General features: G+C 47.7%; 4 protein-coding genes and 2 long non-coding RNA genes across 14 annotated transcripts; 3 read left to right on the top strand and 3 right to left on the bottom strand.

Annotated features, from left to right (window-relative positions):
- Positions 1–22,452: 22,452 nt before the first annotated feature.
- PGRMC1 (progesterone receptor membrane component 1) lies at positions 22,453–36,655 on the top strand. Its single transcript, XM_075941127.2, has 3 exons — positions 22,453–22,821; positions 25,443–25,598; positions 34,850–36,655. The coding sequence occupies exons 1-3, from the start codon at positions 22,524–22,526 to the stop codon at positions 34,960–34,962; spliced, it is 567 nt and encodes a 188-aa protein (XP_075797242.1). The 5' UTR covers positions 22,453–22,523; the 3' UTR covers positions 34,963–36,655.
- Positions 36,656–56,842: 20,187 nt separating this feature from the next.
- Positions 56,843–104,263, bottom strand: PHF6 (PHD finger protein 6). 2 transcript variants are annotated; one of them, XM_006135305.5, is made up of 11 exons: positions 104,031–104,263; positions 95,287–95,469; positions 94,964–95,065; positions 89,834–89,967; positions 89,521–89,564; positions 69,622–69,788; positions 69,322–69,465; positions 65,982–66,086; positions 64,453–64,586; positions 61,585–61,714; positions 56,843–61,292 (listed from the first exon to the last, which is right to left on the bottom strand). In XM_006135305.5, exons 2-10 carry the CDS (start codon positions 95,422–95,424, stop codon positions 61,585–61,587), a joined length of 1,098 nt encoding a protein of 365 aa, XP_006135367.1. In that variant the 5' UTR covers positions 95,425–95,469; positions 104,031–104,263; the 3' UTR covers positions 56,843–61,292. The 2 variants fall into 2 exon arrangements, with proteins under 2 accessions (XP_006135367.1, XP_006135368.1); XM_006135306.5 differs by having other exon boundaries at positions 69,622–69,785; positions 104,031–104,262.
- Positions 104,264–117,412: 13,149 nt separating this feature from the next.
- Positions 117,413–129,226, bottom strand: CCDC160 (coiled-coil domain containing 160). 7 transcript variants are annotated; one of them, XM_075941129.2, is made up of 5 exons: positions 129,087–129,226; positions 128,452–128,609; positions 127,234–127,273; positions 126,159–126,199; positions 117,413–123,704 (listed from the first exon to the last, which is right to left on the bottom strand). In XM_075941129.2, exons 2-5 carry the CDS (start codon positions 128,473–128,475, stop codon positions 122,715–122,717), a joined length of 1,095 nt encoding a protein of 364 aa, XP_075797244.1. In that variant the 5' UTR covers positions 128,476–128,609; positions 129,087–129,226; the 3' UTR covers positions 117,413–122,714. The 7 variants fall into 7 exon arrangements, with proteins under 7 accessions (XP_075797244.1, XP_075797248.1, XP_075797249.1 ...); XM_075941133.2 differs by lacking the exon at positions 126,159–126,199 and having other exon boundaries at positions 117,413–123,769; XM_075941134.2 differs by lacking the exon at positions 126,159–126,199.
- A 31,328-nt stretch (positions 129,227–160,554) lies between these two features.
- LOC142831263 (uncharacterized) lies at positions 160,555–164,690 on the top strand. Its single transcript, XR_012906962.2, has 2 exons — positions 160,555–160,705; positions 163,459–164,690. It is a non-coding gene; the product is annotated as an uncharacterized LOC142831263 (long non-coding RNA).
- A 69,497-nt stretch (positions 164,691–234,187) lies between these two features.
- On the top strand, positions 234,188–544,136 carry GPC3 (glypican 3). 2 transcript variants are annotated; one of them, XM_075941137.2, is made up of 8 exons: positions 234,201–234,413; positions 256,760–256,921; positions 381,888–382,582; positions 436,066–436,199; positions 445,689–445,814; positions 457,287–457,407; positions 489,499–489,655; positions 543,793–544,136. In XM_075941137.2, the coding sequence occupies exons 1-8, from the start codon at positions 234,266–234,268 to the stop codon at positions 543,960–543,962; spliced, it is 1,713 nt and encodes a 570-aa protein (XP_075797252.2). In that variant the 5' UTR covers positions 234,201–234,265; the 3' UTR covers positions 543,963–544,136. The 2 variants fall into 2 exon arrangements, with proteins under 2 accessions (XP_075797253.2, XP_075797252.2); XM_075941138.2 differs by lacking the exon at positions 489,499–489,655 and having other exon boundaries at positions 234,188–234,413.
- Positions 483,303–485,203, bottom strand: LOC142831307 (uncharacterized). The gene is made up of 2 exons (XR_016350587.1): positions 484,674–485,203; positions 483,303–483,559 (listed from the first exon to the last, which is right to left on the bottom strand). It is a non-coding gene; the product is annotated as an uncharacterized LOC142831307 (long non-coding RNA).
- Positions 544,137–568,531: the final 24,395 nt, after the last annotated feature.

Genomic DNA, 568,531 nt, shown 5'->3' with positions numbered 1-568,531 from the left:
TATTTTAAAACATAACCAAAAAGAAAAAAAACCCACAGGAAACTAAACTAAAAAAAATCTTGTCGGTCAAGCAAAACAGTTTCAAGATATTTGGGTTCGCTGTGTTTGGGATAGAAACTTTTTTTTTCATTTCAGGGAGAAATAAAAAATTGATTTCTGGTATGCCTAAAGCTAATTTTTCCCCTAATTTTTTTTTTTTTTTGGCTGCTATATTGAAAAATATTTTTTTCACTCAGCTCTAGTCCTGAGTCATGAAGGCAAAATTCCCACTGACTTCATGATTAAATGCTAAACTATATGTTACTGCTCAACCACTACCTGATGCTGTGCATAATTTACCCTATATGAGACTAATCAGCCATACCTGGGCGATGCATTAAAGGATCTTAGCGTGAGTATCTTGCGCATCTCTCATAGATGGAAGCTCTATGGTGAATCTGCATGGGATACAGAGCCAGACCTGCAACATACTGTGTGCAAGTACATGACTGATGTCACTGGGAAAAGTAGCAGACCTTGTGTGATTTGCTTAAGGTCACACAGCAAATCAGCAGCAGGGCTGGGAAAAGATGCCAGATTGCTTGACTCCTAGCCCCACTGTGTAACACTGGACAAAGCTCTCGATTTCCACAGTACGGGCATCTAGCTCTCTCCGGAAGCTGAAAATCTTTTAGAAGCAACCCAGCTATTCAACAGAGCACAGACTGGTACAATAAAAGACAGCAGAGTGAGCCAACAGGATTAGCCCCTTCACCGCTAGCAAGTGTCATTTAAATTAATGGAAAAGCAGGTGTAGTAGCAGAATGGATTTTATGGACTTCCTTTCTCGCCAACCAATGCTACGTCAACTTTTCCAACAAACACAGGCAATAATAAGTCAACCCACTCCTCCGTTTAGGAGTAAATATTAATTACATTGAAATGAGATACATATTGCAGCACAAAGAAATAATTAATAGAGCCCGGTATGTAAATCTGGTCGTTACAGAAGATGGCTTTGAGAGTGCGGTGCTGGTTGTGTAACTCAATCTACTATATATTTGAGTTTTTCGGTGTGTCTGTTCAAGAACTCCTCCCAACCACGACAAGTCTCAGAGGGGGGGGCCGTGTTAGTCTGTCTGAAAAAACAACAAGGAGTCCTGTGGCACCTTACGGTACGTCTACACTGCAACACTATTTCGAAATAACTAGCACTATTCCAAAATAACTTAGTCCGCGTCTACACAGCAGGCAGTTATTTCAAAATAGTGTCAAAATACTGTCAAGTTGGAGGACTTCTTATTCCAACTCCTATAACTCTCACTGTACGAGGAATAAGGGAAGTCAGAGGAAGAGTGCTCTATTTCAAAATAAGAGCTGTGTAGAGGCTCCCTATTTCTAAATAAGCTATGCAATTGACGTAGCTCAGTTTGTGTAGCTTATTTTGAGTTAAGCCCTGAAGTGTAGATTCATCCTTAGAGATGAATAGATTTAGTAGAGCATAAGCTTTTATGGATAAAACCCACTTCATAAAAGTATAACTTCCACTCCAAATCATCTGATGAAGTGTGTTTTATCCATGAAAGCTTTTGCCCTAATTAAACTCTTAGACCAAGTCTACACTAAAAGGAAGATCACCACTGCCACAATTGACCTTCTGGAGTTTGATTTAGTGAGACTTAACTAGACTCGCTAAATCAAACTCAGAGGGTATCCCCACCGGCATCCAGTACTCCTGCTTTTCCGAGGAGTAAGGGAAGCTGATGGGAGTATTTGTTCCCATCGACCTCCCACTGTAGGGACGCCGCCAAGCTCACCTTAAGATAAGATGACTCCAGCTACAAATTCTATGTAGCTGGAGTTGTATACCTTAAGCCAAGCTGCCGGGTCTATTGTATACCTGGTCTTAGTGTCTAAGGTGCCACAGGCCTCCTTGTTGGTGATCCTAACTCTTCTCAGGTTAGGAGGAACAAGTTCGATCTACAGCTTCCTCTTATCATAACTTAACAACATAAACGAGCCTCTGATTTGGTAGCTTAACTGCACATCCAGTAATTTGATCTGTGCCATCAAATGCCAGCAATGCCCCACTGCTATATATATATATATATTGGACAAACTGGACAGTCCCTACGGGAAAGACTCAATGGACACAAATCAGATATCTGTAAAGGGAACATACAGAAACCTGTTGGGGAACACTTTAATCTACCTGGTCACACTTTAAAAGATCTCCAAGTGGCTGCATTCTACAAGCCAAATACACAGAGAAGGGGTTGGAATTACAATTCATCCACACATTTAATTCTCACACCTATGGCCTCAATTGAGATAATGGACGGCTGGGACATTATCAACTAAACAAACAATGAAGGTGCCAACAGCTCTTTGTCTGTGTAGATTCTTGTGTTAGTATCCTTCCTATCTAATTGCTACCCTATGATCCTTATCTGCTTCTTTTAACTATCTAATTTTTAGGTGCTTGTAGATTACCAGTTTTGCCTGTTTGGTTTTCCCTTTGATATTTACATACCCTCTGCTCCTTGTTTCCGGCTCCCTTTCATTTTTTCCCTTCCTCCCTCTTCCTTCTCCCCTATTTATTTTGGGTCTGGACATCCTAAACTCAAAACTCCAGTCATCTGAAGAAGTGGGCTGTGCCCAGGAAAGCTCATAGTACCATTTGAATGTTTTGTTAGTCTATAAAGTGCTACTAGACTATTGGTTATTTTTTTAAGTTTATCCTGTACAGACTAACTCGGCTACCCCCTGACACTTCTGAACATGCAAGGCACCAAATATCATGACACCCGTGATAAAATTGTAGGCATTGGCAAGACTGAAATGGTTCCTGTTATTGGAGTTTATTGCAGCTATGTGAGGAGGTATTTTTCTGTTGTAACCTGTAGCACTCATTCTGTTGCATATAAAAGTTATCAATACAAGAACTGGCTGGCAACAAACCTCCCCTGATCATGACAAACCTATGGGTATGTCTAGATTTAAATAATCCCTGCTTCATTAAAATAAAAATGGCTGCCACGCTGTGCCGACAATCAGCTGATCCGGCACAGTGCGGGAGTCTAGACGCAGATTGGTCGACAGGGAAGCCTTTGTCGACTGCTCCCTTATGCCTCGTGAAACGAGGTTTACAGGAGCGGTCGACAAAGGCTTCCCTTGTCGACCAATCTGCGTCTAGACTCCCGTGCTGTGCCGGATCAGCTGATTGTCAGCACAGCGCGGCAGCCATTATTATTTTAATGAAGCGGGGATTATTTCAATCCCTACTTCATTGACTACGTCGGGTAAACTAGTTTACATGGCTCTGTCGACAGAGCCATGTCGTCTAGACATACCCTATCTGTCTCTATGTTAAAACTGCATATAGATTAATCTTAAATAATAGAGACAGTAACTTGTGGAAAAACTGCTTTCCAATTAAAACAGACAAGTAACAAACCCCCTATGCAAACTGTTCTTATTCCTGGTAAAGTCACTGATCAGTTTCAAATGAGGTCCATGCGTATGTCACTGGCATTGCTTTGGAAAGTTATTTCAGATGTAATAAGCATGTACACACATGCTAGAATGGAACATTGGGGACCCAATGCACACAATAGACGAACAGGGTGTATAATGTGGACTGCTGTGTGTCCCTATGTTTGGTTTGTCATTACACAGCTTGATGTTCACATTATATAACTAAAGATTCTGAACCCAACCACATGGCAAATGCAGACTGTAGTATAAAGACAAAGATTAATGAAAGTCCTCACAAAGGCATTCTAGAAGGCTCCCTGGCCCACTGCTCATTTTATTAAGTTTCATTTTAAACCCATTTTAAAACAATTCAGCAATAGGGATGAGATATCCTGACTGGAAGGCTTAGAGGAATTACAGCAAACATTAGGCAGTATTGATTAAGGATACAAGAATGTTTATTTGTTAGCACCAAACATATTAGACTTTCTCCCTTAGAAACCATCCAGAGTAATTCATATAATGAGAAATAGACAAATATTGCTGAGTGCATCTTCAATTTCTCCACTGTTCAGAATTAAGTAACATTCTAACTCTTTCCCCAACAGTAATTCATGATCTTGACATTTTCATTTGTCAGCAACACCTAGTTGTGAAACATTCCAGACTTTTCTTGTATCAATCAACAAGAGCTCTGAATATAGGATAACTCTTCATTTCTTTTCTCCCCATACCCCACTCCCATTTTTGGTAAATAAACAGGCTAAACTGCCTTTCTGTAGCTATATTTTGTTGATGAGGATAAACCTACTCATAAATTAAGCCAAATTTGGAGAACAAACATTAATTTTAATGCCGAAGTCTGGTAATATTTGCTCTAGCACTGGTAAATCTTCTGAAGTCCTGAGGCTTACACTAAGACAGCTAAATTAATTTATCATGACTACTGGATCCCAGAGAGGCTGGGAAGAGTGGATATTGATTCCACAATATGTGGAAATGACCGAAAAGACTGTGTTACAGATCCCAAATAACAAGAACTGTTTGCATAATCAAATCTGCATTGGGCATCTAGGAATCTTAGCTATTTGGCTTTAAGAAAGTTTCTCTGAGCATTACAAAGAAAATTCAAGCAAACAACAGGGGAGGGGGGAAGAGAGATGAATCATTTTCAACTGGTATAGTGATAAACATATGAAGATAATTAGTTTCTGCTCATAGAGCATATAATTACAGTTTAGTTACATAATGAAAATCAGTCTGAAATCTGTACTTCACTGTTAATATGTCTGTATTGTGTTTATATTTATGTTACGCATATACTAGATTTTCCCAGCATTGCTCAGCTCCTTAATTAATGTTTGTTTTTCTTCATTTAAGTCATTGCTCTGGGGTGGGGCCGGGGATGAGGGGTTCTGTACACAGGCTGCCCTGGGGAGAGAGGACAAACTTAGCCCCCTCTCACCGCAGCAGCTTGAGGCCAGGTGAGAAGCGCCTCTCCATGGCTGCTGCAGCTCCAGCGGGCACTGCCAGGGGAGGGGTGCATGTCCCCCAACTGGGGCAGGCCCAGGTTTCTCTGTTCCCCGCCTCCCGGGCCAGAGTGAGGAATGCAGAAAATTATGCACTTTCCCCTCGCTCCCCGACGAAGGGGGAAAGCCAGCAACGTTCCCATATGAATTGGAGGGGGGGGGGGAGAGAGAAGATTCAGTCACCACCCACCCACCCTTCATCAAGGACATCGGGGGCATGGGAAGCTCAGGACTGGGGCATTCCCAGATGAGGAAGCCCCCCCCAGTCAGCCCCTTTAACCTGCCTGGTGATTCTGTCTCTTTTCGGTATGGTTTTATGAGAAGCAGTCCCCTTCTGTACACAACCCATTATGATAAGGGGAAGCTGCCTACCCAATTTGGTGATCCTACCTCCTACCATTTAGGAGGAGTTCTTGAACAACCAGACAGATGGACAGATAGACAGACAAACTCAAATATATAGTAGATAACGGCCAAGCTAATGAAGTAAATAAAAACTGAGGGCATGCAGAACTTCACAGATTTGGGCTCTTTTCACTGACGGGCTAAAAGAGTTAAGGGCTGAAATCCTACACGAGGATTTCACTTCATACCCAGTCTGTGAGAATGTGGTCTTTTTGATCCAGTATCTAAGGGCACAATCCTGCAAAACGCGGAGGACTCTGGCCAGATGCTGCACAGCACCGATGACGTCCCTCACTCTAGGCATTACAAGCAATTTCACTGAAATCAATGGAACGCCTGACGGCCTCGCCACCTTTCAGGATCCAGCCCAAAGTCAAGTATTTGCTTCAACAATAGCCCCAGTGGGGTGCATGGCAGAGTGTTATGTAAATCAATACATCAATAAAATAAAACAGCATCTTACTAATGGCTACACCCACTCATAGAAAGTGGTTTCAGTCACGTGTGATCGTGCCCAAATCCGATGTTACGTTGTGTGCATTTCCTTGCAATGTACAGTCATATTTCCTATAGCACGCTTCACTCGGACGCATACAAAATTATTATTACATGCTTTTCGGGGGGGGAGGGGCCGACTGTGTCACAGAGAGTGGAAATCATGAGTAACTGAAGCTGCCCATGCAAGTATCAGAAAAGCAATTTTAATGGCATTACTTAAAAGCCCTCCTTGATACCCCCCCCCCTCCACCACACACACACACACACTTCCCCTGCTAGAAGAATCTGCTGCTTCTAAGCCATGCAAATGATAGAAGCTTCAGATGCCAACGCCTTAGCAGGCAAATATCACGATCAAAAAGAAAGACTCAAAAGCCACGGCAGGGAACTGCAGAGCTGCCCAAGGGCAGCAGTTCATGTTAATGAGCTTCCTCCCTCCCACACGCCAAAGCTTCAAAACTAATAAGGCCCTAGTTCTGCAATAAGCTAATCCAGAGCTCCCTTAATGTCACTCCATGTGGCTATAGAGTTCACCCATGCCTAACATTAAGACACATCAGAGCGACTGGTAGGGCTGCTGGACTCCTTCAAGTGCCATATTTAAGGAAAGTCAGCACGTCTGCACAGGATCACATAGAGGGAATGACGGTGGGGTGGGGGAGGACCATACTGAATGGAGAAGACCTGTGCGCACTTTGCTGCCCAGGTACATACACATGGTGCACATTTCAGGCATGCACCTCAGAATCCTCTCTCTAATTCTTCCTCACACCGGCATTCCCAAATGAAATCGATACAGCTATTTACGGGATTAAGGACTAACTCACAGGATGGCGAGTTAGCAAAGAGCGAGCTCTTAAACTGCGGGGGAGGAGTCATATCAGAAAAGTGACACTTCCACGAATCCCACAGTAGATGCGGTTCCACAGCAGGTGTGATGACAGACCACGTGTTCAGCATACAGGCTGATACAATTCTTCTTAATGCCTGCATAGCAAACTCGTCCTAAGATCTGGAAGTCAAGTTTGGGTCCTTCAGTGTACTACGGCACAGTATTAAAGATTACACAACTGGGATTTAATGGACAATATTATTGACGATACACAATGTTGCTGCCCGTTCCCAAATAAGCAGATAGGCCCTGCTGGGCTAATGTAAGTTAAATGTTGGTTTAGGGCCAAAAGTACAAAATGCAGACTCAAAGACATATGAAACAATATTCTAGGAAAGATGAGGCCAGTTTCACCTCAGGAATTGACACGATTGACAGGGAAATGTTAACAAGTACTGTACATGAGCAATGAATGGACCAGACAGAGCGCATCACAACATGTACCGTGATAATCTGCTTGACAAAATGTCATTTATTTTTAATTGTTTTACTTCATAGCACTTAATTTATACCACACGCAGAACGCTGATGTTTAACGGAGCAACATCTTAGCCAAACAGGCTTCTTAGAAGCCTCAGTACTGTGATCTACCGTTAAATCTTTGCTGAAAAGTGGGTACAGCCCATCAGTTTCCTTATGTGACATGTAAGGTTGGCATCGGTGAACCCGTTTTAGTGTTCATAGGGCTAGAAGAGACCTCAGGAGGCCATCGAGTCCAACCTCTTGCCCAAAGCAGGACCAACCCCAACTCAATCATCCCAAATAAACTATAAAAACAACAAATAGTCCTGTAGCACTTTAAAGACTAGCAAAGCATGTAGATGGGATCATGAGCTTTCTTGGGCACAGCCCTCTTCTGTGGATGTCTAGAACTAAAATAAATGGGGAGGGGGGAATGAAAGGGGGAGGAAACAATTAGAGGCAGTAGGTATAAAAATATCAAGGGGAAAGCTGAGCTGGAATGTAACAGGAAAAACAAACAGTCTATAAGTACCTAAAGACTGAATAGTCAAAAAAGGCAGATAAGAACCATTAGTGGGCGATTAGAGAGGAAGAGTACTAACAGCAGATCCTATACAGACAAAGAGCTATTGGCACTTCCATTGTTTGGTAGTTTGATAATGTCCCAGCCATCTGGTGTCTTTATTTTATCCATTAGCATGAGTATCAAACTTGTGAACGAATTGTAGTTCCAGTCCTTCCCTGTGTATTTGGCTTATGGAATTAGTCTGTAACAAAACAGCCACTTGAAGATCTGTTAATGAATGCCCAGGCAGACTCAAGTGTTTCCCAACAGATTTTGTATGTTCCCTTTACGGATATTTGATTTGTGTCCATTAATTCTTTCCCATAGGGACTGTCCACTTTGTCCAATATATACAGGCAGTCCCCGGGTTACATGGATCCGACTTACATCGGATCCCTACTTACAAACGGGGTGAGGCAACCCCGCACGAGCTACTTCCCCCCAGTAGACCAGGGAGACGCGGAGCGGCTTGAGGGCGGGGGGCTGGACTCGATGACCTCTTGAGGTCCCTTTCAGTCCTATTATTCTATGATTTTCTCAGCAGACACCTCAGCTTGAGAATAAAGGACTGAGGGAAGTGAGGTGTGGGAGAATAAAACTGAGCTCTGGACAAATGTTTGGCTAGAGTTTCCCCTACAATATGTACCAGTTCCGACTTACATACAAATTCAACTTAGGAACAAACCTACAGTCCCTATCTTGTACGTAACCCGGGGACTGCCTGTATTGCAGTGGGGCATTGCTGGCATTTGATGGCACAGATTACATTCCTGGATGTGCAGTTAAATGAATGAACCCGATTTGGTGGCTTATGTGGTTGGCTCCAGTAATGAATTCTCTTGTATAGATATGTGGGCAGAGTTGGCATTGGGGCTGATTGCAGGGCTGGGTTCCTGGATGTTTATGATGTAGCTGTGTAGCATGGTTACCGGAGAGAATTCATTTCGTGTTTTGTTAGTCTTTAAAGTGCTACCAGACTATTTGTTGTTTTTGTAAGTGTATCCTGTACACACTCACTTGGCTATCCCCTGAAGCATCTGATGAAGTGGGTTTTGCTCATGATACGCTGTATTTTTTTTTAGTCCCTAAGACCACTCATTGTTTTTCAAGTTATAGACTGACGCAGCTGCCCCTGAGACTTTTTGACATAGGTGAGTAATTCCAATTCAGCTTTCCTATGTCAAATTAAGCACAGGCATAAGCATGTTCATTAATAGCAGCTAGATAGGCATACTAAGCTTTGCACAGAACACCTTAGGGGCTGAAAATGTAAATGAGGAGTTTATATGTCTGCGGATTATTAGTTTTTCCAGTGTGGGGAATCCATTCTGGTTCCAATATTATATAGTCTGACACACCCGCACATGCACCTCCCTATCCATCCACCGCTGAAAATCTAAGCTCTAGATCTTGTCTGCACAGAGCACAGTGTGTGATTGGGAAACTAAAAGAGCTAAGCAGAAACATGGAGGGCGGGAGGGGGAGAATAAGTATTTCGCTCTACTGAAATGCTTTGGAGCGGGAGGGATAGAAGGGGAAGTGATGACTTTTCGGATAGAATAAGAGGAACTTTTGTCTCCATTGTTCTCTGCGCCTTTGGTTTGAATCGTTAGGTCTGCTGTTCTCGGGGGGGGGGGGGGGGGGGCATCTTGTGACTGATGTTTTCAGGGTTTTCAGATGCGTTTGGCTCCTACACAGCGTATCCCGCAAGGGGGGGATGGACACACAGCCTGGGGAATCAGAGGGCCGCGGGGAGGGGGAGTCCGGAGCCCTGCGGGGTCAGGGGCGGCCAGCTTTAATCTCTCCGCCTCTCTAGCCCTGAAAATAGCCACGCGGCGCCGGGGGAGCTCCCGGGCAGGGAATGACCCAGCCGGCCGCTGCCTAAAGTCCGGCAGCAAAGATTCAACGCCAAAGACATCGGGGGGGGGGGGGGGGAAGGAACCAGCGCCCCAGCTGGCACCGTGACGCTCCCGGGCTCGCCCCAGCGCCTGCCCCCTCCCCACCAGCGGGGGGCCCCACTGCCCCCCAAAACCCACTGCCCCCCCAAAACCCACTGCCCCCCAAAACCCACTGCCCGCTCAGGCTCGGAGCCTGCCAGCCAGCAGCCCCTACTCACCGGCGGGGGGGCCACGCGTCTCCTGCGCTTCCCCTCTGCCCGGCTCCGTGCGCTCCTCGCCGCCCACTGGGCGGGGCAGCGTCTGGAGAGCGGGCGGATACCGGCCGGCGCCCCGCACCGGCCGCTGTGAGAGCCGGGCGCTTCCCGCAGGTGGCTCCCAGCTGCGGGGGGAGGCTGCTTCTGCGAGGCCCGATTGCGTCGGCCCCTGCGCGCTGCTCCAGCCCGGCCCCTGGGCGGGAATTCATCATTCTCCCCATTTCACACCCCGGCACCAACGAGGCACAGAGAGGCGAGGGGCTGTCGCGGAGCCTGGAGGGGCTGAAATCCGCGAGTCCTGCTCCCCAGGACGCTGCTTTGACCACTAGACCCGCACTCCCCTGCAAAATTGCCAACCAGGTGAGAAAAACAAGCTGGAATCCCCCCCCATGTACCTCTGAGGCCTGGATTCTATGGGGTGGTTTGTTTTCAGTGGGGCTTGCAGCCAGGGGTGTGTTGATTAGTATTAGCAAATGAAAAGGGGGAAAATCTTCAGAGGTGGTGGGGAAAGACATAAGAAAGCCGGACTGGGTCAGCCCAAAGGTTTGTCTAGCCTGCTCTCTTGGCTCCAACAGTGGCCAATACCTGGTGCCCTAGAGGGAGTGAACAGAACAGGGAATTGTCACCCATTCCCACCCTCTGACAGGCTAGGGTCACCATTCCTGCCCATCCTGGCTAATAGCCATTGCTGGACCTAACCTCCATGAATCTATCTAGCTCTTTAAAGTCCTCTGGCTTCATAACATCCTCTGGCGAGGAGTTCCACAGGTTGACTGTGCGCTGAGTGATGAAAAACTTCCTTTTGTTTGCTTAAACCTCCTGCCTATTCATTTCATTTGGGCTGCGTCTGGACTGGCATGATTTTCTGGAAATGCTTTTAACGGAAAAGTTTTCCATTAAAAGCATTTTCGGAACAGAGCGTCTAGATTGGCACGGACACTTTTCCGCAAAAGCACTTTTTGCGGAAAAGTGTCCATGCCAATCTAGACGCGCTTTTCCGCAAAAAAGCCCCGATCGCCATTTTCACGATCGGGGCTTTTTTGCGGAAAACAAATCTGAGCTGTCTACACTGGCCCTTTTGCACAAAAGGACTTTTGCCTGAACAGGAGCAGAATAGTATTTCCGCAAGAAGCACTGATTTCTTACAGTAGGAAGTCAGAGCTTTTGCGGAAATTCAAGCAGCCAGTGTAGACAGCTGGCAAGTTTTTCCGGAAAAGCGGCTGATTTTCCGGAAAAACTGGCCAGTCTAGACACAGCCTAGGTGACCCCTAGTTCTTATATTGTGAGAACAAGTAAATAACTTTTCCTTATTCACTTTTTCTACACCAGTCATGATTTTATAGACCTCTGTCCTATCCCCCCGCTGCTGCTTAGGCTTCTCTTTTCTAAACTGAAAAGTCCAAGACTTTTTAATCTCTCTTTATATGGGACCCGCTCCAAACCCCTAATCATTTTTGTTGCCCTTTTCTGAATCTTTTCCAATGCCAATGTATCTTTTTTTAGATGAGGCAACCACACCTGTATGCAGTACAGACAGTCCCCGGGTTACGTACAAGATAGGGACTGCAGGTTTGTTCTTAAGGAGAATCTGTATGTAAGTCGGAACTGGCGTCCAGATTCAGCCGCTGCTGAAACTGACCGCCAGTTCTGACTTACATACAGAATCAACTTAAGAACCCCAAGCGTCCCCAAGTCAGCTGCTGCTGAAACTGATCAGCAGCTGATTCCAGGAAGCCCGGGGCAGAGCAGGCTTCCTGTAGTCAGCGCTGGTCAGTTTCAGCAGCGGCTAAATCAGGACGCCTGGGGCAGAGCAGCTGGGGTGCTGCTGGGTTGGTCCAGTAGCGCCGCTCCTCGGTGCTACTGGACCAACCCAGCAGCACCCCAGCTGCTCTGCCCCAGGCGTCCTGATTCAGCCGCTGCTGAAACTGACCAGCAGCGGCTGAATCAGGACAAGAGCAGCTGGGGTGCTGCTGGGTTGGACCAGTAGCGCCCAGAGCTGCGCTGCGGGACCAACCGGCAGCACCCCAGCTGCTCTGCCACAGGCGTCCGGAGAAAAGCCTAGTCTGTTGGGGGGGGGCATACTAGCTGCGCCCCCACCCCCACCACAGCAGACCAGGAAGACACGGGCGGCGGACTGAGACGCACCGCGGTCCCGCCGCCTGGGTCCTCCGCGGCTTTGCTCCCCGTCTCCCTGGTCTGCTGGAGACCAGCAGACCAGGGAGACGGGGAGCAAAGCCTCTGAGGACGCCGGCAGCGGGACAGCCGCGGGGCGTCTGGGCTGTCCCGCTGCCGGCTTCCCCCGCGGCTTTGCTAAGCCTCGGGGAAGCTGGCAGCGGAGCAGCCCAGGCACGCCTGGGGTGCCCCGCTGCCCGAGCCCCCCCCCCCCCCCCCCGGCTTTGCAAAGCCTCGGGGAAGCCGGCAGCGGAGCAGTCCAGGCGGCCTGGGCTGCCTCGCTGCCCGAGCCCCCCCGCAGCTTTGCAAAGCCGGGGGGAAGCCGGCGGCGGGGCAGCCCATGTGCGCCTGGACTGCTCCGCCGCCGGCTTCCCCACGGCTTTGCAAAGCCGCACGGGGGGTGGGGGGCTCGGGCAGCGGGGCTGCCCCGCTGCCCGAGCCCCTCCGCAGCTTGGCTCTGCGTCTTCCTGGTCTGCAGACCAGGGAGACGCAGAGCAAAGCCCCAGAGTACACGGGCAGCAGGACCGTGAGGTCCCGCAGTCCGTGTACTCTGGGGCAGCCCCGTTCGTAACTGCGTATCCGACGTAAGTCGGATCCGCGTAAGTCGGGGACTGCCTGTATTCAAGATGTGGGTGTACCATGGTTTTATATAGAGGCAATAAGATATTCTCTGTCTTATTCTCTCTCCCTTTTTAAATGATTCCTAACATTCTATTTGCTTTTTTGACTGCTGCAGCACATTGAGTGGATGTTTTCAGAGAACTATTGACAATGACTCCAAGATCTCTCTCTTGAGTAGTTATAGCTAAATTAGTCCCTGTCAGATTGTATGTATAGTTAGGATTATTTTTTCCAATGTGCATTACTTTACGTTTATAAACATTAAATTTCATTTGCCATTTTGTTGCCCAATCATTTAGTTTGGTGAGATATTTTTGAAGCTCTTCACAGTCTGCTTTGGTCTTAACTATTTTGAGCAGTTTAGTATCATCTGCAAATTCTCACTTCACTGTTTACCCCTGCAAATAGGTTGAATAGGATTGGTGCCAGTACAGACCTTGGGAGACACCACTTCTTACTTCTCTCCATTCTGAAAACTTACGATTTATTCCTACCCTTTGTTTCCTTTCTATTAACAAGTTATCGGTCCATGAGAAAACCTTCCCTCTTATCCCATGACAACTTATTTTACTCAAGAGCCTTTGGTGAGGAAACAAGTCAAAGGCTTTCTGGAAATCTAAGTACACTATAGCCACTGGATCCCCCTAGTCTGCATGTTTGTTGACCCCGCCCCCTCCCCCCCCCGCAAATAACTCTATTAGATTAGTAAGGCATGATTTCCCTTTACAGAAACCATGCTGACTTTTCCCCAACAAATTGTATTTATCTATGTGTCTGAAAATTCTATTTGTTACCTAAGTTTCAACTAATTTGCCCGATATTGACATTAGACTTACCGGTCTGTAATTACCAGGATCACCTCTAGAGCCTTTTTTAAATATTGGTGTCACATAAGCTATCTTCCGATCATTAGGTACAGAAGCTGATTTAAAGGATAGGTTACAGACCACGGTGAATAGTTCTGCAATTTCAAATTTGAGTACTTTCAGAACTCTTGGGTGAATGCCATCTGATCCCGGTAACTTGTTACTGAGAAGTTTATCGATTTGTTTCAAAATCTCCTCTAATGACACCTCAATCCGAGACAGTTCCTCAGATTTGTCACCTAAAAAGAATGGCTCAAGTATGGGAATCTCCCTAACATCCTCAGCCGTGAAGACTGAAGCAAAGAATTCATTTAGTTTCTTTGCAATGACGTTATTATCTTTGAGTGTTCCTTTAGCATCTCGATCATCCAGGGGCCCTACTGGTTGTTTAGCAGGCCTCCTGCTTCTGATGTATTTAAAAACATTTTGCTAGCTGTTCTTCAGACTCCTTTTTGGCTTTCCTTATTATATTTTTACACTTAATTTGACAGAGTTTATGCTCCTTCCTATTTTCATCACTCGGATTTAACTTCCACTTTTTAAACAATGCCTTTTTATCTCCCATCGCTTCTTTTACTTAGTTATGTTACAGAAAACAATCCAATTCCAGGCACATCCCATTTTCCTGGCACAACCAAACTCTGGCCTTGCTTTAAGTTAGGGTAAGATGTAGCTGCATACCAAATTTGGTGGTGCTAGCTCTTACTGTTTAGGAGGAGTTCTTAACCAAATGGACTCTCACACAGACACAAACCTCTGAAATATGTATATAGACTTCTGGAGTTTCCCATGCAAGCTACCAGAAATGCAGGATGATGACCTTAAGGATCTGAAAGAATTTCTCAGTGAGACTGTTACATATTTAAAGCAGCTGGAAATAAATAGGAATGGGAAAGTAACTGATTCTTCTCTTGATGTGCATTGAAAATTAGCTCCCAGACCACTACTTAGCAGTTTAACCTTGCCTCAAAACCAAACATGAGCTAACTGTCTTAAAATGATGGCTAAAACCTGAAAGCTGAAGGAACCACTTGTGGAATGAGACAACAATTTGGCTTGCACTTAGGAATGTGTCAAATGAAAACTGGTTTAATTTTGTTGAACTAGACATGAGATGATTTAGGAGACTCGAGTGGAAGATATGCCTTCCACATGTCTCTTTCGGCTTTTGATTTCCGACTATGACTGTGTCTGCCACTTTCTTCTTCTCCTATCTTTCAACGTAGCAGTCATTCTGTCTTCTCCATGGTGATCTTTGGGCCTGTGTACAACTGTACACGCCCACCCACACACAAAGCTACCACAGCTTAATTAGAAATGATTTTAAACTGAGCTGGTTTAAACCAATGCAAAAGACACACTTGCTTTGGTTAAGTGTAGCTTATTTTGATTGATCTGAAATAGATTAGGAACAGGTGTAAGCTAAACACAGTCACTCTTATTTGAAACAGGAGTCTCTACACAGCCTGTTATATCAGTTCAACTAAACTGTTGTAAGTGTGTATAGAGCAGTGTTTCTCAAAAGCTGCTAACTTTCAGCTGCTAACTGGCCGCTCCCGTTTGTTTACGTACTGGCTCCCATTCGCTGCAATTTGCCATTTGCAGATAAGGGGAACCACAGGAAACGGCGTGGACCACGGTAGCTGCTGCTTCTCCTGGCTCCTCTTAGCTGGTGGCTAGTCCGCAGGCTCCGCCCCTTCCACTCAGGCCCTGCCCCTTTCGGGGGGTGGAGCCTGCTAGTGACTACCTACCAACATTTATTAAGTGGCCCTTCTGTGAAAATTATTGTCCACCCCTGCCTTGCATTATGATGCAGAGTCTGCAGGGCCAAAATTCTGTGAAGGGCACCAAGTCACAATGCCATGCGCTGTATTTTGGCCCTGTCCGTCCCCTCATTGGGCCAGACCTGAGCACTGCTGTGACTCCTGTACACCAAGCTGCAATGCCGCTTATTCAATTTTGGTCCTGAGTGGGCTCCCCGCGGCGTTTCAAAGCGGCAGCACAGCATGGAGCCCGGGGTCAGCTGGGGACGGCGTGATTCCCCCACTGGCCTCATGCTCTGCACAGCGCTTTCGCCTTTGAAGTCTAGCAACAATCCTAGGGCTGTTGCTAGACTTCAAAGACGGAGGCCACCTTATCGACTAATCGAATGGTCGATGCAAATTGCATCGACTATTCGATTAGCCAGTTAATCTAACTTTAACATCCCAGGCACCATACTAAGTTATACTGAGAGTAGTTCAGCTGTGCATACCTTGTGAAAAATTTTAGGGGTACCCTTGTTCTTTCCTACCGAGTATAAAGAAAATCAAACATTCCTTTCCCTCCTAACTTTTAACTAGATGCCACAATGATCAGCATAAGGTAAAGCAAATACATGGTCAATAATGAGAGTTGGCATTTGGCAGGTGTGGTAAGATTTGATGCATATAGCTGCCTGATCACGTAACTCAAACACAGTTCCTCTGTAGAGTATATCACCAACTTCTACACTTCAGCTTCATTTTGCACTTCCTTGCACCTTGTATGATGCTACTCGGCTGTGCCAGGAGAATATGGTGTTACCATTCTGATTTGATAGCATTCCACTCCCTTAGCACAGGTATCAAAATATACCACGGAGGGGATAGGAGATGGAAATTCAAGCCCTCTAGTGCCATGGTCACCAACCAGTAGATCGCGATCTACTGGTAGATCTCGGAGGCTCTAAGAGTAGCTCTTGAGCCCGCTTTGAACTGCGCACCTGCGCGCAGTACATTTACATTAGATTTCCTCATTTGAGGAGCAGCTACTCACCGAGCAACAGCACAGGTGAGTAGCTGTGGGGAATGGTGGGAATTTTTTTTTAAAGTAGCAGTATAAGGATTGGGGTAGCAAGTGATGGGGAGGAGGAGAAGAGAGAGGGCGGGGCTTCAAGGAAGGGGCGGGGCAGTAGATCTTGGCTTGGTCTGTCATTTAAAAAGTGATCTTGGGTGTAAAAAGGTTGGAGACCACTGCTCTAGTGTGTACTTCTCTCCTTCCCTTCATTCTCTGGTGACACAGGCAGTTTGTGTGTACACTCCACTGCTTCCTCCTTAAGATCACTGTCATAAGTAGAAATAGATGAAATATTGCAGAAGGAAAGAGCACATGACTTAAGGAATCAGAGCAGGTAATACCAGAAGCGTTTCTGTGTTAGCCTCACTGGGCCTCATCTTGAAGTCCTTACTTAGGCTGTGTCCAGACTCAGGGTTTTTTTTGGGAAAAGTAGCCTTTTTCCGAAAAAACTTCACCTGCGTCTAGACTGCAACCGCGTTCTTTCGAAATTAAATCGAAAGAACGCGGCTTTTCTTTCGATGGCGGTAAACCTCATTTCACGAGGAAGAACGCCTTATTTCGAAAGTGCTTCTTTCGAAAGAAGGCGTTCTTGAATGTAAATAGGGCTTCTTCGAAAGAGAGCATCCAGACTCACTGGGTGCTTTCTTTCGAAAAAGCGGCTTGCTCTTTCGAAAGTTCCGCGTGCAGTCTAGACGCGCTCTTTCGAAAGAGGCTCTTTCGAAAGTATCTTTCGAAAGAGCCTCTTTCGAAAGAGGCTTGCAGTCTAGACATAGCCTTACAGTCCAACTCCTACAGAAGTTAAAACTGAATAAGGAATTCAAAGATTGGACCCTCCGGTTATGAGCTGATGTTGCTGAAGATCTTGTAAAATGCACTCTCAGAACTATCACTCAGAGGCGCTGGCACTATTTTTAGGGGAGGGGTGCTGAGTTGCACCCCCCCACACACACACCTGTTTGCACCCCTCACCGCTTCAGGCTGGAGTCACACCTAGGGTTGCCACCTCACCTGGCCTGCATCCCCTTTGCTACAAATAGTGTCTGCTCCGGGAGAATTGGCAATCTAGCCATGGCTAGAGGCGGCTAAGGAGCCCCAGGAACGGGACCCCGAATGACAGCAGAGCAGGGGCGGCCCTAGACTAGCTGCCAGCAACTGGCACCCTAGGCGAGCCATGCAATTGGCACCCCCCCCCAAACCCCTCAACGATATTGCGCCACCATTTGGCGCCCCATTTAACTTGGCGCCCTAGACGACCGCCAAGTTCGCCTATATGGACCGGCCGCCCCTGTAGCAGAGCCTGCAGCATCAGTGGCCTACATCCTGGGGATGGCAGGCTGCGGAGCACATGGGGATGGTGGACCCTCAGATGGTGCTGAAGCCAGTGAAACCCTGGAGGCCGGAACCCGGGGCTGATGGATTGGCAGCAGGGCCTGCGTCTGGGCACAGGGAAGCTGGGTAGAAAAAGTCTGGGTACTGCAGCACCCCTACTTCCCGTGCCTGTGCTATCAGGTGTGCATCGTTCCTTCATATAACAAAAGGGTGAACACACGGGACCAACACCACATTAAAGCAGGCATGCAGGTGTCTTTGGGCTCTTTCGTAAATACTAAACAGATCGTTCCTTTTCCAAAAAGCACATGCTTGCGTTTAAACCAGCGGAAAGGAACTGATTAAATGCTAGGAAATCTTTAGAAAGAATGTCTGAGTCTTACCAGTAGACTAGCTCAGGAGCACATGATGGGTTGTAATAAAACAATCCATGCTCCAGTTATGGATATTCTATATGTTAGGTCACAGTTCAGTGTCCGGGGTGCGATACATTTGGGCTCTGTCTAGACTGGCCTGTTTTTCCGGAAAAACTTGCCAGGTGTCTACACTGGTTGCTTGAATTTCCGCAAAAGCACTGACTTCCTACTGTAAGAAATCAGTGCTTCTTGCAGAAATACTATGCTGCTCCCGTTCAGGCAAAAGTCCCTTTTGTGCAAAGCTTTTGCGCAAAAGGGCCAGTGTAGACAGCTCAAGATTTGTTTTCCGCAAAAAAGCCCCGATCACGAAAATGGCAATCGGGGCTTTTTTGCGGAAAAGCGCATCTAGATTGGCACGGACGCTTTTCTGAAAAAAGTGCTTTTGCTGAAAAGCGTCTGTGCCAATCTAGACGCTCTGTTCCGAAAATGCTTTTAACGGAAAACTTTTCCGTTAAAAGCATTTCCGGAAAATCATGCCAATCTAGCCTAGCTGTTGTGCCTTTCCACTTCACCAGATCAATGTGAGACAAATGAGCAGATATTTTGTTAGGCAATGACAGCATACCAGCTGCTCAATCATATTACTGTGCTCTCTGATGAAACTCTCATTGTGAGCATCTATGAAATCTAATTGATTCATTATGGTTAAAGACCAAAGTGATGTTCTTGAAATACAGCATAAGCTAGGCAGCAACTATTAGTGTGTTCACAACACCATCTAGTGTTAATTTGTGGCACTGTCGCTAGAAAATGCCTTTAGGGCAGGCCCAGTCTTGGCCCTCACCTGCTTCTCTTTTCCCATCTAACAAAATGAATTTGACTGTAAAGTGATTCCTTTCTAAGGGATGATACGATGTGAATAGTATTGCAGTGGGGCAGTTACAACATGTCATCTTAAAAGTATACAGGGGATGTTAAAAGGCAGTTAATTAAGTAATTGTGGAACCACTGAGATTTTCATTGGTTACACTCAGCAGCCTCTGTAGTAAAGCACCAGCCTCTGACTACTGATTTGGCTTTGGTTTTTTTTACAGAGCAACAGAAGACTAACGCACTAGTAACTACAAGTTCCTGGAGACCCCTATGCTGTAAGTGTATGGCAAAGTCCAACTTGTTTGGAACTACTCTCAGATATGAAAGTGAAAGCTCCTTTGATTGGAGAAGGTTTAATGAATTTGAGAGAGACCTCTTTTTTTAATTAGGATGCTAAAATATGGGAGAGACGTTTTGAATGTGTTGAGTGAATTGTCCTTTGCAAGGGGCAGAAATATTGAGGGAGGGACAGGGAAAAGAGGGGGGTGGATTAAATAAATTAGCAATTAAAGATTGGTTAATCTTTAAACAAAATTGTAAACCTTGATTCCGCAAACACGTTATGTGTGCGCTTGACTACTGAGGAGCCCAATGACAATCTTAAGTCTGGCATTCCCTGATTGCTTGGTTTGTCACATTCATATATTGTTTTTGTGTGTAATGATTGTGTTGATTGCAGCCGAACTGGAGCCCCAGGCATGGCCCTGTACCCTGATGTGATCGGTACTGTACCAACACCAGAGAAAAGGACAGTCCCCATCCCCAAAAAACTTTACAAAGTCCAGAACAAGATGAGAGCAAACAGGTGATTTATTACAAGGGGGAGGAGTGACCAGATAGCAAGTGTGGAAGAATCAGGGTGGGGAATAGGTGCCTATTGGAGTGTTGTGAGCAAGATCGGGGAAGTCGTTCTTCCGCTCTACTCTGCACTGGTTAGGCCTCAGTGGGAGTCTTGTGTCCAGTTCTGGGCACCGCAGTTCAAGAAAGATGTGGAGAAATTGGAGAAGGTCCAGGGAAGACCAAAAGATGATTAAAGTTCTAGAAAACCTGACTTAGGAGGGAAGACTGAAAGAGTCGGGCTTGTTTAGTTTAGAAAAGAGAAGACTGAGAGGGGACATGATAGTGCAATGTTTCCCAATTGTATTTCGCTTTGGAACCCTTTTAAACTTGAAAGAATTTTGTGGAACCCCTAATAACAGTAGTCTAATATATGGAGCTGAAAAAGTAGACCACAAATCAGTAAGGATAATAATAAACAAATGCTAAATAAGGTCATGAGATCAACATTTAGTTTAACTGCACATATTTAAAAACAAAACTCACATAATATCATTTTAAAAATCATATAATGTTATTGTAATGGAATTTTTTTGTGGAACCCCGGGGATCGCGGAACACCATTTGGGAAACACTGTCATAGCGGTTTTCAAGTATCTAAAAGGGTGTTACAAGGAGGAGGGAGAAAAACTTTTCTCCTTGGCAATGGGTTTAAATTGCAACATGGGAGGTTGAGGTTGGACAGCAGGAAAAGCTTTCCGACTATCAGGCTGGTTAAACACTGGAATAAGTTGGCCTAGGGAGGTTGTGGACTCTCCATCACTGGAGATATTGAAGAGCAGGCTGGATAGACATCTATCAGGGATGATCTAGATCAGTGATTCTCAACCTTTTCTTATAAAGTACCCCTTTTAAAAAATATATATATAAGTACCTCCAGTACCTGCAGTTTTCAGACATACCATTTTTTTTTCTACGGTTGCAACACATTTGTTTAAACAACTTCATGGTACCTGGGTGGGCGATGAAATCTTTGGGTGTAAAAAGTACAAAAATAATAAAGTGCCATAAAACTTAAAACATTCAGTTTTCTCAAAATTTCAGTTGTGTTGACGTACCTCCTAAACTTCTTTCCGGTACCCCTAAGGGTACTGCTGAAACTAAATACAGGACTATGTAGCACTTTAAAGACTAACAAGATGGTTTATTAGGTGATGAGCTTTCATGGGCCAGACCCACTTCTTCAGATCAAATAGTGGAAGAAAATTGGCACGACCATAAATACCAAAGGGATACAATCAAAAAAAGTGAACACTTATCAAATAGACAAATCAGATTTTAGAACAGAGCGGGAGTGGGGGGGGAGGTTAGTGTCTATGAGATAATGATATTAGAGGTGATAATTGGGGAAGCTATCTTTGTAATGGGTGAGATAATTAGCATCTTTGTTAAGGCCCATTCGTAAAGTTTCAAATTTAAGTTCATTCATTTTATGTCTATTTTATATATGTCCAGTTTATATATAAATATATATATAAATGTCTATTTTATATGTAGTCGACTATATGTTGATATCCCTAGTTTAAAGTATCTACCCAACCCAGGTGTTACCCATAAAAGCTCATCATACTCTATGTATTTTTGTTTCTCGAAGGTGCCACAGGACTATTCGTCGTTGTTAAACTTACGGACTAACACAGCGACCCCGCTGAGCCACCAGAAGAGGAATACTTGTCGTGTCCTTTTCACACAGTTGTATTTGTTCTGGATCTCTTCACTCCCACGCCACCTTTCTTTTTAGCGCAAGGCTTCATTTCTACCGACCACCACGAGGAGGGGGTGTCTGGGAGGTCACTCATCAATTGACAGCACAACGTCAGGCAACTGAAGTATTAAATATTCCCATATTCAAACTGGAAAGCTGAGACGCAGAGCAAAGCTCGTCCAAGGACCTGTGTCCGTGACGCAGCGGAAGACAGAACGCGGGGGTTCGCTATTTCCCCTCCTGTGCTTAGACTAAGCCTCCCGGTCTCAAAAACATTTTAATTACGAAAGGCCCCGTACAGAGGCCAAACACAGTAATAAACGTGGTCGTGTTATGCAGAACGAGGCCTCCCTTTTTGTTTGTATCCCTTGGGTACAGATGGTCGTGCCAATTTTCTTCCACAATTGGATCGTAAGAAGTGGGTCTGGCCCACGAAAGCTCATCACCCAGTACAAAAAACAGGACCATGTAGCACGTTAAAGACTAACAAGATGGTAGTTGGGATTGGTCCTGCCTAGAGCAGGGGGCTGGACTTGATGACCTGCTGAGGTCTCTTCCAGCTCTATGGTTCTATGTTTATAGACCCTGGTGTTAGTCTTTCGAGTGCTGCATCGTCCTGCCTTTTTCCCCAGCAAAACCAGACTAACAGGGCTGCATGGCTGTTCCTAAGGGTACTGGTACCAGTGGTTGAGAAACAGGGATGTGGGTGAGGCTTGGGCCTGCCCCGAGGGCACGGGGATGGCCTCTTGGGGTCCCTTGCCGGATGCAAGAGGCAGCCCCGACGCTGAGGATTGTGCCTCCCAGCGCAGGAGTTCGGGTCCCCCCGCAGCAGCGCGGGGAAGGACGGGAGAGCCCCGCGGGTGTCCCGGGGAAGAGGCGCCCGTAGGGGACGCTGCGCGGCGCTGCAGCCCGGCCCCCGAGCGCCAGCCGGGTCCCTCCCCTCGGCGGCTGGGCGGCTCCTCCGTCGGGCGCAGAGGCAACCGAGCCCATGGCGGAGGAGGAGGCGAGCCCGGAGCGCGGCGGGCTGCTGCTGGAGATCCTGGGCTCGCCGCTCAACCTGAGCCTGCTGGGCCTCTGCCTCTTCCTGCTCTACCAGATCCTGCGGGGCGAGCGGGACCCGGGCCCGGCCCGCGACTCCGAGCCGCCGCCGCCGCCCAAGCTCCGGCGCCGCGACTTCACCCTGGCGCAGCTGCGGCCCTACGACGGGCAGCGGGAGCCGCGCATCCTCATGGCCATCAACGGCAAAGTGTTCGACGTGAGCCGCGCCCGCAAGTTCTACGGGCCCGGTGCGTGCGGGGTGCAGTGGAGATGGGGGGTTGTGGGGAGGGGGTGCAGTGCGGGGAGGGGGTGTGGGGAGGGGGTGCTGGGGAGGGTGGGGAGAGAGGTGCAGGAAGGACGGGGGGAGGTGGTGCTGGGGGGGGTGGGGGAGGGGGTGCAATGGGGACTGGGGTGGGAGGTGGTGCTGGGGTGTGGTGTGGGGAGAGGGGTGCAGTAGGGACAGGGGGTGGGGGGGAAGTGGTGCTGGGGGGGCATGGGGAGGGGGGCAGTGGGGATTGGGGGGAGGTGGTGCTGGGGTGTAGTGTGGGGAGAGAGGTCCAGGGAGGACGGGGGGGGGGGGTGGTGCTGGGGTGTGGTGTGGGGAGGGGGGTGCAGTGGGGACTGGGGGGAGGTGGTGCTGGGGTATATTGTGGGGAGAGGGGTGCAGAGGAGATGGGGGGAGGTGGTGCTAGGGTGTGGGGAGAGGGGTGCAGTGGGAGATGGGGGAAGTGGTGCTGGGGTGTGGTGTGAGGAGAGGGGTGCAGTGGGGACTGGGGGGAGGTGGTGCTGGGGGGGAGGGAGGAGGGGATGCAGTGGGGACTGGGGGGGGGGAGGTGGTGCTGGGGGCGTATGGGGAGGGGGTGCAGTGGGGACTGGGGGGGTGTTGCTGGGGTATAGTGTGGGGAGAGGGGTGCAGTGGAGATGGGGGAGGTGGTGCTGGGGTGGGTGTGGGGAGGGGGAGGTGCAGTGGGGACGGGGGGGGGGGGAGAAAGGTGCATTGAGGGTGAGCTGGGGGAGCAGTAAAGACCAGGGGAGTTGGTGGGGTGTGGTGTGGGGGGGAGGATTAGGGGAGGTTCTGAGGTGCAGTGGTGGAGATATGGAGAATCAGTGGAGGTTCGGGGAGGCTCTGGGGAGCATTGTGAGGAAAGGGGGTGCAGTGGGGATGAGAGGGAGGTGCTGGGATGTAGTGTGGGGGAAGGGCGCATTGAGGACGTGCTGGGATACAGTAGGGACCGGGGGAGTTTTTGGAGTCTATTGTGAGGTTAGAGGAGTAAGGGGAGGTTCTGGGATGCAGCAGAGGAGACGTGGAGGATCCGTGGGGGTGAGGGGAAGCTGAGAGGCTGTGTGGGGGAAAGGCCTTGGATCTAGTTACGGCCTTGGGTTGTGTTCCCATTCCCTAGCAGAGACAGTGTGTTCCCATTTCCCTAGCAGAGCTCCCCAACCCCTCCTGCCTCCAGCTGCTACTTGTTTGTTGTTTCCTTGTGTAACCGGCCAATCCTGTTTGTGGAGAGGATTATACTGGGGGCACTGTATGGGGGGGGGACCATCTGTGCTCTGCAGTTCAGTAGCCCGATCTGGCCCAGGCTCTCTCCTAAGGCCTGACTGCAGAGTGGCAATGATTTGGCTTGTGTTCAGTCTCTACGGGTGTAATTAGGTTGGTTTCACAATTCTCAGTACCTCCTTCCAGAGCGCAGGCAATACCTAGATAACAAAGCAGAGTGACACAAGGGCCAAAATAAAAGACAGAAGCGGGGGAGGGTACCCCATCCCAGGGCTATGCAATAAATCCTGTCTGTCTACTATCTGTTTCATATGTGTGTGTGGTGCAAGGAACACAATTTCAGCGTGGGGTTTGAAGTTCTAGAACAGGCAGATGACAGACATGACTGATTTGGATGTGCGGTTCTCTCTCTGCTTAGAGCTTTAAAAAAAAACCAAACCTACTCATGAGTTCCAGCTCTGCACATGAAAGGCTGTGAACCAGGTCTAATTTATGAATGTCGTCATGAAATTGGGTCTCTCTAAAAAGGAAAGTGATTCCGTTTGTTGAAACACGTTCTTCCAGTGCGGGCTGGTGTGTTGTCTCTAGAGTAACCAGACTTTGGTGTCTTCGGAGGCCTTAAATGTGTCATTGGAACACATTGCTATCCCGATATTCTGTTACTTCTGTACAGATAAAATATTCTGCTTACTATTGCAAAGGAGTTAATGATTGATTAAGTTTACCAAATGTCCCTCTAGATAAGATACCTCTGACCCACTGTGAATTGCACACATTGGTCCCTTCTCCATGAAATGTGCCTTAAGGGCATTTGGTGTTCATTTATTCTTCACTAGCCACGTGTGTCCAGCCCGATCAGTATGGTTTGGAGTGGTGTCCGCTCAAGAGCCTTCTCCATATGTCAAGCCAGCTAATCCGCCTTTCAGATCCTTCTTCTTTCATGGGTCAGCTCAAGGCTGGAAGGATTTGTGAAAAAGCCTAGTGTCTCCTCAGACTTCTGAACCATTCCTTCCTCTTCCCACAGAACTGACTCCTGTTTGCTGTCTTCACAGGTGCCCCCATATGTCTCAGGAAAGCCATTTGCTTCTTGTGCATAACTCCCTTTCACAATGCCCTTTGCTCACCAGCACACTCAGTATCTTTAGTGATTCTGTTTCTTTTTTTGGTTTGTGTACGTACTAGAAAATACCGGCCTCAATATTACAAAAAAGGACACATTTTACAATATAAATCTTAGTATTTCATGAATTTTGAGGATTTCTCCGTAAGGTTCAAGAGTGGGGATCTGCAAGTCAATTGCTTCTTGGTATGTTGATCTCAAAGAAACAGTAACTTCATTATTATCCTAACATCTTTTTTATTTTAAAGAGGGCCCGTATGGAATTTTTGCTGGAAGGGATGCATCCAGAGGTCTTGCCACGTTCTGTCTGGATAAGGAAGCTTTGAAGGATGAATATGATGACCTGTCTGACCTCAATGCTACGCAGCAAGAGACCCTGAGAGACTGGGAATCGCAGTTCACTTGTAAGCAATTTAAAATCCACTAGCAGTACAGTAGCTAACTTCTGTGTATAATGCTGGAAGACTTTCAATAGATAGAGCGGCAAGCCTTGTGTGGATACAAAATTGGTATCCATATCTGCACCTGCAAAAATGATACACAGAGATCTGCATCCATGGATATCTGCGGATTTGCAGGGCTCTATCAATAGGGACACATCAATTTAAACATCAAATGTCTAAGACAAGGTGGATGAGGTTAATTTCATTTATTCACCAACTTCTGATGGGAAAAGAGAGACACTTACAAAGCTTTCTGTGGTTGGACCTGAAGGAAGAGTTCTGTGTAAGTCCGAAAGCTTGACTCTCACCAACAGAAGTTGATCCAATAGAAGAGATTACCTCATCGATCTTGCCTCTCTAGTATCCCAGAATCAACTCTGCAAACAAGCTTGTCTCTAAAAAATTGTATCTTTTATTGTTGTAACACTTAAGTTTACTAAAATTGAGAGATTAGAGAAAAAATGTAAGTTTCACCTGTTTGGGTGGTATCTTTTTGTTTGGCTATGTTTTTTTTATAGAGCAACAGAAGTCTAAACCATTCTTTCAAATAGTAAAATTTGACTGTAAAACTACAAAAAAATAGCAGGAGATGAAACTGCTCTTAACTTTTTAATTAACTTGATTGCATGTGGAGAGTTTTCCTGTAAAGCAGCTAAGTTTAGTTACTGCCATACAGTGCCATTCGTATTTTTTACATTCTGTATGATTAAGGGAGCTTAATTCGGGAAAACTGGATGTTTTCCACTTGGTATTACTTGTGTTGTCCTATTGTTTGAGCATCTACAAAACAAGCTTTGGAGAAGTAACATTCTCAGAAGCCTCTAAGTGACTTTCAGAAGCCTGCATTACATTTTCAAAAATCACTTGAGTGCTTTTGAATACTGAGTGAAATTAATACATTCTGTATGTGCCAGAGTAGTGATAGAAATGTAGCCGTGTTAGTCTGGTGTAGCTAAAACAAAATACAGGTGCTACATAGCCCTGTATTTTGTATGTGTCAGATTAATTGTGCAGCATTCAGGAATGGCAGCCCCAGAATTCGAAAAGATGGGCTGCCTTATGCTTGCATGTAGTGACTTTGCCAACAAAATAAGCTGAAAGCAGTTATCCCTTTTCTTGTCTACCCTGGCTTGGATATAAATATACAATGATCTAGAAAATCTGGGCAATGAAGTCATTGTTCTTTCTCAGGGGTGGGCAATAATTTTGGATGGGGGGCCACTCCAAGAATTTAGTAAGTGGTCAAGGGCTATACTCTTCCATGCTATTAATGGAGGAGGTGTGGGGTCTGGAATGGAAATCGGGTGTAGAAAGGAGCTTGGGGTATGGGATTGGGGTGCAGAAGAGGGTGTGGGATCTGGGAGGAAGTTTGGAGGAAGGAAGAGGTTGTGATCTGGTGCAGGGTCTGGAAGGGGGTATGGGTGCAGGAGAGGATTCTGACCTGGAAGAGGGGTGTAGGAAAAGGAGGTGCAGGGTCTGGGAAGGGGCCTGGGTGCAAGAGAAGAGGTGCACAGAGTTTCGGGGGAGGGAGAGGCTGGGGTGCCAGAGACAGGCCCTGGCCAGGAGGCATTTGCGTGGGCAGCTCCTGGCCAGCAGCCCAGCAAGTTACTTAGCCAAGGTCTCTGCCTTCCATGCCACCGCATATGCTGCAGGGCCACGGGTGCTGCTCTGAACTGAATGCTGCGAGCCTGGGGGCTTACTTCACATGCTGCCTGTCCTACAAACAGGCAGCTCCTATTGGTTGGAAACTGGCCAATGGGAGCTGCAAGATTTTCCTGGGCGTGGGGACAGTGTAAGAACCCTGTCCCTTTCCCCCCTCCCTGGGCTTGCAGCGCTAATTTCAGAGTATCACATGTGGCACTGCAGCCGGTGCTTCTGGGAGCTGCACAGCGGGTAGGGAAGGCAGGACGCCTGACTGAGGTTCCCACAGGCTGGATCTGGTGGTTTGGTGGGCTGGACTTTTGCCCAGTTCTGCTCTTTCTCCGATTCGTTTTGCAGCTCTCGGTGTTAAAGGCTCCCGGTGTAAATATGGCAACTATAGCTGCTCTGTGGCCCAGATATTTATGACTCTTTTTAAAATTGATACTTTGTTGTTTAGATTAGGGATGTTAAATTTCGATTAACTAATTGAATAGGCGATGGAATTTCCATCGACTATTCGATTAGTCGATAAGGATGAGCACATGCATTGCAAAGTTGGAACGCCTGGAGCGCTTCCTCTTTGAAATGTACAAGAGCCCTAGCAGGGACTCTTGTACATTTCAAAGTTGGAAGGCAGCTGCTGTGCCCCGCTCCCTCCCATGGAGCTGGAGTAGAGAGGAACAGGCTGTTAAACCAGCCCCCTCCAGCACCCCTTCCTCTCCCCCTGCTCTGCTGCGTCTTTGTGATAAAGGCAGCAAGGGGGGAGCCACTAGTTGACTAGTGTGTCAATTATCGGATACGTTTTTGCTTATCGGATAACCGATTAATCGTTTACATCCCTAGTTTGGAAACTGTTCTACTACCTTATACTCAGGAGTTTGATTTATTGTATGATGATCCTCTACATCAGGCGAAGGGAATCTTTTTTTTTTTTTTCTGTCAGGGGCCTTTGACCCACAGAAAAATCAATTGGGAGGCCCCACACGTGAAAAAAAGACCTCACTCAACTCCCCCCTTAGCACAGGGCCCAGGGCTGCAACCCCTTTCTTAATCCAGCCCTGCCAGTCGTGGGGACGAGCTTGGGGCTCTAGCATTCACACGCAGGGGTGCTGAGGCTCGGGGCTTCCAGCCTGTGCCACAGACTTGCCGTAGTCTGGATCAAATTAAGCCAGGGACTAGGTTACCCTCTCCCCTAGTCTACAGTAATACCTGCCTGATGAAGTGTATTAACTACACACAACATGTCGTGGAATTCTGCGTATGCTTGGCTAGGTAGGACCATGACAGTTTACTAGAAGTGTGGCTGCATGATGGCCAGCGTTAAAACAAGATCCGACTGAATTTTAAAGTGTAGAACTAGAACTGATTCAGCATTCCCGCCATTCCCCTGGTGTAACATATTTGCAAATACATGAGGCACAGAACACTTGATATTGTGTGACTGTAGGTATCTTAAGACTCACGTGGGACTGGTCCATCCTTTCCCAGCTGACCTGGCTTCCGACATCCTCACTGCTAGAATGGTCTTTGCACCAGAAAATGATACAAATTCCATTAGGGAGTCAGTTTGGGGTCAGACAGAGACGAAGCATTTTCACTGTGATCAAACTGTTGAAATCAGTAACTTGCATATGTTCCTGTGGGGTGTGTCCTGTTTCTGTCAGGAGCTTTCTAAAGCGTCCTTATGAAAATAATCTATTCCGTGTGCTTCAGTACAAGGTCCGGTGTGCTTTAGAAGCAGCCTTGTGGGCTACAAACTCTGTGTGGCACGACAGGAGGGTCATGAAGTCCTTTTAAAAGGGACAGTTGAAAAGGAAATAATCCTTTCTTAGGGGAAGAACCTTTTGTTGGAAAAATGCAGAAGCAGATTTAGACAAGGATCTCTTTCCATGCTATCATTTCCTCCAGTCCTAAAATAGTGATTTGTGGGCAGTTACAAAAATGTAACTTTTGTGCAGTGGGAATGAAAAGGGTCCCGCATGACGAGCCAGGCTTTCCCCAGATAATGCTGTTGGGGTTTTTGCTTCTCATTTGCTATGTTGGAAAACCTCCTAAGATGGAGGCAGCTGCTAGTTTGACTCTCATCCTGTCTTGAACAAAGCTGCTGATCACGCCACATTAGGAGGTGGTTTTATAAGTGTGTCCGAGACCCCAGAATTACACAGCGAGATGTGTAACCAAAACCCAGCATTTAAATCAGACTTTCCAGGAGTGAAGGGCTCCTACTTTGCAGTTAATCGAGTTCCCAAATGTCTAGCAAATTATGCAAATATTTACCTTTAATTTCATAGTTTAAACTATAATATAGCGTGTTTTAAACCTGACTTGCTAAAAGGCTTTGCAGAAGATGGTCTGCAGGGCTGTGCGTCACCACGTTCTTCCTTATGCACGTCTATCATCTTAAAATGCTTCCCAAGGAAATAGCTAATGGGAATAAGGCTTGTCTGGGCACACAGTGGGAGAATTCATATGGTGCTGTGTCCAAGGCATGAGGGAACAATATTTTCCTGTAACGCAGAGCCTATGACCAGCCTGAATCTCTGAAAATATACATACTTGCTTGTAACCTAAGAACACTTCCGGGGTACCAGCTTCCAGAACTTCAGAGCTGGCACAAGCCCATGTAATGTCAGGGGAGAGGAGAGGTGTTGTGTTTCTCCACTCACTCCATTCACTTCGTTGTGATAGTTTGAACATGAGCTCTTGAAGACTGGTCTGCATACAAGTTTAGGTCCAATTTAGCTGCGTTAGGTCTGCTATACAAACAATACGTCTACACCACCAAGTCCTTTCCGGCTTCAAGAGCAGGTAAATTCTATTTCTATACTTTTCCTTGATGAGAGGAATAACACTACATTCAGCCTTGCATAGTCGACTTTGGGGTTGTGCAGACACAGTGCTGTGAAAATCAATGTTCTTAGACCCCAGAGGGTCCCACAGTGCCCCAATGTGACCACTCTGGCCAGCACGTTCAACTCTGCTGCTCTGCCGGCTACGCAAGAGAAGCCCTGGGAAAATTTGAATTTAGTTTTTTGTTTGGCCAGCATCACAAGCACAGCAGCACACCTGACCTGGAATGCCCAGCATCGCAACGCACAGTCAACCTGTGGAACTCCTTGCCGGAGGATGTTGCGAAGGCCAGGACTTCAGAAAAGAATTCGATAAATTCATGGAGGATAGCTCCATCCACAGCTATTAACCAGCATTTAGCCCATCTGCACGGGGCCAAGTATCGGAAAAACCTCCCACAAAAAGAATCGGAAAAGGATATGCAAATGAGAGCGCAATTTGCATATCTTCTTCCAGTGGGGGAAAAAATGGCAGTGTAGCTGTAGCCTCAGTCATATGTTTTCGAAGCAGAAGCAAACGAGCAAAACCCCATCCTGTTGCTTACCATGCCTGCTGCCAAAAGAGCCCAGCAGGGCTTATCTTGTACCTCTCTAGTAAGCACTTAAAAACGTAACTTTAGCCTCATACAGAACACATGGTTTACGTCCACAGAGCTTCGTGAGTCGCTTCTGCGTTCTCCAGGGTATCTTCTCTAAAATCTGCCCTCTAGTTTGTTCCTCAACGCAGCTGCAGCCATTCCCCCCCCCCTCCCCCTCCCCCTCGGTCCTCCAGCAGGTGAGCTATAATAGATCAGAAGGTGGAAAAGTCCTCGGGTGACATGTTTAATGAGCAAATGCAATGCACCCAAACTGAGTGTCTGGAGGAGAACGACTTAGCAGATGGAAATGGAGCAGGGGGAGAGTGTGCAGGGAATATGGATGCAAGACTCGAGATCTTGAGGGTCGTAGGGGAGCAGACGGAGCTGTAGAGGTGCAGGGAAAGCATCTGGAGCACAGAGTCCCCCACCTGCCCTCCTCGCCAAGTGCCATAGCCGCCTCCTCTCCCAGGAGTCCTTGAACGGGAGAGGGAGTCCAGGGCAGCCTTGCACTCCACTCCCAAGGATGTCTCTTGGAACAGAAGGTTATCTTTCCCACAGCTGTGATTGCTACACAGCGGGATTGTGATATCCTCCCCAGCTCACGCCCTGGCCTCCTGTCTGTCTCTGTTCCCTGTTTCCCCTAATGTCAATGTGGGGGAAGGGTGTACAGGCCAGTAGGCGTGATGTAAGGCGGCAGCTCATTAAGGACAACATATGCGGCTGGTCACTCATGAAACTGACTTTCAAAGCCTTTCTTATTTTCAGTGCCCCTCGATGGGCTCTGCTTAGTGCCCTGGCGTCTGGCTGCTCCTAACTAGCAGCTGGGTGATCCGCCGCAACTCCCCACCCTGCAAGAAATTTCTCCCCCCCCCATTACTTTCGCAGATTTTATAGAGCACACAGCCACGACAATGGGAATGTTGCTTTCGCTGAGGTCTACCATAGTCAGTAAACTGCAAAAGCACCACCATTTGGTACTTGCTCAGCCTGTAGCTGACTTGATCCTTGCTACTGTCCAGGCTGCTTGTGTGCGGCTTCGTGAGCCGCAGGCACAAGGGTCAGGCGGGGCCTCCACGAATAGTTATTAGCTTTTCAGTGTCTCCACTGGTTACTTTCTGAGCTGGGGGGAAAGTTCCATCTTGCAGCTTTCTGAAGAGGCCAGAGTCCCTAAAGATGTGTGCATCATGCACCTTGCCCAACCATCCCGTGCTGATGTTGGTGACGCAGCCCTTGTGATACACCAGAGCCTGCAACACCGTTGAGAAGCACCCCTGGCCGTTAGCGTGCTGGTCTGGTGCCAAGAAAGGGATGTGCATTCCTCTATCGCCCCACCATGGTCGGGGAACCCCATTGGGGCAAAGCCATCCAGTACGTCCTGCACGTTTCCCAGTCACTGCCTTTCCTAGCAGAAGGGTATTGATTGCCCTGGTGTGACGGCGCGTCGGGTTTTTCCCGTCTCTTGCACCCCCGTAATGACACGAACAGACTCCCCCAGCCAGTAGAACAGAGGGAGTTTATTGCTTCTCCAGGATACAGCACAGCACAGCACAGATGTAATCTGGTTCCAGGGCAGGCCTAGGATGCCTTAGCCCCCCTTGAGATGGGGGCGATGGGGCCTCTAAATTCCAGCCTCTTTCTCTAGGCTGTCTCCTCCATGCTCCCAGACAGAGACTAACTCAGTTCCAGCCCTGCCCCCCAGCCAGGGGCAGCATTTCACCTTCCTTTGTTTCTCTCCCTGGGGGGTAGCTGGTCAGACAGGTTGAGAGACCCCTTTTGCATAACGACTCATCCCCTGCCCGGCTGGGCCGTGCTGCAGCCAGCAGCCAGTGGAGGTCACTCCCAACCCACTGCCCAGCATAGCAACCAGCAAGGTACCCCCCACTACGTCACTCCTGGCTCCTTGGCTCACAGCAGCTCCCACTGGAGAGTGACCCTGCTCTGAATTGATTCCCAGCTAACTGGTAGCAGGCGGGCATTGCAAGGTCCCCTCGGAGCTGCGTGGCAGCACAGCCCCACAGCTCCGTAATGAGCCCCGCCTAGGCGCTCAGGGCTGCCGTGCATGGAGCTGCCTGGCTGGAGGGGAAGGCACATCTCCCTCCGTTGCAATAGCAGCTCTTTGCTGAGGACAGAGCAGCAAGCCTTTTCCAGCCCCTAGGGACACGGCCCCTCCCTACTGTCTGAGAGAGACTCTCTGCTGTCCCTGAGAGAGAAAGCCCCCCCCCTCCCAGCCAGGCAGCTCCGTGCCTGGCAGCCCATTAAGCAGCTGCCGGGCCATGCAGCTTAAAGAGAACCTTAGCTATTGCCACTTGCATCTCAGTTGTCGGAGCGGGTCTCCCTCTGGCATCGCTTTCCCCCACCCTGCAGTGCAACAGTTCGCAAAGTTGCAATGCAAGTGGCCTTATGCCCCATGAAAGTTTTGCAGCCGTTGGTTGTCGTCCCGTAATTGCATCGCCCTGCCGTCCTAGCCGTCTGTGCTTGTCTGCCGGGACCAGAATTGGTGTTTCACTGTGTCAGCAGGACCGACTGCTGCCAGCCTATGCCAATTGCTCTGCCCCATAGTTTCATGCCTGCCTGTGTTCTTGGCCTCCTCACGTTTTTCCTCACTCTGCCGTAGGGATGTTAAATGTCGGTTAATTGAATAGTCGATTAACCTCGTGGATTCTTATCTCGCGGAGTCGACTATTCGATAGTTCCCGGGGGTGGGGCTGGTAGCTCGTGCGTTCCAGCCCCACTCCCAGGGAGGCCCTGGCCACCCCACACTTCTGTGTCTCTATCAGAGGCAGCAGCGTGGGGTGCCAGGCGGGAGTCCGTCTGGAAGTGGGAGGGGTCTGAGCTCCCCGACCTGGCGTGAACCGGAACTGAGCCGGGCTGCCTGCCCGCCTGGCTCCTAATACACTTTAAATGCAGAGCCGCAGCGGGGGTAGGTCCCAGACCCAGTGCAAGCCGGGACTGAGCGGGGCAGGGGGGGAACGCGTGTAGTCTGTAGCATTAACCTATACGCTTTTGCTTATCGGTTAATCAGGGGTACTATTGCATCCTTACTTTGGCAGCACCTGGTTAGACTTTGGGACAAGCCACAGCATAATACACAATGTGTTTGCAATGCTTGTCACAGCAGCTTGAATCCGAGCAGGGTCCATGCTTGCCCTGCTATGGCATCCGCATGGATAACCAGGGGAAGAAAAGAGTGTGGAAAACAATTGTTTGGCATTGCTTTCGAGTGGGGGGAGGGGCGGGAGGGAGGCCATACGTGCATTATAGGATGCTGATGATGTGTATCTGGAACCACGGACTGCAATGTTTTGTCCCATCAGGCACTGGGAGCCAGAATGCAAAGGGGCAGCCGGAATTGTGGGATAACTACCCACAGTGCATCTCGGTCAGAGTCAAAGCTAGCCACGCTTCCTCTATGCGTCATGTGCCCAGTGAGGGAGGACATGCACCTTCAGCTTTGTCAATTTGGATGCTGAAAAATGGACCTTAACTTCGACCTAATCTTGTAATAGCGGCGAGGAGCCCTGTGGCGAGGAGCCCTGTGGCACCTTATAGACTAACTGAAGTGCAGGAGCAGAAGCTTTCGTGGGCAAAGACCCACTTCGTCAGATGCATGTTTAGATAGTTTGGCAAGGTTGCTTTTGTCAGTGTGCTCATGCATCTGACGAAGTGGGTCTTTGCCCACGAAAGCTTATGCTCCTACACTTCAGTTAGTCTATAAGGTGCCACAGGACTTCTCGCCGCTTTTGCAGATTCAGACTAACACGGCGACCCCTCTGATACTAATCTTGTAATGTAGACTAAGGGTGTGAGAGTGTAACCGTTTACACCGTTAACCAGTGAGTCTGTGCTTCTTGTTTAACATGCATGGTTTCATACACACACCCCATAGCAGAGGCAGCTGCATGGGGGGGAGAGAGAGGGGTAGGGTGGCAAGTGCGTACCAGCTCTTGAAGAGCTGTATCATAGGCGGGGATGGGGGAGGAGCAGGCAGGAGCCAATACCTGTACATTAATTCACTCCTGATTTTGGTAACAGGAGAAATTGTATTGCTTGTGTTTATTTTCCCCATTTCTCACATAAATATCACCTGTTGCATGAGGCAAAAGAATGATCCGTATTCTATGGGTTTTTTTTTCTCATTTTACAGTTAAATATCACCACGTTGGCAAACTGCTGAAGGAAGGAGAGGAACCCACTGTATACTCAGATGAAGAAGAAGAAGAAGAAAAAGAGGATGCTAAAGATAAAAAGAGAGACTAGCAAATGTGCAGTGGGGAACAATAATTTTGTATCGTAAGGGGCCATTTGTAACATTCCAGTGCTGTTTTACAAGTTGCAGCTTCAACAATAGTTAGAAATGGTACAGACTTACTGTGAACTGGATTGTTTTTAAACCCGTTTTTATTCTAAATTTACTGGTAACAGAAATAAGATTCAATTTCTCCCATAAAAACTGCATGACCTGAACATTCTGCAAGGCAAAAAGCACCATGACAGTGCAAACATGAACTGCAACTTTGAACTAAGAAGGTTTTTTTTTTTCTTCCATCACAGTGTAGCTTGAAATCCAAAAAAGTTTTCATTTAATGGACAAGGACCAAATCCTGCAAACACTTAAGCATAAGAAGAACTTTAACATGGGATAGTTATCCTACACTGAACGCATTAGAAATCCTTGCAGGATCTGGGTCTTAGATTGGAATTTCTCAGAGGCAGGGACCATATCCATAAAGCATCAAGCATATCTATGGTGCTATATAAATCAGTTAATAGCACATAAAATTGCCGTTTTAAAAAGATTTACCACAAGCTTTAGGTGAATATCTGAATGATTGCTTTTTTAAAGCTTTTTTTGTTCAGAGAAGCTATATAATTTTTAGGTACTCATGTCATTATTGCAGGGCTAATTCCTAGCTTGGGTAGATGTATGTGTGCTAGCATGCTAAAAATATCAGTATGATCACTTTGGCTCAGGCTACCCATCTGACTACAACCCTATACGAGATCCTAAGTGTGTATTTGTGCAGCTAGCCTCAGTTGTCTTGGCAGCCATGTTATTTTAGCACGCTAGCCTGATCAAAGCTACGATGTGTTTGTCTGTTTGGCAGAGAATTACACTACCCAGTGGCTGCAAAGACATACCCTGTGTGTATTCACAGCCACATAACTGAATTAATGATTTTTTTTATTGTTTACCTGTAAAGCATATCTGAAATGTTACAAAAGTTGTGTTGATGTGGGCATGACTTGGCTATGACTGCTTACCGTTTGTTTTTCCTCTTAGCAAAACTGTATTATAAGGATTTATCACACAATTTTAATCCAGATGAAATTAAACAGGAGAAAGGATTGCTATTGATTCGTAGACCTAGTCTTAACTAGTCACATATACTCTTCTTGGTACAGTTTTATTGGCAAACCTCCTAGTGTAAACACAACTTATACCAGCAAAGAAGTGCAATAGCTGGCATGGTTCATACCAGTTCCTTGAACAAAATAGGTTTTATAGCAGCACAAGTCCTTACTGCAGGTGCAAATCTACACTAGTGCTTTGGCAGGTATAGAAATGTCACTTGAAAAAAACATGGCATCCCTGGCATTAGTATACCAGCAAATTTCTTGGGGAGAGCTGGCCCTAGAATTATTTTTCGTGTGTTGCTTTGTCTCATAACTCACATCTAGGCTTTTTTTTTTTTTTTAAATTAAGCAGGTTCTTACTAAGGCTACGTCTAGACTGCAGAGTTAAATCGGAAAAAAATACACAATTTGTGGCACACAAATTGTGTATCTTTTTCCGATTTACTTGCAAAAGAGGCTTTTCTGAAATTTGGCGCATCTACATGGTGCCAAATTTTGGAATAAAGGGCTCTTTCGACACATCCCTTATACCGTGTAGAACAAGGTTTATAGGGATGGTGAAAGAGCACATCTGCTTTTTTGCAATTTTTTTTTTTAGAAAAGCAATGCAGTCTAGACATAGCGGCTGCGTCTACACTGGCCCCTTTTCCAAAAGGGGCATGCTAATTTTCAACTTCGTAATAGGGAAATCCGCGGGGAATTTAAATATCCCCCGCGGGATTTAAATAAAGATGTCCGCCGCTTTTTTCCGGCTTGTAGAAAAGCCGGAAAAGAGCATCTAGACTGGCCCGAACCTCCGGAATAAAGCCCTATTCCGGAGGATCTCTTATTCCTACTTTGAAGTATTCTTTGAAGTAGGAATAAGAGATCCTCCGAAATAGGGCTTTATTCTGGAGGATCGGGCCAGTCTAGACGCTCTTTTCCGGCTTTTCTACAAGCCGGAAAAAAGCGGCGGACATCTTTATTTAAATCCCGCGGGGGATATTTAAATCCCCCGCGGATTTCCCTATTACGAAGTTGAAAATTAGCATGCCCCTTTCGGAAAAGGGGCCAGTGTAGACGCAGCCAGCCTGTGTAACCAAGTCCCATACCGAAAGGGGGAATAAGAGAATGTCTTTGCCTAGTGAGGCAGGTTACCATGCTGCGCGGACACTGAAGAAATATTTCAGAGTGTAAGTAAAAATGTATAGGAGTACTGGTCCCTCATGGAACGCATTCCTTGTTGAAACATTTTTGCTTGAATGTTGTGCATGCTCTATAGTTTTCCATTGTTCCCTCTGTCACCTCCTTCTGTTGGATTCAGTTAAGCAAGTCTGTGCAGGTCTCTTGATTTTTAGCTTGTTTCCTTTCTTAGTCAAACAGACCCTGAGTTAATTGGCCTTTAGGACACATGTCAGGTTATCTATTCACTAAGGCTCTGCCCAAGAGAGACACATTCCTCCCCCACCTCAGGGGGGGGTCTTTTTTTTAGCTGACTTTTGTAACTCTGTGTGTGTGTTTAAAGCAAGTCATGTTTTAACTCTTCATTAGTACCATAGCAGAGAGAGTGGGAAAGTGGGTTGTATACCTACCCCAATAAACTTTTAAGATAACACTGCAAATCTACAATAGACACCTTCCTTGCACTGAAAAATGAATAGTGGTCTAGTGGCTTAAAGCACAGGCCTAGAGTCAGACTTGCTCTCTGTAGACTTAGCCAAGTCACTTTAACACCATATGCATCCGTTTCTCTATTGGTAAACTGAGGATACATACTTCACAAGGGATTAAGCCTTGGTTGATTCACGTAAAGTGTTTAGAGATCCTCCAGTGGAAAGTGCAATAGAAAGGTAAAGTATTTTGTAGCTTCCTAGTATCTTGAGCTGCTACTGTGTACTTTTGAACGAAAACAGTCGTTGTGGGAGCATCTTTCAGAATCTTTCTTGTGGATGATCCTTTTTGCTAGAACAGCCCATTATAAACTTTGGTATTGGAGCAGACCGGGCGTAGCTGTTTATATCAAATGAAAAGGGAAACCGTTCCTAAAACAGGCAAAATTGTTCTTAAATAGAAAGTGATCCATGAGTCACTGCAGCTTTTGTAAACACAAACTGAGGCAATGTGTAAAAGTACCTGATATTGACTGGTCTCAGTCCATACATTAAGCACCATATTTTGACATTTATCTTTGTAACACTAGGCCTTAAAACAAAGAGTGTAGTTGTTTGCACAGGTGGCTTGCTAACATATCATTGTATGGACCACCTAGGTGGGGCTAGGCTAATGTAAAACTACTATGAGCTTTGTGTTGTTTTTAAAATCATTTATATTAATTGCAGACTACTTATAATGGTTTTACCTCAAATCAGAAAAGTGCTTTTACTTGTTACGAGCAGACAATAAAATTCTTACATAGTGTTGGTATTTCATTGTTTTCTCTAGAGGAACCAAAGGCAACTTGCTAGTCAGATGTTCATAGATATTGTTTCCAGTTTGTGATGTGAACAAAGACAATGCTTAATGTCTAATCTACTCTGTATTAAACCTTAGCCAGTCTGATCGGAGTAGTAACTGAACACTTGATTGATGAATGTGCAGTGGATAAGATTATAGTCCAGCATTGCTATCAAATTTCCTTTGCTGTTGCAAATGTTTGACACACAGACTCAAGTAAGCACTAACTGTGTAGCACGAAAAATAGAAGTTAAGTTGGAAAACCTTCAGATGATCTTAATGAGATCAATAGTCGGTGCTTCTAAGTGATCTAAAGCTGCTTCCTATGCCACTGCTAAGATATTAATAAAGCGAGAGCACACCTACACTGCAATGTGAATCAACCGAGAGTAGTAATAAATGTGATGGCTGATGTCCACACCACCCTACTGCTGTTGGTGGTACATGTGCTTTTAATGGGTAACTGGTTACCTGATAAGCATTACCTTTACTGGGTGATGCTTACTGGGCAAGGGGTGAACTGGTGGCCGAGCAGGCGGGAGGCACGCCAGCCCGGCAATTTGCCAGTTGAACGGAATGTAAAGACCAGTTAACTTTTTAATCGTGATTTTGCATCCCTACTGCTCCCTAGGAACACTTTCACTGACTGAAGAGGGCCAGCACTCTCTACTCCATGCAGATCCCTGCCAGGGCTTCTCACCTGCAGGGGGGGGAGATCAACACCTGGAGCCTAGCTGGCTGCCATGCTCCTGAGTCAAAAGCCTGAGGGAGAGGTAGGCTCCCTACTAGGAGTGAGGAGCTGGGATCCAAAGGGAAGTGGGGCACCCCATGAGGCTCCTAGAGGGCAGCCTGGCTTGCAGGGGAGACCTGGCAGCAGACTAGCTGGGACCCCAGCTTTCTTGGCAATTTGACAGCTCCTCTTATGGAAGTGGAGGTATGTCGGGATTAGTGGAGGCACTTGGATTAGCAGAAGCAAGGCTGTAGTGTATATATCAGGCCTGGGCAAAATACAGCCCACCGGATCCAGCCTACAGACACTGCAGGGAACCCGCCCCACCCACACACCAAAAAAGTGGTGGCCAGGCCCCGTTTCTCTTTCAAAACTCTGAGGGTATGTCTACACTTGCACCCTCTTTCGAGAGAGGGATGCAAATGAAGACATTCAAAATTGCAAATGAAGCCGGGATTTAAATATCCCACGCTTCATTTGCATAGTCACATTATGGCGCTATTTCGAAATAACAGATGCTGTTAAGACGTGGTTATTTTGAGAGAAAACCCTTCTCTCGGAATAACCCTTATTCCTCATGCAATGAGGTTTACCAGTTATTTCGAGAGAAGGGTTTTCTCCCAAAATAACCACGTCTTAACAGCATCTGTTATTTCAAAGTAGCGCTATTTCGAAATAGCGCCATAATGCAATTATGCAAATGAAGCATGGGATAGTTAAATCCCGGCTTCATTTGCAATTTCGAACGTCTTCATCTGCATCCCTCTCTCGAAAGAGGGTGCAAGTGTAGCCATACCCTGAGCCTGGAGAGAAGGGGGAAGGCTTCAGAAACTGGCCAATAGGAGCAGCCTATTTGAATAATAGGCACCAGACAAAGCACCAGGCCCCCCACTCCTAATTATTCACACGTGCTCATGGCCCTGCAGCCTGTCTGAGAAACTGCTGGGCTGGTGATTGGGAGTTACCCAGGTAAGTCTCCTGGCTAGAGCCTCCCAGTGCTGATCGTGGCACCGTCTCCCAGGCTGCTTCCTCTTCTTCTGCCCCTCCGGCGCGGCCGTGCAGAGGCAGGGCCTCTACAGGGACCTGCGGCACAGCTGAGCGCTGGGGCGGGGCGGTTCTGGAGCCTGGTGCAGGGCGGTCCTGGGAATTGCGGGAAGGCAGGATGGGTGGTACCTGGCACTGAGGAGGAGTGAGGGGACCCAATCACGGCTCTGGGCACACCAGAAGCCTGGGGTGACGGTGGGTTGTTGCATGGTATTTTTTGGGAGACCATCTGGCAACCCTATTTCCCAACAGATGTCAGGGGGATTAAAGTCCCCCACGAGAACCAGGGCCTGCGATCTGGAAGCTTCGCTCAGTTGTCCGAAGAAAACCTCATCTACCTCATCCACCTGATTCGGTGGCCTGTAGCAGACACCAACCACAACATCACTGCTGTTGTTTGCTCCTTTAAACTTAACCCATAGACTCTCAACAGGGTTTTCTCCTTCTTTATACTGGAGTTCAGAGCAATCGTAGTGCTCTCTTACGTATAGTGCAACTCCTCCTCCTTTTCTCCCCTGCCTGTTCTTCCTGAACAGTCTATACCAGTGGTCCCCAACGTGGTGCCGGCGGGCGCCATGACGCCCGCCGGGCCATTTCTGTGCGCCTGCCGAGTGATCAGGGCTGGCCCCACCCCCAGGCACATGGTACAAGGGCTGTGTCGGCCTCGGGCATGCAGCTTATGAGCGGTGCCGGCCCCGAGTGCATGGTGTATGGGCGGCACCAGCCTGGGCACCCGGCACAGGAGCAGCGCCAGCCCCGGGTGTGCGGCACATGGGTGGTGCCAGCACCGGGCGCACGGCATATGGGTGGCTCCGCCCCAAGCACGTGCATGGCCCCACCCCTGGGCGCATGTGTGGCCCCGCCTTCGGGTGCCCAGCGTGTGAGCGGCCCCGCCCCCGGGCGCCCTGCAGCCCCAAAAGGTTGGGGACCACTGGTCTACACCCTTCCATGCCAGCGTTCCAGTCATGCGAGTCATCCCACCAAGTCTCTGTGATCCCAATTAAATCATATTTCTTGGACTGGGCCAGGGCCTCCAGTTCTTCCTGTTTGTTGCCCAGGCTTCTCGCATTAGTGTACAAACACCTCAGATAACCAGTTGATTGCCCTATCTTCTCCATTCGAAACAAGGGTCCTCCTTTCTTGCTCCTTCCTCTCTGCATTTCTTCCCGGTATCTGACTTTCCCACTCCCCTCAGGGTTTTGGTCACTGTCCCCCGATGAACCTAGTTTAAAGCACTCCTCACTAGGTTTGCAAGCCTGCCCGCAAAGATGCTCCTTCCTCTCTTCGTTAGGTGGATCCCATCTCTTCCTAACAATCCTTGTGCCCAGAACAGAGTCCCATGGTCGAAGAAACCTAAGCCCTCTCTACGACACCACCTGCGCAACCACGCATTTACGTCTTCAATTCGACGATCCCTGCCCGGTCCTTTCCCTTCAACAGGGAGGATGGACGAGAATACCACTTGCGCTCCGAATTCTTGGATCCTTCTTCCCAGTGCTACATAATCCGCAGTAACCCGCTCAAGGTCATTCTTGGCCGTATCATTAGTTCCCACGTGGAGAAGCAGGAAGGGGTAGTGATCTGAAGGTTTGATCAGCTTGGTAAGCCTCTCAGTGACAAATACAATACACCGGCCTCCACCCAAAGTGAGTTTTGAAATGTTTAAAATTTGTCTGACAGCCTCTAATGCTCATTGGGGACGTCACAGAAATGAGAGAAGTGGCCAGATTTTATATGGAACTCTGAGTCAATAGCCATAATTATAACTAAGTCACCAAAAATCATAATATTGCACACAGTATACATGTACACCCACCAAAGCGCATCTTCCCACAGTGGGGTGGGCGGGGGAGAGAAAGCTGTTAACAAGCCTCTTCACAGCTGTGCCAACATCTCAGGCTGATTCACCTGTCAAGATGAGTTTCAACTTGTACTCTGTGTGGTATTATGAAGTTTAGGCGAAAGTGGCAAGACTGAGGTTTGCAGCATGCGCACCGGGCCTATTATTTCCTTGATTTGAATTTAAACCCCTGTTAGAGTTCAAATGCAAAACCCATTATTTTGGCTTTAATACATTGCACCTCCAAAATTCACTCCCCATCTTTGGTCCTTTATTTCTTGGAGGAAAGAACCTTTGGGTTCAATCAATGGCTGCATAAAGAAGCTTTTGAGTAATATATATCTGAAGACGTGGATTGTGCCATGAAAGCTCATGATACCATCTACATTTTTTGTTAGTCTCTAAGGTACCACAGGACTATTCATTGTTTTTTACCTTTATGTGTAAATTTTATAGAAAAGCATTCTACATATGGCACATGGGAATTGAGGACACAATTCCAGCACACTACAACAGAATTGTAAAACATGAATGGTGATGTACCTAAGGGCAAGGTTTATGACTAATGTACTGTCTGTGAAAAGTGGTTTGTCCTAGCAAATCTGAGTTACTCTTTACACAAGTCATGTAACACCGGTGCTTTGGTTGTCATGAGTATAAAATAGAGGTGGTATTTACCCTCGCTATGCAAAGTGCTTTGAGGAACTAAGCAATATTGAGTTAATGCAAAATGAATGCAATTCAACAAGAAGAAAGACTTGGAAGAGGTCTAGCAGTGCACAGTGTTGTGGTAGGAGAAAAGTACCGCTTCTAGTAAAGCCAATGCCTGTTGAAAGAAATGAAGGTATGTTCTAAACATTTGGCAGGGGAGGGCAAGAAAAGTTGACTTATAAATGGCTTATGTTTTCTCTTACTAAACACATGGCATGGGGAAATGGATAAACAATATCTGCATTTGCTATGCCTTAATCCCCTTTTCCAACTATCACCAGCTACTGTGTCTGAGCACGATGCTCTGTTAATATATCCCCTATTAACAGAGTATCGTGGGTAGAAAAGCAGTTGTTGAGGCTTTACAATAATCACCCTCATTTGAACTGTTAGGGAATGAGCACAGAATTAATGTGGGCATGTATGGTATACTTTAGAGCAGTAGAATTCTGAAAAAAGAAAAACCAACCTAATCTCATCTTGGTTCACCACCAGCTGCTTGGTAAAGTTCATAAACTTACAAAGGCTTTGAATCTACACCTTAATTATCTGCAACTAGGCATTACTTTACTTTCTTGATTATCTAAAAGTATGTTTTGGTAATGCATGCCCACAACAAAAATTATGTAAGCAGTCACCCAAGACTGAAGAGGGGATGAAAGGCTAGGTGTTTGTATGCATTGTTTGGATTTTTTAAAAAATCCAATACAATAAAAGGGGATTTACATCTCAAGTCTTGTATCTACTAGACCTTCCAGTACTGTGTGTGTATGAATTCAGTTTGTAATCTGTTTCCTTTCAGCATTTTTTTTGGCCCAAAGGTAGGCAGGGTTTGATATCAGTTTGTTTGCTAAATCAACATGAAGTGTCTGAGTGTGAATGCCAGGCTTATGTTTGTCAAATGGTATTCAGTCATGTGGAAAAGACCTGAATTATTTCTTCCCTCTTTTCTATTGCCCAAGCCAACCCTGACTGTGGTGGTTTAATCATTGCAGCAACAGCTGATAAAGAAATCTTGCCAGTCATTCTTACAATTCAAATTGGGCAAGTATGTAATGGGCTTGGTTCATTGCCACTTAAAGGACTGATCATCTTGTAGGCTGGAGTCTATCTTAGTTATAGATATGTAAATGAGTCGATTATGAATTTGTAGGTTCATTCATTTAGTGCTCCATGGTGTTTTATAATGGTTAGAATAATGGATTGTGTGCAAACAAAATGGAGTCTTTGACCATGTGACCTTAGGCTCTGTGAGAACAGGGAGGGGCTCCTCTTCAGGGAGTGGACGAAAGAACCGGAACAGGCTGGATTTTCCCGCTCTTTTTACCTGAAGGTTCCATTTACCTCAGGCCCTGTTGCTGCCAGAGGGTCACGTGATAGAAAGGCCCCTCAGGGGTTTCCCGCCTCTGAGGCTATATAAGTCCTGGTATTCCACACACAGATTGCAGTCCACCCCAGAGACAGTCTGCGCGGGTCATCGTAGCACTTACCTGAGACACCAATGGACCGATCCTGCAGCAGCCTAACAGGGAGAAGAGGACACCCATTCATCCTATGGCCGTCCTCTGCTTGGTTCCAGGTCCACCATCAAGGCACTTCCCAGTGTTCCTCCCTCGGGCTCCCAGCCTGCCCGAAAGTAGAAGGTCCTGGGCACCGCACCTCTAGCGTAGCCACTGACTGTCTTGGAAGAGGAAGGGCATTGTAAAACAGGGCATCTCTGACCATTTGTTCCCTTCGTATGTGGAGTCCAGCTGGGATATAAGTGCCTGGGCTTTGTCCAGCTCTTGTACTGTTCACTTCCATGATGTATGTGGAGTTATTAGTTTGCATCGGGTTTCCCCCCAGTCCCTAATCCGCTTCACTTCCATTTTCACCCTCACGCTGAGTCTGTTTTCCTTTCTTTTGGGTTGAGGGAGGGGAAGGTTTGGAGTCAGTTCACAGGTCACAGACCCCGAGGGAGGAGCCGAATCTGCATCTTTCTGGCTAGGGCACGTACCAGCAGCAGCGTCTGTCTGGATTATTTGTTACCTTAGCCCTAGGGCAAGGTAACACATTTGTAAGATTATTTGTTACCTTAGCCAACCGTTTTGGCGACCACAGCAGGACCTCTCCAGAACTGGTCCTACAGTCCCCAAGTGAGTCCCTAGGTTAGTGGTCACCAACCAGTCGATCGGGATCTACTGGTCGATCTCAGAGCCTCTGACAGGTGATCCTGACTGGTTTGGCCAAGAGACTATCAAGTGCCAGCACTTCAGCTTCGCCTCCTCCCACTGCTACATGTTTGCTTTGCTTTGGAGCTGTTCCCCAAGGAGCCTCCTGCTTGCTGGGCAGGGCAGGGGAGAGAGAGGAGAGTCCTGATGTCAAGGTGCCTCCTTCTCCCACCCTGTACCCTATCTCCACAGAGCAGAGATGGGGCACAACAGGACTAGGTATGGAGCAAGTTTGTTGGTTGCTTTTGGGAGTGATGCAGGGCCAAAGCAGGGGTGAGCCTGCCTTAACCCCACTGCACCACCCAGGAGCCACCTGAGGTAAGCAGTGCTCAGCTGGAGTCCACATCCTGAACCCCTACCCAAGTCATGAACCGCCTGCTATACCCCAAGCCCCTGCCCTAGCTCTGAGCCCCCAGGCATCCAAACATCCTCCCAGAGCCTGCACCTAGAAACCTCTCCTGCATCCCAACAGCCCGTCCCAAGCTCAGCTCAGAGCCCCTCACACTCTAAATCCCTTAGCCTAAGACCAGAACTTCACCCTCACCCTGGTGAAAGTGAGTGAGGATGGGGGAGGGAGGGAGGATGGAGTGAGCAGAGGCGGGGCCAGGAGCACAAAGGAGGCGGGGCAAGGATGTTTGGCTTTGAGGTAGATCTCGGCTTGCGCATAAATTCAAAAAGTGATCTCGTGCTGAAAGGGGTTGGAGACCCCTGCCCTAGGCTTGTTCTTGTGTTCAGTTTTGTGGAAGTGACGGGTGAGGGCCCACGAGCCTGAGGGAGGGATTGGAACAAATGTTGTGGGTCCGCAGGCGTGTTAAAAATCCTGGAGACGGAGAACCGAGGGACGCCTCGGCCCGGAAATGGGTGTCAATAGCTGGGTCTTCCCCCAGCCGCTCCTGTCAGCACTGTTCTCAAGGCAGGCAGGGCGGGGTGGCCGGACTGAGCTCAACAGATGCTGCCGTTAAGGCGGAATAGCAGGGAGTGAGCTCTCCTGATGGATTGTAGTGAAAAGAGCTATTCCAGTGCTGGGATTGTTCCCTGCCAGGCAGTCCCAACAAGACACAACACCCACTCAGTGAGCCGCTCTCAGCGAAGAACATGGACCAGGTGGTCACCTCACCGGATGGGAGAGGCAGGCAAATAAAATTTCTGTGAACGTGAGTCTAGAGTTATTTCGGAAGGGCTGGAACTTGTGGAAAATGGGAACCCTGGCAGGAAGGGAAGCTCTTGAAGAGGTTCGCAAAAGTATGGACGCGATCTAACACCTGTAAGCCGGTTCCCAAAAAGGCGGAAAGGACAGCGCCTTCCTGTACAGTCTGGCCATTGTCAGCCGGAAATTGCACCATCAGGTCTCCCTGTTATAGGAGCAGGCCAACTGGGTTACAATGTCCAAAACTGAGAAGGGAAAAATCATCGATCAAGAAGCAGCTGACCTAAGGGCAGAAAGAGAACTAAAGCAGGCCTGTACACAAGGGGTGTGTGAAGGGCGTGGACCCCCTCCCAGGTCTCCCCTGGTCCCACAAGTCAGCCCCTCCCCTATGCTGGTGTAGTGACAGAAGCAACTGCATGTCAGAATTTGCCATAGGGTGTATTGAGCATGCACACTGGAACGGAGCATGCTCAGGAAGAGCTGCTATTGTTGCTGCACTCACATGGATTCAATTCAGATGTTGCTTCTGACTCTTTACAAGCATTAAAAAGAGGTTCAGGGGCAAATTGCAGTGGAGGAAGAAATTAACTGGCCTGGGGGGAGGGGAGACTAGTAAGTTTAGGGTGAGGCAGAAGAGGGCCTGGAAGGGAAAAATGAAGAGGCGGGGATAGGAGCTGGGGTTTGGCTGGGGGGGGAGCATGCTGTCAGCCCCTCGGCAGGGGTTTTGCCTCATCCATGGAGGGGGAAGAGGGTAACAGTTACCCAAAGGAGTGAGCCACCTGCTGAGTGTACAAAATGCAGGGATGAGATGGGGGCAGAGAAGGGTTTTTATTTCCCCTCTCAGGGCGAAACATAGGAGCACCAGCACACAGGGCAGCTGTGCCTAATGCCGGGGCTTTCACCGGTAGCCCAGCAGCACCTCTCTGCACTGATACTGCGCAGGGGACTGAATGCTGTAACCATCCCACATGCAGCGTGTGGGGGAGTGTGTAATGCATTTGGAGGCCTTAGAAAGCTCTTACTGTATATGCCAACGTGAAGGCTCATGACAGTTCACAAATGTGTCTTCTCAGTTGCGGCAATTCCCTGAATTGCAATCCCGGCCTCGTCACCCATTTTAGGGATAGTTTTGCTCCTTTAGAAATGTTATTTCTATTTCTCTTAGGACTCTGAACACTTCATCATTTTTCTCTATTGTCGTTATGCCCTGTATCACGTCGTCATTTATCTGCACTAGCGTTACCCATCCTGTTGTGAGGGTAGACGTCCACGGGGCCTCCTCTCTACCGGCTGGCCCTGGGGCTGGGGAGGCTTGGGGCCGCCTCCCTCCTCGCTGCTCCCAGGGGTGGGGAGGCTCAGGTTGTGAGGCCTCTTCCTCCCTGCTGTTGCTGAAGGTGGGAGTTAGAACTCTGGCACCCAAAAAGCAGGGACACGCTGTCTGATGGCAAATCCCTAATGTGGCTGCTAATGAACCCTTACCTACACCCTGCTAAGTAATTCAGGCCCATACGCAGGGTGTGGGTGTGTGCAAAGGGTTTCATAGTTCCTCAAATAAGTGTGAGGCTGTGGCTGATTCCACCGGGCTGGGAAAGGTTGCGGTAGCATGTTACCCCAGCCTTCCTCCCCCGTGCTCAGGCCACCCAGGGGTGAGGCCAGGCGTGAGGCTGGGCCATTAACTCCTTTATATTTAAAATAATTGCAGTGTACATTTAGAAAAAAGCACACACACACCCCCAGAAATTCCTGCATATGGGCCTGTAAAGTGATCTCATTAACGCTACATGGGTCATAACTGGATGTCCAGTTAAAAGAGCTCACTCAGTGAGTGGCAATAGCTGAACAGGCGGCGGAGACGAAAACCATGGCGGTTAAACAGTCTCACGCCTCTGTAAGGCAATTGCTTAAAGAGACCGGCACTGTAACAGCAGACCCGGCTGGCCATAGAGATTGTCAGCTGCAGATTGTTAGGCTGCAAGAACAACTGTAGTTGCTGTGAGGCACGAAGGGGGTATTAGGAAGCTACTCACTGTCCGCTTTTAAGGAAAGTGATGAGGAGGAATCCTCTCAGCTCGGGAACAAAATATGGGCTCCAATGTGTGCAGGGAAAAGTTGCAGGAAAAGGAGACTACCCCTCAGCATTTAGCAACAGAGGGTCTGTCACCAGCTCCTGTGGTTACCACAATAACCACATATGGCCGAAATCAACAACCACTCTCCATAAAAAACAGGACTATGCAGCACTTTAAAGACTGACAAGATGGTTTATTAGGTGATGAGCTTTCGTGGGCCAGACCCACTTCCTCAGATCAATTTGTGGAAGAAAATTGGCACGACCATATATACCAAAGTGATACAATCAAAAAAAGTGAACACTTATCAAATTGACGAATCAGATTTAAGAACAGAGGAGGGGTGAGGGGGGAAGGTTAGTGTCTATGAGGTAATGACATTAGGGGTGATAAGCTATCTTTGTAATGGGTAAGATAATTAGCATCTTTGTTAAGACCCATACGTAAAGTGTCAAAATTAAGCATGAATGACAGTTCTGAGGCTTCTCTTTGAAGTCTGGCATTAAAATCTCTGAAGCAATATGCATGTTTTCAGGTCTGGTTAAAATGGCAAACAACAGTTTCTCTCTGTGAAAAAGCCTGATGTCTGTTTTATGTGCATTGATTCTTTGGCTAAATGTCCGAGACGTTTGTCCAATGTACATAGCAGACGGACACTTTTGGCACATGATGGCATAAATTATATTTCTGGATGAACAGAAATATGTGTTCTTGATCTTGTAACTGGCATGGTTAGGTCCAATAATGGTGTCAGCAGAGTAAATATGTGGACAAAGCTAGCACTGGGGTTTGTTGCAAGGGAAAGTTCCAGGATTGGTATTAGTGTGGTATGTCCTGTGGTTGTTGGTAAGAATCATCCTGAGGTTAGGTGGTTGTCTATAGGAGACTATGGGTCTGTCTTCCAGATCCTCTCGGAGGGTAGTATCCTGTTCCAGTATAGGCTGTAGTTTATTGATAATGTGTTGGACAGGTTTAAGTTGGGGGTTGTAGGTGATGACAAGTGGTGTTCTATTGTTGGTTTTCTTGGGTCTGTCTTGAAGTGGATGGTTTCTAGGTATTCGTCTGGCTCTTTCAATTTGTTTTTTTATTTCTCCGGGTGGGTAGTTGAGGTTTATAAATGCTCGGTAGAGATCCTGACGTTTCTGGTCTCTGTCAGTGGGATTAGAGCAGATGCGGTTGTATCGAAGGGCTTAGCTATAGACGATGGATCGTATGGTGTGTCCTGGATGGGAGCTGGAGGCATGTAGGTAACTGTAGAAGTCAAACCCTGGTGCCAGCTTTGTCCACATATTCACTCTGCTGACACCATTATTGGACCTAACCATGCCAGTTACAAGATCAAGAACACATATTCCTGTGCCGTGCCTCAGGGGGCCGTCGGGAGGAGCGGGCCAGGCTTAGGGCCATGGAGGGAAAGTGGCAGGTGTGTGCGCGGGGTGGTGGGTGGAGTGCTGTTTCGCAGGGTCCTTTTCTTCCCCAGAGTCTCTCCTCATCCAACACAGCAGCAGCTTACATGAGTCTGGCTAGTTCAGTCAGTACTGCATCAGACTTTTACTCTGAAGGTCCAGGGTTCAAATCCCTGGTCAGACCAGATGAGCCTTATGTCATTCTGTCTGTTGTCACTTCCTGCTTTCCTCATGTTACTTTTTCTCTTCAGGACCTGGCCTTCAATGCCAAGGGCCATTTCCTGCCTGCTACTCCTCAGGCTACTTCCTGACATGCCCGCTGGCCTCTCGCTCTGCAGGCGCAAAGGCTGCTAGGTCCGGCTGAGCTGTTGAGCCCGTGCCAGCCGGGTTGGGTACCGCACAGGGTCGCCCTGGGTAATGCTGTGCATTTGGATGCTCTGCCTTTGGGCCTCTCCTCATTTAGCAGCCGTCGGGCGGAAGTTCATACCTATTCAAACACATCTTTCCACGTGTCACCGCTCTACACAAGACAGGCAGGGGAAGCGCCTCTGCTTAGGGAAGCAAGAGAGCAACGATAGTTGGGTTTGGACTTGGTAAATCTCAGCAAACTGCCGCTGGTCGCAGGAGGGCTGTCTGACTCACACAGGCGTGGCACAGCCAGGCTCCCCTACCTCCAGCCCGCTGTCCTGCGCTTGTAAACGGGGGAGAACGTTCGGTGAAACGGCAGCCAAATGGCTGCGCTGCGCACAGCACTGCCTGTGAGCGGGCCAGGATCCCTGACAGGTTGGCCAGCTAAGGCAAAGCTTGTTGGGAACTGGGGCTGCCTGTCTAAAAGCGGAGCGGTGCTTCTGAGAGCGCGTAACAGGCTGGTATCGGAGCGATGCTGAGAGCTCAGTTGAAGCCCATGATTCAACGGACCCAGTCAGCTCCGCTGGGGGGGACAGTGGTTGGTGGGAGAGTGTGGCCTAATGGTTAAGGGCTTGGTGAAAGGCAGGGTGGTGGTGTAATGGCTAAGGCCTCAGCCTTGAAAGCCTGGGCCTGTGGGCTCAAGTGTCCTCCCCCGCTGGCGAACACGACAAGGATGGCGTTAAGGTTAGGTAGGCCAGCTTGGCACATGCTTTGCCAAAGCATCACCTTTTGCTCACGCTGAGGTTCTGAAAGGAACATCTCAGTGGACAAATCTAGTTCTGTCCCTCCTGTGCAGAAAAGCAGAGGCGGCCCCGGATGCCAGCCGTGTGGGACCCAGCTATTAAGGCCGACTGCAGGGCCAGGTAGCAGCAAAGGACACAGTGAAAATGCCCGTCAGCAGACTCCTTTCAAACAAAGGGATCCCACTGACCTGCACTGCCAAAGGTGGGAAGAGGCAAATGAAGGCCCGCCAATGCCATGCTCTAAGGGGAGCGCTGGCTGTTTTTACGATAAAGGTGAAAAAGAAGCACCAAAGCCCAAGGAACTCTCAGGAAGAAGCTGGCAGATTTCTTTCCTTTCCCCGGGCCCCAGAGAACGAAGGTTGTTTTCCACGTCACCCTTTCCCATACGGAGAATTCCTTCCCATTGCTCTGAATTTCTTTTAATCACAAACTAGTTCAGCCTCTGGGGTCTAAACAGGCTTCAGCTTTGCGGAGGAAGGGCCATTTCGTTCCCCGATCTGCAAGTTCGTTGTCGAAGTGTCAGTAAAAGTTTGGCAGGAGGGCGATACGCGAGCCCCTGGGGCCAAGCTGCCAGAGCAGGTAGACCGCAGCAGACGTGACACAGGTCAGCAAGCACACCGGCCTTGGGTCCACCAGTTTGACATCACAAAGGAGCTGCAGAAGTGTCTTTCCCCATTTACAACATGCTCTCCGTCTGCCCCCAACATGCCTACCACATCCCAGCCTGCTCCGTCCCCCAGAGTGCTTTCACCCTCCCTCCCACGAAGACTCCTGACCCCCAGCCGGCCTCTGCATTCAGCAGGGCCACCAGCCATCGCAGGCTTTAGGTAAATAATTAAATGTGATTTTTTTTAATCCATAATCTGTTATGAGATTGGATTTTGGAAATGCAGAACCAGCACTACAGTTTAACTCATTGGGACTGGAAAAAAGTGAGGGATTGATTGAGAACTGTGGAAAGGTTACACGTCTTTATAAATATTGAAACAGAATATCATCCATCCATCGAGATCTTTAATTGCATTCCATTCATTGGTAGAACAGATCAAAATTCATGTCAGTGCAGGGACAATGATTTTCAAATTTTTATCAACAAATTGCCAAAATAATCCTTCCCTCCCAAGCCATACAGCAGAAGATGTAGTGTATCCGCAGCATGATTGCTATATGTCTGTTCATGAAAAAGAGGATAGCTACATGGTTTGGGCCATAACTGTTGTTGAATAACCAATCTAGCCAAACACACTGGAGTTGGACCCAAGTTTCTGTAAAGTTAATCTCTGCAATGTCCAATCACTATTTGTGTGACTCTGGCCAGGCAGACGTGAGTATCTGTAACATTGCCTAACGCAGCAGAATCAAGTGGGCCTTGCAGCTGATTAATACCAAGGTCAAGTCAGGATTGGCTCTTTGCCAGAGTAGCAGCAGCTGCTCTGGCAATCTTGCCTAGTGCTTTGACTGTGCTGCCGAGTGGGTGTTAATGCAACATGTTTCCTACTGTCCTGGAATCCACCTGGCTACAACTACACTGTAGAGTGGGTGGCCTTTGCAGAGTGATCATTAAACCACAAAAGGACTTCAGGTGCCAGTTTTTGTTTAGTCAACTGATGTTTTCATTAATAGCTGATGTGTTACTTGTAAAACAAAACCACTGATTGCATGTCAAAATTTCTGGGATTTGTTCTGCGGAATTTCTCCTCAATGAACAAAAGAATTAGCCTTCATTCACTTTTCTGGTTGAAGAATTCCTTTGTTTTTCTTCCCAAACAGCAAATTTCCAGATCCCACTCATTCCTGGTGCTGCTGGCACACAGACTTACAGAAGCAGAGAGACATGCTCAAGTTAGAGGGAGTTTGTTAGCTCACACCACCGCATGGGGGAGGGAGGGATATTTATTGCACGTGGTTTATTATGCTAGAAAGTGGAGATAATTGGTGTGTATATCTGCTCTGCAAGGGCCCCAAGCTCTGATTGAATTCCCTAGTCATCCCTGATGGAAGAGGGTATTAAAGGTGGCTTGTGTAGAGACAGAAGCATGTGTTACATTTTGAAGCCTGTCCAAGGAGCACAACAATTCCAGCAGCTCAAAGATTGAAGTCTGAGCAGTTTATTGGCTGGAAAGGAAATTATCTGTTTGCTTAACAATAGTTATTTTTAGGTTGGTATTTTCCAGCAGGAATCCAGCATTTGGCAGGTCTGTTTAATGACTCAGGCTATGTCTGCACTTGCACACTTTACAACAGCATGGCACTCTCCTGGCAACAAAATAAAAGCACCTCTCCCCAGGACAAAAGTTTTAACAATGAAAGTGTCAGTCAACTATTGGGGCCTTTTCCGCATTGTCTGGCTTGCTGTATATTAGAAGACAGGCCAGTAACTTTTATAATGTGAAGGGGTCTGAGTTTTCAGAATGGTATTTGCTGAAAGGCTGTGCTGAACCCTTGCTGACAATCGCTGGAGATGCAAGTATTCAGCAGAGAGAACGTCATGTAGCATATTGAATCCTGACAAATACAACTGAAGAGTAAGGCCAAGACTGAGCATCTTACCTACCCAACTCATCTCACTTGACATTCTAGTTTCCCCCTCCACAAACGGCCCATGCTCTGGGGCTGGTCATTTTTGACTAATAGAGATCCACTCCTGTAGGCAAAGCAGCTGAGTTAAGCGCAGCAGTGCAGTGCGAGAAACATAACCTACTATAATGGCATCACGCTCACAGCTGCAGCGCCTCCTGCTGGATGTCTGGGGAATTAGTTCATTCTAACATTGGAGCATCTTCCTGTGGCAGTCTCTCACCCATAACCTGCCTCTTCTGCCTACATTGTGCTAGGACCTGTGTCCCTCCCAGACTACGGTGCCCCTCCCTCTGGGGGCCTCCCTACTTCTGCAACCTGGCGCATAGGGCTGCAGTGGCACTGATTTGGTTCGGATGCTCCCAGCATGGCAAGACAGGAGCCACCACGGTGGCGTGGGCTTGCCCGCCCATCCCCATTACACCAGGCTAGGATGCAGGCTGCAGTACCAGGGTGGGACATGTTGCTGCAGGTCAGAGTTCCCTTTGCAGGGTGGAAAGGCAGGAAAAAACACTGACCTTTGATTTTTAGGTCCTCCCTCCCCCAAGTCTGGGCCCCATGGGTATTAGTCCAGCCCTGGTCATTCTCAGGATTGGTTTTTAAACTGTGTTTGGATGTGACAGCAATACTCAAGGGAAAGTAGTATGAGCTTCCATAACACAAAATCAATAGTATGTTGCAGAGTTACAGGCTTACAAGCAGTAAACATTTCCATCTACACAGACATGCACACATTCCATACGTACAGTAGGGATGAAAAGGTAGGTTACAAAAAAGGCAAAATGCAGTTGGCGAGTCACCTTTGTAAAGAGTACAGGAACTGCTCTTTCATGCTCAGCTGACGTCACAAGGCCTCTCAGGATGCATCTTCATTGCAGCTGCATGGTGCTATTCCCAGCATGAGTAGACAGACAGCTAGGGAACTAGAAATAGGGAGGAGGTAGCAGGAGGGGCAGTGGCTCAAGCTCGCTACCCAAGCTGGAACCCAAGGGATTGGGGGGCTTGACTTCAGTGGCTCATCTCAGCCACCATCCATGTGACAATGTCCATATTGAGCTAGCACAAGTCTGTCCACTTGCCTCAGGGCTCATACTCCCAGCGGCAGCATAGACATCTTCAGAGCCCACAGGTGGCTGCAAGGGATTCTGCAGGCCAAGAGCATCCAAACTGGAGTGCATTGGGCACATACAAAATACCCATCAGTGAATATACAGAAGCAAGCACTTGAACAAGTTCGGTTTGCAACGTATTCATCTTCGCAAGCCTGAATGGTAATTAAAGAAACGACCAAATTTAAACAACGGATCAATAGTTGTGGGCTAACCCTGAAATCTACAGGCATATTTCAAATTGGATTTAAGTCAACAGTTGTCCTGGGAAGGACTTCATGATTAAGCCTCTTTCTCCCTCTCCCCATCCCCCATTTGTACGTTTAAAAATTGTCAAAACAGGTAACATTTATTTTCAGTGAAAACTTAAGAGTCATTGCATAATACCAATCACCTGAATACTGTATGCAGTTTGCCTGGAATAGAGCCTACCACTTAGAAGACACTGAACACTCCTGCTATCCCATTTTCAAGCAGATATACAACTAAACAAATCCTGGCACGTTGAAAATGAAAATAAGAAACCTCTGACTACTGCTGCTGCATCTTGCATTTCATCCTACAGCTGAAATGTTCATTTCGTCTTGCATGTGGCTAGCTATTAATTTCCTCAGTGTCATTTAATTACAAACAGTCCCCTAAGTACCTCATTATGAAATAATATATTACTAACAAGATCCATTGCAGCTCTGCATGAAAGTGACATATAGAAGTATGCAGTTTCAATACTGGTTGAACCTCTCCAATCTAGCAGCATCCATGGTCCAGCATGATGTTAGTTAGCTGGATGTCCACTTGTCATGGGCGTGGCCAAGTTTCCATGGTCCCGTAAAGTTTGTTTACAGCCACCAGTCCTGGCTCTCAAAGTTCTGTGCTGTTATTTAGCTCTAATTTACCATAAATGTAATCTAAAAGCCCAGCAAGCAGTGGATCTGTTGGTCATGATGCTAGACAATACTGACTTCCCATGGTTTGGCAAATTCTCTGGTTTGGCACCCATCAGGTCTTGAGTGTGCCAGACAAGAGAGGTTCAACCTGTATTATGCTTTCATAAAAAGAACAGCTACACAAATATGTAATTCATAACTCATTTATTGAATATACATATGCAAGGATACCAATAAAAGAAACTAATACTGCAAACTACAACTTGTGAAATAAAGCCAATATAACAGGAACAAAATATACATAACATAGCAGATAGGAATGTTTATTCTCTTTATATATGATGTAAATGTATGCTAAAACGGTCTTGAGTGCTTTTCAATAAGCTACAGTCCTCCAGAATCCTTTCAGGGTTGAGATGTCTCTGCTGACTAATGAGTGTGCATACATATGCATATATAAAACTGCTTCAGTAAGAATATCTAGATCAAGAGCTGTGCTCTGTTAACCTCCATCATTATTACGATGGAATCTGTTTATAGTGAAATGGAAGGACCAGAGTTACTGTCACTCCTCTAACAAAATGCAGGACAATGTAGCACTTTAAAGACTAACAAGATGGTTTATTAGATGATGAGCTTTCGTGGGCCAGACCCACTTCCTCAGATCAAATAGTGGAAGAAAATAGTCACAACCATATATACCAAAGGATACAATTAAAAAAAATGAACACATATGAAAAGGACAAATCACATTTCAGAACAGGAGGGGGATGCAGGGGGGGGGGAGGAAGGAAGGTAAGTGTCTGTGAATTAAGACACTTACCTTCCTTCCTTTCCCCCTCCCCTGCATCCCCCTCTTGTTCTGAAATGTGATTTGTCCTTTTCATATGTGTTCATTTTTTTTAATTGTATCCTTTGGTATATATGGTTGTGACTATTTTCTTCCACTATTTGATCTGAGGAAGTGGGTCTGGCCCACGAAAGCTCATCATCTAATAAACCATCTTGGTAGTCTTTAAAGTGCTACATTGTCCTGCATTTTGCTTCAGCTACCCCAGACTAACACGGCTACATTTCTATCACTCCTCTAACAGTTATGTTTTGCTGTGCTTATAATGAAGTTTAATTCCACTAGAATATTGGTTCAACTTTACTAATCTTCTTGGAGCATAGCAATTATCACATCAGAGATAAACGTAAAAAACAGCCAATAGTCTAGTAGCACCTTAAAGACTAACAAAACATGTAGATGATATCATGAGCTTTTGTGGGCACAACTCACTTCTTCAGATGACAGGATCGTCAGCTGTCATCTGAAGAAGTGGGTTGTGCCCATGAAAGCTCATACCACCAGCTATATGTTTTGTTAGTTTTTAAAGTGCTACTAGACTATTGGTTATTTTTTAAGTTTTTCCTGTTACAGACTAACGCGGCTACCCCTCTGAAGCTTTTGCACATTAGAGATGTATGACATTGCGGGGGGAGGGTGGGGATTATCACCTCTTCTGCTCTGGTTTGGTATAAGTTACCGCTCCCTATATGGAACAACAGTAAGGAGCACTTCCTGGTAATGGTCTTACTACAGCTACTGTCCACTAGAACAGTGGTTCTCAATCAAGAGTACATGTATTCCTGGGGGTATGTTGAGGTCTTCCAGAATACATCAACTCATCTAGATATTTGCTTAGTTTTACAGCAGGCTACATAAAAGCACTAGCAAAGTTACAAACTAGAAGTTCACACAGACAATACCTTATTTATACTCTCTCTCTCTATATATATATATATATTATACACACACACACACGTACGTACACACTGAAATGTAAGCACAGTATTTATATGCCATTCAATTATATGGTAAAATGAGAAAGCAGCAATTTTTCAGTACCAGTGTACTCACACGCTTATGTATTTATGTCCAATTTTGTAAGCAAGTAGTTTTTAAGTGAGGTGAAACTTGGGGTATGCCAAATAAATCAGACTCCTGAAATGGGTACTCAGGTCTGGAAACGTTGAGAACCACTGTACTAGAAGTTGACTGTAGGACCAAATTCAGCAAAGCTGGCAAAGGAGGTGTAACTAAACCTCCCTAAACCAGCAAAGTCCTTATATACAAGAAAGTCATTCTGTTGAGTGTGAGGGTATGTCTAGAGACTGCCTTGCTCTTTTGGGATACCAGAAGTATCCTGAAATAGCAATGCCATGTCTTTAAAAGCACCTATTTCCCGAAATAGTGGGTGCACTATTCCAGCATCCCTATTTGTCAGAATAGTACCTTAATTTGAAATTTGGTGCTGACTAGCCAAATTTCAAAACAAACTCTTTGGATTTAGACTCGGAATAAGCTGTGCAATTTGCATAGCACACATTGCATAGCTTATTCCGACAGAAGGGTGCTCTCTAGATGTGCCCTGAGTGGTGTAATTACTGCTGCCCTCAATGGGTGTTGGCAGGAGGAACTCTAGTTACAGGTTCTCTGTTGGCAAACATCTGGGCAAGTGACTTAACTGCATTCCCATGTCTCCTTTCCAGCCAATGCCACCCACATTGGTGCTAGGCAGGCCCTTTATAGCTTCTCTCACACCGCAATTTGTGGCCACTTTGTGCCACCACAGCCTTGTGCTCTGGTGGAGGTCATCACCGCCTCATCAGAACTGTAAAAACTGGAGTGTCAGGGAATTTTTCTAATAGCATTCTAGAACCCTATCTCCCCCAGCTGCAAGTACCCTACAATGGCTCAGGGAAAGACAGGTACTGCCAGCGCCCCTGGGAAAAGAGCAGTGGAAAGGATCTTTTTAAGGGCAAACCCTTTGCTAATATATAGGAATGGTGTCCCTAGCCTCTTATTGCCAGAAGCTGGAACTGGGTGACAGGGGATAGATCACTCAATGATTCCCTGTTCTATTTGTTTCCCCTCAAGCACCTGGCATTGGCCACTGTCAGAAGACTGGATACTGGACTAGATGGACCTTTGGTCAGATCTGGTTTGCTTGTTTTTATGTTCTTATAATGAAACTACTATATATAATTTTGTGGAAAAATCTTCCATTATAGGTGAGCTTCATGAGTCTCCGGAGAATAGATAGACACACTGTTTTGGAAGTAAGAACTGCCACAAAGGAACAAAATTCAGTGAAATTGATTTCATAAGACACGTTTTCTTAAATTCAAGATTGTTCTCTGATCATGAGATGAAAGCAAAAGGTGCCTGCTTAAAAAAAATGCCAGGAACAAATAAACCTTATTAATTTAACTAGATAATTTAAACAAATCTATTTTACGTATAAAGCATGTTCATTATTCCTAGCTTCTGGGAAGACAGTAAATGCACAGAATAGTCCTCAATATATGCTTGCAAAGATTACATTGCTTTACAAAAAAAGACAAACTGTCCAAATTTTCAAGCTAAAATGCACATAAAAAGACAGTAATGGCAGTATTTTGTCTTTAAAAAAATGATGTAAATATGTTGTATACCTATCATACATGTTCATGCTTATTAAAACTACAGTTAAGGACATAGGAAATATACAGTAAATACACTGCTGAGGTACATTTCTTCTCAATATTAACACCATGACAGAATTACTCCCCAGCAAGTGATGCTACTTGGGAACATATAAATATATTTTTTACATTGTAAGGCACTTTTACCCAGCATACATGACAGGATGAAGTAAACTGTAACATGAATTTGAAGCTTAGAACAAAAAAATTGCCGGTATAGACTTAGTTTCCATGAGTTGTGTATTAATGATGGTTTAGTCAGCCCATCTCAACACAGTGAGATCATATGTAGCCAGCCACTGGCTGTGAGTAGCAGAAGCACAGAAGTGTTATTATGGTTGCTACTGGCATGCAGAGGGATAAATTATTTCACCCATCAATTATTAGACTGAATATTAAATCCAGCCATTGACACAATGTGAATTAGAACTTAGTTAAAAAAACCCAGTGATTATATTGGCAAATCTGCTCCATTGTACCCTTCATCCTTCCTTAGCCAAAACACAATAGTTGCAAACAATGAAAGTGCCTTTATTCCGTGGAAGGGCCATGTTTGAGGAACCACAACCTAGGACTAATCTAAGCAGTATGACAGACATTTTGCATTCTGAAACTGTTCTGCGTAGTTGAAAAATGTTCATATTCTAGAAAAGAGCAAACACCTTGGTAAACAATCTCAATCAATCTGTCTTTGCAATTCAAGTCATGCCTTTAATTTTGAGAGTTACAAATACAAAATAAGAACGATCAATGGCATGTTTAGAGCAGTAACTGAATATTTTCTGTACACAGTAATATTTCTACTAAAACTGCATTCTTCCCCAAAACGCATTTAATTCTAACATGGCAAAATGTTAGAAATTTAATATGCAACAGTTGAGTCCCTTGAGACATTAAGGAAACATATGAAAAGACAATGACATGTTAAATCTTTTAAAAATACATGTAAAAATGCTACAGAAATTTATGTTACAAATGAACTGCTTCTTAATATCAACTGCAGAGGAACCTTCACTGTTTTTAGTCAAATTGTCAGGAGCTTCTTGCTTGATGCTTTACTTCAAATCTAGACAGTTTAATGGGCTTTCAGAAAGATTCAGAATCTTTATGATCAATGAGATACCACTGAAGCATTAGACAGACAGACTTATTAAGTTTTTGGTTTTATTTTAAATGAATCTGCTAATGCGCTTCAATAGCACTAGCAGAAGCAGCTATTTATTAGCAATTAGATATGCCAGAGCTGTATGAAAAAATAAGGGAATTGAGCTGTTAGATTTGGTATGATCTAAACCTGATTATTCTCTAACAGAACACTGACTTCTAGATTTATGAAATGCCATGGCATGATTATTTATTTGTCAAGAAAAATTAATCAAATGTTAAAACATTAAGAATGGTAAGTAATTCTTCTTATATAGTGGTCACAAGATAAAAAATAAATACTGATCTACAAAAAAAGAGACTGATAACTCCTCCTTCTCCTCACAGGATGTGGACTTATATGCATATTTTGAACAAAACATGAAGTGCTCCACATAACACAGAGCACTTGAGGTATGGATATCAAATAAGGTGGGTAAATTCCATAGTAATTTGAAGCAGTAACTCTGAAATCTAAAGGGGCTGGGTTGCAGCTTCCAAAAGTTAGTTTGAGTCACATTTAGTGAGAGGTTCTTGGTACAATAGGGATATAGAGGCAGTGGACTTTTGGGGAAAGAACTGCAGCCCTTTGGCATGAGTACTGAAGCTTGCAGCTTGTAACCAACAGCTGCTCGAGTCAATCTCCAGCGAGGAATGCTGGGCAGTAGGAACAATCACAACAGGAACAAACTGAAAGGTTCAAGCATGCTTCTGCGTGCACTGAGTTCTTTTTTTTTTTTAACTGTGTGCTTTGCAAGCAAAAACAGAAAGCAATTTCCCCCCACGTTTATCCTCTATATTTTGTATATAAAGAAAATCTGAAATTCGTGAGTTACCAGCTTGTTGCCACCATGGAGTCATCCATGTTTTGAATTAATCTTACTAAGACTTTCCCTTGGTGCATGAATCCACTAAACAACTTACACATTCCAAACTTAGATTTTTATTCAGTCCAGAAATATAAAGCTTACTTCATTTTAATGTCTGCCTTATCTTTTGACATTGTACATATTACATCATTTATATAGTGTTTCAATTTTTTTCCAGACGCTGCAGACTACAAACTACATAATATTGACATGTAAAACTCTGCCACTTATTGAAGGCTCACACACATGAACGTTTCAGGCAGTTCAATGAAATTTCTAACAGAATCGGGCTGTAAAAAGTTACTAACCCTTTCCTGATCTTAGAAAACAATTAAAAAGAATTAGTAGTTATGGATGTCTTATTCATTCCCAGTTCTCTAACTTTGTCCCTTGAACCTGTTTAAAAAATGATGAAAACAGTAAATTAAAAATCATATAAAGAGAATAGCATCTAACATAGTTGACATTACAGCTACATTTATCAACAAATGTGAGGTCTCCCTTCTAATACTGTTACAAAACCATCTGAAGTTAAAATAAAGTTCCCTATTCTTCTGCAGTACACGAATAAAAATCACTTATCTGCATATACTAGATTTAAACATTTCACTGCAATTAACTACATCAAATATTTGCTGTGTTTCTGTCTTAGTCTCAGTAACAGAGCTGCCAGGAGAAACTTCCATACCTAGTTTCCATTGAGTTGCTGCTGAGGAATGCTACTATGGTCAGAGACTGATTTCCCACGGCTTTTGCTTTCTCTTTCTTCATCCTCTTCATCCCTTTCATCATTTCCACTATGGTTTTTACAATAGAGTCTAAGACAATAAAAGCAACAATGGAGCATTTAACAGGAAATAAAGCCAACACAAATATATATTTTAAAACATTCTGGGCTTTCTCCATGAGTGAAGAGGCTCATTTTAAAATCTTGTTGAATTAACGTACAAAACACCAGTCAAGATATCTGACATTATAAATACAGATTAGATAGCCTGAACAAATCACAGGCTAGAGCAAGGGTGGGAAATAATATTTGAAGGGGGCCACTTCACAAATTTTAGAAGCAGTTGTGGGCCATCCTGGAAGGGGTGGGGCCTCACGCAAGCCCTTTAAATAGACGCAGTTAAAAGGGCTCCTGTGTCTCCAGCCCCCAGGCAATGCACTAGGAGGCGGGGCCAGAAACTGCCATGTGGGCTGGATCCAACACGCTAAGAGGGTTTTGCCCACCCCTGGGCTAAAGCCAAGGGGTCCTGAAACAGGGGCAAATCCAAAAACAAAAGAAAAAAAAGGGAACAATTCCCAACTGACAAAAGATACAAAGGAGGGGTTGAAACAAAGGCAGAAGCTCAAAACCAGGCAGCAGTACACATGCCTGTAACAGGCCCTGCCTCATGTCTCAGAAAGCAACCAAGGAGGAACACCAGGAAACCTCCTGAGAGAGTTCCACCACCAAGAACCTTAATCTGAGATAGCTGTATTGACCTATGTCAAACAACTGTAAGAGCTGAGCAGAGACAAAGATTTATGTTATGATAGGCTCAATATTAATATGTTAGCCTTAACGGATCCTAATTACTATTTTTCCTAAACGTAACCACTACCTGTTACACTAGAAGCTTTGTTCCAGGATTTTCATTACTTTCAACTGTTTCCTTTTTTCCTGTGAAAATGGATTGAAATCTACCAAGTGTTAAGTATTGGATAACTAAAAAAACACTTTAAAATAAAAAATCAGTTTGATTATCTAAAATGCAGTATGAGCTGTCTACATGTTTAATGACTGCATATGTAAAGACCTACTTTCTCTCAGCTCTACCATAAAAGAATGAACATGGTTAGTCGTACTAGTGAGTTCTAGGAAGTTTTGTGATAGATTTTCTGTGTAAAATCTACATGCAAAATGGATCAAAAATTCTGTTCTCATGGACATTTACATAACAAAAACAAACACTCAGAGAATAGGCACTCAAAAAATGTAGTTGTGTGTGTCAATCTCTAATTACTTTCATTTTTTCATGGCTTGTAAGCTATCAATCTGAAATCAATAAATAAGTTGAAATAAGAAGAGGAAAGCCAGGCTCCAGCAGTCTTTATAGACGAGCACAGGCAGAATAATTTTAAAACAGATCAATTCTAGTTAGCAATCCTGTTTCTTGGGATCACACTGCTCACAAAATGCCTCCTTGTGGCCAAAATGAGATGGAGCTCATCAATATCAATTGCAATAGGTTCCTGGCAGCAACAGGGAAAGGAGGTTGGAACAGTAAAGGAACAGGAAAAAAGAGGCATCAGTTATCCCTAAGAGAGTAGAACATAGCAGGAGTTTACCTGTGACATCAGCAATTTGAGTCACAGATTTCACTAATCAGGGGGAAAAAAACCTGCTTTTTTTAAAAAAAATATTTCATGCATTTTAAGTGGGTATATGGAGGTTCTGAATTAAGTTAGGATCACAAAATATTTTGCAAATGTTTGAAAGTTATTTTGAAAATAATCATGAGTTATTTTCATTCACACAATATATTTCATGTTTTATAATGAACTTAAAAGAAATGCTTCAATTTTTGCATATGTATTTATCCTTATCTGAGCTGGCAGAATGAGCTTAAGTAGCTTTCAGGTTAAATGGAAAAAATATATAGTCAGTACTAGGGATGTGAATGTGTACCATGTACATGGTTAACTGATGAGTCCCTCATGGTCACACGCAGCCCCCTCCCTCATGTTGCAGCCTCTGTATCAGAGGTAGCAGCGAGGTGGGGCAGGCAGGAGTCAGTAAGTGCAGTGCCCTCTCCTGCTGTCTCTCTCAGAAGCGGGAGGTGAGAGGGGAGGCAGCAGCCAGTGCTCATGTGGAGCCAGCTTAAAAGTCAGCTCCCCGCAAGTTTCAGCTCCCACCTCTCCTCCAATCCTGCATATGTAAACTTGTAACTGCTGAAAATTTCAGCAATCACACATTTACAAAAATAAATGCAGTTTAACATCCCAGGTCAGTACAAGATGTCTGGTGTCAATGATCAACAATGCCATAAGAAGCTATAGTATCAACTAGAGGTCTGGCTATATTGATCCGTTGGTTGTTAAAGGCTAAGAACATTCTGACTGCAATATACTGAGCTCCATCAGAAAGGAAGACTCTCAGAGCAGTCAAATAGCAAGCCCTTTGTCCAATCAAGGATGGCTGCTGACAGGAACACCTATCCAGTTCTCTTAATTTGCCACTGTGTAGGACAAGATTACTTTACAAAAAGTTCTAAACTTTCTCTACACTTGTAATAGAACTTGACAATTTGTTGTCCTATGACACTCAATTTGAACAAGATGTTTCAAGAAAACAAAACTGACTTTACACAAGATTTTACCTAACTAGCTTTTGAACTGCAATAGTCATCTTATCTGAACTTCCAAAGTTTATAGTAGTGTTTTGCCTACTGTCTGCAATGCAGCTGAGTGCCTTATCAGAATGTTTTATCTGAAAAAAAAAAGGCAACTCAAAGTTATTACAGAGGAGATGAGAAAAAACTGTCATTACAGACTTAACTGCTAGGGCTCTTACTTGTAAATTCCTCGTGACATATTCTCAATGTATTTAGCTTTATCTTGTACTCCACAGTGGTAATGGTAAGTTTTGATACAGGCTTTAATTTCACATCCAATAGTAGCTCCAGGCTGACTGCAAAGAGTGCATTTCTGTTGAGGGAAAAGAAAACATTACTCTTAAATTGTGCTGTTAATTCATTTTATCTCTTATCACTTACCTCTCTCTGACTGATGTCCCTAAATTTTAGCCATAAACACAAAGTAATTTTTCTTGTAGCACAAACCTTATCTTTATATACATGAATAACAGAGCACTGTTTTATCCTGACTGCTGCAAAAATAAGTAACTGCAAGATTTGCACACATTGCTGCAGTTCTAAGCTCCACTTTGCTGCTGTTATTGAAGTTAAAGCTAGCTTTTCCAAGTACCAAAACTCACTGAACATGAACTGTGTTTTTGGTAATGATATAGTAAAGTATTAAGTTGTTCAGATGGTAATGGAGTTCAATATGTTTAATAATTTTTATATTAATGAAACAGATTGCACCATATTTTACTTATAAAACATACCTCAGTGCCTGTTGCATATTCTGGGACCCTTCTATGATCTAATTTTCACACTAAAATGTCATAATATACTGATCAGACCACTTCAAACAAACACATGCACCAACAGACATAAGATTATGACAAAACACCTCCCAAGCAGGTGGCATCATCATGAAAAGCCCCTCCAAACTTCAGCCTAGTTCTGCCCAAAGGCATGGGAGAAAAGATGGACCTTCCAGATGCCCAAGTGACTAGCAAATCTGGCGCTGAACAGACCAAGGGGGTGTGAATTTGAATCCAACAGTCAGGCTCCTCTTCTAGTTAAAGACTTTACTAAGGCAACATATTTGGGGTCTTTGAGACCCCAAGGCAAATATTTAAAAAGATGCAATTCACCAGAGTTAAGCTTGGGATTCATCTTCCTTCAACTGGCAATAGAGATTTGGTGTCTTTTTCAAATGTGTTATGAATGAATTAACCATCATTTAAAAAAAACAAAAAAAAACCAAATTTGAAATAAGTCTGTAATTACAAGAACTCACTCCCATAACCTACTTATCAATGTCATGCCATACAGATTCTAAAGAATGGGGAAAAAAACTGAGTTCCTTCCTTGCTATTAGGGTCCCCAAAGGGTCAACCTACTGAATTGATAAAGTATGCTGTAGTTCAGTGTTTCTTAAACTGGGCTCTGCGAGACATCTCCAGGGGCTCCACAAGGTTGACAAACTGGAAACATCGATAGGTACAACACATACAGTCAGTGGACCACTGGGGCTCTACATAAATTTTTACGCATATAAAGGGCTCTGGAGCCCAAAAAGTTTGAGAAGTGCTGCTATAGTTAAAAAGCCCTCAGTAATTGTGAGACACTTTGACAATATATTTATATTGTTTTCTTTAAATCTTTTTTTTTATTCGCATAAGGAAGAGAGAAAATTGTACATCTACTCAGCAGAATTCCTGAAGCTCTCCTTACAAAACCAGACACATACCATTCTTTTCCCTCTCTTGATCTCCTGAAGTACAGTTTTAATATCAAAATCACCAAACTCTGCCCTGGATGTTGTTGTTAGCTGGACAGTGCCAGAAGAGAACAGCTGTAAAGCAAAGCAATTAACAACAATTTTAGGAAATAAATATGTGGTGATAAGAAAATTAAAGAGCAGGAGCAACAAAAGGGGAGGTACGCTACTCAATTATCTGCTGGTAAGCAGTGCTTTGCCAATGAACTAGAAAAAAATTGTGCATCAGCAATTTGGATATTCCTTCCAATGCCCACCTGACTGCTTTAATGATATGTTATTACATTTCAGAGACTTTTTTGAATGACAAAGCAGTAGTTAAGGAATAGTTATGATGCAGAATATACAAAGCAACGAGTACTGCAGTCAATTAAGATGCTGAAGACAAGCCCTGGTTCTGTTAAGCATATTTCATCCCCCCTTCATTGCCCCACCTAAATAATTCAGCTTACTCACATTACCAATATTGGTGTCCCTGTAATGCCTGAAATGGTGACAATGGGACATTTCCAAGGAGTAGCAACCAAGTATGTTTCCATTACCTGCAACTATTATTGGCTGAATGCATTTTGTTTTATAATTAGACCTACAGCACTCACGAGACTCGAGTATAGGCAGTAAAAGTTTTTGGAAGATTTCAGCTAATTGGGATAGTCAAATAGTGGTAGGGAAAGTGTCACACAAAAGTCCAGGTCATCTTTCAGATGGGGCAATTCTGTTTTGCTTATCTGCTACCTCAACTGGATGTGTGCCTCCTTCCGTAGGGTAGGAAAGATTGTCTTTTTGTACCCATGGTATAGCGGGCTCAGGATTGTGCAAGACCAGCCCCTTCAACCAAGGGAGAGGAACCACAAAACCCTGGCCACAATTGAATTTGGAAGGATGACAAATGCAAAAACAGGAGTGAGGAGTAAAGGTTCATAATGAGTTTTGGATGGGCACACTGATCAGACAACTCTGCAATGCTCCTGCTCTTCAAAGTCCAAGGAATCAGTTGATGGCACCCCGAGGAACTCAAATTTTAAGGTTGTAAGGGGTCATCATGATCAAACAGAACCTCATCCACCCACTCTTGTAACAGACTCCTAACTTGTGTCTGAGTCGCTGAAACCCTCAAATCATGGTTTAAAACAGAGGTGGGCAATCATCTTTGACGGGGGGCCACTCCAAAATTTTGGAAAGTGGTTGAGGGCTGCACTTTCCCATGATATTAATGGAGAAGGTACAGGATCTGGGATGGAAGTTGGCTGCAGAAGGGAGCTTGAGATAAGGGATTGGGGGTGCAGGAGGGAGCTTGGGGTCTGGGAGGGAGTTTGGGTAAAGGAAGCAGTTGTGATCTAAGGCAGGGGACTGAGGTGCAAGGGTTTGGTTGGTAACCTACGGGAGGAGATTGGGGTGCAGGAGTTTGGGTTGTGACCTAGGGTAGGAGGGGATTGTGATCTGGGGCAGATCCACAAATTACAGCAGCTGCCATCACTTGGTGTCAGTATGGGGGTGGATCAGCTGGGTGGTGTCTAGCCAACTCAGGTGGTGGGTGTATCACAGGCTTCTGGGGATAGTGGGTTTGCAGGGCAGGAACTTGCTGACAAGCTCTAGAGGGCCAAGAGTGAAGGGTGTAAAACACCCTCCTGGAAGATCTGCTCAAGCAAAGTAGAGTAGCTGAAGGGGGAGAAGCATGCCCAGGCTGCCCTCACCTCCTTGAGCACAGGACAAGGGATGCATAAGGTGGGCAAACTCACATGCTGGCTAAGCACCACAACCTAGACCCACTTTCTCAGATTCTAGTGACAGCAGCCAGGACCTCTGGTGCTTCAAGGAGGATTCGAACACCTATACATGAAGATTTGGGTTGTATACCAGGAGTTCATAAGCCAGGAAGTATTTCCCCATAATAGCTGCTACAGACCTGATAACTGATCTACCTTCTAGGTCCTGGTAAAGGGCGGCATCTCAGAGAGGTCTTGGAGACCTCTTGGGAGTAAAGGTGGTTTAAGGCAGCAGAATGGGTGCAGCTGAATTAAATTCTGTTCTTACTTCTGCCATAAACTATGTTACATTGGGCAAGTCACTTCATCTCTATTTGCCTCAGTTCTCCATCTGTGAAATTGGGGATAAAATTTAGAGATAAGAGGCTCAAATTCTATGGCTAGTGATGGAGGTTACAGAACTGCCCAAACAAAGGGTAGTCAATAAGCAGACTTGAGGCCAAATCTGGGGCACCAGGTGCTTTTAAACTGACCACAAAATATATTTATTTATTTATTATTGTTATTGGGTCATGAAAAATGTTTTTTCTGGAATCTGGACCTTGACAAAAAACAACTGCCAATCTCTTATGCCAAACTGTCTTTAATAATATACAGTAATATTAGACAACAGCTGTCTTCACCCCAAAGATGGATATATATTAATTCCTTTATGAGATGTTTTGTGATCCTTTTACATGAAATGTCCCTTTATTATGGAGGTACCAGTTTGGGCTCCACACTTAAATTTGTGTTGCACTTAAAGACAAACATCTACTCTCTCATATATTGTAAGCTCTATTATTGTTAGGCTATTGCTATATTTTCAGTTTAATCTGCTTCTCAGCATTGCAGCTCTTCTTCTCTGAACTCATGCATACAACAGAACAAAGAACACTCAACAGCAACAAAGGTGTGGCTCTCTGCATAATGAGACTAGCTATATGAGCAAATTATATCAGCAGTCTAACAGCTGCACTGGCTACCTACTCATTGCCAGGTGCAACTCAAGATGCAGACTTTTGTACAGCCCACCTGGATCAAGGGCCTAGCCACATGAAAAGCTGTTGTCTTTGTTCATGGTCTTCTGGAATCACTGTGATCAGCTGATGAACATGAGCTATTAGTTCCACAGATGTGACCACTAAGCAGCAGAGTTTCAAGTAGGGGAAGCTGACTCTAGCAGTCACTTTTTTTTTTTTGAGGGTGTGAGGACAGAGGACATTAGTGGTATTTTATTTGAGGTGTAATTAGTTAGTCAATACTGTTTAATGTTATTGGAGTTACATTTTTGTTTTTTAAACATTGTACATGTACCTAGGTACAGTAGAGCATTTTTAATAAGCTGAAGAGCCCACCTGATCTAATGCCTCCATTTCTAAACATAGTCAACTTTCATCAACATTGCCTCTGGTGAAAATATAGGAACTCCTCAGCTCACAACACTTTACTGATCAGAGAGATTACTGGAAGTACAGGCTGTATTAATACATAACTACATGTTAGGGTACTATAGTAATAATATATACAGAAGGGCAATTCAGATAATTAAAACCCACACTTACCATGCACTTATAATGTGCTGCTGCCTTTTTGGCATTAAATATATGAAGCTTTCCTCGAGCTTCATTTTCTTCTTCACCTGCATGACAGAATCCACATTTAGGTTTTGTATCACTGGGACTGCTTCTGTGGGGAGACCTGTCTCTCTGAAAGAAAAACATTTTACTACAATATACTGCTGGGTTCCAAGTAAGATCATAATTTAACAAGTCTCTGGCCACCAACTGGAGACTCAGATACCAGTTTTAATCAAAATCTTTTAATTAAACTTTCTTCTAAGCATATTTATATTTACTGCTTACATAGGAACTGCTTTCTATTTCATCTGTGCCATGTGAGGATGTAGATCTAGTATCTTCTGACTGCCCTTTGAGATTTGTTTTTCTTGGCTTTCCCTTACGACCCCTCTTTTTTCCTTTGGGAGGTGAAGGCTCCAATTCATGTTCATTGACGCCTTCTTCTAAATCTGCTTAGAAATTAGAAAACAACATCAAGTAAACCTCAAAAACGAAACAAAAATTTGTAAGAAAAAGTGATAAATGGCTTACTTTTTTTCCTAGCCCATGTTTATAAAAAAATATGTTTTCAATTCATTACAATTTTGCCTTTAGCTATCTAATACATATCTGAAAACTACTGTCTAAAATGTTTTAAAATGATTTATAAAATATTCAATACACTTAACATCCATTCAATTTCAGGGCTAAAACCTGACTTTACACATCCCACTGAAGGTAATGAAAGTGAAGTACGTATGTGAAAGCAAAAATTGACCATGTCCATTGGTAACCTAATTTTTTCTATGTAACCTTCTGCCCTCTTTCAAACAGTTGAACTTTTATTTTGAACCCCCAAGTGTTCTTTGCCAGAATGAAATTTGATTTTTTTTTAAAGGGATGCAAACACCAATGTAAGTTACATTTTATCTTAAGCCATTCACCAAGAAATGCCTCTCTCCTGGCTTTAATACTTGAAACGTTCTCAGCTTGTTTAAAAGGAAATTTCACTTATTTTGGTCATTCCAGTGAAATGAACATTGAGAACTGTAAAAATCATTCAATTCTATTAATAAATTATAAAACAAATCCAAACATAACATTTTGGTTACAACATACTTTTAACCCTACTGCTAGTGGCAGCAACCAGATAGCCAGGAGTGCAATCTCATCCCGAGACTAAAAATATTACAGCCCAATGACTTAAATGGTTTCTGATCTTTTGCTGAAATTTCACACACTATTTAAGATTCTAAACAGACACTTTATATTTATTATATATAAACACAAATATGTTAAAGCTGGTTAATATTGTTGGATTTTCATTGTCTTTAGATTTTTTTTTATCCTCTTCTTTTGACATATGGGTTCTATCTGTTCTCAGCAGCTTAATCTTATAACTGCTTTACCAGAAGAACTCACAAGTAAAGGTTCCAATAAAATGCTAAACTTTTAGAAATCATATCTTATAAGCCTGGTTTCATCAAAGGAGCCTAAAGGAGATAATCACCCAACTTCCTTAGGCTCCTTGCAAATCACCAGCCTAAATGTTTAATTACTTCAGCCAGCTGTAGTCAAACATTTGAATATTCCTTTGATTATTCAAAATGTGCAGTTAACACAGACTTAGGGCAAGCCTTTCAAACTTGTTTACTTTGTTGCCCAACTGACTTATCCAGTTCTTGTGCTAAGTTGCTGAGAACTTTCCCGCCAGACTTTTATAAGTTCAGTGTTTTTATAAAAAGACCAAAATGCAAATTCCACAGCTAGATTTTTCTGTAGAACCATGCGTTGTACACATTGCTAGACAAGCTACTCTTCACAATCTAAAATATAAAGATGGAGATGAACCCTCACGTGGAATGGTTCAAAAGTCAGAAGGTCTGATCTCTCACTTTTTACAATAGTGATAAATGTACTGTTTCTTTTTAATTAGGCATTACTAGGGCACCTATCACCAGGGTAGCCTGGCCTCAATATCTTAGCAAGATATTCCAATTTCAAAACTAAACACTTTACCACAAATAAGATGATTTAACTTTACTCTTCTGGTTTTTTCCAGTCCTAGTATGGCATAACCTAACTGCATTGTATTTTATCCTGATAGTTAACCTATTTTACTTAACTACGGCTTACAAAAATTGATTCCTAACCCTTGGGTATATCACATACCACCATAATCTAGCCTAGACAACAAAGCCATTGGCCCAAAACTTAACACAGAAATCATTTCTATCGTATCCTTTCTACTGTAGCTGCTGCCAGTTTCCAAAAGAACTAGAAACACTTGCACTTCTCTTAATTCAGGAGAAAGAGTAATCCACAGGCTTCCACCACAAGTTATGCTAAAATATAATGCTTAAAAAGCATTTTCTATTATATATTCTGAAAGAGGCCAGCATTTGACAAGCTATGTAACTCACAAGTTTCTGTAAATCAAATTTGATTAGATTTGCCAGGTGTATCAACAATACACATTTTTTTCAAGCCTCTACATAAACCTAATGCATCAACCTAGCTCAACATTACCTACTTTTTAGCAGGCAATACCTTTTATTGAAAAACTCTGCTGGTGAAAGCTATTAAGCTGTCAAAAGCTTGTCTTTCACCAACAGAAACTGGTTCAGTAAAAGATATTAGCTCACCCATACCTTGTGTGCTTCCTATTCTAGGACCAACATAGCTACAATACTATGAACTACTCTTTAGCAAGTATATATGCCACATTCCATACTTCAACATACAAGATGGCAAAAGAGCAGTACATTTTCTTTTAACAATTTCATTACATTTCAGAGCCACAAAAGATGACTTCTTAGCCTAATTTATTTTGCATTTCAGGTTAACTGTTAAATGCCCACAATCAAAATGGTTATGTAGTGGTGAAAATCAAAGGAAAAAACATGCTCCAGACAGAGTGTGACAACTGAGACCTGTACTTTTGAGAAGCTCTTCTGAAAAGCAGAAGCCTATTTTATCTCGATGCACCTCACATGCATGTAATTCTGGATCCTCTGCTAAAATACTGAAGTCTTTCAAATCCTAACCTTAAACCTTTCATTTATAGTAACCATAGATGCTTCCTGTAACAGGTAAAAAAAACATGCAGATTGTGAATTGGTGTCCCTTTAATATCATCAGTATTTGAAAAGTCCAAACTGATCCTTCCTATGTGCATTTGTCTAGACTGAATTTTAGCCATCATCATGCTGTCCATTTGCCCACTTTAAAATTTCACCAGAATTCATCAATATTTCCAGTCTTGACTACCCTCTATAATTTCTTATGAGCCATAATTTTTCCACTTTTTAGTCCAACTTCTGTCTTTGATAATTAACATAAACACTTGCCCTGAATCTTAGGACACTGTGCTGCTCATTATTTTATTGACAGTGCTGAAAATAGACTGTCAATAATAAGAAGAAAATGAACATACAAGATGAAAGCCAGCTTTTTTATAAATAACTGTCACAGGCTCCTGACAGAATCCTTTCTGAAATACTTACTTCGTACTTTATTTACTCTATTGTAATGTTATTTTAATACTAAAGATTTAAACAGTAAATAGACCATATGTTGACAAAATTAATTGTGTTATTAATAAACCATAAGAATCCTCGGCTTTCCTCAAACAGCCCTTTCTGCCCCCAAACCATTCTCGCTAATAAAGTTCAGAATTCACAGAAGTCCACACATTGTATTTCCCTTTCCTGAAGGTGGATCTAAGTAAATAAAAACATCCAAAACAGATTTAATCCCCAATCCTACAGGAAGCGTGAACCTAGGGACCGATTTCAAAGGGACTTGACACAGACTCAGGGATCTGTGGTAGCCCATCAATTTGCAGGACTGAAATTACAGTTTCTCTCTTATTAACAGCACTGTGAACTAGTTTAACAGTACAGAAAATAAAACCCTGCAACCAGGTTTAACACAACAGCGCCTTGGATAGTCTTTACTATTTAATCGACAATTTGGTTTGTGCCCTATCCCTCCCCTCAAGCCCACTGCCAAGCTTACCCTGTTTCCCTGGCATCTGATGGTTGGGTGTTTCCAACTTCTCATGTCAGCTTGAACTAAGGGAAACACAAAAAGTTGTTCAACACCTCCCTGACCATATTAAGTGTTATCATGGGCCCCACCCATATTGTGCAGTCCCCTAAGGTTCTCTAGATGTTCTTCACTTGCCCCCCTCCCTGTCCCATTAGCCTTTCATAGCAAATTCTCCGGTTTTAAAAGCTGCCCTCAAAAATACCTAGAATGCTGTATCTCAGGGGGTCTTAAACGCCTGGTTCACCGTGTGCTCTCAGAATAACATATTCCAGAGAAGACATTTTGATTTTCAGAAGCACATAAAGATGATTTAGTCAAGAACATATTATCTTCAGAGCAGCCATGACAAAATCCAGGCGTGTGAGAGTGCGCCCCACATTTGTAGCTTAGAATTCTAGCAGTATAAAAAGTTGAACAGTTGACTCCAAGAGTTGTCAACCTAGATGTCCAACTCTTAAAGGGGTTTAGGTAGTGTCCCTTTTGTTATAGGCAGAAGGAAGGGGACCCTGAAACATCTGCCTGTTGTAATGTGGAGTCATGCTACTGAAGAGGTTAAGATCCACTAGTTTATTCTTTATTGTGTCGTATTATGTTGGGGATTTCTTTTCCCTTCTTTAAAACCTAATCTTAATGCAAATAACTGTATTAAAGTACTTTTAAGATTGTGACACAAACCAATAAAAAGGAGGACATACTAAGTGGTGGCTAATGCTGCTGTATCTAACTACTAGCAGGGTCTCTGCACTGCAATACCTGGCACAGAAAAGCAAGTTACATAGGAGGAAAAGAAGTACAAGATGAGAAAAAGAGTACGAAGCAAAACTGATTGGAAGAGATTTTACCAAGAGGTATTGTAGATACATGGTCTACGTTTATATATTTTGGAGATTGCAAGAGTGTGCTTATTTTATGAAATCTACACAAAAAACACATACATTTTGGTTTTAAATTGTTAAAGCACTTTATAAGTAAAGAAGGATTTCTAGAAATCAGAGTAAGTCAGCATTAACTTTTATAAAATAAAAGGGGTTTAAAAGAAGAAAGCACAAATAAAGTAGAAACTAAAAGATGGCTACAGATAATAAAAACTATTTAAAATATCAGAGGACTTAAATAAATTAACCACAATATAGAAATGTAATTATTTTTACTAGAAAAGAAATGGCAGAAAAACTAAACAGTTTCTCTGCATCTGTACTTGATAATGAGAATCCAACCAACTAGTGAGGATAAATTAGGAAAGACTGACATAAAACTAGTGGAAAATAAGTATTACCGGGTCACAGTAATAAATAAGTAATGTGAAGTTATAGATGAAAATATTCAACTTTTTTTTCCCCAAGAAATCTTTTTGATAACGGAGAAAGACCAGATGAGAGGAAACTGATAGTATGACTCTTACGCATACAGAGATTTTCAGGGGAAAAGGCTTAAAAATCCACATCTGTAAATCCAATTACTATTTTATATGTGCAAATATACTAGATTCCTCATTAAAACCAGTAACATCATGGACTTCAACCAAAAGAATGTATAGTCTGAACAGTATTTATATTAGGAAGAGTTTCAGATTATTTCTACATATAACTTAAGAATGCTTTTGCACAGTGTGACACTGCTGACCATGAGCTACTGCTATCTCACCTGAGAGGTGTCAGGAGTCTAGGGTAATGCGTTCAAATGATTTGAGTCCTTCTTGGCACAATATACCCCAGGGCGGCCCGAGGCGGGCTGCCAGCAGCTGGCGCCCCAGGTGGAATGCGCGATCAGTGCCCCCGCCTCCACAGCCCTCAATGGCGTGACATCATCATTGGGCACCCTATTTAACACGGTGCCTTAGGCGACGCCAAGTCGGCCTATACGCATGAGCCGCCCCGAATATAACCAACATATAATGATGCCTTCTGCACCTTCACCTCCACCACTAGCTATTCCTATCCTTCACATACAGCCCCACACCTCTACCAACAAGATGGCCCAGTGTGGGCGAGATCAGCTCATGTATGAAGACTACCTAGCTGAAACTGAATTTGAGCAAAACAGATGTGATGCTGGAGGGAAGATGAAAGTATTTTAAGGCTCAGAGGGGTAGCCATATTAGTCACATTGACTTAAGAGCATGTAGAAATTTGGGAATATAGAGGAATAGTCTACAAAAGATACAAAACAAGGTGGCTCTGGTTAATTGGGCCTAATCTGTCTTCTTAGAAAGATTAAGCAATGACCCTGCAGTAGGAATGGAAAGACAAGAGAACTAGACTTTGTGAGTTAGGGTGCCCTGGTGATTTTTACATGTGACTTGAGAAGCGTGTGCATAATAGACAACTATACAGGGTGAAAGGTATAGTATGTGCCTGTTAAAGAAAATGAATCTGTGTCAAGAAATACTTCAGACTAAAAATACAAATCTCTCAGATAAATCAGAACATTGTCTAAATTTGATGCCAATATATCTTTGATGTTTTGCCTGCCAGCATCTCATTTATGCAGAACTTGGAATAAAATAATTGCTTTGGCACAGAATATACTATTTCTGAATGGGTTTTCTAGAAAAAAGTTGGACTTGCTGAACTCTCTGAATTACATGAGATCAAAACTTCCTCTCTGATCTGAAGAAATAAAAAGCACAATGACTCAGGGAATCTTGAGATTTCCATTTGCTGAAAGACCATTCCCTTTTAATTCCCTGACAGCACTGGGTGCAGCTACTGTGGTAACTAAGGCACTTCGTTTTCTGACCCACACAGCTTCCAGGCATTTGTTTCAACAATGTGTATAGTCATTTGGCTTCTTATTATTTTCCATTTTATTACTGCCAGAGATAAGTGGAATGATATGGAGAATTACTGTGTTCCTTTCTTGAACTATTCCTGGTCAATAAAATAAGTACAGTTTGAAAGGGATAAGACATCATTGGGAAATTGAAGAATACCAGAGTTTAGTTTTGGACATGAATTAGTCCCAATAAACATACAGGCAGTCCCCGGGTTACGTACAAGATAGGGACTGTAGGTTTGTTCTTAAGTTGAATTTGTATGTAAGTCGTAACTGGCGTCCAGATTCAGCCGCTGTTGAAACTGACCAGCGGCTGACTACAGGAAGCCCGAGGCAGAGCTGCTCTGCCCCGGGCTTCCTGGAATCAGCCGCTGATCAGTTTCAACAGCGGCTGAATCTGGACGCCTGGGACAGAACAGCTGGGGAGCTGCCGGGTGGGTTCCCACAGCGCCGCACCACGGCGCTGTGGGACCAACCCGGCAGCACCCCAGCTGCTCTACCCCAGGTGTTCCCAAGTCAGCCACTGCTGAAACTGACCAGTGGCTGATTCCAGGAAGCCCAGGGCGGAGCAAAGCTGCGGAGGACGCGGGCGGTGGGACCGCGGCGTGTCTGGGCGGTCCTGCTGCCCGTGTCCTCCCCGGCGAGAAAAGCCCTGTTCGTATGTAGGGATCCGACATAAGTCGGATCCACATAACTCGGGGACTGCCTGTATATGTTTAAAATCTTATCTCATTAACTTATCAAAGGTAAGGGCCAGATTTTCAGAAGAGCTCAAGCATGCAGCAGTTATTTTTCTAATTGGGATGTTGAGCACTTTTAAAAATCTGATCCATACTCTGGAATGAAGAGATACATTTACCATCTTCATAGTAATACTAGCAATCAAGGTTATTATTCACAAGAAATTCCTCTGAGAAAGCTGTCATCTAGAGTCAGAAAGAAGAGCAAAATTACTGAAAGTTCTTTTCTTATTCTGGAGGATATTCACAACCAGGTACTTTAGTACTGATATTCAGTAAACCTTACTTTAGGAATGTGCCTGGAAAAGAACTCAAGCATTCAGATTAGTCCAAGCTTTATGAAAGACCAGGTACTTCTCTGCAATGAAGAGGAGGAAGTATGTGGGCTGACTGCATAAATTAGAATACCAAAGCATACACAAAGTGAATTCCTACACCAATGCCCTAAAAGCATTAACTGGCTCTAGCAGTAGGCTGTCAAGGAGTCCACCCCAATGGCAAAAAATCCAACAAGGGACAAACTGCAGGAAAATGAGATTGTTTATCCAATGTGACAAAATGGGGATTGTATTCAGTGTGTTCGCTTGTTATGTTGCATGTTAATTTATACTATCCTGCACTGTTCTGTAGTAACACTGTGTGTGCGCCTCAGTTTTCCTGGACACTGTATCGGTGCCTGGATGGGGATGGGAATTCTGGGTGTGACTCTCACTGAGGGGAGGCTGCCCTAGGCTGCCCCAGCCCAGCACATACACAATGGCCAAGTCTCTCTTGTAACTAGAGCCTAAGCAAGGGTGGGAGGGTAAAACCTTTTGTCTGGGAACCTGGACAAAGGAAAAGGAGGGGTTGGCTGCAGCACTGGGACCAGTTGCTGGGTGTCTGAGTTAGTCACCCCTGGCTTACGATACAGGGAGGGGGCCCAGGGCCTGAGCCCCCCACTCTCCGAGATGGCCGGTACTAACTGCTTCTGGTTCCTGTGCTAACAAGTCTATTCTACACTGTATCCCTGTGAACTAATAAACTTTCTAAAACTTAAAAAACAACAATGGTCCTGTAGCACCTTAGAGACTAACAAAAATATATAAATAGTATCATGAGCTTCTGTGGGCACAACCCACTTCTTCAGATGACAAATAAGTGGCTATCGTACATTTCAAAGGGAGAGAGGTGCAAGACCAAGGACACATTTGCTTCACCTGACCCTCTACCCCACACAGAGATGGTGCAGGGGGGAACTGGCTTTTAAGCTGCTCTCCCCTTTGCTCCCTCCCTCTGACAGAAGCAGCAAGGGGGAGGGGAGTGAAGCAACTAGTCGAGTAGTCACTTAAGCTTATGCTTATCGGATAGTCAACTAGTTGACTAGTCACTTACATCCGTAACCTGGAGATCTCAAATGTAAAGTAATTTAAAAAATATTTTTCAACCATACCACAGAAACAACCAAAATCATTGATAAAAATGGCAAGTAAAGAAGGAAAATAAGCATAACTGAACTTCAGCCCCAAACTTCTGAAACATAAATACAATTGTCCAAAACTGATGAAATGCTATGAAAACATTTACCACCGAACAAAAAATAATAGCAACTCATACATGATGTTGGGTGCTGAAAACAATCAAAGAGCCTATTCTGTGTCTTGAGTAAAATGCTTAATTTAGGATTGGATTTATTTTATTTTCTAGATAAAACATTTCTAAATAGTGAGAAATGAGAACAAGAATTTAGAGGACAGTATGCTTCAAATAGCTGCTTTTCTGAACAGCTGCCTCCAAACTACTTTAACTGACATGCTATTCTAGTTAATAAGAATACAACATATAAGATTCTAGGTTGGTCTCTATGGCTATGCAATGACAATCAGTTAACCTTTGAGTTGTGTAGAAGCACACATCCGTATGGTGTCATTTGAATTTTATTGTGATTACTTCAACATCTGAGTTAAGAGAAGAAAAATAACTCTGACATCATGTGAATGCTGGACCATAAAGAAATATTAATGGAGAACAACAATCTGCAAGATTAGAGAATGACTAAGCATAGCTTCTTGTGCTACCAAACAAAATTATTATAAATGAACTGAAGACAATACTCCTGGGGGAATTCTGTGCCACTGTGCACATGAAGAATTTTTGTCTCCACCAGATTTCCTGGTTTCCCTGCAGAAAAATAACTTTTTGACAGGGAAGCCACAAGAGCAGTTATGTGACCCTTCCCATTAATGTGTTTCAGTTGCCTAGTGCAGCCAGCAAAGTAGTAAATGACTATAGCAAGACTAGGAACATAAGAACGGCCATACTAGGTCAAAACAAAGGTCCATCTAGCCCATGCCAATGCCAAATGCCCCAAAGGGAGTGAACAGAACAGGTAATCAGCACGTGATCCCTCTCCTGTCATCCATTTCCAGACAAACAGAAGTTAGGGACACCATTCCTACCTATCCTGGCTAGTAGCCATTGATTGACCTAACCTCCATTCATTTATCGAGTTCTTTTTTGAACCCTGTTAAAGTCCTGGTCTTAACATCCCCTGGCAAAGAGTTCCATGGGTTGACTGTGCACTGCATGAAGAAAAACTTCCTTTTGTTTGTTTTAAACCTGCTACCTATTAATTTCATTTGGTGATCCCTAGTTCTTATATTGTGGGAATAAGTAAATAACTTTTCTTTATTCACTTTCTGCATACCTGTCATGATTTTATAGTCTTCTATCATATTCCCCTTAGTGTCCTCTTTTCTAAGATAAAAAGTCCCAGTCTTTTTAATCTCTCTTCACAGTGGACCCGTTCCAAAACCCTAATCATTTTTGTTACCCTTTTATGAATCTTTTCCAATGCCAATACATCTTTTTTGAGATGAGGCGATCATATCTGTATGCAGTATTCACAATGTGGGTGTATCACGTTTTTATATAGCGGCAATAAGATATTCTCTGTCAAGTTGCCATATCCCCTACTCATAACTCCAATCATCTGAAGTGGACTGTGCTCAAGAAAGCTCATGATACCGTCTACATGTTTTGTTAATCTATAAAGTGCTACCAGACTATTTGTTGTTTTTTTAAATAATTCTTGACATTCCTTTTGCTTTTTTGACTGCCGCCGCACATCTGAGCGAATGTTTTCAGAGAACTATCCACAATGTCTCCAAGGTCTTTTGAGTAGTTGCAGCTAAATTAATCCCCATCACATTGTATGTATAGTTGGGATTATTTTTTTCACTCCTACAACTGTGCATTACTTTACATATATCAATATTAAATTTCATTTGCTATTTTGTTGCCCAATAGCTTAGTTTGGTGCGGTCTTTTTGAAACTCTTCACAGTCTGCTTTGGTCTTAACTATCTTGAGCAGTTTGGTATCATCTGCAAATTTTGCCACCTGACTGTTTACCCCTTTCTCCAGATCATGTATAAGTTAGTTGAATAGTATTAATCCCAGTACAGATCCTCGGGGAACACCTCTTGTTACCTCTCTCCATTCTGAAAACTTACCATTTATTTCTACCTTTGTTTCCTGTCTTTTAACCAGTTATCAGTCTGTGAAAGAACCTTCCCTCTTATGCCATGACAACTTGCTTTACTTAAGAGCCTTTGGTGAGGGACCTAGTCAAAGGCTTTCTGGAAATCTAAGTATACAATATCCATTGGATCCCCCTTGTTCACGTTTGTTGACTCCCCCCCCCCCCCAAGAAACTCCAATAGATTAGTAAGGCATGATTTCCCTTTACAGAAATCACGTTGACTTTCCCCCAACAAATTATGTTAATCTATGAGTCTGACAATTTTATTCTTTATAGGAAAGACCTTGCTGGGGGCCCCTACCCTATACCAGGCTCTGCTGTTACTCTCAGCTGGACTGGAGAGGGCAAGACATCCCCTTTATCTGGCATCTGGGGCCAGTTTAAATCCACCCCCAGATTTCTCTCTCAGCTGCAGGAAACGCTGCACACTCCCTCTCACTTCCTGCCCCCATCAGTAGTCAACTACATGGAGAGGGATCCCTCTACCGGGTACTGATCCTCCATCCAACCAACCCTTTTGCATTCAGACTCGCTCATAATTCAAATCCTCCTGCTGAGCCTCAATCTTCGCCACCCCTGCCCTGATGAACCCTACTCCCCCTACACCTGGACCACCCTGATGAGCCCTCCATACCCAGAGCTCCACCCCACAGAGCCCAACCAGCTGAACCTGGATTCTTCCCCTCTGAGCCTCCCTCTCCCAAGCATCTGGCCCCTCTATTGAGTCCCCCAGATATCCCTGCTGAGCTCTAGCTTACCCCACACCCAGCTCCTCCCACACTGAGCTCTAACCACCTTCACCTGGAATGCACCACAGTGTAGGGATGTTAAATTGAGATTAATTAGCTAATCCAGCAGTGGATGGAATTTCCACTGACTTCTGATTAGTCACTACTCCCACTGCAGCTCTGAAGTTTAAATGTATTAGGAGCCAGGAACAGAGCTGCAGCAGTTTCTGAGCCAGCACAAGCCAGGACTGCTTACTCCTGCCTACACCAGCCCTAGAAGCTAACCCCGCTGTGGCTCTGCATTTTAAATGTAGTAAGAGCCCGCCAGGCTTTTAAAATGCAAAGCCACAGCGGGGTTAGCTTCCGGAGGTGGCACAAGCCTGGAATGAACAGTCACGGCTTGTGCTGACTCTGGGACCACTGAAGCTCTGCCTCATGCCCACCCCCGCACCGCTTAGGTTTATCGGGTACTCGACTACTCCCTTATATCCCTACTACAGAGTCCCATTACCTTTGCACCCAGGATTTCCAACAAACCCCTGTGCCTCCCGATCCCCCACTGAGCTGCCCACACTCAGACTGCGCCATACCAAACTTTCTCAACCCACACTTAGATCCCCCCACACTAACTCCCTTTACACTTGGATCCTGCCTGGCAGGACTTGCCTGCTCACACCTGGCATGGACAGACGCCTGTAGACAAGTGCCAGGAGTATGGGAAATAAGCAAGAAGAACATGAAGTGCTAACAAACACACACAATTACGACAGTTGGTATCGGAGACTTGGTGGGATAAGACACATGACTGGAATACTAGTATAGAAGGGTACAACTCGTTCAGGAAGGATAGGCAGGGAAAAAAGGGAGGAGGTGTTGCCTTATAATATATACACTTGGACTGAAGTGGAGATGGACATAGGAGACAGACTTGTTGAAAGTCTCTGGGTTAGGTTAAATGGGGTTAAAAACCCCAAAGGTGATGTCATGCTAGGATTTACTACTGATTACCTACTCAGGCAGAAGAGGCTGAGGTGGCTTTTTTTAAACAACTAACAAAATCATCCAAAGCACCAGATTTGGTGGTGATGGGGGACTTCAACTATCCAGATACATGTTGGGAAACTAACACAGTAGGGCACAGATTATCCAATAAGTTCTTGGACTGCACTGGAGACGTTATTTCAGAACATTAAGAAAGTTACTGGGGGGAAGCGGTTCTAGAACCGATTTTAACAAATAGGGAGGAACTGGTTGAAAATTTGAAAGTGGAAGGCAGGCTGGGTGAAAGTGATCATTAAATCACAGAGTTCATGATTCTAAGGGTGACAAGAAAGGTTTCTACAGGCATGTTATCAGTAAGAGGGTGATCATCCCTTTCTGGATGAGGGAGGTAACCTAGTGAAAAATGATGTGGGAAAAGCTGAAGTACTCAATGCTTTTTCTACCTCTGTCTTCACAGACACAGTGAGCTCCCAGACTATTGCAATAAGCAACGCAGTATGGGAAGGAGATTGGCAGCCCTCAGCAGAGAAAGAACAGATTAAGAACTATTTAGAAAAGTTAGACATACAAAAATCCATGGGTCCGGATTTAATGCATCCGAGGGTACTGTCTAGATTGTCAGGCTCAACAGGCAGTGATCAACGGCTCGATGTCAGGTTGGCGGTCAGTTTCAAGCAGAGCGCCCCAAGGATCGGTTCTAGGGCCGATTTTGTTCAACATCTTTATTAATGACCTGGATGAAGGGATGGATTGCACCCTCGGCAAGTTTGCAGATGACACTAAGCTAGGGGGAGAGGTAGGGATAGGGTAGTGATAGGGTCCAGAGTGACTGTTGATCAATACCTGTTGGGCCCAACATTCTAGCCAGCTTTCTATCCACTTTACAGACCATTTATCCAATCTATATATTTCCTTAACTTGCTCACATAGATTCGAAGACTGGGCCAAAAGAAATCTGATGAGGTTCAACAAGGACAAGTGCAGAGTGCTGCACTTGGGACAGAAGACTCCCAAGCACTGTTACAGGCCGGGGACTGACTGTCTAGGTAGCAGTTCATCAGAAAAGGACCTGGGGATTGCAGTGGATAAGAAGCTGGATATAAGTCAACAGTACACCCTTGTAGCCAAGAAGGCTAATGCATATTAGGGTGCATTAGAAGGAGTAGTGCCAGAAGATCTAGAGAAGTGATTATTCCCCTTTATTCTGCGCTGGTGAGGTCACATCTGGAGTACTGCATCCAGTTCTGGGCCCTCCACTACAGAAAGGATGTGGACGCATTAGAGAGGGTCTAGCGGAGGGCAACCAAAATGATTAGGGGGCTGAAGCATATGACCTAGGAGGAGAGGCTGAGGGATTTGGGTTTGTTTAGTCTGCAGAAGAGAAGAGTGAGGGGGAATTTGATAGCAACCTCCTGAAGGGAGGTTCCAAAGAGGATGGAGAGAGGCTGTTCTCAGTAGTGATGGATGACAGAACAAGGAACAATGGTCTCAAGTTACAGTGAGGGAGGTCTAGGTTGAATATTAGGAAAAACTATTTCGCCAGAAGGGTGGCGAAGCACTGGAATGGGTTACCTAGGGAGGAGGTGCAATCTCCATCCCTAGAGGTTTTTAAGCCTTAGCTGGGATGATTTAGTTGGGATTGTTCCAGCTTTGGGCAGGGGGCTGGACTCAATGACCGCCCGAGCTCTCTTTCAGCCCTATGCCTCTATGATTCTAAGGAAGGGGACGGCAACCTTTACAAACCAAAGAACCAAAGTACAGTAAAACTCCAATAGTCCGGCATCCAATAGTCCGGCACTCCTGATAGTCCGGCATCAAAATGGCAAGAGCCTAGTGAGTGAGCTTCGGCAAAAAATGAGTCACAAGGTAACAGCAGCAGCAGCAGCTGAACTGAGCAAAAAGGGTAAAAAAGGCTTAAAAAAACTAAAACATTACAGTATACTGTATACAGTATGTACAATAAAAAGGGCTAGGAACACTTTATATACAGTATATAATATATATATATATACTGTATATATACTGTGTATATATATATATATATATATATATAAAAAAAACACCAGTTTATAGTACCTCCTGATAGTCCGGCATATCTGATAATCCGGCACCACCTAGGTCCCATAGGTTCCGGATTATCGGAAGTCTACTGTACATCAAAATCCAGAACAAGTGGTCAACAAAGAGCCATATAAGAATGCCCATTTGCATGACTGAAAATATACAACTGAATATTATTGATAATTGACATGACAATTAACAACAGCATAAATGAAACTGTGTACTCACAGATTTTATTTAATGGGACTTCTGCTGTTGCATCTTTTCACACATTTCTTTGAAGTTTACATCATAACTGGTCAAATTTAGGTTCATGTATGCACTGAAGCAACATGATAATTTATGTGTTTTCAAAATCTGTAATTAATTTGCATTTTAATTTTAAAAGTTGCATGCATTTGGGAATGACAAGAGAGCCATATTTGGTTCCATAATGAGCTATATTTGGCTTGAGAGCCATGGGTGGCAGATCCCTGTTCTAAGAAATGAAAGAAGGGAGAACATCAAAATAGAGACAATGGATTTCAGGAAGGCAGATTTTAGTGAACTCAGAGAGCTGGTAGGTAAGGTCTCATGGGAAGCAAGACTAAAAGGAAAAACAACTGAAAAGAGTTGGCAGGTTTTCAAAGGGACATTATTAAGGGCCCAGAAGCAAACTATACCGCTGCTTAGGAAAGACACAAAGTATAGTAAGAGACCTAGGCTTAACTTGGATATTTTACATGATTTAAAAATCAAAATGGAGTGTTATAAAAAGTGGAAACTAGGTCAAATTACTAAGGATGAATATAAGCACACAAGTATAAACACCACAAGTATGCAGGGGAAATATTAGAAAGGTGAAGGCACAAAACGAGCTCAATCTAGCTAGACATATAAAGGGTACCAAGACGACAGTCTAAAAATGTATTAGAAGCAAGAGGAAGACCAAGAACAGGGTAGGCCCTTTGCTCAGTGAAGAGGAAGAAACAATAACAGGAAACTTGGAAATGGCAGAGATGCGCAATGACTTCTTTGTTTCGTTTTTTGTCAAGAAGGCTGATGGTGACAGGATGCCTAACATCATTGTGAATGCTAGTGGAAATGGGGTAGATTTAGGTCTAGAAAACATGACCTATGAGAGAAGACTGAAAGTATCGGACTTGTTTAGAAAAGAGAAGACTGAGAGGGGACATGACAGCAGTTTTCAAGTGCCTAAAAGGGTGTTACAAGGAGGAGAGAGAAAAATTGTTCTCCTTGGCCTCCGATGATAGGACAAGAAGCAATGTGCTTAAACTGCAAGAAGGGAGGTTTAGGTTGGACATTAGGAAAAACTTCCTAAGTGTCAGGGTGATTGAACACTGGAATAAATTGCCTAGGGAGGTTGTGGCATCTCTATCACTGGATATATTTAAGAGCAGGTTGGACAGACATCTATCAGAGATGATCTAGACCGTGGTTGGTCCTGCTGTGAAGGAAGGGGACTGAACTTGATCTCTCGAGGTCCCTAGTTCTATGATCCTACGATTCGATGTTTCTGGAGCAGGGCTGGTTCTTGTGCTGTGTCCAGCAGAAAAGGTGGGAAGAGAGTAATGGCAGAATGATCTAACACCTCTGTGTAGCCAGTGGCTCCAATGCCATGCTGTAGTCTCTGTTTTTGACAAAATTTGCTGAATATTAAAATACAGGTTCAACCTCCCATATCTAGGATTCTTTGGGCTGGCAGCATCCCAGTCCAGAAAGACCACAGATACTGTGGACCAGGGAGTCCCAGAAGCAAGGAGCACAAGCCAGTCATGAGTCCATTAGTGCTGGGAAAACCCAGCTGGGCCAGAAGCTGGTCCGACAGTGGGTGTGGAGTCCCACCCTGGAGATCCCCGGTAGTGACAGGGGGGAATCCCTGGCCCCAGCCAGGAACCCCCAGTGGCAGCGAGGCTGGCAGCGGTGGTAGAGGGCAATCCCAGGCCACGAAATCTGGCGGCAGCTAGGCTGGCAATGGCAGAGAGGAATCCCCGGCTCTGGACCCCCAGCAGCACTGGAGCTGGCAGTGGCCGCAGAGTCCCAGTCCAGGGAGGCCGACCCCGGTAGCCCTGGCATGGGACTGGCAGCATGGCGGGGAGTCCAAGCTCCAGAGACCCCCCACAGCCCAGAGAGAAGCCTTGACTTCCCTTGAGAGGGTGCTGGACCAGGGAGGTCCAAGTTTTGTGTGCAGAAATTTTAATTTTTTGGCACAGAATTTTTAGTGTTTTGGTGCAGAATGCTCCAAATGGCTACATTTCAAAGGGAGAGAGAGGCACAGCAGTCGGACCTGTGTGAGCGGGGAATGCTTCAGTCTCTGCTTGCGCTGTTTCCCCACTGCCCCTCTACTTCCCCACCCCCTATGTAGAGATGGTGCTTGCTACATTTCAAAGGGAAAGGTAGAACCTGAAGCGTGCGGGGACTGCATGAGTCCTTGCTTGCTATGTGTTCCCCACACTGTCTATCCCTTTGAAATAAATAAGAGTCCCCGCAGGACTCTTGCTACATTTCAAAGGGAGAGGGGGAATCCCAGGCAAGTGGGCAGCTCTCACTACATTTCAAAGGCAGAGGCACAGCAGGGATAGTGTGCGCCCCACCCCTACCCTTGTCGACTAATCGATGGAAATTTAGGAAGCACTGCTTACAGAATTTAAGTTCCAATGATTCTTGACTATCTAAACCTGACATGGCCTAAATGACAAACTATTATTCTATTTAAAATACTCTACTCCAACAGTTACAACAAAAGAGCTAATATTAAAATAACTGTACTACTGCTTTAGATTAGGAGACACACCCAGAAGTGCTGCATATTGATCAAACCCCCACTCCCAAAACCCCAGCCACCAAGGGGCAGGGTTCATACCCTTCCTTTGCATCTAACTTTCATTCCCAGTGCCTCATGTACAAGTCGTGATGCACATGACTACAACATTAATTGTTCTGGTATGCAAACAACCTCAAGTGGAATCTCTGGAAATGAAATAATAAATGACAAAAAAAAACTATTACAATAGCATCTGGTCATTCAGTCCAATTCATTGACTCGTCTCTACTTGTAGTTTCTAGTGTGCCAAGCCCTAGCATCCCCCTACACATTCAACTCCCTCCTTGACACACTTTTTCCATGCTGACCACACAAAAAATGAGTCAACAAAATATGTAAAAAACACTGTTCTGGGCTTCTCATTGTGCCATGTCTTTCAGTGGCAAACTCCAGATGTGCTCATTCCAGTCATGAATACACTGTCAGCACGTAAACAGAGGAGATCCTTTAAATCCCTTCCCAGACCACGGATATCTCACTCCTTTAAAGACAACAATTATCTCTCAAGATATAAGTATCTAGCAGCATAATTAAATGTTGCTGTTATAAATGACTTGAGGTGTTTCCTTGCCACAGATTACATGTGCTTGCTCTGTTATATTTGTACAATGCCTACGATAACTGACCCCTGGTCTGCAGGTACTACACAATGCAAATTATAAATAACAAAGTGTTGTTTAGTCAGTATAGTATACTCAGTCCCCAGAAGCCTGAGAACAAAGTGACAAATCTGATTTCAAACTTTGGTCCCTGGCTAGAAAGAGCATATGCACTATGGCAACGTATTATTGTTGCAAATCCTCAATTTCAATTCAATGGAGTGAAAAAAGAAAATCTAAACAAGATAAATAGGGTTTTTTTGTCTCCAACAACTCAGATAGACTTAACTCTATTTTAAAACCAAAGCTGTTAGAGGACACTGGTTTTGTGTTTCAAAAAAAACAGCTCTTGCTCTTCTGCAGTAATTTTTTCCATATCCATTCCAATGCAAATATCCATATTCAAATACAAATCTTATTGCAGTAAACAGTGACGTGTTAGAATAGGTAGAAATATCTCTTGCAGACTCTCAAATACTATCATAGACCTTGGTCCTGCACGGAGCCCCACAAAAAGAGCAGAGGTCCACCCCCATGGAACTCCTTTGGGATTAAGACCACAATGACGTTTTTTAATATACGGCAATAGTTATAAGTCAATGTACACGAAACTATGTATAGTGTGTCTGTCTAAAATAAAGATTCACGTGACAGACTAATCTACTCCTTCACTTCACTCCAAAAATTTTCATCTTGCCATACTGACTATAAAAACTCCAAACAGAAATTAAGACACCAAACTACACTAAAGTAACTAAGTCTAGTCTATTTTAAATAAATTAACTATTAAAATAAATTCGATGTTGTTTCTCCAATCTCCTTGTTAGTTACGTAAGTCATAGGGCAGTGCATATTTTATGCAGTGAGCACTATGATATTTAGGGTATAACTGGAAAACAAAAATCCACTTTTAGCCTGAAGTTTCTGATTTACATGTGCAAAGAGATCTGGGGAGATTAAATTGAATCTCTAATAATAATATAATATAATATAATTTAATTTAAATGGCACAATATTCATATGCTATATAAAAAGCATTTGACAGAATCAAATTACAATAACTTATAAGAGACTCAAAAATATCACTAAGATACCGAAATGCATTTCTTCACTGTTTCAATTTGAGGTTATATTTCCCTTTAGAATGATGCAAGGTAAATGGATTTCTACTTACCCAAATTCAAATACAATAGAAAAAAGGCAAAAACTACCACCACACAATTGTATAACTGGTTTTGAATGTCAAAAGACCATACAACATATTAAAGCTATTTTTAATATATTGCCCAACTGTATTACCCATTCCAACAGTCTCCCCTCAGTTATGAGATGGTTGCATGAGTGTCTAACAGCCAAAGGAAGCATTTCAAAGGGTAATACAATCATAACCCCTTATGCATAATGTCAAATCTCTATTCTCATTTATGACAATATTATCTGAAGTATTACAAAAAGACAACCTAAAGCTTAACCTTGTAACAGATTAAAAAATACTGTAGTTTTGTAGGATTTTGTTAAACATCTTAAGTTACAGCCATTGTTTGACAAAATTAACATTTAAAATCTAGAAAACCTAACATACAAATCAGATTCTTTCTAAAAGGGACCCTCTCTCCCCAAGAGAGAACACATTACCTTTGCAAAACCTTTGTTATAACAGAACATCAGAACTCCAGAGCATTCTGGAAATTAGGTTTTTTTTAACCTGATTCTACCTTTTAGCATCTAACATCATATTCAAATTCTCTTATATATATTTGGCTTCTAGATTAATTCTTCCAGAAACAAATCTAATTTCAGTCTAATTTGCCCAAAACATCTGTACTTTCCACAAAATTTCAAATGTAATCAAAGTACTGTATCTGTCTAAAACAGGAGGGGAGGATTACATTGAAAAAATTTACCTTCAGAGTTACGTGTAGTTTTCTTGTGTTTTCGGCATAAAATCCTATAAACAAAGTAGTTGAAAACTGTCAGATACATAATGATTCAGAGCTTATTTATTTTAATTTAAATAGCAGTACATTTCACCCAATTTATAAGACTTCTTAAAATTCCAATTTGCAGTTAATGTGCACTGTCTAGCACACTATTATAATAAAACCCATATTCACCTTTATCACTTTTCTGTAATACCCGAAATGTTTGTATTTAAATGATGGTTTTACAAAGAGAGTGAAACAAATACAAACAAAAACATGACATATAAATAGTTACATGTAAATGCCTTGTGAGGGTTTCTCTCTTATCTGAGCTTTATCATGCAATGCACAGTAGTAGTGATATGTCTTGTGACACGTTTTCACATCACAACCAATGGTTGCTCCTGGACAATGGCATAAAGAACACATCTATAAAAGAAAGAAAGAGACAAAAACAGAATTCATGCTAGCATTAGTTTAATACTTTTGGCTTGGGAAATAACTGGAACTAACAGGCATAAAATAACTCTCCTCTCACCGAACAGATGGTGCTACTGAGAGTAATGTATTTAGTCATACTGTCTTTATCTGCATTTTTCCCCCCTTAAGTGTCATTTTTTATTAATTTTAAAAGGCAAGAGAGATACGTCACAACTACTCAATTATAAAATCTAACACTCTGATAATAATTCATGAACTTTATTAATACAGTGGAAACAAATTTAATAACTTTAGCCAAGTAAGAAGGGTCATACTACAACAAACGTAATTTTCTCTTAGATTTTATGCTTCCAAGAGTGGGTTATACCAAACACTGATCAACTGTGGATTATACCATGAAAGGAGGCGAGAAAAGGTACTTTCTTGCTGACCTCAGCTGGCAAATCAGTTTATTCCCTGAAGCAAGGACTGAATGCTTGAAATTTTACCTTGGTTAACTGCAGCTGCCTTCTTTTTCCCCTACAACAGTCTAATCCTCTTTCAAATAATTTGCCTCAGTCATAGTACATGACATGATGGTACAAAAAAGAAATGTCTTGTTTGTATTAATACCCCCCACCCTTTGTTTTTATGCAGTAGATAAGGCTACACAGAGAGCTATTGCTTTACTCTTCCTTTTCCAAGGATAGATACTTTCCATACTAGACTTTGTAATGTTTGATCATTTCTCTTATGCTTGTAAACATTTTCATGGCCATTCATGTTTGAGATTATACGTTTTTCCCTTTAATTTCACACATGAAATCAATGTATACAATTCCATTAATATTCATAATTTTTATAGTCTCTTAACACTGCTCAAACACCGGGTTTGTGATTCTGAGAAATGCTGACTGAGTTATATGTTTATATCTATTATTTTTCCTGCAAGCCTGTGTAACTAATTCAAAACCAATCAGCATATATGAGTGATTAAAATTGTTCCTTACAATACACATTATTTTGCATAAGTCAATGGAAAGTGAAATTATCCATCTAGCAGGGTGCCACTGCATGGCTTCTTCTACAGTTTTTCTAATTCTTCTTAGTCTTAACTAATCTAAATAAACATGCCACCAGCAACCTCTGTAACTCTCTATTTTAGGGATGTGAAAGATTAACTGGTAACCTCTGGGTCTAGAGTACTTCCCTGTTTGCCAAGGGCAGGGGGCTGCTCCAGCCCTGGAGGGGGTCCGCTGCAGACAGGGGCTGCTCCCATGCAGACTCCAAAGCAGTCCCAGGTGCCTTGCAGGGAGGGGCTGCTCTGGCATCTGGAGCAGTCTCTGTCCACAGGGAGCCTGGGCGCCCCACAGGCAGAACAGCCTCTGTCCTGCTGCTCTGGTGAGGACTGGGAGCCAGGAACCGATGGGGCTGGGAGCCAGCAGCCAGCTCCAACACAGGGATGGGAATAGGAGCCCCACAGGTTAGGGGCTGCTCCAGTCTGTTTGGAGCAGCCCCAACCCAGATTCTGTTTAATCAGTTAAATGTTACGTTGCCCTAACCTTTAACTGGTTAACTGATTAGCCAGGATTTTACATCCTTCAACTATATATTAACAAAGATAACTGAAATACACAAAATAAGATGAATCCTGGATCATTCCGTTATTTACCTCCCTACAAACTGAGAAACTGTTCCATCGCCCTTAAATCAGTTTTCAAATCCATGGTAGGTGTTTACTCAACCTTTTGTATTTCAAGTTTCCTAATAAATTTATTCACAAGAAAATACTTAAGTTTATTTTGAAAACAAATACATTTTATCAGCTCCCTTTTATCCACTACTTTAACTCTTTCACATATTTTAACAGGTTTGAAAGGCATAATTTGCTTTTAAATAAGATGTGAAATCTCTCTGGTGACGTGACAGACCGGAAGAACTTTTCTATTGACTTATTTACCTAATATTTCCTTTTGAAATTAATCTCTAAATTTGTTGGAATGATTCCTATTATCTGATTGGTTTGCAACAACAGGTTTAATTCTCTAGATATACGAGGCACATGAAAAATTCTAAGAACAACAACAAAAAATCCACCACATTTTAAGGCTAACAGAAGAAATAATTACCTCAGATTAGCATGCTTACTGGGAATGAACAACAAGCTGATATTACTGGTCTCTCATTATGAATCAACTCTCAACTATCACCAGAAATATTCTGCATTTCTCTCATTTTTAAAATATACACAAGTAGCTTTAAGTGCTCAGTACCCATTTGCTTACTAGCAACATCTACTAAAAGAGGACAACTATTTAAACTGACTGCCAACAGACAGAATTTAGTAAAAACTATCACAATATGACTATTAGATTTGGATCACCACATTTAGTGCTTTACTACTACTTCTATAACAGACCAGTCAAGAATAGAAAACAATCACTAAGTGCAGAATGTTTAGAGAGTGCACATTTAAGCTGATGGACAAAACCACTTAGCTTCTTCATAAATAACTTGGACATATTTCAAGTGCCTGGTTTCTCTAGATGGCATGCTTTAAGAATCTGTCCTCTTCTAGCATGTTACTGACAGAACAAAAAAAATTCTATAGTGTCATGAATGCCAAATATACATATCTCCTAAAACGATTTTAAAAGATTTTGTTATCAAAAAGTTTCTTGTTGGCCCATATATCCAAATGCTAACATGTTCTTTATAAAAATCAAATCTCCAATTACACCTGTAGTCTCCAGCTGCTATAGCTCAATGAACAATGTTGTTCAGACCAAATAAAACTCCACTGTGAAAATGACTGAGCAAAATACTGTACTGTTTAGTGATGAGATTGTAAGTATAATAAGGTATATCATCATGTAACTTCAGCCTCCATATAAGGCAACTCTGGTAGAACCTCTGAAACACCCCTCCCCCCATATCCCTCAAAACTGAAAGTGTCTAAGCACTGTTTTAGTTATACTGTATCACTTGTTAAAAATATTTACAAAACCACTCATCTCCCAGATATGAAAATCATACCACAATCTAGCTCTTCTATCAAACTGGAATCAGCCTTAAAAATTGAGTAATGCCTTGCAAACAAACAGCAGTTCATATCACATAGTTTCATGGCCATTTGGTGAGGCTACGATTAAAATGGTTTTCATCATGTGCATCCCATGAAAAATCTGCATCCTAAGGCCCTATTAAATCATTAAAAAACGGATACAATAAATACTGTGGTGGTAAAGGCTAGTTTTTGGCAGGGAAACCAAATGTTGGTAAAGGAGCAGTGTTACACTTGCATAGTTCCCTGGAATGTGCTGTCATTGTGAAATCTTCCAGAAAATATTAAATAGAAAGTACTGGATTAGAAAAAGTAAATTTAAGAAGTGCTGGTTTCTCTTTGTATGTAACCCATTAAAAAGAACAAGAAGCTTATTTTGTTAATGAGTTTTTAAACTTGACTGGAGAAATTGTGCCTCATATTCACTATCACCATCTCTGTTTGCTGATAACACGACAATAGCAATGAAAATACAGGTAGTTCCCGACTTACGTCGGATCCGCACTTACAAACGGGGCTCTCTTGCCCCGGAGCTCGCAGGCAGCAGTCCGCCACCTCGACCTCCGGGGCGAGAAAAGCTGCTCCCAGTGCCCCTGGTCTGCTGGGGACCGTCTCCAGCAGACCAGGGGCACCGGGAGGAAAGCCGCAGCAGAGCAAAGGCCTCAGAAGCGCGAGAACCTGCTGCGGGCTGCGGCTTTGCTCCCGGTGTCCCTGGTCTGCTGGAGACCATCTCCAGCAGACCAAGGGCACTGGGAGCAAAGCCGCAGCGGTGGCGGGGTCCCGTGCCGCTAAGGCTTTGCCAGAGCAAAGCCTCAGAGGCGCGGCACCCCGCTGCCGCTGCGGCTTTGCTCCCCGTGTCCGTGGTCTGCTGGGGGGAGGGCGCGCAGCTAGTGTGCCCCCCCCCAGCAGACCAGGCTTTTGTTGTGGACCCTGGGGCAGAGCAGCTGGGGCGCTGCCGGTTGGTCCCGCAGCGCCGCTCCTTGGCGCTACTGGACCAACCCGGCAGCACCCCAGCTGCTCTGCCCCAGGCGTCCTGATTCAGCCGCTGCTGGTCAGTTTCAGCAGCGGCTGAATCAGGATGCCTGGGGCAGAGCAGATGGGGTGCTGCTGGGTTGGTCCAGTAGCGCCAAGGAGCGGCGCTACTGGAGCAACCCAGCAGCACCCCAGCTGCTCTGCCCCAGGCGTCCCCAAGTCAGCCGCTGCTGAAACTGACCAGCGCTGACTACAGGAAGCCCCAGGCAGAGTTGCTCTGCCCCAGGCTTCCTGGAATCAGCCGGTGATCAGTTTCAGCAGCAGATGACTTGGGGACACTTGGTGTTCTTAAGTTGAATCTTTATGTAAGTCAGAACTGGCGGTCAGTTTCAGCAGTGGCTGAATCTGGATGCCAGTTCCGACTTACATACCGATTCAACTTAAGAACAAACCTACAGTCCCTATCTTGTACGTAACCCGGGGACTGCCTGTAGTAAAATTGGCATTTCATTTTGAGAAATTCCAAAAATAATCCACAATCTCCAAAATAACCTCTTTATATATTTGAATTAGACTATAAAATCAAAACCATACTGATTGCATTAAGAAGTTTCTCATCATTAATCATCTGACATTTAGAATTCTGTCCTGTTCCTATTGAAATCAACTGCGAAATTCCTATTGACTTTCATAAGGGATCACACCTGTTAGTGGCTATCCCTCTAGCTACCACCCCACCCCTTCTCTAAGATTTACCTTCTTTTAAAAAAAAAATTGTAACCAGTTTTATCTCCTTCCATTGATTAATTATCCATTACACAAGTTCACAGGGCAAAGAGAAAACAAACAAACAAAAAAAACCTTTGATACAATAGATGACTTTAGTGGTATATTGAATTATTTCATTACTTTGTAGAAGTTAAGACAATGCTACTTTTCCATTTTCAAGAGGCAGAATTACATACTTACCAGTTTAGTGCCTCTTTTTATTTCTTTTTGAACATCTTCAATAGAAAATCCACCAAGACTCTCATTATCAGTGTGTGAAGATACCAAAGCAGATGAAAACAGCTGTAAGTTATGTAAAAAATAAAACTTAAATGTTAAGGGTTTCCAGTAATATGAAATAATTATACTTGTGAAAAGGAGCAAATTCAAAATAAAAAGAAACAGTAATTTTAGTAACTTATATACTACTGTCACAAGTTGGCAGAAATTAGTCAGAATTTTGTTTCTCTATATAACGTATTTAACAGGTCAATATATTGAATTCCTTTTTCTCTGTTACTTACCATACATTTGTGATGTGCTGCCACCTTCTGGTTTTCAGACATTAACAACTGTCCACATTCATTATCTTTATTAGATCTACAAAAACCACACTTCCGTTGTCTTGAAGACCCTTTTTTCTGTCCAACTGAGCTTGTCATGATTTTTAAAATGGCTTTCGAATGAGACTTCAATCCTCACAAATACTACAGAGAATAAAAATGTTCAATAGTTAATTTCAACTTAAATCAATTTAAATTATATTTACTAAAACTCAGAAGGGTAGCTGTGTTAGTCTGTATCTGTAAAAACAACAAGCATTCCTGTGGCACCTTAAAGACTAACACATTTATTAGGTCATGAGCTTTTGTAAGTAACACTCAACTCATCTGACGAAGTGGGTTTAACCCATGAAAGCTCATGGCCTAATAAATGTGTTAGTCTCTAAGGAGCCACAGGAATGCTTGTTGTTTCTATATTAAGTAAGGTTACTTTCTGTTTCTCTTCAAATAGCAGAATTATCACTATGTCTCAGAGTGAAATATAATTTTTTATACACACAGCTATAGTAGGATATGAGTAAACATTTATATCGCAAAAGCTGTATTTCCCAAAATATTTATAAAAGATGTGGCAACAAGCCATATAATTGTCCCCAAAGTCGAAGACATTAGAAAATGTATACAAATTTAAAAGCTTAGAGGTGAGGAAAGGGAGAATGAAAAAATACCAGGTGCAACAGCAATCATTGGGGCTCTTAGGGAAATTCTGATGCAATACTGTGTCTCATTCCATTTTTTTCTTTTTATTTATTCCAGAAGCACACTGCATAGGGAGAGCTTTACCTCCACATACAATAAAAACCATTCTACTGAACTCCTTAAGAAGTAGCAATAAAACACTGGGCTACAATCCATAAAAGCTAACAAGTACTGGATTTAAATACTCATTTCTAAAGCTGAAGATGGTAACAGCCTTTATGAGATGAGAAGATAAAAAGTTACCATTTTAAGTATTACATAGATACATTGTGGCTAGTTAAAGTCAAGGAAGTTTTAGAGGTGAATATTTGTTTATGATGCCATAAAAACGCTTTAAGACTCATAGTTGTATTTCACAACCTTAATTGAATTCTTAATATGTGCACGACAACAGCTGTTCTTATCCTACAAAAAATAATTTAAAATTCAACTCCACATAAATTATATACTGTTTGGCTACGTCTACACTGGCAGCTTCTTGCGCAAGAACTCTTTTGTGGAAGAGTTCTTGTGCAAAAAAACGTCCACAAGAGCGCGTCTACACTGCCATGTGCTTTTGCGCAAGAGCATCCATGGCAGTGTGGACGCTCCCTTCCGCCAGAAAACTATGCTGGCCATTTTAACCATAGAGGCTTCTTGCGCAAGAAATTCATGTTGCCTATCAACTCTGCCCTCTTTTGGAAGAGCTCTTGCACAAGAGGGCTTATTCCTCGTGGGGAGAGGATTAACTATTCCGGAAGAAGCCTTGTTTTCTGATGCTATATTGTAAATTTACTTGCGCGAGAATGCGCGTGCAATGTAGACAGCCGGCAGGTTTTTGCACAAGAACAGCTGTTCTTGCGCAAAAAGCCTGCAGTGTAGACGTAGCTCCAATAATTTACAAGCAACATAATTAAAAATACAAAACTAAGGCCCAAATTCAGCAATGAGATTTACACAGGTAGATCCCGTCCAACAAGGCTTCTTTAGTAATCTGCTTATGTGGATCTAACGGAAAATTTGGGCCCTAAAAGAGCACGTATTCAAGGATACAAACTTTTTGGACCTATTTTAAAGTTGAGGTTAATGTCCATTCATCTTTACCACTTTACCATCTTTATCTTTAAAAGAAAAATAAACATAAAAACGGCCATACTGGGTCAGACCAAAGTTCCAACTAGCCCAGCATCCTGTCCTCTGAAAGTGGCCAATGCCCCAGAGGGAAATAACAGAACAGGGAATCATCACGTGATCCCTCTCTTGTCATTCCATTTCTAGCCTATGACAAAGAGAGGCTGGGGACGCCATTTCTACCCATCCTGGCTAATAGCCATTGATGGACCTAACCTCCATCAATTTATCTAGTTCTTTTTTGAACCCTGTTGAAGTCCTGGTTTTCACAACATCCTCCGGCAAGAAGTTCCACAAGCTGACTATGCGCTGAGTGAAGAAAACTTCTTTGTTTGTTTTAAACCTACTACCTATTAATTTCATGAGGTGACCCCTAGTTCTTATATTATCAGAATAAATAACTTTTCCTTCTTCATTTTTTCTACACCAGTCATGATTTTATAAACCTCTATCATAACCCCCTTAGTGTCCTCTTTTCTAAGATGATTTTATAGACCGCTATCATAACCCCTTAGTGTCCTCTTTTCTAAGATGAAAAGTCCCAGTCTTTTTAATCTCTCTTCATAGGAAACCCGTTCTAAACCCCTAATCATTTTTGTTACCCTTTTATGAACCTTTTCCAATGCCAATACATTTTTTGTGAGATGAGGTGACCACAGCTGTACGAAGCTGTATTCAAGATATGGGCATGCTACAGATTTATACAGAAGCAATAAGATACTTTGTCTTATTTTCTATCCCATTTTTAATGATTCCTAACATTGTTTGCTTTTTTGACTGTCGCTGCACAGAGAGCAGAAGTTTTCAGAGAACGATACACAATGACTCCAAGATCTCTCTCCCTCGACTAGTTGTAGCCAAATTAGTCCCCACCATATTGTATGTATAGTTGGGACTGGTTTTTTTCTAATATGCATTACTTTACATTTATCAACATTAAATTTCATTTGCCATTTTGTTGCCCAATCACTTAGTTTGGGGAGATCTTTTTGAAGATCTTCACAGTCTGCGTTGCTCAGAATTATCCTGAGCAGTTTAGTATCATCTGCAAATTTGCCACTTCACTGTTTACACCTTTCCCCAGATTCAAGTAAGTTGAATAGGACTGGTCCCAGGACAGACCCTTGGGGGACACCACTTGTTACCTCTCTCCATTCTGAAAACTTGCCACTTATTGCTACCCTTTGTTTCCTGTCTTTTTACCAGTTATCAATCCATGAGAGGCCCTTCCCTCTTATCCCATGACAACTTACTTCAGAGCATTTGGTGACGGACCTTGTCAAAGGCTTTCCGGAAATCTAAGTACATTATGTCCACTGGATCTCCTTTGTCCACATGTTTAACACCCTCAAAGAACTCACACATCTCAAAGAACAGACGTTACTGCACAAGATGAGTAACTCTCTCTTCTTTACAATAGTTTCAACTAATTTGCTCGGTACTGACATTAAACTTGTTCATCTGTAATTGCCAGGATCACCTCTAGAGCCCCTTTTAAATATTGGCATCACATTAGCTATCTTGCAGTCATCAGGTACAGAAGCTGATTTAAAGGATAGGTTACAAACCACAGTGAATAGTTCTGCAATTTCACATTTGAGCTCTTTCAGAACTCTTGGTGAATGCCATCTTGTCCCAGTGACTTGTTACTGTTAAGTTTATCAATTTGTTCCAAAACCTCCTCTAATGACACCTCAATCAGGGACAATTCCTCAGATTTGTCACCTAAAAAGAATAGCTCAGATTTGGGAATCTCCCTAACATCCTCAACCATGAAGACCAAAGCACAGAATTCATTTAGTTTCTCTGAAATGACATTATCATCTTTGAGTGCTACTTTAGCATCTCAATCATGCAAGGACCCCACAGGCTGTTTAGCAGGCTTCCCACTTCTGATGTACTTAAATATTTTGCTATCAATTTTTGAGATTTGGCTAGCTGTTCTTCATACTCCTTTTTGGCTTTTCTTATTATATTTTTACACTTACTTTGACAGAGTTTATGCTCTTTTCTATTTTCCTCACTAGGATTTGACTTTCACTTTTTAAAAGATGTCTTTATCACTCGCTTCTTTTACTTGGTTGTTAAGCCATGGTAGCATTTTTTTTGGTTCTCGTACTGTGTATTTTAATTCGGGGTATACATTTAAGTTGGGCCTCAGTTATGGTGTCTTTGAAAAGTTTCCATGCACCTTGCATGTATTTTACTTTTGTCACTGTGCCTTTTAATTTCTGTTTAAGTAACCTAGAATGAGCTGATTTACAAACAAATAAGTGCCAATGTGAATAAATTAGTTATACCCTTTTGCAGTTGCAGAGAGCTCTTAAATGTTAAATACAAAAAGAATTTACTGTAATTTTCTAAAATTCTACCAAAATAAGGTAAGTCTGCACTCCACTTATTAAACTGGCTTGTGAAGGAAGGAAAGACTTTCACGATGTTCTTTAATTCTTTAAAAATCTAAATGAGATTTTGAAAGCAGGAACAGGGACTTCGGAAGAATAGTAGGAAACTATATTAAACAAGAATTTTTGTTCTTGGGTCACATTCAAAAGCTTTAAATAAATGATGCCATAATGGGTTGGAGATAATGCAACAAAATGTAAATGCAAGAATAACCAGTTTTGATATAATTAATATTATAGCAAATGTGTATACACACACATACATGAGGGTAAGTGCATTCACTTTTGGTTAGCTTTAATCTGGCTTTTTATTTTACACTGCATTTAATTTTTTATTACTTTATCTTCTTATTCATTAAATTCATGTAGCAGCAGCAATGACAGTCCTCATAAAAGTAACTGAAGAAATTTAAAGTTAACTTCTGTCCATGAATGTGTGTGCACAAGTCTCATGGGCTTAAACAGGAGAATGTGGTTTTAAATAAGATAGTCACTCCTACTGCTTTGTAAAAAGGCTCCCCTTTAATCTCAATCTGAATGACAAACTAACATTTTGGAAAATTGGAATAATTCATAACAACCACGAAGTAAAATTTATTGCTCACTTGAATATTTTGCTACTTCACAGAAGGTTCAAGTTATCTGGTCTTCGGCCTTATGCCATACAGTGCGTCTAAGACACACATAACAAGGTACACTGTTAATAGGCTATGTGCCATTGTTTATATGACCTCCCTCAAAGTCATTTTGTATTTTTTATAACTTAGAAAACGATGATAATATGTGCGCTAATGAATAGGTCTCCATTGGCATAACAATGAAAACATGCAACTAACCAGCTGAAATTGTGTTTTAGTGGTGTGATTATTAAAATATTTTAAAAATGCAAGTACAGCAAAAAATAAAAATTAGGCCAAAAAGGAAACACATTCCTATCAAAATATAATTTTTATTATTCCGAAAGTATTTTAAAAGTTCCCTAAAAATGCTCTAATTTTCTGCTCTCTTTGCATGTGTTTTCTGTATACAAAGGCATTTCTTTGTACATTATTTATACATTTTTAGGACTTGCAGAAGACATAGATTAATACCAGAAGTATTTTATCCACACTACTGACCAAGTTACATCTGTTCACACATGATGTATATTTACATTTTGTTACAGCACATGCCAATCCCTTCATAAAATAGGGTGCACACAGCATCCTTTTCACGGTGTATTTTTTTGCAAAAATTCTTATCAGAAACACCCATGGCTTACAGTGAATGTATATTAACTTAGATTAAGATTGAGTAAGCTATTTTGAGAAAAATTGCTGGGTTTATATTTTCAACAGATTACTTGCAAATAGGGATGTAATAGTGTAGTTGATTAACTGATCAGCAAGAGTTTATAAGTTAATGCAATAGACTACCCACATTCTATCCCCCCTAGTAAATTTTTTTAGCAGGCTGTTCAGCAGCCCAACTCAGTCCTGGCTTGTGCTGGGTCCAGGATAGGGATGTTAAATATCAGTTAATTGACTTATTAAGTAACCTCATGAATTCTTATTGGTTAGTCGACTATTCTATAGTCCCTGGGCAGCAGGGCTAGCAGCCAATGCACTCTGGCCCCACTTCTGAGGAGTGCCCTTGCACTCCACACGGGGTGCCAGATGGGAGCTGGTCTGTGAGGAGAGCCAGTTCAAAACTAGTTCATCCTGTCCGGGGGCAGAGGGAGAGAAATGCACATAGTCTATAGCAATAACCTATAAGCTTGTGCTTATTAGATAATCCATTAATCGACTACACTATTACATCCCTATTCTGGGACCTACCCCTGCTGCAACTCTGCATTTAAAGTGTATCAGGAGCCAGGCAGGCACACAACCCAGCTCAGTTCCAACTCATACCAGGTCCGGGAGCTCAGAACCCCCCCCCCCACACACACACACACACACTGCTGCCTGTGTATCACTGTTGCCTCTCATACAGAGGAGCAACAGGCAGCTGGTCCACGAGGGGAACTGTTTTTTCAAACTGGCTCCAGTTGCGGACCAGTTCCCACCTACCACCTGGCACTGCTGCCTTTGATACAGAGGCAGCAGCATGGAGTGGCAGGGGGCACCTCAGAATGAGGCCAGAGCGCACAGACTGCCAGCCTCATCTCCTGAGCATTACAGAATAGTTGAGTAACTGATAAGAATTAATTAGGTTAATCAACAACTCAATTAACTGTTATTTAACATCCCTACTTACAAATCAGAAATGTATCTGGCAGTGTTTCAGAAAAGTGTAAACCTTTATTTTTAGCTCTATTTTAGCTCATTTACATTTTCTGAAAGCAGTTAGAACCAACTGCCCTGCCACATTACAAATACATAATCCTGAATATGAACATTTAAAATCTTGCAATTTAATTTCTTATAGATAATAGTTTAATAATGTTAGTTCAAATTACTGATTAAGCACCACTACTTTTTGTCTGAACACCAAAACAGGCACAATTAAAAAAAAATCAGCAAAATATCCTTCTAAACCACTTTTAAAAATAAGCTATAAACTGGGCTTTCCCTCCTCCCCCAATAAATGTGGTATGTACATATACCTTGGACTGAAAATTTACTAGCAAAGTTTCAGTCAAAGCAAGAATTACACTTTTTGCTATAAACCTTGTAAACAGAGGTATATCACTGAAACTTTAACATGGAAACAACTATCTATTCCAGTACTAGCAATCAATTTAAAGTACATAGATGGGTATACTTGTTTTTTAATTAAGCTACACTGAAAATATAATATTAAAGTCATGCCAATATTTTCCAAGACCCTGCCTAAAGGGGCACCCAATTCCACAATAAAATCTCTTATAAAATGAAAGCTACTACAAGAGATTCTCAGATGCAGAGATTCTTTTTGTAATTCTCTCTCCAGAATTTGTTCATCTGTGCAGTTTAATTGATGCCTATTAAACAGTATTTGAGGTCATCTTTTCCTTCTTGATAGCCTTTAGAGTTTTCCACAAACTATGTTAAGCCCTGCACTCTATATTTATTTACATCTTCTACAGGACTAATTCTAAATGCACAGCAAACAGGCATACTCCGCATCCTCAGATGAAACCTTTCAAAAGGTGAGTTTGGGAGCTTGAATTCATAACTTTGCTAGATACTAAAAATCATGGTCTTAAAGACCTTGATTTACTACTTATTGCAACAATCTATAACCCACTAGCATCTCCTTTGTCCTATGTCCAGAGTATTAACATGCCTCTTCACCTTGAATGGTCTCTTCGAATATGTGCTAGTAACTTATACTAACCTAGCTGTTCAATCTTTCATTTAGCTGCAACAAAGTAGCTTTCCTAGAGGTAAGGAAGAGCCCTGTGGAGCCTAAAAGCTTGTCTCACTCTTACCAGAAAAAGTTGGTCCAATAAAAGATATTCCTTCCTCACCTGCCTTCTCTCCAATACTCACTCTCTCTCAGGTAAAAACAAGGATGGCACTTTCTCAGTAACTAAAAACATTACTTGGGACTGAGGCAGGGAGAGGAATGTGGATCCCATTTACATGAGTGTTAAGAAAGGAAATTCAAGAGTTTTTCTTCATGCTCTATTTATTAGCAAAAGTCAAGCCCAAGCTCGCCATTTCTTATCTACAACACTGGATTCCAGTTTAAATGCAAGGTCCTCCAAAGTTTAACTCTTTTATATTAAACCTCTAGATTCTTCATGACTAAACGGGTCATGCAAGCACAGGATTGATCGGGTTGGGTTTTTTTGTTTGTTTGTTTTCAACTTGGAACAGAATTTGAGACATCTGGGAACAGCGCAAGAGAAACATGCCTACAGACATTTTTTTTATTTAAGCTGGTTACCAAAGTGATTTGGGATACTTTCAGATGAAAAACGACGACCAAAAAACAGGCAAGTATTTTTACAAGGAACGGGTTGGTGATCGTGGGTACTCACTGTGGAAAAGTTTAAGGGGGCCTAATGTTCAGAACGCGGCAGAGGAGGGGTACTCTGCAATCAGGTACCATCAGAGTATTGGGATGAGCAATGAGCACCCAGCACCATCAGCCATATGAAAATCGCGAGCTGGAGGCATAGTCCCAGGTTTTCCTCGCCCCTCCACCGACAGAGGCCCCCGAGGCGGGGAACGAGCCTGGGGAAGGTCTCCAGGCAGGTTTGCGGGGCTCCCCCAGGAGGGCTGTGGAGGCTGGACAAGCCCTGGGGGGGGGGGGCTGCCTTGAACAGCTCGAGGGGGAAGGCAGCGAAGCCGAGCGGCCCCCACGGCCGAGGCAGCGCCCCGGGGGGGGCCCTCAAGCGGGTTCAAGAGACGCCGCCCCCTGGGGCGCCCCCCAAAGCAGGGGGCGGGGCAGCCTAACGCCGCCAGCTCACAGTCCCCTCACAAGGGCGCGAGCGCGGCCTGAGCCCCGGCGGCCCCGCAGCTGCAGGGGCGCTCGCCGCGGGGGGAGGGGTCTCTCCTCAGGGGCCGCGCGCTCACTCACCCGGGGGGCGGGGCGCCGGGGAACGCGGACTTCGGGGGCCGCCGGGCGCTCACAGCCGCTCGCTCGCTGGGACCTTCCCTTTCATTCGGGGCAGGGGACGCTGCGCCGCACGCACGCACGCACGCGCGGGCGCCAGGACGTCACGTCGGGCCCACCGGCGCCTGATTGGCGCGCGAGAGCTGCGAGGCGCGGCCGCGGCGGACTGGTCCCGGAGTAGGCTGAGATTCCCGCGCAGGCGCCCATTGCGGAGAGAGAGAGAGGACGCGCGCGCGAGAGAAAGAGAATGAGGGGGGGGGGGAGAGAAGGAGAGAGAACCCGCGCATGCGCAATGCTCCCTGACCGCTGGCGGGGATAGAGCGGGGTGAGGGGGGAGAACATAGGAAACTCGCGCGTGCGTAGAATGCCTTTGGCGCACCAGGGCGGCGGCCCGCGCATGCGTACAGATCATTTCGAAGCCGGCTGCGGGTAGAACTGGAACTCGGGAGGCCGCACATGCGCGTGGGGGAGCTGGCTCGGAAGAGGGGCTGCAGCAGGGCAGGGCCTTGCCCGCTGCACTCGCAGCAGGCCCCTCTTGGGGGGGGGGGAGCGGGCAGCAGAGCAGGGGAGTCCCCTCCCCCCTGCAGTGACCTGCCTCAAGGTGCTCAGAGCGTCTACACTGCACGTGTGTTCTTGCACAAGTAAATTTACAGGAAAGCGTCGGAAAACAGGGCTTCTTGCACAAGAGTTATTCCTCTCCCCACCAGGAATAAGCCCTCTTGTGCAAGAGCTCTTGTGCAAGAAGGCAGTGTGGACGGGCAACAGGGGTTTCTTGCACAAGAAACCCCTCTGGCTAAAATGGCCACCAGAGCTTTCTCGTGCAAGAGAGCATCCACACTGCCATGGGCGCTCTTGTGCAAAAGCACATGGCAGTGTGGACACGCTTTTGCGCAAGACCTTTTGCACAAGAACTCTTGCACAAAACAGTTCTTGTGCAAGAAGCCTGCAATGTAGATGTAGCCCTAGTGTGGTGCACTGTCCCATAGAGTGGCACTTAGACAACCTACAGCGAGAGAGAAGAAGAAGGGAGCTCTACTGCCTAGTTTGAGAGCCACCTAACTTTATAGCTCAAGGTGTGTAGAGGCTCCTACACTAAGCTTCAGGGCTATGTCTACACTGGCGGGTTCTTGCGTAAGAACAGTCATTCTTCTGCAGAGTGTCCATGCTGCCCGCCCACTCTTGTGCAAAAAGATTTACAGTACAGCGTCGGAAGAGAGGGCGTCTTGCACAAGAGCTATGCTGTTTTCTAAGGTGTAAGCTCTCTTGCACAGGAACTTTCTTTCTTGTACAAGAAACCAGTTGTGCGTCCACATTGCTTTCTTGCGCAAGAGCTCCTGCGCAAGAAGGCAATGTGGACGCACAACTGGTTTCTTGCGCAAGAAAGCCCTATGGCTAAAATGGCCATCAGAGCTTTCTTGCAGAAGAGAGAATCCACACTGCCACAGATGTTCTTGTGCAAAAGCACATGACCATGTGAACGTGTTCTTGTGCAAGATGTTCTTGTGCAAGAACCCGCCAGCGTAGACATAGCCCAGCAGTCCCAGGTTCAAATCTGCTGAGTTGGTGGTTACACAAACCCTTAATAGTGACCTCAAATACTCTTGCATCAACAGATCAGCCAGTCTAATGCTCAGGTTTCCTGGGCATTTGGAAAGTTATCCTGCCTTAAAAATGCTTAGGTTGTCACTGAGATTTGGTGTTACAGTGCAAACTCAATGAAGCTGGATTGATATTATTTGGGTTGTTACTGTCTGCCCAAGTGAAGTCTAGCTTCTGACCACCATTGTATGACAAACATGTGAAATTACTCTATTTTGGTGCATCACACCATAATACACAGATTATAGTGGGGGGGGGGTTAGGTTAAAAAATGTCTTTGTGGATTAAATAAACCAAAGCAAATACTAGTACATACAACCATAGCATCCCCCACTGAGGCCTATTAACAGGGTCCAACCCTGGACTTCAAGACTCAGACTACTGAACTACAGGAGTGATTGCTAGGATGTGAACAGTCCATAGAGGAAGATTTGACACACTTTCAATGGGCTGGTTGCTCATAATGAGTAGCTGCATCCTCACTCTACTGCTAGCTCATGCATCAGCAGCACATCCACTACTGTTGCACACAACAGTGACTGTGAGAGCCAGGTGCACCCTCTGCATCCAATCAAAGTGCTGCTACAGTGCAATCCACTCACCCTGCAAATTCTGGGTACATAAGTGCAGTTAGCAAAGATACCCTAATTTGGTATACCCGAACGTGGGAGACCATCTTGGTTATGACAATCTTGCAGCCCACTGAGATGAAGGACGCCACTCATGTGGCCCACTCTTGGAACGTGAGTGAAGAGAGCTGTCGTAGCTGGTTATAAACAAGTAAAAAAATTTTGCAACTGGGTGTAGCTGGGATTGCCTTGAGACATACTGTCAAGTCCCAGGTTCCCTCCACCAGTCACTTAAAAGTTTTCTAATGAAAACTAAGGTGTACTCATGCCATGAAGTCAGCCCTTCTGCAGCTGCTAACAATAGCCAAAGAAGAGGTGTCAAAAAAATCAATACAAATCCCTTTTCCTTCTTCACTCTGCCTTATGTACTGTTACGATCAAGATGTGCTCGAGGCCTTGTGTGTGGAATGGCCTTGAATATGATTATATTTTATAGCTGCTTCAGATGCAAAACTTGTATGAGCTTCAATTATACAGCTCGGGTTCCTAAGATTCCTCTCCATGCTCCAGCATTTCCAGGTGCTTTGGTTGGAATGGAGTAATACGTGCAAAGCTCTTGTGTAATTACAGCCACTGAAGCCTAATAGAACTATTCTACAAAGATTCTCAGTGGTGAATGCAAATGCCACTAGACATTACTTGAGGTCGTGCTTGATTTCTAACTCAGCCAGTGAAATGCAAACCGTGTTTTTGCTCTGCATGGTATTATTCCTAATTAATCACTCCTTTCACTGGGGTTTGTGTTTATCATCTGCCTCCAGACTTAGTTTTACTTTACTCTGAAGAGCCAAATTTTGAAGACCAAGTTTGTTTTCTGCCTTTTTTTACAGGCCTTCATCTGCTCTTGTGAGGGAAGAGTTCCACAGTATGTGTTTGGTGCAAACTGTTTCGAGTTTCCCAAAGAGAAAAGGGGAAGTGGAAAAATAATGTTGCTGAGCAGGAGAAAGTATATGTGAGCAGGAAACATAGGTGTCTACTCTATGAGTGCAAAAAAAAAAAAGTGCTTACCTCCCCCTTCCTTCAGACCCTACCACCCAACAGCAACCCTGCCGAATAGTACCTCTCCCTCCCCTACAGGCCCTCCTGCCTGCCACAATCTGCCCTTCCACGATGTGCAGGAAGTGTGCGGGGAGGGGGTGGAATGAGATGGAAAGAGGCAGGGCAGGAGTGGAGCAGAGATAGGAAGAGGCAGGGTGGGGCGGAGCCTTGAGGGAAGGGATAGAATGGGGGCAGGGCCTGAGGCGGAGCCAAAAGGGAACCCTCCCCCGGCACATTAGAAACTCAGCACGTAACGGCATATAATCTACACTTTTAGATGCAGAGATTTTGAAAGCGAAGGATCTGTGAAATAGTGTTAAGAAATATGTGGTTTTTAAAGTTGCTAAGGCTATCAGACGATGGCTGGCTGATTGATCATAATGACTGCATGACAACACATGGGAATTCTAACTTTATGTTAGCATACATGGACTATCAGCCCAGTGAGCATTAACAAGTATGCAATCTTATAAAACTTCTCAGTGCCTTGTATTGGGCAAGCTCATTGCCCACAAACTCATTTATTTACTCTTTCCCATTTCAGCAGAAGAAACAAATGTCATAATCAAGCATCTAAAAGGAATTAAATTATAAGGCAGAGCTTGCAGTTTTCTCAAAGATAGCATTAATCCAGTTGCTTTTACATCACATACGTGTATACACAACAGTCATCTTTCATCAAAGACACAATCAGTTTCTTTGGATTTTCTATAGGCCAGCTGTAGGGGACTACATTTTACAGGGAATCCAGTGTGTATAAGTAACTTTTGATGAAAAGAATGGGAAAGAAAACAATTATTTTCTTTGAGATAATGGTTGATTGAAAGAAAACGCTATTGTGTAAATTCCTTCAGAATCTACTAGAAGGGCTGGTAAAACATATTCTGAGAGGATGAATCAGACTGAAACAATTCTAGATTCACTTAACTGAAATACATCTGCAAGCTGCTGGCTTTCCCACTGTGGGTATGTCTACACTACCCTCCTATTTCAAAATAGGAGGGTAATGTAGGCATACCGCAATTGCAAATGAAGCCCGGGATTTGAATTTCCCGGGCTTCATTTGCATAAGCGGGGAGCCGCCATTTTTAAATTCCCGCTCGTTCGAACCCCGTGCCGCGCAGCTACACGCGGCATGAACTAGATAGTTCGAACTAGGCTTCCTAGTTCGAACTACCATTACTCCTCATTCCACGAGGAGTCACGGTAGTTCGGACTAGGAAGCCTAGTCCGAACTACCTAGTTCGTGCCACGTGTAGCCGCGCGGCACGGGGTTCGAACGAGCGGGGATTTAAAAATGGCGGCGCCCCGCTTATGCAAATGAAGCCCGGGAAATTCAAATCCCGGGCTTCATTTGCAATTGCGGTATTCCTACATTACCCCGCTAGTTCGAACTAGCGGGGTAGTGTAGACATACCCTGTGTTTCAAATACAGTCCACATAAGGTTTGGTGGATCATATCTTATCGACATCTGGGATTTGTTTTTATTTCTAAGAGGAACTTGAAATTAACCATTCTATCTAGCCACATCCTCTCTCCAAAGCTGGCAGCTCCCAAGGCTCCTCCTCTAAACTTGCTCAGCCCATACCCTGAATCCTCCTTAAAAAGCACTTCTATATCATTGAGTCATAGGACTGGAAGGAATCTCAAGAGGTCATCAAATCCAATCCTCTGAACTCATGGCAGGACCATCTAGAGCAGGGGTTCCCAAACTTTTGGGCATCATGCCCCCCTTTTTGATTTTTTGAAAAACCCTCACTCCCCCACCCCAAATAGCAGCAAAACTTGAGCAAAAAAGGAAAAAAAGGAACTGAACAGGGCAGCAAAACTTGATGGGGGAGGGGAGGCTGGGTTGCCTTGTGCTCCCCCTAGAATTTCTTCAAGCCCCCCAGTTTGGGAACCCATGATCTAGAGCATCCGTGACTGCTGTTTGTCTTCTAAGCTGATCTTAAAAATCTCCAATGATTGAGATTCCACAACCTCCCTAAGCAACTCATTCCAGTGGTTCAGCACTCTGAAAGGAATTTTTCCTAACATCCAACCTACACCTCCCTTGCTCCAATTTAAGCCCATTGCTTCTTGAATATTTTTTCTCCTTTATATTTATATGTGTATCAAGAGACATGCAATAATGAGCCAGCAAACTCATCATTTTCCTGCCAGAAAAGGTGTGTTGACACAAGTTAGCTAACTCCTTAACTAATTTACGGTAAAATCTTTGTGAAGGTTAATCAGTTTGCACATGAGTTAGGAGGGCAGGTTACAATCAGTGTCTCTAGATTTAACTGAGCTATCTCTGTGTTGAGTTCCATAACCTGGGTTCTACAAAACGTCTTCTAGAAAAGCATCCAGTCTTGGCTTGAAGTGCTCAAGAGATGGAGAATCCACCACTTCCCTTGGTAGTTTATCTGATAGTTAATCACCATCACCATTAAGAAACATTATATCACGTATCAGAGAAATAGCTGTGTTAGTCTGGATCTGCAAAAGCGACAAGGAGTCCTGTGGCACCTTATAGACTAACTGGGGGTATGTCTACACTACCACTCTAGTTTGAACTAGGGTGGTTAATGTAGTCATTCGAAGTTGCAAATGAAGCCCGGGATTTAAATATCACGGGCTTCATTTGCATCTTGCCGGGCGCCGCCATATTTAAATCTCCATTAGTGCGGACTCCGTGCCCGTGGCTACACGCAGCACAGAGTAGGTACTTCGAATTAGGCTTTCTAATTTGAACTACCGGTACACCTTGTTCCATGAGGAGTAACGGTAGTTCTAATTAGAAAGCCTAATTCAAACTACCTACTCCGTGCCGCGTGTAGCTGCGGGCACGGAGTCCGCACTAATGGAGATTTAAAAATGGCGGTGCCCGGCAAGATGCAAATGAAGCCCGTGATATTTAAATCCCGGGCTTCATTTGCAACTTCGAATGACTACATTAACCACCCTAGTTCGAACTAGGGTGGTAGTGTAGACATACCCTGATGTATTGGAGCGTACGTTTTTGTGGGCAAAGACCCACTTTGTCAGATGCATGACGAGATCATAGAGAGGCAGCAGCACAGAGGCTGAAGGAGGCAAGTGAGAGCTGATACACATGGGGATGTGTACCAGCTCCGCAGACCTGCCTACCTCCCACAGAGGTGGCGGGGAAGGGCCAGGCAGGAGCCAGTGCTGGGGGGAGCTGGCTTAAAAGCTGGCTCCATCCAGCACTGGTTCCACGGACCCGCCTTGCCCCTCTCCCCCCCATGCTGCTGCCTCTTTCATCAAATGTTAGCAGTTACATGACTATTCACCTGGCCCTGGAGACAGGTTCAGCAGCCCCACTCCCGGAGAGTCCACCTCTTTCAGAGGCAGCAGCATGGGGAGTGGGATAGGGGAAGCTGCTGCGAAGCAGCCTCTGTCCGTGGTGGGGTCCAAGCTCCCTGTGGATGGGCTACTTCCACCCCATGCTGCTGCCTCTATATAAGAGGCAGCAGAGCAGGGTGGCAAGCGCAGAGCAGGGTGTCAAGCGCCACCTGCCACCCTGTGCTGCTGCCTCTGATAGAGGTGAACTCCCCTGGAGTGGGGCCAAGAGCCCACTAGCTGCTGAACCTGCGTCCAGGCTGCTGAACCTGCGTCCAAGTCATTTAACTGCTAAAATTTGATGCGGTTACACAAGTACTCAATGACATGCTAACAACCCTAATGCAAATGCCAGAATTGCAGCAATATCCAGTATTGGCCTCACCAGTGTTGTATGCGGAGGTGAGATCGCCTCCTGGTTAGGGACATGAATAGGTAACCAGTTAACTGGGTACCCAGTAAGCATCACCCTTACCAAATGATGCTTGTCAGATACAGGTTAACTGGTACCTGGGAGCAATCCCCCGCCCACAGCCTGCTGTGGGCAGAGAACTGCTCTAGCCCCACAAGTGGGGGGTGGGAACAGAAGCTGGCCCCATTCATGTGGGGGTAGAGCAGGAGTTGGTTGCTTCCCACATGCCCGGGGAAAGGGAAGTATGAGCAGGAGCTCATTGAATCTGTTAGCCAGTTAAAACTAACCCAGGATTTCCTACCCCTGGCTCCTATTCACTACTCCCCAGACATCCAAGGATGACATTAGATCTCTGCCACGGTATCACACTGAGAACTTCTGTTGATTTGTCTGTCCACTATGACCCCTAAATCCTTTCTAGAGTCCCTCTTCCTGTAGCTATCGCTGGCACACCTTGTTTCTCAATATACTGTATAACTATGCATTTATCTGTATTAAAACATACTTTGCCTGAATGGGCTCATTCAATTCAAGTTAAGAGTGCATCTTTTCCTTTAGTAAAGACACTGTCATATATAACAGTGCTGTACACCAGAGTTTTCCATTTAAATTATGTATAGTATATAAAAGTTATTGCCCCATTTGACCTGATTGGCTAGTCGAAGTTCAGGCCTTAGGGATGTTCCAGTAGGGAGCAGAAACGAAGGACACAGTCTCATATTTTCTTTTATACAATTGTGTGTATTTACAAGGCATATACCAAGTCCCTGCTTTTGGAGAAGCAGGGAGCACCAAAATACAAGGGATGGCATCTTTAGGGTATGTTTACACTACAACTACAGAGAATGTGTTTTAGGAGCGGAGACTCAACAAGCCTGGCTTGTTTAACCTAACTAAAGTTTGAAGGAAAATGCAATTGCTCTCGGGAGCGGGGGGACAGAGAGAGAGAGAGAGAGGAGTTATTTAAGTTAAGGGTCAATGTTAGCACAGGAACAACTGGACGTAAACTGCACATTAAAAAATGTAGGCTTGAAATGAAACAAAGGCATCAAACCATCAGGAAGTGTAGTTTTGGAACAGCTTCTGGTGAAGTACTGGTGGCCAAAAAAAAAACTAACCTGTTTCAAGACTGAGCTTGATAAGTTTATAGAGGGGATGCTCTAATGAAGGTACCTATAATGTCACTCGGCCCAAACATGGCTGCTATTAGCAAGTATCTCCAGCTACTGGAGATGGGACACTAGATAGGGGAGGGTTGAGTTACAACAGATTGTTCTTTCCCAGATGTGTGGCTGGCGGAGGAAGATAGGGTCTTGCCGAGGGTCTCACTGCTTGCTATTTGGTGTCAGGAAGGAATGCCCTCCGATCAGATCGGCAGAGACCCTAAGGTTTTTTTTTTTTGGAGGGAAGAGGGTTGGCCTTCCTCCGCAGCATGAGATCCGGGTCACTTGCTGGTTTGAACTAGCATCAATGGTGGATTCTCTGTAATCTGAAGTCCAATAAAGATTTGTAACTCAGCCAGAGGCTATGAACCCTATTATGGGGGTGCGTGGGTAAGTTCTTACTGCCTGCAACGTGCAACAGCGTGTCAGACTAGATAGTTGTGATGGTTCTTTCTGCCCTTGAAATCTCTGCATACAAATTCTTACACAAAGAAAGAGTTGAACAAGAAAGTATTTCCAGTGATTATATTCATTACAATAGTCAGCTAGGTACAGAACATACATATCAAAAGAGTTGTTCCCAGTCTCCAGAGAGTTTACAATCTAAATCTTAAATGAAAGCCAAGAGGTAGCTATAATAGGTTACACAAAAGATACAAATTTATCATACTTCTATGAAAAAGAGAATCAACATGAAATAAATTTAAAAAACTGTGAAAGTGTAATGACTAATGAGGTTACACTAACCTCTCACAAGTGACGCTCCTGACCGAATGCGTCTGCCTGCACTCTCTGCTTATGGTGACACCTCTGTGACCCAGCCCTCCAGCCGAGTCACACACAGCCTGTACACCTCAAGCTGCAAAGAGGAATTGACTGGCTCTGGCCCAGCAGCTTTCTTTATAGTGGCTTTCTGGGCCCTGATTGGCTGCTTCCCTTACAGACACTCTAGCCTGCATGGAAGACCTCTCTACTGCCCTTTCTGGGGCACGAAGTGGCAGGACCACAAGGCGTAGTCCACCCTGTCACACAGAGGATTAAAATAATTCTCTAAATAATAATAATATACATACATAATATAACAAACAAAACTACTCAAATATTTTAAAAACAGGAAAATGCATTAACTATACACTGAAGGGCCTGTGTGATCTGCAGCAAGCTGGACCTAAAACACATGGCAAGGACCTTAGATTCTGTAACACTTGGTGAAAATTTTACATTAAAGGTTGACATTTTCAGACCAATGAAATTGGAACAGGAATCATAAAGACATACAGTAAAACTCCAATAGTCCGGCATCCAATAGTCCGGCACTCCTGATAGTCTGGCATCAAAATGGCAAGAGCCTAGTGAGTGAGCTTCGGCAAAAAATGAGTCACAAGGTAACAGCGGCAGCAGCTGAACTGAGCAAAAAGGGTAAAAAAGGCTTAAAAAAACTAAAACGTTACAGTATACTGTATACAGTATGTACAATAAAAAGGGTTAAGAACTCTTTATATACGGTATGTAATGCATACAGTGTATGTATATATATATATATATATATATATATATATATATATATATATATATATATAACCATCTTATAGTACCTCCTGATAGTGCGGCATATCTGATAATCCGGCACCACCTAGGTCCCATAGGTTCCAGATTATTGGAAGTCTACTGTATATGTATTACATAAGAACATAAGAATGGCCGTACTGGGTCAGACCAAAGGTCCATCTAGCCCAGTAGCCTGTCTGCCGCCAGTACTAAGTTCAGTTCATTTTGCAATGTTCTCTGATTTAAAATTAATTGGGGGGGGGGGGGGGGGAGTTCTTGCTTCTCAGAGTTACTGTTTCAAGCTATCCATGGCCTCAGAAGGACATTATAGCATCATTTATGGGTTAGGATTAGCTTCACACACATAAAAACTAGAAAAAAATAATTACAGCTTAGATTCTGGAGCACGATAGTGCAGCAAGGGGGGGGGGGTTTCCACTGCTTTGAATCTGTGGCATATATAGGGCTCTGTTTAAAAATGCAAAACAATTTAAATACCTTGTAGTGAGGACAATTGAAATACTTTGTAGTGAGGACAATATATAGGGCTCTGTTTAAAAATGCAAAACAATTTAAATACCTTGTAGTGTTATGATAGCAACACTGATGTAAAAAATTGAAATCAGGTCCAAAGTGTCTCAAGCATCCAGAAGTGAGGGGATGCCTCTGAAACGTCTGGTCTAAGCACCTTGCCCAAGGCCACAAGTTCGGGAGTAGAATCGAGGGAGTGGATCCTCAAGTGGTGTAAACTATTGTAGCATGGAGCTAGGATCATTTGCATGGAGGATCTGCCCTTTGGATTCACTTACCCCAGTGAAAGATCTGCTCCCATTAGTCCCAGCTCTCAGCCCTGTGCACTAACCGTAGGTGTTAATGTAGATGGGGCCTGAACCTTTACCCACACAAAAGGACTAAGCCCCACAGGTAGAACAATGGAGTCCTATTTCTTTTCTAGGCTCTCTCATAGACTTACCAAGTATCCTTGGGCAATTATACCCTGTGCTCCAGTTTCCCCACTTTTGGCACTGATGTAACACTTCCCTTATTGGAATGCTCTGAGGCAAAATTCACTGGGGCAATTAGTGCATTTGACTGCAGTTGAGAATCTAGTCCCGTGATACTGTCTTCCGCTACCACCGGACTTCAATTAGTATAAACTGCCATACCTCCAGCTGCAGACTGGACAGTGGTGGATGCTTCAGAAATGCCTGGATTGGTGCAACTTCCCTAAGGCTATATCTAGACTACAGAGTTTTTTCAAAAAAAAAGTGGCCTTTTTTTGAAAAAACTTCACCTGCGTCTACACTGCCGCCACATTCTTTCCAAATTAAATCAAAAGAACACAGCAGGTAAACCTCATTTTACGAGAAAGAACACCTTTTTTCAAAAGAGCGCTTTCAAAAAAAGGCATTCTTGAATGCAAACAGGGCTTTTTCAAAAGAGAGCATCCACATTGCCTGGGTGCTCTCTCTCGAAAAAGCAATATGCTTTTTCAAAAGCGTTATGGCTGTCTAGATGATCTCTTTCGACAGAGGCTTGTAGTTTAGACACACCCTAAGAGTGAAGTGTATTACTGATTGTTAGTGTTCTGAAGCCATTTAGTATTCAGCAGCTGCAATTTTATTATGGCTCAAAATGCTGCAATTGCAGAATTCCCCCAGGACTACAGTCACCTAATTCAGCCATGCTGTATTCTTTTGAAGAATCAGACTGCTGTTGAGCTGCAGTTTTAACCTCACTGTTCCTGTTCCTTCTATTTACACTAAACATAGACTGGATGTATTACACTTTTATTTATTGGCCATAATGTCCTGGAGTATTTTCAGAGCATTTTAAACACTTTCTGACATGGGTCGGTACTTTCGTAATTAGTACGTAAAATGGATGGTTTTAACTGCAGCAGTGGGCTGTCTAATGCGTTGCAGCAATACTAGTGTATAGCTTTTTGATTTACTGTGAAATACAATGCGAACTGCACTGTTGTTTCCAATCTTTGTCCAAAGTGTTTTCTCATTTTAAAGGGCACTTAAGCAGCACAGCAAAAAACTAAAATAATGGACAGCCTTCTGTTCATGTAGAAAGACTCAGAAGTGGATATTATCAAGAACTGCTATCTGGCAAGCAGCTAGCCCTCTGCTAAAAGGTGCAGCTAAAATGATTTCATTCATTTCTGACAGAAGTCCATACCCAGCAAAATAACAGTCCGTGGGCTAAAGCTCACTGATATTTTCATGCAGTATCATCTACATTATGCCACATAATTCAATGAGGTCTCCAACTTGCTATAAGAACACTGTAGTTTTAGGCAGCCTGCTCAACAAAGAGTTTAAAGATTTAAAGAAGCTTTCTCAATGCAAATAAGCTGCAAGACACATGTGAAAGACAAATGTATCCATTACAAGTGACATTTACAAGTCGACTTCTAGCAATAACAATCATGCTAAAAATATGGCATTTGGGACTCGGATAACATTCAAGCTCAATATGCCCTAGCTTGAGACTTGTTAAGGAAGTTTAGTGTCACCCAGACCTGTATAGTAAGACTACAAAGGAGGTTTTCAAAATGGAGGCATTCTGAATAAATGTTGACATTAATTTTTCAATTGTTAAACCAATACTCATCAAGCACTGATAGTGGTTTACAGTGGAGAGCAGATCTTCAACTGCGATAAACTGATGTCAGCAGAGAAGCCTCTCCTTCTGACAGGGCTACAAGAAGACTTCAGATGATCAGGCTAAGGAAAAGGTGAGGCATTTTGCATTAAAATATTTACCCGCTATCATGGGGCATGTCAGTCTCCACCAGACTGGTACAGCCTGCTGTTCTCTCTGGGGATTAGCTCAATGATGACACCCATATCTGCGCTCTCCATGTTATCACGCCTCTGTAGTCTGCCTACAGCGCTGCTCCCGGCATCCAGAACCACAGCATCCTCCTCGTGGCTCGGTTCTCGGGCCACATCACTGTCCTTGTTCCCCCCCAGAAGGGGAGTTAAGTTCCTAGTCCAGCCATTTCCCCAGTAAGTGAGTGGGTGGACCCAGCCCTGCCCACTACTCCAGGCTGCAGACCAAGTACCCTCCAAACCACAGTTACTTACTGCATTCCTCTGCTGCGCTTCCTTGGGCCACGTCCCCACAGCCACCACCCCCCTCCTCATTCTCAGCAGCCCACCCAAATCTCCTTCTCATTTCTCTGGGGGTATGTCTACACTACCACCCTAGTTCGAACTAGGGTGGTAATGTAGGCAACCAGAGTTGCAAATGAAGCCCGGGATTTGAATTTCCCGGGCTTCATTTGCATCTCGCCGGGCGCAGCCATTTTTAAATGTCCGCTAGTGCGGACTCCGTGCCGCGCAGCTAGACGCGGCACAGACTAGGTAGTTCGGACTAGGCTTCCTAGTCCCAACTACCGTTACTCCTCGTTTCACGGAAGCCTAGTCCGAACTACCTAGTCCATGCCGCGTGTAGCCGCGCGGCATGGAGTCCGCACTAGCGGACATTTAAAAATGGCGGCGCCCGGCGAGATGCAAATGAAGCCCGGGAAATTCAAATCCCGGGCTTCATTTGCAACTCCGGTTGCCTACATTACCACCCTAGTTCGAACTAGGGTGGTAGTGTAGACATACCCTGGGTTACTGCCTGTACAAGGTAGCTGCTTACTCCAGATACAATCTTCCCTCCTTACTCTTTTTATATGAGCCATCTGGGCCCTGACTGGCCATTCCTCTGAAATCCTCTCCTATTGGCATTTCACATGGTCTCCTAAGGGCTCTATTAACCCCTTAGTAGGCAGGATAGGGCTGATACTCCATCACACTCTGCTTTCCTCAAATATAGGGAAAGCAATACTGCAACTTATGTTAAATATGTGGTCATCTTGCCTACTTTATCAAGATTGGTTTCCTAAGATATCCAGTCCGTGAACAAAACATGTGGAAACAAAATAGCGAAGTGCTACAAGTTGATCTACTTACTTTTTCATTACGTTGGATTATATGTGAGCTCCATGCTCCTCCCTCAATGACGAGCTTACTGGAAGGACCGAAAACTTGCACTTAAAAATCCTGCACACAGTATAATACTAGCTACCTCTGATCTGGGACTAAACATTAAATCTGTCCATCCCCGCCCCCAAGTCCTTAAAACCATGCATGCAAATTGGGATCCTGACTGTACCTCACAAAACACATTCACATATTCTTCCCAAAGTGCTGCATGGAGCACTCTGGGACAGAGTACAAAGGCCCATGGAACAAATCCACTCTGTAATCTCCCTCCCACTTCCTAGACATCAACCCATCTCTAAACTTGACTATCCAGATCAGCTGTCAGGCAGAATATTTGAGTCTACGTGATTAATTGTCACTGGACCACCTTTTTTATTCTCTTTAATCTGCTGGACAGTAGGGTTCTTCCAAGCCTGCTTTGGAAATTTGGGAAAACCACTGACAAAGACGTAGCCTTCATATGATGGGCTAAGAAACAATTCGAGCACTCACCATTATGGGCACCTCCTATTGGTCTATCTGGGTATTACTCTTCCAGCTCTCAAGGGCCCCCTGTTGGCCAGTGTTTCTCCTTCAGTTCTTCTTTTAAGCTGCTTTAGGACCCGTGTCCCTCCCAGCCCATGGCGCCTCTTCCACACTCTGGGATATTCCCTTTATCCTCCCCCTCCCGGGGAACTCCAACCTCCCCCCATAACCACCTTACCTCAATGATCCACTGCCAGATGCATCTAGCCTCTGCCTCAGGGCAAACTGCCATCTGAAATGGCCACTAAGCATTAGCAAGGATTGTTTGAACCTGTTGCATTTTCCTGCCCTGACTGCCTCCCTGCAGTCCTAGTACACTTAGGCTTCTGTATCAGGCTGTAGCCTGGCATTTGAGTCAGACCAGAGATCCCCAGCACTGCCTGCTTTCCCCAGCACTGCTCTGTCTCAGGTACCCTCCCTAGCCTACCCAAAAAAGCCAGGTCCTCCTGTTCCACAGGTGGAACAAGATTACGTGTGCACCTGCTCTCCAGGAGCCCTTATAGCATCTTGCCAGGCTCTGATTGGCTGTCTGTAGTTTAACTTCTGTGCCAGCGTAGCTAATGGAGCAAGTAATTAAGGAATTCATCTGCAAACACCTGGAAGAAAATAAGGTGATAAGTAACAGCCAACATGGCTTTGTAAAGAGCAAATCATGTCAAACCAATCTGATAGCTTTCTTTGATAGGCTATGATAAGCCTTGTGGATAAGGGAGAAGCGGTGGACAGGGTATACCTAGATTTTAGAAAGGCATTTGATACGGTCTCACATGACCTTATCAATAAACTAGAGAAATACAACCTGGATGGGGCTACTATAAGGTGAGTGCATAACTGCCTGGATAACCATTCGCAGAGAGTAGTTATTGATGGTTCATAATCCTGCTGGAAAGGAGTAACAAGTGGAGTTCCGCAGGGGTCTATTTTGGTACCGGTTCTGTTAAATATCTTCATCAATGACTTAGATGATGGCATAGAGAGTACAATTATTAAGTTTACAGATTATACCAAGCTGGGAGGGGTTGCAAGTGCTTTGGAAGATAGGGTCATAATTCAAAATGATCTCTGAGGTAAGAGAAATGGTCTGAGGTAAACAGGATGAAGTTTAATAAGGACAAATGCAAAGTACTCCACTAAGGAAGGAGCAATCCGTTTCACACACACAGAATGGGAAGCAACTGTCTAGGAAGAAGTACCGTAGAAAGGGATCTAGGGTTCATAGCTCATAAGCTAAATATGAGCCAACAGTGTGAAACTCTTGCAAAATAAGCAAACATGATTCTGGGCGGCATTAGCAGGAATGTTGAGAGCAAGACACGAGAAGTCATTCTTCTGCTCTACTCTGCGCTGATTAGGCCTCAGTTGGAGTACAGTACTGTGTCCAGTTTTGGGCACCACATTTCAAGAAAGATGTGGAGAAATTGGACAAGGTCCAGAGAAGAGCAACAAAAATGATGAAAGGTCTAGAAAACAAGAGCTATGAAAGAAGAGTGAAAGAACTGGCCTTGTTTATTTTAGAAAAGAGAAAACTGAGAGGGGATATGATAGCAATTTTCAAGTATCTAAAAGGGTGTTACAAGGAGGAGGGAGAAAAATTGTTCTCCTTGGCCTCTGAGGATAGAACAAGAAGCAATGGGCTTAAACTGCAGCAAGGGAGGTTTAGGTTAGACATAAGGAAAAACTTCCTGTCAGGATGGTTAAACACTGGAATACATTGCGTAGGGAGATTGTGGAATCTCCATCTCTGGCGATATTCAAGCACAGGTTGGATAGACATCTAGCAGAGATGGTCTAGACGGTGCTGGGTCCTGCCATGAGGGCAGGGTACTGGACTCGATGACCTCTCGAGGTCCCTTCCAGTTCTAGTGTTCTAGGATTCTTTTCCGACTGGCTCACAGTCTCAGCCCTTGCTGAGGCTGGGTGTAACCTTTATTTCCCAAGAGCAGGATGGCCATTACAAGCTGGTTCTATATTTTTACAATTGGATGTATTTAATTAGTTCTTCTTTTAACTATTTAATTCAGTTAGCATAAACGTTCCATAGTATAAGGTAGTTTTCTTCACACACACACACCCCAGTACACTATTGAGTAGGCCATTCATGCAGGTACAAAACTGTGCTGAAACTTTAGGAGTTGAATGGATTTCTCCAGTAGAGATTTAATTTCCATGAAATTCCTCAGGGAAAATATACTTACTTTTAAATCTGAGGAACAGACAAAATCTGACCAAGACTTTTGAAGTGGGCTGTTTTAAAATGTATCCTTCATATAAATAAGTATCACTGAATAGAATCCCAATAGCTTTTAAAACCACTCATCTCCTCATATAGTCTGGGCCTGGAGGGTAGGGAAGATAGAGTTGCTTCTCAACCTAGTGCCTTAGGTTCTTGATTAATATGAATCAAGTAATCAGAACTTAGTTTTAGTGCTTATCTCTGCAGCAGACAACAAGTCTTGCTATCCATCAGCTTCTGAATTCTTCCCTCTTAAGGAAGGTCAGTAGAACACAGCCTTTAACAGAATCCACCAGATTACCACTGGTGAGAACTTCCATAGAGAGAAGAAGGACTGAGGTCTCATAATGAGAGAGTACAGAATGAAAAGGAATGTAATTAGTTGATGTGGGAAGACATTTGTCTCCTGAACCAAGGTCTGCCTCCACCTCAAACAGAAAATGGCAAGAATGCTGCTGTAAACAATCTCATTCCCAACTAGGAAACAAACCTATAAGTGTTAAAGATGCACAGTATAAAGTACTTCACGCTTTCTTATAGTGTGTATTATTATTTTCCATTCTAACTGAATATTTTGAGTTGCAGATACACTTGAAAAACAAAATGTTAGCGTCTTAACTTTTTGGGTGTAATAATATGTAAACAAATAACACTTACGGCTTGGTTGAAGGTTTAAATTAGCTCAGTTAAAATTACATACCACTTGCTTGATTGACATAAGTTACATTTATGACCAGAAAAATCATGACACTTTGCAAGGAGAGTAAATATATTTAGGTGTTTGATTTATGGACATTCATGGCAAAGCAGGTAAAATGCTATAGTAAATTAATTTTTAAATGTAACAGCACCCCATATTTGACATATTTTAAAAACACATAAGGCAACAATTATTTAATAGTAATTTCATCATTTGCAGTGAATAGAATGCATGATTCATTTATTTACTCAATTAAAAGTAACAAATGTTATACTGAAGAGGAAAGAAACTACAGGAATTATCCAACATCATTCTAGATTTCTACACTTCTGCTCTCAGGATAGTTTTCAAAATTTAGTTTTTTCAGCTTTTGAGGGGAACCCTTTTGAGCCAAAATTAAAATGAGAATTTGAAGTGATTGTGTATATCATACACATCAGTAATCAAAATACTTTCTTAAATAATCCACATACATACTATCCGGGGTTAGAACACACAGATTGTTTACAGAAAAAATCACTAGCTCCTCTCATGTGCAGGTGCACTATTTAATAATGAAATATTTAGTAGTAATTTTGTTTCAAATTAAGGTATAGATTTACAACCTTCTCCAAAACTCAATGCGTAATTTTAACATCAATTTCCAAAAGATTTTAAAAAGGAAAAACTTTGCTACCACAGTTATGAGCAACAATATAAACTGCAAACCAAATGGCATAGTAACAGCAGCATTTTTTGCAAATTGAAAGAAAGTAAACACTAGGTATAGCAGAGTTTAAAGGTGCTAATGGAATTATGCTTCAGAGCTGTGTAGACAGTACACTCTGCTGGGTAACCAAAGGTCCTGCATGTGGTATTGTTTAGGATTGGTTCTATGGCAATAGATATCCGTTAAGGACATGAACTATCATAGGCAGACCAAATAGAAAGAAAATCAGACCTACAAGTCATTGCTAGTACATTAAGCTACTTCTCTAAGCATTTAAGATGACTGGAACATGTTAGAATTGGTGCATTCAGCATTTGTTAATTCATGCATCTAAAGACAGAGGGACACAGAACCCTGCATTCAAATTAAGTATCAAAGCCATGATTTATCTCAATACAAACTAGTGTTTCCTCTCTACAAAGCAGTTCTCCAGGGGAAAGGAGATGCATGTTATTCCAAGACGGGTATAATGGGATGTCAGTGGCATGAAGATTCACAAGGATGCTCTTGTCAAAGAATCAAGGTACAATTTCACTCAAACAAAACTCTGAACAAAGCTACTTTAAAACAAATATTGTTTTACTGTCACGCTTGACTGCCTTAAAACTTAAAAATCAAAGTTCAACATTAAACCAAGAAGCTTTTGAAAAATAGAAGGTCGAGTAAAACTGCAAATATACTTGCTAGGGCTTTTTGACTGCAACTGGTAAGGATTCTCACTCTATTTTTAAATTTTATTTTAAAGAAAATCTACTCTCAGATTGTCAAATGGATTAGATAAAGGTTGGGCTGAAAAATGTTTTCTGAGTATTTCCAAAGCCTTAACATTCTTAGCATGCAAAAGCTTTTCATCACTCAGCTCACTTTTAACAGCCTCTAGTTCTTTTTGTACGTTTCTTATTTTTAAATCATAATGCAGTTTCACCTTTTCTATGGAGGCCTTATTTCCAAGATCATGTTGCTGTTTTAACTTCTTAACTTCTTGTTGTAAATCCTTGTTCTTTAGATCCAAACTCTGAATTTCTTTTCTTGCCTGAAGCAGCTCTTCATTTAAGCTTCTTATGTTTGCTGATTTTTCATGTAAATGTTGTTTTAAGGCTTGAAGCTCAACATCTTTTTTTAAGCTATCCCTTTGAATTAGCTGTAACTGGGTATTTTTGCAGCGAATTTCTTTTTTGGAATTTAGAAGTTCTTGTTCAGCATTTTCGAAGTCCACTTGTATTTTTTTGTATTTAGCTTTCAGTTCCACTAACTCTGCATTCAAGGAAGACAGCTGAAGTTTTAGAGAAACTCCTTCCACATGGTTCTTGTGCATTTCTTGTCGCAAATCTGCTAATTCTTTTGCATTCCAGATACAATGACCCTCTGTTTTCTTTAAGCTTTCTTCAGCCCCAACATCTAAATTACCAGCTCCACAGGAGGTAGAATCCCCTTCTGTTTCCTTCTTTGAAATATTTATCTTTGCATCTACTATGTTTGGTTCATATTCTCGGACAATGAGTTCAGAGAGACATTCTTTCCTTTTGAGCCTTTTTTCTTCTTGAATTTTTTTAATTGCCATATTGTAAATTTCTTCCACTCTCTTTGCTCTCTCTAAAGCCAATTTTTCAAACATCAGAGATGCAGGCCGATCAGAGTGACCAAAAAAATCTTGTACACTAAAATGAGGAGAAAATAACTTCTCCACCCAGTGTTTATCTTTGTTCTCCATTTTTAAGGTTTCCACTGCCTATTGGTAGAAAAATAAAATCAATAGCTGAAGGAACACATTTAAATTTTGATGTGAAGTTTTATCTGAAAGAAGTAAAAATTAGTAGTAATTAGTTAGCTTCAGGTACTAGTTTTACTAATGTTGGGTAGCACCTTACTCATGACTTCAACACGCTTACTTGTGGAATAAGGAATTTTTCAACATGAATCAGGATATCCTAAACCAGTCCAAAGTTACTAGTGTCATAACATACTCACTATTCAGAAGCCCTGCTCTGTTTAGCTGTCTTTATTAAATTAAACTAGATTGCTTTGAGAAAACAGCGTAGAGATTGATTCCAGTTTAAAAAAACAAACCCTTATATTAGTCTTATAATGGGCAAATCCTAGTTTTTAACCAGGTACATTTTCCTTTGCTTCTATTAGAGATATGCCTGAATATGGATTGAAGGATCTGAATCACATTTTCCAAATTATATTTTTAATTGTATCACTACTCAAACTCTATTTAAAGGTGCTTATTGAGTTAACATCTATAGCAGGATCTGAATATGTGACACATTACAGTATGTAAATGCAGTGTTTTGCCAGTGCTTATTAGAATTACTGAAATGCTGCACATAATATGTAGAGACTAAATGTAGACTTCCTCCTACAATTCTGACAATTGCTTTTCAGTACTAACTTGCAAAATTCCTGATATTCCAGTCCTCATCCTCTCTCTGAGCATAGACCAGCAATTGTGTAGCAATTTGCTATGAGAATCAATGTTGTAGGGACAACAATAAGATTCCCAAACACTTTTCACTAGATGCTAAAACAGAATTTGACTCAAGATCGCCAGCGGTGACAGATTTATGGATTAAATCAGTGTGCTATTTACTGTGTATTTCCCTGCTCTGTTATTACTGAACTAAGAAGATCAATCTAGGTTTATGCATGGTGCTAGGAATATTTGAAGACAATTACCATTTTTATCTGGATTTACACTGAAATCCAAGAACAATAACATGAGGCATAATACACTGAAAAAGGATTAAGTGAGTGAGCTTCGCTAATGATTTGACTATCTAACATCTTAAAGAGTCTTATAAAACCAAGTAGGAATGTAAATTGAATATGAACAAGCTGTGTCTCAGGTACAAGGAATACATTTGTGGAGTAAGAGAGATAATAATGATCTTAGAATAGTAAAAGCAATAATATTTCACTGATTCAAATTCAGAACTCAGTAGTGACAGAAAGAGCCCCCTAATTTAGAGGTATCTCATTGGGTCTCAAGGATTTTCTCATGGAGTCATACTGAATATGACAATAATGTACTGAATACATAATAAATCGGTTTAATTACTACATGAAAGCTGCATTCTGCCCTTGATCTTTTTACAAGCCCCCGACTGAGATCAGGCTGGGATCTTACTACTGATTGAGGAGAGGATGAAGTTCTAAATTTTTATCCTGGCCCAAGATATCCATAATGGAATCAGGCCTTCTCCAGATAAATTGGATACTCGTGATCTAATGTCTATTTGATGACCTAAGTGAAATGAGTGTAGAGGCCTCAGTTTAGTTCCTGGTGGACAGGTGTTCATGTCATGGTGAGACCAACACTACAGTTGTTGCCAGTGACTAAACACTCAGAGAAAGAAGCCAAGGACTGACTCAAAGAAGACAGGAACTTTATAATCCTGGTGAAGGTTACCTCTCATTTGAGGTTGCCCCTTATCAAGGTTGATGTACAGTGGCAGGGCAGTTTGGGTAAGCGTATTATCTATTCTGTATATAGAAGTCACCAGTCTGCAGAACAGCAGCATAGCATTTTCAAGGAGCACTACATTAATTTTAAAAATAATGAAAAAGTGATCATTCTAAAAGGTGAAATTGATCTGCACTCAATTTCAGTGCCAGGTCAGGACCCCTTTCATGGGACTGTCCCAAAGATCAGAAGTTGTGGATCTCAGGGTTCTTCAGGTGCTCGTCCTTATGTGTATGCCACTGTGGGTAATCATGTGCTCGAATTTAATGGTCCATGTCTGTGCTCCTCCCCTCCTCCTGCTCTGCATCAAGGATATAAGGAGCAGGCTGGGGTGGATCAAACTTCTCTCCACCTCTTTCTTACAGCTGTGTGGCTGGAGTGGGATTGTCCAGTGTCCAGAACTGATCCTTTGATTGCAACCTGTATATATTTCAAAGTTTATCAGTTTTCTACTTAGTGTCATTCGTGTTATTAGTTCCACTAGATTTACTCTGTGTTGCTCGGGTCCTTCAGGGCAGGAACCTGGGAGTGAGGGAGTCAGGGCGGATAGGTGGGAGGCTCATGGCAGGGGGCTCTGCTTGTGTGTGGGATGCTGGAGTCAGAGTTGGGGTGAGGAAATGCTGGGGCAGAGGGCTCAAGGTGTGTGTGTGGGGGGGTGCAGGATTCACAACCAAACCTTTGCCTTGCTTTAAGATATGATAAGTGGAAGCTGCCTACCAAATTTGGTGGTCCTCGCTCTTGCCATTTAGGAGGAGCTCCTGAACAAACAGACGGACAGACAACAATGAATTTCAGAGCCCCGCTACAGGTTTTTTCCCTTTCTGAACAGCAGCCTGCTTGTCCTCGCAACTGGTACTCTTGATATTTTTCAAACTGCTGCAGCAGCCGAACAGGTGAAAGAAAAGAAGTCTGCCTCTCTCCCCTTTACTGTTTATTTGCTTATTTCCATCTGACTGTGAAACCCTATTATCAGGTGACATTAAAATAAATAAATAAAAACCTCTGGTACAGTGTCTGATCAGCATGTCCTACTGTAGGTCAAAATTAATAAATAGCCACTTGGCTCAGTTTTCTTATATAACACCACCAAGCTACAGTTGCCCACACCACACTTCAGGGAGGGCGACAGCTGTCTCTCCAGATGTTGCGTGGAAGTGACTCTATGGTACCAGAGGAAAAGAGTGACCTAGGTAAGTAAATCATGTCAGGCTCTAGCGCAGGAGACCAGTTTTCGTCTCTGTGCCAAATGAGTCAGTCAATAGACCCAGGATCTGAATGGGCATACTAGATCAGCATGTTGTCCTTACAGGAGGGACACACACACGATGCAACTTAATTCTGAAACGCAATTTGTGTTATGTACTAACAGGTAATGATAGGAGGGACATGTCATCTTAAAAATAAAAATATATTGACTTGTTGATCAAGCATCCCTCTGTTTATATGAATTATAACTTCACTTGCATTGTAGATATACCCTAAATCAGATATGTATGATAGGAAATTAGAGTGGGGTGGGCTGATAGTGTTGTATCACTGTTCCACACACACTACTGCTGGAATTCTTCAGTGATGCTGGTGTAAGAACCTATCAGATAGTAAACTTACATTTTCTACTGAAAAATGAGCCCTGCTCATCTTAATAACACCAAGCAACTGATTGGATTTTGCTTAATTTTAAAAACTCAACAAGATCTTTCTAAGGTTTACAGCTTGAAAAATGATACCTTTAGACAGTGACTACCAATGTACAGAGAAAATCATAACTTTCAGTGGATGTAATACAAATTACCTGAAACCATAGCCAATTTTCCTTGCAGTTTTAGGTAGCACTGTAACAGAGGAAGACAAATTTGTAGATGGCACATGTTCATAGCAGAAAAAATTTGAGATTGTTTGTTCTATGGTGCTCAGGCCTCAATTCTAAAGCAATTACAAATTATAATACAACTCATTTATCTAAATTTAATGTGGGATAGTAGGTGTACCTGGACAATAAGGACTTTAGAGACTCAACTAATGAATGCTGGGGGATGTAAACCTGTTATCAATAACTGGAATTTTCAGATAATTGAAACAGTACTGTATTCTACTCTGAGGATGAAGAATTTAATTTGTATTTAAGTGACATTTCAAATCTGACTTTTGTAACTCCTATGTTAAATCATCCCGTTGTTAGCACCAATCAACACTGCACATGCCTGAAGAACAATTATTATTTACAAACTGAGTCAGGTGGGGGTGGTGCCAAAAAGATACTTTTGTAGGATTTGATGCAGTAATTTTTGAAATCGTTGTGAAAAAACTGTCTCACACATGTACTGAAGCTGCAAAGGTAAATCACATGCCATCATAAGGTCCCAGTGCTGCAAACAGCACACATGAAGCCCCTTTTGATGTAACAGGAGTCTACCTATGTGGCTGTTCAGAGAATCAGAGCCATATTTTGCAAGGGATCATGAGAACCATATAAACTCTGAAGAAAGAGAAGGGGTGTATTTCCTGTTGCTGGGAGATTCCTGATGATATTGGCTAGTGCGGTGAATTTTCCTGGCATTTCTTTCTCTAACAATAGAAAACAACCCAAATGAGTAGTCTGCCGAGGGCTTGGGTATCTCAGTCCATATAAACAGACTTTGCACAACCATAACATTTGTTCAATAGTAATAGAGATGTAGCCGTATTAGTCTAGTCTAGCTGAAATAAAAAAACAGGACTATGTAGCACTTTAAAGACTAAGACTTGCATCTGACAAAGTGGGTCTTTGCCCACGAAAGCTTATGCTCCTACACTTCAGTTAGTCTATAAGGTGCCACAGGACTCCTCGCCGCTTTTGCAGATTCAGACTAACACGGCGACCCCTCTGATACTTTAAAGACGAAAGTAGTCTTTAAAGTGCTACACCGTCCTGTTTTTTATAACATTCCTTCCGATTTTGATTCCCTGAAGAGGTGAAGAGAAACGGCTTGTTGCTAAGGTTCAATGGGGAACAAATGAAAAGCAGCCTTACCCCCACACCGCAGTTACCCAGCATGAGCTTGAGGGAGACCAGTGACCCCGTGTCGCCGCAGCGCTGTTTGGGGTCGCAGGCTGTCGCCACACGGGGAAAGGGGGGCTGCTGCTGCAGGGGAGAGGCAGCGCCCCACCGGGCGGGGTGCGGATCCACGCCTAGGCAATGAGACAATGCTAGGAACAGGGGCGCCCCCCATGACACTGCGCCCCATTGAACTTGGCACCCCAGGCGACCGCCTAGTTCGCCTCTATGGACCGGCCGCCCCTGGCTAGGAAGAGAGGGGCCCTGCCCCCAAGCTGCGGGGGGGGGGCACCCTGCAGCCCCCCCAGGGCAGAGCCCTCAGCACAGGCGATAGGAGGGGGCATTCAGGCCCTGCCCCCCCCCCGCGGGTACCAGCTGTCCCCTTAGAGCGGGGGCACCCAGCCCCCCCCAGCGTCACCCCGGGGGCACCCAGCCCCCCCCCCAGCGTCACCCCGGGGGCACCCAGCCCCCCCCAGCGTCACCCCGGGGGCACCCAGCCCCCCCAGCGTCACCCCGAGGGCACCCAGCGCTCCTGGCTGTGGGGGGGCACCCAACACGCCCGGCTGTGCCCCGGATGTAGCCGTTGGGGGGCACCCTGGGGGCGGGGCTACCTGCGGCCGGAGGGGCGGGGCGCTGTCCGGTCGGCGGGCGCGGGCCTGCCTAGCAACGCGGCCTGTCAGGCCCGGCTCCGCCCCCGGGTGGGGGAAGCGGCTGAGGCGGCGGGGGCGGGGCTCTAGCGCGCCAGCAAAGCCCCCCCCCCCCCGCGTGGCTCCGGTCCCCCGCCCCCCACGCGCCGGGCTAGCCCGCGGGGGGGCGGGGCCACGAGCTCCCGCGTCCCGCTCAGAGCGGCCCCCGCGGCAGCCCCCCCCCGCCGCTTAACCCTTCCCGTTCCCTCCTGGCTGCGGGGGCCGCCCCGGGAAAACCGGCTTTGCAGCCCCGCAGTGGGGGCTGAAGGCCGCGAGCCGACACCACAGCGGCCTTAGGCTCCTCTTTAAGGAAAAGGCGCCCAGGGCAATGTATAGTGTGACGCTGGTGAGCAGTAGTGACACTGGTGAGCCGTAGTGTGAAGCTGGTGAGCAGTAGTGACACTGGTGAGCAGTAGTGTGAAGCTGGTGAGCAGTAGTGACACTGGTGAGCCGTAGTGTGAAGCTGGTGAGCAGTAGTGACACTGGTGAGCAGTAGTGTGAAGCTGGTGAGCCGTAGTGTGAAGCTGGTGAGCCGTAGTGTGAAGCTGGTGAGCAGTGGTGACACTGGTGAGCCGTAGTGTGAAGCTGGTGAGCAGTGGTGACACTGGTGAGCCGTAGTGTGAAGCTGGTGAGCAGTGGTGACACTGGTGAGCCGTAGTGTGAAGCTGGTGAGCAGTGGTGACACTGGTGAGCCGTAGTGTGACGCTGGTGAGCAGTGGTGACACTGGTGAGCCGTAGTGTGACGCTGGTGAGCAGTAGTGACACTGGTGAGCAGTAGTGTGAAGCTGGTGAGCAGTAGTGTGAAACTGGTGAGCAGTAGTGACACTGGTGAGCCGTAGTGTGAAGCTGGTGAGCAGTAGTGACACTGGTGAGCCGTAGTGTGAAGCTGGTGATCCCTAGCTGGGTGCTTTGAATCTAAGGGTGCAACAGCGCGCCCCTGGGTAAGCCCTGCTTGATACGAGCACCCCAATCCTGCTTGTCAAAGGCAAAATGCTTCCCCTCCGACTCGATTCCCGGCATGGGCGGCCGGTCCATAGAGGCGAACTAGGCGGTCACCTAGGGCGCCAGGTTCAATGGGGCGCCAAATGGTGGCGCAATATCATGGAGAAGTTTGGAGGTGGGGGTGCCGATTGCATGGTGCGCCTAGGGTGCCGGTTGCTGGCAGCTAGTCGAGGGCTGCTCCTGATTCCAGTTAATAAAGTAATGGGGAGGACAGTGGATGTGACACACCTTGACTTTAGCAAAGCTTTTGGTACGGTCGCCTGCCGTATTCTTGTATGGATTGGATAAGCGTGTGTAAGGTGGATAGAAAGCTGGCTAGATTGTCGGGCCCAACGGGTAGTGATCAACAGCTTGATGTCACGTTGGCGATCAGTTTGTAGCGGAGTGCCCCGAGGATCTGTTCTGGGACCGGTTTTGTTCAGCATCTTTATTAATATGCTGGATGAAGGGATGGATTGCACCCTCAGCAAGTTCGCAGATGACACTAAGCTGGGGGAAGAGGTAGATACCATGGAGGGCAGGAATAGAGTCCAGAGTGACCTGGACAGATTAGAGGATTGGGCCAAAAGAAATCTGAGGAGGTTCAACAAGGAGAAGTGTAGAGGCCTGCACTTGGGATGGAAGAATCCCAAGCATTGTTACAGGCTGGGAACCGACTGGCTAAATTGGACCTGGGGATTACAGTGGATGAGAAGCTGGATATGAGTCAACAGTATGTCTTTGCAGCCAAGAAGGCTAATGGCATATTAGGTTAGGAGGAGCATTGCCAGCGGATCTAGAGAAGTGATTATTCCCCTTTATTTGACTCTGGTGAGGCCACATCTGGAGTATTGTGTCCAGTTCTGGAACCCCCTACTATAGAAAGGATGTGGAGGCATTGGAGAGGGTCTAGTGGAGGGCAACCAAAATGATGAGGGTCCTGGAGCACATTACCTAGGAGGAGAGGCTGAGGGATTTGGATTTGTTTAGTCTGCAGAAGAGAAGAGTGAGGGGGAATTTGATAGCAGCCTTCAACTTCCTGAAGGGAGGTTCCAAAGAGGATGGAGAGAGGCTATTCTCAGTAGTGACGGATGGCAGAACAAGGAGCAATGGTTTCAATTTATAGTAGGGGAGGTCTAGGTTAGATATCAGTAAAAACAATTTCACTAGGAAGGTGGTAAAGTACTGGAATGGGTTACCTAGGGAAGTGGTGGACTCTCCATCCGTATAGGTTTTTAAGTTTCAGCTTGACAAAGCCCTGGCTGGGTTGATTTAGTTGGGATTGGTCCTGCCGGGCAGGGGGCTGGACTTGATGACCTCCTGAGGTCTCTTCCAGCTCTATGATTCTAATAAAACAGTAAGGACTGGAGACCCAAGGAAAAAATATACTTGGATTTTCAAAAAGCTTTTAGTAAGAGTTCTCATAAAAGATTGAAAGAAGTTAAACTGACCAACTCATTTCAGTCCATAGACCACCAGGCCAATAAAAATTTTTGTGGACCACCTCCTTTTTGAGACATGATAAAAAAGAGTAGACAACAAACATTTTGGTTTGAAATTTATTTCTTACTAACAGATTTTTTGATTCTCTTCTCACTGATAAGCTTTTCAATGTTTGGAGTGCTACTTGATAATGCACAACAAATATTACTTTCCACTGCAAGCCGATTCCTCTGTTTGGACTTAACGTGCAACAAACACGAAATTCAGTCTCACACATATAAATTGATGCAAATGGCAAAAGAAATCTGATTGCGTGGGCTGACAGATTTGGGTAACTCCTGGTCATGCTGGCCCAAAATTTCTCTATGGTAGACTGCTGGTACACGTCTTGAGCCAGAAAAATAATTTTTCAGGTCCAAGAATTCTTCCTGCAGATTCTCTGGAACACTATTAACATCTGTTGTAAATGGATTCCTGATGAAAGATAATCCATCCCTTGTCCTGTCCATCTCTGGAAAGTATCGTTGAAATTCGTCTCGTAGCTTCCGTAAAAGATCGAGAATTTGCGTCCGAATGGTTTCATTTTCCCCAAGCATGGCATCCACATATGGAAATTGAACCAAATTATTGTCTTCGACTCTTACCATCCACAGTTCCAATTTGTCAAAAAAAGCCTTGATGATGCTTTGGTGGGAGAACAGATTTGCACCTTTGTCTTGCAGCTGAAGATTCAGTTCAAGATTCCAAAAATATCGGAATTCCTCTTTCCCTTGAGCCTGGAGAAATAAATCCAACTCCTCTCTCAATTGAAAAACTCTGTTGAGTACATTCCCTGCTGACAACCACCATACAGAAGTGTAGAACAGCAACACATCAAAGTCAGAACCCATGTCCAGGCAAAATCTTTTGAACAGCCTGGTGTTCAGAGCCAATGATTTGATGTGATTCACCACTTTCACCAAGCCTTTGAAAACAGCATTCAGTTGATCAGGCAATGTTTTTGTCGCCAAAGCTTCCCTATGCATGAAGCAGTGAACTCCGGTTACCATTGGAGCGTGCTGTTTCACCGGCGTTTGGAACCCCAATCTTAAGCCTAGCATAGCAGGTGCACCATCAGTGGTGACCCCCACAAGATTTACCCAATCCAGACCACGTACTTCAAAGAAATTAACAATTTCCATCACATCCTGAGCCTTTATGGTGGTATCAAGAGTCTTACAAAAAAGAAATTCGTCTTTGAAGTCTCCCTCAAGCATGTATCGTGCAAACATCAATAGCTGAGAGCACAATGCGACGTCGGTCGATTAATCCAATTGTATGGCAAACAATGGAGACTTTTTTTATCTGCAACTTGTTCACTGATGTTCTGTGATATCTCATTTATCCATCTCGATACTGTGTCATTAGCGACCGATATATCATTCAGCTTCCTTGCTTCTTCCTTGCCAAGAACAAGCCACACCATCTCTTTTGCACAGGGAGCATAAGTTGCTCTACAATGGTATGAAGCTTCTTGGCCTGTGCAACTTTGTATGCAACAATGTAGGAAGCATGCACTGAATTGCTTGTCTTATTGTAGAATGCACTTGTTAAGTCGAGGTGCTGCCGTTTCAGACCTGATAACCGCCGCTCAAAATAATATTCATCCTTTTGCAACAAGTTGGGATGACATTTTTTGAGATGTAGTTTCAGCTTAGCCGGCTTCATTGAGTCATTCCCCAAGACTTTGAAATACATTGTGGCAAATCCACACCTTCTTTTTCTTGACAAGTGAAGCTGAATTTGTAGTCCTCCGAATACTTGTGCTTGACATTTCTTCCTGTTGTTGCCATTATAAACAAACTACACCACACCTTTAAAACAGCACATGTAGCGCAGGACGAACGACACAGCAACTGCTCAGCATGACAGTGGCAGCTACACTGACGCTCAGAGCCTCAGACAGAAGTTACTGGCAACACAACATGGTTGCGTCCTAAGTGATGCTATGGACGACGCTATGGCGGCACATTGAGGTTCCCCCGCCTCCTGCACCCCCGTAGTGGCATGAACAAACTCTACCAGCCAGTAGAATAGAGGGAGTTTATTGCTTCTCCAGGATACAGAACAGATGTAATCTGGTTCCAGGGCCAGGCCTAGGGTGCCTCAACCCCCCTTGAGATGGGGGATCCTGGGCCCCTAAATTCCAGCCCCTTGCTTAGGCTGCTTCCTCCGTGATTCCAGACACACAACTCCCAAACTCTCTTCCAGCCCTGCCCCCCAGCCAGGTGTTGGTCTCCGCCCTCCTGCCTTTGTCTCCCTCCCTGGGGGGACACTTAAAGCCACCAAAGAAGATTAATGTAAGTGCCATGAAAATCTCCAGTAAACAAATGAAGTAGGAACAGAGTGTGTTAGTTGATGCCCCACAGAACTCCACAGATGTTGAGGCAACCTGACGGAAGTTCAGAATATAATGTGGCATCCAAGATTCTTGGCTTCATAAGGCAGAATCACCAAGATTTCATCTTGGAAAAGGAATCAGTAATGAAGAAGGCCATATACCTCAGATTAAATATATACTACAAAACAAACTCAGTTAATGCTAATGGAAAAGTCATAGGTAGGAACAGAGGGCTGCAGGAAGTAGTTAAATTTTGAGCAGCAGCTGTGTCTGAATGTGCTAGAATGGAATTGGCTTTGATTTAGTCTTGGGCATGGTTAGTTACAGGTATCCAAATAAATTTGTCAGTTTCACAGATTTGTCATGGGGGCTGTTTGCCTTAGGAAGCACAGAACAAATTATTGGTAAAAACTTGACAACCCAGGAAGCACTGTAATTCCCAATGGGATCTGGGCACTCCCCAGTTGTGAAAGATCTCCCCCTTCTGGGGAATCCCTCTTAATGCCCTTTGGAGAAAGGATATAACCCAAAAATGTCATAAAGAATTGGTCAAAGGTATATTTTTCCAATTTCACATATAAGCTTTGCTTCTATAGTCTTTCCAGGATTGAACAAATGTGGTGGCAATGCTGCTCTGAGTTATTTGAAAACACATAACTGAGCTTGATGGCTACAAACTAGTCCAGGATGTCTCTAAATACCTTGTTCACAAAGGGTGTGTTTAAACTACATGGCTCCGTCGATGGAGCCATGTAGATTAGGCTGATCGGCAGAGGGAAATGAAGCTGCGATTTAAATAATCGCGGCTTCATTTAAATTTAAATGGCTTCCGTGCTCCGCTGACCAGCTGATGATCAGCTGTTTGTCGGCAGATCGGGGCAGTCTGGACGCACCACTGTCGACAAGGAAGCCTTTGTCGACTGGCGCAGGTAAACCTCATGAAACGAGGTTTGAAGGATGAAGAAGTAGTGCAGAGCATCCCTAACGAGCAAGAACACAATAATGAACCAAAATGTGGTGGGAGTGATCTATTGTGTGGTCAAGCAGCCTCCTCCCCAATTTTTTTAAAATCAGTGTCTGAATGTTAGAAAAGGTAAACTGGATTTCCAGAATCTGTCCAAAAGATATGGTCTCAGAGTTATAAGCAGAGGTCCTAGCTCAAGGATTGTTAAAGCTTGGTCGGCTTCTGACATTTCAAGCTAAGCAAACCAATGAAATTGCTTTCAGGAAACAGAGGTAGGAGCACAAAATCTTAGTCACAAAGCTGCAGAAAATATTCCAAGTGAGGGAGAGAAAGATAGCACATTAAATGTAAGAGCAGCCAAAGCGCATTGAAACTAAGTGCAGAGTATTCTGTACCATGTTACAAACAGGAGAAACAAAACTCTCTCCCGTGATTTTGAAACAAAAACTGAACTGCAGCAGTTAAACAGACTAAATATGGGGCAAATTCTGCACCAAAATGTCACCTGTAGTAGCATACAGCAGCATAGTGTAGGGGGAATTAAGCAAAAATATTTTGAAATGTAATACCTGTAAGAACAGAATCAGAATAATGACTGATGAGTCAGCTGCTTTAAGGCAGGCTTCCACTCTTATCATCCGCATACAATTTGCAACAGAGGAGCTAGAGCAGCTTCCAGACATGTTTATTGCCCTGAGCTTCCAGCCACTGATGCCTCAACGTTCCAGCCACTGATGCCCCAAGGCTCATTTGAAGGAGAACTCGGTGGTTCTTTTTTGTGATGGGGTCGCAGTCACGCTAGGTCAGAAAAGTGGAGTGGCTGCATTTTCCAAAGTTAATTGTCTGGTATTTCTCTGCCCACCGATTGGAACTCACTGTTCATGACATTGTGCAGGATGTTCCTGCAGTCAACCACTTGATTCCATATATATTTTTGTTAGTCTCTAAGGTTCCACCAGACTACACTTTTAAGTGTTTATGGACAAACTGTACTTTCTGTACTAAAACTCCCTTAAAAGTGCAAGGGAATTTCAATAATGTATATCAACTTTTCATATAGAAATCTTGAAAATTGGATACATTCTGGGAACATGATAAAATCATAGAGCACTAGAACTGGAAAGGACCTTGAGAGGTCATCGAGACCAGTCCCCTGCCCTCATGGCAGGATCCAATACCGTCTACACCATTCCAGATATAGATATGTATCTCACCTGCTCTTAAATATCTCCAGAGATGGAGATTCCACAACCTCTCTAGGCACTTTATTCCAGTGTTTAACTACCCTGACAGTTAGGAAGTTTTTCCTAATGTCCAGCCTAATGATAGGTTGCATCAAGTGGCCATGCAGTGAAAGCAGCTGGGAAGAATTTACTGAGCTCTCTCTCTCCACTTCCAGCAGTCAGTGGAATCACAAGATAAAGAAAAAGACATGTTCAGTAGACTCCAGAGACACCTGACATATACATCACATGAACTCAATCTGGTAACACTTTCTCATGCTCTACAAGAGTTAATGGAACTATCACTTGAGCCAATGTCCAGGGAAATCAACATCCCGAGTGCACAACTCAAATTCTGAGGCAGATTTGTGGTTTTGAGCAGAGAGTGCAATGCAAGGATCAGGGGAGTAAGAAGAGGCTTGTGCGAGAAGTGAAGGATGGAATTTCACACAAATGCAAGAGACATCACATTAATTGGCCAGTCCCAATATTACAGATGTTTGGCAAGCCAGCAGTAGCATAGGCTCATAGACCGAACAGATGAGCAACTTGTTCCCAATGTCAAATTTCTACATCCTACGAACTAGTGGCAGGATGCTCACATGCTCCATGGAGAATGTGAAGTTCAGACTCTCTGCTGTAAGTTGTAGTTTGGTGAGGAAGAAATAGTATGTGGGTTCAGAGAGTGCAAAGATAGTCAGAGAAGGCAACGGCAAGCCCCCATAAAATCTCTTGCAGAGTGCATCAATATCCTAGTAATGACATCAAGCAAATGTGGACCAGGTTTCCTCATATACGAACACAATCATGACTTCTTTACAATCATCTCTGAAATTGCAGACCTTATCAATGATACTTTAGTTAGCTAAGTAACAAAATACTGTTCAGCACTGAGCCATATATAATATCCTGGATCAGGAAGGGAAGTCAAGCAGCAATGATATCAGGAGCAACTTCAGGGAAGAAAAAAAATGTACAAAACCAACATGATACACCTGAGTTGTTTCCTCAAGTAGCTTTTTGGTAGGTCGAGAATGGGGGGAAATTTAAAACATGGTGTAAATTGTCCAAGGAAATGTTTGATTGTTTTTTATATAAATGAAAATACAGAAACGTTTAATCTACAAACTGAAATTATTCATTTTGGAAATGCTGCCAAAGTGCTTAATGGAAATTGCAGTTTTGGTGTCTCATGTCCCATTATTGGAGCACTGGAGCCTTCCCAAAAGTAGGGGGCTGCCCTCCCCAGATCCCTGAAAGACCCTCCGTGGTCAACTTGGAAGTTGGAGTGGGGGATGCAAGCTGTCCCCTGACCCTAGACCACCCTCACAGGGCACATGGAGGGACCCAGGCTCTGGCCAGCTGCCTGCGTGGCTCTCCTCAACCTGTCACCAGCTGGGGAGCCCCTCGGAGCTACAGCCTGGCCATGGGACCCGTTCCAAACCCTTAATCATTTTTGTTGCCCTTTTCTGAACTTTTCTGAACTTTTCCTATGCCACGGTATCTTTTTTGAGATGAGGCGACCACATCTGTATGCAGTATTCAAGATGTGGGCGTACCATAGAGGCAATAGGATGGTCTCTGTCTTATTTTCTATTCCTTTTTAAAAGATTCCTAACATTGTTTGGTTTCTTTGAATGCCGCTGCACATTGAGTGCTATTTCAGAGAACTATCCACAATGACTCCAAGGTCTCTGTCATGATTATGAGGGTTAGCCAGCAGCCTGGGGATTAAGGGGTTAACTACACCTAGCCAGGTGGAGTGACCAATAAGAATGTAGGTGGGACTTTTCAAACTGGGACAAAGGAATTTGGGTTTTTTTCTCTTCTCCCTTTTGTCTCTCAGAGAGTTCTCTGCAGCTACAGAGAGGGACAAGCATGTCTCTCTCTCTCTCCAAGGCACCTTTCTCATTTTCTGTAAGTAGGGTAAAGTTTAGGCAGTTTCGTTAGGTTTTATTGTTTTAAGGACTGGGTATGGGATCTGAGATCTGGCACTGTTTAAAAGATGTTCTGGCTTTTCTTTGTAACTAAGTTCTAGGCCCATGGAGTTTCTCCATGAGTATATTTTGTTACCTCCCTATCTAGTCATTATGGTTGCAACAGGAATATTGTTGTAATAATAAAAGTTCTTTCTTTTCCTTTTATTAACCTGGCAGTGGTTAATTGTGTGCCTTGATTTTTATTTTAGGGGTAAGATTTCCCAAATGATCTTTCCCCTGATTTCTTTATCAACATTTGGGTGGTGGCAGCGGAAGTTTTAGTCCCAAGATCTAGGTTTTTAAGATCTTGGGGGAATTTTTATACCAAAGCCTGGTAGATAAGGCTTTGGGGTACACTTGCTGGCCCCCACTTCTGCATTTATCATGCCAGAGTGGGGAAGGAGCCATGACAGTCTCTCTCTTGAGTAGTTGTAGCTAAATTAGTCCTCATCATATTGTCCGTATAGTTGGGATTATTTTTTCCAATGTGCATTACTTTATATTTATCAACATTAAATTTCATTTGCCATTTTATTGCCCAATCATTTTGTTTGGTGAGATCTTTTTGAAGCTCTTCACAGTCTGCTTTGGTCTTCACTATCTTGAGCAGTTTGGTTTCATCTGCAAATTTTACCACCTCACTGTTTAACCCTTTCTGTAGGTCATTTATAAATAAGTTGAATAGGATTGGTCCCAGGACAAACCCTTGGGGGACACTGCTAGTTACCACTCTCCACTTTGAAAATTTACCATTTATTCCTACCCTTTGTTTCCTGTTTTTTAACCAGTTATCAGTCTGTGAAAGAACCTTCCCTCTTATGCCATGACAGCTTGCTTTAAGAGCCTGTAATGAGGGACATTGTTAAAGGCTTTCTGGAAATCTAAGTACACTATGTCCACTGGATCCTCTTTGTCCACGTCTGTTGTTGCCATGAGATCTTGGTGGAAGTCCCTTTAATAGGGGATGGGGAAAAAAAACAATCTCAATTTACACATATCCCTAATGTGCACATTCTGTTTTACAATGGAGTCTTCATTCACCAGGAAGGAACACAGCCCCCTGCGGAAACGAACACAACTGGTTTTTTAGGATTTTGCAAGCTCAGGAATATCATACGGACAAAGCTAGCCACGCTATTTGTGTAAAAATTTTTTTAAAAAGCATAGGGTGCAAGCGATCCTTTCATCTGATTGCAACTGGTCCGCAAACAGATTCTGATTTTTACGAATGTGTCTTTTGTTCCAAATTGTTTCATGGCTGTTGTATGCACCTAGCTGCCAGTAGTGTGTGTGTGCATGGCTTCCATCGAGTTTACATTTGATGATCTGCCGGTTGGAATTTGCTACCTGAGCTGTGTGGCATGTGGGGCCAGGCTGGGATCTCGGCGAGTGACCTAGATTTTGAAAATTCTTCTGCCCAAAACAAATGTCACGACGTCAGCGCCTATTGAGTTCCAGCCTAAACTTCACTTTATTTGAATTTTCACAGGGACAAACCTGTGCTCATACAAATATTTGCCAAAAAGTGAACAGAAACTGAGGTGCTCCACATAGCGTTCCATGCCTGCAAACATGAAATCAGCCTTACTCGGTCAGACCATTGGGGGTTGTAATATTACAGATATGTAAGTAACTTTCACCCCGTTTAGGATTGTGTTTCCAATGTGCATTGCTTTGTCATTTATCAACAGTACATTCCAGCTCTCATTTTAGAAATAATTCTTCTGCTGTACTCTGCACTGATTAGGCCTCAGTTGGAGTGTTGTGTCCCGTTCTGGGCACCACACTGCAGGAAAGATGTGGAGAAATGGGAGAAGGTCCAGAGAAGAGCAACAAGAATGATTAAAGGTCTAGAAAACATGAGCTATTAGGGAAGACTGAAAGAATTGAGCTTGTTTAGTTTAGAAAAGAGAAGGCTGAGAGGGGACACGATAGCGGTTTTCAAATATCTAAAAGGGTGTTACAAAAAAGAGGGAGAAAAATTGTTCCCCTTGTCTTCTGATGAGAAGCAATGGGCTTAAATTGCAGCAAGGGAGGTTTAGGTTGGACATTAGGAAAAACTTCCTACCTGTTAGGGTGGTTAAACACTGGAATAAATTCCTTGGGGAGGTTGTGGAACCTCCATCACTGGAGATATTTAAGAGCAGGTTGGAGAGACACCTGTCAGAGACGGTGCTTGGTCCTGCTGTGAGGGCAGGGGACTGGACTTGATGATCTCTCAAGGTCCCTTGCAGTTCTGGTATTATATGATTCAGTGATTCTATTGCCCAGACCCCCAGTTTTGAGTGGTCCTTTTGTAGCTCTTTGCAGTCTGCCAAGGACTTAACTATCTTGAGTAATTTTGTATTATCTACAAATTTTGCCACCTCACTTTTTACCTCTTTTTCCAGATTGTTTATGAATATGTTGAATAGGAATGGTCCCAGGACAGACCCCTGGGGGTACGCCACTAGTTACTGCTCTCCATTCTGAAAACTAACCATTTATACCTATGCTTTGTTTCCTATTTTTAACCAGTTATCAATCTGTGAAAGAACCTTTCCTCTTATGCCATGACAACTTGCTTTAAGAGCCTGCAATGAGGGAGCTTGTCAAAGGCTTTCTGGAAATCTAAGTATACTATGCCCACTGGATCCCCTTTGTCCACATGTTTGTTGACCCCCCCCTTAAAGAACTCTAGCAGATTAGTAAGGCATGATTTCCCTTTACAGAAACTGTGTAGACTTTCCCCCAACAAATTATGTTAATCTATGTGTCTGACAATTCTATTCTTTACTATAGTTTCAACTAATTTGCCTGGTACTGACATTAAACTTTCTGGTCTGTAATTGACAGGATCATCTCTAGAGCCCTTTTTAAATATTGGTGTCACATTAGCTATCTTTCAGTCATTAGATACAGAAGCTGAGTTAAAGGATAGGTTACAAACCACAGTGAACAGTTCTGCAATTTCACATTTGAGTTCTTTCAGAACTCTTGGGTGAATGCCATCTGGTCTCAGTGACTTGTTACTGTTAAGTTTAGCAGTTTGTTCCAAAACCTCCTCTAATGACACCTCAATCAGGGACAATTCCTCAGATTTGTCACCTAAAAATAATGGCTCAGATTTGGGAATCTCCCCAATATCGTCAGCCGGGAAGACTGAAGCAAATAATTTATTTAGCTTCTCTGCTATGACTTTATCATCTTTGAGTGCACCTTTAGCATTTTGATCGTCCAAGGACCCCACTGGTTGTTTCCTGCTTCTGATGTACTTAAAAAACATTTTGCCATTTTTTTTTAGTTTTGCCTAGCTGATCTTCAAACTCCTTTTTGGCTTTTCTTATTAACCTAGCCAATTAGCCCGTCATAAGATGGGATTTTCAGGTCTCTCCTCCACGTCGGTCTTTTCTCCTGAGCCTCCAGTCTCTCGCTCTGTGTCTCTTTCTCTCTCTCTCCTCCTCCTCCTGCCTCCTGCTCTCTCTCTCATCTGTCCTCCGCCTTCTGCCTCTCTCTCCATCTCTCTCTTTCTCTTCTCCTGCCTGTCACTCTCTCTCCGCTCTCCTCTGTCTCTGTCAGGGACGCATGCTTGTCCAGGCCCCACCCACTGGTCATGTATGTCACCGCCCCGCCCCCCTTCGCCTCCCGCCATGGTGCTTCGCTAACTTCTGTGCCACTCAGCCAGGCCGCCGCGGGGGAGCAAGTAGAGCAAGCAGCCGTTTGGGCTCCCCCGCAGCGGCCCGGCTGAGCGGCGCAAAAGTCAGCCAAACATCAAGGGGAGCGCAAAGGGGGGTGGGGGTGGAGCGGTGACGTACACGGCCAGGCCCTGCCCCCTGTCCATGTACATCACTGCCCCGCCTCCTTCCCCTCACGCCGTGGCGCTCGGCTGACTTCTGCTCCGCTCAGCTGGGCCGCCGCGGGGGAGCAAGTGGTGCAAGCGGCTGTTTGGGCCCCGTGCTCCCCACGCAGCACCCCGTGGGGAGATGCATGGGGAGCGCGGGGCCCAAATGGCTGCGTGCGCCACTTGCTCCCCCGTGGCGGCCCGGCTGAGCGGCGCAGAAGTCAGCCGAGCGCCACGGCGTGAGGCAAAGGACGTGATTTAGGCAACATCGCCGCCCAGAGGGAACACCCAGGGAGGCAACAGCGCCACCCAGAGGGAACAGCCAGCATTTCAGCGTTACAGAGTCACAGACATTGGGCTACTATATATATGATTTTTACCTTTAATTTGATAAAGTTTATGCTCCTTTATATTTTCCTCACTAGGATTTGACTTCCACTTTTTAAAAGATGTCTTTTTATCTCTCACTTCTTCTTGTACTTTTCTTTTATTAAGCTACAGTGGCACCGTTTTGGTTCTCTTACTATGTTCTTAAATTTGGGGTATACATTTAAATTGGGCCTCTGTTATGATGTCTTTGAAAAGTTTCCATGCAGTTTGCAGGGATTTTATTTTTACTTTTGTCACTGTACCTTTTAATTTCTGTTTAACTAACCTCCTCATTTTTGTGTCGTTCCCCTTTCTGAAATTAAATGCCGCAGTGTTGGGCTGCTGAGGTGTTTTTCCCACCACAGGGATATTAAATGTTATTACATTATGGTCACTATTTCCAAACAGTCCAGTTATATTTACCTCTTGGACCAGATCCTGTACTCCATTTACGACTAAGTAAAAAATTGCCTCTCCCCTTGTGGGTTCCAGAGTCAGCTGCTCCAAGAAGCAGTCATTTAAGGTATCTAGAAATTTTCTCTCTGCATCCCATCCTGAGGTGACGTGTACCCTGTCAATATGGGATAGTTGAAATCCCCCACTATTATTGAGTTTTTATTTTGATAGCCTCTCTAATCTCATTAGCATTTCTTAGTCACTATTACTGTCCTGATCAGGTGGTTGATAATATATCCCTACTGTTATATTATTTTTCGAGCATGGAATTACTATCCATAGAAATTCTGTGGAACATTTTGGCTTTTTCAAGATTTTTACTTCATTTGATTCTACATTTTATTTCATGTATCATGACACTCCCCCATGAGCACCACCTGTTCTGTCCTTCTGATATATTTTGTACCCTGGTATGACTGTGTCCCATTGATTGTCCTCATTCCACCAAGTTTCTGTGATGCCTTTTATATCAATATCCTCCTTTAAAACTAGTCACTCTAATTCACCCATCTTATTTAGACTTCTAGCATTTGTGTATAAGCATTTTAAAAATGTGTCACTATCTATCTGTCTGCCATTTCCTGAAGTATTAGGCTATTTTTCATTTGGTTGTATCTCATCTGATTTGACCCATACTTCCAACCTTTCCTCCTGACTAGAACATAGAGAATCTCTATTAATAGACCCTCCACCTCAGAGAGGTCTCTTTCCGATCCACGTGCTCCTCCACATCCATCAGCTTTCTTCCAGCCCTTATTTTAAAAACTGTTCTACAATCTTTTTAATAAGTGCCAGAAGTCTGGTTCCATTTTGGTTTAGGTGGTGCCCATCCTTCCTACATAGGCTCCCTCTATCCCAAAAGCTTCCCTAGTTCCTAATAAATCTAACCCCCTTCTCTTTACACCATCATCTCATCCACACATTGAGACTCTGAAGCTCTGCCTGCCTACCTGGCCCTGCGTGTGGAAATGGAAGCATTTCAGAGAACTCTACCATAGAGGTCCTGGATTTCAATCTCTTTCCTAGCAGCCTAAATTTGGCCTCCAGAACCTCTCTCGTACCCTTCCCTATGCCATTGGTACCTACATGTACCATGACCACCGGCACCTCCCATGCACTACACAGCGTACACTCCCTACATACACCCTGCATGGAGCCTGGGGGTTGGGACACGGTCCAAGGACTGCTTTTAAAAAGTGGGAGGGCCCGGGCTTTCCCGGTTCCAGCATCACCCCTGCTCGGCCTCTATCTCCCTTGATGCACCATCGTCTTTGCTCTTGGCGAGGAGTTGTGACACGTTATGGGTGCGCCAGACCGTGATGCGGTGTGGAAGTATGCCAGGGTAGCCTCGCTTGGAGAGGAGAATGGGGCCATGAGGCTCTCTGGCAGCATCTCCAAACTAAAATATTTGGGATTTCACCGGTTTAATCGCTCAATCAAAAACTAAGGTTTTCCACAAAAAGCAACACTTTTCTTCACTAAACATTTCATTTTATCAAACCAAAAAAACAGATTTTGAGGGTAATTTTTTGGCCAGCGTTACTTCTGAAGCATAAGGGAGAGTCCGTATCCTTCCTCTACCACACGCTCCAGTCCCAACACAATGAAGCAGCTATTCGTTCCAGCATCAAGCCATCCTGATTCACTCTTTTCCCTAGTTTCAAGGGGGCGGGGGCACAGGGTTTGGGAGGGAGAGAGGAGTGCAGTGGGTTTGGATGGTGACCTGAGGGAGAGAGTTTGGGTGCGGGAGAGGCAGGGGCGGCCTGTGAGCCTAGGCAGACTAGGCGGTTGCCTAGGGCGCTGCCGGCCCGGGCGCCCGATGATGACGTCACAGCCATTGACAGCCATGCAGACAGGGGTGCCGATCGCGCTTTCCGCCTGGGGCGCCAGCTGCCGCAGCCGGCCTCGGGCCGCTCCTGGGGAGGGGCTGGGGTGCCAGAGGCAGGCTCTGGCAGCGAGGCGCTTACCTAAGTGTCTCTTGGTCAGCAGCCCTGCAGCACCCCCAAGGCAGGCTGGGCTCCCTGCCTGCTGCAGCCCCAGATCACTTTAAACTGCAGGCTGCTCCCTCCATGTGGCTCTCAGCTTCAGGAGAGGGAAGAGGCTTGCACTGCCCCCATTTCCTAGGCCAATCTCTCAACTCCTATTGGCGGGTTGTTTCCCTCCAGTAGGAGCTGAGGAGTGGGCTGGGGATGGGGAGATCACAAAAAGCCTCCCCCTGCCTGCAAAGCAATTTGCTGCATGGACTGCACTTTAAACCATGGCAGCTGCATGCCTGAGGGTCCAGGCAGGGTAGTCCATGGTCGGATCTGGACCCTGGGCGGTATTTTGCCCAGCCCTGTATTAAAGATATACAGTTGGCTTAAGCTACAGAATAGTGTTGTTGAACTATTAGAGTTTGGTATCCCTGTGAGATGGAGAGGTAATATTAGGCACAGAAATATTCAAAATCGGAACAATTGGCTTTAGTCCCAGCATGGGGTACACCTCAGTAAGAAAAGGCATCGATATCTTTCTTTAAAAAACTCCATAATGGGCTACTGAAATTCCTATAAGAATCTCCATTTTCCTTTTGAAACAATAGACTTCTAAAAGCTACCATTCTAATGGGTTAAAGAACAGATATAACCCAGGCTGTTGAGAGAAAGTTAGGGGCCTGATACATCATGTTCTCTGGGGCCCACCTCCTCCCATTTCACTTTATTTACACAGATGTTACTGACCTTTTGTAGCTGGTACAATTGTCCCTCATTTCTTTTCCTCTGGTCAGCCCTGGCTATAATTTCCCATCACTTTAACATATCTTGATGGCATTTAAAATGCAACCCCATAAAACACTTCTAAAATAATCCTAGAAAATTAAATACTTTTTAAAAATTATAGCTAAATTGGCTTAGCTCTTGCTCAGTGAGTTACTTTTGTTTAGTGGTCTTCTGCATGAACTGAGTGCTAAGGTTTGTGTCAGGATTGCTTTTGTAATCTTCATGTGTATTTCCCATTTTTTAAACATTTTTTGGCACATTTAATAGTATATCTTTTCTTGAATTGTAACTTAACTGTATTTTAACAAAATGTGTTGTCATTAAAGCCAAACAAGCTTTAAAAGCGTTTCTTCAAGCTAGGCACACTCTTGCACTCAAAGCAGATCAGATGTTTAGATGTGCTGCAAGAGATAACATTATAAAAAGACTCTTCCACCGGTAGTTGCTTATTTGGAAAATGTTAACTTTACATTTAAAATTGCATGAAATTCTTTAAACATTTTGTCATATAATGTTTTGCCATACAAAATATGCTCCTCCAGGCCTTAACCAACTTTAGCTGCCCTTTTATACAAAATTTTAGGTTAGGAGGGACAAAAGGATGCACTTTTCATGACCTTGGAACCCTGTGACCATTGGGAAATCAAAAGGGTGGTGACACTAAGGAAAACTATTGTCCAGAAAAATAAGCTCTTCAAGGGGCACCAGGAATGCACAATAAAATCCCAGTTGCCTTTGTGCAGCTGTTTATGGCTATGTCTTGGATCATCAAAAAGCTCAACAAAGGCTTGAAACTGAAAAGGAATCTTGGTTTCCAAGAACATTCAGCATTTCCTCAAAAGCAACTAAATTAAAGAGAATGTTTTCAGAAGCCACTGTCTCTTAATAAATGAAATGTGTAAGTCCAAGGCAAAGAAAATCCGAATTGCTACTTTGTGGGAATCATAGATATAGAGTGATTCCAACAAATAGGAGCAGATGGAAATAACATGGTTTGTCAAGAATGCAGGATTTACAGAATTCATTGCCTTGTATCCCTATCCTTCCTAGTACTCTAGGAGCTTAATTACTGAATGAGTTCTTCTTTGACCTGAAAATATTTCAAATACAGGCCTGAAATTCTTGATCAGGCAAAGCTGCCAATGAAGTCATTTTTTTGTTTTTTGTTTTTTCCATGGGTGACAGCAAAACTGGACCTGAAGCAGCAGTAATGTGGCACCGCTATCCTTTAAAAAATTACTGAGACTCACACTCTACATTTTCACAGAGAAAGCCACGGTTTTGTGGTGTTGCTATAAGAAGTGCAAAATATTTTAGAACGTGTTTTCATTTTGTAAATCCTATAGTGTCAAAATTGTTTCTCAAGGGTCTTATTCAAATTCTGTTGAAGTCAGTGGAAGGCAAGACTCAGAGACTTTGAATCAGAGGCTATATGCTTAAAGAAACATTGCCAGGTAGTTTATGCACCAAATTTAGGTTTCCTTTTAAATGAAGCAAAATTCTATTACTAGAAATGTGTACAGCTACAACTGTAAAATAAAAGCAGCTTATGTGGCTATAACAGTTCTCTCCAGCTTTAATGGCTAGTGCATTAGTTACAGGAAGTGAAAATAATTGGACACCATAAGCAAATATAAAGCTTAGTGAAGTAACAGCACAAAAGTAAACAAAAGCATATTTAGTGAAAAGTAATATTTTAATTTTACATACTGCAGTGGCATAGAAAAGTATGATTTTAAAACTGACAGTTTCCCTTTAGATAACATTGAGTCATAAAAAATAATGCATGGCCATTTTATTTTTATTTCTGAGGAACAACAATAAGGAAAAGACATTGCAAAATACACCTATAAATTCTGTTGTAATTTTTGGCCATTTGTGCAGAAACAAGTTTAAAAGAGAAATCCATAGTACTGCCCTGGAAAGAGGATTTTTTTGTATTTCTGATGGCAGTGATTCTTCTTTTGCAGATCATGGAATGGCATATTTTTGGCAATCCATTCTGCATTTTACAAAACTGTTTGAATTTATTATGGGAAACAGAAGAAATAATATGGAGAGTCCAAGAAATAACATGAAGTTCTCATGATTAATGAATACTTAGTAATGATACCCATAAATGACCTATTGAGCAACTGGCCACTTCAATCTGGTTTGGTAGGCAAAAATGTATAAAAGAAAAACTGTGCTTGCCCCTTACTAGCCATCTTTTCAGATAGTGTTGAGTAGATTTTATATACTTCCCATCTAAAAAGAGGAAAAAGTTTATAGAGAATTCTATGTAATCTTGCTTGAAAGGGTAAGGAAAAGATAAAGAATAGAAATATTCCTGAAGGATGACACAGTTTTCTCACATTTAATCAAGAGTTGATGCTACTGAGGTCAAAAGGAAACTGCAAACACAAGCAAATCTTAAGGGAAATTTTCAAGTTAAAATTCTTATTAATTTCACTGGGTGTTCAACCTTTATAGAGTTCTGCTCTTTCCCATCAGTGATGAGAGAAGCCATTCATCTTCTAGGCAAATGAAGCATCTTCATAAAATGCAGTCAGCCACAGCAATGATCAGCTGTTTCTACTTCAGATACCCAGCAACAAGGATTTAAAAGAAGTAGTGTTATTTAACTTTTTTGGAAAAAAACAAAAGAAGAAAAAACAAAAAAAAGAAAGGCACATTGTTTCAATATTTACATTGCAAATATGTTTAAGATACGGTATAACTGATTACACTGAACTTTTAAATGATACAGAAGTTTATTTAGAAAGTCTTGTTTCAAAATTCTCCATTCACTTTTAAATAGGAACACACTTGGGGATTTTTAAGGGATAACTATTCTAATTGTATTCTTGCGGTTTACCTTAAAAACTTCACACCTTTCCCTTTTTTCAGATTTTTATTCAAATCAGTAAAATTTGAATATAGAGATACATGACTGTAAATATATTTTTAATCACTAATGAAAATGTTTGGTGCCTTTTTATATATAATTCCAGGTTCATTATGACAAAAGGATGCACTCTGCATGACCTTGGAACCCTGTGACCACTGGGAAATCAAAAGGGTGGTGACACTAAGGAAAACTATTGTCCAGAAAAATAAGCCTCTCCAAGGGGCACCCAGAATCCACAATAAAATCCCTGTTTCCAAGAAAATTCAGGCATTTCCATCAAAAAAGACTGGTAAGATAAATAGAATGTCCTCATAAGCCACAGATTCTTAATAATACCAAATGTCTAAGTCCATGGTAAACAAAGACCTAACATCTACTAACTCAAGCTTCTCAAGACCTAGGTCGTGACCCTGTGCCTAGCCACAAGATACCTCAAAAGCATTTCTTTACTGAAATGGTGAGGAGTTGGTTTTGTATAATATATATTCCAGCTGGAGTTTCACATCAGTGTAGGATCCATACAATCTTATGATTTGCTATAAAACTTCTTCTTATTCACAACTATGATAAGTATGATTTCATTCCTAATAATCGATGCTGACATTATCTTTAAGTAAGTGAAAACATTTTATGAGGCATTCAAAATCAACAGTAACGGTAATTTGCTAAATGTAATGTATTTCATTTTAAATTATGTCTCTTGATTCTCTTAAGCTCCATCTCATGATTGCTTGGAAGGAAACATAAAATGTTGCCAATTAACTGAAATATTAGAACATGGCATATTTTCTAAGAGTAAAGTTTGGTGCTTATAGTTAAGTATTTTTCAGAATGTATGACATTTTCAGTTTGGGTCACCCCTGTAATACTAAACTAACATTCTTCTGTCTGAATCCTGTAAAAGACAGAAGTCAACAAATCTTTCGCTTTATTTTTACAAGGCATGAAAACGTTTACAAGGCATGATCACGTTTTTGAAACTCAGTACTGCTAGAAATTACCCTGTAGTTGCTGGAATATAGAAAGTTATATACACAGACCTTTTATAGATGTTTATTTATTGAAGTTTGAAGTTTCGGAAACCCTCATAAATTACACACTTAAATCTCAAAGCTGCAAGCACTTACTCAATGAGATTAACTTTATTCACATGATGAGTCCCATCTTTACTCACCTACAAAAAGTTACTTGTGTATTTAAAGTGTTTGCAGGACTGGTCCAGAGTTTTGAGGCGATTCTAAGCAAAAACTATTCACATATGACATTTCTTCACTAGCTACAGTACTTAAGAGAAGTACATCATCTTAAAACTTGTGAGTTGATGTATTAATTCTAGGAAGTAATAACTCCCAATAAATAACATCACTGCTTCTAAGGAATTCATACATAAGGAATAATCTACGAGGAGTCCTGTGGCACCTTATAGACTAACTGAAGTGTAGGAGCATAAGCTTTCGTGGGCAAAGACCCACTTCGTCAGATGCATGTCAGGAATATAAGGAATAATGTTTATCTAGTGCTTTATCCACTGAAGTTTAAGAGGGCAAAATCTGATGTTTACAAAAATATTTTATACTACATATCTGCTTTTTTTTAGTGATTGAACTGTAATAATCAAATGTTTTTAAACCATTTTTGCAAAGTTTGACAACTTCCATATGTTATTTGCTACTTAGCTTTGGCAAGCCACATCTATTTATTTTCAACTAGGAGCGGAAACAAATTTAATAGACTGTACAGTAGAACCCATCTTTAACAATCATTTGAATTTGTATAGTCTTTGAAGTTTATCACTTAAAAGCTACTTTTTTTATCCAAATAAAATCCAGTCCTATTTGTATAACATACAAGTATTTAGAACTTTTAAAATAAGAGAGGTAGGTTGATTAGTACAAAAAGTAATGACATTCATACAAGCACTGAGGAGCTGCCCAAGACGATCTTCACAACTAGAGTCTCGGGATAGGACTGTGCAGGGAGTGATGGTAACCAGTCTGCCCATCTGATGGAAGTAGTTCTGATCTTGCCTCTGAACAGGGGTAGCAAGTTATATGGTCCCATGGTTCCCAGGCTCCAGGAATATTCCAGGCTGGGGGCCTGGCTCCAACCAAGTTCGGGGCCGGGTCTCTCCCCTGGCCTCGCCTGCCTACCCCAGACAATTTAAAGGTCCTGGGGCCTCTTGGTTCCAGCAGCTCAGTGGGTCTAAATCAGGTTTCTACTTGCTCTCACTCTGTATGCAGCTGCCAGCATGTCCCTGCGTCCCTTGGGTAGGGGTATATGTGTCTCCACCCACTGCTCCTGCCCTGAGCACCTCTGCGGCCAATGGGAACAATGCGGGTGGTGTCAGCAGGTAACAGCATACCGAGACCCCTAGACTCCCCACCTAGGAGCTGCTGCCAGAGGAGGCAGGGTTCTGCCACAGATAAGAACCACATCCCTCCTGCCCCCAAACTCCCTCCCACAGCCTGCACTCCTCACCCCCTCCCTACACCCCCTTTCTGCACCTCCACCTCCTGCCCCAGCCCAGAGCTTGCACCCAGGCCCCAAACTCTGTACTTGAGCCTGCACCCCAAACCCTCTCCCACACCCAAACTCCCTCCCACAGTCCGACCTCTCACCTCTTCTGCACCTAAATTCCCTCCCACATCCTGTAGCCCCTCCTGAATCCCAATCCCCTGGCTCAGTCCAGAGCCGGCATCCAGTACCCAAACTCCATCCCAGAGCCTTAGGCAGGTGTTGGATGGGAGGGACTTGGACCCATTCTGGGAATCTCCCAAAGTTCTGCAAACCCGCTGCTCCTGTGTCTGAACGTTGAACGGGAGGAGTCTACGCCAACCCTGAACAGATTAGCACAGACCACAGTGGTGCACTGAATCTGAATTTATATGGCACTACAGGCAGTCCCCGGGTTACATGGATCCGACTTACATCGGATCCCTACTTACAAACGGGGTGAGGCAACCCCGCACTAGCTGCTTCCCCCCCCAGCAGACCAGGGAGATGCGAAGCTAGCGCCCCCCCCCCCCAGCAGACCAGGGAGACGCGGAGCTAGCGCCCCCCCCAGCAGACCAGGGAGACGCGAAGCTAGCGCCCCCCCCAGCAGACCAGGGAGACGCGAAGCTAGCGCCCCCCACCCCAGCAGACCAGGGAGACGCAAAGCTAGCGCCCCCCCCCCCAGCAGACCAGGGAGACGCGGAGCTAGCGCCCCCCCCCAGCAGACCAGGGAGACGCGAAGCTAGCGCCCCCCCCCAGCAGACCAGGGAGACGCGGAGCGGCTTTTCTCAGCAGACACCTCAGCTTGAGAATAAAGGACTGAGGGTATGTCTACACTACCCCGCTAGTTCGAACTAGCGGGGTAATGTATGCATACCGCACTTGCTAATGAAGCCCGGGATTTAAATTTCCCGGGCTTCATTAGCATAAGCGGGGAGCCGCCATTTTTAAATCCCCGCTGCTTCGAACCCCGTGCAGCGCGGCTACACGGGGCTCGAACTAGGTAGTTCGGACTAGGTTCCTATTCCGAACTACCGTTACTCCTCGTGAAACGAGGTGTACCGGTAGTTCGGAATAGGCACCCTAGTCCGAACTACCTAGTTCGAGCCCCGTGTAGCCGCGCTGCACGGGGTTCGAAGCAGCGGGGATTTAAAAATGGCGGCTCCCCGCTTATGCTAATGAAGCCCGGGAAATTCAAATCCCGGGCTTCATTAGCAAGTGCGGTACGCATACATTACCCTCCTAGTTCGAACTAGGAGGGTAGTGTAGACATACCCTGAGGGAAGTGAGGTGTGGGAGAATAAAACTGAGCTCTGGAGAAATGTTTGGCTAGAGTTTCCCCTACAATATGTACCAGTTCCGACTTACATACAAATTCAACTTAAGAACAAACCGACAGTCCCTATCTTGTACGTAACCCGGGGGCTGCCTGTAGTGGTTGAGGACACCTACCAAGGCGATCCAGAGGAGCTGTTTCCTCTGTTCCAGACAATAGCAGACAATAGTCTGCCGCTGAGGTGCTATACAACAGTACTGCAGCATGTTCACAGGTTGGAGTATGTATTCCAGCACCCATATAATTCACAGAGTTCCATGTTCCCCAGCTTCATGGGAACCTTTCGGCCCCAGAGCTTTCATCTCAAATGTTTTCTCCTGAGATATTCACTCAGGAAAACAAAATCTGAACGTCACCCAATGGTTGGAATGCGTTACACTTTGTTCTTAATGACGCACGTCGCTGTGCTTGCTGCTTTGGCATAGCACGAGACTTTTAAACCCACCTCTGCAGTTCCCATCTCTTGAGACAACTTCTACAGGTAGCATCATTTCAACCTGCTTTCCTAAATTAGAGATTGTGCCATTTTACACAGAAAAACAAAGCAGCCTCTTCTGTTCCAGAAGGTGACCATTTCCACTAACAAAATAAATTGGAATCTTGGGAGGTCAGTTTCCAGCTCCATGTCCAGGCTGTGTTGGGCTAACGCTGTGAACTTTTCTTATGCAAAGAAAGGACTTTTTCAGAAGATTCAGATAAAATGTTCCTGTTCTTCATTGTACTAATGTAATGCCTGGGGGCCCAGGCAGACTAGGGTACAATCCAGAACAAGTAGTCAAGTGTGCACAGGTGGTTGGGTAGCTGGCAGGTCAATCTGTTTCAGAGACAGTTCAAGGCAATGATCTGAGCTCTCACAGGTCTCAGTAGCCAGAAGATCCAGGGAGCAAGAGCAGGCGAGACAGCAAGGCAGGAGAATGTGGGGAGCAATCACAGGTACTGGTCTGTTGCTCAGACAGCATCCTCTTCCTTCTCAGACCATTCTGTTCTCCAGGTGCTCAGCGAGAGTGTTGTTTGTCCATCCAATCAGGCACCTTTAGCACCAAGGCTGGGGGGTCAGAGGTACCAGTTCTGTGCATCACTGTGGTGCAGCAGCTAAGGCTGCTGTCTAAGCCTGGATCCAGGACCAGGGTCCTGACAGTGACAGTCCACACATTGGTTATAATAAGATTTTCATAGCAGCATGGCTCTAGGGTGGAAATCAGACTCATCCTTTATTTGTGGACATCTAAAAATGTGACAAACTGTACACGTGTCATCTCTTTACTGGAGCATAGACAGCACGTCTGCTGAAAGGTAGCGTTGTAGAACGCTAATGTTGAGATTCTGTGCTATGCCTCTAAGCCCAAAGGGAGGGCATTGGATAATTTCAACCCATTTTCTTGCAGTCCTGGTGAAATGTCAATAGCCATGGAGGCTCTGATTGCTATGGCTGCCCTATGAGCCAAGCACTGACCAAAATCTAGGTGCATTAAATGCTTGCCCCCTTGCAACTCATCCCTTATACCCCCCAACATGCCTCTTATGCTGGGACTTGCAAATGGGACCATTGGAGGGCAGCCTCGTAGCTGTCTTTTAATATCTGCCCCAAAGCAATGCTCGCCTCTGCTGGCCAGCTATGGGGCTTTAAGGGCTCTGTCTCTCTGACCAGGTGTAAAGAGGCCAAGGTGAAGATCTTGTCCTACATGACTGATTTGTAGAATCTGCTGAATGTATGTACTGATGGCTATGTGGCTCCATTGCACATCTCCTTGTAGGAGGTGTGCCTCCTCTGCCCTTGAGATGCTCAGTGCTTTGTGGAGAACGAGCTCTGATGTCCACAGAAATGCTCCATGTGCCGTATGCTCCATCTACGAGTACCTACTTGCCATCTATACAAACTTACCGAGTCATCTCTCACACGTCGCTCTTTATGGAAGACGGCCTGACATTTTGCATGTAGAAGCCTGATACTGCAAACCCTTGTGCATGTGCTTAACTTTAGCACTGTGAGTCCTTCCGGTTAGTCCCATTGACATCAATTCAAAGTTAAGCACTTTCATAAATCTGCACTGGACTGGAACCAACATATCTTTCCTAATGCTGCAAACACGAAGTATGCTGTGTAGTCTGTGGGGCAACTCACGGATGCAGAGTTAACTCTGTGGCTGTGTCTACACGGCACCCCTTTTCCGGAAAAGGGATGCAGATTAGACACATCGTTATTGCAAATGAAGCGGGGATTTAAATCTCCCCCGCTTCATTAGCATAAAAATGGCTGCCGCTTTTTTCCGGCTCGGGGCTTTGCCAGAAAAAAGCACCAGTCTAGACGGGGATCTTTCGGAAAATAAAGCCTTTTCCGAAAGATCCCTTATTCCTGATTTTAAGAGGAATAATGGATCTTTCGGAAAAGGCTTTATTTTCCGAAAGATCCCTGTCTAGACTGGCGCTTTTTTCCGGCAAAGCCCCGAGCCGGAAAAAAGCGGCAGCCATGTTAATACAAACGAAGCGGGGGATATTTAAATCCCCGCTTCATTTGCAATAACGATGTGTCTAATCTGCATCCCTTTTCCGGAAAAGGGGTGCAGTGTAGACACAGCCTGTGTTTAAGTGTTTGGAGGAGCAAGGCTCTCCCAGAGTCTGGCTTTGTATTGCAGTTTGCTTTTAGGGAAAGCATTATTGCTACTCAAGAAATAGAGTTTTCCCACATTATATAGCCCTCATTTAAGTAAATTACAGCTTTAAAAGCCTGAGTATCCAGTTCATTTAGACGTTTTGATTATTATTTGGAATAGTTCCCATCTCTAACCCCAAAACACGTTCTTACAACATGGATATATGTATTTAGAGATTTATACAAAACCTAAAGAAAAACCAGAACATGCACCATTAAACACCAAAATTAGTTTCCGCACCTGAGTAAATACTGTATATTGTTACAAAATAGGGAGCTATCATTCAGAAGCAATACTTGAGGAAAGTATCCATATAATAGACTATTAGTTATTATATGCAGTGTTGTTGTAGCCATGTTGGTTCCAGGATATTAGGCAGGCGGGGTGGGTGAGGTAATATCTTTTATTGGACCTACTTCTACTGGTGAGAGACAAGCACTGGAGCTCAGACAGAACTCTTCTGCGGGTCAGGACATAAAACAAACAAAAAAGCCTTTTTATAAGAAAAATAATTCTCAAACCATGAGATGCTATAGAATGCATAAATGAGCCTGTAATTTGGAGAGGTGCCGTAGTCTGTAAAGTAGAAAAATAAATTATGAAAATGTATTTAAAACGGAGACATCAGCTGATCTCTTCAGAATCCAAAAGAGAAAACATAAGACCTGATGCTGCATTCCTTGTGCATCCAAAATTCTAACTGGTGTCAGCGGGGTATTTGGATCTTCAAGGAATTCAGGATCTGTTCTCCCTGGGATGTATTTCTAAGCATAGAAGTTCAATAGAGCCCTATCCTGCAAAGACAATATGAGTAATTTAATCAAGAGAGTAATAGTCCCTTCACTCAGGCCATTCAAAAACCTCTGTGCAAGATTTAGCTTTTAAATGATAGTAATTACCTCACAGGTCTTAATTCTGTGTGGGTCTCAGGTCCTTCAATTCTCTCCCCCCCTCCTCCCCAAGTCAGTGGGAATTAAGTGTATTCAGTGCCTTGCAGAATCAGCCCCTATAAACGACCAAATATCTATGAAAGAGAGGTACAGAAACTCCTAGAAAAGAATATAGAATACAGAATAAAACTCAGAATTACAGAGAGCTGTAGGCAGATTTCTAACTCTGTTGAGTGATGTTCTGCAAGCTATAAAAAGGAACAAATAGTGTTTTCATGCCTTCCATTTCAATTTTGCTTTCATACACATGCACATAGTAAATTTTCCAAAGAGTTCTTTTAAAACAATGACTAAAATTAATATGTGAAAATGCTTTAAGGCATATCATATAGTATCAAGTGTTATACTACATAACATATAATCAATAGTATAAAAATTCAGCCTAAAACCAGAAATGAATTCTAAGCTCCTATGTATACATTTAATTTGTTTTTCAATTAAAATAAAGATCATTTGCATTTAGATTAATTATATTTAGGAGAATAAAGATTTTAATGTTCCTTAGAAAGTTAATACGGTAATTCACTTTGTAAAAATTCAAGGGAACTCTGTATGTTAGTAGTATATCATTTTATCACTAATTTTTGCTATATTAAATAGTTTGGTCTACAGAGAAAGCTAGAACAGATGAATAATAAATTAGCAATTAATGGACACGTATAAATTTAAAATCTGTAATGCAAAAATTAAAATGTAAATTCTTTCAGTATTTCACAGATAATATACAAAATATATTTTAATATGTCAAATTGATCAAAAGTCTAAACATGGTTTAATAGATTTCATTTTTAATTGACATTTAAAGAAAATTTTGAATTATAATCCCAAAATATTTGTTTTTACCCTGTGCTTGAAAGGGGAAAAGTTATTTGATTCTTAATCAGTTGCAACTGAATGTGATGTTACTCTCTTGGGCCCCAATCCTGTCAAGTCTTACACACATACTTAAATTTATTAAGTGTTGTGGGTGAAACCCTGGCTGTTTGGACTTCAATGTGACTACTCCCGGTTTGGAAATGTTAATCATGGGTAAATCTTCACAGGACCAGGATTGTGTTTTATATATGTATGGCCATGTTTTGTGGACAATGGTTAAAGTAGCAATTCCAACAGGTTTTTTTTTTTTATTTTGCTTTTTGTGGTTAGATGCCCCTTGCTGGAGACTCTCCTTCCAAAAGTAGAGTAAAATCTGAAAGACTGCAGACATGACTGTAAAATAATCTGGTTTTCTAGGCATTGCTTTTATGTGTTAGTTCTAAAATTTTAGAAGAAATCCTTTGTGTAACTTGTAAATATTCTTAGAGTTTTAAGAAGCAAAGTAGATTCCAAAACATAGCCTCTTCTTATCAGAACAGATATATATCTTAGTGTAAGTTGTTTTGAAAGATGATTTCCCTAGTCACAGATATTAATCCCACCTAATTAAATTGTTTCTAGTTTCCAATTATTTTCTTTTGTATTTCTGGATAGTTCAGCACTGAGCATTCCTGAGCATGATAAAGGTCAGGCATAGTCTTAATTCGTGAAGGAAAGAGAAGTAGAGGAGACACTCCAGTGGAATATTGAACCTAGCAGTTAGGCTATGAATCAGTAACCAATCTGAGACAGAACATAGGAAACTATCTGTAACACTGAAAAGAAAAAAGAGCACTGAAAAAAGTAATGCCCTCTTTTGTTCCCTGCGTTTGTGTAGGTATAGAGCTAAATTACATAAAATGTCCAGTTTCTGCATATCTGGTACAAGGAAAATAATTAATCCTGATATATTCACAAGTAAACATACCACCATGTATGCAAACAAATGCCTCAGTCTTCACAATTGTTCTCTTCATTTAGAACAAAATGTTATGATGGTAAATAATGTTTTACTAATCTCACTTTTGTTTGCAATAATCGATAAATCATATGTTCATTTCAAAAGGCACCCCACAAAGTGCATAACTTTCTTCTTTTATACAGCCTGAATAGTTTTATTGGACAAATAATCTTCACAGACATTTTCTGTGATTGTTACATTTTTTTTAGTATTTGATAAATTTGCAATACCTGTGGATTCCATTCTGATATACTAAAACTTAAAAAGTTTAGCAAAGGATGTAAAATAATGTTAATATCATTTAACTCTGTCTGTGCAACACTTTTATATGGATTTATTCCACTGTCTCTAGTCTGTGTTTGTTGAAAGTATAACTTTTGAACTGACAGAAACTAGAGATGCATAATCCTTTTTCAGTATTGTGAAAAAACTGTTGTTCTTTCACATTATTTTCTTTTTTGTGTGTGACTTGCAAGAAGAATCGCATTATGAGAGCAACAGAAAATAATGTCAGGATATTAAACTAGCGTATATGCAACATGCTATTTCTGTGCATTTTATAAAAAGAAATACTTTCATTGGATACTTTCTCTGTGGTTTATGTCCTACTTAACAGTATTTACCCGATACAAGTTTTTAAAAAATATATGACCTAGTTACAATGATTCAGGTTATAATCTATATTTAATTTATAGACGCTTTCTAGAATAAATTTGTTGAACACACTCATTAATTCATGATTTTGGTGATATGTTCATATTTTGCATGTTTGTATTTATGTATTACTCTATTTATGTTGATGTACTCCTACAATAACAAATAAATATGCCCATGGGTTTGTGTTAAATGATTGACTTTAATCAGTTAATCACTGTGTATTTGGCTTTTCATAACCGTATTTTTAGCTTGTTATAAAAAAGCCAAATTCAGTATGCTACTCTGTGTTGTACAAATAAGTTTGCAGTTCAAAATGAGTGGATAATGAATTGTTAGTATCTACATGACGTATGTGTTAGAAGGAATGATTTTTAAAGCATTTCCACTGGTAACAAAGACATAATTTGCTGTTTCTGGCTTAAATAACAAAATAGCATCTGAAATACTAATACTTGTAGAGAGCCCTCCCATCTTGTTCAGGGAGTGCTTTGATATGCTTGTTTTGTTTTAGGCCTCACACACACATGCTGAAGTGTAGAGAAGCTCTGCAAAACTCAGTTAAAATGTAAAAGAACTTGGCTCCAGAATTTTAAAAAGAAATTAAATAGTAGTAAATACAAGCTGAACAAAAGCTCTTTTCTAGTTGTGTAACCAACATAACACTGATAGATTGCTCTCTGGTTTCCATAGGGACGTTTTTGTTCTAAGTTAAGATACCAATGATTAGGGTTAAATGAAGCACCTAATATTATTTCTGGAGCAAATGGAAGGGTTCTCTAACTGGGTGAAATTGTTAATTATTTATTGATATTTTTAAAGGTGATTACATCTAATCCTCTTTAAATTGTTGCTTCTAGCAAGGCACAATTAGCACTTTCTTGATCATTCTTGTAAAGTTAGAAACAGATTCAGATAAAAGTTTACAGAATCTACACTCCAGATAATTTGCTGTCAGATATAGAAATACCTTATAACAAAGGATAAAAGGGATTCTTCTACTCTATGAAGCATTCAAAGTTTAACGGTCCTTATTACATAAAAGGATTCCATTTAAACAGATTCTTATAGGAAATTCAGGTATTAATTTGGAAAGCAATTATCAGCAGAGATAAAATGTTAATTATATAACATCTGGGGCTCTGTGGGATCAAGTGCTCACAAACACAAATATAGTTTGATTGTGTGCAACCTGTTTTAGACGTGTGTGATGTGACATGGGGGCTGCCAGTTGGTGCTTTATTTCTCTGAGTGCCTAAAAAGTATTGTCCCTGCAACAATTCAGGGAGCTGGCTGGAGCCTGGTGGGAGCTCTGGGCTGTGGCCTGGGGGAGGGGAGAAGGGTTGAGGGGTCACAAGCTCTTAGCTTTTAGCCTCAGCATGACCACACGTTTTTTAAAGCATGAGGAGATCACGTGCTTGACTTTGGGCTGTTAGTTATTCTGAACACATTTTTGTGGAGAATCGCTTTGTTCTATTTTTCGATTCCCGAAATCTTTGGCCGACCCTTTCCTTGTGTTTAACATATTTCAGGGTGGAAAAAAAAAAAGCGCGACCTATCATTTTCTCTAAACTTCATGGTCCAAACCTTGCCTCCCTCCCATCCCACGTTTTGATTCTGATGATTTAATCCGGACTAGGCAGAACTCCATGGGAGCAGAAAGCCATTCGCATGGGATCGAATGAAGTGATTCAATGTGTTAATACATGCATGCATTTCTCCTGCCTGCTAGCCTTGCCAGATCAAATGAAGGAGCTGCGTGTGGACCGGGTATTGTTCCAATTCATTGCGAGAGGGAAGTTCTGAGCCTGACCATGCCTACTCCTCAGATCTTTCCAAACTTGTGCAGTTCAGTGTAGCCCGCCCCCTCTACCCGCATTACTCATGAAAGCAGCAAATGTATATAAAATACACACTGATTTCGATCGGGAAACAAGCATTGAAGCTGTTCAAACACTCCCCCCTCCCGTTCTCCTGATACACTCCACCATTAAACTGCGCAGAAGCTCGAGGCGGTCTTTGCATTTACTTTATTGATTTATTGTGGAGGAAGCAAGATTGGAACCGTTTCCAAATCAGAGTAATGTGTCTTTTAGAAAAAAATGCGAGGCAGGCAGGGCAGAAGTGGGGAGAGAGGAGGAGGAGGAGGTTCTGTTTGCTCCCATTGGCCTGGTAGTTTTGGCTGCAGCTGCAGGACACAATTAATTATGCTAATTGTGGAGGGGGGGGGAGCGGATGTGCTCCCCCCCTTTATTCCTCGCTCTTCTTTTTGGCTGGTTGGTAAAGGGGAAGGAGACGCCCTGGGCTGGGATCACATGATATTGTCTTCGCGCCACTTTCGTAAACCCTTTTATTCCAGGTTTTTTGCTCGAGCTACGAGGTAACGCGTTTATCTTGCTGGGGGGCGCAAAGCCGCGGGGCCTGGTGGCGCGGGGCTCCGCTCTCGCCCCCGGCCGGCCGGCTCGCGGGTGCGATCCGTGCAGCCCTGCAGGGGGTCGCGGGCAGGGATTTGCGGGGTGCAGTTGCGCTGGGAGCCCCCTCGGGTGCAGGCGGCTGCAGACCCACCTGTGGGAGTGGGAGTGGGCTCGCCTCCCCCCCCCCGGCGCGGCGTGTCCCGGGCTGGCCGAGGCGCCCGGCGTGGGGGGGGGGGTGCGGGTCTCGGTCCCCGCGGGCAGCACGTCGGGGCTCACATGGCGGCGAGCGGCCGCAGTAACAATAGCGGGGGGGGGGGGGGCAGCGCGCGGGGGCCTCCGCCGCGCGCGGCGCCCTGGGCCCGGGGGAGCGCGCGGCGGCCCACGGGCGTGTCCCGCGTGGGGCTGCGCCCCGCGCTCCCTGCAGGCCGGGGGGGGGGGGAGCGAGCACATGGCGCCCGGGCTGCAGCCCCTTCTGCCTGCCCCGGGCCTGGCGCGGGGGCGCCGCGCAGTGCGCATGGGCCGCGCCGCGGGGCCCGGCGGAGCTTGTAGTCCCCACGCGGGGAGCCGACCGCGCGGCTGGGGGGGGGGCGCTCCACGCGGGGCGCGGTGTCACGTGTGCGGACAAAGGGCGGGGGCGGGCTAACCCCCCCCCCCACGTGCACTGCGGGGCCGAACTTCTCCCCGCTGCAAAACTTTCCCGGGGGGGGGGGGGGTCCGACCGGCGGTGGAAATGCAGGAACCCCCCCCCCCCCGCGTGCAACACATGGAGCCGGGGGGGGGGTGCGGGCCCGGGGGGGCGGGGCGCTGCTTGGCGCGTTTTTGGGACTTTGAATGGGGGACTCCACTTCCCAGCCTGCTTTGCCCCTTTCTCTTTAATCGCCGCAGCACGCGGGCCGGAGCGCGCCGCCCCCGCGGGGCCGGGCTGCACGTGGTGGGGGCGCGCGGCGGCGGCCGGGCTCGCGCTGCCCGTACCGGGGGGGGGGGGCAGCCCGGGGGATCCTTCTCCCCCCCCCCCCCCCCCGCCGCCCGGGGCCGGGCGCGAGGCAAGTTGGCGAGCTGAGCTCGATCGGCGGGGATGGGGGGGCGCGGTCTGGCTCCGAGCGCGGTCCGGGGGGGGGGGGGGCACTTTGCAAGATTTTTTTTTACATTTTCTGCAACTTTTTTTTGGGGGGGGGGGGGCGATTATCTTGAACTCGAGGAGCCAGGTTGCCCCGTGAGGGGGGGGGGGGGGGGGTTGCAGAGATGGAAAGGATGCAGCATGGAAGAATATTCTCTCCCCCTTTTTGGGGGGGGGGGGGTATGGGGATTAACCCCTTCGTGATTGTGAAACTGCAGGCCGTGTTGGAGCTAACTAATAGCGATTCCAACTTTGCAGCGAACTTGTGGGGGGGAACACAAAAGGGGGGAAACTAAAATGTGGAGGCAACTTTTTTGCATTCGGGTCAATACTGGGTTAGAATTTTACGTTTCTTTTTAATGTTGCTGGTGGAACATGGTGAGTAGCTCTGTTTCGATGCAAGGGATCTGTGTGTAAATGTGCCTCTAGTCATAAACCGAATCCACAGCTACAGGAAGGGATTCGTTTTAGTCCATGTTAACCAGAACCACTGTGTGGTGTTTTTTTTTTTTATTAATTAACTGCAGGCAGCACTACACCCTGGCTAACCTTTAGCCAGAATAAATAGATATCTGTGGGTTTGTGAAATAAGCTCAGACATGCTTATATAGTGTGTATTTTGTTTAGGATTGTATTGGTTTGTGGATGCACCCAGCTCGATTGAGTGGTCTTTACACAAATGGAATAATGCTGAATAATCTCTCATCCTCCCCCTCCCCCGCCAAGCAGATGGTCAGTCTGCCATGAGATAACACTTATGGCAAGATACCCGCTTCTCGGAGCCTTTGGAAATGGGAGAGGCAGAATGGCTAAGGGGGAGATAATGCCCGAGGGGGGGGGGGGATATTTTTCCTTTCTATGCATAATGGAGGAAACTGACCAGTAATGGTTAGACGGCCATTATGTTTCTGGTAAGACTTCCTCTGTTATAGTTCTTAATGGCAAAATCTACTCACAACTGAACATATCTGCCATATGCTGTATCTAGAGGATCTTGGGTAAACCAGATCTCAGGGTATCTTGTTCTTTAGGTTCCCTCCGAGTAATAATAAAAGGTGCACAACAGAAACTTTTGAGTGTTAAAGCCAAAACAAGTGTGAATCTTAAATTACAGAATAGTTGAGGGATCCTCCCCGAATTCTAATCAGTTGTAATTAGCAACAGATGTAGTCCTGTAACTTCTGACAATGAATGAAATCACATGGCAGAATTTTGTTCAAGCTGCTTGGAAACAATTATTAACTTGGTCAAATTAAAGTAAATATCAGTAAAGTATCAGGTGACATGGACGTGTAGGTGGGCCAGAATACTTAGGAGAACATCACCTGTTTTTTTTTTTAATCAAAGCAAGCTATATGATGGGCTTTTTATTTTAGCTTAATTTTGAAGCCAGCTTCACTAAACTCTTGCTAAACGACCTGGGTAAACTTTACTGGGGACCTTGACTTTTGCTCAAAACCCGTGCTTGGCTGAGCAATAGAAAAAGGATTCCTGAGTTTAGGATTCAGTGTAGTAAGTTACACCTAAGATCTCCTGTGAATACACTCTTAATGTATATATTTCCAGTGCATGGTGTTAATGTTCTGTTCTTTCTTTTGGCAGGTATTTGTGCTGAATGCGGCGTTAATACCGAAACTAGTTTCTACCTCCTCTTCACTGCTGAGAAAAGAAGACCCAAGCCTGGTGCAGGGGCCTTCAGTTGTGCAAAAGTGCTTACAGTGCAGGTAGCATTTTGGGATCTACTGCAGTGGTAGCACTTCTAGCATTACAATGGCAATTGAATCCCACATCCTGGTAGGACACAGTTGTCACCATAATCAAGCCTGCTTTGCTACTTCATAGCTGCTATGCAAGTGTTCCTTGTGCTAAGGTGCATCTAGTGCAGTTAGTGAAGTAGCTTAGAATCTACTGCCCTAAATGCTCCTTCTGGCACAAGCTGCTGACTGCACATCTTGGGGAAAAGTTTGTTCGTTTTCTGTGTTATATTTAGCCATTAAAATAGCCTGTCATAAAACCTAGGGGGCCTTCTCTGCAGTTCTTACAAAGGAAATAAAACTGATTTTTGTCCTAGCAGTGTCAAAGTGCTCATAGTGCAGGTAGTCTTTGAATTGGATCTACTGTAATGTGGGCACTTATAGTACTGCCAGATAAAATGCATCTTGGCCAGTTGCTAGCATGAAAAGATCGTGCTGACTACAGCCAGTTTTGCAGGATTGCATTCCAGCTTATTTCAAATGCTGTGCAAATCCATGCAAAACTGACTGTGGTTGCATTCATTCGGTTGTGAGGCCTAGGCTTCTGAACACTTGTCTGAAGACACTGAAGAAGGCTGGTTTCTCCATGGGTGGGGATTTGTTGCATTACTTGTAGCTATGTGCAGAGTATTGCACTTGTCCCGGCCTGTGGAGGAAAGAAGGACTTGTCGTCAGTTCTGTTGCTGAAAAGTTGCCTGCATGGCAAGCTTTGTTTTGCTGTTGTCGGGTGGATCACGATGCAATTTTGATTAGTTTAGCAGGAGAAAAATTGCACGGTATCCATCTGTAAACCGCAGGACCTTCATCGCTGACAATGTCGTTTTTGTCAGTACCCAAATGTAACCGTGTGAAAATTGTAGTAATTTTTGTCTAAAATGGGTTTGGGTTCATTACCTTGAAAGGAAGGCTTGGAGGGGGGCGGGTGACAGGTCTCCCAGCAATCTGTCGCGGATGCACTGTAGAAAATGGCATGCAGTTAGAGCTGTCCGGGGTGCACCTGTAATGTGAAGAACGAAGTGCGGGATGAATACTGACTAAATGGCAGTGTAGTGGAATTCTCAATAAAGTGAATTTAAACAAGTTGTTTGTCTTTAACCAAACCTCTTTCAAGTGGGGCTGCTGCAGCAGACAGTGAAGAAAATGGAGGGCCCCCTTGGTTGGCCTTTAAGCTTCAGTTTGGTGCCACCTCCTCTCTGCTGCAGCAACCTAGATGCTCTTAGTCTGGAGGGAGGCAACTTTCTGGAGACTGAGCTCCTGGTGGTACTTCAAGGGATTCCAAATTGGGACAAGTCCTGGTGCTTCTCTCTTCTCTTCTCCCCCCCCCCCCAAAAAAAAAAGTCAGACCCCAAAGAAGGAGAGACAGGACAGATGCTGTCTTTCACTGTATTAATCAATGTTCTGCCTTTGTGGGGAGAGTCATAGATGTGGTGGTGAGTTTTCCCGCTCCCTCTTCAAATGTTTAATATGGCTACCAAATTCTTAGAGGCACAATCATCTTTCCCCTACTAAGACATCAGAATAGATGCAAGGAAGGTGTCTAATTCCCCCTGAAATGGCTGGTTGGGGGACACCTTCGTTCTAAAACATGGTCTCTAGAAATATCTTGAGCATATGCAGAGTTTAGGGTTGTCTGAACCCTTCCCCCCACAGGTTTTCATGTTACACGGAGTATAAAATTAGTGTTTGTTCAGGATCTGAGCTTGCTGAAAAGTCCAGCCATGATCTGGCACTCCAAAAACAGCTTGCGGGGTGGGGGTGGGGGGGGGTTGAGGGAGGGAAGAGAATAGCTGTTAGAATAGTTTGCTTAATTTTCATTTGACTTTGTGGCAGCTGTTGATATTGTTCTTACTGGGACAATTAGAAATTCAAGAATGGAGTCTTGAATTTGCTTGGGCCCTTAGCAAGTAAAATGTATACTTGTGTAAATATAGCACGTGTCTGCAACTTTCAATCCGCTGCACAAATATAAAAGACAATGTTCCTCACGAACTGGAAGCATAGTCACTCAGTGCTTGACACTCAAAACTGGTCAAAATAGTCACTAATGACCTTTTGTCATGTGCAGGGATTGCCATGTCTTCCACCTCACACTGAGGGGTGTCTGGGCTTGCCAGCAAATTAAACGGCATTGGGAAGTGTTCATGCCTAAATAATAAACATGGACATTGTCATCAACCTCACTACATTTTAGTGGGGTGGGAAAAATGTTGTGATACTAAGAGTATTGAGAGAATCAAAGCTAGTAACAAATACATGAGATGGGTACATGGCACCTGACACCAAATGGAATAACTTTTCCATGTAACTGGTACAAGAACATGCTGAATTTCTCGAGTGAGCTTTTTTTCTTGTCCTACACGTTGCTCTGTTGAGAAGAGTAAATATGGGACACTGTAAGAACGCGGTAGCTTCACTATAAAGTGGAAATGTTTCCAGCAAACTGGTTGAAGCTACTGATGAGTATGTTAGGTGAGCTAGATGTTTGGCTTAGTGATCAAATATATCACCACATGACAAGTCCACACTTCTGCAATTTTGGGATGTGGGGGAGAGCTTACTATCTTGATTGCTCTATTAAAGTCTCAAACATTGGAACCTTTCTACAGTGAAGGTCCATGTGCTAATGCATGTACCAACCTCTTTGAGCATATGGACCCCTTTACAATCTATGCAAATTTCACAGATCTCTCTCTTCCGGGGGAAGGGGGGGGAAGTAAGGAAAGAAAAGTAAAATGGGCCTGATCCTTATTTTAAAACTTTCCATGGGCCCCCTGCAGTACCATTGCAGACCACCAGGGGTCTGTAGACCACAAGTGAGCAACCACTATGCTGATGAATACAATATATAAATCCCAGGCTATAGCGAAAGAAGCTACTTGCTTCTGTGTACGACTTACACAATCTAGTAAGTGAATATTGGATTCCACCATTGAAAGTAATGGAAGGCCAGGCAAAATGTTTGTTTCTTGGGCTTGTATGTTATCTGTTTGTTAATGGTATCGGTTACCATGTGGCAATGATGGGCGAGAATTGCAGGAATACCTTGTGGCAGGAAAAGGGATTTTGAAGTCAACCAGACACGCTCTGCTCTGGTGTCCTTTAAGAATCTTTAAAGGTCAGTGAGCAAGAACACTTTTATTTAGAAGCTGTCAGCTTCCACATTATCCTAAACGTGTTTCCATACACCCCAGCTATACACACGCTTTCCTTGGAGAGTCACAGCTCCCGTTCAGCTCTTAAAATATGGCTGTTTTAATGGTGTTTGCTCCAATTACCAAAATCCCCATTTAACAGTAGGCAAGTGCTGGCTGGTTTAATAGTTTTTACAATTCAAATAGGTTTTCTGTTTAATCATAAATATATCTGGCAATTTACTGCCACTTGGTATTTAGAGGTGACTAAACTGGCTTCCTGCCCTCCCCCTTAAAGCAATAAAGCACCCTTTGTATTTCCAGCACTGTACAGAGTGCCTTATTTTTGCCCTGGCCTACTCTAGGGTGTTACTTCAAAATAAACCCCCTGTTAGATTGAATTTATAAGTGGAGTGTCCATATGGCAGCCCATTATCTTGAAACACCTACATCTGCTTCCTGTGGGGGGGATAATGCTCACTTAAAAGTAGTTCCTTTGCAATAGTGTGCGGGTGGGTGCTGCTATTTTGAAATAATTGGCCTCCAGGGGGTCTTGCCCAGCTGCAGTTTTGATTGCTCTGGCATCTCCACTACTCCCCTCGGCCGGGTCACCTGTGGCTTCTTGCACAAGTACAGCCATTTTTGAACAATCTGCAGAGCGTCCATACTGCCCACCCGCTCTTGCACAGGGAAATTTACAGTATGGCGTGGCACGAGAGGGCTTCTTGCACAAGAGCTACGCTCTTCTTTTAACAGGCGTAAGCCCTCTTGCACAGGAGTTCTGGCACAAGAGAGCAGTGTGGGTGGTTGGCAGGGATTTCTTGTGCAAGAAAGCCCTATGGCTAAAAGGGCCATCAGAGCTTTCTTGTGTAAGTGTCCACACTGCCATGGGCACTTTTGCACAAAAGTACAGCTCACACAGGGCAGTGTGGATGTTTTCTTGCACAAGAAGCTGCCAGTGTAGACAGAGCTCTCCTGCAGAGCTTAAAAGTCCTGGCAGCGCCTTCTGAAACAGCAGTAAGAGAAGTAGCCACGACTGACTCCCAACACTCCAGCAGCCTCACGACTGCCAGCCCTCCTGCTGCTGTTGTAGCTGCCACTGGCTGGCGATGCAGGAGAGCTCCTGCCTGGACTGGTGCAGTGCTCTTGGACCTCAGTTTGCGGGGAGCAGACAACTCCCCAGGTTCTCTGCACTGGAAAGAGAAATGCTGAGGTCTCCACTCAGATCACTGCCAGCCTGGTTGAGAGAGGCCGCACCTGGACACTCGACAGCTGCTGCATGGAAGGAAGAACGCTGGGAGGCCAGCTACGAGGCCAGGGAGCGGAGCAGATGCTCCAAGGTAGCACCTCACACCTGCTGCTATTATGACCAGCTGAATGCCATCCTGGGGGGGGCCTGGGTCATGTCCCCTGCCATCAGTGTGGAGTCTGGCCAGGATATACTTGGCATCAGCCTCCAGGAGAGCGGGGGAGGCAGCCAGCCAGGGCCTGCTTCTCAGCCTGGAACCAGTCCCCACCCCCTAAATCTCTCCCAGGCTACGAATGAACCCAGTGAAGGCAGCTCCTGGGGCAGCCTGCTCAGCCTGGGGGTCGCACAACAGGCTGTGTGCGGCGGTGCACATAGAGTGCCACATGGGAGCACTCAGCCCCGTGATGCTGTCATGCAGGAACCCCTCAGTGCTTCTCTCAAGGTTCCTGGAAAAGCCTGTCACTCCATGGCAGGGCACCTTCCCCCAACAAGCCACCGCTAAGGAGATTGGGGTCAGGACTGCACAACAGAACGGCACATGGCACAGTGTCATGGGCACAGTCGGGCAGCACACAGTCCTGGTCAAGTGTGGTGATGGAGAGAGATTTATCCCATGCACAGAAACCTGCCAGGGGAAGGAAGAGTAGCACTCTTCAGCAAGTGGCATTGGCTGTGCCCTCTAGCGGGCAGGGATGGAAGTTCTCTTGTGGGGGGACGCTGCCGGTACCAGACCCAGCATGTGTGGGACGCGGTAGGGAGCTGCTTCGTCCTGCCCGCAGGCGGCTGGCCAGCACACTTCCCTGCCTGCTTGTCCCCAGGACAGGGGTGTTGTGATGCTCCCCCGAGACACCTGTATACCTGTTTGAAAGTGCTGGCTGTCTAGGCACCAGGTGGCCTTGCTCGACGCATGTCACCATCATAATCAAAAGAATGATTAAAGGTCTAGAGAACATGACCTATGAAGCCAGGCTTCATGAACTGGGCTTGTTTAGTTTGGAAAAAAGAAGATTAAGGGGGGACATGATAGCAGTTTTCAAATATCTAAAAGGGTGTCACAAGGAGGAAGGAGAAAATTTGTTCCTCTTGGTTTCTGAGGACAGGACAAGGAGTAATGGGCTTAAAGTGCAGCAGGGGAGGTTTAGATTGGACATTAGGAAAAAATTCCTAACTGTCAGGGTGGTCAAATATTGGAATAAATTGCCAAGGGAGGTGGTGGAATCTCCCTCTCTGGAGATATTTAAGAACAGGTTAGACAGACATCTGTCAGGGATGGTGTAGACGGAGCTTGGTCCTGCCTTGAGGGCGGGGGGGCTGGACGCGATGACCTCTCGAGGTCCCTTCCAGTCCTATGATTCTATCTGAACGAGGGCTGTTAAATTTAATCATCTAGTTGACAACCGGGAGACCCACAGCGGGGCTAGCTCCTCGCCTCGCTCTTAGACGTTTAAAAGGCTGAAGCGCAGTGGGGGAACCTGCTGCAAGCCCAGAATTAGCTGTCCTGGCTCACACGAGGTCCACCCGCTGCTTTTTAAACTGAAGAGCCCACATTAATACGTTGCTTACGTCTCTAGTCTGAACCAAGACCTTTGGCGGCGGCTCAGAGGAGGGGTAGGCTTTACACGCAGTTTCTCCTGGGATGGCTGCCCTTGTAACGTCACAGCTGGACCAGCTGCGAGGTTGGCACATCTGTCATCTAGCTGACTCCGTGGGATCCGCAGGAGGCAATGCACCGGGGAGGACCTGATGGGGGAGCAGATGGCCTACCTGCGGTCCCTCATCCAGGGGTTCAAGAGCAAGTGCCAGGAGTGAGCTGCCGACCGGGGAGGAATGCTGGGCTGATCAGGAACAAAGGAAGGCTGCTTGGGCCCAGCTGGAGAGCCAGCATGACGCCATGCGTTCCTCCCTTACCTTGGTGATGTAGTGCATGGCATCCTGCGTGGAGTGGTCCACCAGCCACCTCCCCACCCCCTCCCCGGGCTTCCCTTCCTAGCCTTCCCAGGGGCCGCTGGGGCCCCAGAACATGGGCAGTGGGACCTCTCAGGCAGCTGAAGCCCTCCAACCCCCAGGAGGCAGGCGCCAGTCCCTGTCTCACCCCTGAGCCACCCTCCCCCATTCTAGCTACCTCTACACTGCTGGTTTTGCTGGCAGTAAGTATGCAAATGAGGTGTGGATTAGCACATCACCATGCCTAATTTGCATAATTTATGCACACCCTTTTTTGTGAAAAGAAAAGTAGTGTGGAGGGTTTTTTTGCGCAAAACCCCCCTTTTCCACACGATCCTTATGCCTGTCCTGCATAAAGTGCACATAAATTATGCAATTTAGACACTGCAATATGCTAATCCACACCTCATTTGCATACTCACTGCTGGCAAAACCGGCCGTGTAGACGAAGCCTCCAGGTTCTTTCCCTAGTGCTTCCCCTGTTCTATGTCCCTCCCAATAACTGGGCCTGGTTTTTTTTCAAGAACCAGGCTTTATGATGTGCTCTGCAGGGAAGGGAGGAAAGACACACACAGGGAATTCAGGGGCCACTTGTGGAGAGCCACGGAGGAGGGTCTCACAACTGGCCTTACACGAAACTCTCCCTCGAGGCCTCCTGCTGAGCACAGCCCTCAAATGCCCTGGCCGGACGTTCCGCCTCAGCCCACCACCCTGACAGAAAAGTTCCCCCTTGCTCTCACACAGGTTGTGGAGCACACAGCAGGGTGCCGCCGCGAAGGGGGGGGGTGTTGCACTCCCTGAGGTCCAGATGGGTGAGGACACTCCTGAACCTGGGGTTGAAGTGCTCCTCGGAGAGGGTCCAGGCTGCCCGGGTAGGGCTTCGTGAGCCAGGGGAGCAAGGAGTAGGCTGCGTCGCCCAGGATCATGCTGGGCACGTTCACCTCCCCGACTCTGATGGTGCAGTCTGGGAAGAAGTGCCGGCGTGCATCTTTCGGAAGAGGCGGGCGTTCTAGAAGATGTGGGCGGTGAAATGTCCCTTGTCATCTACGAGTCCCTGCAGCACGACGTCCAAGTCACAGTGGTTGGGGGCCTGGATGGGGATGTGCGTGCTGTCTATGGACCCCCGCAATTGAGAGAGCCCCTGGCGGCAAAGCCATCGATGACGCTGTCCACGTTCCCCGGGTGACGATCCTCATTAGCAGCACCTGGTTGATGGCCTTGGCTACTGGCAGACACGCAGCCCTGACCGTGGGTTTCCCCATGCTGACCTAGTTTCTGACACAGCAGTAGCAGTCCAGCGTGGCGAGCTGCCCCGGGGCGATGGCCACGCGCTTCTGCACAGGGATGGCGGGTCTCATGTGAGCGTCTTGTCGCCTGAGAGCAGAGCGAGCCACTCGCAGAGCAAGGGGACCACTGGTGCATGGGGAAGTGCTGCAGTCCCATCTCTGCAGGGTGACACGGTCCCACCAGTCTGAGCTCGTCACCCGCTGCTGAACGCAGTATCCAGGGGATCAAGGGGCATGCGCAGCAGCAGGAACACCAGGACCCTGGGCAGGGCTTACGGTCCATGCTGGGGTTTGTCCTGAAGATCCTGCTCCTCGTCCGCTGCAGCAACATGCAGGCAGTCTGGAAGCACAGCGCTGTGAGGTGCAGCACGAGGCCCCGGAGCCTGGCATTGCGTCGCAGCAGCTCTGAATCCACGCTGTGAGCGCTGCAGCGTCCGCAAGGGCGACCAGAGCCCGAGAAGGCACCAGCCCACTGTCCCGCAAGGGGGAGGCAGCGGAGGAGCCGTGTGGGAGATGCGGCCGTAGAGAGGAGCCCCCGAGAGCCTGCGGTGCAGCTTGCCGGACCAAGCAGCCACAGGAAACATCCACCCTCCTGATGCCCTCCTTGGAGCGTTTCTGGGGGCTCTCAGGCCGAGGCAGGCTCCAATCCGAGTGGGCGCCTTAGTTTGGAATCATTCTAACTCATTTTGATGCTTCCCCGTAGTGGGGATGAAGTGTTATGGCGCCGGGAGCCAGATGGACACCTTGATGGGTTTCCTGGTGGCAGGGGTGTCGCAATGGGTCATTGGGCTCAACAGAGGAGGAAGAAATCTTTGTATTTCTAGTGAACTTATTTTTAAAAAATTATTTGAGTCTGGATTGTTAAGATACTTATTTACTGTAAGCAATATTTCACATCTATAACTCTCCATCTGAAGTATTGCAGATGCGGGACTGTCTGGACTGGAGGCTGGATTTTAAATGTTTAAAAATAGAGATTTCCTATTATGGAGGCCAGGACATCGGGAAGGAAGTCAGGCGCTAGGGCAGTGGTGGCCAACCTGCAGCCCACCAGGGTTCTATGTGTCGTCCACGAGATACTTTGTTCACTGTCGCCTACCCACCAGGTTGCCATGTTCTGCTGGGTTTTGTCCGTATCACTTTTTCTCCTGCTGGGATTACAGCTGCTCTCCGAGTGACACTTGGTCCGTAACTCGAACTGTTCGTAACTTGGATCCCATAGAGTTACATGGCGACCGTGCTGTTCATAAGCGTGGATCACCGTTCGTAACTCGGATCCGCATTTACGACCGCTTTGGTCGTAAGTGTGGATGGTCGTTAGAGGAGGTGGCCGTAAGTCGGGGAGCGGCTGTATTAAAATGACCCACATGCAACACAAGGGCATGTCGAGGGAGGTGCGGGCTGCTTGGATGCAGAGGGAGCACACGGCTTTCATAAGAGTGCGTGCAATCAAAGCGCTGTTTTGGTTCAGTCGGCATGTCCCACAAGCTCCAGGTATGTAAGCGCAGGGAGCAAAGACCTTACCCGGGAGACTGTCTTGGTTATGACAATCTGATGGCCCGCTGAGATGGAGGGCCCCTCACTGCACTGAGACACTGTGAGGAGAAAATGTACAAAGGTATATATTGTGTTAGGAGTAAAGTCTATTGGGACAGAAGCTATTCTTGTTTTGGGAATCTTAAATACAGGCAGTCCCCGGGTTACGTACAAGATAGGGACTGTAGGTTTGTTCTTAAGTTGAATCTGTATGTAAGTCGGAACCGGCTCCAGATTCCGCTGCTGAAACTGACCGCCAGTTCTGACTTACATACAGATTCAACTTAAGAACCCCAAGTGTCCCCAAGTCAGCTGCTGCTGAAACTGATCAGCCGCTGATTCCAGGAAGCCCGGGGCAGAACAACTGTGCTTCGGGCTTCCTGTAGTCAGCGCTGGTCAGTTTCAGCAACGGCTGACTTGGGGACGCCTGGGGCAGAGCAGTTGGGGTGCTGCCGGGTTGGTCCAGTAGTGCCAGAGCGGCGCTGCGGGACCAACCGGCAGCGCCCCAGCTGCTCTGCCCCACGGTCCACAACAAAAGCCTGGTCTGCTGGGGGGGGGGGTCATACTAGCTGCGCCCCCCCCTCCAGCAGACCAGGGACACGGGGAGCAAAGCCGAAGCGGCGGGGTGCCTCGCCTCTGAGGCTTTGCTCTGGCGTGGGACCCGCTTTGCTCCCGGTGCCCCTGGTCTGCTGGAGACGGTCCCCAGCAGACCAGGGGCACCAGGAGCAAATCCGCATCCACGGCGGGGTCCCGCGCTTCTGAGGCTTTCCCAGAGCAAAGCCTCAGAAGCGCGGGACCCCGCCAGAGCTGCGGGTTTGCTCGCGGTGCCCCTGGTCTGCTGGGGACCGTCTCCAGCAGACCAGGGGCACCGCGAGCAAACCCTCAGCAGCGGCATGTTCCCCCGCTTCTGAGGCTTTGCCAGAGCCTGCAAGCCTATTATTACAGAATTGGAAGAGCTCTGTACTATTTTTCAATCTCCTTTCTTTGAAATGCTGCCACAAACCAAAATCAAGACATAAACTATAGTTATTTCCCTACCCTCGACTACATTTTGCCTATCAAGGCTAATCACTGAATCCACGTTTTCTGTTAAAAGAAATTGTTAAAATTACTCTTAGGCTATGTCTACACTCGCGGCTTATGCAAATGTGTAATATGCAAGTGAGAAAGATGCAAATGAGGCTAAGCATGGAATATTGCCAAGCCTCATTTGCATATCTAATGAGCCACCATTTTTTCAGAAGAGGCTCTTGCGCCAGAAGGAGCTGTCTACACTGCCCCTTCTTGCGGAAGAAAAACCCTCTTGCGCAATGCCGTTACGCCAATTATTTTCGGGAATAACGGCGTTGCGCAAGAGGGTTTTTCTTGCACAAGAAGGAGCAGTGTAGACAGCTCCTTCTGGCGCAAGAGCCTCTTCTGCAAAAATGGCGGCTCATTAGGTATGCAAATGAGGCGTGGCGATATTCCACACTTAGCCTCATTTGCATATTTCTTGTGCAAGAAGCTGCAAGTGTAGACATAGCCTTAAAGTTTCCTGACTACCTTTTTGTTTTAGAGGGTGTTCGAGATAATCCTGTGTACATCAGTGGCTTAACCCTGGTTTAAACTTTTTTTCTTTCAGCTGAAGTGTCTTTCAGAATCTATACCCAGTATACTTACCGCAATTTATCTTGCACTGTTTCCAAGTTGCCCTGTTCAAAGTAATTACAATGTGTCTCTAATACAGTAATTAGTTTTGATTTTCAGATTAGATTAGATTTAATCAGACTGTTGTCACTTGACATAAAGGTTTAACTGTTTCTAATTTGCTTATATTGTCTCGGTCATTGAATCAAATATTGACCAGATCTGAGCCTACTAGCTTTGGAGACTCATCAGCAATCGTGTATCCCAGCTATCGTTACTAACTCTTCGGGATCTTTTTTTCCTCCAAAGTTTCAAGTTCTTTAAGAATTTGTAATCCTCTGCAATGATAACATCCGTATAGTGAGAGTCCTTTTTGGCTTTGCATGGCTACCTGTTGTTTTAAACGACTGTTCTTCTGTTCTTTTGCTGTTCTGTAGTCAAGTATTTCAGCTCCTATTTCATATTGACGAGGCACGGGTTAGTCTGCCAGGTCTCTTCCCCAGTGGGGATCACTGATGGTTATGCCTACGTCTTACCTCTGTCAGAACATTGTAGCTTTTCAGGCCAGACAGGTTGTGAAGAGGGGGATAAAACCTGCCCCAGGGGTATAACCCTGCACCTGCCAGGAAGGTTGTCATGGCTCCTTCCCCACTCTGGCATGATAAATGCAGAAGTGGGGGCCAGCCAGTGTATCCCAAAACCTTATCTACCAGGCTTTGGTATAAAACTTCCCCCAAAATCTTAAAACCCTAGATTTTGGGAATAAGACTTCCGCTGCCACCACCCAAATTAATAAAGAAACCAGGGGAAAGACCATTTGGGAAAATCTCACCCCTAAAGTAAAAAAGCAGGATCCCACCATTAACCAGCACCAGGTTAATAAAAGGAAAAGAGAGAACTGTTATTACCACCACACTATTCCTGTTGCAAGCATAACAATCAGATGGAAAAGTAACAACATAATATACTCATGGGCTACGTCTAGAGTGCATCCCTTTTTCGTACAAGGGATGCAAATTAGACGTATCACAATTGCTAATGAAGCGGGGATTTAAATCTCCCCCGCTTCATTAGCATAAAAATGGCTGCCGCTTTTTTTTGGCACGGAGCTTTGCCGGAAAAAATGAGGCATAAGGGATCTTTCGGAAAAGGCTTTATTTTTCGAAAGATCCGCATCTAGACTGGCGCTTTTTTCCGGCAAAGCTCTGTGCCGAAAAAAGCAGCAGCCATTTTTATGCTAATAAAGCGGGGGAGATTTAAATCCCCGCTTCATTAGCAATTGCGATACGTCTACTTTGCATCTCTTTTACAAAAAAGGGATGCAATTTAGACGTAGCCATAGAGAAACTCCATGGGCCTAGAACTTAGTTACAAAGGAAAGCCAAAACATTTTTTAAAAAGGGCACAGACAGCAGATCCCACACCCAAACCATAACACAATGAAACCTAACGGCTTTATCTAAACTTTACCCTACTTACAGAAAGTGAAGGAAGAGTCTTTTCTTGGAGGGAGACATAGTCTGTCCCCCTCAATAGCTGGAGAGAACTGCCCAGAACAAAGGAGGGAAAACCCAAAATTCCTCTGTCCCAGTTTTGAAATTCCTACCTACGTTCCTATTGGCCACTCCACCTGGCTAGGTCAGGGACATAGTTAACCCCTTAGTCCCCAGGCTGCTGGCTAACCCTCATGGTCATGACAAAGGTGTTGACCGAGCCTGTGCAAGTCATGTCAAGAACGGAGAAGGTGTTTGAGAAGGTCAGCCTACGGGTGGGGAGCTCTGGGAGATGAGCAGACTGCTGGGTTTCTGATCTCCCGGGAGAGGATCAAAGCCCCCTCCCATGCTTTAAAGAAGCCCAAATTCTCTGAGCCGGAATGGGCTGTGCTATATTCGGCTGGCAACTTGACTTGGAGTGGCCCAAGGCCTCTCTGGAGGAAGAAAACCCAGCAGCCCAGCTGGGATGGATTATGTTTACTTGTGCTCTGTAAACTGTCCTGCTCCTTAGTTTGTTTCTGGGACTCTGGAAGGGATGAGCACCCAGAGGTACTGGGTCAGAGGGCTGAGAACCTGTCCCTGTCCGGGTGCTACCGAGCAGCCAGACTTAGCGTGAGCGCACAACACTGTCAAAGCTCCAAGGGAGAGCTGCTGCAGACCAGGTCCCGGGCAAGACACCACATCATTGTGATCATCTCATCTGACCGCTGGCCTTTTGAAAGGGAAGTGTTAGCGTAATATACACGATGGGGAATCCTTACCCTGGATCAGGAAAAGGTGAGCCTCTAACGAACTGGCTTTAGAAGTAATTAAAAAACCCCATGGAACAGGAAATGAGCATTGTATTAATCTGATGACCTAAGGTAGGAGTAAAGTGATGGGCATGTGCATAGAAATGATGGTTGCAGCAGAGGCTCACTTGAAGCAGAAGTAAGGTTATGGTGTCATCTTTGCTAGTGCAGATCTAATCCAGCACCCTCCGGACTTGACCGGCGCCGAACCAGAGAATTTGCCAGATGACGGGAGTTCAATATTGTCTAGCAGCATCACCGCCACTGGTTGCTGGGCTGTTAGAAGGCATTGACGGGTAAATTAGAGCTAAATAACAGCACAGAACACTGAGAGCCAGGACTAGTGGCTGTAAACAAACTTTATGGGACCGCATGAGAAGTGGACATCCAGCTAACTAACATCACTCCGGGCGATGGATGTTTCCGGACCAGAGAGGCTCAACCTGTAGAGGCAACCCAAGGAGTGTCCTGCAACAGGTATTTCTAAAATCAATTCCGAAACTTTAAAAGAAAACGATTCTCATGAATCTGTTGCTACCTAATGACCTGTGGAGTCCTCAGTCGTGACTAGCTTTGTCAGCAGCTTCAGATGCGAAGGAGACTCAAGAGCAAGACAGCTGTTCCCAGAAATAGGAGACGTACTTGAGTCCAGCCTGTGCTTTCTGCATATCTTCAGCGGCCTTTTCTGTTGATTTGGCTTCAGTTACTTTGGCAAACGATAGCTGAAAAGGTTTTCTTCACATCCCTCCCTCTTCGAGCAAGACAAAAAATGTCATGACAACTTTTGTATCATTTTAAACTTTCCAGTTTTTGACTACATGAAATTGTAGTTGGGAAATTATTTGATTTTTGGAGGGGAGGGAAAGGATAGAAAAGGAAAACAACTCAGTCCGCAAGAAATGTGTCCCCAATTTATTTTATTTTGCCCGTTTTTTGAAAAATTGGAGCGTTTAGGGGGCAATTTCAAGTGAAACAAAAACTGGAAAAAAGGAGAAAAAATTACAATTATTTTTAAGCAGACCAGTTGGAAGACTGTCCTTCATTCCAAAGAACAACCAGCAGCAACTAAATTGGTGGATTAAAATGTTTTATTTTTATTTGTTATGATGGTATCAGTGGCAAAGATATAATGGAGATTCTGAAAAGGCAGCATCATGAAAAATCTCTATTTTCAGGACGTTCCATCTTAAAAACATCCTTTTACTAATTCATATCTGGGAAGTACATATTCTTCTTGTTGAAAGCTAAAACGCTGAATTTGAGAAATATACACACACACGGGGCGGGGGGGGGGGAGGGGGAAGAGGAACCATCAGGCTTCTTAACATTCAGCTCAAAATAGCTTAAAAATCTTGGCAAATACTTAATCTTCAGTTAGAGACTTTCCCTGTGTTTGAAGCAAGTTAATTTAAAACTAATGAAGTTATGAGGATATGAAAAGAGTGAGCCGATTTTGTAATGAACTGTGTAATAGTGCATCCCCATGCCACACTCCAGCTATTCCTGTGTACATTATCTCTCTGTTTTAGAAATGAAATGTCTGTCCGTCTGTTAGTGAAAGACCTCCTCCTAAACGGTAACAGCTTGGGCCACCAAATTGGGTAGGCAGTTTCCTCTTATCCTAACTTAAAGCAAGGTCAGGATTCGGCTGTGCCGGGAACGCAGGAAGTGGTGGGAATGGGGCTGTTTCCCCCGACATGGAAAGGGAGGGGTGGAGAGAGGAGGGACGTGATCCCATTTGCTGCCCCCCCCAGTGGTGAGTGTGAGGGACGGGCTACGGCAGAGTGAGCACTGGGGACCGCCACACCAGCATGAGACTGACCAGCTGGGGATGGGGCTTTGTATATTGCTGGCCAGGCCACCTTCTATGGTCCAGCTACAAGGCCTGGGTATTCCCCCCCACCCCCCACTACGGGACCTAGAGATTCCCCCCTACCACCCCTGCACCTATGGGGCCTGCACACTCCTTGCCACTCCACACAGATTCTTCCCTTTCCCCCCGCTGTGATGTGCCAACGGGGCCTAGCGATTTCTCCCTCTCCCCCGTCCCTTTACTCAGAGTGCGTGAATTCCCTTCGCGCCCCCCTCCCCTTCCACACTGGACCTGGGGATTCCCTCCCTCATGCGCGGCTCCTTATTAGACCAGGTCGTGCCCTCCTCTTTTGAAAATTACAATAGTTTACATAACACATCAACATTTTCCTTTTATTTCCCAGCAAAACCCAACCAACCCTTCCTTGAGTTACACACCTGAGTAACGCCGGGTAACTCTGCTCGCGGTTAATGTAGCAATGACCTCTCTGAGGGATTCAGTACGTTAATACGTTACCGACTCTTCGTTTCACAAAGGACTCCGGGCACCCCTGAAACGAGGCTGTCTCCTCATCCAGTTTTTATGGTGTTGTCTGGTGTGAAATGGAGGAGGCCATTTGGAAGAGTGTGTTGCTTCATCCCTGCTGGTGCGGTAATTGTGTGTGAATGTCCAGAATTGTGGGGATGGGTCAGGGGCCTTCGTTCCTGCAAGCTTAAAACTGGGGATTCTAATATTATGAGTGAAATCCTGGTCTTGTTTACTTTAGTGAGCCAAGATTTCCCCCACCCCGGTCGCCTACAGAAAACCGGCTTTTCCAACGAAGGGGCATCATTTTCAGACCATCATCCAGTTGTCCAGCTAGTGCAGTGCCCTGCATTCGACTGGTCGGTACCAGAGGCTTCAAAAGAAGATGCAGGAAACCCTACAGTTGTGGGAACACCTGGCCCTAGGAAAAGTTCCCCCCCAAGCTTGAAGTTAGAATTGGGTTTAAACTCCAAAGCAGGAGGGCTTCTATCCTTTTCAGAATGCTCATTGGTGTTTAAATGATATCTCTGAATATTCTTCAGTGCCTGTACTGAATGCTTATTTCTCACCAAAATAAGAGTTGGTCTTTTTTTTTTCTCCCCTAGGTAAAAAAGTCCAAGATCTCAACCAGATAGGTCAAAATTCTCTAAACATATTTTCTTGAGCCCCGAGCCTTTATCAAAGTACTTTTGGGCTAACTTGTCATCTCTTGTAACCAGGTACATGGCTCTGTGTAGTGGGGAAAGCAAAGGGTATTAATGGAAAGTGCCATCGAAGGCTTTTTTTGCTTGGTTTCTTTTATTTCCACTTCAGCTCATCTCATGAAGTGGGATTTACCCACAAAAGCTCATGATACTGTATCTGCATATACATATTTGTTAGTCTCTAAGGGTACGTCTACACTACATGTTTCCGTCGACGGAGCCATGTAGATGAGCTTTGTAGACATAGCAAAATGAAGCGGCGATTTAAATAATCACTGCTTCATTTACATCAAAATGGCTGCTGCGCTGTGCCAATCAGCTGTTTGTCGGCTCAGTGCGGTAGTCTGGACGCTCAGCAGTCGATATCAAAAGTCTTTGTCAACCGCCCCATTATGCCTCATGGGATGAGGTTTACCAGGGTGGTTGACAAAGGCTTTTGATGTCAACCGCTGAGCATCCAGACTACTGTGCTGAGCCGACAAACAGCTGATCGGCACAGCGTGGCAGCCATTTTGATGTAAATGAAGCGGCGATTATTTAAATCGCCGCTTCATTTTGCTATGTCTACAAAGCTCAGCTACATGGCTCCGTCGACGGAACCATGTAGTGTAGACATACCCTAAAGCCGTGGTCCCCAACACGGTGCCAACTCAATGCGCCTGCCAGGTGCTTGGGGCTGGCCTGGCCCCGGGCACATGGCGCACGGGCGCTTGCGGGGGGAGCGCGCTTGGCGGGGAGAGCGCCGGGCGCTCAGCACTCGGCGGGAGGGGGGGGAGCGCTGGCTCCGGGCGCGCGGCACTCGGCGGGAGGGGGGGGAGCGCCGGCTCCAGGCGCTCGGCGGGAGGGGGGCGGGGAGCGCCGGCCCGGGCGCGCGGCCCTTGGAGGGGGCCCTGCCCCTGGGCGCGCAGCTATGGGGGGCCCCGCCCCCGGGCGCGTGGATGGGGGGGCCGCCCCCGGTCCCCGCCCCCGGTCCCCGCCCCCTGGTGCCTGGCGGGCAAACGGCCACACCCCCTGGCGCCCGACAACCTAAAAGGTTGGGGACCACTGCCCTAAGGTGTTAAATGAGTAATCCTGTAGCACAAGTAATTCCTGCAGCGAGACTGCAACTTCTGTTGGAGCTTTGGTGTGTCTTAGATTTGTTAGTTTAGCCCTTTACCTCAGCTGGCCCTAGGCCCGTGATTTTGCACAGTCTGCTGTGGGAAACTGTCATCTGCCCCCGAGCTGGGAATCCAGGCCCCCTGGAGCTCCTTCAGGCCTGGCGAAGGAAAAAGGCAGGACTCCAAGCCTGTGTTCCTTGGAATCCATGTCGAGAAGTAAGGAGACTTTGGGATGTTAAATCCCAGGCTCGTTTTCGTTATCCAAAAGCAGCTACTTACCTGTGCTGCATGGGAGGCCTGTCCGAAAGGTTGTCCCCAGATGGGAAGGGAAACGGGCTGCAAAACAAAAGGCAAAAACTGACATTCCCAGGCCCACAGGTGGGGAAGAGGAGATTCAAAGGAGCCAGTGGCCTCAGGGTTTGGTGATTCAATTGGGGAGGTGTCTCTGGCTGCTCTAGCCCCGCCTCTTCTGCCTGAGGCCCCGCCTCTTCTGGGAGCGCTGACCTGCCCCCGCACCATCTTGCCCAGGGGCCCGCAGAGGCTGTCAACCCCCCTGCCAGTGCTCCTACAAAGGTTCGGCATCCCGTGAGTTTAGAGAATCTTCTGTGTGCACAAGGGCCCGGTCTTGACAGGGGCCATCCCTGTGGCAGGGTTAGTAGCTGGTTAGGCACAGCCGGATGCTTGCACATTTGTGGGCAGAACCCTTCACTGATTTCCATGGGACGTGCTGCTTAAAAATCAGTATAACACAATAGGGCTCGACCACTATAATAGATGTCACAACAAACACACATTAAAAAAAATAGGGAAGTCCTTGCAACCAAGGAACGGGCACAAGATACAAATATTAGATGGACGTAGAAAAAACACCGAGGAGTCCAGTGGCACCTTAGAGACTAACACATTTATTAGGGCACAAGCTTTTGTAGGTAAAACCCACTTCCATCTGATGTGATGCATAAAATGTTGCGAACATCTGGTGAAGTGGGTGAAGCCTGTGAAAGCTGATGCCAAAATAAATGTAACCCTTCTGTCAGGCTGAGTTAATAGCAGCAAGGGCCAGGTTCAGTATCTAGGGGTCTCCACCCAACAATGTAATACAACACCATCTCGAGCCCCCACCCTGTGACCTGGGAAATCTTACACACGCCCCTGGGTGTCTCAAAGAGGCAATTCTTCCCCTCTCACAAACACAGAGCCTCGGTATAGCAGCAAATCTTTAATAACGTGAGGTAACTGACATCAGCATTAAATTGGGAAAACACCACAAATCGGATTCATAGCTCAAACATGAGCAAAGACCCACCCCCAGCCAAGAATCACCCAAAGACCCCAGAAGTCCAACACCCCAAGAGTCTCTTGAGTCCAGCAACCCAAAAAATCACCCAAAGTCCAACACCCCAAAAGTCTCTGTCCTGGGTCCGTGCTGCTCCAGGGTTCAAAAGTTCAACAGCAGGGTTTTACCATCCCAACCTGGAAGGGGCGGGGGTTGATACACCTTACATGGACCTGCCGATGGCTCCGCCTCTCCATAGGGTTCTGCTGCCACCGTCAACACGAGTCACTCCGCCACACTCCACCTGCTGTCCCATGAGCCGCTCCAGCCATCCCACAAACTGCCCTGCTCCGCCAGACATCTCGGTCCACGCCCCTGGCCACCAGCTGGTTGCTCCTGCAGCTGCTCCACTGGCTGCCTGCTGCCACTCCTACCGGCCGCCCGCTGGCCGTCCCTGCCAGCCGCTCTGCTGGCCGCCTGCGCCCACCGGTCATTCCCGCGAACTGCTCTGCTAGTAGCTCGGCAGTATAGCGCCAGGCTCCCCTCAGCGCACAGTGATTTCAGCTCTTCGGTAAGTTCAGCTCATAGGAGAGGAGCCTCAGTGCTTGTGCTCCTGTGGCCCACAGTGAAGTCAGCTCAGCAGCTCGCAACTAGACTCCTAATGGAATCCAAATTAGCTCTGATATTCCACTGCGGAGAGAGGGGGGGGTGCAATTGGGGATTTTTAGGCCCTGAGACAGGGCCCCACCACCAGGTACATAAACATTCGTCTTTAAGATGCCACCAGACCCCTCGTTGTTTTTGGAGATACAGACTGACACGGCTACCCCTCTGAGAGGAGATTGACTGAGGTGATTTCTTTCTTCTGCACACTATTACTGTGCCCAAAAAAGGCATCCCTGTTACAGTCCAGATGCCCAGCATATAGAATCATGGGATTGGAAGGGACCTTAAGAGGTGATTGAGTCCAGTCCCCTGCACTCATGTCAGGACCAAGCACCATTTCCTCTCTGACAAGTGTTTGTCTGACCTGTTCCTAAAAATCTCCTGTGATGGAGATTCCACAACCCCCGCCTTCCCCCCCGGCAATTTATTCCAGTGTTTAACCCCCCTGGCAGGTAGGAAGTTTTTCCTAATGTCCAACCTAAACCTCCCTTGCTGCAGTTTAAGCCCATTGCTTCTTGTCCTATCCTCAGAGGCCAAGGAGAACAATTTTTCTCCTCCTCTTTGTAACACCCTTTTGAAAACTGCTATCTTGTCCCCCTCGGTCTTCTCTTTTCCAAACTGAACAAACCCATTTCTTTCAGTCTTCCCTCATAAGTCAGGTTTTCATTGTTGTTGTTCTTCCCTGCACATTTTCCAAGTTGTCTACCTCTTTCCTGAAATGTAGTGCCCAGAACTGGACACAATATGCCAACTGAGGCCTAATCAGTGCAGAGTAGAGCGGAAGAATGACTTCTTGGCTGCATCTAGACTGGCATGATTTTCCGGAAATGCTTTTAATGGAAACGTTTTCCGTTAAAAGCATTTTCGGAAAAGAGCGTCTAGATTGGCATGGACACTTTTCCGCAAAAGCACTTTTTGCGGAAAAGCGCCCATGGCCAATCTAGACGCGCTTTTGTGCAAAAAAGCCCCGATCGCCATTTTCACGATTGGGGCTTTTTTGCACAAAACAAATCTCAGCTGTCTACACTGGCCCTTTTGCGCAAAAGTTTTGCACAAAAGGGACTTTTGCCCAAACGGGAGCAGCATAGTATTTCCGCAAAAAGCACTGATTTCTTACAGTAGGAAATCAGTGCTTTTGTGGAAATTCAAGCGGCCAGTGTAGACAGCTGGCAAGTTTTTCCGGAAAAGCGGCTGATTTTCTGGAAAAACTGGCCAGTCTAGACACAGCCGAAGTGTCTTGCTCACAACACGCCTGCTAATACATCCCAGAACCATGTTTGATTCTTTTGCAACAGCGTCACACTGTTGACTCTTATTTAGCTTGTGGTCCACTCTGACCCCTAGATCCCTTTCTGCAGGACTCCTTCCTAGACAGTCGCTTCCCATTCTGTATGTGTGAAACTGATTGTTCGTTCCTAAGTGGAGCACTTTGCATTTGTCCTTATTCAACTTCATCCTGTTTACCTCAGACCATTTCTCTAGTTTGTCCAGATCGTTTTGAATTATGACCCTCTCCTCCAAAGCACTTGCAACCCCTCCCAGCTTGGTATCATCTGCAAACTTTACAAGCACACTCTCGATGCCATTATCTAAATCACTGATGAAGCTATTCAGCAGAACTGGACACAAAACTAATCCCTATAGAGCCCCACTAGAGATGCCCTTCCAGCATGACTCTGAACCATTAATAACTACTCTCTGGGAATGGTTATCCAACCAGTTATGCACCCACCTTATAGTGGCCACATCTAGGTTGTATTTCCCTAGTTTGTTAATGAGAAGGTCACACACGACTATCAAAAGCTTTACTAAAGTCTAGATATACCACACCCACCACTTCCCCCCTTATCCACAAGGTTTGTTACCCTTTTGCTATCAGGCTGGTTTGGTACAATTTCTTTTTGACACACTGACTCGTACTTATCGCCTTATCTTCCAGATGTTTTGCAAAATGATTTTGTAATCATTTGCTCCATTATCTTCCCTGATGCACAAATTAAGTAGACTGGTGTGTAATTCACTGGGTTGTTGTTATTTCCCTTTTGATAGATGGGCACTGTATTTGCCCTTTTCCAGTCTTCTGGAATCACTTAGGGTATGTCTACACTGCCACCCTAGTTCGAACTAGGGTGGTTAATGTAGGTATTTGAACTTGCAAATGAAGCCCGGGATTTAAATATCCTGGGTTTTATTTGCATGTTCCCAGGCGCCGCCATTTTTAAATGCCCCGTCGTTCGAACTACCTGTCCGTGGCTATACGTGGCATGGACTAGGTAGTTCAAATTAAAGCTCCAAATGTGAACGACCGTTACTCCTCATTGCAGGAGGAGTAATGGTAGTTCGCATTAGGAGCTTTAATTTGAACTACCTAGTCCATGCCACGTGTAGCTGCGGGCAGGTAGTTCGAACGACGAGGCATTTAAAAATGGCGGCGCCCGGGAACATGCAAATAAAGCCCGGGATATTTAAATCCCAGGCTTCATTTGCAAGTTTGAATGCTTACATTAGCCACCCTAGTTCAAACTAGAGTGGCAGTGCAGACATACCCTTAGATAACTGTACTGGATCCGATATCTCCTCAGTCAGCTCCTTGAGTATTCCAGGATGCAGTTTAACAACCCCTGGGACTTGAAGACATTTAACTTTTCTAAGAAATGTTTAGCTCCTACCCCATTTTCAGTGTCATTCTGTTAGGCATCCCATTGCCATCAACTTTGTTGGTGAAAACTGAAACGAAGGAGTCATTAAACACCTCTGCCATTTCCACATTTTCTGTTATTGTTTTTCCATCCTCTTTGAGTAATGGCCCTACCCTGTCCTTGTTCTTTCTCGTGCTTCTAATGTATTCACAGAATGTTTCCTTGTTACCCTTTGTGCCGCTAGCTAGTTTGATCTCATTTTGTGCCTTGGCCTTTCTAAATTTGCCCCTACAGGACTTGTATTATTTGTTTATATTCATCCTTCATAATTTGAGCTAGTTTCTACGGGTTATAGGGCTCTTTTGATTGTTAGAGCCTTCAAGATTTCCTGGGTAAGCCAGCATGATCTCTTGCTAAACTTCCTGTCTTTCCGATGCAATGGAATAGTTGGCTCTTGTGGTCTTAATAGTTCTCTGAAAAACTGCCAACTGCCTTCAATTGTTTTCCCTCTTAGATTTGTTTCCCATGGGATCATAGAATCATAGAACACTGGAAGGGACTTCGAGAGGTCATCATGTTCAGTCTCCTGCCCTCACAGGAGGACCAAGCACCATCTAGATCATACCTACTAGATGTGTCTCTAACCCAGGGGTGGGCAATAACTTTTGACGGGGGCCACTCCAAGATTTTTGAGAGTGGTCAAGGGCCGCGCTCTTCCAGGATATTAATGGAGGAATTGCAGGGTCTGGGATGGAGGTTGGGTGCAAAAGGGAGTTTGGGGTAGAGGACTGGGGTGCAGGAGGGAGAATGGGGTCTGGAAGCAAGTTTGGGTGGAGGAGGTGGTTGTGACCTAGGGAAGGGGACTGGGGTACGGGGCTTTGGGATGTGACTTAGGATAGGAGGGGATTGTGATCTAGGCAGGATCTGGGAGGAGGCATGAGTGCAGGAGGGGGCAGAGGGTCTGGGGTGCCAGAGGCAGGCTCCGGCTGGGAGGCGCTAACCAGCAGAAACCTGAGGCCGTATGTCTGCTGCAGGCTGTTCGCGGCTCCACGTGGCTCCATTCCAGGCATGAGGAGGATGGGGGACAAGGAGGAAGGGAGAAGGCTTCCTACGATGCCCTGCTCCCAGCAAAAATTCTCAGCTCCTAGAGGCGAGAAACTGAGAGAGAGGCCAATGGGAGCGAAGAGATTTTGCTGGGAGGCGGGAACAGCATGAGAAGTCTCCCTCCCCAGCCGTCCGGAACAGAGAACAGCTGGCTTTTTAAAGTGTGAGCTGTTCTCTGCCTAAGGGTTCCGGTGAGGCAGCTGCAGGCTGGATCCTTCCTGCTGGCAGCCTCTTACCCATCCCCGCTCTAACTTGCTCTTAAATATCTCCCGTGATGGAGATTCCACAACCTCCCGAGGCTATCTTGCCCACCAACTCCCTGAGTTTGCTAAAGTCTGCCTTCTGGAAATCCACTGTTCTCCCTCCTACCAGTCCTTCAAACAGGGCTACTCAACTTTGGAAGCCCTGGGAGCCGCAACGATACTCACGGCACATGCCGAGGTCCGCAACTTAAGTGTGGTTGCAGATACATGCAAATATATGCAAATAGCTTCTTTCACCCTGACAAGCATGAATACAAAGATGAAGGCAAGACTATACAACACGCAGGGCCTATTTAAGTCCGTTCTGCTGCTATTAATAAAATGCAATAGTTACCCCATTTCCACCCTTATGACAGCACTTTTAAGAGCAATAACAGTCCAGGAATTTAACTACTAAAATGCATCTCAACAGAAGAGCATTGTATTGACTCGCCGGCGTGGAGCGATGTTCAGAGGATCCTACCCGTGGGCCATGTGTTGAGCCCCGCGTAAATCCAAACCACACCACGGGCCGCAGTCAGATGGGCTGCAGGCCCCATGGAGCCAGCGCACCATGTGTTGAGTAGCCCTGCCTTAGAATCGTGATCTGTATCGTTACAGGATCACTTTCACCCACACTGCCGTCCACTTTCACAGTTCCTCCCTATTGGTCAAAATCAAATATAGTACAGCTTCTCCCCCGTAGCTTTCTCCACCTTCCGAAATAAAAAAAATAGAATTCGCGCATAACGCCTCTCATTATAAGGCATCTGATGTACAATATTTCCCACGGACAAAAAGCCATCAACCTCTTTGCTTGTGGGGTTTTTTTTCCGCCACATGAGGGCAGGCTGTTTCCAAATAAAATACAATACAAGCTGTAAGAAGAGCTGTATAGGAAAATTTGGTGAGCTCGACCCTGCCTCAGGGCAAAGTGAAGGGGCGTGCTCCGTTAGGGTTTCGGGAAGGGACCAGAATTTGTGGAGCACAATGCCAAGCTAGGGCTAGAATGTGGCTGCCGATTAAATGGTTGTACATGGTGTTAGCTGACTGGCACGAAGACTCCATGAGAAACGCGCTCCTCAAGGACGTTGTTACAGGAAATGTTTTACTGCCTCATTGTTCCTCCAGGCAAATGTCCTAATGGCATTATTTATGCATAATAAATAGTGTTTTCACATCGTATTTCAGCAGCATCCACCACAGGTTGCACGCCTCCGTTTAGCCACTACATAAATAATAACACGCCGCCTTTGCAGAATGTAGGCCAGTGGCACGGACGGGAACCAGTGGAGCCGTTCGTTTCCTGCTGTGTTTTCAGGCCAACAGACCCTCCCCAATTCTCCCTCTGTAAAGCTGCGGAGCCAGGAATTCTCCCGAAGCGGCGTCACCCCCTTTCACAGCGAGGACTTGGGGTCGGAAGGAGGACTGACGTTCAGAACGCTCCTGCAGAATGCTCGCTGGCAAGCGCTGTCAGGAAAACGACAGGGCCCTCGGCCGGCCACGTGACCGTAGGACCCCAAGTGGCACAATTTTCTTAACAACTGTTCTCTGGGGTTGGCTCTGACGCCGGTGGAAGAGGAGACTCCCATAAGCAGCAATGGGCTTGGCTCCTGTGAGCACCATTGCGGGGAGTGGTGGGGGCCCGAACACCCTCCCCCGGTTCCTTCTCTATCCTTAGCATTTCCAGCGCCGCGGCTGACATGAGAGTCTGTGGGTGCTGGCCTGGCAGGAGCGTGTGGGCTGAGACGGGGCCTACCTCCTTGGCCGAGGCAGGCGGGGTGCGTGCACGTGGGTATGAAGAGTCTTTGTACCCTCTGCACCGACATTTGCCAAAATTCACCCTGCCTGCTCCTCGGTTCTTTATTTCCCCCTCGCGAACAGACGTGACCGAGCCAGAGCATGGGTGAGCGAAAGGGCAAGGCGAAGGCTACCAGATGATTTAGAACGGGGTGGGGGGGGGGGGTCTCAAATTCACGGCCCATGGGCCAGCTACGGCCTGAGCGCTTCCACAATCCGGCCTGCACGCGGCTGCCGGCCTGGGAGTCCCTGCAGCCCTGAGGTGGTGTCCATACCCTTCCCCCAAACCCAGCCCCCGCTCCACCCTCTTCCCCCCCGCCCCATTGCACCCCTGCTCTCAAGCGCCCTCCTCTGAGGGATGCAACCCCTAGGGGATGAGCGCGCAGGGGTCGGGCCCCTCCGCACTCCCCGCGCCGACGGGAGCCATGGAGGGACGGAGCAACGCAGCAGCTTCTGCTCTGCCGCCGTATCCCAGGCCTGCCTGGTTGCTCCGCAGCAGGGCTGGGGAACCATTTTTGGGTCGGGGGGGTCGCTGACCCACAGGAAAATCCATTGGGGGCTGCACACAAGGGGGAAGCAAAATAACAAAACAAAACAACCCCTCCAAGCCCTCACTGAGGTGCCCCCCCCCGAGAAGGAGACAGACCCTCCCCACATTCCTCTCACACCCCAGAGCCTGGGGAAGAGGGGGCCAGGCCAGTCGACTGTGCTCCAGCCCTAGGGGAATGTTGGGGGGCTGGAGTACCAGCGTGAGCTCTACAGTGCTGGGGGGGGGGGAGCGCCGAGACTCAGGGGCGAGATCCAGGCAAGCTGAGGGCCACATTTGGCCCCTTGGCCTTAAACTCCCCACCCCTGCTCCTCTTCATCTCTGGAAGTTGTTCTGTGCTGCCGATGATGGCAGTGGGGACTCCTGGGGGGGGGGGGAGTAAATCACCCAGGGGCTGCAGGAAGGGCCAGGGGATTCATGGGGGGGAGCACACAGAGACCCCCCCCCCCGGAGCCCTGTCAGAGGAGGGTGCCTGCTGGCCTGCTTGGAGAGTTGAGGACTGGCCCTGGCCTGAGGTAAATTGAGTTTGAGACCCGTGATCTAGAAAGAACTTTCAGCCCTCGTATGGGCTAAGAAACCCAAAGCCAAGGGCGAGGTTGTGCTGCAAGGCCGGGGTACACGTTCTGGGGCAGATCAGCATGCAATCCCATCACCCTGCTTTCCCATCACAGCGTGAGGTCAACCTGTGGAACTCCTTGCCACAGGAGGCTGTGAAGGCTAGAACTATAACAGAGTTTAAAGAGAAGCTAGATCATTTCATGGAGGTTAGGTCAATAAAAGGCTATTAGCCAGGGGATAGAAATGTTGTCCCTGGCCTCTGTTTGTCAGAGGCTGCAGAGGGATGGCAGGAGACAAATCGCTTGATCATTGTCTTTGGTCCACCCTCTCTGGGGCACCTGGTGCTGGCCGCTGTCGGCAGACAGGATACTGGGCTAGAAGGACCTTTGATCTGACCCAGTATGGCCGTTCTTACGTTCTTATGTTTCCTGGCACAGCACTTCAGAGCGTTCCTGCTCCATTCCCTTCCTTGGCAGCAAAGGGCTGAAATCGTGCCGCTTCTGAACGATCTCCAGCGTGTCCTTGCCGTGCCATTGGCCCTCCAGGCGTCCGTCACATGGGAGCGCTGGGGAGAGGCGGGACCTTATTGCTAAGGCGTATTGTCCCATTAGATGGTCCCTCTCAAAAATAAAACCTCTAGGAAAGTTTCCTCGGTTCAGCCCCCTTCCTCCTTGCCATCTGTAAATGATTAGCCCTGGCAGTCTCTGAATTTAGTTAGACTCCCCGGTGCCGGTGCCGGGGGGCAGTGATTCTGATCAGTGACGCTCTGTATTAACTGGATCAGTTTCCTCCCAGCCAAAGGGGGGTGATGCAGAGTTCGGAACACTCCCCTTTCCTTTCACGAAGGTGCGTCACAGCACCCCGATGACTGGCCATGCCCTCGGCCCCTCCAGCGTGTGACATTGCAGATGAGCTCTTCGTGGGGGTGGCTGGAAAGCCACTGGGTCGGTGCACCCATGTGCTTTCAGTCTGAGCCGTTCGTTTTTGATTCGGACAAGTGAGGACAAAAGTGAAGTGTCCATGAGGGTGCCCAGCAGTGTTCCCTGTAAGCTGAGCATTTGGGCGGCCGCCCAAGAGAGATTCTAGGGCCGCCCTGCTAATTAGCAGAGCTGCCACAGTGAACAGCATATGTTTCTTTTGGTGGTGCACAGCTGTGCAAGCCTTGGTGCACTGAACAACATTTATTCTGCACATGGACAGAAAAAATAGAGGGAACCTTGGCATGTGTTTCTCTTGGTGCACAGCTGCACATGCCTTAGTGCACAGAACAAAATTCTGCACATGGGTGGAAAAAATTAGAGGTACCCCGGGTGCAAAACCCCTTCCCCTGATCTGCTCAAATCCTGGTGATTCTGAAGGCAAATTGGCATCTGTCTGTGCCCATAGGCCAACTTCTCCAAAATGTCAATGCACAGCACTAAATAATCATCGCCTGGCAGTTTCATAGCTCCCTGCAGCCTGGGGATGGAATTCAGGCGGGAATACGGAGAGGAGTGGTAGGCCAGAAGGGTGAGAGGTGGTAGCCTCCAGCTCTGCCTTCCTTTGAGAAACCTGGAGTCTCCTGAAATCTTGTACAGCAATTGTGAAGTAAGTCGCTCCTAAAGCACTGAATATTTATCGCTGTGACATAGAAACTTCCCCTTCGTCTTCACATTTGTCCCTTTACATTATTTTCTCCTTCCTTCTTTCCGTGGAGGGAAGAATAGTTTGTACAACGAATGCCAGACAATGCATCTAGCGCAAACGTTTCTTTGCCTCTCCATTTGGGCATTGCCATCGCTTGCATATCGGCTGCTTGCTTCCTGCGTGTTTCTCTTCCCCCTTTCTGCTAATTTAAACTTTGCATCCCAGCTGGCTTTCCCTTCAGCCCGACTACGGGTTCCCCTTTGTTCTGTAGCTCCCCAGCTACCTGTTCCAAAACCAGCCTGGACGTTCCCAAGCCTGCAACCCATCCTGCATTTGCACCTCAATTTTTATTTTGCATTTAGATTTCTAATGGGTGTATTTTAGCCTAGCCTGGAGGATGGTGGACGTTTTTGGTCCAGCTTTGGCAGTCCTGTTAAAACATACGTCCTGCATCTAGGAGAGTGGTCCTACGTCATGCTCATTGCATACTATTGTTTGCAGGGTCTGAAATTTTATTTTGTCTTAGCTTTGGTACTAGTATTAACCAAGACTATTGATTCCTGCTCTGCTCTTGCCCGCAGCTTTCCCATCTGTGGATAGCTATAGATTTACTTATTTTACTTTTGGTACTGTCACAGACCCAGGGCAGCTGGCTACAGGAGCCTGGTGGAGGGCAAATATACAGGAAACAGGGTGAATTGTTTTCTGTTCCCTTAGTGAAGTGGCCAGGCCCTGCACCTACCTACAGAAGGCAGGCAGGCAGGCACCTTGTCAGTTAAGACCTTGCCTGAAGCAGCAGGCTAATCTGGACACCTGCCGTCACTTAAGGCCTGCTGGAGCCAGTTTCAAAGGCTTCCCCTCAGGAAGGGCAGGGAGAAGGCCAAGGACTGAGAGTGTGGAGATGCACTGAGAGCGAAAGACTGGGAGAGTGGGGAGGGGCGGGAAGGCTTGCTCAGGTACTAGGGCAGTGTTTCTTAAACTTTTTAAGACTGAGGAACACCAAACAAAAATTGTTTTATGAGGAACACCAAGGATATTTTGTTGAGGAAAAAAAAAAAAGATCGCCTGCCCCTTTAAGGGTGACCATTTTGAACTCTGTTGTTGTCCGCGGCACACCGGTCATTTAAATACTGTTTAAGAAACATTGTACTAGGGAGAAGGAACTGGGAGGCAGCGTTTGAGGAAGTGGCCCAGGAAAGAAGCTGACATACTGTGAGTGGAGGAAAGGCTGCCAGTTGCCACTGTCTTAGGGTCCCTGGGCCAGAACCCAGAGAAGTGGGTGGCCTCGGGTTCCCCCCAACCTCCACCCCACACCAGTACAGAGTCGGTCCCTGAACTATGTCTACACTATAGCCTTTTCTGCAGAAACATATGCAAATGAGGCGAAGCGTGGAATATCGCCACACCTCATTTGCATAATTAACGAGGCTCCATTTTTGCACAAGAGGCTTTTGCCACTAATCACCAGGAAGTGCAGGACCCTTCGGGGTACGGCCAGAGCTTTGCCACAGTACACGTAAGCCCAATTCTGTCCTTGTCTAAGCAGACACAACTTCCGTTAATAGTGACGGGGAAGGCTGATACTGTTAATGGACGTTGGGTCTTTTTATGCCTCTGGTGAATTTGGTATGAAGAGTTCAGGCAACTCTCAAAATAGTTGACTTGAGACTTTTTCTTCCATTCTTAAATAAGCTCTTACTTTCGGGGCGGAAACACAGTTTGGGAGCAGTGACCGTACATGGACAGATGAGAATAATGTCACCGCGGTATATCTAGGGGGAAACTGGAAGAGGTAAAGTCTGGCTCAGGGAGATGTACCCCTGGTAGAAATCACCGAGGTAGCAAGCTGCAAATTTTAGTGTTGCCGCAGCAGTGGGAGGCGTTAGCTGCCCTGAGCACAGCCCCACCCGAGACCCTCGGTACAGCAGCAGCTAGGTCCTCCCTACCACTTGCAGCGCTGTAGCCATGCTTCTGTTTTTAGTGCACTCGCTCCATCACAGCTAGCGTGGGCATGTCTCCCCGAGCCGGAATGCATTCTTTCCAACTCAGACGTACCCTTAGAGAAATGCTGCTACCTCATCAGGGCACTAAGACCAGGAGAGTGAACCTCACCCCCTCAAAAAACAAACAAAAAAAAACCTTCAGGTAGAGAGACTGGAAGGGGAGTGGAACTGGGGGATGTGGTTCCAGGTCATGCCTCTGCCACACACTTCCTATGTGACCTGGGGCAAGTCACTTACTCTTGCTATGTCTTAATTCCCAGTCTGTACAATGGAGATAATTCCTTTTCCCCACCATCTTCTGTCTGCTTGGTCCATTTAGTCTGTCAGTGTCACACACTGGTAAAACACAACCCAAATACTGTAGGTTACAGCTTCCCTGCTGTGCCGCCCCCCAGGGGATACGTTAGAGCTAAGTTACAGAGCTCCCAGTTTTCGATCTGCAGTTCCTGGTTCAAAAGGGGGATCGCTGCATATGCTCCTCGTGAGAAAAAGTGTCCTCTTCTGTGTTTATGCAGCACCTTGCACAATCGTCCCTGATCTTGGGTGGGGCCCAATGTTCCTGCTAATCTCTTCCATCCATGTGTGGAATAAATTTGTATGTGCACCGAGGCATGTGTGAATGTGCACCACCCATAGAAACAAAACCTGATGGTGGGGGCTCTGTTAATCAGCTGGGTGACATTGGGATCTCTCCTCAGTGGCTGCACACACTCACTTTTTGTTTGCAGCTCTCCAAAATCTCTAGGTCTGTGACACAATGTTTAGCTCTGCGAGATACAACCGACAGTGCATAGAGAATCCCCTGTCTCAGAATCAGATGATATGGTGACAGGGATCTGATAGCAGAAATGATTGCAACAGGCGAACAAGGAATCAAGATAAAACCCAGACCCTGTGAGCTGGGTGAAGTTATAGTCCATGGAGAAAAGTGTCTCAAATAGTTATACACTTGGAAAGTGTATGCACAGCATAGTGGCTGCACTAAAACAAAATCCCCCATCAATTACTTTGAGCATGGGGCAGTCAACAGTAATTTCTCTCTTCCTCAGCTTACTCACTCCTATGGCTTTATTGTGGTAAACTCTTGTCTTGTCTTGCTTGTTTAAGAACTACATGGGAAAAATTCTGTTAGGAGAGAGGCAGAGGGGAAAAGACTAAGAAGTTATGTTGAATGTTTGCTTTTGAGAGTCAAGATTTTGTAAAAAAAATGTCACTCCCGCATGTCATTCGTCTGAATGCATATGCTGGCAGCAATGACAGCGGGAGTGACAGGTTGTAACCCGACTGTAGCTTTTCCTCTCTGGAGTTCCACACTATTGAGTGTTATTCACAACTATGGGATTCCACGGTGCATTCTGCTTTACCGTTCACAGATTGAAACAGATAAAAAAGGTTTTTTTCAACTCCCCCTCCCCCATCAATATTAATAACTTCTTCAAAGGAACAGCCACTTGCAAATGCATTTGGCCTACTAAAAGACAACCATCAACAGTAATTTGAAGTCTCCTATATTAATTAAAAAACCAAACACCATTAACAAACCCCCACCATCAAGTATCTAAAAGGGTGTTAAAAGGAGGAGGGAGAAAAATTGTTTTCCTTGATCTTTGAGGACAGGACAAGAAGCAATGGGCTTAAACTGCAGCAAGGGAGGTTTAGGTTGGACATGAGGGAAAACTTCCTACCTGTCAGGGTGGTTAAATACTGGAATAAATTGCCCAGGGAGGTTGTGGAATCTCCAGCATGGGAGATATTTAAAAGCAAGTTAGATAGGCTTCTAGGGATGAGCTAGAGAGTGCTTGGTCCTGCTGTGAGAGCAGGGGTCTTGACTTGAAGACCTTGCCAGGTCCCTTCCAGTTCTAGTGTTCTAGGATTCTATGATTATTACAACAAACAATCTTTTTCTGTAAAATATCTAATCATGTGGCAGCAGGTGTGGAAATGAGGTTATTCGTATGGCAACAAACCAGTGGAACTCCTTGCTGCAAGCACTTGTGTTGCAGTCGTTGCTTGTTGGAGCTTACAGGAGAATAGCTATCTATGCACCGTTTTCTTTGTGAATAGTCTGATACACTGGGTTTCCTATTAGGCTGATACATTGTTAAGGTCTTTTGAGCCTCATAGCTAAGATTCGCAATCTAAACGAGTAATAAGACTGAAATTAAGAATGAAATAAAACATAGTGGAGAGATCTCTCTGTAAGTGGAGGAATGCTTTCATGGATTGCTTTGGGTGAAATACTGGCCTCCCTGACATCAATACAATTTCCATTGACTTTAAAAGGGCCTTCCAGGAGAAAGCTGTTCTTCGGAGTGGATTTAAACTCTGTGCCAGAAGCCAGCGGAGCCAGCTGATAACGCCTCAGACTAGACTCCCAATTGCAAGAAATAAAACCGGACTGAGCCATTGTAAATCTGAGTCTTCTGTAATGCTGCACCCAGTGCTGTAGAAGCTGAATGCCTTCCGGGCAATGTACAAAAGCTTTTAAGAGTTTAAACCTAATCTAAGATCTATACTTCACGTGCAGATCCTACTGAATTGGAAGAGAGCTGTGTATGCTCAGCAGAGGCCTTCCCTTGGGTAGGAATAGGTTGGCCATGAAAAACAAGATCCACAAAGTGTTGAGAAACTGCCATGTGCCTGAAAACCAGATCTAGGCAGGCAAATAACTACCACGCTCTTGTGCCAAGATATAGTATCATCAAACATAGAGAAGGGTGTGTGTGCAAATCGAAGTGGACAGCAATATGGTTATAGCCAGTGGAACTCATTGCAACAAGATATTATGGTAATCAAAAACTTAGCAGGAGTTAGAAAAAAAAACCTAGCTATTTACACAGCTTGAAAAAATAGGGGAAAAGATTCCAGGGAGACAAACTCACCCATTATCATATAGCAGCTAGTTCATTTTTGATTCTGTTAAAACAGGGATAATGCTTCCTGACTTAACAGACATACTTCTGTCTCTCCATGCAGAAGGATTCTGTATGAACAACTGGCTGCATGCACAAAAAGGGGAGAGGTGGCGTCTGGAATAAGGCTCTGGTTTATAAACACATCTGTGAAATGTAAATATTTTGGAGGTGAAAGAAAAGGGCAGGGAAAGAGTTAACAGTGTTCTTTGGGGAAGAATAACAGAGAGGTAGCCGTGTTAGTCTGATCTTGGTAAAACAATAAAAGCAGTCAAGTAGCACTTTAAAGACCAACAGGATAGCTTATTAGGCGATGAGCTTTCATGGGGCAGACCCACTTTCTCAGATCACATTCTGAAAGACTACATCTACACTGGCGGCTTCTTGCACAAAACTTGCCGTGTGTCTACACTGCACGCGCGTTCGTGTGCAAGTAAATTTACAGTCTAGCGTCGGAAAACAGGGCTTCTTCCAGAAGAGTTATTCCTCTCCCCACAAGGAATAAGCCCTCTTGCACAAGAGTTCTTGCACAAGAGGGCAGTGTAGACAGGCAACATGAATTTCTTGTGCAAGAAACCCCTATGGCTAAAATGGCCATCGGAGCTTTCTTGTGCAAGAGAGTGTCCACACTGCCATAGACGCTCTTGTGCAAAAGCACATCTCTTGTGCAAAAGCACATACCAGTGTAGACTCGCTCTTGTGGAAGACGTTTTGCACAAGAACTCTTCCGCAAAACAGTTCTTGCACAAGAAGCTGCCAGTGTAGACGTAGCCAAAGTGAATTGGCACGATGCAGGAGGACGAAAAGGGGGAGCGACACCCCCGTCGTGTACCTTAGCAGGAAGCTGCTGCCCCGGGAGCAGAGCTGTGCAGCCATAGAGAAGGAGTGCCTGGCGATGGTGTGGGCCCTTCGAAAGCTGCAGCCATACCTGTTTGGCTGGCGTTTCACAGTGTACACCGGCCACTGCCCCCTGACCTGGCTGCACCAGAAGAAGCGGACCAACGCCAAGCTGCTGAGGTGGAGCCTGCTCTTGCAGGACTACGACACGGAGGTCCATGTTGAGGGAGCGCCAATGTCATAGCTGATGCGTTATCCCAGAGCGGGGGGCCCGAATTTCCTCAGGCCACAGGCGGAGTGACCCCACTCCGTTCGGTCTCGAAGGCGGGAGAGATGTGACATGGTGGTCTGTGCAGGGCCCAGTGGGGGATGGGAGTCCCTGAGCCAAGTCAGGTAGGCACTGGACCAGCCACTTCACACCTGGCCAGGGGAAGGAGCTTGAACGAAGGAAGGAGTGTGGTTGCCCGGAAGGAGTGAGTGACCGGTGGCTGGGAAAAGGGGCATTTTTGGCTGGGGGAATCATGAAGAAAGCAGATTCAGTCCAGTACAAGGGGGTTCAGGTGCCTGTAAATCCCTTCCCCCCCAAGAGGACGAAGGCTCTTCCTTGGCTCCTACTCAACATTGACCCTGTGCTGTGCTGTATCTCGGAGAAACACGAAACCCTTTTAACTCGACTGGCTGGCGGAGAGTCACATCTGGCTGCGAAGGGGGGTGCGGGGTCGGGGGCTCACAGTGGTGTCAGACGTGGACTTGCTCGGGGCTTGTGTTTTCACCTCTGTTCATGTGATTGTTGAAATTGTGGCCCAGTTCTTAACCACAATCCTTTCATGGGGAAATCTTCCCCCCAGCAAAATGTCTATGCTGGGCTAATCCTGCATTGTTCAACCCTCTTTGGGTGCGAATGGTGCGTCGGCTCTCTTCCAAGGGGAGGCTGTGATCCCGGACACAATGTAAATTCACGTTTATTTTCCCCTTGTTTCTGTGGCTTACAGAACTAGGCGTGGTGGGTTTCCTTTTCTCTGCAGTTACTAAAATCGGCAGGGATATGGGAACTATAAGAGTTCTAAAAAAGACGTCTGTTAGATGCCGGGGGATTTCCTGGATTTACTGTGACCTGAAGTAAAAGCCGGGAGATTGACTGTTCAAGGCAATCCGTGGAGGGACCAGACAGGATAGCGTCGCTAACATTCTAATCCGACACAGGCCGCGCTTAGTTGACGTGAGAACACAAAAACCTGTAAGAAGTAAAATGTGGAAATATTCTTCTTTGCCTGTGTGTCGTCTTCACTTAGGCAAAATAGCCATGGAATTGACTTGGAACAAATGAGGATTTTTTTAACTTGAGTATGTACATGTGGTCCTGTGATGGGGTGGACCAGGCCCTGAGGCCTCCTTGTGGTCCTGCCACACTCTGCCCAGAGGGACTATAGAGAAGTCCTCCAAGCTGGCTAGAGTGGCAGCCGAGGAAGCAGCCAATCAGGGGCCAGGAAGGCCCTATAAAATGAGCTGCAAAGTTGCGGTGCGGAGCTCAAGGGATGCGGATTGTCTGAGGAGCTGGCTGAGAAAGCAGCAGCAGCACTGTGGACAGCTCCCTGTGACGAGCTTATGGCAGACTGGACTCTACTGGGACTTGGAGATAAGGCCCTGAGGTGAGGGCAAAGACGTTGTCACCAGGAAGGGAAGCCCTGGGGGCACCCCCTCAGAGTGGGGAATAGACATGGGGCCCTACCAAGAGCACTGAGCGGGCCCCCGTTAAAGGTGTCCCCTGGAAGGGGTCGGTGATTCGCACGCAGGGCAGTGTGTGACTCTTGCCGAAGAGGCTTTACACGAGGTGCAGGCACGTGCTCTTGGCCAGAGGGAGGTACTCGCCAGAGGTGAGCGCTGCTCTGTTCCAGGCCCTTCCAAAAGACCGATGGATAAAACGTAGTTCTTGGTCTCCAGCTCAGTGTGAAAGCACATGGCTAATGTTGTGGTTTTGTATCCAGTGTGGTTCCAGTGTCTTTTAATATCCCGGTGGTAGTGGAACCCCTCTTGACCTGAGCAGTTGGCCAACATGTTGGGGGGTTTCATGTTTTTACCGTTCAGAGCAATTGCTGATTGCACGCCCATTGTAAAGAAGGCAGATTATATCCATGACACACTGGACTCAAAGTCCTGCTCCCTGTGGCTGAAGGCACTAAGGAGGAGGCAGTTTCTTTGCTCATAGTTCCAAGCCTCCTTCCGGACAGCACTGTGCCCGAAAACCCCCTCTCTTGACATTCCCTTAGGGCCAATCACGGGCAGGCGGTAGCCTAGGCAGGGGGAGGTGCTGCCTTCCCAGACTGCCAGGCCTGGCCCCGCCCACACGCCACCCCCAGAATGTCTGCTGGAGGCGTTCTGGGGGCAGCGTGTTGCTTCCCCCAGTGCCTGCCCTCCCCAGTGCTCCAGTGCTGGGGAAGCTGGGGTACATGTGTATGCCCCCTCCTCTTGCCTCCCCATGGTGGGAAGCAGGGTCTCAGCAGAGGGGGTGGGGCTGACGGCCTGCCTCCCCCAGGCCTACCTACACTGACTGCCCACAGGGCCGATTTCCAGTACTGCTTTGCTATCTGCTTGGCTTTCCTGGCTGCTTCTCTCTGCCTGTCCTTTGGCTGCTTCTGGGTGCTTCTTCTCACACCCCTCTCTCCCGCAGTGCTCACAAAGTTTGCTCCAGAAAGGAGCTTCGTTGCTTCTTACAGTCTTCTGGTGTAAGGGCGGCTGTCTCATCCACCCGCTTCCCTGTGGTTTCTCTGAACCTCCCTCATAACATGGGCAGATATTCCCCTGAGAACTCACCTCCAGGGCCACCACGTTTTAGGACAGGCAAGTCAGCAAATGTGAAATGGAGAGGCAGTGAAAGCAGGACCCTTTTGGCCACTTTTTTTAAAGCACTTAAATCTCTAAAAGATAGTACAGGTGGAACCTCTCTAGTCCGGAACTCCCTGCTCTGGAGACATCCATGGTCCGGCCTGATTTGAGTTTGCTGGATGTCTGCTGTTGATGGGTGTGGGCATGTTTCTTGTGGTCCCATAATGTTTGTTTAGAGCCACCAGGCCTGGCTCTCAGTGGTCTGTGCTGTTCGTTAGCTCTAATTTATCCCTAAGTGTCTTCTAAGAGCCCAATAAGCAGTGGAAGTGTTGGTAACGCTGCGAGACAATATTGACCTCCCGTAGTCTGGAAAATTCCCTCATTTGGAACCAGTCGGGTCCCGAGGGTGCCGGACTAGGGAGGTTCAAGCTGTAGTAAAATGCACGCACTGCCTGGGTTCGTTTGGTTGTAGCACAGTCTGACTGCTCTAGGTCATAAGAGGCAGACCAAGCCAAGACTGCTAGGCTACGTCTACACTGGCATGATTTTCCGAAAATGCTTTTAACGGAAAAGTTTTCCGTTAAAAGCATTTTCGGAAAAGCACGTCTAGATTGGCAGGATGCTTTTCTGCACAAGCACTTTTTGTGGAAAAGCGTTCGTGGCCAATGTAGACGCGGTTTTCCGCAAAAAAGCCCCGATTGCCATTTTCATGATCGGGGCTTTTTTGCGGAAAACAGTACTGTGCTGTTTACACTGGCCCTCTTGCACAAATGATTTGCGCAAGAGGGCTTTTGCCCGAAGGGGAGCAGCACAGTATTTCCGCAAGAGCACTGACGATCTTACATGAGATCATCAGTGTTCTTGCGGAAATTCAAGCGGCCAGTGTAGACAGCTGGCAAGTTTTTCTGCAAAATCATTTGATTTTGCGGAAAAACTTGCCAGTCTAGACACAGCCCTATTGAATTGTTTTGCTGAAAAGGTTCTGAATGATCTACTGAAGGCCCGGGCCTGGCAGCCCACTCAGATCTGCCCTGCATTGGGTTTTACAGAACCGGCGGGGGAACTGAATGTGGAGAACTTCACAGCAAGTCACTGGCCTCTGTAATTAAGCTAATTAAACTCCCAGTTTTCTCTGAGTGCGGAATGCTGCTGCCCAGTCCGTTGGCATGCGGCTGCAATTTAATAAGCTCGATGGCGTTCATCCTCGTGCTCTCCTGCCACGCCAGATGTTGACATTCCGCTATTGTGCCAGAACGAAATGTCAAGTTATTCCCGTCCGAAATCTCCCATTGAAATGTTCAAAGGGTCCATCTGCAGCTGTATTCCGAGCTGCCTGGCAGCTTGCGAGAACCGCATTTCTAAGCAGGTTTGTAAATGGGTTGCAGTGGGTTAGACGGGCATTAGAGACCTGCCTGGGTTAATTAATTCCATTTCCACACATTACAACCTACACAAGCAGGCCAGCTGGAGGGCAATGTTTTCTTTGAAATCGGTAATTACACGCATTCTGGGATCACGTTTGGATTTCTGCCTACCGCTGCATCGGCTGCACGGAGGCCTATGAATTCGGGGCCATGGGAGGCTTCCTCTGCAGAGCAAGCAAGCGAAATGCAGTGCGGCCGAGCTGGGCAAAGCTGGTAGCGAAGCGCTGGACGAGCTAAACGATACGGGTACATGGCTAATTTGAGGCAAAGGATAGTCCTTCCTTTCCAGAGACAATGCAAACTCACCCGGCAGGACTTTGAATTGGGGTTCTTCGTTTCACCCCGTACACGATTTTAAGCTATATCTCGGAGACATGTCTGTGCCCTATTCTGCCATTGTGGCACTTACTTCCAGTCGAGAGATCAGGCGAATAGCTCTGTGGATCAGCTGGCAGGTGGACGTGGGAGGTACTCAGCATTCCTTCTTGGGTACCGAGTGCAAACGGCCGGCGCTACATGAGCGAACGCTGTCCCAGGGCTGAGCGTAGGCCCTCTTCGGGACACTGTTCCTCCTCAGTGGAGAAAATGCCGGCGAGCAGTTTCGGGGGCAGAGGGAGAACAGAGCTGGGGCAGCCAAACGTACTGGCCCTCTGAGCCACATAGGAGCGTTTTCGGAAGTCTTTGCACTGGAGAATGCCTGAGCTCTGTCGGGACGGGGATACAGCTTCTGCCCTTTAGAAGGCACCTGTCTGGCCTCCTGCTGTAGCTGAGTCCAAGCAGGCACATCCTGTGGGGCGGAAGCCCTGAGCTTCCCCTCCCTGCTGCACAGAAGCCAGGGGGGTTACGTACCCTCTACATTTTTGCCAGCACTTGCTGCCCCCACACTCAGCATTCTCAGTAAGCTGTGTCCTTGTGCAGTCACTCAGAAGAGATTCCAGTGCCACCTGGCTGATTGGTAGAGTGCCCACAATGAGGTCTTGTTTCTATGGGTGGTGCACAGTCACACATGCCTTGGTGCATCTAATAAAATTTATTCTGCACAAGGGGTGGAAAAATCTGCACGTGGACGGAAAAGATTGGAGGTACTGCTGGAGCTGCCATGCTGGGAGCAGCAGAGGGAGCTGCTGTTTTTGTTGCTGCCTTGTCCCGTGGAGCTAAAGAAGTGGCCCCTCCCTGCAGCTCCCAGCTGTTAGCCGCAGTCTCTCTACTCAGAGCTGACACCCGGAAGGTGCAGGGAGGGGCCACTTAGGTAAGAAGGGGTGCGCCTGGGGGCGTGGCTCAAGCTGTAGGGGGCCCAAACATGGACATCGGCTCCCCCACTCTCAACAGGCCTCAGTCGTCCCTGGCAGGCTGTGTGATGCTGTAGGTATGGCCACTCACAGCTCCTATTGGCTGCGGATCACCATTCCTGGCCAATGGGAGTTGCAGGAAGTGGTGCAGACCGGGACATCGTTTCCCACAGCTCCCATTGGCTGGGAGCTGTGCTCCACAGCCAATGGGAGCTGCGAGAGGCCGGACCTGCATAAGCGCAGGGAAATAAAGCATCTGACGGCCCCTCGGACCCCCATAAACAGCCCGTGTAGAGAAATAACGAGAAACATTGTCCGACGAGGCGTCTGTTTTCTCTGCGAAGACGGAAGGAGGGCCTGTTTCCTCACTAAAACGTTTCCTGGTGACGTTACAGCCGCAACAGGTTATTAGCATTCCCCTGGGTGGAACGAAAGCGCCAATAAGCCAGGCGAGCCAGGCACTCTGACAGGGGACAGTAATTACCTCTTTCTTCGCCACAGTAAAGCGAATCCCTGCCACTTACTCTCTGGTGGAAGACAGATCAGAATAATCAGCGTTATTAGTACTTGTCAGCAGCAGGACAGTCACACGACCTCCCTTGTCAGGCCGCGTCCGGCAATTTTCAGTGAGAGCAGCTTTTCCTACAGCAGAACATATTGCCCTGTAATGTCGTGAGCCTCACAGTTGACAGGCGGTACAAACCTTGCATCAGCCGGCGGGGGGGAGGGGGGGAGAATGAAGGAACTGTTCTGGACTCAGGCAGCCATGGCCTGCTACACTGGTAAGGCCAGGAAGAAAGGCCCAAGAGAGGGGAAACCCGGCTCGGTGGCTGGGCTAGCAGAGCAGGCAGTCAGAGGTTGCTGGAGCGATTGCTGCCTGGTTGAGCCCCCTGGGGGCAGGTGGGCTGGACTGTGGATGAGGAACGCTCGCTCTGGACTCCCCTCCGGTTCTGGGCTGGATGCCGTCCTGCCCCGGCCTGAGGGTCCTTGCGGGAAGACAGGCCTGTGGTGGGCGTGCAGTAGTTTAAGTGCTTCCTCCCCCTCACTTTGGAGGAAGGGGCATTCTCCCTGCGGGCTGAGTCTCCCGACCCCAGACCTGTGCTGCTGATTCCTGACGCCGAGGACTGGAGGCTGGGTGAGTGCAGAGCCCAGTCGCACCCCAAGGGGGCGCTGTGGGAGGCCAGCTCTGTGACACGTACTCGTGCGCGTCGTCCCACGGAAGCCAAGGAGACGACGTGGATAAAGAGGGCCGACCTGCGTGAGGACCGGCCTGCCTCAGCCCATGGGAGCTTCGGTGCTGACCTCAAGGCCGTGGCACTGCTCAGACAGCGGAGAAAAAAAGTTCACTTGGATTGTTGTTTTCCGGCATGTGCGGTTTAAATTATTCAGCCATCGGTTAAAACAATCGCTTGAATAATGCATTGTGTTTCCTTTCAGGCTAAATGCTCGGAGTTAAACTGAAATTGCAAAACAGTCTGGTGATGTCACTCATTCAGGGGGCCACTCAGCTGTAGGAAAATATGGGACCAGCACGTCTCCGATCAAAGCAACTCTCTGCCCCTACCACCAATGGGCCTTCTCATTTGTTTTCCAGCCGGGTGCAGAATAAACATTGTGCTGTGCACCAAGGCATATACCAATGTGCACCACCATAGACACACATGCTGCAGGCGCTCTGCTAATCAGTAAGGGTATGTCTACACTACCTCTACACTACCACCCTAGTTCAAACTAGGGTGGTTAATGTAGGCAACCGGAGTTGCAAATGAAGTCCGGGATTTGAATTTCCTGGGCTTCATTTGCATCTTGCCGGGCGCCGCCATTTTTAAATGTCCACTAGTGCAGACTCCGTGCCGCGCAGCTAGACGTGGCATGGACTAGGTAGTTCAGACTAGGCTGAAACGAGGAGTAACGGTAGTTTGGAATAGGAAGCCTAGTCCGTGCTGCGTGTAGCCGCGTGGCACGGAGTCCGCACAAGCGGACATTTAAAAATGGCGGCGCCCGGCAAGATGTAAATGAAGCCCGGGAAATTCAAATCCCGGGCTTCATTTGCAACTTCGGTTGCCTACATTACCACCCTAGTTCGAACTAGGGTGGTAGTGTAGACATACCCTAAGGTTGCCAGATGGTTTCACCAAAAATACCGCCCCCTCACAAAGCGCCGGGAACATTTTGTTGAGCAAAACAAAAAAAGAGGCCACACCTCTAAAATGCAGTCACGGCCCCTTGAATTGCTGGGCTGCTCCCCTGACATCCCCCCACCCCCGCCGCATGTCCGTCCGGCGCCGAACTGGGAAAAGCTCGCTATTGTCTCCATTTCTTGACTGGGCAGAAGGTGCAAATACCGGACACCTGGCAACTCTACTGGGTTGCGCCTGAATCTCTCCCGACTAAGGCTGCAGATTTTAAATTGATGTTTGTGGTTACCGGGATTGCCAACCCCCGATGGTCTAAAGTCAGGAGCCTCCCTCCCCGTCACAATCAGGAGAGGAAAAGAATCCAAAACGTGGCTTTTCTTATTTGCCTTCTGGTGCAGGAGCTGTCAGGAGTCAGGCTGCCAGAAACGCTTTCTTTTCCCATCAAAGCCAGGACTTCCACGTAAGCACACGACTCCGGCGTGGCTCTGGCCACGGAAACGCCACCAATCCTTACTGTCCTTCTCCCCAGGCTGCATGAAAAGGCCTGCGCAGTGCCGAGACACTGTAAAAGGCCTGGATCCGAGCCAGAGAGGAAGGTCTGGGCACAGACACGGCACTGCCAGCCCGAAGCAGCGTCTTTGCAAGCCCTGGCGGCAGGAGGGGCATGTCCCGGGGCTGCCATGGAGACCCGAGGCAGCGCGGGGCTCGCAGGCAGCCTGCACAGGCCGCTGTCACATAGACTGGTGGCGCGGGGCCGTTCCAGGGTGCGTTGGTGCAGCAGTCAGAGCTGCGGCTGCCCCTGGCACGAGCCCGTCTGTGGAGCATCCAGGTCTGCTGCGGGCTCTCCTCTAGAGCAGCCTCTGTCCCCGTCCGGGCCTGCTTCTGCCTCCACTGGTTAGTGGCTAACCAGAACCGGAACATGGCCTCGTCTGGGCATGCCCAGCCCCGCGGCATGCACGTGCCCACTGCAGGGTAGGCCAGATGGAAAAGCCCCGACGGACAGTCAGTCCCCCTCCCTGCTAGTGCGGTTCAGATTTGTCGGTCTTGCTGGGCTGGTTCCTGTGAGGTGCCCGGTACTAGAAGGTGCTGAAGCCCTGTTGATACCCGCCCATTAGTCCTTCTCGCCTGCATTTCCTGCCTGATGAGCAAGATCTGGGGTGTGCGAACCCCCTTTACAGCAGGGCCACTGGGACAGGTGTGTCACGCCGTATCTGTTGGATAGCCTGGGATTTAGAGACAGGGAGCCAGTCAGAGGCCACAAGATCCAGGCTACCTGCACCCTGCCAGCTGCCCCAGAGCTGAACAAAGAGCTGAACAAAGAAAACAAGTGACTAGCTGGAGCTGAGGCCTAAGAATCCAGAGATGTAGATTTTGTTCCCAGTTCTGCCCATAACCTACGATGGGACCAAGGTAAGTCACTTCTCTCTCTGACTCTCTCCTCTGGACCAGGGGGCTGTGAAACTTGGCCTCCCTCGTAAAGTGCTCTGAGATCCTGAGGGTGGGGGGGAAGATAGTGTATATAATCTAGAAATTTTTATCATGCGGGACTGGCAGTCAGCACAGAGCATGCTTGGAAGTAAAGGCTGCATATGAGTATGATGGAGCAGACCAAGCCCTGAGGCCAGAGAAGGGCCGTAGAGAAGTCTTCCTGGCAGGCTAGAGTGGCTGTGGAGGACCCAGCCAATCAGGAGCCTGGGTGGTCTACAAAAGGAGCTGCAGGAGCAGAGGCAGCTTAGTTGTAGGCCAGACCTGGAAGGGAGAAGGTTGGGGGGTAGCTGGCTGGCAGAACCAAGGAGAGCTCATAGTGGGGAGCTGTTAGGATATTGTCGGGGGAGAGAGGGGAGGAGAGAGAAGCCCTGAGGGCCCCATTCTTCTACTAAGTGGGGAAACAGACTGAGAAAATGCATTGGACTGAGAGACTGCGGGGGCGCTGGGATGGGCCCCTCGTGAAGCATGTATCCCGGAAGAGGCTGTGATTTCACACCAGGCTGTGTGACTAGGGCGGAGTAGCCGCAAAGGCCGAAGGACAGAGGGCAGTGCAGGCTGAGGCACTCGGCCAAACGGGAGCGCTCATGGGAGGAGAGTGCCGACCCCCTCACAGTGAGCTTGCCAGCATGTGAAGTAATTTTTTGGGCCTCCTAGGACCACTGTCAAGAGCCAGAGAACTCCATCTTGCAGGGGACCACTTGGCATTCTTGTGACATGCCTTCTGCTTGCCAAGCCTGGCCTTGGCGGGTTGCGGATTGAAAACCGGTAAGTATTTAAAACCGCCCTACACGTGGCATGTTCGTCCATGTTGATGTGGGAAGAGGAGACGCCTCTAAAAGTTTAATGTGGTTCCTTTTAAAAACCCTCCTCCAGGACAAGATGCTGCCCTCCTCCGAGGCGGGGGAGGGGAGGAAAGAGACAGCCCAGAGGTGCCTCCGAAATGGTAGCTAATAGGCTCCTGCAGTAATTAGTGTCTGTGCTAACTCTTCTGGTTTATCTTCTTAGATTGTTTTCTTATCACACAACCCAAATAATCATAATGAAACCTTTGGAGAGTTGTTCCCCTCCTTCCAGATAAAAGCAAGGATGCTAATAACAGCAACTCCAAAGAAAACGTCTGGCGTCTGTGCAGCTGACTGGCCATGAGGAAGATAGCGTGGCTGCTCATTATTTAGCTGGCACTCAGATGACCTTCGAGGAGGGTCAGGCTAGAACTGCAGCGGGAGAGAAGCGACTTGCCTCGAAAACAAAGCAAAAAGTCTAAGGTCTTGGCTTTTGAATGTGATGGGACTGAAGTGGTGACAAGGCGCCCTGAGTTACTAGGGATCCGCTGATGGCAGATGTCTTCTCTGGGAACTGTCCACTGGTTAATACTTGCAAGCTTGACTGACTCAAATCAGCATCGGAACAATTCAAAATTCTCTGGACCAGATTTCTTCCTGCCTTGCATCTTGCACCACCATTTTTACGTGGGCATTGCGAGCATAAAACACAGCCGTTGTGGTCTGGAAATGCTTTGCCTAGATGTCAAGGAGGCAGTGGAAAAACTTAAAAAACAACAATTAATCTCGCAGACCTTAGGCTACGTCTAGACTGCAAGCCTCTTTCGAAAGAGGCTTTTTCGAAAGATACTTTCGAAAAAGCCTCTTTCGAAAAAGAGCGTCTATCCTGCAAGCAGTACTTTTGAAAAAGCAAGCCGCTTTTTCGAAAGAGAGCACCCAGGCAGTCTGGATGCTCTCTTTCGAAAAAGCCCTGTTTGCATTCAAGAATGCCTTTTTTTGAAAGAGCACTTTCGAAAAAAGGCGTTCTCCCTCGTGAAATGAGGAGTACCGCCGTCGAAAGAAAAGCCGCGTTCTTTCGATTTAATTTAATTCTTTCGATTTAATTTCTTTCGATTTAATTTAAAAAGGCTACTTTTTTCGAAAAAACCCTGCAGTCTAGACACAGCCTTAGAGACCAACAAAACAGGTATCTGAAGAAGTGGGTTGTGCCCACGAAAGCTCATAACACCCTCTACGTGTTTTGTTAGTCGTTAAGGTGCTGCTAGACAATTTCTTGTTTGAGTTTTCCCAGTTACAGACTAACCCAGTTATTCCTCTGGAGCTTTTGAACACACAATGAGGCAGTGGGGAGAGTAGTTCTCTCAGGACTACGTGTTTCAAAGTATTGTCTAAATCAGTGTTTCTCATCCAGTGGTAGGAGTACCCTTAGGGACACTCAAGAGATGTCTGGGGGCCACGTCAAGACAACTGAAATTTGAAGAAAACTGACTTTTTGTTTTAAGTTTTACAGCGCTTTGTTATTTTTGTACTTTTTACACCCAAAAATTTCATTGCCCACCCAGCTACGATCAAGTTGTTTAAACACATGTGTTGCAATGGTAGAAAAAAATTGTGTATGTCTGAAAACTGTAGGTACTGGGGGTACTTTTTTTTTTAAAGGGGTACTTTATGATAAAAAAAAGTTGAGAAACACTGGTGTAAATGTGCTATTCAGGGGGATATTGGCCATTGGGAGTGGAAGTTTTTCAGATGCGCTAATCCAGCCTGTCGAAGTGATGGCTCTGTGTTGGCAGGCAGCTTAGTGCAAGCTTGACAGGGCCATGGGGCACTACTGTGATCTAGATAATTGGTAATAAGTGGTGTGAGAAGGCTGTTTGAAACGCTAAGCTACTTCTGGGACCTGGTGTTAGAGCCGCTGGCTGGCGTGGGCCCAGTGAATGTGTTTAGAGATGACCGATCAAGTGTTGTACAACCAGCCCTTCCGTTCTCCAGACCCTGCTTTCGAAATGCAATTTACTGGTGTCCAGAAAGCTTGGCATGCCGGCGTTAGAGACAGCTGCCAACAAGGGCTATCATCCGAAGCGGGGAGCTGCAGGCCGGACATGAAAAGGCTGGAGGCTGATTTGACAAACCAAGGGGAGCAAGGGAACTTGTATTTCCAAGTTCTGGTGACACAGAGAACAGGCTGGCTCTAAAAATACCCTTTGTGGTCCATTGGATTGAGATCGTTGCGCCAAATTCTCCCCTGGCATGTGTTGGGTTCCATTCGGCTTAGCTGGAAACTGCATCTGAGCACCCTGGAAAAGGGGCTTTGTTTGTGGGAGACTCCTAGTGCATTTCGGATGGCTGGAGCTATCCTGTGATGGCAGGTTACGGCCTTGGCGCAAGCTCTCCGCTTGTGTGGGCTCTCGGCTGTGCTGCCGTGGAGCAGCCGGGAGAGGCACCTTGCACAGAGCGCTAGTACGGAGATAAAGCGCTCTGGGCGCTGTCCGCTGGCCAGGCCCTGCATGGGGCCCCGTTACTACCCACATAGGGACAATGCCGTCCCCATGAGACCCTGCTGAAGGGCAGCTCGCTGGCCAAGGACTGTGGGGTTACCCTCGTGGGCCCTAGGCACTGTGCCTAATGGATAAGTCGGCCCTGGCTCCAGGGTGGGGGAGGCCGGGGCCGCATGCTGCCCTAACTCCACATGGCGCCGAGGGCTGCTGACCCCCTGACAAATCAGTCGGGGGGCCATGCACAAGTTGAAGCAAAACAACCCCTCTCTGAGGCAGCCCCGATGAGAAGGCGGAAGACGCTCGCCATGTTCCCTGCGCTCACCAAAGCAGACTGTGTGGGCTCTAGTCCCGCCAGGGGGGCTTGAATGCCAGTGCAGGGGGAGGGGAGCCCCAAGCCATGGGGGCCAGATCTAGGCAAGCCGGGGGCTGCATCCATCCCCCAGGCCTCAAGTTCCCCACCCCTGGTTTAGCCTGATATAAACCCACCTGGCTCCTGAGCTGGGGGCGGTAATTACCACAGGCACATGCAGCCGCACGAGCAGCCCGAATGATTCAGCACGGGCACGAGGGGCCGAGAGACGCTCCTGCCTAATTCTTACTGACAACGGCCCCTTGGAGCCAGGCCCAGGCACGCGGGGGGAGAGCGGGTGCCCCTGGATCAGCAGCAGCGCTCCCGGCTTCCCTCCGGGGTCGGGTTCGGGGAGTTTGAATCGTTCCAGCGGGTCGTGGGCGCTCCCAAGCGGCCACGTGTGTAAGGCAATCCTGGCCCCCCTTGGCAGAGCCGACTCCACTCACAGCCACCGGGACCAGGGGCACTTGTCCCCATCCGGCCAGGCCGCGCCGGGGAACCCTGGTCCGTTCTCAGACCCCGTTGGGCAGCGGCTGCAAGAGGTCCCCGCTGAAGGAGGTTGACTCCTGTGGCGCTCCTGGAGCAGGGAGGGGGAGATGCAAAGGGCCAGGTCTCTGGGGCTGGAGTTAGGGGGATCCCGTTCGAAGAGGGGTTCGGAGCAGACGGATGGGCCGCGGGGCCGACCAGCCCCCCACGTCCCAGCACTAAGGCACTGCCTGGAAGTGCTCTGCAGGGCTCCGGACAGCGCCTGTGTGTGTTCCCGTCCCCCTCGGCGCTGCACACGCCGGTTTGTGGGAGGCCTCGTCCAAACGCGAGCCAGGACGCTGCTGGCCACGTTACACTTCTCAGTCAGGGGTGGGGGACCTAAGGCCCGGGGCCACAGGTGGCCCCCGGCTTGCCTGGATCCTGCTCCCCAATGCTGAGGGGGGGGGGGTGAAAGCCCTGAGCTTCAGGGGCTGGTGTTGGTGCTCCAGCTCTGAGCTCCCCATCCTGCCTAGACCCCCGCCCCCACATCACTCCTGCACCCTGCCTGCCAGGCAGACCCCTCCCACCCAGCCTGCTCCTGCCCCCCCTTCCTGCCCCCCCACCCCCACTTCACTCCTGCACCCTGCCTGCCAGGCAGACCCCTCCCGCCCAGCCTGCTCCTGCCCCCCCTTCCTGCCCCCCCACCCCCACTTCACTCCTGCACCCTGCCTGCCAGGCAGACCCCGCCTGCCCAGCCTGCTCCTGCCCCCACCTCCCCCCCCCGCCCCCTGCCCCCCCTGCCCCCTCCTGCCCCCACATCACTCCTGCACCCTGCCTGCCAGGCAGACCCCGCCTGCCCAGCCTGCTCCTGTCCCCACCTTCCTGCCCCCCACCCCCACTTCATTCCTGCACCCTGCCTGCCAGGCAGACCCCGCCTGCCCAGCCTGCTCCTGTCCCCACCTTCCTGCTCCCCCACCCCCACTTCACTCCTGCACCCTGCCTGCCAGGCAGACCCCGCCTGCCCAGCCTGCTCCTGTCCCCACCTTCCTGCCCCCCACCCCCACTTCATTCCTGCACCCTGCCTGCCAGGCAGACCCCGCCTGCCCAGCCTGCTCCTGTCCCCACCTTCCTGCCCCCCACCCCCACTTCATTCCTGCACCCTGCCTGCCAGGCAGACCCCGCCTGCCCAGCCTGCTCCTGTCCCCACCTTCCTGCCCCCCACCCCCACTTCATTCCTGCACCCTGCCTGCCAGGCAGACCCCGCCTGCCCAGCCTGCTCCTGTCCCCACCTTCCTGCTCCCCCACCCCCACATCACTCCTGCACCCTACCTGCCAGGCAGACCCCGCCCGGCCAGCCTGCTCCCACCTTCCTGCCCCCCACCCCCACTTCATTCCTGCACCCTGCCTGCCAGGCAGACCCCGCCTGCCCAGCCTGCTCCTGCATCCACCTTCCTGCCCCCCCACCCCCACTTCACTCCTGCACCCTACCTCCCGGGCAGACCCCTCCTGCCCAGCCCGCTCCTGCCCCCACCTTCCTGCCCAGCCCCCACTCCTCAAGCCTGCTTCCCAGCAGCCCTCTGAACCCCCCCTCATTTTTGTCCCTACCCCAGAGCCTAGGGGTCCACACAGTCTGCTAGCCCCAAGCCCCCCAGGCACTGATGTGTGTGGGGAACGGGGGGAGTGTCTGTCTGCTTCCCAGTGGAGGGCCACGTCACTGAGGGGTTGGGTTTGTGCGGCTCCCGACTGATTTTTCTGTGGGTCAGTGGCCCCTGGCCCGAAAGGGTTCCTCCGCCCCGTTCTAGATGGCAGGCTGGGGACGGGTAGCGGGGACCCGGTCGGAAAGGACGGCGTAGTTCTCTTGTGGGGCCTCCTGCCTCGCTGCGGCTGCAATGGCCCCTTCACACGTCCAGTCACCTGCCAGCGACCTGTCCACCATCGTTACCCCACGGCAGCATTCGAGTCTCTCCTCCCTTACCCTGGCTGCCGGGCGACCCCCACTCAAGCCAGCGTCCCTCCGCGCCTGAGTGCGGACATGGGGCGAGCAGGCTCGGAGCGGCTCATGCTGCTAAATAAATAAACGGCGCATGCCTGGGTAACCCGTAGCCCTGCCTGGAGAGCAGGGGGCTGGACCAGGAGAGCTCTAAGGGTCCTTCTCGGCCTGCGGTTCTGCGCAGTAGAAATAAAGCAGCCCATAAATATGTCATCGGCCTGGGCAAACATAGGAAGCCCTTATCTGCCCCGCGGCTGCCCAGACGGGCGGTGGGGAGCTCAGATAAAACGGGCCCCACCGTAGATACAGAGCCAAGCGTCGGGAGATTTTAAAGCAAAACCGTCCTTGTGCGTGTGTCTGTCGGGCATCTGGGACCAAACACTGGAATGAAACTGCTCGGTCTCTGCTCGACGGTGTGTGTCTTGGCCCAGGCACCAGGACCTGAGGAGGGACAGCAGCCGCGCTGGTTGCTGGGGATTGGGACCGGCGTGTGGGGAAGAGGCCGTATGGAAAAAGAGAGCCAAGAGGGACCGCTCGTCCCCCTGCCTGCCGGTGCCAGACGCTGGCGCGTGGCTACGCTCCCTCAGAGCCAGGCTCGAGGGCGGTTCGGGACCCTGGAGGTGACCGTGTTCCGGTCCACGAGACAGCAGGGGCGTGTTTGTCGCTTCCGTTTTACCGCTGCTGAGCTGCTGAAGATCCATTCGGGGTCTTCGCCTTGGGAATTCAGCATCCTCCTCGCACCAGGGCCTGTCTGGAGGGTGAGGACGCCCCGCGGCGGCTCTGAGAGGGGTCGGCAGCACAGAGAGCTGGAGCCGAAGCGGCAGCTAGTGCGCTTGGGAAAAGCGGGTCTCTTGCAAGCGGCCAGGGCGAGAACGTGTCCCTGCCTTTTCTGGCACCTGGGGCGTGTCTCCCCACAGGGCAGACTGCCCAGGAAGTCAAGCTGGTATCCTTAAAGGCAGGCCTGCCAAGAGGGCTGGGGTGTGTCCAGGGGCCTGGCAGATTTCAAAGGGCCTGGGGGCCCTGGGCTAGCAGCAGCGGGGGGGGGGACGAGGTAGGTTTATTGCCCCCATTGCTGCAGTGCCCCTGGAAGCAGCTGGCACCGTCCCTGTGGCTCCTGGGACGTGTCTTGGTGCCTCAGCCCGGAGCTCTGGCTCTGCAACTCCTCTTGGCCGGGAACTGCCGGGGCGGTGCCCCCCCCCCCGGCCTCCCTGCCTAGGAGCTGCTGCCAGAGGGGTGTGCTGCTTGGTTTGGGAGCTGCCTGAGGTAAGCGCCACCCCCACAACCTCCTCCAGCACCACAAGCCTCAGCCCCAGCTCAGAGCCCGCACCCCAATTCCCTCCATAGCCCACACCCCTCTCCCCCCACACCTCAACCCCCTTCCCTAGCCCAGAGCCTGCACCCCAATTCCCTCCAAGAGCCCACACCCCTCTCCTCCCTACACCCCATCCCCCTGCCCCAGCCCAGAGCCTGCACCCCAATTCCCTCCAAGAGCCCACACCCCTCTCCCCCCACACCTCAACCCCCTTCCCTAGCCCAGAGCCTGCACCCCAATTCCCTCCAAGAGCCCACACCCCTCTCCCCCCACACCTCAACCCCCTTCCCCAGCCCAGAGCCTGCACCCCAATTCCCTCCAAGAGCCCACACCCCTCTCCCCCCCACACCCCAACCCCCTTCCTCAGCCCAGAGCCTGCACCCCAATTCCCTCCAAGAGCCCACACCCCTCTCCCCCTCCTGCACCCCAACCCCCTGCCCCAGCTCAGAGCCTGCACCCCAATTCCCTCCAAGAGCCCACACCCCTCTCCCCCTCCTGCACCCCACCCCCTGCCCCAGCTCAGAGCCTGCACCCCAATTCCCTCCAAGAGCTTACACCCCTCTCCCCCCTACACCCCATCCCCCTGCCCCAGCTCAGAGCCTGCACCCCAATTCCCTCCAAGAGCTTACACCCCTCTCCCCCCTACACCCCATCCCCCTGCCCCAGCCCAGAGCCTGCACCCCAATTCCCTCCAAGAGCCCACACCCCTCTCCCCCCACACCTCAACCCCCTTCCCCAGCCCAGAGCCTGCACCCCAATTCCCTCCAAGAGCCCACACCCCTCTCCCCCTCCCACACCCCAACCCCCTTCCCCAGCTCAGAGCCCGCACCCCAATTCCCTCCAAGAGCCCACACCCCTCTCCCCCTACATCCCAACCCCCTGCCCCAGCTCAGAGCCTGCACCCCTCCCCCCCACCCCAAACCCCTGCCCCAGCTCAGAGCCTGCACCCTTCCCTCCCTCCCCCACCGCAGACCCCTGCCATGCAATGACCTCCCTGATCCTGCGCCCTTCTCCCCCTCTATACCCAGACTCCCTCCCAGAACCTGCACCCCGCACTAGCTCCCACACCCCAACCCTCTGCCCCACCTCAGAGCCTGCACCCAGACTGCCTCTTGGAACCCACACCCCTCTCCCTTCTGCCACACCCCAACTCCCCGCCCCGCCTGGGGAAGGTGAGCGCGAGTGGGGCAGAGTGCGCGATGGAGGGAGCTGGGGGCAGGGCGTCGGAGAAGGGGAGGGTCTTTAGATTTGCGTGGTCCCAGCTGGCAGCCCTACCGGGCGGGCACGTGGAGGCTCTGGCCGTGCCGGAAGAGCACGCCCGGCAGCAGGCCAGCAGCTGGAGGGGCACCCGCCAGGGCAGGGGCAGCGCTGGCCAAAGGTGGGGCGGACTGCGTCTGTGCAGGCCCGGCTTGTGTGTGTGGGGAGGGGACCCATGGGTTGTCCTGCCCGGGGGCCTGGAATGGTGGTTGCTGGGCCCATGGCAAGGACAGAAAGAGCCCGTTCCCTCAGGCCTGCTCCCCCACATGCCACACGGGAGCCGTAGCCAAGCCGTCTTGTTACACGCAGGCGGTCTGCACTCTCTCTAGCGCTAGGCCAACAGTCCTGCCCTCCCTTGGCCTTAATTCAACGCTTACCCGTTGGCAAATGTTGTGCAGGAGTTTTCTCCCCTGCAAAGAGTCTTGAAAATACCTGCCTCCCCCCTCCATCTCAGCCCCCCCCCCATTTTTCCCATTGGGAGAAAAGAGGAGGCCAGGGATGATAAAAAATGGAACAAGTTTGAGCACCCTGAAATTCCCCCCCCTACAATTCTCAGTTTGATTATCAAACAATTGTCTGCTAAAAACAAAGTGTTTGAGAACAATCCCCCTTCCCCCACTTCCAGCTTCAAAAAGTACAGACGTTTTGCGTGTCAGCTCGGTGGAAAATGTCAAGAAAAACCCTGCCGAAATCCCATCGTTTTCGAGCTGTTCCAATCACCTGTCTAAATCACCGCAATTCTCTCCCCAGGTTTCTCATATTCGTGCCACTTAGTCCTGGTCGACACACAAACTGGCTCCATGCAGGGGGTTGGATGCTCGTTTCAGAGCAAACATCCATGCAGGCTCTGAAACAACTAAATCGGTTTTCATTCCGTGTGCGTGTCACTTCTAGCTGACCCAGGCATTTGACTATATCCCCTGGCTTTCAGTGGTCCTCGTTCTGGGGCTGAGAGAATCTGTGAACACCAATGCCTGGCAAATGTTTTAAATCTGGCAGGGATTTATTTTTTCTAATCTGATTCATGTAGCTGAATTTAATTTGCAGCACCTGGCACGGGGAGAGCGGGAGAGGGATGCTCATATTATGACGTGTGATGGATCTGGCACAATCGATTTTTTTTTCTCCCTTCTTTCTGTTGATCTGCAGAAAGTGACCCCGTGGCAAAATTTGGCAATGTGGCACCAGAGACCCAGCGTGGCTGTTAGGATGAGCCCCTGCCATGTTTTTATAGCTCTCCTTGTTGTGTTACCTCCATTTGACATACTCATGTTGCCCAAGTGATGTTGGAAGGCATTAGCCCTGCTCTTTCCCCCATAATTGTTCAATATTTTCATTAGCGATTGAGATGACGGCGTGGAGAGCACGCTTATAAAGTCTGTAGATGGTACCAAGCTGGGAGGGCTTGCAAGTGCTTTGGAGGAGAGGGTCATAATTCATAATGATCTGGACAAACCGGAGAAATGGTCGGAGGATTTCAAAAGGACTTCAAAAGGATGAAATTCAACAAAGACAAAAGCAAAGTGCTCCACTTAGGAAGGAACAATCCGTTTCACGCACACAGACTGGGAAGCGACTGACTAGGAAGGAGTTCTGCAGAAAGGGATCTCGGGGTCAGAGTGGACCACATGCTAAATATGAGCCAACAGTGCGACACTGTTGCAAAAAAAAAAGCAAACGAGATTCTGGGCAGCATTAAGGGTATATCTAGACTATTGGTTGGTTTTTTTTTTTTTTCAAAAAAAGTGGCCTTTTTTCGAAAAAACTTCCCCTGCGTCTAGACTGCTGCCGCGTTCTTTCGAAAGTAAATCGAAAGAACGTGGCAGTTTTTTTTGACCGCGGAAAACCTCATTTTTACGATGAATAATGCCTTTTTTCGAAAATGCTCTTTCAAAAAAAGGCACTATGTAATGCAAACTGTGCTTTTTTGAAAGAGAGCATCCAGACGGCCTCGGTGCTCTCTTTTGAAAAAGCAGCTTGCTTTTTCGAAAGTACTGGTTGTAATCTAGATGCTCTTTTTCAAAAGAGGCTTGCAGTCTAGCCGTAGCCTAACAGGAGTGTTGTGAGCAAGACATGAGAAGTCATTCTTCCACTCCGCTCTGTGCTGATTTGGCCTCAGCTGGAGTATTGTGTCCAGTTCTGGGCATCACACTGCAGGAAAGATGTGGAGAAATTGGAGAAGGTCCAGAGAAGAGCAACAAAAATAATGAAAGGTCTAGAGAACATGAGCTGTGAGGGAAGACGGAAAGAACTGGGTTTGTGTAGTTTAGAAAAGAGAAGACTTTTCACGGGCCAGATTTTTTGCACGCCCTGACGCTAATTTTACAATGGTGCAAACTCACTGACGTCTGTGGAATTATTCTTGATTTACACGGGAAGGTAAGAGGAGAGTCAGGTCCATGGATTTCTGCGCTTCAGACAAATGTTTTTCATCGAAGAGCAATGGGATATGCTGGAAACGTTCCATGACGTCTGATCACTCGAAAGGTGTAAATATGGTGAACTTCATTACCAAGCAATTAGAAACAGGCTACATGCAAAGACACTGATGGAAGAGTTTTGGGTAAGCTCGAAAGTTTGTCTCCCTTAATAGAAGTTGGTCCTATAAAAGATATTACCTCCCCCACCTTAAGGCCTGTCAGAGGGAGGGGCAACTGTCCAGGGGATAGGCTTTCCAGGTGTCCAGTTTTTGCCCAGACAGTCCGTTATTCGTGGCCCCTGTCCTGGTAAAAAAAAATACCCAGAAAATTTTACATGTCCGGTATTTCCTGTATTTCTTGGATGGTGTCTGGTGGGGGGAGTGAGGAATGCGGGGAGTTTTAAAGGTGCAGTGACCTTTTTTTTTTTTCCTGCCATGTTCGGGATTCTTTGCATCTGGCAACCCTACCTGGGGCCTGGTGATTCAAAAGGGCCTGGGGCTTTTGGCCCCTTTAAATCACCAAGGGAGCCCTGTGTAACGTACTGTGGTAAGCTCTGAGGGCTGGTTGGTGGTGGGGGGGATGCAGTACAGCATGCTCCAGCCCCGCCCCTTCCACCTGATGCTCCGCCCTTTCCGGGAGCACAGAGCTGGGCCCCCTCACTTTGCCCAGGGACCTGGAAAGTCTGTTGGCCCCTATGCCCACCGTTGCCTGAGAGAACCTCTGTGACATTGCATCTCATCTGGGGAGATACAGTAAGTATTGAAATCACTAAGCTGTAATCAGGATTTAGTGTGGCGTCTCTGTGGCAGAAAATAGTCTCAGAGGAGTAGCGGGGTTAGTCAGTATCGGCAAAACCGACGAGGAGTCCTGGGGCACCGTAGAGACTACGCCTTCCAGAAATGCCCATGCGAGTGAGCATCCTCATGCACCCCGTTCTCAGTCTTGTGATTTGCAAAGCTCACGTCTTCGCTCTTTGTCTAGCCTTCGTTTGCAGTAAGCTGGTGAGAGCTGAGTCCGCATTGATTAGCCAAACCGTGTAATTTTTTGAGACACTTTACCTGCACGACCGATGCTCTGTGAGTACCGCTTTTGGAACGATCCAGTAATGAAGTCTTATCTCTTGGATAATCACTGACAAATGAAAAATAGCAGCGTGATGGATTTCTGCTCTGTGCTCCCCACAGCATCTGTAGTGCCTGTCCATAGTGAAGGAAGTAGGTTATTCTCTGCCCCTCCCACCTTGGTAAAAGTCTAGACTCCCATTATAGGTATTCCAAGCTCCACTCCTGTCTTGCCCCATAATCCTTCTAACCTTTTACTTAGCCCTAATGGGTCTCCCAAAGAATTGCTGGTACTATGTCCAATCCTACCGCTGCCAGCACAAATTGAATTAAGTGTGCATCTAAGAGGAGGCTCTTAAGCATTGGGAATTGCTATCACTATGCAATGTATATTTCCACACAAGCATGAAGTGAACAGAAAAAGAGCTTTCTAACTAGTCCTGCTGCAGTGTGTGGGGTGTTTTAATTTGCAAAAGTACTCCGACAGCAGTACATTCGGACATAACGCTGACTTTCCTCCTCCGACAGCGGTACATTTGGACGTAACGCTGACTTTCCTCCTCCGAGAGCGGTACATTCGGACGTAACGCTGACTTTCCTCCTCCGAGAGCGGTACATTCGGACGTAACGCTGACTTTCCTCCTCCGACAGCGGTACATTCGGACGTAACGCTGACTTTCCTCCTCCGACAGCGGTACATTCGGACGTAACGCTGACTTTCCTCCTCCGACAGCGGTACATTCGGACGTAACGCTGACTTTCCGCCTCCGACAGCGGTACATTCGGACGTAACGCTGACTTTCCGCCTCCGACAGCGGTACATTCGGACGTAACGCTGACTTTCCGCCTCCGACAGCGGTACATTCGGACGTAACGCTGACTTTCCGCCTCCGACAGCGGTACATTCGGACGTAACGCTGACTTTCCTCCTCCGACAGCGGTACATTCGGACGTAACGCTGACTTTCCTCCTCCGACAGCGGTACATTTGGACGTAACGCTGACTTTCCTCCTCCGACAGCGGTACATTCGGACGTAACGCTGACTTTCTTCCTCCGACAGCAGTACATTCGGACATAACGCTGACTTTCCGCCTCCGACAGCGGTACATTCGGACGTAATGCTGACTTTCCGCCTCCGACAGCGGTACATTCGGACGTAACGCTGACTTTCCTCCTCCGATTTCCTTCCTCAATTTCATGGTGTTTTATCCCCCTCTTCTGTGTGATCATGAAAAGCAACTGTCTCTTCAGGCCATGTCCAGTTCTAAGGCATCTCTGCTACTGCCATGTGACCTGCCTGACCCCCATTACACCCCCTGAAAGTTAATGATTCCTCCGCGGGAGCTTTTTTAGAGTGAGGGAGCAGCTACTGACATGAATTCTCAGTTATCCCAGCTAACATGTACAGCTAAAATGAGGAAGGAATATTTACCGCGTATCAATTATTTCTCCCAGGGCCCCCACTGTGTGTTGTGTGCTGTGTGCTATACTGAAGATCTGTTGCTCTGAATATGTTCTTCTCCCCCGCACACTCACAGGAGGGGCCATACGAATCTACGCACCACTGCAACTCCCACTTTGCAAAGGGTCTAAAATAAGGCTGATATTTCGGCGTGAGCCCTGATCCTGAGAGCAACGTGCTGATTTCCGTAGGATCTCAGCAACATCCAGCATCAAGGCCATGGTTAAGCAACAGGATGATTATAGGGGCGAGAACGCCAAAGCGCAACCCTCCCACGAGGAGCATTTGTACTTTGGGAGCGTACTGCTAAAAATCTCACTCGGGAATCAGCTGTTGTCTGGCTGTCTCAGAGGGGAGAACGGCGGCTTTTTGCAGCGTCGCAAACCTCTGTCCTCCCAGCATGAAAACAAAAGTACGGCCCCTTGCCACGGGTAGCAGGGCGGATGTTCTCCGCACCTCCGGGTCCCTGTAGACAGAGCCGTCCTGCCCATAGGACAATTCGGGGAGGCTGCCCCAGTCCCCACACTTGGGGGCAGCTGCCTCAATTGTCCTATGGATGGGACGGTCTTGTGGGTGGCGGCCACCCCGTCCCCTGCAGCCACCCTGGTGGCAGGAGCTGGAGCAGCCGACAGTCTGCTCCACTCAGCCCCCCCAACCCTTCTCAGCCTGTGGTTTTTCTGCAGCAGCAGGAAGCAGACACCCCCCCCCCCCCCCCAGGGCTACTGCCATGTGACCTGCCTGACCACTTTGGTTCCTGCCACAGCAAAGTGAGGTGCAGCGGGCTACGGCTTGCATCATGCAGGGCAGGGGCTTAGGGGGAAGCAGTGGGGGGGAAGGGGCATGGTGGCAGGGGCTGCCCTGGTCATTTCTAACATGAATTTGTGATGCTAAATAAGCTTCATTTCTGGGGAGAAAGTTTCATCGTCAAGCCAATATCCGGGTTCTGAGGAAATGGGTTTTGCCTAGGAAGCTCATGATGCGTTCTCTCTATTTTTGTTAGTCTCTAAGGCTACATCTACCCAGCAGCGTTATTTTGGAATAACTGATGTGACGGCGAAATAACAAAGAGCGTGTTTACACAGTGAGCCCGTTTGTTCGAAGTAATGGCGAGCGGGAGGATTTCTTACGCCGACTCCTGTAACACTCATTTCATGAGGAGTAAGGGAAGTTAGAGGAAGAGGGCTCTTCTTCGCCTTCCTGCTGGGTAGACCTCACCAAAAGCAGAATCAAACAATTTCAACTTCAGCTATGCAACTGACGTTCAAGAAGCGTAGCTTAATTCGACTTTTGCCCTGTTGTGTCGATGTGCCCTAAGGTGCTACAGGACTACGCGCTTTTTTACAGGTCTGTGAGGCTATGTCTGCATTGCAATGCTATTTCGGGATACCAGAGTATCCCGAAATAGCTATCCCACATCTTCACAGCAAGCCCGTTATTTCGGGCTCACTCTTCCGACGTCTCTGTAAACCTAATTCTACAAGGAGTAAGGGACATTTCAGAATAGCGCTTTATTTCGAAATGTGGCGCCATGTAGACGGCACCAAATGACAAAATAAGCATCTTGAAATAGCATTGAAATAAGACATGCAATTTGCATAGCTCAAAATGCGTATCTTATTTTGAGTTACGGTGCAGTGTAGACGCACTTTTAGTATGCAAGTTCTTGGAACGGATTCTGAAAGAGAAATTAGTTAAGAACCTGGAGGTAAATGGTAACTGAGATCAAATCAACCCAGTTTTATGAAAGGTAGATCATTGTGGACCAATCTGATTTCCTTGAGAAGATTAACTCATTTTTTTAGACAAAGGAAACGCAGTAGATTTAATCTGCCTGGCTGTCAGTAAAGCATCCAACAGATCTACATGAGAAATTGCTAGTTATACTGGAGAAGATGGAGATTAATATGAGAACTGAAAGGCCGAGAAGGAAGTGGTTAAAGGGGAGACTACAACGAAAGGTGAACTGCCAGAGGAGGGAGGTTACTAGTGGAGTTCCTCGGGGATTGGTCTTTGGACTGATCTTATTTAACATTTTTTACTAATGACTTTGGCCTAGTATGCTAATAAAATTTGGGAGCATGCTAATAAAATTTGGGAGCATGCTAATAAAATTTGCGGATGACTCAAAGTTGGGAGGAATATCATGCAAGATGATCTGGACAACCTTGAAAAGTGGAGGAATAAGACCGAGATGAAATTGAAGAGTGTAAACCTGTAGGGACTAATGAAGAATTTTTGCAATAAGGTGGGGTCTTATAAATTGGAAGGGACAGAGGACGAGAAGGACCTGGGTGTATGGGCTGATCACATGTTGATTATGAGCCAGCAATGTGATGCGGCCATGAAAAAAGACTAACGCAGTCCTAGGTCGCAGCAGGTAAAGGGTTTCCAGTAGACATTGGGAGGTCTTAGTAGTAGGCATGTCAATGTGTAGATGACTACATGGTTAACCGTTAAGCCTGGGCATATCGGTTAATTTTGTCGACTACACGTATTCTCCCCCCCCTTGCTGCTACTTTTAAACCGGCTCCCCACAAACACTGGATCCGCCTGCCCAGAGGGTGAAGGGGGCAAGCAAGAGCCAATACACGTGGGTTTTAAACTGGCTCTGCAGATCTGCTTGTCCTTCCTTGCTGCCTCCTACAGAGGCAGGCAGTAGGGGTCAGGCAGGAGCTGGTGATGGGGGGAACTGGCTTAAAAGCTGGTTTCCCCTCAGCATCAGCTCCCTGGAGCCACCTCCCCCCCCATGCTGCTGCCTCTTCCTTGGACCCCCCCAGACAGGGGCTGCTGCCACCTCACGCTGCTGCCTCTGTATCAGGCAGGGAGCCGGTCTGAGTGGGGAGCTGGTTTTGAAACTGGCTCCCCTCGTGGACTGGTTCCTGCTAGCCACCCTGCGCTGCTGCCTCTGACAGAGAGGCAGCAGCGCGGGATTGCAGGGGGCTCTGTGGGAGTGGGGCCGGGAGTGCACTGGCTGCTGGCCATGCCCCCGGGGACTATCGAATAGTCGTGTAACTGCTACAGCTTGATGCAGTTACACGAGTGTTCAAATACCCGCTATCTAACATCCCTATGTGGGACCTTTATAGAAGGCCTGACCGATGAGACCTCAGCTGGAATACTGCGTGCAGATCTGCGCTCTCCAGCTATGTCTACACTGCGGCAGTTTGTCGGAAGAGGAAATGCAAATGGAGCGCTCATTTGCAAATCTCGCGCTCTCGTTTGCATATTCTCTTCCGCTCCTTTTGGCGAAAGAGGTGTTTGTAATAAAAAGCTCTCGGTAGACGGGGCCATTTGTCGGAAACCCCCCATTTTGCGCAAGTTCCCTTATTCCTCAAAAAATGAGGTTTTCAGGATCTTGCGCAAAACGGGAGTTTTCCGACTAATGGCCCCGTCGACACAAGGCTTTTTATCGCAAAAATCTCTTCCGCAAAAAACATCGGAAGAGAATAAGCAAACGAGAGCGCAAGATTTGCAAACGAGCGCTCCCTTTGCATTTCCTCTTCCGACAAACTGCCGCCGTGTCGACGTAGCCTCAGTGGTGAAGAGAGACGCATGCAAACTGGCGCAAGCTTAAAGAAAGGCTGCACCGTTGAGCCGAGCAATGGAAAACCTGCTTTGCGTGATGAGATCCAAAGAGCTTGGCTTATTTAGCTGAAGCAAACCAAGGCCGAGAGAGGTATGCTTGTTGATGGAGGGAGGTAACTAGCGATGTCCCCCCATAGTCCTGGGAAAAGGGGCAAACAGTGAGGTGGCAAATTTGGCAGCTGAGAGAAAAGTACTTCAGCTAGGCCAGAGCAGACGGTGGAGCGTGGCAAAGGGGTCGCGCAAAACGTGATGGCTTGTCAACAAAATGGCAGACGAAATCCAGTGCTGATAAAGGCAAAGGCACGCGCATTGGAAAACGTCATCCTAATGCTCCATCCAACATGACGGGGACCAAATTAGTCGTTGCCACTCAGGAGAGAGATCCTGGCTAGTTCTCTGAAAATGTTCCTGCCGGTTCAGAACAAGGCCACAAACATGCTGAGGGGTTTGGAACAGCTGCCATATGGGGAGAGATTAATAAGCAGGCCTGCTGACCGGGGGGGGGGGGGGGGGGGGAGTTAAGGGGGCAGGTGCCCAGGGCCTGGCGATTCTGAAGTGCTCGGGACTCCCAGCCGTTGCCACCACAACTGGGAGCCCCAGGCCTGTTAAATTGCTGCTGCAGCAGTATGCTCCGGGTGGCACTGAGGGCTGACTGCCCTCGCCCCACCCGTTTCTGGAGTATGGAGTCAGGCGCCATCCTCATCTTGCCCATGGGCCTGGCGCGACTGTCAGTCCCCTGTTAATAAGACTGGGATTTTCAACCATCAAAAGAGATGACTAAAGGGGGGGATATGATAGAGGTCTATAAAATCATGACAGATATGGAGAAGGTGAATAAAGAAAAGTTATTTACTTGTTCCCATAACATAAGCACTAGGGGTCCCCACGTGAAATGAATAGGCAGTACGTTGAAAACAAACCAAAGGAAGTTTTTCTTCACAAAACCCACAGACAACCTGTGGAACTCCTTGCCAGAGGATGTTGTGAGGGCCAAGATTATAACAGGATTAGAAAAAGAACTAGATAACTTTGTGGAGGATAGATCCATCAGTGGCATGGGCGGGAATGGTCTCCCTAGCCTCTGTTTGTCAGAAGGAGATGGATTATGTGATGATTCCCTGTTCCGTTCATTCCCTCTGGAGCACCTGGCATTGGCCTTTGGTCTGACCCCGTGTGGCTGTTCTTACATTCTCATACATCAGAGATGAAAAAACAGGGCGTGAGACGCATGATTGGAATTAAGGCTCAGCATCGAGACACGAACAGACGGACGTAAACTGGCCATCCACACGTTTCGGCTGGAAACGAGATGGACGTTTCTAACCATCAGCGGTGTGACGTTCTGGAACGGCCTTCCAACGGGAGAGGTGGGGGCCAAACCCCTCCTTGGCTTCAGCACTGAGCTTGGGAAGTGCCTGGAGCCGATGGCACGAGGGGGCTGCCTGCGGGGGCATGTGGCCCATTTGGATCGGCTAGTAGCAAATAGTGGCCAATGAAAGGACACTCGACGGGGATGGCTAATGCAAAAGGCCTCACATCGCTGGATGTGGGGCTGGGGAGAAACTGACCCTAGGGTTTGGGGTTGTTTTATTTTGATTTTTTTTTTTTTGGATCGTCCTCTCAGTGTGGGGGATGGGTCACTCCTAGGCGCGACCCATAAATGGTGCATTCTCAGCCATGTGCAGCCCTTAGTTTAAACTGGGATGTAAAGACATCAGGGACTCAGCCCGCGAGGGGTCCGTGAGAGGAACGAGTGGGTGAGGTCCTGGGGTGTGTAATGTGCAGGAATTCAGGCTAGATAATCACTAGAGTTCCTTCTCGCCTGAGTCTATAAAGCCAGAGCCTGTAAAGAACAACAATAACCTTTTCCCTACTCGGTTTGAAATATTACAGCACTCCGCATTCTCAATAGCTACCAAAATACTGTATATTGTGCACTGTATATAATCCCTTATTAGAATAGCATGCTTCACAATAGCAGTTTACTTGCACGAAGCAGTACAAGCTCTATTAAATGTACGCAGCAGGCATGAAACTAAATACATGATATGCCTGAACACTTTATAGACCGCTATAATTCAGGCCATAAATGGGACCCGGATTGCAGTGCTGCATAGAACGCGACGCTTTAGGTACCGATCTTTGCATCTCTCCTTTCAGGCTAGCTGGTTCTTCATCCAACCAAAACCCTTGGCTATTTTGGTAAGTAATAGCATGGTATTATCTCAAACCGCGTGGCACTGTGCTTGAAAAGAGGCTATACATACACTCGACACCCCCCCCCTGCATGTAGGCAGCCCCGGTTCTCCTGCCGGCCGCTGTAGAGGACCAGACCGAGCCGTGGCAGCCTGGCCTGCTCCCTCCTCCCCCAGCTGCCGGGTTGAGGCCAGCCCAGGCCTGGCTCTTCCCCCCCCCCCCCCAGGCCGCTCTCCCCCCAGCATCTGGGGGTGGGGTGGGCTGAGGCCAGTCCAGTCCTGGCTTTCTCCCCCGCAGCTGCTGGGCAGGGCTGAGGCCACGCCAGCCCCGGCTCTCCTTGCCCCAGTCCACTGGGCAGGGCGGAGGCTGCACCAGCCCTGGCTCTACCTCACCCCCTCCACCTCTGGCCACCAGGGGTGGGGCTGAGCTGAGGCCTTACCAGGCCCCAAACTCTCCCCACAGCTGCTGGGGGAGGAGGGCCGGGCCGAGGCCTTGCCACCCTGGGCTCTCTCCCGCTAGCTGCTTGGCGGGCGGGGGACAGGCTGAGGCTGTGGCGTGGCAGCCCCGGCTCCCCCCAGAGCACTGGGGAAAAGGGACGGGGGAGGAGGGAGGGAGAGAGGAGGCAAGTGGGATGCAGAGTGACGGAATGACGTCACTCTGTCATCCTGCAAGAAAACATTTTTTGTATAGAGAGAAAGATAGAGAAATGGGATCATGACCTTTCGTGGGCAAATGCCACTTCCTCAGATGAGCGGAAGTGGGTTTTGCCCACAAAAGCTCATGATCCTGTCTATATTTTTGTTAGTCCCTAAGGCTTGGTTGACACTAGGACCTGAGTCCGAAATAACCTCCCCCCCCAAGTTTGAATTTATAAGTGGTGCGTCCACACTGCCATTCTGGAATAAGGGGCTATGGAATTTGAACACCGGGCTTCAGCTTTACACGAGGAATAACGCTCTTCCTGAACTTGTAAGTTCGAAATAAGGTTAGTGCCGATGTTCTGGGGCCGCTAATTTGAACTTACTGGCCTCCAGGAGGCCTCCCGTAGCTCAGAGTCTGAGGTAGCACATCCTTGTGAACGGAGCCTGCCTTGGACCACAGTCAATCCTTCCCCAGAGTGAGGACAAGGAACTTGGAATTTGTAAGATCAGGGGCCCAGAAGTCAAATTTAGTAAGTTCAAAATAGTCTCCTACTGTAGATGTAACTGCCTGCAGGCAGAATTGAACCAGGGACCTTTGTGAAGAAGCTGCTACAGCTTGAGTTAAATTGCCAGTGGGCTCTTGGTTTGTGCTGTAGAGCTCACTCATTCTGCTCTCTTGTTGTAAGTGGGCTAAGTACCACTATGTGGCACATTGAACCACACCTACTAGGTTACACAGCCAGGGCCTAACGTACAACAGGACTTGTTGTTTTTGAAAGTCACAGACGAACCTGGCTACCCCCTGAGACGTTTAATACAGCTCACACCAACCAAGGCAGATAGTGGGTTTGAGGGCGCTGATTCCAATCTGATATTGCCGGCTGCTCTGCTAATTGCCATCAGAGCAAGCCCTACTCCTAATTTCAGAACTGCACAAGTTCCAGCTGGTGGTGTCATTTCACCTGTCTGGCTGACACACGTCTTGGTCGGCATGTTTAGGAGAGGCAGGGAATGTGCAATAAAGAATGCAGTTTGTAGTCAGAAGCAGAGGTAGGCAATCTATTAACCAATGAAAAAGCGGTTCATTCTGGTGTATTAGTCTTATATCCATAAAACATATGAACAATCTTTCCCTGGCAGGCATTTCCAAGGAACAAACAGGCAGAGCCGCTTTTCATTTCTCATTCCTTTTGAAAATTTGGGAGTAAAAAATAAGAGCTGTCGGAGAGCCACTAGCAATAATTTGATTCTGTGTCTGCAATGGAAGTTTTAAATGGATTTTCTCTGTTCAGCCACTTACATTCAGACCCTAACTATTCTCTCTGCTTAACAGCAGCAGGGTAAGGGACTGAGGTGAGTTTATCCACATGAGGAGGAGATCTTGGAGGAAGTCTCTTTAATAGGGGATGAAAAAAAAACCCATCTCAATTTACACATATCCCTAATGTGCACATTCTCTTTTACAATGGAGACTTCATTCACCGGGAAGGAACACAGCCCCCTGCGGAAACGGACACAACTGGTTCTTTAGGATTTTGCAAGGTCAGGAATATCATATGGACAAAGCTAGCCACGCTATTTGTTGTAAAAATATTTTAAAAAGCATAGGGTGCAAGCGATCCTTTTGTCCGATTGCAACTGGTCTGCAAACAGATTCTGATTTTTACGAATGTGTCGTTTGTTTCAATTTGTTTCATGGATGTTGTATGCACCCAGCTGCCAATACCGTGTGCGTGTACGGCTTCCATCGAGTTTACATTTGATGATCTGCCGGTTGGAATTTGCTACCTGAGCTGTGTGGCATGTGGGGCCAGGCTGGGATCTCGGCGTGAGTGACCTAGATTTTGAAAATTCTTCTGCCCAAAACAAATGTCACGACGTCAGCGCCTATTGAGTTCCAGCCTAAACTTCACTTTATTTGAATTTTCACAGGGACAAACCTGTGCTCATACAAATATTTGCCAAAAAGTGAACAGAAACCGCGGTGCTCCACATAGCGTTCCATGCCTGCAAACATGAAATCAGCCCTACTCGGTCAGACCATTGGGAGTTGTAATATTACAGATATGTAAGTAACTTTCACCCCGTTTAGGATTGTGTTTCCAGTGTGCATTGCTTTGTCATTTATCAACAGTACATCCAGCTCTCATTTTAGAAATAATTCTTCCGCTCTACTCTGCACTGATTAGGCCTCAGTTGGAGTGTTGTATCTGGTTCTGGGCACCACATTGCAGGAAAGATGTGGAGAAATGGGAGAAGGTCCAGAGAAGAGCAACAAGAACAATTAAAAGTCTAGAAAACATGAGCTATTAGGGAAGACTGAAAGAACTGGGCTTGTTTAGTTTAGAAAAGAGAAGGCTGAGAGAGGACATGATAGCGGTTTTCAAATATCTAAAAGGGTGTTACAAGAAGGAGGGAGAAAAATTGTTCCCCTTGTCTTCTGATGAGAAGCAATGGGCTTAAATTGCAGCAGGGGAGGTTTAGGTTGGACATTAGGAAAAACTTCCTACCTGTCAGGGTGGTTAAACAGTGGAATAAATTCCTTCAGAATATTGTGGAACCTCCATCACTGGAGATATTTAAGAGCAGGTTAGACAGACACCTGTCAGAGACGGTGCTTGGTCCTGCTGTGAGGGCAGGGGACTGGACTTGATGATCTCTCAAGGTCCCTTGCAGTTCTGGTATTATATGATTCAGTGATTCTATTGCCCAGACCCCCAGTTTTGAGTGGTCCTTTTGTAGCTCTTTGCAGTCTGCCAAGGACTTAACTATCTTGAGTAATTTTGTATTATCTGAAAATTTTGCCACCTCACTTTTTACCTCTTTTTTGAGACCGTTTATGAATATGTTGAATAGGAATGATCCCAGGACAGACCCCTGGGGGTACGCCACTAGTTACTGCTCTCCATTCTGAAAACTAACCATTTATACCTATTCTTTGTTTCCTATTTTTAACCAGTTATCAATCCATCAGAGGACCTTGCCTCTTATCCTATGACAACTTACTTTGCTTAAGAGCCTTTGGTGAGGGATCTTTCTAGAAATCTAAGTACACTATATCCACCGTATCCCCCTTCTCCACATGTTTTTTGAGCCCCTCAAAGAACTCTAGTAGATCAGTGAGGCATGATTTCCCTTCACAAAACCATGGCCACTCTTCCCCAACAAATTGTGTTCCTCTATATGTCTGACAGTTCCGTTCTTTACTATAATTCCATCCAGTTTGCTCAGTACTGACGTTAGACTTACTGGTCAGTAATTGCCAGGATCAGTTCTAGAGTGCTTTTTAAAGATTGGCATCACATTAGCCAGTCTCCAGTCACTTGGTACAGAAACGGATTTAAAGGATAGGTTATAGACCATAGTTTGTAGTTCTGCAGTTTCCCATTGGATTTCCTCAGAGCACTTGGGTGAATGCCATCTGGTCCCAGTGGCTTGTCTGGAACAGTTCCTTGATTTGTCACCTAAAAAAAAAGCCCAGGTTTGGGAAAGTTATTTATTAGTTCCCTAAATAGAAGAACTAGAGGACACTAAATGAAATTAATGGGTAGCAGGTTTAAAACTAATACAAGAAAGTTCTTCTTCACACAGCGTGAAGTCAACCTGTGGAACTCCTTGCCAGAGGAGGCTGTGAAGGCTAGGACTATAACAGAGTTTAAAGAGAAGCTAGATCATTTCATGGAGGTTAGGTCCATAAAAGGCTATTAGCCAGGGGATAGAAATGGTGTCCTTGGCCTCTGTTTGTCAGAGGCTGGAGAGAGATGGCAGGAGACAAATCGTTTGATCATTGTCTTCGGTCCACCCCCTCTGGGGCACCTGGCACTGGCCACTGTCGGTAGACAGGATACTGGGCTAGATGGACCTTTGGTCTGACCCAGTACGGCCGTTCTTATGTTCTTACGTTGGGAATCTCCCTCATAGCCTCATCCATGAAGACAGATGCAAAGGATTCATTTAGTGTCTCCGCAATCACCTTACTATCTTGGCAGGTTCCATTAGCATCTTGATCGTCCAGTGGCCCCGCTGGCTGTTTAGCAGGCTGCCTGCAAATGCGGTTTCCTGCTGAGTCCTGATCCTGGCTCACCCCCAGGCTAAGACTTTCAGGTGCTGTGTCCGTCCTGAAAGCAAATCACACCAACCCTCTGGGTGTGAAAATCCCCTCCAAAGCAGCTTCTCTCCAGTACTGGACTTTTGGCTGCGAAACAAGTGGTGATCTTAGCTTGGGCTACCTAACTTGTGTCAGCTAACGGGGGTTCAAACAGCAGTGACGACATGGCAAGTTGCCTATTAACTTGGGTTAGCAGCTTGAGCTAAACCCTGGAGGGGGTGCCTGGATGCGAACTTGAGCTTTGGTCCACAGTTAAAGACAGAGTCGCAACATTGCTGCTTTTGTAACTTCAGTTGGCCAACGGAGGTCAGGTAAACTGAGTCAAGAACACACCTTTTATCTGCTGCCAAGACAGACTCTTAAGTGCCCGCTGCGGATTCCTCAACTATTGAAATAGTGTCCCAGAAACCTCGTTAACCCATGGCTTGCCAGCTAAGGGGGTGAGTACACCTGACTTTCTCCCCTACCAGCTGGGAGGAGCTGCCAGAGAAGTGTTGGCTGACGGCTTTTGTCAAGAACGGTTTATGTAACGGTTTAAGTCTGACCCTGCGTGCTGATGCAATTCCAATGTCTCAGGGGCCACACCTCGAACCCCAAAGGGCCACTTTCAGCCCTCAGGCCGCCTATCACTGATTTGACTCAACTCTTTAGAGCAGAGACTGTGTCAGATTGTTCGTAAAGTACTAGCACAATGGGGCCCTGAGGTCAGCTGTGCTAATATCACATAAAAATAATGATACATAGTCCTAAGACTCAGGAACTCCTGGGGTTTTAGCCCTGGCTTTGCCCTGGTAGCCTTGGGCAAGTCATTACATTTTTCCGCTTCAGTTCCCCCACTGATAATACAGGGATTCTTGCCTATCTTACGGAATAGTTAATGTTAGTAAAGTCCATAAAAGTGCCAGCCATGTCACAAATCTCACTTAAGGCTGAAGAGAGGAAGATTGCAGGCCAAAGGAGCAGCATGGGGGTGGAGAGAGAGTTTCTATATGCAAATCAAGCAAGAGACTGCAAACCCCAGCTCCTGAGGGCTTAGAGGCCGATGTAGAAGCAAGGCGAAAAAAATGAAGCACACAAGACAGCAAAGCCGGGCTTGGGGAGATGTGTGCGTAAGTGCAAATGAGAATATTTATTCTTCAAACTCTGGTCTCATTTTCATAGGTTGCAGAAAAATTCCCCCCTCCCCTCCCCATCTCATCTGGCTGCTCAGTCTGTCGTAGCTGCTCATTTTGCAGACTGTTCTAAATTATTCTCTCTATAGCTAAAAGGGCCGGATGCAGAGTTTAAAAAACTGGCTGCGTGTGTAATTGGTGTGTGCAGCTCCTACCCGAATAGACACAAGTCAGTAGTGCAGAAACAGGGGATCTGGTCATTTACCAGTGAAACTACTCACCTTTGTGGAAATTGGATTCTACTATTAATATGTGTTTCGGATCATTTCCCTGGGGTAGAAACGTAAATGGATTTAAAAATAAGAAATCAACTAATTAAGAGCTATACATATATTTTTGGTAGGAAATCATTATTCCCTATAGTGCATCGGGTAGGATGGTACGTATGCAGAATACAGAGATGAGAAATGACGGGTAGAGCCGATGGCATGATCTCATATATATAAAGAGTGTCCGTGTGTCTGTCTGCAAGTCTGTTTGTTCAAGAATTTCTCCTAAACCGTCAGAGCGGGGGCTACTAAATTTGGTGTGCAGCGTCCTCTTCTCCTCACTCAAAGGGAGCCCAGGGGTTGGCTGCGCCAGGACAACCGGAAGCCCCGCCTGCCCCAAATCTTTTCTCCCTGACCCTTGTCACAGCACGGGAGGGCGGGGAGAAAAAAGGGCTCTGGTGACCAGGGGGAAGGGGGCGGGGGAAGAGAAATGGGCCAGGGCAACTGGAGGCTGGTGGTGATGGGGAGGGTGAGTAAATGACCCCTGGTGAGTAGGGGCTGGAGGGGTTAGTGGGGAGAGAAGCGAGCCCCTGGCAGTCAGAGGGGGACTTGGGGGGAGAGAAAAGGGCCATGTTAGAGGGGATGGATCTCCTGCTCTGAGACCCTCCTCTCCCCCCAACCCTCACTCTTGCACTCCCACCCATCCCAAGGCCCTGCCCTGAGTCCTGCACTCCCCTCCCTCTCTTGCCTTCCCCTCCCCCCCGCCCAGCTCCATTCAGCAGGCAGGTGAATGGAGCTGGCTGGGGACAAAGTACCTATTAAGGAGGATGAAGTTGAGCCCCCCCCCTTGGTAGGGGGAGATTGCTGGCTGTTCCCCTTGGTCAGGGAGCGAGGGGAAAGTGCACGGTTTTCTGCATTCCTCACTTTAGCTGGGGAGCACAGAGGGCAGGCGAACCTGGACCTGCCCCAGTTGTGCCCACTGGAACTGCAGTGGCCATGGAGAGGCGCTTCTCACCTGACCCCTGGCTGCTGGGGTGACAGAGAGCTGGGGTTGTCCTCTCCCTGGACAGCCTGCATCATGAACCCCCCTCCCCAGAGCAGTGATGCCAATGAAGCCTGGGCATTTTCATTTTACTTTCCAAAAATTGCTCCAGCTAAGGACCTGAGCAAGGCTGGGCAAATCGTCTATCACATCTGTATAGGAACGTTGTCTGCTGCTGGATTTCTGCCAGCCTGCAGAACGTGATGAGAGCTGTTTGCCTGCATCCTTTCCATGGCAAAGAAACCAGTTCGGTTTGGCTTTTGTAACCCACACACCCAGGCTACGTCTAGACTGGCACGATTTTCCGCAAATGCTTTTAACGGAAAAGTGTTTCCGTTAAAAGCATTTGCAGAAAAGAGCGTCTAGATTGGTACGGACGCTTTTCCGCAAAAGCACTTTTTGTGGAAAAGCGTCCGTGCCAATCTAGACGCAGTTTTGCGCAAGAAAGCCCCGATCGCCATTTTCGCCATTGGGGCTTTTTGGCGCAAAACAGTTTTTCGCTGTCTACACTGGCCCTTTTGCGCAAAAGCATTTCCGGAAAAGGGCTTTTGCCCGAACGGGAACGTCAAAGCATTTGCGCAAGAAGCACTGATTTCGGACAGTAGAATGTCAGTGCTTTTGCGCAAAATCAAGCGGCCAGTGTAGACAGCTGGCAAGTTTTTGTGCAAAAGTGGCTGCTTTTGCGGAAAAACTTGCCAGTCTGGACACAGCCCCAGTGTAGCTCGCCATCCCATACAATGGCACTTACAGCCAGAGATAAGAACAAGGGAGCTCTTCAGAGAGCCAGCTGGCGTTTAGCTCAGGCTGTAGAGGCTCTTACACAGAGGTCCCAGGTTCAAACCTAAGGGCTGGTTACACTTTGGAGGATCAGGAACAAGAACAGAGCCCACTCCAAAGTCACCGGCAGCAACATGGACATTAACCAGTGCCGCCGTGTGAAGGGAACAGTTTAGCTACTGACCCCGGCGATGGCTGACCAGCTCGGCTGCGGAGGAGGAGAGGGACCCGGCTGACAAACTAGCGATCGGGGCCGGAGGAAGCGAACCGAGTCTGGTACCAAGCCAAGGCGCGAGCAGACGCCAGCCTCGCCACGCGGGAGTCAGCAGCTGCGGGCATCTCGGGGCGCCTCTTCCCGCCTGGTGTGCTCCCCTGCGGGAGGTTTTACCCCGCCCTGGGGGGTCGGTTTGCCCAGGGGCGCAGCCCCCCCAGAGGGAGCGGTAAAGTCCCGATCTGAAGCCGAGTCGCCCAGCTCCCCGAACGCAGCGTGCCCGGAGCGGGGGTGGGGGGGCTCCTAGCGTGTGCGGTGCCCCTTCCCTCCTCGTGGGGGCGGGAAGGGGGAGGCCGCTCATCCCTCGCCCCCCCCCAGCCCCAAGCTCCCCGCCCGCACCTGGGCGCGGCCAGGAGGCGGCGGCCAATGAGCGCAGCGGAGGGGGCGGGCCGGGGAAAAGTTTGCCGGGAGCCAGTGGCGGCGCCGGGCCAATCAGCGCGGGCAGCCCGGCCCGGAGCGCCCGAGAGCAGCCGGGGAGCCGGGCGGCGGGATGGCTTGGGGCGCCCTGCGCCTGGCCCTGCTGGCCGCGCTCTGCCTGCGGGGCTGCGCCCAGCCCGACGCCACCTGCCAGCGCGTCCGCGCCGCCTTCCAGCTGCTGCAGCCCGGCGCCAAGGGGGTGCCCGACAGCCCGGGGCCAGGTGAGCCGGGCTTGGGGCAGCGGGGCCCCAGGAGCCCGCCGCGTCCAGCCTCCCTAGCGAGCCTGCAGCCTCGGAGGGGGCGGGCGGGCGCCCTGTGGAAGGAGAGAGGCCGGGAGCTCCGGGAGCCGCCTGCCCATCCCCGTCTCCTCCGGCCTGCGGGCGCTTCCCCGACTCCTGCGGGGAAAGTTGGCGGAAGCCCCTCCCCCCCCCCCAGTCTCCTGGCTCGCTTCGAGCTTTTCGGCCTGGTCGCCGGACCCTCTGTGGCCAAGCGCGGCCGTGGCGCAGCCCCGTGCCCGGGGGAGGGAGTTGCGCGTCGGCTCCCGCCCCGCCGCCCCGGCCCCTGCTGCCCGGAGGAAGGGGTGCGTGTCTCGCTTTGCTGAGTGACCTGGCGCTGGCAGAAGCTGGGGGGGGGGGGTCAGCCGCGGGTCCCGGAGCGGGGCCCCAGGCAGGGGACCGCGCTGCGCCGTGCGCCAGGGGACCCGGGGTTTGGTGCGCAGAGACGCGCAGGGGGAGGCGGAGCGGGAAGGAGAAGAGTTTCCCTGCGTGCCCCCACCCCCACTGCCCGCGGAGCTCGGCCCTGCCTCCCCCCGGCTCGCGGCTACTGCCCCCGGCTTCGCCCCGCGCCTCGGAGCGCGCGTTCCTTACGCACCCGGTCCTGAGCGGGCCGAGCGCGCACGCCAGCGGGATCGGGCCCCCCGCACGCGTGTCACCGGCGGCTTCTGCCCAGCTCCCTGCCGCCGATCCCCGCACGGAGCAGGCGGGAGTCGGGCGCGGGGCCCGCGTTTCCAGTCCCCTCCGCTTGTGGTTTGCCTTGCGTGGCCGCGGAGCGCGGGGGAAGGAAAACAAACGCGCCCTGCCTCCGGCACGGAGCTGGGGACCCGACCCTTCCCGGGGACCGCAGCGTGCAGGCATCTGCCTTCGGCCACTCGGAGGATCCCGGGTCAGCCCGCTCGCGACGCGCGGACTGGGCTGCGCTCATTGCGCGGAGGGAAGATTGTAGAGGGGGGGGGGACTCGCTTTTCAGGAGTTGTCTCTTGTAGCTACAATTCTGCAGCTTCCCTTTTTGGCAAGCGCGGGAGGAAAAGCCCAAGTCAAGAGCCTTGAGTCAAACAGGAGGAGGAGAAACACAGAGAGAACCTGCCCAGAGGGTTCATCCCTGTGTCCCAGGTCTGGGATCATGCAAAATTGTATCCCAGCCTGGGCTTCAGGAATTCTCTTGTGTCAAATGGAATAACTGTTGTGTCATGTGTTGCTGCTGTTTAATAGCCTGGGATCGGTGGCCCCTTGGCTCATGTGCGACAGCGCGCGAAAAATGCGTTTCTAATTCGAGCCCTGCGTGGACCGAAAACTGTATCTGTGTCGCATCCTCACCTGCAGCTGCAAAAATGAGCCGTGGGTATCGACATCCGCATCCCCGCATGTGGCTGTAAAGCGGATAGCTGCAAATGTTCAGGGGTCTAGATACACAATTTGCACAATACAAAAATGGGTGCCCTACGTGGGTACAAAACGTTGCCTACATCGCAGCTTAAGAATTGCTTCAGTTTTGGAAAACGAGATGTAGGTAGGCCAGGGTCAGGTTCTAATGTGATCAAATGGTTTCTGATGCTTTGAGCAAGGGGGGGGGGGGGGGGAGAGAATCGTGATTCTGGGCTTGTCGAAAGCCATAAGAGTTTTGCCACTGACATTAGTGGCCTCAGGATTCGGGCTTAGGTGCATGCCTCTCCCTGGGATGTGAATTATCCCACTGAGATCACTCCGTCCTTAAAGTTTGGGACATCCACGAGGGGAGGGAGGGCAAATCCATAACGTTTGCCCCTTCAAGGTGGCACCTATGACTGCGTGGGGAGCTCCTTGTCAGAGCACTTCCGGTGGACTCTTGCTAAGCAGGGTGTCGTCCGGGCCCGCGAGCTGAGTGTAAAACGTGTGATCCCTGTACCAGAGGAACCGCAGCTGCATTTTAGTGCTTCCATCCGGACACAAGCAGCAGATCGGTGCCAGCCTAAAGCAGGAGAGCTGTTGCGTGTCGTCTGAACTAGGGATGTAAAATCCCGTTTAATCGGTACTGGTTAAACATTATGATGAACCGCTTCACTGATTAAAGGGGAAGGGCACCCCCCTGTAGGGCTGGAGCAACCGCCTGCCTGCGGGGATGGGGAGTGACTCCAGCCCTACCAGTTAACTGGTCACATCCCTAGAGAGAACATGCTGCATTAATAGGTGAGACACACTTCATAACGGCGAAAGAGCTGTTACAATCCGCAGTGCACGCTGGCCGTTGGCAAAAGTGTAGTTACAGATGCTAATGGCGGCAGAGGGCATGTTACTCCTGCTTGCAGCTCTTCTACTTTAAGAAATCGCTCTCTCGCGCGCTCAAGATCATCTCCTCTGAAAAAGCTGCAGGGGATAGCCGAGTTAGTGTGTTACAGGGAAAAAAACCAACAAATGTTCTGGTAGCACTTTATAGACAAAACATATAAATGGCTTCATGAGCTTTCGTAGGCGCAACCCACTTCTTCAGATGACCAGACCACTTCTTCAGATGACTCTGGTCATCTGAAGTGGGCTGTGCCCACGAAAGCTCATGATCCCGTCTCCATGTTTTATTAGTCTATAAAGTGCTACCAGACCATTGGTTGCTGTTTTTCATCTGAAGAAGTGGGTTATACCCACCAATGCTCAGGATACCATCTCTATGTCATTGTTGGTCTCTAAGGGGATGTCTAGACTACGTGGCTCCGTTGACGGAGCCATGTAGATGAGGTTTCTAGACATAGGGAAATGAAGCGGTGATTTAAATAATCGCCGCTTCATTTACATCAAAATGGCTGGCGCGCTGTGCCGATCAGCTGTTTGGCGGCACAGCACGGTAGTCTGGACGCTCGGTGGTCGACAAGGGAAGCCCTTGTTGACTGCCCCATTATGCCTCGTGGAATGAGGTTTACTGGGGCAGTCGACAAGGCTTCCCATGTTGACCGCCGAGCTTCCAGACTACCGCGCTGTGCCGCCAAACAGCTGATCAGCACAGCGCGCCAGCCATTTTGATGTAAATGAAGCGGCGATTATTTAAATCGCCGCTTCATTTCCCTTTTTCGAGTACACTAATCTACATGGCTCCGTTGATGGAGCCATTTAGTTTAGACCTACCCTAAGGTGCCACGGGACTGCTCATTGGTTTTAAAGTTACAGACCAACATGGCGATCATCTGAGTCTGTCCATGTTGTACCTTTTCAACAAATATAAATGAACCCCCCTGAAATGCACGCTCTTCGAAGTCCCACAGGAGCTCTCCTGAAGCCAGTCCGCTTCTCTGCCTGTCCAGTGTTGCATTGTGTAAGATATTCTACCTGTTGTTTGGGGAACCTTCTACTATTGGAGCTGAAACATTATTGTGCATGTAACAATAGCGCTGTCGTGCTAGGCACCATACAATCCTGGGGCAAAACGATAGTCCCTGCTCGGAAGTATAAAAAAGAGGCGCCAGGTGCATACAGGAATCAGTGGAACACAAGGGACCCATGGGATGATCATTGGCAAGAGTGATCGCAGATAATCTCGCTGCCTTATGTTTACGTAGCGCCTTGCCTCGCGTCTCCTAGCACCTGCCGCGCTGTAGATCTGAGAGTGGCACCCCCCCCTCCCCCGGAACTGCAGAACACTTCACAACCGTTTGGGACAGGAAGTGAAGAAGAATGCACGTTTGTCTCGTTGGAGACTCCGGAGTATGGGGCCTAACCCCTGTGAGTTCTGAGTCCGTAGCTAGACAGGTTTGATCAGGGCCGGATTAGGAGGAGGGGGGGAGCTAGCCTGGCAGCTGCCCAGGGTGCCATCCTATGGGGGGTGCCTGATTGATGTTGTAAGGGACGCCGAGCGCCCGCTGCCCAGGGTGCAGGAATGGCTCGGGCCGGCACTAGGTTTGATCATTTTTCAGAAATGTCTTAAATGTGAGAGTCGCTGGAGAGGACACATGCTGAAACGGCTGGTGGGGCCAGTTTTCTCTCCTGCTCTCCCCCTCCTGTTTTCCTGTTTCCCAGACTCCTGGGCTGCACGGTTGCTGTTCCCTTCAGAATCGCTGTGGGACTTTCATTCCTGCCTCCCCAGCTTTTCCATGTGGTCGCGCCTTTTGAGGGAGTGCATTTACGTGCCAGGCGTGACTGTAAGTGAACACAGGGCCTCCTTTTATATGTTCCAGGCAGAAACCATATTTGTTTGAATGGCACTTTCCTCCGAGTACTTAAAGTTAATTATCTGCATCCAGTAGGTGTAATCTGGCTGACAGGCAGGGCTTTGCACTGCCAGCGAACTCTCTGAAGTGTGCTAAAATGAGTTTATAGAGCTAACAAACATGTGGTGGGTAGAAAGATAAAATAGAGCAGGTTGCACAGCTAAGAGCGAAGCCTGTTAAACAGGGAAAGTCTACCCTGTGTTGCTCAGCCTGTCAGTCGGAGAGTAGAAAAGGCGAAGAACCACCTTCGCTGCAGACTAGGGGTGTGAACGACTAGTCGACTATCTGATAAGTAAATGCTTATTGGATAGTGGACTTGACTAGTCGCTTTCCCTCCCTCCCGCCCCCGCTGCCTCTATCAGAAAGAGACAGCTGGCGGGCAAGAGGTGGGGGTGCTTCAAAGCAGCAGCACCATGTGGAGCCCAGGATCAGTTGGGGACTGACCCCAGGCTCCATGCGACGCTGCCGCTTTGAAACGCTGCAGGGAGTGTTTGAGTCCCCCGCTGGCCCTGTGCTCCCCCAGCGCTTTTGCCTTGGAAATGTAGCAACAGCCTTGGGCCTGTTGCTACACTTCCAAGACGGAGGCACCCTGATGGAAATTGCAAATTGCATCAACTATTCGATTAGCCAATGAATGTAAATTTAACATACTCTTACTGCAGACCTTGGGCTATCAGGAAATCAAGGCCTTGATCTTGGAATGTGTTTTTACAGCCCTGCGGACAAAGCGGGGCAGCCGCAGAAAGCTCATTCAAAGCACGATGTTCGGGTAGGCGTACGCCCACTCCCCAGCATTCAGAGTTCTCTCTGCAGTCCCAGCCCCGTTTCTGCTGACGACGCTAAGAAGGACCAGCCCTGCTGTTCCCAACGGAGCAGGACGTATCCACCCTTGGCTTAGCACCGCTGCACTGAGCTACGTTGATAGCGGAAACAATACATTCACGAAGGGGACGGCGAGTAAGGATATTGGAAACAACTGGCTATGTAGAAAACCAAATCAGAACGCGCTTTCTCAAGGTGATATGTAATTAACAGGTTAAACTCTTGTTTGCAGAAGTTTTGCACCCAAAGTTCTTCTCAACCCAAACTGACAGAGATCCTGCTTTGGTGAATGCAAACTTCCAAGGTGCAGAATGATGAGATGTCATTTTTATGTTTTAGAAATGCTTCAAAAATTCATTGCCTTTATTTGTAGACAGGCTGACGGCTTTTCCTGTGTTTTCCTTTCTTGTAGATTTCACATCTCTTTATCAGTGTTTGGCTGTGTGCGTAAATGAAGATCCATTGTGTTAGCTTACAATGCTTAATTTACATCCTGACAGAGAACATAAGAATGGCCATACTGGGTCAGATCAAAGGTCCATCTACTTTCATAGCCTGTGTTCCGACAGTGGCCAATGCCAGATGCCCCAAAGGGAGTGAACAGAACAGGGAATCTTCAAACTATCTCTTTCCCGTCACCCATTCCCGGCCTCTGACAGAGGCTAGGGACACGGTTGATGGACCTAACCTCCATGAATTTAACTAGTTCTTTTTTGAACCCTGTTAATGTCCTGGGCTTCACAGCCTCCTCTGGCGAGGAGTTCCACAGCTAATATCTTGATACCAACTCTAAGAGCATATTGTCAGTGTATAGATGCATAACTCATGACACAGTATCTGTACATGGAATATCTGTAACCAGCATGACACTGGCTTTTGCTGATGTTCTTTGGTGAACCAGTATGTACATACCAGAATCAGGAGATTTCTGAAACCCCCTTGCCAGTTGGGTGCACACCAAGATTGGGATGGAAGCTTGTTAGTTACAAAGTTACTGGAGTTATTGATGTCACGTTGCCGAAGAGTGACATTTCTTGTGAATCCCGGCAGGCAGAGGGCTCCTTGCAAGAGGATATGAGAATACTTGTTCCTGCCTCGGAAATTCTTGTTTCAGAACTAGCAGGAAAGCTGTAAATATTTAAACACAAATGCCACTAAGATGGGTGGGGTAGAAACAGTTTTAGCATGTGAGAGCGGCTCTTTATAATCTCAACTCTAGGAGCCTTAATCTAGCAGAATTTCCCACTGAAGTGAATAGGACTTTTGTTGGTGACATTTGGCTCTTCTGTATTAGACTGCTGTCTTAAATCCATCAGCCCCTTGGGAATTGATGGGGAGTGGTTGAGGGTTTCTCCTTCCATCCCACACTGTCCAGCCTTGACATTGTCATGCAATGAGCAGATTCCCCCCTCCCCTCTCCTTCTCCCCTCTCCCCCTCCCCTCCGGTGGCAAGCAAAAAACCAGTCAGCTAGGAAATAAATGTTGAAGGAGGTGCTAGCTCCAAATGGTCTCGGGCAGAGATGCTAAATTCTATAGTCCCAAAAGATTACTGCCCTGTGCTATAAAATTCCTGGCATCTGCATAACGGGCTTCCCGAAAGCAAATCGAGTCATAGCTAATCTCCAGGGCAGCCCCCAGCAGCCTGAAGAAATCGTCCTTTTCCAGCAGGAGATGACAGAGGCAAAAAATTCTCTTGCTCCACTCCCATCTTGCCCTCTTTCCATGGGGGAGCTGTGTGGCATGGGATTCCAATCAGCCGTGTCCCCGCAATGGGGAGGGGGAGAGAAAAGGAGTCTACAGACTCAGGAGTGGTTGAGAGCCGGAGTGGCGTGTTTCCTGCCCTCTGTACTTCCCAAACATCCTGGGCGCAGAGTGTTTTGATCTTCTGCAGCGGGACGAGCTTTCTCTGGACAAGTTGGCTTTCCTATACCGGTAGCTGTGGCTTTGAGGTCTTAGGCCACAGATATGCATACAAAATTGATTTGTCAATTTCTTCCTATATATACTGCTCAGTAAGCAGGTATTTTCCATAGCTTGTTCTGCAAACACAATTTCTTTGCAGTATAGAGTCCAAACGTGCTCCCTTTCTGGAGGTTGAATTTATTAATAATGAAAACAATAACCAAAGGACGTTCAGGTTTCATGCTTCCCAGTCTAGGCTGGTTTTAGGGTTCCTCCCTCCAGACTGTTCAGCCCTCACGCTAGATCTTCTTTTTCCAAAAAGCCCCTTCCACCTCCCTTATATTCAGGTAAAGTAAGGAGCCGTTTTCCTTGGCGTGTCTGCAGACTCTGCTTAACTCTTCACTAGCTGGATTTGTAACTGCGCCAGAGTGGGTGTTCACTTGGAACGCTGCCCACTTTTTACAGTCGCAGAGTTACAACCGATCAGCTGTAAAATGGATTTTCTGTATGCCTAAGTACGGAAACTGGATCGTAATTCAAGTGATGACTGTTTGCTTAGATTTTGGATCTGGCCCTATATTGGGTGCTTCTGTGAGACTAATGACACTTCAGATCAGACTCTGCTTCTAATACCAGCTGCATAAATCTCTGTAATAGGGGAATCATCACTCAAGTAGTGTTTTCCAGCCTTCAGTGTATTGCTTTCCCCCTTTGTACATCTGTCAATTAAAAAAACAACAACTCCGAATTCTGAAATCCCGCGTCCCAAGAACCACCTGTTTACATTTAATAATAACATAGAGAAAGTGGGTATTTAAATAACTTACCTAAATCACGTTTCCAGAGCAAACCAGAAACAACGGCTTCTTGGAACTCTGCTCTGCTTTATGAGCATAGGGCATGTCTACACGATGGAGAAGCTCAACCCTGCGGAGGTCAATCTTCTAGTGTTTGATTTAGGGGGTCTAGTATAGACCCCTGAATCAAATGCTGAGGGCAGTTCCCGTTGGCATCTAGTACTCCTCATTCTGGATGTGTCTAGACAACAACGTTTTGTCGACCAAAGTGGACCTTTGTCGACAAAACTATACCTGCGTCTACACTGCCGCTGAGTTCTGTCGACATAATGTCGACAGAACTCAGCAGTTTTGTTGACGGCTGTAAACCTCATTCTACAAGGAATAATGCCTTTTGTCGACAGAGTTCTGTCGACAGAAGGCGTTGCTGCATCTACACTGTCCTTTGCGTCTACACTCTCATGTCGACAAAGCGGCTTGCTTTGTCGACAGAACTGGATGTCGTCTAGATGCTCTTTGTTGACAGAAGCTTTGTCGACAGTATCTGTCAACAAAACTTCTGTCGACAAAAGCCTGTAGTCTAGATGTACCCTCTGTGTACTGTGTACAGATGTGGTCTCCTCACCTCAGAAAAGATATTTTGGCCTTGGAAAGGTTTCAGAAAAGGGCAACTAAAATGATTAGGGGTTTGGAACGGGTCCTATATGAAGAGAGGTTAAAGCGACTGGGACTTTTCAGTTTAGAAAAGAGGAGACTGAGGGGGGATATGATAGAGGTCTATAAAATCATGAGTGGTGTGGAGAGGGCGAATAAAGAAAAGTTATTTATTAGTTCCCATAATAGAAGAACTAGAGGACACCAAATGAAATTAATGGGTAGCAGGTTTAAAACTAATAAAAGAAAGTTCTTCTTCACACAGCGGGTAGTCAACCTGTGGAACTCCTTGCCAGAGGAGGCTGTGAAGGCTAGGACTTTAACAGAGTTTAAAGAGAAGCTAGATAATTTCATGGAGGTTAGGTCCATAAAAGGCTATTAGCCAGGGCAGTGGTCCCCAACCTTTTGGGGCTGCCAGGCATCCACGGGAGGGGCCGCCCATGCATCGGGCATCCACGGGAGGGGCTGCCCACGTGCCGGGCACCCGGGAGCTGGCCCGGATCATTCGGCGGGCACACGTAAATGCCCCGGCGGGCACCATAGCTCCCGTGGGCACCGCGTTGGGGACCACTGAGCCAGGGGATAAAATGGTGTCCTTGGCCTCTGTTTGTCAGAGGCTGGAGAGGGATGGCAGGAGACAAATCGCTTGATCATTGTCTTCGGTCCACCCTCTCTGGGGCACCTGGTGCTGGCCACTGTCGGCAGACAGGATACTGGGCTAGATGGACCTTTGGTCTGACCCAGTACGGCCGTTCTTATGTTCTTAGTAAGGAAAACCAACAGGAGCGTGTGTGCTCGTTGGCCTCCCGTGGTGTAGGCGTTGTGGCAGCGTGGCTTAAAGTAAGCCGATTCCAGTGATGCATTTTGCATAGCTGCATGGTGAACCTTAAGCCGACCTGCCTGGTCTAGTGTAGACCAAGGGACTGTGTCTCGGGGCGTATACAGAAGAAATACTGTGATGTTAGTGCTTTAGGGGTAGTTACTGTTACAGGCCTGGGGTCTCTGGAATGGATCCATTGTTGCTTTGGAGGAGTGCCTGGAAGGGCCAGTGTCCATGCACGTAAGTCTGATTCTGCAGTCATACTTTGGACATGTAAAATAAGTGCCCATTGTAATTCGACTCCCTCTCTGGCCCCAGAAGCAGTGTTAATGGAAGACCTTCGTTTGAGGGTAGGAAGACTCGGCTTCCGAGCAGCATTATGGTTTCTGCGAGGCCGCCGCATGCAGTGGCATATCTGGTAGCACTTAGACACTCCTGACCTTGCTCTCCTCAGAGAGAGTTGATTCCTCAAGGGAGTGGCGTGAAGTAATTTATGCCAGAATTCAGATGAGATTTAGGAGGGCGGGGGGGGGGGGGGGGAATTACACATTGGAGGGTGAGAAGCAAATGCTGAACACTGAAGCCTCTGCAGGAAAATTGTAAGATCCCAAATGATGTAGAAAACCTGGTTTAAGATCGTTTTGAAACAAACGTTGAACCCAAACACACGAGTTGATGTGGGATTCTGCACTGGGATAACTTGCATCACTGTACATATAATTGATTGTCTTTTCTGATTGTCTGATATGTTTTCTGTCTGCCGCCGTCTTTGTTTAGTCTTCTTTTGTCTTTATTGTGTCTGTTTCTCTCTCCCCTGATAATTACTTGGATTCTTTTGTTGAGCAGTGTGAGTTAGGTGGTGGTTTTTTAAACCTTTCAGGTTAGTTTGTGGGTGGGTTGGTAGATTGGAGAATTGAGTCAAAATTTTACAATGGGGAGTGTCTGAAGTTAGACTCCTAAAGCTATGTGCAAGCACCTACATAGAAGTGGTTTAGGGTTTTTGTTTTTGTTTTTTTTAATTCTGAGCACCTTAGCTTCTAGTTACATCAATAGGATTTGTGGGTGTCTAAGTCAAACCATTTTTACATAGAACAGTGATAGAAATGTAGCCGTGTTAGTCTGGTCTAGCTGAAACAAAAAACAGGACTATGGAGCACTTTAAAGACTAACAAGATGGTTTATTAGGTGATGAGCTTTTGTGGGCCAGACCCACTTCCTCAGATCAAATCAGAAAAGCCCATGAAAGCTCGTCACCTAATAAATCATCTTGTTAGTCTTTAAAGTGCTACCTAGTCCTGTCTTTTGTTTCATTTTTACATAGGTGTCTAAATAGGCCTCTAGCTGGGAGTACCCAGATTAGAAAGCGTTTCCTTGGGTAACGAATACCGAGTGGATCAACCTCCTGTAGCTACCCCAAAAGAGCTTTGCCTGCTTAGTAAATAATGTGTCTGAATCTGCATGTTTCACCCAGAGGGGTCTGAGTCCTTAGACTCATTTTCTGCAAGACCACGGAACTCCTTTGAACTTTCCAAGTCGAGAGTGGTCTGCTCCCTGCCATCCCTGCTCCCCCCAGGAGTAACATTTTCCAACACCTGGGAAATTGGCTTGGGAATCTCGCTTTTCCTTGTGTCAGAGGGGTTGCTGTGTTAGTCTGTATCTGCAAAACCGATGAGGAATCCTGTGGCGTGTTCAAGACTGACCAATTTAGTTGGGCATCTCCTTTCGTGGGTAAAAACCACGCTGTCAGACGTAACTCCCAACCACGCACACGCGTCTGACAAAGTGGATTTTACCCACAAAAGCAGATGCCCAACTAAATCGGTCTGTCTTGAAGGTGCCACGGGACTCCTCGTGTTTCTTTCTCTTGCATGCTGCTGGCAATCTTAGCAGAGGCCTATGATGGGGACGGTTCAGCCCCTGTTGGTTAGAAAACAGAACGTGGCTCCCTAAAAATGTAACGGCCCTGTGAGACCTTCTCCTAGGTCTGGTGCAGCTTGGGAACATTCCTGGGTGGGTAGTAGGGAGGGGGCTTTCAGCCACGTGTGTCTCAGGGTTCAGCTTCTGTGCTGGTGATTGGTGGCTCTTTCCTGGCACCCCTTTGCCTCTGCTGTACTGGCACAAGCCATGCTGCCATTACATCTCCTAGTGGGTCTGGCCAGCCTTGACTTCTCCATCACAGAGGGTGTGGTGGAGTCAGCTGTAACTCCACTGGACATTCTTTTGTGGCCTTATCAAGGGTTGACCATGGAGGCGCTCTTCTTGGACAACCTTCTCAAGCAGTGGTTCTCAAAGTGTGGTCTATGGACCACTAGTGGCTTGTGACCATCTTGCAGGTGGGCTGTGGGCTCGTGGCTCCACCCGCAATAGAGAGCCTGCGCTGGTGCTCCAGCCCCCTCTCCTCGGCGAGGTTGGAGTGCCAGCGCCGGCTCCCCACTGCGAGGGGTGGGGGTGGAGGGAGCCTCGCAGGCTGGATCCGGCTTGCGGGAGGAAGAATTGGCTCTCCGAGCTGGGAGAAGGGGGAACGGCAGCGCAGGAAACGGCTCACTTGGAGGCTTTCCCTACTGCTCCCATTGGCCTGAATCACAGTTTAAGAAATGCTGATCTAGACGATTACTCACTCCTTTATCAGAGGCAGCAAGAGGGGGATGCAGGAGCTGGTGCAGTGGGGAGCCGGCTTAAAAGCCGATTCGCACCCAGCACCAACTCCGAGGTGCTGCCTGCTGCCCACCTCATGCTGCTGCCTCTATCCGAGGCAGCAGCGTGGGGGGGGGGGGGCAGGGGAGGCTGCCACGAAGTAGCTTCTGCCCACGGTGGACCCCAGCTCCCTTTGGACAGAGGCTGCTCCATGGGAAGCAGAGCAGTCTCTGTCTGTGGGGAGCTCAGACCCCCTGCAGACAGGGGCTGCTGCCACCCTGCGCTGCTGCCTCTGTATCAGAGGCAGCAGCATGGGGTGGACAGAATCCAGGCTGCACAGGGAGCTGGCTTTTAAACTGGCTCCCCTCATAGACCGTCTCCTGACTGGCACCCTGTATTGCTGCCTCTGATACAGAGGCAGCAGCGCCGGGTGGCAGGAGGCTCCCTGATAGCGGGGCCTGAGTGCACTGGCTGCCGGCCCCGCCCCCGCCCCTGGGGACTATTGAATAGTTGACTAACCACTAAGAATTCATGCAGTTACACAACTGTACAATTACCCGATATCTAACATCCTTTCTAGGATGAATGAGGCTTTTATTCCATTTAGCCTCTCCTGGTAGCTTAAGATCTTAGTTGACTAGATAATTGAGTTTCTTGTTGTTAATTATTTCAGTCCTGCAAGTTGCTCCCTTGATAGGAAAGAGCAGGAGCACAGCCCTAGAATTTAGTAATCTCCTAAGGCAATCATTTTAGAGTGAGGACACTTTTGGTCCCCCCCAGGGGTTGATTTTAACAACATCCTGAATAGTGTACTTCTGGGACTTTCCGATGCCTGTCGGACAGTATGTGTTTGTGTGTGATTAAAATACATATGTTGTGTACACTCCTTTGTAAGTCAAACTCTATGATCTTGAAGGTGTAATTTAAAACGAACCTGGGCTGTTGTAGAATAGAGAAACCTAAAACCTGGTGACTTATGTCGTCTTTGTAATCTCTTGTTAAAGATGCTTTTTATCATGTTGTCATAAATTCATGGCAATTGCGTGCCCAGCGTTGTAAGACTTGATTAAGAATTCAGCCTCGGACAGCCCTGCGAAAGAGAAGAGGGTGCCGAGAATAAAGGATAATAAATATCCCATGTGGTACTTGTACTGTTCTGACTTTACTCACCTGTTCAGCGAGTTTGGTTTATAATTTTTAATTAGTTTTTAAAAAAACCAGATACATGGACACTTGACCTTGTTTTCTGAACAGCTGCGTTTCCCTTCTCCTGACAATGTTGAGCATTAATATTCAGTACGAGATGCAGAATCCCTTTCTCATGAGATTGAAATAACTTTTTATTCAAAATAACATACTGCCCTGGCAAGAGAGAAAACTATCCAGGCATTAAAGGTACGTCTACACAGCAGCGTTATTCCAAAATAACAAAGTGCGCATCTACACGACAAGCCTTTATTTCAAAATAATGGCGAACTGGAGGACTTCTTACTCTGACTCCTGGTAACCTTCATTTCACGAGGAGTATGGGAAGTCTGGGGAAGAGTGTTGTTCCTTCGACTTCCTGCTGGGTAGGCAGCACCAAAAGCCGAGTGAAGCTACTTCGACTTAAGCTGCTCAATTGATGTAGCTGAATTTACGTTGCTTAATTCGACTTTTGCCCTGCTGTGTAGACGTACCCAAAGGGGGTAAGGCAGGTTTGTTTCTCTGACTCGTCACCCTAAAACACTCTGAAGAACGTGCTCCTTTTGTGTGCGGTTGGTAGTAGAAATAAGACCCCGTAGAGTAAGTGACTAGAGCCATCAGGAATTCTGAACAGGAGAACATGGTGACGTGTCTCTGTGCAAAGAACCCTCCTCGACCCCTTGTCTGTAGAAGCTGTTGCAATGTGACGTCGTTCAGCTCTTGGGGCCAGATGCTCGTCTCGTGGCCTAAGCGTAAACCTGGGGTAACTTCAGTGTAGTTACTGTAGCTCTAGGTCGTGATGCTGCCATTGGAGATGGATGGGCAGACGGACATTGATGCTTTTGTAGAACCCTGCTGAAATTAGTGGCCTATTTGCCTGCCTCTGGTGGCGGAGTTGGGGCCTTACTGTGGGGTGACAAGGGTCAGAATTTGGTCCTGAAGCCCTGAAAAAGAATTTTACATTAACTGCGTAGAGATGATACGGATACAGGCCGGTCCTCTGGAGTCCAGCATCCCTGGGGACTTGACTGGTGCCGAACCAGAGAATTTGCTGGACCATGGGAGCTCACTATTGTCTAGCACAATGGTTCCCAACCTTTTCCAGCTTACAGGCCCCTTTTCAATCTGTTAAAATTGTACAGACCCCCCCCCCCCCAGACTGTTCTCAAACATTCCATTACTTGATAATGCGGTGGCCAGCATGTCCCTTGGCGCACACTGTTTCCTTACCTCCCACCCCCTGCATCTCCTACCCATCCATGGTGGATCTAGCACGTGAGCTCTTGTGTCCAAAGGCTGCTCCTGCCCCAGCACTCTGCCCTTGGCTAAGCACGGCGCCCAGGGGCAGGGGGGAAAAAAGGAAAAGAAATGGATCGGTCCCACCGTGGACTCGGAGAGGGGAGGGGCTGGAACATAAAGAGCAGCACAGCTGGCGGCGGGAGGACAAATGGTTGTGAACAGCGAGCCCCAGGTGAGAATCGCCTGGTGAAGAGTCCCAGTCCTGCAGTGGGCTTGATTCTTACTGTTAAACTTTCTGCGGACCCCCTACAGTACCATGGCAGACCACCAGAGGTCCATGGACCACAGGTTGGCGACCACTGGTCTAGCAGCATGACCAATACTTCCACTGCTTACTGAGCTCTGAGAAGACATGTAGGGGTCAGGTAGAGCTAAATAACAGCACAGAACACTGAGAGCCGGGACTGGTGGCTGGAAACAAACTTTACGAGACCGTGGGAAACTTGGCCACAGTCCTGATAAGCGGACACCTGGCTAACTCTGATCACGCCAGACCACAGATGTTGCCAGACCAGAGAGCACCTGACTAGAGAGGTTCATCCTGTCCTGTAATGCCTCCTAAACTAAACGTTTATCCCCGGAAGCCATCTTCCCTCAACGTGAATTGGAATGGCATACTGCTGATTTCAGATGGCCTTGTAAATTCCAGAGTCAGTTGGAAAACGTAATAGTGGAGATGGCCGCTGCTCGAGATGTGCTGTAGTTCTGTTTGCTGTGAATGCATATGAAATTACTGGAGCATTTACACTGCTATTCCCCAAGATGGCATAAATGCCACAGCACTGTAACATGCCTTCACATACACATTTGTCTTCCTCCCTCCATCCCTCCTTCGGGGGCCAGATCCCACAGTCCCACAGGAAAAGCGCTGTGCAGGGTCAGGTGCGCACATATCTAATATTGTACAGCGAGAAATGGGGAAAGATGAAAAGAAGATCGATACACGAACGTCGAAATGTGTTTTTAATAAACCTGTCAGGGTAACTTGCGTGAGATGTTTCTCTCCAAAATGAAACCGTAATGATCTATAACAAAAGGAAGAGCTCATTTGCAGTGGCTGAGGATGGCATTACAAGGTGCAATGGTTTGAGACTAAAAAAAGGGAAAAACGTAAGTTGGAAGATAAAACAATCTGAACAGTAAGGGCCATTAAGCAGTGGAGTGATCGTAACTATCTTCCTGGTCAGGAGCCATCACTGGAGATATTTAAGACTGGGAGAAAATACTTGCCGTAGCAAATTCGTAGGGTTAGATGACCCAGGAGATTTTACCTCCACCTCATGTAAGACTTCAGGAACATGCAGTACAGACAGAACTCTCTCTAGTCCAGAATTCTCTAGTCCGGCAACATCCGTGGTTTGGCATGATTTTAGTGAGCTGGATTCCACTTATCATGGGTGTGCCCAAATTTCCCTCAGTCTCATTAGGTTTGTGTACGGCCCCCAGTCCTGGCTCTCAGGTTCTGTGCTTAAAAACCAGTGAATGGTCTTGCAGCACCTTAGAGTCGAACAAAAAATGTAGATGGTATCATGAGCTTTTGTGGGCACAGCCCACTTTTTCAGATGAGTGGAGTTAAGGGGTTGGTCCAGTTTTCAAATAAATAGCACAGAGCGGGGAGACGAGTGTTATCAGAGTCTTTCTTATCAGAGTGTTCATGCTAAATGAAGCTAAGAATAAGTGTTCCGTGCTGTTTAGCTGTAATTTACCCCCTAAGGGTGTATCTAGACTACTTGGAACGGTCGAAAGAGGATATGCAAATTCCGTGGAGCTTTCGAAGGTGAAAGTAATTAAGATGAGGCTTTTTCGGCGAACTGCCCCCTTCGTTGAAAAGCCGCTCTTCCTCAAAAAAGGAAGATTTGCATATCTTCATCCAATTGCTCAGCTTTCGAAAGTGCGATTGGAAGAAGATATGCAAATTCCCATGGAATTTGCATCTCTTCTTTTGACCATTCCCTGTTGTCTAGATGAGCCCTAAATGTTCTCTAAGTAGTGAAAGTGTTGGTAAAGCTTCTAGACAATACTGATCCCGTGCGGTCCAGAAAATTTTTAGGTTCAGCACCGGTCAGGTTCCGAGGGTGCTGGATTAGAGGTTCAACCTGAAATCGATCAAATGTGCATCTGAGTCTGATCGTGTTGTATGTTGCCAGATGTTCATCCCCTCGTGCCAGTACGTTGCTGAATGAGCAATTGCTGATGCAGACTGGTGTGTAAGCCATTTATGCAACGTCAATAATTCCTTGGTCTTCTATAGCACAGGCAATATGTACAGCACCTTGCACAAAGAAGTCCATGGTGAGGGCTCCACCTCAATACAAATAATAGTGGAGGCTCTCGGAGCGCTCAGTAAAGGAGTCTCGATGGCTGTGAGGAGGGAAAATAGTTTGTTCACCTAGAAAATGGGGTAACCGCAAAGACAGAGAGGTTCTCAGTGGCACAGAAAGCAATTCAACGCTCGTTTGCCATTGACTCGGAGTCTAATGTCCTTCCTGTCCAGTTCATTTGTTCCATGTCACACGGCAAGACTCAGCTAGTCCAGAACAGCACCTGAGAGTGGCGCTCTGCCAGTCCTGCACTGTCATCGCTAGACTGGGCCCCTGCCCTTTGGCCTAAAACAGCAAAGCCCTAAGCCTTCAAGGAGCTAACTCTGAAATTTCTGTCTTTCCCTTGTTGACATCGAGGATTGTTAGTGTTGCTGCCTCTCGCCATTCAACAGTTCGGGCCATCGGCATGAACTCCTAGACTTTCCCCTTCATGATTATTCCTGTATCGCAGGGGTGGTAATAACACGGCGGCAGTCTGCCAAAGTTAGCCCCTAGTGGGTAGCTCCAATATTTACCTGCCCGGCCATAGGCACTGGTGATCACTGCTCCTGTTGGCTGCAGAGCGCCGCTCCCAGCCAATGGGAGCGTCGGGAAGCAGCACAGAATGGGACACCGCTTCCCACAGCTCCCATTGGCCAGGAATGGTGATCCGCAGCCAATGGGAGCTGCGATGGCCGGTGTCTGTGGCTGGGCAGGTGAATACAGTAGTAGGGACCCGCCAGGAGTAACCTGGGCAGATGAGATCCAGTCTGTGGGCTGGTATGTGCCAACTGCTGCCATGTGCGAGGTATGTGTGTCATTTGGTTTTTTTATTACGTTTAAACACTGAGACGTGAAATAGCTCAGCTGATCAGTATGAAGAGGAAGTTCTCTCTCTCTCACTCGCGCGCGTGCGCGCACACACACACACACACACACACACACACACACACACACACACACACCTTTTTTCTTCACAGCTATATCTTAGAGATTTTTCTGTCTTGGTATCAACCCTGTGTTTTGTTTGAAATTAGGCCACTAACTTACTTCGTGGTTTTAATGAACACATGTAGGAGCGCTAAGCCCTACATTAGCAGTAAATTGAAAGCTGTGCAGTAGAGTTAAAGGTATCGTGCGATGTACTTTGGGTTGCAAATTGACTGGGATTTAATTTCTAAAACATTTTAAAAAAAGGTGCCTTTGTGTAGCCGCTTCCTTTATTCATGCAATATTTTAGCTCTTAAGGCAATTTTGCAGTGTGTGTGTGTTTTCAGCACATCTGATAAATATCGTTGTGCTCCTATGAAGTTAAACATCCTATGTCATTAATACGCTTCTGTGACATTACTACTTTAATAAGCCTGTTTTAATGTAATATGCAGTGTCTGTGTTAGTAAAAATCCTCCCCGTTCCTAAAACATGTGTTGGCAATTAAATGTGTCAAATCCCCTTTTTATAGAGGGGAAATGTTTCTATTTTCATTGTTTCTGAGCCCTTGCAATTGGAATCTTTCTCCTTTTTTAAAATCTCCTTTTAGGAAAGTGTCAGATCAACATTTACATGAATATTTATCATGTTCTTGATTGTTAATTTTTTTTCGAAAGCGAGTTTTGACAATTTTCCATGATGAGCTGAAAAATGAATAGAGTGAAGCTATTGAAGAAAGAACTCAACTAATATAAGAGTGGTTAATACTCAGATCGGTGTGGTGATTTAGTGAAGAAATGGCAAAATCAGTCCGAACGTGCTTCATTTCCGTTTAAAGAACCCCATGCTGTAGACCATAGGTTCTCAAACTCTGTGTGTGTGTGTGTGTGTGTGTGTGTGTGTGTGTGTGTGTGTGAAGACATTCCGGGGGGGGGGTGCGAGGCAACCCAGTCCCCCCCCCATCAGTCCTCCCTACCCCCCCTCCCCCAGTTGTGCTGCTATTTTTGTTTTTTGGCCCTGGTCAGTAGGTTTTTTTTTCCCCTCAACAAGTTTTACTGCTATTGGCGGGGGAGGGGCATGAGGTTTTCTCAAAAATCATAAAGGGGGCGTGATGCCGAAAAGTTCGGGAACCACTGCTATAGCCTAACCACACTTGTGAAATTGGTGGAGCTGCTGCGCATGCCTTGATAAAGATTGCTGGATCTTGGGGCCAGAATCTTGCAGGATCTTGGTACTGCATTTTATCAAGGGTGTAGAGCATTGGGAATTCAGTCCTTGCTTGACAGCCTCTGGACAATACTGCAGTACAAGTAATTAATAAATGAGACATTTCTGGGGGAAGAAGTCACGGGTTCTCATTGACGTCAGCAGTGGTTGGATTTGGGTCTCTGCGCCTCACGCTGCTTTTTAAGCAGAACTTAAAGGACAGCCATTATAAACCACCATTATAAACCACAGCAGTGGATTTGATTATTTATAGGATGAAGACTTGATTCTGAAAGGAGCTTTTTGTGAGTGTGTGTGTGTGTGTGTGTGTGTGTGTGTGTGCATGCACACCCATTTTCTATGCCAATAAATGCGTGCAGGACCTACAAAAGTGACTTGGTTTTACCAGCCAATCCGGTCATAAAATCCCAAGACTTAAAAATCATGAGACTTTGTCATAACCATGAGGTTTGGCCAGCAGCCTGGGGTCTAAGGGGTTAACTATATCCCCTGTACCTAGCCAGGTATCTGATCAGCCAATGGTAAGGCAGATAGGGATTTCAAACTGAGACAAAGGAATTTTTAACTTTTCCCTCCTTTGTCTCTGAGCCAGTTTTGCTCTCTAGATACTGAGGGAGACAGAGGACATCTCTCTCCAAGAAAAGACTCTTCACCATCTGTAAGTAGGGCAAAGTCTAGATAAATCCATTAGGTTTTATTGTTTTCTGGTTGGGGAATTTGGACCTGAGGTCTGTGCTGGTAGAAGTGTTTTTTTCCTCTCCCTTCTGTATCTAAGTCCTGAGCCCATGGGAATCCTCCGTGAGTTTATTAATTTGTGACTCTTACCATCCTGTCACCTTAATCATGTTTGAAACTGTGATCTTGGTTTGGTAATTGGTTCATTTTTGTGTCCTGGAAGGTCTGTGTGTATATATCTACCTGCCTGACAGAGGCAGCCACAACACACTGTAGTTTGTTTTTCTCTTTTCTCTTTTTCAAGCTCTTTTTGGAAGAGAGCTTGTGGTAACCCAGGGGTTGGTTTCAAAAGTCCACCCCTGTTTGGGGGTTCAAAAGCACTTGATGGTGGCAGTGGATTCCCCCAAATCCAGGTATTAGGATTTTGGGGGGAGTTTTTGTACCAAAGCCTGTAAAGATCAGGTTTTGGGGTTGCTTTTGCGGGCTCCTGCTTCTGCATTCATCGTGCCAGAGTGGGGGAACAGCCTTGACAGACTTGAACTCCCTTCTTCTGCCCCCAAACCTCAATGATTTGGGGGGCACCAAGGACTAGAGTTCTGAATACAGTTGGGGATACCGTGAGGTGCCTTACTTCTAGAAAGCATGCGCTCAGAAAGTGAGGTTGCTAGTGACCTGTTATTTTGGGAGCCCTTGGGCGTATGTTAAATGCTTCTCTGCTCTGGCCGTGGTAGTGTCAGGCTGCCCGGTGCCTGATCCCTGCTGTGTATAGACCGTTTTGTATGCGTCGCATCGCCCAGACTTTTTCCGACCGGGCCCTAGTCCTGCAGGTGTGTGGCTAGAGCCCCGGACTCGGATGGTGCTCCATTTGGTGTCAGGATCTGGCCGAATGCCTCTAGCTAGGATGACCATCCATCCTGTTTTTACTGGGACTGCCCTGTATTTAAGCCGCCTTCCAGGTGGCCCGACTCGTTGCTCCTTTAAAAAAAGAAAAATCCCGTATTTGCACGCCCCCTGCTGGTCCTTGAGTTTCCTGGTCAGCGCAGCTGCAGAGCCTCCTGTCTGTGGCAGGCGCTAAAACAGGCACCAGCTCGTGGTGTCTCAAGTCAGGCAGGGAGCCGAGGGAGAAACATAGAAAGAAAGCAGGTGGGAGCATCTTTCCGCCTGGTACACCCTAAAGAAGGGGGGAAGCCAGCCAGCTGAAGCCATGACCAATGGTGCCCCCCTCCCCGGGCTGAAACCCCTTTCTCGAGCATCTCCACCGCTGGCTGCCACCCTCGCCACCAGGCTGAAGCCCCATTCCCAGGCGGCCCTCACCATGGAGCTCAGCCTCCGCCCCATCCCGTTCCCCCACCCCCTTACTGTGGGACTGAGTGCCTGCAGCCCCCCCCTCCCCGGTGTTCCGTATTGGGCATAGGGAAATACGATCACCCTACCTCTAGCATGAGTTAAGACAGCAGTGGTGGCTGGCGGCAATGCCAACACAGCAGGAGAAACTCTGCCTTGGAATAGCCTTCTCGTAGCTAATGTGAATATTTGGTTTGGCTGAAGCCCATTCGTAGAACACTAGAACTGGAAGGGACCTCTAGAGATCATCAAGTCCAGTCCCCTGCCCTCACGGCAGGACCAAGCACCGTCTAGATCAGGGGTGTTCAAACTTTTTTCAAAGAGGGCCAGATTTGATGAAGTGAACATGCGTGAGGGCCGACCATTTTGCCTGACATTCTTTGAACCATTAAAATTAAATGCAAATTAACTATTTTATGCAAAGTTTATTGCAAACGGCATACTTTTCATTTCGTCACATGGATCACAAATCTAAACAGGTGTTAAATCACTCTGCCTTTCATATCTGAAGGCCAGATGAAAAAAAAATCCAGGAAGCTGAAATATATGTCAGGAACATTGTAAAGTACATTACATATTATTGGTAATAAAGGTTGTCTGTCAACTTTTAAGTTTAAAAAAATATGAACAGGAACATAACACCAAGTATACATGTTGTGTCCAAATATATTTATAACTGATTTAGACCAACTGACATTAACTGAGATTTTACAGTGTATTCATCTCAATACATATGGATTCGTTGGGGGCCATAAAAGATAGATATTGCCAAATTACCTGTGGGGCTGTATTAAACCGGAACACGGCCGCAATTGGCCCGCGGGCCGGACTTTGGACATGCCTGGTCTAGATCATCCGTGACAGGTGTCTTTCCAACCTGCTCTTCAATATCTCCAGAGATGGGGATTCCACAACCTCCCTGGGCAATTTATTCCAGTGTTTCACCACCCTGACAGGCAGGAAGTTTTTCCTAATGTCCAACCTAAACCTCCCCTGCTGCAATTTATGCCCATTGCTTCTTGCCCTGTTCCTGCTGAGGCTGTGGGTTTGGAAGACTGGAGGGCATATGCACACAGGCTAATACTGTGCGTTGTATATTCAGTGACCCTAATCTCACACACTCCCCCGTAGCAAATCTTTGCTTCTCTTTCCTGTCAAACCGATATTTTCTCGGCAACCTCACCCCGGTCTGGTTCTTTCCTGCCTCTAGCTCCCACTTGTGGTTTGCTCCCAACCTGCCCACAGCCATCGAGGTGTGAGCAGAGTGATGCATGAATGTGGCTTTGTCCCTCAACGCTCTAGTTCGGTTTCTAGGGCACAGCAGGTTGGGGACGAGGGCAGGAGTTGGTATGGCTTCTGCCCAGCTCTATCCACGTTACCCAGAATGCCTCAGCCCGGCAGGGGATGCCCCAAATCGGGAGCATGGCAGGTGACGCAAGAGTCGGAATGGGTCTGCCTGAAGCATTTGTTGCACGTCGCGGAGCGGCTTCCCTCGCCTGTGTGTGTCTAACGCTCTCCTCTCCCCGCGCAGGGGCAGATCTGCAAGTGTGCGTCCCCAAGGGCTCCACTTGCTGCTCCCGGAGAATGGAGGAGAAGTACCAGGCCACGGCCCGCGCCACCATGGAGCAGCTCCTCCAATCGGCCAGCATGGAGCTGAAATTCCTCATCATCCAAAACGCTGCGCTCTTCCAAGGTAAGCGTTGGGCGCCGCTTTCCCGGGAGGGATCCGCCGCCCCTGGCTGCAAGGCTTTGGGACGAGTGAGTAAGAATGGGATGGGGCGTCTCCTTCCTGAGCTCTGCTAACAGGAAAGAGCCGTGTCTTGCCTCCTTCCTTCAGGGCGCCAAAGGGCAGTGGCTGATCCCTGGGCTGGGCCAGCACCCACCTTGCCCGGCAAGCCTGCAGCTTGGGGCATGCTCCCTGCAGCATTCTGCCCGGGGGATGGGTGTAGCTGAGAGAAGAGGCCCTCGCCCATCCTTCCTTACTCCTTCGTAGTGCCTATGGAAGATAAGCCATAGACTAGTTAGGGCACCTCACTCATCTAGTTCATCTCAGGCCAGGTCTACACCGGCAGAGAATTGATGCGAGAGATGTAACTCCAACTAGGAGTTGCCTAGGGCGAGTCTACAAACCTTGCATCGATTTTTCTGGGATGGCTCCTGTCAATCATTGGATTTTAAAGGGAGCAGCCGGATCACTGTTGCACCCACGGGGGTGTGCGCGCCCAAATTCTGTGTCAAGTGAGCCATGTGAGGTGCTTATGCTCTACTGATTCTGTGCGTGCTACTCATGAACTTGTAGGATGTTTCTATGTGCAGTTATGAATATGGGCCCTGTGCTTGTACTGTGAATGTTTTCGGGCTGGGGGAGAGCAATGGGCTTTGCCTATTGTGAGGAAGGACTGGTCCGTGGATGCCTGTGCTAACTAGCACTGCTGAAGGACAGTGGCTCTGAGTGGCCAATACACACCTGAGGGAATGCGTTTGGGAGCCTGCAGACTAGCCAGTGCCTCGTGGCTGCTGGCATGTGAAACACAGATAGGTCACTTGATCATGTGACCAGCTCCAATTTGGAAGACACCAGGAATATAAAAATCCCTTGAGGGCATCTCCGTCTTGTCTTTAATCTTGCTCCTGATTCCAGATGCATCCTTGCTAGGGACAAAGAGCCGGGAAGGATTGCTGACCCGTCCTGACACAGGATGTACCCCGAGACTTTTAAGCTAGCAGTTTGTAACATCTCTACTAAGAACCTGCATCAAAAACTTGGTGATTGATGTATGTCATGTATTCTCCTTCACAATCTTACTCTCAAACTTTTCTTTCTTTTATTAATAAGCCTTTAGACTATGTCTACACTGCAAGGTTTTGCAAAAACCCGTGGCGCGTCCCCACCTCAAATGCACTTTTGCACAAGTAAATCAACAGTAAAACAGCAGAAGAGAGGGCTTTTTCCGGCGTAGGTAAACCTCCTTTTATGAGGCATAACTCCTTTTTATGCTACAGCTATTGTGCAAAAAGGCAAGTGTGGATGCTCTGTAGGGGTTTCTTGTGCAAGGAACCCCTAGGGGGAAAAAGCACAGGTGCTCTGATGGCCATTCTGTGAATGACCATCAGAGCTATCTTGTGCAAGAGCGTCTATGGCCGTGTGGAGGCTCTCTTGGGCAAAAGCACATGGCTTTTGCGATGTGCTTTGAGGTGTGGATGTGCTCTTGCGCAAGAAGTTTTTGCGCAAAAACGCTTCCGCAAAAGGCTTCTTGCGCAAGAAGCCTGCAGTGTAGACGTAGCCTTAGATTTTTAGATGCTAAAGGATTGGCCCAGCGTGCTCCTGTGGGTAAGAGCTAACGTGTAAATTGTCCTGGGATTGTGGCTGGTTCTTTGGGACTGGGAGGATCTGTTCAGAGTTGGTGAGATCGGGTTTTATAACCTCTCACCTGTGTGTAAGGCCCGGGGCTGACTGTGCCACCGGGAAAGCTGGGTTGTCTGAGGGTTTTGCTTGTGAGGCTTCCTGCTGGCCAGGTTAGCAATGGAAGCATTTGGTGTGACTGGCTTGTGGCCCATTTGGGAAGGGTCTCCAGTCGAGGGCTGTAAGAAGCCCTGGTTTTGAGCAATTAGCCCTGAGCTGATGCCCTCAGTGGTGCCCAGTCCTGGCCGTCTGCAGGTCTGTCATAGCTCCACAGCAGGAAGTCAGTGGGAGAATCTCTCCTGTCAACTTCCCTGTCATGAATATACCATGGTCAGCGGGGCACCATCAGCATTTGATTTAGCAGGTCTTTACTAGACCTGCTAAATCAAATGCTGGAAGATCGATTGCCGGAATGTTGATCCTCCGGTAAGTGGAGACATGGCCCCAATAGTACTGTGGTGATAGGCTGAGGGAAGGAGGTCGTCTTCAGCCATTGAATCTGTGCCCATGGTTCGGTGATCTAGAAGGGACACCTCTGATAGCCTTTCTTGGAGAGAGCCTTGCTCCTTCTTTCGGGTCTTGGGAGCACAGCCAGGTAGTGATCTGGGAGTCTGCTGCTGTGTGAAGGCGTCTGTGTCTCTGTGATGGTGACTGATGCGTTAAATGAATGCTCATGTGGCTCAGTCCAGGCTGAGTCTCATTGTCGAGCTGCAGTAGCCACGTGGTCACGGCATGGTAGGTTTTCAGTGTCTGGCTAATTCATTCCATGTGCCACTCTCCTGGGGAAGCAGTTAGTTTCCTTCTGCACTTTCCCGGCGTGAGGTCCCTAGTGATCAAGCAGCGCAGGCCCCAGATGTGACAGTGGCCACGTGTGGAATAATTCATCTTGGCCAGCAAGGAATGACAAAGCCCAGCAGCCAGAGTCTGAAAGAGCGGCAGGCTTCTGTGCTCGGCCGCTGTTGGCTCAGTGGAGGAAGTAGCAATGCCCCTTGCAGATAAGACGCATCTTGAGCCCAAGAAAGTTACGCTGGGGCTTCCTACCCAGCCTGTCTTAATTTAGATCCCCTTTGTCAAGCTGCTTCATGCCCTCTGGTTCCTGCCTCTTCCGTCGGAAGGGCAACGTGGTGCATTGCTGATCTTCCGGCAGGGTAGGAGTTAAAGGGGCAATACATTGGGCGTGGGGCATGCTGGTGTCGAAGGAAGAACTGAGCACTGTTGGAGCAGATTTGGATGGGAGATGGGACGGAGAGCATTGTGGACCAGCTGCGAAACAAGAGCTGGTTAAACCTAGGTATACGTGGCCCAAGGAGGTATCTCTGTAGGGTCGTTCTCAGTGCCATGCAGGAATACGGAAACGTGATAGAAGTTTTCTTTGGTACTCCATGTTGGGTGTGGGGATGGCATCGGGAGCTGGTTTGTTTAAGGCACCACCTATCCACTTTCCAATCCAAATGGGCTGCTCCGTACTAGATTTGGTTTTCCCTTCCCAACCTGGGTAAAGTTGCAAGTAGCCTCTCGTTGGGAAAGCGTAAGGGCTCTTCTGTGGTGCCTGTAGAAGCCACCCTGGACCAAGAGGACAGGAGGAGTCTGTGCCAGCTGCGTTCTTGGTTCTCGTAGTGCCTGTGGCTCTTGGGGTGGTGATTCTGATGCGCTCAGCTCCCAACGTACCTCAAGTCCCCTCACTCGGTTTGTTTCCAGAGCTGCCTTGGATGATGCTGGTCGTGCACCAGTCAGAATGGCCCTGTTTGACACGTTCATCATAACTTTCCTTTCACGGTACCATTGTCCTTTATCAGCTGTAACTCCTGACACTCACCAATGCTTCTCTGAGCTTATGCAAATAAGTATTATCGGGACCCAACAGAGGGGTAAACTGAGGAAGACAGAGCTGAAACGATTTGCCTGAGGTCACAAAGCAATTCAGCAGCCAGGCTGTGATTCCTGACTCTCAGGGTATGTCTAAACTACATCTCTCTGTTGAAAGAAGGATGTAAATTAGTTTTTCGAAAGTGAAAGCGCCATCTAGACGTGGTTCTTTCAGGGGAAAAAAAATCTTTTTAGAAAGATCCCGTACTCCTCATTTTTGTCTGGATTGCCTATATTTACACTGGGCTTATTAATAAACAGAAGTGTTTTATTAAGTATTAGAAGTAAGAGTTAAGTGATTGCACATGAAAACACACAGATCAAGGCAGGTTACTAAGCCAAAATAAACAAAAGACGCCAGTTAATTCTACACTGAACTTGTTACATACAAATTCTTACCCTAACCAGTTATTTCAGGTCAGTGTCGATCTTTTACTGACCTGGGCTCAGCAGCTTTGCCTTCATCCTTTCCCTATAGTCTTTTGTTTCCAGGTCTCTTTGTGTGCATCCTCTTTGAGTTGGGAGGCAATTTCGAAAGCCAGCTGAAGATAAAAGACTGAATGCTTTCCATTCCTTAAACAGACTTTCCCCCAGGGCAAGAATAATTAGCACTCCCCACCCCATGGAAAAGCACCAGTTTCAGGATGGATTCCAGTAATAGGTGGCATGCTCAAATGTTTTTCTAGGATCAACCACAGTTTGGGCTGATAGGTGATATAAAGGGTCGTTGGTTTGAGTACGGAGCCATTAAGTTCCTAAAGTATCACTAATGGCTTTCATTCCCCCATTTAGAATTAAAAACCGATTCACACTTCATGTTTCTAACTTCACATACAAGAATGATACATGCACAAAAATAGGATATACACATTCAGCAGATGGTAACTTTAAAAATGATATGTTACATGACCTGTTTTGCATAAAGCATATTGGAGTTATGCATATTCATAAACCAATTTTCATAAAGCACCGAGGGGCTGTGACACCCATCATTAAAATATGGCGAAGTCTACATTAGGAGGGGATGTCGAAGCAAGATACACAGTTCCAGTTACGTTAATTACATAGCTGGAATTGATGTACCTTGTTTTGCGTTTACCCACCATCCCCACGGTGGGAGACTGACAGAGCAAGCGCTCCCGCCAGCTTCCCTTACTTCTGCACAGCCAGCAGGGGCACCCTCTGAGTTTGATTTAGTGAGTCTTTATTAGACTCGCTAAATAGAACTCCGGAAGATCAATCGTGGCAGCATTGATCTTCTGCGGACTGAAGACATGGCCTAAGAGTGTGGACGCACACACAGGTATGTATGTATGTGTGTAGTATTTTTGCTGATACTCACTGCAGACAGCAGTCCAGAATAAAGTCTCATTGATGTAAAGCCGGTAGTTAAATGCTCTGTCTGCCCAACATGGCGGTGTTTGAGTAGTGTGTTCTTACGTTCACAGCTACCCATTTTTTTCCCCTCCCCATCTTTAATTTGATGATTTTTTTTCCCAGCAACACTGACCTTTGGTGAACAGATTTCATTGCAGAGTGTGTCGATTGGTATAGTCATTTATGCTTGCAATTGCTTCTTGTGGGCTGTCCTCAAGCCAAATCTTTTCTTTCGTGGCTAACGTGAGATGAAGTGATTGAATGTTGACCGTTAAATGTTGATCTAGTTTTGGGATTCAGTCATTCTAAATGAATGCCTTTTTGCTCATGCCTTTTTTAAATTTGTAGCAAATCAAGCATTTTCCCAGTTTGCCAGTATCATTGGCAGAATAATCTCATTTGTTTTTGACTGTCTCTTGCTAAAGGCCAGATCCAAAGCCTACTGAAGCCAGTGGGGGTCTGCAATGAATTTCCGATCTGATCCTAACACAAGCCTTGCTCCCATCCAGTACACAGATGGCTAGCTTGAGCACCACACACCTTATCTCTCTGAAAAAATAAATGGATAGAAGGGTTTTTGGTGCCTTTCCATTAGAATGTACGTTAGGATGATCAGGCCTCAGTTGGTGTATTGTGTCCAGTTCTGGGCACCACATTTCAAGAAAGATTTGGAGAAGGTCCAGAGAAGAGCCACAAACATAATGAAAGGTCTAGAAAACATGAGCTGTGAGGCAAGACTGAAAGAACTGGGTTTGTTTAGTTTAGAAAAGAGACGACTGAGAGGGGACATGAGAGCAGCTTTCAAGTGCTTAAAAGGATGTTAACAAGAAAGAGGGGGGAAAAATTGTTCTCCTTGGCCTCTGAGGATAGGACAAGAAGCAATGGGCTTCAATTGTAGCAAGGGAGGTTTAGGTTGGACATTAGGAAAAACTTCCTACCTGTCAGGGTGGTGAAACACTGGAATAAGTTGCCTAGGGAGGCTGTGGAATCTCCATCACTGGAGATATTTAAGAGCACGTTAGACAGACACCTGTCAGGGATGATCTAGATGGTGCTTAGGCCTTGCCCTGAGGGCAGGGGACTGGACTTGATGACCTCGCGAGGTCTCTGCCAGTCTTAGGATTTGATGATTCTTTGAGTGCTAAACTCCTCAGGTAAGCCTCGTGGGAGAATGGTAGGACGGGTACTGCTGTCATGTGATGCTTAGTCAGACATGGTGCATAGTTAATGAATAGAATTGGCTGGAAAAGGAGAACTCTCTCCTGTGAACAGTTCTGAGCGTTTGGAATTTGCTTTTCGGTCTGGGTCTGGGATGAAACCGAGACCTTTCAAAAATGATCATAGAGAGAGACTGGCGGACTGACTTCCCTCCACACCCAGAAATGCCAACAGGCCGGCCATGAGGAAATTCTACCTCTGGATCAGGCAGAGTAGGCTCTTGTGTGTGGGACACCTGGGTTCTAGATAAGGGCTATTCTGGGAGTGTATCTCTGTCATTTGGGCCAGAAACTACACCCAGAATCTGCGCCCCCCTCCTGTCAGCTGACCTGGACATGGGTGCATGAAAAGTTTGAATTTCAGTGACTTGTCGGTTCCGGAGGAGAAAACATTCTGCTGGAACATTCCCAGCTTGCTTGACTAATGAAACTAATCGCAGCAAGAGCAGCGCTCTGGTGATCCTGTTATAAAAAGGCTGCATTTCTAGCGGGAACCCAAGAGCAGCTCAGTTTAATTAGCTCAGTATCAATTATTTTGGACTCAGAGAAAACTGATTACAGACATTCAAAATTGGGTTTTGTAGGGGGTTATGAAAGGTTAACTGGTTCCAATTAACTGGTGGGGGCTGGAGCAGCTCCCTATTTCCCATCTTCCCAACCTCCCCCTTGATTGGTTAACCAGTTAAACAGGATTTTGCACCCTAGTTCTTTACTTTGGATTTAAAAGCTGATTCACACTTTTTTTTTTTTTTTTAAGTAAACATGGTCTCTGGTCTCTTAAAAATATTTTCGCTAGTGGAGCATCAAAGGCTCTGTGAGCTGCAAAATGTGGGGCTGAGGCCCACATATGGACTTGGTGAGAGAGGGTTCCCTTCCGGTTCCCAGGTACAGCCGTGCTATGCATCTCGCAGACTCTGGAGAAGCTGCCATGGGAGCTGGTGAATGGGACGGGTGTGAAAGAAGCGAGATGGTGGCTTGTCCTGCTCTTGGTGGTTGTTACTCTACTACCAAAGGGCTTTGGGCCTGATCTATTATTATTATTATTATTATATATATTTTTGGTGGTGGTGGTTGGGCACCTGAAGATGCAGGTTCATGTCTAGGAGTTCTGTAAAATCCATCAAGTGCCTTTCTGCATTGTTGGGCATCTGGGCACCACATTTCAAGAAAGATGTGGAGAAATTGGAGAAGGTCCAGAGAAGAGCAACAAGAATGATGAAAGGTCTAGAGAACATGAGCTGTGAGGGAAGACTGAAAGAATTGGGCTTGTTTAGTTTAGAAAAGAGAAGATTGAGGGGGGACATGAGAGTGGTTTTCAAGAATCTAAAAGGGTGTCACAACGAGGAGGGAGAAAAATTGTTCTCCTTGGCCTCTGAGGATAGGACAAGAAGCAATGGGCTTAAACTGCAGCAAGGGAGGTTTAGGTTGGACATTAGGGAAAAACTTCCTAATTGTCAGGGTGGTTAAACACTGGAATAAGTTGCCTAGAGAGGTTGTGGAATCTCCATCACTGGAGATATTTAAGAGCAGGTTGGACAGACACCTGTCAAGAACAGTCTAGATGATGCTGGGTCCTGCCATGAGGGCAGGGGACGGGACTCGATGACCTCTCAAGATCCCTTCCAGTTCTAGTGTTTTATGATCTAAATACCTATTTAAAATCTGGCCCTTTGTACCTACTTTGCCCAAAATAAGGGTGTTGAGCGGTTAACCAGTAAGGCGTGTACTGTGTGTTTGCTGTCCAGTTGCGTGACAAGAAGCAGCCCCGGTTGTGGAGGGCCAGGTGGGCCAGGTGGTAGGATCCCACAGCCGTGGCAGGACTGGGTGACAGGCTGGGGAGCAGGCGCTAAGATAAAATGGTTAATCAGCTAAGTGCTGTAAGAACATCAGACCGGCCACAGTGGGTCAGACCAAAGGTCCATCCAGCCCCGAGTCCTGTCTGCCCACAGCGGCCAGTGCCAGGTCCCCAGAGGGAGTGAACAGAGCAGGTAACCATCAAGTGATCTCTCCCTTGTCATCCTTTTCCAGTCCCTGACAGACAGAGGCTAGGGACACCATTCCTACCCATCCTGGTGAATAAGCATTGTTGGACCTAACCGCCTTGAATTTATCTAGTCTGTTTTGAACGCTGTTAAAGTCCTAGCCTTCACAACCTCCTCCTGCAAGGAGTTCCACAGGTTGACTGTGCATTGTGTGAAGAAAAACTTCCTTTGGTTTGTTTTTAAACCTGCTACCTATTCATGTCATTTGGTGACCGCCTAGCCAGTGTTTAACCAGTTAACCATTTTAACTAGGGATATAATAGGAGAACCGTTTACACACTTAACCAGTAAGCCTGGGCTTTTCGGTTACCGTGAATGGTTACATGCAGGCGCCTGCCCCCGCTCTGCTGCCTCATGCTGCTGCCTGCATATCAGAAATTTTCAGCTACTGCCTAGTTACCCAATTATCCTGCTTTTTAACATCCCCAGTTGTAACATCCCTAATGCAAAATGGACTTGTGTGTGTGTGCCATGACTCTGGTTCCTTGACTCTAGTGCTGGGGGCTTCAAGAAACACCCCCACTCTGAAATTTGCAAGAGTTGGCAACATAGAGAACTAATGTGTAAAGATGGTATTTTTTAAAAGTTATTCTGAAAAACTGTCCCTTGTCCTCCTCAATTACTTTGACAAAAATGTCACAGATTCCATGGTCTGAGCGGAGCCTCTCTTGGGAACAGCATGCTGGGAGGGGAAATAATTGCGCGGCTGCCTCAAGCGGTGTAATATATTGGTGTGGGAACACATCCTGCCCACTTGCAGAAAAGAAGAAACCCTTCAGATTTCATTTTAATATTTTTAGCCTGACATCTGACGGGACCGCTCGCCCGACAAACAATATCTCGCCCAGATGTTATTATTTTGCCCTAAATTTAATTTCGTCCTGCTGAAGGTCTAGCAGCCTCACTGCTGATAAAGAGCAGGGGAAATTGTCTGACATTCATAAAAATCTCATCCAGCCATATCTGTTACCATGTTCACTTAGCAAAGTTTATTAGATTATTAGAGTTTTAGACCCTCGGGCTCGCTCTTTATTGCAGTTTTAAGAAAACACAGCAAAAAACAAAAGCGTTGCGGGGGGGGGGGGGGACCCCAATCGCCACCTAATGGAAGTGGCACAGTTAATATTAGGTCTTGTCTTACAGGCATTTTTAAAATGATGGAGGTGATTTCAATAGTGCGTGTTCGCATGTTTCTCTTAGAAACTTCTGAATTAGTCGGTGTTAAAATCGAAGGTAGCTGGCATCCGCGGTGGTAAATTTGCATGTGAGGATTCGTGGGGGAAGATGACCTACCCGGCAGGATTGTGCTGCAGTGTCTGTTACCAAGCATGTGCAGACGATGTGTCCCAGATCCTCGGCTGTGACAGGCCATTGTAGCTTCATCGGAGTCAAGGGAGCAGTGCCGGCTCAGGCCTTGACCAGTGTGTTTCACGCAGCTTTTGTTGTCACAGTAGAAGACTTCCCCGGTGTTGCCCAGGTCCTTCAGGGTAGGGGTTGGTGATGTAGTGGGGGCAGGGGTCGGGGAAGCACCTTGAGGATGTGGGGGAGGAGGAAGGGCCGCCAGGGTCTCCCTGCCTCCTCCTCTCCTGAGTGGGGGGCAGGGGGCTGGTGCGGGCTGTCTCCCGGGCATAGGGACCCCACTTATCCAATCAGATGGCAGGCAAAATGGCAAGCCCCGCCCCTAGCTGGCCACTCTCTTGGTGGTGCAGCTGTCCCCAGTGGTCACTCTGTAGTACCACTCTCCCCTGTGTTCGCTGTCCCCAGTGGCCACTGTGAGTATAGCAGCCTGCCGAACAGCCCCTCCCTTTCCATGGTCTGGAAAACAGTCCCATTCCCTGCACTTCCCATTTCCCTGGCACAACCAAACCCTGAATTTGCATACCACATATGGTCGTCCTAGGTCTCGCCATTTAGGAGGAGTCTTTGGACAGACAGACAGACGCATATTTCTAAAATACAGAGAGAGACTGTGACCTCCGTATTCTGATGGCTAATGCCATGATGGTCCTATGATGCTTAGTGCTTCCCTTCTCTCCTGGCTTCTGAAGCTGATCTCTGCCTTCGGGGTTTCAGGTTCCCTTGGACTAGGGTTGCCAGTTTCGGTAGGACGTATTCCTGGAGGTTTCCTCACGTGACATAATTTTCAATTAAAGATTAGTGTTCAATTCCTGGAGACTCCAGGCTAATCCTAGAGGACAATACTGGAAACCAGACCCTTCTTTATACCCTCCCATCCTCTAAATAACAAAACAGAAACACATTTTTTAAAAAACGGCGAGGAGTCCTGTGGCACCTTATAGACTAACTGAAGTATTGGAGCATAAGCTTTCGTGGGCAAAGACCCACTTCGTCAGATGCATGGGAAGCATAAGCTTTGCCCACGAAAGCTTATGCTCCTACACTTCAGTTAGTCTATAAGGTGCCACAGGACTCCTCGCCGCTTTTGCAGATTCAGACTAACACGGCGACCCCTCTGATACTTGACATTTTTTAAAACTACCATAAAGGTGAACGGCAAGGGAAAAGATGGGGTTGTCTTTGTTTACAATGTGTGAAAAGCTTCTTGCTCGTTCTTTAAAGCATTGGTTGCATCTGGTGTTACCCGCCCTATTTTTGGTTGAGGGCTGGAGTGAAACCTTTCTCTGGTTGAAAGCAGATGCAAGTGATTTAGGATTCATGCAAAGGCAACTTTTCTCCTAGGTGTTGGCCAAGAGTCTGAGTTATACAGGGGCGAACAAAAGGAAACTGGAATTGTGATTGCTAGAACCCTACGTGGATATGAAAATGTGGATCCGCAGCCACCAGGCTCGGCTCATAATCTGATCTGCAATCCGTGATCTGGTTTTTAAATTGCATTCACACAGCAAACCGTCAGGAGGAGAGGGAGGGCAGATGAGTGAGGAGGGTCGTTCTGGGAAGAGTCTGGCAGCAGGGACTGGGGTAAGAGGCAGCAGGGACCTAGGCTGGGGCTCTGCAGGTCACTGGATGGGGAGGGGGATTGGGCAGAGCTGGCATTTGGCCCTTCCTGCAGGGAGCAGGGATGTTCACTATCGGTTCACTGAATAGTCAATTAACTTCATGAATTCTTACCATCGACTATTCTATAACCCCTGGGGGTGGGGCTGGCCGCCAGTGCTCTCTGGCCCCATTCCTGAAGAGCCCCCTGCCACTCCGTGCTGCTGCCTCTGTATCAGAGGCAGCTGCGCGCGGTACCAAGCGGGAGCTGGTCCGCAAAGGGAGCCCGTTTAAAAACCAGCTCCCCTCGCGGACCGGCTGCCTGTCACTGCTGCCTCTGATAATGAGGCAGGAGCGTGGGGTGGCAGCAGCCCCTGTTGGCAGGGAGGCTGAACTCCCGGATCTGGCGTGAGCCAGTAGTGAGCAGGGCAGACTGCCTGCCCGGCTCCTAATACACTTTAAATGCAGAGCCTCAGCGGGGGTAGGTCCTGGCCCAGCGCGAGCCAGGACTGAGCCGGGCTGCTGGCCAGCCTGCTAAAAAATGTGGTGGAGTGGGGTGGGAAGTGCATGCAGTCTATAGCATTAACCTATAAACTTTTGCTTATTGGTTAATTGGCTACACTGGTACGTCCCTAGCAGGGAGATGTAGGAGCCAGTTTGTCCTTTCCCTGCTGGCAGTGCAGGGGCCTGCCCTGGCATGCCCTCCTCCCCCCGCCCGAAGCCTGGCCACTGGGGGGGAGGGGGAAGGAGCCCTGTGTGGGTACCCGTATCTCGCTCCGTGGATATGAAGCTGATATCTGCAGACATGCAGGGATCTAGCCATAGACGCTCCCAGATTTCTAACGTAGGTTTTTTTTTTTAAATGTGAGAAACCTTTGGGGGTTTTTAAAATGACTCTAGGTAGCAGCCCAAAGGGACTTCCGTTTGTTGCCGATACCGCGTGCAGGGGTAGCACCCACTCTCTTGCATGGTCCCTCTAGCCAGCCAGATGGCTTGGGCAGAGGCCGAAGGCCCAGCTGGGAAAGGCAAGCAAGCCCTGATGCCCCGCCCCTAGAGTCAAGCCCCGCCCACGCCAGCCCAGTCCTTCCTGTCCACCTGGAGAACCAGGGCTGCCATGCTGCAACCCTAGCCCTCCCTGGAGGCCAGGGCATGTAGGCAATTTTGGGAAGGCTGTGCCTTAAGGATGTAAGCAACTAATCGACTACCCAATAGGCACACACGTGAGTCCCCACTTGCCCTGTGTTCCCCACCTGCTCGCCCCGGGTTCCCGGCTGCGCTTCTGCCTTTCAGATGTAGTAAGAGCCGTGGGAAATGTGGGACCGTGGCCTGCATGCAGCTGAAAGGCTCAGAACGTGAAGGCAGTGACAAGGAACCCGACGTTTAGGACTCAAAAAAGTCTTGCCATTGTTTAAGACCATCTTGTGATTTTGGGAAAAGCTGGTTTGTGGGTTTTGCCCACCAAGTGGGCAGCAGTCCTGTGACCACTGTATTTCTGCACCTTCTCCTCCAGGTATTCACTTCTGTGGCGAGGTCCTCGCCTTGGGACACCTTCTTTGTCCACAAATTAGCCGAGACCCCTTCTGGTGCAGCCACCCTGTGCCTTTTATTGTCAGCTTCTCACCACCTTCTATTTACAGAGCTTCGGATGACCGCAAACTCTGTCAGCCTCTCCTGTTGCCTGGGGAAGCACACGCAGGGCACGTCTAAACTACAAAGATTTTTTCGAAAGAGGATATGCAAATTTTGCAGGCTCTTTCAAAAATGAAAGTAGTCTGGACGCGTTTTTTTCGGAAAAAAATCCCCTTTTTCGGGGGAAAAAATCCCGCTCTTCCTAAAAAAGGAGTGTGGAGGCAGGAAAAGGGAATAAGGGAATTTGTGTGCATCCATCTTGGTCTTGTTAACAAGAGAGCAAGAGTCAGGCTAAGTCCGTGGCCTGACAACGCGAGATCTGGAATTAGACGCTGCCTTCGCCTCTCGCCTCCATACGGAGATAAGGGTAGAATGCTGACTCTGGCAGGGACCTTGAGATAAGGAGAATCTGGGTGGAACTAAAATAACTGTTAGCCATTGGTGTTTGTAATGGGAAGGAGACTAATTGTTATTGTTATTATATCTAATGGACAGTATAGAAACTGCTTCATAATTGCTTGTATTCGAAGATCTGCCTCGGCGAGGGGGGGGGGGGGCGGCTCCCTCTCCACCCCCCCCTGCATCTGAACCAGTTTTTCCCTTGCTGTAGCTTGTAATAAAACTGCCTCTGGCTACTTGTTGCTTACAAATGCAGAGTGAGGAAATGTTTTCTTCCACAGGAGGTTTACGTGGTTTTTCGGAAAAGGGTTCCAAGAAAACCGTATGCAGACTCCTTTCGTTTTTGAAAGATCCTCTTTCGAAAATGCGATCAGAAGACGATATGCTAATTCCCACAATTTGCATATCCTCTTTCGAAAAATCTTTGTAGTTTAGACATGCCCTCAGCTACAACCTGGCTCCTCGCTCCTCCCTTTTCCCTTCTCCTCTGGCTGCCTTATCTAGCCCTCTGGGGTTAGATGCTGCTTCCATTTGCCCTCCAGGCCTGGGCTTGCTCAGCTGGCTACAAGGCTGTAATTGGCCTTTCCAGCCAGGCTGTAGTGGCAGAGCTGCGGCTTAGCCAGCCGTCGGTCACACTTCATCGTGGGCATGTTGGCTCTAGACATGCCCACCTGCCTGGAGATGCTGTATCCAAGGTAACATTTCTATGTGGTCTCTTCTTTAGTGAGCTCTTGGACCACCGTGTGTCGTGCGCTGGGCTGAGTGGCTTGCTCCCCATGTGGGGCGTGTTTGGATGAAGGATGGGAATGGTTAACTGGTGGGGCTGGGGCAGCTTCTCACCCAGCGTGGGCAGGGGGCTGCTCCAGCCCCGCAGGGCCCACCGCAGGTAGAGGCTGCTCCAACCGTCCGGCTGGAACAGTCCCCGTCCGTGGTGGGCCCCTTCCCTGGCCCATCAACCCTTCTGTCCATGGCTGAACGTGGCCAATGGGTCCCTCGCTTCCTGCCCCCTCCCCTCCCACCCCTCACTACAGCCTTGTCTGCAGTGGTGCGGGGAGGCACTTCTGCCCCCCACTCACGTCTTCTTCAATCAGTTAACCAGTTAAACAGGGTGTTACGTCCCTAGCTTGGACGCCCAGAGCCGTTGGTTGTCGACCACTCGTACTGGTGACCCCTTTCCATGTAGCAAGCCTCTGAGTGTCACCTTCTCGCCCGGCTATACATTAAAAGCACTTGTTAATATAGTTCATATGGTTCTAAACGCCGGAGGCAGAGCGGGGTTTAGGACGGAGGCTGTCAGCGCGCAACCCCCCGTGTTTGTAACCTTGCACCCCTGAGGCGTCCGGATCTCTGGTTTGAGAACCTCTGGTCTTGAGGATTTTCAGAGGAAACGTTCGGTCTCATCCAGATCCCTGTTGGGCGGAGAGTGCTCCGAGGGCGCAGGGCTGGCCTCTCCCCCGGGCCCAGGGTAACCCCACTCTGCTCCTGCTATGGCCTTTCCCGCCCCCCCCATTGTACCATTTCTCTGAAGCCCCCTCCCCTGAGCGACGTGACTGCAGGGTTACTGGGGAGCCTGGTGTGGGGTGGCCATGGGGGTCGGGTCCCATTCATGGTGGCAGCAGGAGTAGTGGGAAATGGAACGACCCCGCAGCCTGCTCCACCCCACCATCTACCAACCAAGTTGCACAGGAAGCAGAGGGGTCCGCCCACTTGGCTCTGTTCCCCTTAGCCAGGAAGGGGTGGGGCCTCTGGCTAAAGGGGCGGAGCCAGAGCAGCCAGCCCTCAGCACTGCCCAGCGTGTTTTCCCCGCCCCCAAGCCCTCAAAGCCGCACGGAGTACTTGGCACAGCACTCCAGCAGCAATTTAACGGGCCCCCGGCTCTGACCGGCGCTGCTGCTGTTTCTTGGGCCCTTCTTAATGCCCCCATCACCGTGCCTGACTGCCCATCCAAGAGCCTCCTGCATTTCTTGCATTTGATGTGTGTTCTGTGAATGAGGACTGTGTAGGGCTTGCAGTCGCTGGCGCGTCATGACTTCTGTTAAGAATCGCCCAGACTTCTTAAGCCGACAGCGACGGAGTCAACCCAGATTATCTAGACGACGTGCGTGGGTTTTTAATAAAGAAGAATATTTCCTGACTCCCAGAATTGTAATCTCTCTAGATTGTGGCTAAGCAGCTGCTATTAAGAGGAATCTGACTCATTTCTCTTTGCGCTGCAGTCGGATAGATAGAGAGTCGTAATTCTTAGCTGTATCAGGTGGCCCAGAGGGCCGTAAATTTTCCATTAGGCACAAATGCAGATAGGTTGGTTACTTAGAGTTATTTACATTATAACCATTCGTATCTGTCAGGGCTGATGGCAGCTTTGACATTGCAAACGTCTATCAGGTTATCTTTTATCGGTTTAGCAGCGCCTAAGACACACACACATATCAAATAGCCAACCCTAACGTCGGAGTCCTCTCAAGTATGACTGAATTATTTATTTTGTTATGATGAAAATGTCTGGGCTTTATTGGGTTTTCTTTGAAGAACTCGATTCTGCCTGAAGTCTGGAAGATAAAAGATCACTGATTGTCTCTCCAAGATTCCTCTTTGGCCTCCTCCAAGGCGTTTCATTTGTCACAAGCTGCTGCTGCTTTAAAGTCAAGGTGAGAGAATTAAGCCTCTAGAATAATAATAAAAACCCACCTTAACTATATGAAAAACTCTTATCTTTACTAATTATGCCTTTTACTGGTAAATCGAAGCTCTACAGCATCAATTAGGTAAGAAGGGAACAGGTTGGATTTGCTTTGGGGAGTTGTTTTAAGTACTCCAGTCAATCACGGGAGAATGAAATCATTGGTATCAGAGATGCTGTTTAGAAGTCGCAGCTCATGATGTGGTATAATTTAACACTTCAGCTCTTGAAAGCCAATTAGGTTGGAAAATACAGGAGAGTATTTCAGGTGTTTGCTGCAGGAAGATTTGTGCATGTACTGTAGCTCAAATGTTGAAAGTTTTCAAGACGGTTGTGTTTGGAGTTGAAAGGGAAAAGGGTGGCAGGAAGTTTCCTTGCAAGGCTATGCCTGAAAACGTGTAACAAGAGAAGAAGAATTTCAAGTGAAATGTAACGTAGGTGACTGTCAGGGTGGTGAAACACTGGAATAAATCGCCTAGGGAGGTTGTGGAATCTCCATCACTCAAGATATTTGAGGGTCTGTCAGGGATGATCTAGACGGTGCTTGGTCCTGCCATGAGGGCAGGGGACTGGACTCGATGACCTGTTGAGGTCCCTAGTGTTCTGTGATTCCATGATAGTCCCAGATAACATGAAATTCAGATTCCAGGCCTTAGTCCTGAACTACAAAGATCAAGGTTGCAGTCTGGTACTTTTACCATTGGGACAAAACTCTGATATCCATGCAAAACTAACTTACGTTATGTATCCAGCCTACTTCATTCACACAGGTCCTACAATTGACAGGTAACTGCTTTTGCTGTTAGATTTTTCTTTCTTTTTGCTTTTTTGCTTCCTTCCCTCTAATCTTGGACTCTGTAATATCCACTTTGACTCATCCGAGGAAGTGGGTTTTACCCACAAAACCTCAAGATCCTATATATTTGTTAAAACAAAATACAGGACTATGTAGCACTTTAAAGACTAACAAGATGGTTTATTAGATGATGAGCTTTCGTGGGCCAGACCCACTTCCTCAGATCAAATAGTGGAAGAAAATAGTCACAACCATATATACCAAAGGATACAATTAAAAAAATGAACACATATGAAAAGGACAAATCAAATTTCAGAACAGAAGGGGGATGCGGGGGGGGGGGGGGGGGAAGGAAGGTAAATGTCTGTGAGTTAATGATATTAGAGGTGATAATTGGGGAAGCTATCTTTGTAATGGGTAAGGTAGTTGGGGTCTTTGTTCAGCCCCCAGAGATGGAATCCCGGTCTGCTGAGTAGTTTAAGAGATGCTGACAGCTGGAGCGGAGCAGCCAACAGAATTTTTGGTTATGGCGGTTTTTGAAAAGCCAAATATGGAAATAATTATTTTAGGTCAAATGAGATGTTTTGCGTTGATCGAATCATGGGCCTTTGTTTCAGCCTTACTCACTTCTAAAAATTCATAAACCAAAAGACACTTGAGAGAACAAGGAAAGAAATATTAGGGTTTCAAAATTTTCAGGGTCTTCCTCCCCCAAATGAATGTGATGAAACTGACACAAAGGCGCAAAATGTTCTCTCTTGCCAAATTTGTATTTTTCTCTGTGTGACCGGGCCCTATTGGGGGCGTTTATTGCTTGTCTTAACAAGAATGCTCGTCGGTCTCTCCATCTGGCTGCTTCTCCCTTTTTAGTTTTATTTATGAAGTTCTCACGTCAATTTCGCTCGAGTTAGCTTACTCTATTGGCGATTACCACAATCCGAGAAGGTCAGTTCGTGGTTCCCAGTTGCCAGTATACAGCAGCTTCTGGCAGTGGGGAGAGGGGGGCCCGGGCCCGCCCTCTCTCATGGGCCCAGCCCCAGGGCCCTAAGGACAGAGACTGTTTCTGGTCCTGTCGGGCAGACGGGCTCCTTGCTGAAACACATGAGTGCGCGGGCTTTAGACAGTTGTCCTGCCCTGGGTTGCTTCCTCTCCCCACTCTCGCAGTCTCTCAGTGCCACTCTGCCCACCAAGAGACTTTGGCGGCAATTCTTCCGCCAAGTTGAGGCTCTCCCTTCGCTTCCCGCTGCCCACCGTACTACCTCCCCTCTCTCCGACACTCACCCCTTCCTCCTCCTCTGCTACCGCTCCCTCTTGCTTTCTAAATCCTCCCCCTTCCCCGTTTCTCCTGACGTCCCCTCTGGCGTGGCCACGTCACACTGCACATCTTCAACCTCCTCCCTCCCTCCGCTTTCGCACGCCGCCGCCCTAGTGGCACGAGGCTGTTTTGAAGCGCACGAGCACCACACGGAGGGCCGATACTCGACCCCCCACACGCTGCGTACATGGCAGACGCCGAGGGGTTCGGAGGGTGGGGCAGCCGTGCCCCGTCACACTCCGGAAGAAAGGTTTTTTGTTTTGTTTTTTTCATCTGAAACATTTCACCTGGCTGCATTGATGTCTGAAGCCATTTGGGGAAGCTGAGCTAAAGGTACTGAGTCCACAGATCACGACGGATCCTTTTCGAACGTGTTGGCTTGTCTAGCCGCGTGGCTACAGAGCTGAGGGGTCGGTGGGAACTGGTTATTTGTATTAGAGCAGCACCTAGTGGCCCCGCCTGAGGTTGCGGTCCTGCTGCGCTAGGTGCTGTACGTGTATAATATCGTAATCGACAGTTCTGGGTTGTAGTGATTTTGACAGTGGTGAACAAGGGGAAGGACTGGTCATAGAATGGAAACAGTTACCCTCCAATGCCATTTCCTTTTCTGCCTGGATCTCCCAATTTCATTGGCCCACCCAAGGCAAGAGAACATCCAGATCAGAGGTCTCCAACCTTTTAAAGCAGAAGATCACTTTTTGAATTTAAGACCATCTAGGATCTACCTCAAACCTTACTACCCCTGCCCAACCCCTTCACTGTGGCCCTGCCCTCCTAACTCTGTAAAGATGGGGTACAGGAGAAGGGGACAGAGTGACATCAGCACCTCCTGGCCTCTGTCTCCCCCACCCTGCACAACAAGCAGGAGGCTCCCAGGGGGCAGCTGTAAGGCTCTGGGCAGGAGCAGTGGGGCAGTGGGGGGAAGGGGACCTGCAGTGCCTCTTAGCCAAACCAGTTAGGATCACCTGTCAGAGGCGCCAAGATCTACCTGTAGGTCTTGATCTACTGGTTGGTGACCGCTGATCCAGACCTAAGACCAACGTTGCAAACCTGTGTTACCACAGCTATCGCTGGTCATCAGACCTGGCTGCTTGATTGGTGCACGTAGTTGAAAGAATAGGGGATTGTTGAAGGGGAAGCACTAACTTTAAAAACAAGCCCTTCATTAAAAGTCTAACAGTAGCAAGGGTGGATCTGCAGGCATCAGAAACATGTGACTGGTGCATGCTGCAGTAAGAGGGCTGTCTCACTGCTGATGGATGGTTTAGAGTCCTCACATAGCAAATGTCCAGCTGTGTGTGTGGGGGGGGTGGCGGGGGGAGGAGGGCGGGGGGGGCGCGGACATCAAGAAGATCCTTTGGGGCTGTTTCTCAGGGTGCTGATAAAGCCACTGCCACTCGCCTTCTTGCTCTTGGGGGCTCTTCATCACCCTGTTCTGCTAGGGTAGATCTCCTGTTTCTCCTCCCCCCGATAAGGCACGGAGCTGAGGATGCTGTCCCCCCCATCTCCCAAAATAAGAGCAAAGCAGACACTGAATAACCTCAGTGCTGAGAGAATGCGGTTCAAGGGCAGAGCATCCGGGAAAGCAACCTCACCCGCCCCCCATGGGAACAAAACCCCAAATAAATCTGTCTTTCACTGTAGGTATGTCTAAACTACTTTTTTTTTTTGAAAGAGGATATGCAAATTCCCAAATTCTTCTTCCGATCGCTTTTTGGAAAGCGCGTCTTTCGAAAGTGAAAGTAGTCTGGATGCGTTTTTTCCAGGGGAAAAAAAAAACCTTTTTAGAAAAAACCGCTCTTCGTAAAAAAAGGAGGTTTATGCTGTTTTTCAAAAAAGGGTTTTTTTCCCGAAAAAACCACGTCTAGACTTTCACTTTCGAAAGACCTGCTTTCCAAAAAGCGATTGGAAGAAGAGAGCCCACAGAATTTGCATACCCTCTTTCAAAACCCCTTCCCCCCGCCCCGTAGTTTAGACGTACCCTGTAGGAGAGTTTCACAGGTTGAACGCTCATGCAGGTAAGTCCCCTTGAACAATGAAAGGAGGATGTACACACTGATTGTTCCCCCCCCCCCTCCGCCCCAGGTAACAATTATTTACACCGGGCTTGATAGCAAATAAAAGTATTTTATTAAGTACACCCAGTAGGGTTTAAGTGGTTGCAAGTGAAAAAAGGCAGATCTAAGTAAATTCCAGAATCAAAGTAAAAGAAAACGCATAGCTAGTACGAATACACGGACGTTTATTGGAAACTTACCCTAAAACTGTTCTTTTTCAAGGCAAACCTTCAAGTCAGAGCTCTTTGACTTTGACTTGGGTCCCTGGCTCTCCTCTTGCATGTATCGTGTCAGCCAAAGACAAAAAGACTCATAACTTTCCAGCTTAAATAGACTTCCTATTGTGTGGCAATCCTTTGTTTTGGAAAATTTCCATGGAAAATTATCTGGTTAAACTGATATACCAGTATAAGTTGGTTTGGTGCCATGTCTTTCCAGGACCAACCTCCGTTTAAACTTAAGAGACAAAACCAGGCTATTTACAGCCCATTAAGTTGATTACCCAGTCGTTAAGGTTGCCAGAATGTTGGAAATCCCCGGGATGACTTTCATTTGCACGTTTAAAACCAAACAGGGTGCCCTTATAGCCCAGAAGGCAGGCTAATGGCATATTAGGTTGCATTAGGAAGAGCATTTCCAGCAGATCTAGAGAAGTGATTATTCCCCTTTATTATGATTTAGTTGGGATTGGTCCTACCTAGAGCAGGGGGTTGGACTTGATGACCTTCTAAGGTCTCTTCCAACTCTATGGTTCTATGATTCAGCACTGGTGAAGCCACATCTGGAGTACTGCATCCAGTTTGGGGCCCCCATTACAGAAAGGATGTGGATGCATTAGAGAGGGTCCAGCAGAGGGTAACCAAAATGATTAGGGGGCTGGAGCACACGACCTATGAGGAGAGGCTGAGGGATTTGGACTTATTTAGTCTGCAGAAGCGAAGAGTGAGGGGGGATTTGATAGCAACCTTCAACTACCTGAAGTGGGGGTGGGGTTTCCAAAGAGGCTGGAGAGAGGCTGTTCTCAGCGGTGGCAGATGGCAGAACGAGGCGTAACGGTCTCAAGTTGCAATGGGAGAGACTAGGTTGGATATTAGGGAAAATGATTTCCCTGGGGGGGGGGGAAGCACTGGGTTGGGTTCCCTAGGAAGGTGGTGCTGTCTCCATCCTTAGAGGTTTTTAAGTTTGGGCTTGACAAGGTGTCGTGTGTGTGTGTGTGTGTGTGTGTGTGTGTGTGTGTGTGTGTGAGAGAGATGTGATCAGATCAGTGGGCGGGCAGGAACAGTGTCTAGTGCCAGATATGCAAGAAACTTGGTGTTGGTTAACTCTGGCGCTGGGTCCCGCAGCTTGAGTAATGATTGTGTTTATTCCTATGGGTGTAGATTTGTGCTTGTGTAAATCTTCATTTCGGGAAAATGTCACCATCCCTTCCAATAACCAGAACCCCGTGTTCGTTCACAAATCAAAGGTAATCTGCAATTCAACCCGTGTCCCGTCTGAAATGTGCTTTAAGGATCAGCTTTGGAGGCTGGGCCGGAACTGTAGCAGCAGCATCCAACGATTTGAAATTTTGGGGCTCAGCAAAATGCAGAATGTTGTGGGCGCCTGGGGCTTTAAAAAAAACCTGACAGCTGAGAATTGATGAGCTTCTTTAACAAATTGTAAAATCCATCATGGAGGAGTTAAGGCGGGGTAATTGCCCTCCAGAGTCACATCAAGTGCAATATCAGATGCATTGCCTGACAATGCTCGCTGCTCGGAAAGTAGATTTTACAGGTATTTGTTTAGTGTTTTCTTGGCCTGGAGTTGAAATTGCAGCTCTCGGTGGCTGTGCAGATAGCAAAGGGACGGGGTGTCCAACACGACTGCTACTCGGATCATTGAGGGCTGAAAAGCCTGGGCCCTAATTTCACTGGTTTGGAGGGGTTTGCCCTCTGCTACTCTGCACATAGGAAGGCTCAGTTTTCCATAGTCTCCAAGGCAGGTCCTCTGCTGTTCTGTTCTCTTCTGTAGGTGGGAACCAAATGGGTTCAGCGCTTCCCATTTCCCGTGTAGACGTGGCTTTTGTGTCTAGAGGCTGCACTGGGTGTTTAGCGGAGAGGTAGCTGACTACATAGGCGCTGACTTCCCCTCTAGACTGGGGTGTGTGTTTCTCTCCCCCTCCCTCCCTCCCACCCCCCCCGCCCGCCCCGGGCCACACCCCCATCCCACCCCTTTCCCCAAGCCCCGCTGCCTTTTCCTGCCCCTGCGCTACCTCTGGCTATGTCCCCAGTCCTTCTCGTCCTTCAAGCCCTGCCCACCTCTTCCTGCTCTGCCCCTGGCCACGCCCCCTTCCCACCTCTTTCCTCCAAACCCCGCCCCCTCTTCCTGTGCCTGCTCCACCTCTGCCCAGCTCCCGTTCCGCCTCTTCCCTCAAGCCCTGCCCCACCTCTTCCCTGCATCCCTTGAGTGCACCCTTCCCGGAGCATCCCAAACACTGTGAAACAGCGACGGGCGGGGGAGGTGTTGGTCCGTGGGGCAGAGGTGCTGTGGGGAGAAGGAGCTTAGCTGAGCACCTGCTAACTTTTCCTGGTGGGTGCTCCTGCCCCCAAGCACCCCCAGCGTGGGCACCTCTGGGTATCTGTAGCGACCCCAGCACAATCAAAAGCAGAGTAGATGGCTCTGTCGTCCCCCCCCCGTACCCCCCCAAAGGACCCAACTAGCTGTAAGACACTCTCTAGGGCTCCCCCAGGGACCTGTTGCCAGGGGTTTTGTGGCCTCTAAAGGCCAGTCCCAAGTGAGAAGGGGGGATACTGGAAAAGGGACTGTGACTATCCAGAAATCTTTGAGGTGAGACAGGAGCTTACAAGTTTACCCCGGTAGCACGGAGGGCGGGGTGGGACACAAAATGAGCCTCGATTTTCAAAAGAGGGATAACACGACCAGCTCGGCTCCCTGTTGAAGTCCCCGTGGAATCCTGCCTCAACTCATGGCAGTGCATTGCCCCTTTAAATCTGACGCCTCTTTGACTTTTCCCCTGGGGTTACGTATCGCCGACTCCATTTCACAGATGGACAAACTGAGGCTTTGAGGTTCACCGACATGGCTGGACAGGTAGTAAACGAACAAGCGCCTGGCTTCTAGTCATGCTTCTGCGGCTGACTTGCAGCCCTTTGGGTGTGTCCCCTGCCTCTTTTGTGTAGCTTCCCTTGCTGCAAACTCACTGAGCTTTGGGAAACCACCTCTTCCATGAACTGCAAGGAAGGCTAGGCCCTCGCCCTGCTGCATGGAGGCCTGCATGCGAAGGAGGCAGAAGTATGTGAATGGATGCAGGGGAGCCGAGAGCTTCTGCAGGCGCCCAGGCCAGGTGTGTGTGTGTGTGTGTGTGTGTGTGTGTGTGTGTGTCCCTTGAAGGGGCGGGGCCTTGGGCAGAAGGGGTGGGGCCTTGGTAGGGAGGGGTGGGGCTGAGGGCAGCCAGCCCTTTGTGCTGCTTGGGCCATGGTGCCCCCCAACATTCAGAGCCTCACGGCGTGCACTGCGCAGTGCTCCGACGGGTAAAAGGCCCGAGGCTCTGGCTGCTGCCATAGTAACAGTGGTGGTAGCAGGCAGCCCCGGGCCCTTTTGATTCGCTGGTTGCTCCCTTTGCTCCTCCGTCAGCGGGCCTGAAAGGATGAAATCGTCAAGAGTTCAGCCTCAGTGGACTGTTGTTGAGCGCTTTCCCCTGACCACCTCACGGGTCTCACCAATGCACCTGCCTTCCTCTTACGCTAAGGCCGGTGGTGCTCCTACGGTGACAGAGGAGCCCCCCTTCCGCCACTCTAGGCCGTGTCAGCCCTATGGGGTTAGGTCATCGTGGTTGCGTCGAGGAAGCTAGGCCGTTATGGTTTCCATGGCGCAGACCAGTCCTGGGCGGCCCTCGTGGGAGGATCCAGCGGAGGCGGCACTTGCAGAGTTTCCTGGGACGTTGCGGCTGTGAGGATTTCTGTTGTGGGCCTCACTACTACGAATAATTCCTGGCACTGAGGGAAGCTTGAACTTGGAGGGCGTGAAGCAAATTTGCCATAAACGCTGAGTGCTTCCGTGAGAAGTTTTTCAGGCTCTGTAGGACCGTCCGCCAGAGTAGGGAGAGTTGTGCTGGCTGAGGGCAGGAACGTGGCATTTACGGCTGCCAAGTGCAAACGGGGAACCATAATTTGACTCTTTCATGGCATGAAGGGGGGGGAATTAGAGGTGCTAATACTTGAACTATCACCAATCTACATCCTCACTTCTCTCGCGCTCTGTTTGGGGGGGACGCATCGTTACCCGGATACTGGGATGTTTCTAGCAAAACGTTGTCTTCTGCCCATGCTCCGTTGCCAGAAAACAAATTGTTGGATGGTCATTGTAATATAACCAGAGAGAGGGGGAGCATTGTACGTTCATTGGAGCTTTCCGATTTCGGAGTGTTTGCAAGCTCCGTGAAGTGTCTTGTTTTCTGTAATTACATCTTGAGTCAGAAGTTATCGTTGATAGTTCAGGTATTAACACCTCTAATTCCCCCCCTTCGTGCCATGAAAGAGTCAAATTATGCTTTGCACTCGGCAGCCGTAAATGCCACGTTCCTATCCAGCATGGCATTTATGGAACTCCGCAGGGCTGTAATTTTTGGTATCCCCAACAGAGAAATGGATGCGCAGGAGTTTTTCATTGCCTGGCTTGAAAGGATTAAGGGAGGAGATAAATTCTCCCCTTGTGCCAAGTATTTAAAAGGCAGAGAGGAGCCAGTGTGTAAACATTGCTTTGGAGAGAGGGAGGAAGGCTGGGGATGGGGGGGAGAACCCAGCAATAAAGTCAAGGACAGGAGGCCGCTTGTGCAAAAGAAACATTTCTCTAGATTGTCATCTACTTTACTTTTCAAGCTACAATAAGACATGGCAATAAAAAGGGCAACGATGCATTTCATCCCAGTGATATGAACTCTTGGCGAGCCAATTAAGCTGTCAATACGCTCCGCTTTCAGATTCTTTCGAACTGGGTCGCCTCAGGTCTGTTACTCACTGGTGTGACTTTTACCGCTGAAGCAAAATCAATGTAGCAATTTACAATCCTGCATTTCGTTCTGAAAGGAGATGAATTTGTAAAAAGATGTTGAAATACAATGCGGGCAGACGGGAACACCCCCTCCCAGCGTGGCGTGCCCGGCCATTGCAATCTATGGAGTACAAGAGATGCAATTCGCTAACGTTTGCAGGCCACTGTAGTTCTTAAGCACAGTGGAATGGGCCAAGGCGGAATTAAATTTTAGAACTGAATCTTCACTCTTTGGTAGCTTTAAATCGGGTCCATAATGCCCTTTTAACACGAGAGGTATTTGACTCTAAACTGTCATGAATTTTAAAAGCGTAACATTAGCTTTACTCATTCCACCCCTTAACGGCACCTTTTCCCGCTTAACGTTTCTGTCTTAATTCCCCTTCAGTATAACAGAACCTTTAATATGCAGAGCTCGTTAGGGCTAAAGAGAGAATCTTGTTCTCACCAGCTCCGTATGGCGTTAGCACTTCAGCAACACTGGTGCAGAGGGGTTTTGACTTTTTCTTTGGTGTTTTGTAGCTGCAGCATCTCGATGCTGGGGCCTAGATTTGTAAAAGGTCTTTCGGGTTTGCTGTGCTGTGCTGCAGCGGTTTCACTGATTTAGGAGCTGAAATCTCATTTCCATTGGGAGCCTTACACATGTGGATCAAAATCCCAGTTGGAAATGAGACCTAGGCCTGGGCTGTGCTAAAACTGTAGCTCGACCTACGCTAAGTTGCTCAGTGCAGTGATAAAATTCAACAGATTTCTTACCGTGATGGAATACCCCTTTTCTTTGCGGTAGAGCCAGTGCAGCGCCGCAGCTGTGCCGCTGTAGCATTTGTAATGTAGACACCTACCCTTAGGCTCCCACACAAGGTCTCTGAAATCATGAGAGGTGGGGAGAAAGTGAGTAAGGAAAAGTTTGTGACTTGTTCCCAGAACGTAAGAATTAGGAGTCACCAAATGAAATGAATAGGTAGCACGTTTGGGGGAAACAGAAGGAAGGGGCACCTTGCCGGAGAATGTTGTCAAGACCAGGGCTTTAGCTGGGTTCAAGACGGAACTAGAAAATTCATGGCGCTTAGGTCCATCAATACTTATTGGCCAGCATGGGTAGGAACGGTGTCCCTGGTCTCTGTTTGTTGCGGGCTGGAAATGAATGACAAGAGAGGGATCGCTTGATGATTCCCTGTTTCTGTTCACTCCCTCTGGGGCATCTGGCATTGGCCACTGTCGGAAGACAGGACACGGGGCTAGATGGACCTTTGGTCTGACCCCGTGTGGCCGTTCTTAGAATCATAGAATCCTAAGGCTGGAAGAGGCCTCAGGAGGTCACTGAGTCCAGCCCCCTGCCCATAGCAGGACCAACCCCAACTCAATCATCCCAGCCAGAGCTTTGCCAGACTGGGACTTAAAAACCTCTAGGGATGGAGATTCCATCCCCTCCCTAGGGAACCCATCCCAGTGCTTCCCCACCCGCCTAGGGAAAGAGTTTTTCCTAATATCCAACCTAGACCTCCCCCACTGCAACTTGAGACCATTGCTCCTTGTTCTGCATCCGTCACTACTGAGAACAGCCTCTCTCCATCCTCTTTGGACCCCCCTTCAGGTGTTTGAAGGCTGCTCTCTCATCCCTCCTTGCTCTTCACTTCTGTAGACTAAACAAGCCCTGACACAGAGGCAGCAAGGGGAGGCAAGGGCTACTCCCAGCACGCTCCCCGGCTCCTGGAGCATGGTGGGAGGGAGTAGGGCACGCGGCATGACCCCAGCCCCAGAGCATCGGGGTGGGGGGAAGGCACGTGGCTCCAGCCTCCTCCCCAGCCAGGAGCACCGGGAGGGTGGGCGCTGGGGACAGCAACGCTCCACTCTTGGAATGCCGACAGCAGGTGTTCTGGGGGCGGAGTGTGGGCGGGGCCAGGCTTGGCAGTTTGGGAAGGCAAAGCCTTCCCCAGCTATCGGACGCTGTTGTCAGTTTTGAATGCTTGGGATTGGCTAAATCAATCAGGCTAGAAATAACAGTGAAAACTCCTCGGTGGTTCCGATTCGTATGGCTCAAAGCCTGGAGAGCTTGTGGGTGTGGGATGCTCCTTCCCCCATCCACTTGACAAAGCGCCTGGGTACAAAATCCTGGTTCTGCGTTTCGAGAGGGGTGCAGCCCATCCTAGGTCTTCCGCGGGCTGATGATGGGGCTGGGGCGGAGGCCTTGAAATCAATTCCAATCTGCCGGCAGCGGAGTGAAGGCTTGCTTGAGAATATCTCCTTCTCAGTTTTGCATTGCAAATCAATTCACAGCCGCTGCAAATTGGAGATGGGGGACTTGTGTGTGAAAGAGTTGAGCATCCTTCTCTCCCGCCCCCCTCCATGTGCTGTTGGGCTGAGAGGAGAAGCTGGTTGCATCAGAGCCGTGGGGCCAAATCTTGCGTTTAAAATGTTGGCAGGGAAATATTCCTACATAGAAGCGCGGCTCCTGTTCAGAACTAGCACAGAGCAATTGGGTTGTGGGCCGTGCTGCGGGCTGGCTCTGTCATTGCAGGACCCTCTCTGATGGAAGAAGTTTTAGGCCCCAGCTGTAACTGGGCCGGTGGATCAGTTGTGTGTGAAAGGAGCTGGCTGAAAGGGACCGTGTATGACAGCAGAAGTGGTGTCGGCAGAGGTGCCGACTTTCGGGATTTGCTGGGAGGTGCTAGATCTCTGCTCCGCCCCTGCTCGGCCTCTTTCCACGCTTGCATCCCAACTCTTCTGCCCCTCCCCTGAGTGCACCCCACCTTCGCTCTGCTTCTTCTGTCCCCCGCTCCTCTCCCTCTCCCCGGGCGACACCCACACACCGCTGAACAACGGTCCCCAGAATATCACTCTGTACAAAATGGAGCTCTCGAATGTGCACACTAATTCAGCCAATCTTTTGGGATGGCAGATGCGTAAAACGCAGGCAGGTATAAGCCTTTGTGTCTAAGGCTTTATTTCAAGTGGTTAGGAATTTTGGACATCCTTATAGTTGTCTGAGCACACTTGGAGAAGCCGTATTAACTGAATGGCCGCAAAGCAAAGGACTTGAAAAAAGGCAAACTAGAGCTACAAGAAGTGAAACATTGATCCGTTGTAAAGTGGTTCAGTTGCTGATTAGACCTTCCCATATTTATTATCTCCCAAGTCAGAAAATCCATGTCTAAGTGTCATAAAGAAGAAATGTAAAAGCAGAGCTCGGATCACAGTTCGGAGCTTGGAAACTCTCCATTTAAAGGAAATTGATAAGTTATGGGTTAGAATATTTGTACTGCTCTAGCTGGTCGATTAATAATAATAGTAATAATTATAATTAATAATGAAAAATGTTGTTCCTTTTTAGGAAAAGGAAATTAAATTGCTTATTAACCTCATGAAAAAAGGATTGTTTATAGTAGATGTGGAGGAGGGGAAATTAAAAAAAAAAAACAACAACCCTAAGCAGTTCAACACTAGAGATGTAAAATCCCATTTAAAATGGGCCCACTTAAAATTAAAATCCCATTGAAAATCGTGCTGTTGGTGGAGGCTGGCCCAGCCTCTCCAGGCCCGGAGTAAGGGGAGGACAGGCACTAGGGGCAGCAACACTCCACCCCAGAATACCCACTGCAGGTGTTCGGGGGGGGGGGGGAGGGCAGAGTGTGGGCGGGGCCATGCCTGGTAGTCTGGGAAGGCCACGCCCTTTTCCACCTTATATACCGGACGCCCATGGAAATCATATCATTGAACAGTTGTTATTCGTATGAATTCTTAGTGGTTACACGACTATTTGATAGCCCCTGGAGGTGGGGCTGGCAGCCTGTGTGCTCCTGGCCCCGCTCCTGGGGAGCTCCCTACCACTCCTTACTGCTGCTTCTCTTTCAGAGGCAGCAGCACAGGGGGTCTGCAGGGGGTCCAAGCTCCCCAGGGACAGAGGATGCTCAGAGCAACTTCTGTCTGCGGAGCTCGGGCCCGCTGCGGACAGAGGCTGCTTCGCAGCAGTCTCCCTTGCCCCACCCAACTGCTGCCTCTGTCACAGAGGCAGCAAGGAAGGGAATGCATGTAGTTGACCAGATTAACCGATAAGCCTAGGCTTATCGGTTAGCCTTGTATTTGTCTCCATGCTGACATCCCTACGAGGGCCCCTAGCCAACTGTTCGAAGATAGTTGCTGGCATTAGCAGCAAGTGTAACTAAATGTAGGAAAACCCTCCAATTGGCACCTCGACTGCTCAAATGGCAAGATGTGGGGAGGGGCAGTTTGAATGTGGCAGGTTTGAAAATTGGGGTCAGTGTGTAGGGAAAGGAAAGGTGTGTGTGTGTGTGTGTGTGTGTGTGTGTTCGCACACTCTTGGCCAGTGAGTAGTTTGCATCCCCCTCGAAGTCTGATCCTTAGTGGATGCAAGTCTCTTCTAGATCCTGCATAGGAATGTCTACCTCTTCAGCGTAAGTTGACATGAAGAGCTCTACCAGTCCCCCGGTCTGAAACACACAACTACACGGGTTGGGCACGGAGCCCGTTGCCCAGTGGGTCAAACAGAAGGAAAGCCCCTTGCTTTCAGTGGTAAGCTACAATCCAGTAACAAAGGTGGCCAGTGCCTGCCTTTAAACGGCTAGCCCAAGCGGGGAGAAAGTCTGATGCTAGCTCACGATGCAGTTTCACGTGTTCTCTGCAGAGATCAAAGGCCTGTTTCGGTATCGGCCGTCCCTTCTGATCTGGTTTTAAAAAGGTTATTTCTTGAATATTTTGTAACCTTGTCCAAAAAGCAGCGTGTGCTGTGGAGGTAAAGGGCTGACACATTTTGTACAGAAAGAGCCCCTGCTGTGCTTTTTAGTGTGAGCAGCTTTAAAGTTGGAGGTGACAGGCTTTTATTTTTCTTTCTCTTCCCCCCACCCCTTGATTAGTTAAATAATCTATCTGGAAATTATATACGTAACCGTGTAGATCAAATTCCGCCACAAGCAAAGAGTAAGCAGTGTAATTGACATTCTCGGGTAACTTCCCCCCACCGTCCCCCAAAAGGACACCGCTCAGACTGTGGTTCTTGAACTGGTGGGCAATATAACTGATTTTGTCTGCTAGGTTACGTGCAATTGATTTGAAAGGCACAATACGAAGTGCTGTGCCTGACGCGGACTAAGCAAAAGCAGATGTTTAACATCTAATGGGAGTGGGGTCTTTGAACTGGTGAGAAACTGACATCCGTTTATAGTTTCCACTTTGCGATGTTTACCTGCGACATAAGCTTGCCAGTGAAAGATCAACTGTGACTCTGATGGAAATATCGCGTCTTGATGTGGCTCTTGATGAAGAATCTCACCCGGAAGAAGTTAAAATGTCCGGAGACGGAATGGTTCCCTTTGAATTCCGTCACACTGCAACATTCTACAAAACCGGATTTGATTCTGATTTGACACACTACGTGATGTTAGAGGAACATTGTGAGGGTTGAAAAGTCAACGGCTCAGAAGCGCGGGAATGCCACAATTAAGATGGTTTGTGCAACCTTCATTTGGCCACCTCGTAGGCATGCATTACGAGCCAGTCCTTAATTACACAATAACACACTGGTTTTTCCCTGCCTCATTCAGCACACAGAATGGCAGTAGCTCACGAATAAGAAGCTCTTCAATAGTGTTTGTCCTCCTTGTTCAGTGTGTGGCCCTAGGTCTTATTTATTGCGCTCTGTTCAAATCCTGCTGTAAAGGCAGAATGACTAGTTACTTTTTTTTTTGGCATTTCGATGGTCTCCTCATTACAACCTCTGCCCGCTTCACAAACACTGAATTTGCCTTCACGACATCCCTGTGAGGTGAGGGGCTGCTCCAGCGGGACCAGGGTGGGTCATGGACATCACATGAGGGGCAGCCGGAGCAGAAGTGTGGTGAGAATAAGGTAAAAAGGATTCACTAATTTTCAGTATCTGTTCTGAGGAGCCTTGCCCTGAGTTTCTGGAGTACGTAGCATTAAGTAGCACTGGTGTGTATTCCTGTGCAGCTCCCATTCACTTCACTGGCAACTGGGAGCACTCAGTGGTTCTGTAGATCGGGTGCCCGGTAGCAAGAAAATGTGGGATGCACAACTGAGGAAAATTGTGAAAAGTTTGGTTGAAGTGACTTGCCCAAAATTGGCATCCCTGGTTCCAGGGCCAGTTTCTCTTCCCCTCAGCCTGTGGCTCTCGTCCCAACCTCACACGACTCCTTGTGTCGGTTACTCCTAGCCGGCTTTTGTCTTTTCTGCATCCAAATCCAATGGCTTCCCGCTCTGTGCTGCCCGGGAGGGACGGGGTGGGTCATGGAGTTGACAGGAGGGGCACGTTCCCGGTGAGCAGGGCTGACAGCTGGATAGTGGCCTGCTTTGTGGCCCCCCGTCGGTGGGCCTGTTCTCGGCTCTTGGTTCCGGTTCTTGGAGCAGCAGCTACAGTAGGAGTGGGCAAGAGGCAGCTAGCGGGCTGGGTCCGGCCTGCCACGCTGCAGGATCCGCCCCGCGGCCGCCTTGGTGGCACCGTTACTATCAAGTGGATGCAGCTGCTCAAACAGCAGGCTGCTAATCACTCTGCACGCTGGGCAGGGAGGAGGGAGTGTCCCGCACTGTCGCCGCCCCCTAGCAAAATCCCTCCACTCCAATAGGAACTGAGAACTTTTGCCAGAAGCAGGGGCAATGAGCAAAGCCATGCTGGAGCAGAGCCAAGTGGGGCAGTCGGCCCCAGCAGACAGTTACGGAGCCCGTCTCAGGTTCCTGCAGGGCTGCTGGCTGGGAGCTGCTTAGGTAAGTGCCTCCCAGCCAGAGCCTGCCTCTGGCACCCCACCTCCTCTCCCTCCCTCCAACTACTTGCCCCAGGCCACCATCCCCTCCTGCCCCAGGATACCACCCCAACCCTCTGTATACGCTCTCCCCACCTGCTTCAGGTTACGACTCCCTCCCAGACCCTGCACCCCCTCGTATAACCCCTCCCCCAAAATCCTGTCCTGCACCCAAACCCTTTCTGGAACTTGCACCCCAAGCCCCTGCCCCAGACCATAACTCCCTCTCAGACCCCACACTCCCTACTGAACCCCAGTCCTCTATCCCAAGCTCCTTTCTACACCCCCACATGCCCAGACACTCCATAGAAGTGCGGCCCTGGACCACTTACTAAATCTTGGCATGCCCCCCCATTAAAGAGCAGTGCCCACCCCTGAGCTACAGGAAAGTCCAACGTTGCCATGTAGCCCTAAGCTGGAGCATGCTCAGTTAGTCTGCGGATGACACGTGCACGGTCTGGTTATTGCAAGGAGATGTGAGGGGAGGGAGAGCGCTCGATGAGAGTGACACGGCCGAGCATGCGGGAACTGCGACTTTGCAAAGGCGTATCAAGTGGTCACATGTGGGCAGATTTCCGTGAGCGTTGCAAAAGCCACAACCCCGACGCAAAGATTCACACACTCGTGCAAACTCCTCACCCCATACAAGATGCACAGGGGCCCTAGAGTGTTTCAAAGAAACGGCAGCCAGAATTTCTTTGCATGAGCACAACGAGGTACTTTTCCCAAGGCGGAAACCAGGGTGTCTGAAAACTCCCTTCTCCCCAAAAGAAACTGCCTGTGGCAGATCCTTGGCAGGTAATGTTTCAACCCAAATGGTTAAAGTGTTGTCAAATGTAGGAGCAATCGGAAACAGGCTCTTAGATCGGAAGCGGTAGGCAAATGAGGCTGCCAGCTTCACCTATAATAAAATGCTAAAATTCAATCTAAATGTCTATTGCAGAAAGCTCTTCTATTAGCCGGTGCAGTACAATCCTGGTATTAAGTCACAAATATGATTATTCATTTTGAGATTTGTCTCCAAGACACGAGTGTTTGTCATTAAACTGAGATTCCTTGCAAATCCTGGCTGGATTTTTATCTTTAGTAGGTGGAATATTAATAGCACATTATTTCATGACATCTAGACTCAGTTAGAACAGTATGGCTGTGCACCGCTTCTCTGTTCAGATGATTTATTTTGCGGCTTTATTCTCCCCGTAGCTATTCTGAGCAGTGGACTGGGTGTGATTATGAAATTATAATCTTTTGTTCACTCTTTACAGCTGAGCCAGGGGTATATACAATTCAAATGGCAGCTCGGATCCTGCAAACGCTAAGGCAGTGGTCACCAACCAGTCGATCGGGATCTTCCGGGAGATCTTGGAGCCTCTGACGGGGATCCTGACTGGTTTGGCTTGGGAAGCTCTCAAGCGCTGGCACGTCAGTGCCCCTCCCCACCCACTGTCATGCTGCTTCTGTCTTGGAGCTGCCCTTCTGGGAACCTCCTGCTTGCTGTGCAGGGTGTGGGGGGAAAAATAGGGGGGATGCTGATTTCAGTGTCCCTCCTCCCCTCGCTTCTGTACCCTATCTGCACACAGGGAGAAGGGGATGGAGGGAGCTTTGCAATGCAAATCTCTGTCACTCTCTCACAGTGTGTCTCATTGTCACAAACACACCCTGTCCTTCCCTCTCAGCTCCTGACTCAACACATATGTAGGTGGTTGTTGGTGGTTGTTTTGTTATTGTTACTTTTACTGCTTGCCAAGTGGGTTAGTTTTGGTTTTTGACTGGCCCCGCCCTGCACAACCTCCTGTACCCAACCTCTTGCCCCGACGTGAGTCTCCCTGCACCCAAACTCCTTCCCGGAGCTTGCACCCTGAAGCCCCTCCTGGACCCCAATGCCCCACCCTGGGCTAAGCCCGGAGTCTCTCCCAACTCCTTGGCTCAAGACCAGAGCCTGCACCCCTACCGTAGCCCGGTGAATGTGAGTGAGGCTGAGGGGAGAAGGGGGATGGAGTGGGCAGCATGAGGCCTTGGAGAAGGGACGGAGCAGAGTCAGGGCCTCGAAGAAGGGGCGGGAAGGAAGCCAGGCAAAGGTATTTGGGTTTGAGGTAGATCTTACATTGCACCTCAATTGAAAAAGTGATCTTGTGGTTAATAGGGTTGGATACCCCTGTACTAAGGTGTGTGCTTTCCGTCACTCAGGAATAGAGCCTGTCTGGTCAAGCTGAGGAAAGTTGCGCATGTATGTACGTGTTTGGCAGGAGACCGACGAGGGCTGTGAAGGTATAACTGTGGGGTTAGCCTGGGCTTGTCGGTTAACGTTCACGGTTAGTCAGGCTCCCGCCCCGCTCCTGGGGAGCTGTGTTAGAGGCAGTAGTGCAGGGTGGCCGCCGGCTCCTCGGGAGCGGGGCTGGCAGGCGGGAGCCGGTATGCGCTAGAGGCTGGCTTATAAGCCAGCTTCTGTCGCACACTGGCTCCCGGGGAGCTGGCTGCCACTGTGGGTGTGTGTAACTGTCACCGCTGAGTTCTTCAGCAGTTGCACAACTGCTTGCTTTTTAACATCCCTAGTACCAGCCCTAGAGGGCAGTGGACCAGCCTACAGTCTCCCTGTTCTGAAGGGAGAAAACCGTGTGAGAAGCCACTTCAAAGTCAAGGGAAGATGACTCCTGTAGCGAGTCGGAGGATTAGCCAGGGCTGGGGAATTTTTTTGTGTCGGGGGCCACTGACCCACAGAAAAATCAATCAGGGGTCACACACATGAGAAGCAAAAGACCCCCCTTCCCCCCAAAACCCACCACCAAACCCTCACTGATGTGGCCCCTGACTGAGAAGGAGAAAGACCCTCCCCACGTTCCCCTCACGCACCAGAGCCTAAGGGGACTCAGCCTAGTAGATTTTGTGGGCCTCAGCCCCACAGGGGGAGTGCTGGAGCACCAGCATGGGCTCCCCTATCCTGGGGGAGGCCTGAGCCTTGGGGGCTACATCCAGGCAAGCTGGGGGCCTCATCCGGCCCCAGGCCTGAGGTTTCCTCCACCCCTGGCTTAGACCATAACATCTAAAAAATGTACCTCAGAATGCTGCGAGCGAATGCTTGCAGTGCAGTATGTATTTGTAAAGGAGAGAAAGGAAGAGGAGTAGGCAGAGCAGACGAGCTGGGTTCGTTTTCAGCCGGAAAGGGCAGTGAGGCACGCCTGTGCCTGGCAGCAGGAGGTGGGCAGGAAGGCTCTGGTGTCAGCAGTGGCAAAGTTGGTCGGTGGGCTAAATGGGCTGAAGTCCTAGCTGCTGCCCGGGTTCACATGGCCCAGTATCAGCGACGTGAGTAGAACTTCCCTTCCAGGTGCTGTTTGGGGGAGTGTAGGTTGCAGAGCTGGGCCTGAAATGAGCGGAAGGAGTCCAGCCCGGAATGGCTGGTCCCGCAAGTTGGGGCAAACCTGCAGGTTGCCCAACCCCGCCCTCTCCTCTTTTCCTGCCACTTAGGGTTGCCAGATGGTTTAACCAAAAATACCGAACCCCAATCCCCCTCCGCCCTGGGAAAAACACCACCATGGAAAAAATTCTGTTGAGGGAGGGAAAAACAATGGGGAGACCAAAGTTATTGAGAGAAAAAAAATTAAAAAATAAAACAGCATGGCCCCTTTCAGAGTGCGTGCAGAGTCAGAACAGGGATAGGAACAGGGGAGAGGTTGAGCACTAGGACCCAGGGAAGGCATTGCTTCCCCTTGGTCTTTAGGCTTTTTGCTGATGGCCATTTTGTTTTCTTGATCAGGCCAGAACGCAGCTTCCCTGCAGAACCAGGTAAGTGTTCCAGACACACTGGCAGGGTCTGGGACTGGGGAGAGAGATCACAGAATTGCCCTGTTCTGTTCACTGCCTCTGAAGCATGTGGCATTGGCTACCACCAGGGGCAGGCTACTGGGCAGGGTGGACCATTGGTCTGGCCTGATACGGCATGGCTTAAATTACTGTGTATTTTGGGAGTGTGCACCCGTCCATCTGTGAGTCTGCTTGCTCAAGGACTCCTCCTGAATGGGAAGAGGCTAGGGATGTGAAATCTTGTTTAATCGGTTAACTGGCTAAACATTGTTTAACCGGTTAACCAACTAAAATGGGGAGGTGAGTGGGAGGGCGGCCTCCCCTTTGCGCCCCCCCCCCCCCCCCCCCGCTTCACCGCAGCTGTTCATGGTGGGCCTAGGTGTGTTGCAGGCAGGGGCTGCTCCAACTCCTACTGGTTAACCTTAACCGGCAAGTCGCTCCCGTTAAGGGGCAGCTATCTGCTAGAGACAGTGTCTGTTTGTTTGGACATGTGCCCCTCCCCTGGCTGTGCCCGCTGGAGCTGCAGAACAGCAACTCATGTGAGTGAAGGACCCAAGCAGCGCTGGGTAAGTCTGCTCCTGTTCTTACCCATAAGAACATAAGAACGGCCGTACTGGGTCAGACCAAAGGTCCATCTAGCCCAGTATCCTGTCTGCCGACAGTGGCCAGCACCAGGTGCCCCAGAGAGGGTGGACCGAAGACAATGATCAAGCGATTTGTCTCCTGCCATCCCTCTCCAGCCTCTGACAAACAGAGGCCAAGGACACCATTTTATCCCCTGGCTAATAGCCTTTTATTGACCTAACCTCCATGAAATGATCTAGCTTCTCTTTAAACTCTATTATAGTCCTAGCCTTCACAGCCTCCTCTGGCAAGGAGTTCCACAGGTTGACAACACGCTGTGTGAAGAAGAACTTCCTTTTATTAGTTTTAAACCTGCTACCCATTAATTTCATTTGGTGTCCTCTAGTTCTTCTATTATGGGAACTAATAAATAACTTTTCTTTATCAGCCCTCTCCACACCACTCATGATTTTATAGACCTCTATCATATCCCCCCTCAGTCTCCTCTTTTCTAAACTGAAAAGTCCTAGTCTTCCGTTCCCTCTTGCTGCAGCGGATGACACCAGGAGTCCGAGAGGAACGTGAAAGCTGAGGGTGGTGGTGCAGGAGACCCCGGCTCAGTTCCCGTCTTGGCCCCGGAACCCCATGTGCTTTTGGGCCTGGAGTCAGCGGAACGCTTATGTTGGATGCTGCAGAGGGGCGGACTTCATTTTCTGCTTAAGTGCTGTGCTCCGAACTGGGGCTTTACCTTCCCAGCCTCCACTTTCCTCTGTCAATGAAGATAGTGGTAACGCTTCCTTTCTCCCCCATTTGTCTGCTAAGACTTCAAGTTCTAAGGGTCAGGGCTGTGCCTTCCGCCATGTGAACGTACAGCGCCTAGCGCAGGGTGGTTCTGGGGTACTGCTGTAATACAAACAAGCGGTGATACTGCTTAAAGACAAGGCACTTGTTTTGCAAGCCGTCACCTGCTTGCTGAGGGCGAACGTCTGATTGGAGGCGATTGATTGTAATTGTTTAAAAGTAAGTTGCTTTGCAACCCAGCCGCTAGCCAGCGTTTTGTCAGCAAGGGGTCATTTCGTCTCGATGGGCTTTCCTTGCTTCCCTCCCCTCGCCGTGGTTGTCCCTTCCTCACCCTCTCTCTCTCCCCAGGAATGTCCGGTTTTCTTTCCCTAAGTGAAACAGTTGAAGAGGTCATGCAGTATTAATATGAATGCAGAGCACTGCATTTATTTCCACTTATACGTTCTGACATTTTTGACATTTCCTGAAGTGTTGGATGTTTCAGAGAAAACAACAACGTGGCTTTTACTGAAAAATTAATTATCTCCGCACTTTTCTCGTCACGCGGGGCTTTTGTAAGAGGACAAAACCGTTCAAGTGTGTGTGTGTGTGGGGGAAATTAGATGGTAAGAGGATGACAGGCGCATTAGAAAGGTCCGTGTCAGGGTAAAAGGATCTAATTAAGCATTGATTATCAGCATGGTGCTGCGTGATGTACATGCTTTCGGAAAGTGTTACATTCCTTGCAATTATTGCAGTGAGCGAATTGATATCCTCGAGTTTCCTAAACTAGTCTTTTCTCTAATTACAGCTAACCGGGGCTAGCTCCTATATTCTCCAGTGATATCTCTCTGTCTTCTTGCTGGCTTCTTTATCCTGGAAGTCTAATGTGGCTAGATGGAAGCATGTATCACTCCTTTTGGACATGCTTGACTTAAGATCGCGAGCAAGAGTGATGGAAAAACAACAGCTGTTTTAAAGTCTCCAGAGGTCTAATTTAGTAAAAAATTCAAGTAGCGGGAGAAATATAGGAGTGCCCCGGTGAGTCATTGTGACCTTTGTTTGATGCTCGGCAGTTCTTCCTTAAACGAAAAACTTCACTAGAGGGTGTCAGCCCATTATAACTATTTTTAGATGTCTAGGAACACTCGGTATATCAAAATGATAAGGTGGGTTCTTGCTCAAATGGAGGGGTTAGGTGTTACTTGCAGGAGTGCTGCAGTTTTAGAATGCAAGCGTTCAGACGGGTGATCAAAGGATAGCATGGTATCCATATTGCAGACGTTCTGCCTAGCTTTAAAATGGCCCGCTGCTGAGAAGTAACGATAATGAAGGAATCATGAGCCGTAATACAGGATGCCAGGCTGAGTTCAGAGGACTGGCAATTTGCATTCTGGATTTTGTGGGTTTGTTTGGTCCGTAGTCTACTAACATTCCCCTGCTGCTTATTTTATTTTTTTTTTTACTAGTAACGAGGGGGCGGTGCCTGCTGCTCGCTACTCACCAGCCCCCCGTCTGTGGCGGTAGGCACGCCCGGCTCTCCCCCCAGCTGCCAGGCAGGGCCGGCAGTCGCACCAGCCCCGGCCTCTCCCCGCCCCGGCTGCCAGGGCTGTGCCACCCCAGCTCTCTCCCCTGGCCTCTGGGGGGCCCACTCCGAGGCCTCTCCAGGCCCCCCAGTCTGTCGCCCTCCCCCGCCACCGGGGAGGGCTGGGCTGCGGCCATACCAGTCCAGGCCCCCTCTCCTCCCCCACCCGTGCCTTCTGCTGCACCAGTTTAGGTCCTTTTGCATTCTCCTTGCCGCACCAGCTCCGGCCCCTTCTCCTTCCCCTTCCCAGGCGGTGCCAGCCCGGGTCCTTTCCCCCCCCCCCCCCACCGTGGCCTAACATTAACCCCCTCCTGGCCAAAGCCGCATCAGGCCCCGCTCTGCCACCGGGGCAGGGGAAGGGGGAGCCACTCCGAGGCCTCGTGTGCCTCACGCTCTCCTTCCAGCCGCTGGTGGGGGGAGCCGCTCCGAGGCCTCGTGTGCCCCGCGCTCTCCTTCCAGCCGCTGGTGGGGGGAGCCGCTCCGAGGCCTCGTGTGCCCCGCGCTCTCCTTCCAGCCGCTGGTGGGGGGAGCCGCTCCGAGGCCTCGTGTGCCCCGCGCTCTCCTTCCAGCCGCTGGTGGGGGGAGCCGCTCCGAGGCCTCGTGTGCCCCGCGCTCTCCTCCCAGCTGCCAAGCACAGAGGAGGAGGGAGGCAGCGTGGCAGTCAGCACTGGGGGAAGGGGAGGGAGGGGCTGTGGGACACCAGACGTGATGACATCACTGTCGTCCTGCAGGAAAAGCTTTTTTATAGGTAAAGTAAGAGGTGCGTTGTACAGGATACACTCAAGGACCATCTGTCTTTAAAAATCATAGTCCTTCCCAATTCTTTTATTGCTGATGACTGATTATTAATAGAGATAAATCTATGCATTGAAATAAATAAGAATGTAAAAGATCTCATTTAGTTTTCATGATTTCTGCTCTTTCCAAGCAGAAAAAATTGCAAAAATCCATGAAAATCAATGGTCAGTTGCCGTTTGCGGTGGTATTTGGATTGTGAATACTGCAAGGATTTTTTTTTTTAACAGTGTAACTGAATTTAAAATGGGGGGGAAAAAAATCCAACCAAGAACCCTTTTCTTTATGTAGGAATCAAATCGGTGGGTAAATTTTGAGTTGTGTTTAAAATGAAATTATTTTGCTGTAACTTAGAGTTGTCCCCCGTCTCTTCCAGGACAGTACCTTTCCACACATTATTCATAGGTTTTTAAGAAGCAATAATATAGGCGTGAGTGTCTCGTTAACATGAAAAGATCTCATTGTCAGAGAACATACATAGTTACATAGCACTGCACCAAACACACGCTGCTTTCCTGTGATTTCCGCTCCATGCCCTTCAAACATACACATGATTGTAACATATCTCTGCATTAAAAAGACACTATGGACTTGATTCTGCAGAGCATGTAAGTCTGTGCTTAACTTGGGGTGCAGACTTATGCTTAGAGTTAAGCATGTACTTAGATGCCAAATGGCAGTCTTTGTAACTGGCTTCCACCTTATTATACGATCTCCAGTACTTCTTAAGATAGTGGATCTATCAGTTCATTTCACTGAGACTAACTTGTAATGCTGCATTCTAACCCTGTTCTTAACTGTAAATAGAGTTAGTGATCCTTGTGTATTGATAGTAGCATGCGCTAGCTTTCTGTTCTCGTCATGCTTTCTGCCTTATCCTCTCTCAAGACTCCTGAGGAGTCTTGAAGCAGACGTCTTGACTCTCCAATTCCTTTTCTTTCTCCACTCCATGGAATTTTATAACTCGGGCTTTTACTTTGGTCAGAAAAGGAGCCATGAAGGAGGGGTCGCTGGCAACTGGCTGTTCCAGGAGTGCTTGTAAATGTGTGTGTAGCGGGGTGACTGGTGCGAGCACCGCTCCCCTACCCCCTCTTCCTGGGGCGCAGGGGGGGCTCTGCGAACCCTCCGCCTCAAATCCGTCCTAACCGTCCCTAGCCGGGTCTGTGCGCGGTTCGAAAGCTGGGTGCGATCACCTCCCTGCCCTAAGTGGCGGGGGAGGGTTCAGCGGACCCGTTACCACGTCCTGCCCCTTTCCCAAGCGGCGGGGAGGGGTCCGGCCCAAACGCAGGCTTTGGGGGGCTCGACCCCTAGTCTCACCCCTACCGGGCGTGCGTCCGCAGGGCTGGGGCTGCAACCCCGTCTTTGCCATGCCCTCGGCGCGTGGGTTTTGGGGTTTCGGTGGGGGGGGGGGGTTGCTTCGGGGTTGGGTGCGTGGGGAGTGGGGGACCCGGGCCCGCCCTCTCCTCCGGGTCCCAGCCCGGGACCCTAAGTGGAGTGCAACACCTATGGGCGGCCCTCCACAGCAGACGGGGCCGGTGCCCTAAACTCGTCTGCCCATGGGCGCCAGAACAGCCCCGCCCCGGGCTCCTTCCACTCCCCCAGCTGTGCGTGTGCCCAATCATTCACCCCGTTGGAGGCGCCGGGACCATCCCAACGCAGCCCTCCAGCTGCTGACGCTGTCCTTCCGGTTGGTGCGGGGGCCTGGAGGCTTAGCGCCTCTGGACGCCAGGGTGGACTCTGCCTGGTTCCCCCCTCTCTAGGCGCCCGACTGTCGCCTTTACCGTCCCCGGGGAGTGACGTCTGGGGGTTAACCCCGCCCCCACGGCGCCTTCCTCCCCGGGCCTCCCTTGCGGCGTCCACGGAACTCCGCCCCTCTGGACGAGCCGTGGCGCCCTGGCTGGCCGCTGCTCTGCGGCTTGGCCCCGCCTACATCCCCCTCGGTGTGCGGGCGCCCGCGCTGCCCTGCGTCTGGGTCCCCGCCGGTCAGAGTCGGCGCCGCCGCCTCCTGCGGCCGCCGCTTCCCTGGGCGGGGGGGGGGGGGGGGGGGGGGGGGAGGGAGGTCTCCCACCCGTGGCTAGTGCGGACCCCGCTGGGTCCATGTCAGTGTGTACATGTGAAGAGTCGGTTATTAGGAAGAAGCCAGTAGATGGCGTGCAGAAATTCATGCAGAATGGGTGTAAAACGTGATACTGTCTAGTGCAGTGGCTCCCAGACTTTTTGGCATCATCCCCCCCCTTTTGATTTTTGCAAAACCCTCGCCCTCCCCAATAGCAGCAAAACTTGTTTAGCGCAAAATAAAAAAGTTTTTACTGGACAGACCGGGCTCTTTTTTGGGGTGGGGGTGGGGGTGGGGAGAGATGAATGGGGGGGATGGGTTGCCTCGTGCCCCCTGGAATTTCTTCACCCCTCCCCCCAGTTTGGGAACCTATGGTCTAGTGCAAATGTCGTCTTCTGGCCGCTCCGACAACCCTTGGTTTTTACAGCGACGGAAGGGATTTTTCTATTGGAAAACGTGCAGGTATTCAGATTTGGGCCTTGCTGGGAGGCGTCTTGTTCGACACTAACATTTTCTAGCCAGGGGCAAAGGTAAAGGACTTTTCCGTAGGTTGTCAGACAGGACTTGACGCCGTGGCGCTTCCAGCATCTCAGCCGGGATGCCCCATCACCAGTCAACGGAGATTCAACACGGTGAACACCAATATCCTTTCTTCCCTCTTCTGTCTGTCAATGAACGCACAGCTTTTCAGAATCGGTAGATCCTATTGGGCTCTCCATGGGTGATGAGTGAAGGCCCTGCCCTTCCTGCCGGGGGCCCCGCCCCATCCGCATCCTCGTCCCCCCCGATGGAGTCAAGCCGTGCCTCTACCCAGGTTACTACCCCCAACCCCAGCGAATGGCTTAACCCCGCCCTTTCCAGGAGACCAGAACGCCTGAGGCAGCCATACTGGGGCCCAGCCTTCTCAGGCGGCCGGCAGAGAGCATAAGCAGTTTTGGGAAGGCCACGCTTTCCCTTGCCTGTTACCTGCCATCCATGGGGCTCCCCTCTGACCTCAGCAATCAGGATGTAGGTTGATGCAGTTGATTCCCCTTGCCCAACACTCCCCTAAAATATCCTTTCCTCTCCATTGGTGCCACCGAAATCTTAGGGCTTGGCTACACAGGAAAGTTAAATCGTCATGCCTGTGTAGCCGTACTGGCGCATCCTCTTGTGTGGACATTCCCACTCTGGTATGTGAGTGGCTTTTCCAGTTGAGTTTAACCTCCCCCTTCCCCAACTGGCATAAACTCTCCTGGAAAAGGCTTGCTCGGATAAGAGTGAGAGTTACCCCTCCCCCATGGGTTACATTGGTATAAATTCTCATCCTGGGTTATGCTGGAAACATTTCCCCTGGAGAGGAGGCCTCAGTCATTTCTGACCTCGCCTACTGCCAGATCCCCTTTGACCTGCCAGTGTGCTGCTTAAGTTGTTCCAGTCTATCTGAAAAATGGAGATGACCATCACCATGTCGTCTTGCTCAGACCTTGACTCGTTGCTCCTCAAATGCCTCCTTGTGGTGACCCCTTGAGCATTGAGCTGAAGCAGATGTCTTGACTCTCCAATTCCTTTTCTTTCTCCACTCCTTGCTCCTTTAATTTGGTCAGAAAAGGAAATGCGAAGGAGGGGTTGCTGGGTGCTCCGTTCCAGGAGTGCTCTGTAGATGTGTGTCTGCATGTAATGAGTTCCGTTATTAGGAAAGATGCCAGTAGATGGTGCACACAAATCCATAGCATTGTGTGTGTTTCTTTCCCTCAGGGCCCTTTATGGCTTTCCAATTACAATCGGTGTTTCTGAGCGCCTTTCATTCCCTCCTCCTTCGATACAGGAGACGTTTAAGCCCCGCTCCCTCTGAGCTGGTTCACAGCAGCATCCCAAACTGCCCACCAGTTGTGGGAAGAACTGTTGATGGGAGACGGTCCCCACAGGTAGACTGAGTGAGAGAACTTTAGTGGTGCTGATGTTTGAATCAGAGAATTGTAGAACTCTAGAGCTGGAAGAGACCTCGAGAGTCATTGAGTCCAGTCCCCTGCCCTCGTGGCAGGACCAAATACTGTCTAGATCAGGGCTACTCAACACACGGCCCGTGGCCCCTTTGCATGCGGCGCGCGGCAGCACCAAGCCGAGTGGCTTTGAGCGAGGCCACGTGCGCAGTAGCTGCCCACCAGCCGGGGGAGGGAGGGGAGTGGCAAAAGGCATGGCGGAGCACGCCTGCCCCATCTGCCACAGTGGCAGTGCCTCCCTGAGCCAGGCCACGTCAGCTCGTGAGCAGGAGCTGCTGGGGACGGCAAGAGGCACGTGGCAGAGCTAGGCAGCGCGACAGCAGCGGAGTGAGGCTGGGGTGAGAGAGGTCTAGGCTGGGGCTCGGATAGAAATCAATAGAATGGTCTTCTGTTGAGATGCGTTTTAGTAGTTAAATTGCTGGACTGTTATTGCTCTTAAAAGTGCTGTCATCGGGGTGGAAATTGGGTAGCTATTGCATTTTATTAATAGCAGCTGATCTGGCTTAAATAAGGCCTGTGTGTGGTGTAGTCTTGCCTTAATCTTTGTATTCATGCCCATCAGTGTGAAAAAAGCTATTTGCATAGATTTGCAACTGTGCTTAAGTTGCAGCCCTCTGCATGTGCTGTGGGTATCAGTGGCCCCCGGGGCTTCCAATGTTGAGTAGCCCTGGACTAGATCATCCCTGACAGGTGTCTGTCTGTCTAACCTGCTCTTCAATATCTCCAGTGATGGAGATTCCACAACCTCCCTGGGCAATTTGTTCCAGTGTTTCACCACCCTGACAGGTAGGAAGTTTTTCCTAATGTCCAACCTAAACCTCCCTTGCTGCAGTTTAAGCCCATTGCTTCTTGTCCTATCCTCAGAGGACAATGAGATGAAATTTTTCTCCCTCCTCCTTGTAATACCCTTTTAGGTACTTGAAAACCGCTATCATGTCCCCTCTCAGTCTTCTCTTTTCCGAACTAAACAAGCCCAATTCTTCCAGCCTTCCCTCACAGCTCATGTTCTCTAGACCTTTCATCATTCATTTGAGAAGTGAACCAAACCAATTTAAGCCTCCTCTCTAGTCATGTGGAATCGGCTTCTAGTTGCAAGTCCTGCCCAGGTCCACCGGAGACCTTTTCTAAACCTGCTCGGTGGCTATGCCCCCTGGGTCCCTATCCCACAATTCCCTGCACAGGACCGCACCGCATTATCTTCTGGGAGCTGCAACAATGCCACAGGTTCACTTTGTAGAACGGGAATAGGATGCTAACTGAACTGTTTCATTCTTGTCTCTGCCTATGCTGATCCGGACTGACTTGGTTAGGACTGAACTGTCCTTATCAAACGTTTGTCTGAGCTCTAGCGCATTTCAGGAGTTTGCATGTGAACTCAAAATATTTTACAAGTCATCCAGGGGCTTAAGGAGCATCGTTTTGGTGGTGTTGGATCTGTTTGCATCATTCCTCTTTATCTGGCGCGTGAGCTAACAAAGGGAATATTGTCACAGAAACAGCCAGCAAGAGAATCTTGTGGGATGACCTGCGATGTGCAGGCAATGAGAAGTTTGAGGTTCTTCTTGCACCATAGATCTCATGCCACATCGGGGAAGGAATGTTTCTCTCTCCAGTACTTCACTGTTTTGCAGCCACTTCATTGTGACCGACAACACCGCCAATGGCCAACTATGTACACACCGCTCATGAGTTAAGCCCTCCCCTTCCTGTTCTCCTTTGGGGGTGCCGTGTGATTGGGCGTGCATAGCTGCTTGGCTTTGTCCTAGTCAATACACTTTTGAAAATGCGAAAGGAACCTTATCCGCCTTGTAAGAGCCTGCTAATCACCATTTCAAACCACAGGTTAATGAATGATTACGAGAGAGGCTGCGTAATACGATTACAGGAGCTAAATAATTAACATTTAAAAAAAAATGCAATTTAGCATCGCTTTGACACGCTGCCCAGACAGAAGGCAGCCGTCTTGTTTTAATCACTTAATGGCAATTTAACAAGTACCACAATGTCGTAGATGTAGGGGAGTTAGGAAGGGCGGTATTGATGGAGTATTCAATTGGATTAAGAGACTGGCTTAGTAACAGAAGCCAGGGACTGATAGCTAGGCACCTGGTAGGAGGGAGATGGGGAGCAGTGTGTCAGGGATCTAGAGGAGGGACTCTGTGCCTAAGTATTCAGATATGAAATAGACGGGCTGTGCAAAATGAAGGCGAGTGTCCGGCTTGGCTAGGGGATCAGGAAAACAGGAGCAACAACTGCCCAGTGACTAGTGCCTTCTAGCATGACAAATCTCCTACGGAGTGAGGACTGGGTCAAAACTTGGTAAAGCAAACCAGAACCATAGGGCACGGATCAGGAGAGGCAGCTAGTGCATTATGAAAAGGGCTGGCTGGAGTGTCCCAGCTCAAGTTAAGGTGTTGAGCATCACTTCCCTTATAAAGTTACCCTGTGGTTTAACCCGAGCGTACTGGGACAATAACTTTGCAAACTGCGGTGTTAATGCTCATCAGCAGTGTTTCCTCTGAGCTGTGCGCTTCGGCAGCCAGCCAGGTAGCTGTTACTTCTCACGCACCTACAGCTTGAGTAGGACCGTCGCCGTACCTGCTTCCATGCGGCGGGCTGCACCTTGTTCTCTTGGGCTATGTCTAGACTGCAGGCTTCTTTCGAAAGAGGCTCTTTCGAAAGCATCTTTCGAAAGAGCCTCTTTCAAAAGATCGCGTCTAGACTGCAGGCGGATCTTTCGAAAAAGAAATCCGCTTTTTCGAAAGAGAGCACCCAGTGAGTCTGGATGCTCTCTTTCGAAGACGGCCTCTTTACATTGAAGAACGCCTTCTTTCGAAAGAGGAACTTTCGAAAGAAGGCGTTCTTCCTCGTGAAACGAGGTTTACCGCCATCGAAAGAAAAGCCGCGTTCTTTCGAAATAATTTCTAAAGAACGCGGCTTGAGTCTGGACGCAGGGGAAGTTTTTTCGGGAAAAGGCTACTTTTCCCGAAAAACCCCCTGAGTCTGGGCACGGCCTCTGATACCTTCTTTTCTTCTCTTTTCAAGTTTGTGTGGGGTGTGTGTGGTTTGTGGGTGTGGTGGTGGTGTGGTGTCTCTGCGACAAAGGATAAATGGAGACAAATCAAATCTCAGAAATGGTTATACAGGCCTGTAGGGGAACGTTTCAACCTGCCTGGTCACTCAATCATGGATTTAAAAGTAGCCATTCTTTTCCAAAGGAATTTCACTACCCAATTACAGAGAGAGAGTGGAATTGGGAGTCATCTGCAAATTTGACAGTGTTCTCCTGGGCTTGAACAAAGACATTAACTGGATGTTGCATTATAAAGTCGGTCTCTCCTGCCTTTAAGAACTGCATTTTTACATCAAAAGCAAAAAATGGGACACCCCCAGCCCACTTAATTAGCCTCGTTACCACCAGTCCTACAACTGACAGGTACTTTTTTCTTTGCTGTTGTAAATATCTTAGTTTCTGTTATTTCCACTCCAGCTCCTCTGTAGAAGTGGGTTTTACCCACAAAAGCTCATGATCCTGTATCTACTTTTGTTAGTCTCTCAGGTGCCACCGGACTACTCATTGTTTTTAAAGTAATCAATTAACACAGGGTGCATAGAACATCTAGAAGTCTTGTTGCAGATTTTCTCTGCCAGCTTCACTCTACACATCCTCAAAATAACGACAGATTGGACCTCCCTGGTCCAGCAGCCTTGAGAACTGACCCTTCCTGAATGAGGGAATTTGCCAGATCAGAGGCGGTCCCCTACCACCGGCCTCTCAGGACACTGCCTCTCCTTCTGGCTGACTCTGCTCCAGCCCTGCTGCTACAGGGCTTGGGCTTGGTTCTGGCTTGCTCCTGCCAGCTGGTTGGGGCTCTATGGTGACAGAGCCCCTCAGCCACCATGGCTCTGCTTCTATCCTGGGAACGGGACTCCATGGCTCCCCCTTTGGCTTGGGGCTCCTCGGTTGCCCCACTATGCCATGCCCGGTCGGGACTTGCCAGTCCTGATGGTGGGGCTCCCTGCCACTTGGCCCCTGGCCGGCTCACGCTCCTGGGCACTGGGGCTCTCTGGTCCAGCAACATCCATGATCCTGCCAGACCCTGGGTGTTGCTGGACCAGAGAGTCCTGGATTTCGGCGGTTCAGCCCATACTGCAGGCACTTTTCCTTTTCCGATCTCTCCCTATGCTCTCTCGTGTCTCCCCTTCTCCCCAGTTGTCTCCGGAGCGCCTGCGGTGTGAGATCCGATTACCCACAGCTAATTGCACATGGCAACTAAATGTGTTTTCCAATATGTTTTCCTTCCGGAAATTGTCAGGGAGGCAAAGTGGTTGGAGACGGGTGTGGAAGGGAAGTTGTTTTGGGGGAGTTTGATCTATTTCTTTTCGGTCATAAAACGGTCTGTTAATGCGGCTGCCGGAGGAGCAACAGACCACAGTGGAGCATTGGAGATGGGAGAATCACAGCTCGGCCCGAATGCCAAGTCAGAGGGCTGGCACGGAGTCCGGGCACAGGTCAAAATCAGTGGTGTGCCATGAGGGTAAAGGTGGGTCCAGCAATGGCGTGCTGCCCCTCATGGGCTGTGTTTGCAGAGGGAGTGCTACAGCTCTTGTAGGGGTGGGGAGAACTGGCTCCAATTCTTGTGGAGACAGTGAGACAGTGGCTCAGTACGCTCCCCCAAGGTCCCTGGAGGCCTTACTAAAGGCTGATTGTGTCACTATCCCCATGTCTGGGAAGATGTAGCTGAACGTGCTACTACTGGGAATTAACTCATCATATAATATAACTTTCCTTGATATTATAGCTCAGAGGGAAATGAAGCCAAGACTGAAATGGCTCAAACGCAAACCGTTGTCTTTTGTTGTCTTTTTTTTTTTTTAAACATCGTTTTCTAAAGGAAATAATTGAACCTGGTGATGGACGAGATCCTGTAGCCTTCTCTCAAATCCCAGAGAAAGGATGAAAAGATTTGACCCTTCGGATCACTGGAAACGATACACGCCACCTGCATGTATTAGTCTTTACCCTGCTGCTCAAAACTCGACACTATTGTGTTCTTTTGCAGTGATTCAGTTCCTATAATTCATCTAGATTCCCGCAGACCTAGCGACAGTGGAACAAAAAGGCCAGCACGATGTATGGCCTGATTCTTAGTTACTGTTCTGGCAGTGTGAAAGGGGTCTTAATTCAGGGAACATTTGCATTTGCACCAGCTTAGAGGCACTTGTACGCTGTAGGAACAATGTAAATAGAAATCAAGCCCTTTATTAACATTTAATATGAAGTTAAGTATAGCCAATTACATGTATGTTAATAAAATTAAGTGCAGTTGAAGCTCGGACAAGAAGCAATGGGCTTAAACTGCAGCCAGGGAGGTTTAGGTTGGACATTAGGAAAAATTTCCTCACTGTCAGGTTGGTTAAACACTGGAATAAATTGCCTCGGGAGGTTGTGGAATCTCCATCTCTGGAGATATTTAAGAGTAGGTTAGATAAATGTCGATCAGGGATGGTCTAGACAGTATTTGGTCCTGCCATGAGGGCAGGGGACTGGACTCGATGACCTCTCGAGGTCCCTTCCAGTTCTAGTGTTCTATGATTCTATGTAGTCCAGCACTCTTCTGCGCAAACACCCGTTGTCCGGCATGATTTGAGTTAGCCAGATGTCCACTTATCATGGGTTCGGCCAAGTTTCCCGCGGTCCCATAAAGTTTGTTTCCAGCCACCAGTCCTGGCTCTGTGTTCTGTGCTGTTTAGCTCTAATTTTCCCCTAAACATCTTCCAAGACTCCAGCAAGCAGTGGCAGTGTTTGTGATGCTGCTAGACAATATTGACCGCCCGTGGTCCGGATAATTCTCTGGTTCGGCACCAGTCAGGTTGCCAGGGTGCTGGACTAGAGAGGTCCAACCTGCATAGCCATTCACCTAGGGTAGTATGGGATGGCAGGGTCCTCTGTGCTTTTCACTTGGACTTTCAAGGACAAGTGTTTGCAGCATCTTTGAAGAGGGCCTAGCTGGATAGCTCTGTAAAGTGTGTGGCGGAGAAGTAAACCCTCTCCCTTTCCAGTTGAAGATGTTGATGTACATTGGTATGGTCCAAATTAGGGCCCAATCCATAAAGTTCTTCCTGCCTCGTACTTTCATTGCCCTCAATGGTAGTTCATCTTCCAGAGCTTTCAGGTTTAGGAGCTTAGTCTGCAAGTTATGTAGGGAAGGGAGCTGGGACAATGTTGTCTTTAGGGTTGCCAGATGGTCTCCCAAAAAATATCGGACACCCAGTATTTTTTTGGTCGAGCACTCGCCCCGCCCCCATCAGGCTTCTGCGCAATCACAAACTCCCAGCACCGATGGCAGCCCCGCCTCCCAGCCGCTGCCCCCGCCAATGCCAGGCTTCTGTCTGGTGCGCAGCCAGAAAAATCAGAGAATACCGGACGTTGCACCTGTCCGGTATTCTCTGGGTTTTTTTTTTAACTGGACAAAGAGTGCAACTACCGGACACCTGGCAACCTTAGTTGTCTTGTGTGTGCGTGCAGCGTAATGCTCCCAGCCACTGCTCGGTAAATATCCCATTCTGGAGGCTTTATTAATTCTTCCAGGCCTCAATCCAGGTAAGGCCATGCTTAAAGGTAAGCACGTGCTTAAGTGCTCTCCTGAATCGAGGTCTCTTGCTACTTGCTTGTTAGCTAGCAATAGACTGTGAGAAAGAGGGAGCTCTTAGGACGACGGGCAAGGACACAATGAAGATGAATGGCTTTAGGGGAAAACACAAACACATGCACACAAGCCCACAGACAAGCTGGGTCTGTCAATCACAGTTTTTTGTATCCTCTTTGACTATTACTCTGCCGCCTCCTATCGGTTTTCTTCTAATGTCGCTTTCTCATTCCAGTCTGCTCACATATGCATATTTATTTCCTCTTTTATTAGTCTTTTAATAAGTCATTTGAACATAGAGGGGAAACTTTTTTAGATTTAAAAAAAAAAATGGAAACCCTCAAATACAAATACAAGTTTAAAAAAAAAGTTTTAACGTTAGCACCACCGTTTTTTGTTTCGGTGGTTCACTTTGCGCACATTTTCACCTGGTGTATGTCGCAGTGCATTTTTTGCAATTGAAAATCAGATTTTTTTTTTTTTTAAAAGGACTTTTGGGTTGGAACTTAGGCAGCTGTTGGGCTAAATGTGTTTTTAAATCCTCATCCGGCCCTGTCTTGGCATTCCATTGGGAGAGTGGCAGAGGTTCCCTGCATTCTGATAAGACCAGCACTCCTGTTTAAGCAACATTGAACAGCCACACAGATTTTTCCGTTTACAGCAGTCAACTTGATTTAAAGCTTTTCATTTGTTTTCTTCTTGTTTAAAAACAACCAGCCGACATCCCTTCCCCTACATTTCTTGGCGATCAAGCCAGTGTGGGCTGTGCCCACAAAAGCTCATGATACCCTCTACATTTTTTGAAGCAAAATGCAGGACAATGTAGCACTTTAAAGACTAACAAGATGGTTTATTAGATGATGAGCTTTCGTGGGCCAGACCCACTTCCTCAGATCAAGAGGAAGTGGGTTGATCTGAGGCAGTGGGTCTGGCCCACGGAAGCTCATCATCTAATAAACCATCTTGTTAGTCTTTAAAGTGCTACATTGTCCTGCATTTTGCTTCAGCTACCCCAGACTAACACGACTACATTTCTATCACTATTCTACATTTTTTGTTAGTCTTTAAAGTGCCGCAAGACTCTTTGTTATTTTTTAAGCCAGGGAATGTGATGGTGTCCTTAAAATTAAGTTCTGCTTTTCAAATCAAGTCTTGAAGACGTACTCTGTGAATAAGTAAGGGATGTAACCCCTTTACATCCAAGACATTGAGTAGTATAAGTGGCACCAACTATCGGTTTTCCTTATGACCAACCCCGTCACCAATTCCAGACGGCTTGCATCTCAAGCTAGCTGAGTGCAAAGAATCACTGCTTTGTTCCTGGGAGGATCAGCATGATAACACAGTCCTGCCTGTTTGGATTTCCAGAGAGATAAAACATTAAATGGAACTAAAACAGCGATCAAATCCTGAAAGCAGGGCTCAGATTTTTATCTCGCTTGGGACTGTGTTGTCTCTGGTGTTGTCTTACTCCTGGAGCCCTCTTAAGTGTTTAATAGGGCCAGGAGCTTCTGAAATTACAAGCCCTGTGCCGGAAACCCCATTTTGTACACCGATATGCCTTCAGGGAGAGCAGTGAGAGAGAGACTGGTTGCTCGTTCGCTTTCTGCATATTATTACAAATCATATTATCTTAATGCAGCCGGGATCCGTGTAATATAAATTCTGTTGTGTTTGCAAAAAATTAAAGCTGCGTAGGAATTTTGATCGTTTTGCAATAATTGCCTGGAATGCAACACGAATGCTTTTTCCCTTCGCTTCCCCTTTGTTGATTGAACAGCTTTTTCTGTCGACTCCACATCTCAGTGGTTTCAGTAATAAAGATCTAAATAGCCTAATGTTTCCAAATGTGGCAGAACGACACTGTTTTGAGAAATGATAATTTTTCATAGAAAATCAAATCCAAACAATTGACTGTGTGACAACAGTTTAGGTGAATAGTGGTTTATTACCAGTAAAGCCTAGATTACGTAACAGCATTTACAAAGCGCAGGTTCAAACTTCAAAAATCAATTGGCATAGTATGCCACAATGCAAAGCCATGGCACGATCATGGAGTAGAATCACCAATATTAGCTTTGCACAGAAATGGGAACGCTGCTGTGGAAACTTATTTGGGAACTGAGGCACTTACGCACAAAGCCCTGCGCTGATACAAAATTTGTATCCACATCTGCGAGAGTTATGTGCATGCGGCTGTGAAGCAGATATCCCCAGATCTGCAGGGCTCTAGATCAGTGTTTCTCTGGAAGCTGAGTGTTTAAGTGGCCACTCGGGAGAGAGTCAAATATCAAGCAGGACTAAGCTCGAGAGGTCCCAAGTTTGATTCTGCAGATCAGTGGTACACGTGTCCTTTAACAGGACATATCCAATTCTTCCACTCAGGCAGTGGGTTCTGGGGGCATGATTCTCAGCTGGTCATTAAATGGCCGTGGAAATTGTCCTGATTTACATAGGGTTTCCAGGAGTCCAGTTTTGAACCGGACAGTCCAGTATTTGAGCTTTCTATTCAGGGAAACAAACTGAGAAAATATCAATGAGAAAAATAGAACTGTCCAGTATTTTCTAAATAAGATGTCATGTCGATTGTGATGTCATGTCAAGCGTGTCCGGTATTTTTGTTGAAACCATCTGGCCACCCTAGATTTACACCAGCAGAAGATCCTCCTTGGGTGACGTGAGCTAGGTTCAAACTTTCCCTTTCGTTACCAAACTAAACATGAAAACCAGTGTCCAAACTGGCAGGCATAGGTTAACGACGAACAGAGAGCTAAAATGCTCCTCTGGAAGAATTCTTTATGGTTTAAAAAACCCACCAGAGTGTTATCTGTGCAGTTCAGCCATGTTTTTTTGCCGCTAAATGTGAAACAGCAGTTAAACCCATGATTTATTGTCTTGCTTTTTGCTGATTAAACTCTTTTTGACAATGGCTTTGCCTGATAGCTGCACTACAAGATTTCAAGAAGGTAACAAATTGTTATCCTGCAGCTATCCCTAAGGCGAAGCCCAGAAAGTGACGAATGTTGTTTTTCTCTGTCCTATGCGGGGAGTGAAAAGTATCCAGTCGCTTGGAACGATCAGGTTTTCCAGGTCACTAAATGACAACTTGGCTAATGATGAGTATCTAACGAGTCACTGCTGCTCGCCTAGCCTAATCAAACTGACACTCTAGCACGGGGAAATGCAACAGTGCCTGGTTTTTGAAAGCATTATTGCACAACGTTGTGATGTAAATAACACGTCTTAAAATCTGTTTTAGCAGTTCCAATCGGGCTGCCCAGCTGAGGAGTTGAACAGTGTCATTTCTAATGTCATCATGTATTTTGAGCGGGGTGTGTGTGTGCGTGTGTGTGTGTGTGTGTGTGTGTACACTAGCATGACCCAATTCTTGGGGCTTTGTTTTATCGAAGTGCCTCTTAGTTGCCCTGCTCCATCCCAATTTTCACAATTGCTGTCCCGTCCCCTTTAATATGCACACATAGATTTCTGTTTACCATACTGACTTGTTCAATTGAATGCTGCCATCCATACGGTGACGTGTAGATCAATCGAAGAGAGATCCTTTGGATCCTCAAATATTCAAACTTGTGGTAGCAGAAAGTTTGCTCCCCATAGGTGGCAGCCCACCCTGTGGTGCGTCTGCATAGCCCACGGCTGCATTTGAGTGCACACTGTTTGGTTTTTTATGTAGCCAACTGTGCTGGAGACTGTCGAGCTTTCAGCCTGCAGAGTTTAGAACCTCTGCAGGCAAACTGTTTCCGTATCTGGAGTGTCTAAATTCTGCAACCTTTCGAAGCGTGTGTGCCCACTAAGCTGCAGTGCCCCGTGGATCCCTGTTGATCTAGTCCCTGGGTTGCTGGAATGTTTCATTCCACGGTGACAGTTGCGAGATGTGTGACGCACTCAGTGGAGTGTGTGCAAACTGAGTTTGCGGGTCTTTTTGCGTGATGCGCTGACTCTGTAGCAGTAAGGAGCGAGCTGGGTGACGGGGGAAGCAGAGGCAGGCAGCAAAACAGCTTGGCATTTTATTCTTAGTTCAGCGGACTTGCGGGATGGCAGGAATAGAGAGAGCCAATGAAAACTGAGATGGGGGAGGGAGAGAAATGTGTCTGAAAACAGCAGCGGTCCTGAAGGGAGAAGAGAACAAATGAACAGTCCGAGGAACATCCTGTGAAACTTTTCCATTAAAGCAGTAACGGGAGGATGCCAAAATGCCTGATTGGTGGCACAGACTAGAGGAGATGTCGGGGGGAATGAGCCGTGTAGAGCCGCAGTGACTGCAACAAGACAAGGGAGACTTGGAAGACTGCGGAAGAAGCAACCAAACGGAAAAAGGAACCCTGTGCAAAGAACAGGAGGTTAAACAGTGACACATCTAGATGAGCACAGCTGAGTTAAAGCACACTGCCATCATGAAGAACAGAGAAGCTCAGGGAAATAACCGAGAGGCAAAACCAGGGAGAAAGGGGCACAGAACTATTTGGAAAGAAAGGGAAGGCAAGCAAGCGGGAGGAACTAGGCGGTGACCTCTTCAGCCAAACCCAGTGAGAGGAACCAGGACGCAGAATGCAGCTGGGTTGAAAGCAGAGGCTTGGAACTAGGGCTGTGTCCAGACTCAGGGGTTTTTTCGGGAAAAGTAGCCTTTTTCCGAAAAAACTTCACCTGCGTCTAGACTGCAGCCGCGTTCTTTCGAAATTAAATCGAAAGAACGCGGCTTTTCTTTCGACGGCGGTAAACCTCATTTCACGAGGAAGAACGCCTTCTTTCGAAAGTGCTTCTTTCGAAAGAAGGCGTTCTTGAATGTAAATAGGGCTTCTTCGAAAGAGAGCATCCAGACTCACTGGGTGCTTTCTTTCGAAAAAGCGGCTTGCTCTTTCGAAAGTTCCGCGTGCAGTCTAGACGCTCTCTTTCGAAAGAGGCTTGCAGTCTAGACATAGCCTAGGAGTGAATTAACAACATCACTGCAGTAACTGACCCCCTCACCAGCTGTCGGAGACTGTTCGCTAATTTCTCTGTAAGGTCCAGGAGGCTGGACTCCCTTGACTCATGCTGACTTTCATGGACTCTGGGGAGTTCCTGCATGGATGTAACAGTCCATGTATGACTGCTGCTCCCTCTGGTGTTCCATATGGCACAGGACTTGAGTTCATCCAGGCTTTTACGTAACCGTGGATATTCATGGACTTTCCCAGCCCTGCAGGAGGGGTCTGATTGGTAGGAAACTTCTACTCAGTGAAAGTGGTGTATCCTATGTTTCTTCACACCTGGACACTTAAAAACCAAGTTGGAAAACCTGCATTGTATGGGTGTGTCTACACTGCACCCGAAGCTCAAAATAAGCTGCCCAATTTTTGCTTATTTTGTGGCTTACTTTGAGTGTGTTTTGAAACAGCGTATTTGCAATTTGGCGCTGCCTACACAACACTTATTTTGAAGTGAAGCACTATTCCGATACGTCCCTTCCTCCACGTGGAATCAGGTTTACGGGGACGTCGGAATAGCGAGCCCGTGATATTTTGAATTAACGGGCATGCCGTGAAGACGGAGGATAACTATAGCACTGCAGTGTAGACATAGCCTAGAAGAAAAAAAGGACGAGAGTTCTGTGAGCATTGTCGCCAGACATATATACTGCTTGGCTACGTCTACACTGGCATGATTTTCCGAAAATGCTTTTAACGGAAAAGTTTTCCGTTAAAAGCATTTTCGGAAAAATCGCTTCTAGATTGGCAGGATGCTTTTCCAAAAAAGCACTTTTTTCAGAAAAGCATCCGTGGCCTTTGCAGAAAAGCATCCATGGCCAATCTAGATGCGCTTTTCCCCAAAAAGCCCCCATCGCCATTTTCGCGATCGGGGCTTTTTTGCGGAAAGCAGTACTGTGCTGTCTACACTGGCCCTTTTGTGCAAAAGTCTTTCGGAAAAAGACTTTTGCCCGAACGGGCGCAGCATAGTATTTCCGGAAAAGCACTGATGATTTTACATGAGATTGTCGGTGCTTTTCCGGAAATTCAAGCGGCCAGTGTAGACAGCTGGGGAAAAACTTGCCAGTCTAGACACAGCCCTTGTGTTCCCTCAGAACCTTGGGAAACTGCTAAGCATAAGTGATGAAAAGTATGTTACACCTACACTTGTTCACAGGCATGCTGGAGGGGCGTAATGAGCGATGTTCCATGGGGATCAGTTCTGGGTCTGGTTCTGTCCCATATCTGCGCCAATGGTTTTGATAATGGCGTAGAAAGTACACGTATAAAGTGTGTAGGCAATCCTAAACTGGGAGGGGTTGCAAGTGCTCTGGAGGATAGGATTATAATTCAGAATGCTCTGAATAAAGCGGAGAACTAGTCTGCAGTAAATAGGAAGCCATTCAGTAAGGACAAATGTACTCCACTTAGGAAGGAGCAGAGCCAGCCCGAGCCATTTCGTACGCTCCAGGCGTGCGGCGCATGTGCAGCCCTGCCCCCGCCCGGCCCGGCAGTCCCACGCGGTGCCCCCTACAATGGGGCGCCCGGCCGGTAGCCCAGTCAGCCTGGCTTTGGGAAGGAGCAATCAGTTATGTATGTGCAAAAGGGGAAGTGACTGTCGAGGAAGGAGTCCTGCAGAAAAGGATCTAGGGGTCACGGTGGACAAATATGAGTCAACAATGTGACACTGTTGCAACCACCATTCTGGGAGGCATTAATAAGAGTCTTGTGAGCAAGACACACGGAGCAATTCTTCCGCTCTGCTCTGTGCTGATTAGGCTTCGACTGCAGTATTGTGTCTAGTGTTGGGCACCACATTTCAGGAAAGATGTGGCGAAATTGGAGAGGGTCCAGAGAAAAGCAACAAAAATGATTCAGGGTCTTGTGAACATGAGCTATGAGGGAAGACTGGAAACAATTGGATTTGGTTAGTCTGGGAAAGAGATGACTGAGAGGGGACGTAACTTTCAAGTATCTAAAAGGCTATTTACAAAGGGGAGGGGAAAGGATTGCTCTTAACCTCTGAGGATAGAACAAGAAGCAATGGGCTTAAGTTGCAGCAAGGGAGGTTTAGGTTGGACATTGGGAAAAACTTCCTAATTGTCAGGGTGGTGAAGCACTGGAATAAATTGTCTAGGGAGGATGTGGAATCTCCATCTCGGGTGATTTGTAAGACCTGTCAAGGATGGTCTAGACGGTGCTTGGTCCTGTCATGAGGGCAGGGGGCTGGACTTGATGACCTCGCGAGGTCCCTTCCAGTTCTATGGTTCTGAGTTCTGTTCGTGGTCGGACAGTGGTTTCTGGGACCACCTAAGTGCAGGTATGGTGATGCTATCCTCTTTAAAAACCAAGAGCCAACTTTTCCGAAGTGCCCCATGTGGTCCCATTGAAATCAGACTCTGGGTGGAAGAGGGCAGAGCTGCCTTTGCCTGGCGGTACAGTTTACTTCCCCTTCTCCCCCTCTCCAGGCTGGCAGCTGATACGCTGTTGGATGGGCACAGGCAGAAATGGTGCTTAGGTCTTAACAGTTCAGAGTGGGCTTCTCCCTTGCTCCCCTCTCCAGCCATGGTCAGGCAATGCCGGGGTTTCCATGCTAGGGATGTGAATGGTTAACTGGTAAGCCTCACCCTTAATGGGTGAGACTTGCCGGTTACGGTTAATCGGTCGGGGCTGGAGCAGCCAGAATCATAGAACTGGAAGGAAGCTAAAGAAGTCACCAAATCCAGTTCCCTGCCCTCATGTCAGAACCAACTATGGCCCCATCCCCATTTAATTGGTTAACCAATTACATGGGATTTTACATCCCTGTTCCATGCCCTGAAAATGTCCGTTAGCTTAGCCATTCATTGGCAGTGTGCTGTATTTGGTACAGCCCATTAAACCCCATCTTCTCCCACTCTGCAAGGCCATCGCTTCTCCTGGGTGAGGTTGCTCTTGAGGGAGGGTGAGGAATAGCATTGGCTGGAACACAGACCAGATGTCTCCCTGCCCAGCTCCTGTGAGCGCCTGGCTTCTGGCTCAGTGTTGTCCCGGTTTTACCGGGAGCGGTGGCTGACCGGGGATGCTGCCCTGCAGTGAAGCATTCCAGACGGGGCAGCGTGTTTGTTGATGTGCTCCGGCATTCGTTCCTCCTACGAGCTCGTTTTCACCTGGCAGCTCCCCAGAAACTCATCTTGCTGGGGAGAGGGGGCTGCTGGGACCAGTATTGTTGCTCTATTCTGCCTCCACCTCCGTCCCATGTTGTCTGGATGAATGCTGCGTGTCTTCTGTTTGCGCACGGGGGGAATACAGAGCAGGGGGGAATACAGAGCAGGGAAACCTCTGGACCGGGGCGGGGAATCTTTTTTAGGGCTGGGGGCTACTGACCCACAGAAAAATCAGTTGTGGCACCACACGAAAGTGAGACGCAACCCTCCCAAAACAAAAAACCCACCTCACTGACATGGCCCCCTACTGATAGAGAGAGACCTTCCCCACATCTCCCTTGCACACCAGAGCCAAGGGGGCCTGAGCTAATAGTTTTTGTAGACCCCCCCCCTCCAGGCTCTGGGGTGGGGCCCAAAAATGAGGGGTTCAGTGTGTGGGACGGTGCAGGAGTGGATTGGGGGGGCTAGGTGGGAGGGAGGGCGCAGGAGTGGGGGGAAGTGCAAGGTCAGAGTGATAGGGTGGCGCTTATCTGGCCCAGCTCCCTGGGAATACAAATGGTCCCGTGTCCCTGGCCACTCCCAGGCACTGCCCCCTGCTGCTCCTATTGGCCATAATTATGGCCAATTGGAATGGCGGAGGAAGAGCCTCCCGATTGCGCTTTGCTGTGCTGCTGTTTCCCCAGTGAGGGGAGAGGGAGCGGGAGTGCACGGAGCCGCTTCCCCCCTCACAAGGCAAAGCCTGGAGTTGGATCCAGCCCCAGACTTGCCTGACTCCGACCCACTAGGCTTGGGGCTTCCCCCTCTTCTCCCTGCAGCAGGGAAGCCCTGAGCCTCGGGCTGGATCCAGGCAAGCCGGGAGCCAAATCCTGAACCCGGGCCTGAGATTCCCCCCTCCTGCTCTAGACAGAGGAATTTGGTTACTTGAACAGGTGTTGGCTGTGTGGAACTCAGCCGTGGCAGCCTGTTTCGCCTCTGCCTGGAACTGCGGACAGGCTCCACTGGAGAGCTTAATGGTCTGGAACGAGGCTTCTCCATTTTGAATCTGATACTTTAATCTGAACAATGTTTTTCTTATTTCATTGGGCATTTCTGTATTTTGTGAGCATCTCGTCCTGCATCGTGGCTAGAGATTCCCCACCAGAAGGCAAGCAGTGCCGATAGACGCATGTTACAAACATCAAACATGCTCTTAGTGCTCCCAGCCCCAATGCTATCTGTTGAATATAAAAAAAAAAAACCTCTCAAGAGATGCACTTCGTATTTTCCCTGCATACCAATTCCTCGTTACTATATTTATAATCTAGAACAGTGGTTCTGAACCTTTTTTTATGAAGTACCCCTTTAAAAAAAAAAAAGGTACCCCCAGCGCCTACCGTTTTCAGACACACTCAATTTTTTCCTACACATTTGTTGCAACACGTTTGTTTAAACAACTTAATCGTAGCCGGGCGGGAGATGAAATTTTTGGGCGTAAAAAGGAAAAAAATAATAAAACGCTGTAAAACTTAAGCCAAAAATTCAGTTTTCTCCAAATTTCAGTTGTGTTGATGTACTCCCCAGACGTCTCTCGAGTACCCCTAAGAGTACTCGTACCACTGCTTGAGTAACACTGATCTAGAAGAAATCAATTGTTGACTTGCCACTTTCGGAGCGGGGCCACACGACCCTCAGGAAATCAAAACATGGGGCGGTGGAAAGAGCATAAATCGGAATTTGCGGCAAAGTTTGATTTCATTCATCGTGATACCAGTGTGTGCTCTCCAGACTGCACACCGGTAACCGAGCAAAACTTGAGGAAAAGCTTCTCCGTGTCCAAGACAATTATAGCAATATTATATAACAAACGGTAGTGACTGATACCAGAATTTTATAAGCTATCTAATACGTTGAACAAGCATTGTTAGCTAGACTGGCTTAGGTGGTTTTTTATTGCTTATGCTATCATGAAGCAGAGAGAGCGAACTTTTTTTCCCTCCTTGATAAATGGGCTCAGGAAATAATTTTATACTTACTGAAAATTCCTATTTCGCCTGCATTCTAGTCGTATTGTATATCTGCTGTCAACTTACATGCTTTCTAATTAATGCTCTTCTTTTGAATCCATAGTGTAAAATATCTTTGGTGCTTCAGAGATGGCATTTTGATTAGCTAGACTATAGATTTGTGTTGTCATGTCATTTTTATTGCTCTAAAATGTTCTGACAATTCTATTTATATCTCTGGCAGCCAAACAAGCAAATTGACACACAAAAGCCATTGTTCATTCCAGAAGTGTCATTGCTAAATGAGGTAGATTTGGAGCGTTTGATTTGGTTTGTGCAATTGGTACATGATGGGAGGTCCCTTTCTCGATAATGAAAGCGGAGTTTTCTTGCAAGACTCAATTAAACAAAAGACACAGCATAAATCAGACTTGAGCTCTTGTTGAGTCCCCATCTGCCCCTATTCCTGCAGTGAGAAAGTCACAGAAAACATTCATTTTTCAAAATAGTTTTGTTTCTTGTTTTTTTTTAATTCAATTATATGTTCCAGCACCAGCCACTAATAGTGGTTGGTTTGTACAATCAGCTGATCTAGAAGGACACATTCTTCACGGTCTCATCTTGTGCCATCAGACCCGATCCATTTTTATTAATGATAGAAATGTAGCCGGGTTAGTCTGGTCTAGCTGAAACAAAAAACAGGACTATGTAGCACTTTAAAGACTAACAAGATGGTTTAATAGTTTTCGTGGGCCAGACCCACTTCCTCAGATCAAGTGGTTCTGGCCCACGAAAGCTCATCACCTATTAAACCATCTTGTTAGTCTTTAAAGTGCTACATAGTCCTGTTTTCTATTTTTATTAGTACTTATGAACATTTTTAACTCATTAATGTGACACAATCTATATTGGCTAACAAAAAAGGACATATTTTATCAAACCACGTCTCTTATTTGCTTAAATGTGCAGCTCTCAGCTGAGAGAATGAGTCACATTTCAGTCCCATAAGGATGCGCCTAAAAACAAGTTGCAAAACTTATCAAATGCCAAAAAATTATCCAGGGTCTAAATGTGAAGCCCCCCTTTGTGTTTGAGGCTCAGGCCAAATGGTCCTCCTGTCCCCTCCCCCCATTTGATTGGCCCTGTACAATAGTGACCTTCCAGTTGGACCACAGCTTTTGAGAAGTGTTCCGATAACGGTGAAAAGAAGAGTGCAACTCTACTCAGTGTTCTAGAATATCTTGGGGTTTCTACCGAAATGCGCAGCAACAGTAGTAAACAGCGTTGATTGGTTCTATTGCCATCAGTGTTAATGACCCATTGACACAAATGGAGACCGCCGATCCCCCTTGGAAAGCAAGAGTAATATAGTTTCTCTAGCTGCAGACTCTACGCTGCATGTATTGCATCTGAAAAGTTGCCTTGCTGCATCATGGCTAGAAACTTTCCCTTTAAAAGCCACGTAAACACGTAATTTTTAAAAGTTTCATTTTGATGGGGCCATCTGGAAAGTGCCATTTTGGTCTATTGCCACAATCCTATCTCTGGGTTTGGTACTGCGTTGGCTGAGAAAATGTTCCATTGATGATGGGTGTATTCGGCTACATGACAGGTTGGTCAGTGCTGTGATTGTTCAGTCCTTGTATTTTGTGACATTGACACTTAGTACATCCGTTGGGGTACATTTCCTCCTTTGGCTGTGCTTGGCTTCCCTTCGACACTCTGCAGAAAACCAGTTCTGAGGGGGTGGGGCAGAAGTGATAATACAAATCATTAAGTACATAATTATTCTAAAATAGTTTTCTTCTGAAAAAACAAACAACAAAAAAACTCAAAATAATCAGGAAAGGTGGAAATTCTGTCTTGACGGCAAGATTACTTCTGCTCCTACAACTGGAGCTTTGCTAAGGCTCTGACTACACTGGGAAGGTTTGGCCCCGAAAGTGCTGTTCACAAGCCAAAGTTGGCAAAAGTGAAAACTGGTCAAACTGGTTTTTCTGCCTCCCATTGTCGACGTTTCATGGCCACGTTGCTAGCTCCTCTGTGGACAGATGGGGCAAAGCAATGTGGGTGAGCATCCCACAGGGCAGTGTCATGGGAAGGCAGAGCTGTGCTTCTTGGGATTCTCTTAGTGCTGGGAACATCATCATGAGTCGCTCTGTGAGCTCTCTATGCTGAGGAATGTCAAAGCAGTACCGCTGTCTCTCCAGCCCTCCCCCTGCAGCAGCAGCCGGCCTGCCGCTGTGTTCCTAGCAGGGCAGAATGGAAGAATTCGAATGATTTGCTCTTTTTGGTTGTTCCCCAACCAGAGCAGCTCCCTGAGCTGTCAGATACTTCCCAGAGCTTTGAAAGGGGAGGAGCGCAGGCCTGCAGGGCAGCGGAGATCACAAAACACTGAGCACAACCAGCAGGGCAGGCATGGTGGGATATTGTTGGAAGCCAGTTCCTTTGTCAACAATGAAAGGAGGGAAAAAGACAGAAGGTCTCTCTCGGGGTGGAAGTTTTTGTTGCCAAAACTAGGTGTTCCCCCTCCCTCAAAAGTTGCATTGGAATGTGTACACTTTCACTGTTTTGTCAACCAAAGGTAGTTTTTGGTGACAAAACGTGTCAGTGGAGACAAGTCGTACGAGTCTCATGATACTATGAAACCAGATGCCTCCACATAAGCTGTCTGAAGCTGGAGAACAAATAAGGCCAGGGGAGTTTTCAAAGCAAGTAGTGGATCAGTGTTCTCTCAATGGGGCAGGGCCAGAGAGAGTTCTGTGCAGTTATACCAACAAGGCATTTGGCCTGCTGGATGGAGACTTTACTGGGATAGAATTGTTCTGAGTGACTTGGTGAGCTTCATTGGAGAAACAGATTGGGGATATTAGGTTAGAGAGAGAGAACAATTATATCTCTGGATGAGTGACCTCCAGCAAGTAATAAGACCTTGAGCTGGGGGCCTCCAACATTACTTCATACTGCCAATAACTTTTCTAGAGATCCTTGAGTTTCTGCTATAAAGTCCAAACACATTGACAACATATATCAGTGAAAATTCCAAATTCACTGTTGTTACCATGGAACCTCTTTGCAGTTCAGGGAAGTCAAATTCTCCTTTCGCCTTGTCTGAAGAGCTTAGAGTCAGGGCCTTGATTGCACACTTTGGTTCGTATTTTTCTCTCTGGGCTTGTCTTCACTGTCACAGAGAGCAACCCTGCAGAGGTCAATCTTTCGGTGTTCAATTTAGCAGGTCTAGTAAAGACCTGCTAAATCAAATGCTGATGCCCTCCTGCCCAATCGACCGTTGCACTCCTTGCAGTTGTGAGGAGTAAGGGAAGTTGATGGCAGTGTTTCTCCCATCAATCGCCTAAAAATCGATGTAAGGTACGTCGACTCCAGCAACGAAGTTGTCATAGCTGGAATTGCGTATCTTACATTGATTGTCTCCACCAGTGTGGACCTGGCACCTGTATTCAGATGGTGGTCCATAAGACTTCATAATTGAACCAATGACATTCTGAGGGAACAGTAACACTTAGGAGTAGAAGATTTTATCTGAGGTATGTTGCAACACTTTTAATGCACTATAGTTCTGAGGTGCAGCCCTGCCTTTGGATAAGAATCTAAGAATGGGTGTACTGGATCAGATCAAAGGTCCATCTAGCCCAGTAGCCTGTCTGCCGACAGTGGCCAGCACCAGGTGCCCCAGCGGGGGTGGACTGACGATAATGAACGAGCGATTTGTCTCCTGCCATCCTTCTCCAGCCTCTGACAAACAGAGGCCAGGGACACCATTTCTATCTCCTGGCTAATAGCCTTTTATGGACCTAACCTCCATGAAATGATCTAGCTTCTCTTTAAACTCTGTTATAGTCCTAGCCTTCACCGCCTCCTCTGGCAAGGAGTTCCACAGGTTGACTACGCACTGTGTGAAGAAGAACTTTCTTTTATTAGTTCTAAACCTGCTACCCATTAACTTAATTTGGTGTCCAGTGGATGTCAGTGCCAGTGGATACTTAAGGCCTTGTCTACGCTGCTATGGGCTGTCGGCCTAAGTTACTCAACTTCAGCTATGTTATTTATGTAATCGAAATTAACCTAGTTGGGTCTGTTTATCGTGGTATTTTCACTACGGTAAGTCAATAGCTGATGCTCTCCTGCTGACTCCACCCATGTGTCTTTTCTTAGGAGGGTGCCAGCATTGATGGGAGACTGTGTGGCAGTTGATTTGTTGAGTGTATACTTAACATGATAAATTGATCCCCGCTGGATCAGTTGCTGCCCGACGATCCAGCGGGTAGTGAAGATACTCCCTAAGACATGAACAGATGTTATGAAGGACACGCTTCAAGGATGGAAAAAGTAGACCAGCCAGTGTTAAAAGTGGAATAGAACTGTGCTGTTCTAGCGCCACTTTGATAAACATGGCATTCAACACAAGTCAAAATTAGTCTTCTTTTGTGGTCTGGAGAGAAGTAGGATACCATGGTCTCTGTTCTCTTTCAATCCCCATAGAATTAGCGACAGACGTTTATTCTGTTTTGGTCATCCTGAGTTCTAAAACCACTCCTGCCAACACTAATACAACCTCATTTAAAATGGCCTAGAAAATTTTAAAAATTGCCCTTCATTCAGCTGTTGGCAAATATTGTTTTCTGTGTTAGTGTAAAATAGGAGCGGCTGACGAGAATCTGTAGGTTAGAATAATCCAGAGATATATCTTGGAAAATCTATTTCAATTATGCTGTGTGCTTTTAGTGGAGACCATAAATTTTAACGAATTAAGAGAGCCATAAAGACAGGTGAGACAGGGCAGCATCTCACGTCTCACCTTCAGAAATTAAATATTCAGTGTGAAATCGCACATTAGAAGGGTCACTGCACTGCTAGTGGTCATTAATAGCCGCAGGAGGCAACCGTTTGAAGAGCTAAAGGAAACCACTTCCCATAACAGTGATATTTAAATGCGCAATTTACTGAAACCCCCCTCATTAAAATAGATAACTAATGCCAGAGTGTGCACTAATGGAGACTTTGCTTTATATTTAAAATCTGCATATGGATACGCCATGTACGGTTGCATTCGCGATGTAGGAAATCGATAGATTTATGTAATATGATATCATTCTATTTTTTTAGCTTGTCCAGCTGTCTTTTCCTCTTTATTATTCATTCTTAACAAAGGAGTAAACATTTGCACGTAAGAGTGGGTCAATAGCCCAACTGGTTATTTATTCGTAGGCGAGATTCTAACATGCTTTTCGTGAGAGACGCACACACATCCACACACACATTCACTCTCTGGTCTTCTATTGATTAGCTACAATTTGCATGACAAGGAACAGTGACTTTACCCAACTATTTATATTGCTCTCAAAACCTCCTCCAGACATTCATGTAACAACATTTTCCTCTAGAAAGATATTAAAACCAATGAGGCACATCATGCCTAACCTTCGCCTTGCTGCAGAGAGTGGGATGGAAGGAAGTTGTTGATGCAGTGAAATAAATTGCCTAATATTCCTAATTGTATGTGAGAGTTACTTGAACGTTGTAACTGGTTTTGCTACACTTTGGGATGCTGTCTCGGCAGCGGCCATCATGTTCACTTGCCCACAGATTTTCCGGAAATGGGAGAAGAAATGGTGGGCACAGAAGATAATCCTTGTCCCTGGCAGGCTTCCTGACCCTAAAATCCCTGTAGGTTTTATTCCCTAATTCTCTTTTGTTGTAGGTGGGGAGGAAGGGTGCATGTTGTGATTTAGTTTAGCGGTGGTGCTTCCCATGAAAGATGGCACGTGGTAATATTCAAGGTCGTCTCGTCGTTTCCCAGCGCTACACACCATGGCTGCCTTGGAACTTCATGGCAACGGCTAGGATAGAAGAACACTAATCCGTAACCTCTAAAAGCATACTCTTCACCTACAGGAGAATGCTGGGTATAGAAGTCAGTTGAGTAGTTCTGGTACTATCCAATAGAGGGCAGAAGTGCACGTATTCACACACTGACTGCCTTTCCTGCAGAAAATGACTAGAGAAGGGGAAACAATTCATATCCACTAAGGGTGTTAAATATCCGTTAATTGAATAGTCAATTAACCTCATGAATTCTTATTGATTAGTCAACTATTCTAGTCAGCCAGTGTGCTCCAGCCCTTCTCCCGAGGACCCTCCTGCCACTCCGCATTGCTGCCTCTGTATCAGAGGTAGCAGCGTGGGGTGCCAGGTAGGAGCTGGTCTGCGTGGGAAGCCAGTTTAAAAACCAGCTTCCCTTGTGAACTGGTTATCTGTTGCCCGCACTGATGCCTCTGATACAGAGGCAGCAGCTCAGGATGGCAGCCCCTGTACGGGTGGAGGGGTGCTGAGCTTCTGGACCAGTGCGAGCCGGAACTAAGCCAGGCTGCCTGTCCACCCGGCTCCTTTAAATGCAGAGCTGCAGTGGGGGTTGGTCCCAGACCTGGCGTGAGCCAGGACTGAGTTGGGCTGCCGGCCAGACAGCTAAAAAATTATAGGGGGGAGGAAATGCACGTAGTCTAACTGATAAACAAAAGCTTATCGGTTAATGCTATAATCGACTATATATTACATCCCTAATATCCACTAGTTTCTTTGCTGAATTTTGTGTCTCTCTGAACTGTCCATGATCAGATTGTGATGCCCCTTGGGTGGATTGCTTTAAGTTATTGGAATAATTTTGACCAATTCTGAGTCCATAGATCATGTGATAGTAGTGTGTGATGCTCAGTTGCCATTTGAAATTTAAGCTGCATTGGATGGACGATCTGGTCCCAAGGTAGCTTCTCCCTACCTTTCCCTCCCGCAGGTCAGTGGGGGCACAGGATGGTTTACCCCACGGGGTGTTGGAGTTCATAGTCATACAGCCTTTGTACGAATAAGAAAAGTCCGGGAAGATGCTGATTGTCCAAGTGCTTGAAGTAAACACCATTAGGATCCGGTTAGTCAAGAGCTGAAAGGTCACAGCTTCTGCACAAGGCAAAGTTGTTCGCAGTTAATGAACTGGGCTTAAAATTGCACTTTCAGTTAAGTACAGATCACAGCTGGAGGATTCTCTGCATCTTGGGTCTTCGAAGTATTTGAAGGCTTCAATATCTGAGCTATAGGTGAGAGGATTATTCTAAGAGGGGTGGGTGAGATTCTGTGGCCTGCACTGTGCAGGGGGTCAGACTAGATGATCATAATGCTCCCTTCTGACCTTAAAGTCTATGAGTCTGTGTGGATGCTTTTATTTCAGTTTAAACTAATTTTTACTTAAGATAAACTGAAGTTTGATTAGAGCTGGCTTGAAGCTTCAACTGATCTGATCCCTGATTGTAATGAGCAATACCGTGGGCAAACACAGCATGGTTAGAACAAGTCTGTAAAAGGTTTCAGGGTGAATGCTGAAGATTTTGGATCTCAGTGTCAGGCAATACATAGGCCAGGTCTACACTAAAGGGGAAGGTTGAATCGAGATACACAACTCCAGCTACATTAATTATGTATCTGGAGCCATCATACCTTGTTTTCAGTTTCCCCACTGTCCCCGCAATGGGAGGCCGACTGGTGCGAACGTGTCCATTGGCTTCCCTTATTCCTTGCAAGAGCAAGAGTATCAGCTGCCAACAAGGGCACCCTCTGAGTTTGATTTAACAAGTCTTAACTAGGTCCGCTAAATCGAACTCTAGAAGATCGATCGTGGCAGTGTCAACCTTCTGCTTTGTGAAGACATGAATTTACTTTCTAAGGCCTGCTCTTGCCACCCTCGTAACCTCCAAACGTAATCTCATCTAAGTCTCCCATTCTCATTCTATGCGCTGAGATTTGTGTTTACTTCATCCCTTCTGATTTGCATCCTTCATTAGTGATGCACACAAACATGTCAGTCGAACCTTTATTTTTCTGTTTGCCATTTCTCAGAGGGGGTGATGCACAGAGATGTGTGTGATAAAGACTCATCATAGTCATCGTTACAGTATATTTATCTGTGCTCAACTGTCTGTTTCATCTGTAAGACACTATTTGATCTAACCCTTTTTCTCTCTGATTAACCCTCCTTGTTATTTACTTTCCTGATGAGGACGTTTTTTCTTTCATGCTTAATTTATGAGCCAAATGTTAATATTGTTCACAGTTGTCATGCTTTTTGACACAAAATTCTTTAGTTTTTTTTAATTATTTTCTAAGATGAAGAAACTTACAAGTAATATTAGAAAAATCAATCACTTGATCTTTACCCACTGTCAGTGTCCAAGTCAGCTGTAACCAGATAATCATTACTTGCCACCTGGCGGTAGCCCAGAGTTGATTCTTGATTTTGTTCTTTTTTGGAAAGTTTTGAATTGTATTCTCTAATGGGAAAAGGGCATTCTAAAGTTAACAGCTTACCTTGGATCAGTCAGACAGTTGTTCAACAAGGAATAGCTAACACAATGTCTTTAAATATGTGCAATGTCCTCTCCACTGCCTCCCTTTGTGCGCCAAAGTGGTGTATGTGCAGTGTGTGTCCTCAATTGAAGGTTTGCACTGCATCCAGCAAACAGTTGCAAACATGGTCCACAATACCCATTCAGAATTCCATAGCTGCTCAAAAATGAGGCTTTCCTGCTAATGGACGCAGACTGGACAAGGAGGTCCCCCAAAAGTATCTCTATTCTTGAACAGCTGTTTATGTAAACACTTGCCCCAGGGTTACACCAAAAGGGAAAGTCGAATCAAGACACGCAACTTGGAGTCGATGTATCTTGTTTCAAGATTTCCCTTTGTCCCCACAGCAAATACCCCCATCAGCTTCCCTTACTCCTCTCAGGAGCAAGAGTATCAGCCATCGACTGGGGCACCTTCTGAGTTTGATTTAGCGAGTCTTAACTAGACCTGCTAAATCAAACTCCAGAAGATGGATCACGGCAGCATCGATTTTCCGTTTAGTGAAGACATGGCCTTGGTGTTGGCTGGAGTAAGCAGTAGACACCCTAGACAGACTTCTGCTAGGTTGTAGTTTTCCTTGTAGTTACAGTTCAATGTAGCTTCTATTCCAGCTGTTAAAGTGTCACTCAGCATTTTGTGGATCTCTGTGTAAATCATTTTGTGACTGACCAAGGCAGCTGCTGTTAGTTACGGTGCGTCTCAAGAACATAACACTGATCATCATAGAACCAAATTTGTGCACTTCATGTTCTGTAGAAAGCTGACATGCAGCTATAGAGGACTTCCTTTTTCTAAGTACCTTGGACTTGTATAGAATTCTGAGGTTTTTACTTTCAATTTTTTCCTCTAAAGGAATACAAAGGTTTAAGCAAAAACATTAATTTGGGAGAGTGTGAAAAAACTTTGTATCTAAAATGCAATCTGTGTCTGGTGTCTTGACAGAAAACTATGCAAAGCTTGTGAAGAGTAACAATAAGATTGAAAAGAATATGTCTGGTCAACACTTTTTGTACCCGGTACTGAATATATATTTTGAAATAACGGGCTTGCTCAAAAGATGTAGAATATCTATTTCGGCCTTAGAGAACCTCAGCCATTTAGTTGACCATGTTTACCACTAGAGTGACAATCTGGATACAGCAGAACAATATATTACATGATACATGGCAGTGGGATGAAATCTATCCTGTGCGGTCCGACTGAAGTGATGGTTATAAATTAGAGGGAAATATTTTGGGGTTTGTGAATTCTGTCCTTTGTAGTACAAGTTGCAAAAGTAACTTAAGTTGATCTCATAACCTTAAAACTTTCTCCCGGTTGTGAAAAGGGAGTAGACTCCTACTCTGCAAGAAAGGGCCAATCCCAGCGCTAAGTACTGGAGTTGCTGTTAAAAGGTGGCAGAATCTGGCTGCTGGAGAGAACTTTTAATTCAGTTTGAAAACTTTTAAGTGCCTATGTAAACAGTACTGACTGCACTCTACTTGTGTTCCATATCTCACACTGTTTGTGTCTGCAAGCCCCCGCACCTGGATTCCTGTGATTATATGGGAATTTTGGCTTTTGTTTAGGAAAAGTAATTGCTTAGCTCTCATAACTGGAAAGTACTTGATCCACTTGCAGCTTACAGACTCAGGTCAGATGGTAGTACACAGCCACAAGTTTTGAAAAAGCTCATGATTATGTGAGCCCTATTCATGATTTTTTTTTTTGAGAGTTTGGGGTTGGCTATATGATAAACAGAGACATCTGGGGCATTTGCCTGACTTTCTGCCTAATACGGAGTTTCTGTGTCTCCTCTGAGTTTACTTTCTTCTGTTTATATTCTGAATTCTATGGGGAGTCTACTGAATTTTGTTAGAACCTACTCAGTTGTACCAGGGCCTTCCAAGGAAATTCCCATCTGTTTTGCTCTTAGTGGTGGCAAATTTGCAGATGGCAGATGTAATAATAGGAAGAGTGCTGGCTAGCACCCAGTGACTAAGGAGTTAAACTCAGGTAGCTAGCAAGGGTGTTGGCAGGAAGCCAGGAGACCCAATAAGAATCAAGTGCTCAGATTTGAATTGTATAAGGTACTTGGTCATCTTCTTTTGTGTGGGAGAGTTAAATCAGGAGTTAAGACACAGAATGATTTAAACGCAGGCAGGACTACCATGCCTCCAAGGAATTCAGGGCATGGAAGTGGACTGAACCAAGAAAAGACTGGAAGTAAGTAAAGGGAAAAAGTGAGTCTAGTTGCGAGCTGGGTATTTTTCTTTCTTTTGTGGTTTGGTTTGAATTGCTCTGTGTAAATCTTTGCCTCCCCTCCCCATTTACCATCTAAGCATTGTGCCCAGAGATTTTCTCTGGTTTTAATTGGTTTTCCCTGGTTACTCTCTAACATCTAGCAACCAAGTATGCTTCATCAAGTATATTGTTTTGTTTTGTTAATAAAACCACCTTTTTTAAGACGATGATTTGATTCCTATGTCCTGGAAGGTACAGGGGGTCTGTCTGTGTGTGTCTGCATGCCTCAGACTGAGGTCAGCTACCAGAGACTTCAGCTTGTTTTCTCTTTTCTTTTTTCACGCTCTTTGAGGCAAAAGAGCTTGGGGAACAGGTTCACTTGATGGTGGCAGTGACCCCCCCTAAGTCTGTGTATTGTGATTGAGGAAAGTTTTTGTAACCAATGCCTGTAGTGCCAAGGTATGTTTAAAGTCTCTTTCTGTATTTGGAGTGCCAGAGTGGGGAACAGCCCCGACAGTCCCTATAAAAACTGCCAAGGTGTCTATACCGTCCTACCCCTTGCTGTTACTTCCTTGGTTTCTTTCAGCTTCTCTGGGTTTGCCAGCCTACCTACTCCCTCCGCTAGGGGGTGACTGAGGCTTACTTCCCTGCTAGCAGCAGCCCTCATATCAGTAGCCAGTTACCTGGCTTTACACAGGTCCTGCTTCTTCCTGCTCCGGTGAGCCTGTTCATCTAACCGGGGCTTTCCTCTCAGCATTCATCTGGTCTTCATTAACCCCTTCCACTCTTTTGTGGGGTGGACATCCTATCACAGACTGCTACACGTTCTTCTAAAATCGCAGGGCAAAGTACTGGTTGAACTTCTCTAGTCCGGCACCCTCATGACCTGACTGGTACCGAATCCGAGAACTGACCAAGGGAGGTCAATATTGTTTAGCACAGTGGTTCCCAATCTTTTTGATACCGGGGACCAGTAAACTCATTCACAAGCTTTTGGAGGACCAGTAACATTTATTTGCATATTTACATATTCACTAAGCAAATGATGAAAATGCAAATAAATCGTATTGCTGGCCCTACCTGTCCGGCAGGTTGTAGCGCCCCCCTCCCCGTCCTAGCCCCAGTCCTGGCTGCTTTATTGACTCGCACCGGCTCCCCTGGCTGCGTCTGGCACCAAGTGTTCTGCGTTGGTGCGCACGGTGCCCAGCCTTCTCCTTGGGTCCTAGCACCCACCGGATCTAGCCCCGGCGCCTGGGAGCATGCCCGGCAGAGACACTGTGGGCAGAGGGCTGTGCCGCTGTGCTTGGCAGTGCGGGGTGCTGCTATCCTGTCACACACATTAATAGGATTGTGCATGATAATTTTTCTAAGGGCCGATATTTTTTTTTCTAAGGACCAGTACTGGGCCGCGCACCACATTTTGGGAAATGCTGGTCTAGCATCATTACCAACACTTCTGCTGCTTATTGTGCTCTTGGAAAAAATTTAGAGGTAAATTAGATCTAACTAACAATACAGAGCACTGAGAGCCAGGCTTGATGGCTGTAAACAAACTTTATGGGACTGCGAGAATCTTGGCTACACCCATGATAAGTGGCCATCCAGACCAACCTGTACCACTTCTGGAAATTACACATGTAAGAGTAATGCTGGGGCTTGAGCAACTGGGAGATGCTGTGAAATCCTTCCAGACAGAACCGGGGTGTGGAATGTACTGCATATAGCATATGGACACCTTGACTTCCAGGTCCAAAAGTGAACCTCCGTTCCACCCTCTGCTAGCGCTGACTCCTCCAAAGTGGGCCGTAATATTGGATGCTCTTGAGCAGTGGTCACCAACCTGTCGATTGCGATAGACTGGTCGATCATGGAGGCACTGGCAGTCGATCTCAATGCAGTGTTCTCAGCCCCCCTCTGTTCCCCTGTTCTCAGCCCCCCTCTGTTCCCCTCCACCCACAATGAGGAGCCCACGCTGGCGCTTCAGCCTCCTGCCCCTCACAAACTTGGAGCTGAAGCCGGCTTCCTGTGGTGTCGGGGGAGAAGTCCTGTGGCTTTGCGCCAGATCCGGCTTCTCAGGAAGCGCGTGCCCTGCTCTTCCCCTCCCCACAGCAACGCACGCACTTTCTTGTCTTGCCTTCCTTCCTCCGTGAACCAGTGAGGCAGGGTAGGGGTGGGGTTAAGCTGGCAGTGGAGGGTCCGGAGCGGCTGGATTTCTTAAAGGAGCTGCACAGCATTGCCTGCAGATCCTACCTGAGAGATACTCATCCCTGGAGATCCCCAGGGACTAGCCAAGCTGCCGCTGCCCCCTCCCTGTCCAGAAACCTACCCCAGGCTTGCTCTTGTACCCTACTTCCCCTGTCCCACTCACTGTCAGCCCCGTCCTGCACACTGGACCCCTCATTTTTGGCCCTACCCCAGACCCTAGGGGGCCCCACAAAATCACTCCCCCTGGAACCCCAGAAGAGTTAGTCTGGCTTGAGGCCTTGAATCTCAGTCCTCCCTACCCGCTACCCCCCATGGGGCTGGAGCACCAGGGGAGTGAGTTGTCTCAGTGGGGGCCACATCAGTGATGCTTGTGGGGGTTTGGAGGGGTTGGTTTTTTGCATCTTACTTGTGTGGTCCCCAACTGATTTTCTAAGAGTCACTGGCCCCTGACCTAAAACGGGTTCCCTGCCCCTCCCATAAATAAGGACCATGCTGAAATGTTTTATGTTTGACATAATATTTTATTTAAAAATGAAGCCTGGCCAACAAGCCTCCAGCTGGAGCCAAGCTCCTGTCTGGCCGCAGCATCATAACACTCCCGCACCCCCCACAGACCCCAACCTTGAACCTCGCATACATCTGAACCCCCTGCCCTGAGCCCTGAACCCCCTCAAACTCCTGCACCCCCGCATCCCCAGTTTTCTGCCACAACACTCCTGCACCACACACACCCTGCAAACTTGTGCCCTGAGCCTATTGTACACTCAACCTCCCTACCCTGAGCCCTTCACACACCCCAACCCAAACTCCTGCACCCTCACACCCACAAGCCTATTGCTTGATCAGCACCCCAACCTTCCTCCTAACCCCAACAGTCTCCAGCCTGGAGCCCCCTCACTTCTCCAGCAACCCCTTCTCCACCTCCTCCTGCATCCAAATTCCCTCCCAGAGCTTGCACCTTTCACCCCTTCCCATTCCCACCTCTGGGGAATGGCTGCCCTTAAAGGGGTAAGCCTTCTTTTTTTTTTTTTTCATGCTCAACTTTTCCCTGAGGCCTCTCTTTTTTCCTCAACAAAAAAATCCTTGGTGTTCCCCATAAAAAAAAAATTGTTTGATGTTCCTTGGTCTTAAAAAGTTGAAAAACCACTGCTCTAGAGCATGGGATGGTCTTGATTATTTTGTTCATTTCTTGCACTTGGATTTTAGGGGGTGAGGGTGGCTGCAAATCACTTCTTCACTTGCCGTGTTCTGGGGCCTTTCAGGGTTCTGTCTGGCCTGAGTACGTCCAGCCTCAAGGAGATACAGTATCTCTGGAGCTGCCCGTAGCGGGTGTGCTTTGCTGTTTTCCAGCAGAAGTGTGTCACGGGGGCGGCGGAGGGTTTGTTGTGAAAATTAATTACACACCATTGTTTCCATTGACGTCCTGCAGATCAGAAATTGTCAGCAACTTTGAAGTGTTATAATAGCTTTTGAAAACAATATTTCCAAATGTCAAGTGAATGCGCTCTGGGCACAATGCGATTCGGACCCAGTGTGAGCTCTGTGTTACATCTGCTTTCCCAAATGCTCCGGGGATCCTTTGGGGCAAATGCAGCGGGAGCCTGGCGGGGTTTTTTTCTTTTAAAAATCCTTTACTTTTGAAAAGAAAGAGTTTTCTTTTTCTGTTCCCCCTTGTTCTCTCCCCGGATACCTACCAAGAACTCTGTCTAAGGCAGCAGACTGAAAAAGCAGGCGGTTTTGTGGCCGGGAACACGTAAAGCCATCGAGAGACATGCACATTTTAAAAAGAAACCCCGCTAGGGGAGATGGGGCCATTTGGACATTTTTAATTCCAAAGAAACTATCAAAAGACTTTTTAAAAAAAATCTTTCTACAGATTGTACCTCCAAAATCTGGGACTTTCTGGTCTGGCAACGTCCGTGGCAGGACCACGGATGCTCCTGAGACAGAGAGCCCAGGAGCCTAAAGTCACGTGGGCCACCCGGGTGAGAGAGCGGGTTGCATGAGGACTGGGCCAGCGCCTCAGGGTTCCTCCCAGCTGTGTGGGCCCTGTAGCTTTCTCTTGCTGTGTGGGGCCCCACAGCTCCCCCAAACTGTGTGGGACCAGGGCCCCACGGCTTCCCCTGGCTGTGCAGGGATGGGACGGGGCTGGGGCTGGGGCCTCACGGCTGTGTGGGGTTGGGGCCCCATGACTTCCCCCAGCTGGGCTGGGCTGGGGCTGCACAGGGATGGGGATGGAGCCCTGCAGCTGGGCAGGAATGGAGCCCCGTGGTAGGCGCCGGAGGCTGTACTGCCCAGGGGGCCAGCAGTGGCCTGACAAGCAGCCCAGCCATATTGGGGGAGGGAAGGCAGGTGTCTCAGTTGGGGCCACATCCGTGAGCCTTGGGGGCTTTTGGTGTAAAGTTCCCATTCGAGGGGCAGGATGCGGGGCTGCAACACTGGTTAGGGCATTAATTCGGGGCTTGGGCAACCTAAGTTTAGTTCTCTGCTCCCCTTCCCCCCCCCCCCCCGACTCCTTGTGCGTCCTCAGATAAGGACAAATACGGTAAAGATCGTGAAATGTTTGGATGCTGCGGTGCTGGGGCTGTCGAGACCGCTGAAAGAGAAGAAGATGTCAGCTGTGCTTACCTTTCGTTTTTAAACAACAGCGCTCAGCCCAAATTCCTAAAATCAGAACCAAGCCTTTTAAAAAATGTGAATGAATCGACAGCCCTACTTTTTGCACGTGAATGTTGCACTGTATTCACTGGATTTTTGCACAGGCAAGTCCAGTGAATACAGTGCAACATTCATGTGCAAAAAGTAGGGCTGTCGATTCATTGCAGTTAACTCATGTGATTAACTAAGAAAAAAAATTGTGATTTTAAAAAATAAATTGTTGTTAATCACAGTGTCAAACAATAGAATCATAACTGTAATTCATTAAATATTTGTGGATGTTTTTCTACATTTTTTATATTGATTTTAATGATAACAAAATATAAAGTGAGCACAGTATACTGCTATTTTTATTACAAATATATGCACTGTAAAATTAATAAAGGAAATGGTATTTTTTTAATTTACCTCATACAAGTATTGCAGTGCACTTTATTGTGATAGTGTAATTTACAAATGTAGGGTCTTTTTTAGGATACATAACTGCTCAAAACCAAAACCGTATAAAACTTTGAGCCTAAAGTCTACTCAGTCCTACTTCTTGTTCTGCCAGTGGCTAAGAAGTTTGATTACACTGACTGCAGATACTGCCGCCTGCTTCTTGTTTACAATGTCACCAGCCCGCGAGAGCAGGTGTTCACATGGCATTTCTGTAGCCAGTGTTACAAGGTCTTTGCTGCCAGATATGCTAAAAATTCTCCTGCCCCTTCATGCTTCAGCCATAATTTAAGACAACACACTTCCATACTGATGTTGCTCTTTAAAAAAAAAATGCCTTAATTAGATTTGTGACTGAATTCCTTGAGGGAGAATTGTATGTTTTACATGTATCCTGCCATACGTTTCCTATTATAGCAGTCTCAGATGATGACACGTTAGTTTTAATAACGCTTTCATAGCAATTTGACAAAATGCAAAGAAGGCACCAATGTGAGATTTCTAAAGATAGCTGTGGCACTTGAGCAAGGTTTGAGAATGTGAAGTGCCATTCAGACTCTGAGAGGGGTGAGGTGTGGAGCTGTCAGAAGTCTTAAAAGAGCAGCACTCCGAGGTGGAAACCACTGAACCTGCACCACCAGAAAAGAAAATCAACCTGCTGGTGGCATGAGACTCAGATGATGAAAATGAACATCAGTCTGCACTGCTTTGGATAGTTATGAAGCAGAACCCATCACCAGCACAGATGTAGGGTCTCTACAATGGTAATACTATGCTAAGGGGAGAGGTAGATACACTGGAGGGCAGGGATAGGGTCCACCGTGACCTGGACAGATTAGAGAATTGGGCCAAAAGAAATCTGATGAGATTCAGCAGGGACAAGTGCAGAGTCTTGTACTTAGGTCAGAAGAATCTCAAGCATTGTTACAGGCTGGGGACCGACCGGCTAAGCAGCAGTTCGGCAGAAAAGGCTCTGGGGGTTAAAGTGGATGAGAAACTGGCTATGAGCCAACAGGGCGCCCTTGTAGCCAAGAAGGCTAATGCATATTAGGGTGCATTAGGAGGAGCATTGCCAGCAGATCCAGAGATGTCATTATTCCCCTTTATTCGGCTCTGGTGAGGCCACATCTGGAGTATTGTGTCCAGGTCTGGGCCCCCCATTACAGAAAGGATGTGGATGCATTGGAGAGGGTCCAGTGAAGGGCGACCAAAATGCTGAGGGGGCTGGAGCACATGACCTATGAGGAGAGGCTGAGGGATTTGGGTTTGTTTAGTCTGCCGCAGAGAAGAGTGAGGGGGGATTTGATAGCAGCCTTCAACTTCCTGAAGGGAGGTTCCAGAGAGGATGGAGAGAGGCTGTTCTCAGTGGGGGCAAATGGTAGAACAAGGAGAAAGGGTCTCACGTTACAGCAGGGGAGGTCTAGGTTGGATATTAGGAAAAACTGTTTTACTAGGTGGGCGGTGAAGCACTGGGCTGGGTTCCATAGGGAGGTGGTGGAATCTCTGTCCCTAGAGGTTTTGAAGTCTCGGCTTGACAAAGCCCTGGCTGGGCTGATTGAGTTGGGATCAGTCCTGCCGTGGAGAGGGGGCTGGACTTGGTGACCTCCAGAGGTCTTTTCCAGTTCTATGTTTCTATAGTTGAAACATGAAGGGATATATGAATCTTTAGTGCTGCTTGCACATAAATATCTTGCAATACCAGCAGTGTGACAGTGCTATATGAATGCCTGTTCTCACTCCTGTTATTTCCTTCAAATTGTAACCAAATTTGTTGGCCGAACAAGAAGTAGGAGGGAGCGGACTTTTCCTAGTCAGTTCAACTTTCCTGATAGAGATTGTGCTACGGTACTTGTGTAAGATGAATTGAGAAATACAATTTTTTGTTCTTTACAGTGCAGATATTTAACCTATTTATACATGATCTGGAGAGAGGGGTAAACAGTGAGGTGGCAAAATTTGCATATGATACTAAAATGCTCAAGGTAGTTAAGAATGATGCAGACTGTGAAGAGCTTCAAAAGGATCTAAAAAAACTAGATGATTGGGCAAGAAAATGGCAAATTAATTTTAATGTTGATAAATGCAAAATAATGCACGTTGGAAAAAAAATTCCAACTACATACATAAAATGATGGGGCATAATTTAGCTGTAACCACTTGAGAGAGATCTTGGAGTCACTGTGGTGAGTTCTCTGAAAACATTCACTCTGTGCGGCAGCAGTCAAAAAAGCAAACAGAACGTTAGGAATAATTTAAAAAGGGATAGAGAATAAGATCGAGAATAGCTTTATTGCCACGGTATAAATCCATGGTACACCCACATCTCAAATACTGCGTACAGATGTGGTTTCCTCATCTTAAAAAAGATATATTGGAAAAGGTTTAGAAAAGGGCAACAAAAATGATCAGGGATTTGGAACGGGTCCCATATGAAGAGAGATTAAAAAGACTGGGACTTTTCAGCTTAGAAAAGAGGAGACTAAGGGGGGATAGGATAGAGGTCTATAAAATCATAACAGGTATGGAAAAAGTGACTAAGAAAACATTAGTGACTTGTTCCCATAATGTAAGAACTAGGGGTCACCAAATGAAATTAATGGGTAGCAGATTTACACAAACAAAAGGAAGCTTTTCTTCACGTTGTGCACAGGCAACCTGTGGAACTCCTCGCCAGAGGATGTTGTGAAGACCAGGACTTTAACAGGGTTCAAAAAAGAACAAGATAATTTTGTGGAGATTAGGTCCATCAATATTTATTAGCCAGGATGGGTAGGAATATTGTCCCTAGCCTCTTGTTTATCAGAAGCTGGAAACGGATGTCAGGAAAGGGATCACGTGATGATTCCCTGCTCTGTTCATTCCGTCTGGGACATCTGTCATTGGCCACTGTTGGAAAACAAGACACGGGGCTGGATGGACCTTTGGTCTGACCCCGTGTGGCCGTTCTGATGTTCTTAAATATTTGTAATAAAAAATAGTGAACATGGTTCACTTTGTATTTTGTGCTATTTAAATCAATATACTTGAAAACGTAGAAAGCATCCGAAATATTTCAAGTGAATGATATTCTGCCGGTTATACTGTTTTCTCTAGTTTCGCACCCTTAGGACCTGACTGGTGCTGAACCAGAGAATTTGCTGGCCCACAGGAGGTCAATATTGTGTAGCAGCATCACCAACACTACCACTGCTTGCGGGGCTCTTAGAAGACATTGAGGGGTGAATTAGAGCTAAATCACAGCACAGAACATGGAAAGCCAGGACGGGTGGCTGTAAACAAACTTTATGGGGCTGTGGAAAAACTTGGCCACACCCATGATAAGGGGACATCTGGCTAATTAAAAGCATGCTGGACCACGGATGTTGGCGGACCAGAGTGTGCTGGACACTGGAAGTTCAACCTGTATTATTAACAGTGCAATGAATCCCAATTAATTTTTAAAATTGTTTTTTGTAGGGCTGTCAAGCAAAGTCCTGGCAGAAGCAGGATTGGGGCCTAAATCTTCCTCCTAGCATCACACAATGAGCAATGGTCTGTCAAGAAGGCATCGCAGGGTATATTCAGAGATAGTGCAAACCAGCTTCATTTACATAATCCTGTTTGTCTTAATGTTGCAAAGCCCACTTTCTGTTAAAAGTGAAATTTCAGTTTTCTGCATTGGTCAGCATTGTACACAAAACCACAATGGTTAAAAGATTTTGCATCAGTTAATAGTGATGGTAATTTATTTTTACAGGAACAATCAACACACGTCATTAGACTTTCCATTTCTATTTTAAAACGGATCTTTTTTTTCCCCTTGTAACCTTTAAATGCCTTAGCTCGGCTGCTTTTTTCACTAGCTGCTCCAAATGCATGTTAAGAAGACATAGTGAACATGCAAAACTCAAGGTCATATAAATAAATAATTTTCTGAGTGCCTTTCCTCTAACTGCCTCCAGAAAAAACTTCTACCAAAATGCAGTGAAGTCTCTAGACCTAGCTTTCTCTCCAACTGCTTTTGGAGCAGTGTTTAGTCTATACTTTCTCATGTGTTTCACTGTCAAGTTGCTTCTATTTGAGCTAGCATGTGAGTTTTCTCTTCCAAATGTGTTTAGTTTTGTATTTCCTACAGGATGACTAGATTAATCACGAGCCACACAGACCTTGTAATGATCAGTACTTAGAAAATGTAATATGTATAAATCTTGACTCGCCCTGGTTTTTAGCAGCTAATTAAGTATATGTATTTAAGCTGTCTCAGTGTTAAGGGTTTTGTCTAGAAAAATTCAGTTTGAGATGGTTTGTTCATAAATTCTTGTTAAGCTATCACTGGATTTGTGAAAGGTTGGCATGACTGGAATAATTAGGGTTGTGTGTTGTGTTGTATAGGGTTGTGAAACTTAAAACAGAGAGTTGGCCCAGTGAATTATTTCTGCGGGACCTTCACATTTTTTTTGTTTTGCCTGAGTAAGGCCTTCAGGATTTGACCCATTGATTTGATGTATACCTGAGTGGTATCGAGCAATTTATGGCGAGTGTAATGTAGAAATGAAAAATACAGAGCAGCCCGGATATCTTTTGCTACAGACTCAGTTGGGTAATAGATGAGGAAGTCATGCTTACATTTCTTACTGAAACGAGGCCTAGTTGAATGCCAACCTTGTGAGCAATTTCAGAGATTGGTGGAGAGAGCTTCTTTAGCACAGAAAGGCTGCATAAAATTCGGTAATGGGTGACAATTGTTCTATTTAAGGATGTGAAAGTGTAACCATATAAATGGTTAACCCATGAGCCTGAACTCATTGGTTAATGTTCACGGTTACAGACAGGCTCCCAATTCATGTGGAGAGCTGGCTTTAAAGCTGGATCCTCATGGGCAATGGATCCTGGGGAGCCGACTACCACCTAGCATATAACCGCTGAAATTCCACTAGTTACACAGTTACTTAATTATATGCATTTGTAGTAAGTTGAGGGTAGGTAACATAAAATCAGCAGACCTGAAATCTAGTGAGCAAGACTTTGGCTCAATGAAACTGTAGGCCGGGAAGAGGCATGGCTAAAGAGAAATAGTATAAGTCAGGTCAAGCATAAAGAACGCCAAAAGGTAGCAGGCACAGGTACCAAGCACAGGCAGTAAGCACATTCCAGAGGGGTTGTAGCAGAACGCCTTGGGGTGTGTCTAGATTACAGGGTTTTGTCGACAAAAATGGACTTTTGTCAACAAAACAATACCTGTGTCTATACTGCCACTGAGTTCTGTTGACATAACATCGACAGAACTCAGCAGTTTTGTCGACGGCTGTAAACCTCCTTCTACGAGGAATAACGCCTTTTGTTGACAGAAGGCATTATTGCATCTACACTGTCGTTTGCGTCTACACTGTCATGTCGACAAAGCGGCTTGCTTTGTTGACAGACCTGGATTCAGTCTAGACACTCTTTGTCGACAGTAGCTTTGTCGACAGTATCTGTTGACAAAACTTCTGTCGACAAAAGCCTGTCGTCTAGACATACCCTGAGAAACTTCTTGGTACCAACCGCCTCTCCACAAATAAAGTACATACCGACCTAGGTTCAGGACCGGGTCGAAGTTGTCAGCATGATCATTAGTAAGTCGATAGTAAGATGAACAGTAAACCACCTGCAAGGTAAGGGGTGGTAACCAGGTAACAGAAGGTGGCAACCTGATACAACAGTGATGTGTGGCTTGTTTGTTCCTGTGTATAAAAGTGCACCCCGAAGGGTGATCGCCGACCGACCGTAGTGGGGAGAGGGAGAGGCGGTGCTGGAAATTGAGGGCACTTAATGGATGTTAGTCCATTGCCGCGGCTTACATAAGGTGTAGTGGCGCAGTGGCGTGTCTGTTTGCTGACAACTATTATTGTATGTTGTTTGGCAATAAACCTGCTCAGGTGATTTTGATCCTTATGTGATTTGGGGGCTCTCTCGGGAGTCTGTCATGTTAACTGATTGCGCATGGTTAATGCTCTGGACTGGGGAGCAAACGCATGCATGCACGCAGCCGAAAGTTCATCATCAGTAACGGAGTAGAGAACCTGTCAGGAACACATCGGGACGAACCCAGAACCCTAACTGATGACAGCACTTTAACCTCCCTACTTGCAGTGTCTACTTCTTTCCTGTGTATTTGCACTCTCATTATCTTATGTGGTCATTTCTTCATGTACCACCGCTGGAAGGCACTGCTTGTTACTGCCGTGCTCTGTCTCTTCCTCCTTTCCTGCTATTGTTTGTTGCAGGCTGGACTGCAAATTCTTTGGGGCAGGGATGAATGTACGCATTGAATTGCCTTTCAGTGGTTTATTTCCCGAGATCCTGGAGAGTAGAGCTGTGCAAAAACACTCCCCTATACCGATCTGTAGGGTTCTGCTTTGTCCACTTTCCTGGCTAATACCTGTGTGCAGCTGGAAAAGGCGCTCATGAAATGTTTTGGCTTGCGGCGGTCTGCAACTCCATGTCTGTTTCATTAAACTGAAAATCTCCTGTCTTCGTCTGCCAGTACCTGTTTGTGATAGGGATCTGGATTAAAGAAAGCGGTTGGGAGACTCAAACCCAATAAGGTGGAAGTGATGTGGATTGACAAGAAAAAACATGTATAGGAACAGGCAGGTTTGTCCAGCTTTCAGAGAGAGTTTGTAGCCGGAGGTTCCCATTCTTTGTCACAAGTCAAAAAATCATTTTTCTTGAGGAGAAATATGAATTAGGAGAGGATGAGTCCTGAGCGCTGCTAACTCATAGGCCACTTCTTCACTAAATGGAAGATCGATGCTGTCATGATCAATTTTCTGGAGTTTGATTTAGTGGGTCTAGTTAAGACCTGTTAAATCAAACTCAGTGGGCACCCCTAGTGGCAGCTGGTACTCCTGCTTCTGCAAGGAATAAGGTAAGTAATTAATGTTCCTGAAATTGCGTATCTTGATTCAACCTTCCCCTCTTAGTGTAGACCTATCCTTACATTATTTCATTCGGGTTTCGGTAGAGCCCAGTTCTGTTCTCTCTGAAGTTGACAAACAAAAGGAAGTTTTTCTTCATGCAGAGCACAGTCCATCTGTGGAACTCCTTACCAGAGGATGTTGTGAAGACCAGGACATTAATAGGGTTCAAAAAAGAGCAAGATAAATTCCTGGAGGATAAATCCATCAATACTTATTAGCCAAGATGGGTAGGAATGGTGTCCCTCACTTCTGTTTGTCAAGGGCTGAAAATGGATGACGGGAGAGGGATCACTTGATGATTCCCTGCTTTGTTCATTCCCTCTGGGGTATCTGGCATTGGCCACTGTCGGCAGATTGGATACTGAGCCCGATGGACTTTTGGTCTCACTCAGTATGGCCGTTCCTATGTTCTTAAGTCAGTGGCAAAAGTTTCGCTGGAAGCACCTTATGTATGGACCACTTTTTTTTTCCCGGTGTTTGGACAATGCCTATGACAGTAGAATCCTGATCCATGGCTGGGCAGCTGCAATACAGATGTGGTTATTAATGATAATTAAGCTGCCACTGACGTCGTTAGGATCCAGGGCAAAATCCTTAGACTTCTGAGGGCAAGTATGTTGTCTTCAAACCTGTTCTATGTGTGAGCTCTCAGGTGGCCAATATCCTGGACTTACAATCAGGCCTGCCAATGGGGGGTACATAGTTGCCCTGAGACCCAGCCATTCAAAGGGGCCCAGAACTCTGAGGACTGGAGAGGGCGTGCTCAGGTCTGGTTGTCTCCACCCTGCCTCTTCCTGCCTGAGGCCCCGCCTCTTCCAGGCACACACAGCTACCCCTGCCCCCAGCCTGTCCTGTGGCCCAGGGTGGCTGTCCGACCCACTGTTTACAATGAAATGTCAGCAATCCCCACTCAATACATTCATTGGTGAGCCACAGCAAACCTGTGGTGTTTTTGAGTCCAGGCCCTTGCGATTTCTCAGTCCATCGCAATGCCGAGTATACCAAGGAAGACACTAGGCAATCTCGTTTGCCTGTTGTAATTTTAAACCTCTTGGATAATGTTCTCCTCGGCTTTAATGTTACACATCCCTTTATATGTACTTTGGTAATTGAAAGGGATATTGGGTAAATTTGATCTGTCTAGCTTTGACTTATGCTGTCCTTATCTTGGCCTTCGTGTCATTAAGAAAAAAATTGGTATTGATCTTAGACTGTACCACTACATTGTACTGCAATTTCTCTTCCCGGCGAGTGGAATATAAATCGATAAAAGCAGCTGCTTGAGACGCAGGCTAGGATAAGGTGCTGTCATTTATATATTGTAAATCCAATGATAGCTGATCAAATCAGTGCTTCCACGGTTCCAAACCTGACATGATTGAATTGTCAATAAAAAAAGATTTTACAGTAAGGGAAGGAGAGTTGACAGTGTAAAAGCCTGGAAGCCCCCACTAAGTTTGATACAAATGAAACCAATAAGCCAGGCTGTTGTGTTATAATTTCCAAAGCAAAAATATTTGGACACTTTTGGACCTAGCGAGAGAGCTGAAGGAAAAAAAACCTTGCATGGCAATTTGTTTTCAAGTACAAATTGAACCTCTCTAGTCTGGCGCCCTTGGGATCTGACCAGTGCCGAACCAGAGAGTTTCAATGTTGGTCAATGTTGTCTAGCAGCATTACCAACACCTCCACTGCTTACGGGACTCTGAAGACATTTCAGGGTAAATTAAAGCTAAATAACAGTACAGAATCCAACGCCAGGACTGGGGGCTATAAACACATTTTATGGGACTGTGAGAAACTTGACCACACCCATGATAAGAGGACAACCAGTTAACTAAAATCATGCCAGACCATGGATGTTGCCAGACCTGAGAGTGCCGGATTAGAGAGGTTCAACCTGTACAATTGTTCCGAGTCCATGAAATACAGGTGGTTTCCGCTGGGAATCAGTTATGGGCTAATACAATTATTAATATGCTGTAGGATGCCCATACGAAAGATTTGCAGTTCCATTGTGTTGGGAGAGAAGTCCAAGGATCAGTGTTATTGTGTATTCACAAACCAAAGAGACATGGCAGGATTGTGGGGGATTTCAAGGAAACATGTGCTAAAAAGAGCCTGATTCTAGTTTCCTTTTCCACCTGGGTGACAATGAGATCAGAATCTGCCATGAACTGTTGTTTGGCTTGGGAAAGACACTTGATTTTAGTTCTGGGTTCCGACATCATTTTGGGTCAGATCCCTCAAGGCAACTTCATGGAACGTTTGCTGTTTTCACCAGGTGAGGAGCTCACGCTAAGACATCATTAGCGGACCCTTCCGCTTGAGGCCCACTTCAAACGTTTCTTCTGGTGCAGCCTGGGGCCACTTAAAACGTTTCTGAAGTGGCCCCCAGCAAAAAATTGCCTACCCCTGCGCAAAGATGTTGCTAGTGGACTTGTGTCTCTCCTGGAGGCTGTAGAAGCAGCAGAAATGGTAGGTAAGCTGTTCTGACAGCTCACCAGTGAAATGTGACGCAGCAGATTTCTGCCAGCCTCTGTGCCTCGTGAAGTGTGTCGAAACACATGGGGAGAGCCAGAAGATGTAAACATCCAAGTTTTTCAGAGCTGTACTCCTGCGGCAGAGATGCGTATCGTTGGTGACATCCTTGGACTCCAGTCCCATGATGATTTTGATGCTGAGCATATGGCAGACAGCGGTAAGGTCGAAGAGTGTCCTAAGAGGATGCTATATACGACTGGGCAGACACGGCAAATGCTTTCATACACGTTATCTCTGTCCCCAGGAAGTCACCAGTCTGCAGGACCAAACCCTCTATTTCTGTAGCTCATGGAAGAACATGCTCTTACTGTTATTTGCTGAAATCATTTTTTTCCTAACAGGGACAATCAAAATGCATCACGCGTCACAATGCATGCTCCTGGGACAGTGCCGAATGTCTCACTTGGGCAATAACCCTTCTCAGTGTCTAGGTTTTCCCAGGGCTGAATTTGAAATGAAAGTAGTGCCTGGCTTCAGGCCAAAAAAATTTTTTTTACGTTCATAGCTGATGCAGCCAGTCCAGAGGTGCTGGAACTATGAGCTGCCAAGCCTAGAGATGTCTGGGCTGAGCCCTGACACAAATTAGGCACTGGATTTTCCCAGTCGTTCAAAGGGGGGATCGTGATACTTGGCTCTTACAAAAGGAGACGGTTAATTTGCACCGGCGGTGGGACTGATTAAAAAAACCAGAATGTTCCCAGCGTCTCCATAGCGTGGCACTCTCTACTGCAGGAGTGGGGAACTTTTTCAGGCCGGGGGCTGCTGACCTACTGAAAAATCAGTCGGGACTCACTCAAAAGTGAGAAGCAAAAAGAAAATCTACTTCAATGATGTGGCCCCTAATGGCGAAGCAGAAAGACACTCCCCACATTCCCCTTTCACGCCAGTGCCTTGGGGGAACCAGGCTAGTAGATTTTGGGGGCTTCCTAGTTTCTGAGGTCGGCAGGGGGCTGCTGGGAACCATGCTTGGGGTGTGAGGTCCAGGCGGGGGACAGGATGCAGAAGTGGGTTGGGGGGGAGGGCTGGGCAGGAGGGAGGGTGCAGGAGCGGCCCGGGGTGGGAGGGCTGGGTGGGAGATAGGGTGCAAGAGCAGAGAGGGTGTGTACAGTGGGAGCTAATCACATGTCCCTCCCTTACAGGCATGTTGTGAGGATACGTACATTAAACAGAGTGAGATGTTCTGACACTATATAGAGGGCTAGATATTGACTCCCACAAATCCTCATTTTTGCAGCCACGGAGAGGAAGGAGGGCCAGGCCACGCATGTGGTCAACTTCCTCGCCTAGGTTGCCAATCTCTGCTTTAGCACAACTCCTACAGAAACCCACCGGGAGACCCTGAATTCAGTCACTGCGGGTTTTCAGCAAGGATTGCAAAGGGTCAGCCTCCCCACAATCAAATCCATAAAGAACAGAAGGAATGAACAGAATGATAGAGATACAATAACAGCTTAAGTTCTACATAACAAAGCTGCTTTGTAATCCACAGAAATTGTCTTCACAGTTGTATATAAACCAAACCATATCTCCACAGGGCAACGCCCAGACACACAGGAAGAAGTAACTCGGCGGTCCCCAAAGCCTTGTTTGTTCAGCTGCCTCTGAGGCCATGTCTCCATTGCTGCACCGAATATCAATCTTCTGGCATTCAATTTAGTAGGTCTTAACTAGACCCACTAAATGGAATGGTGAGGGTGGCGCTGGTCAGCACCAGTACTTCTCGCAGTTGTGAGGAGTAAGGGAAGCTGATGGGAGTGTTTGTTTGCTCCTGTCAGCCTGCCACTGTGAAGATGGTGCCAAACTCGGCTTAAGATAAGTTGACTCCAGTTACATATTTTTGTAAGCCCAGCTTCATTACCTTAAGCTGACTTTCTGGGTCTAGTGTAGACCTGGCCTCAGTCTTTTGTTCCTTAGTTCGATGTAGGGTGCAGAGTCTAAAACACCACACTAATATCTTCTCTTTGTTGGCCTGCTGAAATCTCTAGCTGGAACACGTGCAGACTTTCTCCTTCTCTACTAGGCGTGAGCACCATAAACAGTTGGTCCTTCCCCCCAGGAGCTTGCAGTCCTGGTGAAAGGCGAGTTCTAGAAGGTGGGGGAGGACGGGTGAAGTAGCAGTAACAGAAATGGGTTTGTATAACGGTGAGCCCAGGGTAGCTCACCATGCCAAATGACAGCAATCTGGTCCCACAGCGTCCCTCTGCTATTTATCCCTGCCCCCCACCAAGCCTTCTGCATTGGATTTCTGAGTAGATCGGGCAGAGGAAGAAAATTTACACGTGACCTCTAGCATTCTGAATAAACAGCCCCCAGTCTCCGATGAGCTGTGCGTGTGACATTGCTAGCAGGCCTCTCCTTCCCCAAGTGGAGCTCTCCGTGCACCGCACAACATCTGGCTGTTTGCCTTTCTTCAATGCACGTTCGTTGTGCTCCCGTCTCGCTTTTCCCACTTGCTATGAATGTTGACATAACGTCAACGCTCAAAGCTGTACTCATCCAGGACATGCCATTTTAGAGGCCTGTTTAAAATAAATCTCCATGTAAAATCTTCTGTGGGATTTGGATGCCTAAATGCTCGTGGCTGTATTATCTAAGAGCTGGTCCGCCCATGCTTTTTGTTCTGGTGTAACTGCTTTGGATAGGGGTGTGATTTTGTTATATCCATACAAGCCCTAACATTGCTGAAATGATACCAGTATAAAGCCGCCTTTTGTGAGCCTCTTTTTACCAGCATGACTGCATCCACATTAGGGTGTTAGCACTGCTTTAACTACCCGGCTAATTAAAGTGGTACATCCTTTGTGTGCTGGCAAGCCCGAAGACATTCCTTGTAATGTACTGGAATGATTAAATCCGCACGTTGTTTATCATTTGCTAACACTTTCTCTTTTCCTACCCAGTTTGCATCATTGTAATGCTGCTTGGGCCATCAAAAATGTTTTGTGAAGGAAAGTAGTTGTCGATAGTAATTCACATGGGATTAAAGAACGTTAGCGCATCCCCTTGATTTTTCTCTTTGGATTTGCTGTGATCGTTGAAATTTGTTTCAGCCAGCGATGCAGAATTCTTAGAGTTGTGCAAAATTAGCAATATCTACTTCCTGCACATGGTCCTGTCAAGCCATGTGTCCCGGGTTTCTTGCTTTGATCAGCACTTGATGGAAGCATGTCTGAAACATGCTTTCCTCGGATTACTCTCAGTAAGAAAAACATTAGTGGGATCAAGCCCTTTATTGATGGCCGGTTGTAATGACTTGCTTTTCTGTGTTTGACTGTCACTACAGGCTGAACCTCTCTAATCCGGCACCTTTGGGGCCTGACTGGTGCCGAACCAGAGAATTTGCCAGACCACGGGAGGCCAATATTATCTAGTGGCGATATCGACACTTCCACTGCTCCCTGGGCTTGTAGAAGACAGCTAGGGGTAAATTAGAGCTAAAAACCAGCACAGAACACTGAGAGCCAGGTGGCTATAAACAAACTTTATGGGGCTGCAGGAAACATGGCCACACCCATGATAAACGGACATCACGCTAACTAAAATCGTGCTGGATCACGGATGTTGCCAGCCCAGACTAGTGGTGGACTAGAGAGGTTTAGCCGGTTATATACCGACTCGAAAGCCAAAAAGTCTGTCATGAAAAGCAGGGTGGGGAACTGTGTGCAGGACGATGCACAAAAGAGCTGAACCGTTCAAAGCTGCAGGATGCCTCTTGGACCCAAAAGGAGTCAGAAGGAAGGGGATTCTGTGGGGATTTTTCTCTCCATGTTTTCTCGAGCTCAAGTTTATAAATCTGACTAATTGTGGGACTTGGTTAGATTTTTGTCCTCATCAGGCAGAGATCGTGGTGAAAACCACCCTTAAAGATGAACAACCTACAAAATGTTGTGCGGTCTTCTGAAATTCTAAGAATGTGGCTTTCTGAATGGACAACCCCAAGGATCTAAAGACATGATTTCCGGCCCCCAACGGCGTGAGATTGGCCAAATCAGTCGCACTTGAAAAATAAAACATTGTGGATTCTTTTAATTTGCTCTCTTGACTTTAATCATTGGGGGTCACATTTTCACTGCTCTCATGAGGGCTATCGTTCACTGAGATGTTTGTGTCCTCACCTGATTGCAGGAGGTGGGTCTTTAAGAAACAGAACAAACATTACAGGACTGGTCATAACATGGGGAGAGGTAGCCACACACTTTTCCCCCAGCAGTGATACTTTTTTTTTTCTTCTTCAATGAATTTGTTATGACTGGCGTGAGGAAGGGACGGAGGCAATTTATACTGCTGCTTTTAATTCTAGCTCACTGTAAGGAGGACATGTCACATAGTAAAACATAATATTAAATGCATTTTAACATCCAAAGAAGTTCATCTGTATTTGTGTTTGAGCCTGGAGTGGAGAAATAGACCAGGAAATAATTAAAGCAAAGTTCACAATCTGGAGGCACAGAAACTCAACAGTTACTTTGGCTGCAGAAATGTAGATGTCAGCACTTGCTTTTTATTTATTTTATTTTTATTGCTGCTGCTTTTTTAGTTGCACCTTCTGTTTACCTTGACAGTTCATTCATTCATTCACATGCAATTAAACAAAGAATGCAGACTGCATGGAGACAGCGCGTAAAACACAAAGCTTAGGAGACCTCTTAGCAAGATTCATTTGTGCGCGGAGGTCCAAAGGATCTTGATGGCTTTAGTGTGTCAATAAGTTTTCTTTGTTTATTAGATAGCTGCTAATACACGGGGTGCCTTAACGGGCCTTGACCTTTTCAACTAAAATAATTGAAACAGAAAGCTTTTAGGAGCAGATCCTGCAGTCCTGACTTCCATGGTTGAAGCAAGGACTGTGGGATCTGTCCGGCATTTGAATTTACCACAGCATTGCATCTCATTGGCTTTCACTCAGTTCGGTGGAATTTTAATAAACTGGCCACACTGGCAGAAAAAGCTTTTTCAGTCGTTCTTTTTCCCAGTCATTGTGGTTTTCTTGTATTTTATGTGGCCTTTAAATCAGCAGCAGCAAAGGAAGAAAGTTATACGCAGATTGGGCCAAAAATATACAACACTAACGGGCACGGAAAGTCACCATTTTGTTGTATTCTTCAGAGAGAGAGAGAGGATTCATTGTCACGGAGAAGCTAGACCCTTGCAATCCACAGAGGAAGGCCTAATCCAGAGACAGTGGCAGCTTTTCTGGTGGACTTTAGTGACTCTCATCTGTCTCTGTTGTCCTGGGGTATAAGCGTTGGGTAAATCATTGTGACTGGCAATGTACTCACTTAGCCATCTGTTATATCAGGGCTACTTGCCACATGGCCCATGAGCCACATGCAGCCTGTGGCCCATTTGTTTGTACCCTGCAATGCTGGTTGGTTTTTTTTTAAATTTAATTTAATTTTTTTATTGGTAGTCCGTCATGTCCGACGATGACGTCTTGAGCTCACGCAGGCCCATTGGTTGCGGACTCGCATGTAGCTGAGGAGTCCAAGCTTTGAACGGCATGGGCGATGACAGCAGGGGCGAAGGAATTGTTCTGGCTCTGCTGGTGTGGCTGCTCCTGTTGCTTTTCTCCTCTCGCGAGCATCCATCAGGCGCATGCGTCGCTGCTCTTCGAAGTTGTCATACGCGTGTCGTACGAGAGCACTCCAGCCTCTTCGGTCTTCTGCATGCTGCTCTAGCTGCTTTAATCCAGCATGAGCAATGTTGGCCTTTACGTAGTCTTTATACCCCTTGCGAGGCCTGCCTTGATTCCTTTTGTCCTGGGAGGGTTCACCATAGAGGAGTTGCTTAGGAACTCTTGACTCTTCCGTTCGAATGACGTGCCCTGTCCGATTCCTTTCAGAATCTTGGCTTCAATGCTTGTGGTTCCTGCTCTGCCAAGTTTGTGACCCTGTCCTGTCATATAATATGCAGTAATGACCTCAGGCTGCACGTGTGGAAGTGCTCCATTTACATGGGGCTCAACACACAGTCCACGTGGGATCCTTTGAACATGGCCTCCACTGGGAACACGCTCCACAACGGCGAGGTTTTTCCCAGGCGGGGTGAGCATGGAAAGAAGCAAGCGGACAGGCTGGCTGGAACTGACGGGTACAGGGTGTTGGTGTTCCTAGCCTCCAAGGAGGAGGTGCCGGGAGTACAGGGGCATTGTGGGAAAAGTGCTTTGTATTCATGCCTGTCAGTGTGAAAGAAGTGATTTGCATATATATTTGCATGTATATGCAACCACACTTACATTGCAGCCATCGGCATATGCTGTGAGTATCACTGTGGCTCCTGGGGCTTCCAAAGTTGAGTAGCCCTGTGCTATATACTTACCTTTGAATAAACTGTTGTACACTGTTTTGTAAAGTACCTTCAAATTAAGCTGTATATGGGCATGTGCTGAAACTGCATAGACCAGCGATGGGCAACTGATATTGGGGAGTAGGCCGCATGAGAGGCCTGCCTTCTCAGTGAGCCACAAGACCAGTGGGGGCAACCGGTGGCCTGCGGCCCACTGGCGTTCCACCTGCGGCTCGCAGACCCCCCCCCATCTGCCTCCTTCCCCCACGTGCCTCTCAGGCACTGAGCCCCGCAGTTATCTGCTCCTCCTCCTCCCTCCCAGCGTTTTCAGAGCATCACGAATCTGCTGATTCCTGCTCCAGCCCCCGCCCTTCCAGAGCATGAACAGCTCATTTCCCCTGCCTTTGACGTTCACCTTTTCACATCGAGAGCTATGAACGGGACACTTCCAGGCCACTTAATGAGCCTCGTTAACATGGGTCTGTTACGCTGTCACCCCTACTTGGGGTTGACCCTCCGCCCTTGTCCTTTTTCTGTGTCCGTAAGCCTCTTGGCCACCGTTAGTTAGCTCAGGAAGTGCCTGTTACCTCTGGGAGGGAAGGGGGACCTGGACCATCCCTCTCTGCAGGTCCCAGCCCAGGACCCTACGAACAGGCCTTGTTCGGCTGAGTGGGGCTACTGGCGCAACTCACCGGCCCTTGGGTCCTCCTAGGTCCCATCCTGGGCTCATTCCTTCCCCCGCATTGTCCTCCGTCCAAGTCCCGTCGTTCCCAGGATTCACGGCTGCTCCTGCGTGGTACGAGCTGGTCTGTGTCGCCGAGCCCCGGCGCCCAACTGGTCTCTGTCTGTCTGGTGTCCTGGCTCTGGTGTCCCCGGGTCTTGGGGCTGCTCCGGTGCTTGGCCTGAGCTGGTTCTGCGCCTCCAATCCCTGGCGTCCACCTGACCTCTGTCTGCTCTCCCTCTCGGGGCGGGAGCCCTTCCCTTTTAAAGCCAGCGCCCGTTTCCTGGGACGCCGGTGCATGTGCTCCACGGCTCCTCCCCGCCCCCCCCGGCACGCCAACCCGGGGGGGGGACTCCTGTGCCTGTGCGGGCGGCTGCTGCCGAGCAGGCTCTGCAGAGCCGCTTGCATTCTGTGGCGCCAGGGCTGCACACCGCTTAGGTGTGGGGCATGGGGCTTAACCCTTCAGCCCCTGCCACCCCGTCACTGGGTCCTACAATGGACAGGCGGTACTTCTGCCGTTCTGTATCTCTTGGATTATGTCATTTCCACTCCAAGTCATCTGAGGAAGTGGGCGTTGCACATGAAAGCGCGTAATGCTACGTATTTTGGGTAGTCTCAAAGGTTCCCCAGGACTGTTCGTTGTTTTTAAAGTAAACCAGAAGTCAGTTCTGTTCAGACCTGCTGTGTCACTTTGAGCATATCGCATCATTTCTCTTTGCCTCTGTTCTGTGCGAATTCATTCAAACAGAAGCAGAAATGCACCTACCGCAATGGGGCCCTGGTATGGGTTGGGATTTTTAAGTTCTGCCTTCATTGTGCTAACTAATAATAAAAAGGGTTTGGAGGAAAAAAAACCCCTTCTATTTTATTCACTAGAGTTTGCTTTGTTTGGTTTTCTTTTCTCTCTTGATTCTGAGTAGCTTTAAACATGTCCCTTATGGAAGTTTCGGACATTAGTTAAGCACCGTTCTGCCTCGCAAACCTGCAGGCTCTCCCATGACTGAGTCATGCACTGGGTCATGGCACAGACTTACTTGTGAAAAATGAATTGTTCTTAATTCCTGTCACTGGGGCATAGGCCTTCCGGAGACAGGAGAACACCCCTGTTAGCGTTTCTTTAGCATTTATAGTTAGTATGATAGAGGTCTATAAAATCATGACTGGTGTGGAAAAAATGAACGAGGCAAAGTTATTTTCTTATTCCCACAATATAAGAACTAGGGGTCACCAAATGAGATGAATAGGCAGCAGGGTTAAAACAAACAAAAGGAAGTTTTTCTTCACTCAGTGCATAGTCAACCTGTGGAACTCCTTGCCAGAGGATGTGGTAAAGACTAGGACTTTAACAGGGTTAAAAAAGAAGCCAGATAGATTCATGGAGGTTAGGTGCATCAATGGTTAGCCAGGATGGGTAGGAATGGTGTCCCTAGCCTCTGTTTGTCTGGAAATGGGTGTCAGGAGAGGGATCACTTGAGGATTGATTATCTATTGTGTTCCCTCCCTCTGTGGCATCTGGTATTGGCCACTGTTGGCAGACAGGATTCTGGGCTGGATTTACCATTGGTCTGACCCAGAGTTCTTATGTTCCTATATTGGCTTTTGGCGTTTGAAAGAGAGCAACTGCAAGAAGGATATGCGCTCCGGGAGTGGGATGGTTTGTGTTGGGGGGTTTGCAGGCAAAATGAAACCATGTGCAGTCATTTGTCCTTTCTAAAATAATCTAAAGCCTTAGACCGAGCTTTGTCGTCTTGAGTCTGCAATGCCTTTTCCAGCTGTACAGACTCCTGACTTTGCTCCAGTTCCAGGCTCTGGGGATCATAGAATCCTAGAGCACTAGAACTGGAAGAGACCTCGAGAGGTCATCGAGCTGTGCCCTGCCCTCACGGCAGGAACAAGCACCGTCTAGACCATCCCTGACAGGTGTTTGTCCAACCTGCTTGTAAATATCTCCAGAGATGGAGATTTCACAACCTCCCTGGGCAATTTATTCCAGTGTTTAACCACCCTGACAGGTAGGACGTTTTTCCTGAAGTCCAACCTAAACCTCCCTTGCTGCAATTTTTGTGAATGCAGGTTCTGCACGTCACTTTCTACAGTCCAGTAAGTCAGGCTGAAATAATGATTCCTCACTTCTTGCCTCTGCTTGTTAATTGCTTTCATTTTCATCCTTCTTTTTCATAAGCGTGGTGTCAGACTCTCCTTAACACCCCCTGGTTGACTGGTGCCGGCAGCTATACATGAGTTTCCTTTCGCCAGCCCTGCTGGAAGACAAACAGAAAATTATCAGCTCAAGAAGCGCAAAATGGGCCCACTCTTCTTTGTCCCCTTAGAGGCGGCAAAAACGCTCATTGCGCCGTTACCAAGAACACGCCGTCTCTGGCTTGCCTGAGCGCGTCTGTTAAGCTCAGACCTCAGCAGGCAGGAAATTTTTAATTCTTGACAGCACGTTGATAAAGAACGGCTTTGTGGGCTTCTAATGGTACGTCGGCGCTAGACACTTCTAGCAACAAACCTGTGTCGACACAGCCTTGTCGCTAAGTCAGCTGGTGTGAACACTGTTTGTCGGTACTTTTGCTGGCAAAACTTTCACCCCCTTCCTGAGGTGAAGTTTCACTTTTAGCTTTCTCAGCAAGAGAGTGCTCAAAACACGAAGCAATGTTGACACTTACTTGCTGCAGCCAGTGTGTGTGTGTGTGTGTGTGTGTGTGTATTGAGTGTGTTTGTGTGTGTGTCTGTGTGTGTGGTTGACAAAAGTTTTGTCAATCCCATGCAAATGTGAATGTAACCCAAGAATTGGAACTTTTAAAATATCCTCGCCCAGAGTGGATTTGATGTAAATGAAATGGATTTAAATCATGGTTTAAATCACTAGTCAGGAGAACTGGATTTAATCATGGTTTTCCACATAAAAGTGCATTCTTGTTGGTTGTCATAACCTTACTACAACTCCAGGATAGACATAGGTTTCATTTTTAGAAGGTACACCCTCTTAAGTTTTAAACATTTTTGAAAACTTTTCAGATGAGTTTTACAGCTATATCAGAAAATGAATGCTTCTTGGTTTATTTCGTTTGCTAAAGGTAAATAAAGCAGATATTTATGACATCACTGGGAGGTTAATTCAGCAGGTTAATGCTTAATATTAGGAAGATTTTCTTTCCATGCTGTATTAGGAGGAGAACATCACTGGATAGACATTTAAATTGTTTTCAAGAAGTAAAACCACATCATCACGTATTCTGACTTTTTTTTCTTCAACAGCAAACATATAATATTTTCACAAAACAAAGCACGTGAATTTTAAATTCTAGTTAAACATTTCAGGTTTTTTAAAATCAAGTTTTGTTTTTGTTAAAATTGTTTATAACTACAATAATTAAATGAAATATTTAAAAAAATCCCCCAAATTAAATCTACTGCATCAGCCAGGTGCACATGAGGAGATTAAAATATTGGCTTTTGCAACTAACTCAGTCATCTTCACCTTCACTTTCCTGTTTGTTCATAATCTGGAAAGGAAAAACAAGCATTCCTGATTTTTCAGGTCCCAAACGATTTTTCAGTTTGGAATGAATTGGTCCAAAGGAAGAAAATATTCTTTCTATACCTGCAGGAGAAGCTGCTGCTGCTAAGTGATACTATCACTTCAACAGACTCTGATTCCAAGTGCTTAAGTGATTTCCTCAAGTTCACTAGTGTGGCTTTCTTTAAAACATCATCAGGTGTTCTGGGGGTGGAATATGGAAAGGCAAAGCCTCCCTCTGCCTTACGTACCCGACGCCCATGGTGGAGACCTTTGGCTGTGACCGTGCCATCTGTGTTTTCACGATTTTGTTCACAAATTATCATCAGAATTGTTGACACAGTGGACTGTTCTGTGCACTGCTGAGTCCCTCAGTCTCCTCTTTTCTAAGCTGAAAAGTCCCAGTCTTTTTAATCTGTCTTCATACGGGACCCGTTCCAAACCCCTCATCAATTTGGTTGCCCTTTTTGGAACTTTTTCCAGTGCCAACGTATCTTTGTTTGGGATGAGGTGTACGCAGTATTCAAGAGGCAGGCATACCATGGATTTATAAGATATTTTCTGACTTATTCTCTATCTCTTTTTAATGATTTCTAACATTTGTTTGCTTTTTTGACTACCGCTGCACATTGAGTGGATGTTTTCAGAGAACTATTCACCGTGACTTCAAGATCTCTCCCTTGAGTGGTACTAGCTAATTTAGGGTACGTCTACACTACATGCCTCTGTCGGCAGAGGCATGTAGATTTGTTTGTTCAGCAAAGGTAAATGAAGCCGAGATTTAAATGATCGCGGCTTCATTTACATTTACATGGCTGCCGCGCTGAGCCGACAAACAGCTGATCAGCTGTTTGTCGGCTCGCCGCTAGTCTGGACGTTCCCCCTGTCGACATCAAAGCCCTTTGTCGGCAGCCCCGGTAAACCTCATTCCACGAGGAATAACGGGGCTGCCTACAAAGGGCTTTGATGTCGACAGGGGGAACGTCCAGACTAGCGGCGAGCCGACAAACAGCTGATCAGCTGTTTGTCGGCTCAGCGCGGCAGCCATGTAAATGTAAATGAAGCGGCGATCATTTAAATCGCGGCTTCATTTACCTTTGCTGATCTGTCTAATCTACATGCCTCTGCCGACAGAGGCATGTAGTCTAGACACAGCCTTAGTGTTGCTTTAAAGGTGAAATTGTAAACGGAAGATCTGCCTATTTCAGCTATTTATTTTTTATCACAACTGCATTGAAATGGATAGTGCCGTAGAGTAACAACTACATTTTTTGCTCAAACATGAGCGTTCAAGAGTAGTCCAGAAGGAAGGCAGGCAGGCCTTAAGAAAGAAGTATGAACTAAAAAAGGTGACCAACCTGAAGATCCTGCATATTCAGATATGTTCCTTTCCTCATCTTATAACGCAGCTTCCTCCCGAGAGGGAACACTTCTCGTGAGGTCTCATTTGGGCAACCAGACCTTGCATTTCTTTGCTGCACTGTGTGCATTTGCACGCATGCCTGTTTTACTTATAGGGAGAGGAACGTCATTAAACTATTCCCAAACTGGGTCACTTTTACAGCGTGCTGCCATTGTAGGGTTTCCCTGCTAGTGAGAGAACGGTACGGTAGACCTCAAATCAAGGAAGGCGACGCTCCGAAAGACTAAAGCACTTCTGGAATATGCTGCTCAGACCGTTTCACCTTCTCAGATCTATCTCCAGCCTGCAGAATTGCCTAGCGGTAACTCCACTCATTTGGGGCAGGGATTTGAACCCGGGTCTCCCAGCATCCCAGCTGACACTAGACTTCCTCTTAGTGGGGGCTGGAGAGAGAGAGACTGACTGACTGGAGCACAGTGCGGGGCCCTCCCTTTCTCACCTTGCCCAGGGGCCCATGGAGGCGGTCAGCGCCCCTACATTCAGCCGTTGAGTCCACTGGGCTGCCTTTAACTCCTCCCCCACACTGAGCTCTGATTGGCTCACAGTGACTATACGGGAGGCCTGTAAGACTGCTTGCCTTTAATGGACGCTGCTGTACCCTCTGCTCTGTGCGCTTAAATACTTACTCCTGTGAGGCTCGCTTGCCCTGTTACCCAAGTTTGCTCTGCTCCAGGTTCCTGTGAGATGCTTTCGAGGGGGAGAAGAGGAATTAAAAATTTGAAAGAGGGATTGAAAATGCAAACAACCCCCTGGCTCATTACAGCCCCAGGTTAGGCGAGCACAGCATCCTTATTCAGAAAAGCTTACCCACACCTGCTGAATCTCCCCCAAAATCCATGATCCTTAAGCATGAAGTTAAACTTGTACATATGTGCTTTCCCAAATCATGCCTGCCTTACCCACGGAACGTTTCCGGGACTGTGCCATTATGTTTTGGAAATGACTCTCATGGGCTGGCATGCCAACGCTTGCCAGCAATAAAATCATTTGTAGAATTAACAGGACATTTCTGCGGAGTGCAAATTCCCAACATGAATAGATCTACAGTAAAAACTTTGCTGTGTTAGTCTGTAACTTTCCAAACAATGCGTAGTCCCGCAGCACCTTAGAGACCAATAAAAATGTCTAGAATCATGAGCTTTTGTGGGCAAAATCCACTTCATCAGATACATTGGAGTGAAAATAACAGAAACCAAGAGATCTATGTAACCGCACAGGAAGTACCTGTCAATTGTAGGACCCATGTTAATGAGGCTAATTAAGTGTGTGGGATGTGTCCCGTACTTAGCTTTTGATGTGGAAATGCAGATGTTTAAGGCAGGAAAAACTGGCTTTATAATGCACCAACCAGTTAATGTCTGGGTTCAAGCCCAGGGTGAGAGTGTCAAATCTATAGGTGAATTCCAGGTCTGCAGACTCTCTCTGTAATTGGTTAGTGAAATTCCTTTGTAGAAGAATGGCTACTTTGAAATCCATGAGTGAGTTGACCAGGCCATACAATAAGTTACTAGATTTTTTTTTTTAGCAGCTTGTTTGTAACCTAATTGTAGTAGCATCGTTTTAACATGCACAGTAATTGAAAAAAATTGTCAGATGACAGAATTTCATATTCTCTCTGACCTGTTTTTTTTTCAGGCTGAATGGAGGAAAGGCTTTAATAATTAGCATTTTTTCATCTGCATAGTATCAGAATATCCACCACGGCGGTGCTGCTGAACAGCAATCGCCTCTGAAGAGAGAGACTGCAATTCCAGAACACTGTTAGCAGAAAGAGACAATTTGTAAGTAGCCCGAGGTGGTCCGTGAGGGCTGAGTAAAATGGCCAGTGCAATGAGACAAATGAAGTGTGTTATGAAGAAAACGTCCATGCAGTGGACTGTACTTTGTACAATGGGGATGGGATGGGATGATAGGGATTGCTCGTGATGTGCTCAAAAGTCAGGAAGTGCCGACCTAAAGACTGAGCGTGCAACCTTAATCTGACCCCTTGGTCGTATTTATAATGGTACAGTCCTTGGTTGCATCACTGCCTTTGGTTTTTCAAGCAGGGAAACCAGTGTGGTCATTTACTGTGGCTTCAGTTGTAAAAGAGTCAAGGTGCTTATATTTGTTTGTGTTTCAATTTCAGTTTCACAGCCACCATCTAATAGTATAACTTTGACTTAAGTTCTCTTCTCCCTAAAAACTGGAGAGCAGTGGAAAGCCTAGGCCCGGTCTACACTATGTGAGAAAGTTGATGTAAGATATGCAATTCCAGCTACGAGAATAGCACAGCTGGAGTCAACATATTTTAAGTCAAATTTCTGCGGCAACCTCGCTGTAGGTGGCCAATGGGAGAAACGCTCCCATCGACTTCCCTCACTATTCCATGGAGTACCAGGATCGATGGAAATGTTGTCAGTTTGATTTAGTGGGTCCTTACTAGACCCACTAAATCAAACTCCAGAAGATTGATCTCCAGAGCGTCCATTTTGGGGTAAATGTAGACCTGGCCCTAGGCAGGGAGCAGTGTTGGAGGTGGGGGCAGACAGAAAGTGTTAGATTACAGCAATTGGGTTGGGGCAAGAGAAGGTAAAGAGAGAGAGAAGGGGCTGATGTAATTAGAAAGAAAAGAGAAATAGAACTAACCCATGTTCTTTTGGGGCTTTGTCCTGTAAGGAGCTCCACATGTTTGCCCTGACCCAGAAAATTCGTAAGCACATGCTTAACTTTAGCATGTACGCTGTCCCACTCAGTCAGCTCTGTGTATTTTAAGGAGCCTAAAGTTAAGAAGGTGCTTGAAAGCTTTGCTGGATCAGGGCCCGCATGCTCAGCACCTTGCAGCTACTTATCTTATCACAAACCAGCTTTACAAGCCAAATGCACAGAGAAGCCATGGAATCCCAGTTCATCCACAAATTCAATTCACATGCTAATGGATTCAGTCATGATACGGGCTGGTGGGGACTCTACCCACTTAACCACTGAAGGTGCTAACAGCTCCCTGAGTGGTATCCTTCCTATTTTAGGAATCTGTCTATTGACTTTGATTTTTATCTGCTGAGGTTTAAGTACCCATTCTCCAGATACTTAATGTCTCCCTCCCCCTGCCTTTTTTCTTTCTCTCCCCTCTCCTATTTATTTTGAGTTTTCATGTCTCCAACTCATAACTCCGGTCATCTGAAGAAGTGGGCTGTGCCCACGAAAGCCCACGATACCATCTACATGTTTTGTTAGTCTATAAAGTGCTACCAGACCCTTTGTTGTTTTTTCTGTAAGGCTGTGCCTAGACTACATGGCTCCATCGATGGAGCCATGTAGATTAGACAGATAGGCAAAGGCAAATGAAGCCACGATTTAAATGATCGCGGCTTCATTTAAATTTACATGGCTGCCGCACTGAGCCGACAAACAGCTGATCAGCTGTTTGTCGGCTCAGCGCGTCAGCCATGTAAATTTAAAAGAAGCCGCGATCATTTAAATCGCGGCTTCATTTGCCTTTGCCAGAAAAACAAATCTACATGGCTCTGTCGATGGAATCATGTAGTTTAGACGTACCCTAACAGACTAACTCAGCTACCCTGTGAAATACTGTGCATGGGTATCCTTCAGGGGTAGTGACTATTCAAGACAGGAACGGAATTTTTCCTGTATCTTTGACTTCTCCACCTCCGGCCATCCAAACTCATGTCAGCGAGACCCCCATAACTCATCGCGTGTGTCTACGCCTCGGTCTCCAAGTTGTTCTGTGTGTATGTGTGTGGAATACCTGTGTTTTCCATCGGTAAATTATATAAGTTGGGAGGCTGGGCCTATATCATCCATTTTGCTTCCACTGTAGCGTCTGAATGCCTTAATGGTGGAGATGAATATTTCACTCTGTTCAATAATGCATTCGTTTGGTTTCCACACACAAGCTCTATGAAATAGGCCACCTTTATTTGGACAGGATTCCATTTTAAAGTATCCTTTGGAGAAGGCATTTACTTTTCCCACCCCTTTTCGTCCTTGGTCTTTTTGTTAGAATTATTTATAAATCAAAAGTTGTATTGATCTGGAGATTAGACATTCAGCCATGCATGAGCAGCGATTGCTGTATTACTGGGAAAGTTGGCAGCCGTATAATTCTGTTAAAATATATCGATTGATACAGCCCGCGCTTTTCTTTCGAGAGAGAGATTAAGCTGAGTTTTAATTTACTGAGAAGTTGGCTGGACATGTGGGCTCCTTATTCAGCAAGGGCCTGTGTGTAACTTACGCACAAGAGGAACACCATTCACTTCAAGGGGAGTATTTATACTTCTAACATTTGGCGTGTGCTTCCGAGGCTGGCTGGATTGGGACACTCAGCGTCCATCCATCCAGCTTCTGGGCAGGTAGGTGAATGGGTCTTCATTTTAAAAGTGAAATACCCTGTTAGGCTGCGTCAGGTGGGTGGGCAGTGGAGGGGAGGAGTCCATATAAAAACGTTTTTTTCGGCTCAGCAAGGAAGAACTCCTGTATTGAGCCAGAGCAAGCGATACCGGAACAAACAGCTGGGATATGGCCTGCTGGGGACGGGAGGGCATTATAACGATGAGCAATGAGTGCGAGGGGAGGTCTTCTTACCTTTTGTCTTTTCCCCTGGATGCAGACCTGCTCCCCCTCCCCGCCCAGCACACTGCTCCGGGTGGAGATTTGCTCTGTGCCATTAGACCTTGCGTCTCAAGTGCATGGATCGGGGGTTCTCAAAGCGTGGTCCATGGATCACTAGTGGTCCACGACCGTCTTACAGGTAGGCTGGGGGCTCGGGGCTCCTCCCCCTGCTGTGGGCAGCCTGCTTTGGCGCTCCAGACCTGCAGCCCTGTGAGGTTGGCTTCCTGCTGCGGGGTGGGGGAGTTGGATCCAGCTCGCAGGAGAGGAAGTGGCTCCGTGCACGGCTGCTTCCCCTCCCCCAGCTGGGGAAAGGGCAGCACAGGAAACTGCTCACCTGGCGGCTTTCCCTGCTGCTCCCATTGGCTAGAATCCTGGCCAGACCCTCCCCCCGTCCCCAGCCTGCTCCTGCAACCATCCTCCCGGCCAGACCCCGCACCCCGAGCCCACTCCTGCACTAAACCTCCCAGCCAGACCCTGCACCCTCACCCCATCCTGAACCAATTTTGTCCTTATGGGTGGTTGGCTGCTGGTCCGTGGAAATGTTTCTGTTGAGCAGGGCGGGCTGCGGGCCCAAAAGTTTGAGAGCCACTGGCATGGATGCTCAACTTGAGACCCCTTCAGGAGCTTGGATTTGCCAGAAAGCAGCAAGCACAGCTCCGGAACGTCAGGCCCCGTTTGTGTGCGTCAAACTGGGCAACGGTGAAGCACCTCCAGTGTATTTGAAAAAAATCTGGCTGCCGCTAGAAAATGGTTCAAGTCGCCCATTTTAATCTAGGCGTGTGTCCCAGCAGCATCTGTTACTTTCACCTGTACGCGATGGTGCAAAAAGCTGTATGTCCGTTTCTGAGGAGAGAGATAGAAAGAAGCTGGAATTCAGAAATAATGGGCCTTCAAGGACCGTTAAAACCGGTCAATAGGTAACATTAATATTAGTGTCTCCTTCCTATTACTGCAAGGGTCAAGAATTTTAACTATGGCTCTTTGCTGTTCAGACAGTGGTGAGCTAACTTGAAAAGAGAATTTGGCCTGGAGAAATGAGAAGAATCTGTTTCTTAATTAGTTTTATTGCCATTGTGGCCGACTTAGCAGCTTGAAAAAGGACTACTTAAATGAAAGCGAGGCTCGAAAAGCCGGTTCCAGATCAGAGCTGGGCTTCAAAGTTTTCAAAGGCAGTGTTTTTTAGGACGAGAAACAATGGGCTTAAATTGCAGCAAGGGCGGTTTGGGCTGGACGTTAGGAAAAAGTTCCTAACTGTCAGGCTGGTTAAACACTGGAATCAATTGACTAGGGAGGTTGTGGAATCTCCATCTCTGGAGCTATTTAAGAGCAGGTTAGATAGGCATCTATCAGCAGTGATCTAGATGGTGCTTGGTCCTAGCATAAGGCAGGGAATTGGACTTGATGACCCCGTGAGGTCCCTTGCAGTTCTTGTATTCAATGTTTTTTAGGACAAAACATTTTGAATATTAGCTAGACTGGGCTAACGGACTTGATTTATCTTGAACAAAGCAATTTGCTTGCACATGCGTTTTTCAGAAAGTGCTAATACATTTTACCTCAAAATAAATTAAAAAGCCATACAAATGGATTTGCCTGACTTTAAAAAGGCCTGGCTATTTAGGCGCTCTAAATCATGCTCACGCTATGTTTTGGAAGGTTAGGTGAGGAATCGCTTTTCTTCCCATTGCTGAAAATTAGTTCATCGTTTAAGAGGCAGTCGTCTTTCTCAATATTATCTTTACAACTCTATTATGTGGGGGAACTGTGGGTATTGTCATTTCCAATTACTAAAATATCGTCGTGGGACTTGACCTTACAGATGTAATTAATTGGCACAATGAGACTGGTGCTGCTGCTGGTTTCCATGGCTTTTGTGCGTGCTCTTTTCAATTCAGAAACGCATCCCTGCTTGCAAAATGCAGATATGCGCGGATCCGGAGTGGTAAGACAAATGGTCCCAGAATGCTCGGGGTAACCCACGCTGGGTAAAAGCAGGTTAAACTTCCTGTTGTTTTGTAACTTACTCTTGCTGGATGGAAGGGAAGGCTCTTCTGTGTGTAAGGGTCTTCATAAATGATTCGGGTAATGCATCGAGAGTGCACTTACAGAGTTTGCAGATGACACAAAGCTATGAGGGGTTGCAAGTGCTTTGGAAGACAGGGCTAGAATTCAAAATGACCAGGACAAACTGGAGAAATGGCTGGAAATAGGATGAAATTCAATTGGAGAGACGCAGGGTACTCAGGAAAGAATAGCGAGCTGGAAACGTACACAATGGTAAATAACTGGCTAGGAAGGACTCCTCCAGAACTGGGGGATAGAGTGAATCACACACCGAGAGTTGGCAAAGTCATTGTGTTGCAAAAAACCCAGTGATCCTTAATTTGGGTTGTGTTAGCATCAGCATGGTAAGTGACATACAAAAGGTCATTCTTCCATTCTGCTCCGTGCTGATTAGGCCTCCAGGGGTGAATTGTGTCCAGTTCTGGGCACCACACTTGTAGACGAATTGGAAAAGGTTCAGAAGAGAGCAACACAACGGATTAAAGGTTTAGAAAATGTGACCGATGAGGGAAGCCTGAAAGCACCGCGTTTGTTTAGTCTGAAGAAGAAAAGACGGAGATACCCATCTTCAAGTCCATGAAAGGCTGTTCTAAAGCAGAGGGAGATGACTGATTCTCCTTATCCACAGAGGACAGGACTAGAAGCAGTGGGCTTACTTTGCAGCAAGGGAGATTTAGGCTCCTAATGGTAAGTGTAGTTGAGCACTGGAACGAATGACCTAGGGAGCTTTATATGAAGAGGCGAGACAAATATCTGCCTGAGGTGGTCCAGATCAGTGTTTCCCAATTTTATTTGGCCACGCGGAACCCTTTTCACCTTGAAAGAATTTCAAGAAACCCCTAGGGTAAAATTTGTCAAGGAAAAAAAAAAAAAAGCCGAGTCCCGTTGCAATTTGTTTCTGTCTCTTTAAGAGGGGGCGGGGGAGTGCGGGATTCTTCCGGAACCCTTAATTTTGCGTCACAGAACCTCCAGAGTTCCGTGGAGCACCAATAGGGAAACACTGGTGTAGGTAATGCTTAACCCTGCCCAGTGCAAGGTCTCTTCCAGTCCTACCGTTGTATGATTGCTATGACAACATGAACTTCAGTCATATCCTTTGCCTTCACTGAGGCCAGGTCTACACTAGTTCAGCTTAAGGTACGCAACTTCAGCTACGTACAATATGTAGCTGGAGTCGGCTTACTTAAGCTGAGCTTGGCGGCATCCCCATAGTGGGAGGCCAATGGGAGCCAAATGCTCCACTCGGCTTCCCTTAGTGCTTGCAAAAGCAGGAGTACTAGATGCCGGCAGGGGTGCCCTCTGAGTTCGATTTAGCGAGTCTTAACTAGACTCGCTAAATCGAACTCCGGCAGATCAAACAAGGCGGTGGCGATCTTCCGTTTAATGTAGATAAAGGCCTGAGGATCTGGCCTTAGGTGTGCAAAAGAAATACTGAAATCTCTGCCAGCGAATTAGGGAGAGGCCTGAAAGCACTAAGGTAAATACGTGTAATAAAACATGATGAGGGCAACAGTTCCCTGATGAGCTCGCATTCTTCTTGAGAATGTTATTGAAATAATTAAAATAGACTGGAAGCCCTTTGGAGCCATTTCCAGTGATGTATTTTCTGTCCCGCTGAGTTTTAATTAATTTTTCGGAGAGGGAAAGAGGAAAAATGAGAATTTTTGGTGGGGGGGAGGAGCTGCCAAGAGTGAAATCGTACTCTGTTGATTGGGCGTTGCCTATCCACCGTTCTATGTTACCTTTGGGCCCTGGGAGTTTTCCCATGAGGTCTACCTTCAGACAGACCCTTTTGCTGCAGACTCCTTCATGTGGCCATCAGTAATGTTCCTCCTACTTTCTATTGTGCATGTTTCTAAAGATCTCAGGAGTCCTGCATTAAAAGCTTTCGCATTTGCAATGAATCCTTGCCCCACAAGTACTGTTTCTCCGCGTCCACTGAGCCTGGGTTGTTGGAATGACCTTTTTCCCAACTCAAGCTGTGTTTCCACGTGGCTGATGCTGTTGCATAAGGCAGACTGCTAAAAGCTTCCCTCCCCGCCCCCCTTCCCTCCACACACACACACACACACACACACACACACACACACACACACACACACACACACACACACACACACACACTAAGGCAGACTGCTAAAAGCTTCCCGCCCCCCTTCCCTACACACACACACACACACACACACACACACACACACACTCTAACGCATTCTCACATCGTCTGGCTGCAGCTCTTTCCAACTGTTGTGCTCCTGCGTGCTTCCCTGGATTACCATCTAGCAAAGCCAAGTCACACAGACAAATAGGAAAGCATGTCACCATCATGTGCTATAGCAACGCTGGGTTTTAAAACTACTCTTGCATCCTCATTGTAGGTTTTGGTACCAGGGCTGCACCCTGGCATTGCTAGAACAGGTTTAATCGGGTAAACAAGCAACTCAAAATCCTTAAGAAATATCCCTGCTTCTTCACTATACATTCATTGCTGGCTGACTATGAAAAGTTTCCAAAAGATCTCACCAAACTAAGTGATTGGGCAACAAAATGGCAAATTAATTTTAGTGTTGATAAATGTAAAGTAATGCACACTGGAAAAAATAATCCCAACTATACATACAATATGATGGGGACTAATTTGGCTACAACTACTCAAGAAAGAGATCTTAGTCATTGCGGATACTTCTCTGAAAATATCCACTCAGTGTACAGTGGCAGTCAAAAAAGCAAATAGAATGAAGGAATAATTAAAGTCCTTTAAAGTGCTACCAGACTATTTGTTTCTTTTTTTAAGGTTTATTCTGTACAGACTAACTCGGCTACCTCCTGAAACTCAGGAATAATTAAAAAAGGGATAGAGAGTAAGACAGAAAATATCTTATTGCCTCTATATAAAACCATGGTACGCTCACTTTTTGAATACTGCGTACCGATGTGGTCAGCTCATCTCTAAAAAGATATATTGGCATTGGAAAAGGTTCAGAAAACGGTAACAAAAATGATTAGGGGTTTGGAATGGATCCCATATGAACAGAGATTAAAAAGATTGGACTTTTCATCTTAGAAAAGAGGAGACTAAGAGAGATATGATAGAGGTCCATAAAATCATGACTGGTGTGGAAAAAGTGAATAAGGAAAAGTTATTTACTTGTTCCCACAATATAAGAACTAGGAGTCACCAAATGAAATGAATAAGCAGCGGGTTTAAAACAAACAAAAGGAAGTTTTTCTTCACTCAGCGCACAGTCAACCTGTGGAACTCCTTGCCAGAGGATGTTGTGAAGACCAGGACTTTAACAGGGTTCAAAAAAGAGCTAGATAGAGGGTTCAAAAGAGGGATGTAACTTGGACAGATCGAAATTGCAAATGAAGCCGGGATTTAAATTTCCCTTGCTTCATTTGCATAACGGTGGCCGCGCTTTCTTTTGAAAAGGACTTTTCGAAAGTCAAACCACCGTCTAGATGGGGTTCTTTCAGGGGGAAAAAACCCTTTTTATGAGGAGTACAAAAGGGTTTTTTCTGAACGAACCCTGTCTGGATGGCGGTTTGACTTCTGAAAAGCCCTTTTTCGAAAGAACGTGCGGCCGCCATTATGCAAATGAAGCAAGGGAAATTTAAATTCCGGCTTCATTTGCAATTTCGATCTGTCTAATTTACATCTCTCTTTCGAAAGAAGGAAGTAGTCTAGACATGCCCAGAAATACTGCCTCAAATGTGAAGCTAGTGTCACATGTTCCATGTCCTCTACTGAGTCACTGGGCCTCCGTTGGTTACGTGCTGATGGTGAAGTTGTCGGGAGTGGCCAACTGGGAGGGTAGATAGTCTTGAATGGGCTGTCAACACTTGGCTGGGTAGTCCAGATGTAAATCTGCCTGGTGAGTCTGTTGCTCCTTTGTTGCCACTGAAAGGCTAGCTGCTTCCCTAGATCACATTGTATTTCAGTCCCACATGACTCATAAGAACATGAGAAAGGCCATACTGGTTCAGGCCAATGGTTCATCTAGCCCAGTATCCTGTCTGCCGACAATGGCCAATACCACATGCCCCAGAGGGAGAGAACACAACAGGTAATCCTCACGTGATCCCTCCCGTCACCAATTTCCAGACAAACAGATGCTAGGGACACCATTTCTACCCATCCTGGCTAATAGCCATTGATGGACCTAACCTCCATGAATCTATGTAGCTCTTTTTTGAACCCTGCTAAAGTCCCAGTCTTCACCACATCCTCTGGAAAGGAGTTCCACAGGTTGACTGCATGCTGAGTAAAGAAAAACTTCCTTTTGTTTGTTTTAAACCTGCTGCCTATTCATTTCATTTGGTGACCCCTAGTTTTTATATTGTGGGAATAAGTAAATAACTTTTCCTGATTCACTTTTTCCACACCAGTCGTGATTTTATAGACCTCTGTCCTATCCCCCCTCAGTCGTCTCTTTTCTAAGCTGAAAATTAATTCCTGAAATAACTATTTTGAAATCAGCTTATTTCTCTTCACAAGGAGAAGTTATTATTTTGAAATAACCAGCCTCTTATTTTGAAATAATGGGCTTGTCAATGTGGATGCTCACCTTGTTATTTCTAAATAACTCCCCAGTGTAGGCATGCTCTTCTATAGCAAAACTTCCTAACTTCACATACAGTGGGAATGCAAACAATTCAACAGGACAGCAATGCTCCACAGAGCATGACTTTTCAAATGATTCCTCACAAGACCTACTTAGTACAAAACGTGTAACCCTACAATGTGGTGAATACGTGGGCGCAGGGCACTATTTTGTGGTGCAGCGCGTGTCAGGAATTTGCTGCCCAAAATTATGTTCACTGGAGTCCAAAGAGGCTTAGCTGTTGAATGGATGTTGAGGGCTGTTACATTAGCTAGGGTATAAACCTTCAGAAGTGAGAACACAAAAATTGCTTTAGCTGAGGAGGCCAGGAAGAAAATTCTCTTACGGGAAGATTGTTCCATAACTGACTTCAGGTTTCTAAACGAAAACAGCTGGAGCTGGCTGCTGGCACAGGCAGGATGCTAGTTGAAGCAGACCAGGGGCTGAGCCAACATAGAAATGCCTGTATTATGCAGGCTTTAGTTAACAATTTTAAAATCACTTTGTAGTCCTTCAGAAGTGAACTGCCGTGTCTTCTAGCTGTTTCCCCCTTCATCATGTGCATACGTCATTCTGGTCGTAGAATTGCTGAGAGCACCCACCGTTTCAGTGGAAGTCAGCGGAAGCTACTAGGGAACACCCCCGCTGAAAACTGGATGGTCCACGGTGTGCGCCCCAAAATGGTAAAAAGCTGAGAAATGGGCTAGCCTAGCATACGTTCCTCTTTGCGGTCCCCTCTTGTTGTCAGTGTTCCCTGTAAGTCGTGCGCTTGTGCGGCCACTCAGGAGAGAGTTACGTGCCCCCCAGCTGATTAGCAGAGAGCCCACAGTTAGGTTTTATTTCTCTAGGTGGTGCACATCCACACATGCCTGGGTGCATGCAACAAAATGTATTGCGCACCATGGATTCCTTTTGTGGAAGAAAACAGGCCTTCACTCTGCATTTGTGAGCAACAAGTAGTCAGAGACGGTTTATTGGAGCAATATTGCAAGGGAAGAAGCTGCTGCTAGGTAGATCGTCAAATACAAAACAATTAGCCAGTATATATACTGTCCATTATATATAATAACAATAAACAATTGTTCCCCTTCCCATAACAATTCCCTTCAGATGCCACCTTATCTCAAGTTCTTCACTAGAGTCAGCATTCTATTCTTATCGAAAAGAGAGAGACCAGAGGCAAAAACAGCGTCTCTCACCGCTTTCGCGTTGCTAGGTCTCGGAGTTAGCACGAGTTAGGCTAACCAACCTCAAAATGGCTGCATACTAATCCCTTTGTTTCCACACTTTGTACTAGGCAAACACAGACAAGCTGAGGTCTAATTAATGGTTGTAAAGTGCTCTGAGATTCCCCTCGCAGAAAGACTCGGGGAAGGGCGGGTTTTGGCTGCTGTCACTCGGTAGCCGCCTGTTTACTTTCCCAGTGTCTGGCTTTCTTTAGAGAGGCTGCTGTTAATATCTGCTGAGCCTCGGCAGCTTGCTCAGAAGAGGAGATTTTATTTCCCCACTCTCCGATCTCCATAGCCAGCTTCTTCGGAGTGACATCCTTTCCCGTAAGCACCTGTGTTGACTAACATAAGCTCTGATAGCTTGCGAATGCTCAGTTCTGGGGGAGCTGTCGGCCACAGTGATGTGAGGAGAGGAACACAGCCGAAAACAGGCGGCTGGCTGATCTCCGTGTTGGTGTGGCTGTAGCGGATGCTGATTTCACCCCATGCAACGTCCGCTGGGCCAAATTCTGCTCTGTCCCACTGGGGTGAATCCGCAGTGACTTCAGTGGAGAGGCTCTGTGTTGACAATGGTCTGTTGAGAGTGGACTTTGGGTGGCCTGAAAATTGTGAGAGTGTTGGGGGCAGCATGGTCTAGTGGTTAAAGCAGTGACCTGAGGTGATCTGGGTCACTTCCCAGCATTCCTACTGGTTTCCTGTATGACCATGGAGAAGCCACTTCAGCGTATTCTGTGTTTAATTGTTCCCCACTCACAAAATGGGAATAATAAGACTTTCCTACCTCCCGGGGTGGAAGTACACTGCTTTACATCAGCTTAGAGCATGGCCCTTAGCAATAAACCTGGTTGGAGCTAAGGTTGCCCATTGGTAGCTCAAGATGAGGTCAGTAAGGCTGTGTCCAGACTCAGGGGTTTTTTCGAAAAAACCTCACCTGCGTCCAGACTCAAGCCGCGTTCTTTCGAAATTAAATCGAAAGAACGCGGCTTTTCTTTCGATGGCGGTAAACCTCATTTCACGAGGAAGAACGCCTTCTTTCGAAAGTTCCTCTTTCGAAAGAAGGCGTTCTTCAATGTAAATAGGGCTTCTTCGAAAGAGAGCATCCAGACTCACTGGATGCTTTCTTTCGAAAAAGCGAAGCAAGCCGCTTTTTCGAAAGTTCAACGTGCAGTCTAGACGCTTTCTTTCGAAAGAGGCTTGCAGTCTAGACATAGCCTAAGACATGGACTATCCATGGAGAAAGGAGATTGAGATGGGAATGTTGGGGAAACTGAGTCAGTGGCTTACTTCCTGCTTCTTACTAACTTGTGTTAGGGGGCTGGAGAAGTCTAGTGATCTTTACTCAAACAAAGTTTCTGTATGTGGGCTAGAGCTAATAAATGGACAAGCGACAGTGGGGCTAATTGCCTAGTAGCCAGGCGGTTGCCTAGACTGAAACGGGAACATATTTTCAAAGTGTTCTGAGTAGGCCTAATGAGATGTTAACACACAGTATTTTTATTAGAAATTTCAGGAACTGTATTTCAAAATGCGGGGTGTTGGATGAACCAAACAATTAAAAATAAATGGTTTCTGAGCCTGCGGCGTGGACGGGCAGATATAATTAGGGGAAGAACATGTCTGACAAGAGACTAATAATTATCAGAGCACGAGTGTGCTGCAGCTGTGAAAGGCACTTGCTCTATAACTTTTTGCTTATCTCTTGTGAAAAGATGTCGAACCCGAGCAGGGCTGTTCCCGTGCCGATGAGTTACTGAGGGAGAAAAGGAGGCCCTTTTCCCTACCTCATGCACCAGCAGAGGGAGCAGACAAAACTTAGGCCAAGAGCTCCTGGAGGTTCATGGTCCCCCCATGTTGAAAAAACAAGAATTCAAATGGGAACAGGTGCAGAAAAAAGTTTCTAGGATTCTCCAAGTAATGGAAAACTTGCCTTAAAAGAGGAGGCTTGTTTAGCCACGTCCGTCATTGGCTGGTAGCTAGGATGGGTAGGGGTGGTGTCCATAGCCTCTCTTGACCAGAAGCTGGGAATAGATGACAGGGGAGGGATCGCTTTATGATCAGCAAACATGATTCTGGGCGGCATTAACAGGAGTGTTGCGAGCAATATACAAGAAGTCATTCTTCTGCTCTACTCTGCACTGATCAGGCCTCAGTTGGAGTCTTGTGTCCAGTTCTGGGCACCTCATTTCAAGAAAGATTTGGAGAAGGCCCAGAGAAGAGCAACAAAAATGATGAAAGGTCTAGAGAACATGAGCTATGAGGGAAGGCAGAAAGAATTGGGCTTGTTTAGTTTAGAAAAGAGAAGACTGAGGGGGGACATAACAATTTTCAAGTATCTAAAGGGGTGTTACAAGGAGGAGGGAGAAAAATTGTTCTCCTTGGTCTCCGAGGACAGGACAAGAAGCAATGGGCTTAAACTGCAGCAAGGGAGGTTTAGGTTGGACATTAGGAAAAACTTCCTAATTGTCAGGGTGGTTAAACGCTGGAATAAATTGCCCAGGGAGATTGTGGAATCTCCATCACTGGAGACATTTATGAGCAGGTTGGACAGACACCTGTCAGGGATGATGTAGATGGTGCTTGATCCTACTGTGAGGGCAGGGGACTGGACTCGATGACCTCTCGAGGTCCCTTTTGGTTCCAGTGTTCTAAGATTCTATGAAAATTGTTTCTTTTTAATTTCTCATGATTGTTTAGCCAATGTCATGATTTTTTCGGGACCTGATTCATTTTTTACAGCGTTTGGGGTTGGCAACAAGCATTTTCCTAGACTTTAACACCCAGTTTATAGTCAAAGAAATAAAACTGAAAAGGCCATTTGCAGTAGTAGCACAGTCTGATGACATTCAATAATATTACAGACAATGTAAAAATATTATGCCCCAAATGAGAGACATAACTTTAGCTTTGTCTGTCTGAATGGGGTCCTTTTAAAAAAAATATTTCACTAGTGTATAAATCAGAATGGAACAAGTCTGTTGAGTTTTCTTTTATTACTGCCAGGGGAAACATTCTTGGTCTTTATTTCCTTTCTGCTCCATATATTGCAAACCTTCTCCAAGTTTGTAACTAAATATTTTGAGCAGTTTCAAAAATGACTAGCACTGGATCATATAAATTGTTCCTCCGGGTTATTTGTGCAAACCATTGTTGCTCTCTGACTATGCTGTTGGCCATGCCCTGTAATAGAACCCTGAGCAATAAGTCTGAAAGTGCCTCGTTTATCAGGGATTTAAAACAACTATTTCTTGCCTTGTCACTCTTCCCATATGATGGTTGTGTCGGTTCTGTCCTTCATCCTAGAACAGTGCGAAAATAGTCCCAGTCCAGAAGCTATAATTTTTAGCAGATTGACAGGAAGCAAACCGTTTGGGCGTTTTCATGATGAATAGTCAAGTTTCTACTGGTCAATTGCAGCAAAAAGTATTCAACATTCAACTAGAAAAAGTTTTGGGGCCCTGAAAGATTTCAGCAACATGCAACTGGAAATCATGGCCCGGCTGTGTTGAAAATAAATTAATTTCACAGATGATTTTTTTTTCTCCAACTTTCTAACTTGGAAGCAACCCTTTGGTTTGCATGAATGATCTCTTTTGTGGGCTAAGGAATTCACGGTGCCTGGTCAGGGCAGTTGGTAATGTAGGCAAGGGAAGGCACAGCCTTCCCAAAATTGCCTGCATGCCCAACTGCCTAAGGCTGGGACCGACACAGAGGAAGGTAGCCTGGACGCCGGGAAAGGCTTGGATGAAGAGAGAATAAAAAGAATTGGACTTTTTATCTTGGAAAAGAGAGACTAACGGGGGATATGATAGAGGTCTATACAATCATGCCTGATGTGGAAAATGAAGAAGGAAAAGTTATTTACTTGTTCCCACAATATAAAAACTAGGGGTCACCGACTGAAATGAATAGGCAGCTGGTTTAAAACAAACTGAAGGAAGTTTTTCTTCACTCAGCAAACCGTCAACCTGTGGAACTCCTTGCCAGAGGATGTTGTGAAGATTAGGACTTTAACAGGATTCAGAAAAGAGCTAGATAGATTCATGTAGGTTAGGTCCATCAATGGCTATTATCCAGGATGGGTAGGAATGTGTCTCTAGCCTCTGTTTCTCTGGAGGTGGGTGACAGGGGAGGGATCACGTGATGATTCCCTGTTGTGGTCCCTCCCTCTGGGGTATCTGGCATTGGCCACTGTCAGCAGACAGGACACTGGGCTGGATGGACCTTTGGTCTGATCCTGTATGGCCGTTTCCATGTTCTTATGGCTTGCCAAGGAGGGCAGGGCTGGGGCTGTAGCATGGCAGCCCTGGCTCTCCACATGGTCAGGAAGGATCAGGCTGGGGTGGGCATGGTTTGGCTCCAGGGGCGGGGCCTTGGGTGGAAGGGCCGGGGGTTGGGCTTGCCTTCCGTAGCTGGGCTTTCACCCGACACCCATAGGCCTGGTTCCGTGCTGCCAGAAATGGCCGAGTCAGCAGCAAGGTTAGAGAACTATGAATGGATTTAGCATTCCTCGGCTGATCAAAATGAGTGTCAGTGCTTACGCCGAGGTGCTAGCGAACAGGGATCAGCAGGGAAAGCTGCTAACAAGGGGGTGTAGTTTAGGGGAAAGCAGAAAGGTTCTAAAACTGCTGAAATTTGCCTCTGGGCTTGTTATCTGTTCACTGGAGCGGGATTTTTCAAAAGAAATGGAGAGTTAGGTGCCGAAGTCTCATCACATTTCAAGCAAGTTCGGCTTCTACGTTCTACAGTCTCCTTAGAAAATCCCAGCTTGAGTTTTTGATGTGGTTTGGAAGAGCCAAGACACAAACCCACTGAGGAAAGATCCCCTAATTCTAGTAAGGCTGCTCTCGACTCCCTAACCAGTGTGTATCTCTTAGACTCCCTCCCACCCTTGTCTGAAGAGAGCGAAAAGGCTGTTGTGAATCCAAAAATAATTCCATAGTAGTTAAAATGCACTTTCTACCCAAAACTAAACCAGAAGAAGCCACCTGTCAGGAAATGTTTCCCATTGTTAATTGGGATGTAGCTCCATTATGCATTGTTGTGTGACAGCAATGTCATTGATAAGGGATCCAAAATGTGTTTTGTGCGTGGTAATATTTTATGCATCGGAGCTAGGAAAGCAAATGCACTTGTAAAGAAAAATTCAAAATTTGTGCTTGTCAAGAAAAATGCTCCCGTTGGCTTCCCTTACATGAGGAGCGGGAGTACAGGTGCTGACAGGGGTGGCCTCTGAGTTCGATTTAGTGGGTCTTTACTAGACTTGCTAAATAGAGCTCCGGAAGATAGATTGTGGCAGTGTCCATCTTCCACGTAGTAAAGACGTGGCCTGAGCCTTTGTTGCTGGACCCCATCTTAGGACCTAATCTACTTTCAGTCCTATGGCTAAGGAAGGACCAATTTCTCCTGTGTCTCACCCCTACCACCATGAGAAGCTTTCAGCCTCTCTGTGCCTCTGCCCTCTCCAGGAGCCTGTAGAAGCTGTCAAGATCCTGGCAGTTGAATTCTGAGCCAGTCTGACTTCTGCCGCGGGCTCTTTAAGTTGCTACGGCTCTGGGGAGGCCCTACCCTTTTCAGAAAAAGCTGGCTTTTCAATTAAGCAAGGCATTTTTATGAGCTGAGCAGAGTGATTTCATGCTTATGTCAATAATCCCCACTCAGTGGATTGTTATGACCTTTTTCACTTATTCTCTTTTTTGATCAGTTCCATTTCGTAATGGCCACATGACACTCACTGCGCTGCTTTTCCGGGGACTTATTGCACTTAAGGAGCTGAAGTGATTCAGACTTTGGCGTCCTGCCTCTTGCAGTAATTCTCCTGAAATGGCTGCCCTACAAAATGCGTCCAGCCGAACCAATTGTTGCCCATTGCCTGCGCTCTATAGGAAGGGTTTCGGCTATTTTTGTAGGCATGTACACTGCCGGCCGCGATAAATTGCCCTCTTAGTATTCCCGCCGTTAAAGCGTAAGTGCATCGAGTGTGATGCTGAGGGCTTGGTCCTCACCTGATAACGCTGCTCCTAGCAGGCTGTCTGAATTATCCCAATGTTTCAATTGGGTACGTTATTGTTCTTCACTTCTGACCAAAAGTGTTGCGGTGCACACTTACACATGTATCAGACAGACATCTATCAGGGATGGTCTAGATCAGTGGTCCCCAACGCGGTGCCTGCGGGTGCCATGGCGCCCGCCAGGGCATTTGTGTGCGCCCGCCAACAACCTGGGCCGGCCCCGCGCATGGCGCATTGGAGGCGCCGGCCCCAGGCGCGCGACATGCACCGGTGCCTGGTGTGCGGCGCTCGGGCGGCGTCAGCCCCGGGGCACATGCGGGTGCGCGGTGCCGGTGTTGGCCCCAGGCGCGCGGCTCGGGCGGCAGCACCGGCCCCGGGCCCACGGCACAAGGCGCTCGGGCGGCGTCAGCCCCGGGGCACATGCGGGCGCGCGGTGCCGGTGTTGGCCCCAGGCACGCGGCTCGGGCGGCAGCACCGGCCCCGGGCCCACGGCACAAGGCGCTCGGGCGGCCCCGGCCCTGGGGCGCATGCCGGCGCCGGGTGCAAGGGCATCTCTGCCCCTGGCATGCCCCAGGACGTGCGGCCCCACCCCCCGGGCACCTGGCGCATGAGTAGCCCCACCTCCCGGGCACCCGGCGCGTGAGTGGCCCTGCCTCCGGGCACCCGGCGCGGCAGTGGCCCCGCCCCCAGGCGCCCGGGAGCCTCTAAAGGTTGGGGACCACTGGTCTAGATCATGGGTTCCCAAACTGGGGGCATTAAGAAATTCCAGGGGGGGGTGCAAGGCAACCCAGCCACAATCAATCCTACCCCCCGTCAATCCTACCGTAAGTTTTGCTTCTATTTTTTGGGAGGGGGGCATGAGGGTTTCTCAAAAATCAAAAGGGGGGCGTGATGCCAAAAAGTTTGGGAACCACTGGTCTAGATGGTGCTTGGTCCTGCCGTGAGGGCAGGGAACTGGACTTGATGAGTCTCGAGGTTCCTTCCCATTCTAGTGTTCTAGGATTCACAATTCTGATTTTACCCCAGAGCAGGGATGTAATGGTGAGGTCGATAAACTGATTAACTGATAAACAAAAGCGTATAGGTTAATGCTATAGACTACACACAGTTCCTACCCTCCTTGCCAGTACATTTTTTAGCAGGCTGGCTAGCAGCCCGGCTCCGCCCTGGCTTGCTTTGGGTCCGGGACATACCCTTCCTGCGGCTCTGAATTTAAAGTGTATTAGGAGACGGGTGGGCAGGTAGCCTGGCTCAGTTCTGGCTTGTGCCGGGTCTGGGAGCTCAGACCCTCCCCTGGACAGAGACTGCTGCCACCCCGTGTTGCTGCCTCTGCCTCAGAGGCAGCAGCAAGGGGTGACAGGCAGCCGGTCCGTGAGGGGCGCCTCATGGACCGGCTCCTGCCTGGCACGCCGTGCTCTGATCCAGAGGCAGTATCGCAGGATGGCGAGCACAGGAGTGAGGCCGGAGCACACTGGCTGCCGACCCCAGGGACCATAGAATAGTCGAGTAACCGACAAGAATTCATGAGGTTAATTAATTCAATTAATCGATATGTAATATTCCTACCCCAGAGCCAGTGTTCCCTGCAAGCCGAGCAATTGATTGGCTACCCAGAGAAGACTCAAATGTGGCCCAGCTGATGATCAGAATGCCCACAGCTGGCAGCATGTATGTCTATTGGTGGTGCACATTTGCACACATCTCAGTGCACAGAATACAATTTATTCTGTGCATGGGAAAAATTAGAGGGAACGTTGCCCAGAGCTGAATGAAGTGCTAGGTAAAAGTGACCTCTGGGTATAATTTGCATACCTATTTCTAAAGCACTTTTGAATACTTTTATATTCAGGATATGCATAAGTGCGGCACTTCACCGGGTTACATTCCCAAATCGTGGCCTATTGCCAGGTCATGTGATGTACTGATGTCTGAAAGACGGGTCCATCTTCAACACCTGGTGTTTGATTCAGCTATTTCTTGTTTGGACAATAGTCTAGAAGGGGATTCAGAACTGGCCAGGATGTTTAAGGAGGGTTGGTTGTCTGCACCTTTTGGAATTTATGGCAATACCTGAAATAGAACAGGAAGCGTCGCTGGGCCAGATTTTATCCTCTGATATCCCCGTCCATTGGAAGTTCTGAGGTGGTCTCCAAGCACAGCTTTTGTGTCACTCCTGTCCAGTGTCCGGGATTTTTGTCCCGGTTCTGTTTACAGAACATTGTACCGTCGCTTGACGGAAAATGTCTTTGAGACAGTTTGATTTAACTTTCTGGCGCTATCTTCCTACAACTAAAGTTGCAAAAGGTTCAACCATCCCATGTTCTAAGTGGGACAACTATCAGCAAACCCGGTCCTTGAATGTATTGGGAGTGAGACGCCCAGGGCTCTGTAGCCTTACCCCACCCTCCGCCTCTCCCTACTGGATCCTTTCTTCTGAGCTTATGGAGGTCAAAATTCAAGAGTTTTCTCCTCTTTGGAATACTTAGAATTTGACAGAAGTGGGAGGTGATTGGCTGGTGGTGTCAGTTTTAAAATTAGCAGGGGTTTTGGAGGAGTATATGAAAACAAAACGTGGTGTTTTGTTTTTTTTTAAAGCAGGGAGCTGGGAGAATTAGAATTTGGCCTGTCATCCTTCACTGGGTAGCGTTTAAAATGTCCTAACATGGCAGCAGGATGCCAGTTGGGGTTCTGCGCTGACCTGTGTCCTATTACGTTCTCACATGGGCGCACGCACAAGTTCCGAGAAACAAAAACTGGAGACGCTTTGCCGGCTGTTATGACTAATAGTAAGTCATTCTCTAGATCCTTAAAGGAGTGGGCTTCTGAGCACCTGCTCTTGTAACCCAGCCCTGTCCTCTCTGACGCCTCTCCAGCTGTGGCAGGTTTGTGTAAGAGTTTGCGATATTTTCTAATCAGCGAAGGTCTCTGCCGCTGGCTTGCAAAGCACAGAGGGATGGGGAAAGGGAAGAAAGATGCCTTTTCTGAGGCAGCCCACAGAGAAGAGGTTAAAAGTGACGGGTGAGAGACAACATGAAAATCCTGGAACAGGTTATCCTTGGCGCTCAAAGATGTTGGCCCAAAAGGTGCTTTTATCGTTTTTGTCGAGGCAGAAGCTATTCTCAGTGCCCTTAAGAATAAAGGAGAAAAGTGTCTTAATCTCAGTGCCCTGTTTAAAGAAATTCTCTTGTGTTCAGGTGTTTCTGCTCTCCTCCTTAACTTGTCCGCTTTGCGCAGAAGTATTAGGATATATGTGCTGTGGGTTCAGTAGGGCCCCTGGCACGGTTTGCACAAGAAGAGGGGCTCTAAAACAGCAGGCTCTATTCCTAGCTGCATTCCCGCCGTCTTATAGGGGGCTGGGTAGAAGAAGCATCATGGATTAATGTGGGGGTTTCCTAACCTTTGAGGTACCTAGTTTTTCAGCCCTTAACATTCTTCTAATGTAGCTTTTTGCCTAGAATTGCAGATGTATATCGCAGTAGCATCTATCGATCCCAACCAACAAGAGGGCCTGATGGTGCTGAGTACTGGATAGAGACAGAGCAAGACACAGTATGTGCCCTGACGTCCTGACAGTCTACAAAATGGCCTCGTTCATGTATGATACGGCCCCTCCCCCAAGCGACAGAGGGTTGGTGGCTGAGCCAGCCGACGGCAGCCATCTTGGGGGAAAGCGACGTGACGTGTCACCCCGCTGGCATCGAGAGCCAGTGCTTGTGGGCTTCCGTGCTGCTCCCTCGCCAATTGACCCAATGGGGAAAGAACATTATGGAGGAAAAATTAAACCTTTTCTTCAGTTATTTAACAGGAATCATTCCCATGCAAATCGCACCTGGGTTGGTGGGTCCAGTCGCACGCAGATCGAAGCCAGTGTGCTGTGAAGTGTCGGCGACCTGTGAACCTAGAGGCAGTTTGTTGTTTTTATCATTTTATTAATAGTGCCCTGGAAGAAGGGGGACCTAGAACAATGTAGCTGTTTAGCATTAAAAAAAAGCTTTAATTTCTGCTTGTGGGGATATCTGCATCTCTTTAACTTGTTGTAGCTCTGGGGGAACATTACTAAGCATATCTAATTCAGGACAAACGGTTTAGAGACAGAGCTGTCGCAGTCCAAGACAGGGGGCCTCTACTGACAACGTGCACCCAACCCCATGGGCGGTGGGTAATGAAGGCAAGGAAAGGCATTGCCTTCCCAAAGCTGCAAACACTGCCCGCTGCCAGGAAAGGCTGGAGCCAGGATGTAGCAGTCCAGTTTCCCCACCACTTGGGAGACCCGGGCTATGGCATCACAGCTCCGGCTCTCCAGGTGCCCAGGAAAGATCGGGCGGGGCTTGGCTCCACCGGGGGAAGGGTTCCTGAAGGGGCGGGGCCTCAGGTGGAAGGGGTGGGGCTTGGGTTTGCCTTCCCCAGCTGGGTCTTCCCCCGCCGCCCGTGCCCAACCCTTCAAAAAGAGAACTTTTGTCTCGTTACATTGGCTAACGAAGTCGTAGGAGCAATTCCCTCAGACACTCCAGTTCCCCGTCTCACAACCAGTAGCACTTCTTATACAGGATGAATGGTGATAAAAATCAGTCTCAGGGAATAAAAGGTTCTTCTGATCCCAAAGGGCCAGCCATACTCCCAGGTCAATATACATACCTCGGATCTTACTCCCAAATCACACTGTTGCCAGTCCTTTAGTGTCTAAAATCTAAAGGCTTATTCATAAAAGAAAGAGAGGTGAGAGTTAAAATTGTGAAAAGAATCCAAAATAGATACAATTGCAAAGTTCCTGGTTCAGGCCTGTATCGGCGATGGAATCGAACGCTGGCTCAGGCCAAGCCTTTGGTGACTTCCAAGTCATCGGAAGGACTTCAGTCCCTTTGCTAGAATGCTCCCTTTGGTGTGAGTCCAGAGAAACTGGAGCAGGAAAGAGGTAAGATGGAGGGGTACCCAGGGCCTTTTATACCTTCTGCAAGATGGTCAAGGTTGTTCCCCACTCTGGCACTCCAAGGGTGTGTCTAGACTACATGCCTCCTTCGACGGAGGCATGTAGATTAGCCAGATCGGAAGAGGGAAATGAAGCCGCGATTAAAATAATCGCGGCTTCATTTAAATTTAAATGGCTGCCCCGATCTGCCGATCAGCTGTTTGTCGGCAGATCGGGGGAGTCTGGACGCGATGCCCCGACAAAGAAGCCTTTCTTCATCGACACAGGTAAGCCTGGTTTCACGAGGCTTACCTGTGTCGATGAAGAAAGGCTTCTTTGTCGGGGCATCGCGTCCAGACTCCCCCGATCTGCCGACAAACAGCTGATCGGCAGATCGGGGCAGCCATTTAAATTTAAATGAAGCCGCGATTATTTTAATCGCGGCTTCATTTCCCTCTTCCGATCTGGCTAATCTACATGCCTCCGTCGAAGGAGGCATGTAGTCTAGACACACCCCAAGCGCAGAAGGTGAGGGCCCACAAGAGAGCTTCAGACTCTTGCCTCTACAGGCACGGGTTACAATAACTTCCCCTCAGAATCATAATGCACAGATTTTGGGGAACTGCTGCCACCATCAAGTGTTTTTTCCCTAAAACCAGGGGTGAACACTTGAAGTCACCCCCAGGGGTATCCCCAGCTGTTTTGCCCCCAAAGAGCTTGGAAAAGAAAAGCGAAAAACAAGCGGCAGTCTCTGGTAGCTGGCCCCTCAGTCAGAGGCCTGCAGAATACACACAGACAGACCTTCCCGGACAAACGAATCAAATTGTCACCTAAAAAGAAGTGATTATTTTTATAAAATAAAGATAATCTTGATAAAGCATCCTCAGCTGCTAGATGTTGCAAAGCAATGGAGGAAACTGAATTAAAACAGAGGGAAAAAAAACCTGGCACACTGCTTTGATGGTAAAGGGGGAGGGGAGGCATAGAATCACAAAGAACAATTCACGGTAATTTTTCTTTATTTTGTGATTTGGTTTGAATGTGAGTGGATTCACATTTCCCTGGTACTCGCTTTTAATTTTCTCTTTGTTCAGTCCGCTGCCATGCCCTGAATTCCGTGTGGGGCATGATAGTCTTGCCTGGGTTGAAATCATTCTGGCTATGTCTACACTACGGCTGTGTCTTCACTGGCCACTTATTCCGGAAAAGCAGCTGCTTTTCCGGAATAACTTGCCAGCTATCTACACTGGCCACTTCCTTTTCTGGAAAAGCAATGACGATCTAATGTAAAATCGTCATTGTTTTTCCGGGAAAAACTATGCTGCTCCTGTTCGGGCAAAGTCCTTTTCCGGGAAAACTGTTCCAGAGAAAGGCCAGTGTAGACAGCCCAGTAGTCTTTTCCGCAAAAAAGCCCCGATCGCGAAAATGACAATCGGGGCTTTTTTGCGGAAAAGCGCGTCTATATTGGCCATGGACGCTTTTCCGGAAAAAGTGCTTTTCCGGAAAAGCATCCTGCCAATGTAGACGCGCTTTTCCGGAAATACTTATAACGGAAAAACTGTTCCGTTTTAAGCATTTCCGGAAAAGGGTGCCAGTGTAGACGTAGCCTACGAGTTTTGCCACAAGAACCTATGTAAATGAAGCGCAGATTAGCATTTTCTCACACTTTATTTGCATACTCTCTTCCGATCCATTTTTGCGCTAGGGTTTTTTGTGCAAAAACAAGCAGTGTGGATGTTTCCTTTTTGCGCAAAAACCCTTTTTGCGCAAGATCCATATAAGGATTTTGCGCAAAAAGGAAACGTCCACACTGCTTGTTTTTGCGCAAAAACCCCTAGCACAAAAACAGATCGGAAGAGAGTATGCAAATAAAGCATGAGAAAATGCTAATCTGTGCTTCATTTGCATAGGCTCTTGCGGCAAAACTTATAGTGTAGCCGTAGCCCCAGTGTGTCTCAACTCCTAGTTTCTCTCTCCCACTCAAAGAAAGCAGGGGACCGATATCCAAATCAAATTTCAACCCTTTTTCTCGACTGGTTCTCCCAGCCCCTTGGCCGACATCTTTGCTACGTGCCTAAGTTAACTCCTTAGTCACCGGGTGCTAGTCAGCACTCCTCCTGTTCATGACAAAGATGAAGGGAATCCCATTGTCCTTCCTGTGGAAAAGTACAGTAACAAGATAGTGTCTAGTCCCATGAGCGATCACGTGTACCAATCATCTTTCCATGCATGACTCAGTTCTTTCCTAGTGGAAGTCACTGCCCACATGCTAATCTGAACATTCACGGGAAAGTCCATGCTGTGAGGTTGATTGGCTCCCATGCTTTATTATGAGCGTAAGGGTCCTTTTGATGAGCCATTCCACTTGAATAGTCCTTCCATGCTTTTTGGCTAAATATTTTGTGGGCATTCCCCAGGATCAAACATTTGAAATGAGGTAATTAGCCAGTGCTCACAACTTCAAATACAAAAATGCGATGAGGCTAGAAATAGCCTAACCATAACTGGCAAATCATAACCGTTGCATAGACACCTCACTTGGCACGAGTTGCACAAGATTTGTTGCAAATCTAAAAGAATGGTTGCATCAGTGATCTATATGGTCATATTTTAATCCAATAATGTCACGCTTGTTCACTTGCATACCTAGAGAGAGGAAATGTGAGTATGTCTCCTTGATACCATTTGAGCAGGAAAATACTGCAAGGTATACAAATTAGGCCATGTTTGCTCAGTGAGCTCTTGAATTAGTCCACTTTGTGGTATAAAGGCAATAAATGTAGAACGTTCCTTGGTCTTGCAGAGAGGATTGGTAAAACGTGGAATTCTGTCTTCCACATTTGCATACTTCCAGAAACTAATGAGAGTTGTGTATGTATATTGGAAGGCAGAGTTTGGCCCTGAATACAGATGTCTAAGCACTGTATTGATGTGCACTAGCAGAGAATTTAGTCCCCAGAACCTTACACAAAAATTAGTGACCCCCCCAAAAAAAACCCCTCTAAAGAAGACTCAGAGGGGTAGCCATCTTAGTCTGCAACTGTAAAAATAACAAGCAGTCCTGTGGCATCTTAGAGACTAACACATTTATTAGATCATGAGCTTTCATGGGTAAAACCCGCTTCATCAGTGGGGTTTACCTAGGAAAACTCCTGGCCTAAAACATTTGTTAATCTCTAAGGTACCACAGGACTCCTCTAATGAAGAATTAGTGCAGAAAGCTAAATCTCAATAACCTCTATGAATGCATAAATATTTTCCTTGTCATGGTAGAATGTCCGCGTTTAACATTTCCTGATTTGATGTAATGTACAGGTTGGCAAAAAGTCTGTGTCCTTCTTAAATTAAGAAATTTGATCTAGAATTCTTGTTAATTTCAAATCAACTGAGAGTGTGAGTGAACTTGCAATCCTAGTCCATTTTTGTAATCAATGTTTTCTATAAAAGTGGACATTTAATTAAATCATAGCGTTTGTTGTTTGAAATGTATCTTAAGTTTGAAGAGTTTACATATTCCTCAGAACTTGCCTGCCTCTGATATGGTTCAGTTCTACACTGGATCTAGCCATGACAGCTACAGGTGTGATGTGAATCAGTTGATGAACAGCAGTGTGAATGGTACCTCAGTCTTAGCAACAGAAACATGTTCTAGTATTCGTTGTTCCATCTTAGGCCTTGTCTACACTACTGCAGGCTGTTGATCTAAGTTCGCAACTTCAGCTACATAAGTAACATAGCTGAAGTCAATGTTCTTTGGCCTACTTATTTCGATATCTTCACTGCAGTATGTCGACAGCTCATACTCTCTTGTCACCTCCGCTTACTTTTCTCATTTTGGTGGAGTACCAGGGTCAATGGACAGCTGCTCCGTGATTGATTTATTGTGTCTATAGTAGACACAAGAAATTGACCCTCACTGGGATTGATCACTGCCCATCGGTCCAGCCCATAGTGAAGACCTGCCCACAGAGTTTGTCTCTTGATTTCTTGTTTTGTTTTGTTTATATTTTCAGAAGCCTTCGAAATTGTAGTACGGCATGCAAGAAACTACACCAACACCATGTTTAGGAACCACTACCAGAACATGGGGTCCAGAGTGCTTAAGTTTGTCGGAGAACTTTTTACAGATATCTCGCTTTACATACTGGGCTCGGACATCAATGTGAATGACATGGTCAATGAATTTTTTGACAGCTTGTTCCCTTTAGTCTACTCTCACTTGATGAATCGAGGCTTCCCCAATCCCTCTGGAGAAATGAGCGAATGCCTGCGGGTAGCGAGGCGGGACCTCAGGGTGTTTGGTAATTATCCCAAGATTATGATGACCCAGGTGTCAAAGTCGTTGCAGGCCACGCGGGCCTTTCTACAGGCGCTCAACTTGGGGATCGAAGTCATCAACAGCACTGACCACTTGAAGTTCAGCAAGGAATGCGGACGAGCACTGTTAAGGATATGGTACTGTTCTCATTGCCAAGGGCTCCTGATGGCCAAGCCTTGTGCCGGATACTGCAGTGTTGTGATGCAAGGGTGCCTGGCGAGTGTGGTAGAGATAGATCACCACTGGAGAGAGTATATTCGGTCCCTGGAAGGGCTGACCAAAGGCATGTACGGAATCTATGACATGGAACATGTCCTGCTCAGTCTCTTCTTGTTGATACGAGACTCGGTCATGTATGTTCAGAAGAATGGAGGGAAGCTGTCGGCAACCGTGAGTTTTTTAAATGTTTCTATTAACTCTCTACTGCTGCCATTTTTTTCCATATGATCCAGCTAGCCATTGAACCCAGGGGAGCCACGCATGTTGTAGGAAAACTTCCCACTGAAACAAGCAACTCTTTTTCCCACGTTCCGTTGCCTGGTCCATTCTGACTTGTGAGATTAAGGCCAGATCTACATTGGGGGAGAAAGTCAACCTAAGCTTCGCAACTCCAGCTATTTGAATAGCGTAGCTGGAGTCAAAGTACCTTAGGTCAAATTTCCACGGTGTTCCCACTGTGGGAGGGTGTTCCTCGTGAGCCGGTGGAGTACCAGAGTCAACAGGGATGCCATCAGCAATCGATTTAGAATGACTTTACTAGACCCTCTAAATCAAATCCCAGGTGGTCGATTTCTGCAGCGTCAATCTCCCCGTAAATGGAGTTAAGCTCTTACTTGCAACTGCTGTATCCGAGAACTGGAGTTAATTCTTGGATCAGACTCTAGGTCGGGGTGGGGAACCTTTTTTGGGTTGGGGGCTGCTGACCCACAGAAAAATCACTTCAGGGCTGCACACAAGTGAGAAGCCCCTGACTGAGAAGCAGAAAGACACTCCCCATGTTCCCCTCACTCACCAGAGCCTAGGGGAGCCCAGGATAGTGGACTTTGTGTGCCCCAGCCCTGCGAGTGGGTGGCAGTGCGGGCTCCCTAGTGCGGAGTCTCGGGGCTGGATCCTGGCAAGCAAGGGGCCACATCTGGCCCCCGGGCCTGAGGTTGCCCACCCCTGCTCTAGCTTGTCAGGAGCTAGGAATTTGCACTGGTGATTGGGTTCCAGGGGAGGTTGACTTGGGTGTCTCAGCAGCCATTCCTACCCATTGATTTCAGGGGTTGTATGAGACTCCCGGACAAAGGAGACCAGCTTGGGGAGTTGATGGGGGATCCATAGGACTTGGGCAGGGATGTGAAGGGCAGCATGTGATGGGAGAGGGACCACATCCCTTCCTGGTTTAACATTAGCTGTCAGGTGCATGGTTGCTACACACTCCCAGGACAGCACACCTTGCGTTGTACACTCCAGGCGGGGTAAAAATCAATGCTTTTTTTTTATTTCCAATTTCTTGGATATAATTTTGTTTGTTTTGGTCTTCAAATGATCATTTATTTTTTCTTTTTCAAAACGAAACCCGTTTAGAAATGAAATCTGAATTGAATGCGGAACAGGTCACAGCCTCTCTTGCAATGTTGACATATGATGAATCCATGAGCCTTTGAGTTGAAGGCTGCTTTTCTTTAAATTAAATTAATGGAGATTGCCTATCTCCTAGAACTCCTTGAAAGGTCATCGAGTCCAGTCCCCTGCCTTCACAGCAGGACCAAGTACCATCCCTGACAAATTTTTGCCCCAAATCCCTAAATGGCCCCTGCAAGGATTGAACTCACAACCCTGGGTTTAGCAGGCCAATGCTCAAACCAATGAGCTATTCCTCCCCACCAAAATGGGGATTCCCCATCTTTGGAGAACGTGGGTATTGATCCTACTGCCTCTCACATGCAAAGCAAGAGCTCTACCTCTTGAGCTAATTCCTCTGTAATTTTCTATTGAAAGAACGAGTGGGGAATATCTAGCTTCATGACCCTGGTCGAGTAAGTCAGGTCCCCAGGGCCCTGCCAAATTCATGGCCCATTGTGGCCAGTTTCGCGGACAGGGGATTTGAAAATGGGTACGTTTCACATGTTCAGCTGTTTGAACCTGGAATTTCACAGTCTCGTAACCGTGGGGGGTCCTGACCCGAAAGGAGATTGGGAGGGTCACAAACCTGCTGGGTGGGCGGGTGTGTGTGTGTGTGATGGGATTGCCCTCCTCCCTGCTGTGCTGCCTGCAGAGCTTCCTGCAGTTGCAGGAGGTTCCAAGAGGGAAAAGTGGGTCTGATCTCCCCTGTGTGGCTGGGAGCGTCCCAGCCAGGGGCTCCTCGCTGCTAGTCCTGCCCAGCTTGGGTGGGACAAGACCTGCTGTGTATCTGCCCTGCTGCAGGAAGCTCTGCACCGCCTAACCCACACTCATTTCTTGTCCTGTCCTTCCCCTACCCAGTTGGAGCTAGGAAGCCCCCTTGGATGGGGCGCTCCCAGCAGGACAGGGAAGATTCGATCCAGCTCTACGAGTCTCCTCCAGCTGCAGGAGCCCCCGGCTGCAGCCCAAACCCAGACAGTGTCCTGAAGCAGGGAGAGGCACCCGGAGTGGGCTCTGGTCAGGTCCCACCCTCCCGCCACGAGAACAGTTTGCAGGGGAGGGACAGGTCCTGTCCTTCTCCTGCCCCGTCTGAGCTAGGACGCCCCCTTGGGTGGGCTGCTCTTCAGAACAAGGAGGCATCCGATTTCACGGGGGGAAGGGCTTGTTTCACGGTCCGTGATGCGTTTTTCACAGCCATGAAATTGGTAGGGCCCTACCTGTGCTATACTAAGGTACTGATCCTGCGAGGGCCCCAGGGTCTGTGGTTCTGGGTGAAGAAGACTGGCAAAGTCCACACAGGCATTGGGACCTGACCTCCAACTCCAGGAGTCACCATCATGTTTCTTACCAGCACAGCATCGAGGTGGTCTCATACTCCTATGTCGTAGCATCTCCCTACCTGTGCTCTGATTGGCTCAGTTCTCAATTAACGAATATTTATGACTGCACCCACCATGGAACCTTATACTGCAGCCCATGAGAAAACACTGATCTACCCAGAAACTACTAGAATAGGTGGTCCTGGGCACTTTGGTTAAGAGGTCTTGCTCCATGTGGACACAGACCCTGGCCTTCAGGGGGTGGGATTGAAGCGGAGACCTCTGGAGCTTAATGTATGAGCGAAAAATCACATGGCTCTTAGCTAAGGCTGTAGCCGACTCATGAATCTCGAAGGGTACGTCTACACTGCATGGCTATTTCGGGATACCTCCGGTATCCCGAAATAGCTTCCCCGCATCTTCACAAAGAGCCCATTATTTTGAAATACTTTTCAAAATAATGGGCAAGCTATTTCGGCATCCTGGTGACCCTTGTTTCATGAGGGTTAAGGGATGTCTCAAAATAGCACATTATCTTGACATTTGGCGCCGTGTAGACGTGCCCAATTTCAAAATAACCTATTTTGAAATTCAATCGAAATAAGATATGCCATTAAATTGCGTATCTTATTTCGCCTTTAGGGTGCTGTGTAGACACACTCTAAGTGGTCTTGGTGCTACTAGAAGAGACAGAGCACAACACCCAGGAGGTGTGTGGGTTGCACATGCAGTCAGAAACCCATTAATTTCCGAGTCTCTGTCTCTAAACGCCTACAGTACTTCAGTGGAGAAGTCCTATGGGCTACACGAGCAAAAGTCTTGGATTGTCAGAAGAGCCCTGCAAATCATAGAATCATAGGACTGGAAGGGACCTCGAGAGGTCATCGAGTCCAGCCCCCCCGCCCTCAAGGCAGGACCAAGCTCCGTCTACACCATCCCTGACAGATGTCTATCTAACCTGTTCTTAAATATCTCCAGAGAGGGAGATTCCACCACCTCCCTTGGCAATTTATTCCAATATTTGACCACCCTGACAGTTAGGAATTTTTTCCTAATGTCCAACCTAAACCTCCCCTGCTGCACTTTAAGCCCATTACTCCTTGTCCTGTCCTCAGAAACCAAGAGGAACAAATTTTCTCCTTCCTCCTTGTGACACCCTTTTCATAGAATCATAGAATCATAGACTAATAGGACTGGAAGGGACCTTGAGAGGTCATCGAGTCCAGCCCCCCGCCCTCAAGGCAGGACCAAGCTCCGTCTACACCATCCCTGACAGATGTCTATCTAACCTGTTCTTAAATATCTCCAGAGAGGGAGATTCCACCACCTCCCTTGGCAATTTATTCCAATATTTGACCACCCTGACAGTTAGGAATTTTTTCCTAATGTCCAACCTAAACCTCCCCTGCTGCACTTTAAGCCCATTACTCCTTGTCCTGTCCTCAGTAACCAAGAGGAACAAATTTTCTCCTTCCTCCTTGTGGCACCCTTTTAGATATTTGAAAACCGCTATCATGTCCCCCCTTAATCTTCCTCATTCGCAGATGTCAACATGGATATCCGCGGCTTATTTTTACGGATGCAGATGCATATTTTGTATCCAGAACTCTGTACGTTTTCAGATATCTGCGGCTACCCGCTTCCGCAGTTGAGGCTGGGGATACAACATTTTGTATCTGGGCAGGGCTCTTAGTTGTTAGTTCATTTGTTTTCCTGGAGGGTGGGAGTTTATGTAACAAGGGAGACGAAGAGGAGTGTGCCCCCAGATAAAAGCAACCCGGTGTCAAAGCAGAACGCGGTGGGGAGAAGGGATAACTTTCTTCAGGCTGCAGCCTCTTGGGTGGATGGCAACGATAGAAAAAACCTGCCATGGCTGGAGGGGTGAAAGCAGCCCTCTCCCGCAACATGGGTAAGAAATTCCTGGCTGAAAAAGGAGTGGTGTGTAAAATGGAAATGCTAAGACTCAGTGACACGAGGCCTACTTATCAGCAGAAACGGCCCCTGACTTGGGGTGACTTTGAAGATGACGACATGGACACATCCGAACAGCTAGGATCAACAGAGGAGTAAGCTTTTTTTGTTCACCCATTTTCTGGGCTGCCTGCCAGGCCTTACTATGCTAGTGACTGATAACTTAAATTCGGTCAAAAGTTTAATGGCTTCTGAATTTCAAAATGCTCACGTTTGAAATATAATTGGCATGTTCGTGTGACGCGAGAGTTTGCTGTTACTGCTGGACTTCGGGAATGATTGTTTTATTGCTCACTAGAATCAAACATCCGAGGTGACGTTTTTTTAGGCATTTATGAACTTAAACGTTTTGAAAAAAAAAAAAGTTCTAGCTGTTTGGTGGGTGGCTAGAGAGAAGGGTTTAAATAGATTTTGAAAATCCGTACGATTTATTGAGTCAGGTTTAGAATACATACTCCCGGTTAAACTGTGGGGGACACAAAGCTGTGGCCGGAGGAATCTTTCCTTTCCAAACTCGTTGCATTAAAGCAGGGGCTGAGAGTGACTGGGTCTGAGGGTTTTGTTTCAGAGCCCGGTGTAGACAGAAGAGCTGGGAACATCCATTACCTGCAACTTTAGAATCATCGGTTGCAGTCAGCGGTGCTGCCACTAAACATGTGTCAAACAGTAAATTACCTGTACTGGAAAAATCATCCAGCAAAAGCCATGGTTGAGTGTGTACCTGGACCATCAAATTCCAGGCAGATGTCTTGGATCAAAGGGTTGCTTGGTTTATTTATGCAGTAAATTCTCCCTTTCCTCTTCTTCAGAACAAACTTTTCATTGATACGGTTCAGTCATTATGACCAGGCTCCATTACACCCGGCGGAGCAGACATTGCTGGAAGATGGCTGGATACAGGGTATGAGGAGCAAACTGAACAGTTTGTAAAAAAAAAAAACACTGAGAGGAAAGTCCTAAAATCCTAGGGCAGGCAGAGACCTCCGGAGTCATCGAGTCCAGCCCCCTGCCCAAAGCAGGACCAACCCCAACTCAATCAGCCCAGCCAGGGCTTGGTCAAGCCGGGACTTAAACACCTCTAGGGATGGAGATTCCACCCCCTCCCTAGGAAACCCATCCTAGTGCTTCCTCACCCTCCTAGGCTGTGTCCAGACTCAGGGTTTTTTTCGGGAAAAGTAGCCTTTTTCCAAAAAAACTTCCCCTGCGTCCAGACTCAAGCCGCGTTCTTTTGAAATTAAATCGTAAGAACTCGGCTTTTCTTTCGATAGCGGTAAACCTCATTTCACGAGGAAGAACGCCTTCTTTCGAAAGTTCCTCTTTCGAAAGAAGGCGTTCTTCAATGTAAATAGGGCTTCTTCGAAAGAGAGCATCCAGACTCACTGGATGCTTTCTTTCGAAAAAGCAAGCCGCTTTTTCGAAAGTTCAACGTGCAGTCTAGACGCTCTCTTTCGAAAGAGGCTTGCAGTCTAGACATAGCCCTAGGGAAATACTTTTTCCTAATATCCAACCCAGACCTCCCCCACTGCAACTTGAGACCATTGCTCCTTGTTCTGCCATCTGTCACTACTGAGAACAGCCTCTCTCCATCCTCTTTGGAGCCTCCCTTCAGGAAGTTGGAGGCTGCTCTCAAATCCTCCCTCACTCTTCTCTTCTGCAGACTAAATAAGCCCAAATCCTTCAGCTTCTCCTCGTAGGTTATGTGCTCCAGCCCCCTCAGCATTTTCATAGCCCTCCGCTGAACCCTCTCCAATGTGTCCACATCCTTCCTGTAATGGGGGCCCCAGAATTGGACATCATACTCCAGTGCCAAATAAAGGGGAATAATCACTTCTAGATCTGCTGGCCATGCTCCTCCTAATGCACCCTACTATGCCATTAGCCTTCTTGGCTACAAGGGCACACTGTTGACTCATAGCCAGCTTCTCACCCACTGGAATCCCCAGGTCCTTTTCTGCCAAATTGCTGCTTAACCAGTCGGTCCCCAGCCTGTACCAATGCTTGGGATTCTTCCGTCACAAGTGTAGGACTCTGCACTTGTTCTTATTTAAACTCATCAGATTTCTCTTGGCCCAATCCTCTAATCTGTCTAGGTCACTCTGGACCCTATCCCTGCTCTCCAACATATCTACCTCTCCCCCCAGCTTAGTGTACTCCACAAACTTGCCGAGGGTGCAACCCATCCCCTCATCCAGGTCATGAATAAAGTCGTTCATCCTAAAGCAGGTCTGCATTTCAAAGAAGACCCTATAACGCTGGCAGGAGAGCTAATCCTATGTCTCCAAGAGGCAATAGCTATTTCAGAGGGAGACGTTCTCTGGGCAACATAGCACTCTCTTCACCAGGGGACAGGTTGGTATAACCATGTCGCTCGGGTGTGGCGTGCGGCATAGTTACACCGATGTAATTTCGTCACCCGGTTGGTGGAGCAATGTAAACAACAATCCAGCCATAAGTGCTGGTGTGGCGATGGAAGGTGGGCCGGGTCGCCTGTCTTCCAGAAACCAGTGATGTAACAGGAAATGCCCAAACAGCAGGATACTTAAAAGCTGACACAGACTGAAAGCAAAAATCCAAGTGTCGGGTGTTTAGCTTCGTCACGGTCAATGCTGCAAATGTAGCAACGATGAGAACTGCAGAAGAAGCTAACGAGGGGAAGCTGAAACTGGAACATGTGGCTGCAGGGCTTATTGCATGCATCTCTTAGCCAGACTCAAGTGCCACTCCGGGAATAAAACCAATGTGCTGAAATCACAACCGACCTACATGACAACCACGCGGCTCCAGCTTCGCTGCAGAGAGGAGGCGGAGCCAGATCAATGCTCCTCCTGGATCTACCGTGGAATTCAGGGGTGGACGGTATGGGGCTGTGTGTGCAGACGTGGCCTGTTACGCTGTCAGTGAGGGAAGGGAACGGTGACCAACTAGATGGAACTTTCACAGCTGCCGTAGCCCGCACTGGATTGGAGAGAAACAAGGAAGAGGTTGAACACACCGCAGCCCGCACATCAGCCCGCGGGGAGATGGCTGCTTCTGGCTGACGCTGCTGGAATTCGGAAAGAACTTGGAGGGACCTGGACAAAAGAAGTGCCCAGCACCACGGTTCAGGTGCAGGCGGGAAAGAGACAGCAGGATCAAGCGAAGTACCTGGGTAGATGTCTTGCTGCTGAAGATGCTGCTGTGAGGCGGGTGTCTAATAATCATGCATCCGTCGTGCCAGCTCTAACAATGCCCAGGGCGGGCGGTGACCATTCAAACAGGACGGGGTTGCTGATGGATGATGTGTTAAAAGCAAGTCACCCACTGAACCTGTTGGGAGTCACTCGCTAAGCACCTGGAACCAGAGGCCGCTGATGTGAGAACCCAGCTGCGTACAGCGGTAGCCGGTTGGGCTAGCACCGATGGAATACTTATTTCATTTGGACCAAATTGTTCCAAGTTGCCAAGTGGATCCGGAGTTGAAAGAGGGAAACTTGTTTGTCTCTCCAGCCTGTGAATAGAAACGAGGAGGGAGAAGAGGAAATTGCTTCCATTAAAAGCCCGAAGGAGGCCACCTAAGGAGTTAAAAAAAAACAAAACAAATGGTCTGGTAGCACTTTATAGACTAACAAAACATATAGATGGGATCACGAGCTTTCGTGGGCACGGCCCACTTCTTCAGATGACCAGAGAAGTGGGCTGTGCCCACGAAAGCTCATGATCCCCTCTACATGTTTTGTTGGTCTATAAAGTGCTACCAGACCATTTGTTGTTGTTTTTTTCTGTAACAGACTAACTCGGCTACCCCCTAAGGAATTCAAGAGGCTGTTGTCTCATGTTTAAGAGACTGGGATGTGTTGGGACTTCCTATTAGGCACATTTGAAAAATTTCCCAAGCTGACCTGAAATGATCTGTTTAATTCACTGATTACAGTAAATCCCTCTTTCCTAAATCAGTCATCTGTAAACACAATCTATAAATCGTGTTTTTCTAAGAGAAGTCTTAAGTATCCAAACATTTAAGATGGTTTTTCCTTAATGAAAATAAATTATATGTCCTTTTTTAGTGTGTTTAATTAAATTCCATTTACCATCCCAATGCACAACTTAGTAAAAAAGTTAATTATCTATTAAATAAGCAATAAAACAGTCACCATTTTCTAGCATGCTAAATATGTACAATTAATAAGAATTTGAACATTTTAATCCATATAATTGCTTGAAGAAATGTGTAGTGTTATAGTGCACCCTGCTAGGTAGCCCAACCCCCAGAGTATCCAATCTGAGCGTAAAAGCTCTATTTAGTTGTGAGTCACCATGTTTTATTGGTTATATCAACCAATGAGAATGCACCTTTCGTTAGAAAATAACTGAAGTGGAAAAGTGGATTAAAATAGGAGAGTTAAATCAATCTACTCTGCACTCTGTGTTCTGCATTACTGCAATAGATATGGGGGGCTGTCTCCAGATGACCCATTCCCAAACTTGGCTACATTATCATCTCCGACGAGGGAGTGTTTTATTATTTATTAGAAGTGACCTGACTTTTAAATTATAGGGTGTGAATTTCTGCACCTCTCTGGAGATGGTGCGGCTTTCTCGTCCAGGAAATCCCGTGGCTTGTGTTAAACCCCGGGGAGAAATGGAATGCGGTAATACAAGACTGGTTTTGTGAAGAAAAGTTGTAAAGACAAGATCGAATTGCTCCGCACAGGTCTGGGCGTGCACGTAAGGAGATTGTCAGAATTAGCATTGTTTGCTTACAGCCCATTAGAAGCAGGCCGCTCGGCTCTGTGGTGCTTTTACTGTTGGCTGCTTGTTCCTGTCATTCTTGATGGCTGTTTACAAAAGAGCTGTGTTTATATAGGTCATTGCCGCGCTCTCGCTGGAAGTAATTCTTGTCTGTTTCGGGGCCACGCAAATGGATTTTGAGCGGTGCTGGGCACGGTGCAATTTTTACTCATTTAAGCGCCGTTCCGGGTGCTCCGTGATCGCCTGGCCCTTCTCCGTCTCTCACCCATCTATTTCCCCCCAAGCAGGAAACCTGATGCCGTACGAGTCCTGGCTGTGAAACTGTGTGGCAGGACCATTCCGGCCCTACCCCGAATATCGATGACACAGAGAAGCTGGGCTCTTCCCCTTTCTCAGCCAAGATGTAAGGGCCTGACCGGAAGCCCACTGAAATCACAATAGAGTGATCTAGTGATGTTGCCTGTTACTGACCGTGGTCCAGACCAGTGGCAGGCAACCTGCAGGCCGTGGGCGGCATGTTTTTACTGACATTGGCCATCCAAAGGCACCACTTCCTGCCCCACCCAGTGGGCATGGTTCCCAGTTCCCAGCCAATGGGAGCTCTGCTACCCCCACGTGCCAGGTTCCCAGCTGCCACCCAACACGCCAGGGGCTCTGTTGCCAGCCTCACGTCCTGGGGTCCTGGTTTGAGCCCCATTTGCTGGGGGCATCTGCTGCTGGTTGGCCCCATGCCCGAGATCCTGGCTGCTGGCCCCATGTGCCTGGGCTTTGCTCCTGGCCTCCACTGCGGGTGGACAGGGGGAAAGGGGCTCAGCCCACCCCCACTTTAAAAATATGTTCCTGCGCTGCTGCGGGGCCATGTTGGCTGCCGCTTCCCACAACTCCCATTGGCCAGGAACAGGGAACCCCGGCCGCAGGGAGCAGGGAGGGGCCGGGCCTATGGGAACAGGGAACCCCGGCCACAGGGAGCAGGGAGGGGCCGGGCCTATGGGAACAGGGAACCCCGGCCGCAGGGAGCAGGGAAGGGCCGGGCCTACGGGAACAGGGAACCCCGGCTGCAGGGAGCAGGGAAGGGCCGGGCCTATGGGAACAGGGAACCCCGGCCGCTGGGAGCAGGGAGGGGCCGGGCCTACGGGAACAGGGAACCCCGGCCGCTGGGAGCAGGGAGGGGCCGGGCCTACGGGAACAGGGAACCACGGCCGCTGGGAGCAGGGAGGGGCCGGGCCTACGGGAACAGGGAACCCCGGCCGCTGGGAGCAGGGAGGGGCCGGGCCTACGGGAACAGGGAACCCCGGCCGCTGGGAGCAGGGAGGGGCCGGGCCTACGGGAACAGGGAACCCCGGCCGCTGGGAGCAGGGAGGGGCCGGGCCTACGGGAACAGGGAACCACGGCCGCTGGGAGCAGGGAGGGGCCGGGCCTACGGGAACAGGGAACCACGGCCGCTGGGAGCAGGGAGGGGCCGGGCCTACGGGAACAGGGAACCCCGGCCGCTGGGAGCAGGGAGGGGCCGGGCCTACGGGAACAGGGAACCCCGGCCGCTGGGAGCAGGGAGGGGCCGGGCCTACGGGAACAGGGAACCCCGGCCGCTGGGAGCAGGGAGGTGCCGGGCCTACGGGAACAGGGAACCCCGGCCGCTGGGAGCAGGGAGGGGCCGGGCCTACGGGAACAGGGAACCCCGGCCGCTGGGAGCAGGGAACCCCGGCCGCTGGGAGCAGGGAGGGGCCGGGCCTACGGGAACAGCGAACCCCGGCCGCTGGGAGCAGGGAGGTGCCGGGCCTACGGGAACAGGGAACCCCGGCCGCTGGGAGCAGGGAGGGGCCGGGCCTACGGGAACAGGGAACCCCGGCCGCTGGGAGCAGGGAGGGGCCGGGCCTACGGGAACAGCGAACCCCGGCCGCTGGGAGCAGGGAGGGGCCGGGCCTACGGGAACAGGGAACCCCGGCCGCTGGGAGCAGGGAGGGTCCGGGCCTACGGGAACAGGGAACCCCGGCCGCTGGGAGCAGGGAGGTGCCGGGCCTACGGGAACAGGGAACCCCGGCCGCTGGGAGCAGGGAGGGGCCGGGCCTACGGGAACAGGGAACCCCGGCCGCTGGGAGCAGGGAACCCCGGCCGCTGGGAGCAGGGAGGGGCCGGGCTTATGGGAACAGCGAACCCCGGCCGCTGGGAGCAGGGAGGTGCCGGGCCTACGGGAACAGGGAACCCCGGCCGCTGGGAGCAGGGAGGGGCCGGGTCTACGGGAACAGGGAACCCCGGCCGCTGGGAGCAGGGAGGGGCCGGGCCTATGGGAACAGGGAACCCCGGCCGCTGGGAGCAGGGAGGGGCCGGGCCTACGGGAACAGGGAACCCCGGCCGCTGGGAGCAGGGAGGTGCCGGGCCTACGGGAACAGGGAACCCCGGCCGCTGGGAGCAGGGAGGGGCCGGGCCTACGGGAACAGCGAACCCCGGCCGCTGGGAGCAGGGAGGGGCTGGGCCTACGAACTGTCAGTGTCAGCAAAATCTCTCACACCCAGTGGGTCTCGGGCCGGGACCTAAGCATGCAGGGCAAGCAGCAGAGCCCCTGGCATTCGGGGTGGCAGCTGGGAACCTGGTTCCTGGGAGCCTGGGGATACCGCAGCACGTCTCTCACCCTTATTTCCTGCGCCTGTGTGGCTCTGCGGCCCCTTTGCCTGCAGGTGCTGCTTCCCACAGCTCTGAACCGTGGCCACTGGGAGCTGCGGCGCCTTCAGATGGACAATGTCAAGTTGCCCCTCCCCTCCGGTGTTTACATGGAGAGGTGTGACGAGTGAGATGAGGGATCTGTTATTGCCGGTGGTTTTAGTATGACACCGGCAGGAGGCAGGATGGCACATACCACTTCCATAATTGATTTAGTTCTTTTTTGAACCCTGGTAAAGTCCTGGTCTTCCCAACATCCCCTGGCAAGGAGTTCCACAGGTTGCCTGTGTGCTGCGTGAAGAAAAACTTCCTTTTGCTTTAAACCTGCTGCCTATAACTATGTTCAGGGTCTCTTGTGAAAAGTTTGTAGCAATTGGCTCTGCTCATTCTATGAGGAATAACACCTATTTCTAAATTGCTATTTTGAAATAGGGTCAGAGTAGACACTCAGCTGCTGTTATTTTGAAATTTCTACTCCCCAGAGTCATTCAAAGTAATTACTCCCCAGTGCTTCCTGGGACTCTTAAGTTGAGGTAGTGTGTACACATTAAGGGAGCCTTCCTTGGACTAATTTTGAAGCTTCCCTCTAGTATGGACACGCTATTTCAAAATATTCAGAGGGGTAGCCGAGTTAGTCTGTACAGGATAAACTTAAAAAACATCTAGTATGATAGCACTTTAATTTAAAAAAAAAACTTCCTTTGAAATAACCTCCTGGTGTAGACATAGTCTAAATGTCTTCTAAGAACCCTGAAAGCAGTGGCAGTATTGGGGATTCTGCTAAACAATATTGACCTCCCATGGGCCGGCAAATTATCTGGTTCAGCACCGGTCAGGTCCCGAGGGTGCCGGACGAGAGAAGTTCACCTGTAGTTGCATTCACTGAAAATCCGTGGAGTGTTTCAGTGTTCCTTAAGCCAGCACCTATGCACTGCAATTCCCAGATGGGATTTTCATGGCATGCGTTTGTTGATCACGTTGTAGTACGTAATGTAACAGAACTGATGTAACGGATAAGATGTTAAAGTAATATGTCAATCCAGCAGCATGGACAGTAAACCTGGTCTTTGAAGACAGTCTCAGTAAAATTCCTGTGGCTTTAAAAATATCTTGGAGATGTTAAAGTTATATAGCTAAAGACGTTTTGATCTTAATAATTTTCTTACATAGGTACGATAGCACCTGGCAAACATTAAATTGTAAGGATTTGATTTTGACCTATAAATTCTTGCTTTTGTTTTTGCCCTGGCCAGAGCTGAGAGACTGATGAGTGAAAAATTATTTGTGAATACTTTAGTGTAATCCGGTATGTTTATCAATAAGTACCTTTCTGGTACTTAAATCTTGAGTATAGTTTTTTAAAAGCCGGGAAGCTCAGCAGCCGGGTTACTTTAGAAAATGGGATCTATCCTCCTAAACATCATTGGATCCTAAGTCACCTTTGCTAGTGGGACTTAGGTTCCTAAGTCACTTAGGTGAGCTTGAAAGTGTTACCCCTTGTTTAGATTGAAGAAAGAGGCCATGGCTCTGAACCATGGTTTTGTCACTACTATCCAGAGAGTTAGAGCCTTTCAACATGTCCGTGTTGGTTGCGGTTAATTCTATGATCCCCTGTTCAAAAGCTTTGATAATGCCACTGTTGAAACACCCGCTACCCTTACCTCTTTCCTGGTTCCTGGTGAAATACACTCCATTCTAATTGTCCTTGTTCTATGCACATCATTTATAGAATACGAAAAGAGCCTGGCTCTTCAGAACTGTGTTGCCGTGTATCTGAATTTCTGGTGGGTCCAATAGGACATATTTTACTTTTTGTTCCTCTTAATGGTAACAGAGTTGGGAAGCAAAAAGAGAGGAGTCAAGCTGTGTTTATGGCTCCTTTGGTTTTGGTTGGGCATTGTGCGATAGAATGTTAAATTGTTTTTGCAGGATACCACTGTTAAATGATGATTAAACCTGTCATTCGAAAAACAAATAGAGTGAGGTCGCTGATTCCAGATGTGATTTTTTTTTTAAATCTCCATCTTAATTTTGTGTAGCTTCACTTACTAGAATTGTGCCTATCCCCATCCTTTTGAACAGAAGAGTTCTAGCCTCTGAGACCTCGTTCCACTTCAGTAGAGTTGGCAGCGGCAGCTTCGTTAAAGAAACCTTCCAGTTTATTTCTTTTTTAACAGCCGCTTTTAGAGGCATCTTGAGCACACTTCACGGCCAGTGTATAAAAGTCCCTTTGTGGAACACGGTCGGTGCTCAATCCAATAAGTATTGACACCAATAGCAATCTTTCCATTAACTTCCATAGGTGTTGAATCCAGTCCTTGATACTACCCTTAATTCTACGGCTAAGTCTACACTGGCCCCTTCTCCGGAAGAGGCATGCTAATTTCTAACTTTGGAATAGGGAAATCCGCGGGGGATTTAAATATCCCCCGCGGGATTTAAATAAACACGGCCGCCGCTTTTTTTCCGGCTTGGGGAAAAGCCGGAAAAGAGCGTCTAGACTGGCGCGATCCTCCGGAATAAAGCCCTTTTCCGGAGGATCTCTTATTCCTACTTGCAAGGAATTCCTACTTGCAAGGAAAAGAGCTTTATTCCGGAGGATCGCGCCAGTCTAGACGCTCTTTTCCGGCTTTTCCCCAAGCCGGAAAAAAAGTGGCGGCCATGTTTATTTAAATCCCGCGGGGGATATTTAAATCCCCCGTGGATTTCCCTATTCCAAAGTTAGAAATTAGCATGCCTCTTCCGGAGAAGGGGCCAGTGTAGATGTAGCCTACCAGTTTGTGGTCAGAGTAAAAAATGCTTCCCGAAGCTACTGGGTAGTAAGGGTGAGAGTATTACAGCTTGACTACACTTTTAAAATCAGGCAGTAAGTACAAGGTGCGTGTGAGTTATAAACAGCTGGGCTCCTTGCAAACAATCTCAACTAATGTCAGAAGGAGCCTATGAACCACTTAAGTTTAATGCTTGTTTTTTGGCTCTATGAGGTCATGCCCTTTCCGGTGGTTAAGGAGAGTCCGAGTTTATTGCCGTTGCTGCTTTGCACTGAGATCCAAAGCATTTCAGAAGCTCTTTTGTCCTAATGCGCTCTCATTTCGCGGTACAATGGTTCACTTGCACAGCTGTAGACAATGCTCGGGAAGGCAGCTCGGTGATAGAAAGCAAATAAAAATGTCAGGAATGAAATGAATGTGGTTTTATGGCCCAGCGCCTTGTACACTATCCAATTGCTTTCACCACATAAAACCATTTTTTCGTATCTCATAAGTTGTATTTTATAGGCAGACCAGTTTGGCTCTCCCACCCCTGAGCTCCCTCCCTCTGATAACATGATGTAACTTCTGCATTCCTCTTATTGCCTGGGCAGGAAAGACATTCCTCCAGTCCCCCTTGATGAAACTCTCCTCTCTGGGTTCCTAGAGCCCTGGCACAGAACCCCAGGAAAGTGCCTGGTACAGTTCTGCCGAGGGATGTAAGAGGTTAACTGATAAACATCAGCCTATTGGTTTCAATTATGGTGTCCCGTAGGCCCGCTCCCGGCATGTGCCGGCTCTTGGCTGCCGGCCCCGCTCCTGGGGAGCCAGCTGCTACCCACTGCTGTGAACTCTGCAGTAGAAGCGTCCCACCCAGCTAGAAAGCCCCCCAAACGGGTAACCGTGTAATTGCTAAGATTTTTAACGGTTACACGGTTACTGGTTTTAAACCTTTTTTACATCGCTACTTCTGCCCCAAGGACTTCCCTGAACCCAAGTCTCCGGGAGGGCAAACTTGACATTAATAACCCTTTAAATTAGGGTGGACCAGCATGGCCCGTTCACTGGCTTGTCTGAAGCTTTCAGCAGCATTGGAGGCGCTTTGCCACTTTGAAAGATTCAGCTCTGTTGTCAAATCGACTCCAGCCTCCTTTGAGAGTCCACCCCATTCGTTGTATGGGAGCAGTATGTTCACAGTTGCTCCAGAGCTCATGAGCTTTGCCTACCAGCTGATTCATTTGAGATTCATGAGAGCAAGCTGAGGAGACTCTTTCACTTTTCTTTCGGGAAGGAGAAACAGCCGCAAGAGATCAGAGGAGAGATAAGGTTAAACAACTGGAGAAAAATTCTAACTGTGAAGTAGATCCTCCAGGGGAGTGGGAGAAGGCCAAAATATTCAGCCTGGGTTAGCTAGCAATAAAGGCATAGTTAGCCACCTATGTACCTGGTCTTTTTTTTTAAGGGTGTGAAGCATGCACAGCTTTAAAGCAGCCAAGAGCAACCATCAAGGTCAGCTAATCAGGTCCCATATTGCAATCCAGAGTTGATTGTATCAAACTTGATTGCCAAACTTTACCCAAGTCATTTAAAATACGATCCAAGGGGAGACCCTCAATAATCAACTCATTGACCATCTCCCAACCATTTGCCCTACACGTTAACAAGTACTCTTGGGCAGTTACCCCCAAGTGCTCACTTGTGGTGTCAGTTGACTCCTTAAGCGGCGAGGAGTCCTGTGGCACCTAATAGACTAACTGAAGTGTTGGAGCATAAGCTTTCATGGGCAAAGACCCACTTCGTCAGATGCATGTAGTGGAAATTTCCAGAGGCAGGTATAAATATGCAGGCTGGAGATGACGAGGTGGATGAGGCCCACTTCTAGCAGCTGATCTGGAGGTATAAATAGCAAGAGAGGAGAAGCTGCTTTTGTAGTTAGCAAGCCATTCACAGTCTTTGTTTAATCCAGAGTTGATTGTGTCAAACTTGAAGATGAACTGTAGCTCAGCAGTTTCTCTTTGAAGTCTGTCCTGAAGTTTTTTTGCTGCAGGATGGCTACCTTTAGATCTGTCCACGGAGATTGAAGTGTTCCCCTACAGGTTTTTGTATGTTGCCATTCCTAATATCTGATTTGTGTCCATTGATTCTTTTACGTAGGGACTGTCCAGTTTGGCCGATGTATATAGCAGTGGGGCATTGTTGGCACATGATGGCGATATTACGTTAGTAGATGTGCAGAAGAATGAACCAGTGACAGTATGGCTGATCTGGTTAGGTCCTGTGATGGTGTTGCAGGTGTATATATGTGGGCAGAGTTGGCACCGAAGTTTGTTGCAAGGATTGGTTCCTGAGTTAGAGTTATTGTGGTGCGGCGTGTAGTTGCTGGTGAGAATATGCTTCAGGTTGGCGGGGTGTCTGTGGGCAAGGACTGGCCTACCTCCCAAGGCTTGTGAAAGTGAGGGATCATTGTCCAGGATGGGTTGTAGATCACTAATGATGCATTGGAGAGGTTTTAGCTGAGGACTGTAGGTGATGGCCAGTGGTGTTCTGTTGGTTTCTTTCTTGGGCTTGTCCCGTAGCAGGAGACTTCTGGGTACATGTCTGGCTCTGTCAATCTTTCTCCTCACTTCCTCGTGTGGGTATCGTAGTTTACAGAATGCTTGTTGAAGATCTTGTAGGTGTAGGTCTCTGTCTGAGGGGTCGGAGCATATGCGGTTGTACCTCAGTGCTTGGCTGTAAACAATGGATCATGTGGTGTGTCTGGGATGGAAACTGGAGGCATGCAGGTAAGCATTGCGGTCTGTAGGCTTACGGTATAGGGTGGTATTGATGTGACCGTCACTTATTTGCACCGTGGTGTCCAGGAAATGGACCTCCCGTGTAGACTGGGCCATGCTGAGGTTGTTGGTGGGGTGGAAGCTGTTGACACCTTGGGGTTCGGAGGGACTCAAAGGCAGAATGCAAGTTGGAGCCAAGGTTTTCTACTTCTTTTGCTCTCCACTTCTACACACAATGCACAGTCAACTTCTCCCTGTCACCCGTCCCTTCCATTTCACGCCAGCTGCATACCTGGGAGCTCCAAGGAACCCTAGCAATGTACTACAGCTCATGTAGTCAGTCAACTTTTTATGCTTTCTCCTGGGACTGGCGTCAGTGTCTTATCTCCATCCATTTTTTGAAAAAGGAGATCAGATGCTAACGTCGCCTTCCTGACACCACTTCTGCAGTTCTCACCCCGATCGCAGTGACTTCCCCAGACCTCCATTAATACGCATTGCCTATGGAAATATAACAACAATTAAAACAAATCGACTTTCCTTTTGGGAAGATTTTTATCCCCGCTAAGCTCTGCTGCTCTGGGAAGCTAGATGCATCTTCATGACTATCCATCTACTTATGCTTTTTACACTACAACCTCTTTTGGCTTCATTATCTACCACTGTAATTTCCACTAAGAACTCCATCTGAGGTCAATCACAGGGCATCTCTCGTGTTAGCGTCTCCGAGTTTACTTCCAACGACAGTAATCCCCAGGAGAGCTGCTATCTTAAAATATAACTAACTCTCCCATTAGCAGTGCTGCCAAATGTGCTGGGAACAAAGCAGAAATGCAAAAGTGGCCCTACGCAATGCAAAAAACAGAATACAGCATTGCTTCCTTCAAGTGGCACATTCTTTTCTTTTTCTATTTTTTAGTCTCTGGAAGATGAAGTTGCGAGCAATGAATTTTCCATTTAAATTAAAATTCTCCATAGGAGTGGCTTGCATTCATCACTGCAAAGTATTTTCTGATTTCCCCCCTTGGATTGCAAAAGTGCTTTGCAAACCTGCACAAAAGACACCGTGTACAAATAAATTGAAATAAATGATGGGGAAACGTGAAAGGTTGGCTTTCCAGTTATCCACAGCGTTGAGTGAACAGACTCATCGCTAACAGAATTCTGGAATAATCTCTCTTGATTAGTGCCAAATGAGCTTGCAGTTCCATTTGTCATCTCTAACCTGGTTCTGCCCATTAATAAACCCCCGGGGGTGCAAAGTCTCCCTTCAGATGTGTGCACGAGGGCAAAGTGTGCCTCTAACTACATTTTTCTTTGAAGGAATCGTTTGGTTGTGATCTGACTTCGGTAAGCTGGGTCTATAGCCTACGGCTATTTTGGCAGAGGTATTTCCATTTTAAAAAGAGCAGCCGCTGGATTTAGCAATTATTTGTGGAGGTATATCCATCTAATCTAATTGGTTTTCACACCTGTTTCCCTAGTAGAAATAATGTTTTTCAAGCATGGTCCTGAAGAGATAGTGTGCAGTGCACGAGCCCTGTGCCTTGTGGGTAGGGACAGTCATTCCTGGCATGATTTAAATGTGTGCATTACTTTGTAGAGTTTATTTGCTCCTCGACTCTGCGTGGACGAGATATTGGCCCGCACATTGAACCAATTGTGTGACTGTGGTTCCTTTGCCTTTCTTTCATAATTCACTCATGTTGTTACCTCTTTTCAATAATCTCTGGGAGGCGTAAGGGACTCTCTAATCCTGTGAGCGCCTTCCACGACTTCTTATCTTGCAATGGGGATGGAACTTCTTGCCGAGTCTGGCCCAGAACTCTCCAGCAGCCCTTTCTGCTGATGGCTATGGATTGCCAACATGTTGTGCTCCCATGATATCTCACCACTGTTCGGTGTGTATATGAGATCGCAAGGGGAAAATGGTGCCTGTTTGTTCTGGGTTGTCCAAGCTAAACACCACTGAGGTTCTGAGCAGCCACAAGTAAAGACCCCAATGTGATAGCTGGGAAAACGACCGCTGTTTTCAAGGATCTAAAAGGATGTTACAAGCGGGGGAGGGGGGGGGAGAATTGTTCTCCTTGGCCTCTGAGGATAGGCCAAGAAGCAATGGGCTTAAATTGCAGCAAGGGAGGTTTAGGTTGGATATTAGGAAAAACATCCTAATCGTCAGGGTGGTTAAACTCTGGAATAAATTGCCTGGGGGGGTTGTGGAGTCTCCATCACTGGAGATATTGAAGAGCAGGTTGGACAGACACCTGTCAGGGATGGTCTACATGGTGCTTGGTCCTGCCGTGAGGGCAGGGAGCTGGACTTGATGACCTCTCGAGGTCCCTTCCAGTTCTAGTGTTCTAGGATTCTGTGATTCTTATGCCTTTCAGAATGAAAGAGCAGTGTTGGCTAGCATCAAATAATCAAGAGTAATAATCAAGAGTTAGTCTGGCACACTGCCAAGCTCCTCTTATTGGAGCTTTTCAAGCCACAATAAGGAGAAACAATCCAGGAATCTCGGGGGGCAGAAATAGCTAACATAGAGCAAAAAAACCCCGACAATAGAGATGGCAATAGCATGGTATCCTTTGAAATGAGCGGGGGTGCAGCCGGGAGGAAGCTGGCTGACTGTTTCTTACGTAAAAATAATAAAAGCCATTGACTGGGCATGCCTGTGTCACTGTGGGGAAAAAGAAGAACATGTTTTCTAAGGTTGAAAGCTGGTTAGCGCTACACGTCTCCCTTGTAAGCAGGCTAAGCCCACGCCGGTCCCCCTGACACTGATGTGTAAAGCCGCAGGGTTACACATGCACCGTTGTGGACTCGTTTGATTCTTGTTCTGCCTTCATAGCGAAGGAGTAAATCCTGCTGGTGGATCAGAGCCTTGAGCTCCGCGGCTACGATTGCAGCTCTGCAGAGGGGATGGGCACACGCCATGCCTGCGAGGAAGGGGTTAACGACCAGCCCCGGGCTCATCCGGTCTGGGGCTGCGATAGCCATGCTGGGTGTTTGCCCTAAGAGGAGGGAACCCAGCCGAGGAGGGCTGCTGGGGAAGGAAAGCAGACGGGTTGTGCTTCTGTGGGATACGGGGCCTGGTTCAGACTGGGGTGATGGCTAGATCCCTTGGGCCGGCCCAGACCGGCTGGCTGGAGAAGAGCTATGGAAGCCATTCATTGCATCCAGGGCCATGATGGGGGGGTTGAGCCCCCCCCTCCTCCAGTGCTCCAGGTGCGGGGCCTGGAGCAACTTCGGAGGCACCATGGAGCTTTTAAGCTGGCTCTCCCCAGCACCAGCTCCGGCTCTGCCCTCTTGCTGCCTCTGTACCAGAGGCAGTAAGGAGGGGGAGGGGGGCTGCAAGTAGTCAACAAGATTAACTGATAAGCCTAAGATTATTGGTTAATTGTATAGGCGCCAACATGTTGACATCCCTAGGTCACGCCATTAGGGTGCATGCAATTTCTAGCCTTGTACTGTTCTGTAGTGAGTCTGTGTATGTGCCTCAGTTTCCCCGGGCACTGCACTGGTGCCCAGCTGTGGATGGGAGTTTTGGGTGTGGCTCTCACTGAGGGGAGGCTGCCCCATGTTGCCCAGCCCAACACGTACACAATGGCCCAGGCTCTCTTGTAACCTGAGTCTAGGTGGGGGTGGAACCAGGTGACACCTTTTGCCCGGGAACCTGGACAAAGGAAGAGGCGGGGTTGGTTGCTGAGTATATGAGTGTCTCACAGCTGGCTTAGAATACAGGGAGGGGGCCCAGGGCTGTGGCTCTGAGCCCCCCTCTGCCCAAGATGGTTGGTACTGGCTGCTCCTGCTTCCTGGGCCAACAAGTCTGTTCTACGCTGTGTCCCTGTGAACTAATCAATCTTCTGTTCTCCCTGCCGGCTGACAGTCACCTCTGGCCGCAGGGCACTTCCGTGACACCCTCCATATAAGCGGCTTGCTGGGATGGCGGGTGTAGACAACGAGTGTGCATTTTTTTCATTCCCAAAACACCTGCAAGCAAACTTTCCTCTGCAATGTACAGGTGGCAAATGTCACAGGCAAGGTGCTAACTGAGTTGTCGCTAAAAGATCCGCACAGGTTTAAAACATCATTTTTTCCCCTGAGTTCTTTCCCCTCAATCTTGAGTCATGCATACTGATTTACCGGAATTTACGGTTGCCAATCGGGTTGATGGCTTGCAGGTTGACAAAGTTAATCAAGATGCTATAATAAAGTCAAATCCATCCTCCAAACCGCTCGCAAGCAAACAGCATGCTGTTAAGCGTCTCAGTGACTTTGTATGTATTAATCCCCTCTCCAAGACAGCACCGTAACAAGGTTAAACGTGTGCTTGGCTTTCCATTATAAAGATATGTTCCATCATGCAGAACCTAGCCCAATGTCGTGTGTCATTCTGCAATTCATTTGTATTAACTACAGCTCACGCGAAAACAAGATTTGTGACGACAAAGTCTGAAAAAAGCCCTTGAGAGAAACATTTTGTATCAAATATTTATTTAGATTTTCAATAAACCGGATTTGCCTTTGAAAAAAAAAAAAGAATGAATCCCTTTATCGTGAACAATCTAATGAAAGTCCTTTGTACCTTGTGAGCCATATTTTCAGTAAATTATCTCTGTATTAACCTTTAATTGGATTAGACTGGAACCAATTTTAAGAAAAAAAATATTTTTATATACATCTGGTGGCTTCAAACAACAGAGAAATCTTTTTCTCTGTTCTTTGTTTTTCTGTCTTGAATGTAGAGCTTTGATAAGACCTTCCTTGGCCCTGACTGGATTAATTCTACCACCAACTAATCTCTGTATTTGGGATTTTTACTATTTTCTATTCTTTGCAATTGCGACACTTCTATTTTAAGCCTTATTTGAGAAACATATCTCAGTAAAATGCACAAGCACCCCCAAACCAGATTTACAAATAAAAGTGAGTGTATTGGTTTTGTTGTTTTTTTAACTCATTACTCTGCTTCAAATCTGGATAGCGTGACTGCTATTTTATATGAATGGAAAACCAAATGAATTTGGACTTTAAAAAGCTTGCAAACTCTTAACATAATTTAAATGCTTTGCTCTGTACACTACTATTTTATCTGAAAATGGACTTTAAAGGATTAGAAGAGAGGCTAAGGGAGCAAGAAATAGGTAAAGGGCTGTACCTCCAGGGTTAGTTTTCTGGAAAAGTTAGATTAGAGTTATGTTCATTTTTAAAAAGCAGAGAAATTGGGGACAAGAATGAGAGGTGTCGAATAATTTGTCTCTTTCGGCTTTTCTGCACCTATATGTTGCCTCAAGGAGTCGTCTAGTCCAACCCCTTGCGCTCTGGCAGGACCGCGTAAACCTAGAACATCCCTGGCAGGTGTTTGTCCGACCTGTTCTTAAAACCCACCAGTGACAGGGACTCCACGACCTCCTTTGGAAGCCTGTTGCAGAGATTAATTCCCTTAATAATTAGAAAGGGTTTTTTTCTGATCTCTAACCTAAACCTCCCTTGTTGCAGATTAAATTCGTTTTAACCCCTCCCCTCCTTTGTCGTCCTTCTCATAACTAACCGTACAAAGTTCTTTAACCTTCCCTCACCGGTTAGAATTTCTAATCCTTTCCTCATTTTTGTTGCTCTCTTCTGGACTCTTTCCAATTGGTCCCCATCTTTCCTCCACTGTGGTGCCCAGAACTGGACTCAGTACTCCAGGACGGTACTGGGTCCTTCCATGACGGCAGGGGACTGGACTCGATAACCTTTCGAGGTCCCTTCCAGTTCTAGTGTTCTATGATTCTATGAGCCTCCCTGCGAGACAATTTACCGGCTGTGTGTTACACCTGTTAAAACATCCCAGAAGCATATTAGTCTTTTTTGCAGCTGCCTCACACTGTGTACTCATATTCATTTTCTGGTCTGCTTCCCCATGATCCTTTTCAGCAGTACTATCACCGAGGTCGGTATTCCCCATTTTGTAGTTTTGCATTTAATTGTTTTCTGCCCAGGTGAAATACTCGTCACTTCTCTTTATTGAACCACACTGTGTTGAATTCACTCTAATGCATCAAGAGTGTTTTGAATTTTAAACTTGTCCTCTAAAGTGCTTGCTACTCCTCCCAGCTTGCAAATTTGATAAGCATCCTCTCCAGTCAGTCATTCAAGTCATTAATGGAAATATAGAATAGTACCAGACCCATGACAGACTTTTGTGGGAGCCCACCAGATACACCCTTCCAATTTGACAGAAGTAACTGATCCGTGATGATGGTCTTTCAACCAGTTGTACACCAACCTTCTGTAACTTCATCTAGATCACATTTCCATAGTTCGCTTATGAAAATACCATACAGAACTCTGTTAGAAGCTTTACTAACATTGAGGTTCATCACATCTACCACTTCCCCATATCAACCAGTGTTAGAGAAGAAACAGGCGAAGCAGCAGCGGATAGGGTAAACGGACCTTTTAATTGCAGATACTGGCTCCCGTTGGACCCCCAACACAATGTTGCGGATGAGCAATAATTTGGCACTAGTTACATTTTTTAAATTTATTTTAGTATGTTCCTTAACGTGTTTATATTACTTTTTAAAATTCCTATTTAGTAACGTTAACGTCTATACAATGAATATTAACAGGCAGGTAATGAATATTATTATATCCACCCCTAATTACTATTGACAGAATTTTTAATTAAATTCTGTCAATAGTCAAAAACACTTTTTTGCACTACAAACTTCGCAAGCCAGCAGGGTACAGAGATTACAAAGGATGTGACCCTGAAAGTATTTTTACTGAGCAAATAAGAGTAAGTAAGAGAGGCGACAAAGAAGAGCATCTGCTGCTGATTTATCTTTCTAGAATGCAAGAATCGAGGGAAAGAGCACGTTTGTACATCAGAAAGGATAACACCTGCTTTGGCCAGACCCTTTATTTATTTTTTCACACTGCAAGAACAAACGGGGGAAAACATGCTCAAAGGGCGATGCCCTTTCTGGCTGGACCCCTTCCCACTAACGTATACCCATCCCAGACCCCTATTCACTCTTACATATCCCAACGACTAGGTCAATAACCCTATTGAAGAAGGAACCGAAGTTGGTGTGACGTGGTTTGTTCTGGACCAATCCTTGTTGCCTATTCCGTATAGCTGCTTATTCTTGTGGTGCTTGCAAAGCAATTGTACTGTCTTGCTTAGATGCTCCTGCTAATACATTCCAGAATGTTAGCATTTTTTGACAACGGTATTACCCAACTGACTCCTATTTAGCTTAGCTGCTACAACTTCCAGTTCCTCCTGTTTGTTCCCCACACTCCTTGCACTTGTGTATAAACGTCTAAAACATGGATTAGATTCCCTCGCTGATTTTCTTCTTGTATCTCCTTTGACCAGAGTGGAATTTTCCAGGTCACTCCCAATGCCTAACTCTTTGTTAAGGCCACCTTTTTTATGCTAATCGGTGGACTTTTGTCACCTGCTCACAGAACCTCCTCCCTAGGTACAAAGAGATGTGCTTTCCTTTCTTGGAGCTCATCATGTCTGTCCATTCTTTCTTCTGACCGTGCAGATACGCAATATAAAACAGATCTCTTTTCACTTGCTTGCAATGAATTGGCCAGCTGTGATGGAGGTTAGCTGGTAAGTCACACTTCAGCTGTTTTATATAAATATGTACACTTGCTATTAAATTGCTAATCGACGGAGAGAGAGAGAACTAATTAAGAAGACGGGGTATCATCAGTAGCCTTTTTTCACTGTGGTTTTATGAGCAGTAATTTGAAAAGAGCCTTATTAAAGTGAGCAAGTTAATGCTGCGTTTCTGAAACGATCCCCCTTCTACCTGAAGGTTATATTCGCTAATAACGAGTGTACCACGGGTAGCTGCAACATTAAAATGGCCTCACACTTCCACAACTGGATCCATCTGCCTTAAAATGGGAGAGGTGGGATGGAGAAGCCATGCAGTAATTTAGTTGTCTAAAAGTGTACGTCTAATCATTAAACTTCCCCTACTCTTTGTCTGGAGGAGCAGAGAGAAAGTGTTGGAGCTAATGAACGCAGGCCAGTTGTGTGATTGTGTTGACATTGCTGTTTAATAACCTATCACACCCCGTTTCCAGATACTGGCTCACATTTCAGAATGGCGCGAGCTGACAAATCTTATTTTCCCTCTTTAATTTAAACAGGTAGGAATATCTTGCTCATTAGTGGGGAAATACAACTGATGAATGTATAAACTGCTCCCCTCATGCTCGAGGCAACTAGATGACATGGTACTAGCAGTGCACAAGCAGAAAACACCTTTGGTAGCCAACTCACCCATAGTTGGCGGTTGCAAAAAAAAAAGCGAACATGATTCTGGGTTGCATTAACATGTGTGTTGCGAGCAAGACACAAGAAGTCATTCTTCCGTTCTACTCTGCGCTGATTAGGCCTTGGAGTATTGTGTTCAGTTCTGGGTACCACATTGCAAGAAAGATGTCAAGAAATTGGAGAAGGTCCGGAGAAAAGCAACAAGAATGATGAAAGGTCTAGAGAACATGGCCTGTGAAGGAAGACTGAAAGAATTGGGCTTGTTTAGTTTGGAAAAGAGACAATTGAGAGGGAACATGATAGCGGTTTCAGGTATTTAAAAGGGTGTCACAAGAAGGAGGGAGAAAAATTGTTCTCCTTGGCCTCTGAGGATAGAACAAGAAGCAATGGGCTTAAACTGCAGCAAGGGAGGTTTAGGTTGGACGTTAGAAAAAAGTTCCTAACTGTCAGGGTGGTGAAACACTGGAATAAATTGCCTAGGGGGGGTTGTGGAAACTCCATCCCTGGAGATATTTAAGAGCAGGTTCGATAACTGTCTATCAGGGATGGTCTAGACAGTACTGGGTCCTGCCATGAGGGCAGGGGACAGGACTCGATGACCTCTCGAGGTCTCTTCCAGTCCTAGTGTTCTATGATTCTATTATAGCTATGTTGAATCCCATGTGTCTTTCCTTGTTCTTCCTCGTCTTCCCACATGCAGGAGCAGAGCCTCCTGCCCATAAGTCCTTTGAGAGACACCCCCTGCCACACCAGGCTGCCTCCATGCAAAAGAGCAACCTGCTCATTCCTACCCATTTACCCTTCGCTCTAGCTGGCCTCTGCATGAAGGCGACCTGCCCTCAGCTACTGCAGCGAGCGTCCTCTCCCTTCTGCTTCTTGCGGCAGACAGAAGTCAGGAAGGCCCCGCTCCTCAAAGGTCTCTTAAATTCCATTGATTGAAATGGAAATTAGGAGCCTAAATACTTCCCAATTTTATCTGGCCATGGAACCCTTTTCAGCTTGAAAGCATTTCAAGGTTTGCCTGGGTAAAATTTGTTGAGCAAATATATAAATAAATAAAATTAAATACAAGACCCGCTGCGTCCCGCCGCAAAACGGCTCTGTGTCTTTAAGAGGGGGCGGGGCAGTGCTGAGTTCTCACAGAACCCTTACTTTTGCTTCGCGGAACCCCAGTTCTGCAGAGCACCCACTGGGAAACACAGCTTTAGGGGATCTGTGCTGAAAAGGTTTATAGGCCTAGTGTTCTGCCCCTCTGTTCTCTGAAACAGACATGGCTGTGGAGCAACCTATCACGCTGTACTTGTAACATGGGCTGAATTACGCACGGTCAAATGGATAATTGTCTGGTCATGTTTTCTTCAGATGCACTAATTTAGCACCAGGCAGCAAGTGGAAAAGGAGAAGGTTATTTTGAGAGACGTCTCTAATAATCCCATAGGTGAATTTCCTGCTGTGTTTCTTGTGCTTCCAGCTCATCTGAAGAAGTGGGTTTTGCCCACAAAAGCTCATGATACCATCTATATATTTGTTAGTCTCTAAAGGTACATCTATACAGCGCCACATAGCTCAAAATAAGCTGTGCAATTCGAGCTACACAAATTGCGTAGCTTATTTCAAGATAGTCTTTAAAAAATGTATTTAGAAATAGACATTGTTCCAACAAGTCCCTTAATCCTTTACCAGGATGTTGGAATAGCAAGCCTGTTACTTCGAATATATTTCAAAATAACGAGCTTGTTGCCAAGATGCGGAAAACGCTATTTCAGGAAACGAAACGTATCCTGAAATAGTGCTTCTGCCTAGACATATCCTAAAATGCCACAGGACTACTCGTTTTTTAAGTTACGGAGTAACACAGCTACCCCTCTGAATCTGTTGATTTAGGCGTAAGAATCTCGTCTTCAAAAGGGATGGCTTGTTTACTGTAACTAACAGTGCAGACATCTACAATATTTAACAGCCTCACTGGAGATGTATTTCATTCCTCCCCGTTCAAATTTCAGAACAAGTGGATTATTCTACTTGTAATTTTAAGACCATAGGTGAGATGTTCAAAGCTGGGGATTTGCGGCATTAGACACCCAACTACAAACCCTAGCCATCTTTGAAAATGTATATAAATATAAATTTCTCCTCTTTCCACATCATTACAGCAAATTCCCTCTTTTTTCCCCTTCTGCCTCTTAAACCCACATCTTCATTCTGTTTGTCTGTCAGGCAAGAGAAAAAAATATCATTTGAATTGTCTTAACTACTTCTACACTGTACATGTACAAGTTGAACCTCTCTAGTCCAGAAGTCTCTGGTCCAAAAACACCCGTAGTCCGGCATGATTTGAGTTAGCCAGATGTCCACTTTTCATGGGGGTGGCCAAGTTACCCACAGTCCCATAAAGATTGTTTACAGCCACCAGGCCTGGCGCTCAGTTCTCTGTGCTGTTATTTAGCTCTGATTGACCCCTCAATGTCCTCTCGCAGCCCAATGACCAGTGGCAGTGTTGGTGATGCTGCTAGACAATATTGACCTCCCGTGGTCCGGCAAATTCTCTGGTTCGGCACCGGTCAGGTCCCATGAGTGATGGACTAGAGAGGTTCAGCCTGGACTAGAAAATGGTAACATGGAAATACTTTGTAATAGAGAGCCCCAATTCAGAAAAATGTTCCTATTCCAAAGGGGTATTTAAGAGGTGCTTAAAGTTGCACACAGGCCTAAAATATTCATTTCAGGAGCTGCCTGGGGGAAGTCCAGGGGTAAGCGGGGTGGCTCACCAGCTGCCAAGTGTGCCAAATGTCCCTCGCCATGAGAAGTGAAACCTCAGCTGTTTGGTATTTAAGACGGCAGTGACAAAATGCAAAAGCACTCTCGGAAATAAACCCTGACTTCAAATGTCTAGCGTTGAATTGCATTTGCAGCTTAATATATTGTTTGCGATGATTAGCAACGCGGTGAACTTTTATTCCTGCAAGCTGATCTCCTCTGAATGGCTGGCGTGTCGGGCCAAGATGAAAGGCAGGCATTTGTCCTGCCGTACGCCAGGTTGAAACAGAGGAAATATTATTTTTCAACCTCCATAATCAGAACAGAAACGGTGTCGTCTGGTGGTAATGAAGAGCTGTGGAAAAAAGCAGACTGGGTTGGAATGAAATTATTTATCGGGAAGATTTTTTTTTTTTTGGATCAGATTAGCAAGAGGAAGACAGGGAGCATAAATTTAAACTGCAATCCGACAGAGTGTGGACAACACATGGAGTAGAAGGAGGAGCATCAATCTAGCAGTTATTGAATGACCATGAACAAATAATGCTGCTTCTGTGTGTATTTCCTCCACTGTAAAATTGGGACAGAACTGCTCCTCCTTGTTTGTAAAGTAGTTTGCGAGTGGGGATGTGAGTGTTTAACCAGTTAACTGGTGGGGGCTAGAGCTGCTCTCCCTGGAGCAATGGTGAGAGCTCATTCTTCTCCGTCATGATGGTGTATTTGTGTCACTCTGGCATGTAGGACCCTCAGCCAATGATCAGGGCCCTGTTGGGCTCGGAGCTGTTGGGTCAGATAGGATATCATGCCTGGATGATGAGAACTGCTCAATAAGAGTATTATAATCAGTAGATCTCAGTGTACTTTACAATGGGAGGGCTGATTCATTATCCCCACTTTACAGAAAGGGAAACTGAGGCAGAATGTCCCGTCCCAGCTCTCTGGCTAAGCCAGGTGTAAAGTCCTGAATCCCAGTTTGGGGGTGTACCCCTTAAGCCGCTCTGCCCTTGAGAAGAGACGGTCGCAATGAAACGAGCGACGTTTAGCATGCTAAGCAGCGGTCTCAGCGGAAGTGCTCTTAAAACGCATGGTAGCGTTCTCCCATTGGCTGCGCCCTGCAGGCTGCCGACACGAGCGCGCAGTAACACCTTGTTTACATCAGACATTTAAAAAAAATAAAAAGCCTGCTTCAAAATGAGGCCACAGTCCCTCGGAACGACAGTCCGTTTCTAGGAGCCTGTTAGATCTAAGCTCACAGGGATCCTAGGATCCTAAGGCTGGAAGAGACCTCAGGAGTCATCAAATCCAGTCCCCTGCCCAAACTACATCATCCCAGCCAGGGCTTTGTCAAGCCGGGACTTAAACACCTGCAGGGGGAATTAGACGTTTCAGGCTTTAGGAGGCGGCAGAGCCAACCGGCAGAATTTGAGATTCTCTTGGGGTAGAAGTAACTTCTCACCTGGAGAGGGCTAACCCCAGCAGGCACGGAAATGGAAGGGGAATCTCTTGATCCACCCACCTTACTTATTCAAGACCTGGCTTTTGGGGACATGAAGCCATCTGCCTTCAACAGGCTAAGCACCGGCTTCCGAAACGCTTAAGAAGTCCCTCGTGTTCACCACTGCCTTTTGAGACTCTCTGCATTTGCGTCCTTAAAGGGGCACCGGCGTGGAGTGATTCTGTCATCGGCTTTCGCGCCGTTCCCCTTTTAATTCTTTCTCGCCTGCCAGCGCTATTGTCATGCAAATTCATGCGGGAGCCTAATGAGCAGGAGAAGCTGGGCCACATGGCAGGGGAAATGCAAATCCTTACACATGAGGAACCCAAGCCTTGCTCATTAGCTGTCAGATTAACCGGTGCCCGCCCCGCGGCGTTTCTTGCTGTGCTAACAGCGTCCAGTGTGAGGAACTTGGCAATACTCTGGTGTTGATCACATAAGGCAGGGGTGGGGAATCTTAGGCCCAGAGGCCGGATGCGGCCCTCAGGTTGCCTGGATCTGGCTCCCAAGGCTCAAGGGCCCCCCGCCCAGCATCGGGGAGCCCATGCTGTTGCTTCAGCCCCCTTGTTGCTGCCCCGTAAGCTGGAGCACACAGTATCTACAAAGCTCCCCCGACTCTGGGGTGTGAGGGGAAAAAGGGGAGTGTCTTTCTGCTTCTTGGTCTGGAGGCCACATCAGGGAGGGCGATTTTTGCTTCTCACTTGTGTGCGGCCGCCGACTGATTTTTCTGTGGGTCAGCGGCCTCCCGACCCAAAAAAGATTCCCCGCCCCTGCTATAAAGTACGGGAGTGTGTGTCTGCTCGAGTGGGGGTGGTAAAAATAGCCGTGAGGCTGCTGAAGTAGGCGCGGCGCTGAGGGCTAGCCACCCAAGTAGGTACCCGGTAGATGGAGCAGGGTTGGATTAGCTGGCTAGTCCGTGCCCATCTCTGTGCCGGGACATCCGCACGGAAGTAAGAGCCTCCGGGCTCATCACGGTGCATCCAGTCTCAGGGGAGGGCTACAGCCTGTGCTCTCGGGGACTGCTCCTGTGCCTCCTGAAGTCACTAATAACATGGCTTCACAGGCGAAGGATCACACCCCTGGTACTGGTTGAGCTTTCTAGTCCAGCACCCTGGGGACCTGACCGGCGCCCAACCAGAGAATTTGCTGGATCGTGGGAGGCCAATATTGTCAAGCAACGTGACCAACACTGCCACTGCTGTTAGAGGACACTTAGGGTATGTCTAGACTACAGGATTTTGTTGACAAAAGTCCACTTTTGTCGACAAAACTATACCTGCGTCTACACTACCGCTGAGTTCTGTCGACATAACGTCGACAGAACTCGGCAGTTTTGTCGACAGCTGTAAACCTCATCCTACAAGGCACCCGCATGGCCCCACAATACGCCAACATTTTTATGGCTGACCTGGAACAACGCTTCCTCAGCTCTCGTCCACTTACACCCCTTCTCTACCTACGCTACATCGATGACATCATCATCTGGACCCATGGGAAGGAGACTCTGGAAGAATTTCACCATGATTTCAACAGCTTCCACCCCACCATCAACCTCAGCATGGACCAATCTACACGGGAGGTCCATTTCCTGGACACCACGATACAAATAAGTGACGGTCATATCAATACCACCCTATACCGAAAACCTACCGACCGCTATACTTACCTGCATGCCTCCAGTTTCCATCCCGGACACACCACACGATCCATTGTTTACAGCCAAGCACTGAGGTACAACCGCATATGCTCCAATCCCTCAGACAGAGACCTACACCTACAAGACCTTCAACAAGCATTCTGTAAACTGCGATACCCACACGAGGAAGTGAGGAGACAGATTGACAGAGCCAGACGTGTACCCAGAAGCCTCCTGCTACGGGACAAGCCCAAGAAAGAAACCAACAGAACACCACTGGCCATCACCTATAGTCCCCAGCTAAAACCTCTCCAACGCATCATTAGTGATCTTCAGCCCATCCTGGACAATGATCCCTCGCTCTCACAGGCCTTGGGAGGTAGGCCGGTCCTTGCCCACAGACAACCCGCCAACCTGACGCATATTCTCACCAGCAACTACACACCGCACCATAATAACTCGAACTCAGGAACCAATCCTTGCAACAAACCTCGGTGCCAACTCTGCCCACATATATACACCAGCAACACCATCACAGGACCTAACCAGATCAGCCATACTGTCACTGGTACATTCTCCTGCACATCCACCAACGTTATATATGCCATCATGTGCCAACAATGCCCCACTGCTATATACATCGGCCAAACAGGACAGTCCCTACGTAAAAGAATTAATGGACACAAATCTGATATTAGGAATGGCAACATACAAAAACCTGTAGGGGAACACTTCAATCTCCCTGGCAGATCTAAAGGTAGCCATCCTGCAGCAAAAAAACTTCAGGACCAGACTTCAAAGAGAAACTGCTGAGCTTCAGTTCATCTTTAAGTTTGACACAATCAACTCTGGATTAAACAAAAACTGTGAATGGCTTGCTAACTACAAAAGCAGCTTCTATTCTCTTGGAATTCACACCTCCAGATCAGCTGCTAGAAGTGGGCCTCATCCTCCTTGATTGGATCCACCTGGTCATCTCCAGCCTGATCCTGGCCTGCATATTTATTCCTGCCTCTGGAAATTTCCACTACATGCATCTGACGAAGTGGGTCTTTGCCCACGAAAGCTTATGCTCCTACACTTCAGTTGGTCTATAAGGTGCCACAGGACTCCTCGTCGCCTACAAGGAATAACGCCTTTTGTCGACAGAGTTCTGTCAACAGAAGGCATTATTGCATTTACACTGTCCTTTGCGTCTACACTGTCATGTCGACAAAGCAGCTTGCTTTGTCGACAGAACTGAATGTCGTCTAGACGTTCTTTGTTGACGGAAGCTTTGTCGACAGTATCTGTCGACAAAACTTCTGTCAACAAAAGCCTGTAGTCTAGATCTACCCTTAGGGTAAATCAGAGCTAACTAAGGGTATGTCTACACTACCCCGCTAGTTCGAACTAGGAGGGTAATGTAGGCATACCGCACTTGCAAATGAAGCCCGGGATTTGAATTTCCTGGGCTTCATTTGCATAAGCGGGCACCGCCATTTTTAAAACCCCGCTCGTTCGAACCCCGTGCAGCATGGCTACACGGGGCACGAACTAGGTAGTTCGAACTAGGCTTCCTAGTTCGAACTACCTAGTTCGTGCACGGGGTTCGAACGAGTGGGGTTTTAAAAATGGCGCCACGCTTATGCAAATGAAGCTCGGGAAATTCAAATCCCGGGCTTCATTTGCAAGTGCGGTATACCTACATTACCCTGCTAGTTCGAACTAGCGGGGTAGTGTAGACATACCCTTCCAGCACAGAACACAGAGCCAGGCCTGGGGGCTGCAAACAAACTTTATGGGACCGCGGGAAACTTGGCCACCCCAATGGTAATGGCACATCCGGTGCACTCAAATCATGCCGGACCACGGATGTTCCTGGACCAGAGAGTGCTGGACTGGGGAGGTTCAACCTGTAGCATAATCTGAACTAACTTGCACTGCTTCCCTGGAGCCCCCTATGCATTCTCCGCTAGAAGGACGGGGGTAAACCCAAAATTTCACCATGCTGTTTGCAGCATCATCCCACTTGGCCATGGGGAAGATGCATTATTCGAAGTGGCTTTTCTGTACAGTCTGTGTCCCTAAGAACTACCCAAATAAATGCGATCCCCCCGCCCCTTTTCTCCAGCTAGCTGTGCAGCGTCTGTTTTGCGTGCGGGCGCTTTCTGTTACCGAAAGGCCTGCTACTAGCTCCTCTCCCTAAGGTGCCTGTGTAGCCCCACGTCGGTCTGTAGGAGGGTTTACAGCTGTGTCACCTGGTCTCAGATTTGTGACTGCCGCTGAGCGCATGTGGGTAGCATGTAGGCGGGGTCACTGTGAGAGGCAGAATCACAAAACCAGGGGTGGGGCAACTTTTTGGGGGTTGGAGCCACTGACCCACAGAAAAATAAGTTGGGGGGACGCACACCAGTGAGAAGCCCCCCCAAAACAAAAACCCCTCACTGATATGGCACCTGACTGAGATGCCAAAAGACCCTCTCCACTTTCCCCTCGCACACAGAAGCCTAGGGGGCCCAGGCTAGTAGATTTTGAGTCTTTCTGGGCTCTGGGGTGGGGCCAAAATGGAGGGCTCAGTGTGTAAGAGGGGGCTGCCAGGAAGCGGATCGGGACTATGTCTAGACTGCAGGCTTCTTTCAGAAGAAGCTTTTCCCGGAAGAGATCTTCCGGAAAAACTTCTTCCGAAAGAGAGTGTCCGTACTGCGAATGCGCAATGAAAAAACGATCTGCTTTTTCCAAAGAGAGCGTCTTCATTGATCGGATGCTGTCTTGCTTTTCGGTTGTGATTACTGTGGACAGAGCCGGCCTGAGGTACAGGCTGACTGGGCTAACGCCCGGGGTGCCCAGCTGCTAGGCCGGGAGGGGGCAACACCGTGCATGCTCCGCACGCCTGGGGCAGTGCCACACATGCGTCGGGCGCCCAGGCGTGGGGCCACGCCTGCACCAGGTGCCCAGGGGTGGGGCCACGCATGCGCCGGGGGGCAGGGGGCGCTGCGTGCCTGGGGCATGCGCATGCGTCGCACTCCCAGGGGCGGTGCCGTGCTCCCGGAGCCCAGGGCACAGAAATGGCTTGGGCCGGCCCAGACTGTGGACGGCATGGCGCCAGGGCACCAGTACTTTTTTCTGGAGGCCTCTTCTTTCGAAAAAGCTCCCTCTTCGGTGTCCCCATATGCCTTTTTTTGGAAAAAGGCTTCTTCCTCGTAGAAGGAGGTTTACCAACGTCGGAAAACCCCTCCATTCTTTAGACTTTCTGTCGAAAGAACGCAATAGCAGTGTGGACGTAAGTGTAGTTTTTCTGGAAAAACTCTGCAGTGTAGATATATCCTTAGGGTACGTCTAGACTACAAGCCTCTTTTGAAAGAGAGCGTCTAGACTGAAACCTCTTCTTTCGAAAAAGTGAACCGCTTTTTTGAAAGAGAGCACCCAGGCAGTCTGGATGTTCTCTTTTGAAAAAGCCCTATTTGCATTCAAGAACGCCTTTTTTCGAAAGAGCACTTTCAAAAAAAGGCATTATTCCTCGTGAAATGAGGAGTACCGCCGTCGAAAGAAAAGCCGCGTTCTTTCGATTTAATTTCGAAAGAACGCGGCTGTAGTCTAGACGCAGGTGAAGTTTTTTCGAAAAAAGGCTACTTTTTTCGAAAAAACCCTGCCGTCTAGACATAGCCTTAGAGTATAGGGGGTTGGTGCGTCTAGGACGGCGGTAGGGAGCAGGAGCAGGGTGAGGGTTGGGCAGGAGGTAGGGTGCAGGAGCAGAATGGGGGTGCATCAGTGGGCTGGGGTTGGGGGTGTTGCAGGGCTGGAGTGCCAGCACCCTGATGCTGTGGGGATGGGGCACGCTGAGTCTCAGGGGCCAGATTCAGGGGCCGGATGCGGCCCATGGGCCGTAGGTTCCCCACCCCTGACTTAAGCTATGTTAATTCTAAGCATTTGTGTTTCTATGCATTTTCCATGGTTAGAGTTTCATTATTGAAGCCCAACATATTACCGCACAAATTTATCTCTAGGCTGGGTCACTCCCTATGATGCCTGATTGCGTGTCTGATGTTTAGCCGCGACGTCCGACCACTGCAATTGCAGTGCGCTGGCGTTTCTTGGGAACATTTGATAGCCAATTAATGAGGCATTCCAGTGACATGTTTGTGGAAGACGACGTTAGGATGATCCCCACCCGCTTCGTTCCTTCTGCTCCGGTGCGAGAAGACCCATCATTAGTTAATAATGACGCGCTTCTTAAAATAAAGTATTACTGATTCATCTTTATGCCCATAACCTCATTGCCTGTCAAGGGGGGGAAGTGAGGGAGGAACCTCTGCCTGCCTCGTCTTCATGACAAAATGATTGCAAGCCTATGATCTGAATGTGAGCCCTCGTGTTTCTTCACATCTGCTAATCAGGATTCGTTCGCAAGCGCGCCATGCAGTGTGTGGAAAGCAATGCAATCAGTCGTGTAGTATGGTAGATTTAAATCAGTAATAAAAGCCCTTGGGAAATTAACAAGACAAAACGTTAACCACAGACTAAACATTAACATATATTAGCATTTTTATTACACCTGTAGAAATGTTAAATGTGCTTGGGTTCCCACTATTAAAAAGTTTATGTTCTGTACCACCTCATTTCGACGTTGTAGTTTGTTTTAAGACTTTTGGAATTTAATTAATCTGATTTCTAGAGCAGCGTTTGAGTCATAGACTTCAGGTTCACTTTTATAGTCCCTTATGCTTAAAGTTTAAAGTTTGTGCTTTAAGCATAAAAACATACTGGTTTTGTGTTTATCATGCTAATAATACATCTAATATTTTAATAGAGTAGGTCTCTAAAACAGAGGGGAGAGGAAAGGCCGCTTGTTTTCTTGAAATTGTTTGGATTTCGGACAAAATTGGATTTCTAACAGCAAGAAAATAATAAGTCTGAGGGCAATAATTTCAGATCTGTAAATACTGCATATTTTCTCGAGGTCTGCTCCAGTCACTGAAAAACTCTATCACATTATCCTTCAAGATACTGTACAGTAATTACTTGTTTAACACGTGCCCGCTTAACACGTTTTCGCAATAGCATGATTTTTTTTTTTTAGGGAACGTTTTTCGAATAACACGACCGTCCCCGAAATAACACGAAAATAATCAAGTGGCGGATTACTTCGTGTGGCGGTATAAGTTGGTGAAAACAGTGGTAATACACATGAGTGGATGAATACACGTGTCACAGCACTCCCCTGCTCACTCACGTGTTTATCTTTGTGTTTTAACAATCCGTGGCAACTTGTGTTGCTAGTTTTCTTGTGTTGCTAGATATCTAATGTGGACATTGACGACCCAGCACCAACAAAAAAATAGACTTTGCCACCACCACCTGAAATGCAACCCCCACCTTTTCCATTATTTTTAATGGGAAAATTGATCCCGCTTAGCACGAACATTTTCAGAAACGCATCTATAGTGTTAAATGAGGAATTACTGTATTCAAATCAATTACAATGCTTAATTGCTTTTCATTTCAATGTACAGTTTCTCCCAGAAGAAACTCAAATAGGTATAAAATGACACGTGAACTTGTCAGAGAACAGAGAAGATTGCAGGAGGTGATCTTTAAAAATGAGGCCATTCCCTTGAGGAATAAAAGCCTGTTCCTTCCTGGAAAAGAATCTATAAGCAGGAGAAATTCACACAGAAGACAAATGGAAACTCCATGTAAAGTTTAAGCAAAGGTCAAATGTTGCAAGTTATTCTTTAGAGCCGAGTGAAGCTCGTGGTCTGAATAAAAAGGTAAAAACATCTAACAATCCACTCATTTCTATTCCAGGGGAAAGTTGATTATTTAAAAAAAAAATAGCTCCCAGAAAATTACTTTTATAATGCATTTATGGTCCCTAAACTAGATCTCCCCGTGGCTTTAGGAGTTATCTGTGTATTGTTTTGCAATGATTTCCTTGCGGAATTTGCTTGGTCTATGAGTAAGAAGACTCCCTTTTCGCCAAACTCCCAGCCCTTGACTTGTCCTGTGATCTGAAAGTCGAGCTGGGCTCTCTCTGACTTACGGCCTAGGGGCCAATCCAGAGCTGATTGATGTCCAAGGGAGTCTTTTCACTGAATTGAGTGGACTTCGAAGGAAGCCCTTATCAGGAGAAATAAAGATTTGAAATTAGTCAACTGTGCATTACTGTGTTGATGATGCCTTGGCACAAGGGGCCTCTCTGACAAGAGGTCAGAATTCCTGTACATCTGAGAAGACTGGAACTTTTCAACAAAGGGGGAGTTGAAAGTCTCTGGAAGCTGAATGTAGGGGAGAGAAATTACTCTGAACAAAAGACTGTAGTTTGGTAAGTTGAGTTTTAGTCTTAGGTTGCCTCTCTGCTTAAAAAGCTACATGGCTGCATCCATGCAGGACGTTAGTGTAGACCAGTGTTTCTTACACTTTTTAAGACCAAGGAACACCAAACAATAATGTTTTCTATGAAGAACACCAAGGGTTTTTTTGTTGAGCCAAAAAAAAAAAAAAAGTCAGGGGGAAAAAGGATTGGGGGGAAAGTTATTGAGAGGGGGAAAAAAGGCGTCCATTTTGAATTCTGTTGTTCTCCCCGGCACACCTCCAACTGCCTCGTGTCACACCGGTGTGCCACGGAATACAGTTTAAGAAACACTGGTGTAAACATTTACCACCCTGGTGGGAGGGGTTCTTCCATCGCTTTAGTTAATCCATTTCCCTGAGAGGCCAGATATGCCCTGGGGCCGGATTCGGCCCACCAAGCCATTTGATCTGGCTCGCAGTCTGCCCTGCCGCTCCCCCGCCCCCAGACTAATCGAGACCGGGGGGCTGGGAGAGTGTGCACAATCATTCGCTGTTCGAAGTGGTGGTCCCCTCTCTCCACCCCTAGTAGTTCCAAATACCATGTTACCTTTCCTGACTGCAGCTGCGCATCGAGCAGGGTGTTTTCAGCGAGCTTGAATGACTGTAGGATCTCTTTCTTGAGTGGGATCAGCTAATTTAGACCCCATGGTTTTGCGTGTGGAATTGGGATAATGTTTTCCAGCATGCCTTACATCCGACCTGAGCAAAATATGGCCCGCAGGCTGGATCCAGCCCTCCAAGCGACTGGAGGCAGCAGGGAGCCCCAGGCAAGCTCCCCTGTTTGCCCTGCAGCCCTAGAATTGCCAGGTGTCTGGAATTGAACGGGATAGTCCGTTATTTTCGCCTCTTATCTGGTAAAAAAAAAATTCAGAAAATACATAAGAACAGCCAGACTGGGTCAGACCAAAGGCCCATCCAGCCCAGTACCCTGTCGGCCGACAGTGGCCAATGCCAGGTGCCCCACAGGGAGTGAACCGAACAGGTAATGATCAAGCGATCTCTCTCCTGCCATCCATCTCCACCCTCTGACAAACAGAGGCTGGGGACCCCATTCCTTACCCATCCTGGCTAATCGCCATTCATGGACTTAACCTCCATGAATGTATCGAGTTCTCTTTTAAACCCTGTGTGATAGACCACAGCCTGCAAACTGCAAAACTCTTCTAGAAAGCAGCCATATTGGGCGGTGGGTTAATGCTTTCTTGTTTCCCAATTAGCCTCACCTGAACACAGCCCAGCAGCCAGGGTAGAAAATAGAGGCCTAATTAGGAGGCAACTTGCAGCTGGGGTGAATTAAGCACCTGCTGCCAATTAAGGCCTGCAGGATTCCTATAAAAGGATTCCTCCCAGGGAGCAAGGGGGGAGTTTTTGGAAGGCCTGCAGAGCAGAGCAAGGAAATGACCTAAAATGTCCGGTACTTTCCGATTTTTCCTGGCCAGGAGGCGAAAATCCTGGGCTGTCCAGCTCAATACGGAGGCAGCCTGGCAACCCTACTTCCCTAGGTAACCCATCCCAGTGCTTTACCACCCTCCTAGGGAAATAGTTTTTACTAATATCCAACCTGGACTTCTCCCACCACAACTTGAGACCATTGCTCCTTGTTCTGCCATCTGTCACTACTGAGAACAGCCTCTCTCCATCCTCTTTGGAACCGCCCTTCAGGAAGTTGAAGGCTGCTATCAAATCCCTCCTCACTCTTCGCTTCTGCAGACTAAACAGACCCAAGTCCCTCAGCCTCTCCTCATAAGTCATATGCTCCAGCCCCCTAATCATTTTGGTTGCCCTCCGCTGGACCCTCTTCAATGCATCCACATCCTTTTTGTAGTGGAAGGCCCAGAACTGGACACAATACTCCAGATGTGGCCTCACCAAAGCCGAATAAAGGGGAATGATGACCTCTCTGGATCTGCTGGCAATGCTTCTCTTAATGCAACCTAATATGCCATTAGCCTTCTTGGCTACAATTGCACACTGTTGACTCATATCCAGCTTCTCATCCACTGTAACCCCCAGGTCCTTTTCTGCAGAACTACTACTTAACTGGTTGGTCCTCAGCTTGTAACTATGTTTGGGATTCTTCCGTCCCAAGTGCAGGACTCTACACTTGTCCTTGTTGAACCTCATCAGATTTCTTGTGGCCCGATCCTCCTATTTGTCTAAGTCACTCTGGACCCAATCTCTGCCCTCAAGCGTATCTACCTCTCCCCCAAGCTTAGTGTCATCCGCAAACTTGCTGAGGGTGCAATCCATCCTCTCATCCGGGTCATTAATAAAGATATTGAACAAAACCGGTCCTAGAACCGAACCTTGGGGCACTCTGCTAGAAACCGACCGCCATCCTGACATCGAGCCATTGATCACTACCTGCTGGGCCCAGCCTTCTAGCCATCTTTCTATCCATCTTACCATCCATTTATCCAATCCACATTCCCTTAACTTGCTGGCAAGAATATTGTGGGAGACCGTATCAAAAGCCTTGCTAAAGTCAAGGTATATCACATCCACTGACTTCCCCATGTCCACAGAGCCAGTTACCTCATCATAGAAGCTAATCAGATTGGTCAGGCATGACTTTCCCTTTGTGAATCCATAGTCAGCCCTTTGCTGACTATTCCTAATCACTTTCCTCTCATCCAAGTGCCTCAATATGGATTCCTTAAAGATCCCTTCCTTGATTTTTCCAGGAACTGAGATCATGTGCACGGCGTCGCTAGGTAGACAGTCCCTCAGGAACAGCGTGATCCTTCAGCATGATGCAGTTCTACTAAGGCTTTGCCGACGCCGGAGTTTAGGATTCGATTCCATTCTACGCCCCTCCCCCTAAACTCTGGTGTATCCGCCGCTGTGTGAACCCCTAGTGTAAACCCGTGGCACTGATATGGTTTGCCTCGCTTTCGAACTCGAGTTTTCACCAGTGCTCTTGTGCACAAGCAGCAGCAAAGCAAGTCACCATTTTACCCCAGTGCCGCACGTGTGCACGAGAGCTTTGCCGCAGTGCAGTTACACGCAGGTAGCTTTACTCGTGCAGAACGACGCTGGTGGAGACAAAGCCGAAGAGACCTGCAGATGCCCGGCCCCTTCTTTCTTTCAAGTGTTCTCCTGGACGATGCCATTGTTCACTCCGGCACCACCCCCGTTTCTTTGTGCTTCAGCGTGTTTTTATCAGCGCCTTGATCCAGCCTGCTCGTGTCAGGATCAATAGCGTGCGCTGACTCAAAGAACAGAGCTGCAAAAGGAGAGGGAATCGTACCGGGTTCAGGGGAAAATCAAAGTTAAGTCCTCGCAAAGAACTGCTTAAAATACCTGACCTTTTCCTGCTCTTCTTTTCTTGCTTTGTATCCCTTATGGTTGGGGAAGGGTGAGCGGGGGATCTTGCATATTTTGTAAAATTCTGGACACTGGCATGGTGCTATATCTGTGTTGTCCCCTTCTTCCGCATTTCTGCCCTCTGCTGTTGAGCAAAGTCGTTGTTTTGGAAAGTTTGTTCTGCACGTGAAGGGCTCTTCAGGGAAATACATAGCGTGTAAAAGAAAAGAGAGAGACAGAGAGAGAGAGATGCCAGACTGGCTAACACCTTTGCTATTTTATTTGTAAGTCTCACCATTGCTTTCGTAAAGCCCCAGCTGCTGGAGTCGTGTGATTGATGTGCGAATCTCCTTTTTAAAAATTAAGTTTCCAGCATTAAGTTTGACTGGTGTGGAAAAAGTGAATAAGAGAAAGTGACTTGCTTATTCCCACAATATAAGAACTAGGGGTCACCAACTGAAATGAATAGGCAGCAGGTTGAAAACAAACAAAAGGAAGTTTTTCTTCACTCAGTGCACTGTCTACCTGTGGAACTCCTTGCCAGAGGAGATTGTGAAGACTAGGACTTTAACAGGGTTTTAAAAAGAGCTAGATAAATTCATGGAGGTTAGGTCCATCAGTGGCTATTAGCCAGGCTGGGTAGGAATGGTGTCCCTAGCCTCTGTTTGTCTGGAAATGGGTGACAGAGGAGGGATCATGTGAGGATTACCTGTTCTGTTCACTCCCTCTGGAGCATCTAGCATTGGCCACTGTCAGCAGACAGACACTGGGCTGGATGGACCTTTGGTCTGACCCATTATGGCTGTTCTTCTATTCTTAGCCTTCGTGCTTGAAGAGAAAAACTTTAAAAATGTGAACCACAAAGGCTCAATATTGGGAAGACAAATAAGACCCCAACTGCAACACTTTTTAAAACACCATGTTTTTTTCCTCTTTCTTGAAACTGACCCTTTCTTGGGAATCGTTTTGGTTTCCGCAAATTGACATGCCTGCCCGTTCTCCCCTCAGCCAAGCATCACTCGCATCCCTCGGGAAGCCCGGAACCAGCTGTACTGCAGTTGTGTGCGATCTTCCCGTGAGATCTGAAACACCAACGGAGATCAGTCCCCTATCCCGCCGGGGGACAATGGCAGGAAAACAATAGGTTGCTTTCCTAGCCTCACCTCCTTTAGCCGCGACCCTCTGTTTTCCTTGTATACATCAGCGGACTTGCCTCCATAAATCGTAACACGTTCCTTGTCGCGCAAGAGTTCCGCAGGTTCATTCGTGGAGACAACATGCCGACTTTCGTGATTCGGTGATCCCCGTCTCAAGGCCTTCCCTATCCAGCTGTTCCGGAGAGAGAGAATGTCACACAAGTTCAGATTGTGTTAGCGCTTAAACGATCAGCAAGCCCTGTTTCAAAGGGAGCTGGGGGCCTGTAGCGAGGCTCTTAAATCTACAATCTTAGGACTGCCTAATTTATCTTCCCTCTGCCGAGAACTAAGCTAGCCAGCCAAACGACCTGTTAGCAACGCGCTCGAGGCTAAAAACACCCCTCCCCCGCCTAGCACTGCAGCCATCCGATGAGTAAAGAGGAGAAGAGATGAATCCCATTCTATTACATCCGACATTTCGTTCGGTAAATACATTAGTAATGTCACCTCTTTCATTATCAAGAGCAGCACTGTTTGTTTGCCCAGGCTGCAGTACGATAAGGAGAAAGAGAGAAACCATCCAGGAACGTCACGAGCCCCGATCCTTGATTGTTGGTTTAAGACGTACTGGGATGACACGTTGGCGCCCTCCTTGCAGCTGGGGCCCTCATTTCTGAAGTTGCTCTTTCCGCAGCTGCTGTTGCTCTTGGGACATTGCTTCTTTGGTCATTCACTTTTTCGTGGTTTTGCTTCATTGCTTTTTGAGCTGGGCCACTTGTTTTTAAAGTTACAAACTAACACAGCCACCCCTTTCTGTTTTACCCTAAGTGCTCAAAAATAACATGTCTGATGTAAGGATGTTAAGAGGTGGGTAACTGGCTAATTGTGCAGTCGATAAACATTGTATCAACACCACGATTAGTTGATTAGGGAAGATGCTCTGTCCTGGCTCATGCAGGCAGCCCGGCTCCTACTACATTTAAACTGCAGAGCCATAGCAGAGGTAGGTCCCAGACCCAGTGCGAGCCAAAACTGAGCAAGCCAACACCGGTTCCTGCTTCCCTCCACCCTTGCTGCCTCTGATACAGAGGCAGCACGGGGTGGGGGGAAATGCAAGTAGTCAAGGAGTAGATTCGACTCCTCACTTACATCCCTCGTCTGATGCCAAGAAGCTCATGAGATTGGCTTAAAAATATTTGGAGAAGGGGAGTTTGATTGTTTGAATACTCAGGCTTGATGATTTCAAAACAAAGTTTAGTTTTTCAGTTTTAAATGATTTTTTGTTTGACGTTTTAGTTACTTTCTACTAAAAAGAATTTTTAAAAATCAAAATCGAAACAAACTCTTTTGACATGTGTGGCGGGGCCGCCCCGCCACTCGCGGAGCCGGCCGCGGCACGGGCTCCCCCCGACCGCCGGGAGACGCGGTTCGGGGCAGCCAGCGGACGCCGCCCAGGGGAGCGGCGTCCGTGCAATTCGGCGCGGGGTGTGACGTCACCCCCGCGACGAGCACAGGCGGCGCACGAGATGGACGTCGGGGGGGACGTCATCCACCGGCGCCGGGCGGGCAATTTAAACGCCGGGACGCCCGTCCAGAGGAGAGCCCGGGAGACGGGGAGCACACCGGGGGAACCGGAAGGTAGCGGCTACTGGCGCCCCTGGGTGAGGCACAACCCCGGGGGCCGGTGAGCCGCAGCAAGGGGGGACTCGGGGGAAGAGGGAGAAGTGACCCAGGGCTGGGCCGCGGAACCCGAGTACGGGGGAGTTTAGGGTTGCAAACACCCCCCCCCGTCATTGGCTGGGACTAGCGTCCTGGCTTTAGGGCCCTGGGTCGGGGTCCGGAGTGAGGGCGGGCCCGGACCCCCTCCCTCTCACCCTTCCCTGAGAGGGTGGTCATTGGCACCACGGGCGTGCTGTTCGGAATCGGCAACGCGGTGTGTGTGTTAGGAATTAAAGGTTAGCACTTGAGAAAACGGATTTAGGGTCCGGTGTCTCTCTAGATAGTAAAAGGGGGGGGCCCCCCTCCTTTTCCCCTGCCTCCAAGGTAGAGGCCTAACACGTGGTGGAGAATGTGGGCAAGGGGCCCCGAAACAGGGGTCTAGGGGGGACGATAAGCGATATTAACGAAGGTTTAACTCTTAGCCGAAATGGAACCCAACCGGATCATAGAATGGTGGACTGAGACGCAAAAGGTCCAGCAGCAGCAGCAGATGCAGGCCCTGCAGCAGTTGCTGAACCAGCTGCAAGAGCGTCAGGAGCAAGCGGCCAGGGAGCCGCGGGGAGCTGTCATGGGGGCTGTGGCCGGTACGCCGGGAGTGGACGAGGACAGTGGAGCCCGACTACCCATACGGTTGACAAAGCTGGGACCGGACGACGACCCGGAAGCCTTCTTGGTCACCTTCGAGCGGGTGGCCACAGCGGCTAGGTGGCCACAGGAACATTGGGCAACCCTGTTGGCGCCCTACCTGTCCGGACCCGCCCAGCTGGCCTATCGCGGGATGTCGGCACGGGACGCCTTATGTTACTATAAAGTAAAGGAAGCCGTCCTCGACCAGTTGGGCGTAACCCCAGAGACCCACCGACGGAGGTTCCGGGAGGCCAGGTATGACCCACTGGAGCGGCCGCGAGCGGTGGCCCAAAGGGTGAAGGAGGCGGGCATGCGGTGGCTGGAGCCCGAGAATAAGACGGGGACACAGGTGGCCGACATGGTCATCCTAGAACAATACATGCGGATACTCCCCACGGAAGGGCAGCGGTGGGTGCGCCGCCATCTCCCCGAAACCCTAGACGAAGCCGTGACTCTAATGGAGCACTTTTTGGCCGCGGAGGGGATAGAAGGAAAACCCACCGGCGGGCCGCCACGAGAACCCAGAAAGGGTGAACCAACCCCGGCGAAACCAGCCACACCTTTACGGAGTGGGGAGGGCCGGAGAGGCCCCTTAGGACCCCTACCGGAGAGGAGACTCGCCCCACGATGGAGCCGACCCCTAACGGAGCCGAAGGTCGACCGGGCAACCGAGACTGGACCAGGGGTTCCACCACCGGAGGGGGCGCCCAGAGGGGCGTGTTACCAATGCGGCCAAGAAGGCCATTACAAACGGGACTGCCCTATGATGGACTGTACCTTCGGCCAGAGGCGTGGAGCCCCAAGCACCGCACAGGTAATCAGGGAACTGTGGGTCGAGGGACGCCCGGTGGAGGCAATACTAGACTCCGGGTGCGGGCAGACCATAGTCCGGGAGGATGTAATATACCCCAAGCAGGCTAAGGGCCCCACCATAGCGCTCCGGTGTGTCCACGGGGACGTTCACCACTACCCCACCATACGAGTACGGATCGGGGATGGGGTGTTGGAGGAGGACTGTATAGTGGCGGTAGGCCCCAAGTTGGCCTACCCGCTACTGGTGGGGCGGGATTGGCCGGGACTAAAAAGACTCTTGAGCCAGTGGGGCGAGGCCGTGCCAGCCGGACAAGGAGGAGAGGACGAATGCGGGACCCTGGTAGCCCAAGGGGACGAGGAACATGCGGATCCGGGGCACGCAAAGAAAGCAGAGGGGACCCCGACGATCGTCCGCCTGGAGGTGGAGGAAGGAGACTTCCTGGTGCAGCAAAGGGAAGACCCCACCCTGCGGGCGGCCTGGGCCCAGATTCAAACGACGGAAGACCCCCAGCCGGGAGGACCCACACGCCAACCCAGAGGACCGCGCTTTGAGGTGAAGGGGGACCGTTTATACCGGGTAGCAGAAGGGGAGCTCCCCGGGGAGGAGCGGTGGCAGCTCCTGGTACCGCGACCTTATCGGTGGAAGGTCTTAGAGCTAGCCCACGAACACCCGTGGTCCGGACACTTAGGGGCGGAAAAGACCCAGCAGAGGGTATTGCAACGATTTTATTGGCCCGGGGTCTACCAGGAAATTAAGGACTTCTGCGGCTCGTGTCCCCAGTGCCAAAAGACATCCACCAATCGGGTACCCCCAGCGCCGTTAGTCCCCCTCCCCGTGGTAGGGACCCCCTTTGAGCGGGTCGCACTAGACTTGGTAGGGCCTCTCGAGAAATCCGCACGGGGGCATAGTTTCATTTTGGTCATTGTAGACTATGCGACCCGCTGGCCGGAGGCCATACCCCTAAAACGGGCCACCGCCCCTGTAATAGCAGAGGCGTTAGTAAAACTGTTCTCATGGGTTGGGTTACCCAAAGAACTGTTAACGGACCAAGGGACGAATTTGACGTCCAAAGTAATGATGGAGTTATGTAAGGTGTTGCAGATACGGAAGATCCGGACCTCGGTATACCACCCGCAGACCGATGGCCTGGTGGAACGTTTTAACCGCACCCTGAAAGGAATGTTGAGGAAATTCGCGCAGGACGACCCCCGCGAATGGGACAAACTTCTCCCAGCTCTGATGTTCGCGGTGCGAGAGGTTCCCCAGTCATCCTTGGGATATTCCCCGTTTGAGTTACTGTACGGGCGACGACCTCGAGGCATCCTGGACTTGGTAAGGGAAGGCTGGGAGGCCGATAACTCCACCGCACTGGGGACAGCCCAATATGTAGGCAAGTTAAAGAGGACCCTGCACGACTTGGCAGAGTGGGCCCAAGGGAACCTGAAAAAGTCACAAGACCGACAGAAAGAGAACTATGATAAGAAGGCCCAGGTACGGGAGTTCGAACCCGGAGACCAAGTCCTCTTGTTACTGCCTAGCGGGGAGTCGAAATTGTTAGCCCACTGGCAGGGACCCTTCCGAGTATTGCGGAGGGTGGGGCCTGTCGACTATGAGGTCCGGGTGAATAGAAACCGGGTAGAGGCACAAATCTACCACGTTAATTTGTTAAAGAAATGGAACCCCCGAGAGGCCCTCCTAGTAGAACCCCGGTCAACCGACATCGAGTTCGGGCCCTGGGGAGAACCCGAGATCAGGCTAGACGGGATACAGGTCGGCGAAGACCTCTCCCGCGCACAACGAGAACAGCTACGGGGCCTCCTCGAGGGGTTCAAGGAGGTGTTGACCAGCCGCCCCGGGCAAACGACACTAGTGCAACACGAAATTAGGACGGAGCCTGGGAAGGTGGTACGGGACAATATGCGCCCGCTGCCCCGGAAACTGTGGGGTACGGTAAAGGAGGAGCTCCAAGCTATGCTAGATTGGGGAGTGATACGGGAATCCCATAGCGAGTGGCGGAGCCCCATTGTCCTAGTGCCTAAACCCGACGGGTCCGTTAGGTTCTGTATAGATTTCAGAAAAGTAAATGCCATATCCCGTTTTGATGCCTACCCCATGCCGCGGATAGATGAGCTGCTGGACCGCCTGGGAGGGGCCATATACCTGTCAACATTAGACCTGACGAAAGGCTACTGGCAGATCCCCCTGGAAGCAGAAGCACAGGTGAAGACGGCGTTCGCCACCCCCTTCGGATTATATCAGTTTACAAAAATGCTGTTCGGACTACACGGGGCCGCAGCGACATTTCAGAGACTGATGAACCGCGTCTTGAAAGATCACCAGAACTACGCAGCCGCCTATATCGACGATATCATCGTGTACAGCAATTCCTGGGAAGAACATCTGGAACACCTGAGGGCGATATTGGCAACCCTACACCAGGCAGGCCTAACTGCCAACCCAAAAAAATGTCAGTTTGGGAAGTCTGAGGTCTCGTACCTAGGATATACAGTAGGGAAGGGGGAACTCAGACCCCTGATAGACAAAGTTCAGGCGGTACGCGAATACCCCACCCCAACTACGAAAAGACGAGTAAGGCAGTTTCTCGGCTTAGCAGGGTATTATAGACGATTTATACCTAATTTCGCATCGATAGCCGCCCCCCTCACAGACCTCACCCGAAAAGGACAACCCGACCGGGTAAGATGGACCCCAGAATGTGAGACAGCCTTCCAAGAGCTAAAAGGACGGTTGGTATGCGCGCCAGTGCTGGCACAGCCAAACTTTGATAAACCTTTCATATTACAGACTGACGCGTCAGAAGCTGGTCTAGGGGCGGTCTTGACCCAGGAGGAGGGGGGCGAGGGTCATCCTATTTTATATTTGAGCCGCAAGTTATTTCCCCGGGAGAAGGCGTACGCAACGATAGAGAAGGAGGCCCTGGCTCTGAAATGGGCAATTGACTCACTGCGGTATTTTCTTGTAGGGGGGAAATTTACCGTGGTAACGGACCACGCGCCACTGCAGTGGATGCAGACGATGAAGGAGACCAACCCACGAGTGTTAAGGTGGTACCTGAGCCTGCAACCGTACCAATTCCAGGTGACACACCGGGCAGGAGCCGCGAACGGGAATGCGGACTGCCTGTCACGTATAGACGAAACATTAGAGGGCGGGCCGGTAAGGAGAGACTCGGACATAAGGGGGAAGGTGTGTGGAGGGGCCGCCCCGCCACTCGCGGAGCCGGCCGCGGCACGGGCTCCCCCCGACCGCCGGGAGACGCGGTTCGGGGCAGCCAGCGGACGCCGCCCAGGGGAGCGGCGTCCGTGCAATTCGGCGCGGGGTGTGACGTCACCCCCGCGACGAGCACAGGTGGCGCACGAGATGGACGTCGGGGGGGACGTCATCCACCGGCGCCGGGCGGGCAATTTAAACGCCGGGACGCCCGTCCAGAGGAGAGCCCGGGAGACGGGGAGCACACCGGGGGAACCGGAAGGTAGCGGCTACTGGCGCCCCTGGGTGAGGCACAACCCCGGGGGCCGGTGAGCCGCAGCAAGGGGGGACTCGGGGGAAGAGGGAGAAGTGACCCAGGGCTGGGCCGCGGAACCCGAGTACGGGGGAGTTTAGGGTTGCAAACACCCCCCCCCGTCATTGGCTGGGACTAGCGTCCTGGCTTTAGGGCCCTGGGTCGGGGTCCGGAGTGAGGGCGGGCCCGGACCCCCTCCCTCTCACCCTTCCCTGAGAGGGTGGTCATTGGCACCACGGGCGTGCTGTTCGGAATCGGCAACGCGGTGTGTGTGTTAGGAATTAAAGGTTAGCACTTGAGAAAACGGATTTAGGGTCCGGTGTCTCTCTAGATAGTAAAAGGGGGGGGCCCCCCCCTCCTTTTCCCCTGCCTCCAAGGTAGAGGCCTAACAACATGTTTGAAAGACGACGTGTCAGTCAACGTGATGATGAGAATGTATTTTGAGCGAGCAATTTGTGGAAATAGTTCAGATTTCAACTTTTCATCCTGTGTCTGAATGGGAAAATATTTCAAAATCTCAACCTTTCACGAACTAGGAAAATCACACCCTGTCTGGCTCACTTTTTTTTTCTTGCTATTTGCCAGGTTACCAAATCAATGTCCAGTGAGCTAATTGGTGATATTAACACAAGAGTCCATGCTGGAGTCCATGCAAGAGTCCATGCTGGTATTATTTGGCTGGAGCCATACTATGTAATGTATTGATGGTTTTTATTGCACAGCTGGTGAAATACTAACTGAGCTCTGATCTCAGACCCCTGTTCCAAAGCATTACAAAGCCAATTTCTCCTACTTTTAACATCCACATTTTCTCTTCAAAAGCTATGAATGGGACATATCCAGCCCACTTAATTAACCTCATTAACAGTGGTCCTACAATTGACAGGTACTTCTGCTGTTATACATATCTTGATTTCTGTTATTTCCACCCCATCTCATCTTGTTAGTCTCTAAAGTGCCACAGGACCACTCGTTTCTACAGTTACAGACTAATGCAGCTACCCCTCTGAGCCTGTTCCATGGGAAACTCTGTGGTGTCCCACAACTCTGATGACAAATCCATGATAACAAAGCAGGAATCCTACAGTCTCACAATCTGGAAGACTAGTAAACATTGTTGTTATTATTTTTAACTCTGAATTTTTAAGAGGGGTGCAGGGGAATCAGATTATAGAACTAGGGTTTCAGGTTGTATAGTGATGTGAGGAAAATCTTCCTTCAGTGGCGTTTTTGGACATTAGGGAGTTTGTGTTTATGCAGTCACTGGTTCCCAACCGTTTTCCCATGGGGGATCGGCAAACCCGTTCACAAACATTAGGTGGACTAGCAACATTGTATTTGCATATTTGCATATTCATTATGCAAATCATGAATATGTAAATGTGGAAATAAAATGTTATCTGTCTGCCTGGTCCCAACCCAGTCCTTGCTCCCCAGTGCCGAAAACCCTTTGGCCTCCACCCCTCCACCCCATGCCCTTTGACCACTTAACCTCACCCAACACCCCTTTACCCCAAGCTCACCCCCACACTCCCCAGAGCGAGGCTGCCCCCTGTAGGGAGTGTGGTTGTCACTGCTGCGTGGGCAGGGGGAGTGGCCATTGGTGTCATGTCCCTCCCTCCCCTAGCACACCCCCATAGGTAGAAGAAGGGCGGGGGTGGGGGAAGAGCACAGAGCGCCAACTGGGCCGCCAACTTACCTAGGTGGGAGGGAGGAAGGCGCCTCCTACTCTGCCTCTTCCTGCCACCACCGGCAGCAAAATCAGCCACGCGGGCAGGGGGAGCGGCCGTTGGAGGCGCACACGCTCTCTCCTCCTGCCCCCCATCACGTGGCTCTTCTGGCCGTGGCCGCAGCAGCCGCCTGCCCCCCTGCTGCGTGGCTCTTCTGGCCCCAGGTCTCAAAGCCACCGTGGCCTGTCAGCTAATGGGCCATGGCCTGGCGGTTAGGAACCACTGAATGCAGTAGCATTCAGAAAAAGAAGATTAAGGGGGGACATGATAGCGGTTTTCAAATATCTAAAAGGGTGTCACAAGGAGGAAGGAGAAAATTTGTTCCTCTTGGTTTCTGAGGACAGGACAAGGAGTAATGGGCTTAAAGTGCAGCAGGGGAGGTTTAGATTGGACATTAGGAAAAAATTCCTAACTGTCAGGGTGGTCAAATATTGGAATAAATTGCCAAGGGAGGTGGTGGAAACTCCCTCTCTGGAGATATTTAAGAACAGGTTAGATAGACATCTGTCAGGGATGGTGTAGACGGAGCTTGATCCTGCCTTGAGGGCGGGGGACTGGACTCAATGACCTCTCGAGGTCCCTTCCAGTTCTATGATTCTATGATTCTAAGTGGAGATGCCCCACTGGTACTGTAGAGTTTTACAGCTTGATAATGCTATAGAGATTTTGCTCACGAGAGGCTGACCAATTCAGAGAACCAGCACATGGGCCAACTCTTCTTTTTGCCTCTCCTTAGACACTCCCCTAGGCTGGGTCCTCTCTAATTAAACCCAGTCCTAATTGCTGCAGTCTGTCCATCACACATTTTACCCAATATCCCTCCAGATTTAATGGCTTTAGCTGGTGGGGTCTTGCACTGGTGGATAGGACAGTCAAATGGATGGCTGTCGGGAAGCCGAATAGTCAGAGAGCAATAGATGCTGTTCTGTGGTTTTCATCTCGAGTTATTTCTGGCCATATATTCCCTACCATAAAGCTGTCCCATAGGCTAAAATTGGGCAATGTGGATTAGGAGTTCCTGAGATGGTTGGCTGTGGAGTAGTTTTCAGTTGAAACTTTTCATTGTTGCATTCCCGCAAAGCTAGCATGTAATTTACGCTGGCTACAGAAAGTAGCATATCATTTACAGTGGCTACAAAAAAGGCAGGAAGATTATAATCTTATAATTATAAGCCACGCCGTGACCGAATCAGCTAACTCATTGGTTTGTGACGAGTCTTGCAGTATTTTGTGCTGCACTTAAAGCCCCTCCTCCCAGAGTCTAGTGATTATAGGCCAGTTTCTGCTTATTTTTTATTGGTAAGTAAATGAAAGTTTCTGGCTTTGCTGTTTGTCAGGGGTTGTTTAAAAGTAGGAATCCTAGTGGCTCACAAACCAGAAGACGAGTAGGCAGAACCTGAAATGTATGATTCAAAAAACCTAAACACATGGAATTGGCACAATGGGTGGCTAGGCTGCATTGGCGCCCTTCTCCTGCAACATGGCTGGAGTTATGCTGGGTCGGGATATGGCTCAGACAGGCTAGCAAAAACACCTTGCTTTTGGAAAATGGAGCTTTATAGTTCTGACTGGGAACTGCTGTAGAGAGGCAAAAAATGCACAATCCTTCGACTTTTCTCTGTGGGTCGATTAGTGGATAAGCAGGGAGCTGCAGTAGGGTTGGCTCCCGCCCCTGTTGGCTCTAAATGCATTTAAAAAGCAGAAGGAGGTCTGGAAGTAGGTGCAAGTTGGGAATCAGATAATTCCTGGGTCGTGCCCAGTCCCGTCTGCCTCCCCTGCTCCCTGAGGAGACGGTGCTGGGGGGAACCAGCTTTTAAGCCAGCTCCCCAAAGCACCGGCTGCTGCTCCCCCCCCCCCCCCCCCGCTGCCTCTGATAAAGGCAGCGGGGAGGTGGGGGGAAGCAACTAGTCGAGGGATTAGTTGACTAGTCACTTGCATCCCTAGTCATTTGTGAAAAAGCCTTTCTTACTACATGGGATCCAGAAATAGGTCGAGTCCATTTGCCTCAGCGTAAGAAATTGGTTGAAATACTTCAGTTTTGCTGCTGCAAGTTCTTGTGCTTTACAGGTTGCACCCGCAAATTCCTCTGGGGTCATGTAGCAGATAAAATTTTCAAAAACGTAAGTGACTTGGGAGTCTGCATCTGATTTTTGAAAGTCCCACAGGCTCAGGTGCTGAAAGGTATTTAGACACCTAACTCTTTATTAATGCTGAAGTGCCTAAGTCACTTTGTAAGGTGACTTTGACTCCCAAGTCTCTGAGGTGCTTTTGAAAATTTTATCCTGCATCTTTATTGTACCATTTTTAGACGGGCATACGTGCTGAGGGAAGGACATCTCTCCAGCCAGGTCTTCACTAAACCCGGCAGCTCAGCTTAAGATACGCAACTCCAGCTACTTAGAATATGCAGCTCAAGTCGAGCATGGTGGAATCCCCACAGCGAGAGACCAATGGGAGCAAATGCTCCCATCGTTGGCTTCCCTTACTCCTCGCAAAAGGAGGAGTACCGGACACTGGCAGGGACACCCTCTGAGATTGATTTAGCGAGACTTAACTAGACTCACTAAATCAAATTCCAGAAAATTGATCGCTGCAGGGACGATTTTCCTTTTAGGGTAGACAAGGCCAGCTTTTTGTTTCTAGTGTGCTGCATGCTGCATATTGGCTCATCATGCGTCTGTGTTGCTTTTTTTTTTTTTCAGATTAGCAAGTTCTGTGGCCATTCTCAGCAGAGACAGTACAGATCAGCCCAGAACCCTGAAGAACTTTTCATTGAAAAGAAAGTACTGAAGGTGGCTCACATGGACCATGAAGAAACCCTGTCTAGTCGGAGAAGGTGAGACAAAGTGGACTCTGAATGTATATGGCTGGTATGTTCGAGGAAGGAAACTACTCTGATGTGAAACTTTGAAATTCACCCACATGGGGGAGAGTTGCATGTTTCCACGACTGTTGTATGAAAGTGTGTTTCCCTTTTAAGCATAAAACTGTCTCCTAATTCCCATCTTTGCTATTCCAGGACGCTGTAAGAAATGCTGCTTTTCAAGGCTGCCAAAGCAGTTGATGTGAACCTTAGCCTGTAGTATGGAGGGTTTTGGGGGTTTTTTTTATGCCCAACTCCTTAACATCAAGGAATGTTCGCAGCAGGGTTTTTTGTGTGTTAAAAATCAGAGCAGGTGTCTGTGTTTGTGGCATGGCACCCAGCACTTGTCCAGGTAGGTTTCGCTCTGTAAACAGATGTTGTAATTTAGCAGGATCCTAATGGTGGAGCAGGGAGAAAGCGCTTTTTCCTCTCATTGATTTTTAAACACAGAGAGAGAGAGAGAGAGAGAGAGAGAGAGAGAGAGAGAGAGAGAGAGTGTGTGTGTGTGTGTGTGTGTGTGTGTGTGTGTGTGTGTGTGTGTGTGCGCGCGCGCGCGCAAAACTGGACCAACCCCACCTCAATCGTCCCAGCCAGGGCTTTGTCAAGCCGGGACTTAAACACCTCTAGGGATGGAGATTCCACCCCTCCCTAGGGAACCCAGCCCAGTGCTTCCCCATCCTACTAGGGAAATCGTTTTTCCTAATATCAAACCTAGACCTCCCCCACTGTAACTTGAGATCCTTTCTCCCTATTCTGCCATCTGTCACCACTCGGAATAGCCTCTCTCCATCCTCTTTGGAACCTTCCTTCAGGAGGCTGCTATCAAATCCCCCCTCACTTTTCTCTTCTGCAGACTAAACAAACCCAAATCCCTCAGCCTCTCCTCCTAGGTCATGTGCTCCAGCCCCCTAATCATTGTGGTTGCCCTCCGCTGGCCCCTCTCCAATGTGTCTGCATCTTTTCCATAGTGGGGGGCCCAGAAATGGACACAATACTCCAGATGTGGCCTCACCAGTGCCCAGTAAAGGGGACTAATCTCTTCTCTCGATCTGCTGGCAATGCTCCTCCTAATGCACCCTAACATGCCATTAGCCTTCTTGGCTACAAGGGCGCCCTGTATGAGCACTTGCGTTTTTAAATAAAAGAATGGCTGCAGCAACGGAATGAGAACATTTGACATTTGCGTACATGTGGATAAGCTCAAGGACAAAATGGATGAAATCATCGGTAAATGTTGCCTGAGCCAAATTCTCCGTTTGCTTTCAGTCAGGCGGCATTAGTATGGACTGAGCGGACACTGCTTGTAAGTGTGTGATAATCATCTGTGTTCCCCTGTTCTCTTCCCTGGCCTGGCTCTGAAAGTGAGGCCTTATTGTAATTTTGAGGAGCTGTGGATTTGGTGAAATCTGCTGCAACCCATTTGGGCTTTAACTGAGCCGGCGCCTACTAAGATTGGAAGTGTATCTCTCCTCCCCTCTGCGACAGAGTCTCCACATCCCAAGAAAACATAATTCCTGCTGGATCTGGTGCCTAACACTCCCCAAGTCCACGATAATACGATGGGAGTGGCTTGCAGGACAGGACCTCGAAAGAATTGATGGCTAGAAGATGGGAGATCATGGGAGGAGAAGTAGAAAGGAAGGAGGGATGAAAGCTTCTGGAAAAGATGATCAAACAATCTGTCTGTAAGCAACTAAAGGATGGAATAGCCAGCATGGGTCTGGTGAATCATGCCGGACCCGCTTCATTGCTTCTTTGACAGGGTTACTGGTGGATGGTGGGGAAGCAGTAGGTGTGATATAGTTGTTCTTTGTGTGGCTTTTGACATAATCCCATGAGACATTCTCAGGAGCAAATGAGGTCTAGATGAAATTATGATCGGGTCAGTGCACAGCTGCATGAAAACCATGCTCGAAGAATAATTATCAATGGTTTGCTGTCATGTCGGAAGGACGTACGTCATGGGAATCCTGCAAGGATCTGTCTTGGGGACAGTACTATTCAATATCGTCATGGATAACTTGCATAATGGAGTGGAGATGATGCTTATACATTTGCAGATTACACAAAAGTAGGAGGGTGTGATGTAATGGAGCAGGCCCCGAAGCCCTCTGCTGGAGGCTTGTGGCCTTGCCGCACCTTGCCCCAGAAGAGAAGCCGGAGAGTAGTCCTCCAAGCAGGGTAGAGTGGCTGCAGGAGGAATGAGCCAATCAGGGGACAGGAAGGCCTATAAAAGGAGCTGGAGACCAGAATGGCAGTCAGTGTCTATGGAGCCCTGAAGGTGTGCAGACTGGGGGCTGGCTGGCTGAGAGAGTGGCAGCACCACAGGCAGCTCTGTGTAGAGAGCTATTGAAGATGGACCAAGATGGGCCGTGCTAGATGTATAAAGCCCTAAGAGAAGGGCAAAGATATCGTCTCCAGGAGAGGAAGGCCTGGGGGCACCATTCTCTTGGGGAAACCAACTAAGAGGGACACTAGGCCTAAGGTGGGTCCCCGTTAGCTATGATGTGTACCCCAGGAGGTGTTTGTGAGATTGCGCACACACTGAGTGACTCGTGAGTGGCCAAAGAGAGGCTCCAGGGCTGAGAGGGCGCAGGCGCATGCACTCGGCCAGAGGGGGCGCTCGTGAGAGGTGAGCGCCGCCCCATTACAAGAGGGATGGTGAACGCGTTGGAGGACAGGGTTAGAATTCAAAGGAGAATTGGAGAATTGGTCTGCATGGAAGGAAAAATCGAATGAACAGCTACAAACTAGGGAATAACCGGCTGAGCGGGAGATGCATGGGAGAGGATTGTGACGGGGGATAGCTGCTCCGCATGGAAGCCGATGGAGTTGTCTTGGCCCAGCTGGCTGACAGGGCCCTGCCCCCACAGCCCTGCTGAGCATGCTGCATTTGGAGAGGGACTGTAAATGCCTCTGGAGCAGCTCAGTCGGGCTGACTGCTGAGGGGGAAGCAGGCGCCGAGAGCACTCCAGAGACAGAGGAGGAAGTGCAGCCAGACTGCACAGCAGCAGCCAGCCCGAGAGGGGCTACCCAAGGAGCCACAAACCCGGAGTGAGACTACGGAGAAGACACCTGCCAGGTGACGGTAGGAAGTAGCCCAGGGTGGGGGATTGCTCCCCGGGGTGCTCAGTGTGTTGTGGCAGGATTCTCCACTGAGCAGATAGTGAACCGTGCCACTGCCAGCAGGGCCCTCCCTACGTACCCCATGCGGGAGAGTTTTCCTACGTGCATATAGACCTGGGCTGCTGGGCCGTATTGCCCTGGAGAGCAGGGACTCGTATATGGACTAGGCTCCTGGGCCGTGTTACTCTGAAGAGCAGGGACTCGTATATGGACTAGGCTCCTGGGCCGTATTACCCTGAAGAGCGGGGACTCATATATGGACTAGGCTCCTGGGCCGTGTTACCCTGAAGAGCAGGGACTCGTATATGGACTAGGCTCCTGGGCCGTATTACCCTGAAGAGCGGGGACTCGTATATGGACTAGGCTCCTGGGCCGTATTACCCTGAAGAGCGGGGACTCGTATATCGACTAGGCTCCTGGGCCGTATTACCCTGAAGAGCGGGGACTCGTATATGGACTAGGCTCCTGGGCCGTATTACCCTGAAGAGCAGGGACTCGTATATGGACTAGGCTCCTGGGCCATATTACTCTGAAGAGCAGGGACTCGTATATGGACTAGGCCACTGGACCGTACTACCCTGAAGAGCAAGGGCTTGCATAAGGAATAGGACGCTGGGCCATACTATCCTGAAGAGCGGGGGCTGGCATAAGGAATAGTCCGTAATGCTCTGAAGAGCAAGGACTTGCATATAGACTTGGGCTGTACTGCCCTGAAGAGCGGGGGCATGCATAAGGACTAGGTCACTGGGCTGTATTACCCTAAAGAGCAGGGACTTACAGATAGACTTGGGCCACTGGGCCATAATACCCTGAATAGAGGGTCACGGGTATGAACTGAGGCTGTGGATCTGTCCCATAAAGTGACGTGGTGCCTGGTGAGTCACCCAATCAAAACAGAGTAGGGTCAAGGGACCTGCAAGAGTGGGTCACCCCTTGACAAGGATCTAGGGTTATAGAGGATTTCAAATTGAACATGAGGCAGCGATGTGAGGCGAGTGTGCAGGAAGCTAATATCATTTTGGGTTGTATTCACATGAGCATTGTATGCAAGACACGGGAGGGAATTGTCCCACCTTGCTCAGACTGATGCGGCCTTGGTTGCAGTGCTGGGTCCAGTTATTTAGAAAAGACATGGACAAATTGGAGAGAGAGTTTAAGGCCAGAAGGGAGCCCCAGATAATCTTGTTTGACCTTCTGTATATCAGGCAGCACTGTCTGATTAAACCCAACCACTGAAATTAGAATGAAACCTGACAGCCCCCAGAGCACGAGAGACGTATGTGCCGGAGAAGAGCAACAACACTGATAAAAGTTCTAGCAAACCTGACCTGGGAGGGAAGGTTAAAAACCTGGGCAGGGTTAGTTTTGAAAGAAGAAAACGGCGAAGATACTTGATAATGGCCTTCAGATATGCTAACTGCGGTTACAAAGATGATCATCATCCGTTGTCCTCCATGTCCACCGGAGATACGTCTAGCATTAGGGGCTTAATCTGGGAGCACTAGAAGCTCCCTAGAAGTTGGGGGCCACCGGTGCCCAAACTGTGGCCCTGTCCTCTGCTCCTGGCCTTTTTCCTGAGGCCTCACTTCCACGCCTTCTCTTCTCCTGAGGCTCTATGCCAACACCACCTCTTAGAATCATAGAACATAGAATCCTAGGGCTGGAAGAGACCTCAGGAGTCACCAAGTCCAAACCCCTGCCCAAAGCAGGACTGACCCCAACTCAGCTGACAAAGCCCTGGCTGGGCTGATTGAGTTGAGGTCGGTCCTGCTTTGGGTAGGGGGCCGGACTTGATGACTCCTGAGGTCTCTTCCACCCTAGGATTCTAGGATTCTAAAACATCCCAGCCAGGGTTTGGTCAAGCCAGGACTTCGAAACCTCCAGGAATGGAGATTCCACCCCGTCCCTAGGGAACCCATCCCAGCGCTTCCCCACCCTCCTAGGGAAATAGTTTTTCCTACTCTCCAACCTAGACCTCTCCCACTGCCATCTGAGACCCTTGTCCCCTGCTTGCTCCTCCCTGCCCCCTCCGCCAGTCTCTTGCCCTTAGGGAGGGCTTCCAGGAGAGGTGTTGCCATCCCCATCACGGGAGGCATTTCGGAACAGTGTAGACAAACTACTGTCGATGTCCAGGATGCTGTTTCCTTTCTCCTGTCTCTGCACAAGGGGCGGGACTGGATGACCTTTCAAGCTCCCTTCCAGGTCTGCATTCCTACGGTTCTGGGAAACAGAATAGCGCGGGAAACAGGTGAGAAGAAAGGGGGGGTGGTGGCGGAAAAGGAGAAAAGAATACAGGAAACCCAAGTCGGTAAGAATATCCATTCCGCTGGAAACGGTGCCGTGGGTTTGGTCTGTCTCTGTCTTCAGAGGAGCCAGGCTAGGTCTAGGGAAGCAACAGAGACTAAGCCACCTGGCTAGAGTTAGGGAGGAGAAAGGAACAAAATAACAATTGGGGGAATAGAGGAGACTCCAGGGAGGGGGGAGCTGGCTTGGCATGAGGTCTAGTTGCACCGTAGTAACCCTGCATGTTGCCATGGACCTGGAGTGAAGGATCTCCAGGTGAAGGACCTGGACGTGATTAGCGATCTCCATTTTTGATGCCCGTAAGGGAGTCTTGTCTTCCGCGGGCCCTAGGGAGCCACGAACGCACGTTGTCCTATGAGGCTGTTCTCAGGAGAATTCAGTGCAGCAATGCCTGACCAGGCCAGAATCCGCGCTTGTTCTGGCCCCACGGGGAGGACACCCCGAAGAAAAGAAAGCCCCCCAAGAAACACATTGAAAACAAATGGCCATGACAAGATCACCTAGTGCCAGTTGAAAGTGAAGCCGTAAATCATCCCGTGTGTTTTTTGCAGGGAAAGACGCTGGGGCTTTGTGATGTGTTTTTAATGACGTTAGCAGGGCTTTACTTGTTAACTAACGCTTGTTTATTGCTGGAGAGGCGGTGCTAAAGAGCAGCACCGACATCTTTCAGGAGCCAAAAATGCTGCATGATGTGACTTCCCATCAATACCGAGCGGGGGAAAGACGACTTCGATTCCACTCTGTCTCTGTTCGTTGCAGAGGCTGTGTGAATCTGATTATGGGCGAAAAGCTGCACGCCCTATTAAAAATAAAGCAAAAGGGAAGGCTTCCTCGGGTAGCATCCAGACAGCTTTCTCTTTGTTTTGTCTTCCCCCTGCTGGGTGGAGTGGAGCTCACAGCTACGATCTCTAACGGCCTTGCTGCAGTCGGAAGTGGATTTACTGCTTTTAAAAATAAGGGGGTGGGGAGTGCCGAAAGGCAGATTGTACCAATCTAGGGACGATTTGCCCCGCAGGAGTGCCCGCAGATGTGCTAGGCGCTGTACAAACACTCACCACCTGGTCCCCGCTCCCAAGGAGATGTCGTGTTTACCAATCAAGAGTTGGCCAAAGTGCAAGGGGGAGGAAAAAGGGTCGGGAGGAGGGGGGGCCGTCTGGTGAGGGTGGGGTCACAATACTGATGTAAGGTATGGAGCACATCTCCATCTCCCCCTGGGAATTTAGAGCCCCCCCTCCACGATGTTGTGCATTAAAAGAGCGTTCCCGCAGCCCACGCCCTGTGGTTTTCTACGCCATGCTCTGGTTGTATTTCCTTCATTTGTGCCTTGATTTATTTTAGTTCATTTCCATTTATTTTCGTGGACTCTCCGGCCCCAATTTAAATGCATTCTGCCCTATCCCTGCTCTCCCTCTACCACCCAACAACCCCTTGGTCCCAGCCTCCGATCCAGCTTTATGGATGAAGACCTAGGGAGCGCACGGGAGAGCTTATTGCCACCGCAAGGGATACGTGGAGATGTCTCTATTCTGGGGGCAGAGGGAGGCTATTGAGACTGTCGCAAGGCACCCCGGAGGCTAGGTCAAGGTGAGCCGCTCCGGGAGCCAAGAGGCCAGGAGTACAAGTGTCACCTCCTCCACTGTTTGCTGTTCATAGTCCACTGCCCTTCACAGCTGTTGTCGTTTAATGGGTGAGAGAGTTTTATAGGACTGCTGCCTGGTTCCCTCCCCGCCCACAAAGGTAACACCCTAAGCTGAGATCAGCTGACCACCTTGTTCTGTCTCCCTGACTGCCTGTCCAGCAACTCTTTTGGAGGTTAGCTGCCTGGATCGAGTGATCTGAGGACCCTTGGTGTGAGAGCCGGGGGGTTCTGTCCAGTTCTTGTCCTCCCTGTCTTCTGCGTGTCTGGCAACAGCTGGTCTGCTGCGTCCCTCCTGGAGCACAATGCAAATGACCACAGGAAAGCGATGGGCCTGTCAGACCTGTACCTGCAAATCTCTCAGTCACACATTTGCATATGCAAAGAAGAATTTGCAAAATCCAAGTACCTCTCTAGTCTGGCACACTCTGGTCCAGCAATATCCATGGTCCGGCAGGATTTTAGTGAGCCAGATGTCCACTCATCATGGGTGTGGCCCAGTTTCCTGCGGGCCATAAAGTTTATTTACAACCAGCCGTCCTGGAGCTCAGTGTTTTGTGCTGTTGTTTAGCTCTAATTGACCCCTCAATGTCTTCTCAGAGCCCAGTAAATACTGGGAGTGTTGATAATACTGCTAGACAACATTGGCCTCCCGTGGTCCGGCAGATTCTTTGGTCAGGTCCCCAAGATGCTGGACTAGAGCGGTTCAACCTGTAGTTGTGTGTCTTTCTACCTAGTGTGTAGCAGCAAAGCTAGGGACACCTGCCCTCCGTCGAGTCAGCTGTCGTGATGGAAATTTGGGCCTTTAATCTGGTCCTTCTGTAAAGCACCTCGTTTGTATGCTTAAAATCTGTGTTAGCACTTCATAGGGCGAGGCCAAGAATGGGCTCGTAGAAAGCCCCGGATCTGAAGCCGCCCCACTTTGGGGAACTTTGGGAGCAGGACTGAAATTTCATTTTACGTGGCATGCCTTGTGCCGGGATGGTCAGAGCCTGGGGTATCAATGTGCCCACGTTTTACGAGTGAGTTACAAATGCGGGCCGTCACCTGGCAGCCCCTACTTAACCTGACATGGGTGGGTAGGCCCTTTGACTTCTGAGGCGCCTGAGGTGTAAAGTGAAGCTCAGGTGTGAACCTCCTGGTGAGTGTGTGTTCCAGGGCCTGGCTATGGAGCCTTAGTTCTTCCACTCAGACTGTGGCAGCTCATCGGTTTAGCTCTGGGGGTCCCTGACACAATCCTCCGCCAGGGTGCTAACTATCACCTCAGTGATCGCAGGATCAGGCCTGCTGCTTCTTGCAGCCTTTGAAGCCAGTGGGAATTTTGCCCAACTAAGCAATGCTTGGCTCTGGGAATAGCAGATAGGACGTGACTCAGGCCTGTTAAGTCTCCGCTAGAGGAGAAGTTGGAATTAAGACACGCAGCTCTAGCTACGGTAAGTGCATAGCTGGAGTCGACGTAGCTTAATTCCAGCTTTGGTGCCGTCCCCAGAGTGGGAGGTCGATGCGGGAAATCATAGACTCGTAGAATCCTAGGGCTGGAAGAGACCTTAGGAGTCATCGAGTCCAGCCCCCTGCCCAAAGCAGGACCAACCCCAATTCAATCATCCCAGCCAGGGCTTTGTCAAGCCGCAACTTAAACACCTCTAGGGATGGTGATTCGACTTCCTCCTTAGGGAACCCAGCCCAGTGCTTCCTCGCCCGCCTAGGGAAATAGTTTTTCCTAATATCCAACCCCATCCACTGCAACTTGAGCCCATTGCTCCTTGTTCTGCCACCACTGAGAACAGCCTCTCTCCATCCTCCTTAGAACTCTCCATCAGGGAGTTGAAGGCTGTTACCAAATCCCCCTTCGCTCTTCTCTTCTGCAGATTAAACAAACCCAAATCCCTCAGCCTCTCCTCGTAGGCCTCCAGCCCCCTCCTCGTTTTGTCGCCCTCCGGTGAACCGTCTTCAAGGTGTTCACATCCTTTCTGTAGTGGGGGCCCCAGAACTGGACGCAATACTCCAGATGTGGCCTCACCAGTGCTGAATAAAGGGGAATAATAAATGCTTCTGTCGGCTTCCCATACTCCTTGTGAGGTGCCCTCAGCGTTCGATTTAGCAGGTCCTTATCAGACCCACCACACTGAACACAAGAAGATCAACCTCTGGAGTGTCAATCCTCTGATAAGTATAAACGTGGCCTAAATGGCATGAAGGGCGTCATGCAAAATGGCAGACGTCTCCATAAACGAGGCTGATGCTTCACCTTTCACTTGTCATGGTGTTTCTGGCAGGCGGGAAGTTGCGCATGACTCCAGTATGCATTTGTTGCTAAGAGCAGCCTCGTAAAACATGGCTGACCCGGCGATACTCTGTTCCTCTTTCATTTATACCTTTTTTCGCTTGTGTTTCAGGGAGCTCATTATGAAACTGAAATCTCACAGCAGTTTTTACAGCAGCTTGCCGGAGTACATCTGCCACCACAGCTCCGCTGTGCAGAACGACACCCTTTGCTGGAATGGCCAAGAAGTTGTGGAGAGGTGAACAATTTTTTTTGTCTTTCTTTCTCCTCAGTGCTACTCATAAGTGGGTAAGTGTGCGTGTGTGTGGCTATAGGACCAGGCCTACTGAATTCTGGGTTGACGGCAGGGTTGCCAGGTGTCCGGTTTTTGCGCCCTCTGTCCGGTAGAAAAATTCAGAAAATACCAGACACATGCAATGTCCGGTATTTTCTGAATTTCCGGCTGGGCACTGGACGGAAGCGTGGCGGGAGCGGGGGCGGGGGCAAGGGAGCGACTGGGAGGCGGGGCTGCGATTGGCGCTGGGAGCCCCGTGCAAAAGCCGGGCGGGGCGGGGGGCAGTGGATGGCACTCCCAGCCACTCCCCCCACCCCGCGTCTGCACACAACCAGAGGCTCCCAGTGCCAATCGCGGCCCCACCTCCCAGCTGGTAGCCACTGGTTGTGAACAGAAACCGGGCGGGGGGAGTGACTCCCAGCCACTCCCACCGCCCCCGCCCGGCTTCTACTAGCAACTAGAGGGAGTGCTTGCTGGGGGCGTGGCCTGTTGGACTCCGGCTGCGGCCAGTGGCTGCACTCTCCCCCCCCCCCCGCCAGTTCTGCTTCCCACCCCCCCTTCCTCCCGGCCAGCCCCTCAGCCCCCAACCCCATCCGCCGCCAGCCCCGCCTCCCACCCCCCTTCCTCCTGGCCAGCCCCGCCCCCCTCCCGGATGGTCCCTCTCACCCCACGATCTAGTGTGTCCGGTATTTTGTGGGGGGTCTACCTGGTAACCCTAGTTGACGTCATTGGTGTCTGAGGGGTAACAAAGAGCTTTCCTGGCAATCTCGGTTACTTGTACAAAACTGAAAAGTCATCAGGCCAGAAGCTGAGCCTGCTGTGTGACATTTAGTGGAGCTGAGAGGGGCCCAAATCTACCTGTAGGGAGGAGCAGCCGGTTCCTTTTCTAGAGCTGCGGAAGCCACTCTGTGTGAAACCCAGGCTGTGAAAATAGGGTGGTGGGTGTCGACCAGCCAGGAGCAAAGATGAGGAACAATCGCTTTACTAAGCAACGCCCCTCCCGAAACGGGCTTCATTTAGTGACCGTGTAGGGAGGAGGGAAGGGGCGGTTTCCCTTTTGGTGTGGTTTCGTTCGGAAGGCCGTCTGGCCTGCCGCGTGTTGGTGATACTTCCGCAGGGTTTGGGCTGACTCTCGGGTCTCCATGTTGGAATGAACCGTTAACATTAGGAAATAGACAGATCCTAAGTAAGTTCCCTCTGGACTCCGTAGTATCTGCAAAACGCTCAGTTCCCTCATCGGACGCATTTCAGTGTGGACTGAACACTGTGGAATTGGGTCCAAAGTACACGATGGTTTTCCTTGGCGTGATCAGGGCCGGCCCAAGGCATTCGTGCACCCCGGGAGCACGGCGCAGGCGCAGCCCCGCCCCCGGGGCTCCGCCGCGTGCATGGCCCCACCCCAGCCTGGTCCAGCAGCCTCGCACAGCGCCCCCTACAATGGGGCGCCCCGGGCGGTAACGCAGTCAGCCCGTAGCTTGGGCCAGCTCTGGGCGTGAGCCACTTACCCTGTGACTAGTGGGAGGTTTCTATTGGCGGTTCTTTACATAAAGTCTTCAGCACTGGGCCAAATTTATCCGTGGTGTCATTCTGTGATATCAGCCAACCCTGCTGGTTCTCCACTTTATTTTCCCCTCTTTCCACATGTTAAGTGTCCTCATTGCTTCTCTGCATGCTGTGACAGTTATTTGTGAGATTAAGGATGAATGACAACTGCGGGGTTACTAATACAAATGAAAACACGCTGTTACTGAAAAGAAAACTCCACTTTTATTTTCCAAAATATTGGTCCTGATGTTCAAGCTTGAATGAACACAGCATAGTAATAATGGAGATATACCTATCTATCTCATAGAACTGGAAGGGACCTCGAGAGGTTATCAAGTCTTGTCCCCTGCCCTTACGGCAGGACCAAGTACCATTCCCGACAAATTTGTCCCAGATTCCTAAATGGCCCCTATAAGGATTGAACTCACAACCCTGGGGTTAGCAGGCCAACACTCAAATCACTGAGCTATCCCTCCCCTGATTATACATGGTATCACCAGGCTCCTCTTCTAATAACCCTGTTTTGTAAAATGTCCTTTACTATTAAAGTAACTTTCTTAAGGAAGAAATAGAAATAGTACCAAGATGTGGGAAAGATATCGTAGAGTGTAAAGTATAACTTCTTCTTGGTTGGTAACCTCAGGAAATAATTAACTTGTACTTGCAGTACTGACCTGAAACACTGAAAGGACCAGAAAAAGCCGACAAACTATTTTTTAAAAGCTTACTCAAACACCGCCAATTACGCATTTAATTATATGAAGTTACTTTGCCTCAGGAAAAATGTGCCCTCTGTTTGCACCTTCTTTTGGAAAAACTTTTGTCTCCGTGCCTAATGAAAAGTACAGTCCACAAAGGAGATAAAAAAGAATCGCTCTGCTTAATTAAAAAGCACATGCAATCGCGCTACTAAATACGTCAGCCCAGAGAATGCAAAATGTTTCAGTACAAAGCAGGCTGCAGATCCAACTGAAATGTTATGTTCTTGGTCTGAACTTAGACCACAAAGTCCCCGTGAGGCCAGTAGGGAAGACTGTGCCATCAGACTAGGTCCTGGTTTCAGACTCAGACGATGAGCTATATGGGGAGGGATCGATAGGGTTCCCGTGTGATGGAATTTCTGTACTGAAACATTGTTGAGAAAACGATGTTAAAAAAACCCACCCAAATCAAGGTACGGTCGCTCACTCGGAAATTAGGAACCGCCAGAATGAAGGTGGCCTGGGCGTTCCTAATCTGGCCTTCTTGTGTGTCCTGCTGTCTTGCATTACAGGCTGACGTAGCGTTTGTGCCCTGAGCCAGGGCGCAGGGTGGGTAAAGAGTGAGGCAGAGGGCTGCAAGAAGAGAAGGGATGTACTTTGTGGGTTAGGCATCAGCCCTCCCTGGGCATGTCTACACTAGGGAATTATTTCGACATTACTCAATTTAAAATAACTCCCGAAATAAAAAAAAAATCGAAATAGCGCGTCCCCGCTCGACATTAGTCTGAGGCAGGCTCCATTATTGTGGATGCGCTAGCTCAACAGTGAGCCCCAGGAAGCACTGGGGAGTAATTACTTGGGGTGTAATTATTCGTGTGGGTAGGGTTGCCAGATGTTCTCCCAAAAAATACCGGACACCCAGAACGTGGGATAAGCGGCGATCGCAACCCCGCCTCCCAGCTAGGACTCCCAGGCTGGGAGGCGAGGTCACTGTCGGCGCTAGGAGCCTGTGATTGCACAGAAACCTGGCGGGGGCGGACTCCCAGCCACTCCCCCCGCCCCCGCCAGGCTTCTGCGCAATCACAGGCTCCTAGTGCCGATCAAACCTAGAACTCTCCCACTGTAACTTGAGACCCTATCTCCTCGTTCTGCATCCGTCACCACTGAGAACAGCCTCTCTCCATCCTCTTTGGAACCTCCCTTCAGGTAGTTGCAGGCTGCTACCAAATCCCCCCTCACTCTTCTCTTCTGCAGACTAAACAAACCCAAATCCCTCAGCTTCTCCTCATAGATTAGTGAGTGGCAGCATAGTTGATCAGCACTGTAGGCTGTAAGAGTTTAATATTCCCGTTGACCGACTCAGCCCATTTTGCATATTTGATTATTCTTTCCAGTGTGTATACCACAGTCTTCCACTCTGTATTTCCCTTTATTGAATCTGATTTTAGAGACTTGGGTCTATTTCTCTTATTTATCAAGATTGTACTGGCCAAATGCAAAAAGAATTTGCTCTTCTTCCTAACTAGGTAGCATATGATTTTGATTAGTGGGATAAGAACATAAGAACGGCCAGACTGGGTCAGACCAAAGGTCCATCTTTCCCCGTTTCCTGTCTTCCGACAGTGGCCAGCGCCAGGCGCCCCCAGAGGGAGTGAACAGAACAGGGAATCCATCAAGTGATCCCTCCCCTCTCGCACTTTTCCAGCTTCTGACAGAGGCTAGGGATACCATTCCGGCTAATCACCACTGATGAATCTAACCTCCATGAATCTATCTAGCTCTTTTTTGAATCCTGTTAAAGTCCTGGCCTTCACAACATCCTCTGGCAAGGAGTTCTACAGGTTGACTATGCATTGTGTGGAAAAGTATTTCCTTTTGTTTGTTTTAAACCTGCTCCCTATCGAAGGTCATAGAATCATAGAACCATAGAGCTAGAAGAGACCTCAGAAGGTCATCAAGTCCAGCCCCCTGCTCTAAGCAGGACCAATCCCAACTAAATCAACCCGGCCAGGGCTTTGTCAAGCCGAGACTTAAACACCTCTAGGCATGGAGACTTCACTACTTCCCTAGGTAACCCATTCCAGTGCTTCACTACCCTCCTAGTGAAATAGTTTTTCCTAATATCCAACCTGGACCTCTCCCACCACAACTTGAGACCATTGCTCCTTGTTCTACTATCTGTCACCACTGAGAACAGCCTCTCTCCATCCTTTTAGGAACCTTCCTTCAGGAAGTTGAAAGCTGCTCTCAAATCCCCCCTCACTCTTCTCTTCTGCAGACTAAACAGACCCAAGTCCCTCAGCCTCTCCTCATAAGTCATATGCTCCAGCCCCCTAATCATTTTGGTTGCCCTCCGCTGGACCCTCTCCAATGCATCCACATCCTTTTTGTAGTGGGGGTCCCAGAACTGGACACAATACTCCAGATGTGGCCTCACCAGAGCCGAATAAAGGGGAATGATGACATCTCTGGATCTGCTGGCAATGCTCCTCTTAATGCAACCTAATATGCCATTAGCCTTCTTGGCTACAAGGGCACCCTGTTGACTCATATCCAGCTTCTTATCCACTGCAACCCCCAGGTCCTTTTCTGCAGAGCTAATACTTAACTGGTTGGTACCCAGCATGTAACCACCTTTCCTTGTCTTATTTTTGTAACAGCAGCTGATGCAGCGCTGTCAGGAAATACATTCACATTGCATCCATGTGGTATCTTTGAAAGAAGTGATATTTTTAAGCAGATGCCCTAGGAATGGGTGTCTTCAGCTGTGCAGTAGAGGAAAATATGCCAGAAATATTAAGAAAAAAGAAGTGCATAAAAAACCATTCCTTTAAGGTATATTAAAATGTGTTGGACATTGATGGGAAGAGCCACATTCACAGAAAAGGCCGTTTGCTGTGCACTTGACAGCCTCTGCGAAGTGTTGTTGTATTTTACAGAAGAACTTTCTAATTTAAGGTTTTTATACAGTGTCAAGATTTTACAGCCTTTAATTCTTAAAGCCTATTAAAAGTTCAGATTCTTACAGTTTAATAATCTGCTTATGCTGCTATAAAGCTCTTCTGAATCGCACGCTAGACACATTTATCCTTTACAAAACTTTTAAGCAAATTATGTAGGTATTATCATTTCAACACTGTGCAAGACCAATTCTACATTAACCTCAGTCAACTGTGCGTCGCTTAATCTTCGCTCCTTTTATACCATAACCAAATGAATATATTCTTAGCATCCCCTAAAATATCCTGATTTCACTTCCTGCAGGAAGAAGTTTCCAATTTCCCTTTTACTGCCCATATAGTCTGGGGGTTTTTTTTTGTTTGTTTTTGTTTTTGTTTTTAATTCCACAAATAATAAACAAAATAAAGCACAGCCGGAAGGCAGAGATTAAAATCTGTCACAAGGAGGATTCCATGCCGATAATAAACCTTTGCCTCATGGAGAGGACAAGTATTTCGGGTAATAGTACAGAATATCAAACACGATGGGGTCGCAAAGAGGAAGCAGATTTTGTAACTTTTTAGCTACGTAAAACACAATTTCTTAGCAAAAGTAAGCTTTAATTAGGCAAATGGAGTGAGTGGGTCTGTGGTTGTTCCCAGAGTATCTTAAGGATAGAGATGGTGTATCTGTATAGATATATTCAACATCCTTGTTGATCTCACAGCTGACCAACGCTCCCACCATTAATGTGTCTGTCTGTAACGTTTGAACGAAAGCGAAGTGATAAAGGGCTTGTACCGCATCAGTGTTGCCAACTCTCATGATTCGATTGTGACGCCTGCCATGTTTGGGGGCGGGGTTTGTTTAAAGCCCCGCCTCCCGGAGCCAGGCTATTATCTCAGCTGCTATTCCAAACAGCATCTGGAATGCTTCCTGGCCAGATTGTGATGGACTGGCAGAGCCTGGTGGGGGCAGCATACTGCCCTGAGTTTCCCTGTTACCACAGTCCGCCAGTGGGGGCCGTACGTCTGGAAGGAAGGCTTTTGTGTGGTCTGGCTCCCTGCAAGAGGCTCTTGGTGTGTCCGGTTGGGACTCAGGGCGGTTAATATCACCAAGATCCTCTTCCAGCTTTGCTCCAGGTCTGGCCACGCTGCCTCTCACAGCCAAGGGGGAATGCTTAAAAGATTCCAGCCCAGGCCCCCACCTGGTAAAAATCGACATAGCTCCGTTGACGGCAACAGGTCCTGGAATGCAAAGCACCTTTTGATATTGCAGAATTGGTGGCGGCTGATGGCTCGAGGACCCAATCCTCTTTTCTAAAAAGGCCTGGCGGCGTGTGGCACAGTCCGATTCTACGGCCTTTTGTACCCCCCGCCTGCCCAAGCTTCAATAAGCAGCATCAAAGGGATGAAATCAAATATACCAGGCGCGACATGTACAGCTGCATTTGAAGAAAGGTTTTGTAGCCAAGGGGCAGGCATACATTAATTGGGGTTTGAATGGACAGGTAATTTTTTTCCTCGTTCATATACAAGGCTTTACAGTTGACTTGAAAGATTATTTCCTGTAGCTTGTACGTTACACTTCAGTAATTTAGCCCCAAATTTACCACCGCCGCGTTCGCTCCAGCTGTCTTTGCATGGCAGTGCTAATGCAGGTGCTGCAGGAAAGGAAAACACGCCATTACATTCATTGTCCTGGGTTTGAAAAACATGTTGCTGTCTGCACGCCCGTGCTCTGAAACGAAAACCTGGAAGTGGAACTTGCTGGGTATCCCATTAGTCAAAGCGAATTAAGCTGGAATGGCAAAGTGTCTGCAAAGGTGAGATTTTTTGGATGCGGAGGTTGGGGAAAACCCCTTACTTAAGAATGGCCACACTGCGTCAGACCAAAGGTCCATCTAGCCCAGTATCCTGTCTTCCCACAGTGGCCAATGCCAGATGCCCCAGAAGGAGTGAACAGAACAGGTAATCCTCACATGATCCCTCTTGTGGTATCCATTTCCAGACAAATGGAGGCTAGGGACACCATTCCTACCCATCTGGCTAATAGCCATTGATGGACTTAACCTCCATGAATCTATCTAGTTCTTTTCTGAACCCTGTTAAAGTCCAGGTCTTCACAACATCCCCTGGCAAGGAGTTCCACAGGTTGACTATGCACTGCATGAAGAAAAACTTCCTTTTGTTTGTTTTAAACCTGCTACTTATTCATTTCATTTGGTGATCCCAAGTTCTTATATTACTTAGGTGGAATACAAAATATTTATGACTTACGAAAGAAAGTATACGTAACTCATGTAAAGCATTAGCTTGGTTATATTTTCTTCATGTGATTATTTTTAATTTCTTTAGAGACAGGCATTGTCAGCACATTTTACAACAACGAGACATTTCTCCTTTTGAGATTACCCTTATCACAAGCAGTAGCTCCTACCTAGGGAGCCATGGGAGAGAAACCTGCGTTACCCACAGGTGCTGACTTTCCAAAGGGGGGAGGTTCCTTGTCTCCTGGCTCTGCCCTAGGCCCCGCCCCTGCTCCGCCCCTTCCCCCAAAGCCCCACCCCCAACTCTTTCTGCTTCTCCTTGCTCCTCCTCCCCTCAGCTCCTCCTGAATGCTGCAAAACGGGTGATTGTGGTGAGCGGGAGGTGTGGGGATGGAGGGGCTGATCCAGAGGGCCCACCGACAGGCGACAGCACGACAGGGACACCCTGGCCCTAGCTCAGCAAGGCGCCGAACCCAAGCCAAAGGCTGCGCCTGCTCCACAAAACCCTTTATGCTCAGACAAGACGGCTGTAAATCTCTACGCAGAGGTCACGCGTTCCCTGCTTGTGGCCACTTACTCCACAGCACACTCCTGCCACGGGGGTTTGGTCCTTCACCGCTGGTTGTGCCTTTCAAAAACCTCTCGCGGAAGGTCACTGAAAGGGGAAGACAGGCTCCTAAGTCACGTAGGTGCCTGTACAAATTTTTCCCTGAGGAGTTTAAAGCTCAGGGCGCATTTAAGGGATGCTTGAATGCTCTTAGGGCATCTGTGGGGCTGGAATCCCGCCCAGATCATGGCCCTGCCTTTGGGATGTCCGTCTGCTTTGCGCTGGACTTGATGACCTCTCGAGGTCCCTTCCAGTCCTATTATTCTATGATTCTAAGTGATTCCCTCTTCTGTCACCCATTCCCAGCTTCTGACAAACAGAGGTGAGGAACACCATTCCTACCCATCCTGACTAGTAAGCATTAGGGACCTAACCTCCATGAATTTATCTATTTCTTTCCTAAAACCTGTTAAAGTCCTGGTCTTCACTCCTCTGGCAAGGAGTTCCACAGGTTGACTGTGTGCTGTATGAAGCAAAACTTCCTTTTGTTTGTTGTAAACTCACTACCTATTAATGTCATTTAGTGACCTCTAGTTCTTGGGTGATTCTTCTATATTCTCCACTCTCGCTGCATGTTGGTCACTGCATATCACCCCCCTGACCCTACCACATCTCCTGTGCTCCATCATCATCGTCCTAGGACGCAGAACGTCTGATCTGGCAATTCTTGCCCAGAAACATCTCCCACTGACTTCCGAGGGAGTTTTGCCTGCCCAGGGATCACAAGATCCGTTTATCTGCATTTGTATAACACGATTCCAGAAGAAATGTATTCCTTTGATTTTGCTGTGCACCGAAAACCGGGCTCAGCTCTGCTCTCCTCTACAGACCCCAGGAATTAAATCCCTCTGAAGCGCCAGACCGCTTTTCAGCCGCGTCGTTTAATGTCTCTGCATTTTAAAATGAGCGTCACAGAAAGACAGCAAAGGTGGCAATTTCTTAGGCATCTAAAGCCTGGCCGTTGCGTGTTCCTGTTGCTCGTGTAGTTTAATCGACATGGTTGCTTGGTGTGGTAGCATGCAGGGATGGTGTGAAAAAACAGTTCTCGTGTGTGTGTGTGTGTGTGTGTGTGTGTGTGTGTGTGTGTGTGTGTAAAACGAGACCCAGCTCTTGAAGGAACAAGGGGTCTGTTTATTGAATGTAATACAGGGCGTTCCTGCTATAAGTCGCCCCGGTATACATCCGTTCCGCACTAACGTTGATGCTCCTAGGAACTGATGCGTTCTAAGTTCTCCCATTCCCCGCTCTTAAGTCACACAAAAAAAAACCCAATTTGCACAAATGGAAGTCAGCCACGGGGAAAAAATCGCCAATTTTGCTATAACTCCAAGGTTTTTGGAACCGATCTTGGACTTATAGCGAGGACGGGGGCCTGTAATTGAACTGTTTAATTCATGTAGTAATGGGTCTTTCCACAAGATGGTGCCCTGAGAATATTGATTTTGCTGTAGAAAAAACTTAAAAAAGAACAAATAGTCCTGCAGCACCTTAGAGACTAACCAAAAAAAATAAATTTTTTTAGATGGTGTCTCGAGCTTTCGTGGGCACAACCCACTTCTTCAGATGAATTAGTTGGTTTTTTAAAGCTTTTTCTATTACAGGCGAACTCGGCCACCCCTCTGAAACGATTGTGCTGCAGTGTGTTTGGTAGAAAGCCAGCTCTGTTTGTTTAGAAACATACGTTGTTGCAACCTCTGCTGAAATCATGAGACCGTGCTGACCTTTCATGGGATTTTAGTCGGGGGCTGATGGGCTGTACTGCATCGGGGGCTGTTGTTTTTGTGTGTGTCGCTGCACTTTGTGCTTCCTTCCTCCCCCCCCGCACCCAAGTAATTATCCTGCGGGAAGACTTTTCTCAAAATATAGACAGAAGTTTGTGTGTTCAACATTTAAATGCGGAGTCGCAAAGGAATCACCCACACTTGTTTTTTAATAAAAGTCTTTCAGGCAAGACAAGTGATACTTTAATTCGACTTTGTCTGGGTAGCACACGGGTATAAAGGTGGCAATGCAGAGTGTTACAAGGTAGATTAAATGTACAGCAGGGAGGCTTTTCACAGGCTTCTTTGACTGAGTTACAAAGGGCCTGATTGAAAGGAGCCGCTAACTGGGCTTCGTGTTTCACGCCAGCTTCAAGTCAAGTGGTGTTGGGATTTCCAGAATGGAAATCAGTTTTAAAATCCAGCTGACGCATGTTGGTGAATCGCGACTTGACTCTCTCTTCCTCGTTTCACATCTGTAAAATGGGCACAGCGATAGAAGGGGCAGTGTAGACACTCCTTCTTGCGCAAGAGCCTCTTCTGCAAAAAATGGTGGCTCATTAGATATGCAAATGAAGCTCAGCGATATTTCACGCTTAGCCTCATTTGCATAGTACTTGCGCAAGAAGCCGCGAGTGTAGACATAGCCTTCGTCAGTTCCAGCGGGAACCCTGTCACACGAGCTGCTGTCGGCACCACGGCGGGGAGGGAGCCTCTTAGCCTGGGTCTCCAGACGTGCACCGGCTGTGGTGCAGGGCTGGCGGGGACGCTCTGTTCGTTGGACGGGCCGGCTGAGGGCGCGCGGTCGGGGACGCCTGCGCGCTCCCAGCCCGGATAGAGAGCAGGGCTGGCGGCGGCAGATGCCTCCATCTGGCCCCAGCGGCTCAGTTACAGCCTCGTCTGACAGCCGGTCTGCCCCGGCCACCGGGCTCCTGGGGCAGACCCTGCGGCCCAGCCCTGGCGGCCCCGTGACTGCTGCAACAGGCCGGCCGTGGTGTCCTGGCTTGGGCACCGGCTGCAGCAGCCTGGCCAACAAGGCCCCAGTCAGGGTCCAGCCTCCATCTGGCTGCAGCATCCTATTCCCGGCCCCGAGGTCCGGCTGCAGGAAGGGCTGGGGGCAGCCCCCTCCTGCTGTGGCCTGGGTAGGAGGGGAGGCCATAATCTAGCTTTGGTGATCTTGGTTCGGCCCCTCATCCAGCCACTACTGCCCGGGTGCAGCAGTGGTCTCACATTGCGGTGGGGGAGGTCTAGGTTGGATCTGAGGAAAAACCACTCCACTAGGAGGGTGGGGAAGCCCTGGGATGGGTTCGCTACGGACGGGGTGGAATCTCCATCCCTAGAGGTGTTTAAGTCCTGGCCTGACAAAGCCCTGGTGGGCTGATTGAGTTGGGGTGGGTCCGGTTTTGGGCAGGGGGCTGGACTCGATGACTCCGGAGGTCTCTGCCCGCCGTGGGATTGTATGATTCAAAATAAGAACGTACTCGGCCTCCCGAGGCAGGTTGTGCTTTCCCCCGTGGCAGGAAGGCAGCCGGCCTGCGGTGGGGCAGCAAGAAATACCAATGGCTGATTTTCCAGCCAGGCGCCCCAGGCTGACTTCTGTGTTCTCTCGCACAGGTACAGTCCCCAGGCGGCGCGGAACGGAGGGAAGGCGCAAGCGGGCGCCCACGAGACGAAAACGAAGGGCCCCGAGCCAGTGATCAGCCAGCTCATCGACAAACTGAAACACATCAACCAGGTGGGTGTGAGGGGGGTTCCCAAACTCGCCCGGCTTTGCCCGATGAGGGAAAGGCCTTGGATTTCATCAGCCTGTTGTGGTGAGAGCGAGGGGCTAGCTGTCTGGCTCTGAGCTCGGCCTGGCATGAGCCTCCTGCCTCAGCCCTCTGCCACCGGAGGAGTCCCACCGAGTGTGGGATCCATAGTCACGACACACGCTTGCCCCCAGCCCCAGCAGCCGCCCTTACGGTCCAGGCTGGGCCTCAGAGAAGGCTGAGGGGGGACATGATTGCACTCTTTAAATATATTAGAGGGATAAATGCTAGGGAGGGAGAGGAATTATTTAAGCTCAATACCAATGTGGACACAAGAACAAATGGATACAAACTGGCTAGTAGGAAGTTTAGACGAAGGTTTCTAACCATTAGAGGAGTGAGGTTCTGGAACGGCCTTCCAAGGGAAGTAGTGGGGGCAAAAGATCTATCTGGTTTCAAGATTAAACTAGATGGGTTTATGAAGGGGATGGTTTGATGAGATAACATGATCTTGGTAACTAATTGACCATTCGTTATCAGTGGGAAATAGGCCAATGGAGGGATGATAGGAGTTACTATAGCGAACTTTCTGGGTGTCTGGCTGGTGAGTCTTGCCCACATGCTCAGGGTTCAGCTGATCGCCATATTTGGGGTCGGGAAGGAATTTTCCTCCAGGGTAGATTGGCAGAGGCTCTGGAGGTTTTTCGCCTTCCTCTGTAGCATGGGGTACAGATCACAGCGGGAGGACTCTCTGCATCTTGGGGCCTTCAAAGTATTTGAGGGCTTCAATATCTGAGATACAGGTGAGAGGATTATTCCAAGAGGGTTGGGTGAGATTCTGTGGCCTGCACTGTGCAGGGGGTCAGACTAGATGATCATAATGGTCCCTTCTGACCTTAAAGTCTGTGAGTCTGAGTCAGTCTCGAGGAGCCGGGATCTCAGGCAGGAGCGGCTGCAGTGGGGTTCAGCTGCACAGTGGCACCCCCGAGACCCCAAATTTAAAGCTGTGCCCACAAGGTCCAGGGGCCCCAAAACACAAGGTCTTCCAGGGTGCCATTTTCCCTCAAGCCAGCCCTGGACTGACGTAAAATGGTTATGCAATGCTGCTGCCAGCTCGGGTCAGTCAGGCCTTTTCTGGGCTATTCAGGCTGCTAGGAAGCTAAGGCTCATGGGAAAGCCAGGGTAAATAACTCAGCTGAATTGTGGGTAAGGGTCAGGGGTCGCCGTGTTTGTCTGTAACTTTGAAAAAATGAGGAGTCCTGTGGCACCTTGGAGACTAACAAAACTACAGGCAGTCCCTGAGTTACGCACTTACGAACGGGGCTTTCTCGCCCCGGAGCTCGCAGGCAGCGGGACCGCCCAGAGCGCAGCGGTCCCGCCACCTCGACCTCCGGGGCGAGAAAAGCTGCTCCCCGGCTTTGCTCCGGGTGCCCCTGGTCTGCTGGGGACCATCTCCAGCAGACCAGGGACACGGGGAGCAAAGCTGCAGTGGCGGCGGGGTGCCGTGCCTCTGAGGCTTTGCCAGAGCAAAGCCTCAGAGGCGCGGCACCCGCCGCCGCTGCGGCTTTGCTCCCCGTGTCCCTGGTCTGCTGGGGGGGGGCGCAGCTAGTGGCCCCCCCCCCAGCAGACCAGGCTTTTGTTGTGGACCCTGGGGTAGAGCAGCTGGGGTGCTGCCGGGTTGGTCCTGCAGGGACCTACCTGGCAGCCCAGCTGTTCTGTCCCAGGCTCGAGATTCAGCCGCTGTTGAAACTGATCAGTGGCTGATTCCAGGAAGCTGGGGGCAGAGCAATTCTGCCTCCAGCTTCCTGTAGTCAGCCCCTGGTCAGTTTCAGCAGCAGCGGCTGAATCTGGAGCCAGTTCCGACTTACATACAAATTCAACTTAAGAACAAACCTATAGTCCCTATCTTGTACGTAACCCGGGGACTGCCTGTATTTACTAGTATCATGAGCTTTCATGGGCAAACCCCACTTCCTCAGATGAGTGAAGAAAAAGGGAAACCTTCCAATTGTATAACAGAAAAAGAAGGGGGAGGGAGAAGAAAAAACCGTGAAGCTATGATATAAATAAAGATAAACCCCAAACAAAGTAAAGAGACGCCACATTTTCCAATTTTGAAACGGGGGGAAAAAATGGAGGAAAAAGGACGTGTGGAAGGTGAGCTGATGACAGGATGGCATTTCCCAATGCTATGACTAGACCAGTAGGTGGCAACCAAAGTCTACTGCTTTACCATCGCACGGTTCCGTTAATTGTGCGGTTTTTACATATGTAAATACGTAGAATGGGAACGTTTTGAAAAAGCAAACGCCTTTGAGAAAACGTTAACATTTGGGGGAAAGGCCGTTTGTCATTGGAAAAGTGTTTGGAAGAAAACCGTTTGAAAGCAAAAGATAATAGCTGAGGAGTAGTTATGAACCAGTAGTCAAGACAAATACATTAAGCCAAGGTAAATGGTGCGGATCCAGGTAAAAGGAAATTTGGATCTTGCTTAGACATGGGATTTGGGGGATTGAATCTCACCTTTGCGCTTCCACCCTTGGCCTGGGAAAGTTTTTCTGTCTCGTTCGCATCCGGGCTGCACAATGGACTCCCAAAGTGGAGGAGATCTGAGACGCAGCAAGTCTGGTTGGGTCACAGACATGCTCTTTAGGTGTTGGCTTCCGATGTGGACTCCCAAACTGGAAAAGAGATGAAAATAGCTCATCTCCTCGACTCAAAAGGAGAGCATCTTTTAAAGGCAGTTTCTGGAGGCTCTCAGGTCAAGGAGAGCTGCTTTTCAGCGGTTAGTTCTTCATGCTCAGGTTTCCGAAATGCATTCTCTTTAGGTAGCTCGTCGATAGCATCAGTGTCTTTCAAATGGTTCCCAGGCCGTTCTTTGGATGAGAGATGAACCTCTGATTCCAGAGGCACATGTTGACTCGGTTAGTTGAGTTCCAAACCTGTTCTTTAACTCTTGGACATCACTCAGAGATGTAATTTATGTTTTTCAGTGTTTTAGCCTTCATTTGTTATATGCTGTTCATGCTATGGAAATGAATCCTTTTCCAAAAGCATGACAAAGCTTCAGAATTCTCTGGAGCTTGTTCAGGGATGGTGAATAAATCGTGTTGTTCTGTCACTCGTTAATCAATCCGGGTTCTCCATCGGAATCTAAATAAATGTATTCATAACCGATAGACCCCTCCCTGGTTGTGTTCTGTGTGGTAGAACCTGCCTGCTTCTCAAGCAACCTTGTGGACCTCGTTCCGGAATGCCATTCCCAGAGGTTGGAAGGAAAGCAGCAAGTTAAAACTATGCAAAAGGGGAAATAGAAAGGTTTGTCTGAGCTGCGTGGGTTTGGTCTTTTCAAGAGAAAACACACAGCAGTTTGAGTACGTTTAACGTTTCAGGTGAGATCTTCTGGGGCGGGGAGTGAGTTTTCTGCAGCATGATTCGTAATAAGCTTGACACGACCAGCTGGCTTTTTGTCTCTTTTTTAATGTGTGATTTGTGAGTGGCTCTATTTGTGGGTGAGCTGGTTTATCATCATCTCGGTACTTCAACTTAGAAAAGAGGAGACTAAGGGGGGATATGATAGAGGTCTATAAAATCATGAGTGGTATGGAGAAAGTGAATAAGGAAAAGTTATTTGCTTATTCCCACAATATAAAAACTAGGGGTCACCACATGAAATGAAGAGGCAGCAGGTTTAAAACAAACAAAAGGAAATTTTTCTTCACTCAGTGCACAGTCAACTTGTGGAACTCCTTGCCAGAGGATGTGGTGAAGATCAGGACTTTAACAGGGTTCAAAGAAGAGCTAGAGAGATTCACGGCGGTTAGGTCCATCAATGGCTATTAGCCAGGGTGTGTAGGAATGGTGTCCCTAGCCTCTGTCTGGAAATGGGTGACAGGAGAGGGATCACGTGAGGATACCCTGTTGCGTTCCCTCCCTCTGGGGCATCTAGCATTGGCTACTGGCGGCAGACAGGACACTGAGCTAGATGGACTATTGGTCTGACCCAATATGGACTATTGGTCTTATGTACTTGGATTCTGTTGCCTTTAGACCAAATTGTGCGTGGATAGCTCAGCCATAGATACTGGTGTTATTACATTTGGGAAGCTAAGAGGCTCTTAGAGGGAAATGAGTTGTAATTGGCCTCTGTTTTTATTTCCTCACAGCATCCTTCTGAGGTAGAGCACTACAGCTCTTCCCAGGGACTGACAGGAAGCAAAGCTAAGTCTCTGGGCCTTCAGGGAATTTCTTGAGAGGAACCTTGAACCCATGTTGTCCAAGTCCTATACTAGTGTTTTATCCACTGGACCAGTCATAGGCTGAGCTAACCCCCTTTCCCGCCTTTCTGGTGGGACTATGTCCAGGGAAAAAGCATCATTTTGGACCAATACTTGGTAAGAATTGGCACGCAACACCTAACAGGAAGATAAGTGGGCAAGACGTGTCGTTAGACAATCGAGAGTCCTGGAAACATATTTTAAATGTCCAGACACTGGAGAGCAGGACTCATTTCAAATATTTCAAACATATTGGCGCTTGACAGATCTTTGGTTTGCACATCAAACGATCCGTAATTTATTACACTGTGTAGGGACTGTGTTTTTATCATATTGCATATTCTCTAGCCAGAAATATAAGAGCCATCTAAGCTCTTGGAAAAAAACAAAAACCATTGGGGAATCGCAGTCCAGGCAATCGGCTTTCACAAACCCTGGGAAATTAACTTTGATTGATTCCCTAGAACATAAGGAGATTATATGATTTCTAGGAACAGGCTTGTTTTACAAAGGGAAACCTTCGTGCCTTTTTTCACATGGCCAGTTTAAAGCCCAGAGCCTCCAGTCTGGTCCAAGCAAGTAGACTCTCTCGGGCTGTGCAGCTGGAGCTCCCTGCCTGAGTTTCACGGTAGGATCAGAGTCAAAATTAGGAAGTGCAAGAGGCAGTAAAATTCAGCTAGAAAGGAGGAAATCAGGCCTCTAAAGACAAAAGGCGGCCCTGTGACGCAACACACATCGCGAGTCTGCAGAAGAAGAATCGAAGGTTAAATAGTTGTGTTGAAAGGTACTTAGCTTGACTAAGATTGTGTATTCTCTACAGGTTGAACCTCTCTAGTCCGGCACCTTCATCACCTGACCGGTGTCGAACTGGAGAATTTGCTGGACCACGGGAGGTCAATATTGTCTAGCAGTATCACCAAAACTCCCACTGCTTTCTGGGCTCTTAGGGGACATTTAAGGGTAAATTAGAGCTAAATCACAGCACAGAACACTGGGAGCCAGGCCTGGTGGCTGTAAACAAACTTTCTGGGACCGTGGGAAACTTGGCCACACCCATGAGAAGTGGACATCTGGCTCGTTAAAATCCTGCCGGACCACGGATGTTGCCAGACCAGGGAGTGCTGGACTAGAGAGGTTGAACCTGTACTTGCAGAGAACGTTCACTACTGAGGAATGGGTTCATTTAGAAAGTGGCCAAAAGGCGATGGCGTTGGTGAATCTAATGTAAACTAAAGAGATTTGGTAACTGTATCATGACTGTATGTCTTCCATCCCTTGGTGGCATGTCTGCATCCCAAGGGACTACCAGAGGGGTCGCTGTGTTAGTCTGTATCGGCAAAAACAACAAGGAGTCCTGTGGCACTTTAAAGATTTATTTGGGCTTAAGCTTTCATGGGCAAAGACCCACTTTGTCACATAGAATTATCCCCAGTATTTATCAGTGAACATACAATAGTTAGCAGTGTCTTAACAAAATGAGTCCCTGATGGCTAGATTTCCAGTTTTGAAATGTATGCATTAGTACTACGATACTGAAACTGCCGCATGTGCACAATGCAGTTGCATCTGACGAGAGAGGTCTTTGCCCATAAAACCTAATGGCTGAATAAATCTGTTAGTCTTTAAGGTGCCACAGGACTCCTCATTATTTTTGCAAGGTGTTCTCTTAGCTTCCCTCCAAGCCTTACCTTAAGAACATCAGAACGGCCAGACTGGGTCAGACCAAAGGTCCATCTCGCCCAGTGTCCTGTCTTCACAACATCCCTGTTAAAGTCCCAGTCTTCACAACATCCTCTGGCAAGGAGTTCCAGAGGTTAACTGTGTGCTGAGTGAAGAAAAACTTCCTTTTGTTTTAAACCTGCTGCCTATTAATTTCATTTGATAATCCCTAGCTCTTATATTGTGGGAATAAGTAAAAAAACCTTTCCCTTATTCACTTTTTCCACACCAGTCATGATTTTATAGACCTCTATCATACCTCCCTTAGTTTCTTCTTTTCTAACCTTGGTAAAGGAAGACCTTTCTCTGATCATGTCTTCACTTGGGGGAAGATTGACACTGCTTCAATCGATGTTCTGGAGTGTGATTTAACGGGTCTAGTAAAGACCTGCTAAATCAAACTCAGAGGGCGACACCATCAGCAGCCGGTGCTCCTGCGAGGAGTAAGGGAAGCTGATGGGAGTGTTTGCTCCCATCAGCCTCTCTCTGTGGAGACAGCGTAGAAACTTCAATTAAAGTACATCATCTCCAGCTACTTATCAGTTGCAGATCTTAATTCAACCTTCCCCTTTAGTGTAGACCTAGCCTTGGTGACTGGGAACACCTCCCTGGCATATACCATGGGCACAGAGTAATGGCAGTCATGCATCTGCTGAGCGATTGGCATGTCAGGCAAAGGCAGGGCTGGATTAAGGGGGGGGACTAGCCAGACAGCTGCCCTGGGCGCCAATCTATGGGGGGCACCTGATGGCAGCTGTAAGGGGCGCCGTGTGTTCAGCCGCGAGGTGCCCCTTAGAGTTGCTATCAGGCACCGCGTGCCCGGGGCCGGAGGCTGCGCGGCATCCCTTAGAGCTGCCATCAGGCACCGTGCACCTGATTGCAGCTGTAAGGTGTGCAGCGCGCCAGGAGGCAGGGCCACGCATGCGCCATGTTCCCGGGGGCGGAGCCGCGCATGCATCGCGCACCCGCTGCCCGGGGTGCAGGAATGGCTCAGGCCAGCCCTGGGCAAAGGAACTCAGACCAGAAAGAGACTGAATCTGTCTGCCCCACCTTCAGCAGACAGGAAGCTGGCAGATGTGCTGCCCACTCAGTGTGGAGATTGCTGCTGTCCTTACAATGGGTGGGGTGGACTTAGCGCCAACTAAAGACCTTGCAATTTCCAGCAGTGACTGTAACTCTTCCGCGTAGAGCCATCAGGGCGTTCCTGCCACGACAATGTGAGTGCCAGGTAGGTGATCTCCGACCCATGGCGTTGCACGTGCTGAAGATGATATTTAAGGGGGAGCCGCCTGACGGGTTGTAAAACGACTTTCTCGGCTCCTGCTGGTCACTCGTTCCAAGTGGGCGTCTTATTAACTGTGTGATGGGAAACCCCGTGGCTTTCACACGTCTTTCCGAAATGTGTTTTCCACTTTGCCACGCTGGAAGCAGAGACAGATTGGATGAAATCCCCTTCTGATGCCTTGTATTAGGTGTTGCCATATCTCCTGCGTACATTGCATTTAAATTTGGTAGCCATACGACCGCGCAGTCATTAGCAAAAGGTGCCAACGGCCTGATTTGTCAGATGAAATCATCCCCACTCTGTATCAGTGAGCATACAGTATTGAGCAGTGTATAACTAAATGAGTCCCTGCTGGCTAGTTTTCCAGCTTGGAAATGTATGTTTTAGTGCACTGCATGGATAGAATGTAATTTATCAAATCCTCACAAGAAATGTAATAAACAAAATAATTATTTGGGCATGCCTTTTTGGGCAGCCTTATGAAACAGTTTCTAGCAATTAAAATATTAAAAGCACATGCCGTTGAAAGCAACCAGACCTCACCATTATTTATTTTTAAGGCTATTAAATAAAATGACAGAAGATTAAAAAAAATGATAAATGTGTTTTGGAATGTAACAGCTAATTCCTTTTTCGACTGCATGAAATAATCTATAGTTCCACCAAGGCTAGGGCTGGTCTTTAAAGACTAACGACATTGTCCATTTGTGACTCAGAAGCCATTCATTGGCTCTTGTTAACACACCGTTGTAAACACTCTCTCCGGAGTCTAGCTACATATGCAAGCAGCAATTACAAGAGAGCTGCTAGGCCAGTGAAATAAGGGGACATGTGACACATACTAACTAAAACAAAATTTGTGATAGAGATGCAGCCGTGGTAGTCTGGTCTAGCTGCAACAAAAGACAGAACTATGTAGCGCTTTAAAGACTGACAAGATGGTTTATTAGGTGATGAGCTTTCGTGGGCCAGGCCCACTTCTACAGATCAATTTGTGGAAGAAAATTGGCATGACCATATATACCAAAGTGATACAATCAAAAAAGGTGAACACATATCAAATTGACGAATCAAATTTTAGAACAGAGGTGGGGCGAGGGGGGAAGGTTAGTGTCTGTGAGGTAATGACATTAGGGGTGATAATTGGGGAAGCTATCTTTGTAATGGGTGAGATAATTAGCATCTTTGTTGAGACCCATACGTAAAGTGTCAACATTTGTTTGAATAGATCTTTTGAATTCCAAAAGTGGTGTACTTTCCTGGGACATTTCCATAACATCAGCTTATATGAACTATTGCCCACAAACATCCTGGCTTTATTGGGCTCAGTGTGAGAAAACTCTAAGAATAAGTCACACAGAGAGGATTATTTTTCCCTATATTGCATATCAGCCTTGAGTTAATTGAATTGATTTTTTAAAACTATCATTGGTTATGGAATAATCCGCCTCTGACTTTCTAGTCAATTTATTGAAAATTAGGTTTCTTGATTGTTGTACATACTAGGGATGTTGAAATGCATGTAATTGAGTAACCGTGTAATTACTGAAAATTTCACGCCAGGCGGGAGTGGACTCGCTGGGAGCCAGTGAACACCAGGAACTGGTTTTTAAACCAACTCCCTGCGCATACCGACAGCCTGCGTGTAACCGTGAACATTAATCGATGAGCCCAGGCTCATTGGTTGACCACGTACACGGTTACATTTTCACATCGCTAGTACATACAATCTTCCTTTCCACATATCGGTTCATACAGTGCTTGCAATTGTTAAATGTTCCCTGGAATTTGAAGTACTGCCCATTGTTAGTCTATGGAATAGTCCAAATGCCATGTAAAAGTGATACCATGCCATGGTGCCATGAAGAATCTTTTTTATTAAAACTCAGAAGGGTAGTTTGTAACTTTAAGAGCAGTCCTGGGGCACCTTAGTCTGGATCTACACTTGGGATTTATTTCGAAACCCCCCCCTTATTTCGAAATAACTAGCGGAGCATCCACATAACCAACCCCATTGTTTCAAATTAATGGGCTGGTTATTTCAAAATAATAACTCCTGCTTTCTAAGGGGAAGAATGCTAATTTCGAAGTAGTTCTTTCGAAACAGCGGTAGGGTGGACTCTCTGGTGCCGCTATTTTGAAATAACAGCTCCCCAGAGTCATTCAAACCAATGACTCCCCTGTGCAGTCTTGGACTCTGAGTTGAAGTAGCATATCCACATTAATAGAGGCTGCCTCGGATTAGTTTTGAGGCTTCCCACTAGTGTGGACACGCTATTTCGAAATTATTATTTCAGGAGTTATTATTTTGAAATAAGCTATTTCAAAATAATTCTACTGTAGACATGCCCTTAGAGCCTAACAAATCTATCATGAGCTTTCATAGGTAAAACTTACTTCATTCGATGATAGATTTGTTAGTCTCTAAGGTGCCACAGGAGTGCTCGTTGTTTTTATTAACACTGTTCACTAAGGGTGAAATTCATCCGTGCAGAAGGCTGGTCTGGAAGTCCTACTTCGCACATAAAATCGAATTTTAGTGATGCATATTCCTTTTGCTGGTCCTCTGTACACATGTGGATTTAACCCTATAGAAGTGTGAGAGAGAAAAGACCAGTCAGTCTATGGCAAAACTCCCTTCAATTTCAGTAAAAGTTCCATCCGGCCATGGATAGTTTATTTCCTACACAGATCGGTCAGAGGTTTTGGAAAGAAATAAACACGTCAGATTTTACCAGAAAAACCTAAAGCACATTGCACTGTTATCCCACCCAGAGCTTTGTCCCTAATGAGAATGCAGCAGTGGGTTCGTCACAGGCAAAGGACGTATCCTCTTGGTGCTTCCCCTCGGAATGAACTTCGGAAACGGAGGGGCGAGGACCAGGAAAGGGACAATCCCATGTTTGAAAAAAACTAAAGGCAAAAAAGAAAAAGCTCACCGGTTGTCCTCCCCCCGCCCCCAAATTTCAATCTCCCTTTGTCATGGGGGTAACCGCTCACTTCTGGGGTGCCTCCTTGTGGCTCATCTGTGGACTAGCTCCCCTCCTTCTATTGCTCCTTCTTTGCTTTTGCCTCTCTGGACTTGGGGTGCTCCCTCTTTATGACTCAGCCTTATGGCCAGATCATTATAGTGAGTCCCTTCCAGGCCCACCAACCAGACAACAACCTCTCTGAGGTCTCAGTCTACCAATCTACTTCCCGCTCTGGGTTCCAGTCCAGAGACCCTGTACCAAGCAACCACCTTCTGCGCTAGTCCTGGCAGTGCTACTGTTTCCTTGGCTCTCTCCTGCCAGTCTTCCCTATCTTCTGGCCCACTACTACAGCAGCTTCCACCACTCCCCACAGCTACCTCAGGCCCTCTTGAGTTCTTGCCAGAGTCTGCGGTCCAAGGCAGGGCCCCAGGACTTACTTGTTCCCCCTGCGCCTCCTTTTCTCATCTAGCCAACTCCCCTCCTTTCTAGGGAGTGGCCATCCTACCTCACAGCCTCGTCTCACACCACCGACTTCCTCTCTTCATAAATCTGTCCTGGCTCCGCCCTCAGCTGGGCCTCCTCAGCTCACGTGTCCCTGGCTTTCCTTCGATGCCACCAATGAGGTGAACAGGTTTTGTGTCTGGTAGATGCCCCATCGCACCTCTTTTGGCTAAGCACGCATTCCCTTCTGCAGGTCATTTGACTGCAGTCTCGGGGCAGGTCAAACCTCTTAGCAGACAACAAACAAAACTGAATTCGTTTTCATGGCAAAACCAATATTTTACCAAGCCAGTGCGCTCAGACGAGCTCAAAAAGGGCTTTGGGATTACTCCTATAAACACTAGGCTAGTGTGTGGGTCTCCTTCATCTCAGTGGACCACAAGCTGGTCGTAACCAAGACGGTCTCCCGGGATAGGACAGTTTTGTTCACTGCGCGTGCCTCCCTAGAATTGGCGGGGGTGCCGATGGAACCGTGGCAGCACTTCGATGGCAGAGGGGGCGCATGGCTCTCTCACTCAGTGTTGTGCCCTGGCTTTCAGGGCCAGCCCACCACATTTTGGCATCTGAGGCGGGGAGCTCAAATGACGCCCCCATGCCCCTTCACTTGGGCCAAAACTTTGAAAGGTCTCGATTCTCTGGGTTCTAGTGGCGCCCTCTCCCCGCCCCCCCCCCCCCCCCCACACACACACAGTCTGGCACCTGAGGCGACCGCCTCAGTTCACCTCACGGTAAGGCCAGTCTTGGTGGCGTTCAGCGTGTGTCACTCTAGTAATGCTAGTAGGAAACAGGAATGCGGACGGAAACCAGCAGAATCATAAACAAAACGGTAAACAAAACGTCTTGTGGGCCACACACAGAACCCCAACAGGCTGCATGTGGCCTTTGAGCCATGGGTTGCCCACCACTGGTTTATAAGTCCATCAACCCCAAGGGAGAAATCCCTGCCTCGTGGAAATCAGTCAGCGTTTTGCCATTGACTTTCATGGGGCCAGGATTTTACCCCATGTTAACATGTTACTAGTTAAGCCATTTCACCTCACTATGGCCTCAACTCTCTGTGGCTCTTGAACTAGATAATAGGACGGGAAAAGGCAAAGCACTCCATTTTCTGGTGTGTGGGTTTTCAGTTCTAATCTCAGCTGTCATGCTGAATGGCTGCACATACAAAGTAGTGTCAGGTGTGTCCTGCAGAGAATGGGCTTGAAACAATGCGGTGGAAATCAATTTGAAAAAAATCCCTTTTAAACAGGATACATTTTCTTGTGCATCCAAACATGCAGCTGATGCACAAACCACACCGTTGGAAAACAAACACCAGATATCCTGGAAGAGTAGCTGGGCTTTATCCTGTTATGAAGGGAATCAAATTGGAATTGTTGTAAAATCAAAAGTCCCACCAACAGCCGGATGCAAAGGTATCCAATTAAGAGAGCTTGGGAGTTACTTTGGGCCCAATCAGTCATATCAAGCAGCATCTTGCTCTGTGTCTAGTCCTTGTAATTGAGGACGAAGCTCTCCCTGAGAGCGTTCATGTGATAGATGGCCTCTCAAATGATAAAGGCGCCCTCGAAAAGCTGGACCCAATCAAGTATTTGGTGCTACCTGGAGTGTGGGGGGTGGCATTTTATTGTTTGTCCCCAAACAGGATGCTGCTTCGGTCAGTTTTGGCTTTCCTGTGGACATGGTAGGGGCTAGAGATGGTGGGGGGAAAATTGGTGCACACAAAGATTGTGGAAGTTTTTTACCCATTTTTCTAAGCATGAACGTTTAATCAAAATGATCCAACATCAGCTAGTCCTAGGGCTGATTAAAAATGCCGATTTCCTGAAAATGTTCCCATTTGTGTTCAAATGTGTATGTGTTGACCAGCTCTGGTGGCCGACTGTCATGGGGGTGTGTGTGTGTGTAGAGACTAATGGTGCGGCTGTGCGTTACTGTGGGCCTGTATTGCTTTCCAACCTGTAAGTCAGTCTGATTCCTTACATTTTAAAGGGAACCCATAACAGTTGTAATATTTTTAATGAACTGGATAGCATACTAGCCAGTTATTGCAATCTGTTACTCTATCAAATGGCCTCACAACAGCTTCACAAGGGAGAGTGAGGAAAAAGCAGGGATGTCGGCTCTCTTCTCAGCAGGCTGGGCAGAATTCACCTATAGTTTCTAAAGCCACGTCTTCACTCTGTGGAAGATTGCCACTGCTGCGATCGATCTTCCAGAGTTTGATTTAGCGAGTCTAGTTAAGACCCACTAAATTGAACACAGAAGGTGCCTCTACCAGCGTCTGGCACTCCTGCTCTTGTGAGGAGTAAGAGAAGCCAACAGGGACATTTGCCACCAAGCTCAGCTTAAGGTAAGTCAACTCCAGCTATGTGTTCTACGTTGCTGGAGTTGTGTACCTTAAGCCAAGTTGCCAGGTCTAGTGTAGCCCTGGCGTGAATGCTTGCTATTGCTGTGTCTGGGGTCTTTTATGGGAGACTGCACTATTTAAGAACATAAGAATGTCCAGGCTGAGTCAGACCAACGGATCCTGTCTGCTGACAGTGCCCAATGCCCCAAGGGAATGAACAGGACAGGCAATCATCAAGTCGCTTGTCCTCCGCTTCTAGCTAAATCGAGGAATTGCCACGGGGTCAGGGGAACGCCAGCCCCAAGCTGAGTGTGTCACATTGCAAAGCTAGTCCCCAGGGACCAGCGAGAGTTTATGTTCTGGGATTGAGATGGAGGGGGGGCTCCTCGCTGTGCATGGAGATGGGAGGATTGATGCTAGTAGCTACTTACAATACAAAATAGGTTAGAGCAGTGTTTCTTAAACTGTGGTCCATGGCACACCGGTGTGCCGCGAGGCAATCGGAGGTGTGCTGCGGAAAACAACAGAATTCAAAATGGCTGCCCTTAAAGGGGCAGGCAACTTTTTTCTTTTTTTGCTCAATAACTTTCCTCCCCTGACCCCCCCCCTTTTTTTCCTTGACAAAAAATCCTTGGTGTTTCTCATTTAAAAAAAATATTGTTTTGGTGTTCCTTGGTCATAAAACATTTAAGAAACACTGGGTTAGAGGACGGAGCAGTAGCTCTTCATATTTAAATGTGGTAGGTTTTCTGGTAAATCGGTGTAGGAGAGAGGGCATAATGGTCTGTTGTCGTGCGTGTACACAAGCGACCCAGCTGCCAGCTAACTTCATCCTTGTGGCCTTAAGGGTAAAACCAGTGAGCTTCTGCTCCAAAACAGCCTTCTGCCGCACCCTCCGTTAGATCTAGCGGGTTGCAGCATGTATCATTTCTGTGTGTCCGCCTCTAGTGACTGGGGTCACAATCCCAAACTGAAACACCAGCATAGGCCAGACCTGATCTCTTCTCTAGAGGCTTACGGTTCATTCGGAAGCCTTGAATGAATGAGCTGTAAATCTCATGTCTATCATATGTCCATTCCTCTAATGCAGGGGTCTCCAAACTTTTCAGCCCGAGGGCCGCATTAACTATCAAACAGCAGTTCGGGGGCCGACTACACACTTGAGGTCCAAATAAAAAACAATCAAAACATGGATGTTGTTTTTAATTATTTATTTAATATTATTTTATTCAGTTATTATTTAATAACACATTCATACACTACACATGAACACCTGTATTAGTGTGAATGGTGAAATTGTTTCCTGGATGCCAAAATAGCAGACATTTCTGGCTTTAGATTTGTTGTCCCTAACATCAACAGTGACCTGAGATTATCATCGGACAAGTTTGTTCTCAAATTGTTCTTCACGTATTTCATTCTTGAAAATGTTTGTTCCCACAGGTATGTTGTTCCAAAGATTGAAAGGTACCTTGATGCAAAAGTTTTGACATTAGGAAAGTCTTCCTTGGGCAAAAACTGGTAAAAACCCACCAGTCCTATTTTGAACTTGTCCCTAAGGAGGTCATTTGCTTGCAACTCAATGACTTCCAGCTGCAGTTCATCTGGGCAACTGGCCACATCTGCTTCAAATGGGTTTTGAAACAATCTCACTTCTTCTGCCTTTGAATCCAAAAAGGTCTCCACGGGCCGGATGAGAGGGCCTCGCGGGCCGCATCCGGCCCCCGGGCCGTAGTTTGGAGACCCCTGCTCTAATGTATCGTCTGGTCAGCTGGGCAATAGAATGAAACAAATTCATGGTTTTCCTGTCCCAGAGACATTAATAGGCACCCTTGTTTGGTACATACACACATGTCCTTTCCAGATGCTAGCAGTGATTGTCCGAGAGATGAATCCACCTTCTGGATTGTGTCTAATTACACAGGCTGGTATTAATTTGTTGTAGTTATTTATTATTTACATGTATATGGTGCCTTTTTGTCCTCAGTGGTCTGAAAGTGCTTTACTAACTGTGTGTTTGTAGTAATCCCTTCCCTTGAAAGAAATCCAGCCATCATTAGGGTTTGAAATTGTGCACAGTAGACTGTGCAGCAGCTTAGGAGATGAAGATGAACACAGTAACATTCAGCTTGGATGTTTTTCTAAATGATCTGACTAGTTCCTTCTCAGGTGACAGGCCAGGCGTCTACCACCACATCCTTACCAAAGGTGTCATGGGCTTTTGAAAGGCCAGTTCAGTTTTGCAATTCATCCCATAACCTTCTCCTTAGCCTGCAGCTAAGTCTTGGTTCAATACTGCCCAAGAGAAAGTGTGACACCTATCGCAGAGCTGACTGCTCTCTACAGCATGGAGGTTTCTCTTGGAAGCATCCTCTCCACATATTGATTAGACCCAATTTTGTTTAGTTCGTGAGACCTTCGCAGCTTGAGGTGGAATGACACCAGCTGCTTAAGTTTCCAGCGAATCCATATTGTCATCAGAGACATGGAAGTTTTTTTCAATGTCCGGTAATGATTGACCATATTCACGTTCTTATTGTGACCCCTGTGGATATGTCAGGTATTTCCATTATAGCAGATGGTTGAATCAGTGAGGGTACATCTAGACTGCGGGGTTTTTATCCCGGAAAACCTGTGTCGCATCCAGGGAACTCTGGAAGAGCACGTTTGTTCTTCCGCAAAGAAAACGGACCAACCCGGCAGCACCCCAGCTGCTCTACCGCAGGCATCCCGATTCAGCTGCTGCTGAAACTGACCAGCAGCGGCTGAATTGGGGACACCTGGGGCAGAGCCGGACTATCGGAAGGGGGGCTATGAAAGGTCTGGGGTGGCATCCCCCCCACACCACCCTAGACCCCTCATAGCCCCGCCTTCTGATAGTCTGGCATATCTGATAATCCAGCACTCCCTGGGTCCTAAAGGTGCCGGATTATCGGAAGTTTACTGTAAAATCATTGGTCACGGTATAGCTAAGCGGGACTCAAGTTTCGCTATATAAACTGGGGTCCAAAATGATGAAAGAAAAGGGGAAAAGAAGGAAAGGAAAGAGGAAAGGAAGAAAGAAACTTCAAGAAGGAGGGGGGAAGACCTGGAAGAAGAACTCACCTCCAAGGCACAGCTAAACACCAGATCTGCCAGGACTCCCCTGTACGACCGAGACGTGCAGCAGCCAAGATCCAGAGAGACTGACCTTGCCTGACCAATAGGGGAAGTCCACCTGCTTTTATCAGGATTGGTGAGCATGATACTGTGTGTGTAGCATGTGTATTGTATTTGCTTGGGAACTGTCAATAAATGGAGAATAAGAATATCACTGTGGAAGGCTCTTTCAGTGGCAAAAGATCCTGCAGACCCACAGGAAGTTATGTCCTGAGCCCTAGGAATTGGGTACGGGTGAGTGTGTAAATTAACAGGGTTGCACCTTGAGCCCTCGGAATTGGGTAAAGGTGAGTGTCCCTGAAGTGTGGAAGGGATAGAGAAATTTGGGGGGGTAACAGCTGATTCTTGCTTGCTGACCTCTGCTTGTGGCTGGCCAGCCCCGCTGTGACCACTAGCGCAGACTGTTGACGCTCTTGTCCCTTACCGTTCCGTCGACGTGCACTGAAAGGCTCCTCGTGGTATGTCTGCAGGGCAGTCAAAGACCTGCCACTGTCCTGCATCACCTGATCCAGGCTTGCAGGGCTCAGGTGGTGGGGCTATAAAATTCAGTGTCCTTGTTTGAACTCAGGCTGGAGCCCAGAATCTGAGACCAAGGGAGCCATTTAGGCAGTGCGGCGGGGGAGGAGGGGAGAGAGGCAGCAGCCATGCGCTCCGGGATGCGGCTTGCTTTTTTTCCCGGTCCCCTGACTGTCAGGGAGCGAGGGGAAAGTACTTGGATTCCAGGCCTGCCTCTCACTCCAGGGCTGTGTCTAGACTGGCAAGTTTTTCGGCAAAATCAGATGATTTTGCGGAAAAACTTGCCAGCTGTCTACACTGGCCGCTTGAATTTCCGGAAAAGCACTGACGATCTCATGTAAGATTGTCAGTGCTTTTCTGGAAATACTATGCTGCTCCCGTTCGGGCAAAAGTCTTTTTCTGAAAGACTTTTGCGCAAAAGTGCCAGAGTAGACAGCACAGTACTGTTTTCTGCAAAAAAGCCCCGATGGCGAAAATGGCGATTGGGGCTTTTTTGCAGAAACCCGCGTCTAGATTGGCCACGGATGCTTTTCCGCAAAACATGCTTTTGTGGAAAAGCATCCTGCCAATCTAGACGCGATTTTTCCAAAAATGCTGTTAACGGAAAACTTTTCCGTTAAAAGCATTTTCGGAAAATCATGCCAGTCTAGACGTAGCCCAGGACTTTAACAGGGTTCAAAAAAGAACTCGATAGATTCATGGAGGGTAGGTCCATCGATGGCTCTGAGCCAGGATGGGCAGGAATTGTGTCCCTACCCTCTGTCAAAGCTGGGAATGGGTGACCAGGGAGGGAATCACGTAATGATTCCCTGTTCCGTTCGTTCGCTCTGGGGCACCTGGCATTGACCACTGTTGGAAGACAGGACACTGGACTACTGGTCTGACCCAGTATGGATGTTTTTTGTTTCCTTAACCTTAGTGTTCTCCTCTTCCTCCCTGTCTTACCCCAAACCAAAGCAGAAATAGTCTTTATTCAGAGACGCAGGAAGAGAGATGGCAAGGGACTGGCAATTCAGAATAATGGCTAAAAGAAAGTGGACGAGCTGGTTGTAAATCCCAGGTAATCTATTTTTCCCATGTGCCCCATGATGTAGCCCGGTGCGCATATGCTGAGGAAGTAACACCTGCTCTGTCAAAGCGCAAGAGCAGCGGGGATTAAATCATCCTGTGTGTAAAAGCGCCAGTAAAAGTTAACTAACCGTTGCTTCCTCGCAGAGCAGTAATCGCGGCCAGTCCCCTCTTCCGCTCGCCGTGAGAAACGCCGCATTTCATCCAGGAGGAGTTGAGAACGGCTGGTCAGCTCCTCCTCCTGCGGAGCTCCATTGGAACAACCCGGATGGGCCGATTTCAGTGAGCGGAGGGAGGGATCGGTGTCCATTTCCCCTGACCCGAGCGACGGGGGGGTCGGTTTCAAGAGGGAAGCTCGGATTAAACCAGGAACTCTCAAAGCAGGGGTGGGCGATCATTTTTGGTGGGGGGCCATGCCAAGATTTTGGGAAGTGGTCAAGGGCCCCGCACTCTTCTGTGGAGAGGACGTGGGGTTTGGGATGGAGGTTGGGTGCGGAAGGGCGCATGGGGTGCGGGACTGGGGTGTGGGAGACGGTGTGAGGTCCGGGAGGGAGTTTGGGTGAAGGAGGGGGTTGTGACCTGGGGTGCAGGGTCTGAGACGGTGTTTGGGTGCAGGAGAGGATTCTGGCGTGGGGGAGGAGTACAGAGCCGGGGGGGAGTTGTGACGTGGGACAGGGGGTACAGAGGGTTTAGATAGTGACCTGTGGGGGAGAGTTCGGGTGTGGGAGGGGCAGGCTCTGGCTGGGCGGTGCTTACCTACGTGTCTCCTGGCCAGCAGCCCTGCAGCACCCCCAGGGCAGGCTGAGCTCCCTGCCTGCTGCAGCCCCAGATCACTTTAAACTGCAGGCTGCTTCCTCCATGTGGCTCTCAGCTCTGGGAGGGGGAAGAGGCACTGCCCCCATGCCCCACTCTCAGTTCCTATTGGCTGGTTGTTTCGAGCCAATAGGAGCTGAGAGATTGGCTGGGGTCAATTCCTATTGGCCAGTTGTTTCCAGCCAATAGGAGCTGAGGATTGGGCTGGGAGATCCCCCTCCCTGCAAAGCAGAGAGTCGCACCGACTGTGCTTTAAATCTTGGCAGCAGCACCTGCTCTTACTCCACAAGCGAGTAGGAATTGCTAATGCTGTGTCAGCTAGCAATAAACACCGGCCAGCATGCAGCAGGTCGATGCTTCGCGTCCTCGTAGGGACCGTGGTTTCTTGGGGAGGTGGTGGGTGTCTGGTGGCTGGTTCAGCAGAGGCCTGTGCTCAGTGCAGAAGATCAAAAAGCAAGCAGCGTGCCCGGGTGCCTAAAGAAAGGGATGGAATCAACACTGGAAAACATGCAGACTCCATTACTTGGTGCATGGCACATGCGTGTGTGGAACACTCCCAGCAGCCCCGGTCACCTTGTCACAAATAAAGGATTGAAAGATAGAACTCATAAAAGAATGGGACTTGTTAGAAGGAGTGTGTGTGTGTGTGTGTGTGTGTGTGTGTGTGTGTGCGCGCACGAGAGAGAGAGAAAGATGGAGGGATGGAGGGAAATAATACCTGATAAAAACTTGGGCAATCCTGTTTAGTGCTTCTTATTAGAGGACAAGAGTCCACCAAAGAAACTGAAAGACAAAAATTTTAAAACAGACACAAGAAAATACTTGTTTTTACAGAACACATTGTTACCCTGTGGAACTCCTTGCCACTGGATAGCACTGAGGCCAGCAGTCAGTAAGATTTAAGACGGGATTCTCCACCAGTACATACAATGGGAACAGCCACGGTTATATGGACTATGAACCTTTGTGCTTCGTGGAGTCAGCCAACCCCTAATTGGAGGTATTAGAAAGAAACTCTGGGGAAGACAGAGCGGGTTAGTCTGTCATAGTCCGTTGTCAGGTTTCTTGTCTGTTACTGTGGAACATCTGGTATAAGACCAGGAAATGAGTCACTGCCTTAAGCCAGCCTGGCTCTTACTGTGTTCCTAGTCCAAGGAGCACAAGGTGACAGCAAAGATGTTACAGGTTGTGATTTCCTGAGAGTCTGTTTGTCCTCTAAGAATGCAAAGATTATAAAAGGGTGTTGTGTTCACCTGTGGAATAGAAAACAAACTCATCACGCCAGTGTTGTGGAGGAGACCATCCACCTCTGAATGAAAACGTCTGCTGGTTTATTAGGGAAGACCTCGTTAGCTCATGTTTTTCTTTCGGATTTTCAGCGAAAGTGACTGAAAATTAATTTTGGCTAAGGAACACAGCCTACAGGCTAAACCGTTACTGGGCTGAGTATAAAGTTCTGTGCATACTCCCCTCCACGATGGTATGTATGGGGGGAATCTTTTTTATTGTGACTGTCGATTGAAATGTAGAATTCCCTCTGGGGGAAAATTCCCCTGGGCGTGACGAGACGCCTTTTCATGATACCATTTGGGCCTGCAAGGAGATAAAACTTGCCTCATCTATTGGGAATGTTGGATTTTTTAGAAATAAGCGGCAAGAGAAGCAGCGATCTCTAGCTTTTTTTTTTAACTGTCTTTATGTAATTCAAACCTCGAGATTGCTGGCAGATTTCTCTACAGTGGGCTAAAGGCGGGCGACACGGGTATAGCCAAGTATTTCCTTTTCGAGCAGGTGAAAAAACAGCTGACATTCCTTGGTGTTTTCCTAAGTGCTGAAAATGACTTTTCCAGACCTGGTGTCTGTATCCATTTTATTAACATTTGATTAGCAATTACTCCTTACTGTGCTGAGTTGGAAATAGGAGTACAATTAGGAACAGGTTTCGTCTCTGCCTCTTATATACTGCCAAGGTGTCGCAAAGTAAAACACAAGTAAAACAAAGTCAACCACAATTCAGACCTCGCCTAACAAAAATGGGTTCCTTGTTATTTTCTCGACCCATCCCCTGTTTTTTTGGGTAGCGTACGCGGTTGGGGGTGACGAGGCTGCCATAAGATATAGTTTGCTGCCAGCAAGTCAGAGCCGTGGGTGAATAAATCATGTTGCGTTACATGCATTGCACCGGAGCAGCACAAAATAAGCTCCGCAGAATTTTCCCCACCTGCAGTCGCTTGCAGGCTCCGTCTGCTGGCTTGGGGAGCCAGTGGATGGGAAAGGAGAGGCCGGAAGGGCATCTGTGACCTCTGGCTGGAGGGGTGGACTATCTCGTGCGAAATGGACCGTGTGAATGAAAGAACAAAGTTTGATTCTTGTTAGGGATGTCAGCGTGGAGACGACTGCTCAATTAACCGGCAAGCTGGGGTTTGTCGGTTAATCCTGTCGACTACATGCATCCCCTCCCTGTTGCTGCCTCTGCATCAGAAGCAGCAAAGTGGGGGGTGGGAACTAGTGCCCGTGAGGAGCCGGCTTTTAAACTGGCTCCCCTCACGGACCGGCTTCCGCCTGCCACCCCGCCCTTGCTGCTTCTGATACAGAGGCAGCAGCGCTGGGTGACAGGGCTCCCCAGAAATGGGACCAGGAGCGCACAGGCTGCTGGCCTCTCCCGGGACTATCGAATAGTCGTGTAATCGCTGCAGTCTGATGCGGTTCCATGACTATTCGATTACCCGCTGTGACGTAGTGTGGGCACCTTGCTGGTGGCCCAGTCTCCCCCATCTCAAGGGGGGCTGAGGCATCCTAGGCCTGCCCTGGAACCAGATTCCATCTGTGCTGTGCTGTATCCTGGAGGAGCAATAAACTCCCTCTATTCGACTGGCTGGTGGAGTCTGTTCGTGCCATTACGGGGGTGCAGGAGACGGGGAAACCCCGACGCGCCGTCACACCTGCTATCTAACATCCCGTGTTCTTTCTAGAGCTAGTAGCTGCACGGCGGCTGGTTGGGGATGGGAGTGAGTCTTTGGGTTGCTTGCCTGTAGGTGACCAGGCAACCATGCTCCGAACACACGAGTTTAAAGAAGCAATTGCCCCTCTTCACACGGGTCCCTTTCCTGCAGTCTGGCTTGTGCTCAGATAAGGATCTTTGTAAGCGGGGCTGTGCTCCAGGGGCATTACATGGACTGAGCCTGGAAAAGGGAAAAGCATCACATTGAAATCTGCAGCTTTCCCAGGCGTGATTCAGCCATGATTTAAATACCCCAGGGTCTGGGTGCTGGGGTGCCGGCTGCCACTGAGCGGGGATGGGGTCAGGGTCAGCGTGGGGGTCTGGGCTCCCACCCACCACCCAACCCCACGGGGTCATGGTGGGGTCAGAAGTGTGGATCCCCATGCAGTGGGATCTAGGGTCAGGGTCCCTGCCCCATGCCCTGCTCCGCTGCCTCCTGGCCCCGCTCTAGAGCCATCTTTGGGTGGTGCGCTGAGCAGAAGGGCTTGGGAGGAGCTAAGGGGGGTGCTGTGGTTCTCAACCGGAGGCCCAGAGAACACTTTGTGGGCCAGGCGTGTGCATCCCATGGGTCTCAGAGGTCGAAATCGGTGTGCTGCCCACGCCTGGGGCCTCCTGCCGCTTCCCAGGGGAGGAAAGGGAGAGAGCCAAATCCCGACGCTGCTATTTGGGGGGCAGGGAGACCAACACGAAACCTCAGGCCACGTGACGTTCTGTGGCAGCGTGGCCGGGCCGGGCCGGAGCTCCGCCTGAGAGAGTTAGCCAGGCCCACGCCCAGGCCAACAGTTCTCCATGGGCGCTTCTTTCGACTGGAGGCATCCCATCCCGGCGCCAGGCAGCGCGCGCCTGAGACGTTTCTTTCCTTATTTACCTGAAGAGGTAACAGTCTGGGGACGCTAAGGCAGGGGATTAAGCCTGGGAGACACTCAGCATGAGCAAGCTCTGCTAGTGAAGGAGCGGGATGAGGAGAAGGCCTCCAGCGTGTGCTTTTGGCTATTAAATTATGGCGTGTTTCCTAAAGAGCTGCCTTTTCGGGAGGGGAGGAGGAAGCCGGCAGGATATGGCTAGCGTCAGCTCTCCGTGTGTCTGGGCACGGGGGGCTCCCGAGAACGAGGTCGGTCTCGCCTCCGCTCTGCACAACGGGCTGCTTGAATGGGGCGCTATGGCGGCAGGAGAGAGAATGGGAGGACGGGACTGCATTCCTCCCGGGGGAGCCCTGCCCCGGGGATTTGGAGTTGCCGTTGGCAAGATTCTCGTTAAACGCTGCCAGTTAGGTCAGCATATGCAGGGGGACTTCCCTGGCTTCCACACGACCCCGGTGACATGGGCTGGCAAAAGGAGCTGAGTCCCGGCTCCCACTTCCTTGACCCAGAGGCCTCCCTGCCCTCGAGGGCCCCCCTGCCACTCTCCTGTGAGGCAAAGGCCTCGTCTCTCCAACAAGGCTGGACCCAGGATTGCTGGGGGGCTCTGCCTGGTTGTGGTCACCGGGGGCAGGGGCTGGGGTGTCCCCACTCGGGGGGCTCGCTCTGCACGGCCCACAGTTCAAAGCCCACGCTCTGTGCTAAACAGCCGTCCATGGGTAAAAAGAGCCGGGGGGGAGCAGGGGTGGTGAAAGGCGAACCCGCAGCCCTGCTGTGGGGCTGGGGACGTCGCTCACAGCGTCTCTAGAGTGTCAGGGCCAGTCACAGGCTGTTGGCAGTGTCACTCCTCCCTCCCCCCACTTGGGGCTCTGCCCCATGCTGCCTGACCCAGGCAAATCCGGCTCTCCTGGAGGATGGGACCCGTGCCCCCTCCCCGGCCTCCTCCTCAGCCTGCCCGCCCTGTCACTCGGGTAAGCACGAGAGGCGGATGCATCACATTTCAGCCAGCAGGTGTAAAGATCCTAGTGCAACCCACCAGTGCTCATATGTATGCGAGATGGGCTAGATCCCGAGCTGAGGCCCTGCGTTCAGGCAATGGGATGGGCTAGATCCTGGGATGGGCTAGATCCTGAGCTGCTGGGTTCAGGCAATCACTCAATTTCATAGAATCACAGAATACTAGAACTGGAAGGGACCTCGAGAGGTCATTGAGTCCAGTCCCCTGCCCTCATAGCAGGACCAAGCACCATCTAGACCATCCCTGATAGACATTTATCTCACCTACTCATAAATATCTCCAGAGATGCGGATTCCACAACCTCCCTGGGCAATTTATTCCAGTGTTTATCCACCCTGACCGTTAGGAACTTTTTCCTAATGTCCAACCTACCTAAACCTCCCTTGCTGCAGTTTAAGCCCATTGCTTCTTGTTCTATCCTGAGAGGCCAAGATGAACAAGTTTTCGCCCTCTTCCTTGTGACACCCTTTCAGATACCTGAAAACGGCTATCGTGTCCCCCCTCAGACTTCTCTTTTCTAAAAAAAAACAAGTCCAATTTTTTCAACCTTCCTTCATAGCTCATGTTCTCTAGACCTTTAATTATTCTTGTTGCTCTTCTCTGGACCCTCCCCAATTTCTCCACATCTTTCTTGAAATGTGGCGCCCAGAACTGGACACAATACTCCAACTGAGGCCTAATCAGCACACAGCAGAGCGGAAGAATGACTTCTCATGTCTTGCTCACAACACACCTGTTAATGCCTCCCAGAATCATGTTGGCTTTTTTTGCAACAGCGTCACACTGCTGACTCATATTCAACTTGTGGTTCACTATAACCCCTAGATCCCTTTCTGCATTACTCCTTCCTAGACAGTCGCTTCCCATTCTGTATGTGTGAAACTGATTGTTCCTTCCTTAGTGGAGTACTTTGCATTTGTCCTTATTAAACTTCATCCTGTTTATGTCAGACCATTTCTCCAATTTGTCCGGATCATTTTGAATTATGACCCTATCCTCCAGAGCAGTCGCAACCCCTCCCAGCTTGGTAAGGGTTGCAACTGCTCATTTCATTTCACACGACTATTTCCTGAGCCAACCTGCAAGATGCGGGTCCTCCGATCTCACCCAAGTTGTGAGTGCGCGACACACGGCCGGGACGGCTACATGGCCAGAAAGGCCCTGCAGCGGTGAGTCAGCAGGGTCAGGCAAACGTGGTAAAAGTAGTGGTGCAGACATGGCAGCTTGGGCGCTGCAGCCAAAGGGGACAGCTAGTGCAAGGCCAAGCGTGCGGACCGGGCTGCTGAAAAGTAACATCCGGAAGCCATTATGTAACCATTACTACAGCCCACATGCTTTGCGAAATTCAGTTTGGTTTCTTCCTCTTTAAATAGCAACTCACCCTAATCATTATCCTACCATTACAGCTGCTTCACAACTTGCGGGTTCAAGCCTATGGTAAGAAGCAGAAAAATATACAGTCTAATGATCAGCAAAGTAGTAGGTAACAATAAGCAAGTCTTTGCTTAATCACACTTTAGCTAGCGGTAAGAATTTACAGTCACCTAATTGGAGTCCTGTGGCACCTTATAGACTCACGGATTGATTGGAGCATAAGCTTTCGTGGGCAAAGACCCACTTCGTCAGATTTATTGGAACATCAGCTTTCGTGGTCTTTGCCCACGAAAGCTTATGCTCCCATAAATCTGTGAGTCTATAAGGTGCCACAGGATTCCTTGTCACTTTTGCAGATTCAGAGTAACACGGCTACCCCGATACTAGTTACTCGATTGCCACTCTGCCAAACCGGAATGACAAAAATATGCCACATCTCTATAATGGACTTAATCCAAAATATACAACACGTTGTGGGAACGGGTTGACAGACAGACAGACAGATTAGATAGATAGATAGATAGACAGATGTAAATATTGTGACAGGGTCAGGCCCGGGGGTTACAGGCGAGTGGTAGACAGGATGTATGTTAGCCCTAGACTGGGGGGGGGGGGATAATTTTTGGTGGGGGGCCACTCCAAGATTTTGGAAAGTGGTCAAGGGCCCACTCTCCTGTGGAGAGGATGTGTGATCTGAGATGAAGTAGACGCACCCTAACAGTAATGAAGCTTTTTAATCATATCTTCGTAGCCCTTAGCCAGAAATATGTGTTTTGCTCCTTTAACTATTGCCTAATCTTTGCATTCTTATTTTAGCCTCGAGATTTGCAACAGTGCACCCCACCCAACTTTGCTTATAATAACAAACTCTGAAATCATGCCTGCAAACCCAAATTGAGCCAGAAGTCCCCTTCCCTTTTAAGGCAGAAACATGCATCGCAACATAATTAAAAAAAATATATAACAACAAACTCAAGCAGCGCAATGAATTGTTTATTAGGGCAAGCAGCGATGATTTCTGTCAAACTAAAAATCCCCCTAGGAATTGAGGGAAGACTGAATTCATATCGGTAGCCTGCTGGTGAACAGAGCTGTCCTGTAATTTTGTTTGCCTGACTGAAAGAATTTAATAAAAATGTTCCAAGAGTTTTGCTGAATTCTTCGCATGCTTGTAGCAAGCCCTTGGAATATGATCAAATGCACAGTGGAAAAGACGGCGGCTGAGCTTCCTGTTAAAATAATATTCAGAATTATCATGGAAATGGAATAAGCAAATCTACACAGTTGCAGAAAAATGTCTGGCAGAAACATTCCTCATTTTGGACAATCATGTTCAGTGCTAATGCTGTCACTGGGTCTCCTGTCACAGCAATGGGGCTGAGGAGAATTAGGCATCCCAATGGTCAACTGCATCCACTAATTTTGGGTGGCTTCTTCTAAGGCGAGGTCAACACGGACCTTGAGATCGACGCTGCGGAGAGCAATCATCTGGGGTTTGATTTAGCAGGTCTAGTAAAGACCCCCTAAATCGATCGCTGATGGTGCCCCTGTCGATCCCGGTTCTCCAGGAGGTTGCGAGGAATAAGGAAAGTCAGTGGGAAAGTGTGGGGGGATGCCACAGAAATTTGATTTAAGGAACGTTGACTCCAGTTTCTGGAAACACGACTTCGAGCAAAGCAAAGCGCAAACTCTTGAGTGGAACCTGGACCTCTAACGCTGCGACATTTAACATCCTCCTCTAATTAACAGCAGACCCAGACTCTGACCCTGCTGTGTGGGGTTGAGGAACACGCAGAAGCCTGGACCCCGCTGCGTTATAGGATAGCTGGTACCTCTCCCCACAGCCTTTAGCACACAGATGAGCTGGGCTATTGCTGCGTGCAGGCCGTGGGAAGAGAACCATTGTCCTAGACTCCTAGGGCATGTTTGCACGGATCACTGCTGGAGGATCCTCTGCATCTTGGGGTCTTTAAGCCATTTGAGGACTTCAATATCTGAGATATAGGTGAGAGGGTTATTCCAGGAGTGGGTGGGTGAGATTCTGTGGCCTGCATTGTACAGGGGGTCGGACGAGATGATCATAATGGTCCCTTCTGACCTTGAAGTCTATGAGAAGACACACGTCTGGCCAGGTCAGTTGATTCAGACCCGCAGGGCTTGGGCTGGGGGCTATAAGTAGCCGTGTGGATACCAACACCAGAGCCTGGTTCTGAGAAGTTCTGGTTCTGACCTGCAAGGAGAGTGGGGGGGTCTCCATGGCTGTCCTGCTCCATCAGTCTTGAGCGGAGACCACGCCCCCTCTCTAGTACAACGCGCCCTGAGTACGTTCACGCCAAAGCTCACCTGCAGCCCCAGGGGAGCCACACAAGTGCCAGCCGGAGGAGCAAGGGGCGGCCGCACAGCCAGCGGCTGGAGGGAAGTAGCACGTTGAAGAGGAAAACCGACCCCTGGTCTTCTGGAGACCTCTAGCCCTCGCTTACGCCACTCGCCGCCTCTTGGGGGCTGGGTGCAGCGAGGGGTGGGACTGGCCACAGGAGCCGACGCAGAGCCCGCGGGGGAAGGAATGGTGCCTGGAGGATGCCCGGACTCTCCCAACTACTTCCTCATCCTCTACTAATTAAACCTGCCTGTCCTCAAGCGCTGGTGTTGAAGGCGAAATAAATAATCGTTCTACTCTCTCTCTTTGCCAAGACACGGGCATTTCAGGGCATTTCAGCTCCATGATGAGTTAAAGCGGCTTTACCGGGCCAGCCCAGGCACCTAACTGCCGTTTAGAATGTCGTTTCTGTGGGGCGACACGCCGAGTTCCAAGCAGCCAACTGGCAAAGGGACTTTTGGAACACGCCCTGTTGGTCCGTTGGGGACCGCCTGCACACAACAGCAGGTAGCAGTCTCGGGATTCTGGCCCTCGGGGCAGGGCAGAACAAGAGGCAGTGAAGTGGCTCTGACCCCCAGAGGGGGTAGAGCCCCCAGCAGTCCCCAGGCTCCAACCCAGTGGGCAGCGCAAAGCACCAGTATAAAGGGGGAGGCTGCCCCCTGTGGGATGGGGCAGGCAGCAGGGGTTATGGCGCCTGGTCCGCTGGGTCACAGCTCAGGGCCCTAACATTAGTGGGGATCCCACCAAAATACACTGACCTAGACTTGGGCAACACAACCAGGCTCATGTTGTGTCCCTGGACAACTACTTGTGGTCCCGTCTGTGTGTGCTTCCATGTCCTGGGGGTCCCCTGGGTACTGGCCAGTACCTCCTCTAGGTCTTCAGCACTGCAGAACTCCATTTTGGGGGAAGACATCTGCTCACTTCACCGGCTCTTGCGCAATTGAGCGGCAGGAGGCGTGGCTTTTCTGGCTCTGCCCACCAAGGGGTGGGGCCAGGTTTCTGCCTCTCAATCTTGGAGGTAGGCCATGCCCCTTCACTCTACATATGCACAGACTTTTAAGCCAGAAGGGACCGTCATGGTCCTCTACCTTGACCTTCTGCATGTTGCAGGCCATTGGACGTCACCCACCCACTCCTGCTAATAAATATAGTAACCTTTCTCTGCAAAAGCAGGATTATTTCACCCGCCTCCAAGAATGGACTGTACACAACAAACTAACATGCCACCCTGCAAGTGCCCTCGGCCAGTAATCGACTTATGTGACCAATATTAGGAGCTATTCTTGGTTCACTTTTTAACATGATTCCTCCTGAGTCTTTTCCATAACCACCTTTGGCTTAGTTTGGAGAGGGGCCTCTGTTGATCAAAAGATGTAAAGTCATGATCACGGTATACCTCTCCGACATGAAATCTTGCTACCCCATAACTACAGCTGCTGTTATTTAAGTGGCCATGCAGTTTTCCAGGGGAAATGTTTGTACCTCTGAAAAATAGGTTCTTCCAGAACGCCCACAAGGAGCCAAAGTCTTTTGAAGTGAATGGAAACACCCCCTCTTTCCTCACACCCCTTGACTTCAGTATCTTTTGGATCAGGCTCCAAGTACACGATGAGATGATCTGTAGGCGCTGGTGAATGGAGTTATGAAAGTCATGCCATTCAGACAACTCAGTCTTCTCAGTTTTCCATCATAATTTATTAATTCACTTTGGGTGCGTCTACACAGCACCCTTAGCTCGAAATAAGCTACGCAATTTGCCCAATTATACAATAGCTTAATTTTGAAATAACTCGTTATTCTGAAATTCCTCTTAACTCTTGTAGAATGAGGGTTACCGGGACATCAGAATAAGCTGCCCTATGGATACGTCTACATGCAGTATCCCGAAATAGCTACTCCGCATCTATTGAAGCAGCCCGTTATTTCGAAATAAATTTTGAAATAACGGGTGGCTTATTCTGACATCCTGGTATCCCTTGTTCCATGAGGGTTAAGGGGAATTTTGAAATAGTGAGTTATTTCGAAATTTGCAGTGTATAGATAGTGCCAAATTACGCAATAAGCTATTTAAAGCTAAGAGTGCTGTGAAGACACACCCTTTGAGTCCTTTTGTAGTTTTCTGGAAGCTATTTCAGTTAAAAAGGGGGAGGAAAGTGAAAGGAGAGTTTGTTGTGAAAGAAAAGCAATGGTGTGAAGAGCAGATGGAAACGTATCTGATGTGGGAGTTCTCTTTGGTGTTACCATATGGGAGTGTACCCAGCTAGCTGGTACTTTAATAGAGAGCCATGAAGACATCATCTGTGACAGGTGATCATCCTTCTATAAATGCAAATAGGTTTATGAACTTCACAGTCTTCCATCTGTGGGGGCTTTCGGTAGTAGGCATGTAGAATGACACTGCCTATTTAACTGTGCAAAACTGTCCACCTTCATTTTTTGTTTCAGCTCCTACGCACCTAATAGATTTCCCAGCTACTTTCCATACATCATATTTCTAAATATGTGAAGCAAACCTTTTTACATGGGTCATTATTAAATGTGTGCCACATGTAAATATGGGTGGCATGAAAAGCAAAAATAAAGTGGATTTGAGTCCAAACCATTTGCTTTTCATTAGGTTATGCAACTCTAATCGAAACAGTAACATATGTGTTTACATTGCTGTGGACATGAGAAGCCAGACGCTGAAAACATTCCTCTAAGGTTGTATAAACTCCAGCAACCAAATATTTTGGGAGCTGTTTTCTAATACCAGTTTAATCGTTTAAAAATATAACCTGGAATCCAGATATTAAAAATGCCTTGAGAGGTATGCACATCACTGCACCAGATGAAACTACTGAACCTCTAAAGTATGCAATGAGCCTGCATTCTGTAATAGCGTCTGTTACTTTTTCCTTTTCTTATGTCAGCTGATTAAATCCAAGCTTTTAGTTATGTCGTGGTGGGGATGGAATTTTTCAGCATATATGAACATGCTGACTCAAACTTGTACAAACAAATCTGTGTTTGATGGAGTAGTTCGGTTATTTTAGAAACTGAATGAGAAAGATCAGCAAAAGGAAATCAACGATGCAAAATGTGTCCATTTCCTTCCACCCTTGTTATGCGACAGTATCATGAATTTTCAAATGTGTGTGATGATAATCTTAGTCTTACGTTGACTAGGGACATTTGATTTTACTCAGGCCACATCTCCACTCACCAGAGGAGTGATGCTTTGACAATCAATCGTCCGGGGTTTGATTTAGCGGGTCTAGTGAAGACCCATTACATTGAATGCTGAGGGTACCACGGTTGGGCTGTAAGGGAAGCCGACAGGAGCGTTTCTCCCATTGACCTCCCAAAGTGGCGACAGTGCCAAGCTCGATTTAAGGTATGTCAACTCCCGCTATGTTATTTACATAGCGGGAGTTGCGTACCATAAGCCAACCTTCCCCCAGCAGTGTAGACCTGGTTTCAGTGTTTTTAGACACAGAGCATATCCTGATTAGCTAAGGCCAGTGCTTACTTCGCAGTTCATAATCCTGCCACCTTTGGACTTGCTGCCTCAGGTATGAATGTAAAAAACTTGCTTGAGCCCTGATACTCTTTCATTACAAATTAAGCCCTGCCTAAGGCTTTCCACAAAAATATCGAGGCAATATTAAGATTTGAAGACACTTGTGGTTACTTTGGGTGAGTTAAAAGTTCTTTCGCTGCATTGTTTCTACCATATGTGGCAGGCTCTTGTTATGATCTGCCACTTTACCAGGCCGGAGTCATTGTGGTTTTCTAGTATCCCAGGACAGCCCGACAGCCACTCAAAAGCGTCTCACTTGCCCTTCACAATCCTGGGTGTGCATTGAGTGACCGGAACGACCAGCCTAATGCTGCAAATGAACATGGGACTCCGCCCCCTTTTCATTGAACCGCTGCCAAGTAACCAAAGAACGGGCTGATTTGCCCATCCGGCCTGCCGCTTTGCTGCATTCCTTCGGTGGCTCGTGGCCTCTGTACTGTACATCGGGAACTGTGCACATGGTAAACTTTGTGTGGCTTTGAGAGAGCAGCCTGATCCTAAGGTGACAGGACTTTTGTTGTTGATCTCTCTGAAAAAGAGAGTCAGTTCTAAAGGGGGACGGCTGCCTTTTATTGGACAGTAGAGTTCTGACACCTCGGTTGTCTTAGAACAGTTCTCCCGAACTATAATTGTGGTATTTTGGGGCCTGATTTTCTCCAGCCTGGTGACACACAAGAATAAAAATCCTGCGAGATCTGCCTTATCTTTTCCTCCTATCTCTCCTCCTAGCTCTGCTCCCACTGGGAGTGTCATTGATTTCCGTAGGTGTTGGACCAGTGCTTTTCTGCCGATCCCACTCTTAGAGATGCACCCTGAGCCCCGCTGTGGTAAATCAAAGCAGCCATATGTAGCTGATTTAGCCTGTTTGCGGTTCCCCTGGTGTCACATAGTCAGGATTCGGCCAGTTGCTCTGTGTAGGGGGCATGTTGGGAGAATAGGGCAAAATTCTTCAGCACAACTTTTTTTGGCCAGTTGTCTCTTCTCCATTGTGGGCCTGAACATCCCTGAGTTCTTTAACGAGCCGACGCTTGGGCTTGATGAGTAATTAACTCTCCCTCTCGCCTGCCCCTTTGCTCCTTCAGGCTTCTCTCAAGCAAAGTGTGTGGAAGGCTTTGAGGCTAGGAAAGTGCAATTTCTGCTGTTGCGAAAGAATTGAGCCCTGCAAAGTGGGGCAGCAGCAGTGAAGGGGGCTTTTCCATCCTTCTCTGTCCCCTTGTCTCTTTCAGCTGTTGAAAGGAATGGCGCTGTCCCGGCGCAAAGCCCCCGAGCAGAGCACGGAGGAGGAGGAGTCGGAAAGCGGCGACTGCGATGACGAAGACGACTGCAGGGGGGGCTCTGGAAACGGAGCACTAGGAGTTAAGAATCGGCTCCGGTTCTTAGCAGGTGAGGGACGAAGGCCGTGAGGTTTTGTTCCACCTCTGAGCATTGCCTCGTATTTGGGCCCCAGGGCCCCGTCACATTAAAGTTAATGGAGTGCCGGCCCATACGCAGCGGGGGAGGAAGTGCGTGAAGGGTGCAAACGCCCCCCGAAGTCCCCAAGGAAGCGTGAGGCTGATGCGGCACCTTGCCTGAGCCTCCCTCCCTCACGTATCGGCCAGCCGAGGGAAAGCTGGGGCTGATTTCTCTCCCCACCTCCTAGGAGTGAGTCTGGGGGCGGAGCTGGGCCACGGGGGTGGGACAGCCATCAGCCCCTCCCACGACTCGCACTCCCCGTCCACTGAAATTCCTGCATACGGGCCTGGAATGACGCTGGGGTGAATCCGGTCCCTGGAGTGTGGCTAGCGTAGCTCGCTGGTGAACTGAGAGCGGAGGAGATGCTAGGTGCATGTTTTCCTGTACGCCAGGCTTCTGGGGAAATTGGCTCCTTCGCGGCTGTCTGTAGCGGGGAGGCTGTTTGCCTGGGGATCCCCTTCCCCCACCCCGTGTTATACTTGTAGAAATAGAACTAGCAGACTCTTGTGCGGGGGAGAAGCCAATGCGCTACGTTGATTGTGAAGGCACAATTCCTTCACTGTCCCTAGTGACTAAAATAGCCCACCGCACGTTCATCCGCACAGGGCTGCCAATGGGATATAGATACCAGCCTCAGTTGCTCATGCTAGTCCACTAGCCAGGCAGCCTAGACATGAGGAGGGGAGACAGGCCAGGGCCCTGATGCTCCTGCAGGATGACTGTAAAAGCGGAAGACCCAATTCTATCGTTTTGCACCCATCCTTTTCTCTGTTTTAGTCCCCAGAGCCCGTCCTGTCCCACTGCGCCAGGGCGCTGTATGACCATCCCTCAGATGGGACTTGGATCTTCTTGTCTGGATGGGCTTTTTGTCTCTCTCTCTTGGGTGGGTGCTGCTGCCGGGCTCGCTCGCATGGTTCTTCCATATAATGTAAAGGGGCAGGAGCCACTAAGTGAAGGGAAAGGGGAGGGGCCCACTTCTTGTTTACACTGAGGTCCCTGCGCCCAGTGTCAAGTGAGCAAGTAGATGTCAGTGGTCTGTACGTCCCTCCGTATTACCCCTCCCCCAAGCCTAGTCACACGCGTGGGCTGGCCCTAGTGTGTGTGGGAAGAAGCCACGTGGAGCTCCTCTTTTGTCAGGGATGGTGTGTGTGTCGGGTTCCCCACAACCCAGCTCTCTGCCCTAGCCCTCGCCCCTTGTGTTCCCCATGCCCCGTAGAGCGTGGGACTCTAGGTCCGTCTTCTGTCTGGGAAAGTTATTGAGAAGAGGGTGAAGATGATTGTCCTGTGGCAAACCCTGCCTGGCTTTTCTTAGCTGGAATGTAGAGACTCGGGTGACTGTTTACAAAACACGTGTGGGCTGTCGACTTATTTTCAGCCGGGACTTAGCTCAACACCCACTGAACGTCAATGGGCTTTGGCTCCTAATCAGTTTTGGAAACGGTCGTAAGCCTCTTACGTCCCCGCGGCCAGGTGCATGGTAGACTAATATAATAGCTACAGTACTCGGGCTGTGGAAAATTCCACACCCCTGAGCAACTTAGTTCTATTGACATAACCCCCACACAGGCAGCGCTGTCTGCCGGAGATGTTCTTCCCTCCACACAGCTACGGCCTCTTGGGGAGGTGGATTCACTACACCAAGGGGAAATGCTCTCCAGCCAGCGTATGAGCATCTTCGCTAAACCACCACTGCCCTACCGTACATGAAAATGAGCCCTTGGGTGCTTTTTAGAAATAATTTACCCGTAGCCATTAGTCAGGACGGGGAAATAAAAGAACCATTGTGATTTCAGAAGTCACCACCATTGTTAAGGTGTGAATGCTCTAACGCAAATCACTCCCTTTCGTTGCGGGTCGCTGGTAGTCCTATCTAGACTGTCCAATGAAGACCATCGACTTCCCTGATATGAGGTGGTCTCCTCACCTCAAAAACGATATTTTGGCCTTGGAAAGGGTTCAGAAAAGGGCAACTAAAATGATTAGGGGTTTGGAACGGGTCCTATATGAGGAGAGGTTAAAGCGACTGGGACTTTTCAGTTTAGAAAAGAGGAGACTGAGGGGGGATATGATAGAGGTCTATAAAATCATGAGTGGTGTGGAGAGGGCTGATAAAGAAAAGTTATTTATTAGTTCCCTAAATAGAAGAACTAGAGGACACCAAATGAAATTAATGGGTAGCAGGTTTAAAACTAATAAAAGAAAGTTCTTCACACAGCGTATAGTCAACCTGTGGAACTCCTTGCCAGAGGAGGCTGTGAAGGCTAGGACTATAATAGAGTTTAAAGAGAAGTTAGATAATTTCATGGAGGTTAGGTCCATAAAAGGCTATTAGCCAGGGGATAAAATGGTGTCCTTGGCCTCTGTTTGTCAGAGGCTGGAGAGGGATGGCAGGAGACAAATCGCTTGATGATTGTCTTCGGTCAACCCTCTCTGGGGCACCTGGTGCTGGCCACTGTTGGCAGACAGGATACTGGGCTAGATGGACCTTTGGTCTGACCTAGTACGGCCGTTCTTATGTTCTTATGACTGACACCAGACTCTGTGTTTACGCCCAATCTGGGGCAGATGAAATTTGACCTTTGGACTTTGGTGGTGCTAACCAGACCGACACCAATTCACTCCTGGTTTGAGTGTGGTGTGCGTCTCTTCCTAAAGACCAGACAACTGAACCTGGATAGAATCAGCCCTGCCGCTTTGACATTTAAGAGGCAAATTTGGAGTCTTAAACTAAGCCCAGATGTTCATAAATTCCCTTCCGCGGATCTGGAACAATTAAAAAATCCCTAGCAGAGCGAGAGCGGAGAGGTTTAATGGCGGCCTCCTCGCTGAGATTGTGGGTTTTTTTACATACGATGTAAATGAATTATTTATTTTCAAATAGCTCTTGAGACAGAAAAGACCTTTTAAGTCCTCCAGTCCGACCGAAATTGATGTTAGACAATAAAATAAAAATCTAATTCGCATAAGGATGAAATGTACTTTCTTTCATCACATACCTAAACATCAAGGCGTATGTAAGGGAATACGAGTTGATCCGTCTATGCCCCATTGTATCAAGCTAAGCCTGGAGATGCATGTTTTATCCTATATTAAATCTTTGTGTCTCAACTTCATGTTATTTCAGCGTTTTTTAAATTTCCTTATGTGCCCTTTAGTCTAAGAGTCTCTCTGATTTCTGAAGACATGTATAATCCTTTGTTGCCTTTTTCTGTCTCCCTAGGCTGGTCTAATCATGGTATTGATTTCCCAGATAGCCTATATGTCTAAGTCTGTATATCTTACTTGTCACCCTGCTGTGTGAACACATTATCGGAAAAGAGGAACAGGATTCCCCTTGCATTTTATCTAGCCGAAGGGGTATTTGTTGCTTACGTCTCTGATGTATGGAAAATGGTGTTGAAATGACAAGCTGTCACGTTGATTTGTAAGGGGTTTTCTGGTCCTGTGTGTAGGATTGGGGGCACTGTAAGGGGGAGGCATGTGAATTGGGTAAGTCTGCAAAGAACTAGCCTAGAACAAGATGGGGGTGAATTGGGTTCCTCTGTCTTAAGGAGCAGCCTGCATTGTCTCTCTGGTTTTGATTCCGGTGTGTTACGATTCTGGATTTTGATCTAACGTCTCCCTTGAACATTGCAATTTCTTTGCCTACCACAGCAAAATGTCAGTAATAAAGAGTGAAGTCAGACTCCTAGGGCTGAAAGAGACGAGTCCAGCCCTCTGCCCAAAGCAAGACCAAGCCCAACTCAATCATCCCAGCCAGGGCTTTGTCAAGACAGGACATAAAAACCTCTAGGGATGGAAATTCCACCTCCTCCCTAGGGAACCCGTCCCAGTGCTTCCCCACCCTCCTAGTAAAATGGTTTTTCCTACTATGCAATCTAGATCTCCGCCATTGTCAGGAGCGGCCCGAGTCTGGCTGCGACACCTGGCGCCCCAGGCAGGTGGCGCAATCGGCGCCCCCTCGGCACCCCCGCCTGCACGGCCGTCAATGGCCATGACGTCATCATCGGGCACATGGGCCAGCGGCGCTCTAGGCAACTGCCTAGTTCGCCAAGGCTTGCGGGCCACCCCGCCCGTTGTAACTTGAGACCATTGCTCCTCGTTCTACCGTCTGCCACCACTGAGAACAGCCTCTCTCCATCCTCTTTGGAAAGTCTTAGTGAGATGTTCTTCATAGTCCATTCTCTTCAGTTTCATCCTGCAACAAGGGATCTAGCAAAGCAGTTAAGCACATGCTTAACTTTAAACAAACAAGCTGTCCCATTGAAACGAATGGGGCTGTTTTGGCGTTTCCTGATATTTGAGTGTTTGACTTTGCAACCTTTGTGTTCTTTTAGTGTGTAGTGCTTTTTTTAATGTAATATAGCTTAGCACATAAATGCGTATTGGCAGGCGAAATGTATATGGAAAGATACGAAATGCTTTGTAATTTGGGTTGAAAGCCAGGGGAAAAAAATGTTCTGGCATCCTGTTCTGACATTTTCGAAACATTTAGATTATTTTGTTTTGAAATGACTTTTTTTGTTTGTTTTGATTTTTGTTTTTAATTTGGTACGATGTGATCATCCATATTACGACCTAGTAAAAACATTAAAAAGTCAAAATTTAACACAACACTTTCATTGATCCCCATTGAAATGTTTTCAAAAACATTTCGATGTGAATTTCAAACTGTTCAGTGGCTCTTCTGATTTGAAAGAGAACCAGATTCTGAAATTTCAAAATCTTTTATGAAATCGAATTTCTATCCTGTGCACAGCTCAGCAAATATGTGCATACACCCAAGACTGCACTTTTCTGTGGGATTATCTCCCTGCTTACTGAGGAGGGTAAACAGGCAGTAGAAGGGTTGATTTCTCAAATGATTGATGGTTCCCTTTTTTTTAATTACTGGGCATCTTTATGTTGTTGAAGATGGGAGAAGCCTTTAGACGGGGCAGAATTGTGCTGTTATTCTTCTCCATTTTTGGACTATTGTTAGGTTAGCGATCCATCAAGTTAAATAGCTCGCAGCTGATTTTTGAGGGCTCTGCTTGATTGTTTTCTGGTTCAAAATCAGTGCGTGACAGGTTGGTGAGTTTTTCTTTCTTTTTTGAACTTGTTCTCCAAGGCCGTGTCAAGGTCGGATGAAGATCTTTTTCCTTGGCTCTGCCATCTAATTTGCAGTAGGCTTAATTGTGCCCAAAGTCAAAATGAGGCAGAAGAACCTTAAAAAACCTGGCTGCTTCTCCATCAATCGTGACGTTTTAAAAGGAGAGATGACGCACCCGCCTCTGGTTGTGGCAGTAGATGATTAAAACCCTAGGAAGATACAGAGGCTGGCGATAAAAGGCAGAATACAGAGCAGAAGTTAAAACAAAAGATGGCCACAAGTTGCCAGCTGGGCGACTCTTCCACAAAGAAGATTCATGACCAACTTGACCCTTCCAGGAGCTCAGTTTGATAGTGTGTAGATACTGGTGAGCTAAACTTCTCCTGCTCACCAGTTACTCATATATTTTGGTTCCAGCAGTTTGTCTACAAACAGCTGCTGACCACTCCTTTTTCTGTTAGTTGCCTCCCTGAATGGTTCTGAAAATCAGGAGAAACAAAAACTAAGAGTGGGAAAAAAAATAAAACCCCAAATGATTTCCAATACACTCATTTTGATTTATCTCCTGTTGCATAACGTATAACCTTGTTTCTTATTTATAATGACTCCGTAATAGCTGCACACTCAACTGAAACCTTAATGATTTAAACGCACTTGTATAAACTGTCAAGTCAAAAGTTTGAGAGTGACTATAAGCATATGTGGGTGAGCCCTGTATGCTAATAAATTCATTATTATGTGGCCCAGTGGAAAAACCACTGAGAGAGAGGACTTTTGTGATAGGCCTTTTATCCTTTGGCACATCTGCAACACATTAAAGATCCCGAAGGCAGATAACGTTTACAATCGGAGCATGATTGAAAAGCTTCAAGATCGATGAGCGGCACTTCCTGTTTTCACATGGGAAAGTTGTGGGATCTGCACTATGTACATGTAAACCCTAAAATGGATCTGTACACGCAGACACATCGACTTACGCCATACCAATGGCAACTCGTCTACGGATAAATTCTAGTATTTCCTCCCTACGTGGGGAGGTACTGCACACGTGCGCCAAAATTGAAGATACAAAAATGTAGTTCTCTGAAAACTAGGGCTGTTAATTGACGTGCATTAACACCTGTGATTAACGCAGGACAGGATTAACGCGTTAATTTTTTTAACACATTAATCACAGGCATTAATGCTGTGCTCCCCCTTTGAGGTGCTGCTTCAGTGCTTCAAAGGGGCTTTGCAACAGCAGAGCCAGGGATCAGCTGGAGTCCCCAGCTGATCCCGGGCTCCATGCAGCGCTGCCCCGTTGAAATGCCGCCGCGGCATTTCAAAGGGGAAGCACACGCGATTCATCATGATTAAATTTTTTAATCGCTTGACAGCCCTACTGAAAACATCCTCTCAGTGTGCAGCGGCAGTCAAAAAAGCAAACAGAATGTGAGGAATCATTTAAAAAAAAGGGATCGAGAATAAGACAGTGGTCACTTCATCTCAAAAAAGCTATCTTTGCATTGGAAAAGGTTCAGAAAAGGGCATAAAAATGATTAATGGTTTGGAACAGATTTCATATGAAGAGAGATTAAAAAGACTGTCAGATTAGAAAAGAGGACACTTAGGGTATGTCTAGACTACATGGCTCCGTCGACGGAACCATATAGGTGAGTTTACTAGACATAGCAAAATGAAGCAGCGATTTAAATAATCGCTGCTTCATTTACATCAAAATGGCCACCGCGTTGTGCCGCTGATCAGCTGATCGGCACAGCGGGGCAGTCTAGACACGCCGCAGTCGACAAGGGAAGCCTTTGTCGACTGCTCCAGTATGCCTCGTGAAACGGAGACATGTAGTCTAGACATACCCTAAGGGGGATATGATAGAGGTCTATAAAATCAAGACTGGTGAATAAGGAAAAGTTATTTACTCGATCCCATAACATAAGAAGTTGGGGTCACTAAATGAAATTAATAGGTAGCAGGTTTAAAACAAAGAAAAGGAAGATTTTCTTCACGCAGTGCACAGTCAACCTGTGGAACTCCTTGCCAGAGGATGTTGTGAAGACCAGGACTTTAATAGGATTCAAGAAAGAACTAGATACATTCATGGAGGTTAGGTCCATCAGTGGCTGTTAGCCAGGGTGAGTAGGAATAGTGTCCCTAGCCTTTGTCTGTCTGGAATTGAATTACAGGAGATGGATCACTTGATGATTCTCTGTTGTGTTCACTCCCTCTGGGACACCAGGTATTGGCCACTGTCGGCAGACAGGACGCTGGGCTAAATGGAGCTTGGGTCTGACCCAGTCTGGCCGTTCTGATGTTTACTTCTGAAGTCAGTCATCCTGCATTGGTACCCAAAACAGACAGAGTTGTTGCTAGCTGGGAAATAGCTGAGAATCCGACTAGCCCTCCAGTAATGAACTCCCCTCTGGAATTCTGTCAAGACGCTACATATAACCAGCCAGCCTGCTGCCAGGAAGCCTGACAATAAAACACGAGCACTGGAGTCTTATGTGCTACAGCTAGGGGCATTCCCGTTGGTGGAGCGTGAGGATTTCCTTTTGCTGGGCATGACCTTGCACACTTCACTAGCAAAGTGGTGATTGGGCCGTAGCAAGCTGCCTGGACAGCAATGTGTGAGCATCGCCCAAGACAGCGATCGCCAAGAGGAATAAATAAATCCCTTTTTGGGCCCATCTCCTGGGCACGCTTAGGCCAGGTCTGCACTGAAGGAGAAGGTTGACTTAAGATATGCAACTCCAGCTATGTTAAATTACGTAACCAGAGTCGTTGTATCTTAAATCGCGTTTTCGTGGCATCCCTACAGCGGGAAGTCAGCGGGAGTGGATCCTCCCATCGACTTCCCTGACTCCTTGTGAGGAGCAGGACTACAGGTGCTGAGGGGGGAGCCCTCTGAGTTCGAATTAGTGGGTCTTCGCTAGGACCGACTAAATCGAACCCTGGAAGATCGACAGTGGCTGCGTCAATCTTCCGCATGGCATAGACATGGCTTTAGGAGCCTACCTGCCAGTTGGAGCAAACTGGTGGATGCCCAAGAGGGCGGGGGAAGTTAAGGTTCAGAGATCTCCTTAACTGGGTGCTGCATTTCAAAGCCAGCCTTGCCTGCATTTAACGCCTCGTTTTTACAGCAAAAGCAAAGTATGCGACACTTCCACTTCATGAGCCTCGTTAGCACTGGCCCTACAATTGACAGGTACCTTTCCCTCCCCCTTTTCCTGTTATAAATTCTGGATTCCTGTTATCGTGTTATCCCCCTCTGGCTTTATCATCATTAGAAGCTTGGGAGATTGCATCTGTTTGTTAGGCTCCCAGGTGCCACTGGACTACTCGTTTTTAGAGAGATCCTTGTGAGCCTGAGGCAAAAATTGTCCCCGGAAGGGAGCAGCTGAGCAATCTAGAGTAGAAGTGAAGCCGGCCATGGGCAGGGAATTGGACTCCACCCCATCTGCCGTTCAGACAGCAGGAGGCGCCAAAGGAGATGTAGACGTAGATGTTGCATCATAGAGATATACGCAGCCTGTGTCTCATAGCGCCACCTGCTGGCTGCACCTGCAGCACCCAGGGAGCTAATTCGTCTCGTGATCATGCAACCAAGCCTTGGCTTTCTCCTGCTGAGGAAAAAGAATCCACAGCTGAGGGCCCGAAGAGACTCCCATCTGCCTCCTTACTGCTGCGCCATGGATCCTTTCTCTCCGTGGGCTCTGTGGAGCATCCAGCATTAAGTCTCCCAATGTTACCAAGGAGCGGTGTAGCCGATGGCACAGTTCCCTCATCCCCTCAGGGATAAATCAGTACGTAGGATGGGAGGGAGCAGAACTGGCTCTGACTGGTGTGGGAGAATCCAGAATACCTGGCAACCCCCAGCCACCCTGTCTGGACCCATCCCTGTGTTTTGGGCATTTGCTAGAGATACACTTTGTACCCAAGCCTAGAGACGTCTGTGGAGCTTCCCTTATCAGTACCAGAGCGGCCCATAACTGGATAGGGCAGGATCCACGTATTACTGGCAAATGTTGATTTAATTGGAATCCACCCAAAGTGACCAAAACCACTTCCGCCAATATTAGTCAAAATTGACAGGGAGGCAAAGTAAAATGCCTCTATGCAAATGCTGCTTGAGAACTTATCAGAATTTGACTTCCAGATGCTTACTGCGTATGTTGACGTGATGTTGACAATTCGTGTTTTAAAGGTTATAAAGTTGCAGCTTTTTGAAATTCGAAATCCACTGTCATTAAATAATTAACGTCTCACCTTTGCATAATTTCCTTCCCTGGTGAAATTTGGAATTGATAAACATCAAGAGGGAATGCATAAATCCCTGTTATGTTATGCAAGTGTGAACATGTAAATAGGTAAAAAAAAATGCTTAGAATCAACATCAATATTATCCATCAGAACTATAAAACAAGTCTTGAATTATGCCAGTCCCTTCGTCCCTCATCTCTGTTCTGCCGATTACCTGTTCTGCCAACAACGTAGCATTTGACTTAGAAGGACACTATTGAGGTAGCAGGCTTAAAAAATGCCCTAATGTGTTTGCCAACAATTGTCATGTATTAAAACTGTTCAGTTGAGGAATCCCGGAAACACGACTACAGATTGAATGTTGCCTCCGATGAGACACGTTAAATAATAGAAGCAGCTGTGTGTTGTTAGATTCCCAGCCAACAAGTCGGTACTTGTGCTCAGTGATCGGGCGTATGCTTTGGTTTGTACAGTGGCAGAAGTAAATAAACACACCTGGGCCATCGTTCCTCTAGGCACCTTCTTTTTAAGGGTGTCTTCAAAATCTGAGTACACAGTGCTTTTCCCAGTCCACTTCTAAAGGTCTCCAAGGATAGATCTTCCGCAAGTCTGTCCTGCAGCTTAACAAGTCTTACTGTTGCCACTTCATTCTTGATACTCAGCACGGATTTTTGTTTTCCTTTCGTTGATTTCACCTCATTAAACCCTCAGCCCTTAAATCTCTCTTTCTGTGACATCGATACAAGCTCTCTCTATTCACTATTGCAGCAGGGGCCAGCAGATGGCACATGTGGTCTGTTCTCCACCTGGGCCTGTGATTGGAGCAAATTCTCAAGGAGGAGTTGTCTCCTAGGAATTGGGCGTTGAAGTTGAGCTGAGATCCCCTGAAAGAAGAGATTGTCCCTGCATGCTGTTTGGCCTTCTCTGTTCCAGGCCTGCTGTGTGCACCAGTAAAAAAAGTTGCACATAGATTGTACCCAGATTCTACGTCACTGATCTCATGCACTGGAAAAGACGTCCACGTCCACTGGAAAAGACGTGCAGAGCCTATGTCCCCTGATCCTTCTCAGTAGAAGAGTGTTTCCAATTTCAGATTGGGGGCTGGAAGAAGGGACAACATTGTTCTTCATTTTTATAAGATAATCTTGTCAGGTCCTTTGTAATGTTGATTGCTCTTCTGTGAATGCCTCCCTGCTTAGCCATGTCTTTTCTGTTCTGAGGTGTCCAGAATGGAAAACACTGAGAGAGCCATTCTGTTTGATTTGGAAGTGAATCCAGATCTTCTGTTAGAGAAAAAATTCCTTGGATGTTTGCTTAGAACAAGCCTTTTCAACAGAGTACAGTCATTCCTCATTTAACGCTATAAATGCGTTTCAGAAAATGTTCGTGCTAAGCGAAAACGTGTTATGTGGGGACAATTTTCCCATTAAAAAAATGGGAAAGGTGGAGGTTGCATTTCAGGTGGCGGTGGTGGCAGTAAAGTCAATTTTTTGTTGGTGCTTGGTCATCAACTTCAACATTAGATATCTAGCAACACAAGTTGCCGTGGTTTGTTAAAACACGAAGATAAATACGTGAGTGAGCGGAGGTGCACTGTGACCATGTGTATTTATCCGCTCCTGCATATTACCACTGTTTTCACCAACTTATACCACTGCTCAGACTAGTCGGCCACTTGATTATTTTCATGTTATTTTGGGGACGATCATGTTATTTGAAAAAGTTCCCTAAAAAATAATCGTGCTATTGCAAAAACGTGTTAAGCAGGCACGTGTTAAATGAGTAATTACTATATTAACTGACCGGCCGCTGGAGATGCAGTGTGACTTTTATAGGTACAGGTATACAAGTGTTAGCAGATCAGGTGAACCGTCTGGATTTCAGTACCTACATTCTTCACTTTTCCTTTCCATGTTGTTGAATTCTTTGAGGGGGGGTTGAACCATAATCTACCTAATCAGCAATGTTCATTGTAAATTAATTCAGGTTAGGTTTTTTGCCTGCAGATAGCTTAATATTTGAGGGAGTTTAATATTTGAGGGATCGATAAACGTATGGACCAGCTATTCTACAGTTCTGTCCTACAGAGGCAAAAACGATGCATCTAAATGCCAACTAGATTAGTCCAACAGGAGACTTGGATTCAGGCCGGTTGCCCAGTGCAGGGGCATTCTTACCGCTATTCTAACGCAAGTGTGTGAGTGGGGGGGGGGGTGCATTTTGGGGATTTCCATTCCCCTTTTAATGAGGGTTTGGTTGGAAGTCAAGAATTCTGGGTCGTTATGGAAGATGGAGGAGGAGTCGCATGTAATAATTTATTGAATCCCTAATTGCTTTGAGGGGCAAATCCATTAATTCACTTTTGTTTTGCTGTTTTAATTGCTGGCGATAAGACGGATAACAATGGATTTGCGTCCAGTCAGCAAAACAAGAATCCACTTATTGACAGGCTGATGCAATTACCAGTGACTTTCAGGGTCACTATTAGCTTCCACTTCTGTGGAGTGTGTTCAGTTCGATAGTCCTATCAGGCTCATATTTTGAGTGTAACGTGTGTGTGTGTGTGTTCCTGGGTTTGTTGTAACTCCTCCGTTGCCAGGCATTAGAGAAACATTGAATCCATAATTTGCCAAACTGGACTGGTGGACTGTAAAACTTAAAAAACAACAAATAGTCTTGCAGCACCTTAGGATACATCTACGCTGCACGGCTATTTTGGGATACCGGAGGCTTCCCAAAATAGTTACCCCGCGTCTACACAAGCCGCCCGTTATTTCAAAATATTTTTCAAAATACTGGGCATGCTATTTCACCATCCTGGTAAACCTTGTAGCCCTAGTTTTATTAAAACTAATAAAAGAAAGTTCTTCACACAGCGCATAGTCAACCTGTGGAACTCCTTGCCGGAGGAGGCTGTGAAGGCTAGAACAATAACAGAGTTTAAAGAGAAGCTAGATAAATTCATGGAGGTTAGGTCCATAAAAGGCTATTAGCCAGAGGATAGGAATGGTGTCCCTGGCCTCTGTTTGTCAGAGGCTGGAGATGGATGGCACAAGACAAATCGCTTGATCATTGTCTTCGGTCCACCCACTCCGAGGCACCTGGTGCTGGCCACTGTCAGCAGACAGGCTACTGGGCTAGATGGACCTTTGGTCTGACCCAGTACTGCCATTCTTATGTTTTTAGGGATAAGGGATGGCTCGAAATAGCATGTTAGTTTGAAATTTGGTGCTGTGTAGACGCACCAAATTTCAAAATAAGCTCTTTTGAAATAGATTCAAAATAAGATACGCAATTTGCGCTATGCAAATTGAGTATCTTATTTCAAGTTTAGAGTGCTATGTAGACACACCCTTAGAGACTCACAAACCATGTTCATGGTGTCATGCGCTTTGGTGGGCACACCCACGTGTTACACGCCCAGATTACACAGAGAAAGTCACATGGGCACAATAGCATTGGTTACATTAACAAATGAAGCAGCTTTTCATTTTAGTTTTATATCCTTGTTTGGTTCTGTTGGTCATTTTTAAAAAATCCCTTTAATCTCAAGCGGATTTGCCGATTTTAGTATTTTTGACCAGTGGCACTTCTAGGCATTAACTAACATCAGCAGCACCTTAGCCCATTTAAAGTTAAATCAAAAAATAACGTGCCATTTACTTGAAAACCGAGGCTATTGGGAGACATTAAAACCCATGAGAATCCCATAACCAACCCCCCTTGCCAATCACATGTGAAATTAATCAAATGACACAATAAGTCCAGTTTTCAAACAGTCATGTGAAATGTCTGTCTTGATTTGGCACTTACAAGATATTGGGCTCAATAGAAGTGTAATGGGCGGGGGAGAGGGGATATTTAAGAACCTGTGATGCTTTTGGACGGTGTAACTTCGGGGGTGGGGGATGTGTCTCTTGAACTTCCCAGAACAGTTTCAGAAATGCCCCTCTGCTTTCCTGATTGGCTACGTGGTTGCTACGTTTTAAATCCACCTGCGTCTTAACGGGCTCACAAATATCTCCCGCTCTCACTGAAAAAAACCAAACCTCCCCCTGCTTGTCAGCTGCCTCCTACGGGACGGGTAGAACCCCGGCCGGCATGTGACTTTATGCCGTTTTCTTTTGGCGGACAAACGAAGGGAACAGTCATTTGGTGAGGACAATGCCAAGGGAGCTTTTCAAAGAGATGCGAGCCAGGTGCGGCTGGCTGGTGAGCTTAGACAAGACAACCGGACGTGGATCGCTTGGAGCACGGTGCTCGATTCAGTCTGACACACAAAGAGGGGTCTGTATGAGAACTTGCTAACAATGCAACCTGCTGATTGACTCGGTGGCTATAGGGCCTCCCTTTCATGCCTGACCTGCCTTTTACGAGTGGGCTTTTGCAGGTGAACTGATGGACAGGAGCGATTGAAGGGGCCTAATACATGAGATCTTGGCACGCCCAGGTCCTGCACTCAGCAGGATTCGGAACCCGCTTTTAGGCGATGCCGCAGCTGTGCTAGTGACATCGGTGTGGTGCACACAGGCATTTGTGTGCATCTGCCCCCCTCCCCCTCTCATGGGAACAGCCTCACCCGGTTTGCACTCGCGCTAACCACTGGTGATGTCGGTACAGGTGCCCTGCTGCTGACAAACAGCTCGGAAGCTCCCCAATGTAGAGAGACCACAGGGCGGCCTTTCTCTGACCGTGGCACTTTAGACTGCAAGGGAGTTGTCTTGCGAGAGCTCTGCCAAGCACTGTTTGCCATTGCTAGACTCTTGCGTGAACAGCCCCATCTTGGAAGCCGGGCGCTTGTACGGCCGCTCAGGAGAAATTCCAGTGCCACCGAGCAGGTTAACAGAGCGTCCATGGGTAGGTTTTGTTTCTAGTGATGGTGCACAGTCACACATGCCTCGGTGCACATAAAATTATTCCGCACGTTGTTGTAAAAGATTAGTGGAAACACCCTTCCCCCATTAAAATCAATGGTAATGTTCCCCCAACTCCCCGGTGGCAGGATCAGCTGGGGATATCCTGATTTTATGCCTATCTCTCCAGGAGGTATCCTCACCTTTCCCTGAATCCAAGTATCGACGATGCCTCCTGCACATGGGATAAGAAAGCAGGGTTTGGTTTGGGGGGTAGCTGCACGTCTCTGTTTGTGGCAGAATGTTTCCAGGGGTCTCCCTGGACCTGAAAACTTTTTCTCACTCTCCAGCTGGGCCCTCTTCAGCCTAGTGTGCTTTGCTCTCTCAGGGCGTCGGCGTTTCCGCTCCTTGGCCGGACAGCAGAAACTAATCCTGCTACCTTCCTTGTCGCATGGACTGGGCTGTGGAGAGATTCACAGAATGAGATCCTGCAAGGGTCCCCTAATCTCAGCCCCTGCCACGATGCAAGATTTGCTGCGTCTCTCTGCATCGTCTGCAGCCCTGCTACCCTACGGAGACAGGTGCCAATCTTGGCCCTCGGCCTTCAAACTGGACTGCAAAGGAGCATCCCAGGTTAAAGGTAGCTGGCCCAGGAATTAATTTTGAACCGCTAGCTCCACGGGCAACCATGGAAGGAGAGCAGAGCGGAGCCTGGCGCTGCCCTTCGCTCTTCAAGGTCTCGTTTAAAATGTTGTAAACGAAAACCCGAAGATTTAGGACTTTCAGAACTTCCAAGCAGAGGAGGGTGGGTCTGAGCTATGGGGGCTCTAAAGGCAGCGCATAAAGGAAAGGTTGCAATACTGCAACCCCCTTGCCGTAATCTTGAGAACCCCTTGCAACGCCCTTTTGAGTCAGGTCTCCTGGTGAAATCTGTATAGTAGAGGGTAAAAGCACCCAAAGGCCAGGGTCAGACCAGATTTCACGATCCCTGACACGATTTTCATGGCTATGAATTGGGTAGGGCCCTAGCTACAGACCGGAAGCGAGGCTCAGCTAATGAAATGAAGAAGGAAAAGCCTGCCGCAGCAATAGCTGCTCGTCCCAGCGAGGAAGGGGACCTCTGGCAGGGGGGTTGCTGAGCACCACTCGGGTGAACACCAAGTCCATGTCTGCACTAGGAAGTTATTTCAAAATCGCTAAATTCGACTAACTCCTGATTTAACAAATTTGAACTTGCATGTCCTCACTCCGGGGAAGAGTTGAATGTCGTCCGAGGCAGGCTCCGTTACTGTGGCCACGCTACCTCAGACTCGGCACCCCAGAGAGCGCTCTGGGGCGCTGCGGGAGGCCCCCTGGAGGCCAAATAGTTTGAATTAGTGGCACCGGAGCATGCCACTAGCGTTATTTCGAACTTAGAAGTTCGGGACTAGCGTTACTCCTGATGAAAAGCAGGAGTACGTTGTTCAAATTCCACGGCCTCTTATTCTGAAATAACGGGCTTGGTCGTCTGGATGCATCGCTTACAAATTCGAACTTGTGGGGGTTATTTTGGACTAAGGTCCTAGTGTAGACCAGGCCAAAAGAGTTGCTGCCTTGGACAGGCCGTGGAAAGCTGCTCCTTCTTGTAAGACCTTTGGGTGGGATTTCCAAAGCAAGCTTGAGGATTCTGCCTCGAACAGAATAGTCGGAGGGATCAAAATCTCCTGGGCTCCTTTATAAATCAAACCTTGGTCTGCCCGTGCTGTCTGCGTGCCCTCCATATTTCCTTTCTCTTTGGTCTTGTTGGGGGGTGGTCAGGAGAACAATGAGGGGAAAGATTTTGTTGTCCAGGTCTGGGTTGTCCCCATGTGTCCCCTGCAGCCTGGCATGGAGATGTGCATCAGCAGGCCCGAGTTTTCCCCGATTCGGGTAACGATCAGGCGGAACCCACGCACACGAACAAAATGGCGTGTCCCTTGTAATAAACTTTGAGGCCAGGACCAGTTACGATAGGCAGGTCATGAGCAACCTGGGTCAGAGCCCTCAACTGTGAAATCCACAAAACGGAGTCTCTTCGCAGCTAGTCCCATGGAGCCTGCGAGGGAAACCCACTGCCTACGACTGCTCACGTGGCTTGTATCACCCACTTCCCTGCTCCACTTCCTGTTCCTGTTTCAAGAGCTCTGCCGGGCAGGGCATCCTGGGCTATCCCCAGGTTGGAGGCTCCAGCCAATCCCTTAAAGGCGCAGGACAGGCCTCGGGCATTTCATTAGCGAAGCCAACCAAAGGATCCAATCAGGATCAGTGGCCCTGAGGTCAACCTAGCTTTGCTCAAGCAAGAACTGCAGAGTTTGCCACCGACGCCATAAAAACCCTTCCCCGTGACTTGATGCCAGGGCCCATTGTATGTCTGCTGGTCTCGTGACTCTCCTCGTGTTTCTCTATGTGTGCGCTCGCTGTGCCGGCGAGTTACATAACCGGAGCCGCTAGACCCCGGAATCCCTCCCAGAAGCTGAGATGCGCAGAGCAATCCCGCGTCCAAAGAGGGAGCGAAACTGTCTGGAGTTGTGGGTCTGGCCCGTGCACCGTCTGTGGCCATGGGAACGTTCCTAGGGCTCTGCTGCCTGTTGGATTTCACCAGGCCCATTGGGGTAACGGCTGGGGCTCAGTCCACGAGACTGAGTTCTTTCCCTACTGGAAAGTCCCCCGTTGACTTCAATGGGTTTTGGGGTAGGTTGCATGAAAAGACTTTCTTCCGCCATGGCCACGTGTGGATATCTGCTGAAGGAACCCTTCCTTCCTAGCCATTGTCAGAAATATAGCAGAGAGGAAATGTCCCGGCAGCGAGATCCCTGAGAGAGTTGTTTTGAATCCAAATGTCTCTTTCACCTTCTGAGAAAACAAAAAACCCTGTAGTTGTGAGTAAAAAATAGGAGGCGTCGGGGATATGCTCTACAAATCACTCCTCAGCCCTGGGCGTGATCGGCAACTGAGTCGACGTCTTTCCGTTCGCTTTCCGCGTGCCTCAGAAACTGGGGAATTCCCCCTTTGTCAGGAAGACGCTGTCCTCAGCTGTTCTGAATTAGCAGGGGCCTCCTGTGGGAACATCTGTGGCCCTTGCGGAAGCTAACGCCAGTAGTAAATGTCAGTTGGACGCGGTGCAGCTGAATGCAGGCTCAGATAATTGGCCTTCGGAATATCCACCACAAGGAACCAATATCGACCCCTCACCTGGCCCAGACAAGTGGGCTGTGCCGGGGGAGGAGATCCAGCCATTAAGACGAGGGGTGTGCAGGTGTTGAACCCCCTGTGTGCTCCAACCCCCTACATCCGATTTGCACAGCTTCCTCTGTTATCAGTCTTTAAAGTGCTACATAGTCCTGTATTTTGTTTCAGCTACACCAGACTAACACGGCTACATTTCTATCACTATTCTCTGTTATCAGGGCATTCGGAACCCACGGGTGGGGGGGAAGAGAGGAGTAGCTGGGTTTCCTTTGGATAAATAAATCACAATCGCTCGCTAACGAACTGCAGAAGTCAAGTCTTTGCTGGCTCTTTTAGGTGTACAGCATGCCTCCCTTGTAGGCAGGATCATCCAGCTCGTTAATTTAGGGCTTGTCTACACTCAGGCAAATGCAATCCCAATTAACTAAAGGTATGAATTTAAAGTGGATTAGTTCAACTGGCACTCAACTCCTGTGTGGATGCTTTCACTCAGAATTAGAGTTGCCTTAATTCGGTGTAGCTTTAATTCAGATTGGATTACGGTCGTTTACATTCTGAATGAGCGTGTCCACACAAAAAGGGTTTCATGCATTTTAAATAATCCACGTTTAGACTTTTGGGGCTGGTCCACATTAGGTTGACCCAGCTACATGGCTCAGAAGTGTGAAAAGGCCACAGCCCTGAGCCACATAGTTAAGCTGACCCAAAACCCACAGTGGAAAGCACTAAGTTGACAGAATTGTTTTTCCGACCAAGCTACTGGCTCCTGGGGAGGTGGATTTGCCACAGCAATGGGAGAAACCCTCGCTCCAGTTGTGCTGCTCTAGCATTTTAAGTGTAGACAGAAGCCTCCATGTTGCTTTTAGAGCTGGTCAAAAAAATTCCAGCAAAACTCTTTTCTGCTGGAAAATGCTGTTTTGTTGCAATTGAAGTTTTCTGCAGAAAGGTTTTGCTTGTTTCTTTTAGAACTTGTTTTAAAAGCGTTGTGATAAGATTGAAACATCCCAGTAAAGCCTTATCAGAATAGGAGACTTAAACTTTGCATTTTGCAACGACTTTGTTTAGAAATGTTTTTCATTCTATTATAAATATAACATGGAAAAAGTCAAACTTAGAAAGAAAGGTTTCGTTTTTACAATAAAAGAACATTTCTGTTGATCTGGGAAAGAAATCTAAAATTTCCTTTTCCAGAAAATTCTAAATTGGTTTTGTTCCAATTCAGAACAAAACCAAATTTTAAAATGCCTGACCTTCCCACCCAAGAGAAATTCCAAGTTTTGATTCGCTGTAACTGTCTGGGCACTAAGAGCTTTTAACGATATTTTGCCTCTTCCATTGTGGGTTTTTCTTTTGTTTTGTTTTCTTCCTGAGGCAGTTTGATGAGTTTTGTCAAGGGATGCAGCGATGGACTGCTTTTTGCTTCCTGTAATGTGGTCTCGTTAGGCCCTGGTCTACACGAGGACTTTATTTCGAAATAACCCCACCTTGGTCGAATTTATAAGTGGAGCGTCCACACTACCAAGCCCGTAATTTCGAAATAATGGGCTGCTTTAATCCAAAATCTATACTGCTTTTCAGCAGGAATAACATTAATTCCAAAATAGTTATTTCAAAATAGCAGCAGTGTGAACGTTCCAGTGCTGCTATTTTGAAATAACGACTCCCCAGAATAATTCAAACTAATTACTCCCCAGTGCTTCTTGGAGCTCGAGCTCTGAGGTGGCGCGTCCACATTCACAGAGCCTGCTTCGGACACATTTTGAGACTTCCCCATAGTATGGACGTGCTATTTCGATTCGGTTAAATCGAGAGTCAAGTTGAATTTAATAATTTCGAAATCATTTCCTAGTGTAGACATGGCCTAGAAGTGGTGCTCAAGCTCAGTTCTGGGATGAACGTTTGCACTGCTGATGTAGAGGGGGAGTGTGAGGAGGAAATAGGTGTGGGGGAGAGTAGTGATTTTGCTTCCCCATTGCTAGGCAGAAATGACTAAGCTGCCCTTTAGAACATAAGAATTGCCACGCTGGGTGAGACTAAAGGTCCATCTAGCCCAGTAGCCTGTCTTCCAACCACGGCCAATGGCAGATGCCTCAGAGGGAGTAAACAGACCAGGGAATCATCAAGTGATCCCTCCCCTGTCACCCATTTCCAGCCCCTGACAAACAGGCTAGGGACACCATTCCTACTCCTCCTGGCTAATAGCTATTGATGGACCTAACCCCCATGAATTTATTTAGTTCTTTTTTGAACCCTGTTACAGTCCTGGTCTTCACCACATCCTCTGGCAAGGAGTTCCACAGGTTGACAGTGCGCTGCATGAAAAAGTATTTCCTTTTGTTTGTTTTAAACCTGCTGCCTATTCATTTCATTGCGTGATCCGCCTTAGTTCTTTGACCAGAAGCTGATGATGGGAGTGGAATCACTTAACGGTTCCCTCTTCTGTTCATTCCCTCTGGGGCACCTGGCCTTGGCCACTGTCGGGCTAGATGGACCTTTGCTCCGGCCCAGCGTGGCCGTTCTTATGGCCACATGGGATGGAAGTTACGAGGGAAGGGAAAATCTCAAGAAAGAGTAGAAATTCCGAACGGGGAGAAAGCAAAGGTGCAGGGAGAGGAGAGGCTGCACTTTGGAAGAGGTCTGTTCTCCCCTCGCCCCCCGCCTCCCTGCCCCCAGCACAGGCAGGGACAGGGGCTGAAGAAGGGAATGGAAGAAATCCAACGGCAGGCAGGGATGGGGGAAGCCGTATGATTTTCTTCCAGCTAATTCTGGCCTATCTGTCCACTCGGTGGGAGAAAAATCCTCGTTTCGCTGGTTGGCTGGAAGCTGCTGTGTTCATTGCTCAGTTCTCTGGCCTGCATGGGCACCGGAGACGGTTGGTTACTGTTCAGGTTCCTCGTTGGTACGTTCCCTCTCCGACGAGGGTTACGCACTGCTGCCTTGGGAGCTCATTTCATCCGAGTCATCGCTGCTTGGCAGGTAGCCGGACCGAAAGGGCATATGTCATCATCCTGGGGCCGGCCAGGCAGCCCCAGCAGGACTCAAAATGTAAATTGCAACTGCAACGTGATACACATCTCCCCACCCCCTCCCCCTTCCTTCCTGTTTTAGTGCAAATGTATTTTGAGGCCTGTGTAATATTGTTGGAGTTGAAGCTATTTTGGAAAAGACTGTGTCCCCTGGATCCCGGTGCTATTTCCTGCCCTGGGACGCAGCCTCATTCACATCTGGTCCAGCCTCGTCGGGGACTTGTGGTCTTTATATAGGGGCTGTGTTTGTCAGGGGAGAGAGGGTGGTTCTCAGCCTGCTCAGCTTAATAACCTTTGCCTCCCCTGACGTCGCCTTTTTCTGTTATGGTGCAAAACATCTGGAGCGGTCTCTTCTTTCTTGGCCATGCCAATTCAAAGTCATTGATTTTTTTTTTAAGGGCCATTTTGAGCCCTCTCCTCCTCTCCCCATCATGGGTTTAGCTGCTTCAGCTTGCATTCCGAGATCGTCATCGTTAGTCACCCTCATAAATCTCGCATTATAACAAGGCGCCTGTAACCTGTGCCCCAAGTGTGGTTCGCTGTCCCATGGAGTGGCACTTAGACCACATGCAGTGAGAGATAAGAACAAGGCAGCTGTACGGCATAGGCTGACAATCAGCTGGCTTTATACTGGTACTTGTAGTAAAGCCATAGACTAAGCTTCAGAGGTCCCAGGTTCAAATCTGTCCAATGGCAGTTACACATCTTCATGGTTTCCTCTTAACCATTTCTTTGAAGTGCCAACTTCTGACTTGTCAGGCAAGCTAGCCTGTCCGCCACCTGCGTCATTTAACCCTCTCAGGGCTGGTGTTCACCCCCTCACAGTTGCTCCGTCCTGTCAGAGATTCCTGCGGTGTATCACGTGTGCCTGTGGGGTTGTGGCTCTCAGCCTTGAGGGTGTGTCTAAACGACATGGCTCCATCGACGGAGCCATGTAGATGAGGCTGATCGGCAGAGGGAAATGAAGCCACGATTTAAATAATCGCGGCTTCATTTACATTGAAATGGCTGCCGCGCTCTGCCGATCAGCTGATGATCAGCTGTTTGTCGGCAGATCGGGGCGGTCTGGATGCGCCGCGATCTACCGGTGCAGGTATGCCTCGTGAAACCAGGTTTACCTGTGCCGGTCTACAAAAGCTTCCTTGTTGACCGCGGTGAATCCAGACTGCCCCGATCTGCCGACAAACAGCTGAGCATCAGCTGGTCGGCAGAGCGCGGCAGCCATTAAAATGTAAATGAAGCCGCGATTATTTAAATCGCGGCTTCATTTCCCTCTGCCGATCTGCCTCATCTACATGGCTCCGTCGACAGAGCCATGTAGTTTAGGCACACCCCTAGTGGGTGGGGCCTTCAACGGCGTGCAGCTGCAGCCGGCTTTGTGCACGCAGTGGTAGGGTATTGGTGGGGAGGGTACCAGAGAGATGCACAGGTACGGCTGGGTGCGCTGTCCTTTGGTCACCTGGCTTGGAGGTGGCCCCTGCTCTTGGGTGTTTGGCGGTAGGCTTGCAGAAATGAGGGATGGAAAAGCCATACGAAGTCACCTCCTATGTCCCTCTGCTAGTGTTGGTTGCCGGCCTTGAGTGATGAAAGCCACGGCGGGGACCTGGTTGGCTTAGGGGCATGGCGCTTGGTTAGTCTGAGACCTGGCGGATGGAAGGACGCAGGGAGCTGCCGTGTTTCCCTGGCAGGAGCCAAGCCCTTTGCTGATGTGATGTGGGTGGGTGCCCAAGCAGAGGGCAATGCTGGCTGTCCGGTCTGGGCAAACCTCCGTGAGGAGGTTGGATTTGGATTGGGTCAGTGGGGTCAAGGGCCCAGCTATTGCTAGAACATTGAGGCAGGGTGCACCTAAGACCACCAGGCTCCTCCCGGCAGTCCCCATCTGCTACAAAGTCCCCTGGGGCTGCTGGCGGCGGTGCCATTTTAGAGCAGCCTCTGGGAAGAGCAGCCCCAGGATTGGAAAAGCGCGGTAATCTGCTGCCATGCCAAGTGCTCCTGGGCTGCTGCGGGGGGTGGGCGCTCCAGCATTCTCATGCCCACGTTCTTGCTCGGAGCAAGAGCCTAGAATCCCAGGGCTGGAAGAGACCTCAGGAGACATCAAGTCCAGCCCCCTGCCCAAGACAAGACCCACCCAACTCAATCAGCCCAGCCAGGGCTTGGTCAAGCTGGGACTTAAACACCTCTAGGGATGGAGATTCCACCCCTCCCTAGGAAACCCAGCCCAGGACTTCCCCGCCCGCCTAGGGAAAGAGCTTTTCTTAATATCCAACCCAGACCTCCCCAACTCTTAATTTGAGCCCATTGCTCCTTGTTCTGCATCTGCCACCACTGAGAACAGCCTCTCTCCATCCTCTTTGGAACCCCCCTTCAGGTAGTTGGAGGCTGCTACCAAATCCCCCCTCACTCTTCTCTTCTGCAGACTAAACAAGCCCAAATCCCTCAGCTTCTCCTCGTAGGTCATGTGCTCCAGCCCCTCATCATTTTAGCTGCCCTCCGCTGGACCCTCTCCAATGCATCCACATCCTTTTTGTAGTGGGGTTCCAGAACTGGACACAATACTCCAGATGTGACCTCACCAGTGCTGAATAAAGGGGAATGATGACCTCTCTGGATCTGCTGGCAATGCTTCTCCCAATGCAGCCTAATATGCTATTTGCCTTCTTGGATTCGTATCCAGCTTCTCATCCACTGTATCCCCAGGTCATTTTCTGCTGAACTGCTACCTAGCCAGTCGGTCCCCAGCCTGTACCAATGCTTGGGATTCTTCCATCCCGACTGCAGGACTCTGCACTTGTCCTTGTTGAACGTCATCAGATTTCTTTTGGCCCAATCCTCTAATCTGTCCAGGTCACTCTGCACCCTATCCCTGCCCTCCTACATACCTACCTCTTCCCTGAGCTTAGTGTCTCCTGCGAACTTGCTGAGGGTGCAATCCATCCCCTCATCCAGGTCATTCATAAAGATGTTGAACAAAACCAGCCCTAGAACCGATCCTTGGGGCACTCCGCTAGAAACCGACTGCCATCCTGACATCGAGCCATCGATCACTACCCGTTGGGCCCAACAATCTAGCCAGCTTTCTATCCATCTTACAGTCCATTTATCCAATCCATACTTCCTTAAGATACAGCACCAGGTTACCTTCATCCTCAGACGACGACTCTGACTCCCCAGGGAAGCCACTTCAGAATTCCTTCATTTTTAAAATTCCTCCCGGGCCAGGTTCCATCAGAGCCGGCCGACCGTGTCTCCCTCAGCTCCCCCACCCCAGCGCGCTCCAGGCATCACCACCATTTTCTGTCCCCCTCAAAAATGTCTCCACCGTTGGTACAAGAGTCTCTACTGTGCAGCTCCTGCCACCTGAAGCAGCCTTCTCACTTCTCCAGTCCTGGCTGAAAGGAGCGTTTCCTCCCTTGATTCCGTTCATCCCCGAATTCCCTCTCCCTCTCCCATTACACTGTATTGCTTCATTGAACTTTCGGAAGCATTTTAGGGTATGATTTGTACCCAAGGCACTATAGGAAATGAAGCTGCCTGGTATTTAATTGAAATGTGTCAGTCCCAGTAATGTCAATGCCTGGGGTCTGTCATTGGTCGCACTGATCCTGCTTGGAGGGATGGCGCTGGAACGAAGGGGTATCCTGAAGAGTCGGTTATACAATGCAAAATAATCAGTCAGACACATTTGAAGATATGGACCCGTCTGTTTGCCGGCAAGCTGTGCAGAAACAAGGGCTTTGCAGAGGGCCTTGTAAGTAAAGAACCACATGAACGGGCCGGCCCGATCCTGCCAAACGTGATTGTGTGATCTGGAGGACGGGAAGCATAACTGCCCTTTGGATTTGCTGTCTCCACATTTACCCGGCAGCCCTGGTAGGGTCTGCAGAGCCAAGGCATTGAGGGCCGAATGACAGCCCCGATTCAGCATGGTACAGGTGGGCCTGCCAGGGTGGCAGGTGAAGGCCTGGCTGGGAAAGGCAGCCGAAGCTCCGCCCCTTCCAACCAAAGCCACACCCCTTCCCCCGAGACCATGCCCAACACCAGCTGTGGGCCGGGGCTCCTGCATGGTGCAGCCCAAGCCCCTCTTGAGAAGGGAGGCAATTTTGAGAAGGCAATGCCTTCCCTTGCCTGCATTACCCGCAGCCCATGGGCCTACCTCTTCTTCCTTGAAGCACCAGTAGTCCCTTTGAAGTCCATATGGAGGGCAGGGCTGATGTCAGGAGGCTGGGGGTAGTGTTGGCGGACAGAGTCCTTTAGAATTGTCGCAGGAGCATGGCATGGCTGCTTCAGCCCCGCCCCTTCCACCTGAGGCCACGCCCTTTCCGGGAGCACGGTACCAGGCCGTTTCCCACAATCCTGTTGGCTCCCTTGATCGAGGTGCTTATGAAATTCGGCACATGCTTAAAAATCATGCTGAACGGAAAAGGATAACACTGTTCGCAGATGCTAAATAGGTTATTTAGTGGCCGGAATTTATTAAATTTGTCAGCAATATCCTGGGGAAAAGCAGCACCCGCACAGAGAGCAGAGCAAGCTTGAAAGGTGCCCAATTTCTGCTGGATCAGCCCCTCTGAAATCCGTGGGATCTGATGCATTGAGGGGAAAATGTGCTTGCCTGGACTCAACGTGACTCATAGCAGATGTGCCCAATTTACATTACAGCTTCATACCTTTGTTTTAGAATGTTATTTCAAGACAAATGTGTGAAAGCAGATGTTTCCAGTAAAACAAATATTTGTGTAATTTACAAACAACTTCCTGCTGCCAAAAGTCATTAGAAAATGTGTGTGTGTGTGTGTGTGTGTGTGTGTGCAGGGGGGGACCCTGGTTCTGCGTACCGACTAAATAAGAAATCTAAAAATAAAATACATCCCGCAAATGCATTGCCACATGTGGAGGTGGAAATAGCTGCAGAGCACTGAGGGACGCTGTGAGAGAAGAAATGGTTTGCGAATGATTTATGGAAGGAAGCCTATTTAAAGACCGGTATTCCTGCACGTGTGAAAAAAACCATCCGACAAATACCCACAGATTAGGCGCCCTCGATAACATGCCCCCCAATGTAAAAATGCTGAACCAGCTTCTGGTTTTAAGGGCAACCACAGAAAGGCAGCGTGGGCTATTCCGAGGCTCCTAAGTCACCTAGGCAGTTTTTAGAATTTCACCTCCCGGTTTCTAAAATGCTTTATTGACTTTAGTGAATTTCCACTGGAGATCAGGCCTCTGAGCACGTCCGCTGTGGCTGGTGGAGTCGGACCCCTTCATCTCGACTTTGCTACACTATCTCTGGCTGATTTTACATGACAATGAACATTGCTAGGGGGAGTAAAATGGTCAATGGGGGCAATTTTCAGCTCCTTGTACCCAGCCCCATCCTGCCAGGGCTGCTTGGAGCCTAGCGGTGGTTTTGGGGCAGAAGGAATGGAGTAGGCCTTTCTTCTGACGTGAGAGTCCCCATTAGCCTTTTGTAAAGTTGAGTTACGACCCTGTGAATTTCAGAAGGCCTTTGGCATCACGCGGATGAACTGCGAGGAGGTGTGGCTGATGGCAAACAGAATGTTAGGAATCTTTAAGAAAGGGACAAAGAATACGACAGAGAATATCTTATTTCCTCTATATAAAACCATGGTACGTCCACCTCTTTAATACTGCATACAGATGTGGTCACCTCATCCCAAAAAAGATGTTTTGGCATTGGAAAAGGTTCAGAAAAGGGCAACAAAAATGATCCGGGGCTTGGAATGCCTGCTATGTGAACAGAGATTAAAAAGACTGAGACTTTTCAGCTTAGAAAAGAAAGAGAAGACGAAGCAGGGGATAGGACAGAGGTCTATAAAATCATGAGTGGTGTGGAGAAAGTGAATAAGGAAAAGTTATTGGCTTGTTCCCATAACATAAGAACTAGGGGTCACCAAATGAAATGAATAGGGAGCAAGTTTAAAACAAACAAAAGGAAGTTTTTCTTTATGCGGTGCACAGTCAACTTGTGGAACTCCTCGCCAGAGGAGGTGGTGATTACTAGGACTTTAACAGGGTTCAAAAAAGAACTAGATAAATTCCTGAAGGTTAAGTCCATCAATGGCTATTAGCCAGGGTGGATAGGAATGGTGTCCCTAGCCTCTGTTTATCAGAGGCTGGAAATGGGTGACAGGAGAGAGATCACATGATGAGTCCCTGTTCGGTTCCCTCCCTCTGGGGCACCTGGCATTGGCCACTATGGGCAGACCGGACACTGGGCTGAATGGAGCTTGGGTCTGACCCAGTCTGGCGTTCTTATGGCTATACTGCCAAGTGGTCGGAGCGGACAGTTCAGCACTCCCCTCTACGTCTCAAGGCCAAGGAGCGAGGAGAGCTGGATTCTAAGCCTGGCCCTGCCACCGGCCCTTTGGGGGTCTCTCTGTCTCTCAGGGACAGCAGGGCTGGCGTGCGGCGCTCGGTGATTCATTCTGGTTTGGTAACCGAGTGGAGACTTGGTGGGGGAGGTGTCTCGGCATCATCCTCGTGCCATGGGGTTGAGCTGTGCCACTCATCTGACAGCTTTGGCTGGGAGCCTCAAGTCCTCGTGCTGGGGGCACACGCCAAGTGCGGGCTGAGGGGCTCGTGGGAGGCTAGGGAGCCGGGCTTCGCTGCCTCTCCAGCCATAGAGCTCAGTTAGCTCCCAAGGCACATCCAGCCCCTCTCTTTCCCCACAGGGCGTGGCATCCGCTCCCTGGCCCCAACCGTGCCCTTCCCCTGCGCAGAGAGGGAGGGATCTCCGGAGGCGACGGCGCTCGTGGCTGGAGCCGGTGGCCGTTCCAGTGAAGCGAGCAGACGCGTGCAGGGCATTCCTCAGAGCAGCTGAGAACCCCCTCCTCCCCCCGCCGGCCTCCCGAATCTGCTTTTAGACATCCCAGAGCTGGAGCTAAGACGCCCTCCCTCCCTCTGTCTCCTTCGGCCTTTGCCTTGAATGGTTCGGCAGCCCTGGTGCGGGCATCTGCCGGCCCGCAGCTCCTTTGCCCGGCTGGTCTCCTCCCTGCTTGAGAGCAAAGGCGCCATTTGGCCGTTCGGGTCCAACGTAGGCCCTGTTTCTGGTGCCCGCGAGGGAGCTGCCTTGCCAGCGGACGCCTGCAAGTGTGACGCTCGTTAGACACCACTCGGCCCCCCTCGTTCATCTTTCCCACCGTCCCCTGGCGAGAGCCGCTCTGCATCGGGTTCTGGGTAGCCACGCGAGTTCGCAAGCCCCTTTCCTTTCTCCGCGGGGACACACGCCTGTGAGCCCGCTCTCTCATCAGCCGAGGAGGGAAGAGTCGATTTTCGTGTCGTGCGGGCTGCCCATCTCAATCACCACGTGATCCCTCTCCTGTCCTCCACTCCCAGGCAAACAGAGGCTGGGGAGAGACCATTCCTACCCCTCCTGGCTAGCGGATGTGGGGCTTGCGCTTCTCGTTCATTCCCGCTGGGTTTCCCTTCGTTTTCAGAGTGGGCGGTTTGGCACAAAATGTGGAGCGAATGGGCTTTTCAGCAGCCTGGCTTGACTGGCTGGGGCGAAGGGGTGGTTAGCAGTCCAGGAAGAGCCGCCGCCTTTGGGAACCAGTTCTGAGGACTGCTGGATACTGTCCCCAGTTCTGCCAGGGGCAAATCGCTTCCTGCAGGCTCTTCCTGCCTCCCCTTAAAACAGCTGTCGAGGGAGTGGCAGAACCCCGGCTCTTAGCTACGCGCTTTTCATCAGGAGATCTCAAAGGGTTCACAGTGGAGGTCAGTGTCATTATGGAAACCGCAGCACAGAGAGGGATGCGATTGGCCAGAGGATCTCTGTCCACTGTTCTTTTTTGGGGGGGGAGGGGGTCATTTATTTAATGTTTGCAGAGGGCTTTGATATCCTTGCCGGAAAGGGAGTACAGGTTGAACCTCTCTAGTCCGGCACTCTGATCCGGCAACCTCCGTGGTCCGGCATGTTGTTAGTGAGCGGAATGTCCATTTATCATCGCTGTGGTCAAGTTTCCTACGGTCCCACAAAGTTTGTTTCCAGCCACCAGGCCTGGTGCTCAGTGCTCTGTGCTGTTATTTAGCTCTAACTTATCCCTAACCGTCTTCTCAGAGCCTAGTAACCAGTGGCAGTGTTGGGAATGCTGCTAGACAGAATTGACCTCGCGTGGTCTGGCAAATTCTCTGGTACAACACTGGTCCGGTCCTGAGGGTTCCAGACTCGAGAGGGTCAACCTGTATTGGAAAGGCAAAGCAATATTTCTGTGTCTCAGAACCCCAATGTAGACAGTTTCTCTCTGAAAATCGTTACATTTGGGGGCCAGCCACATCTCAGAGACCAGCCTGAGAGCCCGTACATGCTGGCCGGGACTGTAGTACTGTGTGGTGCGCGCAGGGCCGGCTCGAGCTATTCCTGCGTCCTGGGCAGCGGGCATGCGACGCATGCGCAACTCTGCCCCCGGGCGCACGGCGCATGCGTGGCCCCGCCCCTCTGGCGCTCTGCGCACCTTACAGCTGCACTCTGGCGTGCGGCTCCTGATGGCAGCTCTAAGGGTGATGCGTGGCCGAAGTGCGGCGCCCCTTACAGCTGCCATCAGGCACCCCCCATAGGTTGGCGCCCTGGGCAGCTGCACAGCTAGCCCCCCGCCTTAATCCAGGCCTGGGTGCATGTTACTGGGAGTTGCGTGTATTGAAGGTCAAGGGGTCCCAAGAGTGCAGAAGGTACAACTAAGAAAGGATTCCTTTATAAACCAGCTCAGAGAAATAGAACGAGAAACAAAACAGCAAAGCGCTTTGAGGACATACGACAGTTACAAGAAGAAACAAGGGACAGGCAAAATCAACTTGCCCGTTCCAGTCTGGAGTAGTTGTAAACCAACTGTCGTACCCCTCATGCTGGAAGTAATCATGCTTTTTAGGGGAAATGAGCTTAGGGCAGTACTGCCCAGTGGGTAGAACATTGACCTGAGAGTTGGGAGCCTACATTCATCTTCATCACTGTGTATTCCCAAGCAAAGTACATCCCTTCCCAGTGCCTCAGTTTCTCCAGGGGTAAAGCGGGGACGAGGATTCTTCCCTCTTATGAAGCGTGTAGGAGCTGTAGATGAAACGCTCTAGCTTGTGGGGTTGTTTTGGCCAGGTAATTCTGTATTTTCTCACGTCTGGGCTGCCCGGTGTTGGCAGCTGTCTGACCCAAAAGCAGGGTTCACCGAGGCGGCTTGTCTGTCTCTAGAGCGAAGTGAAAGGCGTGGAGTCTGCTGGAATAAGGGCTCATGGCCACCTGGGTCTGCAGTGCCGACGGCGACCGGAGTAAAACTCAGGGGACTCCGTGCGAAAAACAGCCTTGAATGGCTGCCTCAACTCAGCATGCTCCCACAACCTCCTGAGCCTTGTGCTAGCCAGGGGCCGCCATGCACCGCTACTCCACGTGTCCTGCCACGCTGCCACATGTCCCCCCGGTCACAACCTCGAACCGTTCTCCCTAAGGCCTCCAGTCCCTCTGCTGGAACAGTGGGCTGTGTCTACACTGGGCCACTTATTCCAGAAAAGCAGCCGCTTTTCCGGAATAAGCTGCGAGCTGTCTACACTGGCCCCTTGAATTTCCGGAAAAGCACTGACGATTTACTGTAAGAAATCAGCTGCTTTTCCGGAAAAACTATGCTGCTCCCGCTCGGGCAAAAGTCCTCTTTCCGGAAAACTGTTCCAGAAAAGGGCCAGTGTAGACAGCCCAGTAGTCTTTTCCGGAAAAAAGCCCTGATCGCAAAAATGATGATCGGGGCTTTTTTCCGGAAAAGCACGTCTACATTGGCCACAGACACTTTTCTGGAAAAAGGGCTTTTCCGGAAAAGCAGCCTGCCAGTGTAGACGCTCTTGTTCCGGAAATACTTATAACAGAAAACTGTTCCGTTTTAAGCATTTCCGGAAATTCATGCCAGTGTAGACACAGCCGTGGAGAGTTTGTCAATGCAAATTGGTTCTGAACAGCTCTTTGGTCTTCAGAACTTCTAGAAGGTTCCACGTCTTCAGACAGCTCCTTGAGTCTATCATTTGCCCCTCTTCATAAAGACTCCCCATCTATTATCTGACCAGAGAGGAGCTTGTCTGATTACTCTTTCTAGTGACTATTACCATTCTGGTGTCTAGGACAGCAAATTGTAGAGCGACTTTGAGCCTAGGCTGAAGCAATCTCCCTCCCACGAGCAAGGAACAACGCCATCTGCTTTCCAGGTAGTTCTCTGCAGGGTTTCGTAATGTGCTCCCGAAATGTCTTTCTCTGGCATCCATCCTTTCAAAGGCAGGGATGTAATTATCAATAGCCCATCAGCGCTGGCCTGATACTGTATTGCTCCTCAGAGGTTCAGTAAACCGGATCCAATGTGGTACGCGCTGAGGTTTTACTGGTAAATGTAGGTGCAGCCAGATAGAGTTTGTTGATTTTTTTCCCAGCTGTCTGTGCAATTCCCCCTTTGCTAGCCTTCCTACAGATCATCGTTTTTGTGGGTGTTCGACGTCACGGCGGAGGGAACAGATTGCAAGTACTTCAAGTTCTAATGCAGTCAGCTGACATTCTGTGAGGGCGACGCTTTTAACAAAGCCTTTTAAATTGGCGATCTTATTCATAAGTTCAGAGGGACGCCAGTAAATGGAATACAGAATTTTTACATGCTGCACAATATACTGAAACTCTTCTCCCAATTACAGATGTTCTCCACTAGCATTTTACCATGCCTGCCACAGAGCATGAACATAAATAAGTTAATGTGTTACAAGTGTAAAAGTTTTATTCCACATGAGGCGGTGAGGATATTTTGAAGGGGAAGAAATGTAAATAGAATGAAATTCTTAAGCAAGATTATTGATATGACGGGACTAAAGAGCTTGGAATTCTGTGCAAAGTGCCTCTTTTCATCCCTTTAATAAGTCCATTACTTGCACTCGGGAATATTTTAAGGCCCTTTTCATGCTGAATCTAGAGTTGAGCATGCTTTGCATTTCAAGCTTTGTCTATGAATCAGTAGAAGCCAAAGTTATTTCTGCTTTAAAATAACAGGAGCCGGGAACAGCTAATCTCTTTTCATTCGGAGTCCTTACATTATTTTACTGGACAGAGTTTGTGTTGGCTACAAAACAGGGCATTCACCAAATCTCTGAGAAGGAATTTAGGGTAAGAATGAAGCCTAGATTGCAGTATGCATAAAGACGCCTTTTCCTACAGCCATTAAGAAATTCCAAATCGGCACTATTTTGAATAGTGACATTAAATTAGCCTTGCTAATTTCAGTAATTCAAGCTGATCGCTGAGTTTACAAATCTACCAGATGAGACATTCCCATAATTACAATCTGAATGTGCTTTTCAGCTAAGGTGAGTTGATACAAAAAAAAAAAAAAAAGAGGAAAAATACTTTCTCTGTTCTGCCTTTTGAGATTAGTATCTCTAAAGAGCACTTATGTGGCTGTACTACATCAATAGAATATTTCCTAGAGCAGGCTGTTAATTCATTTTTTGCTGTAACATGTAGGTGCTAGAACATTTGAGACAAGATTTTTGACTGTCTTCCGGTTTTTTGGGTCATATTTACTTATTCAGTGAGACATTGATTCTGCTTTTGTTGGTGTGTTTTTGTGCACTTTTTAATTGTGCACTTTTAGGGAGTGGCTTTGGGGGCTTTTAATGGGAAAGACACATTCTTTGATGGATGAATAAGTATAAGAGCTAGTGGTGTGACAATGAAAAGCCAGGCAAAGCCTAAGAAAAAGCAAAAATGGGGGGTGTATTATAGGGCTGGAAATTCACAGCCTCCTGGAGGAATCTGCAAAGTAAATTTTCAACACCATATGGGAGGCACTCACACAAATTTGATCAAAAGATGTGAAAATTATACGCTTTGTTTGAAAGGACGTTTATTTTATTAGAGTAGTAGACTCACCAATTTAGGGATTAGGGTTTTGTATCAAATGTAAACTAGCTGAAAGATTAAAAAAAATCTACATCTGAGTAGTATAATTCTTATTCAGGAACCGGTGTACAAGGTCATCTGAGCCTTGCCTAGAACACACATGGATGGCTGCGTAATTACTGCTACTAGAATTTCAAAAGCATTTTATTCCAAATGGGAACGAAAAGCTGAAATATCCTGTGAAATGAAAATTCCACCCCAAAATTGATTCTGGACCATTGGCACATTTTGTTTGTATTATCATGATATTAACAAAAATAATATTTTAGTATGAACGCTTAAATGAATCTGAACTAATGTTTCGCAAAGTGGTCTGCAGACCCATTCTGAGACAGCTGCCAACGGGCCGCTTCGGTTTGTTTATATACCAGCTCCATAGCTATGGAGCCGCGTGGCTCCCATTGGCAGTGGTTTGCTGTTTGCAGTCACGGGGAGCCGCAGGAAGCAGCGACGTGGAGCTCCCCTTGGCTGCAAATGGTGAACCGGAGCCAATGAGAACCGGTAAATAAACAAACCGGAGCGGCCTGTGGGCAGCTTTCTCAGGGTGGGTCTGCGGACCAATTAGAGAAACACTGATGCTGACTATAAAGCTGAAAGGAAATACGCTCTTTTGGGTAGATGGAAATTTTATTGAAATCTGCGTGCTTCTGTGTAGGGTTTCATTTTATTGAAATAGTCCGTTTTGCGGGAAAACGGACTGAGCATGTTGTCACCGGCTTTATTAGCCTATGTTACCACTGTCCACAAAACCTCCTTCACTTGAAACGGGATTCAGCATCTCGATACGAGGAAGGCCATACCACAAACATGCAAGGAGAAGTTCCAAAAACCGGCATGTCTTCACAGAACGTGGAAGACCTCTTCCTAGTGCAAGGAGACTTCAAACGCAATCAGTTCAAAGGCTCAAACAAATGAAGCACTCCAGATAATGTCCTCCTCGATGGTCAGAGCTCAGTTCACTTTCGGGGGGGGGGGATATGACAGAGGTCTATAATATCATGACAGGTATGGAGAAAGTGAATGAGGAGAAGTGATTTACTTGTTCCCATAACATAAGAACTAGAGCTCGCCAAATGAAATGAATAGGGTTTAAAACAAACCAAAGGAAGTTTTTCTTCACGCAATGCACTGCCAACCTGTGGAACTCCTTGCCAGAGGATGTGATGAAGACCAGGACTTTAACAGGGTTCAAAAAAGAACTAGATAAATTCATGGAGGTTATGTCCATCAATACTTATTAGCCAGGATGGGTAGAAATGGTGTCCCCAGCCTCTGTTTGTAAGAGGCTGGGAATGGGTGACAGGAGAAGAATCACGTGATGATTCCTTGTTGTGTTGATGCCCTCTAGGGCATCTGGCATTGGCCACTGTTGGCAGACAGGTTACTGGGATAGATAGACCTTCGGTCTGACCCAGTATGGCCGTGTCGAGGGGCAACCTTCCCTGGGGATGCCCCTCGAGCTTAGTCCCCTCTTGTGACTTGTCGGCTGGGGTCTTTAAGTGGGTCCCTCTATAGAGGGCGTAATAGGGCATCACCGCGAAAAGCGCTCCAGGTGTCCTTATAATAGCAAATACAGTCTTCTGATCACTGTCGCTTCCTCTGCTCCCACCCCCGTGAGAGACAATACAGCCCATTGGCCAACGTCAGTTCCAGAGACCCTTATATCAGGGTCAGTACGGCCCACTGGCTAAAGTCAGTTTCCGAGTCCCTTATATCAGGGGCAATACGACCTGCTGGCCAAGGTCAATTCCTGAGTCCCTTATATCAGGGCAATACGGCCTACTGGCTAAAGTCAGTTCCTGAGTCTCTTCTATCGGGGCAATATGACCTATGGGCCAAGGTCAATTCCTGAGTCCCTTGTATCAGGTCAATATGGTTCACTGGCCAAAGTCTATTCTCCAGTCCCTTATATCAGGTCTAATACGGCCCCCAGGCCTAGTTTGCAGGGGTATAGGCCCCTCAAGCCAGGTACAGTGGGGGGGGGGGGGTAGGGAGACCTGGGCCTCCCACTCCTCTGGGTCCCAGCCCAGGCCCTGTAGGTAGTGGCTGGGGCCGCTGTCATGCTCAGCGGGGAATCCAGCCGCAACATACTGAGCGCTCTGGGTTTACTCCCCACCATGGGCTACTTCCTACTAGAGTCGTCTGGCTGTCTCTCCCGTCGCCTCTCCACCGTCCGCCGGCCCCACAAGTAGTAGCTCTTGGCTGAACTGCTGCTGGAAGTTCTGGTCCCTCCTTCTCTCCGGAGGTATCCCAGGGTGTCCTTCCCTGTCATTGGTCCACCCCGACTGAGCTGCCCCAGGGCTTTTCATAGTCTGGACCCCCCTTTGTTAGTGTATCCCCAGATAGGTGTGAATATAGGAATCGGAATATTCCCGTGGACTTCTGTAGGCCCTGGAGCAGATCTGTAGAGCTTGGGAACTGACCGAGTTCTCTCTTCATTTGCTCCGCTTCTTCTGTTCTTTTGGGAACTGAAAATGTGGGCGTTTTGGGGCTGCTCAGAAGCAGAGCTTGAGTCCAGCCTGCCTTGTGAGAGCTCCCTTGCTCCTATGTGGCCTTCCCAACAAAGCAAAGAGGAGAAGTTTAGGAGGACTCCCCATCCCCCACCCCCGCACAGACTCTGAAATGGAGAAGAATGGGATGGCTTAAGCAAGTTTGGCAGGAAGAGGCAAGACTGGCGGAGCTGCCCATTTGCCCCGCCCCCTAGGAATGCAGAGAGGAGAAGACACCGTCATCCCAGGAAGTTGAGATGGGAACCTAGAAGGTGGGTAAATGAGGCGAGACCAAAAAGCAGACGTGAGTGTGGTATTTGCCGGGATGGGGTGGCCGGTGGAAATGATCTACCAAATCCTTAATTTAAAAAATGGAGTAGTTGAAACGGCCATTGTTCTAGTAGCTCAAGCACCGAGGAAGCCAAAGGAAACAAGAGGTGGGAAGAGGGGAAAGAGAGAAAGGAAGATTCTCGCAAGTGACTGGCTAGTATGCCAGAGGAGTCCAAGGCAGCGGATGAGTGTGGTGATGTGCTTGTGGTCATGCCTTAAGATGTGCTGGCAAATAGCTGCAACACATGGACACCAAGGGAGGTTGGGCTTCTAAGGGCATGTCTTCACTATGGGCTGGATTGATGGGCAGTGGGGGTCGATGGATCATCCAGTGGGGGTCGATTGATCATGTCTAGTATAGACGTGATAAATCAACCACCGAGCGCTCTCTCGTCAACTGCGGTACTCCGCCAAAATGAGAAGAGTGAATGGAGTCAATGGAACAACATTAGCTGTTGACTTTCTGTGGTGAAGATACTGCAATAAGCAGGTCTAAGTACGTTGGCTTCAGCTGCATTATTCAAGTTGCTGAAGTTGCATCACTTAGATCGACGGCCCGCAGTCATGTAGGCAAGGCCTAAGATGAAGCCCCTCCCAGAAAATAGAACGGACCCATTGGAGACGTTTCCAAATGCTTAGTGGGTTATAGACATCACGGGCACTGTACCCTAGCACAACTGGCTGAACTCTGCAAAGGCGGGTGAAACTCATCCCCTCTTAGGGTCATTTTCTGCCTGTCAGACAGATCCGTTTTCTTACCTAGGCATGACGGACATCGGTCAAAACTAGAAATAGGAAAGGGACCCAGCCCCGAAGGTCAGTTCTGGGCTGCAAAAATCCCATAGCTTGGAGGAGAGAGGAGGTTCAGAACCCGAGTTTCAGCGCAGCCAGTTGCAAAAGTTGGAAACCTCTGCAGAGCACAGCTCTGGTTGTGGTGCTGAGCTTTCCCAGTGCGAGTGGCTTAAACGTGAGTCTGTCTGTCACAGCAACCACACACAACTCCCCGGCTCTCATTTGAAACCGAGCCCCAGCTGGGATCCCTTGGATTTCATTCAACCCCCAGCCAAAGTCTGCAAATTGAAATGGAACGGCGGTGCCTGTCAGCAGACGGCTCAGTTCCACATCATGCTTATTTCCCACCGTTAATTCTGCTGACCCCTACGCTTCAATCTAAAAAAGGGAAGTCGGGCAAAGAAAAAGTTTTTTTGCTGCCCTCGGCATGTTGGTGCACTTGTAGACTGATGTCAGCTGTTTTAACATTCTTTGAACCCGGGGTGGGGATTTTTAGGGGCTTAATACTGTTTAAAAAGTTGGACATTATTTTAGCCTTGCAACGCCCACAAACTTTAAGAGGCTGCCTGCTGCTTCCACCCCTGCAGCGGGCTTTGAAAATGTACCTCCTGGTTAGCCTGGCTTTGCAAAAGTGAATAGAAACCAGCTTTATCTCCATCCGCGCAGCTGATCCGGCGGGGTTAAGAACACCAAAAACTCCTGGAATGTTTCAGTAGACAAAGCTGAAGTCTTTAGCAGATGTTTGCATACCACGAGGCATGAGGTTACCTGCCGGCAGGATACGTGGGCTGAGCAGGTATGTCCTAGCCCAGTCGGTTGTTTACCATCCTACATACCTGGCCCGAATGCTTAACCTCGATATTTTCCATGGCAGGGAGAATTCTGGCCTTTGCAATCTGACTGACTGGTCACGGGTGCTAATGATGCCTTTTAGGAAGCTTGTTTGTGGGTATGTTCCAGCGGGTAGCTCCGAAAAGACGGCACTTTTAGATTTCTCCTCGCAAGCATAAGGGGACGATGGATGTTTATGGGTTCCTGATGAAATCTACACCTGGCATAAAGACTTGAGAACGGTTGTGTTAATGTAGAGGAAATAAAGAGCCCAAAGAGTCACCCAGTGTCAACATAGCTCAGTGACTGTCTGTAAGCGGTCTCGCTTAAGCCTGGGCCCCTAACGGGTGTTCAAGCCTATACCTACTAGTCCGGTGGCCCCTTTAAGACCATGGGGCCAGAGGGCATGGCAGGCTGCAGCGCTTAAGCCAGTCAGTTGTCAATACAGCCCAGACCCGGGTTCAAGGCGGGGCAGGCAAACAAACAGTGTCCCGGCACAAGTGGAGAAGAGGAGACTGCTACCCAGTATGTGGGTGGCAGGGGGGGTGCAGGCCCTCCCTACTCCACCGAGTCCTGGCCCAGGGCCTAGCAGTGGACAGCAGGGAATCCGATCCAAAACACGCCGACACACGTCAAAGGGATATCAGGTCTGTCTGACCAGCCTCTGCTTCCCCTGGGCCACTTCCAACTCCCCTGGGTCTATACCTGGCTCCCGATCAGCGGCGAGTTCGCAGGGTCCGGGTACTCTGCCTGTGGGGACAGGGTAAGAACATCAGAACGGCCACACTGGGTCACACCAAAGGTCTATCCAGCCCACTGTCCTGTCTGCCAACAGCGGCCAGCGTCAGGTGCCCCAGAGGGAGTGAACCAAACAGGGAATGATCAAGCGATTTCTCTCCTGCCATCCATCTCCACCCTCTGACAAACAGAGGTGAGGGACCATTCCTTACCCATCCTGGCTAATCGCCATTAATGGACTTAACCTCCATGAATTTATCTAGTTCTCTTTTAAACCCTGTTATAGTCCTAGCCTTCACAACCTCCTCAGGCAAGGAGTTCCACAGATTGACTATGCGCAGTGTGGAGAAGAACTTCCTTTTATTTGTTTTAAACCTGCTGCCCATTTATTTCATTTGGTGGCCCCTAGTTCTTATATTATGGGAACAAGTAAATAACTTTTCCTTATTCACTTTCTCCACTCATGATTTTATAGACCTCTATCCTATCCCCCTTAGGCTGATTGGCACAGCATTGGAACGTGAGCATGCAAATGAAGCCCGGGATATTTGAATCCCAGGCTCATTTGCACTTCCAAAGTGCTTGATTTGCATCTCTCTGTCGGCAGAGGGATGCAGTCTAGAAGTAGCCTTAGTCTCCTCTTTTCCAAGCTGAAAAGTCCTAATCTCTTTAATCTCTCCTCATAGGGGACCCGTTCCAAACCCCTCAGCATTTTAGTTGCCCTTCTCTGAACCTTTTCCAATGCCAATATCTCTCTTTTGAGGTGAGGTAACCACATCTGCGTGCAGTATTCATGATGTGCGTACACCATGGATTTATATAGAAGCACTAAAATATTCTCTGTCTTATTCTCTCTCCCTTTTTTAATGATCCCTAACATCCGGTTTGCTTTTTTGACTCCCGCTGCACACTGCGTGGTACAGAAAGTCTCCTCTTCAGTGCCAGGGCCTGGTGGTCCGGGCCAGTCATCCACCTCTGCCAGATCTTCAGGGCCTAAACATGAGAGCTCGGCACAGGCCTCTACTCCCTCCAGCGGCTGGGGCCTTACTGAGCTCCTGGGCTGGGCTTTTATACTTCCTGCCCCACCCTTAGGCCTCTGGGGATTTAAAGGAGCAGGCTCCATCTTGACCCACCCGGGCTCAGGGGGTTCTTCCTCCTGGGGGTCAGTGAGCGGCCACCCTTGCTCACTACACTGTCCAACGTTAAACGTTTGAGTCCAGGGCCGGGATGTGATGCCCAGAGACCTACGTCCACTCAGAACCACGGCAAACACAGCCTCAAAAATTGGTTTAACCTTTTATGAAAAATAAACAGCAGCAGGCTGGAGCGGAGATTAAAGCATTGAAATGTCAGGTATCAAGGAAGGCTTTCACCTTCGCCACACCCGAGTCCCTTTTCCTTTTCCCTAGGAAGAGTCTTTAGAAAGCCACATCCCTGGCTGGATGGCAAAGATGATGGTAACTGTCCTGTGTGGGGGAAGAGAAGGAGCTAGCCGAGATGGGTCAGAGCTCTTGTTTCAGGCTATTCCTGCCTATTTCGAGACAAAGCAAGGGGTGAAAAGAACAGCTGGAAAATGCCACTTCTGTCTCTGGGGTTGACTCTCGCTTGCTGCTGGTAAAATGGAAGCCCAGCCACACGGTTTTATCAGTCGCTCTGAAACCTGGCAACCTTGCACCGGGATCGGGCTGTTCCAGGCATCATATGTCGCTATCGTTCTGGTCAGGGGCTTGCATCAGGGTTGCAGAATATACCGGCGAGGCTGACTAGGCCGGACTCTGGTTAAACAAAAGGGAAAAGAAGAGGGCAAGGAAAGAACTCACAGACCGGAGATGGGGATGGAGCTAGCTTCTCCATCAGGGCTTCCACCCCAACGCTGGACCTTCTCAACCTTAACCTGAGAGATGTCTTGATTAGACCAGAGAGAGGGAGTCGCAGGAAACCACTCTGACTTAATCCTGAACTTGCCCTTGGAAGATGAGATTTGGTCACACACATGAGCCTTTCCCCTCGAATTTATTTCTTTCCTCACCCTCTTCTTTTCCCTTTTGTTTAACCACTCTGTCATGTGCCACGCCCTCCATCAGTGCATTGTACCTCTGTAGGCAATAAGGTAATTAATAAACCTGCGAGAGCACTAGGATCAAAGCGCTAACCACTCATGGGATAAGCTCTCCTCCGTAAAAGAAAATCGTTCTTGCCTAATGATTCACAAATGTTCGGGATATCCTGGGGGAGTAGATACGCAGAAGTATCCTACTGGACCACCGTCTGGCACAGCTGGATAACTGGGTACAGAATGTACAAAGAGCCTCCTTTGCATGGGTTTCATACGGCAAACGTGCCAATAGGTAGTGTCTCTTTGTATTGGAAAGCCCGGGTGCTGTAATGTTGTGGCGGGTTGAGCAGCATTTTTGGTGTTCTCCACTGTACTTATGGCTGTTGAACGTAAGAAGTAGAAGATAAGAACATCAGAATGGCCAGACTGAGTCAGACCAATGGTCAATCTAGCCCAGAATCATGTCTGCTGTCAGAGGCCAATACCAGATGCCCCAGAGGGAGGGAACACAACGGTAATCATCACGTGACCCCTCCCTTGTCATCCATTTCCAGACAGAGGCTAGGGACGCCATTTCTACCTATCCTGGCTAATAGCCATTGATGGACCTAAACTCCATGAATCTATCTAGCTCTTTTTTGAACCCTGTCAAAGTCCAGGCCTTTACCACATCCTGTGGCAAGAAGTTCCACAGGTTGACTGTACGCTGAGTGAAGAAAAACTTCCTTTTGTTTGTTTAGAGTTCAGTGAAATCGTGCATGTGTGTATGTATAGGAGATACACACACCTCACTGCAAATATGGCCATATCAAGTCCTAGATTTTTATCTAGTCTGACACATGTCATGGCCATGACATTTCATCCAGTAATAAACCCAATACCTTGTGTTTGGCTAACGTGTGTCTTCCCAACAAGCAGCCAGTCTTCATTTGGAGACATCCTGGGGTGGAGAATCCCCCACTTCCCTGAATAGTTTGTTCCCATGGTTAATCACCTTGCTGATAAAAGTTCCACAGGGGGTCAGCTATGTTATTCTGTTTCAGCAGAAACGAGGAGTCCTGTGTCATCTTAAAGGAGGGGTGCGGAACGTAAGGCCTGGGGGCTGGATATGGCCCCCGGCCTGCCTGGCTCCAGCCCCTGAGGCTTGGGCTCTCCCGCCAGCATTGGTACTCCAGCCCCGGACCCAGTGTCCTTCCCGTGTGCCTGGAGCACACAAAATTTACTAGTTTGGGCCCCCCAGGCTCTGTGTGTGAGGGGAATGTGGGGAGCGTCTTTCACTTCAGTCAGGGGCCTCGTCAGTGAGGGAGGTGGGGGGGGGTTGTGTGTTTTTTGTGGTTGGTTTTTTTTTTTTTTGCTTCATTTCTCACTTGTGTGCGGCCCTCGACTGGTTCTTCTGTGGCCCTGACCCAAAAAAGTTCCCCACCCTGCCTTAAAGAATAAACAAATGTATTGGTCCATACGCTTTTGTGGGCTGGAACCTACCTCGTAGGATGCATCTGACAGAGTGGGCTCCACCCCACAGCAGCTTATGCCCAAATACATCTGTTAGTCTTTAAGGTGACATGGGACTTCCCGTGTTAACAGTAGACACTCTGCTGTTTTTTCCTTTTTTGTCTTTTTTTTTTCTCTTATGTGTCTGACTTCTGCTTCCAGCTTTGATCCTAGTTCTGCCTTCCTCTGGTAGGGTAAAGAGCCGTTAGTGCAAGTATTTTCTCCCTGGGAAGATATTTCTATGCTGTAATCAACTCATCGCTTGAGCTTTGTGATCAGCTAACCAGAATATGCTCTTTAAGCCTCTTCAGGAGCAGACTCCGTGCTCTGCTTAGTGTCGCGCCATCAGAGCTGTATCGGACAGCAGGCTCCCTGCTCTCAAAGACAACCATTATCGACTTGTAAGCCGCAAGTCGATGAAGTGCAGACCCCTACGATCCTCCAGAGCTGGCTGATGTTCAGTGCGGTGCTTCAGAAGGAGGTGACGTTTCAGCTCCTTGATGGCGTAGAGGGGGAGAGCGTTACACCCATTCTTTAGGATGCTGTTCTAGGTGGAAGGGATGGCATGGGTAGAGATGCAAAGAAAACAAAGGCAGAACTGCAGAGCAAAGGAAGTAGGCAGGGAGGTAGGACCGGAGAAGGACAGAGCAAGTGTGGTTATCTCCAGCGGGACTGACTTTTCTTTCTTCGGGTATGTCTACACTGCAGAGTTTCTTCCGGTAAAACTACACTTCCTATTGTGTTCTTTCAACAGAAAGTCGTTAGAACCCCTCTGTTTTCCGACAGCGGTAAACCTCATTCTACAAGGAAGAAGCCTTTGTCTGAAAAAAGCTTTTTCGGAAAAAGGCGTGTGTGGACACGGAAAAATGTTTTTTCGAAAGAAGAGGCCTCCAGGAAAAAGCACAGGTGCCTTGATGGCCACTCCGTCCACAGTAATCGCAATTGAAATGCGAGACACGTCCAATTAACGTGGATGCTATCTTTCGAAAAAGCACATTGCTTTTTCGTTGTGCTTTTGCTGTGTAGACGCTCTCTTTTGACAAAACGTTTTTCTGGAAGATCTCTTCCGGAAAAGCTTCTTCCGAAAGAAGCCTGCAGTCTAGACATCGCCTTCTTCACCGCAGAGGTTGTTTGGCTGATGCCTTCCATCTTTTGCAATCACAAAACTTCTGCTCTCCTTGGGATACCAGTTCACCCAACAGTGTTTCCAGTGGAACTGGCTGCAAGAGGACTCCTTTGTCCTCTTCCTGGTTTGCCTGTGATCTCGCTGGACGGTATGAATATGGAAGCGAAGCACTGTGCGATCAGGAGTGACTTGCTGACAAAAAGAGGTTCTTTTACCACCGCTCTCAGATAACCCGTGCTCCTTTTAAATGCCTCCTTCGCATCCCTGTGGCATTTATAGATTTGGTTATCCAGCTCATTATTAACGTTCTTCTGCAACACTGAACTCCAATACTCGGAGTCATCTCTCAGCGGCCTTTTTATGGGCATGTCTGCACTAGGAAATTATTTCGAAATAATAACTCCCGAAATAACTATTTTGAAATAAACTTATTCCCCGAGGAAAGCAGGAGGGTGATTTTGAAATAACCAGCTCAGTTGTGTAGACGCTCTGCTTGTTATTTCGAAATAGGGCTGTGTGTCCTGCTTTCAAAACTCTATGGGAGACTTGACCACACTTCAGCAATCTAGTGTGGCTATGCGGTTTTGACAACACAGAATTGCTGAGCAGAATATTGGAAGCTGTATTCTTCTCTTGATTTCTTTGTCACCTCTTCTATCCCATGAAATTGGATTCCCTGAATAAGGGAACCTATTCACTTATTCCACCATTTGAACATCAGGCCATAAGTCCTTGCTATCTTGTCCATCATCATGTTTACTTATATTTTTGTTATGACACTACGTCGTGTGCTCACCGTTAATGGTGCCTGAGCATTTGTGCCCTAAACTTTACCAAACGTTTGTGCAGACCCCATCTTAACCTTGCCTGGGCAGGTTGTAGAATCTCCATCATTGGGTAATTTGTAAAGCAGGTTAAACAGACACTGGACTGGACTGGACTGGACTGGACTGGACTGGACTGGACTGGATGACCTCTTGAAGTTCCTTCCAGTATGACAATCTGTGAATAAGGAAAGCATCTTGTAGGCCACCCTATCTTGGGTGAGATCATATGGGAAGCTCTCGCTGCTCCATGCCACCATCTCATAACATCCACCGGTGGTGACAGCAAGCGGCTACGCAGAGCAGTCATAGAATCATAGCACTCTAGAACTGGAAGGAACGTCGAGGGATCATTGAGTCCAGTCCCCTGCTCTCATGGCAGGACCAAGCACCATCTTCTAGACCATCCCTGACAGGTGTCTATCCAACCAACTCTTCAATATCTCCAGTGATGGAGATTCCACAACCTCTCTAGGCAATTTATTCCAGTGTTTAACCACCCTGACAGGTAGGAAGTTTTTCGTAATGTCCAACCTAAACCTCCCTTGCTGCAATTTAAGCCCATTGCTTCTTGTCCTGTCCTCAGAGACCAAGGGGAACAATTTTTCTCCCTCCTCCTTGTAACACCCTTTTAAGCACTTGAAAGCTGCTATCGTGTCCCCCCTCAGTCTTCTCCTTTCCAAAATAAACAAGCCCAGTTCTTTCAGTCTTCCTTCATAGGTCATATTCTCTAGACCTTTCATCATTCTTGTGGCTCTTCTCTGGACCTTCTCCAATTTCTCCACCTCTTTCCTGAAATGTGGTGCCCAGAACTGGACACAACACTCCAACTGAGGTCATGCCAGCAAGGAGAGCGGAGCTGGCTTTTCCAGACTGACGGTGAGCGCCCAAACATCAAGCCCTTTCGCTCTCCGCCCTCGTGTCTGCTGAGTTTCTTTCAGCTGCAAACCGGGGAAGCTGGCGCCTCATCTGCAGCGAGCACTTTGTGCCCCACCTGGGTTCCCCAAACCCCATTTTAGGAGCCGCAGCATGGGACAAAAATAATTTGGGAGCACTCCCTCACCACCCAGGCCAGTCGTAGAGCAGCGACAGATTTATGAAGTGCTCCCTTGGAGCCGTTTTCATGCCTGGCCGTCAGTTATTAGGGTGTTGCTATATTAGGTCCAACATTGAAGCCATCTGCTGGGGCAAGTTTGGCAGCCAAAGGCCCAGATGCTTGGCTGTGGAATGACATTCTCTAGCTTTGGCATCTAGAGGTCGGCTCTTCTTTCCTGGCTTTGCTAGCAGATCTGCCTGTTGGCCTGGGTGCGCCTGCTGTAGCAACGCATTGTCCTCTTTGATGTCATTTTCCTTTGCTTGCAAGGCATTTGCTTCCAGTTATTTGCTTAAAAATACGTTGCCCATATATGGCTTATAAAGGGTGTTTCACCGAGCATCAATACGGTTTCTTCCTCAGTGTTGCATGCCTGGCGTCATGCTGTCGACATGCCAATACTTATCCTCCTGGCTTTTTTATGCCAGCTGCAATGAAACTTATTTTGCCAACTTGAAAACAATCTACTCTGAGTTAGCTGACTTTGTAGATGCTTCCAAAATTGCTACAGTTCAGGAAGGAGTGTGCATTAACGAGTGGTATCTGATAAGCTTATGCAGAGATAAGACACATAACTGTAATACTCAACGGTGGAAGAAGGACATTCCTTCTCTTGGTAGACTGGAAAGCCTATCTTTTAAAGGGTGCATCGTTCACGGGGGTCGCCCATGAGCGTAGCTTTTGATGTGCTAGGAGCGAACACACAGCGGCTTTGTGGTAGGAGCAGCTCTTGTTGCAAAAGATACTTAGGGGAGCGGGAGGGAGTCGTTTGTGCTCAGCTGGAGAAGTTTTGTGAATGGAAAAGGACTGGAGCTCTATAGCATGCCCTGTTTGCGTGTAAAAAAACCCCTCCGAAACGTTAGCAGAGCTAACGATGGATGATTATTTTAAGCGGATTGTCTAATCTGCAGCCCAAAGGGCAAAAACCCAATGAAGACTGAGTGTGTAATGACGGTAAGGTTGGGAAGCCTGGATTGATTATAAGCAGAAACAGATTTTTGGAGTTTAGATGAAGAATCGCTTTGCAAAACCAAAAGGTTGCATAACAACTCCGAAGGTTTACAAGCACGAAGATGGAGAGAGCTACACAATGCCGATATAAAAGTAGGACAGCTCATGAGAAGCCTGTCTCTGGTTATTTTACTGGGGTGAACACAGACTGGTTTTTAAATTATTTCCTTGACATTGACTTTATTTTTTTAGACTCCATACACCTCCATCCCAGGTTAGCTTAGCATAAAATATGAGAGATGGTATTGTATGTGTCTGCGTTAATGTAAGAACAACAATCCTGATCTATATGGTATGTCTTTGCCTCTCTTGTGGGCTATTTCAGGAATTGACCTGATTAAGGAAATGAGTTATTCAGGATTCCTTGTTTTGATTCCATTGATGATGTTTCTTTTTAAAGATTTCTCCTTTTCATATGTGTTAATTTTTTTTAAATTGTATCCTTTGGTATATATGGTTGTGACAATTTTCTTCCACTATTTGATCTGAGGAAGTGGGTCTGGCCCACGAAAGCTCATCACCTATTAAACCATCTTGTTAGTCTTTAAAGTGCTGCACAGTCCTGTTTTTTGTTTCAGCTGCACCAGACTAACACGGCTACATTTCTACCTCTTTTTAAAGAGCTATGCCTGAAATTAGTTATTTGGTAACCCCTGAGACACCCTCCTGGCTGTTCGGCTAAGGTGGAGAATTAGATTTTGTGACCCCCGCATTGCTTATCAGAAGTTAAACAAAACGGACTCAGAACAGCAAATATGTATTTACAAGAACACTGTTTGTAAACAATGAGCAATTAGCTAAAATCTGGCCATCACATAGCGACAAAAGTCAGCAACAAAGCACAAATAAACCACAAGAAGGAAACAACACAAAGTCTGTTTAAAGCAGAAGCTCTGCCCAAACACAGACATTCGAAAGGAGCTGGCTGTGCTAGAAATTTGCCACACAGACCTCTTCACATGACTGAACCTCCAACCTCCATGAGATCTTCCAGATAATGGCTGATAGTTGTGAGGTTGCATCATCTGCTTCTTTAAGTACCTGCGGGGGAATTTCATCCAGGCCTGATTACTTGAATCCATCTAACTTATCTAAATATTTTTATCCTGTTCTCTCCTCTTCTGGCTTGTGTTAAGCATCTGGTCACAATTAACCTTGCTAGTGATGACTGAAGCAAAATAGACTTTAAACACCTCACCCTTCTTGATAACCATTCCTTTCCCATTAAGTAGTGGGCCTCCATTTTCCTTGGTCTTTCTCTTGCTTCTAACATATTTAGAGAACCTCTTCTGTCTGTCTTTTATGTCCCTTGTTCGGTGTCATTCATTTTGTGCTTTAGCCTTTTTGATCTTGGTCCGACCTACTTTTGTATTCACCCTTAGCAATTTATTCATGTTTCCACTTTCGGCAGAATTTGGTCTTGATTTTTAGGACATTAAAGAGTACTTGATGACGCTATGTTGGCATCTTTACTATTCGTCTTCGCACCAGGAGAATTTGCTATTGTCTTTAATAGTATCTCTTTGAGGAATTGCCAGCTATCCTGAACTTCTTTATCCCTTCGATTTCTCCCCATGGCATTGTACAGAACAGATTTATAAGTTGCTTAATGTCTGCTGTTTTAAAGTCCACTTTTGCCTTTTAATCAGACCAAAGAGGAACTGTGATATTTGGTAAAGACGAGGAGTAGGCAGCAAGTGGAATGCCATTGTTCAGGAGAGTACGTCATTTCAAAATGTATCCATTCTAAATTGGGACAAAACGACAGAATTTTAAAATTTCCCTTGAAAAGAAATGTTACTAAAATCGACGCTGGACACTGGAAATACTTTCATTTGGCCCGTTCGCTTTTCATAATACACATTAGAATATGAAAAATCAATGGACAAGCAGTCTTTTCAAAACCAAACCTCAAAATGTTTTAGTCTGAAACAGCTCTTACTGAATCTCTTTTATACAAAATGTTCTGAATGAAATTCTGTCAAAATCAACACCTTTCTGTGGCAACTTTCAATTTGGACAGAAAAACATGCCGCTGGAAAAAATGTTATAAGGACTATAACTCAGCAGTTGATGGGCATGCACCATCTGCTGGAGGAACAATTTATTTGTTGGTTAGAAAGCTGGGCACTGGAACCTAGGGATGTTGGATATCGTGTATTTTAATAATCATGTAGCCGCAACCATTTTTAGTGGTTATATTATTACTAAAATACTTCCCGGGGCAGAGCTAGCAGCCAGTGCGCTCTCGGCTCCCAGCCCCACTCCTAGGGAGACCCCTCCCCACCCCCACCTCCTGGCTGCCTCTGATACAGAGGCAGCAGCATGGGGCAGCAGCAGCCCCTGTCTGCAGGGGGCCTGAGCTCCCCATGGACAGAAGCTACTCCCACATCCCACCTGTCCCCTCCCCCGTGCTGCTGCCTCTGATGCAGAGGCAGCAGCGTGGGGGGAGCAGGCAGCTCCACAGAGCTGGCTGCCTCTGTGGGAGACAGCGGGTGGCGGCAGGGGCCTCTGTGTGGACCAGCATATGCAGGGAGCCAGCATGGGCACCAGCTCCCACCTCCCCCCACTTTGCTGCTGATACAGACAGCAAGGGGAGGGGTTGCATGTAGCTGCTTAGGTGAACCGATTAGCTTAATCGTTTAAATGGCTATACGTGAACATCCCTAATGGAACGTCAGAAAACAGCCATGACAGGTAGATACGTCTCACTCTTCTTAGCTAGATTAACATAGTGGAACAATGTACCGGCCGTGGTGTCGTTAGAGTAGTCCATAAAGTAGTCTGCAAAATAGGCTAATTGCAAATGTATTAAATCAAACCAGGCATTCATTCCTCTGAAAACAGGCTGCAGATTAAGTTGTAAATTACTGGCGATTAAGCAACCACCGTCATGGGCCTGGTAAATGGCACTGAAAAAGGATCCTTATTTATGCCTGAGCCGTATTTCATGAGTGAAAGCCGACCCTCGCCATTGCCATGGTGGGATATCCCGTTACCAAGCTTAGTGGCACAGTTTTTAGTGAGTTTTTTGGTCTCGTTTGCTAGTTTTAAATTTTGCTTTATTTGACTGTGCCTCCGTTATTGACAGGGACGCGGCCGTTTTCGGTGACAGGGAAAAGCTAGTGTCTCGTCTCCTTCCATGCTCACCAGCATGCTGCGGTGTGCGCTTGGATTCACCATCCTTTCGTGCAACAGCAAACCTCTCGCCTATCTTCTGAGTTTGCACCCGAGCTGCCTTCCAGCAGGACTTCACAGGCCTGCATCCTGACGCACGCCCAGACATCTCCTTCACCCAAGTGAGGCACCCTGGCGAGCCGCCTGCTTTCCCGCTCGTTTTCCCCTCAGTCCTCCAGGCCGCTTGCCTGAACGTCTTTATTCTCCTGCGGGAGGGACCCTTGCATACAAAAGTGCCCCGTGAGCAGAGCTCAGGAAATCCTACTGCCCCCTTCTCATGTGACTGACACCAGTGGCTGTGCAAAGCATTCTGGGTAGGAAATCTGCATTACATATGATCCAGTCATGGGTCCCACCAAGGAATCTGCCCGGAGGCGACCAGGATGCTATAACCCCATTGGGCCAGCAGGGGGCAGAGGTGGAGAAAGGGAAAGCTAGTTACATTTCAGAGTCTGTGTGTCTGTCTGTCCCCCAGCTGGGGGACATGCACCCCTCCCCTGGCTGTCCTTGCTAGAGCTGTAGCGGCCATGGAGAGGCGCATCTCACTTGGCCCCAAGCTGCTGGGTGACAGTGGGCGGGGTTTGTCCCCTTTCCCCAGGGCGGCCTGAACCCCTCCTCTCCAGCCCCACCCCAGAGCAATGATTTAAGTGAAGAAAAACAAAAGTTCTTTGAGTTATGGATCCAAGCAGTGCTGGGGAACTCTTCTAGGAGGAAATATAAACCCCTTCTGTCCTTGGCCTGTCTGCTGAAACGGCCAGTGTTGTTCTGGATTGTATCCTGCGGACGCCTCTCCCTGACGAACTAAATTGACGGTCCCGGTTCAACACAGTCACCAGCGAATCATCCTACAGGACCAGTTTTTGGTCACCGCTGAGCTGGGATACACTGAACTACTCAAGGTGAATCATAGAATTCTAGGACTGGAAGAGGCCACAGGAGTCGAGTCCAGCCCCCTGCCCAAAGCAGGACCAACCCCAACTCAATCAGCCCAGCCAGGGCTTTGTCAAGACAAGACTTCAAAACCTCTAAGGATGGAGATTCCACCCCCTCCCTAGGGAAGATCCAGCCTAGACCTCCCCCAACGGGAATGGTGTCATCTCCTATTCCTCTGCCTCTCACGAGGATGAATCCTTAAAGCAGCATGGCGGATGGGTCATGGGTCATGTTTGCGGGTCACAGACGGGTTTGACCAGCATATCGGAGTCAGGACGGCCACGTCACTTGGCACCACATGCCATGAGTCTGCAATCAGCTCTCCGGAGGAAGAGAGTGTAGAGAAGAGAGGACTGAGGGAGAAGACGACAACTTGGGGGCAATCGGTGGGGATCTCTTGGATGAGTTGGAGAGACTGACACTTGGTGTTTGCTTGTGTCTGCATGTGTGCGTGTGAGCCCTGTCATAATTTTTTATCCTCTGATGACTGACTTCCTTTCTGTGTGAATGTCTATATCATCAGTTCCCAAACTGGGGGACATGCCCCTCTGGAAGGGCGTGAAGAAATTCCAGGGTGGGTGCGAGGTGACCCAGTCTCCCCCTCTCCCCCCCATCAAGTTTTGCTGCCCTATTCAGTTCCTTTTTTCCTTCTCTTTTTTGCTCAACAAGTTTTGCTGCTATTGGAGGCGGGGGGGGGGGGGGGGGGTTTCAAAAATCAAAAAGGGGGGCGTGATGCCAAAAAGTTTGGGAACCACTGGTCTATATGCTGCGGTGTGTGATGACGGTGTGTGATGGATAGGAGGAGTGCTAGCCAGCACCCGGGTGACTACGCGGTTAAACTCAGGTCGCTAGCAAGAGTGTTAGCAAGAAGCCAGGAGAACCAATAGGAATAAAGTGCTGAAATCTGAATTGTATAAGGTACCTGGCCTGCTTTCTTTGTGTGGGAGAGTTAAACTAGGAGTTCAGAGACACAGAATGATTTAAAACCCAGGCAGGACTGCCAGGCCTCCAAGGAATCCGGGGCGTGGAAGTGGACTGAACCAGCAAGGGATTGCAAGTAAATAAAGGGAAAAAAGTGAATCTCATTGCAATCAGAGTATTTTCTTTATTTTGTGACTTGGTTTGAGCTGCTCTGTGTGAATCTATGCTTCCCTTCCCCCATTTACCATCTAAGAATTGTTCCCAGAGATTTTCTCTGCATTTTAATGTGTTTTCCTTAGTTGCTCTGTAACCCCGAGCAATCAAGTATGTTTTATCAAGTAGATCTTCTGTGTTGTAATAAAAATCACTTTTGTAAGGGGATGAATTGATTCTTGTGTCCTGGAAGGTAACAGCTGGTCTGTCTGTGTCTCTCTGCATGCCTCAGACTAACCGTTAGCTACCAGAGACTGCAGTTTGGTTTTTTCTTTTCTTGTTTTTCAGGCTCCCTTGTGGTAAAGGAGCTTGGGGTACCCTGGGGGAGAATTCAAGTATTCATCCCTTGTCTTTAGGGATAAAATCACTTGATGGTGGCAGCTACCCCCCACAAGTCAGTGAATCTGTGACTCGGGGGAGTTTTTGTCAGCAGAGCCGGTAGAGGCAAGGTTTTTAAGGTCTCTTGCAGGCCCCTCCTCCTACCCTTGGAGCTGTCAAATGAGCCTGCCCCGAAGAGGGGGAAATTGGCTCCCAGAGAGTTGGCCCCAAGTGCGAAGATGGAGGGAAAAGGCATCAACAAAAATGCCAAGCAGAAAAATAAAACTCAACAAGGAACCTTTGCGCTTCCTCCCATCGACCCAGCAGAGAAAACTTCATGTCCCCTTCAGGCCGAGGGCCCGATTTGCCACTGCTGCAGCGCAGCTCTAGGAATGGGAGGCTTTTGTCGAGGCTGGCTCGATGCTCCTTTTGCTTTTGCTTCTCTAGCCAAGGATTGCAGCATGTTCCCCCTTCACCTTGTTCTGCCTGACTTCGCCGCTGCGCTTTCCCTCTGTCGCGTGGCTGCAAGTCCAGCATCGAGGACTGACAGGGCAGTCCTACTGACAGGGTAGGAATAAATGATACATTTTCAGAATGAAGAGGTGTAACTAATGGTGTTCCCCAAGGGTCAGTCCTTGGATCAATCCTACTCAACTTATTCATAAACGATCTGGAGAAAGTGAGGTGGCAAAGTTTGCGGATGATACTAAGCAGTTCAAGACCAAAGCAGACCATGAAGAACTTCAAAAAGATCTCACCAAACTGAGTGATTGGGCAACAAAATGGCAAATGAAATTTAACGTGGATAAGTGTAAAGTAATGCACATTGGGAAAAATAATCCCAACTATACATACAATATGATGGGGGCTAATTTAGCTACAACTAATCAAAAAAGAGATCTTGGAGTTACCATGGATAGTTTCCGGAAAACAGCCCCACAGTAGGCAGAGGCAGTCAAAAAAGCAAAGAGGATGCTAGGAATTATTTAAAAAGGGATAGAAAATAAGACGAAGAATATCTTACTGTCCCTATATAAAACTATAATGCGCCCACATCTTGAATACTGCATACAGATGTGGTCTCCTCACCTCAGAAAAGATATTTTGGCCTTGGAAAGGGTTCAGAAAAGAGCAACTAAATTGCTGAGGGGTTTGGAACGGGTCACATATGAGGAGAGGCTAAAGAGACTGGGACATTTCAGTTTAGAAAAGAGAAGACTGAGGGGGGGGGGATATAATAGAGGTCCATAAAAACATGAGTGATGTGGAGAGGGTGAATAAAGAAAAGTTATGTACTTGTTCCCATAATATAAGAACTAGAGGACGCCAAATGAAATTAATGGGTACCAGGTTTAAAACTAATAAAAGAAAGTTCTTCTTCACTCAGCACACAGTCAACCTGTGGAACTCCTTGCTAGAGGAGGCTGTGAAGGCTAGGACTAGAACAGAGTTTGAAAAAGAGCTAGATAAATTCATGGAGGTTAGGTCTATAAAGGCTATTAGCCAGAGGGTAAGGAATGGTGTCCTTGGCCTCTGTTTGTCAAAGGCTGGAGAGAGATGGCAGGAGACAAATTGCTTGATCATTGTCTTCAGTCCACCCTCTCTGGGGCACCTGGTGCTGGCCACTGTGGGCAGACAGGACACTGGGCTAGATGGACCTTTGGTCTGACTCAGTGTGGCCGTTCTTATGTTCTTATGGCAATGGGGTTTTGCCACCACTGGCAGGGGAGAGGCACTAACCCTGCAGCGGGCTGTTCCAGTGCCAGGAGCACTCAGCTGCCAGGCACTCTCGGAGATTCAAAGACCAAAGGACTCTGCCCATCCTTGGAGAGGGAGGCGGTTAGTCTGGTGGTTCCTGTCTTCCCGCACTTTGCGTCTGGCCGTCGACACGCCCCTCTTGTGCAGACACCGGAACAGGTGCACGACTGGGGTCAGATTTTAAAGCTAACGGAGAAAGGGGGCGGGAGTGGTGCATCGGCTGTACAGCGGCCTTGAGCTTTGAACGAGCGTGGCTGGGGTTTCTTCACCCCTTCTGCAAGCCAGACACAATTTATTTTTAAACAACGCCCAGCTGGTGTCTTTGGAAAGAGCTCTCAGGGCACACCCACACCCTCGCCCCGACTCACATTCTTGGCACGGCCGTTCGGAAAGTGCTGGGTAGACATTGGGGGGTCAAGACTTCTAACGCCCCATGGAGGGAAGAGCAAAGGAAATGAAGGCACTCGTGCGGGAGAAGGTCACACGGGGTCGTGCTCAGCTCTTCTCCCATTGGCGTTGTAGGAACCCCCTCTCCCCTTCTCACTAAAAAAATTCAATGGGAACAAAATGAAGCCAGTGCTGAGTGGTTTCGTGGACCCCACCCGTTGAGTGCCTGGCTTCTTCTGCAAATGTTACAGCCAAATATGCTGCCAAACCTCTGGAAGACTGGGCCTAGTCTGAGGTTAACATCTGTTCTGCAGGCTTCCCACGGTGGACATCCGCCCTTGTGCTGAGAACTAGTTCAGGTCCTACCGGTCTCTTAGGCTACATCTAGACTGCAGGCTTTGTTTGGAAGAAGCTTTTTTTGGAAGAGATCCTCTGAAAAAACTGCTTCTGAAAGAGAGTGTCCATACTGCAAAAGTGCACCGAAAAAGCCACCTGCTTTTTTGAAAGAGAGCGTCCACACTGAATGGACATTCTCTCGCATGTAAGCAGTGATTGCTATGGACGGAATGGCCACCAGGGCACCTGTGCTTTTTCCTCTTTCCTCTTCTCCTGAAAGAACTCCCTCTTCCCCATCCACACACGCCTTTTTACAAAAGAGCTCTTTCAGAAAGAGGATTCTTCCTTGTAGAATGTGGATTACTGATGCTGGAAAAAAACCCCTCTGTTCTTTCAATTTTCTTGCGGAAGAACACGATTGCACTGTGGACATAACTCAAGTTTTGTCGGAAAAAATGGCCGTTTTTTTTTAACAAAACTCTGTAGTGTAGACATAACCTTAATTCCCCCATAAGCCTCATCTTGAGACTTGAGCAGGGCATGAATTCGTGCTGGACTTTTGTGTGGAGGTGGCTTGTGAGCAGCCTCAGGTATCATTAACTTCCAAAGGGAAAGGGTGGCTTTGTGGCTAGCAAACCAGAGCAGGGCTCAGCAAGTGTGTTTTTAATTCCTGCACAACCGTGGGCAAGTCACTTAATCGATTTGCACTTCTGCCCCATCCGAAAACCAGAGTTAATATGTTTTCCTTCACCAGGTATTTGTACACCCATTGGAGTCTTGATCCCAGTCAGGACTTGTCGTCCATCCCATAATAGTTTATAATCCATGTGGACAGGCTAGGTGTTGGTACACTATGCTCAGTAACAATCTTCCTCTTTCTTCTTTGCAGAGCTGGCTTATGATTTGGATATGGACGACGTTCCCTCAAATAACCAACTTTTGAACCAGCAAAGCACAAAGGAGACCGCGGTTCACAACCTGGGATCAAGAAATGCCACATGGAAACATGTTCCTGTCACTGCTGTTTTCATGGCCATCTTTCTCACGTGGGCCCGTTGACTTTGTACAGTTGCCACGACCAATTTTCCTGGGGATTAACGTCTTTCCTTCTTTCCCTCCCCGCCTCCCAAAGGAGACGTTCTGAAAAGCTCTCCTGCAATATATACTCACTTCCAAAGATTAAGTGAATGACTTGCATTTGGTTTGTGAAATAAAAGGGGGTCGTGACCACAAGGGGTTGGCTCGTAGTGAATTTTAGCGTTAGTAAATCAATGTTCTGCTTTTAAAATTAATTTGGAAGGGTGATGCTGCGTTATGTTCATATCAGTTGACGAAGGCTGAATTTTCATTCCTGGTCAGCAGCAATCCATATTTTGTCTTGACTTAATTTAACATGCATGGGCTAGGGTAGCAGCTACAGTTTATTGAGTATTATCACCAAAGATCAACCTCCCTTCTTGTCTGACTTCCCTCAAGCCAAGGTTTTGTCTATAGTTTAAGTAGCATTGGTACCCATCCCAAATTTAATACTCGTCCCCGGGAAATTTGCCAGGCAGAGAATGGCGACTCCATGGGGCAGCATGAGAAACAGAGTTCAGAGTCCAAAAAGGGAAAGGAGAATAAGGAGAAGAAGGAAACCACTGGCCCAACTGATCGAATTTCAGAAATTCTCCTCTCCCTGACTGTGCAGTCTGTGACGTCAATAGGAAAACTCCCATGGATTTCACAGGGAGCAAGGGTGGACCGTAAACAGTTAGAACGAGATTGTGACTACACCCTCACACAAGGGAGTAAGACCTGGCCTCCCACCTTGCAAGGCAACTGCATCTTAGGTCTGGGGACCCAAGCGTAGGGACTTGTTATTTCCTGCCCACCAGAGCAGGTGGGCAGGAAAGGGGGCGGAGCCAACATACCAGCCAGCCAGGGAAGAGAGGAAGGCGGCGACTGGAATCGTGTGGTGGGATAGTGTCTGAGAAGTTGCCTCCTGGGGCTATTCCTGGGCCGAGCCTACCAACAACTAAATTACCCTGGACTCAGAGGTGACTGACTCAAAGCAGCCCCCAGCAGGTTGGTTCTGGATATGCTAACTTTGCTTCGCCTCACCGTGGCACGCGACAACCCGCATCGGGCCGCTGCCCTGCCTCCTGGGGGGATGCCTTGGCAAAAGGCAGCACGCAAGGGCAGGACGTTTGGTATTAGGGGGCACAAAATCTGCATGTGTTCCAGCTGGTTTTGCTGCTGACTTCCCATGAGGCCCCTTGCGAGGCCGTCAGCCAGTCCGGCTCCGAATCCTAGCCCGTTGGGGATGTCTTGGTGCACTCCATAGAATCCTCACAGCAGGAACCAGTACTCATCCCTGACAGATTCTATCCAACCTGCTCTTAAATATCTCCAGTGATGGAGATTCCACAAGGCCCTGAGGCAATTTATTCCAGTGTTTCACCACCCTGACATTTAGGAATTTTTTTCCTAATATCCAACCTAAACCTCCCTCTGCAATTTAAGCCCGTTGCTTCTCGTCCTATCATCAGAGGCCAAGGACAACAATTCTTCTCCCTCCTTATAACATCCTTTTAGATACTTGAAAACTGCTATTGTGTCCCCTCTCAGACTTCTCTTTTCCAAACTAGACAAGCCCAGTTCTTTTCAGTCTCCCCTCATAGCTCATGTTCTCTAGACCTTTAATCATTCTTGTTGCTCTTCTCTGGACCCTCTCCAATTTCTCCACATCTTTCTTGAAATGCGGTGCCCAGAACTGGACACAATACTCCAACTGAGGCCTAATCAGTGCAGAATAGAGCGGAAGAATGACTTTTAGTGTCTTGCTCACGACACCCCTGTTCTTCCATAGGAAATGTGCAAACACAGCTCCGAACAAAGGACAGAGGGTGGCGCGGTGCCCTACTTTCGCAGGATCCACTAACATGCCTCCTACACACTGCTTAGGCGAAAAGCAAGGAGAGGCAGAACAATACGACGCTTATTTTCAACATTCTTTGGTATGTTATTTTTGTTCAACTAAGTATTTGCTTGGGGAACAACATATCAAAATCCTGCTTGCACACATTTAAAGCAGAGGGAACTTTTAAATCGGAAACTGGAGCTTGCTGCCCTGGGGAAGGCCAACAGCAGCATAGGTCAGTGGTCTTCAGAGCCCAGCGGACAGCATATGCACTTGGGCTAGGACCTCAGGACATTTTTGGTTGTGGAGCCAAGACAGTTGGTCTTGGTTCCTGGCCAAAAGGGGCTGCAAATTTCAGGTGAAGGTGGCGGGAGTCCTTGCACTGTATTGAACGGGTGCCTTTGCATGTTTTGGGGCTCACAGCTTAAATGCTTAAAAAAATCTACTCAGCAGTTATCTTTCCTGAAAAGTGAACAGCAGGGCGTTTTTAAAAGGCTAGAATCAAAAGCGGAAAAATATCCAACTGTTGCGTTAAAGGAGTGAAAAATGTCTTAAACCGAACGGGCAAGAAACACTCCATCTATACAAACATGGTTGAAATCTTCCTCCACCAGGCTCCTACTACACTCAAGTGAGAGAGGTCCTGGGCATTCAGACCGCCTTGCCAAAAAAGCCTGCAAGTAGCCAACAGGCTAGAGTGGGACAGAAAAGAAAAAGGCTTCACTCCTCCTGTTCTGAGGACAGCCTCACTGGTATGAAACCCGTGTGTTCTGACTGGCTGCAATAGTATTGTTCCTTATTTATACCCGGGGATCGGAATGTCCAGCTGTGAGTACCAATCTCCTGGTTTCTCTGCTGAGGTGAGTTATGGAGCTTGTGCTACAAAAGATCCATTCCGCCCTGGATGGGTGAGTTCCCTACTGCAGCACTTTCTCGTCTCATTTTACGGGTGTTTCTCGGTTCCTAGTCAGAAAAGAGTCCTCAGAACAGCAGGAGTGAAGCCTTTTTCTTTTCTGTCCCACTCTAGCCTGTTGGCTACTTGCAGGCTTTTTTGGCAAGGCGGTCTGAATGCCCAGGACCTCTCTCACTTGAGTGTAGTAGGAGCCTGGTAGAGGAAGATTTCAACCATCTTTGTATAGCTGGAGTATTTCTTGCCCGTTCGGTTTAAGACATTTTTCACTCCTTTAATTTCTTCTAGGATGAAATTCACCCCCACTGCTGGCTGGCAGCACAGGGTAAATTTCACCTCTTAGGGTATGTCTACACTACAGAGTTTTGTCGGAAAAAACAGATGTTTTTCTGACAAAACTTGTGGAACGTCCACACTGCAATTGCATTCTTCCGCAAGAAAATCGAAAGAACAGAGGAGTTTTTCCAGCATTGGTAATCCTCATTCTATGAGAAAGAAGCCTTTTTGCTTGTGTGGACAGGAAGGGAGAGTTCTTTCAGAAGAAGAGGAAAGAGGAAAAAGCACAGGTGCCTTGGTGGCCATTCCATCCAGAGCAATCACTGCTTACATGTGAGAGAGCGTCCATTCAGTCTGGATGCTCTCTTTCGAAAAAGCAGATCGCTTTTTTGATGCACTTTTGCACTGTGGACGCTCTCTTTTGGAAGAAGTTTTTTTGGAAGATCTCTTCCGAAAAAATCTTCTTCCGAAAGAAGCCTGTTGTTGAGATGGAGCCTTAGTGAATTGCCATGGGAGGTTGTGGAATCTCCATCACTGGAGATATTTAAGAGCAGGTTAGACCGACACCTGTCCCGGATGATCTTAGATGGTGCTTGATCCTGTCGTGAGGGCAGGAGACTGAACTCAATGACCTCTCCAAGTCACTTCCAGTTCTAGTGTTCTAGAAGTCTATGTTTAGTGAGCCATGCTACAACCCATCCTTTGCTTTGAACACAAACAGCCTTTTTCTCTGTTTCTGTCAGGCCCTGCGCACTGTACAGGGTCACTTCAGCTGATACTAACTGGTGCTCAGGCTGATAGTAACTGGGGGCTTCTAGAATTCATGGTAGCCCCAAACGGCAAGAGCTACTCAGCTCCTCGTACACAGGTCTGAAAGCAAATACCACTCAACAGAGTATTGATATTTAAGGTACCTCCGACCTCCTGAAAGCAGGGCTACGCTTAGAGCACAGACCCCACACCCGCAGCTAGCAAGTGTTTAAATTGCAGCGTAAACATAGACTGAGGGGCTGCGTCTAGACTGGCATGATTTTGTGGAAATACTTTTAACGGAAAAGTTTTTCCGTTAAAAGTATTTCCGCAAAAGAGCATCTAGATTGGCATGGATGCTTTTGCGCAAGAAAGCCCGATGGCTAAAATGGTCAAAAAAACTTCTTCCGAAAATGGCCAAAAAATTAAGGTGCCTGTCTACACTGGCCCTCTTGCACAAGTATTCTTGTAGAAGATGGCTTATCCCTGAGCAGGAGCATCAAAGTATTTGCGCAAGAAGCACTGAATTCTTACATTAGAATGTCAGTGTTCTTGCGCAAATTCAAGCGGCCAGTGTAGACAGCTGGCAAGTTTTTGCGCAAAAGCAATTGCTTTTGTGCAAAATCTTGCCAGTCTAGACGCACCCAGGGTGTTTCAGTTGGGCTGACGCCTACGGACAGTCCCCCCTCAGTGAGGGTGTGTCTAGACTACAGGGTTTTGTCGACAAAAGTGGACTTTTGTCGACAAAACTATACCTGCGTCTACACTACCACTGAGTTCTGTTGATATAACATGGGCAGAACTCGGCAGTTTTGTCAACGGTGGTAAACCTCATTCTGCGAGAGTTCTGTTGACAGAAGGCATTATTGCATCTACACTGTCCTTGCGGCTTGCTTTGTTGACAGAACTGGATGTAGTCTAGATGCTCTTTGTCGACAGAGGCTTTGTCGACAGTATCTTTGTCGACAGTATCTGTCGACAAAGCCTCTGTTGACAAAAGCCTGTCGTCTAGACGTACCCTGAGAGAAATCCGGGCTCTCAGGAGGGAGAGGAGGGAGCAACACACCAACTTTACACACCAACTGAACGCTGGGTGGCCTTTATTTCTCTCAGACGTTTCAGAAGCTCAGCTAGCTCCAGGAACGAGAACCAGGGTCGTCTTTTCCCGTTCGCCTCCTGCCTGCCTGCTCGCTTGTTTTTTAAAACCCCAATCCTGCACACTGCTCTGCACAGAACTGGTGGAGCGTTGTGAGGGCCGAGGGGGCCCCTGCCTGGGTTTAGAACAGGGGTGGGCAATAATTTTCACCCGGGCGCCACTTAATGAATTTTAGTATGTGGTCACAGGCTGGCTCCACCCCTTCCCTCCTTGGAAGGGGCGGGGCTTGTGGTGGAAAAGGCGGGGCTGGGGACTCGTCTCCTCCCGGAGTTGTTTGGGGCTGGAGGTTTTGAATTAAAAACCCAGCAAAGGGCTCATGGCCCCTGGCCCGGTCGCAACTTTAGGATTGCGGCAGCAAGTTAAAGGGCTCGTGGCTCTGGAGTAGCGCTGCAATCAGGAGCCATTGAAATAGGATCCTGCTGCCTGAGCCGCAGCCTGGAAACTCGGTGGCTCGGGCAGAAGGATATATGTAGAAAGCGGCCAGGTGCAGCCAGCAGGCCGGATTCAGCTCCCGGGCCACACCTTGGCCAGCCCTGGGTTAGACGCACAGGCGCTGATCTAAACACCAATGCTGCACTGGGACAGGCCACACGAAGCCCTTTACCACAGGGAAAGCACCTGGGAAGCATGGTGTGTCGGGGCACGTGGCAGCCAGAGCTCCATGGTTGCGTGGGGGAGGTCGGTTAATTTGCCACAGCCTCCGCCTTCCCTGCCCTACTTCTGCTGAGCGGCTCTCAAGCGGGAGCCACTGGGCAGCAGGGCCAGGCCTGCCGTTCTGTCTTGCCCTCCCTTGGTTCTTACTCCCTCCCCCACCTTACGCCCCCAGCCACAATCTAATCTACTTGCTCCTGCTGGCTTCAGCATGGCGGGGTGGGGGCTGAGGAGGAACGCTCCGTTTTCAACGTTCCTTTTGGCCTTGGGAGACAGGGAGTGGGCCACTCTGCCAGGATGGAGACCGCGAGCTGGAACTGGCCGGCTGTCGAATGGTGTCCGTGTGTCTCAGCATGGGGTCGTGTCCTGGGCGTTTCTGTCCTGACGGATATGGTGTTTCTTGCCTAGATAAGCAGTACGGCGGGAGGGTGTGACATCCGCTTCTCCAGGATGAGACCGATGTAATATATCCCTTGGTAAAACGATACCTACGCTGTCGTTCTCTGTAACGCCCGGTGAGTAGCCCCACGCCGCACAATGCAGTGCGATAGTAATACCTGCTGACAGAAAGTCTCTTCTGTAGCATGCTGATCCTGTTTTCCCTTTGCACGGGCATGCGGTGACGCAAAGCCATCTTTTCTGCAACCCAAAAAGTGGGTCTTGAATCCCTGTAGCTACCAAGTTTTGAACTCTGCACATTACAACCTAAGGAACACTGTGGAATTCTACCCTGCAGTGGTTTTGCGTGTGTTTGGGTGTTAACAACGATTTTGGGATGTTTCTCATGGATTTTTCTCGTAAACCAACCCTTCCGGAGTTGAGCAGCCAAATTTCTTGCCGTTGTCCAAAGTCCTCTCCGCAGCCCATTGTAACGCTTCTCCATCCTACCTTCCAATGTTCTGCTCGTGGACTGGGTATCTTTCTGAGGTAGCACCACCTTCGTGCCCCGTCAACACTTTGGAATGGGCTGGCCATGGGGAGGAAGTCAGAAAACCAACTCGTTCGGGCTGTTTTGCTCTGGTTAAATCTTTGCCATGAACTTTGTGCTGGTGACAGGGGCCAGACCGGGCTGTGAGCTGTGCCATCTCCCCCTGCTGCCTCGTGAAAGTGTCGCTCTCCTGACTGAACGAACGGGCAGATGCTAGAGTTGCGTGTGGCTGGCATGCCGCTTCAACCTTTGCTTTTGTGGCGACACTCCCCAACAAAGGTGCAAACGATGGTATTTTTGATCCAGTCGGAACTGCGTCGAGACCACCGACTCTTTCTCAGCACCCATCACCGTGTAATATAAATACTAGTGCAATAAAGCTACTGAATAACCAGCTGTGGGTTGTGTTTGGTTACTAGCAACCTGTTCTGATTATTATGGCTGATTATTATGGCTGTAACTATAGAGCATAGAGGCCCCAAACTGGATCTGGTCCGCTTTGTTCTGGTCTTTGTGTCTCTCACACAAACACAAAGACCTGTTCCCTGCCCCCGGAGCGCACCATTTTAATAAGCAGAAGATCATCTTTGTGGCATTGGTTTTTCTTTCTTTAACATTTATGAATTCATGTAGAACCCAGGTTCTAGGTGAGACGGTCTCTGCAAAAGCTACTGTGAGAAGGCAGAAGATCCTTTTTCTAAGTTACCATCCTCCCCTTTAGCAGCAACTGTGATATTACAGCAGATGCGTACGTTTACGGCAAGATGAAATCAGCTGGATGTGAGTAAGTGAAGCTGAGCATCCTTAGCCAATCCATTGAAATAACTGAGTAATAGCCAACAGTCCCAGAAAACCTGGCCCAGGAGAAAGATTCATCGATTTGAAGGCCAGGAGGGGCCATGGTGTTCATCTAGTCTGAACTTCTATAGCACACAGGCCAAAGGACTTCCCCAAAATAATTCCCAGAGCAGACCTTGTCAGTGATAGAGAAGCCACCACAGTGGTTAGCTGCCCTCAGTCTTAAAAACGTATAACGTCCAATCTGAACTTGTCCAGCCATAGATCATGTTATCTCTTTGTCTGGTTGAGTGTGGATAGGCTCCGCTCTCCTATGAGTTCACTCGGGAATTATTCTCGCAACTTTTTCTAAGGTCACTGGAGTTGATGTACAAATATCTTCCATGTACTCACCGACAAACAGACTCCATGGGCCAAATTCATCCTCAACAGCCTGCCACAGCAATTCTCCAGTGCGGGATTGTGTTTGGGATACATTTGGTCCGTAGTGCTTAAAGGCCGAGTCAGATTTTCCAAGCACTCAAGTGGCTGGGAGCCACAATCCTCTTTTCAAAAGTGCCTAGATCACATTGGAGGCTCAGTCTCCATGGAAATCAATGGGACTTCGATGCTTTTTGAAAAGTGTACCCAAAATACGGGCCAGAACTAGAATGACAGCCAGGCTATGTCTAAACTATGTTCTATTTTCGAAAGAGGATATGCAAATTCCGCGGGAATTTGCATATCTTCTTCCGTTCTCACTTTTGAAAAAGTATCTTTCAGAAGTGAAAGTAGTCTGGACGCAGTTTTTTCGGGGGGAAAGAACTTTTTTGACAAAACCACTCTTCCTTAAAAAATGAGGTTTTATGTGGTTTTTTCGAAAAAGGGTTTGTTTTTTTCTGAAAAAAAACATGTCCAGACTACTTTCACTTTGAGACCGGAAGATATGCAAATTCCCGCAGAATTTGCATATCCTCTTTTGAAAATAGAACATAGTTTAGATGTCCCCCCAAAGTCGACATTCTTGTCTCCTGCCAAGAAGCAGAGCTAATTCCTGGCTCTTAATTTTCCCTCTCCAGAGATTCTGCCAGTCAGCTCTATCACAGTTCCCCCCTTCTGATTTGTCCTTGTTCACAGGGATATGTTGCAGAGCTGACATGCTGCTTAACGACTGGTTACTGAACTGTGGACCTGGTTGAGAATACGGATGGGAATGGTTCATCTTACCGGATGATGCTTACCGGTTACGGTTAACCAGTGGCTCAGCTGAGTTGGAACCGCTCCCTGCCCACCCCCATTTAAGCAAGACATAACATTTAGCTGTTTAACTGATTAAACGGGATTTTATATCCTTGTGTGAGAAGCTATGCTGGGGTAAATGGGTGTCGCAGTTCAACTGGAGCTATGCCAGTGAACACCAGCAACGCTCTGCATTTGATGGGAAGGGCCATAAAGAAATATCAAAGTCCCCTATGCAAGTACGTTATTTCCCCACTCAGGTTTGCAAATTTCCTTATGAAGAACCCGTCTGCTTTCCCACCTGATGGCTGTTGTTGGAACCAAATACGTGCCGCTTGTTTACAGCATAAATTAGAATTTAAAAAGAAAACGTTGTTGGAAGGGAAATCCCAGTCCATTAATCAGCGGGCTAATTTTCTAAGGCTGGAGACTGCCTCGCCGAACAGCTGCTTGCAACAGCTGGTGCAGACAATGCTCGTTTCTGAGTCTCCGATGATTCTGTCCTGGTTTTTCAAAATGTGTGTTCACCACACTCGGCTAAGGGCTTCACAGTCTGGAAGGACCAAATCAAGCCACCTCCATTGACTCGGCAAGTTTGAAAGGGCGAGATTCTCCTGTTGTTTTGCACCACTGCAGTGAGGCAAGGTGGCATGCCTGGGCGGTTGGTGAGGGTACAGCCCCGCCCCTTCTGCTAAGGCCCACCCCTAGCCCCGCCCCTTCTGCTAAGGCCCACCCCCCAGAGGGAGGCGGATCAGCGCACCGTGTGCACACCTTTCCCCAGCCACCAGGAGGGCAGGGGAGTGGGTGGGTATGGGCTTTCCTGGACACCAGGGGAGGCAGGAGAGTCCACCACGCAGCCCCTAGCACTGGGGAGGGAAGAGGCCACATGGCCCCAGCCCCATATTCCCCTGGGGGAGAAGGGGTCCTTGGCCCTCCTCTTTCCCGCCTTAAGCCCCTTCACTCCTCCTAGCCCTGCAAGACTGACCCGTCCCCCAGGCCCTACTCCCCAGCCTGGTGTCAACCCCACCTCTCCTTTGTCCTGCTTCCAGGCCCAAAGGGGTGTTTGCTGTCACCTGGTCCTCAGGACCTGAGAGACTGACATACTTCCCCAGTGAGTCATGCCCAGCCTTCCCCTCCTCATGCAGATAATACTGCAGTGCCTGGGGGAAACTGAGGCAGGCACACACACAAAGTTACGTGTGCTTTGGACAGTAGGAATCACACACAGCACAATACAGCAAGCGCTGAATGTAACAACAGCTTGAACACAGGACTACAGCAGTGTACAAAAACCTCCACTACTTCACATTAGCATCCTGCACGATACATGCCCATGTCAGCTGGTCTGTTTCCTTTTGATCCAACTGGGAATTCCTGAAAGTAATTGTTTTTTCAATCTGATTAGAAACAGCAATTACATTACCACTGATGGCCTCATTAAAACAAAGGATAAAGTGAAATTACAGGCCAAATCCAGCTCTGTTATACTCTCAGGCTATGTCTACACTTGCGGCTTCTTGCGTGAGAAATATGCAAATGAGGCAACCAGTGGAATATCGCCGAGCCTCATTTGCATACCTAATGAGCTGCCAGTTTTGCAGAAAAGGCTCTTGCACCAGGAGCTGTCTACACGGCCCCTTCTCGGGGCTGCCTCCCCCGGCCTCTGACACCCACCGCCCCTGGGTCGGGCTCAGTGCCCAGGACCAGAGCGAGGCCCAGAACTACCAAAGGGCTGTGGCGTTGCCGCGCCAACCAGGTGAACCCCACGAGCCCGGAGTCAGGTGCCTAGGCTGCCCCTGCATGGGGAGAGGTGGGCTCCTCCGAACAGGATTCACACCACCTAGTATGCTGGGGGGATGCTGCCAATGGGTGGGGGGTTTCCTAAGCCCCCCTCAGGTAGTGCGACCCAGATCCACAAAGCAACACGGGGCTCAGTGCGTCGGAAAATTCTGCCTTGCACGATCCGCAACTCGCCCCTTCCCGGCTGCCTGGCTCACGCAGAGGCTACAGCTCAGCTTTCTCCACACACTTGCCTGGCCCCCTTCCAAGCGTCCTCTGCCTAGAGACAGGCCGGGATGTCAACTAGGGATGTCAAAACCGCCCACAGCAGTGAACCGGTTACAGGGTTTGTTTTGCCAGCGAACCACCCGCAGGCGGCAGGTGCTGCCCCGCCCTCGGTACAGCCGGGGGTGTCGGGGCTGCTCCAGTCCCGATTTCAGCGTAGCCACGGGGGTCCACTAGGGCTGGTTAACCACTGAGCTTGTAAGCAAGGCCTGCCTGCTCACCGGGTAACCAGTTAACCTCTTACATCCCGACTTGTAACCCAATTGGGATTAAAAAGCTGCACTATGAGATGGCCAAATGACCCCACCTAACAGCTCCGTGAAAGGGCACAACCCTGGTCACCCTGTTGCAGGGGGTTGTTTTTCATCCCACAGTAGGAGGGACTTACCCTTCTCCAGTTGCGAGCGCCGGACTGTTCACTGTTTGCTCCCACTGCCAGTATAACACTGCCCATTCCTGCCCCCAGCGCCACCTTTCTCCAGCCCATCCTTATTCCTCCCACGCCAGTCTACTGCACGCTAGCAGAACGGGGCCCGGGTTGCTCTCACGGAAACCAATCCAGCAGTGCCAACTCCTACGAGGCTCCTCGGGTGTAGAGGATCGTATGGCCCAGCACGTGTCTACCCTTATGAAAAAGGCCCACCGAATATACTGGCCAGGTGGCTTTTCTTTAGCGTTTTTGCACCCTCCTAGAGCACTGAACAGGGAATTCTACGGTGGTGAGACAAAAAAGGAGGCTTTCCTTAGGGTTGTAGAGTAACATTTTCCAGTCAAAAAGTCTCAGCGGGGTCGCCGTGTTAGTCTATCACTTAAAGAACGACCAGTGGTCCTCCTGGTCGCGGGTCTAGTACAGAAGGGTTTCTTCCATCGCTTCTGCCTCACTCAGCTGTTGTCCGATTGGGCAAGCCTTTTTCCTTGGGTTAATCTCGTTTCTCGGTCTTTCCTCAGCGGACTTCCAGTCGGGTGATTAATCCATAACGAGGCCCGTGAGAGGTGGAATGTCTTTGGACTTAGAAAATTGTCAGACACGCTAATGCTGTTTTACTCCCAGCAGCCTGGGGCCCACAATGTCCTTCTCCCAAGTAAAAGTCTCCTGCAAGGACAGAGTTGTTCTTTCCGCACGTTTACAGGCAGACCCTTGAGGAGGGACTCTCCCGGTCTCTAGTCCACTTGGGCAGGCTGGTTCAGACCTCCCTGCTGGGGTGTGTTAGCACAGCACCCCATATGCAGGCGAGTGCCTGCAATCCGGACTTACCAGTACCTGAAAAACAAGGCTTGGTGGTTTCAATGTAGCATTGTGGGTGAGCACTCCACAGGGCAGTGTTGTGGGAAGGTGGAGCTGATCCCTGTGCTTCTTGGGATTCCCTTGTAGCTCTGGGAGTGCTCTGTGCTGAAGAATATCAAAACAGCACTGGCGTCTCGCCAGCCCGCCCCCTACAGCGGCAGCCTGCCTGGCCGCTGTGTTCCTAGCAGGGCAGAACAAGAGCAGTGCAATGATTTGCTCTTTGTTTCTTCCCCAAAGGCAGCAGCTCCCTCCGCTGTCAGACACTTTCCAGGGCTTTGAAGGGGAGGAGGCAGGCCTGCAGGGCAGCAGAGATCCCAAAACACTGAGCAGAGCCAGCAGGACAGACACTGTAGGATACTAGTGGAAGCAGCTGAGTCCACATTGTCTCTTTGACAACAATAAAGGGAGGGGAAAAGACAAAAGACAAAACTTCTCAGGGCTGGAAGTTTTTTGTTGCCAAAACTGGGCATTTTTCCCAACAAAAGTCACATGGTAGTCTAAATGCTCTCACAGTTTTGTCATCAAAACATGCTAGTGTAGACAAGGCCTTAGTGTATAAGCAACTGGAAAATGTCCTTTCACATGCTTTGCCACTTTCATTCAGTTTGTGTGCAACACTGACTCTGTGCTGCATTAGTTTCCTTAACATCCTCCCCTTCTAAGGCTCGTTTGATAGCTTTCTAGCCAGGAGCTAGTGTACAGTGGAGCAGATTCCCCCATACTAGTGTTCCCTGTAAGTCAAGTGCACGTGCGGCCACCTAAGAGAGATTCAGGTGCCGCCAAGCTGATTAGCAGCATGTGTTCTGATGGGTGGTGCACATCCCCACATGTCCCAGTGCACGTAACAAAACTTATTCCACACACTGATGGAAAAAATTAGAAGGCAGGTTGCCCCCTATAGACTTCTGAGATGCAGACTGTCCTATCCGTGCAACCCATCACCTCTGGGGCATGGCCCAATGTGTCACACACTTTCAGCTGTACATCAGCTGTAGCACACAGTTCACCAGCTCCCTCAGGAGTCTCATGACTGGCCACCCCACTTCACTGACCACACCTGCAGTTACGCCCGATAGCAACAACCCATCTCTGGCTGCCCAGTGGTCACACCTGCTGCTGTGGTTGCTCCTGTCCCTGCCTTGTCCCCGGCCATTCTTGCCCCATCGGCTCCAGCCCTGCTTCCCTGTTGCCTCCCTGACTTCAGCCCTGACCACGAGGCCTAACTCCAGCTCCAACCACTAGGCTTGACAACCCACAATCCCAGTTGGTGACGCGCCGTGTTTTCTGTCTTGTGGGACAGGAAGGATCTCTACAACTCCCTGGACTTTCCTGTGCGTCACCAATCACCTTCTTCAGCTCTCCCTCCTAGCAAGTCCCTGGCAGCTGACCCATCCCCTGGATGTCTGCGACCATAGTTTCTGGCCCTGCTTGCCCGAGGCATCTTTACTGGCTCGGTTGCTGCACGGTATCGAAATGGGTGCTCCCAGGCTACGTAGGTTTGACACCAGCCTGCTCTTCACACACCAGAAATCTCTTCAGGCTTGAGGCAGAAAGGAAAACGAAGGTGTGTCCAAGGCATCTCCCCCGATAGGACTGGATCTTTTCAGGACTGAGGCCTTGCATTCCTAATGGAAAATCCTCCATGTCAAATTCTTGCCTCTGATATATGAACAGGGGTCAGCAGGGTGATCATGTACCAATGAGCCATAGCTGGTCCCGAATGCTTCCTTTTAAGCCAAATGTCTTGTTCAGTAGGACTTTATTCCTCATAATCAAGTTCTTGTGTGGCATCAATACCTTCATCATTACCAGCAGGGGCTGGCTTCTTGCTCTATTTGGACAGCACCTAGCACAATTGTGTCCGACAACCTTACAGGGCCTCCTAGGGGCTATGGGAGTATAAATAATAGTTAATATTATTATGATTTGTATTATGACACCATTGCACAAGACACAATGCAGCATCTGTTATTTCTTTAAACCTAAAACTTTGTTCTCAGAGTACCTCGCTGTGCAGCAAACCGTTTTTTTGGCCTTAAAGTAAAACCGCAGCGTCGTGATTGACTAATGTGTTACCAAATTAGGCTAATATGTGCAGAACTGTCAAGTACCAACTTCTAAGCCTGAAAACTGGCGCTTTATAATGCAACCTGTGTTAGATCCTTAAAGTAACTCTCTGCACTGCCAATGTAAGTAAAAATAATACTTGTGTTTAGTTTGTTGTTCTAGCTAGTAATAACAGGGCCTGTGCTGTTCGCCTGTGGGTGGGTGCGGTGGGATGCGTGGGTGAGGTTGCTCGGAATGTTTAGGGACACAGAATCTCTCTGTATTTGTGGGGTAGGTTCCTGAAAGAATAAGAAATCAAACTGAGAGAGGAAGCAGAAATTTCAGGAACAGATGTTCAAAGAAGAGGAAAAAAGGCATCGGCAGCTCAGAAAATTTGGTCCAAATCTTCCAATGTAAACTCCCATTTTGCTCATCACAAGCAAGAGGTGGCGTCTGGCCTGTGTGTCCATTTTGCACATACTAACGCTTGTGCCTGTGCCTTGGCAAAAACACCAATTCAAGGACTTTTGGTGAGGCAAAATGAGAAGCCGGATCGGAGCCATTAGAAATGTTGGACCATAATATCTGGTTTGCATTTTTCTTCTTCGTGGACACGAGAATATTAGGAAGCCAAGTGGCATAAAGCAAACGTGATGCCTAGCAAAATATTCAGACTTGTCAAGGGGCGTGCTCCCGCCTCGATGGTACAAGTGTCTCTAGTGCCTAGTGCAAGGCTTTCTCTCTCTGGAGGCAAACACCTCCGGCGGGCTGTTTTATACCCAATGTCCCTCTACCCGGGAATATACAGCCCCAACGCCAAGCCCAAAAGTACCTTCTCCTCTCCTGGAGTATTTACAGCCTGGTCAAAAGTATATGCTGCTCTACTGGGGTATTTATGGCCCTGTGACCTGCTCAAAAGCACATGCCCCTCTACTGGGGTATTTATGGCCCTGTGACCTGCTCAAAAGCACATGCCCCTCTACTGGGGTATTTATGGCCCTGTGACCTGCTCAAAAGCACATGCCCCTCTACTGGGGTATCAGCTCGGCTGGGATACCTGCCGGAACACGCCAAGGCTCTGGGGGACAATCCTGCTACTTCCTGCTACGACGAGAGTTCTGCTCCATTCCCGTCTTACCGCTCATCAGGCCCGGCCCAGTCCGGTCCGAGGGCCTCCTGGTCCGGCGCTGGGGCCGTGGCTCCTACCTGAGCTCCTTCCCCTCTGGTGTCCCCCCGCAGAGTGGCTGGCTCCGTGGGCTTTTATCCCTGGCCTCTCTTTTGAGCATGCCCAGCAGGGCCGTGGGGGTGGGGCCTGCTCGGCCAGTTGGGCGGGGGGAACTCCCGTGCGGGGTAGCCCTGCCCCGTCACACGGCTCCATGTTGTAGGTGGGAGAGTCGGGTTTTGCACGGTTAGTGCGGCTGGTCTCAGCCTCTTTATTATTCACTGTGGTGTATTCTTCACTGCGGCAAACCCGATTACTCGGGGAAAGCAGGGGCGTCCGGTATTGTAGGCAAGGAAAGGCACCGCCTTCCCAAAATGGCCTACAGGCCTGGGGCCACAGCATGGCAGCCCAGCTTCCTGGCCACTGAGGAGGGCTGGGGCCGAGGCCGCAGCATGACAGCTCCAGCCCTCCCGGATTGGGCTGGGTGGGCGTGGCTTGACATTAGGGGTGGGGCCTCAGGCAGAAGGGGCGGGGCTGGGGCTTGCCTTCCCCAGCTGGGCCTTCACCCATGAGGGAAAGCAAAAATTAACTAATTAATCAAATTCTGAGCGGCCTGTGACAATGAGGCCATTCCCTACAGATGAGGTCACTCCGATTTTGCTATAAGCAGATGAAGAGATTGTGGCATGTTTATCCAGCTAGTGATTTTACGATGTTTTAACAAATCGTCTGTCTTAACCAGACATGGTTTGTTTCGTTAAGCAGCGGGTCCCTTTGAAAATAAACATCTTGAGCTTGTTTTGCTCTAACGAGGTGTCCTAAGGACACTGTTCTGTGTTTTCGGCTACAAAGTGATATGTTACACATCGTTCATTACGATTTTTAAAACCTTCCCTTGAGAAAGTTCGTGTTGCTGTTCTCATCTCTGAGCACATGGAACATTCGCGTCGAAAGATTTTTATCGATGTTTCGTACAAGTTACGCCAAAGATGGCTGTAACTTAGAGATCGGGGTTAAAAAGAAAGCCATTTTCATTTTTGTTTGTTTGTTTGTTTGTTCCCTTGTACACGTTGCGTGGTGTCGATTTTCATGTTTCTTCGGTATGCTCAGCCAGCCGCTTTCTTCTCCATGGGCCTTTTTCCAGTGCAGCAAGTGAGGGAAACTATGTGAAAACAGGAGGATGTGGCTGTGCAATCGCAACTATTGGCAGGTGCGTGATCAGAAAATTCTTTTCGCGCTTCGTTTTTGTTTTCAACAGCGAGGACCCGTGAAGCCCAACGGGGCCTGCGAGCCTTTTCGGAGTCAAAGCGAAAGAAGCTATGGCAGGGATGTGATGGGCAGCTGGGTTATTGAGAGGTCATGGTCCAATGATAAGCCAGTTTTCATGCGAATGAAAACAAAAGTCTGAGGAACATGATCAAATCAGCTGTGATCGTCAAACTGCTATTTGCAGCGTTGCTTCTGTCATAGTTCACACACTGATGTTTCCTGTCAACCTAAACCACAAGCCTTTCAGTTTCAAGAGGCTTTTTTTGGACTGGCCCCTCTCTGTGCCCTCTGTCTTTCTTCCAATACTGTGGCCTGCAGCTGCATTTCTCGCACACTGTGAAGGAGCTGCTGTCTTTTCCACCCTTTTGCCCACCACCTCCTTGCTCTCTCTGAGTTACAGTAGCTCAGTTAGAAGCCAGACAGCCTTTTCTCTGACCCAGCACCATATTCCTAGCATCCAGGAATGGAGCCTTTCGTGGTAGAAGGTCTGATCCAAATCTCCCACTGTCCTCCCGGTGCATTTGTGGCCAGGACCATTATAATACGGGCCATGGGAGCTGATTCGTTGTGTATTACTTCCCACACGTTTCACAACTCTGGGGCTGGTTTGCATTTTGCATGGTCATTTCCAGGGGTGGCGGGTATCATAGGCAAGGGAAGGCTTTGCCTTCTCAAACTGCCAGCTTGGCCCTGCCCAGACTCCGCCCCCAGAACGCCTAGTGTAGGCATTCTGGGGGCGGAGTCTTGCTGTCCACCATGCCTGCCCCCCCTCTCCGCTCCAGGGCTGGGGAGGATGGGGTGGGAGTGCCCACCCACGCACCTCCCCTCCCTGTCGTGGCAGGGGGCATGCAATGTGCTGCCCCACCTCCTCATGGGGGTGGAGGTGGAGAGGCGGCTTGGCTCCTGTCGGGGGTGGGGCCTCAGCAGAAGGGGCGGGGCCAGTGAAGGCCCCACCAGCCTTCACTGACCATCCATGGTCATTCCCTGACCGAAATAATTGATAGATTTGAGCAGACCCATCCTTGACTTCGAGTCCACCAGGGTGGGAAAATACCGGCCTGCAGGCCGAATCTGGTCTGCCAGGCTTAGTCCATGGCAGACCCCCCCACGCCATCATATTTCCCTGCATCTCCGCATTTGCCTCAGATCGCTATTCCTGGCCAACGGGAGCTGCGATCGCCCGTACCTGCGGAGGTGCAGGGAAATACAGTGGCCCACCCGGGGTGACGCCAGCTGCACTGCCGCCGTTTTATTGCCCACGCCTGTGACAGGCCGTAAGTCATGCAAAGGATTGAAACGTCCAGCCTGTCTGGAGCAGCCTGGATCCCTCCAGTGTCGTGTTTTATTAAAATCCACTTTGTTAGCAAATGGGAAAATAAACACGGCCTGAATACCAAGCCGGGGGCCTGTTGAATTGCACGCGGGTGAGCAGAGTGACGTTTGTGTACATTCCGCGAGGAAGTGGCTTTGCGCAGAGACCTCTCCCTCCGTGTGAAACGGGTTTCTTGCACGGTGCTGGCAGCCGCGTCAGGCCAAGAGCTGCCAGACATTGCGTTGCCTCGAAAGTTTCTGTTTAACGTTGGATGAGGGGTAGTGAAGCTAAATCTTAATGGCCGAGGCTGTTTTCTGAGCAAGCCTTATCTGGACTTTATCTCGTAAAATGGCCTGGAGTTCTCACCATATGGGTTGTGTGTTCCCGTGTGAAGGCCAGTGGGGAGGGAGAGGGAATCGCAGCAGAAATGACTCATATTGATGATTTGTTTTTTATTGCCGTCAGACAGGCAGCTTGAATCGGCAAGCTACATCTCAGGGCTTTCATTGTACCAGAGAAGCAGACCGAGAGAAACTCAGGGGGCGCGTCTAGACTGGCAAGATTTTGCGCAAAAGAGGCCTCTTTTGCGCAAAATCTTGCCAGCTGTCTAAACTGGCCACGAGAATTTGCACAAGAGCACTGACGATCTAATGTAAGATTGTCAGTGTTCTTGCGCAAGAAGTCTGACGCTCCCGCTCGGGAAAAAGCCCTCCTGAGCAAGTGTTCTTGCGCAAGAGGGCCAGAGTAGACAGGGACAAGAATTTTTTGCGTAAGAAAGCCCCAATGGCAAAAATGGCCACCGGAGCTTTCTGGCGCAAAACCACGTCTATACTGCGCACAGATGCTTTTGCGCAAAAGCAAATCTTTTGCGCAAAGGCACTTGCCAATCTAGATGCTCTTTTGTGGAAATACTTCTAATGGAAAAACTTTTCCGTTAAAAATATTTCCGCAAAATCATGCCAGTCTAAACGCAGCCAGGGTGTTTAATATAAAACGGGTCTGAAACCTTCTATTTCGTCTCTCATTCTGGCCTCTCCCAGCAACGGAGCCAGTGTCTTAGGGCTTTTGGGACAAGTAGCTACTTCTTCCTGTAGCTAATGCAAAGCCAGAGATGTAGACATGTCACTATTCATCTTTATTAGGATAGCTCCTCAAGACCCCAAGTGAAAATGAAGGGCTAAAGAGACGAGAGACAAATTGTGAGAAGGGAAACTGAGGCAGGGAGCAGGACAAGGACACGACCAAGGGCACCTTAGGATCAGTGGCAGAGCTGGGAATGTAACTCACTTTGGACTCTCAATCCAGTGGCCCTGATCTCTAGACAACCGTGCTACACTCATACACTGATCACCGTGAATCATGTGGCTTTCAAGTGTCTGTATTTGCTGGAGATACAGAAACTCTCCAGACTACCATTGAGCTTGAAATATCATTGAGGGAAGCCCAAAAATGTGGTGCCAGAGTGGTGGGGGTCAGGCTAGTATGGGAGTCCAGAACCATGGTTGAATAGCATTCTGCACTGGGCCAGCATTATGGATCTGCTACAGATACCTCCCCTCACCCGGGTGGGACTTGGAGATGGATAGAGGTCTCTTTTCTATTATTAGAGAAATACTATGGGGAACGGTGTCATCATGGGAGCCTTTAGCCTCCCAGCGACAGAGTGGAGAGTAAATCCTACGAATATTGACAGGGCCCAGTTCTTCCTGGATATTTTCTTTGTCGAATCATGACTGAAAGGGGTGATGCACGTTAGACGTGGGTTTGGAAGAAGAGCCGGAGGCAGGAAATAACTGTGGATTGAGTGATCACAAACTGACTCCGTTTAAATTAAATGGAAGAATCATCCAAACCGGTTCACCACATGGTTCTGATTCCAAGAAGGCCGACTTTGGGAACTAACGGGAATTAGTTAAAGACGTCAGCTGGACTGAAGGAGCTCAACGACTTAAAAGTTGAAGAGACTTGGCGTTTCTTTAGCTCAAAACTATCTGCCGTTTGCATCCTGAGCAAAAAGCTTGTCAGGGAAGTGTCCGGCCCAAGCTGTCTATCTGTAGAAGTAAGTAAAGCCAAGAGAGAATGGGAAAGGGATGGATAAGCAAAGAAAGCTACTTCCTGGAGATCAGAAAATGTAGGAATAAAGAGAAAATTGCTACACATCAAGGTGAATTAGCTCAAGCCACGGAAATGGAAAAAGTTTTGGTTTTTTTAATATATGAAGAAGAAAAAACTAAGAAAGGATGTGGTTGGCTGGTATGTAGTACGGATCATAGAATCATAGAATACTAGGACTGGAAGGGACCTCGAGAGGTCATTGAGTCCAGTCCCCTGCCCCCATGGCAGGACCAAATACTGTCTAGACCATCCCTGATAGACATTTATCTAACCTACTCTGAAATATCTCCAGAGATGGAGATTCCACAACTTCCCTGGGCAATTTATTCCAGTGTTTCACTACCCTGACAGTTAGGAACTTTTTCCTAATGTCCAACCTAAACCTCCCTTGCTGCAATTTAAGCCCATTGCTTCTTGTCCTATCCTCAGAGGCCAAGATGAACAAGTTTTCTCCCTCCTCCTTATGACACCCTTTTAGATACCTGAAAACGACTATCATGTCCCCCCGCAATCTTCTCTTTTCTAAACTAAACAAACCCAATTCCTTCAGCCTTCCTTCATAGGCCATGTTCTCTAGACCTTTCATCATTCTCGTTGCTCTTCTCTGGACCCTCTCCAGTTTCTCCACACCTTTCTTGAAATGCGGTGCCCAGAACTGGACTCAATACTCCAACTGAGGCCTAACCAGTGCAGAGTAGAGCAGAAGAATGACTTCTCGTGTCTTGCTCACAACACTCCTGTTAATGCCTCCCAGAATCATGTTTGCTTTTTTTGCAACAGCATCACACTGTTGACTCATATTTAGCTTGTGGTCCACTATGACCCCTAGATCCCTTTCTGCCAGACTCCTTCCTAGACGGTCGCTTCCCATTCTGTGTGTGTGAAACTGATTGTTCCTTCCTAAGTGGAGCATTTTGCAATCATAACATACTGTGATGAATTACCTAACCAATCTGTACTGTAATGCATTACCTATCCAATCACACCCTCACCCTCTTATTTGATTTGCATCTAGCAAAATTAATTATACAGGAGACAGAAACAATTAAAAACCAGACAGAGATCAGACAGACAAACAATAGGGAAACGAGGACCATAATCATAGAAGGAGGGTTCCACAACCTCAGCTGTTGTTAAACAGTTTCTTGCCAGATGAAATGCTGTCAAACAAAGTTTTCTCTGCCCATCTTGAGATCTGTTTCTTTATCTGGTGACAGTGGGGGCCGTTAGGACAGGGGCTTCTTCGGCACCGCCTGGTGTGACACTGTTTTCGGGCAATTTGGATGGAATGTGAGGCTGTGGCTCAAAGCTTTACAGCGAATGCTGCTGCTCTTCAGTCGGGCTGCAGAGGAAGGCTTTCGGCCTTCCGATATGGCTACAGAAAATTGTGTATTGTTACACAGGCAGGAATCTCTCTAGTCCAGGGGCCCAGTCGCCTATCTGCCTCGGGGGTGGGTCCAGCAGATGGAGAGCTGGTGCCTGAGCTCAGTGCTCATGGAAAGCACAGCAGCCACCATGCTGGTCTTATGCCGCTGGGGGATTCTCCTTGCGGGGCAGAAAGGAATGCGGCAGAGGAGAAGGGCCCTTGTGCACCCCCACAAGGCAGGGGAGCATGGCCACGGGGCAGGAGCTCACAGGGCGGGGGTTGGGAGGAGAGAGGAGTTGCCCTTTCTCTGCAGCATGTCGCTGGGTGTGTCTCATTGAATCATTTCCCCGGCACTGCTGGGCCTGGGGTGCGGCTGCACTTGGTTCCCTTTCGGCGCTCGGCCTGCAGCCATGAGCGGCTAGTCTCTTGGGGGCTGGGATACGTCCCTCGGGCCTCGGCAGTCGGGGGCTGGGTGGGATTGGTGGCCCGCGCTACACTGGAGGCCCCAGACTAGATAATTAGTGGCCACGGACGCTGAGCCTACAACATGCAAGGGCCCTACCTGGCCTTTCGGCACAAGCGTTGGCATACAGGGTACGTCAGATCTGGGTGGGTGCGGTAAGCCAGGCCTGTGGCATGCGGGGCTCTGGCAATCCTGGGCTGCCAGCCATCAGGTGGCCAGAAATAGTCCTCTCACTCAGCGTGTCTCCAGGCGGGCTGTGGGCCCGCTAGCAGAGGCCATAGCCTCGGAGCCGTGCAGCTCCCATTGGCTCCCGTTCACCGTTTCCAGCCAATGGGAGACACGAGGCTCTATGGCTATGGACCCAATAGGTACACAAAGCGGCACGTGCCTGCTAGTGGCTTTCCCAAAGAGGGCCTGTGGCAGAGGAGGAACACTGCCGTCTAACTGACGCCAGCCAGGAATCAGCAGCTGGGTCTGACAGCCAGTTCTGCGGTTCTCGCCTCCTTGAACGTCACATCCCGTGTGTTACCAATGGAGCCGCTGCTACGTGCGTGCAGGGAAACGGCGGCTGGGCTGGCTGGATGCTGCCTCTTTCCTTCCCCTGGAGGTGTATGCGGAGTTAAGTGTTACATGAACCCGTGAAAAGCAAACACCTAGGCTGGGGGCCGCAAACAGCTTAAAAACCGCGAGCACATGCTTACGAGTCTCAGAGGGGGAGCTGTGTTAAGTCTGTAACTTAAAAAAAACCATCGAGCCGTCCTGTAGCACCTTAACCCTGGTCTATACCAGAGAGTTATTTCAAAATAAACCCCCTTATTTCGAAATAACAAGTGGCGCAACCACGCTACCAAGCCCCTTATTTTGAAATAACAAGCTGGTTGTTTAGAAATCTGTCCTCCTGTTTTCCTTAGGGAACAAGCTTATTTTGAAATAGTTACGTCGGGAGTAATTATTTTGAATATAGTTATTGCAAAATAATTTCCTAGTGTAGACATGCCCTTAGAGACTAGCAAGTGGGTTTTGCCCATGAAAGCCTGTGATACTATATATATACATATTTGTTAGTCTCTAAGGGTACTTCTAGACTACGTTGTTTTTTTGAAAGGAGATATGTAAATTCCACACTAATTTGCATATCTTCTTCCAATCACTTTTTCAAAAGCGGTTTTTTTCAAAAGTGAAAGCAGTTTAGATGGGGGGTTTGCAAAAGAACCCCCCCTTTTTCAAAAGAACCCTTCATCCTTAAAAAATGAGGTGTACGGGGTTCTTTTGGAAAAGGGGGGGGTTCTTTCAAACCCCTCCCCCGTCTAAACTGCTTTCACTTTTGAAAAAAAAAAACGCTTTTGAAAAAGCGATTGGAAGATGATATGCAAATTAGTGTTGAATTTGCATATCTCCTTTTGAAAAAAGAACATAGTCTAGAGGTACCCTATGGTGCTACAGGACTACTCGTTTTTTTAGAGTACATGCTTAGGTGATCTTTGCCGGAGCGCTGTTCGTTTCCCTCTGTACCTAAGAGTTTGCACTTGCCGTTTACTTTACATGGCCTATGATGAAAGGCCCAAAGTTGCATGAGCATTCTCAACTTCTCCCGCAGACTGGGAGAATAACGCGGCTTGCCTTGTGGGCTCACGTTGCAGTAACCAAAGGGAACCATGTAAGCACGATCGTGCTGCTTTCAACCACCGCGCGTGTGAGGGTTCTGTACGCAGCAACACATGTGCGGAAGTTGCCCTGCAGACAACGCACACGTGACCACAAAGGAAGTGCAAAACCAGGGACTTCCTCTTGCCAGCAGTTCACCTGTGGCGATAATCCAGGGGAAGTTTTTGTCTGAGGCTCCCCCTCTCTGTCTTTGCTGCTGGACCATCCTGCGGCTGAGAGTTGGCATATTCATGGTCTGCATAGGCAGCCAGCCAGCAGCACCAAAGTAGGGTTGCCAGGTGTCTGGTATTGACCCAGACTGTCCGGTGTTTCTGCCTCCTGTCCGGTAAAAAAATTCAGAAAATACCGGACACCTAAAATGTCTGGTATTTTCTTTTTTTTCCCCTGCCTGGAGGCGAAAATACCAGACACCTAGCAACCGTACTGTTTTATTTAATTTATTTATGTATTTTTTTGCTTAATAACTCTTGGGGTCCTTTTTTTTTTTTTTTGCTCAACAATTTTCTGCGCAACAGAATTTTTTCCCCAGTGTTTTTTTTGGGGGGGGAGGGAGGCAGGAGGGAAGTGTTCGATATTTTGGGGTTAAACCATCTGGCAACCCTACACCAAAGGCTGCCGGGCACCATGATGTGTGGGTGGTGCTTGAATTCCTGGAAAGACAGGAAGGGCCAACAAAGCCGAAGCACCTTCTCTGCCCAATGGCGGGGAAGGGGGAACCCCTGGCAGGATCGGGCCCCCAAACACAATGTCTCTTTTGTAGAGCGCAGAGCTTTCTGGCAGCCGCCACCGGGGGAGGGGCCTTGTGCTACCTCAGCAGGCTGAGTCAGCCCAGGTTGGGTTTAACTCTGCGGTTGGAGGGAGACAAGCGAGCCCAAACGGGCAGCTCCATGCTTCCGAAAGGGGGGGGCCCTCGGGCAAAAGGGGCAGGGCTGGAGGTGGCCACCCCTCAGCACAGCCCGGACCATAACACTGGTCCCCCCCCCAGCCTGCTTTTGACCTCCCTTCCTCCGCTCTCTGCACCATTACAACGCCATGGACCGCAATGCCTCCCAGTGACAGGGAGGGAGAAATGAGGCCCTGCTGCCTTTTTGTGGATGCACATGAATAGCTCTGCTATTCCAGCACAGCAGTGGGGAAACCAGATCTGCCTGGGTGGCTTAACTCCACTCACCAGAGTGCAGGGAGCTAAGTACCTTGAGAAATGAAGCAAAGGTTACTCAGATACCTGTGATGTTTAGCAAAAGGATCTATACGATAAGCAGCATTCCTTTTCCATCCCTGCTATTTATTTT

This window comes from Pelodiscus sinensis, chromosome 13 (genome assembly GCF_052426305.1).
Source record: "Pelodiscus sinensis isolate ZL-2025 chromosome 13, ASM5242630v1, whole genome shotgun sequence".
Taxonomy (NCBI): Eukaryota; Metazoa; Chordata; order Testudines; family Trionychidae; genus Pelodiscus; species Pelodiscus sinensis.
The sequence above is the reverse complement of the archived record's forward strand: the minus strand, read 5'-3'. Positions and strand labels throughout refer to the sequence as shown.

Excerpts from the sequence above, each read along its gene's own strand:
- PGRMC1 (XM_075941127.2), top strand. The coding sequence starts at position 22,524 with ATGGCGGAGGAGGAGGCGAGCCCGGAGCGCGGCGGGCTGCTGCTGGAG. Across the intron at positions 22,822-25,442 it reads CCGCAAGTTCTACGGGCCCG|AGGGCCCGTATGGAATTTTT; the intron begins GTGCGTGCGGGG and ends TTTATTTTAAAG. Across the intron at positions 25,599-34,849 it reads CTGGGAATCGCAGTTCACTT|TTAAATATCACCACGTTGGC; the intron begins GTAAGCAATTTA and ends CTCATTTTACAG.
- CCDC160 (XM_075941129.2), bottom strand. The coding sequence starts at position 128,475 with ATGCTGGGTAACTGCGGTGTGGGG. Across the intron at positions 126,200-127,233 it reads AAAATTGGCTATGGTTTCAG|GAGCTCCTCCTAAATGGCAA; the intron begins GTAATTTGTATT and ends CTGTTTGTTCAG. Across the intron at positions 123,705-126,158 it reads AGCGAGGACCACCAAATTTG|GCAGTGGAAACCTTAAAAAT; the intron begins GTAGGCAGCTTC and ends TTCTACCAATAG.
- PHF6 (XM_006135305.5), bottom strand. The coding sequence starts at position 95,424 with ATGACAAGCTCAGTTGGACAGAAAAAAGGGTCTTCAAGACAACGGAAG. Across the intron at positions 95,066-95,286 it reads CAGCACATCACAAATGTATG|CTGTTTTCATCTGCTTTGGT; the intron begins GTAAGTAACAGA and ends CATAACTTACAG. Across the intron at positions 61,715-64,452 it reads ATGTCACGAGGAATTTACAA|ACTCTATTGTAAAAACCATA; the intron begins GTAAGAGCCCTA and ends TTATTGTCTTAG.
- GPC3 (XM_075941137.2), top strand. The coding sequence starts at position 234,266 with ATGGCTTGGGGCGCCCTGCGCCTGGCCCTGCTGGCCGCGCTCTGCCTG. Across the intron at positions 234,414-256,759 it reads GCCCGACAGCCCGGGGCCAG|GGGCAGATCTGCAAGTGTGC; the intron begins GTGAGCCGGGCT and ends CTCCCCGCGCAG. Across the intron at positions 382,583-436,065 it reads GAGGGAAGCTGTCGGCAACC|ATTAGCAAGTTCTGTGGCCA; the intron begins GTGAGTTTTTTA and ends TTTTTTTTTCAG.